The sequence below is a fragment of the Bos mutus genome, chromosome 2, assembly GCF_027580195.1.
Source record: "Bos mutus isolate GX-2022 chromosome 2, NWIPB_WYAK_1.1, whole genome shotgun sequence".
Lineage (NCBI taxonomy): Eukaryota > Metazoa > Chordata > Mammalia > Artiodactyla > Bovidae > Bos > Bos mutus.
The window spans coordinates 18569759-19146474 of NC_091618.1; the positions used below are offsets into that span (position 1 = coordinate 18569759).

The following is a 576716-nucleotide window of genomic DNA, read 5'->3' on the forward strand; positions in this document are numbered from 1 at the left end:
ACCTGCACTCTCATGTCCCGGCCCCAGATTCCTGATTCCTGACAAAAAGGTCATTAAAACTAGGGATGTCCTCTGAGTTTAAACACTACTTTACCAAACCCGCTTGCAAAGTGGAACTGGCAACTGAAAACCAAATCAACAGAGCCCCGAAGCCTTTTCTCCTTAAATAGCATCGTACTCTGAACTAAAAGCTGTATTACTGAGTCATAACAATTAATTACACTCGGAGGTGAGAAGACAGGATTTAACGCTATAATGCAATTTGAATGTAGGCCGTTATCTCATCCCACTGCTATTTAAAACAAAATCACTTTTCCACGGGAGCATCTGCGACCAAGGATGGTTTCAAAGCTGAAGTCGGAAAACATCCCTGGCAACTGAGTGGTTCTGTTTTAGCTTCCTGAGAGGTTTAACATGCACATTTGGATTTTCTAGATTTTCGTAATGAAGTGCCTCTTTCTCTGCTTTGGGATTTTTATAAAAAAAGAATTAGGAGGCTGGGGAGGTCTATTATTTGCAGCAGGAAATTTCTAGGTGTGGGAAGTGTGTTGGATGAGTTATTGGAAAAGTAAAAATATCATCTCCAAACAGAGAGCACATGACCAAGCATCTGAGGTGTATTTCCATGTAGGGCTGACATTCCAACACCTCATCAGAAAGGAGCTATTGGTAGATCCAGAGCAGGTAGCAGGGACTGGGGAAGTAGCTGAGAAAGTCTTTGTGGTTGTCAGGCAGGAGTGGGAAGTCCTGTGTCATGGTGGAGACGGAGACCAGCCTTTGAGAAGCATCTCTGTGGCTCTGCTGGCTCTTAGGGCATTGAGGGTCTTCCTGGGTGGGTGGCATCAACCAGCAAGTGTGTGGTTTGGAAGGAGCTCTCTGGAGCCCTGGAGAAGAGTCCTAGATAGGCACTGCCTCTGTGTGACTCTCCTCTGGGTGACTCTGTTAATCTCGTGTTCCCCAAAGCCAGGGAGATGTGTGTTTGTCTCCCTTGGAGAGTCCTGGGAGGGTCTGGTGAACTGAGTGTTCTAATATATGGAGCCTGGTGGGCTGCCGTCTGTGGGGTCACACAGAGTTGGACACGACTGAAGCGCCTTAGCAGCAGCAGCAGCATGCATGACCCTGATGCTGGGAAAGATTGAAGGCACGAGGAGAAGGGGGCGGCAGAGGATGAGATGGTTGGATGGCATCACTGACTCGATGGAAATGAACTTGAGCAAACTCTGGGAGATGGTGAAGGAAAGAGGAGCCTGGTGTGCTGCGGTCCATGGGGTCGCAGACAGTGGGACACCACTTAGCGCCTGAACAACAACAACAATGCATGATGATGGGCAGATCCTTCCAGACGTGGGTGTTAGTTTGGACGGTGCCGGAGCAGCTCAGGGCCCAGGCTGTGCATCTACAGTACAATATGCTCTCAAGACCCTTCTCCTGCCAGCCCTCGCTGCCTCATGGGACTCGCCTCTCAGCTTTGGCCGCCCCCCTCCCCAAACATCTCCTGGTCCTTCCCCTCTCTCTGTTGCTTCTGTTCTCAAGCATCTCCTACCACTTCTCCTCCCACCCTCATCATCAGTTTCCAGATTCCACTTAGCTTCCGCATCCTGTTCAGCTCTGCTAACCTCCAGCCCCCGCAGGTTGCCCTTATCCCACGGTATTTCCCTGGTCAGAGCAGGAGCCAGTAAGCGCTCCAGCCTTCAAGCCACCTGGAAGCCACTCACTGGCTGTATGACTTGAATGGTCACCTACACTCTGTGAGCCTCGATTGTTTCATCCAAGTGATGGGAATGTTCATGTTTGTCTCAGCCAGTTGTCAAGGGCATCGGAGGGGCTGGGTTTCCTTAGGAAAGGGAGTTATTTCACGGAGGCCAACACCACCCTCCACACCCTGGGTGACCCTTGGCTTATGTTTGGGTTCACAGAGCTTCCTGAGGGACCTGGCAGATCTCAGAATGGATGCAGGATGGGGGACTTCGGGCCACCTTCCTCCTCCAGGTTACAGGCGCCCCAGTCCTCTGCCTTTCATGCCATCCCTCACTTGGTGCGCCCATCTTTCCCTCTTACTCCAGACGACCCCCCCCCCCAGACCCACCCTCCCCTCCCGCAAGACGCTCTCCTCTCCCTTTCTTCATCCATCAGCCCCGTTTTCTTTTCTTCCCAACATGTTTCACTCAGCATCTGACTGAGGAGCGCCCTTTCAGATGCTGAGTGAAACATGTTGGGAAGAAAATACCTTTCAGGGGTGTTCTCTGTCGTTGACCATCTTCTCCAACTAGAACGGAGCTCGGGAGTCTTCTATTTTGCGCCACTGTATTCTCAGAATCTAGCACAGGGGCTGGAGCCTAACAGATGCTCAGTTAACTCCAGGGGGAGGCATGAATGGGATTCTGTGGGTACAGTGCCAGTCAAGACCCAGGCCGGTTCAGAGATCCCTGCTGACCGACCGAAAGCCTGGGACCCCCAGTGGGGGCGACGTGAGTTCTGGCTTCAGGAAGCCCCCTTCTGCAGGCTCTTCAGTCTCCCAGATCCTATCCCACCCGGGGCTTCCTCGAGGGTCGGGGGGCGGGGGCAGGCTGTGGGTTCTGGCCTGCCCACACCCTCCGCGCCGGGATGCGGGGTCCCCCGCGGCAGGGTATGCGGGCCCCCCGGGCGGGCGCCGGCCCCGGGCATGCTCAGAGCGCGCAGGTCCGGGCGGCGGCGGCGGCGGCGGCGGCGGCGGCGGGGGGGAGGAGGGAGCGGCCGCCGCCGCCGTGCGCTCGCGGGCCCGGGCGGAGCTGCGCAGTCCTCTCGCAGCTGCGCCAGGACAGCCGGCGCGCCGCCGTGCCCACAAGTTGCCGGCCGCCGAGCGCCGCGCCGCCTCCTCGCGCTCGCAGACCCGAGAGCCCACCCCGCGGCGGTCGCCGGCTCCGGGACGCACCTCCCGCGGACGCCCACCCCAGATGTGAAGCGGAACCGCAGCCCCTGCCGCCTCCCACCCTGCCGGCGCCCATCGACAGAGTCTTGCCAGCGTCTCCAGTGCCCAACCCCGCGGCTGGAAGATGTGGCAGCCGGCCACGGAGCGCCTGCAGGTAAGGGGTCGCGGGGGGCTGGGGGCCAGCGTGGAGGAGGAGGTGCTCGGACCCGAGGACCAGAGCACCTCTTGCAAGGGTTTGCCTGAAGCGGTCATGAAAGACACAAAGATTAGAACCTGCTGCTGTCGGTTTCACCCAGCTGCCAGATACCCTGTCGGGGAGCTGGGGGTGATGAAATTGAAGAAGGCTTAGCTCTGGGCATCACAACTTTTGCCTTGGGGGCTAGTGCGCCTGGAGATTTATATAAGATTGGACTTTCTGACCAGCAATTTTAGATTGGTTTCCACTGACACAGTTTACTGGTCTGGGGTTAGGATTTTTGCATCCAGATTATTATTATTATTGTTGTTGTTGTTATTTTTTTGTCTCCGGGAAAGACAGAACAAATGATTTGTGAAAGCATTTGTTTGCCAATATAATTTGGAAATCCTCAAGCTTGGTTTGGCTTGGTCATGGTATGCTACTTATTCTATTTTTTCTTATTTGTTGGCCCTCTCGCCTCATCTCCCCTGAACCCAGGCTCCCCCAGATATTTGAAAATCAAAAGTGAAGTTCAGCCAGGAATAGTTATGCCCTGGGGTCATCTCTTTAAAATTTTTTTTTCCACTGCTGTCTGCTGAAATGTCTAACTGCCTTTAATTTGGATTCAGGAGCCAGGGAGTTGGGAAGGGGCCGGGTGGTCAAAGTGAGAAAGTGGGGCGTTGTTTCTGAGAGGGGCTCATTCAGTGACACTCGGAACCCCCAAATCACCCCGACTGTAAGGTCTGATGACTGCTTTCCCTGGAAAATATTCTGCGGAGGAAGGGCAGCTACCCTGCCAGATAAAATCTACTGAATCCTGCAGTTAAACTTTTGGCAGGCTCAGAGCCACATTGTTTCGTAGTAAACTTTGAAGAAGTGTTTAAGTGGTAAAATACAGCATGGTTGGATGCCGAATGTATTTGAAGATTTGGGACAGGGAGGCCCAAGCCCTGGCTGGCTTCGGAGGTTTTCAATGAAAATTTGAAGGGCCAGACTGTCTCTGAGATGCTAGGAGAAGCTAACTAACCTTTGCCTGTGGGTTCTCATGCTGAGGATTAACCTGCAGAGGGCATTGCTTTGAGCAGAAATAGATGCCCCAAGACCCCTTTCTGAGCCTCCCTGGGCTCGTCGTTTTGGGGAGGGGGTTTCATAGTAAGAGCTTGAGACCCCAGGCCAATCCCCAAGGGTCTCCAACCCACTGAGCAAGGAAAGAGATCTTTAGCCTTGAAGATGGGGAGGTGGTTGACTGGCCTCCTAACTCCGAGAGTCAACATCGGGCTCTGAGCCATTGGCCAGAGGTGATGTAAGTGTATTTCGGGACTGGCATCAGCTGCCAGTTGTACATGTGCGTTTTTCCTTTCGTTCAGGGCAGTGAATTTATGCTAAAGGAAGGAGTGACTGAGCGGAGGTGGAGGGTTTTCCCATCTGAGTGAGGAGTGGAGCTCTTGGAGAGATGAGGCTAGAATTCCTGCCGGTGGCTTTTATGGCCTGGGGAATCCATGCCTCTGCGGAGTTTGTGGATTTTTGCCTCTTGAAGTTATTTCTATTGGCGTCTTTCATGTAGGGACTCCTGTGTGCTCCGCAGCACGTGACCCTTGGCAGGGGCTAGCTCTGGCTTGCGTTCTGCATGGCAGTTGTTCCTCTCTAGAAAGGGCCTTCTGGCTCTTCTGTGAAATGTACACACGTGCATTTGGCGTGAGCCTGGTTTATTAACAGTGTGCATTCGCAGTGCATTCTTGTTTTCTTCTTCAAGTGTCAGATTGAAAGAGCAGGGGGGTTCCACATTTGAAAGCTTAGGTTAAACATGGCTTGTCACTAAGATCAGGTCACCCCTGGAAGGTACTTATCAACACAGGGCTTAACTTCCTGCTCCCCAAATTTAAATGATTCACCAGGCCTGGTCCTCTTTATAAAAGTATGTCTCAAACCTTGACATTATAAAAGTGGAGAAAAACCTTTGTATTCATAGCTTCTTCCCAATAGCAGTTCTACTGTTCTTTAGAACAGAATTTGGATATTTTTGCTTTTTGCTTCTGGGGGAGAGAGTTGTTGAGGGTGAGGTGGTGAGTGAGTTGCTTGTAATAATATTTTATTTACATTCTTTGTGTTTATTTTTGTCATGGGCTCTGTTTGCTGTCTGGGATTCCCCCCTGCCCCCGCTTTTTTTTATTTCGTCCTTCAAGGCACCACCATATAGGAACGTTGGTTTCTGATTCTTCAGTGAATGGGATGTTTTCCATGACCAGATGTTGTGGCCATGGTGATGGCGAGGGAGAGCTGTTCAATGGGGAAATGATGATGAATCCCAGTTGTTAGTGGAGTCGAAACCCCACCCTCCTTACACAAATCTTTTTAACTGTCTCATATAACCTCATGAATTTTTCCCTCATTAATTCTTAATGCAAACATTCTAATTTAGATGAGCTTGAGTGAAGAAACTGCTTCAAGGAAGTGCTCCCAGGGCTTCCTATCAGGACTAAGGAGTCAATTTCTTGTACTGACACCTGGAAATGGAAGAGGTGAGGGAAGAAAAGGACATCTCAGTGAATTGACTTGATTAGTCCCTATAGGTTGATGCCCGTTCAAAGGGTTTGTGGTCCAGGGAGTGTGGCTGGACTTTATTTAAGCTAGAGGGTCACCCTCCAACTAATTCGAGTCCAGTAACCAGCTCTCTTGCTCAGGAAATAGCATCCCTAATCAGAGTGGATTACCGTTATCAAACCCTGCTCCTTTGCCAAACAAAATAATGCTGCTACTTTCTGATTTGAGGCTTCGCTATTTGACCCAAATCCAGGACAGGCAAAGGGACCTGTTGCTTCTAGCAGGGCTGAGCTGGGGAATTTCTCATTCAGTCACACAGTTCATCTGCTCCCCTGAATGTTAAAACTTCTGTTAACATCCCACTGGAGCCCTCGCTGGGAGATTCTGCCATTAAAATTATAATAGGATCAAAGGGGATGTGAAGATTTAAATCACCACCTCAACTTTTAGAAATGAATAAATATGAATTCTTCCCTTTTTACCTTCTCCTTTGCACAGCAGACTTTTTTTTTTTAGAAGGACTCAGGAGAATTATGAATTTTTAAAGAAGCTGATTTGAAACAGGCTCTTCTCAAAAAAGTGAAAGGGGACTTTCCAGTAGAAAAAGGCTAAGTATTGGTTTTTTAAAAACAGAGATGAGATGACTTTGGGCCTCGATATATTACAGTTTGCCGGGATTGCCTGATTATCTTCATTGTTGGGCCAGGCAGATGCGTGAGCAGTGACAGACTCACTGTCCACGCAGGAGTGTGGACTCAGCCATAAGGAGTGTGTCTTTCCTCAGAACATCTGACTTCTGTGCACTACCAGACACACTTTTGGGAGCCCTGGAAAGGTGGAGAGCAGGAGAAAGATGACTGGAGACTGAGTTTGGAATGAAGGAGACCAGGGCATCCTTGCCTGTGGTGTAGTTATTACAAGGACAGAGTGGGATGTGGTAGTAGAAAGGTATGGGAAAAAGTTCTAGTAGATTCTAATTGTGGAGTCTGTGTGTGACGGTCTTCTTATGAGGCAGTCTATAAAGGTTCCAATAGTTTTCCTGTTTTGGCTGATCTTAAACTGTCTTCATGGCAGATTTCCTCATAGTTCAGTCGATAAAGAATCTGCCTGCAAGGCAGGAGACCCGGGTTTGACTCCTGGGTAGGGAAGATCCCCTGGAGTAGGAAATGGCAATCCACTCCAGTATTCTTGCCTGGAGAAGCCCATGGACAGAGGAGCCTGGTGGGCTGCAGTCCACAGGGTTGCAAGAGTCGGACACGACTTAGCGACTAACCCACCATGGCAGATCCAGAAAATACAGAACTTTCATTGATAAAGTTGGCTGTTGTCTCCCTCTCACCATTTTGTTCATTTATTTATTTTCATTCACATTTTGATCAGTGGCTGTAACTTAGAACCTCCAAAAGTGTGAAATGAGGAAGGGTAGGGAGGAAACCAGATCCTGAAGAACTTTTTCCTTTGACTTCTTGCTCAACTTTTGGCCGATAGAAAGGTTGGCGTTTGTGCCTAAATACCACTTGGCAATTACAGGAAATCAGAGTGCTTTTCCCATAGGATCTTCCTGCCCTTTCTGTGCCTTGTCATATCGGGCTGATCTTGCCTTGGTGTGGATCTTCAATTGTTCTCGACTTATTTCTCTGTGGTTATCATTTCCACTTTTTCCCGGAGAAAGTAGACAGGGGACCCTTCTAAAGCATCAGCTGGAGCCCATTTGACCAGGCCCATCAGGCAGAGAGAAAACCTTGGTAAATCTGACCCTTTTCCAGGCAGAACAAATTGACAGGGGGAAACCAGAGCAAGGTGGGTCATGACAATAGGCACTTTTATGGTGCACGTGCTGGGTGTGTGGCACAGCGTTAAAGAGTTTTATTTGAATTATCGAGCTCATCTGCTTCCCATAACTGCTTTTATCCCCATTTTATAGATAAAGAAACTGAAAGCCAGAGAGTTCAAATGATCTGGCCAGAGTCCGGAAGCCAGGCGTGAACTGAACTGGAATTTGAACCAGGAGGTTTAGCTCTGGATCTTCTTAAGCAGTTATTATTATTATTTGGAAGGATAAGGTGGAGTATGATGCTTACTTATGTGGGTGCTCTTGTTATTAATCAGTAGAATGAGTGGTGGTCTCGTTGGCTGTGAGAGGCCACTTTCATATCTCTTGTTGAATTGGTGTGGTTGCCTGTGTTGACCAAAGGTTACCCCATTTTTGGTGGCCCACATCTCTGGTGGGGAATAAGCTGTGTGTATTGTCCTCAAGCTGTAATTCCCAAGTGCCATTTAAGAGTCTCTTGAGCTGGAGCACATGGCATTTATCCAAACTAGAGACCTAGAAAGCTGGCAATAAAGCCTGATCACGTCTGCAGTCATTCTCCACTGAAGCCAAAAACGTGGAGAAGGGAGGGGGGAGTTCGGAGAGTTCAAGAGCAATTGCTTAGAAATAAGCAATAGCTGCTCTTACGGACTCACAGGTTTCTCACTAAATCGATCCTACGTTTTGCTATTCTTTTCAACCCTCATAGTTGAGAAAGCGCAGAGCATCTGGCCTTATCCTTCCTAAAAAAAACTTGGCCTTCTCATCAATTTGAGGTCTTGCGGAAGTAAAATGTTATCTTACAGCGTTAGGTCTTTCTCAGAGTTTTGACAGACTCGAGACCTTGAAAGCAGGTGATAAAGCCTGATCACGTCTGCAGTTGTTCCCCGTTTAGACCAGAACTGTGGGGAATGGAGGGAGGAGGTGGAGAGTTCAAGAGCATAATCTCTACCAAGTGACTTGCAAAATGCTTGCCTTGGAAAATTAAAAGAAAAACAAAAACAAAAAACCTCTCTGCCCTTTGGTTACCTGTTGCCTAATGGGCTGTTTGATGTTGACTGTCCTGGGTTATCTTGGAGCATTAGGCAACATTTTGCACTTTGTTTGATGTTCCAGATTGTCCCTCTCCTCCCTCTTCGCTTGCACTGACTCCATTCCATAAAATGAATTCATCCTGTAGATCGGATCCTGAAACAGCTGGCGCTGGCCAGCCCCACGGCTAATGGCGATCAGGCTCCCTTGCGCAGGGCTATCTGACTCCTCGAATAGCAGCAGTTTAGGGACTCCTTAGTGGTCAGCAAATAAAACCAATTCAGAAGCACTCAATAGCTGCAGTGTGCTTCTGCTCAGCTGTGCCCCCCTGCCCGCCCCCCGGGGCACAAATCTAAACTGAGGCTTTATATAAGTAGAGCAAGAAGAAATAGTTGAGATGTTTGTCCCAAGACCTCCTTAGAGACTAGTAGAATCCATTACCATCATTTTATGTTAACTTAAAAAACAGAAAAAAAAGTTGTGATCTCAATTTAGCTGCTCTCCAGTGATAAAGCATCCGTGCATTCTCCAGGTCCAAACCCTCAGGCCAAGAACTGGAAAAGGATGCTGTTAAGGATAAAGCACAGACTTGCTGTGTGCGTTTGGCCTGTTTCAGTGCTACCAAAGTCACAGTGAGCCCTCTCACTCAGTCCGTTCTGCTGCTACTGGGTCCTTCCTCTTGCTCTTCCACGTCTAGCAGCCTCCATCTCCTCCTCCTCCCCTCATTTGTTGTAACTGAGGTCTTAATTTGATAAGGGAGGTTCTAGTGGTGAAAAAATTACCACCTCCTGCTTTTTGAAGTTAGTTCGTTTTTGTTAGTTAGATTTTTTATTACTTGTATCCACCTGACATGGCTACTTAGGGACCAAGATTCAGATTAACCCCTGGTCTCTGTGTCTTACTCATCGTGATGGGTAGAATCGCTTCCCTTCCCATCAAGACATGTTGAAATCCTAACCCTGGGACCTGTGAGTATAGCCTTATTTGGAAATTGGGATTGTGCAGATGTAACTGAGTAAAGGTGAGGTCATACTGGGTTAGGGTGAGCCCTACACTCGATGTCTGTATAAGGAGAGATTTGAAGACACAGAGGAGACTCGACAGAGAGGGCCAAGTGAAGATGGAGGCAGAGGATGGAGTTGTGGTACTGCAAGCCAGTGATCAAACCAGTCCATCCTAAAGGAAATCAACCCTGAATATTCACTGAAAAGACTGATGCTGGAGCCAAAGTTCCAATACTTTGGCCACCTGATGTGAAGAGCTGACTCATTGGAAAAGACCCTGATACTGGGAAAGACTGAGGAGGGAAAGGGGTGGCAAAGGATGAGATGGTTGGACCGCATCACCGACTCAATGGATATGAGTTTGCGCAAGCTCTGAGAGATGGTGAAGGACAGGGAATCCTGGCGTGCTGCAGTCCATGGGGTCCCAAAGAGTTGGAAACAGCTTAGTGGCTGAACAACAGCAATAACAAGCCAAGGAAAGCCAAGGATGGCTGGCAACCACCGGAGGCCATAAGAGTCAAGCAAAGATTCCTTCCCAGAGCCTTTGGAGGGAGGATGGCCCTACCAACCTCTTGGCTTTCAATTTCCAGCCTCCAGAACTGCCAGAGAGGACGTTTTTGTGGTTTTAAGCCGTCCAATCTGTGGTGACCTGTTACAGCAGCCCAAGGTGTCTAATGTGCCAGTACACTCGTGAAACCTGCTGCCTTTTTATTTATTTGTTTAGGGCTTCCCTGGTGGCTCAGTGGTGAAGAATCCACCTGCCAATGCAGGAGACAAAATTTTGATCCCTGGTTTGGGGAGCTCCCCTGGAGGAGGAAATGGTAACCCACTCCAGTATTCTTGCCTGGAAAATCTCATGGACAGAGGAGGCTGGCAGGCTATAATCCATGGAATTGCAAAGAGTCAGACACGACTCAGTGAGTAAAACAGCAACAACAACAGCAGCAACAGGAAGGAAACTAACACACTAGTACACTCATGACATGAAACCTGCTGTCTTTTTATTTGTTTATTTTTGGCTGCCCTGGACCTTCGTTGCTGCACTTGGGCTTTCTAGTTGTGGAGAGCCGGGGACTGCTCTCTAGTCGTCCTCAGGCTTCTTACTGTGGTGGCTTTTCTTGTTACAGAGAGTAGTCTCTGGGCACTGGGGGTTCAGGAGTTGCAGTTCCTGGGCTCTAGAGCGCCGGCTTAGTAGTTGTGGCCCATGCGCTTAGTTGCTCTGTGCCAGGTGGGATCTTCCTCTACCAGGGATCGAACCCCCGTGTCCCCTGCATTGGCAGGAAGATTCCTATCCACTGTGCCAGCAGGGAAGTCCAAGCCTGCAGCCTTTGTCTGTGTCTGTCTCTGTACTTCCTGAGGCTGAGATGTGCCTGACTTTCATATCCTGGGATGAAATCACTGTGTCTGTATACCATTTTCTTTTTGTGCAGAGTTTGAATCTGTTTATGGTGGATTTGGAAGATAATGAACACAGGCAGTAGAGGAACAGTTAAATGCCCGCTCCTTTCTTCCCACTTTTTCTCTTCTACTTCTGGTCAACATCGTGGGAAAAGCGCACACGCCAAGAAGACCATGTGCCTTGAGGGAGGGCCTCTTGGCAGTAACTGTGCTTCAAGAGATAGTTCACTCTGGTACTTAAGATCTTGGGCTGGGATGTGGAAGACAGTCCCTTCAGGGTAGATCTCGGTGACGGTTTTTCAGACAGCTGGAACCAAGGGAGGCCCAGGGTTTTATTCTCAAAATAATCCATGTTGTTCGTCTCTGTGACGTCCCTGGTTAGATAGCCAGCCTCTGGGATTTGCCTCTTCCCAACTAGGATAATGTAGGCTTCCCATGTGGCTCAGAGGTGAAGAATCCGCCTGTCATTGAAGGAGATGCAAGAGACCTGGGTTCGATCCCTGGGTTGGGCCAATGCCCAGGAGAAGGGAATGGCAACCCACTCCAGTATCCTTGCCTGGAGAATCCCATGGACAGAGGAGCCTAGTGGTTGTATAGTTGATGAGGTGGCAAAGAGTCAGACACAAGGGAGGGACTGACACTAAATGACATTAGGAGTCATCACCCTTGACTTCCTGTGCCACCTCTTCTTTTTCATCTAGTAGCCATGACGGCTGCTGCCTGTGTGTGTGCAGGGAGAGAGACGTGCCAGGAGAAAGGGACTCCTTAATCGTTATCCTTTCTTCACGGTACATCCGTCCTAATCCTTTCATGACAAGCCCTTCCTCATGGTTTCTCTGTAATTGTGGGTCTGAGGATGAACACACAGATTCTGTAGACTCTTCTGCCCACTGCGTGCTTTGATGTGTTTACACCAGGAACCGGCTTCCTTAGGTGTGTGTGGCGTCCTGGTGTTCAAGTCACCTATGATGCAGCAGAAACTGCTGTTTACCTTCTGTGTCTTCTGAGGATGCTCCCTGGGCACGGGACTGGGGGCTGGGGGACCATGGTAAGGCTGAGAGGCTGTGTTTTTTTTTTTTTTTTCGCTTGGACTTAACTTCTTGATACCTTGTGTGTGTGTATTTGCTCAGTCGTGTCTGCCTCTTTGTGACCCCATGGACTGTAGCCCATTAGGCTCCTCTGTCCATGGAATTTACCAGGCAAGAATACTGGAGTGGGTCACCAGTTCTTTTCTCCAGGATATCTTCCCGACCCAGGGACTGAACCTGGGTCCCCGATAGCTCAGCTGGTAAAGAATCCTCCTGAATGCAGGAGACCCCAGTTTGCTTCCTGGGTTGGGAAGATCCGCTGGAGAAGGGATAGGCTACCCACTCCAATATTCTTGGGCTTCCCTTGTGGCTCAGCTGGTAAAGAATACACCTGCAATGCAGAAGACCTGGGTTCAGTCCTTGGGTTGGGAAGATCCCCTGGAGAAGGGAAAGGCTACCCACTCCAGTATTCTGGCCTGGAGAATTTCATGGACTGAATAGTCTGTGGGGTCACAAAGAGACGCGACTGAGTGACTTTCACTTTCACTTTCATTGCCACATTATAGGCGGATTCTGTCTGAGCCACCAGGGAAGCTCCCTGCCCAGGGATCAAACCTGCAACCCTTGCACTGGAAGGTGAAGTCTTAACCACTGGACCACCAGGGAGGTCACCACCAGGGAGGTCTCTTGGTCCCTTAGTTATTAGTTTCTCAGGGCTGCTGTAACAAAGTACCACAAGCCAGACAGCTTATACAGCCGAAACGTACAGTCTCAGAGTTCTAGGAGATGGATGTCTCAAATCAGAGTGTGGGAAGCATTGATTTCTTCTGAGGGCTATGAGGAAGAATCTTTTTGATGCCTCCTTCCCAGCTTTTGGTGGTTTGCTGGCCATCTTTCCCATTTCTTGGCTTGTGGCCGCATCTCTCCAGGCTTTGCATTGCGTTCTCTCTGTGTGTTTGTCTCCATGTCCAAATTTCCTTTTTTAATAAAGACACTGATCACATTGGATTGAGGGCCCACCCTAATCCAGTATGATCTCATTCTAGCTTAACTATTTATATCTGTACTGATGCTATTTCCAAATAAGATCACATTCTGAACTTCTCGGTGATAGAACTTCTACCTATGGAGGGACACAATTTGTGGAATTTATTTTTGGAGTCCTCTTTATGAACTGAAATATTTCTCCCTACTTGAATCAACCACCAAAAAAAAAAAAAAAAAAGGTTTTATTCCCAAGCAGTGGTACAGATGTGTGATAGAGTAGAATCCACATCTTCTACGTGTCAAAGTCATGACTACTATTTTAGACTTGATATGATTAAAAATTGCAAACTAATATCTACTTAGGGTAATGAGCTAACACACCATAGAAGAGTGTGAAGTGTAATCTTGTTCCTTTGTGCTCGGTTATGTCTGATTCTTTGACATTCCATGGACCGTGCCATTCCAGACAGACTCCTCTGTCTATGGAATTCTCCAGGCAGGTATAGTGGAGTAGGTTGCCATTTCCTTCTTCAGGGGATCTTCTGGACCCAGGGATCAAACCTGGGTCTCTTGGGTCTCCTGCATTGGAAATGGATTCTGTACCACTGTGCCAGCTGGGAATTCTACTCATGAAGCAGACTCATGTGATCTGTCTGGTAGTTATTTTCCCAAAATTTTCTTAGGTTTTATCAGTTCAGTTCAGTCGCTCAGTCGTGTCCGACTCTTTGTGACCCCATGATTTGCAGCACGCCAGGCCTCCCTGTCCATCATCAACTCCCGGAGTTCACTCAAACTCATGTCCATCGAGTCGGTGATGCCATCCAGCCATCTCATCCTCTGTTGTCCTCTTCTCCTCCTGCCCCCAATCCCTCCTAGAATCAGAGTCTTTTCCAATGAGTCAACTCTTCACATGAGGTGGCCAAAGTATTGGAGTTTCAGCTTTAGCATCAGTCCTTCCAAAGAACACCCAGGACTGATCTCCTTTAGGATGGACTGGTTGGATCTCCTTGCAGGCCAAGGGACTCTCAAGAGTCTTCTCCAACACCACAGTTCAAAAGCATCAATTCTTTGGCACTCAACTTTCTTCACAGTCCAACTTTCACATCCATACATGACCACTGGAAAAACCATAGCCTTGACTAGATGGACCTTTGTTGGCAAAGTAATGTCTCTGCTTTTCAATATGCTGTCTAGGTTGGTCATAACTTTCCTTCCAAGGAGTAAGCGTCTTTTAATTTCATGGCTTCAATCACCATCTGCAGTGATTTTGAAGCCCCCAGAAATAAAGTCTGACACTGTTTCCACTGTTTCCCCATCTATTTCCCATGAAGTGATGGGACCAGATGCCGTGATCTTAATTTTCTGAATGTTGAGCTTTAAGCCAACTTTTTCACTCTCCTCTTTCACTTTCATTAAGAGGCTTTTTAGTTCCTCTTCACTTTCTGCCATAAGGGTGGTGTCATCTGCATATTTGACGTTATTGATATTTCTCCCAGCAATCTTGATTCCAGCTTGTGCTTCCTCCAGCCCAGCGTTTCTCATGATGTACTCTGCGTATAAGTTAAATAAGCAGGGTAACAATATACAGCCTTGATGTACTCCTTTTCCTATTTGGAAACAGTCTGTTGTTCCACGTCCATGTCCAGTTCTAACTGTTGCTTCCTGACCTGTATATAGGTTTCTCAAGAGGCAGGTCAGGTGGTCTGGTATTCCCATCTCTTTCAGAATTTTCCACAGTTTATTGTGATCCACACAGTCAAAGGCTTTGGCATAGTCAATAAAACAGAAATAGATGTTTTTCTGGAACTCTCTTGCTTTTTCCATGATCCAGTGGATGTTGGCAATTTGATCTCTGGTTCCTCTGCCTTTTCTAAAACCAGCTTTAACATCTGGAAGTTCATGGTTCACGAATTGCTGAAGCCTGGCTTGGAGAATTTTGAGCATGACTTTACTAGCGTGTGAGATGAGTGCAATTGTGCGGTAGTTTGAGCATTCTTTGGCATTGCCTTTCTTTGGGATTGGAATGAAAACTGCCCTTTTCCAGTCCTGTGGTCACTGCTGAGTTTTCCAAACACATGCAAATATATTTTGGGTTGGCCAAAAAGGCCATTCAGACTTTTCTGTAAGATGGTAGATTTTACTCAAATGGACTTTGTGGCCAACCAATATTTAGTTTTTTTCCACATGTGTTTAAATAATATAGTCATTATACATATAAAACTCTGTAATTGTTTTCACTTTACAGAATATCTCTTGGGTATCTCTTTTGGTTAGTCCATGTAGCTCCAACCCATTCCTTTTCCTCCTTGCATAGAATTTTGTGATGGAGCTGGATTATTATTTATTCAGTCCTTCCTATATCAGGGAATAATTGGGTGGCATCCATGTTGTTTTTTCTCCCATAAATAATATTGTTATAAGGATCTGCATGCTGTCCTTGTGCTTATATTTCTTTAGACAGAACTGCTAAGAATGGAGTTGCTGAATCAAAGAGGCTGTGTGTTTTAAATCTTAGCAACTGTCAAAGAGGGCCTTTTATGAGAGTTCTGCTTTTTGATCAGAAGTTTATGTGATTTTAACAAAAGTACAAAGAAATAGTTTCCTAGAGCAAGGATAGTCTTTTCAACAAATTATGTGAAACAATCTGTATGCAAAACAGCAAAATCATCATCAGCAACAAATCCAAAATTTCAATCCATACCTCAGCAGATTGTATACAAAAATTCACCTGAAATGAATCATAGACCTACCTGTACCATAAACCCATAAAACTTCTAGACAGAATCGGCAGAAAATCTTTGTGACTTTGTATACATCTGTGTAGACAGTACTACAATCAAGATAATGACCAGATTCATCACACCCGAAGTTTCTTTGGATTGGGCAAAGATTTCCTAGAACAATAACAAAAACCCATTCAGTTAAAAGTTGGGTGAATTGAACTTCATCAGAATTGAAGGCTTCTTTCTTTAAAAGATGTTTGTAAGAGAATGAAAAGATAAGATGCAAACTGGGAGAAGACACTTGCAAATCATATATTTAAAATAAAGGGTTTGTATCCAGGATATATAAAGAACTCTCAAAACTCAATACTGTAATAAGATAAACAACTCAATTAAAGAAAATGAGCAAATGATTTGAACAAAAAAGTTATATGGATAGGAAATCAACACATGAAAAGACAGAACACATGAAAAGTCACTAGGAAAATGCAAATTAAAAGCATAATGAGGTAACACTCTACAACTGTAGAATAGCTAAAATTAAAAAAGCTTCAACCAAGCTAAATGTTGGTGAGGGTATGGAGGAATTGGACCTCTCATGCTTTGCTGGTGGGGATATAGCATGATTGAAAGCAGAATTATAGCTGCCTGAGCCTGGGATGGGAGGAGGGGATTAGAAGAAGGCTGGAAAAAGCTTTTAAAGGTGATGAATGTGCTCAGTGTTTTGATTACAGTGATGGTTCATGGGCTTATACATATGTCAAAACTTAGGAACTTGTATAGTTTATTACCTGTCGTTTACACCTACCCAAAGCTGTTAACGTCAATGTGAAATTTTCATTGTATGCCAGGCACAGTTCTAGGTGTTGGGAACTAAATAATATATAGTTTCTGCTCTCACCTCTGCAAATTGTCTGTAGTTTTTGTTTGCTTTTAACTGGATATTAACATTCTAGCCCATAACATTATTAATGAACTCTGTAATTTTCTTAGAGTTCAGTCCTCTCCTTTTGAAACATTTGTTCCTTGAGTTCTTGAAATGACATTTTCCATCAGACTCAATTTGCCCAAGGATCTGAGAGAAACCGGTAGTTGAGCAAGAGAAGAAATCCAGACTGGAAGGTAAAACGTTCAAGGTGATGCCTTGCTGAATCTTCCTCATTCTGGATGGCCCTTTAGCCTCCATCCCACCAGAGATGTATTTCTTACTTCTTTCTAGCATGTTGGTTCTCCAGCTGACTTTTTAAGCTGTCCCAGTCTTATGGGCCCTTTTTAGCACTGTATCTTGGCACCTGGCTCCTGATCTAGGGGCCAGTAGACTCAGGAGATTTTACTATTAAAAGGGTGAATTTCTGGGATGGTGGGTCCTGCTGTTGGCTGGGCCACCTTCTTGCCATTCTTCCTCTCCTGATAGAAAACACAGGGAGAATACATCCTGCAAAACTGTTAGTGTGTTTTGACTCTAGTTGGTGGACGTCATATGCCTAGCAAATATAGGGTCTGGATTTCTTATTGGATAATTCATTTTTCTCAAGAAGATGGCAACCAAAAAAATTTGGATAAGATGCAAAAACTTTACCAAAAGCCACCTAACTTTAGTTTAAAAAAAAAAAAAAGCTCTTGAGAAACATTCAGGGAAAAACTTTAGGAAATATTTTTCCCTTCAGGGAAGAAAATTTGAGCAATTTGATTTAATCTCCTAAAGTAAAGGGCAAAGAATATAAGACTTTGTTTAATAAATATACAATGAGATCATGAGGCCTTTTGTCCAATCTGAGGTCCTGTTGAAGTGATGGGAGGGGGCTATTTATAATTAACAGAAACACCAGGCTCCTGGCAAACCAGGATGGGTGGTCACTCCTGAATGTGACAGGTAAAATGCCAGATTTCTTCTGTTCCTGTGATCACTTTGGGATGAAGGAAAGAAATGAACTGGGTTGGTGAGGGATGGCGGGTGGGTGAGAAAACCAGGCAGAGGGGAGATGGGGAATTGAGGGGAAAAAGGGTCTGCAGACACAAAACAAGGAGGAAAGGGAAGGGGAGGGTCACACAGGCAGGGAGGCTCGTGTCCCTGGCACATGTATGTCCACCGCAAAGGTTAGCTGTCTGTCCTGGGTTTGGTACAGCTGTTGGCTTTGATACGTTGTTCCTTTTAGCAGAGGCATCAGATGCTCACACTGGCTCAGGGATGCCATATATTTTGGTGGATTATCTGGCTTCCTTGGAAAAGCTTTCCTGGAAGCTTTGCAGTAGGGAAGAAGCTAGATCCAAAACCACAAGGGTGGGAGTTTAGGGAGAAATGGGAGGGCGTGAGAGAGTAAAGTTGTCCCTTGGTACGTGTGAGGGTGTTTGTTCCAGGATCTCCTGTGGGTACCAAAATCCATGGATGCTCAAGGCCCTTATATAAGTTGGCACAGTATAACAGACCCTGTGTGTCTGTGGATGCTGAACCAAAAGATACAGATGGCAACTGTATTTCTGTAGGCTATGGGTCAGTCTTCCTCTGACACCTACAACTATTAAATAGTGGAAAGACTATAGATAGGGATTTTGGGCTTCCCTTGTGACTCAGCTGCTAAAGAATCTGCCTGCAATGCAGTAGACCTGGGTTTGATCTCTGGGTTGGGAAGATCCCCTGGAGAAGGGAAAGGCTACCCACTCCAGTATTCTGGCCTGGAGAATTCCATGGACTTTATAGTCCATGGGGTTGCAAAGAGTCAGACACAACTGAGAGACTTTCACTATAGGGTTTTTAATCACAGACCCATGGATACAAATCTTGGCTGCTTCATTTATTAGGGATTACCTCACAGCTTCTGATTTATACTTTTTTCAACTTTAAAATGGGATAACAACATTCAGCTCCTGGCTGTCACCTGAGATATAGAATACATGGTATCTGGCATGTTACTGGGAATTGGTGGATACTAATTTCTTTCCCTGCTTCCAATCCAAGGGGGTACTATGAATAGCAGTGTAGCATTTTGGAACTGGGCAGGTAAGTTTGGTGTTTCCCTAAGTGTGTCCCATTAAAAGACACTTATTCCTTGGAAGGAAAGTTATGACCAACCTAGACAGCATATTCAAAAGCAGAGACATTACTTTGTCAACAAAGGTCCGTCTGGTCAAGGCTATGGTTTTTCCAGTGGTCATGTATGGATGTGAGAGTTGGACTATAAAGAAAGCTGAGTGCCGAAGAATTGATGCTTTTGAACTGTGGTGTTGGAGAAGACTCTTGAGAGTCCCTTGGACTGCAAGGAGATCTAACCAGTCCATCCTAAAGGAGAACAGTCCTGGGTGTTCATTGGAAGGACTGATGTTGAAGCTGAAACTCCAATACTTTGGCCACCTGATGCAAAGAGCTGACTCATTTGAAAAGACCCTGATGCTGGGAAAGATTGAGGGCAGGAGGAGAAGGGGACAACAGAAGATGAGATGGTTGGATGACATCACTGACTCAATGGACATGGGTTTGGATGGACTCCGGGAGTTGGTGATGGACAGGAAGGCCTGGCGTGCTGCAATTCATGGGGTCGAAAAGAGTCAGATATGACTGAGTGACTGAACTGAACTGAAAGTGTGTTCCATGAAGCAGACGCTCAGCGAGCTGCTCATATGAGTCTTGCCACAAAGGGTTCAGTCTCTGGATAGGTTTGGAGATGCTAGGTGAAGCAGAGGGGGTCTGGTTTGCTCCAGGACTTCTTGTGGCCTTTCAGATGTCACTGCCTGGTGAATTTCCATAGAAGAGGAAAAGGTGATGCCTCTGCATAGGAGCACTCAGCTTCTAGGGCACTTCAATACAGAACTTGAACTTGAAGTTGACAAACTGTGGGCCTGAGGTTTGGCTCTAGCTTACAAAAATGTTTCCTTTGGCCCCTTCAGTGTATATAAAAATTTTACAAATTAGTCTCCAGGATTGATAAATCATAGGAATTTATATAGAAAGCTAGGCTTTCTGATTCTCTCAAAAGCTGGGACGGTCCAACCATGCTGGGCCAGGATGCTCCCATAGTGACCACTGACCAGCTGCTGCTCCGTAGCCTCCAGCTCCACCCAGGCCTTAGGGAGCACGCCTAGCTAATTCACATTGCCTGCTGGGTCTTGCAGGTACTGGGGTTGGGGACCCCAATCCAACTTAGCAACTTCATTTGACTGATGGGAGAATTGAATGACAAATTCACCTAGTGTTGGACTCAGGACCAGATCCTTGGTCTCCTGACTCTCAAAGGCCAAGGTAGTAAATAACTATGTGACTAAGTTCATTTGTTTAACATCCACTTTTCTTTACAGGGCTTCCTAGGTGGTGCTAGTGATAAAGAACCTGCCTGCCAGAGCAGGAGAGGTTAAGAGACGTGGGTTTTGATCCCTGGGTCGGGAAGATGCCCTGGAGGAGGAAGTGACAACCCACTCCAATATTCTTGCCTGGCAAATGCCAGGGACAGAGGAGCCTGGTGGGCTACTAGGGTGGCAAAGGGTCGGACAAGACTGAAGTGACTGAAGTGACTCCACTCGTCACTCTAGGAGCCCACTGTCCGCTCAGAAAGCGCCCCTGCTCCTCCCATTTTCTGCCCTCTCCCACTTCTAACTAAACACCAATCACCTTTCCTACATCTCAGGCCTGGCAACTAAGATCCCTCATTGTTGTGGTATTGGCTCTTGAGGGGCGTTTTTACTGCTGAAGCAGATTGCCTCCAGAAAAAAAGGGTAAATTTAGAGGGTGGAGAGTAGTTTCGCATTGAGTGGATTTCCACATTTTCATCACAGATTATCACTCTACAAAGAACCTTTCAAATGCTGTTTTAGGAAACGCAAATTGAAAGACATCCCTAAGGGTGGCAACACCTTTCTAATTAAGAGCTCCCTTTGCACCAAAAAGACACCCCAGAGCACCTTGCAGGTGTTTTCTGAACATCCTGGGGGCAGATCTGCTGCTGTTTCCCCTTACCTTCCGGGATTACCACTGTTCGACTTAACTCTTCCCCTTTCCTGCAGTGATAAGGGATTCTGATATTTTAGTATGAAAAGTACCTGAAATTAACTCAGACCAGGGCTTGAGCTAGAAAACAATGAATTAGACCCCCCCTCTAAATCAAGACTCTAGTTGGCTCATGAAGTCATAGATGCCCTATGCTTCCTGGTTCTCCAGTTTTACATCATTTGTCTTTCTGGGTTAGGCAGTCTAATTATAGGTTGGAGAGAGTTCAATAAAGTTTATGAACTTTATTGATAACTATTCTAAAAATTATTGCACACTCCAGTCAGACCCAGAGTTAGATCTTTCTGTCTGTCTAGTTAACTAGCTGTCCTTCTAATTTAATCTATTCTAATTGAATCTAGCAAAAGAAAAGAATGATTTTGGCTGCAGAATACAGGAGTCCTGGACAATCTACAAGCTCAGAAAATGTAATTACACATGAAATACTTATATTGTTCTGAAAAGGCTGACTTTTAGCTAGGGAGGAAAATATCCAAATGCTTTTGATGTATACACACACACATCAAAAGCATTTGGATATTTTCCTCCCTATTTATGGAGAAGGTGATGGCACCCCACTCCAGTACTCTTGCCTGGAAAATCCCATGGACGGAGGAGCCTGGTGGGCTGCAGTCCATGGGGTCTCGAAGAGTCGGACACGACTGAGCGACTTCCCTTTCACTTTTCACTTTCATGCATTGGAGAAAGAAATGGCAACCCACTCCAGTGTTCTTGCCTGGAGAATCCCAGGGCCAGGGGAGCCTGGTGGGCTGCCGTCTGTGGGGTCGCACAGAGTCGGACATGACTGAAGTGACTTAGCAGCAGCATATATATTTATGGAGACCATTTTAAAAGTCTTTATTGAATTTCGTACAATATTGCTTCTTTTTTATGTTTTGGTATTTTTGGCCATGAGTCATGTAGGATCTTAGCTCCCTGACCAGGCATCGGACCCTCACTTCTTGGGTTGGAAGCGAGGAATCTTAACCACTGGACTGCCAGGAAAGTCCTTGAGACACTTTTTAATAAAACATAGTTGTACCTTTGAAACATTGAAATAAGACTAAGTGAAACTACCCTCAAATACCAGTCCTGTCATGAAGGGAGAGAGTTAGTTGTACCTGAAAACCTAGCCTAAGGATAGCTACTGCCAATAGCCTGAAACTCCTGGCTCTGAGCCTCCTGGCAGCCCAAGTAAGAAAAGAAACATGATAAACTACTTGACCCTCATTACCTGTTACAACAGAACGTACATCAGCTCATCTGGAGCCCCAGACTTTTATTTTTTTAATCGAAGACCCTGGAAATTACCATGCAGGCCATCATAACACAGACTATTGGACAATAACATTATTTGTAACTTTTGCCGACGTTGTCCTTCAGTTCAGTTCAGTTCAAAGTTGCTCAGTTGTGTCCGACTCTTTGCGACCCCATGGACCGCAGCACACCAGGCCTCCCTGTCCATCACCAACTCCCAGAATTTACCCAAACTCTTGTTCAGACTCATGTCCATTGAGTCAGTCATGCCATCCAACCATCTTATCCTCTGTTGTCCCCTCTCCTCCTGCCTTCAATCTTTCCCTGCATCAGGGTCTTTTCCAGTGAGTCAGCTCTTCACATCAGGTGGCCAGAGTATTGGAGTTTCAGCTTCAGCATCAGTCCTTCCAGTGAACACTCAGGCTGATCTCCTTTAGTTTGGACTGATTGGATCTCCTTGCAGTCCAAGGGACTCTCAAGTTGTCCTTAGAAGCTGAAAAAGTAAGCAGATCCGTAGGAATGCTGTTTCTGTAGAAGTGCACGTCTGTGTTTTTTCTGCCCATCTTAATTTCTCATCTGCTGGTAACAGCACCCTGATTTTGCTTTTGGGAATTGTTCTTCCCCTGGTCTAGTGGAGGGGACTCATTCAGTTTAGAGAAGCCTGTCAGTCAATGTGCCCTCCTTTCACTGTGGGGTTGATGTGTACCCCTAATGTCTAGATCAATTAATCTCTCCCAGGAGTGGGAATCCAGAGCAGGGTGGTAGAAAGGCTGAAAGCAGCCAACACTGATAATTCTGTCCACGGTGATCAGCAGAAACTCTGTTGTCCTCCAGCATGGACCCTGGGGACCCCTTGATACCTATCCTTTCTGAGCTTGCTCCTTCCATACTTCTTTTAATCCAGTGTTACCCAATTATTTATTATTTTTTTTTGGCGGATCAGTTGCAACCACAAAACTCTGATATACAGGTAGATTTTTTTCTTGAACCCATGGACTTTAAGTCTTTAAAATCCGTTTCACAGAAGGTGACGTGTGGAACAGAGCTTGTGTGTGGAGAAAAGGGAGGGAGCCATGCATGTTTGAAGGACCTCCAGGATACCAACTAGAAGCCCAAGGGTGCACACTCGTGCCTCCTTATGGGTACACCTTCTTTGTAAAAGTTGCACTTGCTTGATGAAGAATGGATGCAAATATCCCCCCACCCCAGAATTTCTTATGCGTGTACCCCTGCTTTAGTAAGTTGTTGTCATTCGGTCGCTCAGTTGGGTCCGACTCTTTGCGACATCATGAACTGCAGCACACCAGGCTTCCCTGTCCTTCACTGTCTCCCTGAGTTTGTTCAGACTCATGTCCATTGAGTCGGTGATAAAGTGGCACTTCTAAATAATCCTAATTGTGCTTTAGTCCTGGTCCACAGCTTCCATGTTCTGGCCCATCACTGGGAAAAGGTTTTTGTCTTTGTTTATAAGAGTATAGCCCTGCTATTGGCATCTGCTATAAATCTTAAGGTTTTTATAACTCGGATGTCATTTTCACCTTCTTGCCAAATCCCTGCACTGAAAAAGCAGAGTGTCATGTTAAGTAATGATGCTTTTACTGCATCCAAAACAAATAAAGGAATTTTGTACACATCATAAAGTGAATCCCTCTTGTCTCCGAGTCTGGGGTAGAAATGGTGTCGGGGACACAAACAGCTATTTTGGCCAAAAGAACCGAAAAGACATGGTCTCAGGCTGTCTGAGTCTCTGTTCTTGAGAAACATTTGTAATTGTTGGTTAAAAATGTGAATGGTAAGTTCACTCTAGGACAATGTGGATTCTTGAGCCCAGAAAGTTAAATACCTCCAACTTTGGCAGTCCTGACTTTCTGAGTAGAGAATATAGTTCCCTAGTTTTCAGGATCTGCTTTGCCACTTTGATTTAATACAAGGCGGAAATCTTCAAAACAAAGCTCTGGGGATCCAGGAAAAGTTCATCTGGCATCAGTTAGCTTGGGCAGGCCCCGCCCCCTTCCCCACCCCACCCCCTTGTCTTTTCTCTAGGAGCTTGATGCTTTGTAGAAAATGAATGGCTTTGCAAAAGTGCAAATTTGGGAGAGTGTGGTACAACCAAGGAAAATTCAAATCGGCATTCCCCCTGTGGGAATCCGCTTGGGAGACTGAAATTATATTTAAATATTCATTAAACAGCCAATAGCTGTTTTAGGATGTTGACAGACTGTCTGAATGGTAAAGCTCAATGGTTTTCTGGAAGTAAAGCGGTCTGGAGAATGAAGAAAACAGTCTAAAAAGCCTACTAATTGATGTGCCCTGCTCTCTGCTGTGTTCATGGTAAATAGCACAGGCTTGAGGCTGATTTCTGTACTCGTTGGCCCAGAGAACTGGCGTTTTTCTTCATCGTATAGTTGAATGCCCTTGTTGAACAGAGGCTGACCCGTGAGATATGTGTGTGCTCTGAAGAGGAGGGGCTGTGTGCTGGCAGGGTACCTACGAGCAGGGCAAGCATTCAATGAAAACTTGGAGGAAGTCTTTTGGAAATAAAACTTAATTTGCAGGGATCTTAACTTCACACATGAGGTAGGCCTGCTCTGCTATTTGGGGCCTTATCTGTTTACTCTCTTTTTTTTTGACCTTCTTTTCTTGCTTTTCTCTTCCTCCTTTCCTCACAATTAATAGGAATGAAGTTCTTTCCATTCCTGAATTCTTTTTAACTCTCTTGCTAACTGCTGAGTCTTTAGACATTTTTTATAGCTTTCCCGGGGGGAGGACATCACCTATCTTTTCTCAGATCTTCCTGTTTCAGTGACTGAAGGCTCTCGGTGGGCTGGAAGTCACAGCTGAATTAGACAGAAAGAAATTTGGCTGTAGCTTCAAAGACCTTGCTTTTTTGGGGGAAATTTTTTTCCTTTCTTTTTTTCTTCCCTTCCTTTCTTTTTTGGCTTATGGTTAAGAGGATATTATCTTTGCATTAAATAGTCATCAAACTAGTTTCTTGGGTTGTGAATGCAAAGAACAAATTGATTCGTTTTGACTGGGAGAAATTGATACATTGTTGGTTTCTTGTAAAATGCACTAAAAAGTCTATCATGGAACTGAGCAGATGCCTGCCTTTGTTATGCTAAAGAACTGAAGCTATTTATCTTTTTAATTTCAATGATTAGCCCCTCTAAATAGGAAATGTAACTTTCATTTGAAGCTGTTAATGCATTATGGCAAATAACAAAATGTGTGCTGGAGAAAATTACTCTTCATCTCTTGCATTTCTGTGGGCATATCAGACTCAGGAGTATTTTTAATATAGCATAACAATTTTTTAAGTGTTAGCATTTTTTTTTTTTAAACTTCACATTATAAATAGGAGCAGAAGCCTGCTTCAGAAATTTGAAAACTAGATTCAGTTCAGTTCAGTTCAGTCGCTCAGTCGTGTCTGAATCTTCATGCGACCCCATGAATCGCAGCACGCCAGGCCTCCCTGTCCATCACCAACTCCTGGAGTTCACTCAGACCCACATCCATCGAGTCAGTGATGCCATCCAGCCATCTCATCCTCTGTCATCCCCTTCTCCTCCTGCCCCCAATCCCTCCCAGCATCAGAGTCTTTTCCAATGAGTCAACTCTTCACATGAGGTGGCCAAACTATTGGAGTTTCAGCTTCAGCATCATTCCTTCCAGAGAAATCCCAGGGCTGATCTTCAGAATGGACTGGTTGGATCTCCTTGCAGTCCAAGGGACTCTCAAGAGTCTTCTCCAACACCACAGTTGAAAAGCATCAATTCTTCGGCGCTCAGCCTTCTTCACAGTCCAACTCTCGCATCCATACATGACCACAGGAAAAACCATAGCCTTGACTAGATGGACCTTTGTTGGCAAAGTAATGTCTCTGCTTTTCAGTATGCTATCTAGGTCGGTCATAACTTTTCTTTCAAGGAATAAGCGTCTTTTAATTTCATGGCTGCAGTCACCATCTGCAGTGATTTTGGATTAAGGTTGGTCAAAGCAGAAGCAAAGCTATGACTGTATTACAGCTCACATCCTTGGGGTTCTGAATAGTGGTTGGACAGTGCAATAGATACAACTAAAATGCTCTCATTGGAAAAGACCCTGGTACTGGGAAAGATTGAAGGCAAGAGTAGAATAGGGCAGCAGAGGATGAGATGGTTAGAAAGCATCACCAACTCAATAGACATGAACTTGAGCAAACTCCGTCCTTGAGATAGTGGAGGACTGGGAAGCCTAATGTGCTGCAGTCAGTCCATGGGATTGCAAAGAGTCGGACAAGACTTAGCAACTGAACAACAACAGCAGCAGCAGCAAAATGTTTTTATTATGGATGAATAATTCTTGACCTGTGGACCTTGGGACTCAAGAGGGTCATGGAATTTTAAGATATCTATGAACCTGGTGTCCTTTATACATTTCCTATAGCCTCCAAAAATATACCTTGCCAAACATCAACTGCTTTTCAAATCCTGTCTGTTGTATTTAAAGAAATTATTTATTAGAAATACATTATTGATTCATAGTGGCTCTTGGACTTTATGTTTCTTTTCTGTTGCTGCTGCTGCTGCTAAGTCGCTTCAGTCGTGTCCAACTCTGTGCGACCCCAGAGATGGCAGCCCACCAGGCTCCCCCGTCCCTGGGATTCTCCAGGCAAGAACACTGGAGTGGGTTGCCATTTCCTTCTCCAATGCAGAAAAGTGAAAAGTGAAAGTGAAGTCGCTCAGTTGTGTCCTACTCTTAGCGACCCCATGGACTGCAGCCTACAAGGCTGGGTACCAAAGTTCTATGTGTGAGTCAGCAGCATTTTGGATTTAAAAAGGATTGTGATACTTGAAAGAGGTGGGCACTGTAGATTTCACGCATACCAAATACCAAGGTAAAAATGCCCTGGCCGGCTGAGACTTGTCAGTGCTTTGCCTGAATGTCCCTTTCTTACAGACTTTACTTCCAACAAGTATTTTGTCATAGTTGTTTAGTCGCTAAGTTGTGTCCGACTCTTTTGTTACTTCATGGACTCTAGCCCGCCAGGCTTCTCTCTCCATGGGGTTCTCCAGGCAAGAATATAGGAGTAGGTTGCCATGCCCTCCTCCGGGGGATCTTCCCAACCCAGGGATTGAACCTGTGTCTCCTATGTCTCTGGCATTGGCAGGGGGATTCTGTGCCACTGAGCTCCCGGGAAACCCTCAACGAGTGTTTATTAACCTTTTATTCAAGGGTAAGGAGCCGTGTTAATTTTTAAGGTGGGTCTAAAAACTGGTCCTGTGCTCAAGAAGGTTGTAATCAGTTAGATAGAAAGTAGACTGTAATCATATGGGAGCTTCTACCCTAAGATGCTGTGAAAGGCAAAAGATGAGGGCTTTAGTAATCTGTTGTGTTTTTTTTTTGTATATATTAGAAACATGAGTGTATTCCTTCAAGTCCTACTCAGGAGGATTCTAACATCTCAGGGATGGGGACTGTGGCACATGGTTATCTGTTGCTTGAGAGAGCAGATATTTTCACTGGGCACATTTTTGCCCCAAATTGAGTTGTTCTTGTTCAGTTGCTAAGTAGTGTCTGACTCTTTGTGACTCCATGGATTGCAGCATGCCAGGCTTCCCTGTCCTTCACTGTCTCCCAGAGTTTGCTCAAACTCATGTCAATTGCATCGGTGATGCCGTCCAACCATCTCATCCTCTGTCGTCCCTTTCTCCTCCTTCTTTCAATCTTTCCCAGCATCAGGGTCTTTTCCAATGAGTTGGCTCTTCACATGAGGTGGCCAGAGTATTAGTGCTTCAGCTTCAGCCATCAGTCCTTCCAGTGAATATTTAGGGTTGATTTCCTTTAGAATTGACTGGTTGGATCTCCTTGCTGTCCAGGGGAGTTGGAGTTCTGTTACTGTGGCCAGAGGGAATTATGGTGAGCAGTGCCCCATCTCTACCACAGGTACTAAGTTTAAACTAACAGCAGATGTGGATGGTATGGGATCCCCAGATTCTGTTCCTTTTTTGTTTTCCTTAGAACTTTTATGCTTTTCTTCCCCATGGTTTGGTGTGTGTTCCGTTGCTTAGTCATGATTGACTCTGAGGCCCCATGGACTGTGGCCTGCCAGCCTTCTCTGTCCATGGAATTTTCTAGGCAAGAATACTAGAGTGGGTTGCCACTTCTGCTTCAGGGGATCTTCCTGAACCAGGGATTATCGAACCTGCCTCTCGGATCTCCTGCATTGGCAGGCAGATTCTTTACCACTAGTGCCACCTGGGAAGCCCAGAGGTTTGGTGCAATCCCAATGAAGTCCACACAATCCTCTGGCTTGAATGGTCAGTTGATGCTGGTCTAATATAGTATCAGATGGTTTTCTAGCCCGTCTTTCAATAACAATGTTTTGTCCAATGGCATGTGCTGAGAATTGCCAAGAATACTAAGAAAGGAAGACTTTGTGAGTAAAATAAAAATCACATCTGAGTGTTTTGATGTTAAAAGTTTAATGTTTGTTTGAACAGATGCTATTTGGCTGATTTTTTATTTGGGAAACTGTCATTTGGTCGATATTGTATATCCTTTTTAGTTTTTGACATTTAAGTTAAAATATATCATATGTTGTATCTATCTTGTACCTGAGTTATTGCCTGCTTACTTTCAGGATATTATCTTTGTTATATTTAATCTCTGGAATGCAAGTCAACAGTCAGGGCTATTCATAGTAAATGATAATTAGTTGAAAATATAAAGTGTAAAAACTGTCTTGTTTAGCATTACATCTATTTCTTGGTAATTGATCATAGTTATAGATGGGGAAAATTTTCAGGTTGATTGATTTTCTTTATGGAACCAACAGTGAACTCCAGTTGGGCATCATTAAGACACCTGGAGGTCTCCAAGATTGCTAAGCATTTACTTGTTTGGTAGGAAGTTCTCAAAAAGCTTTTTTCCAAAGGACACAGAAGCATAGAATTCAGCTTGGCTTCCATTGGCCAAATATGGTACGTGTTGAGCCTCAAAATAATTAACGATTGTTGTGGATCATGTCCCTGAATAAAATTACACTCTCTGAGGGCATTCTGATGCAAACAAACAAGCAAACAAACAAATAACTAAATAAGTGAGGAAGGAAAGTTCTTCCTTAGAGTATCAACTAATAAATAAAGCAGTAATGTTAGAGTTAGAAAAATCACCATTTTGCAGCCAGCATAGTAATCACTGGTGCAGGCAACCATCATTAGTGAATATTGAAACTAGTTGATGGATGTCTGATATGGAATAGGATGTTTACATAGTCTCAAAGATCTCCTCACAGATTATCATTTGAAAAAGAGAAAATGTAATTTTTCAGAAGAGAAATCAGGACACCACCTCAAATAAATCTCAAAGTTTGTGTCATCCAGAATGGAGCAAACCATTATTAAGTGATTCTTGATAACACTGCTACATAAAAACGTGTATGTAGATGAGTACATGAATGTTATTTTTAGTGACTTTGGGGAGCAGTGGTCCCTGAATATCTGAAGCCTTAGGTCAGAGGCTGTCCTGCTCTGCTTCTTACTGCACACCTGGTGCAGAGTCTGGCAGAGGTAGGCAGGTCGGAAATATCTGTTTGGTGGCTGCTTGTACCCCAGGGCCTGGAATTCCCTCGAGCTGTGGAATCTGGATCTTTGCACACGTATTTTGCTATTTTTAGGTTCCTTTGCAGCTGGTTATCGTCTTGTAACAAGTTAGTTGTAGTAGCCAGTGGGTTGTAAGCAAAAAGGATCTTCTTATTTAAAACTACCATTACTTTAAAAAAAAGTTACTTATTTGGCTGTGTCAGGCTCAGTAGTTGCTGTGTCGGCTTTAGGTGCTCCAAGGAATGTGGGATCTTACTTCCCTCACCAGGGATCGAACCTGCGTCTCCTGCACTCCAAGGTGGATTCTTAACCACTGGACCAGTAGGGAAGTCCCAGCAAAGGGATCTTAAAGGGAGGACACCTGCTTCTCTGCTCCTTCTTCTCTGTTCTGGTGGGAATCTGGATGTCCTGGCTGGGTGTTGAGAGGCCCTTTCAGACCATCTTAGGGGAGCCCCGTGCTAAGGATGGTGGAACAGAAAGAGAAGCATCTAGGACCCTTGATGCCAGGGAGCTCTGTGCTAGCCCGGGGCTTCTTCCTCCAGATCTCATTTATGTGAGAGAGGAGTAAGCGTCTGTCTTTAAACCACTGCTCTTTTGCTTTTTCTTTCATTTGCAGCTGGAGCAAATCCTAAATGATACACTGTACTTTCTAAAAATCATCGCTATTGAATTTGTGTTCCTCTGTGGAGATCTGTATTCAGTTTGTCCTGTAGACATATTCATTAGAGAAATTCTCTGGCCTTTTTTTTTTTCTTTTTCTTCCTGTTTTCCCTGAGTGGGATTTTTCTGATTGTCATAGGGATTCTCTTTTTGTCTTTGAGTATCTGGGGTTTGGGGTACTTTTCAATGTTGAGGACACCCTCCTTTTTCCTCCCTCGTGACAAACCTCCGTTTTGCAAATTGCTCGGTTGATCTGAAAAGATTGATCCTGAGGGACTGACTCTCCTAGGAGATCTCTTGTCCTGACAGACCCAGCTGGAGACCGGATGTGCCGAGGTAAGAACTTGACAGAATCAGGGGGAAAAAAAAAAGGAAATTTTAACTGTTTCCAGTTGCCAAAAACATTTTACTTCAGTGGAAGGATTCGGAACAGATTTTTTTAAGTGCTCCTTCTGCCTGGTGAGTTTTGTTTAGCAAATCTTTGTGCTTTTTGGAATCCACTCATGTTATTACTTGTTCAGTGGACAGTTCTTCCTTTGCAGCTCTTTATTGCCACTAAGGTCTCTGGTGCCTTCATTCGCATAGATGATAGATGGGTGTGTGTGCCCACAGCCCAGCGAAAATAGAGGACCTGACTTTCAGCTTGTTTATTGTTCAACTGGTATGTAAGCAATGGGGCTTAACGCCTGAATTATGCATAGGTGTGTTTCTGTGCATTGAAATTCAGGAACTTGAAAATGAATCCTGTAGCGATATTTCATGGTGTTCAGTTCTTTCCTTTAAAGTATTTATTGTAAAGTTTTACATGCGTGATTTGCTTACATTTACTTGAGCAGTTCCCATAATAATGTTATTTCATGATCTGGTGGCTCTGTAATTTGCAGCATCCTTTCCTTCTCATGGGTAGGATTGATTACTGGTGCTCTCTCTCTCATGCTCAGTTGCTCAGTCATGTCTGACTCTTTGTGATCCCATGGACTGTAGCCCGCCAGGCTCCTCTGTCCATGGGATTCTCCAGGCCAGAATACTGGAGTGGGTTGCCATTTCCTTCTCCAGGGGATCTTCCCCACTCACAAACCTGCCTCTCTTGCATCTCCTGCATTGGCAGATGGATTCTTTACCCTGGGCCACCTACTGGTGCCCTAATATGCCATGGGCAAGGTCTTCCAGCTCTTTGAACTTCCAGTAACCTAGATAAGAATCAGTGATTGCTGTTGTATGCAAAATTTTATTTTATTTCTACAGGAAAAAAAAAAAAAAACTTATTTCTAGCACATTTTGGTCTGCAAAAGAAAGCAAACAAAACACTGAAGGAAACAACTACTCAAAACCCTGAAGCCAAAATGTAGAGGGGTGCATGATAAGAATAGCTTAAATATTCTGCTAGCTTAAATGAGCCTCCTCTGATGGGAACAGGGCACATTTAGGATTTTTCCTGTAAATTTCAGCCCCTGTAAGTACTTTGCATATGACCTTGGGGAAGTATGTAAACTTCTGAGGCTCAATTTCCCTATTCAGTAAAATGAACTTAATGAAAGCGTTCTTCTGAAGGTGAAGTGAGATGGGATATGTAAAAGTGCTTTGTAAACTGTGACATATGTTCAAGTATTGATACTTTTTAGGAGTCAGCTTACAGCAGCGGTTTGTCCTCCCGACGGCCTGCAGAGCTGATTTTCCTGGCATGGAGTGCTGCAGTTTGTTCTCCATTGTTGTTTAGTTGCTAAGTCATGTCCAACTCTTTTGTGACCCCGTGGACTGTAGCCCGCTAGGCTCCTCTGTCCATGGGATTTCCCAGGCAAGAATACTTGAGTGGGTTGCCATTTCCTTCTCCAGGGGATCTTTCTGACCCAGGGATTGAACCTGAGTCTCCTGCATTGGCAGGCAGATTCTTTACCACTGAGCCACCAGGGAAGCCCAGTTTGTGCTCTAGGTAACAGTAATTGTCAGAACTTTTATGTAATGGGCAAAATTATATTCTGATTAAGACGAGTAGCATTTCCATTATCTTCAGGATTGTTTCTGCCGGTGAAAACCTTATGAGATGGAAATTTGGCAAAGTAAAACGGATCTCCTTTTGCCCTTGCACTTAAGCATGTAGCAACATCTATGGCATTCACCAGGAGGCTTGGGGCATTACAGGAGCATCATATTCACCTTGGCCTTGCTTGGAACAGAGAGAAAGCTTTGTCCAAGAGAGAGGCTTTACGAATTTGTGTGTTCAGAAAACAGAAAAAGCGTAGTGCAAGAGACTTGGTCATGCAAAAGGGTTTTGAACAACAGGTGGGTTTTTAAGTACATCCAAGAGCAAATACAGGTTTCCCTGATGACTCAGACCGTAAAGAATCTGCCTGCTCTGCAGGAGACCCGGGTTCTGTACCTGGGTCGGGAAGATCCCCTGGAGAAGTGAAGGACAACCCACTCCAGTGTTCTTTCCAGGAGAATTCTATGGACAGAGGAGCTTGGTGGGCTACTGCCCACAAGGTTGCAAAGAATGGGATGCTACTGAACAACTAACACTTTCAACAGGACAATATACAAATGCCATAATTAGTTTGGACCAATCTTTTAAGTGCCAAGAAAAACATGCTTATTGGCATAGAAGGCTTTGTTACATGACAGACCTATATGTGGGATTTTGATCTTAAACAATTGAGAAGCAAGTAACCCTCCATTTAAATTACCCAGAGCTTCTGGTTATGGATCCCTGGGTTGGGAAGATCCCCTGGAGAAGGGAAAGGCTACCCACTCCAGTATTCTGGCCTGGAGAATTCCGTGGACTGTATAGTGCATGGGGTCGCAAAGAGTCGGACAAGACTGAGAGACTTTCACTTTCTGGTTAAGGAACTTTGAAATTTGCCTGGATGATTTTCCTATTTCTCTAAGCACCAGAGTGACTAATGATATCATACCTATGGCCAGAAGCAAAGCATGGGTTGGGGAGGGTTTTGTAGGGACCCTCTGATGGGAATGCAGAAAACAAAAGTCTGGGAGGTGAGGCTGTTCAGAGGAAGTGAGAAAGGAAGAGTATATAGCTTTACTTTAAAAAAAATGGAAATTGCTTTTGCTGATTAGATAACACTATGAGATTCTGAGGATGGAAAGAGAGATTCTGTGTTTGTGATAAACACATTATTCGGGAATACAAACTATATGCCAAATGGTGGAGAAGATAATTGGGCTTCTTAGAAGAGATTGAAGACAAAATTTTGATTGTGTTAAAGAATTTTGAAGGATTGAGTTTTTTTTTTTTTTTTTTTTTAATGAGGTGGTCTGTGAAGTTGAAATTTCGGGAAAGAGGGTCATAAATGTTTGTTGAGGAAACAGTCACACTTGGTAGTTTTGAGGGGCTCCCTGCAGGCAGACTTCATCCCTAGTTCTAGTTTTCACAGCTGGCTGCAGTTGTTTGGATGATATAAGAATCAGGGATATTTGGTTGTGTCTTTGGAAAAATTGATGCCAAACTGCTTACAAGTGTGACTGGAAAAAGGCTACAAAGGTTGAAGTGCCCTTGGACTTCACTGAATGCTTGATTCCCTCCCTTACATTAAAATCCCAAGTTGCATTGAATTAGTGGTTAAATAAAGTTGCACTAATTTTCAATTAGTTGAGAACTAAAAAGTAACATATTTTGTTTACACAATGCTGTTTTTGCTTTATATTATGTTTGTATTAGAAATGAGCAATTTAGTCCCAGAGAAAGTACACGTGGGGCTTTCTGCCAAATTCCAGTGCCAGACATGACTTTCATGATTAAAGTATCTATCATTAATCTTTGCTTGACAAAAATCAAATTAGGATTTTTTTTTAAAGCTTTACATGATCTGAAAAGAAAGCATTGTAACTAAAATGTCTAAGAGCTTGGAAAAGTTAAGAGTTACTAAACTGGACTTTTGACCAGTATAGCTATAACTTTGATTTTGTAAAAGAAGAGGTTTTCTTTCCTCTTGGTATTGGAGAAATGCAGATAAAAATGATTGTGATTAATCTAAGTCTCCCTGTTTCTTGTTTTTTTCTTAATTATGGTCTTTGGGTGGGAGGATTTGCTGTCAGGGAAATATTTTGTTGCATTCTTGTTTTTTTGTCTCTCAACTTTAATATTCCAATGCCACATATCTGTAGAATGCCAGCTATAGAAATGAAAAGATGATATTCATTTATTAGTGCAACAGATGTTTATTGAACATCTACTATGAGCCAGATAATACACTGAGCTCATTGTCTTGAGAATGCAATAGACATACAAACATGTCAGTTACAGTACAGTGAATACCTACTGTAAATACAGAGAGAAGGCAGTTATGAACCCTGTCCTAGACAGGAATGCTTCACAGAGGATGGGATGTAAGCTGTGCAAGAAAGAATGGGCATTTGCTAGGTCAAGAAGATTACCCTAGGCATAGGGAAGACTGTGTACAGAGCTGTGAACTCAGGCTTGTCTGGACAACAGTGTGAGCACATCTTGTGAGGCTGGGGAGTGGGAGAGGGACTGGGGTAAAGGAATGAAGAAGCCAAGGTGTAGCTCAGGCTCCATTGGGAAGGGCCTTGTATGGGATATTTATGAGCATAGGAGGTTCTAACCTTTAGGCAGTGGGAAACCGCTTGGTGGCTAATAGGAGACAAAGGACTCGGATATATAGGTCTTAGGAATGTTATTCTGGTTGTGGCATAGCAAAAGCATTAAAAAACAAGGAAATGAGGACACTATTGGAAATGGTGCAGAAAAAAGTGGCATGAAAATATCATGTAAAACAGTGACTCTTGGAGGTGAGGAGGAGGGAATGTGAAGGGTGATATTCAGGTTCCTAGCCTGGGTGGCTGAGTAGAAGGTCGAGTGGCATATGGAGCCGGCCCGGTTCTGTTGTAGGAGGAACAGATTTCAGGTAGCAGTGGGTTAGGGTGGGGGCAGCGTCACGAGTTTTCCTTTCCCACCTGTAACTAAATATTTCAGCTTGTGGGCATGCCGTTTCTGGTTGTTCTGTGGAGTGTGCTGAGTCATAGCAAGTGCTGTGAGTTTTGATTTGAGCTGGTCTCTAATTAGGCAGAGCAGGAAAATCACATTTTAGTTGTTGGATTCAATTTTTTTCCCCCCACCTTGCACCCCAAATGCAGAAGTCTCTGCCTTTAAAAACAGCATTTACTGAGCAGTAGCTCTGTACCTGCTGTTGTGCTCAAGAGGTGTGTTCGTGCATGCCAAGTCGCTTCAGTTGTCCGACTCTTGGCTCAAGGGGTACCTGTTATGAATTTTTACAGGTGAGGGAATATGCTTATAGAGGTGAAGAAATTTTCCAAAAGTAGTGAAGATGGAATCAAATCGGGTGTGGAATACATGTAAGCATATTCTTGTATTTGATTCTTGAAAAAATGATAACTTTTGGAAAAAATTGTTCAAGAAATAAAACAAGGATTCTATTTTAACTGTAGCAGATAAATTGTAAGGTATATCGGTTCTTATTTAGTCATTTACATTGGTTATTGAAACTTTTCTGCCCATACAGGGGAGATACAGCCTGATGTATGCATGCTGTGAGCTTTGTACTACTTAAAAGTTCACCAGCTCTTTAGAAAGGTATGTAGTGTGAGTACCTTTCAGGCTTATAATGGAAGAATTGGACGCCTTGAAAACCTGGGTTTGCCTGAAGAAGCCTTTCTTTCTATTTGTGCAACACTCAGATTTCCTGTGACTAGGTAAACAGTCACAGGTACTTATTTAGTCTTTTTTACCTAGGTAAAACACATTTTTATCCCTTGGTCTGAGGGCAGAACTGAAACAGGCCCAACATGCCGCAGTGTGAAAACCAAGCCTCCACAAGTTCCAGGCTATTAGCTAGTAACTTAACTGAGTTTTAAAGCAAAAATCAACATTCCTGTTAAGATAGAATGAAAATAGAATCCAGAGGCTTAAAATATGTCATCCACCACATTCATTGTAAGATAAAAAGTTCTGGCAGGAAAATGTAGCATATAGCCAAGAGAAATAGAAATCAATAAAAACAGACCCTCCTGATGGTTGGGGCAGAGTGTTGGTTGATCCCCTTTCAAATCAAGTGGAATATTCTAAGTAATACCAATAACAACAATTAGTAGTATTCACAAAGAAATAGCAGAACCTAATTTTTACAGCATATTTTTCTTTAGGTCAAATCCTCTGCTTGCTTTATCTCGATTAATTCTCACAATATTCCTGGAATCCAACTAATGTGATTGCTTTTATAGTGAGTAGATAGTTCAGGGAAAAGCTGGCCAAGTTCAAGGTATTTAGTAGGACAGCCAGGGTTATGCTGGTCAGACTAGTTCTAGCAACAATGTCTTGACCCACTTAGTAATAGTATCTGAGACTTCGGACATTGCCCCTCTCCTCCCATCTCTGTCTGTATGTCCTCGTGAGGCTGGAGATCTATTTGTAAATGCAGAAAGGGGAGCCAGAGTTCTTGTCTTTGCATGCTTGTGCCTGTCTTACTCATCTGTGACTTACCCCCTCTCCCAAGTTAATATCCAAAGCCACTTTGATCAAGTAGAGTGAATGTCATACTTTATGTTCTGTGCAAACACATTTTTATAGCCTGTTTTCTTTCAAAAGTTTATCTCATTCTGGAAGTAACTAATTCACTGACCTTTTATCTTTGGGCTCTAGTTTGTGGTTTTTGAAGCTTTCCAAGATCAACTGAGCAATGCTGTGGTTTGGCAATTTAAACAGTTAATGCAGTATCAAGCTGGATGATTTTGAAAGCAATTAATGCTTGAATGAAGTCTTATCCTGCTGAGTTATGGTTTTCCCCCTTTAAAAAAACTTTATTGGATGATTAGAGGCAGGCTTTCAAATTCCATTCCTGGTAATTGAGGGATTTATTTTACCTCCAAGATATTTTTGCTTCCTGGACCAGCAAGGAAATAGAGTGTTTTAAAGAAATAAGACAAAACCATTTTAAATTGAAAGAAAGGGCTCCCTAAATTGAAAGTTAATGTCACCATTTTTAATATGAAAGTAGAAACTTAAATGAACCTTCAAAGTTACTAATTAATTTGATGCTAGCTCCCACCCCTCCCACCATGTAGATTCCATTTGGTCGAGGAGTCTGAAAGAAGGACATTAATTAAAATTGGAATGATTAATTTTATTATGTGTAAGTCAGAATAAATTAATTCTAGTGTAAGTATAAATTGACTCCAGTGTTAATTCCATAGACTTCCTTTCCATGGTTTGCTTCAGTAATTGAGAATTTATCAGACGTTCCTAAAATTCAGAAATACTTTTGTGTATGTGGGGAGGGAGTGGGTATTGAGGGGCACAAAAATGTATAGTGAGTCAAGAAATGTCATTTAATTCAAACTTTTATTTATACTAGGGTATCCTTTAATTTTAGGGATTCCCTGATGGCTTACCTGATAGCTCAATTGGTAAAGAATCTGCCTGCAATGCAGAACACCTGGGTTCGAACTCTGGGTTGGGAAGATCCCCTGGAGAAGGGAAAGGCTACCCACTCCAGTATTCTGGCCTGGAGAATTAGTCCATGGGGTTGCAAAGAGTCAGACACGACCGAGAGACTTTCACTTTCACTTCATTTTCTGGTGGTTTAGATGATAAGGAATCTGCCTGCAATGCCAGAGACCTGGGTTCAATCCCTGGGTAGGGAAGATCCCCTGGAGAAGGGAATGGCAACCCACTCCAGTATTCTTGACTGGAGAATTCCATGGACAGAGGAGCCTGGTGGGCTGCAGTCCATGGGGGTCGCAAAGATTTGGACATGACTAAGCGACTAACACACACACACACAGCCTTTAATTTTAGGCAAAAAATGTGTTGAGAATGTTAAGTTTCTCCTTGTCCCCTTCAGCTGTACCTACATCTGTTCTCCTCTCTTTCTCATACCACATATAGGTTGAAACAAATGACCAGCTTTGCTCTTGTCTGAGATTCAAAGACTGTTCTTTTTTTTTTCCCCTATTGCATAGTTCAGTTCAGTCGCTGTCGTGTCCGACTCTTTGCGACCCCATGAATCACAGCATGGCAGGCCTCCCTGTCCATCACCAACTCCTGGAGTTCACTGAGACTCACATCCATCAAGTCAGTGATGCCATCCAGCCATCTCATCCTCTGTCATCCCCTTCTCCTCCTGCCACCAGTCCCTCCCAGCATCAGAGTCTTTTCCAATGAGTCAACTCTTTGCATGAGGTGGCCAAAGTACTGGAGTTTCAGCTTCAGCATCATTCCTTCCAAAGCAATCCCAGGGCTGATTTCCTTCAGAATGAACTGGTTGGATCTCCTTGCAGTCCAAGGGACTCTCAAGAGTCTTCTCCAACATGACAGTTCAAAAGCATCAATTCTTCGGTGCTCAGCTTTCTTCACAGTCCAACTCTCACATCCATACATGACCACAGGAAAAACCATATAATAGGTCATTGCAAATTATTGCTATGTCTCCAGTCACAACTGTGTACTATCTATATGATAATGCTTGTTAGGGCAGTTTGCTATGTTAATGTTTTTAGGGGACACTCTTAACGTGAATAAAAATGGTAAGTGGAAGTGTTCATATTACATTTGATTACTCTTCTTCTTTTCCATCCATGTTATTCAGACCTGTAGTGCTCTTTTCATGGGGTGACTGCTCTTTCCATAATGCTGACTACTATTGATGATTGTGTATTTTCTCCTAAGCCCTTTCACATATTCACTGAGTTTGAATTCAGTTTCCAGTTCTGTTTTCTGGATGTGAAGGTGTTCTAAGTTCCCACAATGGATAATTTTCTTTCTTACACAAGACCTACAAGTGAGTTCTTCTGTGTGTTTTAATTTATTCATATTAGGGGGAGATTTTATAATATTTCAAAAACATTTAGATCATCGTCTGTATTGGGGGTCAGCAACTTGTGTGTGTGCTTGCAGAGGGACAGGCATTAAGTATTTGGGGCTTGGTGGACTATAATCTGCTATAAATACTCTGAGATTTCAGTATGAAGATAACCATAGACAGTAAACAAATTGATGGGCTTCCCTGGTAGCTCAGCTGGTGAAGAATCTACCTGCCATGCAGTAGACAACAGTTCAATTCATGGATTGGGAAGATCCCCCTGGAGAAGGGCATGGCAACACTCCAGTATTCTTGCCTGGAGAATCCCCATGGACAGAGGAGCCTGGAGGGCTACAGTCCATGGGGTTGCAAAGAGTCAGATGCAACTGAGCGACTCAGCACAGCACACAGCAAACAAATGGATAGGACTGTGTTTCAAGAAAACTTTATGTATAACAGCAAATGGTGGGTTGTTTTGTTCTGGATGGTAATTTGCTGATCCCTACTCTATAGTAAGAGCTCTAGATTATCTGGCCTCTATGACTTGGTCTTCTCCCTTTAACCTATTACCTTCTTCCTTACCTTCTACTCGAAGAGGATGCTCTGTTTTCCTTCTTCTCTCTCTTTGTTCAAGCTGTCTGCCTCACTTTAGCATGATTTCTGTTTTGAAAGAGATTATTTATTTCGACTGCATCTGGTCTTATTTGTAGCACATGGGATCTTTCGTTACTGGTGCACAAGTTCTAGAGCGCACAGGCTTAATTTCCGTACAGCATGTGGAATCTTAGTTCCCTGATCAGGGATCCCACCTGTGCCCCCTGCATTGGAAGGCATATTCTTAACTATTAGATCACCAGGTGGTGGTTTAATTATGGTGTTCCAACTCTTGCGACCCTATGGACTATAGTCCACCAGGCTTCTCTGTCCATGGGATTTCCCAGGCAGTAATACTGGAGTGCATTGCCAATTTCCTTCTCCAGGGAATCTTTCAACCCAGGGATCAAACCTGGTCTCCTGCACTACAGGCAGATTCTTTACCTACTGAGCCACTAAAGAAGCCCAGAACCACCAGGGAAGTTCCCTTAGCATGCTTTCTTATGTGTTCAAGGAGAAGGCTGCTTCTTGAAGGTTCCTAGGTGTGACAGTGACCTGGCTGGAGCCTCTCTTCCCCACTGATAACCAAGGTTTAGTCAGTTGTTCTATCAGTTTCTCCTTCCTCTCTTAGCATCCCAGGAAGGTCCCTCCTGAAGTTGCACTCACAGTAGAAAAGGGTTAATCTTCTCAGATAAAGGGGGCTGTTTCTTGGTAAGGATAGGGGAACAGTGGTTTTGCTCCTTGACACAACAAGGCTTATCAGAGAAGCATCTCCAGGAATCTCTGACTCATTGCTCCATCTGAAGTGGCTTCCCTTGCCCCTCCCAATCCTCGAGAAGTTTTTGGACCTACCATCATGAAATGCTTCCTTTTTCTCCCTTCTCTTTCTCCTGTTACTTGCCTTGCTTTGGGGTGAGTTTATGTCAGAGAGGCCTCTGTTCATAAAAGAGGGCCTCTTTCTTCTAAGTTTACCTCTGAAATGACCCCTTCAGTGACTATTTACATGTACATGGGTTTCTTAAAAGCGGACACACTTTACTACTATGTCCATACAGCAAATTGTCTGCAGCCTTGTACAGGTCATCTTTTCAGTGATGTATTGCCACCAGCTCTCATGGAGTCTTGTTTTAAGAGGATATTTAAGCTTTTCCCTCCAAAATACAGGCTTTGGTTTCATTCCATTGAGAATCTACGGCTTTTTGTCTTGCTCCACGAACCCCTTTTGTCTTGCTCCCCACATGCCCGTTTGTCTTCACCTTGACTCTGTTTCCATGGACGTCCTTCCGGCCTAGGTGTCCCCAGTGCAGTCACTATCAGTGAGTTTCCCCTCGAATGATTTTAATCCCTCATTCCTCTGGCCCATCCACGTGGAGTACCTGATAGGATTACAGCATCACTGTCGTGACCTTATCCCCTTGCTAAAGAACAAGGCTAATATGGGTCAGTTATTGAGATATTGCAGGAAGATGATGATGCCAGGGTCCCAGTGGCTAGTTCATGGGTGAATATCAGCATTTAAGAAAAAGAAGTGCTCAAAAATTAGCGACGGTCAGTGAAGATAAATCTGAAACATCAAATTAAAAAGAATTGTGGACTTATTAGAAAACGTCCATCTGCCTGCTGGTGGCTATCCTGCATCGTTGTCTCCTATGCTGTCTCCATGGAAGCTGCCGTCTTTGGGGATCTTGGACAGCAGACTTCAGGACTTCCTGCAGTGTTGCTCCCCTGAGTGTAACTTTCAGGACCACAACCTCTGGGCAGCTCCTCTGCTCTGCCTGCCGCTTCTTTGAGTAAAGCCGTGGCTGTTTTACTTCTCCTCCTTAACGTGGTCTTTTCCGTTCATCCATTGGAGAGGTTCGCTGCTTCCAAGGGCTTCTCCTGCCACCAGGGTCAATCTTTTGATGTCAAGAGGTTGGGGATAGAGAACTGTACCTGTGGAGTGAATGCTAAAGCAAAGCAGAGAAAGCTTGTTGAGGATGGGAGGGAGGAGGAAAACCTGGAGAGGGTCAGATGTGGGGGCCTGGGAAGCTGTTGATCACTATGAAATAACAGTATCATGACAAGCATTTCAGTACTTCACATAAAGCATGGCGTATCAGATAACCAGGATCCTGAAAACTGGGCTTGCAATCAGTGGAAATGTAGAAATGACTATTAATGTTTATGGAGGGTTGTTATGGGTCAGAACCCATTCTGACTCAAAAGTGCCCAAATCTGTTATAATAGAATGACCTTTCAAAATAGGTCCAATAACATGGCCTTCAGAAATTCCAGGGTTGCCTTGCTGGTGCTGTTAGTTTGCTATTCAGTAAAAGAGATGAGCACACACCTGTAGACCACTGCTGCCCTCCCTGTGCCTCGAAATGTCTACATTTTAATACCTGAAAGTTGCGAATGCTATATGTGTTAGTTCCCTCTTCCTGTTGGAATAGGTTGTCGTGCACTTATTGGCGTAAAACACAGAGTTATTATCTTACTGTCTAAAATGGATCTCACTGGGCTCAAATAGGGGCTCCCCATGTTCTGCTAATAGTAAAGGACCCACCTGCTAATGCAGGAAACGTAAAAGGCATGGTTTGATTTCTGGGTCAGGAAGATCCCCTAGAGGAAGGTATGGCAACCCATTCCAGTATTCTTGCCTGGAGAATCCCTGCCTGGAGAGTAGCCTGCCAGGCTACAGTCCATGGGGTCACAAAGAGTTGGACACGACTGAAGCAACTTAGCACGCATGCAGCCATGGGCTCAAAACAATGCGTAGGGATGAATTTCTTCTGGAGGCTCAAGGGGAGAATCTGTTTCCTTGCCTTTTCCAGTGTCTTCAGACTCCCCTTGGCTTGTGACTCCTTTCTGTCTTCAAAGCTGGCCAAGACCTTCTCATGTTGCATCCCTCTGACCCTCAGATGTAATTAAGGTTGTTGTTCAGCTGCTAAGTCATGTCTGACTTTATGAACTCACGGACTGCAGCATGCCTCCACTGTCCTCCACTGTCCCCTGGAGTTTGCTTAAGTTCATGTCCACTGAGTCTGTGTTGCTTTCTAACCATCTCATCCTCTGCCACCCTCTTGTCCTTTTGCCTTCAATCTTTCCCAGCATCAGAGTTATGAATCTTAAAACAGGGAGATTGTCCTGGATCATCCATATGGGTCCAGCTGAATCAAAAGAAACCTTAAAAGTAGGGGACATTTTCTAGTTGGAAACAGAAAGATGTGGTGGAAAGGAAGGTGTTAAGTGACAAACATGGCTTCTCATTCAACTTAAGAAACTCCAGTGGCTTTCTTTCATCCCTCTTGTAAGCCCAAAGTTCAGCTTTAAAATCTAGCAGTCAGAGCTCACCTATCCAATTTTGGATTCTGTACCTGAAGTCTAGCCAATCTCCTTGTATTTCTTTGAGAGCCCTTAAGGTGGTGTGCTCTTGCTATCTTCTCTTAATTACCTGCAAGATAGCCTGTCTTGTCTCAAGGTCTTGAATTTTTCCTCATCGTTCAAAGTTAAATTCAAGTTACATCTTTTCCATGAAGCTCTGGCAGTTCTGGATAGTTGGCTGATTTTTACCGTAGCATTTGTAATCTTTGACATATGGTGTTAAGCTTATTAATGAGATATCATGCCTTATTTTCTGGATATTTCTTGCATAAGTGTTAGCCTTTCAAAAGAGTAAAGACATTTTTCTGGATCTTCCAACACAATATGGCATAGTTCATACTAAATGCATGTGTGCTGAGTGACTAACTGAAATTAATTCTATAAAAATAATCGAGACATATGCTTAGTAGTACAGGTTTCCTCATTGCACAGTAGTCATTACGAATCTCAGAGAAGAGGTATTTTTGGTTACTAAGACCTTCCATTTCTCTAACTCTTTTCCATCTTCAACCCCATCTCTGTTATCCCCACACCCACCCTGCCCATGTACATCTAGAACCAGTAACTAGTTCAGACACCCTTTTAATGGCATGCTGGCCAGAGTGTCACCCTCTGAGTTTTCCCGTATTACACAATTTATTATTCTCATCTTCTCACTCTTCCTGCATATCTAAAAATCTCTCCTTCCAGCTTTGAACAAGTAATCTTGTTAGAATAATCCATAATATATTATGAAAAACTGATAGGCAGTATTAACCATTCTAGTTTTTTTTTTTTTTGTAAGAAATTTTATTTTAAAAATTTATACTCATGGATTGTGGTTTGTGAAGAAATCCACTGTCTTCTCTTGCCTTACTTGTTCATAAAAGTATCTTGACATTTCCCATCTAAACTCTTACAACTTATGGGTATGTAGGGCACATGTTTCTTTTAGTGGCCATGTGATGCTATTAAAAAGGACTTAATGAGTATACCCTCCAGTCTTGATTCAGAGTGATTTTCTGATGCTTTAGTGTGCATTTTGTATTTCCCATACTTTCTTTCCTGTCATCATGACTGTGAGTAGATGCATACACATGTGTGTATGAGTATATACATGCACACTTGCATATTTTTGGTGGAGTATAGATGGGAGAGGGTGGGAGGGGCTAAGTTTTGACTTTTGTTCCCATGCACATGGTTAAAGAAGGAGTTTAAAGAAGAGATGTGGCGGACTTCCCTGGTGGTTCAGTGGTTAAGACTCTGTGCTTCCACTACAGGGGGCCTGGGTTCAATCCCTGGTCAGGGAACTAAGATACTGCATGCCACATCATGCAAAAAAAAAAAAAAAAAACAAAACAGCAGAGGGAAGTGGACTATACATAAGTGGGTTACATAAAATGACACCCCACATCTGGAACATTGAGACACATTGGTGGCAGCTTGCATTATGAAGACTTGATTATGTGACTGAGTCCAAGCTTGTCCTGCTCACTGAACGATGGGTCAGTAAGTCAAGAGACAAGGTGTTGGGACAAGGAAGAGCAACTTTGTTCAGAAAATCAACACACTGAAGTGGCACTAAGTGTCTTAGAGAATCATCTCAGAATAAAATTCAGGCTTCTTTTCTGTTAAGCGGAAGGGGAAGCAGGAGAGTTCAGGATTAAAGGATAGAAGTGGAGTGCAGACTTTTGGAGATAACTGACCTACAAGGGAAGCACAACACATTTCTTTGTTCTCCTGCCTGCGCATGTAGGCTGAATCCCAAATCTCCTGCAAAAACGTCAAATTGTCAGTAGTCATTTTTTGCTCCACCATTCTTTTTACTGCTTGTTAGCAAGGTTTCTGGGCCGAAAGCAAACTCATCTATAGCAAGTAATAGCCATAACTAGCTTGGAACTGTGGGACAGGAACTCTTTCAGGGAACTTAATGAGCTATTTGTGCATGAGCAACATTTCTCTAATATTTAACTCTTTATAGACAGAGGAACCTGGCAAGCTACAGCCCATCGGGTTGCAAAGAGTCGGACATGTCTGAGCACGCATGCAAACAGGGCTAGAGTAATGGAACATATCAGCTAGAGAATGAGGGAAGCAGTTCCAGCATGGTGTTAGTTCTGTTCTTCCTCTGTTACAATTATGGGAAAGAACTGACACATGTTCAGGAACTCAGCTGACAGTATGTTAACTTGGGAGCCACACGCATTTGGGTTCATTTCTGGCTCTCTGTTGATCTCGGGCAGGTTTCACAGAGTGTCTGAGCTCCACTGCCTTCACCTGCAACATGGGGCTGCTGGGGGAAGGATGGGGGAATGGATAATCAGGCAGCTTGGGATTGACAGATACACACTGCTATATTTAAAATGGATAACCAACAAGGACCTATTGTATAGCACAGAGAACTCTGCTCAGTGTTATGTGGCAGCCTGGATGGGAAGGGAGCTTGAGGGAGAATGGAAACATCTATATATATGGCTGAGTCCCTTTGCTGTGCACCTGAAGCTGTCACATTGTTAATCAGCTATACCTCAATATAAAATAAACAGAAAAAAAAAAGGCAGTGGCTAGTGCCCACCTTGAAGGGTTAGAAAGACTGTTACATATCTGCTCCATGTCCTCAGTTGTGTTCAACTCTTTGTGACCCCATGGATTTCAGCCCACCAAACTCTTTTGTGGAATTTTCCAGGTAAGAATTCTGGAGTGGGTTGCCATTTCCTCCTCCAAAGGATCTTCCCGACCTAGGGATCGATTGAACTCAAGTCTCTCGCATCTCCTGCATTGACAGGCAGGGTCTTTACCACTAGCGCCACCTGGGAAGCCCTACCTGCTCCATGATGGCTATTAAGTAATTGGCAGACATCATTTGGTGTGTCATATTTGTGTGATGGTGTATCCCAGGATGACTTGATGAGCAAAGGGATCTACTTTAAGGAGGACATGAACACTGGAATGTGAAAATTACAGAAGAGGCCCACATGTGGGGCTTAGAGGACAGTTCCCTATAGACCAGTGGGATAGCTTGGATCTGTTTACTGATGAGAGACTGTGTGGTTTATTTGAATAGATCTGGTCTGCTCATGGTTTGGCCTCATTGGCTGCTCCTGGACTGCGAGAGTTTGCCATGATCTGCGAAGCCCTCGAGTCCTTTCTAGCCACACAGATGAACTCAGGTGCAGATGTCCTGTGTTGTTCTTGACACTCCGGGGTTGGGTTTCTTCTGGGACGTTGGTTGGGCTGAGCACACAGTGCCTCACACAGCTGTGATGTTCCCATTGCCAGGCAGTCCTCATAGTTAAAAAGCTAAGAAGAGTTTACTTATTTCTAGTGTTGTCTTATGAGGAGGTGCTGATGAGACTTTTCAGCTTAATAAACATTTCTTAGTGTTACATGGAACAGAGAGAAACAAATCAAGAGGATTGATAGCTTAATATATATGTATGTCCATATGCACATGAGGGCCTGCATATATATTTATTTATGTTTCTAGAGAGTGTATGTTTATACATGGAGGGTATACCCCTCTAGAAATTACAGTGTGCTCTCTTTTGAAAAGGAGGCTTTGATTGGATATAAAAAATGAAGAAAAATTAACTTTCTTCATGCCCAGTAACATACACGCCTTCACAAACAAATATTACCAAAGCCCCAGAGACAGCAATAAATTCCTCTTGCTGATTTAAATCCCATTAGGGTCCAAGCTTGTGAGACAAATGTTGAAATTGTACAGCTGACAAACCAGACGATTCAGGGGGCTTTATACCAAAGGGGTTAGAGAAGTTATTCACAGAAAACCTTCCAATTGTAAAAGAGATAAACAAGCTTTGGATCTGAGTGCTGTTTAATCGGAGTGTGCGGTGAGAGCCAGGAAGGGTTCATATTGCAAAACACAGGGCTTACTGCAGAATTTCAGCACTTTAAAACATCAGTAATCTCTGCTTCACTGACCAAGGTTTATTATTTTTATCTTTCTTTCATTCTTCCTCCCTCTCCCACCTCCTCTCTTTTTCTCTCTCCTTTCTTTGTGATACTGGAGTGCAATATAGTAGCAGTTTTTAGCACCACATTACAATTCCAAACACCTTTCTATACCTGTGGATTCGTCAAAAGCTCCTTTACTGTATATTAGAAATGATTATTCTCTTTTAGGTTGGCAGCCTTTCCCAGACCAGGGTTAAACACTGCAATTACTTGAAGAGTATGAGCAGTAAATTGAAGTGCTGGAAAAAGATCCAATGATTGGGTGCATGGAGGCAGTTGTTTTACTTCATAAAGTCCTAGCAGAACCTTCTCTCAGTATGCCCTGTGTCTTTATAAAAGTCTTAATATGTACCACATGTGTAAATAGAAGAGCTCACATAAACCTTCACCTGGGTGAAGTTCTGGACTAAAACATCTGCCTTCAGCCTAGTTCAGATGTGCTCTTTGTAGAATCAGCATGTCACGATAGAGCACCTGAAACAAAAGAGGGCTTCTTACTTCTGAAAATTTAAAGGTAGGGGGTTGTTCCGCCAGGAAAGAAGGCACATAGAGGAGAAGTCTGGTGGAGGAAGGCAGAGGATGAGATGGTTGGATGATATCACTGACTCAGTGGAATCTGAGCAGACTCTGGGAGATGGTGGAGGACAGGGAAGCCTGTTGTGCTGCAGTCCATGGGTTTGCACATCACTGGACATGACTTAGCGACAACAACAACAGGTGGGAGATAAGAGCTCCTCCCCGAAAATGTGTGCATATCGTGTATTTGAGTTGTCTGTATGGTAGAACGTTTTGATATGAGGAAAATTATGCAGTAATTTGGGCTTCCCTTGTGGCTCAGCTGGTAAAGAATCTGCCTGTAATGTGGAGACCTGGGTATGATTCCTGGGTTGGGAAGACCCCCTGGAGAAGGGAAACGCTACCCACTCCAGTATTCTGGCCTGGAGAATTCCATGGACTATAATGCTCCATGGGGTCACAAAGAGACGGACAAGACTGAGCGACTTTTACTTTCATGCCATGGTTTACTTATCACCATGATTTGGCCATAATGTTGCCTTTAAACATTTCTTGTGTTTAGGACACTGTAAGGCTATCCCATCACGTTGGCATGAAAATAAACATGATGTACGGCTGCAGAGAATGCAGCATGAAGTCTCGGAGACCTCAGTGCCTTCAAGGGTAGCTTGCTGGCAGCCTTCTGAGACTAGGGGTGTTGGAGAAATTTTGTGTTCCGGGGCAAAAGTTGGGTTTTATTATGGGTCATTCATTCATTCATTCCTCAGCTTCCACCGTGAGTCTCAGTTTTCCTATACATAGAAGTTTAGTGATGACCCTAGGCCATACCAGGCGACACTGGGACGAGGATGACAAGGGGAGTCAGCCAACCTTTCTCCGTTATTCTACTTTGATGAGACTCCAAGCCAAGTCCTGCAGAGTGACATTCTAGTGTTTCTTTGAGATAAGGTGTATTTCTGAACCATGTAATATAAACAACCAAATAAGAGATATATCCTCTCCTAAAAGAAAATTGTGTTTTTAACAGGCTTCAAAACTCCTGTTCTGCTTAAGCCAAGATATTTATGATGATGAGATTTAAGGCACCGACACATGGTATTTCTATTTATAAAGGGATCTTTCAGTTAAACTCTAAGATCATTTCAGGAAAACACTACCAACATGGTTTTAACAGATCCCTTTTTGTTTAAATATGAAAGAGTGAAAATCTCCATCCACATATGTTTCCTGCAGGTTTATAAATTGTATGTATATACACAGAAAGGGAGTATATGTTCATTAAAGAGCATTTTTAAAACAGAAAATGTGTCCATATACTTGAGTTCAAAGATATTTGTTAAAGCTCCAGTGTATTGCTATTTGATCTATAATTTTCCATTGTACTTTAAAATATGACCCCATGTTTGCAATATATAGAAGTAGAAGAAGTGAAAGTCGCTCACTTGTGTCTTGACTCTTTGCGACCCCATGGACTATACAGTCCATGGAATTCTCCAGGCCAGAATACTGGAGTGGGTAGCCTTTCCCTTCTCCAGGGGATCTTCTCAGCCCACGGATTGAACCCAAGTCTCCCGCATTGCAGGCAGATTCTTTACTAGCTGAGCCACAAGGGAAGCCCAAGAATACTGGAATGGGTAGTCTAACCTTTCTCCAGCAAATCTTCCCTATCCAGGAATCGAACTGGGATCTCCTACATTGCAGGTGGATTCTTTACCAACGGAGCTATCAGGGAAGCCCAATAGTGGCTTAAATTGGGATACAATTCCTCATGTAACAAGTGTAGAGGTGAGTGATTGGTGCTATTGGTTTGATTAGCTCCTCAACTATGCCTTCACAATTGCATGTTTTTTCTGTCTTCCTTTTCTATTGAATTGGGTGTTTTGCCCTTCATCCTTCTGCATTTGCCTCTTGGTTGCAAGATGGCTGCTGCAACTCCAGTCATCATGTTTACATTCAAAAATGAAGAAGTAGCAAAGTTCAGTACCTTTATGAGGAAAATGCAAGGTTTGCCAGCAGTCCCAAATAGACTTCTCTTTATATCTTATTGGCGGGCCATTGTATCCCGAGCCTGCCAAGTCTATATCCCGCCTCTGAAGAGGAATGCTATGGTAGAGGTGGATGGATAATTGCTGCCACCCACAGGTCTGCAGCCTCAATACATGGCAGTTGCTGCTACTGATCTGCCATCAGCGAAAATGTACCTGTGCATAGAACGTGGCACGAAGTACTTTGACTCAGTGCTCTCCAGCAGAACTTCCTGGGGTGATGAAAATATTCAGTAATCTGTGCTGTCCAATATAGTAGTTTTTATCCACATGTGGCTGTCGAGCACTTGACATGTGGCTATTGTGATGAAGAGGCTGGTTTTTAAATTGTGTTGAACTCTGATAAATTTGAATAGTAGTATGTTGCTTGACTAGCAGCTGCTGTGTTAGGTAACACAGTTTGTTCATTAGACTTATTTGAATAATTTTGAGGAGCAGTGTTGACATTTAAAAGATCAAGCCCTTCTGTGGTTAAGTGTGATTTTATAAAATTACATATTGCAAAGTGATTATTTCTCCATGTGTTTGTCTTTATTTCACATTTATTTATTTTTGCTTTATAAAGTTAGCCCAAAGATCAGTTTCTCTGACTTAGCATAGATTTCTTTGAAAGAAAATTTCTGTTCTGGAGATTGCCTTTTTATAGTTAAAAAATATGACACCACTGCAAATTAAAAAAAATAAACACCCTGTTTTTATCCATGTCAGCACTATGACAGTAAGAGTGGAACAAAATGATCCTTATGGGGGGGTCTTCCTAACAGTTTGGCTCCTTATTGTCTGTTCTTGTATTACCTGAAAGTGTAGTTTGCCCCCATAAAATGGTCCCAACTTCTGAAATGTGTGAGTTTATTTTGGATTTAATTTTTTCCTGGCAAGTTTCATGAGAAAGAAGGATTAGAGGAGACCAGGGAGTTTTCAGCATTGGGATTCCTCCCGGTTCTGATTCCTTCGTAGCCGTGGGTGTTGGTGGAGGTTCTGGCAGCGCTCTTTGGCCAAAGCTCTGATGAGAGAACACATCCAAGCTGGAAGAGTACAGACCTCAGATATGCTAACGAGAAACATCGCTAGAGCTCAGAGGTCTAACATCTTGGTCAGGTCACGCGGATGGAGGCGGTGTCATCCGTGCTCAGTCTTGGTGGGAGAGAGGACAGCAACATGTCAGCTTAGCCTCTAGCTTAGAATGTTCACTAGCCTTTTAGGTTTAACAGCAGTGCATCCTTTGCTTTCTCTTATAGTCAGAACAGAGTGATGACAGTCTCTGACATGAAATTCCATGCCCTTTAAGCAACCATTAAACATTTTAGAAAGTTGCAGTCCATGGAATTCTCCAGGCCAGAATACTGGAGTGGGTAGCCTTTCCCTTCTCCAGGGGATCTTCCCAACCCAGGGATCAAACCAAGGTTTCCCGCATTGCAGGCGGATTCTTTAACAGCTGAGACACAAGGGAAGCCCAAGAATAGTAGAGTGGGTAGCCTACCCCTTCTCCAGGGGATCTTCCCAACCCAGGAACAGAAGACTGGCAGATTCTTTACCAACTGAGCTATCAGGGAAGCCCTGAGAAAGTTGAGAAGCATGAAAAGTGCTTATTTTTTGACTGAGCCACACTTCTCGCTGGGATGTAGACACTGACTCGTAAGTGTCAGACCTGCAATCCTTGGAGGACTAGGCGTCTGTTGTTGTTTAGTCGCTAAGTCATGTCTGACTCTTTGCTGTCTCTTAGACTGCAGCAAGCCAGGCTTCCCTGTCCTTCACTATCTCCCAGAGTTTGCTCATATTCATATCCATTGAGTTGGTGATGCTATCTAACCATCTCATCCTTTGCTACCCTCTTCTCCTTTCACCTTCAGTCTTTCCCAGCATCAAGGTCTTTTCCAATGAGTGAGCTCTTCACATCAGGTGGCCAAAGTATTGGAGCTTCAGCTTCAGCATCAGTCCTTCCAATGAATATTCAGGACTGATATCCTGTAGGATTGACTGGTTTGATCTCCTTGCAGTCCAAGGGACTCACAAGAGTCTTCTCCAGCACCACAATTCAAAAGTGTCAATTCTTTGATACTCAGCCTTCTTTATGGTCCATTTCTCACATTTGAACATGACTACTGGAAAATCTATAGCTTTGACTATATAGACCTTTGTTGGCAAAGTGATTTCTCTGCTTTTTAATACTGTCTAGATTTGTCATAGCTTTTCTTCCAAGGAGCAAACGTCTTTTAATTTCATGGCTGCAGTTACCGTCTGCAGTGATTTTGGAGCCCAAGAAAATAAAATCTGTCACTGCTTCCAATTTTCCCCTTCAAATATAGGTTTGCTCATCAGTTAAGATCCCCTGGAGAAGGTAAAGGCTACCCACTCCAGTATCTGACCTGGAGAATTCCATGGGTTTGCAATTCCACGGGGTTTGCAATTCCATGGGGTTGCAAAGAGTTGGACATGACTGAGTGACTTTCCCTACTACTACTTTCTAGAAAACCTGTTATATTTCTATGAAATGAACAATAATGTAGCTGCAAGCCAACAATAAAACCAACTGGGAAAATATTTGCATCACACATGACTGTCAGAAGGTTATATTTTATAACAGATATTTTAACTGGCACCTAAGAAACACCATGCAGATAAGTGGGTGAAGGATATGAATTAGAATTAACACGTTAGAATGTGCTTAGTAAACAAATTTGCAGAAAAAATGAAGCTTATTAGTAATAAATGTACATTAAAATAATAATGAGGTGGTATTTTACATGCTTCAAATGAATAGTAGTTTTTGTTTGTTTGTTTTTGTTTTTTAAGACCAAAGCTAGGAAAATTATGAGATTGTTGGTTTAGTGGCTGTGGAATTTATATGGCTTCTTTGAAAAAGCAGTTTGGCAACAATTATAAAGAATCATAAAATTTCCACACCCTTTGACCCAGCAATCCCACTCCTGGGAATTTATCTTCAGGCAATTATTAAAAAGACAATGAAAGCCATGTGTAAAAAAACAAAATCATTGCAGTAATGTTTATATTAGCAAAAAAATTGGAAGCCACCTAAAGATTGTAAAACAGGGAAGAATTTCAGTAAATTATGGGTCTACACAGCCACCAAATTAACTATGGCAGCTATACAGTAATATAAATGTACTATGATGTTAAGGAATGAAAACCTGTTTATTCTGTGCCTTTAACTGCAATTAAGTCCATATAGGAATTAGCATTGAGAATAAACACAGGAAAACAAAAATAATGGATGTAACATGATGGAGAGGTTAAAGGCTCACGTGAGACCAGTGAACACATGAAATGTTTACATCTGCACGTGGAGATCTAGGTGTGCGAAATGGAAGTGTCCTAAGATTAAGCTGAATAGGTAAGTGGAAGCCAACTTGGGGAATATTTCAGATACCATCTTAAAAAGTTTGAGCTTGCTCCTTAGAGGCATTGGAAAGCCATTGAAAAGGTCATAACTGAATCTGTTTGGGGAACTCTGATAAGCACCGACAGCTTCAGAGTGGGAGGGAGGCACTTAAGAAGGCCTGGGTAGGAGGTCATGAGAGCCTCCAGCAGGCAGGGCAGGAAGGGGATGGAGAAATTTGTCAAGTGCTCAGATGTGGGATGTGGGGGAGAGAGGAGACAGAGGATGCTGCCTGCTTAGCTTGGGAGGGGATGCTATTAAGAGGAGTGGGAACAGAGGCAAGATGCTGGTTCCCTTTTGAAGGTGCTGGGAAGATAGTCATCCTGAGGTGTCCTGCCGTACAGCTATCGGACAGTGGGGATACACGTCTTATCCTCGGGAGAGAGGGAAGGGTTGGTGGTGGAGCCTGGGCAGGTAGGCTCGTGGGCATAGTTGCCATAGGGAGAGTGGAGGATGTCTGGGGATGGTTGGTGTGAGGAGGGAGGAGGATGGCTGTGGACAGAACCCTGGAAAGGTCCGAGGTCTAGAGATGGATGGCAAGAGGGGTGGAGGAAGCCGTCAGAGAAGGAGCAGTTGGAGATCTATGTGGAAATAGAACAGGTACAGAGTCTTGGGCTTCCCTGATGGCTCAGAGGGTAAAGAATCTGCCTGCGATGCAGGAGACCTGGGTCGGGAAGATCCCCTAGAGAAGGGAATGGCTACCCACTCTAGTATGGTTGCCTGGAGAATGCCATGGACAGAGGAGCCTGGTGAGCTATAGTCCATGGGCTCCAAAAGAGTCAGATACAGCATCCTAAGACGTGAGTGGATGGTGGGACTAAGCAGAGCTGCGGGTTCAGAAGACTGAAGCTTCATTGGAGGCTTTTGGTTAGGTCATTGAATTTTGGACAGAACAGGTTACAGTCAAGCATGGAGAGGGGAAAGGGTGGTGGCAGAACCCAGATTCATGACTTGAAAGTATGTCAGACTTTAAAAGGCTCAGAATTAGAGTTTCCTGGGACTGTCGGTAGGGGGTGGAAGGGCGGGGGTGCAGCATTCCCAGGATGCAGAAATTTCAGTGCTCCAATTGGGAAACTCCCAGACCAATCAGGACAAGTTGGCCACCCAACTTACACAAAAATGTGTCAGCTAAAATGTCTGTTCTCTAAGAGCAAGTGAAGCTGGGCGAGGACACCAGATACATATACTTAGTTCAGTCGAGTAGCACCACAAGGGAGCAAGGCTAGGTTGAGCTGCCAATTTAGTGGGATGGAGAAGAGAGTTTGGGAATATTTTTGAAAATATTTTTGGGTTGAAGCAATCTGGAGAAATTCAGGGAAAAAGAAGTTGTTTTTCTCTTAAATTTTTAGTTAAAAAAAAAATCGAGTCAGAGTGGCACAATAAAATCGTAGAAAGGAAAGCACTGATGTAAACATTGATAATTTTACACTAAATGGTTTCCTCATTTAAGTTTTCCAATTACTGTTTTATTTATTTAGTTTTAATTTGACACTACAGGGAATAAAAACCTATAACCACACCTCATTAATTTGCATTAATGGGAAAGCGGTATGCTGTTTGTTAAGTAAAAGCGCTGAGTTTCAAGACAGAGGGCTCGTAGAACCTCGGGCCTGTTGTTGTTGTTGAGGTGCCAAGTTGTGTCTGACTCTTTTGAGACCCTGTAGACTGTAGCCCCCCCAGGCTCCTCTGTCCATGAAATTTCCCAGGGAAGAATACTGGAGTGGGTTGCCGTTTCCTTCTCCAGGGGATCTTCCTGACCCAGGAATAGAATGTGTCTCCTGTATTGGCAGGAGAAGAGTTCTTTACTACTGAGCTGCCAGGGAAGCCTGTAGACCCTTAGTCCTAGAAAAGCCCTAAGTCATCTTCTAGTGGAGCTGATGGTATATATAGAATCACTTTTCTCTGGACTGGGTCCTGATTGCTGCCACCTCCTGGGTAATGGAGTTCCAGATCCCCAGTCTTTTTAGGGCTCCCCAATCTCACTGCTTAGCTGATTCCTTGGAGAGCATGGGCCATTGGACTCCTGTTTTCCAAACCCTGTGGGCTTGGGGTCAACTTCTGGTTCTCTAGGACTCCTTTTCCTCATTCCTTGTACAATTGTTTTGTTGACATTAAGTAGAAGGTTTGTGAAGCAAAGCTACTCCTCTGTCTGGGGTTCTTTCACCTGGCTCCTTGCCACTGACTAGGTCTGTACAGGCTTCCCAGGTGGTTCAATGGTAAAGAATCCCCCTGCCAATGCAAGAGACGTGAGTTCTGATCCAGGAAGATCCCCTGAAGGAGAAAATGACAACCTATTCCAGTGTTATTTCCTGAAAAATCCCAGGGACAGAGGAAACCGGTAGGCTGCAGTTATGTCCGCAAAGAGTTGGGCATGACTGATTGAGCATACACTGAGGTCTGTACAACAATGTGAAATTTCTGGGCCTCAGCTTTCTCTGGAAAAGAGGTTGCAAGACGCTGTGTGGGTGGTTCAGAGTCGATCACATATATTAAGCGATTAGTGTGGTGCCTGGCTTCTCTTGTAGCTCAGTCAGTAAAGAATCTGCCTGCAAAGCAGGAGACCTGGATTCAGTTCCTGGTTTGAGAAGATCCCCTGGAGAAGGAAATGGCAACCCACTCCAGTGTTCTTACCTGGAGAATCTCATGCACAGAGGAGCTTGGCAGGCTACATCTATGGCGTCGCAAGAGTCAGACACGAATGAGCAACTGGGCACTGTGCTATTTACTATTGGTAGCAATTCCTGGGTCAGGAAGATTCCCTGGAGAAGGGGATGGCTACCCACTCTAATATTCTTTTCTGGAGAATTCCATGGGCAGAAGAGCCTGATGGGCTACAGTTCATGGGGTCACAAAGAGTCAGACATGACTGAGCGACTAACACAACATGACCCAATCACTTATGTGTTAACTACATGAAGGAGTGAAGTGAAGTCGTTCAGTCGTGTCCGACTCTTTGCGATCCCTTGGACTATATGCTGCCAGGCTCCTCCGTCCATTGGATTTTCCAGGCAAGAGTACTGGAGTGGGTTGCCATTTCCCTTATACAATTCTCTCACCATGTCCTTAACTTTAAAAAACAAAAACTGAGCTGGATGATCTGTGGTGTCCTTCCCAGTTCTTGAATCAATTCACTTTTCTTAGTGCTGTTTGAAGCTTGTGCTGAGGTGAATAGTTGTTTGTTTATGTACTGCCTTGAGAGACTGACTTCAAGGGAAAGTTTCAGTGTAACACATCCTAACATTTGAAAATGAGAATTTAGTTGAGGGAAGGAGGACTTCAAGAAAGCTACAAAGGTGGGAGTATGGATCAGATTAGTTTATCAAACTCTAGTAAGATTTGCACAGAGAGCTTCTGTTTAGCAAATCAATAAATTTGGCAAATTGGGGGCTTTTCTCCTGTATACCTGGAGAAGGCAATGGCACCCCACTCCAATACTCTTGCCTGGAAAATCCCATGGACGGAGGAGCCTGGTGGGCTGCAGTCCATGGGGTCGCTAAGAGTCGGACACGACTGAGTGACTTCACTTTCACTTTTCACTTTCATGCATTAGAGAAGGAAATGGCAACCCACTCCAGTGTTCTTGCCTGGAGAATCCCAGGGACAGGGGAGCCTGGTGGGCTGCCGTCTATGGGGTCGCACAGAGTCGGACACGACTGAAGCGATTTATCAGCAGCAGCAGCAGCTCCTGTATACCTGCTACCCATCTTTCTAATGGTTACTGTAGCTCCTTCTCCCCTGCTTCTTCTGGTCCTCTGTGCTTTGGACCTTGGCTGTCTGTCCAGTCTGTTCTCCCCTGAATCTCAGGACTCCAGGCTTGAAATCTGGATCTGGGTGGGGCCATCCCCTCTGTCCCAGATCCTGGATATCCAGTCTGTCTGCTCCGCTGTCCTCCAGGACCTGTCTGCACTGTCCTGCCTTTGGGCAACATATCTGCTCTCTAGGTAATTACTCACTGTGACCTTGGCTGCTATCCTGCCCTGTTCTGTCACTGCCCAGGCTTCAGCTTGTTTCCTCTATTGATCTCAAAAGTATGTGCAGCAAGACTTACCCAGTGATTATAACTCATACAACTTGACCCTGTGTGGCCCTGGGATGAACAGGAACAAAAGGACAGGTGTGAGGTGACTGGAGGGTTCACGAAGAGAGGTAGAAGATGAAACTGTGAAACGGCTGGAGCAGGTTTAGAAGGGCCATGGAATGCTGGAATAAGGAGAGAGTCTGGTGGTGACAGGGAATTATTGCAAAATCTGAATAAGTTAAGTCTAAGTTGATGGGATTTGACTGTGAAGAGCTTGGAAAATAACCACTGAGAGTGTTGTATTGGGTTTTTCAGTATCAGAAGCTTTTGGAGGTCTTGTTGATCATATCGGTCATGGTCATCCTGGCTCCTCTCCACAAGCTGCCAGCCATGCCTTGACCTTCCCAACTGTCCTGGCACTCGAGCTGGGTCTCCTGTTTTCTCTAGCAGTCTCCCTGTGTACAGGTGGAGACACCTATTGCCTTCGCCCCTGTCTCTCTGTCTCCAAGGGAGATTAATGAATCTTGTTCTCTTCAGAGCCACGGCCAAAGGAGAGGCTTTGAACAGATCAGTTCTGACTGTGTTTCTTAGTACTGGTTTTCTTTCCAGAAGGCACTATCGTTAATGAGAGCAAAACAAACAAAGCAAATCCTAAACAGCTGAGCTTCCTATTTTCAAAGACCCCCTCAACCTCATCAGCATAAAAGAAATGAAATTTGTAGCTTACTTAGTGCAGACATTCCTTTCGATGGAGTGTTCCACACTTTGCATTACTGCCTGGAATAGAGTTTTCTGAAGTCATCTCAGAGCTCTGATGAGTCGCCCTGTAGATCTTGGATTGCTGGATAGGAATGAGCTGTGTCCCCAGAAGGCTGCTCCAGCAGAGAGGCTGATGGGAAGTGAAGGACATTTGTGGCCAGCCTGTCCCAGGAGGTCCCAAAGGAGTCGGACGTGATTTAGTGATTAAACAACAACAAACCACAGCAACTATGCAACCACTTCCCTGGACTTCCCTGGTGGCTCAGATGGTAGAATGTCTGCTTACAATGGGGGAGACTGGGGTTCAATCCCTGGGTTGGGAAGATCTACTGTAGAAGGAAATGGTACTCTTGCCTGGAAAATCCCATGGATGGAGGAGGCTGGTAGGCTACAGTTCATGGGGTTGCAAAGAGTTGGACATGACTGAGCAACTTCACTTTCTTTTCTTATACAACCACTGCCCAAATGTCCATATCCCAGTCTCCTAGGACAAAGTGAAAGTGAAGTCGCTCAGTTGTCTGTTTAATCACTAAATCATGTCTGAATCCTTTGGGACCCCATGGACTATAGCCTGCCAGGCTCTTCTGTGCATGGGTTTCTTCAGGCAAGAATACTGGAATGGATTACTGTTTCCTTCTCTAGGGGATCTTCCCGACCCAGGGATTGAACCCAGGTATCCTGCTTGGGAGGCAGATTCTTTACCACTGAGCTGCCAAGAGAGTCCATTTGCCTGTTGAAAAGTTCAGTCTGTTTGTACTTGAGATCTATACATTTCACTGTATGTTAGTTATATCTCAGTACAAATTCTAACTTAAAAAAAATATATGTTTATTCTTTAAAATTAAAAAAACATGAATTTGAGCTGTCTTTTTCAGAAGATCTTGAAAATCAAAGGGACAGTGACAAGAATAATATCATTTGTGGCTCTGGGTCAGTTTCTTCTTTTCTGTTTGTGTGTGTGTATCAAGTTTCCTCCTTTGAATTATGGCATGCTAGGTTTTTCTTTTGGGTCTTGCTTCTGGTTGATTTTTCCTTCACAGTGAAATACTATTTAATAAATACTTTGTAAAAGAACAATTCAAATATCACAGCAACAAGAGTTATATTTATTCAAGTTTGAGGACTTGACAACTTGAGGACTACCCACACATTTTTTGGAAAGATCAAAATCGAAGACCTTCCTCCTTAGTTGATAGAATTTCCATCAGTTGTCTGACCTTTTCTCTGGGTTGTGTGGTTGTTTAGAGGCTGACCATCTTGGTGTGGGATAGTCTTCTACCTTGAGTCCCTGTGTTGCTTTTTCACACCATCATTTTGGAGCTAAAGCCACAGGAACTCACAAAAGACAAAGGCGCTACTGGCTGGAGTTGAGAAGCAAAGTGGTTGGGGTTGAAAGGAGGCTGATCGAGTTTGAGAAATAAGGTGGTTGGGGTTGAGAAGTAAGGTGATTTGGGTCGAGAAGTGGCCTGGCAGTATCATGCTTTGAACTTGGAGGAGAAACCATCAGGTGAATACGAGTGTCTGCTGTTCCTACAGGTGCTTGTGTGCATGGCCCCTGGGAATTGGACCACATGACAGGCAACACATTTGCTGTTAGCCATTTTTACAAGTGATCTTTATATTTTATTCTGCTACTGCTTAGGATCCTACAGGCTGGGTCACAAGGCCAAGTTTGAAAGGTTTCACCTTTCAAGAGCTCTTCTTCTAAAAGCCATGTGTCTGGCTGTCAAGTGACTTCCTGGTGGCTCAGTGGTAAAGAATCTGCCTGCAGTACAGGAGATGCAGGAGACTTGGGTTTGATCCCTTGGTTGGGAGGATCCCTTGGAGGAGGGCATGGCAACCCACTCCCATGTTCTTGCCTGGAGAATCCTATGGACAGAGGAGTCTGGAGGGCTATAGTCCATGGGGTCCCAAAGAGTCGGACACAACTGAAGCCATTGAGCATGCACACACTCACTGGCCATCAAAACTGAGAAAAACCTGTTCACGAAGGGGGCACACTGTCTTCCACAGGATAAAGGGATGTTTGCTGGCCTCTTCCTGGTGCTCAGTGATTTCCTAACTATGCCAGCAGAGGTGGTTCAGGATGTATTTTCACTGCTTAGAAGTTGTAGTAACAAGGCCGTGTGAATGGGCTGTAAATATTTTAACAGGTTGCAGACCACCGGTATGTTAATTGGAGACTGCAGGTTCAACTTTTTAGTTTAGACTTTTCTGATTTTACAGTAAAATTTCTCCTCTCATGTCTGTGCACGTATTTGGACTTAGGATAAAATGCACCCCTGGCTGGATGTCAGCTCTCCATAGTTCGTTTTATAATTCAAGCCTGCACCTGTCTGTACACATGACCTTGTCGTGGGAACACCTGGTGGTGACATGATTGACTGCTGGGTTACATGCCAACAGGGCCCAGGTGCCCCTGCCTGGTCCTTGCTCTGCTCATGGTCAAGTGATTTTGTGAGAATAAAGAGACGTGCTGTCATCTAGTATATTGATTAAATAAGCATTTCAGACTCTAAGGCAGAGTTACTCTGAACACCACCAAAGCATAAATAACTCACTGGGGAAAATGTAGTGCAGATCATTCGACCAGCAGTCTGTTTTGTTCAGTTCAAAGCGCTTCCATGATCAATAAAAGACAAGCAATCCAGTAGAAAAATGGTCAAAAGACTTAAATATTTAGGGTCACAGAAAGTGTAATTTGCAATAAACATGCAAGAAGATGGTCAGTTCATTTAGTTAAAGAACCAGACAATGTAGCAATAGTCAGATCTCCCCCACCCAAGGGTCAGTAGATAGCGGTTACAAAGAAAAATAAAACCCAATGCTCTTAGAGCAGGGGACGCTGGTCACTTTCAGACCCCTCTGCTACCTGTATGACTGTAAACTGCTGCTGTGATTTTTTTGGAGGGTTTGGATGATGTGTCTGGAAAAATGAGGCACGGTCTTTTGACAATAATGGGTTCCCTTCCATAAATTGATTTCACGGTCTCTTAATATGTGTCCTTCTCTACATTGATTGTGATAGTAACAATGACCTTCCCAACCTGCGAGAAACAACTTCAGTATCCAAATATGATGAGTGAAATTATGGAACCATGATTGAATGGAACACTGTAAAGCTTGGAAGAATAAAAGAGAACAGGAGAAAGAGAAAGAGAGGGAGAGAGGGAGGGGAGGTGAAGGGAGTTGGGGGAAGGACAGAGAGTGATTGGATGTGCTGTGTGCTGCTGTTATGGGAAAATGTTCCCTATATAGCCAGAGGAAAAAGTAAGCTATAAAACAGTTCAGTTCAGTTCAATTATCACATTTATATTAAAAAAGAAACAGAAAAGGAAAATCTTATGTTTTAACTGCCTTGAACATTTCTGGAAAGAGCTCCAAAAGAAAACACAAAATGTAAGACAACAATAAAAACCCTGCTGATAGTGATTGACTCAGGAATTTGACATTAAAGTTCAGAGAAGGAGGAGGGGTCTTTTATATTTCTCTATCTGCCCTTCTGTGTTAATTCAATTTCCTTTTTTACACTGGGCATGCTGGTATCTTTAGTGATTGGAAAACTAATAAAAAGTCCTCCATTATTTCTCAGTCATTCTCTGTGTGCTAAATCGCTTCAGTCATGTCCGACTCTTCTGCAACCCCGTGGACTGTAGCCCACCAGGCTTCTCTGTCTAAGGGATTCTCCAGGCAAGAATACTGGAGTGGGTTACCATGCCTTCCTCTAAGGAATCTTCCCAACCTAGGGATCAAACCCACGTCTCGTATGCCTCCTACCCTGGCAGGCAGGTTCTTTACCACTTGTACTACCTGGGAAGCCCCAGCCATTTTCTAATAATGCCCTAATCCTTCCTCATATTTGGTCCTAGAATTATATTTTTTTAGTATTCTTGCCTGGAAAATCCCATGGATGGAGGAGCCTGCTAGGCTGCAGTCCATGGGGTCACGAAGAGTCAGACATGACTGAGCGACTTCACTTTCACTTTTCACTTTCATGCATTGGAGAAGGAAATGGCAACCCACTCCAATGTTCTTGCCTGGAGAATACCAGGGACGGTGGAGCCTGGTGTGCTGCTGTCTATGGGGTCGCACAGAGTCAGACACGACTGAAGCGGCTTAGCAGCAGCAGCAGCAGCAGCAAGACTCTAAATACTTGTAGATTTTTTTTTTTTTTTCAGTTGACCAAGGCTTCCAAGGCTCAGTGGGTAAAAAATCTGCTTGCAATGCAGGAGACACTGGGTTTGATTCCAGGTTTGATTCCTCTTTCGGGAAGATCTCCTCCTCCAGGAGGAAATGGCAATCCATTCCAGTATACTTGCCTGGAAAATCCCATGGACAGAGGAGCCTGGTGGGCTACAGTCCAAAGGGTTGCAAAGAGTGGTGAGAGGGTAACAGGCAGGAAGGCCGGGGGTCTCCAAATGGAAGAAATAGCTTGCAAGTGTCAGACATTTTTTTCTCTCTTAAGTGGCAGGAGGAAACAAACTATCGACATTTTTTTCCTTCTCTATACACATTTAAAAGGAGATTTCTCTTAAAATACTGTGTTGCCATAATGACACCTGGTTTCACCTGAAGTTAACTATTCTCAAACCTTGGGAAAACCAATGCATCTCTCTTATGGAAATGTTTGTCTTAAGCTATGCTCATGTGCTATGCATTTACCCTAAACTCTGTCTTCAAGTCAGTTCCGCCTAATGGCTCAGAACCTACTTGACAAACCAGTATGTTATACTCAGATATTGTTTCCCTAATCTATGTAAAGGAAACTATTTGTATGGTAATCTGTCCTTCTACAAGATTCAAGTTAATCATTTTATGGCCCAGGATGAATCGTCTGGTTCCAAAATGCATCTTATGGGCGATGGGCCTGGTGCCATTCTGAGTTTTAAGACATTCCTTTCTTTCATTAACAGACTGCTAGTGACTATATAACATCCAGCTGAAGACTAGCAGGGGGGTACTCTTTCTGCCCCCTTCTGATGCCTATGTCAGAAGCTTTCTCTATCTCCTTTATACTTTAATAAAACTTTATTACACAAAAGCTCTGAGCGATTAAGCCTCGTCTCTGGCCCCAGACCGAATTCTTCTCCTCCGGAGGCCAAGAATCCCAGTGTCTTTTCATTCAGCAACAACCTTTCAGTGGGACACAACTGAAGACTAAGCACTCCATAGCCTTAAGATATACTTACTTCTTAAGAAGTGATTACGTTTTGAATGACTTATCCTAAGGGCTCACTGGGCTCTCTACCACAGGATTGGTTGGGGTGTGAGAACACCCAGCTCGTCCCCTGGGTGGAGGAATCCACTCTGTGGGTTCTCAGTCAAGAGTCATGGTCATGGAAGTGGACTCTGAGTCAGGTGAGTTGGGTTTGACTTGGCTCTACCAGCTGCTAGAGATATGTCACTGGGCGGATTATTTAGCCTCTTTCAGTCTCTGTTCTGCATCTGTGAAATGGGGCTATTAATTATATCTGAATAATGCTGGAAAAAAATAATACCAACTGCAAGACATGCCACTTACTTTTAAAACACTTAGAAGGAAGTCTGGAAAATAGTTGTCATCACATCAGATATTATTGAAAGTGAAAGTGAAGTTGCTCAGTTGTGTCCGACTCTTTGCGACCCCATGGACTGTACTCTGCCAGACTCCTCTGTTTATGGGATTTTTCCGGGCAAGAATACTAGAGTGGGTTGCCATTTCCTTCTCCAGGGAATCGTCCCAAACCAGGGATTGAACCAGGGTCTCCTGCATTGCAGGCGGATTCTTTACTGCCTGAGCCACCAGGGAAACCCTTAGTCTTTATTAAATCCTACATGGCTTAAGGTTGTATATAGCTGTTGTGGTGTTTGACAGTAATTTTACTGGCTTGATTTTTTTGATCAAAGCTCTTTGGCTAGCTTAAGTGATTGGCACATTACATGACTTACAGGTTCCCCCCCCACACACACAGACTGATAAAAATCATATATATTCTGTATTTGGTAGTGTTGAGAATGTGTTGTATTGAGGGCTAAGAATGGAAAGAAGATATAATGTCTACCTCTGAGAGGTGTGAGGACATATGACTTGTATAATTTGGGGGGGAGTGGCTGCCCATAAAATGAACTATGTCAGTCAACATGTTTCTTGATTGAGAAACTGGGTGGAGGACAGTTGTGAGTGATTTGTTATTCTTTTGAGGAATCCTGGAGCTTAAGATGGGAAATTGCCTTTCTCTGAACCAACGCTTTCTCTGCCGTTTTGAATTCTAAGTTTTGCCTTTGTGTTTGGCTCATATCCTCTGAATTTAATTTTCCTAATTAAAAAATGCCAAGCCTGGAGGCGGATGGGTGTTGTAGACAGACATATCCCTTGAGATGGCCTGGGAGCCTAATGAGCTGAACGAGGGCTGTGCTTGGGTCAGGTGTTGAGCGTGGGCTGGAGGCTGCCCTGTGTGTGTTGGTCTCCCTGGCTTGGCTTATTCATTTCACTCAGTTCTCACAGATATCCTGGAACCTGGGCATCTTTCCCATGAAGAGTGGAGACTTAGAAGGGATTGGTTTTCTTGTCCAAAGTTACAAAGTCGGTGACTCACAGAGCCTGGATTGTATGGAGTCCAGGTCTTACCTGCTCCTTAACTCATGGGCATTTTTCTCTCTCCCTCTAGTCTCCTTGGTTAACTTCTTTATTTGAAGAACTGCAGAGTAGGTACTTAATGTCTTCCCCTGGCGTCATTAATTTGTGTTGTTGGTTACAAAGGGAATTAGACTTGAGAGCGAGTTTGGGAAAGGAGCTCAGCGTCATGGGACAGGAGTGAGGGGAGATGTGTATTTACTGGTGGGTCAGCTGAGACACACAGGCAAGGGGAATGGGATGTGGAGGTTAGATATCCTGCTTCTGTCTCATGTGCCTTGCTCTACTTTGAATCAGTAACTGTCTGTTTTCTCATATGTAAACAACAACAGCAAAAAATTATATAACCTGTCTAGCAGGGTTTATGTGAAAAGTAAATGGCAAAAGCCTGTAAAATGTCTCACATGGTTTTTGGCCAAATGCATGTGCACCCCACTCTGCCTGCATGCGTGTGCAATCACTTCAGTCCTGTCTGACTCTTTGCGACCCTGTGGGTTGTATCCTCTGGCCATGGGATTCTCTGAGCAAGAATACTGGAGCCGGTCACCATTTCCTTTTCTAGGGGATCTTCCTGACCCAGGGATTGAACCTGTGTCTCCTGCATCTCATGCACTGAGGTGGATTCTTTACTGCTGAGCCACCAAGGGAAGTCCCCTTACTCTGCCTAATAAACCTTCAATGGCAGCAGTAGCCCTGAGGTCCAGCCCTTGAAGAGAAACCTTCTGGAATATCTCTGTGGCCTGTTCCTATTATCATTTTTACAGGGTCATCTTTGCATGGAAATAGGTATAAAGTAGCCTGTTGGAAAGCACACTTCTCCAAGTTTAGCCCTCTTTCCAGTGGCAGGTAGAACTCAGAGAGCTGCGTAAGGCTTGCTTGCCTCCAGTTCTTGGTGATGTTTCCCCAGGAATTACCTCTTTCTGCCATATGGGAACCTGGGCTGTATTTCTTTGGACAGAGGAGGAAAAAATAACGGAGTCACATAGCATGTGACAGCAATAAAACATCTCTCTGTGATGGCTGACTACTTAATCTCTGCTGCTGCTAAGTCGCGTCAGTCGTGTCCGACTCTGTGTGACCCCAGAGATGGCAGCCCATCAGGCTCCCTCATCCCTGGGATTCTCCAGGCAAGAACACTGGAGTAGGCTGCCATTTCCTTCTCCAACGCATGAAAGTGAAAAGTGAAAGTGAAGTCGCTCAGTCGTGTCCGACTCTCAGCGACCTCATGGACTGCAGCCTAGCAGGCTCCTCCGTCCATGGGATTCTCCAGGCAAGAGTGCTGGAGTGGGGTGCCACTAGGTGAACTTCAAAAATTTGCCTTTTGAAAGGGAATTAGAAATTTCTCCAAAAGAAACTTCTGGACATCTGATTCAAGGGCATTGAGGACAAATCTATTTTAAACATAACTTAGGAAGCACACTGGTACAGAAAAAGAAAAACAAAAATAGGTAGAACTCTTGATATTTCCTCTTTGTTTTCTATTTTTTCCCCCATAAAATGCTTATTCTAAAAAAAAGAGATTATGGTAAAGGCCTGGCTTTAAAACACGGATTTAGTTCTTCTCAGGTTGTTGCACACTAAGCTAATCAGACACCTTCTATATTTGAGAAACTGAAATTAAAATTGGTTCAAAAGTGTGACCTTGAAACTCCCTAAGTTTCTTATTTGTTAGAGAAAAATTCAGTTTTTTTAAAAAATTGTATTTAACCTCAAGTCGAGAAATATATTCATTTTATTAGAATGTATCATTTTCTTAAAAATTCTGATTAACCAAAATGTGGTAATAGGGTCACACATTTCATTCCGATGCTATTGGAAGGTATGAATAAAGCTGCCTTATGGTGCCCTCCTTCTTAAAAAGTTACTTTTCTGACAACCTCACCCATCCCAAACCCTACTAGGAGGGTGTGGCCAGAAGCATATGAGAAAGCTCCAGTGGCCTCCTGCCTCAAAGCCCATGCATCATACTCTGTGGAAGTGATAGCATAGACACGCATATTGAAAATATAGCTTGGTACCATGTGGCTTAGGGGCTTCCCTGGTGGCGCAGCTGGGAAAGAATCTGTCTGCCAATGCAGGGGACGCAAGAGATACGGGTTTGATTCTTGTGTTGGCAAGATCCTCTGGAGTAGGAAATGGCAACCCACTCCAGTATTCTGGCTTGGAAAATTACATGGACATTGGAGCCTGGCAGGCTACAGTCCATGGGATTGCGAAAGAGTCAGAAACAACTTAGCACGAATAAGGATAAGGATGTGGCTTAGGAATGGAGAATCATACATTTCTCAATAATCCATGAGAACATTTCTCTACTTAAGCTGAGTAGTACCATTTATGTCCGTATCAGAAGTAAACATAATCCATAAACAACTGCATTTCACTTACGTACTTTAAGAAAATCTCAAGTATGCAGATAAAGATGCTTTGATCATCACAGTCATTACACTTGGCACTCGGAAACATCAGCTTTGTATTTAGACCACTGTTCTCATAAGTGAACAACTAAATGAGTGAAGGGTGGAAGAAAAACAGACACTTGATTATGCAGAAACCTCATTTCTGAGTACTTACGTGAATGAAGTGTTACTGTAATTTTGAATCTAGAAAATGCTTCTTTGTTTAACCCTCAGATTGTGGATGACTTTTCCCCAAACCACACATTTGGTTGTATAATCTCTTTTATATAATCCTATCACTACTCCCTCAACTGCTTACCCTCCTTTTGAGGAGAGAATACAACATCACCACAATAAACATTTCATTATTGGCAGCCTTATTTGGAAAGGGGTTTTAGAAAATACTAGTTAATGAAATTTTCAGCGAAGGCTGTCTGTGGCCACAAAAAGCATGATTAAATTTTAATTAAAATATACTTAATTAAATCTTATTGGCTGAAAATAAATGGAAAAAGTTATTAATCCTCTTTAACTATTTTCACCAAAGCCTTTAGATGCCCTGCCTGGAGGGGACTGCCTGGCAGATACAAAGCCTGTGTGGAAGGACGGATCTTATTTCCTGACCTACCACGGTGTGGTTCACTGCTGTCTTCTAGCACCATATTGGCCCATGGCGCCCAGACATTTTTTCTCACTTTCCCAACAAATTATCTGCACGTAAATAAAATTATAAGACAAAAAGCAGCATTCTTTGAATTTTATTTAAAATCACTACAGATGGTGACTGCAGTCATGAAATTAAAAGACGCTTACTCCTTGGAAGGAAAGTTATGACCAACCTAGACAGCATATTGGGAGAAGGCAATGGCACCCCACTCCAGTACTGTTGCCCAGAGAATCCCATGGATGGAGGAGCCTGGTAGGCTGCAGTCCATGGGGTCGCTAAGAGTCAGACACGACTGAGCAACTTCACTTTCACTTTCCACTTTCATGCATTGGAGAAGGAAATGGCAACCCACTCCAGTGTTCTTGCCTGGAGAATCCCAGGGACGGAGAAGCCTGGTAGGCTACAGTCCATGGGGTCACACAGAGTCGGACATGACTGAAGTGACTTAGCAGCAGCAGCAGCAGCAGCAGCAGCAGCAGCAGCAGACAGCATATTAAAAAGCAGAGACATTACTTTGTCAACAAAGGTCCATCTAGTCAAGGCTAAGGTTTTTCTAGTAGTCATGTATAGATGTGAGAGTTGGACTATAAAGAAAGCTGAGTGCCAAAGAATTGATGTTTTTGAACTGTGGTGTTGGAGAAGACTCTTGAGAGTCCCTTGGACTGCAAGGAGATCCAGCCAGTCCATTCTAAAGGAGATCAGTCCTGAGAGTTCATTGGAAGGACTGATGTTGAAGCTGAAACTCCAATACTTTGGCCACCTGATGCGAAGAGCTGACTCATTGGAAAAGACCCTGATGCTGGGAAAGATTGAGGGCAGGAGGAGAAGGGGACGACAGAGGATGAGATGGTTGGATGGCATTACTGACTCAATGGACATGGGTTTGGGTGGACTCTGGCAGTTGGTGATGGACAGGAGTCCTGGTGTGCTGTGGTTCATGGGGTTGCAAAGAGTCGAACACGACTCAGTGACTGAACTGATTTAGCAAAAGGTGTTGGTAAAAGTACCTTGAAGCCTTCTGACTTCCCCACTCTGGAGTTTTTTTTTTTTTGCAAACTCTTCCTTCTATATCTATCAACGTCTATTTTCCCAATCTCTTTCCATGTTTGAAAGTGTGAAAGTGAAAGTGTTAGTTGCTCAGTAGTGTCTGACTCTCTTGGACCCCATGGGTTGTGTAGCCTGCCACACTGCTCTGTCCATGGATTTCTCCAGGCAAAAGTATTGGAGTGGGTTGCCATTCCCTTCTCCAAGGGATCTTCCTGACCCAGGGATAGAATTCAGGTCTTCCCTCATTACAGGTGGATTCTTTACCTTCTAAGCCAATAGGGAAGCCCATATTTGAATCATTTTTAAAAAGATAATTTATTCCATTTCTGATACTAAGACTTTCTGGGGCAGGGTCATCTCAAGTGAGAGAAAGGGCAATAAACAAAAATTTAGGGAAGGAGACTCAAAAGTATCACTTTGTTCTTGGGAAATATTTTATGGCTTGAAAAAAAAGTGTTAACAGAAGATTTTCAGGATGTTTGTACATTTTGCTCTGTAGCAACTTTTCCTTAATAGAAATGTTATGATAATCTTGTTTCTAAATCTGATCTGATTCTGAGGGTTCTGGAAAAGTCATAACTTTTGCCCTTAAGCAATTGATAAATAAAAACTGAACTCATCCGAATAGTCTGGATGACCTATCATAAATCAGATTTAAAGATAAGTGTATCTAGAAGGGCAAAATGAAAGCATTCCACTCACAGTTGAAGGGACAGAAGAAGTAGGCCATTTCAAGGAGAATAAAGGGTTGTTGTTTTTCCAAGTTAAAGGTGAAGAATCCTAGAGACTGTATTAAATAAATTAGGCTGTGTATATGTGTGTTAGTTGGTCGTTTAGTCATGTCCGACTCTCTGCGACCCCACGGACTGTAGCTCACCAGGCTCACCTGTCCACGGAATTCACCAGGCAAGAATACTGAAGTGGGTTGCCATTTCCTCCTCCAGGGGATCTTCCTGACCCAGGGATTGAACCCGTGTTTCTTGCATTGCAGGCGATTCTTTACCATCTCAGCCACCAGGAAAGCCCACGTTAGGTTAGGATGCAGTAACTAAAAAACCCAAAGATAGAAAATGTATAAAGCACTGTTGATGTTTGTTTTTCCAGCTCACAGTCCAAAGCCATGTTCCTGGACAGTTAGTGGCTCTCTTGCATGTGGTGATTCAGGGACCCAGGCCTCTTCCATGCTTGGGTTCCACTGCCCTTAGGGCTTTTGTTGTTTGTAGAAGTGGAAAGATAGCACAAAGAGACACAGCTGCTTCTTTAGGGTCTTTGCTTGTAAGAGACCTGTGTCAGGAGACTTCCCTGGTGGTCTAGTGGCTGGGGCTTTATGCTCCCAGTGCAGGGGGTCTGAGTTCAGTCCCTGGTCAGGGAGCTGGATCCCAGACATGCTGCAACTGGAGGGTTCCACGGACCATGATGAGGATCGAGGATTCCATGTTCTGCAGCTGGGACCTGGCATGGCCAAATAAGTGAATAAATAAAATAAATATTAAAATAAAATAAAAAGGAATAAATATTTTAGAAAAAGAAGTCAAAAAAAAAAAAAAGAAGAAGAAGAAGAGGCATGTATCCTTTCTGCTCACGTTCTATTGGCTGAAACTCAACCATCAGTTCATTCCTAATTCCAAGGATGTGGAGGGACATGGTCCAACCAAGTGCCCAGGAAGGAGGAAAAACAGACTCTAATGATAACCAGCACCTGGGTTACAGAGGCTATCTAGGTGAAGGTTTGCAAGTGACCAGCCAGTAAGCCACCTTGGCCTTGCTGATGTATTTCCTTTGGCACACATGGTGCTTGTAGAAGTTTTAAACTGCAGCAAACACCCAAAGACCAGGAGATTTCGTATGAATATCTGGGCTTCAGACTCTTCTTGGAAAATCTGATTCTCTGGCAGTGTTTACCTATATTCTTGCTTCATTCTTGTCTAGAGTTGAGTGGGGGCTCTGCTATAGAGTGGGCTTGCGTTGTTTCCTTTGCAAAGTTCTGGCCACTCTCTGTCGTACCCTAAGAAAGCCAAGCCCTGATTTCCACTTATCTTCTTATAGCAGGCCTGCTTCTCTAATCCCTGCATCACTCCACGACTGGAAAGCAGAGCACTGATTCCCAGCCCCAAACTCTGTCTTGGTCTCTCCCTATCAGCCCCTCTGTTTCTCTTCTAACACCTATTTGTCTGCTTATTTATCTGCCTACCTACTACCTGTCATCTACATATATTTCCCTATCGCTTTCATTACACCAGATGGATTATAGGCGACACTCACCTATAACTTAAATGTGTGTGTGTGTTAGTAGCTCGGTTGTGTCTGACTCTTTATGACCCCGTGGACTGTACCCTGCCAGGCTCCTCTGCCCACAGGATGTTTCATCCTGCCCACAGGATGGAGTGGGTAGCCATTTCCTTCTCCAGGGGATCTTCCCGACCCAGGGTTGAACCTGGGTTTCCTGCATGGCAGGCAGATTCTTTACCTTCTGAGCCATAGGTCTAACAAATAGTACTCTGTTTGGTTCAGAATGGTTTCAGTGAGTTTATAGACTTGCAAATACTGTTAAGAGGAAGGAAGAAAGGGAGGGAGAAGGGGGAGGAAGAGAAATGAAGGAAACAGTGAAGGGAATGCATTCTATGATTTTGGAGAAGCAAAAAGAAAACTCTTCTACGTCTCGGCATGAACACCGAGCTGCATTCTGCATACATGTGTTTTATAAGCCCTTTTCTATTCTATTTAAGATTTGCAATAGGAAATGGGATCTTCACCCTCTAAAACTAGTGTGGAGAAATAAATGTTTCTTCTTGTGACAGTTGTTACTAGGACCAATTATAGGCACAGGTGGGAAGTGGTAAAAGAGAGGAGACATAGCAGTGAGCCAAGAGAAAACCTTCCTGTCTGAACTGGAGTCTCTTCGTGGGGATTTATGAGACCCTGCTCTAGAGAGGCGAGTGACTGGGTAGTGGTGGGGTGCTTGTCTTTCTACTTTGCAAAGCAGTGGTAGAGAAAGCTAGAGTCCAAGGACACCTGGCAGGGCTCGCGCACTGAACTCAGGAGCAGGAGGACTCAAGGAAGCCGTCTCCATCACAACCCAGCTGGTGTTGGGATTTAAAAGAGGAAAACGTCAGGAACTGAAGCTTGCGATTGCCTCTGATGCAGGTGCAGCTAGAGCTGTGAAGTGGGGATGCTTTCAGAGAGGCGAGGGGGTTCCCGTGAGTTCCTCTTCTGAGCCTATAGATGAGGGTAGTAATGACCACACAGTCACAGCCGTAACAGCTTACTGTTTCCTGAGTAAGGCCTGTTTTAAAAACCCGGTGATAGGTGGTCAGGCATGGTAATCAAGGCACCTGAGGCTCTAAAGATTGAAGACAGCTACAGATCCGAATCACTGCAGAAGTATTGAATAATACCAAATCCAAGGTTTTATCTCAGACTTGCATGAAAACAACTGCCTAGCTGGGAGGAGGCAGAGAACCCTGAATTTTTATCAAGTAATTATTATACGGCCAGGTTGGTGCAGGTCTCACAGTCCACATCTGAGAACCGCTGGGTGAAGTGATTTGCCTAAGGACGCACAGCACGTCAATAGCAGATCCAGGTCCAAACCCGGCTGCGTCTTTTGCTCTAGATTGAGTTCATCTGCTGAAGCTAGGGTTCCCTGACTGTTTGACAGGTTTAATAAGGTTTGATAATAATCAAAGACAGCACAAAAAAGAAAAAAACAAACTCATTGTTGAGCATCTCCTGTGCTAAAGTAGTGTTCATATGTTTTTATTTCATCCTGTGCTCACACTGCAAGGTGAGTATTTTCCATTCACATTTAAAAAATATTTTTAATTGGAAGATAACTGCTTTACAATATTGTGTTGGTTTCTGCCGTATAACAATGCAAATCAGTTATAATTATTACATATATATATATATGATTTGCAGTATATATATATATCTTCCCTCTCTCTGGAGCCTCCCTGCCTGCTCCCATTCCACCCTTCTAGGTCATCACAAAGAGTCAGGCTGGGCTCCCTGTGTTACACAGCAGCTTCCCACTAGTTATCTGTTTTACACATGATAGTGTGTGTGTATCAGTCCTACTTTGCAGAGCAGGATACTGAGGCTAAGGGAAGTTCAGTGCCGCATTTATGCCCCCATGGTTTTGTTTAATGGCAGAGTAGAGTAAAATTCAAAATCAGGTCATCAGTAGGGTGACCTCATACTAATGCCATACAGGTGTTTCTCGAGATTTCTTCCCTTTAAATCTTACTCTAAATTGAATGATGTAAAACATGATTTAAATGTTTCTATTTATTAAGTCAATAATTACATAAGGAATAGGAAAAGCAAAATTAAATAGAAGTGTTTCCATTTCATGTCTAAGGGGAACCAAGCTATTGATCTCTCAAGCCTTTATCAAAAGGTAGTCATTTCTCACCTTGCTTCTCAAAGGATGGGCCAAGGATGCAGCGTCAGTGTCACCTGGGAGCTTGATAGAAAGCCAGACTATTATCAGGTACCACTGCACAAGTGTTGACCCAGCATATGTGTTTTAACAAGATCTCCAGGAATGTCTGTGCACATAAAGTTTGAGAAATACTGAACAGTTGCTGGAAACCAGATACCTTACAGAGAAATAAACAGGCTTGTCATCTGTCATCACAAATGTGAGAAGTGATGGTTGACAGAGCAGAAGCCTGGGGTTAAACCCTGGAGATGGTTTGTAGGTCGAACTAATGGTACTGATATGGAAAATGAGATGTTTGATTTGGTTGCTTTTGTAGAGCTGTCAGTATATTTATTAAACTTACAATGTTAGAGGTAAAGTTCTAGAATTGGATCCATTTACCTTGGAACATAAAAACATATAGCAGAGTGCTTCTTATGTATGAGTGTGTATCCAGTGCTTTTTGATCATAAAGAGTTTTATTGTTTAAGTTTTGCTGGAAGAACTGGATTTAAGAGACTTGTCAGGATGCAAAGTCTATTTAACTGAAATAATTGTATTTTTCCCTGATTATTGTTTCTCTATTACTTATATTGCTTTCCTGATGACTCTTAGGCAGAATATGATAAACACTGAAATGCCTAAAGGCCATATTAGTCATCTCTTATTAGAGTTGTTAAGATCTTGGTATTGGTAGTTATGTAAGTAATCACTTGTTAGCAATATTTATTTCTGTAGGCAATAATTTTTAATTTGTTTTCATGAGGAATGTCCCCAGAGTGTGGCTTACAGAGGAATCTGAGCAATAAAAATCACTTTAACAAATAGTTTTGTATGTATTTGTATATTTGGTCTGAGTAAGAAAAATCTGCATTTCATCCAAAGCACAGAGGATCTATTTCCGCATCAGCCTGATAATGAGACAGTAATTGGTGTGTAAGCCGTTCATTCTCCAAGTTTTCTCACGGGGCATAATTTGTCTCTTATTTGTCAAGGATGGGTTCTGGGAAACAACACTGCCATTCATGATGGGCAGAGCAAATGTACTAAAACATTATCATAGCTGGGATTAATGGTCCAGTATGGATTTATGTCAAGAATGTTAATGATTTGTTTGTGAATAAGTGGGCCTGTCGCATGGTGAAACAGTGGCCTGCAGAATTGCTGAATGCACAGTTTGCTTGCAGAGGATTCTTGGAGGAAATAAATACTCTTGCCAGGCCTTTTGCATCTCTTAAATCGCCACTGTGAATTGACTTTGGGATGCGAAATGGTGGCATTTACCTTACAAAATCCTGGGCTTGCAATTGCTGATCTTGTAACTCTAAATTTTCCTGATATAGCGCAAAGAAAGTGTATCTTTTAAGGATTGAATATAATTTATTTCTGGTAAAATAGTTTGAGAAAATAATGATTTGTTTTAACCTGTCATTGAACAAAATCTTTCCACCACTACCACCACCACCCCCATCCTGTCACCAGATTACATGTTCTTTTTCGAAAAACATGTTAATCTGTTGAAGACATGAATTTGGAGTAGATTTTAATTGGTAGATGAAAGTCAGTTATTGCCAGGCAAAGTTTAGGAAATGAAAAGTGAATCAAGATTATATAATGATTCATATACATACACATAGACTGATATATATATGTGTGTATGTATAGTGTGTATATGTGATGGTGTGTGTGTGTGTGTGTGTGTGGCTTGCAGTATAAATGTTTGTGATATAATTTAATGATGTGTATGTTAGCTACTTTTTATTTATTTATTAAAAATTTTTTTTTTTAGCTACTTTTTAAACATCTACTTTTTATGAATGATGATGTTGGCCTTCTCTTAAAAAGAAATTTAAACTTAACTGTTATTCTGTTTACATTAAAAAAGATTAATTTCTTCTTTTTGCTTTGGGATAGAACTTGTGTTCAAAGGATCTTAACTTAAATACCAAGGTAACTTTATAGAAACTTCGGATTGCAATCTGGGAAGTTTCATACCACAAACATGACCTAAATGATTTTAACACCTAGGCTCCTATATAATAAAACGAATGTATCATACTTGTTTCATGAAAGTGACATCTATTTGCATTTGCTAGCCAGAGAGCATCCATAATGATGAATTCCCTTGATCCTTAGAGCAGTCCTAGCTATTCTGTGGTTATAAAGCTATGGTGTCAAGTCTCAACGCAGGGTTATTTGAGTCCAGATCTCATGTTCTTTCTGTTGTATCACAGGATCAAAATTCATGTAGCCTCTATCCCCATGTCCCTCTCTCCCCTCTGTATTGCTGTCAGAACTGTCATGGATGAACTTATCAAATGCTGTTAAATCAAAAGGGTGGGCACCAGTGGGCTTCTAGGTATCAGAGAACTCCTTAGCATAAATGCAGTTTATCTGATTCTTCAAGGGGTCCATGATCGCTCCAAAGATCATTTATCTGTATACCAAATCATTAGTGCATGTCTGCTCATACCAGAGTGGATAAACATGTGCTCCCTGTTCATTTGTGAGTTGCTCTCATTCCTCTCTAGTAATTTACCCTCTGTGTAAATTATACTCTGTCCCAAACTTGCAGCTTGGGTAACATGCAGCAAATACATAGACTTGACCTCTCTGACCACTGTGAAGTTCATCATCTTAGAAGGGATTGAGAAGAGACAAGTGGGTATTGATCAGGGCTCTTTCAGAATTAAGAGAAGAACACGAGTTGTCAAATTTTCAGCTGTAATGGACCTCAGTACAGTCTGTTATGTGGCACACGGTTAGATTTGGAATGGAGTTGTTAGCAGAGACATATTAAATCCAAAGGGGATGTGTTGAGCGTCTGTGGTTGACAAGGCATTGTTCACATGCTTGGCAAGGTAAAGAGGTGTGAGTGCTGGGTGGGATACTCGGGAACTGGGTATGTCCATTCATGTGTAAATTGTGATCAGGGTTCACCTGTGTGCAGGCTCCTTCATTTCCACTGCTCACATTTACATCCATTGAATGTTAACATGTTAACCACTTCAAGGTAAGAACCCTTCACTAGAAGTACTAAATTTTAGTAGTATAGCATAATGTCTCTGGTATAGAAAGCATTTGTGGTTATATGATTTGTTTCTCTTATATTCATATATCTTAGATTTAGAATTTCCTTTCCCTATCCGATTGACAGATGTGATTATAATAAGACTAATTCTGCAGAAAGTTACAAACCCATTCCACCACCTGTGGCTCCACCTTCTGTATCAGAAAATTTTCACCTCGTTCTATCGCCCTCAAGTCTGTCATCCTCTAGGACAATAATCTGAAGTATTAGAATCACCAGGGGCTTTCATTAAAAATGGAGATGCCTTTCTCCTACTCAGAAATCTATTGTAACTAGCATCCCAAAGGATGCTGATGTAGAATGGGCTCTGTGCGTGAAGTCTATAGATGGATAATCAACAAACCTCTGAAATGGTTTTCTAGATTTGGATTTTGTCATTTTTCTGGGGACAAGATCCAGAGTTTTACTTAGATTTTCAAAGAAGTCTGAAATCCAAAAAGAGTTTATAAGCTTTTGTTCTTGTGACTGAAATGAAGGCCATTAATTGTAACCTTGCACTTGTTACCATTTGAGCTTGGACAGTAAATGGATGGAATTCATAGGCAGTGAGATGAAATCATACTATAATGAGAAAACTGTAGCAAGAAACCATTTTACTTTCAAACCAAAAAAAGGACTACTTCTGGAATACTACTTTATGTACTTTGTCAATAGCACTTAAAATGTAATAATAGTTGATGACCAGGTGACATTTAGTTGATGACCAGGAAAGATCAGCTGATGTTATAGATGCGAAAGTACATTATTTTTTATACCTTACCTGAGCCAGGTGAGATGGACTGTGCAGATACCTTACATTCCTTTAGTAGAACAGGCAACCTGAAACCCCCTTCAGTCAATTGGCCACCCCATCCTACTGCCCCTGGAAGTTTTGAGTTCATGGCAAACACCTCATTCATTTTTCACAGGAGTAGAATAGTAAAAAGGCATTACTAACTCAGAGCAGACATAGTGTTCGTGTAGATGTAACAATCATGTTATCAAAGTAATTGACTTGAATTCTAAGAAAAATTCCACTTTGAGGTTGAAAGAGAGAAGTGACTAAAAGCCAAATTGATGCCTGCTCTGGATTCATGGCTTCGTCAGTTCTCTAAGACTTCTTGGTAATGAGGACTTTTTGCGGAATGGTGATAAGACCCTCATAGTCTTTACACATGTTTTCTCTGCTTCCAGACAGTCAAATTGATAGGTAGTTTTTCTTTAGGGATTAGGTGCACTTTTAAAGAAATATTTGATGATTGTTCCCTGAAATTATCAGGGTGCTCTCTGTGAGTGAAGATACAAATAATTTAACTACCAGCTTCCTTTCTGTGTCTCTTTACATAATGGCAGGTGGCAGAGAGGAAGCACAGGCCTAAAGATACTGTAGTAAGGAGCTGCAGTAATGTGGCTTTGGCTGCTTAAGACAGGAAAAATCTATCATCCTCAGAGTCAGAAAAACTGCTATTGAAGCTGACAGGTGTATGATTTATCATTGTGTGTGTGCGGGCTAAGTTGCTTCAGTCATCTAACTTTTTGCGACTCCTTAGACTGTCGCCTGCCAGGTTCCTCTGTATATGGGGATTTTCCAGGCAAGAATACTGGAGTAGGTTGCCATGCCCTCCTTCAGGGGATCTTCCCAACCCATGGATTGAACCCAGGTCTCCTGCATTTCAGGTGGATTTTTTATCATCTGAGCTACCAGGGAAGTCCAAGAATACTGGAGTGGGCAGCCTATCCCTTCTCCAGGGGATCTTCCCAACTCAGGAATCAAACCAGAGTCTTCTGCATTGAGGCAGATTCTTTACCATCTGAGCCACCATACTACAGTAAAAATTAATTAATAATTATAGAAAAGAAATATACAATTTACAGAGGATCAACTTCTCACCAGTTAACACTCACCAGTTATAAGGCTTCAGACAGGGTAGAGTGCCTTTGTAACATCTGTATGTACAAAGCCATGCTGATGTTAGTTCAGCCATCTGCTCTTTTCTCAGAGCCTGTTTAATAAAAGGGAAAAAAATAAAGCTTTGTGATACACTTGCTGGGAACAGCTCTCTGTATGTCTTCACTAGGTTGGCCCCAGTAAAGAAGGGAGGGGCAGGCTATTTTGCTTAATTAAGAAGAAATTATAATATTGATAGTTTCATACCCGGCCAGGGCCTCTCTTTGCACTGGACCCAGCATGAGTTGAGAGAATGAAGCAGTGGAGTTACCATTCAGTTCAATAGATTTGCAAATAAATCAAATTCCCTTCTCCAAGTTCCTCCTTGTGGTGGGATCTGTGCTTCCTGCCGGAATGAGGTCAAGTAAGCATGGGATTCAAGTTGACTTCCTAAAAGTGTTGATGGAAATTATATTTGAATATATGTGTGTGTAACCATATGTAGGGACATTTTGCTATTTGATTGCAAAGTTAAATTTCTTTGATTATGACATGTGTTTCATTATACAGTCAAGCTCTGACTTGCAAAATACTGAAATACTGTTGGAATACTGTAAGAATCGATTGGCTTTGGTGGAATGATATTCTCATTTTTCACATTAATTTTTTAAATTAGAAATTTCCCCTTCAACTTAAAGGGGTATATTCCATGGAACATTAAGCAGATTCTCTCAAACTCAGTTGTGGAGATGGTTTTATAGATTTTGTAAATCCCAAGCTTCCTTGTGGAAGCATATGCTAATTAACCTCAGCTATACTTTATGATCTGTGTCTTTATCTTTTGAAAACATTAATTTCATTGTTTTATAGCCAACCCCACAAATGTGTATTTATTAAAAGTCTTCTATGAGCCAGGCCCTGCTGTAGGAACCAGAACAATGGTACCAATACAATTGTGATGGAAAGCCAGAGTTCTTGCTTCCCAGGAACTGCTGCTCCCATAGTGGGAGACATGTAGTGGTATGCATACTAACAAAAATGAAAATGTAAATTAACATAGTGCAATAATATAACCTAACACCTGATGCAAAGAGCTGACTCATTTGAAAAGACCCTGATGCTTGGAAAGATTGAAGGCAGGAGGAGAAGGGGATGACAGAGGATGAGATGGTTGGATGGCATCACCAACACGATGGACATGAGTTTGAGTAAACTCTGGGAGTTGGTGATGGACAGGGAGGCCTGGCGTGCTGCAGTCCATGGGGTCACAAAGAGTCGGACATGATTGAGCGACTGAACTGAACTGAACATCAGGAAAATGAAATGAGGTAATGTGATACTTGGTAGGAGCCAGGTTTAGCTCAGGAAGAGATGGGAGGCCTCTTTGAAACAAATAATAAAAAGGAAGTGGTCTCATAAATATTTGGGGGAGGTATATCGTAGAAGGAAGAAACAACACCTACTAAGACTTCAGGTTGGAAGCAATCTTGGTCACAGTGTTTAGAACATTGTGAGGTTGGAAAAATAGTGAGGAGTTAGACCTATTTGCCATAGTAGGCAGTTTGGATTTTATCACATGAGTGATGGGAAGCTTGTGGTGGACCTTAAACAGAGAGTTGACAGATGATCTGCTCTTGCAGAAGAGCATTGTTTTGGAGAATGGGTTGTGGCAAACAAATGTGGAGGCAGAGAGGCCAGTTATGAGACTGTTGTACTAAGTCTGGAGAAGACATGATGCTTTTTCAAGGGAGATGGTGAGCAAGGGTTGCATATAGGATCAATTTTGAGTATAGCTACAATAGAATTATCAATAGATAGGAGTAGACTCTTGGAGAAGGAGAGAAATTGTCCCCTAAGATTTTAGTTTAAACAGATAGGCAAATTCACTGAGATGGGAGGAAAGAGATGGTGGCAAATTTCTCTTTGGGGGAAAAACTGTGTATTGTTTTGGCCATGAGGTACTGGTTCAGATACCAAGGATACTGAGAAGGTAAGTGTATATACAAATCTGGACCACAGAGGAAAGGTCTTGTCTAGGCATATATTGAGAGTTATTGGAATATGTCATTGTTTTGTCGCTCAGTCATGTTCAACTCTTTTGTGACCCTGTGGACTGTAGCCCGCCAGGCTCTTCTGTCCATGGGATTCTCCAGGCAAGAATACTGGAGTAGGTTGCCATTTCTTCCTCCAGGAGATCTTACTGAGAGATTGAACCCCCGTCTCCGTATCTCCTGCATTACACGTGGATTCTTTACCACTGAACCACCAAGCCCTATTGGAATACAGCTGGAGTTTAAAACCACTGGGTAGAGTGGTGTTACCTAGGAGAGAGTGTGAGCAGAGAGATGGTCTGAGAACAATGCTTCCTTGCTGGCTTCTCCTATACTAGACCCTGACATGTGCTACCATATAACTGCTGCTAAGGACAGATGCTGAAACAGATTATTATCTTACACTCTGTGAATGTCTGAAAGCTCTTTATGCTACATAGTCAGTTCAGTCGCTTCGTCGTGTCTGACTCTTTGCGACCCTATGGACTGCAGCACGCCAGACTTTCCTGTCCATCACCAACTCCCGGAGCTTACTTAAACTCATGTCCATCGAGCCAGTGATGCCATCCAACCATCTTATCTTCTGTCATCCCCTTAACCTCCTACCTTCAGTCTTTCCCAGCACCAGCTTCTTTTCCAATGGGTCAGTTCTTCGCATCAGGTGGCCAAAGTATTGGAGCTTCAGCTTCAGCATTAGCCCTTCCAATGAATATTCAGGACTGATTTCCTTTAGGATGGACTGGTTGGATCTCCTTGCAGCCCAAGGGACTCTCAAGAGTCTTCTCCAACACCACAGTTCAAAAGCATCAATTCTTCAGTGCTCAGGTATATGTTGCATAAATAGTTCCCTAATAAATTATGAAAAATTCAGGCAAAAACCTCATGTGTCTTATGTTTTGTATTTTCCTAGTGTATTTGCATTGGGACTTCCCAGGGGCTTCAGTGGTACGAAAATCCACCTGCCGAGCAGGAGACATGGGTTTGATCCCTGAGTGGGGAAGATCCCCTGGAGAAGTAAATGGTAACCTACTCCAGTAGGCTTGGCTTGGGAAATCCCATGGACAGAGGAGCCTGGCAGGCTATATCCAGGGGGTCACAAAGAGTAGGACACGACTTAGGGACAAAACATCAGCAACAGAAGTACCATGGGAAGGATAACACATTTTGAAGAGGATCTGTGCATATAGTTGCCAAGAAATGTTTGCTTGAAAAGCGGAGATTGCTTTCTTAGTGTGCCAACATTTTAGAGCCTCTTGTTACTTTAAACCTGAAAGCTATCAGCATTTTTGTCACTGGTTGGATTTGGACCAAGAACTCAGAAAAAATTTCATTTTAGCTGTTCAGTGCTACCACCACTTTATAACCTTGGATTTTGAGCCAGAATACTAGATGCTGAGTTGATTGAGTTTTACAGAGTTCTTTTTGTTTTATATAAAAGAAGGAAATGAATTTGAAATACTAGTGAAACAGTCATAAAAGGAGAAACGATTCAATAGATATCAATATTCCTTTATATGAAGGATTCCAAAAAGATGTACAGCTTAGGCTATAGACAAGACATTGGAGGTGTCCTCATTTTCCCACTTTATGAAACTCAGAAATAAAAGCAAAATGAATTATATTAGCTGTACTCTATTATGATAAATTTTTACCTTGTCATGGTACCGGCTTGTAATTGTTTACCATCCAAGACAATGTATTTCACATTTAATGTGAATTGTTTCTATAATTTTAATTATGTTTTATATGACATATAGTGGCAAATTTGTTTCACTTGTACCTTGAAAAAAGAAGTATGATTTAAAGGAGAAGGGGATGACAGAAGATGAGATGTTTGGATGGCATCACCGACCCGGTGGACATGAGTTTGAGCAAACTCCAGGAAATAGTGAAGGATAGGGAAGACTGCAGCTTATGGAGTCTCAAAGAGTCAGACATGACTTAGTGACTGAACAACAAAATTGGTTTATAGTATACAATTACATAACATGGGTTAAAGCATAATTTCTAATTACTATTGTTAAGTGGTGCCACATTCTTATCATATATCTTTTTGTTTGTCTGTCCTTGGATTCTTAATTTTGGTGCTTCTCTCAGTTTGCATCTTTTGGTGCATTTCTAAGAGAAGAAGGAAATGTTGATGAACTATATTCTAAGCACTTGCAGTCTTTAATGGATTTTTCATTGTTTTTATCAAAATTCTATATTGCTCTGGTGGAAAATAGAAAAAGACATGATCAGCTGTTTCATTGCTACATTGTGGTAGCAAGAGCCTGGTATCTCAAAATCAGTAAGGAGGGGACCAGATTAATAAACTATGGAACACCCATGCTCTGAGTACTATTCAGTTATGAAGTGAAAATTGCTCAGTCGTGTCTGGCTCTTTGCAACCCCGTGGACTATACAGTCCATGGAATTCTCCAGGCCAGAATACTGGAGTGGGTAGCTTTTCCCTTCTCCAGGGGATTGTCCCAACCCAGGGATCGAATCCAGGTCACCTGCATTGCAGGTGGATTCTTTACCAGCTGAGCCACAAGGGAAGCCCAATTCAGTTATGAAAAGAAGTTAAAAATTATCTCTAGTACCTATTTATAAGCCAAAAACAATAACGTGGAGAAGACTACGTGAAGTATCCTATTGTTTAAGGAAGGAATGAAGAAATATGAATATATGTGTATATAGTATGTATTATGTCTGTGTGTTTATATATGTTGTCTGTGTACAACACACAAGCAAATTATTTGTGTAAATGAAAGAACTAAAAACTGAGGTTACTAGAGAGAAAGGAGGGTCAGGGTGGAGGAGCTAGGAATAGAAACTAGAATTTTCTAAATATAGAAAAAGTTTGTAGAACTATATAAATATTTTACATAATTATAGATAAGATTAAAGCAGAGTAAAATATGTATTTTCTAAAACTAAAGGTAAATTTAAACAATGAGGTGTAACTGTATCAAGTTGGTGATTTAACTTCATGGAGAAGAATTACTTCAAATGATTATAAAATATTTTCATCTTTCTGTCCATCACTAGTGAGATATAACCAAAAAGAACAAAAAGAAATCTGCAAAGATACATTAAAATGTTTTATTAATCATATATTTTACTGATATTGTTATAGTAGTTATATTGGCATTGTTATTCTGAGCTGATTCCATGTATATATTTATATGTATAATATATACACATATTTTTACATTAAGTATACATGTATATGTATATATTCATAAAACAGGTATGAATAATCATTTTTCTAATATTTCTTATTGCACAGTATCCTATACTTTATTACTCATTTATCTTGTGTGTTCAGTCACACTCAACATATATTAATACACAAATAGTAGTATATATATTATACTTTATTGTATCTATTCTGTGTGTAGAATAGAATAGACCTGGGTTTGATCCCTGGGTGGGAAAGATCCCCAGGAGGAGGGCATGGCAACCTGCTCCAGTATTTTGCCTGGAGAATCCCATGGACAGAATAGCCTGGTGGGCTACAGTCCATGGAGTCTCAAAGAGTCGGATACAACTGAGCGACTAAGCACAGCACATTCTATGAGTATCATAAAATGAACCAAATTACCGATTACGTTCATGTCCTTAAGGAACCAAGATTTTAGTAAATATGCATTCCAAGAATTAAATATAAGCCTTATAATCCTAAATTAGAATTGGAAATATTTCTGTATTTAATGTAATCCTATTTTCATTTCATTGCAAAATTCATACTTTTTAGTTTTTAATTTCCTTGTTTCTTAGAGGTGATGTTATCATATATGCTATTGAACTTGCAAAATGGTTTTCTAAAATTTTCTTCAAATTTCTATAGCAAACAATGTGTGAAAGCTAGGTGATTCTTCTGCTCCACCTCTAAGAACTTCATCTAAGTTTTTAGAATGACATTCTCTTTCTCTTGTTCCAGAATATCTTTGAAAGGTTCTGTGTGGGTTTCTTTTTTAAGAAAAATGTCTAAATCATAAAGATTGAATTAGTAATAAATCATCTTTGGTCTTTTGTTGCTTTAATTCAATTACTTAGCTTGTATGTGTGTCCTTTTTTTTTTTTTTTTTTTTACCTCTGACCCTGAGATTAACTAGCCATTTTGAAATTATGTTTTGAAAACTCAGAAAGTTCAATATACCCTTGGAATAGCTGTGGGTCTTCCTGAAGCCCAGAGCAACAAATTAAATTTAATTCCCTCTTAGAATTTTCATTAGGTTTTCTGGACCATAGCTCAGAGGCAAGGGACTGGAGATTATTCTTGTTATGCTCGGAGGTAATAAGTCCTTTTTGACAGTGTCTTTCCATTTCGCAACTTCAATGCCTCTTCACATTATTGCCTGCTCTCTTGGGAGGCCATTTTGAAAATAACATATGGCTTCCCTTTCATTGTGTGAAACCCGTGTTTAATTTGGCTGGGAGAGCAAATTGTACTTGACATCAATTTTACTTGTTTTTATTTCTGGAAGAATGACTCTGAAAGGTCATTTTCCAATAAAATTATAATATAATTTTATTAAGTGCATTGTATTTATTTATTACATGTTAATTAAGTTCTCATACACACACACACCTATTCACACATGATGTGAGACATAACAAAACAAAACCCTTGTTTGTACACTCCAGAGACCTGACTCACAAGAGCAGTAACATTATTATTCGTGTTTACATGGAGCCTGTGAGGGAGACCAACAATGGCTACAGATGCTGCTGTTTCTCCATTGGGAGATTGGGAGGTGGAGTCTAATTCCATCTTTGAATCTGAGTTGGCTTTAGTGATTTCATCAATAGAATGTGGCAGAAATGACTTTCTGAGACTTTTGGGGCTGGGTCAGAATAAGCTTTCCAACAGCAGCTTCTGCCCAGGACTTTCTGAACAGTCTCTTTAGGAACTCTGAGTCATCAGGTAAGATGTCTGACTACTTTGAGTTCATCCTGGAGAAGTCACGTGCAACAGTTCTAGCCAACTATTCTACTTGAAGCCAGCCTTCTAGCCATCCTTACCAAGGCATAAGGCAAGTGATTGAAGCCTTTCTGATCAACCTGTCCACCAGCTGAGTATCACTAAGCCATTTTAGCATCAGGTGGAGCAGAAGAATCACCTAGCTGAACCCTGCACAAATTCCTGATCAATCAAATTATGAGATTTATTAAAAAATAAAAAAGGATGTTGTTTTAAACCACTAAATTTTGGAGTAATTTGTTATGCAGTAAAAGATAACCAGATTAGAATATGTACATTAATCTCTTAAATGGAGTTTGAATGTGATGAATACATAGTCTATTGAGGAAGCAGTGTGGAAGGACCTGGGATGTGAAAGTCTAAATTTTAATTTTGTTCCTAATAACTTGTGTAACTATGAGCAAATTGATCTCTTTGAACTTTACTATTTTGGGATATAAAAAGGAGAATTGTAAAATAATAACAATAAAATGGTTGTTTTTCAACAATAACAACAATTATTATTGTTGAGGGTCCCTTGGACTGCAAAGAGATCAAACCAGTCAATCCTAAAGGAAATCAACCCTAAATATTCATTAGAAGGGCTGATGCTGAAGCTGAAGCTCCAATTCTTTGGCTACCGGATGTGAAGAGCCAGCTCTTTGGAAAAGACCCTGATGCTGGTAAAGATTGAGAGGAGGAGGAGAAGGGGGCAGCAGAAGATGAGATGGTTAAATTGCATCACCAGCTCAATGGACATGAATCTGAGCAAACTCTGGGAGATGGTGATGGACAGGGAGGCCTGGTGTGTCGCTGTCCATGAAGTCACAAAGAGTCAGACACGACTGAGCAGCTAAACAATCACAACAATAAGGATAGTAAGCCTCAGTGTAATAAAACAAGTACTTCCTGAATGCTATTATACAGGACACTGAAACGGAACTCGGTATTTTAATGCATTGTTTAATTTGTTTCCCACAGTGATTCTGTAAATTAGAGGTATTATTATTATTTTATTATTAATGCCAGTTTATGGAAGGTAAAATAGATTTCAGGAAATCAGGAAGCTGCTCATATAGCCTCTATAAAATATACTTTTTAACCTCTATTGTCCTGTTTCTAAGATTCTTCAAATCATCACCTGCAAATTAATATCCTATTAGTGAGAGGTGAAGAATTTCTTTTTTATTGTACCAAAGTAAATTTCAGAGTTGTAAGGTAAAATCAGTGGTGGAAAGGGAATGCCAGAGTCTTTAGTGCAGTGTATCCCCATACTGCTTATATACCGGAACAAAAGAACTAGAAATGGCAAAAGGTCACTCTTTTGGTCTTCAGTCATGTTGTAAGGAAGTCACACTTGAAAGTGTGGGGTAGACCTTACAAGTGAAGCATACCGGTTACAGCAGTTGCCATATGCACAGTCTATCAAGATGGACCTTCAGTTCAGTTCAGTTCAGTTGTTCAGTCGCTCAGTCGTGTCCGACTCTTCACGACTCCATGAATCGCAGCACGCCAGGCCTTCCTGTCCATCACCAACTCCTGGAGTTCGCTCAGACTCACGTCCATCGAGTCAGTGGTGCCATCCAGCCATCTCATCCTCTGCCGTCCCCTTCTCCTCCTGCCCCCAATCCCTCCCAGCATCAGAGTGTTTTCCAATGAGTCAACTCTTCGCATGAGGTGGCCAAAGTACTGGAGTTTCAGCTTTCGCATCATTCCTTCCAAAGAAATCCCAAGGCTGATCTCCTTCAGAAGGGACTGGTTGGATCTCCTTGCGATCCAGTGGATCTTGGCAGAGGTTAAAAAAGGTACTTCAGTGACAGTTGGTGAGCTGTCTTGTGTATAAAAGAAAAATGTCTTCATTTTAATTAATAGTAAAATATAAATTGCCCCAACATGTTAAAATGTTTTTTTAAATCTCCTATTTTGTTTTAATAATTTTTCTTCATTTTTATGCTTGTAGTTACAAAGAGTATGTGTTCACATGCATTGGAGGGAGGAAGGAAGCAGGGAAAGAAAAACACTAATATTCACTGTGTAACTTGCCAGGCATTCTGCTAGGTTCTAGCACCCGTGCTGTTAGCGTAGCACATACGCTGTTTCGGGTTTAAATTGTAAAACGTTTAGCATTTAAATTTTGGAGATTATTTTGGTTTTTCAAAGCCACAGAGTTAGTAAAAGATGGGACTGGATTTTGAATTTATCTTCTAAATCCTTCTTTCTGCTGTATAAAATGCCTCACTATCTCTTATAAGCCTGCTCTTTAGTTGATGAGATTTATTTTACTTTCATTTGATTTACCAATTCTTTTAAAAATCTTAATCCAATTTAAGAGTGCTGATTCACTTACTGCAGGGTGCTCTGAACCTGTTCATTTTGGTTGAAGTATTAAGAGGGTCTAAATATAAGCTCATGAATGAACTTGCTGAGTGGATTGAAAAATACCCCTAAGCCTTTGAGGCCTTAGGTTACAGGGTGTGTATGATCGGTTGGGCTCACATTTATTTTTGATGAAGATCTCTTAGAGTCACTAGTGAATATTTTGTGTGATTTAGTGGGGACTGCTGGACTGCACTGTGCCAAATTAGCCCTGGAGGAGGAACTCGGATGCATAAGACTTTCCTTTCATTCTCTTGAGAGAAAACATTCACATTCTTGGAAGATCCCTCTTCTCAGAGGCCTAGGTCAGGTGGCTGACTTACTGCCTACCTGCATTTGATACCTGTAGACAGTTTCCTATAGCTCAGCTGTTCTGTAATGGGGGTAGTTTTGCCTTCTCCCCGAGAGATACTTGGCAATGTCTGAAAACAGCTAGGAGATGCAACAGTTATCCATTGGGTAGAAGGATCCTGCCAAACATCCCACAACTCCAGGGCGTGCCCCACAGTACCACTTGCCAACAATGCTGAGCTTGAGAAAGTAGAGTAGGTTTTCTCAACTCTATTTTTTTATTATTTCTCCCTAAGAAGCCTTTCTAGACATCTTCCCCTAATTACACTCTCCCCAATGAATTTCAATATATTGTACTTTATAATAGTTTATCTACTGTAGTCCCAGGACTTCACAGGTGGCTCAGTGGTAAAGAATCTGCCTACCAATGAAGGAGACACAGGAGATGCAGGTTCAATCCTTGGGTCAGGAAGATCCCCTGGAGAAGGAACCCACTCCAGCATTCTCGCCCTGATAATCCCATGGACAAAGGAGCCTGGTGGGCTGCAGTCCATCAGGTTGCAAAGAGTCAGACAGGACTGTGCATGCATACACACACTATAGTCACATCTTTGCTTTACACATAAAAAGAATAAGTGTTCTTTTCAACCACCAAAACTAGTTTTTGCCCCTTTGGAGGTGATATGTTTCCACTGAGAGTGCCTGGCCTAGTGGACCACCTTGGGAACAGAGAGGCTTGTAAAGAACCCAGTTCACAATTAATTCTCGAATAAAATAGAACAATGCCAAGCAAAACAAAAGTCAGTATGACTAGGAAATTAATGGGAATGCTGCTGCTGCTGCTAAGTCGCTTCAGTCATGTCTGACTCTGTGCGACCCCATATTAGAAGCAAAACATCTGCTCAATGCAGTATCATCAACAGTCGTCTATGACTTGTAGGAAGGTTCACCAAACAGAGCCCCACTTTCTTTGTCTCCTTGAAATGGGGAAAAGGCCCCCAAGTTTCCCTTCATACAAACAATCTACAGACAGGAACTTCACCTTCAGTTCTCTCTACGTGCCCATCTCTCCTGGAGTTGGACAATGAGTGGGCATCTCTGCTTTCCTTTGTCCATTCTAGCCATGCTAAGTGCCATCTGATAGATGTCTGGCAGTGTGCCAAGCGCTGGGAGTGCCACGGGGGCAGACAGACACAGACCTCCTGCTCCTGCAGCCGGGGCTGGTGCCTGGTGCTCATCCAGTTGTCATTTGTATGACACAATCAACAGAATTTTGATACCGTATGCCATTCCTGCAGTTTTTACATAACTGTGCTAACTGAAATATATACTCTCTATTGTCATTAAATTGACACACCTTTTTAGGTGATACATTTATTTTAAGACATTTATGTCATCGCTTTACATGGGGAACCAAGAGCACTGTTGTAAATATTTGGAACAATAAAAATTAAAGTGGGAAAAATTAGTGAGGTGATAATGCTTTCTGAAGCTTCTGAGCTGGGAGCTGGTACCCTTTGGGCTAAAAAAGGAAGATTAGTGTGGAAAAAAGATGTTCGGGATACACTGGCACCAAACCAAGACTTTCTCCCTGATGTTGTTTGAGAGAGAGTTGAAGTGGGCCTAACTGTCTCACAAGGTGATTGAATGCTAGGTAATGCTGTGTCTGTGTGCTACCTAAAATCATCTCATGGACTCCAGGGGTCTCCCCTACATTTTGGGAACACTGGTCCGACTAAGTCCCTATAGTTCTGTGCCTTTTCCATTTCTGCCCCTTGACCGTCTACTCCATGGGGTGTCATCAACAGTCCTCTAGAACCAACTGAGGTTTCTTACTTCCCTTTGCGTTCCTAGGACCAAGCACCATGCCTGGTGTGCACGGAGCAGCAGCTCTGTGTTTATCTGTCACTTGAATTACTGAATGAAGACGTGTGCTCACTGACTGTATGTGGTCCCAGGTAGTCCATAGGTCAAGTTCATGTGAAGCAGGGTTGGGTCCCACTCCCTGGGCGTGTGCTTGATCAACAGACCTTCAAGTGGATTTCTGCCTCCACCCTCCCTTGGCTGAGGGTACTGTGGTGCAAGAGTAACCTACCCAGCCACACCTGGCTGCTCTGTATCAAGGTCGAGGACATGTGGCTTCATAGATATGGAGAGGATTTTTGCAGGTTCTTTCAAGATTTAGGGGTAAGCGGAGAAAGTCAATCTTGTCCCATGTGCCTTATATATTCTTTGTTCTGAGGAGCGCTTAAGAAGAAGTTACCAGTAATTGTCATTGAGAGAAACTGAACATAGAAGAAAATAGACTTTACATAAATGTTTAAAGGAATGCTTACTAAAGACCAAAAGGTTTGAGGAGCAGTTATTTTATATGATCATCTCTTATTCTAGCATTGATTGCTGTTCAGTCACTCTGTTATGTCTGATTCTTTGCAACCCCATGAACTGCAGCATGTCAGGCTTCCTGGTCCTTCACTATCTCCCAGAGTTTGCTCAGATTCATGTCCATTGAATCCGTGATGCCATCCGACCATCTCATCCTCTGTCTCTACCTTCTCCTCCTGCCTTCAATCTTTCCCAGCATCAGGATCTTTTCCAATGAGTTGACTCTTCACATCAGGTGGCCAAAGTATTGGAACTTCAGCATCAGTCCTTCCAATGAATATTCAGGGTTGATTTCCTTTAGGATTGATGGGTTTTATCTCCTTGCAGTCCAAGGGACTCTGCTCTAGGATAAGGATATAAAAATGAATATCTCTTTAACAGAAGAGTCTTCTGAGTGGTACTGCCCTCCTCTTCTTCCTTTCCTTATTCCTTCTCGTCTCATCCATCTGCATCTCTACTACTCCCTCCTCTTTCTTTCAGGGAAGAAATATATGCACCCTAAAGTCTCCAATCGTGGGACTATTTTCCCCATGAGTCAGGCATGGGTAGAGCATAGCTGACCACCAGGGAATGAATGGAAGGTGGTCATAGAAAGTCAAATCAGGAAGGGTTCAGAGTCAACTCTTAGCATTTCTTTTTTAAAGATGGAGAAATCTGGAGAGAATGATTGACTTATCTCCAGCACACTGCTTGTGGGTTATGATCCTGTATGTTTTATGATGTATGTACTGTGTATGAGGTAGGTGTGGTTTTAGGAATCATAGGAATAGGAATGTGAAGGGTAAGAATATTCCCATGGATGGAGCAGTACCAGCCTGTTGTTCAGCAAATATTTGTTTAGCCAGTTCACAGGAAGGATGTGGCAGACGCCTGATTAGAGTGGGTTTAAGAGAGTGTGGAAGGAGGGAAACTGGAAAAGAGGGTAAACAAACTTAGAAAGCTCAGTTTTTCTTCAGATTGGGAGAAATGGGAAAGTAGCCATTGGGAGTAGGGCCAGGAGAGGTAGGTTCAAAGAGGATTTTTTTTTTTTTAAGCTGGAGAAATCTACAGTATTTTTTTTCTGCTTATGGAAATGATCCTGTAGAAAGAAAAACATAAGTGATGTAAGGAAAGAAAGAGTCTAATGTGTCTGAGTGGATAGCAGAAGATAGGATCAGTGAGCAAGTGGACTGATTAGCAAGCAACACCTAAGAGTAGGTGGGTATCTATGGCAACTGGAGGCGAGGCAGAGTCTCACAGGACAAATGCTTAGAGATGCTTCCTTCTCTCTGCATCAGCTTTCTAGAGATAGAGGAAGTGTGTTAGCTTCATAGGGCTACTGTAACAAGGTTCCAGGGACCAAGTGAAGTTAGAAACTAGTTCCCTAGAGAACCAGAGCTAAGAGCATGTATATAGAGAAAGAGAGTTACTGTAAGGAATTGACTTACACAATTGTGGAGGCCGAAAAGCTCCAAGACCTTTGGACAGCCTGCTGGAGACCCGGAAGAGTCCATGTTGTAGCTCCAGCCTGAGTCCTGAGTCGAGTCTGAGAACCAGGAAGGCCGAGTGCGAGTTCAAGTCTGAAAGCTGAAAGGCTGGAGACCCAAGAAGAGTTTTAGTTTGTTGCTCAAACACAGGTAAAGTTGGATGTCTTAGCTCAAGGTCCATCAGGCAGGAGGAATTCCCTCTTACTCCAGGGAGGGTCAGCCTTTTGGTTCTAATCAGGCCTTCACCTGATCGGGTGCTGCCCATCCACATTGGGGAACAATGTGTTCTACTCAGTCCACCAATTTCAATGTTCCTCTCTCCACGGAACCATCAAGAATCTTGTTGGACCAGATATCTGGTCACGTCATGGCCCAGTCACGTTGATACATAAGATTAACTACCACAGAGGCTTAAAACAGTAGCAATTCATTCTCTCACAGTTCTGGAAGCTAGAAGTCTGAAATCTGGGTGTTAGCAGGGTCAGATTCCTTCCAGTGGCTCTGAGGGGGTGTCTGCTCCAGACCTCTTTGTTTCCTGGCTTCAAGGGTTGCTGGCAATCCTTGGTGTGCCTCGGCTTGTACACAGCACTCCAAACTCTGCCTTCATTATTACATGCAATAGTCTCATGTGTGTCTCTGTTTGAATTCCGTCTTAGAACACCAGTCATTGGTTTAGGGGTCACCTAATCCATAATTGTTGTTGTTCAGTCACTCAGTCGTGTCCCACACTTTGTGACCCCATGGACTACAGCATTCCAGGCTTCCAGAATAACCTCATTTGAATTTGATTATATGTGCAAAGACTCTGTTTCCAAATGAGGTCACATCCACAAGTTCCAGAGGTTAGAACTTCAAGAATAGCTTTTGGAGGGCACAATTCAGCTCACAGTAGGAGGCAAGACACTCAGCTGAGGGTGAAGACAGGGAAAAGGGGAGGTTAAAATAGTCGGATGAGAGAGTGGGTAAATATGGACTTGCCTGGTGGTCCAGTGGTTAAGGCTCTGCACTTACAGTGCAAGGGGCATGGGTTTGATCCCTGGTTGGGGAACTAAGATCCTGCATGTCACATGATACAGCCACGACCCAGAGGGATGGTATGGGGAGGGAGGAGGGAGGAGGGTTCAGGATGGGGAACACATGTATACCTGTGGTGGATTCATTTTGATATTTGGCAAAAGTAATACAATTATGTAAAGTTTAAAAAAATAAAATTAATTAAAAAATTAAAAAAATAAGAAAAGAGCAAGTACTATATGAGAAATACTTTTAAAAACAGAGAGTGAGTGGGAAAGTCAATGATTAATGAATTGCAGAGAGTGCTGAGCAGTTCAAAGTACCTGCTTGTGGTTCACAGTCATGGGCTCCTTTCGAGACCAGCCAGCATGGATACGTGGGTTTTCCCAGCCATGTGCATCTCTGTGTGTGCAGCCTTGACTTGAAAAGAAAGCTGGTATTTTACCAGAGTTGGTTTTCCAAGGGAATTTGATAAAGTGGTCATTAAAGGTGTATAGAAGGGAATTGTTATAATGAATGACCTTGAATATTAAGCTGTAAGGAGAACTGAGAAGACATGAGAAAGTGGATCAGGGGGGACAGGTGACAGATGAGTGGGTTGAACTTCCTGTCTAGTTGAAGATGCTGAGAGTCACAGATACTAATAAGAGATCATGGTCACAGACTTGGATGCTCAAAATGGAACTGTGGGCTGGTGGCCTTTAAGAACCTAAGATTTTAAATACATTTCCTAAAATCACCTATCCCTTGTCCTAGGGAGCCTCTTGTATTACTTTTAACTGTGGTGTTCAGTCTCCTTGCCCTAGGCAAATTTGGAGGGTTATTCATTTTCATTACAATAAGTAATCTGTTCATACAGCTGACACTTGCTCTATTTCTTGCCTTCATCAGTTAGGGAAGAAAATCTCTGGTAAAGTCTACAAAGAGAAATGAAGCAGAGTGTCATGTCTGAGCTGATCTATTGCAGTTCAATGGTTCAGGAATTCTAAATGTAAAATTAAGATGCTAAGGATATTGTAGTTTATGAATTGGAATCCTTTAATTATCCATGGAGATGTTTTCCTCAGAGGAATATTTGGAGATAAGGCATCAGTCTAAGTTCTTGGCTTCCCTGTCATCTTTTGTTATTTTATAATGTGATAGCAAATATGACTCCCAAAGGTATTTCCTGATGGGATCTTTGGTCTTGTTAGACCCTCCCATCAGGCTCTCATCGGCTCCTCATGGACGGCAGAATCCAGTAGGTAGTCTTTCTTCACCTGCCACATATCTGCTTTTTGCAGCATCATCTTCTGTTCACCTTTTTGTACCACATATTTCAGCCAAACAAGACCATCTGCTAGTTTCTAAATACACAAGATTTCCTTTCTGCCTCTGGGTTCTTTCTCTTCCTTCCTTGGGTCTGTTGATATCTTATTTGCTCACTTGACTTTCAAGGCCCTGATCAGAGGATGCTTTTTTACTGCAGCTTCCCTTGAGTCTTGTGATTCTCAGACATTAGTGCATGTCAGAATCACCTGGAGAAGTTGCTAGAAGGTAGATTACCTGGCCTCAGCCCCAGAGTTGGGGCACAGGAATCTGTGGTTCCAGTGAGTTCCCAAGTGAGGCAGATGCTTGGTCTGGAACGTATACTTTGAGAACCACCATGCCGAAGTCTTTTTTAGTTATGTTGACATTTTTTTTTTCTACTAAAGCTTTCTTCTGTCACACTGCAAACATAATATTAGCACATAGTAACTCAACAGTGATTATTCGTCTAATGTCCTAATGTCTTTTCTATGCACACAGATTATGCAGGTTGGAAAGACTGTGCTCTGCTGAGTCGCTTCAGTTGTGTCTGACTCTTTGCGACCCTATGGGTCATAGCCCACCAGGCTCCTCTGTCCATGGGATTCTCCAGACAAGAATACTAGAGTGGGTTGCCATTTCTTCCTCCAGGGGATCTTCCCCACCCAGGGATTGAACCCAAGTCTCTCACATCTCCTACATTGGCAGGTGGGTTCTTTATCACTAGCACCACTTAGAAGGATTACTCATTTCCAATAAACCACAATGTTTACAATACTCAATATCATACTGAACATAGTTTAATCTTAGATGAGTCAACTGGCATCTCTGCTTCATTTGATGCTTTGCCTAAGGTGTATCCTTATAAATGTCAATCATAATTTTGTGGTACTCCAGAAAAAAAAATTAGATCATTTGAACTTTCTGTAGAAGCTGATAAAGCAGAGATTTCAATGAGGAAGCAGAGTTCAGATTTGGAACCTGTATACTAAGTGCATGTAGTTGTAATTAATGTCATTTATTAGAACTACAGGAGGTTTAGCCAGACTCTTTGACCTGGCTCTTGTGTTTGACCTGCTGCAGATTTGGGCTTGTGCTAGGCGGAGAGATGGGCAGGGCAGGTTCTGTGAGAGGATGTCTTGAGGAGAAGAGGGACAAGGTGAGTCTAGGCAGTGTGGGCTCTTTCTGAGCAAAGGTCCTTGTGGTCAAGCAGGAGTCAGCCTGTTCTGTAGCTTTTGTGCTGCTCCATGCTAGGGCTAAGTCCAGGACAAACAAATGACCTCCGCACAGCTGCCTTTGCTGAAATCAGCTCACCAGACGGTGTTCTCATACAGCCAGATAAAATCTGGCATTTACTCTGTAGCTAGTGACCTTTGCTTTTAGGAGAGTTGAAAAAGCTGAGAATCTTGCATGATTGAGTTTTATAATAATGTTGCATTAAAGAGAAAATATCATTTTAATAGATTAGTAATGAGAAGGGATTGCTATCATCTGCATGTAAATGGTGTAGAAATTTAAGGGTGTCTTTGGCTTTCATCTGCTTTTTTTATTGGCGTATAATTGTTTTACCATGTTGTGTTGGTTTCTGCTGTTCAGTGAAGTGAATCAGCCATATGTGTCCATATATCTCCTCCCTCCTGGACCTCCTTCCCGCCCCTACCCCATTGCCACCCCTCTAGGTCATCACACAGCACTGAGCTGAGCTTCCTGTGCTTTACAGCAGGTTCGCACTAGCTATCTGGTTTACACATGACAGTGTATGTATGTCAGTACTAATCTTCCAATTCGTTCTGCCCCGCTTCGACCCTGTGTCCACACATCCCTTCTCTACGCTTGCTTCTCTATTCCTGTCCTCCAAATAGGTTCATCTGTATCATTTTTTTAGATTCTACACATATGTGTCTCTCCCAACTTACCTTTGGTGTTTCCTATTCATCACTCTATTGACTTTAAACTTAGAGTGAGAAGCTTTTTCCGCATGAGCTGTAAGATCAGCAGGGTGAGGAGCCCGAACTTCCGCTTATGTATTAGAAGAGATGGAAGTGAACGAGTTCTGTTGCTCAGGGCCCCACTGGGCTGATCGGAGCTCTGAGGGGTCCCACTTGGCAGGTTCTGTCTTTGAGGACCACCCGTTCTTTGGTCAGTCTTCCACTCCACTCCCTGCTTTGCTTTGGGTTGTGGGAAGCTTCAGCCTGGTGCTTCTTTCCCATGTGAACAGGGTGGGAACTCAGAGCCTTAGGCTGAGGACAGGCAGAATTGAGCTCAGGGCAAGAGTTACTGAAGGTCTTGGGACTAAATGGGAAGTGAATTTCACTCTTTCTTTCCAAACTTGTATAAGCCAGAGTGGTGAGTGTGTGAATGAGCCAGTGGTTAAAGAGATGACATGCAGTTTCCTTGGGCAGAGTTTTTGCATCTGACTTTTACAGATAGGGTCTGGCTTGGAGTTGGGGCCTTAGTCTGTGTAAAATGTAATTGAGCCTCACCATGCGTTGACTTGGCTCTTAGTGTGGTCAATGCACATGTCCTGCTGTTCCTCTCCCTACTGACTCATGCCCAATATACATGAATGGTTCCACTTCCCTTGCACATCCTTCTCTGATGCTGCCAGACCATAAGACATTCTTCCTTCTTCTGAATTTTTAAAGCATGTATAGCCTTGACCAGGGCTTCCCTGATGGCTCATATGGTAAAGAATCTTCCCACCAGGCAGGAGATGCAGGTTTGATCTCTGGGTTGGGAAGATCCCCTGGAGAAGAAAATGGCAACCCGCTCTAGTATTCTTGCCTGGTGGTGGTTTAGTCGTTAAGTTGTGTTCGACTCTTGTGACCCCATGGACTGTAACCCGCCAGGCTCCCCTGTCCATAGGATTCTCCAGGCAAGAATACTGGAGTGGGTTGCCATTTCCATCTCCGTTTTATTCTTGCCTGGGAAATCCCATAGACAGAAGAACCTGGAGGGCTACAGTCCCCATGAGGTCACAAAGAGTTGCACAGGACTGAGCAACTAAACAACAACAAATAATCTTGACCACATAGTTTGGCTTTATTTGAAACCAAAATGGTAAAGATTAATTTCAATTTGGGCTATTCAAAATGACTTTGTAAGTGATAAAGTACGTTTATTTGAGTATAATTAATAAACATATACACAAAATGAATGGGATATTTTCATCCTGGCCAGTTATAAAAGATGAACCATGGAGCTGAAGGCATGATTTCAAGGAGGATTTGAGTAGCTGAGAAAGATGGGTAGACAGTAGAAATTAAAGATGAGAAAACAGAATAATCAACAAAAGAATTACTACCTTTTTTCATTAAAAATGAAATGAAGCACATATGCTAAAACCTTTATCAGTTCAGTTCAGTCGCTCAGTCATGTCTGACCCTTTGCTACCCCATGAATCGCAGCACGCCAAGCCTCACTGTCCATCACTAACTCCCAGAGTCTACCCAAACCCATGTCCATCGAGTTGGCGATGCCATCCAGCCATTTCATCCTCTGTCGTCCCCTTCTCCTCCTGCACCCAATCCTTCCCAGCATTAGGGTATTTTCCAGTGAGTCAACTCTTCGCATGAGGTGGCCAAAGTATTGGAGTTTCAGCTTTAGCATCATTCCTTCCAATGAACACCCAGGACTGATCTCCTTTAGGATGGATTGGTTGAATCTCCTTGCAGTTCAAGGGACTCTCAAGAGTCTTCTCCAGCACTACAGTTCAAAAGCATCAGTTCTTTGGCACTCAGCTTTCTTCACCATCCAACTCTCACATCCATATGTGACTACTGGAAAAACCATAGCCTTGACTAGATGGACCTTTGTTGGCAAAGTAATGTCTCTGCTTTTGAATATGCTATCTAGGTTGGTCATAACTTTCCTTCCAAGGAGTAAGTGTCTTTTAATTTCATGGCTGCAGTCACCATCTGCAGTGATTTTGGAGTCCCCAAATAAAGTCTGACACTGTTTTCACTGTTTCCCCATCTATTTCCCATGAAGTGATGGGACCAGATGCCATGATCTTAGTTTTCTAAATGTTGAGCTTTAAGCCAACTTTTTCACTCTCCTCCTTCACTTTCACCAAGAGGCTTTTTAGTTCCTCTTCACTTTCTGCCATAAGGGTGGTGTCATCTGCATATCTGAGGTTATTGATATTTCTCCTGGCAATCTTGATTCCAGCTTGTGCTTCTTCCAGCCCAGCATTTCTCATGATGTACTCTGCCTAGAAGTTAAATAAGCAGGGTGACAATATACAGCCTTGACGTACTCCTTTTCCTATTTGGAACCAGTCTGTTGTTCCACGTCCATGTCCAGTTTTAACTGTTGCTTCCTGACCTGCATACAGGTTTCTCAAGAGACAGGTCAGATGGTCTGGTATTCCCATCTCTTGAAGAATTTTCCACAGTTTATTGTGATCTACACAGTCAAAGACTTTGGCATAGTCAATAAAGCAGAAATAGATGTTCTTCTGGAACTCTCTTGCTTTTTCGATGATCCAGCAGATGTTGGCAATATGATCTCTGGTTCCTCTGCCTTTTCTAAAACCAGCTTGAACATCTGGAAGTTCATGGTTCACGAATTGCTGAAGCCTGGCCTGGAGAATTTTGAGCATTACTTTACTAGTGTGTGAGATATACTGCTGTTAATCAAGATGCTGTTTGAGATTATAGCTCACCAGTTTAGGCTGGATAAGAATTAATGACTGCTGGAAGGAGCAGGACACAGAAGATGGCCCTGTTGTGAGCAGCCACATGCCTGGCCTTCCCCACTGTGATGTTGTAGTCATTCTGCTGAGGTTAGAGCAAAGAAAAAAAAGCATTAGTCATTCAGTTGTGTCCAACTCTTTGTGACTCCATGGACTGTAACCCGTCAGGCTCCTCTGTCCATGGAATTCTCCAGGCAAGATTATTGGTTTGGGTCACCATTCCCTTCTCCAAAGGATCTTCCTAGCCCAGGGATCAAACCTGGGTCTTCTGCATTGAAGGCAGATTTTTTTTTATCATCTGAGTCACCAGGGAAGCCCAAGGATAGAGAATCTGAGGGGGAAAATCACACCCATAAACTGAAGATCACCTTAAGTAGGAGAGGTTCTGCCTTTCTGCCTTGGCTTCTGAGAATATAAAAGCATACTAGTGGACAGATTTGATACAAAGAACTGGTTGGAGAGTCTGATTCCATGGATATGCAGTTTGAGAAAAAGAGAGAAGTTAGAATGCAGTCCTGGTCTCTGATTTTGACCTCTTTGTTGGTGGTGGGGCTGAGATGGGTACCCTGAAGAGAGGAGAAGTTTCCTGGAGGACCGTAGAGAAGACAAATTGCCCAGTTTTGGGTGTTTTGACTTTGGCTACACGTAGGATAAATTATTTGAACCTCTTCATTCCTTAGTTGTGAATTCTTAAAAGTGGATATAAGCATTTTCTAAGTCATTACACCTCAAATAACACCTGAAACACAGTTCAGTAAATGTCAGACAAGATGATGATCTAAGATGTCAGGGCTTTAATTGGGTAGTCATTTTCCCTGGCCTGTCTGATCAACATCTTTTCATACTAATCTTGTGTTTGTCAGAGGTCAACATTAGCAATCTGCAGAATTCACCCATCAGTAAATAGGTCTCATGGAAACAGGTCACTTGGTTTTTCAGACAGATGAAAAGAAAAGATGTTGAAATCAGTGAACTAGGGAAAGGAAAGTAATGTCATAAAGAATTAAGAGAATGAGAAAAACCAAAACCAAACCAAAATCAAAGGAAGGAAAGAAGAAGATAATTCTGGTAATGAATGTCAATAATTATCTATTGATTTGCATTGCAGTTATGGCTAACTTCCAAGCTCTCACTCTGAGTCAGGACCTGTGCCCTATGAAGCATTGGCACTATGCATGTCCCCATCTGCAGACGAGCAGCTTGCATCTTGGAAGGTTATGTGAACTCTCAGGTTCATATATCTAAGAAGAGGTGGGACCAGCATTCAAATTCAAGTGAACCTCACTGGTGCAGAAGTGAAGCTTCTTCAATGCATTCTTGACCTACTGGCACATTCTTCCTAGCTCACATTAAGTTATTTTACTTCCTTTTGCTAATAGGAAGAAAGCATATGAAAATACCTGTTTTACCAGAAAAATATTTAGGTATGTAAGGCTTCTACAGTTCCTCTCTCTTTTTCATGGTTGTGCATGATCAGTTGTGTCCAATCCATTGCGACTCCGTGGACTGTAGCCCACCGGGCTCCTCTGTCCATGGGATTTCCCAGGTAAGAATACTGGAGTAGCTTGCCAGTTCCTTCTCCAGCAGATCTTCCCAATTAAGGGATTGAACCCCTATTTCTTGTGTCTCCTGCATTGGCAGATGGATTCTTTTACCACTGTACCACCTGGGAAGCCCCCTTTTCACAGTAGGGTTGAGTAAAACATTAGTTGGTGAAATACTGCATATAGACATCACCTTGCCAACAAAGGTCCATGTAGTCAAAGCTATTGTATTTCTAGTAATCATGTATGGATGTGAGAGTTGGACCATGAAGAAGGCTGTGCACTGAAGAATTGATGCTTTCAAATTGTAATGCTGATTAAGACTCTTGAGAGTTCCTTGGACTGCAAGGAGATAAACCAGTCAATCCTAAAGGAAATCAACCCTGAATATTCATTGGAAGGACTGATGCTGAAGCTGAAGCTCCAGATGCTTTGGCCACCTGATGTAAGGAGCTGACTCACTGGAAAAGACCCTGATCCTGGAAGAGACTGAAGGTAAAAGGAGAAGGGAGTGTCAGAGGATGAGATAGTTAGATGGCATCACTGACTTGAATTTGAGCATGAATTTGAGCAAACTCTGGGAGATGATTAAGGACAGGGAAACCTGGCATGTTGCAGTTCATGGGGTTGCAAAAAGTTGAACAAGACTGAGTGAGCAACAGATATAGACATCCTTCAAGGATTATTGGAGTCATCCATGGCTCATCTGTAGACTATATGTTATAAGAAAGATCTTGTGTCAGCATCATCAGTATTATAAGTGTCAACTACAGTTTTTGAAACTTGCCAAAAAGTAGGCTTTTGAATATGGGGACCTGGTTACCTAATAGAAATAAGATGTAGCACAAGGTGTATTGAAAATGTGTACTGAATCCAGGAACTAAAAAGCATATGTCCCTCAGTCAGAGTCTACTGAGCGTGTGACTATGAGCTAAGGGGAGCTCTGAGCCAAATGGAACCAATTAGTGTACCTTGGCTGTGGACCTAAGGGTGTTTACCAAGCCAGTTCACTGGTGGGAGTCAAGTTTCTTTATCCTTCTTGTTTATAATTTAATTTTCAAATTGTCCTTAAAAAAGGTTGTAGGAACTTTGGCCTGAAGTAGATTTTTATGAGCAGGCTGAATGAAACTCAGAAAATGAGTTCTAAACTTGTATGCTAAATATGTACCTGCTTTGAATTTGTAGCTTTGATGGACATTATTTTTTGAAGTAAGTGCAGGGAGCTGTGTTATATTTGAGGGGCGTGATGGAAGGCAGTGAGCATGGGGTAGTAAAAGCCATCTTAAGCAATCACTGAAGTTCTGTCTCCCCCTAAAAGTCCAGTTGGCATCAGCACGAGATTTTATGAGAGAAAAATCTTTCCCAACCTCACCTTTTGGCTGTGAAACATTATAGAAAGCCCAGTTGGATCTGTTTCTTGAGAGAGGAAATGGATGAAATGTGTGTCATTTGTATCAGGCAATTGTGATACCATGATTATTCACGTTGGTCCTGTGAAAATACCTTTTCTAATAACTCTGAATCATAATATTGAATGTCCTGTGTTTAGTATTTGATTGAAGGTGATAAAAGGAGGCAATGATAAGAAATGGTCTTAATTGTTTTAGACCAAAAGGTTATTTAGGACCAGCAGCCCTCCGAGAGGGATTAGGGTACCAGGAGAGTGAGAGTAGATTGGGATCATTTATTTATTCCTTTCCTTCATCCCTCCTTCTGTTGTCCTCCAGAATGAGGTTGGGAACAATTTGCCTGCCATGTGTAACTGAAAATATGTTCCACTTGATTCTCTCTGTTCTGAACTACTCTTTCAGAGCTGGTGGTTTATTTTCTTTATTACTTGAAAGTATTTATTGTCTTCCTGATTTTTGGAGATACAATGATGTTGTTCACAGAGACTTGTGATGGTTTCTACTGACAAGCTAATTGACTCATAAACAAGAACAACCTTACTTAAAATAAAAAAAAAATTATATATTGACAAGTAAAGTACGACCTGTAACCGTATTAATGAGTCAGTCACTTAAGCTTATTTACGTAACTTGTTTACCCAGCGTTTGCTTGACTTTTTCAGTGTGCAGCCCAGTCAAAAGCAATGAACAAAAGCCTGGTTAAGATTGTGGTGGGTGCCTGTGCAGTGACTTTGATGTGGCATTTGGGAGCTTGGAGTAGTGTTTACCAGCACAGTGTTCCAGTTATGTGGTGGTGGTGGTGGTTTAGTCGCTCAGTCGTGTCCAACTCTTGCGACCCTATGGACTGTAGCCCACCAGGCTCCTCTGTCCATTGGATTCTCCAGGCAAGAATATTAGAGTGGGTTGCCATTTCTTTCTCCAGGGGATCTTCCCAACCCAGGGATTGAATCCTGGTCTCCTGCATTGCAGGCAGATTCTCTACTGACTGAGCTACCAGAGAAGCCCCAGTTCTGTGTTGCTATGTAATATATTATTTCCAAAATTAGCTGTGTAAAGCAATAGTAACCAATTATTTTGCTTACAAATCTGTGATTTAGGCATAGCTTTGTGGAGTCAGCTGAGGCAGGTCAACTAGGCTAAAGGATTCACTTCAAGATGGCTTATTCATGTGGCTGGCAAGTTGGTGCTAGTTGTCGGCTAGGAGCAGAGCTAGGTCATGCTGTTTCCTCTCTATGCGTTTCTCTCCTTGAGGCTGTTTGAGCTTCCTCAGAGCATTGTGGCTGGGTTCCAAGACCTACTGGTGAACAGGCAGCAGCTGGAAGCTGCCAATCTCTTAAAGGTTGAACTGGAAGGACATAGACCCTTCGTCTTGAGGTGAGAGATGTTAAAGAATCTACAGCCATTTTTAATTTACCACAGACTACTTAGCTCTGGCTCTGTAAGCTATGCATGTTCATATCTTTTGGCACTTCTCAAGGTGTTTCCCTACCTGTATTGTCCTCCCTTTCTTTTTATTTCATGTATTTTCAATGAGGGCCAAAATTGGTTCTAGAAATGGGGAAAAAACTTAGATATTTGTAATGGGAATATCTGTACCACAGAACATAAACAGATGCCCAGTATCCCTGTGCTACAAAATTTCATGGGAGTGAGAGAAGCCAGTAGAGAGATCAAAGTCTGAAAAGGACTCCTTAGGTGGGAAACTATATTTTTAAGTTTTTTTTTTTAAGTGAACCATTTTGACAGTCTTTATTGAATTTGTTACAGTATTGCTTCTGTTTTATGTTCTGGTTTTTTGGCTGTGAGGCATGCAGACCAGGGATCAAACCCACACCTCTTGCTTTGGAAGATAAAGTCTTAACCACTGGACTTCCAGGCAAGTCCCTAGGTGGGTGATTATGAAAAACTTTGAGAAACACAGCTTTACTTTCAGCCCAAATTTGTTATCCTCTCTTTTATGGAGCGTATCCTAACCCAATCCTAAAAAAACTTAATTGTTCCCTTTTGATATACTTATAGACATTTTATTTGTGTGTATGCATGTATTTAAGCTGGCTGTTTTTAAGCTTTTTCTCCCTTACCTAACTATGAACTTCTTCCATGCATATGATCATGTACCAGTAGAATGCCTGTAATGGTAAAGAATCCACCTGCCAGTGCAAGAGACTTGGATTCAATCCTTACGAGATCCTTGGAAGACCCGCTGGAGAAGGAAATGGCAACCCACTCCATTGTTCTTGCCTTGAGAATCCCAGGGACGGGGAAGCCTGATGGGCTGCTGTCTATGGGGTCGCACAGAGTCGGACACGACTGAAGCGACTTAGCAGCAGCAGCAGCAGTGACTAAACAACAACAATCAGCATTTAGTGAATTAATAAAAATGGACTAAGGGGAAATTAGGTTTTATAATAGTTTGGATTCTTCCAGAAATAGACCCTGAGATTTAAGGGCATATAATCTTTGGAAAGTTCAGGAAACATTGGTGGGGAGCAGGGAGGTAGGGCAGGGATAAAGAGGAGGCAGTGAACTGTGCCATCAAGCCAGTTATCACGTGTGAGCTTAATCCTGCAGGAAAATTCTCAGAACTATTAAAAAAAATAAACAAAAACTCCAAGCCTAAGACTAAACTGAAACAAAAAAGTACCTGCAACTCAGAGTTTAAATCACTTTTAAGGATGGGGATTTGGGGTATTTATACTCTAGCTTTCATCATTCACTGATTGCGGAATCTCAGGGATGCTCATCCACTGCTCTTGCTTCTTTGGCTTCAGGAAAAGCCCCCGGCAGGGAGAAGCAGGAACCCATGGGGGCGTCATGGGGGCTCCCAGACATGGGAGGCCTGAGAGCTAAAGGTGTAGGCTGTCTTAGCACTTGGTGACTGAAACAGTAAAAAGAAAGGGGACAGATGATTTTGTTTGGAATGGAGGAACTCTTACTTTCTCAATGTCAATCTCCCTGGTTGAAGGGAATACAAGAAACATGCCTGTCTAACTCAACACTGTGTACCCAGCAGAGTCTCTGATTCAGCAAATAGGATTAATGAATAAGTGGCTGAATAAACCAGCACCAGGTTTAAAAAGGTGTGTTCTTTATTGTGTCCCAGTTCCAGGGAGGTCAGAGCAGGTAAGGCACAAGGTGGTAATGAAAGCTGACAAATGTCAGGTGTGGTTTGCTTTCAAGGACTCTTAGAAAGCGGACTGACCACAGGGTAGAATTGCTTCTGGTGGTAGCTAGGGCTGCTTATAGAACCAGTGACATTATCATGACTATGTAGCTTAGACTCAAGATTCAAATCCACTGAACTCAGATAAGCCCAGTACAGGTCTTGCCCATTTTTTTTGTCTTGTCCTAAGGCATTTAGCATTATCTTTGGTTCTGGTGCCGTGTAAGCAAGTACAGTAAGTCCACTGCATACAAGCAAGTTCCAAGAGCTCCAATTTGTTCGTAAGTCCAACAAACTTTGCCTAGGTACCCAACTGTTTTTTACAATCAGCTATTTACTGCTGCTTTCATGCTGGCTTCCAGACAGCCTGGGCTTGAAATAAAGATGCTGTACTCGGTCTATACCGTACTTTAAAGTACACACAAGTATAATCACGTGTAGAGGATGCATGCACGTGACAGTGTACACCAGATACATGAACTAACTGACGTGATTGGACATTCGGACACATGTTTGCATCTTTGAAAGTTCCCAATCTGAAGGTTCACATAGAGGGGACTCACTGTAACAGTGACTGGCAGCAGCTAGTGAAATATCTGTGTTCAGAGAAGCTTGGAACAATGGAGAGTCCAAATGCTAAGGACCTTCTCTGTCGGTTACGGGCCGAACTGTGTCCCTCATTCCCTCAGAAAAGACATGTGGAAGTCTTAATCCCCATTGCCTCAGAATGTGACCATATTTAGAAACAAGGTCTTTGCGGAGGTCATCCAGTTAAAATGCGGTCATTAGGATGGCACCTAATCTGATACGGTGTCCTTCCAAAAAAGGGAAATTTGGACTCGGAGACAGACATACCCAGCCACCAAAGAGATACAGCTCTGGCGATGCCTTGATTTGGGGCTCTTGACTCTAGAGTTGTTTGACAGTACATTTCTGTTGTTTCAAGTCACGATAGTTTTTGGTACTTTGTTATGGCAGCCCTACAGAAGTAGTATACTTTAGTATACTTTCTTTTCTTTTTTTTTTTTAATAAAGACTTTCCTGAATACTAAAGACTCTCCCTCCCTCTCTTCTTCCTACCCTTTGCTTTCATTAAGTATGCTGCATTGATTGTTGACATTTGCCTGTGAATTTCCAGGGGTAAGGAGAGACATTCCATTCCCAAACCATTTGGAGGACAGCAAACAAACAAACAAAACAAACCCCGTCTTCAGTGTTTGGACCTGTTGGCTGTTACTCAGGGGGAAGTCACTTTCCTCATTGAAATGTTTTGCCATCTCTACCAGAACTGGGTGGAGATGAGCCTTTTGTGCTGCTGTCATTTGGTGAGACTGGCCTGAGAGATGGCTGGGATCTCCTACATGTTGCTTCTCAAGGGGCTGAAGGCAAGGAGCCCTTCCTTCCTGAGGAAGTTTGTGTGATTTCGGTGACCCAAGTGTGGACCCCAGTTATGGTCCCTGTGGCTGGGAGTTGTCAGCGTTCTCCACGTGAGGCTGGAGGTTGTCTGGTTGTGGACCTGAACCCGAGCTGACCGCTAGGGTGATCTTCAGAACATGGTAGTCTAGCTCATGGTAGTTGGTGGTGTGGAGTCAAGGAGTGGAAGGGAGTGAAGGGAGATGAGAACAGGCTGATTTGGTCATGTGTGTACTTTGATGGCTTTGTTTTTTAATTCTAGTTATGTTGTTTTTCTTACTCACTTAATCGTTCACTTATTCATTAAATAGTCATTTCATCACTGCTTTTTGTCAGGTGCTTTGCAAGAGATGAGGGTTACAAAGAAGAAGCAACCTTATAAATGTACTTACATTCTGGCATTATAGGTGGTATGATGAAAGTCCTATTGTACAATGTATGGTTCAGGCATAAAGCAGGTAGAGAGGTCAATTCTGCCTGAGCTGGGAGGTAAGGGGTGTCCAAAAAGCCTCTGTAGAAGTGATGATAGTTGCAAGAATGGTCAACAAAATATTAGAGTTGCTGAAATATGAAACCATACATATCTGAGCTGGAAAGGAATAGGGTGGGAGGAAAGGACCTTTGGAAATGATAGATAATGCTAACACACACTCCCTTGATGTGGATTAATTTTTAGTCTTAAAAAAAAACTCTGCTGAAGGTATCATGTTTAGCAAATGGATTCTCTATTCTCTGTAGATGACTCTGCAGCATGGTGCTCTCTCCTGCACCCTGATCAAAGCGAACTCTGGGCTTGCCAAAGCTCTGGCATGTCACCTTCCTGATGATTTGAAGCCTGGGAACAAAATTATTTTTAGTTTCCTTCCAACCTGCTGAGATAATGTTCAATCCAACAGCAACCAAAGCAACATTGTCCTGCAGAGGAACTTTGTCTAGCAAAAATGAAGTGAAAATAAAACCAAATGCGTATGGACAAAAATGTGTGTGTGTTCAGAACATTTACCTGTCATGTCCTGAGGAATGGGGTTCATTACACCAGAAAGCCAAGCATTTCAAATGGGAATGTGTGAGTGCCCCAGGGGCCACAGTCAGGGACTGAATGAAGTCCCTTGGTGGGGGAGTATGACAAACAGTTATTGTTATGAATTGTTATGAATTGTTATTATGAATCTTAACTCATAACATTTGGTTTGGTTTCCAAATCTTATGTTGTTTTGTCTGACTTCTTTTCATTCTTTTAAAAGCGTGTTTATGCTGTTTTGTTTTTATTCTCTGCTCTGTGCCCTCATTTGTTGCTTGGGAGGAAGATAAGCCCTCATGGATGTTTCTGGCTGTGCACTTGCTCTGGTCAGGTTTGTAAAGGCTGCCTTTTGTTTCCCTCACGTACATGTGTGTGTCAGAGTGATCTGAGAAGGCGGCCACTTGATCTCTGCCTCATCTGTGTAAGTTAATTACCAATAACTTACATTAGATGTTACTTAAGATTAATGCACATTGACTTTTCAAGTGGTAGAAAATATACAGATTAACTTAGAGAAAGGAAAGAGAAGGCAATTACATGCAATTCAACGACCTAGAAATGGCTACTTAATACTTTTGTATATATGCTTCCAGATATTTAAAAGTGGTTGTCTATGGGACTTCCTTGGCAGTCCACTGGTCAGGACTCTGCACTTTCACTGAGGAGTTGTGGGTTCGATTCCTGGTCAGGGAACTAAGATCCCACATACCGCATGATGTGACCAAAAAATTTTTAAAAACCTAATTAAAAACGATTTTCTAACTATAAATGGCAGAAAATGAGGGAAAAATAAAGATAATTTGTGTCATATATTTAGTGAAAATGAAAGTCACTCAGTCATGTCTTTCCGACCCCATGAAATGTAGCCCAACAGGATCCTCTGTCCATGGGATTCTCCAGGCAAGAATACTGGAGTAAGTTGCTGTTCCCTTCTCCGGGGGACCTTTCCAATCCAGGGATTGAACCCAGGTCTCCCGCATTGCAGGCAGATTCTTTACCATCTGAGCCACCAGGGAAGCCCATCATATATTTAGGATCATGATTAAAGCTAGGAGATTCTGATTCTAAAACCTTCCTTTTACTTTGTGCCTTATACTGTCTATTACAAAATTTAGGCTATTATGCAGTTCTGAAAGATGAATTGGTAGCTATCTTGTCAGCTCTGGACAGGAGGGCAGGGGTGCCGGGGTGCAGAACTGATCTGGAGTGACATGCTGGGTTGAGAACTCAACTAGTCATCAGATGACTGGACTTCGAGGCTGGTTGTCTTTGAAGCCTGTAGCTCGGGGCGACCTTGGACGAGTTACTTCACTTCCCTGGGCTTTGTTTTCTTCATCAGTGAAATCAGGGAGCTGATTTAGTTCATCTGGAAGGAATAATGTGTGTTGCTGGCTAGTTCCTCCCACAGAGTTTCTGGTTCATCTTCCTACATTTGTTTATGAGGGAGGATAGAACCAATATATCTGTAAGAAAAGGTGTCTGAGGAGGGAGATAGGAAACCAACAACAATTAGATAGTTTTTGGCATTGGTGAAACCATAAATATCAGAGCTGGAAATAAACAGGGAGGGAGGAAAGGACCTTTGGAAATGAGAGATAAACCTAATATGCACTTCATAACATTTGTGTGGCTTTCCAGGTGGCACAGTGGTAAAGAATCTGCATGCCAGTGCAGGAGACATAAGAGACACAGGTTGGATCTCTGAGTCGGGATAGTCCCCTGAAGAAGGGAATGACAACCCACTCCAGTATTCTTGCCTGGAGAATTTCATGGACAGAGGAGCCTGGCAGGCTACAGTCCATGGGATTAAAAAGAGTCAGACACTACTAAGCGACTGACACTTTCAGATTCATAGAAATGATGTTAGACAACAAGTAAATTCTAGCAATTTTTTTATACCAGTTCAAAATGGGTCTTAAAGCAGCAGAGACAGTTTGCAACATCAGCAATGCATTTGGCCCAGGAACTGCTAATGAATGTACAGCACTGGTGGCTCAAGAAGTTTTGCAAAGGAGGAGAGACTTGAAAATGAGGAGCATAGTGGCTGGATATCAGAAGTTAACGGCAACCAGTTGAGAGGGTCATCGAGGCTGATCCTCTTACAGCTACACCAGAAGTTGTCGAAGATCTCAGCATCAACCTTTCTACCGTCAGTTGGCATTTGAAGCAAATCGGAAAGGTGAAAAAACTCGATAAGTAGGTGCCTCATGAGCTGACCGCAAATCAAAAAAATCATTTTGAAGTGTAGTCTTCTCTTATTGTACGCAAAAACAACAAACTATTTTGTGATCAGATTATGATGTGTGATGAAAAAATGAATTTTATACGGACAGCTGGTGATGACAAACTCAGTGTTTGGACCGAGAAAAAGCTCCAAAGCACTTACCAAAGCCAAACTTGGATCAAAAAAAGGGTCACGGTAACCTTTTGGTGGTCTGCTGCTGATCCCATCCACTATAGCTTTCTGACCTGCTTTGGAACTTCTTGGAAAATTAAAAAAAAAAAAACTCTGATTAGTATACTGCAGGCTCTAGAGAGAAAAGTGAAGAACACACAAGAATGTATGGGGAATTTCAGCAAAGAGAAACTGTAAGGAAGAATCAGATGGAATTGTTAAGGAAAACAAGGACAGGAACGAAAACAGCAACACAGTGAGAGAGTTGAAGAGGGCCTTTAACGAGCTCATCAGTAGACTCAACACAGCCAGCAGAAGTATAAGGGAACATGAAGACAGGATATCATCTTGACTATATTGATTTTCTGTGTTGTATTTCATTGATTTTTCCTCTCATCTTTATTATTTGTTTGTTTGTTTGTTTTACTCACTTTTGGGTTTCATTTATTCTTCCTTTTTTTTTTTCTCTTAAGGTTGAAGATGAATTTATTGAATAGAAAACTTTCTTTTGCATTTCTAATCTATTACTATTTCTATATTTCTAGTATGGGCATTTGTGCTATAAAATTTCTTTTAAGGACTATTTTAGTGGCATGCCAGAATTTTTGATATGTTATATTTTCATTTTCATTCAGTTCAGAATAATTTCTACTTGGCCTTTTGATTTATTCTTTAATCGATGGGTTATTTAGAAGTATAATATTTAGTTTCCATATATTTGGAAAATGTGCAGAGATTTTTCTGTTATTTCTTGGGATAACTTGAATTCTAAATTTGTGGAGTTTTTACTTTGTAGTTCAGAATTTTGTCTGCCTTGGTAAATGTTTCATGTACACTTGAATTACACTGATTTTTGGTGAAGTGGTTTATAATTATAAATTATGTCAGGTTTGTTGATGCTGTTATTCAAAACTTCTATATCTTTACAGGTTTTCTTTCTACTTATTCTATCAATTTTAGAGGGAGAGGTATTGAAATTACCAATCAGATTTGTGGTTTTTATCTATATTGAAATTACCGAACATATTTGTGGTTTATATCCTGGTGGTCTATGGTTTTTATTTGCTTCTTTATATTTAGAGTGAATTTCTTATAGGCAGCAATAGGGTTGGGTCTTGTTTTTATTTAATCTCACTATTTTATTTATATATCTATCTATCTATATAACTATCTATCTATCTATCTATCTATCTCTGTGCTGGGAAAGATTGAAGGCAGGAGGAAAAAGGGACGACTGAAGATGAGATGGTTGGATAGCATCACTGACTCGATGGACATGAGTTTGGGCAACTCCAGGAGTTGGTGTTGGACTTCCTGAAGCCTGGTGTGCTGCAGACCATGGGGTCGCAAAGAGTCAGACACGACTGAGTGAGTGAACTGAACTGAACTGCTATAGACTTAAAGGCCTAAAAGAAAACTCAGTAACCTGAAGTTCCCTGAAAAGCAAGCCTGAAACAGGCAAAAATGAGAAAGTGGTTCAGCCAATTAGGTTGATGCATGGTCACCTGATGCAAAGAGCCAACTAATTGGAACAGTCCCTAATGCTGGGAAAGATTGAAGGCAAAAGGAGAAGGGGGCGGCAGAGGATGAGATAGTTGGATGGCATCACTGACTCGATGGACATGAGTTGGAGCACGCTCTGGGAGACAGTGGAGGACAGAGGAGCCTGGTGTGCTACAGTCCATGGGGTGGCAAAGAGCTGGAGAAGACTTAGTGACTGAACTAGCTATATCTTTTATTTGGAGTATTTAGAAGATTTTATGTAATTGTTTAATTTTAAACCTATCATGTTATTTGTTTTCTATTTGTCTTATCTTTTTTTTTGGTTAACTCTTTTCTCTATGCTTTCTTTTTATGATTTATCTTCTTTATTATTATATATAACTCTTTGGCTCTTTATTTTACTCATTGCTTCATGGTTTATAGTACATATATTTAACTTACCACAGATCAGATCAGTCGCTCAGTCGTGTCTGACTCTTTGCGACCCCATGAATCGCAGCACACCAGGCCTCCCTGTCCATCACCAACTCCCGGAGTTCACCCAGACTCACGTCCATCGAGTCAGTGATGCCATCCAACCATCTCATCCTCTGTTGTCCCCTGCTCCTCCTGCCCCCAATCCCTCCCAGCATCAGGGTCTTTTCCAGTGAATCAACTCTTCGCATGAGGTGGCCAAAGTACTGAAGTTTCAGCTTTAGCATCATTCCTTCCAAAGAAATCCCAGGGCTGATCTCCTTCAGAATGGACTGGTTGGATCTCCTTGCAGTCCAAGGGACTCTCAAGAGTCTTCTCCAACACCAAAGTTCAAAAGCATCAATTCTTCGGTGCTCAGCCTTCTTCACAGTCCAACTCTCACATCCATACATGACCACAGGAAAAACCATAGCCTTGACTAGACGGGCCTTTGTTGGCAAAGTAATGTCTCTGCTTTTGAATATGCTATCTAGGTTGGTCATAACTTTCCCTCCAAGGAGTAAGTGTCTTTTAATTTCATGGCTGCAGTCACCATCTGTAGTGATTTTGGAGCCCAGAAAAATAAACTGTTTCCACTGTTTCCCCATCTATTTCCCATGAAGTGATGGGACCAGATGCCATGATCTTCGTTTTCTGAATGTTGAACTTTAAGCCAACTTTTTCACTCTCCTCTTTCACTTTCATCAAGAGGCTTTTGAGTTCCTCTTCACTTTCTGCCATAAGGGTGGTGTCATCTGCATATCTGAGGTTATTGATATTTCTCCCGGCAATCTTGATTCCAGCTTGTGTTTCTTCCAGTCCAGCGTTTCTCATGATGTACACTGCATATAAGTTAAACAAACAGGGTGACAATATACAGCCTTGACGAACTCCTTTTCCTATTTGGAAACAGTCTGTTGTTCCATGTCCAGTTCTAACTGTTGCTTCCTGACCTGCATACAAGTTTCTCAAGAGGCAGATCAGGTGGTCTGGTATTCCCATCTCTTGAATAATTTTCCACAGTTTATTGTGATCCACACAGTCAAAGGCTTTGGCATAGTCAATAAAGCAGAAATAGATGTTTTTCTGGAACTCTCTTGCTTTTTCTATGATCCAGTGGATGTTTGCAATTTGATCTCTGGTTCCTCTGCCTTTTCTAAAACCAGCTTGAACATCTGGAAGTTCACGGTTCACATATTGCTGAATCCTGGCTTGGAGACACACACTAGTGTGTGAGATGAGTGCAATTGTGGGGTAGTTTGAGCATTCTTTGGCATTGCCTTTCTTTGGGATTGGAATGAAAACTGACCTTTTCCAGTCCTGTGGCCACTGCTGAGTTTTCCAAATTTGCTGGCATATTGAGTGCAGCACTTTCACAGCATCATTGTTCAGGATTTGGAATAGCTCAACTGGAATTCCTTCACCTCCACTAGCTTTGTTCCTAGTGATGCTTTCTAAGGCTCACTTGACTTCACATTCCAGGATGTCTGGCTCTAGGTCAGTGATCACACCATTGTGATTATCTGGGTCGTGAAGATCTTTTTTGTACAGTTCTTCTGTGTATTCTTGCCACCTCTTCTTAATATCTTCTGCTTCTGTTAGGTCCATACCATTTCTGTCCTTTATCGAGCTCATCTTTGCATGAAATGTTCCTTGGGTATCTCTGATTTTCTTGAAGAGATCTCTAGTCTTCCCCATTTGGTTGTTTTCCTCTATTTCTTTGCATTGATCGCTGAAGAAGGCTTTCTTATCTCTTCTTGCTATTCTTTGGAACTCTGCATTCAGATGCTTATATCTTTCCTTTTCTCCTTTGCTTTTCGCTTCTCTTCTTTTCACAGCTATTCATAAGGCCTCCCCAGACAGCCATTTTGCTTTTTTGCATTTCTTTTCTATGGGAATGGTCTTGATCCCTGTCTCCTGTACAGTGTCACAAACCTCATTCCATAGCTCATCAGGCACTCTATCTATCAGATCTAGGCCCTTAAATCTATTTCTCACTTCCACTGTATAATCATAAGGGATTTGATTTAGGTCATACCTGAATGGTCTAGTGGTTTTCCCTACTTTCTTCAATTTAAGTCTGAATTTGGCAATAAGGAGTTCATGGTCTGAGCCACAGTCAGCTCCTGCTCTTGTTTTTGCTGACTGAATAGAGCTTCTCCATCTTTGGCTGCAAAGAATATAATCAATCTGATTTCGGTGTTGACCATCTGGTGATGTCCATGTATAGAGTCTTCTCTTGTGTTGTTGGAAGAGAGTGTTTGTTACCTTCAAATGATGTTAAACCATGTCATATATACTGTTGGATCCTTAAAATAGTATACTTCCATTTTTACTTTTTCTGACCTTTGTACTAGTGTGGCAATACATCTTACTGTTATGTATGATGAAATCCCATTCCACATTGCTATTATTTTAAATTAAATTGTTTAAAATATTATATACCTATTATATAATATAATGGATATATATAACAAATATGTTTATAATATTACATATTTAATTAAATTATCAATTATCTTTGAATGAATTCTAAATTGTAAGAAAGAAACTTATTTTTCCGTGTAGTTACCCTCTTCTGTGCATTCATTTCCTTTGATCTATAGTTTCATCTTTTCTTTTGCTTAACTTTTTTAACATTTCTTATAGAAAAGGCTCACTGGCAGTGAATAATTTGGATTTTTTATATCTTTATCTCCGCTTAACTTTTAGAATATTTAATATACAGTTTTAATGTCTTTATCTGATCACTATAACATCCGTGCCATTTTTGGTTTATTTTTATTAATTTATTTGTCTCTATTATGGGTTCTGTTTTCCTGCCTTTTTGTGTACCTGGTGATTTTTGTTTGGATGTTAGACATTTTGAGTTTTACCTTGTTGGTTGCTGGATATTTTTGTTATTTCTATAAATATTTTTAGCTATTTTTCTGGAATTCACTTAAATCACTCCGAAGTACTTTGACTGTTTTGGAGCATCTTTTAAAGATTTACGGTGGAATCAGAGTGGTATTTAGTCTAGTGCTGATTATTTCCTGCCACTGAAATTAGACATTGAGTACTCTACCTGCTGCCCTGTGACTCACACGTTTTTCCATTCATTGGTGGAAACAGACAATATTGCTAACTGTGTGAGCACCAGCTCGTTAATCTCTAGTTCTTTCCAGAGATTTATTTCCTTTCGTTACTTTCCTTTCATATATATTCTGAATAATACTTAACTATTTAAGGGGATGCTCTGCAGATTTCCAAAGTTATCTCTGTGTGAAGATTTTTCCTTTTTTTTTGTCTCCTTGAACTTGCATCTGTGTCAACTTATCAGGGACTCTGCTGGGCTCTGTTTTCCTCCTCCCTGCATGGCAGCCTGCAAACTCCCTAAAGGTAGTAAGCTGGACAATTGTATAATGTATCTCATTTGGTTCACATCTTTCAGGGATCACTGTCCTCCATAGCCAGATATCCAGTGTCTCACAAACTGTTGTTTCATATTTTTTCCTGGTTTATTCGGTTGTTTTTAGTGGCATAGACTATTTGATTCCTGTCACTTGATTGTAAAAGAAGTAAAAATATTGTTCTTTAGCACTTTAATTGAATTTAGTGCACTAACATATTCATACCACCATATTTATGGGAATAACTTAGAGAAGAACAGATTTCTAAATGCTTATTCTTGTGTCATACTTATTATGTGGAATGACCAATTTTTTTTTTAGCTTTTTAAAGTTTTTTTTAATTGAAGGATAGTTGCTTTACAGAATTTTGTGGTTTTCTGTCATACATCAGCAAGAATCATCCATAGGTACACCCATGTCCCCTCCATCCGGGACCTCCCTCCTATTTCTCTCCCCATCCCAGCCTTCTAGATTGTATTTCCATTTTACTCTCTCCATACATCTCACCCTCTTCCTCCTTTTCTCCTCCCTATGTCCATAAGTCTGTTCTCTATGCCTGTTTCTCCATTGCACCTTGAAAATTAATTCATCAGTACAATCTTTCTAGATTTCATGGATTTGCATCAGTATACAATGTTTATATTTCTCTTTCTGACTTACTTCACTCTGTATGATAGGCTCTAGGTTTGTCCACCTCATTAAAACTGACTTAAATGTGTTCCTTTTTATGGCTGAGTAGCCTGATGGGCTGCCGTCTATGGGGTCGCGCAGAGTCAGATACAACTGAAGCAACTTAGCAGCAGCAGCAGTATTACACTGTATGTACCACAGCTTCCTTATCCATTTATCTGTCGATGGACATCTAGGTTGCTGCCATGTTCTAGCTATTGTAAATAGTGCTACAATGAACATTGGGATATATGAGTCTTTTTCAATTTTGATTTCTTCAGGGTATATTCCTGGGAGTGGGCTTGTTGGGTGATATGATGATTTCATTCCTAGCTTTTTAATGAATCTCCTTATCGTCTTCCATAGTGGCTGTATCAATTTACATTCCCACCAGCAATCCTAGACAGTTTTCTTTTCTCCACACCCTCTCCAGCATTTATTGTTTGTAGACTTTTTGATGATGGCCATTCTGACTGGTGTGAGGTGGTATCTCATTGTAATTTTGATTTGCATTTCTGTAATAATGAGCGATGTTGAACATCTTTTCATGTGTTTGTTAGCCATCTGTATGTCTTCTTTGGAGAAATGTCTGTTTAGGTCTTTTTCCCATTTTTTGATTGGGTTGTTTGTTTTTCTGGTATTGAGTTGTGTGAGCTGCTTGAATATTTTGGAAATTAATTCTTTGTCAATTGTTTCATTTGCTATTATTTTCTCCCATCTGAGGGTTTTCTTTTCACCTTGTTTGTAGTTTCCTTTGCTGTGCAAAAGCTTTTAAGTTTGATGAGGTCCCCGTTGTTTATTTTTGTATTTATTTCCATTTTTCTAGCAGGTCGGTCATAGAGGATCTTGCTTTTGAAAGGTTGTTGTTGAATCACACAAAGACACCGGGATTCTTGGCCCCCGGAGGAGAAGAATTCAATCCGGGGCCAGAGACGAGGCTTGATCGCTCAGAGCTTCTGTGTAATAAAGTTTTATTAAAGTATAAAGGAGATAGAGAAAGCTTCTGACATAGGCATCAGAAGGGGGCAGAAAGAGTACCCGCTTGCTAGTGTTAACAATAAAGTTATATATTCCAAAGAATGTCTGGAGGTTGTAAAGACCTCATCAGACCTACTCCCGTAATTTACATTTTAAGATAACAGAATTAGCCAGAAGATTTAATCCAAAGACTGTCCTCAGGCAGGATACATTATTGTTATATAATCCTAAGGAATGTGGAGAAAGGAAAAAAGTTTGTCCTTTCTTCCTCCTTGAGAATTCCAGACCCCTCTCTCCTTGGGGACCCCTAGACTCCCTATCAACCTGCCTAGGAACTGACTCTCTCACTTTGATTTATGTCATTGAGTGTTCTATGTTTTCCTATAAGAGTTTTATAGTTTCTGGTCTTACATTTAGGTCTTCAATCCATTTTGAGTTTGTCTTTGTATATGGCATTAGGAAGTGTTCTAATTTCATTCTTTTGCATGTAGCTATTCAGTTTTCCCAGAACCACTTATTAAGGAGGCTATCTTTGACCATTGTATATTCTTGCTTCCTTTGTCAAAAATAAGGTACCCATAGGTACGTGGATTTATCTCTGGGCTCTCTGTCTTGTTCCATTGGTCTATATTTCTGTTTTTGTACCAGTACCATTCTATCTTGATGACCGTAATTTTAAAGTATAGTCTGAAGTCAGGAAGGTTGATTCCTCCAGCTCCATTCTTCTTTCTTAAAACTGCTTTGGCTATTCAGGGTTTTTTGTGTTTTCATATGAATTGTGAAATTTTTTGTTCTAGTTCTATGAAAAATGCCATTGGCAATTTGATAGGGATTGCATTGAATCTGTAGATTGCATTTGGTAGTATAGTCATTTTCACAATATTGATTCTTCCTACCCAGGAACATGGGATATCTCTCCATCTGTTTATGTCACAGACAGACAGTTTGACTCATTTATTTTATTACTTCTCTCTATCACATACTTACACTCTGTTCAGTATTCCTAATTTAAGTATGTGTGTGTGTGTTAGTCGCTCAGTCATGTCCAACTCTTTGTGACCCCATGGTCTGTACAGCCTGCCAGGCTCTTCTGTCCATGGGATTTTCCAGGCAAGGATACTGGAGTGGGTTGCCATTTCCTTCTCCAGGGGTTCTTTCCAACCCAAGGATCGAACTCAGGTCTCCTGCATTGTTATTGTCTGAGCTACTAGGGAAGAAAGAGTTAATTCAGCTATACTTGAATTTTTTTCTTGAGTGGGTGGAATTTTTGTTCTATGCTCCTAGCATTTGTCATTTTTCCATCAGGATTTGCAAATTCAAATGTCTAGAAGGGTCAAGCAAGTCAAATGTCCTGGAGTAGGAAATGGCAACCCACTCCAGTATTTTTGCCTGGAAAACTCCTTGGACAGAGAAGCCTGGCAGGTTACAGTCCATGGAGTCGCAAAGAGTCGGACACGACTGAGCACACACACACAAGTCAAATGTAGGAGTGAAGTTGGTAAGACATAAATAGTCTCTGGTATTTAGTATAGAAGAGAAAGCTGGTATTGGGGGAAGAGGGGACATGGTGAATTGTAGAGGAAAATGCTTGAGTAAATAAGGGCATTTGCAACAACCAGCTGGAGTTAATTGTTGCCCTGAGGGAATGCAAGTTGCTTTTGTTGATCTTCTGATCTTTTAAGAGAAGCGGAAATGCAAATTTTCATCATATACAGCTCAATTTTTGAATACTATTTCAAATTTTAATCATAAAACAGTGTGTGAATCAAATAAAGCTTATTTATAGGCCAAACATGCCTTTGGGCTGCGAGCTTGCAACCTGTGTTCAACAGTAAATTGTTTAACTGTTTACATATAGAAAAATAGTTTAGAAAATTGCAGAAACTACTTAAGCCAGGGATACAGCACATGTGTATTTGTGTGTATGTATTTCAGATCAATAACAAAGTAAATAAGTGAATACACATACACACACTCCCCTGAGTTAAGTCTTTCACAAGTTTTGGGAACTTTCTGCATACTCTGGAGCATGAAGTTATTTTTATGTTTCTCCCACATAATCTCTTGAGAAAATCTGTGATGTGTAAAAGAAATGCTTCCATAATTAAAAACTGCATGAATAAATATGGGTGTGTGAACATGAGTATTTTCAGTTAGTTTAATAATAGCTATCACTTTAATAGAGACAGACAAATTTATGAATATCTGGATGGAGGCCTTTAGGCTGTAATATTTTTTGAATATGGCAGTCACCAGGAAAATTTGCAGTGAGAAAGTTCATGCCAAATTGATGTATGTCTTTCTTTTCTTAAAATACCAGATTAACACAAATTGCATTACAAATTCTTGAAGTAAAACAATTTTGTGTATGCCTATTATATTTGATGAGATTTTCCAATCCTGCTTTACTTTTAAAAAGCACAAAAAATAATAAAGAAGACCTTTGCACTAAAATGTGTTTAAATGAAAGTTGAATTTAAGTAAAATTATCTTTTATTCACTCATATTATCTCTTAATTATCTAACAAATCATTTGCTGTTTAACTAACAAAATATTTTTCTTACTTTTGTGGGTTTTTTTTTTTGTGTGTGTGAAAGTGCTAGAATATTTAAAAGCAGTAATCTAAGACTATACATTAAAAATAAATAAAAGATTATTCAGTTCAGTTCAGTTCAGTCACTCAGTCGTGTCCGACCCTTTGTGACCCCATGAATCGCAGCATGCCAGGCCTCCCTGTCCATCACCAACTCCCGGAGTTTATGCAAGCTCATGTCCATCGAGTCGGTGATGCCATCCAGCCATCTCATCCTCTGTCGTCCCCTTCTCCTCCTGCCCTCAATCCCTCCCGGTATCAGGGTCTTTTTCAGTGAGTCAATTCTTCGCATGAGGTGGCCAAAGTACTGGAGTTTCAGCTTCAGCATCATTTCTTCCAATGAGCACCCAGGACCGATCTCCTTTAGAATGGACTGGTTGGATCTCCTTGCAGTCCAAGGGACTCTCAAGAGTCTTCTCCAACACCACAGTTCAAAAGCATCAGTTCTTCAGCACTCAGCTTTCTTCACAGTCCAACTCTCACATCCATACATGACCACTGGAAAAACCATAGCCTTGACTAGATGGACCTTTGTTGGCAAAGTAATGTCTTTGCTTTTTAATATGCTATCTAGATTGGTCATAACTTTCCATTAGATTGTATTAAAGGACACAAAAGATTATTTCACTTTTTCCATAATTCATATGTGGGGCCTGGCTACACTTTTTTTTTTTTTGAGACGAGTGGTATACAGTGTAAGGACACTACAAATGAGTTCCAATAATTCTTACAGAACCCTAAAGTATTAAAATGAAATGATGAAATGTGATTATGCGTGGAATGTCAAAGCCCTACTGATTTTTGTATACTTGTACAAATTAACATTTGTTTGGTTTATTGAGTTTTTCCATTAATTCCATTCACCCACTTGTTCCTTGTAGTTCTCTTGAGAACATTTGCAATATTTTTGAAGCTTTATTGGGGAATTACTGAGTCAGTAATTTGCAAGTTAAAACTGACCATTGTAGTCAGCCTTCAAAATGCAAAGATGAACCAGGGATTAAAACTTTTAATGTCTTCCCTCTAATTTGAGTGAAGATAGTATTCCAGTTATCTTAGAAAAATGAAAAAGCAGGATTTGCCTTCCAAATAAGTTTTGTATTTTGGATACAGAATCAATACAAAGGTGAGATACCCTGGATTTGAATTGGTAAAATATGTAAATCCCTGCCTGCTAAACTGCCAGAGATTAATGTCTGAATAGGAGTAGGAAGCGCCAACTGTAAAATTATACAGGGCATGGCGATTACCCCATCTGCATAATGGGGCTTGATTTAGAGGCTCTATTTTAGGATCCCACATAAAGCACCAAATGTAGAAAGCAGAGCTTTGTTGAGTTTGTCCTGGGCAGTGCCCTAATTTTCTAGAACACTGTTCACTTCCCTTCTTTAAGGATGAATAACACATTTTCTTTATGGAACCTTGTGCATCCGTCATGTGGGAACCATAGCTTTTCTGAACTACTCTATTAGATCGCTTTTGTGGTGCCTTTTTATGATGCTACTGGATTATGTTATTTGAGGTTGCATTATCTTTATTACACTTGTTTATCTATGCAAAGAACAAGCGATATCATATTTGACTTATAACAAGCATTTTAAAGTTAAAGAATGAGAAAACTGAGGCCCAGGAGGTACAAGGTCATGCAGTTCTACCAGAGCTAGGGATGGCACATGGGTCTTGTCTACCCAGCAAGAACTGGATATCATTGCATGCACAGTATTTCACTGTCTCTTGATAGTTGGGATTCATGTTATTTTGGCAGCTCAAAGGGCTTTATCTTAGACATGAATAACCTGAGGACTATAATACCTTCTTTGGATTGTTATTGGTGCTTGATCATTAAGGCTCAGTCTATTCAAATAACTAACTGCAAGATTCATTATATTTTAAGAGAGAATGTTGCTATTCATTTATGCAGATTAACATTTATGAAGTCCTTTTTAAATTTTCGTATCTCCTTTTTATTTTTGCAGATGATTTTTTTTTATTAAAAAGTAACTTTTATTGCTGAGACTCTTGAGTTCTGGGGATCAGACGTGTAACTCAAGCTCATTTAAGCATAAAAGGCAGTGTTTTGGTTTACACTATCAGTAAGTCTGTCACTAGATCTGAGTCCAGATGCAGCTGGATCCAGGGGTTCAGCCTTGTCAAGTCTGTGACTCTCCATTTCTGAGTTTTCCTTGTCTCTGTGTGGTATTATCATTCACAGCCTGACCTTGGGAGGAAAGAAGGTCAGCTGCAGCTCTGTACTCTTTACTCCAGTTTAGCAGCCCTACATATCAACCTTCCAGAAGATTCTGTTCAGCCAGTCTTAAGTTTCCTCTTAACGAATGCCTTTGGCCAGGGACATGGGGTACTCAGATAGTCAACCTGTGTTACATATTCTTTCTCAATGTTAGGGGGTGGGGGATTGTGATTGGCAGTCCCATTTCACAAAGCAGCATATAGTTGTGGAGTTTTTCCCAAGGGAGGGGCAGAAGAGTGTTCTTATCAGACGCATCTTTAGCTATCGCATTTCTACAGATGAAAGTTTACAAGATAGACTCAGAATTATATACAAATGTTAATTTTCTGTAAAAGTGGTAGACTCAATGATTCATCATGTAATCCAGATTTTATTTCTCTCTTTACCTTCATCCTTTCACAGTGGACACAAAAGACAATGCCATCAAAGTGAAAAAAAAAAACACTTTAAAAAATAGGAATCATTTTCTCTATTTTACTTTCAAATATTGTCTTAGCCTTTTTCTTTAGCTCTTCTAAGAAACTTCTCATGTAGAATTGTAGTTGTCATTTGATTTAACAGTCTCTACTGATTGTGAAAAACCTTTCAAGAAGAGGCTCTCATTTTATTTCTGTTCCAGCTATGCCTCTCACAGTGCTGGCTGAGTGGGAGTATTAAGTAAAGGTGGATGGTGGAAGTTAAACAACAACATTGTGTTGCATTTGGAATTTGAACTCCATCATTTTTCTATTCACATTTGAAAGTTTCTTCTTCTTATTTATTTATTTTTTTTTAATGTTTATTTCTTCTGCTTGGCTCCCAGGCAAGTAATCAAGGGGGATGTACATGTAACTGTGACTTCCAGTCTCTCTTGTGCCTAGTGATTGAACCATTTGGTTCTGATAGTAGTGACAGTGGGGAAAGAAAGACAGTCTCAGAACTTCTGTGCAGTGTGGTTGTCCAACCCACATAAGAACAGGGCCATTAGTACCATCTTCAGGACCTTCCTGTGTGTCAGAAGTCAAGCTGAGTTGAGCTGCAGCTTCATGTACCTCTCATGGAGTCCCAGCAAAATGGCGGCCGGGGTAGAGTGTCCCCACTTGCTCATTATCCCGTCTTCTGAGCCCCCTCCCTTTACAGTCTTCATCCCATGGCTCCAGTTAGTTGTCCACAGAGGCAAACCAACTTCAGCTGTCACTCTCAGTGATCTATGTTTCTCTTCCCAGACCACCTTGCAACCCCAAATCCATACCTTCTATTGGCTGGGAATTAATTAGGAGCAAAGATGGAAACTTCAGATTAATACAAAGATTTGTGATTTATGCAGTTATCAGGAAGATATCCTTACATTAAAAAAACTGGACATCAATACTCCTTGGGAAAATTGAGTGAAAGCCTCTTTTTCAATTTAAAGTGAAGGCCTTGTTCTGATACAGATTTCAAAACTTCTCCTTCCTTTATATTGAATTGTATGGAAAATGTTTTTGGCAATTTATGTTTAGGTGAATGCACTTGCATATACAGGCTTCCCTGGTGGCTCAGTGGTAAAGAATCTGCCTGCTAATGCAGGAGATGTGGATTTGATCCCGGGGTCAGGAAGATCCCCTGGGGAAGGAAATGGCAACCCACTCCAGTATTCTTGCCTGGGAAATCCCCACAGAGGAGCCTGGTGGGCTACAGTACATGGAGTTGCAAAAAGAGTCGGACGTGGCTTAACAACTAAATAACTATAACAACAACTTGTGTATTTACTTCTTTCAGTCCTGTGTTTATTTCACAGTCCATAACATATTCAGAAATGTCAAGTTGGATGAAGTTGTGAGCTGGTATATTCCATGATCCCTGGTAGAGATCATTATTTTTATATTTGAGCTGTGAATTTTTTTTTTTTTTTTATTGCCTGAGTTACCTTCCACACATACTTGTGGGACATCTGTTAGGTTTCAGTTGATGTTTTAGGTACTTGGGAGACTTCATTAATTAAAACAGTTTCTACTTATATGGTGCTTATATTCTAGTGGATGGTGATAGAATAGTAGTAGATGGTAGTAGTAGTAGTCTAGTAGATGGTAATAAAACACATTTCATAGTAATGATAAGTAGTGATAATAAAACAGGGGAAGGAAATAGTTTTGAGGATTTATGTGTACCAAGCTTAGCTCCATAATCTGTGTGGCCCAATGCAAAATGAAAATCAATGTCCTCCATTCAAAAAGTAGAAAAAAGTGCCATTAAAAGTACTAAAAATAAAGCTTTTTTTCTTTTCTTCCATGAATCTCTCTTTGGAATAATTATGGTGGCTTTTCTTTTTAAAGCTTGCTGTTTAATGGTGTTCTAAGTTTAAAGAAAAATTAACTTTCAAATTATTAACATGAATTTGTCATTCATCATTTACTGGGCTCAAGTAAATGAGAGGATGATGGGTAGGAAATGAGATTAGAGCTGCTTTGGGTTCCTGAAGCATGCGTGGGCTTAAAGGCCAGAGTAAGGACTTAGAATTTTTTGATGAGAATAAGGGAAGACTTGGGGATCTTTTGGCAGAAGGGTGACAGCTGATTAGATTTTAGAAGGATTCCCTTAGGCTGCTGTGTGGCAAGGTTGGAAGTGGCAGGACTAGATTGGAAGCTGCTATAATAGACCAAACAAAGGTGGTGCCTGAACTGTACATATAGAAAAACAATGGTGATTAAATGTGGTTAGATTCTGGGTATATTTCAAAGTTAGTGCCAATAAGAATTGAATGTAGACTAGATGTTTATTTAGAGTCCTGGCCTAGACAGCAGATAAAATGGTCTGTTGAGAAGCAGCTAATTTTCTTAAGTTCTACAGCCAAGGTATGACACAAAGGAAAAAGGCAGACACAACAAAAGTCAAGTATGTGTGTTTTTCATTGGTTCTTTTTCATTATCTCTAGACTTTCCTTCAAATAGCTCCTATAACATCTTCACTTTTTTAGCTGATTTTAGCATAGATTACACATCTAGAATCTCATCCATACATATCACTTTGGAAGAACCTCTGAGAACAAAGTTCTGGCAAGGCTGCCACTGCCCCATATTTCCATGGCATAGGAGAGTGGGTATTGGCTGTCTCCCATAGTTTCATTTTGGTAGTATCCTGACAGATTTTTCCTTCCATTGTACTCAAACCTTTTGGCCTGCCCTAGTAAAAATGGAATTAATAAAATAAAGTTTGCTCCTGAGTTTGCTGTGCAGTGGCACCTTGTACAATTCCAAATGATTTCACTCTGTTTGGCCTTTTTGTTTTTTCCTGCTTTTCAGCACTTTCAGACCATGCTGAAGTCTAAGTTGAATGTCCTAACACTGAAAAAGGAACCTCTGCCAGCAGTCATCTTCCACGAGCCAGAGGCCATCGAGCTGTGCACGACCACGCCCCTGATGAAGACCAGGACTCAGAGTGGCTGCAAGGTAGGGGGCTTATGGCCAGCAGGGAACCTGTTGGTGGGACAGACAACAGGATGCATAGCCTTAAGGCACTTGTTTCATAGTGATAACTTTTGTAAAGAGTGAAGATGTCAGACGACTACCAGAATAAGCTCACTGAGTGATGGTAGTATGAATTTATACCCCGCTTTATGTTTCTTGGTGATATAACACTCTTCATCGTATGGTGGTACACACTAAAGACATGAGTTATACCACGTGTGAATGAAATAGTAATTGCCCCATATTTTCTGTAGCCCTATGGAATGTTGGGTTTGACAAGAAAAATTACGTCCTTAAAGATAATTCCTCCCTTTGTATTTACAATCTGAATAAGATGTCTTAAAGACCAAAGAACAAAACAAGTTTCTCAATAGTTGTACTCTCTGAATCCTTTGGGGGTAAATTTACATTTTCGTTTTGCTGTAGCTCTTAAAATTTATTCTAGTATTCATGCCTCAGAATCCATTTAAAAAGTGTTTTTCATTTATGTAAACCATAATGCTGACTTGGAAAGAGAACTAGAAACGAAATACATAATTTTGGTAAGTTTTTGGCTTCTTTCTCACATAGTATTCTTTTTTACATGTGTTGATGAATATAGTCATCGCCTTAGAGGTAACAAAGAAAATATGTCTCATGCATATTTTGTCATCAGGAATTTGTTTTGAGTCCTGAAAGTAAATTAAGGGGCAGGGAAATGCATGTTTGCTTGTGGATTTCTTTTATAACCTCGTAGTACACTCTTTCCCTTATTGCTTTCTGGGTTAGGGAAGCAAAGATCCATTGATCTTTCTCACCAGAATATTCCATCCCCTCCCCAGTGCTTGCATAGTTGTGGTCAGATTGGAGCAAGCCTGAGTGATGGTATTTGCACAAAACCTCACACATGTCCATTCATCGCACAAATACTCTGGGTGTGCTCAGTGACTGCCTGGCAATGGAGATAGTGAGAACCCGAGCCCCTACCCAACCCCAGCATCTTTATGCGGCTTAACTGTTCCTTAGAGGAGGAGAGAGGGAAAAGTACAGACGAACAAAACATTGACTCATGAGAATGTCAGTCTGTGAAGAACTTGTGGAAGTATCTGTTAGAGGGAGAAGGAGAGCGAATTCCCTGATCTTGTGCATTTTAGACAGAAAAGAACGGACTGGTGAATGTGGGAAGGTGACAGAGTTATGGTTTGTAGTGGAGTCCAGTGGGGGTCCAGGCATAGGGAGCTTTGATACTATGGCAAGGAGTTTAGATTTGGTTTTAATTTCTAGAGAGAAGTAGCAGAGAGACTCAGGCAAACGAGTTAAATGACTCCATTTGGGAAAAAATAAATTTAAACGATAACTCTGCTAAGGTGAGCATCTAGCTTCTCAAAAGCAGTGGCCAATGGCCCTGCTTCAGCAGGGGAGAGAACTGCCTTTGGTCCCCTTGTATGCAGTGCTTTTGGTGAATTGATGATGTGAAGGAATTTTAAAACTACTCATTAAATTGTGAAGTGATAAGAAATCAAATTAGGTTATATTTCCTTTAGAGATTTCCTGAAGTCTTTTTGAATTCTGTTCCTGTTGGGGACAGTGGTCCCTCAAAAGCATGAGGAAATCAGTAGGAACAAGTATAAGGAGGAGTTTGGTAAAGTCTGCAGGGCATGTTTAAATGGAAGGGAAAATGCAGCTACAGAATAAAAAGACCTAACAATGCAGTCCCAGAAACAAAAGAGGGGTGTGTGTGTGTGTGTGTGTGTGTGTGTGTGTGTGGTGGGGGGAGGGAGAAGGAGGAATATTTGCTAGGATAATATAACATTTCTAATAAGAAATATAGAATTCCAGATTCACGGAGTAATTTTTCTTTCTATGCATTCTTTAGATCATGTTCATTTATTTTACTTCTAGAGGGATGTTGAAAAAGACATAGAAGGAATTGAGAAGAGCATGTCAAAGAGAGTGAGACTTGCCCAGGCATTGGTCTGTGGGGCTATTTAGACAAAGAGCAGTCAGCCGTGATTTCAGCTGGATGCAGGGAAGAACTTACACATTCAAGGTGAAAACCACGTTCCACCGGGCTATAAAAAATTTATGACCTCTCCAGCCCTAGAAATCTTGAAGAGGAGATTCCAGGTGCAGATAATCATAATCCTAGAATCGGGCATCTGGGCCAACACCTCTTGAGGTACTTTCCAGCTTTTTTATTCTGTTTCAAGGATGAAAACCTCTAATGTATCCTTCTGTAGACTGCGCACTTGAATCCACTTTACATATTTAAATTTTAGCTGCAAATATACTGGAGTCTCAGCCTTTCATTCTCAGGGACAATGTCACCTTTGTGTTCAGAGTCATAGTCTTTGGTTCCAAAACAACGAAACAAAGTTAGATTTTTGAGCCTTGAAATTTTGATTTAAAATCTTCAGATCTCCCCTATTTATTTTATTTTATTTTTATTTTTCAGATCATCCCCAGGAACAAACTGTAGTGTTTCCTCTCTAATTCTTGCGACTAACTTAGCTCCCAAAATGCCAGCTGCAGAAGGATCTCCCTCCCGGGCTCCAGCCTGCCAGGCATAATGAGCACAATGTAGCCAGGGCCCAGCTGCAGAGTCCGGACCCTCCTTCCTCCACACAGTGCTGGTTCTTTTTGCCTTACAGCTCTCAAGTTGTGCCTGCATAACTTTAGGTTTGGGGAGGAAAAGAAGCAGGAGGAAGCAAAGGAAAGGGGAGTTGCAGAGGGATTCTGGTGAGCGAGGTCAAGGCCCTGGCTCTTCTCAGATTTCCCATTCCCTCTGATCTGTATTCTCCGTGGGTCCTTGGCGGGATGACCCTGCCAGGCTATTCATGTTGCGGGCAGCTGGGTCTTTGTGTATTCTCCTCCCTTGCTGCCACTTTTTTTTTTCTTTTTGGAGTGAAGTTATTTAACTGTACGATCCACTGCATACCATTAGGATGCTTATTGGAGCTGTTCCGAGTGTCAGATGCTTGTGTCTGATTTTGCAGCGGAGACAATGGCTTATCTTGCCTGCCTTTGCCTGTCTAAACAGGGGGATCCTAGATGGCTTTGGCTTGTCAGCAAACATTTATTTAATTAATAGTCATTGGAAACCTACTGTGTGCATGGAATTGTGGAGAAAGGAGTCAAAGTATGTGTTGTGAGTGAGTAGGTGGCTCAGGGGTAAAGAATCCACCTGCCAATCTGTCTTCCTGATCCCTGGGTCCAGGAAGATTCCCTGGAGGAGGGAATGTCAACCCACTCCATCATTCTTGCCTGGAAAATCCCATGGACAGAGGAGCCTGGCGGACTACAGTCCATGGGGTTGCAAAGAGTCAGGCATGACTGAATGACTAAGCACTCACACACACATTTAAATTATTAAATTGCACAAAGCAATTTATAGTCAAGCAGAAGGAATAAGATGAATGCCCGAATAAATTGCGAGTGCTTCCAGTACTTATGAGTATGTCAGAAACCCCTGGATGGTAGATTTCTGAACCATCTTTCCGAAGAGTTTGATTTGGGCACTCAGCTTACTGGTGGGGAGCAGGAGCCTGCACTTTAGAATAGACCGTGTAATTTACATGAAAGTGGTGATTGGACGTGCTTTGAGCTTGAAGACCTGAACCACAGAGAAGGATGTGATTACAGCAACTAAGTGAATGGAGATGCAGTGGGGAGGTGGAAGAGGTGGGGAAATGGGAGCAGTTTAGCACATCTAATAACATTTATCTTTTATTTAAAATGTTTTATAAACTATGTGATTGGTGGTCATTTCTAAGAAAGGAAAGAGCATGGAAGAGAAATACCAAGAGAAGATATATTGGGAAAGATGCAAGAAGGAAAAGCAGGAAAATTAGAAGTTATTTACATAGGGCTCCTGTTTGGGTCTGGATCTGTCTGCCTTTGGGTTTCCCAGGTGGCTCAGTGGATAAAGAATCCACATGCAAGGCAGGAGACTTAGGAGACGTGTGTTTGATCCCTGGGTTGGGAAGATCCCTTGGAGGAGGTCATGGCAACCCACTCCAGTATTCTTGCCTGGAGAATCCCATGGACAGAGGAGCCTGGTGGGCAACAGCCCATAGGGTAGCAAAGAGTCAGCCATCACTGAAGTGACTGAGCATGAATGCACTGTCTGCCTTTGTTCTGGATTTACCTGGTTATCTTATTTTATACCCCCTCAGCATCTCAGGAAGGAGCCAAGGTCCTGAGCTAGGTCTTGAGAGATGGTCTCCCGAGGGGATGCTCTTCTTGGCCACATGTGGCCTTTGGGAGTTGCTAGTGAACAGAGCTGGTTGAGCATGTGTTTCTTTCCACTCCCTCCCTTTCCATCCCCTGTTGTTAACGCTGAGGGCACCCTTGACTTCATTCTGCAGCTTGGTAGCTGTCCAGCTGCCCCATCCCTTTATTCTTCACCGTAGGCCCTGCCAACATCTCACCTGGGTCTGCTCTCCAGGTGGTGCTTTGTTTTCCAAATCTTGCCACCTCCTGAATGAGGCACTTGGCCTGACATCTTCTCAATTATGAGAGCAGAAACAAACTAGTCTCCAGGAAGGAATTAGTGATTCATAAACTATGACTGTTTTTACTTTACCCTCTGAGATTTCTGTGTTCTGGAGTGTCAATGGTAGTCCCTTGGCTCTAAGAAAGGATGTGATTGATTTATAGTTTCATGGGACAGGGAGGAGAGTTTCTGAACTGAGGGCTTGGCAGGAAGTCCTCAACTTCCTCAACTCCTACCATTTTGTGCACTTGTGAAATGGCCAGTTTGAGAAGTGGACTCGAGCTGTCCTGCTTATCTTATGCTGTGCTGTGCTGTGCTTAGGTGCTCAGTTGTGTCCAACTCTTTGTGACCCCGTGGGCTGTAGCCTGCCAGGCTCCTCTCCTAACTTGAGTTTAAATATATTTAAAATTAGCATTATAATGTATCTACTTTCTACACATATTTTGTATTTATTGGATCAGTTATGTATTTCATTAGAAATATAGTCATATTTTCTCACTTTACACATTAACAGAAGGGAAAAACATTGATTATATTATTATCTTCATCAAATGCATGTTGTAGCCTTATTTTGGTATAGGTAATTTTGGACATGGGAACCTAAATATGTCAATTATACAGACTTTCTTTCTGCAAAATAAGTTTCTGATTGAGATACGAAGGTAGAATACAAATAAAATAAAGAATAGAGATATAGGAAGTGAGAATCGGGCTGTTGGTCTTCATGGGTTTTTTCCCTCCATATTCAGAGTGGATGATATCTAAGTCTGATTTATTTTCTCTTCATTCTTTCTCATAGTTCCCTGTAAGCAAATCAAAGCTCAGTTACTTCTGCTTGTCTCTCCAAATGGAGAAAGGTAAAAGTTGATAGGAGGTTATAGTTTGTTGGTTTTCCTGTGATTTTTACTTTTGTTGATTTGTAAATTTTCTGACTTTCTCCTTCCCTCCCTCCCTTCTCCCCTCCACCCTTCCTTCCTTCCTTATTTTCTTCTCTCATTTCTTCCTTCATCCATAAGAATATATTGCACACCCTCAGGATGTTCTGTGTATTCATAGGGACACAAAGATAAACAATGGTATTAGAAGCTTCATGCTAAAATAACAGGAAATGTAATCCGAATTGACTTGATTCATTGACATTGATTTGCTTTGGAATCTGCAAGTTCCAGAAGAAAGGAAGAAGGCAGGAGATGCTAGAGAGGGAACAAAAGTGTCCTCTGCAAAAAGTTACCCAGGGTTAATAACCTGCAAGGAGGTACAGATACTCTGCAGGAGGGGTGGCGGCGGTTGATGATAAAGGCCGAGTCCGCAGGTTGCCGACTAAAGGCTGCTTTTTCCTCCATGTTATAGCCCATTTTATTTCCTTGGTTTCTAATGGAGGATGTTTCTTTGTAGATAGGATGAGCCTCAGTAAGAGTACAGGCTACTCTCTTGGGCTTCTCTCGCCAGCAGTCATAAATGGCCATCAGCTGCCACGTGGTTGGCCTTCTGCACTGAGAGGCTTTCATCTTGCTGGTGGGGAGGGTGTTTTCATTCACTGGAGAAACTCTGCATCCCCCTTTTTAGTCCGGGTTTCTAATTTTGGCAGCCCATTAGTCAAGGTTAGACAAGAGAAAGAGAGTCAGGATTTCAAAAGTGATCATGGGTCCAAGCTTCTGGAATTTGGGGTTTCTGTGGGATCACAAGTGGCAACACCCAAAGGGTGCTATATTAAGTGGGTGTGGAGCTCCGTGGGTGCCCTGAGGGCGTCGTTACGGAGAATGGGGATGGGAGAAGACGAAGGAGTGAGACAGGCATGCGGAAGTACAAACTTACACACATCATCACGCTTGGTTTTTTTTTTTTTTTTGACTGAAGAGAGTATTTATTCCATGACTTTTCTTTGGCAGAATCTGATATGGTGTTCCTGTCTTTATGCACACACTCTTTAGGACTTAAACCCACTATTTCAGACCTCTCAGCATGCAATGTGCAGGAGAGGGTCTCATGTTGAATTTATTGCATCAAAGACACCACCAGTTATACCACCAAAAAAGAAAAATGCTGCCACTAATCAGTGTATGATGCCATTGGCACTAATACATGTTCATCTTTCGGGTTTTTAAAACAGGAAAAGCAACAGCTACCTTAGACTGGATTAAATATATAAGCACCAGGAACAATAATAACACATTGTGCATGACTGGGTGGACCCAGCACTGTTCTGAGTGCTTTTCATGATTAACACGTTTCATCTTCACAAGTATCCAATGAGTAGGGACTGTTGTATAATCACACAGTTTAAGGATGCAGGAGAGAAAGAAGAATCACTGGGAAAGGAGCGCCAGGAACACAAGAGGATACTCTCCTCCCCACCGGGCACCGACTCCTCTTCAGCCTTTTCCTCACTTCATCCTGCACACACCTCCCAGGCACTCTGCTCCTCACCTTGTTCAGCTCTCAGATACATCAGAAAGAAAGATGGATATAGCTCTGGTAACAGCTGAAGCCCCTGTATGTTGTTTTAGGGTTGGTCTCTTTACATATGTTCAAGATACAGGCTACTTATGCTGTGATACTTAGTATGGAGGGATATTTCATTTATGGTTTTAATGTACACTTTTTGACCACAAGTCCCAACTTATGACTTTGAATTCTGTACTTTGGTCTTCCCAGTGACAACTGTGGTGACTTTAACAAAGTTCTCTATCCTTCATGAGCTCACTTTTGTTATACGGTGACTAAAATCTTTTCAGGCTGGAAAGTACCTTTGCTTGCGCTAATGAAAGTGTTGAGGATATAGATTCTCGTTCTGCATGAATGCCTGTTGAGTAGAATGGCAGACTTCTTTATGAGGTTCTTCTTTCCCATGATTGATTTGTCCCATTAAGGGCTTCTCTGGGGATCCTTATACCTTCGAACTATTTATTTCCTGCTGCCTCCCACACTGAGAGCTGTGGCTGAAAATGACCATTTTACTCTAGGGAACCAGATTTGACATTGCAGCTTAACCTTTGTTTAATGTCAAAGATGGTATCTTCCTATATTTCTGAATTTGTAATGTTGCTGCCTGCTTTACTTCTTGCCTTTAAAAACTCTTGGGAAATCAGCAAAGATGTATTAGTGAAAAATGGGAAAATAATCTACATTGAAAGAAATTATAATATTTTTGCTCTACAATACTATGTAAAACATGTGGCTATTAAAAAATATACAAGCAACTCCTATAGCTCAACTCTAGAAAAATAAATGACCCAATCAAAAAATGGGCCAAAGATCTAAATAGACATTTCTCCAAAGAAGACATACAGATGGCTAACAAACACATGAAAAGATGCTCAACATCACTCATTATCAGAGAAATGCAAATCAAAACCACTATGAGATACCATTTCACACCAGTCAGAATGGCTGCGATCCAAAAGTCTACAAATAATAAATGCTGGAGAGGGTGTGGAGAAAAGGGAACCCTCTTACACTGTTGGTGGGAATGCAAACTAGTACAGCCACTATGGAGAACAGTGTGGAGATTCCTTAAAAAACTGGAAATAGAACTGCCTTATGATCCAGCAATCCCACTGCTGGGCATACACACTGAGGAAACCAGAAGGGAAAGAGACACGTGTACCCCAATGTTCATCGCAGCACTGTTTATAATAGCCAGGACATGGAAGCAACCTAGATGTCCATCAGCAGATGAATGGATAAGAAAGCAATGGAGTATTACTCAGCCATTAAAAAGAATACATTTGAATCAGTTCTAATGAGGTGGATGAAACTGGAGCCTATTATACAGAGTGAAGTAATCCAGAAGGACAAACACCAATACAGTATACTAACGCATATATATGGAATTTAGAAAGATGGTAACGATAACCCTGTATATGAGACAGCAAAAGAGATACTGATGTATAGCACAGGCTTATGGACTCTGTGGGAGAGGGAGAGGGTGGGAAGATTTGGGAGAATGGCATTGAAACATGTGAAATGTCATGTATGAAACGAGATGCCAGTCCAGGTTCAATGCACGATGCTGGATGCTTGGGGCTGGTGCACTGGGACGACCCAGAGGGATGGTATGGGGAGGGAGGAGGGAGGAGGGTTCAGGATGGGGAACACATGTATAATTTTTTTAAATTAAAATTGAAAAAAAGAAAAAAAAAAATTTTTGTAGAAATTGTCCTGGTGAGAATAATGCTCATAATGTATTAAATGAATTTAAAAGGTTGAAAATTGTTTTTAGATCCTATTTTAGTAAAATAAAGTAAAAATAAAATAATTATATTCAAATATTCATAATAGAAGGATCACACTAAAATATGAACAGAAATGATCCCTGGATAGTCAGATTATAGGTAAAACTTTTGATTTTCTTATTTTTTGCATTTTATAAATTTTCAGTGTTCAATAAATATTGCTTTTGTTATTGGTTTTTAAGTGTAGTTATTAAATTAAATTAATAATTATTTTAACAATTTAAATTGTTAATTTATTTAATTGAACAATTAAATAAAAGTAATTAATTGGGTGAGAAGGTCACCTGGAAAATTATCTTTAAGCAACTCCATTCTCCTTGGAGCATTTGGAAAAGAGTTCCCTCTAGTCACCAACTTAGACATTAGTTTCTTTTCTTTGCCCAAGTCAGAATTTCCTTAGCTTCAGGGTAAGTGACATATTTCCATCTAACGTGTAAATTCTCCAGTGGCAGACTAGTCTGGTGTGTTTGGCATAATAATTATAAGTCCTACTCATATGCATTTGCAAGGATGGAGTGCTTGGTTTCCTCAGAGCTGCTGGGTAGCAGTCTTAGTACCTGAAACTGCAGAAATTTATTCTTCACAGTTCTGGAGGTCAGAAGTTCACAATCAGCATCACTGGGGAGAAACCACTGTGTTAGCAATTCCATGCTCCCTCTGGAGGCTCTCCGGGAAAATCCACTCCTTGCCTCTCCCAATTTATGATGGCAACAGGCATTCCTTGGCTTGTGGCCACATCACTCCAGTCTCTGCCTCCATGGCAACACTGCCTTCTCCTCTTCTGCCTGTATCAAATCTTCCTCTACCTTATAAAGACATATGTGGTCAGAAGTAAAACCCACAAGACCATTCAGGATCACCCCCCCACCCCGCCCCTGCATTTCAAGATTCTTAATGTATTCAAATCTGTAGACTCTTTTTCCTTTTAAAGTAACATTTATAGGTTCTAGAGATGAGGACCTAAATATCTTTGTGTGTGCTCACTCAGTCATGTTTGAATCTTTGTGGCCACTTGGACTGTAGCCCACCGGGCTCCTCTGTGGAATTTTCCAGGGAAGAATACAGGAGTGGGTTGTCATTTCCTACTCTAGGATCTTCCCAACCCAGATATCAAACCCATGTCTCTTGCCTCTCCTGCATTGGCAGGTGGATTCTTCACCACTAGCACCACTATAGATTTATAGATTCCTCCCTTATAAATGGGGAATTTTAGAAGTGTAAGAACTTACAGGCAAACATGCAATGCTCAAAGTTATAAGTTGTTTAGGTTAACTTTATTCTCTGTTGGGCCTAAGAAGACTCTTTCATTGAAATTCAGAAAGCTAGTTAAAAAATAGAGAGATGAAGAGAGTTACTCCTATATTGGGCCACATTTCTTTGATGATTTTACTTCCTTAATCAATATTTCTGAAAAAGAAGAGATGTCTTAACATTTAAATGAAATAAGATTTTTTACAGAAACTTGTGAGCAGTTGTAATTTGTTATGGTTCAGTGTTGTGAGTATGTTAAACATTGTTTGTTTAAAAAAAAAAAGTCCATGATTCTGCCACAGGGAGTGAGAACACTGTTTTCCCTCCACTCCCAACAAAGCTTTAAGGATAATTTTGAAAATGATTCAGAAGCTATCATCAGTATAATGTGTGTGTCTGAGAGAAGTATCTTGTTATGAAGTTATTTTTTCCCTCATGGTTTCCTCATTAGATGGTTTGTCTTTGAAACAATTTGTTGGTTTAGTTCTGAAAATTTAGCTTAATCATTATGTGAATATAGGGTTCATTTAATCAGAAAACATTCTAATTATTCTCCATGTTTCCTTGGATTAATTCTGTGGATAAAATATAGTTCCTCTGTGGTAGACTTCATCTGTTAAGGCAAAATACAGAAGCACCACACAGAAAACCAATTAAGTTGACAAAAACTCATTAATAATATGCTTTATGGTTTCTTTCCTGCAGAGTTGTAATACTTATTAGAGATGGTTGCAAGGTTATGATAATTTCAAAAGTAAAATCTACTTTATACAAATATAATGCTCAAGTATAAGTAGTTAATGTTTAAAATATGTTCTCATCATTATATATATTTATATACATTTATATACATTTTCCCCCTAGTGTTTTATTCACCTTTTCCATTCGAGGTGTCTCTAATGAGGAAATGAAATGTTACAGCAATAGTCAGCCTGATACTCTAGGATTAATTTAATTGTTTGTTAAATGGAAAATGAGCATTAAACAAGGAAGCGTTAGACTATATAGGGCTTCCCTGGTGGCTCAGTGGTAAAGAATCTACTTACGATGCAGCAGATTTGAGTTTGATCCCTGGGTTGGGGATATGCCCTGGAGAAGGAAATGGCTCCCCACTCCAGTCTTCTTGTCTAGGAAATCCCCTGGACAGAGGAGCCTGATGGGCTACAGTCCATGGGGTCGCAAGAGTTAGACACGACTTAGTGACCTAACTACCACCCAGACTATATAGACTGTGAATATAATCTCATAAAGCCTGAAATTTCTTTGTTAGTGATTTTTTTTGCCTTAAATTAAAAATTTTTATCAAAGCATTATCTATATAGATAAAACCTTAGATAACGATGAAAATGGAACATAAAATATTTTTAATTGACTTCTTTATCCTTCCCTCGCACCCTAGTCCTGCTTAAAGGAAAATGATAATTATTTCAGCGCTTTGTTCTTTTTTTTACCTTCATATTTTACATACTATGTTTTCACCCATTTTAGATATCTTCTGTCTGTTCAGGAAGGTAAAATTCTAGGCTCTAATAACCCTGCCAACTTTCCTTCCTCCATCTTCCTAATATAATTACTCCTGAAATTTTAGTTTATTCAAATAGGTGCGTAATAACTAAAACACCCATCATCATACCCTGATTGTATTTAATACATTAAAAAAAATCTTATATTGAAGTACAGTTGTGTTAGTTTCAAATGTAAAGCAAAGTGATTCAGTTATACATATACATCTATTCATTTTTGCTCATTTTTCTTTGAATTAAACATTTACAAGTTTAGAGTTAGCATAGTTCAATATGGCTTCCCAAGTGGCCCAGTGGTAAAGAATCCACCTGCCAATGCAGGAGACACAGGAGTAGTGGGTTTGATCCCTGGGTCAGTGGAGGAGGAAATGGTAACCGTCTGCAGTATTCTTGTCTGAGAAATCCCATGGACAGAGGAGTCTGGCGGACTACAGGCTATGGGGTCGCACAGAGTAGAACGCAACTGAGCAACTGAGTATACACACATAATTTGATATAATTTATACCTAATTTTCGCTAAATGCTGTGTCAGATTTGGCATATACTTATCAATATGTTACTCAACTAGTAATTATAGAGGTTCTGTAAATCTTTTTAATCTTCTCCTAGGAGTCTCACCCAGAGTCCTTTGTCTTACATCAGACTAGACTATTTGTTTCTGGGCAGTCTTCTTGCTATAAATCTGGGACTTCTGTCTTCTGTGGCAGATACTCTTCTGTTTTCTCCCCTGCTTTTAAGAAATGATACCTTTGCTTTTCTAGAGCACATACTAAGAAATAAAAATTGTGTGCCTTGTATGTCTGAAATTTTTTTTATTCCGCCCTCACCTTTTGGAAAATTTGACTGGATATAGAAAAATAAATTAGAAATAATTTTAGATTTAGATTGTGAAGGCATTGTCCATTTATTCTGCTGTCTTCTGTGTCTTGGTGTAAAATGTCCACCCCCCAAATCATTTAATTGGAAGGTGGTGGGTCTTTACAATTTGGAGACTCCTATTTCTTTTCAATTTGGAGACTCTTTTACTTAAGTAAAATTTCTATTTCCTCTCTTAGTTTTAGAACCATTTGAGAAATAAGAAATAATATAGGTAGATTAGATGAAAATATCAGTTTTATAAAACTTGCTTGGAAGGATGGAGTTTGGATATATAGGTTCACTGGGTTTTCTAAAGTTTTTAAATCTTGCTGGAACCTCTGGTATCTTATTCTATTCTCCCCCATTCATTTTGTTCTTATGACTTAAAATGTTCATTATGATCAATTTAGTGTAGTTTGGAAATGACATAAATATTCAACGCCTATCCCACCATCTTTATCTCGAAATCCTCTCTGAATTGTTAAACCCTCTCTAAATTGCTAAGTTTCACTGTTTAAACTTTTCTTATTTTCTATTTTTATCTAAAATAGAAAGGGTGATTCTTAGCTTACTTTTAGGTTTAAAGAGGTATTTGTAAAGTACTTTGAACTTTTCCAAAGAGCAGGGCTGTATAAATAAAGTAGCATTGTTATTCAAATAGAGCTCCCCTTGATTTGAATGAAAAGGTCAATGAACTACAGACAAAATGGTGGCAAATGAGGAAAAGATGTTAAAGTGGCAATAAATTACCCGAATTATAGAAAGGTCATAAACTGCTCTTAATAGGAACAGCTATTTCTTATTACATCTCTGAGTATTTCAACTCCCAATTATCAGCAAGTAAATTATAAAAACCACTGTGACAGCAGGTGCAGATGTGTTCCTTGGTGTGCTGGGTGTTCATTTCTTTGTTTTTACTGAAAATATTATACATTCATTTCTTGGCAGGAGAAATGATGTCTAGGCTTCCGTGCATACTGAGTTCTCTAAGTGAGGCATTAGTCAGATTGGCGTTTATGAGTCACCAGTCATCTTCATAAGCCAAATCCAGGAATTATAAAATAATTTACTCAGGAAGTAATGGGGATAAATGAAGTTTATCATCCTGGGAAACAGGAAAGTTACCTTGTGAGCTAATGATCTTACTGAAATGAAGTTTTCCCCCCACCATTGATGGATGACTCCACTGTCTTCAAAAACTTGTGTGTGTGACACTTATGAGCAGTGCTAGAATTCTCGATTGTCACCATCTAGCTGTAGCTATAGTATGTGGTAGGGCAGGAAAAGTGCTGTCTACTATCATAGAGACATCTTACTATTAGTCTGTTCGTTTGTTTTGTTTGGTGTGTGCTTGGTCGTGTCCGACTCTGTGATCCCATGGGCTGAGGCTCACCAGGCTTCTCTGTCTGTGGGATTTTACAGGCAGGAATACTGGAGTAGGTTGCCATTCCCTTCTCCAGGGGATTTGACCCATAGATCGAATCTATGTCTCTTGCTCTACTGTTCATGGTATGGTACAAAGCAGGAGTCTACTTTTCTCCTTGGATAGCTTGCCAGTTCACCCAGAGTTCACCTTGCTTATGTCCTAGTCCCTACTCTGCTCTCTCTTCCTCATTCTCATTCCAAAGTGACCTAAAATCCTTTAATTCTTTTTCTCTTCCTTTAAGCCACATCCTCCAAGGGGCCTGGCTTACAGGGAACTTTGGGGGTTAGGGGACAACTGCAGTAGGCTTGGTGGCTCAGTGGTAAAGAATCTTCCTGCCAAGCAGTAGACGTGGGTTTGATCCCTAGGTTGGGAACATCCTCTGGAGGAGGAAATGGCAACCCACTCCAGTATTCTTGTCTAGGAAATCTCACGGACAGAGGAGCCTGGTGGCCTACAGTCCATGGGGTCGCACAGAGTCAGATAGGACTGAACAATTAATACTTGCACTTTCTTTAATTATACTAAATGTAAAACCAAATTTCAGAGGGCTTTGATGACTTCAGTACTGTTTCACTGATCTTTCACATCTAATCAGATCATCAGTTTTCACCCCAGAATGAGGTAGAAAAGATCCCACGACAGAAGGACATGTATCAGCTCTGCCCCTTTGTTTTGTGTGTATTCTTTTTATATCTTCAGTCTGGTGTTTATTGGCAGGAATCTCAGCTGGGCTTTGTTAAAACCAGGTTATGAAACCCATAAATCCATTGAGAAGAGCAAATGTAAACAGTAATATTCTGAGTGATCATAACAGCGAGATGGCTCGTCAACTCCTTTTCCATGGTAGTCTCCTTTGGAGACTTTGAGTTTTGCATGTGACACTGGTCATCTGAGATATGCACTGGCCAGAGGTGCTAGGGTCCATTTGTATATTAAACACGAGCTGTGGTGAGTTTATTTAACATTTTTGAAGATAAAATAACTCTAAATAGAAATTCTAACATAACATCCCTAACCTGGGGGATTCAATTCACACTTCCCAGGGTGTACTTTGGAGACAAAGGACCTAGAGAACAGTGGTAAAGACCTTGAGGCTGCTTCTTGGCTTTGCAGGAGACCATGCCAGGATCATTCATTGATATTTGCTGCTGTTTCAGGAGGAAAAAGTGATAGGCTGGTGTCAGATACTTAGATTCAGACCAGTGCCTTCTTGGGGTCCATGTAGCAGATGAGAAAGTCTAGACCCATCAGGCTGAGTGATGTTCTTAACAAAGGGGTGGAAAATCAGAATTACCATTTCATTTTCTTCATTTCTGGACCAATCCAGTGACACTGCTCCTCCTTACTGTATCATGGGGGAGATAAGAAAAGAATCATCATCACTCATGTGGATGTTAAAGGCATCCATTGAAACGCAAGCTCATCTTGCTTTGGCCAAGCTCTGAAATTTATTGACAGCTAGCAGGCAGTTATTATAACCAAGAAGTTCATTAGCTAGGGCAAACTTGACATTTGTGGATCAATATGTCTTTGCAGAAAGTAGACGAGACTTTCTCAATGATGAGGTGTTTAGACTTGGGAGTATTTTGTTCTTGTGCAATAGATCACAACACAGGTTTTTGGAATAGAAAGGTGCTAAGATCAGCACTATCTAAAATGCAGAAAATTCAGGATTCTGTGAAAGAAGCATGTTATTCATTGTATTTGCAGAATAGATGGGTTCTTCACCTAGCTCATCCATAGTGGTTTGACTGCATTCTGTAGGTTTCAGTATTTGACTTATTAACTAATGATTACACTGTGACTGTGAATAAGGTGGTTTGCGGACATTGCATCCTTTTTATTTTTAATTGTGAATAAAGGTAGGTTAAGTGCCTTGACAATAATGTTGAAGCTAGGTTAAGAATCCATGTATTATGAGGGTATGTTTGGTTGAAAGAGAGCTTCCCTGGTGGCTCAGACAGTAAAGCATCTGCCTGCAGTGCAAGAGACCCAGGTTTGATCCCTGGGTAGGAATGATCTCCTGGAGAAGGAAATGGCAACCCACTCCAGTACTTTTGCCTGGAAAATCCCATGTACGGAGGAGCCTGGTGGGCTACAGTCCATGGGGTTGCAAAGAGTCTGACACAACTGAGCGATTTCACTTTCACTTTCTTTTGGTATAAAGAAGCTGTCTTTTCTTTTCCCCTCTTTTTCTTGCCCTTCTTTTTCTCTGTTTTCTTTACTCCACCCTTTCCTTCAGTCCCTTTTCTCTGTTATCACTTGCTTCCTTTTTCCCACAACCCACCTTCCTGCTTCTTTCTTCCTCCTATACCCTGGAACTCATTTGTCCAGAAGATGCACCAGAAGGGCCTCTGATTTGATAGGTTCACATCACTTTCTCAGCCCAAGCAAATCCCTTTGGTCTAGGGATGGAAGGTACCAGACTGGGAACTTTCTTCTGTTATGGAGCTTAACTCAGACTACCTGGACTTCCAAAGGGAATTCGGGTACATTAGCACCGTGGAAAGGGGAAATGGATAGTATGCCACGATAGATCTATGTCTACAGCAAATAGCATCCTTTGTACTGTTATACATGATGAAATGGTGATGTAGAACCTTAGATCTTAGGCCACGGATGTCTTGTTTCTGCTCCAGTTTGGGTTCAGTGATCACCTAATAGTCAAGTGAGTATTTTAGTGAAATTTGGATATGATTCAGGGAGATTAGCAAGAAAGAGGCTCTTGGAACTATTTTGAAGAGTATGGGTTTCAACTGGGTTCTCATGTTGGACAGATAGGGAAGAAAAACTGCATGAGAAATCCTGAGAAATTTAGAAGGACATGAGTGACCTGGCAGATGTTATGCTAAGTGATTATAAGTCAGACACAAAGGCCAATACTGCATATTCTTACTTATCAGTAACATCTAAACTAGTCAAACTCATCAAAGAGTCGAATGGTGGTTTCCAGAGTTGGGAAGTGGTGGGGGTCATGAGGAGATATTGGTTAGAGGGTACAAAGTTTCACTTTTGCAAGATGAGTAAATTCTAGGGATCTAATGGTTATCTCTGGGCTTTCTAGGTGGCACTAGGGGTAAAGAACCAGCCTGTCAATGCAAAAAACCTAAGAGACATGGGTTCAATCCCTGGGTCAGGAAGATACCCTAGAGAAGGACATGGCAACCCTCTCCAGTATTCTTGCCTGAAGAACCCCATGGACAGAAGAGCCTGGTGGGCTGCAATCCTGGGGTTGCAAAAAGTCAGACATGACTGAAGCGACTTAGCACACAGTGGTTATCTGTAGTTAACAATATTGGATTGTATTGCCTAGAATTTGCGTAGAGGGTAAATGCTAAGAGTTCTTGTTGTTGTTGTTTAGTTGCTAAGTCGGATCCAACTCTTTGTGACCCCATGGACTGTAGCCCACCAGGCTTCTCTGTCCATGGGGTTTCCTAGGAAAGAATACTGGAGTGGGTTGCCATTTCCTTCTCTAGGGGATTTTCCTGACCCAGGAATTGAATCCATGTCTCCTGCATTGGCAGGCAGATTCTTTACCACTGTGCCCCTAGGGAAGTGTTCTCACCACCCCCCATAAGATAACCTACATGAGGTGATGAATATGCTGATTAGCATTGTTGTAGTGGTCATTTCATATTGTATCCATCTATCAAAGCCGCAAATTGCATATACCTTAAATATATCCCATAAAATCTAATAGGAAAACTCAAATGAACGTTTTGGCTAACCCCATATATGCAGTTTTCATTTGTCAATTCTACTTCAATAAAGCTAAAACATGCTTAACAACATGTTTAAAAGGGCTGAGCATTTTTAGAAGACAACTTGTGTACCCACTGCTCTAGTCTGCACGAGTGATGTGAGCATCACTCCTATTTCCTGCTTCCTTCTGAGGGTCCAGGAGAGCACGGGGAGTGGATAGGGATGGGGACTGCTTTCTGCTCTGACTTGACAGTGGAGGCAAAAGGCCACTTGCTGTTGTTATTCTCTAGGTTTCCAAGAACTTGTTTGCTTTTCTCCAAACACGTGATTTCTCATTTTCAGCGCCTGAGCGTTCAGTGTTTTCTGCAGGGTGTGGTGTGAAGGAGACCCGTGTCCCTTTGTCTCTGGGTGTCTGCACAAAGGAAGAGCTTTGTCTGGTGTCCTCAGAGAAAGGCTGATGTGTTTTCTTGTGATCCATCGAATTCTCTCCTTTGCTTTCTTCCAGTTTCTCAAACAGAACAGTGGAGAGCCTGTTCCACGGAACTTTCAATAGCTTTGATGTGTATATATTTATAAGTTACCTAAGCAAGGTGCTTTATTTATAGAAAGCATAACTCTTGGTTCTGATCTATGGAGATTCAGTTACCTGTGTAACTGATGCACTTGCATTATGCCCAAGTCCACCTGTTTCATTCATCCCTGTGTAGAAGTATCTGGGCATCTTTACAGTTATTTTGTTCATTTCTGTCTTTCAGCACTTGAAAGTTGATTTACTTTACAGTGTATCGAGTGCAAGCTTTTGTTCATTTCTATGCCTTCATTCAGAAAATATTATATTTAAGTCATTAACGTCTAATGGGATACATCAGACTGAATTTAGTGTCCTTGATTTGAAATTCAGTCTTCTGGTAAGAGATAAATATCATCTTAACTGTTAGAAGTTAACTTAAATATGTTTTATGGGAAAGAATGATAAAAAAATAAATGATGATGCTTTATTTTCCACTCTCAGGGCCCCCAGTTCTTTTCACTAAAGCACATATGTCACAATTAAGCTACTTTGCCATACAAATCTGTGTGGCATGTTTGATAGAAATCATTTAATTTCCTCTATTGTTTCTGAGACTTTCTTATATGTATTAAATGGAGCAACTACTTATGAGGATTCAAAAAAGGGCACAGCCTTCTGAAGTTTATTTTACTTGAAATTGATGACATATGGAAAGGTTTGTGATTAAAGGAAAAGGATCATGAACTTAATTTATTAAAGCTCTTACATGTGAAAAATAATCCCTCGTCTTCCACTTGCAGTTTTCCTTTGCTGTTCTGAGCACAGCTTAGCGGTAGGAAATAGCCATTTGTCTTAAGGGAGTTGAATTTTTCTGCTGCATAGGCTTTAGTTTGTGGCTCATTTCTCTAAGAAACATGTTTACCATAATGATACATGATAAGATCTGCCATAGGATGTATGAACCTTCTATTTGAAGTTTTTCATCTCTGCAGTGTGTAGTTTTAGGTTAAGGTAGGGTTCATTATGTTGGGTGAATATTTGTCTAAATTTTCTAAGAGGTCAAACAGTACCAGTCATTTTCTTAGTCAATTTATGTCCCTGAAGTTCAGGATAATCAGCTACTAGATTTAAATCAAAGAGAAAGTGTCAATACTTCATTGATTTTTATTTTAGTGGAGGGTAAATAGTCCATTATCCTTAATTCACATAATGAAGTAGAAGAAGCTATTTTCATAGGAAGGAAATAGATTTGGGAGCATTAATATATGGCCAAGTCCAAGAGTGAGAAATATTAGATTTATGAAATGATTCTCTTTATTAACCAGTGAAATATCAGAAAACTCTGTTATACTAGTTATCCCATTGCTGCATAAAAATTACTCCCAAATGAGTGGCTTAAAGCAGCAAACATTTATTATCTCACAGTTTCTGAGGTTCTGGGATCTGAGTGCAGCTTGGCTGGCTGTTTCTGCCTCTAGTCTCCCCTGTGGCTGCCGTCAGTGGAGCTGCTGGCTGGCCTGCAGTGTGGTCTCAACGCTCAGCTGAGAGAACGTCCCCTTTCAAGTGCACTGGGGTGGTCATCAGCGGGATTCAGTTCCTTCCAGGTGGCTGGAATGAGGGCCACAAGAGCCTCTCCATAGGGCAGCTCTCCAACATGGCGGCTGGCTTTCGCCATAGTGAGTAAGCGAGAGAGCCAGGGGGACGAGCAAGATACAAGACAGCGTCTTTTTGTAACAAACTCGGAAGAGGTATTTAGAAGCCAGTCACAACTAGATCCGGTCGACACTCAAGGGGAGAGTGAATACTAGGAAGTGAGGATCCTTGGGGGCCCTCTTAGAAACTACTACCACATCTCTGACTACTTTTCAGACCTTATCCCATTAATCAACAAGAATAAATTGGGCTTGCTGTTTACTGTCTAATCATCTGAGTTCTGCATTTCACATAATTACTCTTCGTGCTTTAAAACAAACCTCTCCTTAGCTTCGGCTCTTTGCTGCTTGAGTTTCCTTATTTTCTGAACAGTAATTAATTTAATTGCTATCGTTGTCGTTCAATTGTTGTGTCCGACTCTTTGTGACCCCCATAGACTGCAGCATGCGAACCTTCCCCGTCCTGCACTATCTCCCAGTGAAGTTTGCTCAAACTCATGTCCACTGGAGTAAAAACAAAAAACAAAATAAAAATGAGATGCTTTCTTTGCGGCTGAAATTCCTTCTTGATTCAATGAGATGCTTTCAATTCCCTGCACCGCTCCTTTGACTCCCTCCCTGTTCAGTGTTGCTTTGAGAAGCTAGACCTGCTGGAGACCTGCTGGTTTTTCTGTGGCCATAGATTTTGCTGTAATTACACCCTAAGCATTTTTGTATAGAACTTCTGCATCAGGTGCCACCAAGGAGGGTGCCACCTCTTCATAAGACAGTCCATTGTACTATTCGTTTGCAGACCACAGAGCTCACAATCTGAAGCTATGAAGTACTGTGGTTTTTTGGAAAGTGAAGCTTCCACCAGGGTTGGAGGGAGGTGCTGGTGTATTTTAGGATTGACCAAACCCAACAGGAACCACATTGGAGAGCCCTGTCCATATCATGAGAAGTAGATATTGGTGTATATGGGACTAGCTAGTCATTGCTGACAGTATCAGCTAGATCTCTTTTTCTGTGTATCAAAGACAAAAAGTAGGCAATTGAGCAAAGTGCTGATTCTTTGTTAGCTAATACTGTGTTAACTAACATGGATTGCCTGTCCTCCTCCAGGGGATCTTCCCAACCCAGGAATCGAACGCAGGTCACCCATATTACAGGTGGATTCTTTAACGTCTGAGTCACCAGGGAAGCCCCGTCATGAAAATACATGATTTCTTCATTACCTTGAAGAGACATTTACACTCCCATGTCAATTACAGCATCATTCACAATGACCAACATGTGGAAACCACCTATGTGTTGACTGACAGATGAATACATAGAATGTGATATCTACACAAATGAAATATTTTTAGCCACAAAAAAACAAGGAGGTTCTCTACTTGTGATAGCATGAATGAACCTTTAGGGCGTAATGCTAAGTGAAATAAATCAGAGAAAGACAAATAGTGTATTGTTTCATTTATACGTGGAATCTCATAAAAGTGAGAAGGAAAGAGCAGACTCATAGATTCATAGAAGCAAAGAGAAGAATGATTGATAGTTACTGGGGATTGAGGGCATAAGAAATGGGAAGATGCTGGCCAAAGAGTACAGATTTTTAGCTATAAAGTGAGTAAATTTCAGGGATATAATGTACAGCATGGTGACTTTAGTTAATAATACTGTATTTATACTTGAAAGTTGCTATGAGAAGAGATGTTAAATGTTCTCACCATCACAACAGCAATAGCACAATGGTAATTATGTGAGATGAAGGATGTGTTAACTCACCTTATTGTGGTAAATATTTCGCAATATATACCTATATCAAATCACCACATTGTACACCTGAAACTTACACACTGTTGCAATTATATCACAGTAAAGCTGGGAAAAAAGAAAATATGATTTCTGAAGTTAGTCATATATGCATAAATCTATCTTTTCGTGTGGTATTCCCTCCTGGTCTCAGTGATCTAGCTAGTGAATTTGGTTGAGTTTGACTTATTTGGCAAAAGTAAGAGATTAAGTCTTTACTTTGCCCATGAGATGTTTGTGGAAACAGGATTGAGATTTCTCTGTTCTGTGTTTCCCTTCTGTTTATTTCTGCTGAGAAAGAGTGCCTCCTTTAAGATGGGGCATTTCAATGAGGTCATTGGAGTCAGGGCTTTTCTCCTTTCCTAAATGACAATATGGATGATTTGTGTCCAGGTAAATTGCTAGAAAGATGACACTGTGAAAGTGCTGCCCTCGATATGCCAGCAAATTTGGAAAACTCAGCAGTGGCCACAGGACTGGAAAAGGTCAGTTTTCATTCCAATCCCAAAGAAAGGCAATGCCAAAGAATGCTCAAACTACTGCACAATTGCACTCATCTCACACGCTAGTAAAGTAATGCTTAAAATTCTCCAAGCCAGGCTTCAGCAATATGTAAACCGTGAACTTCCAGATGTTCAAGCTGGTTTTAGAAAAGGCAGAGGAACCAGAGATCAAATTGCCAACATCCGCTTTTTCAACATCATTGAAAAAGCAAGAGAGTTCCAGAAAAACATGTATTTCTGCATTATTGACTATGCCAAAGTCTTTGACTGTGTGGATCACAACAAACTGTGGAAAATTCTGAAAGAGATGGGTATACCAGACCCCCTGACCTGCCTCTTGAGAAACCTGTATGCAGGTCAGGAAGCAACAGTTAGAACTGGACCTGGAACAACAGACTGGTTCCAAATAAGAAAAGGAGTGTGTCAAGGCTGTATATTGTCACCCTGCTTATTTAACTTCTATGCAGAGTACATCATGAGAAACACTGGGCTGGAGGAAGCACAAACTGGAATCAAGATTGCCATGAGAAATATCAATAACCTCAGATATGCAGATGACACTACCCTTATGGCAGAAAGTGAAGAAGAACAAAAAAGCCTCTTGATGAAAGTGAAAGAGGAGAGTGAAAAAGTTGGCTTAAAGTTCAACATTCAGAAAACTAAGATCATGGCATCTAGTCCCATCACTTCATGGCAGATATATGGGGAAACAGTGGAAACAGTGGCTGACTTTATTTTTGGGGGGCTCCAAAATCACTGCAGATGGTGATTGCAGCCATGAAATGAAAAAACACTTACTCCTTGGACGGAAAGTTATGACTGACCTAGACAGCATATTCAAAAGCAGAGACATTACTTTGCCAACAAAGGTCCATCTAGTCAAGGCTATGGTTTTTCCAGTGGTCATGTATGGATGTGAGAGTTGGACTATAAAGAAATCTGAGCACTGAAGAATTGATGCTTTTGAACTGTGGTGTTGGAAAGACTCTTCAGAGACCCTTGGATTGCAAGGGGATCCAACCAATCCATCCTAAAGGAGATCAGTCCTGGGTGTTCATTGGAAGGACTGATTTTGAAGCTGAAACTCCAATACTTTGGCCACATGATGTGAAGAGCTGACTCATTGGACAAGACCCTGATGCTGGGAAGGATTGAGAGCAGAAGGAAAAGGGAACGGCAGGGGATGAAATGGTTGGATGGCATCATCGAGTTGATGGACATGGGTTTGGGTAGACTCTGGGAGTTGATGATGGACAGGGAGGCCTGGCGTGCTATAGTTCATGGGGTTGCAAAGAGTCGGACATGACTGAGAAACTGAACTGAACTGAACTGAAATCACTAGGTTAGTGTATGTGTAAATCCATCCCTGGTGGCTCAGTGGTAAACAATCCACTTGCCAAGCAGAAGACCCAGATTTGATCCCTGGGTCAGGAAGATCCCCTGGAGAAGGAAATGGCAACCCATTCTAGTATTCTTGTCTGGGAAATCCCATGGACAGAGAGCCTGGTGGGCTGCAGTCCATGGGGTCACAAAGAGTTGGACATGACTTAGGGACACTTTTTTTCTAAGGTCGCAGTCAAGCCATGTAGTTAACCTGGGCTTTTCCCCTGGTGAATGGATTTTGAAGTGGAAAGCAGATTCTGATTCCACCTCTTAGGAGTTGCGTATCTGAATCAACATAATCATCTTAGTCTCTCTTACATCATCTGTAAAATGGGACTAATACTCACCTGGGAAGGTTGCTGTGAAGGTCAAATAAGATAGTGACAGGTATATTGTTCAACGTGGGGAATATAGGCAATATTTTATAACAACTGTAAATGGAATGTCACCTTTAAAATTTGTATAAAAAATTAACAAACTTGTAGACACAGCCAGGGAAGGAGAGGGTGGAACAAATTGAGAGTAATGTTGAAATGTATACATTACCATATGTAAAGTAGATAGCTAGTGGAAAGATTCTGTATAACACAGGGAGTTCAACATGGTGCTCTGTGACAACCTTCAGCCTTGAGGGATGGGAACGGGTGGGAGGTGGGACGAAGGTTCAAGAGGGAGGGAACATATGTGTATTTATGACTGATTCACATTGTTGTATGGCATAAACCAACACAACATTGTAAAGTAATTTTTAGAATTAATAAAATTCTAAAACATAAAAAATAAATAAAAACACCTTCCTTACAGTTGAAGGATATTTTTTCTTACCAACTAAAATGCTAAAATAAATTATCATGTTAGAATGCAATAAAACTGTGTATTTAAAAAAAATTTTTTTTAAAAATCAGAGACAGTAATAGCAGATGGCAAATAAAACAGCTATTTCTTTCTTGCTTTTATTTTTATTTATTTTTAAAATCCTCTCAACTTAGCTCAAATACTTTTGAGAGATTCTTTTATTATTTTTTTCATTCATGACTTTTGTTTTAAATGCACATTGTCCAGTTTATCACTTTCACCATTTTAAAGCATAACTTTCAGTGGTATTTAGTATGTTCACCCTGTTGTGACTAATTCCAGAACATCATCATGACCCCAAAGGATGTCTCCTGCCAGTTAAGCCATCACCCTCAGTCCCCTATACCCCAGCCCCTGGCAGTCACTAATCTACCTTCTGTCTCCATGAATTTGCCTTGGCTGCATATTTCACACGAATGGAATCATACAGTATGTGGCCTTTTGTGTCTGGCATCTTTCACTTAGCATCATGTTTTCAAGGTTTCTCAGTTTTATCTCCTGTAGCCATTTCACCAATGTATCCTGTATATGAGGGGAAAATAATTCAACATGTGTGCTCTCTGAATGCTGGGCAAGAGCAGGGTCATTTTAATAGCAGGATGAGCCCATAGGAACCATTGAAACAAAGAGAGAAAGAACAGTGTGAAGGATGCCAGCAAATTCATTTGTACCTCAGCATCTATAGAAATGACTTCTCTTCCCTTGATACACTTCCCTCCATCTTCCCCTGCTTTGCTCTCCTGCATCTCTTCACCCCTTTCTTCCTTTCCCAACCCCCTCCTCCTATCCTGTCTTCCTCCCTCCCTCCCTTCCTTCCTTTTGCTCTTGATTCTCCCCTCTTCATTTTCTCCCTTTCTTTGTTTCTTCATTTCCCTCTTTTGTTATCTTTCTATAAAGGTAGAACTAAAATAGGTTAGTACTAAAAAATTCTGTTGCTGGAGATCTATCCCTAGAGCATAGTAAAAGTAATTAACATTAACCTTTGGGATCAGAAAAAAAGTTTAATACAAGAGCTTGGTTTAAAAAAAAAATCACATTTATCACTTGAAAAGAATATAGCCATGAAAAATTATGCTTCATTGAGTATTTAATGGCAGAATATATGTGTGCATGTGTATGTGTTCAGTTGCTAAGTTGTGTCTGACTCTTTGCAACCCCATGGACTGTAGCCTGCCAGGCTCCTCTGTCCATGGGAATTTTTTCAGGTAAGAATACTGGAGTGGGTTACCATTTCCTTCTTCAGGGGATCTTCCTGACCCAGGGATAGAACCCAGTTCTTCTACATTGGTAGAAAGAGTCTTCACCACTGAGCCACTCGAGAAGCACTGACAAATCATATATTTAGAGATAAAATGACCTTGTTTGTACAAAATAGTGCTGCTGTACGTCTCCCAGATTTTTAACACACCAAATGATTAGTGCACATAATCTATGTGCATCTTCTAGGAAAAATTAAGGTCATGCAATTGGAACCATCATTATATCATAATATAGGGCAATTACTGGTGCTTTTATTTTTCCTCTTTGTGGTTTTCTTGTCTTCAGAATTTTCAGCAAAGTATATGAATCACCCTTTGGAATCAGATAAAAAAAGGATAATAACAAATCAGATATAAAAGAATAAAAAAGGACCATAAAGAAGGCTGAGCACTGAAGAATTGATGCTTTCACATTGTGGTGCTGGAGCAGACTCTTTAGAGTCCCTTGGACAGCAAGGACATCAAACCAGTTGATCCGAAAAGAAATCAATATTCCAGTGAATATTCACTGGAAGGACCGATTCTGAAGCTCAAGATCCAATGCTTTGGCTACCTGATATGAAGAGCTCACTCATTTGAAAAGACCCCAATGCTGGGAAGTATTGAGAGCAGGAGAAGGGGTTGACAGAGGATGAAATGGATGGATAAAATCATCCACTCAGTGGACATGAATTTGAGCAAACTCTGGGAGACAGTGAAGGACAGGGAGGCCAGGCATGCTGCAGTCTATGGGATCACGAAGTGGAACATGATGAGTGACTGAACAACCACAGAAGGATAATGAACTTTGGTCCTGAATGTAGCTAGTGGAATAACTCCATTCTGGGCCATGAAGCCAGAGATCCGTCTTTAGTATAAAGGAGCAGCGTTCCTTGAATGAAGGCTTTGAGATGTGATGATTTTGTCTCCAGGACTATTTGACGGTATCTGGAGGCATCTTTGGCTGTCACAACACAACTGGGGAGGTGCTAGTGGAATCCAGTTGTTAGCTAAACATTCTAAGTGCACAGGGCGTCCTTCCCCTACTTCCTCACCAACAAAGAATTACCCAGCCCACATGTCAGTAGGGCTGAAGAAGAGAAACCTGCTCATTGGTTAGTTCAAATATTTTACATTAGCTCATTGGATCGTATCTGTAGAAAAAGTCATCACTTGGGTTGTCTTTAGTGGATGTTAAGAATTAATTGCATAGAAGGCAATGGAGTAACACTCCACTGACCTCATTATTTAAGGACTTGAGATGAACTCTTTTCTCTTACACTTGTTGTCTGTATGTTTTTTTTTTTTTTTTAATCTGGATGTGTATCTCCTAGAGAAGAAGCCTGGCAATATATTTGAGGTTAGCATGTTGATACTTGCTTAGGTCACAGAATTCCATGGAAGAAAGGAATAAAGGGAACTGCCACATAGAGAGTCCTCAAGTCATGCATAATGAAAGAAAATTCTGGCTGAGGGAATAGTGCCACCTACTGAATTGTGTTTGTGTTTTCGACAGGTTCTAATTTATTCAGGTTGATGCCTGGAAGTGTTACTTTCAATTATTGATCTCCGCATCTTCTTAAGTAGTTACTGCCAGAGTGTTAAACAATATTTAGTTATTATTGGATCAAGGTGTAATTAGAAACAGCTGTGAGCAATTGAATGCCATCCAGCTCCTGAAGTAGCAAACGAAATTGTACTTGAAGACCTCGGATTGATTACTAGAAATTGTATCTGGCAGTTAAAACAAATCCATCTCCAGTTTGAATGCTACCAGGCAGTTCCCTTTTAGGAAGATAACCAGAAAGGTTAAAAAATGCATTAAATGTACCATTTCCAAATATCAACAAGTTTAAAATAAAGAAATTAAAACATGCAATGTTTGCTGCAAAAAGTTGTCAACATTTCATCCCTTTTTTCCAAATTTTTGGCTTTGAGCTTTACTCTCTGTATGTATAGTTTTAAATATCCTCATCTTTTACCCAAGTATTTTAAGAAATTCTACAGTGTAGTGCATATATTTAGATATATCTCTTTAATAACTACATTTTTAGATAATTTGAAAAATTATTTTGAAGTATATATTGAATTGTCAGATAATTTGTTACCATGGTGAATCTCTTTACTGAAATTAACTAGTTTGTCTCATAAAATTATATGCCTCTGTGTAATATGTTAATTCTTGCTCCTAATCAAACATTTAATTACATCATGAGCTCAAATTAATTTGTAACTTGAATCTAGAGCTCATTTGTACAATTTCAAAATGAGTATGTATTGGGGAGATACCAAGAATTTCTAGCATTTTGTTTCAAAGTTTTAGCAATATATACTGATAGTAGACCTGAGAATTTGTGACAGGTTTCAAGTCCAGAAAAGCATAGAGTGATAATGACAACCAAAAGCTGAATTTCTCGTGTTGATTTACTTATTCTGCGCTGTGGGTTTAAAAGCCAGTTTTATCATGATGACTGTTCACTCGATTTCTCTGGGAGGGGACTGCTTGTCACATGAGCCCAGAGGGGCCAGTGTGTGAAACGGACTCCCTCTTCTCGAAGTAGTTGCTTGGGAAATGGGGGCTTGTGGTCCTCAGAGAGTTACTGGAGATGTGATTTAAGAAGATGGGAAAGGACCATGTTCATCTTCTGTTCCTTTACTCTCTAAGTGTAACCTTCTGTTCCTATAGCCAATTTTAATCTTTCTTTCTCCCAGAAGTGAGTAGTGTACACGAGATGATCCTACTAGGTATCGGTAAGTATGAAAAACAAGCCACCATCTGGATTCCTGGGAAACACAGAATACTCAGAGATTGATTCCAAGAACAATACAGATGTCAGTGTCTCTATTGTTTTCTAAGATTGCTTAACGCCCCTCCAAAGAAGGTTTGCTCCCAGATCTCAAGATAACATTACTCATCATTACCAGCTTCTCCGCACTGTTTCCTTGAAATTGCTTAACAGTGATTGATTCTGAGTTAGAGAAATATTTCGTACTCCTTTCAACCCAGACTGAGTCTTGTTTCCTCTTTCAGAAAATGTGAAGACCCTTCAAGAACTGAATTTTGACTGACTGACCTTCGTGATTTATTCAGAACTGTGCTGACACCTGAGATCTTGGTTTTTAATTGCTAAGTAGGATTAATTAGTGGAATTCATGTCTTGCCTGAGTATTTTGTGGTGCCTCTTGGGGGAATGGACATTTTGCCTGCGCTATGTAGTCTTACAGGAAATTAAATCCCTTCCAAAGTCTAGCTGCCATGGTCATTTTTATGTGTGAGGGGAATTCTTTACTCTTTTCTTTTGCATAGAGCAATCTGGTCTTTATTTACAGTTTATTTATGCTCAGATGTTAGAGGTTGAATTGTGTCCCTTCTAAACTAATATGTGGAAGTCCTATTTACCCAGAACCTCTGAATGTGACTTTATTTAGAAACAGGGGAGTGGTTAAGGGTAGTTAGTTGAAGAGAGGGTATATTGGAGCGGGGAGATCCTCATCAGATGTGACTACTGACCTTATAAAAAGGTGGAAACTTTGGGCACAGACATGCACACGAGAAGAACGCCGTAACAGGCATAACTGTTATGGATAACAGGATAACTGTTATCCTGCCACAAGCCAAGGAAATTCCAGAACCCAGGCTGGAGATCTGCAGCAGACCCTTTCCTGGCACGGTCCTGCTGACAAGTTCTGCTGACAAGACTGGACTCCAGTCTCTTGAACAGTGAAAGAGTAAATTCTGTCGTTTAAGCCACTCAGTCCATGGCGCTTCGTTACGGCAGCCCCAGGAAACTAACGCCCTAGATGGTAGGACCATTGTCATTTTTAGTTGAGTTCTGCTGCCTTTTATGAGCAAGTTCTTTGTGCTAGAGTTGAGCTAGCTGCTTGTGACACAGAGAGAATTAAGCTTTCCAGGAGCCCAGTCTCCTGAGAGAGGTGGGCAGGACCTGGGGAGTTTGATGTGCCTGTGAATGGACCCAACTTGAATGGTCCCATAGTCACCAACTTGAATGGACCCATGAAATTGCCTCAGAAGCTACTAGTCCCCTAAATGACTTACTCAACCACACTGCACAGTGACGATTCAGTGATGATCTGCTCTCCTCATCTCATCTCCACTTTACACTAGTAGAAAAGCACTTTCTACTGCCTCTCATCTTTCTTGAGGATTATAATTTTTGCAGACATCTCAATCAGTTCAGTGCAGTCACTCAGCTGTGTCCAACTCTTTGCAACCCCATGAACCACAGCATGCCAGGCCTCCCTGTCCATCACCAATGGCCAGAGTCTACCCAAACCCACATCCATCGAGTCGGTGATGCTATCCAACCATCTCATCCTGTCTTCCCCTTCTCCTCCTGCCCTCAATCTTTCCCAGCATCAGGGTCTTTTCAAATGAGTCAGTTATTCTCATCAGGTGGCCAAGTATTGGAGTTTCAGCTTCAACACCAGTCCTTTCAATGAATACCCAGGACTGATCTCCTTTAGAATGGACTGGTTGGATCTCCTTGTGGTGCAAGGGACTCTCAAGAGTCTTCTCCAACACCACAGTTCAAAAGCATCAATTCTTCGGCACTCAGCTTTCTTCACAGTCCATCTCTCACATCCATACATGACCACTGGAAAAACCATAGCCTTGACTAGACGGACCTTTGTGGACAAAGTAATGTCTCTGCTTTTTAATATGCTGTCTAGGTTGGTCATAACTTTCCTTCCAAGGAGTAAGTGTCTATTAATTTCATGGCTGCAATCACCATCTGCAGTGATTTTGGAGCCCCCAAAATAAAGTCAGCCACTGTTTCCACTGTTTCCCCATCTATTTGCCATGAAGTGATGGGACCAGATGCCATGATCTTCGTTTTCTGAATGTTGAGCTTTAAGCCAACTTTTTCACTCTCCTCTTTCACTTGAAGGGTTGCCATTCCCTTCTCCAGAGGATCTTCCCAACCCAGGGATTGGTCCTGGGGCTCCTTTTTTGGCAGACAAGGAAGCAGGCCTTATTTTGTCCCCAACTGCAAAGGATGAAATGGCTTTACTGGGGAGGAGGCAACCATCCTGCCCCTCCACCCCACCCCATTCCTGCCCCCTAACATACTGTCCATGTCCTGAGGTGGGTACTGTGGGTCTGGGGTCTTCTCAGGCAGCCTGTGAAAGCAGGAGCCCCAGGTTCAATCCCTGGGTTGGGAAGATCCTCTGGAGAAGGGAATGGCAACTCACTCCAGTATTCTTGTCTGGGAAATCCTGGGGACAGAGGAGCCTGGCAGGCTACAGTCCATGGGGTCGCAAAGAGCTGGATGTAGCTGAGTGAGTACTCTGTGTATGTGTGTATTTAAGTAAGGAAGAAAATAATGACTTTCCACAAGGACCGAGTTTCCTTCTTGCCTCAGCATCACAGAGGCATCACTTTGCCCCTGTCCTTTGTGGTCGCACACTTCTCCTTTCACGGATACATGGCTGGGACCTGCACACTCTGTAGGGAAAGTTCTGCCGCCTTGGGCAGTGAGGATGGATGTGGGTCTACAGCATCCCAGATGGGCTTGGGCTCTAAAGCTGCTGAGATGACTTCTTATCCTGCCCTTCATGACATAGTTATTCAGAGTTTCAATTCGTAGTTCAGTCACATTGAAGGCTCAAGTGTATTTTATTTAATGACTTTGAACACCATTCAGTAAAAAGCAACGGACGTTTATTTTGGTGATAAAGCTGAGCAGATGCAGGATTGCCAATGGCTACTTAAGAGCAGAGTGTCCTTGAGAAATATTTCCTTCTTTGTGCGACTGCTTCAGTGTCCGGGTGGAGCCTGTCTTTGCTTCTTTGCTCTAATTTGTGTGAGTGATGTTGCTGGTAGGTTGCCATGGTGACTTGAGCCCACTGGGCAGGAGGACAGATTTTCATTATAATGAGTGTGAACACGAGGGCCCAACCGTGGGTGCTGCTCTTCTGAGTAGCCGCCTCCCTTGTTAGCTCATGAGGTCACTGCAAGGGGGTTTGGGGAGTAGGAGTTAGAGCAGGGGAGGGTTGAGAGGCAGATGAGAAAGAGAAGCATTTTGCAGATAAATCAGATTGCTGTTAGAAACGTGCTTGTTAATAATACTCTGCATAAACTACTATCCCAAGATAGTAGTGAAAGAACTCTTTCAAAATAGCTGGGATGCAATTTAATCTACTTATGCGGAAAGTAACGTATCTAGTTGAGAACCGCTGGGTAAGAAAATGCAAATTTAAATATCGATTGCCATGGTGACATTTAAATTTTGGTGTGCAGATGCACCTGTGATTGCCAATATGGGATTTTCAACAGATGAACTTCCTATAGAGCCATCATACCTTGGTGGAAATAGTATAAACACAGAGGGTTTTGCAGTCGGGGGACTTGTCTTCAAGTCTCAGTTCTGTACTTACCAAGCTATGCATTCCTGGACCAATCAGTTGCTTTCTCTAAGCCTCAATTTGTTCATCTTTTGAAAATATGATATAAATAACTACCTACTGGGTGTTTGTAAGCATCAGAGATAATGAATAGAGAGGCCTGGGAAATGATAGGCACTATGAATGGTGGTGATTATTATTATTATTATTTTGTTTTGTTTTTAGTTTAAAAATAAATTGAAGTGAAGGAAAGCTCACAGTTCTTTACCTGCAGTGTTCATGAAATATTCATTAAATAGCTTAGATTTTCCAAGCGTTATCATCCTAGAATAAGTCCACTCTATTCAAATAAAAGCATTCCTTGGCTTTGAACGTTTTTTTTCCTTATCAAAGATTCTCCTTTGAGCAATGAAAGTAATAAATAAGTCCCTTTGCACATTTCAACTTGAAATATTGGGACTTTGTACAGTTACACCAGCATCGGAAAGTCTTTCCCTAATTGCTGTGATACAACAGCTAATTGAAGGGAGGCAATGAAACACTATTTGAACCAAGATTTCTTGGGGCTGGTGCACTGGGACGACCCAGAGGGATGGTGTGGGGAGGGAGGAGGGAGGAGGGTTCAGGATGGGGAACACATGTATACTAATTAAATAATTTTCTATTAAAGAAAAAAAAAATAAAAATAAAATAAACTTAACCGTATTCAAAAAAAAATATATATATATATTTTTAAACTTGAGGTTTTAGAGGAAATTTAAAGAAATTGTTGTTGTTTAGTCGTTAAGTTGTGTCTGACTCTTTAGAGGCCCCATTGACTGTGACCTGCTTGACTCCTTCTGTCCATGGGATTTCCCAGACAAGAATACTGGAGTGGGTTGCCATTTCCTTTTCTGGGGGATCTTCCTGATCCAGAGATCAAACCCATGTCTCCTGCATTGTCAAGTGGATTTTTTTTCACTGAGCCACCAAGGAAGCCTTTATAGGAATGCATTTCCCTAAACTGGATTTTGCTTTTTATAAGGGTCCTACAATGAGGTTATAGATGTTGAGTTTCTTTATTGCCTTGTTGGAAACCACTTTGGCTGTTGAGAATCAGTGAGAGACATTTGGTGGGGAGACTTGGGTGTAAAAGTTCCAATTCATTTACCTGTGGTTGGAAGCTTGTTTAGTCATTTAGTCCCTAACAAGATGTGTAACACCGATGTCATGGGGAAATGGGAGACAGACAGAACCCCTGACAGCTCTCACCATAGAGGACAAACGTAATCTCACTGATTGAGCCAACACATCTGAAGGAAGTATCCTTTGAGAAAGATGAATTGCACGGAGGCTAGACAAAGCCAAAGAGGATGTATCTGACAGTGTTTTCCAAGACTTTGAGAGAGAGAGAGAGAAAGAAAGACAGAGAAACAGCGGGGGAGGGATATTTAGGGAGTTTGGGATGGGCATGTACACACTGCTACATTTAAAATGGATAGCCAACAAGGACCTCCTGTACAGCACAGGGAACTCTGCTCAATGTTATGTGGCAGCCTGGATGGGAGAGGGGTTTGGGGGAGAACGGGTACATGTGTATGTGTGGCTGAGTCCCTTTGCTTTTCACCCTAGACTCTCACAGCATTGTTTATCGGCTGCACCCCAATATAAAATAAAAAGTTTAAATTAAAAAAAAAGAAACACAGACAGACAAGTACTGCCTCTGGCATATAGGAGTGATATTAATTCATTCCACATTCTTATGATTGAGAACACTAGTTCCCAAAGCTAAAGGGTGCAGATTTGTTCTCTAGGGACACTTGGCAGTGTCTGGAGTCATTTTTGGTCTTCACGACTGGAGAGGTGTTAATGGCCTCACCTGGTCCAAAGAGAAGCCAGTGATGTTGTGTGACAGCCTCACATGTGTGGAACAGCCCTGCATCAAAGAACTATCCAATCCAAAAAGTCCATAGTGCCAGGGTGAGAAATACTTGGTGTAGGAAAAAGCACACCTTCAGACTGGCCCATGTCCTCCCTTACCTCTGCTTAGAATTTCACTTTCTGATGCCTTGCTTTGAATTTTAGACACCTTAACTGGAGAAGGAAGTTGTCTAGGCTTGCACTGCTGTAGAAAAATGCCATAAATCGAGTGGTTTATCCACAAGAGAAATGCATTTCTCATAGTTTTGGAGGCTGAGAAATCCAAGATTAAGGTGCTGGTTTGATATGGCATCTGATGAGGGTTCTTTTCCTGGTTGCAGGTGACTGCCTTCTTGCTGTGTCCTCACCTGGTCCAAAGAGTGAGCCAGCTGTCTGGTCTCTTCTTATAAGGGCACTAGTCTATTGATGAGAGCCCCAACCTCATGACCTAATTATCTTCCAAATCCCCCACCTCTGTATGCCATCACTTTAGGGACCTGATTTCAACATAAAAATTTTGGGGGGAGTACAAACATTCAGTCCCTAACAGGGGTGTCCTAGCTGGTAACTGATAAGTTCTAGCCTCCAATAGAAATAAGCTGCCAGTCTTGCTCATTCATAAGTTTCTTAAAATTCAAGTCAGTTCTGAGTCTGGTCAGTTTTCGAAACTTGGGGAAAAATGGAGGTAGAATAATATAATAAACAGATACAATTTCTATGCCTGTTTAATAGAACAGAAGACAGAGAGGTTACATCTTAGCCAGCAAGGGGACAAAAGCATCACCAAATCCTTTCCTTTTCCTCCTGGACGCACAGCTAGATGACCTTTCCCAGTCTCCTTGGCAGGTAGGCGTCCCATATAACTGAGTCCTGACCCCTGAAATGTGGGCAGAAGAGATGTATTCCTTGTCCAAGCCTGGCCTATGAAATGTGCAGCGTTCCTTCATTCTCCTCCTGCCATCTGGATGGACAGGCTCCAGATTCCAGGAGGAAGGTAAAGCCACAGGCTGTGGGAGGGCCCTGCTGCTTGGAGGACAGCTGTCTGACTAGGAAGCTCAGCCCTGGAGAGTTGCTGGGACACAAGTGAAACCTTTATTTTGTTAAGCCTCCAAAATGTTGGTTACAGAAGTTATTAGCTTGCTCTGACTAATAATACAGTGAAATAGACAAATGCCAACATGAGGGGGCACCTGGCTTGTAGCCGTCTTTCTGGGACTGTGGAGAAATTCAGCTCAGCCAGATGTGCAGACATTCAAAGGGAATGACATTTTCGGAGATGCTGATGTTTATATTTGTCATGCTGTCTTCGGAATCGTGTTTTAAAATCAAAGTATCTGTTAAGACCTCTTTATCAGTATTTTACACAGTGGATGAAAAGCTTATTTATATCTCAGGCTGTCGTTTTAGTGATTTCAGGTTCCTAAGTCCTGCTCGAAGATTGCTAAATTCTCATATTATCTCCTAAATGCTAAGTGTTGCATATGAGTCTGGGATTTCGCTGAGAAATGTGGAATATAAAGATTTTTTTGCCAGACCATTCCCAGTTGGTTGTGCATCTCAGGAGCCAAAGCTTATTACTTTCCAAGTTGTAATTTAAACTTGTTAAATTGCCTCCAGACTCATCGTCTTTATGTAGCGCAATGGGAAAAACTCAGTGCTTTGACTTCAGATGCATTTTTTTTTTAAATTTTCTCTTTCTAAAATCTTACATCCTTTGAGACTGCATCATCATTGTTTCATAGAAACTTTGAGCAGAAGCGTCTTTTTATGAAAACTTTTGTTGTTGTTGTCTTCTTTTTTTTTTTCGAGGTAGAGATTTGCTGTTGCATCTGGCACATGGTGTGGCTCTTTTTGAGAGTCTTTCAAACTCATGATGTAAGTCACATTTTAAGATTTTTGTGGGATGGCTGTAAGGAGAAATCAGCTTTTGTAACTATGCAAGAAATTGTCCTGGTAAACACATTAGAGTCAGATAATCCTCTGCTGTTCCCTAAATAGCACCCAAAGATTGTGCAGCCCCTGGCCATCTCGGAACATAGCAGGAACTTTATTGCTGAGAGACAGAAGGTTCACATTTTGCTCAATATGCTTGCTCCACATACTTCGATGGAGAAAGCCTCTAGCGGTCCACCAGCTGCCCGTCTGAAGACCAGCCTCCCACAGGCATACGGTGCACATGGGGAAGTGAGCTCCGGGTGTCATAGCAAGGATGGTAAATGCTCAATGGCTCATACTTAAGTATTTAAGAAATGGGATGATTTCAGCTGAATTGTCTGTTCTCATCCTTCATTTTCATGGAGATGAGGCTCCAAGGTCTGTTTTTAGGGTATGAGGGGAGAAGGAAAGGAAGAGCTGCTTATATGTTTCAGTATTCTAGGCAGTTTTTCCTTTGGTGTTTCTTCGAGTTCCAAGAGGCAGAAGAAGGTCAGATCCAGTTTGATTTGCTTTGTCACTTGCCTCAATAATTGATAGAGAATGTTTAAGTGTGTGGAGGAAGGACTGGACCAAAAATGAAAGCTGCTTTTTTTTTTTTTTCGCTGCCTGCATTAGTCAGGATGGGACATTATACTCTGATGACAAACATTCCTCAAGTGTCAGTGACCAAAACTGTGCAGTTTTCTTTCTTATAGCACGTAGCCACTGGTGGAGGGCTCTGATTCATGACACCTGTAGTCTGAAGCCCCAGCTGCTGGAGGCTCCTGCACATAGAATTTCACAGGTCTCAGTAATGGGCAAGAGAGCATGGGGAACAACACATGCGTTCTTCAGTGCTTCAGCAACAGACAGACACACATCGCTTTTGCTCAGTTTTATTGGCCAGAGCAAGTCTTATAGCCAAAACTAACCTCAGAGAGACAAGGGAAGGCAAATGTCCTGAATACTAGAAGCAGAAACTGGATAGCAGCAAATAGTGGTAATACTTTTTCCACAGTTCCACCCTGACAGACACATTGACATAAATAGACATTTAACCTTAAGCCAATTATGAAATTGGCCCCCAAGGCCAAAGGAAAAAGTCTCATGAGGGGCAATTTTAGAAATACTATTCAGAATAGGAGACACACAGTTACTTCTTCCAACTCAGGAGTCTTTTTTTTTTTTTTTTTAATTTATTAAAGTATAGTTGCTGTGCAATATTTTATGAGTTACAATTGTACAATATAATGATTCACAATTTTTAAAGGTTATATTCAATTTTAGTTATTATTGTAAAATACTAGCTATATTCCTCATGTTGTATAATACATCCTTATAGCTTATTTTATACATAATAGTTTGTACCTCTTAATCCCCTCCCTGTATGTTGCCCTCTCCCCCTTTCCTCTCCCCACTGCTAACCACTAGTTTTTTAGGTCTGCTACTTTTTTGTTATATTCGCTAGTTTGTTCTGTGTTCTAGATTTTGCATATAAGTGATATCATACAGGCTTCCCTGGTGGCTCAGATGACAAAGGTATCATGCAGTGTTTATCTTTCTCTGTATGACTTACTTCACTGAGTAGAATATCCTCCAAGTCCATCCATGTTGCTGCAAATGGCAAAATTTCATTCTTTTCTATAGTTGAGTAGTATTCGATTGCAAAGGAAATTGGTCCTGAACATTCATTGGAAGGACTGATGCTGAAACTCCAATACTTTGACCACCTGATGCGAAGAACTGACTCAATGGAAAAGATGCTGATTCTGGGAAAGATTGAAGGCAGGAGGAGAAGGGGACAACAGAGGATGAGATGGTTACATGGCATCACTGACTCGATGGACATGAATTTGAGCAAGCTCCAGGAGTTGGTGATGGACAGGGAAACTTGGTGTGCTGCAGTCCAGGGGATCACGAGGAGTCAGACACAAGTGAGGCACTGAACTGAAATGATTCCATTGCATATGTATCTTTAGTCAACAGGTGGTGGAAAAGCATTTAGTTTTAGGGGCTATTCCTCCACCTGAAACTCAGTTGTGAGCTAGCACAGTATAATCTCTGAACTGGGAACATTTAGTGTAGTCATCTATTTTTAAAAAATAAATTATTGCAAATCAGACTAAATTTTGAATTTTCTTTTCTTTTCTTTTTTTTCTAAACGGTAGGTCAAATATCAGTGGGAAATGTGTCCACAGATGTGAGACATAGTCACAAGTATCATTTTCAGGGTCTATTAAACAGAATAAAGACAATATGAAGCATAAGAAAAGGACTTTAACATCTAATTATGGAGAATTAGAGGTGATGCTATCAGATTTACCGCCAGATATAACCTCAGTTCTTTCTGATTCAAAACTGTTTAGAGAATTAAGATAATCTTTAATCAATTTTTTCTTCTTTTGTTATAGTTAAAAAAAAAATTCTTTACCTCAAGTAAGTAAAATGTCAGTTGCCTGGGAGAAGTCAAAAGGAACCCCACAACTATAAAACAGAGCCATCCCAGGACAGATGGACAGATTATGATAGGAAAATAGATTGCCTAATATCCAACTACTGCGCCCACCAAAAAAAACAAAACTCCAGATTTCTCTTTTGAAACTCCTCATTAGGTTGAAAAGAAAATAATAAAATTAACTCAGCATGATGTCTGAAGAATAAACATTTCATTTTATTTTGTCTTTGCCCCAGATTTTAACTTAACAAACACATACACAGAAAGTCTCTTGTGCTATTCTCAAGGATTTCTATGTTTTATTTATCCTGTAACAGAGCCTGAGAGAAATATGACCTGCCAAGGTAGCGTCCCCAAAGGGCAGTAGATTGCCTGGCATTGATCTGCTTTGTTCACTAGCATCAGAGAGAAAATATTTGCAAATCAGATAACCCATAAGGGATTTGTAGTCGGACACGACTGAGCGACTTCTCTTTCACTTTTCACTTTCATGCATTGGAGAAGGAAATGGCAACCCACTCCAGTGTTCTTGCCTGGAGAATCCCAGGGACAGGGGAACCTGGTGGGCCGCTGTCTATAGGGTTGCACAGAGTTGGACATGACTGAAGCAACTTAGCAGCAGCAGCAGCAGCCAAAATATGTAAAGAAATCTTACAACCCTAATAAAAGGAACAAATACACAATTTTTAAAATGAGTAGGTGATTTAACTAGCCATTTCTCCCACGAATGTATACAAAGGGTCAATATGTACATGAGAAGATGCTCACAGTCTTTCAATGCTAGGGAAATGAAAACCAAAACTGTTATACCCAAAACACCTATCACATCCACTAGAATGGTTAGAATCGAAAAGACAGATGATAACCAGTGTTGATGAGGATTTAGGGAAAGTGAAAACCTTATACACTGCTGCTGTTGCTAAGTCACTTCAGTCATGTCTGACTCTGTGTGACCCCATAAATGGCAGCCCACCAGGCTCCCCCGTCCCTGGGATTCTCCAGGCAAGAACACTGGAGTGGGCTGCCATTTCCTTCTCCACTGCTAGTGGGAATATAAAATGTCACTGCCACCTTGGAAAACATGGACAGTCCCTTAAGTGGTTAAACTAGAGTTGTTCAGTTCTGTTCAGTCGCTCAGTTGTGTCCGACTCTTTGCGACCCCATGAATCGCAGCACTCCAGGCCTCCCTGTCCATCACCAACTCCCAGAGTTCACTGAGACTCACATCCATCGAGTCAGTGATGCCATCCAGCCATCTCATCCTCTGTCGTCCCTTTCTCCTCCTGCCCCCAGTCCCTCCCAGCATCAGAGTCTTTTCCAATGAGTCAACTCTTCACATGAGGTGGCCCAAGTACTGGAGTTTCAGCTTTAGCATCATTCCTTCCAAAGAAATCCCAGGGCTGATCTCCTTCAGAATGGACTGGTTGGATCTCCTTGCAGTCCAAGGGACTCTCAAGAGTCTTCTCCAACACCACAGTTCAAAAGCATCAATTCTTAGGTGCTCAGCCTTCTTCACAGTCCAACTCTCACATCCATACATGACCACAGGAAAAACCATAGCCTTGACTAGATGGATCTTTGTTGGCAAAGTAATGTCTCTGCTTTTGAATATGCTATCTAGGTTGGTCATAACTTTCCTTCCAAGGAGTAAGCGTCTTTTAATTTCATGGCTGCAGTCACCATCTGTAGTGATTTTGGAGCCCAGAAAAATAGTCTGACCCTGTTTCCACTGTTTCCCCATCTATTTCCCATGAAGTGATGGGACCGGATGCCATGATCTTAGTTTTCTAAATGTTGAGCTTTAAGCCAACTTTTTCACTCTCCACTTTCACTTTCATCAAGAGGCTTTTGAGTTCCTCTTCACTTTCTGCCATAAGGGTGGTGTCATCTTCATATCTGAGGTTATTGATATTTCTCCCAGCAATCTTGATTCCAGCTTGTGTTTCTTCCAGTCCAGTGTTTCTCATGATGTACTCTGCATAGAAGTTAAATAAACAGGGTGACAATATACAGCCTTGACGTACTCCTTTTCCTGTTTGGAACCAGTCTGTTGTTCCGTGTCCAGTTCTATCTGTTGCTTCCTGACCTGCATACAGATTTATCGAGAGGCAAATCAGGTGGTCTGGTGTTCCCATCTCTTTCAGAATTTTCCACAGTTTATTGTGATCCACACTATCACCTTAAAAAGTTAAAGTAGAGTTAGTTTTTCACCCAGCAGTGATTTCATTCTTAGAAAACAATACCCAAGAGCAAGAATCCCAAAAGAAATGAAAATGTATGGCCCTAGAAAAACTGGTACACAAATGTTCATAGTAGCATTATTCACAACAGTCAAAAAATGCAAATAACCGAAATATTCATCAACTGATGAATGGATAAACAAGATGTGTTATACCCATAAAATGGAACATTATTAAGCTGTACAAAGAGATGAAGCACTGATACCTGATACATCATAGATGAACCTTGAAAAGATCCAGCTAAGTGAAAGTAGCCAGTCACAAAAGACCACATGTTATACAATTCTATTTATATAAAATGTGCTAATGGGCAAATCTATGAGACACATAATAGATTAGTGTTTGCCTAGGGTTGGGCAAGGGTGGGCAGGTAGTGGGGAATGACTGCTTATAGGTAATGACTGCTTATAGGCAAAAAAGGTTTCTTTTTTGGAGTGAAGAAAATGTTCTAAATTAGATTGTGGTGATGGTTGGACAACTCTGTGAATATACCAAAGCACTGAGCTCTACTTTTTAAATGAGTGAATTGTATGATATGTGAATTATATCTGAATACAACTATTTCTATTTTTAAAATAATTTTGTCCAGCTCCAGTACTGAAATATAACCCTGCCTGGGAGGGTCTGCTGGCTCAGTAATTTATAATGCTCTACAGTGGGTTCCAAGTTCTGGTTCAAAGTTGTCTACAAAAAAATTGGTAACGGCTCGTGGCTGTTTCAATAATTCCTTTCTAAGCACCTCGCCCTTTCCGTTACACATGGTTCACACTGAGGTGTCTCACCTGCTTCAGGACAGAAGGCTGGCTGCATGTTCATAATATTTGCTAATGAACTTCTTTGATGAAGTACAGTATGCGTGTGTGCCAAGTCACTTCAGTCTTGTCCAAGTCTTTGTGACCCTATGGACTATAGCCTACCAGGCTCCTCTGTCCATGGAATTTTCCAGGCAGGAATAATGGAGTGGGTTACCATGCCCTTCTCCAGGGGATCTTCCCAACCCAGGGACCGAATCTGCATCTCTTACATTTTCTGTATTGGCAAGTGGCTTCTTTACCACTAGCGCCGCCTGGAAAGCCCTCAAACCTGCTTTCTAATCGTGACCTTGGTAGATTTGCTTTCTTTTAATATTCTCTACAAGTACTGACTGCCTGCTTTACCAGTGACCACAACTGGCAGTGTGATGGTGGAACTACCTAGAGCTTTCTCTAATCTGAGTGCCTTCAGTCTGGGTCTTGGTTTCATGGTAGGGTGACCCAAACTCCAGGCACAGTGGCCTTGGAGAAAGGAATTGCAAAACTCATTTAGAAGGAAGAATAACTTTCTGTTTGGATTCCCAGTGGAAAACCATTCAGCCATCACTGTGTGCCTTTGCAGACTCTGTCTAATGTTGTTAGAATTTTCTCTAGCAGAGACATACATAGATATGGCTGTTTAAACCTTTAAGCCTACAAGTAAATGGACTACATTTATTTAAATATCACAGACACAGAATAAGTTTTGTTGATGTCATTAAAATTGTATATAAATCATCTTTCTTCCATGCTGTGTGAGAGAGACCTGGATTGTTATCAATTATGTAAACTTTTTCACTGACTTTTCAGATATAGAAACTATTATCTCAGTAATAATTTACTGTATAAGGAAAGCAAATACCAGTTCTCTTGTAAATGTTTATGAAAATTGCATTTCTTAAGAAACAACAGTCCAGCTCCTTCATCAGCTTCATTCAGGCCTCTTCTTGATGGGACCTTTTTGCAGTCTCATTCCCTGATCACCTGTCAAAATCTGTGGGGTCCCTGTTACTCTCTACCCATATCCATTGTTTTCTCTATAGTCATAATTACTCCCTGTTTTCTCTATAGTCATAATTGCTCCCTGTTTTCTGCTGTATTTACTTCTATATTGTTTATATTCTCCATAGAATGGAAGCCTCATTAGAGCAGGACCCTTTATATCTTTTTTGCTGTCCTGTCCCTGGTACCTTGATCAGTGTCTGGCTTCTTATTCTTGCTGTTGTTTAGTCACTAAGTTGTGTCTGACTCTTTGTGACCTCATGGACTGTAGACTGCCAGGCTCCTCTGTCCGTGGAATTTCCCAGGCAAGAATACTGGAGTGGGTTGCCATTTCCTCCTCCAGAGGATCTTCCCCACCCAGGGACTGGACCCATGTCTCCTGCATTGCAGGCCGATTCTTTTCCACTGAGACACCAAGGAAGCCCCACTCTATAGGGTCATGAGAAATAAGTGGTACTATAGGTAAAAGGTTTGTTATAGAATGCTCTGTTGAAATACTATCACCATGGCCACAGCGCCAACTTTTATGGTAGTTTTATTTCTTTAGAAAATGACTTCATGAATTCCCCAAACCTCCTGTCCAAGGCATTGCTTTTAGTAGCTGAGACTCTGAAAATGATATTCCCCCTGGAGTGAAAAAGGTGGTCCAGGTAAAGAAATAAAATTATGTATAATAAATTAGAAAGCAACTTGAGAAATAGTCTGCCCCAGTTGGATTTTCTTTTGAGCATGGAAGTGGAGTTTCATCAAATTGACTAAATACCTGTGTTCAAGACTCTCTTGCTACTGAAATGCACCAGATTTCTTTTCATATTTACACTGGTCAAGATCTTGGTTTTTACTGACTCAAAAAAACAATATTCCATTGGCAGAGATCCTACCCTTCTCAGTAGGACTGACACATTTGCCTTTTGGATATATTTTATTTTGAATCCTTTTATGTTTAATACTTTCCTGCAAAGAAACAGCATGTTAACATTGTTTGAATAGGCCAATAAATGCATGGGTGGCTTTTGATTGCTTTCTCATTTGTGTGGATCAGATAATGGTTTCTCTTTCTTGTTCCTTTTGCTGTTCCAAAGTATTGCCATCATAGCATCTCAAAATACGGGATTAGTAGGATTGCATTTCCCCTTCATAGAAGTAAGATTGGGATGTGGAGCTACTAAATGACTTACCCTTAGTCTCAAAGCTGGCAATTAACAGAGCTAGGATTTTTTTCCTTCTCTGTTATGGTACTCGTGACTAACTTTTGGCATTCCGCTCATTATATATGTTTGTGAATAGTAGATATAAGGATTCTTTGTTAAGCCTAGAGAAATGGAGAATAATATTCTAGTGCTCCTCGAAAAGGGAACTCTCTTACACTGTTGGTGGGAATGCAAACTGGTACAGCCACTATGGAGAACAGTGTGGAGACTCCTTAAAAAACTGGAAATAGAACTGCCATATGACCCAGCAATCCCACTGCTGGGCATACACACCAAGGAAACCAGAATTGAAAGAGACACGTGTACCCCAGTGTTCATTGCAACACAATAGCTAGGACTTGGAAGCAACCTAGATGTCCATCAGCAGATGAATGGATAAGGAGGTTGTGGTATGTGTACACAATGGTATATTAACTCAGCTATGAAAAAGAGTGCATTTGAGTCAGTTCTAATGTGTGGATGAAACTGGAGCCTATTATACAGAGTGAAGTAAGTCAGAAAGAGAAACACCAATACTGTATATTAATGCCTATATATAGAATTTAGAAAGATGGTAATGGCAATTCTACATGCAAGGCAGCAAGAGACACAGAGGTAAAGAACAGACTTTTGGTCTATGTGGGAGAAGGTGAGGGTGGGATGATTTGAGAGAATAGCATTGAAACATGTACGTTACCATGTGTAAAACAGATGACCAGTGCAAGTTTAATGCATGATGTAGGGCACTCAAAGCCGGTGTTCTGGGACAACCCAGAGGGATGGGGTGGGAGGGAGGTGGGATTAGGGGTTCAGGATGGGGGGACACATGTACCTGTGACTGATTCATGTTGATGTATGGCAACAACCACCACAATATGTAAAGTAATTATCCTCCAATTAAAATAAATAGATTAATTAAAAATATTCTAGTGCTCCTCTAAAGTAATACTGTATATTGCCACCAATCCTGAGTGAGGGAGACTTTTCATATATGTCCTTTTTTTTTTCTTTTGTTGAACAGTGTATACATGGGGAGGACTGAAAGAGATGGGTGATGTGAATGCGAAAAGGAAATAGAAAAAGAAAGTGAGCAAATCTCATCTCTTTCCCATTAAACTGTCCATGTATTTATTTTCTCAGCAAGTACTTCTTGAGTGCTTGCTGTGTGCCAGGCTCTGTTTAAGTCACTGAAAATACAAGGCTAAAGAAAACAGGAACTGCTCTAGCCTCCTAGAACTTCCAGTCTATTGACAGGTTGGCAGTGGGTCATTAACTATGATTGCAATGAGAAAAAATGCTTGAAAGGAAAATGTGGGGTGCCATGAGTCACCATGGCAGAGAATCTCAGCTGAGCATGGGAGTTCAGGAAGTCTTCTAAAGAAATGCCATCAGCCAAGACTCCTCTAGGTAGGAGGTGGCAGGTGGTGGAGGCTTGGTGGCAGAGAGGGCGAGAACAAGCAAAGACAAGAAGATGAGCAAAGATGCTGAGACAGCAAATGTCTTGACATATTTAAGACACACAGAGGTTGAAATGAGAAGACAGGAGGAGGGAGTTGATAGTGATAAGCAGGTAAAAGCCACTAATGATATTTGGTTTTGTAACAGCCTTGGTGTTGATGCAGAAGATTTTGACCTCTGTTATAGAGCACTGGGAAATTATTTAGAAGCTCTGAGCAGATGAGCATCAACACTCTGGCTCCAGAGAAATGAAGGATCAGGGAAGGCAGAGCTGTATAGAGACCTGTTAGGAGATTTTGGCAGTAATCCCAGGGAGGAGTATTGTTGGCTTTGATTGGGGATTGGGCAGTGGAGAGAGATATGATAGATCTGAAGGCAGCCTTGATTGGAGGTGAGGCCTAAAGGAGAGGAAACATTTTGGTGATGACTCCTTGGATTGGGGCATGGGAGGCTTGGGGGTATGACATGATTCCATTTACTGATAAAAGGATGGCGGTAAGAAAATTTTTTTTTCTGTGGTGGGGCAGCAACATAAATTATCTTTCTGAAGAACTAAGATTGATATGTGAGCCACTAAAATAGGCATTACTCTTGGCTGTATTGACCCAGGTCTCAAAACAGAGAACTAGATTGAAAATGTACATAGCTGAGCTGTGTATGTAGAGATGGTATATAAAACCAGGTAAGGGATGAGGTCATCAAAGAGAAACACCAAGTGAGAAAAGAGGAGGGTGCAAGTCATGCCCCAAGGAATGGATGCTTGCTGTGTTAAGATGTGCCGTGACAACTGATCACGTCCATTAAGGATTAGGGTAGGTGGGGCAGAGTTGTAGGCACTGTTTAGAGATCAGGACAAGAACCTCACAGAGGATACTAAGAACAAGCAACCATGGTGGCAAGCGGGCACAAAGCCAAGAGGAAGTGATGTTGTGGAAGGCAAAGGAAGGGGTGTGAGATGCTGCTGACAGGGGCAGGACATGGGGGAGTGGATAACCCGGCTCAAGCTGGCTTGAGCAGTAAATTGGAAGACTCAGGATCTGACTTTTCTCTAGGATCGCAATGTCTCATTTCTCAACTATGTAGAATTCCCCCTACTGAATATTTCTAATGATTAAAATGATTTATTTTTTTTGAGTTTCACTTGGAAGCCAGTTGGAAGGTAAAGTGAAACACATGAAGCGATTAACAACTGAACTCGGTTGATTTGCTTCTGGATTCGGGGCCAGCAGAAAATCCATGTGGTAACTTTTTATAAATGCTGTTTTGGATTATTAAATTGAAGACCTTGACAAAATAAAATATTGAAAATAGCTTTTCCAGTATCACTGGGGCATGCCTGATATGTCTTTGCTGTGAACTGATTTTCCCGTGGTTTCCTGATAGATATTTGAGACCTGCCTATGAATAGGGCAGAGTCTGAAAAACAAGATTTAGAGACTTCTCTAGTGTCTACTGGTTAAGACTCCACATTTCCACTGCAGGGGGTGTGGGTTCCATGCCCAGTCAGAGAACTAAGATCTCACATGCCTTGTGGTGCAGCCAATGAATGAAAAAATAAAATAGAGAACAAGATTTAAATGAAGGATTATTTAAAATACAGATTAGGAAATGCAACTACTTGAAGAAGTCATACTATGTATTTCTTCTCCTTAAATTCTACTTTGAAATGAGTAGCTTACAGTAAATTTTTGAAAATGCTCAAATTTGAGTTTGATTTTATAGAACCCCCATCTTAAGGGCTGCACAGTTTCATGAACAGTGTAGCTGCTTGTTTTGGTTGATTGGTTGAGTTCGTAAAATACAGGACTAGATTCTCTGTTGGATAGAAATTTCAGACATCTATTACTCTTTCAAAGAATTAAGATGAGTACAAATCTAAACTCGGATTTTTTAATCTCTCAATAATAACATGTGAACAGTAAATAAAGGAAGGAGATAACTAAATTTTACATTTCAAGTGAAGTTAAGTCTATCATTGACTAAGAATCGGGAGACTCGGTGTCTATAGCGCCAACAAAAATTTATGGGAAATACATTGTGCAAATTCTTAGAGATTCTCAAGACATAAGTCCTGATTTCAGGGACTTCACATTTAAATAAGACAATGCAAATGATTATAAAACAAGGAGGTAATTTCTGTCACAAAGGTGGCTTTTAGGAACTCAGAGGAGGAGTCTGGGATGGTGTAGGGAAGGATTTGCAGAGGATGTAACAGTGTGAGCTGAGTCACACTGAAGAGTCAGCATGAAGAGTAAAGACTCAGAGGAAGGGGTCATTTGGCAGGTTTAGCACTAAGTTGCATCCAGGGGAATGGAGGAGGATGTCAAGGTAGAGAGGACCCAGATTCTGAAGGACCTGCAGGCCAAGTTAAGGAGCTATTGAAGGGCTTCACGCAGTTGCTTAGTAGGTAATTTATGCATCATGGAAGGTCATCTGTGACAAGGGTTCGAGTGGGGAGCCTGTCTAGAGGTAGGGGGACTGAAAACGATGCTACTGCATTGGTCCAGGTTCAGTACCAAGATGCAGTAAAGAGAAAATGAGCAGTGAAAAGATGGCTGTGCCTCACGAAAGCATCCCTAAGAAGTGAGACACAAAGACCCGGGTTATAAACTCAAGTTCATAACTTTTAGAGTTCTCCAGAGAAGAGAGAGAAATTTATTTCAAGGAATTGGCTGACATAGTTTTGGAGGCTGGCAAGTAGGGTGGGCCGATAGGCTGGAGACCCAGGGATGTGGTGATATAGCAAGTTCGAGTCCAAAGGTTCGAATTCTCCTGGCAGAATTCCTTCCTGCTCAGAAAGGCCAGCCTTTTTCTTTTCAGACCTGCCACTGACTTAATGAAGCCCGTCCACATCAGGGAGGGTAATCTGCTTTATTCAAAGTCTGCCGATTTAAATGTTGCACATGTACTCAGTCTCTCAGTCATGCTGGACTCTTTTGTGACCCCGTGGATTATAGCACACCAGGCTTCTCTGTCCATGAGATTTTATAGGCGAGAATACTGGAGTGAGTTGCCATTCCCTTCTCCAGTGGACCTTATGGATCCAGGGATCGAATCTGCGTCTCGCATCTCATGTATTGGCAGGCAGATTCTTTACCACTAGCAATCCCTTTAGGATAATTGGGGAGTTTAGGGTCGACATGAATACCATGATAAATTTCAAATGGATTACCAGTAAGGACTTACTGTATAGCACAGGGAACTTTGCTCAGTGTTATGTGGCAGCCTGAATGGGAGGGGAGTTTGGAAGAGAATGGATGTTTGTATATATGGCTGAGTTCCTTTGGTGTCCACCTGAAACTATCACAACATTTTTTATTGGCTATACTCCAGTATAAAATACAAAGTTTAAAATATGTGTATAAATCCCTTCACAGAAACATCCAGGACAATATTTGATCAAATATCTGGATACCACGTCCCAGCCAAGTTGACACATAAGATTAACCATCACATTGAAAAAAAGACTTTTGCGGTGATCATAGGCAAATTGCTTTCAATTTCTGTATCCTTTCCCATTTTTCTCATACAAAATTACAATATTGGACTAGGTACATCTAAGATCCAGTATAGCTTCGAACCAAATAATTTTATTCTTTTTTTGCCACAAAGTTAAGAATGGATGTTGCCTAATTCACTCTAAGATCCTAACATTTTAGCTCCACGAGGTTCCTTTGTTATCTGCATCAGCACATTTATTTGATGCATGAGGCGGTCGGGTGACTTGCTTAATTCATACAAAGAAATGATCCCTCTCTGTCATGTCAGGATGCCATGCTGTGCAGTAGCAATACTCGGCAAAGTGCACAAAACCAAATTTCTATAGCTTAAATTATGCCTGGAACATGCTAGAAAGTTCTACTTAAAAAACCCCTCAACTAGGTTCTGCTGAGAAGTCAGATATTCACATACAGTATTAGATTTGCATGTGGCAGAGATCTTTGATATGGAGATAGAATCTTCCAGTACCACAGACAAAGGGAAAAATTATTCATGTTATGGGGCTGAATCAACCAATTCTGAGCAGGAAGGTTTCATGTGCAATGGTGGCATCTGTGAGCTGATTTTAGGGACCCATTGCTCTCTGGTGTGAGGCTGTCAGAGATAGAATGACTCATTTTTCTAAAAAGATGTTAGAAACACTTTTCCCCTTCTCTTTGAGACACGTGTTCCTAGATGTGAGGTGCATTGATACACTGAGTATATTACTCAGGAGGTTTAGAAGTTTTACTTGTGAAACCTAACACTAATGGAGAAATGAATCATCAGAAGCGCTTTTTGTTGGGAGAAAACCTGGGAAAATGACTAATAGACTCAAAACTTTTTATCATTCCCTCCTTACCTGCCGAGGGTGAGATTTTGGTTTAATTCTGTTTTGTCAAAAGTATGTGTGGACCAAGGTGAACTGAGAGCTTTGTATGGAGGAAATAAGTTTTAGCATTGAAATGATAGATGTGAAGCTCTTAACAGGGCTAGTGCACATTTTTGAATTGTCGCATGCCATCCAATGGTTGGAGCAATGTGCAATTCACTGTCATACGACTCTAAAGATTTTAGGACTTCAAACTCTAATCTTCTCTCTCAATCACAGCTATATGAGCATAATATTCATCTTTGAAGCTTTTGGTCAACTTTTCTCTTTTCTTGCTAAGCTCCCTAGAATTTTGTCTCTGACATTTTGAGACAATTTTGAGGAAGATAATTTCCAAGTTATTTCAAATTACTTTTCATTCTTATTTTGATGTCATTGAATGTATCATATCATCAAGACTTCAGGCTCACTGCTGCCCTTGGACAGGCTGTTTTAAATCTGTTTTACTTCTCGTCAATATATTCCTTATTAAACGGCTTAAAGGGATTTAAAATAAGTCCATTAAAAATTTTAATCCTCTGTCTCATTTTGGAATATTATTTCTGTTGTTTCCTTGACATGGACATGGAGTATTCAGTCTGTGCAGAAAAAAAGATCAGAAAAAGGAATTAATTTTCTGTTATTTAAGCAGGGGTGTAGGGAGTCAGTAGTGGCCCAGTTTTAATTCCTTGGCCTTAATCCCCTATCTTTCCTCCATCCTTTTAATGTTTTTTAAAAAGCATATTTCAAATAAATAAACAACACATTAACTGAAGATTTTCTGGGTCAGAAGATATCACTCTATTACTATATCTTCTTATGATTTAATTTCTGAGACAATAAAAATTCCAGTCTAGTCGGATGTCAGTTTTATAATGGAGACCCATGGGAGACGCCTCAGTACTTTTATTTGAAACTTTTTGTCCACTTGAAGCCTTTCTGTGCCAATATCTGAAAGGGTTGGCTCTGCCCCGCTGCTGGTCCATGCTGCTCCACCATCTTTCCTCGCTGTGTCTAGCTCCCTCTTGACTGTCCAGGTGAGTCCAGGCGGCGAAGAGGTTGGAGGGGATGCAGAGAGGAGGAGTAGGCTGAAGCCATGGACCATCTATCCCCACTGCCTCATTGGTGTTCTCACACCCCAGCACGCCTAGACCTTTCCCAGAATGTGATAGGCTGCTGCTGCTGCTGCTGAGTCGCTTCAGTCGTGTCCGACTCTGTGCGATCCCATAGATGGCAGCCCACCAGGCTTCCCGGTCCTTGGGATTCTCCAGGCAAGAATACTGGAGTGGGTTGCCATTTCCTTCTCCAATGCATGTAATTGAAAAGTGAAAGTGAAGATGCTTAGTCATGTCCAACCCTTAGCGACCCCATGGACTGCAGCCTACCAGGCTTCTCTGCCCATGGGATGTGATAGGCTACTCTGTATTTAAGGGTTTTGTTTGTTTGTTTGTTTCTTCACTTCTCAGGGAATATAAATAAGATACAATAGTTAAGAAATTTTGGGGAGGTAAGTTGAAAGATCAACCCCTATGAAAATGATCAGTGGCCTTATTTGTCTGTTTAATGTTACATATATATTATTATCATTATATATTGTCGATAGTACTTGTGATATTATATAATCATTTTCATTAATAGATGTAGTTTTCCTTATTCATCCCATAGAGTTAATGGTTTTCTTTCTGTTGTCATCTCTGATTTTTAAAAAATTTCTCAACTTTTAAAATTTAAATTTATTTATTTTTAATTGAAGGAAAATTGCTTTACAATATTGTATTGGTCTCTGCCATACATTAGCATGAATCAGCCATAGGTGTGCATACGTGCCCTACGTCTTGAACCTCTCTGCCACTTCCCACCCCATCCCAACCCTCTAGGTTGAAACAGAACATCAGATTTGAGCCCCCTGCGTCACACAGCAAATTCCCACTGGCCATCTAATTTTGCATGTAGTAATGTACATGTTTCAGTGCTACCCTCTCTATTTGTCCCACCCTCTCCTTCCTCGACTGTGTCCACAGGTCTCAACTTTTTGATTTCAGTTCTTCTGGCTTTTCCCAGTGGCGGGACTCTTCCTCCATGTCTCTGCCCCTTGAGAATGCCCTCCCCACTGCGGTTGCCTGGGAACTGCTCCTTGGTTCTGTCTTCTCCTCCCTCACTTAACCTTGCCTTCCTCTGGCACAGACCCTGCTGGTCAGATGGGACTGTCATCCTTGTCCTAACCTCTCCCAAGTTTGGCTCTGGTGGCTTATCTTTCCCAGCAGTGGGTGGGCCATCATCACTCCCACACCCAACTCTGTCTCCAGGGTCTCCAAGACTGCTGAGTCCCGATTCACGCTCCTGGCCATGAAGGTGCTGGAGCATCCCTGGCTCATGCCGTAGGACAAAGAACAAGGATGCAGAGCACAGAACACCAAGGAATCTTGCTGCTGTTGTTACAGAACCTTTAAAGTTGGCCTAAGAGTGTTGCTGTGTCCCCAAGGCAGTGGGTCTGAGCGTGTCTTGCAGGGTGAGAATCTGGGCTCCTGCCCAACAGAGGAGGCAGACAGTCCCCCAGGTCCTTCCAGGGAGTACAAACAGGTAGAGCATCTCCTCCAGTTACAGGGCAACTAATTGGAGTTCTTGTTAATGTGTTTTGCATGATGAGGTGGAGTACTTTAAACAGCTTGGTTATTAAAAAAAATTTGCTTTATAACATAGGGCAGCTGTAGTGAATCTGCTTTCCCCCATGTGTCTCAGTCCTGGCCAGACCATCTCTGCAGCTGCTGTTTACTCACCAGATACAGATCGGTTGGACTTGCTTTGCTCCTCTCTTAGACCCCCAGACACCAAGCCTTGCCATGATGTAGTAGATTCCAGATACTGCATCTGTGTTCTTTGGATGCACATACTTTGATGAAACATATAAAATATGATTATGTCAAATAATTATAAAATTAGATAGCTCTTCACTTTTCTGTTCATGAGGATTATGCCACTCACAATTCCCTCAGTAACTCTCCCTCGGTGGTGATTTTGGGGGTGGTATGGATGGAGGTCCTGAACTGCCCACCAGCTCTCGCCTGATGCCTCCTAGGATGGGGACAGTGCACTTGCAGGATTACCAGTGGGAGGTAAGGATGCAGTTTGTGACTACGGACTGGTGCACATGGGATTCAGCACCACTGCCTCTAGTTCATTAACATGCCAAGTAGTGTGTGGCTGACACACAGGGTTTTCTGCCTCCCTGATTGCCTGGAAAATTCCATGTTATTTTTCTGACTCTTGGCCACAAACACACAAGTACAGACTGTATTAGAATTCAGAGGTTTCTGCAGCCTGAAGAAGCTTTTGCATGCGTGCCAAGTCACTTCAGTCATGTCTGACTCTCTGCAACTTTATGGCTCCTCTGTCCATGGGGTTCTCCAGGCAAGAATACTGAAGTGGGTTGCCATACCCTCCTCCGGGAGATCTTCCCAATCCAGGGATTGAACTCAAATCTTTTGAGTCTCCTGCATTGGTTGATGAGGTCTTTTCCACTAGCACCACCTGGGAAGACCAAAGAAGCTTGTACGTGCCCGCAAAGGCCTCCAGCGCCTTATCTAAAGAAAGCCCACAGGATCACCTCGAATAGGTGATTTGGCTGCCAAATTACTGCAATAAATTTCATGATTTTTTTTTTTAGCAGAAAATGATTTTGAGGATAGAGATCCATTGTGTACATTTATCCCTATTGAATCACCAAGACCTGTAAGTCTTAGTGAGCCTCTTATCATAGCATTTTATTACATGAATTATTATTAATATTATGGCACTGAATTAACCCTGTGATAGGACCGAAAATTTCCAATATACTGTGTCGTCATAAAATTTAATTGATAGAAGTGTTTCTTTTAGAATTTCCCATTTTATTTTATAATGTTGTAGTAAGGATAATCACAGTTTCATTTCTCCATTATTGAGTCTGATTTGTGGATTCTCCAGAAAGAAAGGGTTCAGGCTTTTTATTTCCCACCGTCAGTAGCAGGAAGATGGACTGCCCATCAATCGTATAGCAATGCCCTCTGTCGCACTTAAGCCTGGACCACACAATTATCTCCACAGACTGGCCTCTAATGCCTGTCCAGCTTCATTTCCATCACTCTCTGACTCCTATTTTGTGCTCCCTGGTTGTTGTTGTTTAGTCACTAAGTAGATTCCTTCATGCCTCCATGTCTTTGCTTATGCTCTTCCCTCCCCCTGACTGCCTTTTCCTACCTTCTTTGCCAAGATTCCTCCAACTCATTCCTTACGGCTCTGTGTAGACTCCTCTTCCTCCATTAAGTGTTTCCTGGCTCCCCCAGGTGAGCCCTGGGATGCCCTTTCTGTGTTAGCACTTGCCTCTCCATTGCTGAAATTGACCATGTCTGTTTCCTCCGCTCTGTGCAGGGTGGAGTCATCGTTTGTCACCAGTGGCTTGGTGTCATCTCTCACCCAGGGCAGTGTGCTCATAGGTGGTGGCCTGAGAGGGTGGTCACCAGCTGAGCTGTCATGGGAGCCTTGGGGCTCTTCTAATAAGCTGAATTAATAATAGATCAAAGCCACAACTGAAAAGGTAATTTAAAAACATGCTTCTTCTGATCCCTTGGATTTCTGGGTCTAACTCTTTTCTAGGAGTCTAACCCATTTAGAAATATTACATTCAATAAACAGAGTGAAACACATAAATTATTCTTTTGCATTTTTTTCTTTCTTATTTTTTTCAAATTTCAAGATTGTATGCTGTTCTTTTGCCACAGTCAAAAGGGCTGAGAAGGGTGAAGCATATGTGAGTGGGTGTGCATCTTTCATGGATTTCCAGCCATTCTTATTTTAAGATGGCATAATTTCATGGTCATTGAAAAAGTTGTCAAGTAAATACTGCAGTAGAGGGCATCTCAAATTTTCATGTGCCAACCAGACACCTGGGGCTTTTATTAAGAATGCAGATTTGGACTCAGTAGATCTGGCATGAGGCCTGCCGTTGTGCATTTGTAACAAGCTCTCAGGGAACTTTAGTGCTAGCAGCCCGTGGACCGCATTTAGAGTACCAGGCAGTAGTATTCAGAGGATGGTTCAGTATTTTCATCTGGTGGGACTTTTAAAGCAAAATTGTTTCCTTCTGTTTCAAAATGCTCAAGTAAAAAAGCACCAGAGATGATCTGATTATAAGAAACCTGAGCAAAACACGTTTTGTCTCTCTGAGCCCGCACAGGGCGTCTAGGCAAGCTTTTGTCACATAAACAAGACAGGCCGTGTCCTGATGACTTTCAGCTCTTTTTCCTGGTGGTTGGGTTTAGACTGAGAGGAAACACATCTCCCCCTTCTCTCTAGTAAAATTTTACTGCGAGTTAGCTGGTCATTTTGTGGCATTCACCAAACCGATTTACTATCCCATTTCTATTGGGTGAGGAATAGAATATTCTCGTAGGAGAAGATCCTGGAATCCAGATGTTTCAGAAAACCCTTGTATATTCATTTTTTAGAGCTGTCCTAACAAAGTTCCACAAATTTGGTGGCTCTAAGCAACAGAAGTTTTTCTTTCTCACAGTTCTGGAAGGCTGGAGTCAAAGTCAAGGTGTCTGTGGAGCCATGAGGCCATGTTCCCCACAAAGTCTTCAGGAGAGAGTGCTTCTTTTCCTCTTCAAACTTCTGGGGGTTCTGGGAATTCCTCAGCTTATGGATACATCACTACAGTCTCTGTTTCCATCTTCACATGGCCTTCCTCTCTGTGTGTCTCTTATGAAGACACCAGTCATTGGATTTAGGATACACCCTGAATCCAGGATGTCACTAGGTCATGTCATTGATACCTCTGCAAAGACCCTGTTTTCAAGAAAGATCACATTTCACTGATATTGAGGACTGGGGCTTGGACATGTCTTTTGGGGAGACCCTAGTGGCTCAGATAGGAAAGAATCTGCCTGCAATTCAGGAGACTCAGGTTTGATCCCTGGGTCAGGAAGATCCCCTGGAAAAGGGAATGACATCTCACTCTAGTATTCTTCTGTGGAGTATCCCATGGACAGAGGAGCCTGGTGGGCTATAGTCCATTGGGATTGCAAAGAGTCAGACACAGCTGAGTGGCTAACTTTCACTTTGAGGAGATACTGTTCAATCCACTGCACCCTAGTTTCCTGAATCCATTGTGAAATCAGGATGTGAAGATTGGTGTGAGAGAATAATACATGCAGATATTCTATTCTGTGCAGAGCAGAGTTGTTATTTAGTCGCTAAGTCCTGTCCGACTTTTTTTTTTTTTTTTCCTGTTTTTTTTTTTTTCTGTCCGACTTTTTGCGACCCCATGGACTATAGCCCATCAGGCTTCTCTGTCCATGGGACTCTCCAGGCAAGAATACTGAAGTGGCTTCACCATTTTCTTCTCGAGGGCAGAGCAGAGTGGGAGGTGCTTTGTATCCATGTATTGGAGGAGGGGATTGGAAGATGCTAACACTTTTGTTCCAACCCTCCAAATAATTATAATGATAATTAAAGAAATAGCAACCAACAGGTATTAGATTTTTATATGTGGCAGAGCTTGTGCAAAGAACTTTTTAAAAGCATTCATTTAATCGTTGCATCTATGAGATACCTGTCATTTAATGCTATTACAATAGCATTCAGCAGATGAATTCCTTCATCTGTAAGCTTTCTTTTAGATAACTGGCCTCTGTTTGTTTGTTTCTTCCTTTTCCCCTGATCTGTTTCTCTACCTCTGTACAAGCCTGTTTTTTCCCTTTTTATTCTCCCTTCCTGACTGGCCACTGATCAAGCTACCTAGCTATCCAGCTGGCTGTCTACTGATCTATTCTATTATTTTTTGCTGTATCTCATTCCAAAAAGCATGAAGACATTTTTCAAGAATATGGATTATTAGTGCCTGTAAGAAGTCTTGATTTGTCATTCGTTAATTACTTAGATAACAATACAAATTTAGAAGTCAATGTTGATTAATGTGAAGGTGAAGTATTTCTAAGGTAGTTGAAAAAGATCATTCAGTTGATCAAAAATTCAGCATCTACACAGCTTCTCAGTTGCCAGTGAATCACATAGAACATGATGAATTATTCTCCTTGCATAAAGTAAGTTTCATATTTCACCACCTTCCTCCCTCATCAACTAGTTTTACAGGGAATAAGATAGTGGATGGAAAAAAACAAAAGACAATTGTATCATTTCTATAAAGTCTCCTGAAGATGTTAATGAGTTGTTCAGCTGTTTGCCATCAGAGAGGAGGGAATTTGTCCTGTCTTTCAAAACAATGGCTAGTTAATAAATGAGTTAACACAGAGGAAATACATGGAGAGCAAGGTGCTTACTGCTTTGTAGGTTGTTTCACTGTATTTAGATATTCGGAGTCCCAGATGGCCCTTAGGATTTAGCTCTTTTCTTTCAGGCTTCCTTTCAGGATCTGGAATCAGTTAAATTCAGATTTTCCAGAAACCAATATCATTGCGTAGATAGGATTCCAAGACTCTAATTGTGTCCACAGAAAGGAATATACAGTCTCTTTGCTGGTGGACAATGAGAAATTAACCAGACTCAAGTGGTTTTAAGTAGCTGCCTTTAAAGATGAGAATATGTATCTTGTGCCAGACTTACTATTGCTGAAATATTTCATCACCAAAAAAATGTGCTACCTCGGGTTTTCAAATTATTTTGGTCCTAACACACGAAGTTGAATTTATATGTAGGTAGTAAATGGCAACCCACTCTAGTGTTCTTGCCTGGAGAATCCCAGGGACGGGGGAGCCTGGTGGGCTGCCGTCTACGGGGTCGCACAGAGTCGGATACGACTGAAGCGACTTAGCGGCAGCAGCAGCAGTAGATCCTCTGGGCTTCCCTGGTGGCTCAGCGGTAAAGAATTCCCCTGCAGTAAGGTTCAGTCCTTGAGTGGCGAAGATCCCCTGGAGAAGGAAATGGTAACCCACTCCAATATTCTTGCCTGGGAAATCCAATGGACAGAGGAATCTGATGGGCTACAATCAATGGGGTTGCAAAAGGGTCAGACACAACTTAGCGACTAAAACAACAAAACAGCAAAGTAGATCCTTTGGCAAAATAATGGACACCTTTTTTTCTTTAGGTTCTTCCTCACTTATCCAACCTACACAAATTTCATTGCACAAAAAAGAGGGAAGGCATTGTACAATGTGGTGCTTTTGAGTAAACTGGGCTGTGTCTGTCTGGAGCACATCTGGGCTCCACTTCTCACCAGCTCTGTGGTTTGGAGCACATAACTTCTACCTTCTGTGCCTCAGTTATCTCATTTGTCAAATGGGGCTGTTTAGAGTCTCCACGTTATAGGGTGGAAAGTAAGTGGATGGGATGGTTAAATAAGAAAACACATGTGAAATGGTAAATACAGACTTACCCTAAGGTAGCTCTATCCAATACAAACATGATGGACTCATTAAAAAGCAAAAATAATCAGGTGAAAATGATCTTGCTGCTGCTGCTAAGTCACTTCAGTCGTGTCTGACTCTGTGTGACCCTATAGACGGCATCCCACCAGGCTCCCCCGTCCCTGGGATTCTCCAGGCAAGAACACTGGAGTGGGTTGCCATTTCCTCCTCCAATGCATGAAAGTGAAAAGTGAAAGTGAAGTCACTCAGTCGTGTCCGACTCTTAGCAACCGCATGGACTGCAGCCTACCAGGCTCCTCCATCCATGGGATTTTCCAGGCAAGAGTACTGGAGTGGGGTGCCATTGCCTTCTCCCAATGTATTTTATTTAACCCAATATATTCAAAAATTTTTTTTCAACGTGTGATCAAAATTATTAATGTGACATATTACTTTATTTATGGGTACAATCCATAGTGATTCTGATTCACTTGGTCTGGAGTACAGCCCTGGTCTGGGCGTGCATGTAGAGTTCCCAGCTGATTCTAATGTACAGACTAAGAATCGGCCCAGTGTCCATGGCGAATCACTTTTCCATACCCACAAAATGGACGATGCCATTGGCTTTAACAACTTCACAATGTTACTGATAAGAGTTGAATATGATACTGATAATGCAGTATATTATAAAACATAAAATGCCACAGGAAGGGAAGAGCTTACACTTATTGATAATTATGTCAAAATGGGAAGAGTAGGCAGCCCTCAATGGAATTTCCTTCTGAAGATACGCTAAGAGCCTAGACGATCTTTCTTTTGATTCCAACTACGCCTGTCTTTTTCTTGAAAAGAGGTGCTTTTTTTTTTCTTCTGAAACTGATGTTTAGTAAGCATTCTCATTGCCAGGCTGGATGTATAATGGACAAGGTGTGTTTTCAAAGGTGATGTTCACTATCGGCAAGTGCCAGCTCCATCTGTTCCCTTGCATTCTCTGGGTCACAGTTTCCTTGTCTGTAACTGGGATGATATTCACAAGGCTGGGCTTCTTCATGTGTGTGTGTGTGTCTGTGTGTGTGTATGTATAGTGTACATGGCTGGGCTTTTTTGAGGAATGGTATAAGTAATGGACATAAAGCATTTAGCTCAGGGTCTGGCCTCCTTCCCAGGCATTCTGCTGGGTCCTGGACATGAGTGTGATTCTGAGTGACTTGGGGAACAGCAGTCCTTGTAGCCGTGTGACTAGTGGCACTTGAACAATTACAGTAGCTGGTGAGCATTCACTTCCCAGAGCCCAAGCTCCTGGGCCCTCCTCTCTCACACACTGATAAAAGAACTCTTTTTTCCTTTCCATAGATGCTATCTCAGGAGATGTGTCCCAATCTGTGTTCAAATGGACTATTTCCTTCTGTCCTGAGGGGACAGATCAGGTTCCGCCTGGCTGAATTGGTTATTCAGCTTTTAACAGCCTGCAGCCAGAAGGAAGACCTTTGTTGCTGATTGAATCTCCCCTTGGGAGGGCGGGAAACTGTTTGAGTGAAGTGTGCCCAAATCAGATTGGATTCCAGGCTAAAGGAAATGTCCCCATCTCCCCGGCTCATGGAAATTCCTTCCTATTATTCTAAAACTGAGATAAACAAAACAATGATATGGTTCAACGCTGTGGGCTTTCTTGCACAGAGAGATATCAAAAGCTTGTTTGCTGTCGTTCAGTCACTAGGTCGTGTCCAACTCTTTGTAACCCCATGGACTGCACCCAGACTGCCCTGTCCTCTGGTATCTCCTGGAGTTTGCTCAGATTCATGTCCACTGAATCAGTGATGCTGTCAATCCATCTCATCCTCTGTTGCCTCCTTTTCCTTTAGTCTTCAGTCTTTCCCAGCATCAGGGTCTTTTTCACATCAGATGGCCAGAGTATTGGGGCTTCAGCTTCAGCATCAGCCCTTTCAATGAATATTCAGGGTTGATTTATATATAAAATAGATAGCTAGTGGGAATTTCACTTTCATGCATTGGAGAAGGAAATGGCAACCCACCCAGTGTTCTTGCCTGGAGAATCCCAGGGACGGGGGAGCCTGGTGGGCTGCCATCTATGGGGTTGCACAGAGTCAGACACAACTGAAGTGACTTAGCAGCAGCAGCAGCAGTGGGAATTTGCTATATGATGCAGGGAGCTCAACCCAGTGCTCTGTAACAACCTAGAGAGGTGGGATAGAGTGGGAGATGGGAGGGAGGTTCAAGAGGAAGGCTGATTCATATTGATGTATGGCAAAAACCAACACAATATTGTAAAGCAATATCCTCCAACTAAAAATAGATAAATAAAAAAAAGAAGATTACTGACCAATTAAAAATTGTACCCAGAACATGACTGTTCTGTGGGCCCTGGTGACTCCACAAGTTTTGTTTACTCTTTGGGAGCTTAGAGCAGTGCAGTTGGTTCTGTGATTCCAGACACATTTGTATCTATACCTGTCTATTTTTCTAGGTGAAGAAATTCAAGTTTATAGAGAGTTGGGGATCCACCTAAAACCTCACGCCCATGATATTTACAGCTGGCACTTGTGGATGGCCTCCTTTAGTCAGGTGGAATGTGAAATGCTTCATTTCATCCCACCCCTATGAGAAAGCACTAATATTATACCCATTTTACTTGTAAGACATTTCTTCCAGGCTCAATACCTAGGAAGCGATAGAGGCAAGTTGAAAACCTAAGAATCTCAGCAGGGCATTTCTGAATGAGCACAACCTGTATTGGATTTATCTAAGTAGGAAGTTCACTGTGATAATTAACAATTTCCTGAGTTCAAATCCACAGGGGAAGTGTCATAGGACAGCATACGATTAACTCCTCTAATGAGTGAAACAATCAATAATTTCTGTATGAATTCAGACTAACTTAAGTGTAGTTCAGTTCAGTTCAGTCACTCAGTCGTGTCTGACTCTTTGCCACCCCATGGACTGAAGCATGCCAGGCTTCTCTGTCCATGACAAACTCCTGGGGCTTACTCAGACTCATGTCCATCGAGTAGGTGATGCCATACAACCACCTCATCCTCTGTCATCCCCTTCTCCTCCTGCCTTCAATCTTTCCCAGCATCAGGGTCTTTTCCAATGAGTCAGGTCTTCACATCAGGTGGCCAAAGTACTGGAGTTTCAGCATCAGTCCTTCCAATGAGTATTCAGGACTGATTTCCTTTAGGATTGACTGGTTGGGTCTCCTTGCTGTCCAAGAGACTCTCAAGAGTCTTCTCCAACATCACAGTTCAAAAGCATCAATCCTTCTGCACTCAGCTTTCTTTGTAGTTCATTTCTCACATCCATACATAACTACTGGAAAAACCATAGCCTTGACTAGACAGACCTTTGTTGGCAAAGTAATGTCTCTGCTTTTTAATATGCTGTCTAGGTTGGTCATAGTTTTTCTTCCAAGGAAAAAGCGTCTTTTAATTTAATGGCTACAGTCATCATCTGCAGTGATTTTGGAGCCCCCAAAAATAAAGTCTCTCACTGTTTCCATTGTTTCCCCATCTATTTACCATGAAATGATGGGACCAGATGCCATGATCTTTGTTTTCTGAATGTTGAGTTTTAAGCCAACTTTTTCACTCTCCTCTTTCTTTGCCTTTCATCAAGAGGCTCTTTAGTTCCTCATTTTCTGCTATAAGAGTGGTGTCATCTGCATATCTGAGGGCATTGATATTTCTACTGGCAATCTTGATTCCAGCCTGTGCTTCATCCAGTCCAGCATTTTGCATAATGTACTCTGCATATAAGTTAAATAAGCAGGGTGACAATATACATCCTTGACGTACTCCTTTTCCTATTTGGAACTAGTCTGTTGGTCCATGCCCAGTTCTAACTGTTGCTTCTTGATGTGCATACAGATTTCTTAGGAGGTAGGTCAGGTGGTCTGGCATTCCCATCTCTTTCAGAATTTCCCATAGTTTGTTGTGATCCACACAGTCAAAGGCTTTGGCATAGTCAATAAAGCAGAAGTACATGTTTTTTCTGAAACTCTCTTGCTTTTTTTGATGATCCAGTGTATATTGGCAATTTGATCTCTGGTTCCTCTGCCTTTTCTAAAGTTCATGTTTCATGTATTGCTGAAACCTGGCTTGGAGAATTTTGAGCATTACTTTGCTAGCATGTGAGATGAGTACAATTATGTGGTAGTTTGAGCATTCTTTGGCATTGCCTTTCTTTGGGATTGGAATGAAAACTGACCTTTTCCAGTCCTGTGGCCACTGCTGAGTTTTCCAAATTTGCTGGCATATTGCATGCAGCACTTTCACAGCATCATCTTTTAGGATTTGAAATAGCTTAAATGGAATTCCATCACCTCCATTAGCTTTGTTCATGGTGATGCTTCCTAAGGCCCACTTGACTTCACATTCCAGGATGTCTGGCTCTAGGTGAGTGATCACACCAATCACTCACCATGATTATCTGGGTCATGAAGATCTTTTTTGTATAGTTCTGTGTATTCCTGCCACCTCTTCTTAATATCTTCTGCTTCTGTTAGGTCCATACCATTTCTGTCCTTTATCGAGCCCATCTTTACATGAAATGTTCCCTTGGTATCTCTAATTTTGTTGAAGAGATTGCTAGTCTTTCCCATTCTATTGTTTTCCTCTATTTCTTTGCCTTGATCACTGAGGAAGGCTTTCTTATCTCTCCTTGCTATTCTTTGGAACTCTGCATTCAAATGGGTATATCTTTCCTTTTCTCCTTTGCCTTTAGCAAAGACTTAGACTTGAGTCTACGGCATTTTTAAAAATCAGATAAAACATACAGTTGACTACTCACCGCTTCACAATCCTCTCTATTTTCTACCACAAAGTCAACTCTTAGTCTCTTCTTAGTTATATTGTCATTAATGCTGCTCACATTAAACATTTCTTGAAGACACATATCTCTAGTTTGGTCAGGCTAATTAATGGTGCTACACAGCAGCATATGCAAAGGCAGTTCAGGGGATATCTAGTGAAATGTTGTCTGTAACATAGGCTGGACCAAATAAGTGAGTGACATTGGCAGAGGATGCGTATTCTTTCATTCCTTCATCACAGATGGAGTCCAACTCATTTGGTACCATTGCTTCAGAGGAGGAAGCGGAAGGATAAATTAACCAGCTACCTTGAGGAATTCAGTGTCTTGCAGAAAGCATAAATAAGCCAGTTAAGGTAGAGTTTCTTGAACAGGGAAGTAACAAGCCTAATAAGAAATATCAGTCTCATATAGGAAAGCATATTGCTGTTTTTTTGTGATGCCAGGGTGGGTAATATTTTTAGCAGCTGCTGATTCATCAATCTGGTAAGAATTCCTTGGTTTGTAAAAGTCCAGCATATTAGTCCAGAGTACTACCTTGAAACTCTGGTAGTTTGACACAATGAGCCTTTGTTTCTTGCTTCAGGAAAATCCAGTATGGATTGTCCGAGAGGAACTCTTCTCCAAGGTCTAGGGTCTCAGCTCTTGTCATCTGGTTGCTGACTTACCACGCCCAGAGTCCTTGGCTTTCTTCCCTGCATCCTTTGCATCTGGTTGACAAAGGAGGGGAGAATGTGGATCCTGTGTGTCCTCCTAAAGGTGACTTGCATCAGCATTATGAACACACATTGCTACAGGGGGCTGGGGACTGTCCTCTAGCAGAGGGCTCAGGTCCAAGACCGGACCCTGATGTTGCTAGGCACCGAAGTCTCTCTGCACTTAAGAGTTGTTTTTTGTTTTTAGTAGACATCTACCATTTCCATAGCATGTACTCTTGCATCCTTTTATGATGAAAAGTAAAGAATCTCTGCCTTAAAGAGATTAAGCTCTGTGAACATACCTGATGAACAGGTTTATCTTCCCCTGCCTGTTTGACCTGCAGTTTGAACACTGAGGTAACCCCCCTTTTCACTGGGTTTGTTGGTGCCTAGGGACTGGATAACATCTCTGCTACACCTACCAGGAACCCAAAGGATCTACTTCCTGAGAGACGGCATTTCTGCCAATTCCTTAATCAAGGTTGCCCTGAAAGCCATTCTGTGTTCCTGGCTGCATGGCACATGGAAATCAGTTTTGGTGGCTTGCATCCTCCCAGAATGCTCTGCACCTGGTTCTGCCCACCGAGCATCAGTCTTGACTCTGGTTATCTGGTAGATAATTATTCCATGTGTTAACTCCCCTCTGCCATGTAATGTAATATATTCACAGGTTTTGGATTTACAAATAGCTAATCATCTAACCTTAAAAGAGGAAGATTATTCTGACTTATCCAAGTGAGCCCAATGTAATCACTGATGGAAGAGGAGGGAACCTGGCCATGTGTGTGTGTGTGTGTGTGTGTGTGTGGTTGTGTATGTGTGTGTCTTTAAATATTATTGTTGCCTGTGTCAGAAGCAAGGAGGCAATTGTTTTGTTTTGTTTTAACCTGAGTTGCACTGTTATATGTGAGAAGCCTGCTTTTTATTCTTTGGAAAGAGATACACTGGATCATTAGGGAGGCATCATTTCCTTTATAGTTTCTCATTCCCTTTAAACAAAATGTTGTTTGATATGATTAAAACAATTAAAAAAATAAACTTTTAAATTGTAAACAACTACATATAAACATTTTATTAAACTGTTAAATATATGCTCTTACTAAACTATTATTATTATTGAAACTTACAAAACTATCACAATCCTATTGAAACTGAGTTTGGAGTATAATTAGAAGAGTATAATATTCTAGTTAAAGGAGGTGAGCTCAATTAAGTCTTTTCCCCAATTATTTTACACTTCTTTCAGTTTGATTCTTTTATGCAATGAGAGGATATCTTGACCAAGAGGCAGGTCTTCTAAAAAGGAACCCCAAATTTTAAGGTTTGATCAGATGGTATGCCTTTTCATGCCACTTCTTCTTGGGCTGAATTTAAACGCTCTGTTGGACAGTCACATTCAATCAGAATGTCATTCTAAAACAGGATTTAAATTTTACATTAATGTGCTTACTCCAGGTTTCTAATGGAACAAACTCTCTTGAACTTCTCTAAATTTCTTCTTCTTATTTTTAGTTTTTGGCATGTTTAGTTCAACATTCATGGAATCCTGCAATAAGTTAAGCTACCGGTGCCCTGCCTTCTGCTGTTGAATTTCCTGCCTCAGAATGGCCATGTCAAAACCACTGGGTGCAAATCTGCCCATGTAACATGGTTTACATGAACAGCATCTGCTGCCTAACATGTGGGAAAACAGGGAATCAAGTAGGGGCCAGTTCTCTGTTTCTGCCCACCCTTTCCCAACCTATCTGCTTGGTTACTTCTCGTTGAATTAAAATTAAAATTTTCTTCTCTTGCAAACATATATTTTAAGAATTCCCCACCTGGTTTCTAACATACTGATTTTATACATCAGGATTTGGGGAGTGGGTAGGTGGGCATTGAAACGGGAAGGCTGATTTTTAAATGGTACCTGCCCATGGTTGAATGATGATGCATAAATTGTAGAGACAGAGTTCTGAGTCCTGAGAGTTCCCAGGCATCAGCGAGTTTCCCCAGCGTGGCCACAGTGCCCTGGGCAGGAACTAGTCCTTTCCCTGTTTGCTCTGGCAGAAAGAAAAACCTCGGCATCCTTTTAGCATCAGAGAAATGCAGTGGAGCAGAAAGCCAAAAACTGATGATGGAGATTCAGTTGGAAAGAGGAAGAAAAGTGGAAAAAAATCATCAACATGGTGAGAGCAAATTGCCCCAGGCTGCCAAAGAAAATAGCCTGTTAACTCCTAACTCACTTTGAATAGGAAACCTGGTGCCCAAAGCAGGAGGGCTGCTCTATTACAGAATGGAGAAGTCAGCTTTGGAAAGGCAGGTGAACTTGATCTCCTAACACGAGAGAATTATGAGATTGAGGACGTGGCTGTAGGAGCTGATAATGAGTGGAAATGAGGATATTACTCTTCCAGGTGAAATTTCACTTAGTCTTCATTACAATCCCAATTTCTGCTCCACCAACTGTAGGAAATAGCATTTACTATATGTTTAAAATTTTTTTTAATTTAATTAATTTTTATTGGATTGTACATGCTTTACAATGTTGTATTAGTTGTTCCTGAACAACAAAGTGACTCAGCTAAATGTAATACATATATACTCTCCCTCTTGGACCTCCAACCCCATCCCACCCCTCTAGGTCATCACAGAGCACTGAGCTGAGCTCCCTGTGTTTAAAGGAGATGTTAACATAAAGAAGATGTTCTTGTGAGAGGAAAAGAAAATTCAGGGCACTTGGGCACCTTGGATGAGGTTGCCCCTCCTGACCTTGAATGTGGAGTAGCTCCTCGCGGCCCTCCTACACCCTAAAAAACAGTCAGCAAAAATAAGACTGGGAGCTGACTGTGCTCAGATCATGAACCCCTTATTGCCAAATTCAGACTTAAATTGAAGAAAGTAGGGAAAACCACTAGACCATTCAGGTATGACCTAAATCAAATCCCTTATGATTATGCAGTGGAAGTGAGAAATAGATTTAAGGGACTAGATCTTATAGACAGAGTGCCTGATGAACTATGGACGGAGGTTCATGACATTGTATAGGAGACAGGGATCAAGACCATCCCCATGGAAAAGAAATGCAAAAAGCAAAATGGCTGTCTGGGGAGGCCTTACAAATAGCTGTGAAAAGCAAAGGTGAAAAGGAAAGACATATCCATCTGAATGCAGAGTTCCACAGAATAGCAAGGAGAGATAAGAAAGCCTTCCTCAGTGATCAATGCAAAGAAATAGAGGAAAACAACAGAATGGGGAAGACTAGGGATCTCTTCAAGAAAATTAGAGATACCAAGGGAACACTTCATGCCAAGATGGGCTCGATAAAGGACAGAAATGGTATGGACCTAACAGAAGCAGAAGATATTAAGAAGAGGTGGCAGGAATACACAGAACTGTACAAAAAGATCTTCACAACCCAGATAATCACGATGGTGTGATCACTCACCTAGAGCCAGACATCCTGGAATGTGAAGTAAAGTGGGCCTTAGAAAGCATCACTACGAACAAAGCTAGTGGAGGTGATGGAATTCCAGTTGAGCTATTCCAAATCCTGAAAGATGATGTTGTGAAAGTGCTGCACTCAATATGCCAGCAAATTTGGAAAACTCGGCAGTGGCCACAGGACTGGAAAAGGTCAGTTTTCATTCCAATCCCAAAGAAAGGCAATGCCAAAGAATGCTCAAACTACTGCACAGTTGCACTCATCTCACACGCTAGTAAAGTAATGCTCAAAATTCTCCAAGCCAGGCTTCAGCAATATGTGAACCGTTAACTTCCAGATGTTCAAGCTGGTCTTAGAAAAGGCAGAGGAACCAGAGACCAAATTGCCAACATCCGCTGGATCATCGAAAAAGCCAGAGAGTTCCAGAAAAACTTGTATTTATGCTTTATTGACTATGCCAAAGCCTTTGACTGTATGGATCACAATAAACTGTGGAAAATTCTGAAAGAGATGGGAATGCCAGACCACCTGACCTGCCTCTTGAGAAATCTGTATGCAGGTGAGGTAGCAACAGTTAGAACTGGATATGGAACAACAGACTGGTTCCAAATAAGAAAAGGAGTACGTCAGGCTGTATATTGTCACCCTGCTTATTTAACTTCTATGCAGAGTACATCATAAGAAGCTCTGGGCTGGAAGAAGCACAAGCTGGAATCGAGATTGCCGGGAGAAATAACATTAACCTTGGATATGCAGATGACACCACCCTTATGGCAGAAAGTGAAGAGGAACTAAAAAGCCTCTTGGTGAAAGTGAAAGAGGAGAGTAAAAAAGTTGGCTTAAAGCTCAACATTCAGAAAACTAAGATCATGGCATCTGGTCCCATCACTTCATGGGAAATAGATGGGGAAACAGTGGAAACAGTGTCAGACTTTATTTTTCTGGGCTCCAGAATCACTGCAGATGGTGATTTCAGCCATGAAATTAAAAGATGCTTACTCCTTGGAAGGAAAGTTATGACCAACCTAGATAGCATATTCAAAAGCAGAGACATTACTTTGCCAACAAAGGTCTGTCTAGTCAAGGCTATGGTTTTTCCAGTGGTCATGTATGAATATGAGAGTTGGACTGTGAAGAAAGCTGAGCACCGAAGAATTGATGCTTTTGAACTGTGGTGTTGGAGAAAACTCTTGAGAGTCCCTTGGACTGCAAGGAGATCCAACCAGTCCATCCTAAAGGAGACCAGTCCTGGGTGTTCATTGGAAGGCTGATGCTGAAGCTGAAACTGCAATACTTTGGCCACCTCATGCAAAGAGTTGGCTCATTGGAAAAGACCCTGATGCTGGGAGGGATTGGGGGCAGGAGGAGAAGGGGACGACAGAGGATGAGATGGCTGGATGGCATCACCGACTTGATGCACATGAGTTTGGGTGAACTCCGGGAGTTGGTGATGGACAGGGAGGCCTGGCATGCTGCGATTCATGGGGTTGCAAAGAATCGGACATGACTGAGCGACTGAACTGAACTGAACTGAACTGAAGTATTGGGCACCTACAACTTTAACAAATAGAAACTCCTTGAATGTTTAATGATGGTTTAGATCCTAGTACATTGGACAAGTAGACTTCAGTTAAAGGCTCTGAGAAGTCCAGTCCTAAAGAATGTTTCCCCTTTACAGTGTTTTCCAAATTTATTTAACCACAATAGATCTTTCCCCTTCTTTTGGCTTCTCCTTTTTACAGAGGCATTATTTGGCAAAGCAAATTCAGAAGGAATGCTTATCTATAGTTTTCGTATTATAAATGAAGATATGGGTCAGAATATCCAGTCAATCCTAAAGGAAATCCACTCTGAATCTTCATGGGAAGGACTGATGCTGAAGCTCCAATGCTTTGGCCACCTGATGCAAAGAGCTGACTCATTGGAAAAGACCCTGATGCTGGGAAAGATTGAGGGCAGGAGGAGAAGGGGGAGACAGAGGATGAGACAATTGGATGGAATCATTGACTCCATGGACGTGTGTTTGAGCAAGCTCTGGGAGATGGTGAAGGACAGGGAAGCTTGATGTGCTGCAGTCCATAGGGTTGCAAAGAGTTGGACACAACAGAGCGACTGAACAGCAACAGCATGTAATTGTCCAAGGTTCCCTATTCTGCAAGGACTGAGTGAGATTAGAATCCCAGTATTTTGGACAAAACTTGACCATTGTTAGCTGTTGGCCTCTGAGATTGATAAGTGCCCAGCCCACAGCAGGAGCACTCATGGTGACATGCAGTATAGACTCATCCTTCCATCGGCCCCTGGAAGAGTGGTTTTGCATTTTTGTGGGACTTCAAGCTCATGTCTGTGGTAAGAGACCCAAGAGACTGTGGCAGTGTAAGAAGAGATTGACCTCACAGAATTCCTAGTTCACATTTCAGAACGATTCTGATGAATCCCACATTCCATCTAACTTGCAGCAGAGGTTTTGTTTATTGAAAGCAAATCTGAGAACTTCCCATTGTTTCTCTTTTGTGTAGATTCGGACCATTGTGGTCTCAATGCAAGTTCCATTTTCTTCAGTACAGATAGAATGGACAGCTTTAGGCTTGTTAGGTTGAGAAAGGAAAGAGGAATTTATAAATGTTACTTACAGGAGAAAATTTGATTAGAAGGTTCTTCTACAGAATGGCTTAAGAGAGCCTAAGTAGCCATTACGATTAGTTGAAATCTATTCCTAATTATGCTTGCCTCTTTAAAATAACGTTTTATTTTTTCAGAAGAACTGTATTTGATGTTGCCAACTAAAGAATCCTTTTAGACAGAAAATCTGGGGTTCATGTATTATCTGATTCTCATGCTTTAGATGGAGATAATTGGCAAAGAAAAAAAGTTAGTGACTTCTAATTAAAGACATATATTTCCCTTATAACTGCCAAGCAACCCAAGACAGCTATGTTAGCAATGATTTCCCAAGTTAATATGCTCAGAGTTTTTTTTTTTTTTTTTTCTTCTTTAGACTTTTTTTTTCTTCTCAATGTGAATCATTTTTAAAGTCTTTATTGAATTTGTTACAATGTTGTTTCTGTTTTATGTTTTATTTTTTTGGCCACCAGCCATGTGGAATATTAGCTACCCAACCCCAGATCAAATCTGCACCTTGGCATTGAAAGGTTAAGTCTTAACCCCTGTACTGCAGGCAAGTCTGCTATGCTCAGAGTTTTAGTCAAAATTCTCTAGACCATGATTTATATCTCTCCTGACTTTCTTCAGTGTATTCAAAACTCAGCATGGCCATTTGTGGTGGGGAATATTGGACAGAGGACATGTGTCTCTTCTATGATGATTTCCCACCAAGTCAACTTGAGGTTTTCAGTAAGACACTTATAGATGGGCTAAAGTGTGATCTCACCCATAAGATCAGCAGAGCTTTGTTTTCCTAAGCACTTCATGTATTTCTATCTTGAAAGTTCCTTATAGGCTACATTTTATCTTGTAGCAGTGGTTGGACTTCAAATGTGGCTGTTTTTGTAGAAATGTTTTGTTTTTTTAACCAAATCTGATGTGATTTTAACAAGCTATTTTCACAGCTGAGTTCCCAGTGTTGAAGGTTTATGGTGTGTTTCATATGTTCTTACTTTGCCCTCCCCTTTTGACTTGTTTATTTTTCATGACACATCTGAATGCCTTCTTGTAAGCAGAACTCTCTTCTTGAGATCCAACTGTGGGGTTATTAGTACAAAGGCACGTTACAGGGATCCTTAGTGAGGGGTTAAGAGGCACGGTTCAGAAATTGTTTTCTTTTCTGACCAAACACATGCATGGTGTTTTTCTTCCCATGGAGATATAACCCAGACTCGAGTTTCTGAAAGCATTGAGTACTTAGGACTCCACAGTGCTTTTGATATTACCTGTCTGATTCTCCTTAGAGAGCCTCACATCGCTGTCTTTCAGTTGATCCCCTAGGTGGGAAAGAGAATTCTAAAGCTAAAGTTAAGAACTGTAAGGCAGTCCTGAGTAAGATGTATAATTGTCAAGCTCTCTTCTTTATGTCATGTGGTCAATTTTAGTGAAATTACCCTATGACATGGACCTCAAGTGGGTGAAATTGTGATGTCTTTATTGATGATGTGTTAAGGAAAAATCGCTGAGTGAAGAGTCTTTCTTTTGAGTGAAGGCTCCAAATTGTCTTCACTCCATTTAGCAAGGATATTGCTGCCAAAACAAATTATTTAGACTAATGCTGACTCTGTCCAGAAAGTGCCATCCCCTTTTACTCAATAAAATGGGTCATATGAAGGAATGTATTAGCAAGTGCTAGAACTGTGATTTCCTTTCCTAATTCAAATTATTCACTTTTTTTTTTCCCCCCCCCAAAGCGAGAAGGAAAAGCCTGTATTTCCTTAGATCTAGCCTCCAAGTGAATGTCTGCTTAAACTTGTAAGAGTAATTCTAATACAAATATGGCTACTTTGCTTATAGACAAAATTATAGACTTTGCTTGTGGACATTGCTCTATTACTCCTATGACCGTTCTCCAACATCATTTGATGTAGTTACAGATTTCCCCTGTAAAAGTCACCGGTAAGATAAAGCTCATATAATTTTCTTTCTCTTATCTCTTCTTCACCTCAACGCTTGGAAATCAAATCAAGTAGAACCAAGTAGATCAGAAAAATCCTGTGATTATCACACATTTAAGGGTGAGGGGAACTTTATGGCTACAAATGAAAGACTTTCCCTGACTACGCCCACATCCCGAAGAAGCGTTTTTTAGTAAAAGACATTTTATAAATCGATTTGCATTGGGCAAATGTGGGGTGCAGCATGATTGGGGTGTACAGAGTGTGATGTACTGACAGATTCTAATGTCTATAATGAGCATCTTTGTATGAATCATTTCTGATATGAAAAGAAATTTGCTTATCAATGCAAGAAAAACCATTGGTATGTTAATTTTATGCAAGCATGTCTTCACTTTGTGATTTGAGCCTCCCAATAATGGAATTGTAATCGGATTTCTGAAAGACCATGCATAGAAAGCATTTTAAAAGGAATTTGTTAATCAGAAATTGCTCCAAATTTGTGCAGTAAAAAAATGAAGACATGTAACCTTTGTCTAAAAAAATGCAAGATGGCAATTTTCCCTAAATGCTGTAATTTGAGGGAGGCTTACCTACCACAACATGGAAACCTCAGTTTGCTTTGAATTGTACCATTAGAGAATTGGAAAGTTCATCTCTTTGTGTTAAGCCTTTTTCTCTCACCTTGGCCTTAAGGTGCAGAAACCTAAGACAGAGGTAATATACCAAATTGATAATATCTGTATCTTCTGAAATATTTCCCTTCTTTCTTTCTCTATAGGGGAAACCAAAGTCTTTCTGGGCTTGTGTGATTGAGGGATCAGGGAAGGACACTGGAGAGTAGCTTCACTCACCTTTGATGTCAGAAATGGGAGGGACTCATAGCTCTGGGACTCACTAGCTGTGTGTCTTTCACATGTGACTTAATCACGCAGTCATTATTGCCTTTATCAGTAGGATGCTGCTATCATCACAGCATCAGTGTGGTGGGGATTTTATCAAACAATATATGTAATGAAATGTGGACAGAATAGCACTTGATTCAAAATAAATGGTCACTATGCATCTCTTCAGGTTTCCCTGCTGGCTCAGGTTGTAAAGAGACTACCTGCAGTGCAGGACACCCAGGTTTGATCCCTGGGTTGGGAAAACCCTGTGGAGAAGGGGATGGCTACCCACTTCAGTATTCCTGCCTTGAGAATTCCATGGACAGAGGAGCCTGGCAGGCTACAGCCCATGGTGTTGCAAAGAGTTGGACACAACTGTGGAACTTTCACTCACTCATGCATCTCTAAAGTCACGGTTCTCTGTTTTTCCATCCTTGTACCATCAGCTGAGAGGGATTGGGGGCAGGAGAAGAAGGGGACGACAGAGGATGAGATGGCTGGATGGCATCACCGACTCGATGGACGGGAGTTTGGGTGAACTCTGGGAGTTGGTGATGGATAGGGAGGCCTGGTGTGCTGCAGTCCATGGGGTCACAAAGAATGGGACATGACTGAGCAACTGAACTGAACTGAACATCAGCTTGCAGCAGAAACCCTTTGATGACTAAGCACTAAATAAATACCTAAATATTAAGACATGAGGTTGAGAATTGTAAACCCACCCTTGAAATCAGTAGGAAACAACTTACTGGTAAACTTGTCTGATCAATCTGTCTGTGAAGCAACAGACATTTGTAATGACAAGAAATCAGTATATGCTGGGGTAACAGGGAATTACTCTAAGCAGGTTGGATGCGCTTGGGGCTTTCAAAGTTAGATATAAGTAGCTGCACATGCAGTGGACATTATGCATCTTTAGTATTTGTTTGTACCAGGTCCATGAAGGACAAAGCAAGTCCTTGCTACTGACATGTGCCAATAAAAATGCAAAAGGTTAACATTGTTACTCACTGTGAATATTAGGCTTATGTATAGGTTGTCTGATTAATATAACTATCTGATAAATTAAAGAGAGTTGGTTGGTGTTTCTTGAAAATGTAACTCAACTTTTTTTTTTAAACTAAACCAACTTCATGAATATGTCTTTCCTTTATTTTTAGAAATAATTTATTTTATTTATTTGTTTTTAGTTGCTCTGGATCTTTGTTGCTGTGAGCAGGCTTTCTCTAGTTGCTGTGAGCTGGGGCTACTCTTCATTGCGATGTGCAAACTTCTCATTATGGAGGCATCTCTTTGTTGTGGAGCGCAGGCTTGAGGCACAAGGCTTTGATAGCTTACGGTGAAGGATGTTGGATTCATGATCTCTGAAGAAGGTTTAACTTCGTGACCAGGGACCAGGCTTGATCATGCAAGAGCTTTTTGTGGCAGAGTTTTATTAAAGTATAAAAACAGACAGAGAAAGCTTCTGACATAGACATCAGAAGGGGATCGGAGAGTGTCCCCCTTGCTAGTCTAAGCAAGGGAGTTATATACTTTTTAAAATGGTTATTACAATAACTCAAAAAAGAATGTCTCAAGGTTGTAAAAATTTTAGCAGACCCACTCCCACAATTTACATTTTAAGTAACAGGATTAGAACTAACATTAGAAAGATCTTACCAGACCCACTGCCATAATATACATTTTAAGATAACAGGATTAGCTAGAAGGTTTTCAAGAAAGAGAAACTGTCCTCAAGCAGGATACATTGTTGTTATACAATCCTTACTAAGGAATGTAGGAAAAAAGTTTGTCCTTTTCTCCTCCTTGAGAATTCTAGACCCCCGTCTCCTCAAGAGCCCCAGACCCCTTTCTCCTTGGAGACCCCGGACTTCTTATCAACCTGCCTGGGAACTGACTCAGCTTCAGGAGTTGCACCACATGGGCTCAGTAGTTGTGGCAAAGGGGTTCATTAGCTGTGGCTCTCGGGCTTTAGTTGCCCATGGCATATGGAATCTTCCCAGACCAGGGTTGGAACCCATGTCACCTTCACTGGCAGATGGATTCTTATCCACTGTATCACCAGGAAGGTTCTATTTTAACCACAGAGAGTTTTTGTGATTCTTACTTGCAGTAGATTCTCTTACACTTAGTCATGGCAGTCTAAACACCTGGCTCTTTTTAAAGGCAATTGAATGCCCTTTTTGCTAGTTAACATTTGTATGGATTTTAGTACACGCTTTTAAAAAAATAATTTAATTCTTATATTCTAGAATGAAAGAGTATACTTTATTCCTAACAAGTCATATTAATTGTGTCTAACTGGGAGTATGCTTCTTCTTGTATTGTAAGATGTCTAGTAAAAATAATTATTTAAAGATACTCAATGTAGAAGAGAAATAATTCTGGAAAGTCCTGCACAGGGCTTTCATCTGTGTACAATGTTTTACAGGAGGAACTGTAGCAGATAATAGAGAGAATGGGTAAATGATACAGAGATGAAGGCATACTAACCAGTTATCAGAGCTTTCAAACCTGGGACATTGTAAAGGGACCTTTGCAAGAGGGTTTGACATTAATGGATGTTATCAGCTCTCTCTTTTACTCCCATCACTACCCTGATTGCTTGAAAGGTCAAAGTTATTTAGCGGTAACATACTGTCTGGCATGTAGTACATACTTGATAAATTCTTGTATGGGTGGATCCTGTAATGAATGCATGCGTGCACGAATCAGAATCAGTGATGACAACCCATCAAGTGATTTTTCTCCCACTTCGGCCCTGGTTTACCAACATGTAGCACTGGGCCACTCAGAAGGATTAACTGCAGAAAACAAAAGTGGAAAACGATCTAATACAGGGGATGAAGTACTGGAAGGATTGAAGGAGTGGGATTCAGGAGGCCCCTGGCACTGTTGAGTTCAAGAACACTGATCTAAGATCAGGAAGCTGGAAGCTATAAGCCACTGACAGTGTAACTGCCTCTTGACAACCACCTGCCTCCCATGAAGTGGAGATAAATAAGAGACACGGTTGAAGAAGCTGGGCCATGATCTCCACCTTTCTTCCAGGTGCCATGAGAGGGTAGAAAGTGCTAGGACCTAATGCTCATGGATGCCTGACTCATTGCCTTCAGTGTGTTCAAGAATTCAATAAAAGTTGGGCTTCCCGGGTGGCTCAGTGGTAAAGAATCCACCTGCCAATGCAGGTGACATGGGTTCGATCCCTGGGTTGGGAAGATCACCTGGAGAAGGAAATGACAGTTAACTCCAGTGTTCTTGCCTGGGAAGTCCTATGAACAGAGGAGCCTGGTGGGCTACAGGCCATGGGATTGCAAAAGAGTCAGACATGACTTAGCAACTAAACAACAGCAACAAAAATGAATTTAATTAGTTATTCTACAGATTCCTGGTTTGCCTTACTTGAATGTTTTTTTATTGACCCTTTTCTTTAATTTCTAAGTTGACTAATTTAATTAGATATAAAATGCTAATGCTAAGTCACTTCAGTCGTGTCCGACTCTGTGTGATCCCATAGACAGCAGCCCACCAGTCTCCGCCATCCCTGGGATTCTCCAGGCAAGAATACTGGAGTGGGTTGCCATTTCCTTCTCCAATGCATGAAAGAGAAAAATGAAAGTGAAGTCGCTCAGTCGTGTCCGACTCTTAGTGACCCCATGGACTGCAGCCTACCAGGCTCCTCTGTCCATGGATTTAACAGGCAAGAGTACTGGAGTGGGGTGCCATTGCCCTCTCCGAGATATAAAATAGCAAGGACAAATACCTGACCTGTTGTTGTTGTTCAGTCACCCAGCTGTGTACAACTGTTTGTGACCCCATGGACTGCAGCACACTGGGCCTCCCTGTCCCTGACCATCTCCTGGAGTTTGCCCAAGTTCATGTCCATTGCATCGGTGATGCCATCCAGCCATCTCATCCTCTGATGCCCTCTTTTCCTTCTCTCCTCAGTCTTTTCCAGTATCAGGGACTTTTCCAATGAGTCAGTTGTTTCCATCAGATGACCAAAATACTAGAGCTTCACTTTCAGCATCAGTCTTTTCAATTAGTATTTGGGGTTGATTTCCCTTAAGATTGACTGGTTTGATCTCCTTGCTGTCCAAGGGACTCTCAAGAATCTTCTCCAGCACTCTGCCTTCTTTATGGCTCTCAAAATTGTTATGTGACCCCTGGAAAGACCATAGCCTTGACTATACAGACCTTTGTCACAGTATAATGTCTCTGCTTTTCAACACACTAAGTTTGTCATAGTTTTCCTGCCAAGAAGCAGTCATTTTCTGATTTCATGGCTGCAGTCACCATCCTGAGTAATTTTAGAGCCCAAGAAGTGGAAATCTGTTGCTGCTGCTGCTAAGTCGCTTCAGTCATGTCCGACTCTGTGCGACCCCATAGACGGCAGCCCACCAGGCTCCCCTGTCCCTGGGATTCTCCAGGCAAGAACGCTGGAGTGGGTTGCCATTTCCTTCTCCAATGCATGAAAGTGAAAAGTGAAAGTGAAGTCGCTCAGTCGTGTCTGACTCTGAGCGACCCCATGGACTGAAGCCTACCAGGCTCCTCCATCCCTGGGATTTTCCAGGCAAGAGTACTGGAGTGGGTGCCACTGTCACCTTTTCCCCCTCTATTTGCCATGGTAATGGGGTGGATGCCATGATCTTAGTTTTTTTTTTTTTTAATATTTAGTTTTAAGCTGGCTCTTTCACTTTCTTCCTTCACCCTCATCAAGGGGCTCTTTAGTTCCTCTTCACTTTCTACCATTAGAATGGTATCATCCACATATCTGAGATTGTTGATGTTTCTCCCACCTGTCTTGATTCCAGCTTGTAACTCATCCAATCCGGCATTTTCCATGATGTGCTCAGATTATAGGTTAGACAAACAGGGTGACAGCAGACAGCCCTCTCATACTCTTTCTCAATCTTGAACCAATCAGTTGTTCCATACAGGGTTCTAACTGTTGCTTCCTGACCCGCATACATGTTTCTCAGGAGACAGGTAAGAGGGTCCAGTATTCCTGTCCCTTTAAGAGCGTTCCTCAGTTCACTGTGATCCACATAGTCAAAGGCTTTGGCATGGACGATAAAACAGAGGTAGATGTTTTTCTGGAATCCTCTAGCTTTCTCTGTGATCCAGCAAATCTTGGCAATTTGATCTCTGGTTCCTCTTCCTTTTCTAAACCCAGCTTAGACATCTGGAAATCCCTAGTTCATATAATGCTAGACCCTAGCATGCAAGATTTTAAGCATGACCTTAATAGCGTGGGAGATGATTGCGACTGTCTGATGGTTAGCACATTCTTTAGTACTATCCTTCTTGGAAATTGGGATGAGAACTAACCTTTTCTCGTCCTGTGGCCACTGCTGGGTTTTCTAGATTTGCTGACATATTGAATGCAACACCTTGATGGCATCATTCTTTAGGGTTTTGAATAGTTCTACTGGAATTCCATTGTATCCACTAGCTTTACTAACAGCAGTGCTTCCTAAGGCCCACTTGACTTCGCTTTCCAGAATGTCTGGCTCTGGGTGACTGACCGGACCATTGTAGTAATCTGGTTGATTAAGATCTTTTTTGTACAGTTCTTTCGTGTATTCTTTCTATCTCTTCTTGATCTCTCCAGCATCTACTAGGTCTCTACCGTTTCTGTCCTTTATTGTGCCCATCTTTGGGCAAAATGCTCCCTTGATATTTCCAATTTTCCTGGAGAGATCTCTAGTTTTTCCCCTTCTACTGTTTTCTTAGTTTTATACATGCTTCATTGATTCCTGGTTTGTCTTACTTGAATGTTTTTATCGACCCTGTTCTTTAATTTCTAAGTTGATTAATTTTATTAGATGTAAAATAGCAAGAAGAAATACATGACTAGGAGGCTGATATTTAGGTATTCTGATTGGGAACCACATGAGAAAATTGTTTGTGGTCATTGTTTTTATTTTAGAGTGATTTGAACCAAAGCGTCTGGATCGAGTTTGAGCTTTGCACGGTAATTAAAGTTGAGATCAGATTTAACTGGGATGAATTAAATAACAACCTTTGACCAGGAAAGAGCAGGAGGAATTGCTCATGTATGTGGCATATTTGGGATCCGAAGCTATTTCAACCAAATGCATCTTTTACTTACCTAGAGAACCACAATCAAATCTCTATTTTAGCCTCCAGCTCTCCTTTATTTTCCTTCTTTCCACCCTCTTCCCCTGCTTATCCACCATGGAGTGCTTTACAGCAGTCCGCACAGAAATAAACCTTTTAGTTGCTGATAATAGATATTTTCCAGCTGGCAAAACAGAAATCACCACTGCACAAATCTTTATTGCTTTTCTTTAGAAACAAAAGCTCCTTTCCTAGGCAAATGACTGTGAATCGGCTCTCTAGTATTTCGACTATAAAGTGCTATGATATTTGGAAATTAATTATGTATTCCATGAATGTTTAACATTGCAGCTATTAATTAATATGCCCCCTAGCATTTTACAGATGTCATAAAATACAATCTGCTGGAAGAGTTCCCTCGTGTAAAGCATTGGGAAAGCCTTTATGTTTTGACTAATTAGGGTGACAATAAGACTGGCTCACTCAAGGGAAATGCCAGAGTCTAGGGATCAAGGCTATTCCAATGGCTTGATTATTACCTTTTCTTTCTAAAGGAGTTCAGTCTTTTTTCCAAGGTTGATACAACTAAAATCTTAATAGAGATTAACCCATAGGGTTTAAGTGATTGAGGACTAAGTGGAATTTTGAGGAACAGGAGATACAAAAATACATTTTATTCAGTGCCTCTCAAAGTGTATCAAGAAGCTAGTGCTTTCAGTCATCTTTAAATAGATGCTTTACAGAGCCTTACTGGCATGTAGGATCTAGTTGTCTGACCAGGGATTGAACCTGGGCCCCTGTAGCGGGAGTGCAGAGTCTTAGCCACTGGACCACCAGTTCAGTTCTGTTCGGTTCCTCAGTCATGCCCAACTCTTCACAATCCCATGGACTGCAGCACCCCAGGCTTCCCTGTCCGTCACCAACTCCTGGAGCTTGCTCAAACTCATGTCCATCTAGTCGGTGATGCCATCCAATCATCCTATCCTCTGTTGTCCCCTTCTTCTCCTGCTTTCAATCTTTCCCAGCATCAGGACCACAGTGGAAGTCTCTAATATGTTACTGGTATCAGCCTAGTAATGCTAAGTCACTTCAGTCGTGTCCGACTCTGTGTGATCCCATAGATGGCAGCCCACTAGGCTCCTCTGTCCCTGGGATTCTCCAGGCCAGAATACTGGAGTGGGTTGCCATTTCCTTCTCCAATATAATGGCTGCAGGCAAATAACCGGGGAAAGAGCCATTGATGAGCAGTTATGGCTACTGATGGGATAAAACTGAATGCAGAACTATGAAATCTCTTCTCTCTCTGTCCTTCATGCCTTTGTTTACTTTTGAATGTCTTACAGTATGAAATGTGAGTGCTCATTCCCTCAAGTATGAAAACCAAGGCTCTTTTTCCTATCCATCTTCTGTATGCCAACTTGAAGTTAGAATTAAAATGTCAAATGAGCTTTCAAGAGGAAAGGTTAAGAGTCTCCTGGGAAACTCATTGGAGTCACTATTGCCAACAATTCTTTGATCCTAAAGGCAAAATAATTCATTTGGGTGGTTCTAACTTTATAATCTACCATATGGCTTATAAATAGGCTTCCCTGGTGGTTCAGATGGTAAAGAATCTGCCCACAGTGCAGGAAACCCGGTTTGATCCCTGGGTTGGGAAGATCCCCTGGAAAAGGGAATGGATACTCACTCCAGTATTCTTGCCTGGAGAGTCAACAGAAGAGAATCTGGACAAAGATAAATTCCTGCAATGACAAGAATGCAATCTCAGGCAGTTTTCACGGGAAATAGTGAACTGGCTTTTGATAATTACTCAGGAGGGCAGAAGCACAGAGTTCCAGTGTTTTTGTTGCCCTTTATAAAAAATTATTTTGTAGTCTATGATAATAAAACACAATTGGAATTAAGAGCTTAATGTGATTTTAAAAACTGTGGTCAAATTCCTGTGTATTCAACTGCTGACACTATATGTATTTAGGCTCCACTTCAGCTCCATGGTACAAGGTTTCTTCCTTTAATGATGGAAAGTTGAGAAGGATAGTGTCTTTTCCTTTCTCCTAGAAGGATGTACTCTGTCCACATTTTATTTCCTCACTAATACTCTGTTGCCTTTTCCCCTTACATTCCTGTACTCTGCTTACTCGGGAGAAATCCTTGGGGCCAGGGTGTTGCCTCCATCATTGCCTCCACATTGTATCCTCAGGACCTGGTATACAGTAGTTGCTCAAGAAACATTTCAAAATAAAGGTGTGTATAAGAGGAAAAAAAGTCATTGCTCATCTTCCCCAGATGGCTTTTCTCTTATACGGACCCACCCACCTCTTTCATTAAGCATCTTTATAACCTACAGAATACAGTAAGTGCCTTATATATGCACTATAAAGTTTCAAACTTTCAAAGATGCAAGCGTGCGTTCTCATGTCCAGTCATGCTGTTAGTTCACGTGTCTGGAGGACATTGTCGTGTGCGTGCATCCTCTGCAAGTGCTTGCGCTTTTGTGTACTTGACTGTACAGTGCAGTGTGGTGGGCAGGAGCTTGGTATTTTCACTTCAAGCCCAGGGTGTCTAGAAGGAAGTGTAAAAGCAGCAGTGATGTAGTTGGCACTGCTAAGAAGCACCAGGAACTGAAAACCCAGAGGAAGGATGAAGAGAGACAAGAAGAAGTAACTGCAGAACTGAAGAAATTCACAAGGTAGCAAATGGCAAAGGGGTTTTGTTTATCTGAAGAGGCAGCCTTAGTGTCTGAGGCACAGAACTCGGACATGGAACGGTACATGAAGGTTGTAGCAGCTGTTCCGAATGTGGTCGGGTGCTACTGTGTCATCATGATGAGAAAAAAGAGCCACTACCCAGACATCACTGGACCATTTTTTAAAGAGAGTAGACAGAATTGAATCCAGCAAAGAACTGGAACCTGTGTCATCAATGTCAGGCGTGAGTGAAATTGCAGCTTGCCCTCCATCTCCTATTGCCGACGATCCTTCAGCTCTACTGTCTTCCATCTCCTATCCCTCTGCCAGTCAGTAAGCCTTCTTGCCTGTTCACTCGTGCCAGCCTCTATGTGCCAGCTGTTGTACTATACTGTATGTTAAAAATGTTTACTTTTTGTGTCATTTTTTATATATTATTTGTGTGGAAAGTATTATAAACCTGTTACAGTCCAGTTGTCCCCCTTTCTGGCACTGAGCTCCTAAAACCTTTGGACTTTCCTAAGTGATAAAGGTGTCTCAATATTCACAACACACCCTTGGGATTACCTAGTAGCTCAAAGGGTAAAGAGTCTGCCTGCAATGTGGGAGACTGGGTTTGATCCCTGGGTCTGGAAGATCTCCTGCAGAAGGAAATGGCAACCCACTTGGTATTCTTGCCTGGGAAATCCCATTGGCGGAGGAGCCTGGTGGCCTATAGTCCTCGGGATTGCAAAGAGTTGGCATGACTGAGTGACTTCACTTTCACTTTACAGTATAGTACCATATAGCCAATTGTGTGAGTTGGGTGCCTCGACTAAATTGGTGGACTTGGGAACAAATTGGCCTTATGAATGTGGTCTCTGAACAGAACTTGTTAGTATGTGGAGAACTTACTGTAGATGATGTTTAGAACTCCCAGAACTGTTGGTAAGAGCTGTTAGTGAGAAGAACTGGGTTCCATCTCTTGGGGTTCAGTTCCTGTTTCTGGATGTTCTCATGGACCTCCTGGAAGGAGAGGACTCCATAGCAACTTCTACTCTGGGATTCCTGTACAGAGCGAGTCTCCACCAACAGCCTTAGAATTCCGCATCTCTCTGCCATGTGGCAGCCTTATCCTGACCCTGCGCTTCCAGTGGGCTGGCCAGTAAAATGCTACAAAGCAGACTTGAGGTCAGGATTACTTGAGATACAAATCTCCATCCTTCCCTTAGCTATGAGACCGTGGCCACGTTCCTCACCTTCCCGACTCCACCTTCTGTGGCTGCACAACTATTCTTACGACAGATTTACAATGTAAATAAGGAGTGAAAACTCAACTTTTGAATGTATCTTCGTTGTCACTTTTGAAGGTCATGAGCCAATTGAGAATCAGGGTGTAAAGGACAAGACTTCTTTATATTCACTTGCTTTAGTCTTTGCTCAACTAGGAGGACATCCTGATGTTGTGTGTGTGTCTCTGTGTGTGCATGTGTGCACACACATTTACTGATGCATGATGTACATACTGAAAAGTATGGAAGTGGAAAACCGACAGCCGGATGAATTTTTACAAAGTGAACACACTTATGCAACCATCCCTGGGATCAAGAAACGGACCCTTATGACCATCACTGTTTCATGCTCCTTTTTATCACCTCTAGTCACTACCTCCTGAAGGCAGGCGTATCCTGATTTGTAATAGCGCAGATGGAGGTGTTCATCTTTTGAACTACATTTACATGGAACCGCACACCAAGTACTTTTTCCTGTCTGGTTTCCTTTATTGAACATCATATCCTTAACAGTGACTCTTAAAAACTTGTGCTAGATTCCACAGCACCTGATTTGAAGAATGCATGCATTCTCTCGATCATGATAGATTTTTTTTTTGGAATCCAGTTTTGCTGTGATAACTAGATTTTTCCACTGTGCGGGAGGAACTCCTAGTGTAATTTGATGAGCAGTTAGTTATGCAGTAAATTTGATCAACATTGAATGTACTGTGGTGCCCTAAACTGTGAGCCCTTAAATGCATCAGCTGTCTTCTTCACTTAATCTGGCATTGCTTCTAGTTATTTGAAAAGCTAAAATGCAGTAAACATTCTGACAGTGGTTTGTGGTTGGAAACTGCATGGTAGTCATTGGCTGCCTTCTTGGTGTGTGTTTGTGTGTGTGAGTGTATGTGTGTAACGATGGTGTGATGGAAAGAATGTCATGTGGACGTGTACGCTCTGCAAATATGAGGTCTGCTACCATGAAAGATGCTGTTTCTGTTTAAAAGAATAAACTCTGCAAATACTGTGTTCATAAATCACTGTTTGTGTCTCACCAGAAGCCTTTAATTGGCACCTTTAGCTTTTGTATCTTTTTTCACTGTTACCTGGACTTCTGTCTCACTCCCAGTAAGGCCTCGGTTAAGTTTCTTATAAAACCTAACTTTCTGCTGGGTTAGCATTTATGTCATTTAAATTCCCTCTGCTTTACTTTGACAAAACCTCTAAAAGTATAGAAATTTCAGCTTATAGAAAATGCTAACAGAAATCATGCCAAGGGAATGACCTTTTAAAAATAAAGATATATTGGTTTTTATTGTTCACTATATTTTTGAGCATATCCAGAATTTGAATATAATTAAGCAGCTCAGGAAAAGTGTGTGGATTATAGAATCTATGAAATATTGGCTCTTATTTTTTAATATTGTTGGTCTGAAAAAAATGTATCATTTTTTAAAATGAAAGTCAAATTCTTCCTAGATCAATGTTTCTAAGTTTTCATCAGTTCTCTTTTGAAGACCTGCTCATGCAACCAGTAATTTCAAGTTTGCCCAACTCACAGTATCATAAGGATTAATAGGATTTAGTATAATAGGATCAACTGGAATTAACTGAGTTTTGTGGTCTGATAAACTGTATCTCATTGGCTAACTGAAGGACAAAAGAGCTTGCTTGATTGGCAAAATTTGCTTTTCCGTTTATGTCACTGGTTCCATGTGTTAGGAAGACATCACAAATATATATTTTTAAAGCAATGTTTCTTCGTGGATATCTTCTAACTACAATTTAGCTGCTGTTTCCACAATAGTTAATCATATCATCCTAAAGCTTCTAAATGTTCTAGAACCTGAATGCCTTAGTTGGTTGGCCAGTCAGCTGTCTGTTCAATTCAGTCTAACACAGCTTCATTAAACACCTCTTCAAAGTACCAGGCATGAATGCAAAGATCAGGGAGATAGTTATCCTGCCTTTAAAGACTTATGCCCTTTTGGCAATCAGAGAAGTCTAGGATCAATCCCCAAGATCTTTCATGAACTTCCTGAAGGACTGTGGAAATCACATTCTGAGCCTGGGGTATTTGCATAAAGACAATACTTACTCTTTGTTTTCCACTAGGATATATAGTGTGAGGGTAAGAGAGCTGTGGATGCAGTAGAATTATTATGGTGATTCTAAACTGTCTGTATAATGAAAATAGTCACAATAAAATAGATCAATAGAATTATTATGGTGATTCTAAACTGTCTGTATAATGAAAATAATCACAATAAAATAGATCAATCATGGGAGCTTATTCACAGAGAATATTTGGTACATTATTTCATTTTGCTAGTTAGGGAGCTTTGTCTTAAATTCTTTAAAGAGAGATTCAGAATCCAGAAAATACAAGGAAAGAGCAAAATGGAAGAAGAAAACATCTTTTTAAAAAGAGGTGACTTGATTTCCTACTGGCACTAACCCTCTCCTTTGAACTACTAAGGAAAATAAAGCAATATTTTTCTTGGGCCATATCCTAGGAGAGAAATGAACTGCTCGCTAGTGTGAATTATGCAGCTTTAATGCACTAAAGAAAAAACTGCTTTTCTCAAGTGACGTGGGAGTTAATGCCCGGTATTTCGTCTAATGTGCGATGCTATATTAGAGTTTGCCACAAAGCCCTGTTCTTGCTCTTTGTTCTTGAGAGGTTTGCCATCTCTGCTCTGAGTTTGGTGAACCTTTTTTCTTTTTAATGATTATAAAACAAATATAGTGGTTAAGAATAGATTGCCTTAGCCTTGCTTCAGAGTCTGTGTCTTCACATTTGTTATTAATCAAGAACATAATTATGTTTGAAGTAAGAAAAATAAATCATTTATCATGGCAGGCTAGATGAGACAGTACCAATTCACATGGTTATAAACCTACCAGCTGAGTCAAATCATTATCGCCAGCTCAATCATTTTGGGTTAACCTGGAGGCAAAACGAAGAACTGTCAACACCATTACCATGTAGAAAGAAAAGGTTTTGTTTTTTACCACTTATTGTCATGATGAACAGTGAAATATCCCATAAACGTGTGCCAAGAGAATATTTGCACTTTATATGTGGGCATTGAATAAATAACAATAAGAAAATAACACAGGAGGGGCCGATTGCAGGAAGATGAGCATTCTTTGGCTTTCAGTTCTGACCTTGTGCCCCCCAGATAGCCAATGGCATGACCTGAGAAGCCAGATACACTCAGTGTGTGTAGATATTGTTTAGAGCTTGCTTGAAGCAACCACAGTAATAAACACGGGGTCTGTGTCAGCCAGCAGAATGTAAATATTTAAAGGATCCAATGGGCTGTGAGCTGTTTTAAGAGCCTTCTGTTTATAATCATTCACTGAAGTAAATGTTTCCTATTATACAGACAGCATGTAGTAGGGTATTGAACTTCACTGTCTGGCTAAGAGAACACAAGGAATGTAAAATCTGGCCATCTTGAATTCCTTGGCTACTTCTTCAGTATTCAGCCAGCCTTTCACTCACATCTTTCTGCCTTGAGGGTTGCTCCCATGGCAGGTCCCATGTGGTGCTGGCTTTTTTAGAGCTAATGCATATGACCTAGAGTGTTGCAATCTGAATTGCCTCTGACTGCTTGCTTGGGTTTTTAAACAGTGATTGTACTTGAAATAAACATGTTAGCTCTGAACAGATAAAACTTTAGGTCCCAATAGCTTCCCTGGGTCTATTTCACTTTCATTGGACCAAGAGATCTTTTTGTAGTAGGATCATTTCTGACAATCCCGAGGGATGAAAAAAAGAAAAAACAACTCCCGCATATTTTGATTGCTTAACCAGAGAGATGGTTCTGAATCAATCAATTTTTTTTTTGCTAGTATCATGTTTTACACCTATTTTAAATGATAAACCTTTTTGTTTTCAGGTTAATTTTAATTGCCTCAAGTTCTTCACCTTCATACTAGTGTTTCTGTGAACAAATTGATTCAGCTTTCAGGCAGATGCTCTAGGACTCCCTTTCTTTACCTAATTTAACTCTTTTTTTTTTTTTTTGCTGGTAGCACTGGGTCTCATTTTTCTTTATGTAGCATAGGCAATGATGATTGTAGCATAGCAGAGTTACCTACTATGACCAAGCATTCTTGGTCTGGGTATGGTGGTCACTCCATCACTGGGTCAAATGCATATTGAAAGAATGAATGGTTGACTAGATGGGGCCTATGTTATCAGAAAATAAGATGTCAAATTGGATTACAGAAGGAATGGGTTCTCTGAACAGCAGAGTAGAAACTGTACCTGTGGGGGCCACTTTTCCCCATCAGTACTGTTTCCAAATTTGCCGTCATCAGTGCTCTTCTGATTTTTTACTTCCTGTGCCATTGCTTTATGAAATTAGGATGAAGTCTCTATTCAGATTCAGGAACTTCATGTACATCAATTAATGTATGTATTAATTGAATAGTACTTATTGGAAGAACTATTAGTTTTCTGTAACTGCTCCAACAAATTACCACAGACTTTGTGGCTTAAAATAATACCCATTTATTATCTCACAGACTGTCAATTTGAAATTCTGGTGAGCTTGGCTGGGCTCTCTGCTTAGGGTCTATAAACCTAAAATCAAGATATCACCTGAGCTGCCGTCTCATCTGGAAGTCTTGACAGTTAACCCACTTCACGGTTATTCAATCGAAATTCAATTCCTTGTGTTTGTAGGACTGAGGTCCTTGTTGCTTCTCTGGCTGTTAGCCAGGGGTCACTGTCTGCTCCTAGAGGTTGCCTACATTCCTTCTCAATAAACCCCGTTCCATCTTCAAACCAGCAGCAGGATTGGGTTGCTCCTCATGCTTCAAATCTCTCTGACTTCCCCCCTGTCACAGTGGAAGAAAATCCTGTGTAAAAGGACTCACATGATTAGACCCACCTGGTTAATTTCCCTTATGGTCAACTGATATGTCACATTAATGACATTGGCACAATCCCATTTATCCTGTAATGTAACATAATCACTGGAATAGCACCAGGGAGTAAAATTAGAGGATTCATCTTAGAATCCTGCTTAACCACAGTAGGTGAAGGGGAATAAATACCAGATTCACTGCAAAGAAGGGTGTGTTTTTCCTTTTAACTCACTGGCAGGGGTGTGCATTCCTCTTCACAATATTGTTCATCCTTTTCAGCATCACAGTCTGCATTTCAGCCTCATCCTCTTTGCCTCCAGAGTCTAAAAGATGCTCTGAATCTCTTATAGACATAAGCAGTTAATTATGTCATGGCAACATTTCAGGAACTCGTGGGTCCTGACTCTGGCAGCTCTAGACTTGGAAGTACAATTTTGAGATGTAAGAAAGAATCCTGAGGTCTTCTGTGTATTTTCTGTGAGGTTGAGCTTATAATTTTGTGTTTTCCTCAATTGATTTGAGTACTGCTTGAGATGAAACAGTTTCTTTGAAAAACCAGCTGGAAGTACCAAAGTGCTTCTTGGTACAGTTTCCTCCCACTGAACTCTCCTGGCTTTGAGAATTCTATGCTATTTTTCCTGAGCTATTTGGCAAGTTTTTGTGCTTTTAACTACATGGCCCAGTAAATGCCATGTAGTAAATGTCATGCCCAGTAAAATACACCGTCTTCTGCGTACATCACACCTCTTGTTTGCCCAGTGTTTAACTGAGAGAAGCGTGAACTTCTTGCCTTCCCTCGCTGAAATGAACACTTTTCCCGGCAGAAACTAAGGTGGATTTATAAAGTGGAAAGTCTTATTTTGTAATTCAGGACAAGGAGGCTTAGGGGATCTCACATTGCACCTTCTCCTTGCTGCAGTGATTTCTTCCTGCTGCCTCAAATGGTTCTTCTTAAAATATCATTTGCATCAGCATGCCATTCCTCTCCCAAGCTCTGCAGTGGCTCTCTGCTGGCTGCTAAACCGGCTCAGTACCTCCTGGACAAATTTATTTTTCTCTGTTTTCTATATTAAAGCCTTTGCTCTACTTGAGTTCTATCTTAATATTTTCTCCCACGTACTACTTCTGAATCTAATATATACCTTAGTGCCATATATCTTATGTTGCATTATAATTATGTTTTACATACTTTTTCTTTCCTGCAAGACTCTAAGCTTCTTAAACATAATAACCACATGCATGTGTGCTAAGTCGCTTCAGTCGTGTCCAACTCTTTGAGACTCTTCGGACTGTAGCCTACCAGGCTCCTCTGTTCATGGGATACTTCAGGCATAAATACTGGAGTGGGTTGCCATGCCCTCCTCCAGGGGATCTTCCAAACCCAGGGATCTAACCTGAGTCTCAGGTCTCCTGCATCGTCAGGTGAGTTCTTTACTACTAGCAACACCTGGGAAGCCTTAACCATATCTTACCCCCCTTTATAACTTCCGGGTTTGCATAGGGCTGCCATGTGGTAAGTACTCAGTAAACATTGGCTGAACTGATTTGAATATACTGTTGCTGTTGTTTAGTTGCTAAGTCGTGTCCAACTCTTTTGTAACCCTATGGACTGTAACCTGCCAGGCTCCTGTATCCATGGCATTTCCCAGGCAAGAATACTGGACTAGGTTGCCATTTCCTTATCCAGGGGATCTTCTTCCTGACCCAGAGACCAGACCCAGGGATCAAACCCACATCTCCTGCATTATGAGGAATTCTTTATCACTGACCCACCACTGATCCATAGTTTATTTCATAAACTTTATCTATTGAGTCCCCACCATATTCCTGCACTGTGCTAATGACAGAAAGATGCAAGATGAATAGAGGTGATGTCTGACCTTGAGAAGATCCTGGCTTCCTGGAGAAAGACACGGATTCCATAATTCTGTGACAAGAGTTCTAATCGAGGTATGCGTGATGTATGAGCACAGAAGTCGAAGCACTTTATTCTGCTTGATGAGATAGGATAAGGCTGGATAAGCACTTGGAGGAGGTGATGATTTTGAATGTGTCTTAGGATGAGAGGGCATCACAGCATGAACCTCGGAGCTAGGACTGGAGATGGGGGAACCATTTGGGGAGGAGAACACAGGAGGTGTGAAAGCATAAGGCTGTGTGTGTTAGGGTGTGGTACCATCCATGTAATGTGCCTAATTTGTGAGAGCCATGGATGAAAATAAGACTGTAAGGGTAAGTGGAGGATGGGTCAGAAAAAGCCTCAAATGCTTTGAACTTTGCCAGGTAGACAGTGAGCACCGATGAAAGGGTTTTTCAGGAAGTAACATGATGAGATTAGTATTTCACTTTCTTTATTCTTTCACATGAGCCAGGAGAAGATGAGAATGTGCCAGAGTCTTCCTCCTGGCCAGACAGCCTGCTGGAGGCACCTGTGCTCCTTGGAGCCCTCACAGAATGGGCTGGAGGTGGTGGAGACAGGAGAGGGCTGACCCTGCCTTGCCTTTGCCTGTCTGGGGGTCTGCACAGCCACCTGGATCTCAGCCCCCACACTCTACTCCCTCCAGCAGTAGAATCCTAGGCAAGCCTCCCACTGGGACCTGTGCTGATGGCTCCTTACCTGTCACCTTCCTCTTTGCTTCCTTATGGCTTCAACCTCACTGCCCATTCTTAACTATCTGATGCAATTTCTGCTTCAAAATCTTCTTTTCCCCCCTCCAAGTACATTTGGGGAACCATAAATGCTTGATAGATTCAATCACTTGATCCAAGGCTCTATTCTTTCAACTTCTGGACTTATTGATTCTTAAAAGAACACAGAGAAAGATTTGTCTAATCTTTACACGCCACTGTTTTATCTCCTCAAATGGAACAACTTGAGGTGCTAAAAATCCAGTTCTTGAACATAAGGGAAGGATAGGAAACATTTAACACTCAACCTTCTTTCCTATGACTTGAGTGCCTTAGGCACTCAATAAGCACCAGTGCTTGAGTGAGAACAAATTATAAAAGTCAAACGGAACTAGAGAAAATAAGACGTTGGGTAGTATAGTAACAAAAGGAAAAAGATTCAAAGGAAGTGGTTTCATGAAACCTTTTAGCACTTCCTCATCTTTTGTTCCTCAGAGGATATATTCTTGGTAAGTTGGAAAACAACTTAATAGACTTTTCTTTTTTAATTGAAAAGAAAAACACTCTCAAATCCTTGAAAAGTCTTGTTATATAGGGAAAAATAAAAGCAATGAATAAATATTTTGAATAAAACAAGCTGTATGACAATCACGGCAAATGAGAAATGTCCCATTGAGGCTTTTCTTGAGCTAAAGCAATCTCGGGGCCAGTCCTGTTCCCCCTCACTTAATCTCAGGCTCAGCTTGGGCTTTGATTTACAAATGTGCTTTGGTTTCTGTTTTATAGTAACTTAACTATAAAAACAGAAGGAGAGCTTTTAAATACACTGTTCTCGGTTATTTTCAATTTAGTTTCTCCCTCTGTAGTTTAAACTAGTGTTCCCACAGGTACTTGATATTGCAAACAGTTCTACCTGGGAAACTTAACATTGCTTCTTTTCTTTAATCAATATTATAAAAGCATTTTAATTCAAACTACACTTACCTCAGCATTTTATCCAGTTTTCCTCATTATCCTCTGCAAAGTGATACTTTGTTCTTTGCAAAAAAGTTGGGGAACAAGAGTAAAAATTCCTTATGACCTGATACCAATACATTTAATAGGAACCAGCCAGTAAGAAGGATTTTTTTTTTATTTCCTTGGAAAAAGTTGGGTTTGATATTAATCCTTTTGCTATTGTGCTACAGGATTGAGGACTATTTGATTGGATCTTTATTTTGCCTCTAGAGCAGAGTTTGCACTAGTAAAGTCCCTGGTGGCTCAGAGGTTAAAGCATCTGCCTGCAATGCAGGAGTCTGGGGTTTGATCCCTAGGTTGGGAAGATCCCCTGGAGAAGGAAATGGCAACCCACTCCAATACTCTTGCTGGAGAATCCCATGGAGGGAAGAGCCTGGTAGGCTACAGTCCACAGGGTTGCAAAGAGTCGGACAGGACTGAGCTACTTCACTTTCTTTCTTTCTTTCTTAAGTGTATGTACCATTATCTATATAGCTTAGCTTATCTCCTGTTCTAACCTTAGGTCTTCAAGGATAAGATTTAAGGTTCTTTGGGTAGCTGATTGCAGTCAGCATGGTGCTCTGGGTCCAGTAGGTTCTCAGGGATACTGCTTTGAGAAATTCACAGATGTATTTTCCTACTGTTGCATATGTAGATTTCTCAGTTACTTGGGAGAAAGAAATAGCTTGAGGAAGAAAAGAGTTACAGTACATTTTGGTCATAGAAAGTAGGAGGGAACAACAGATTAAACAGGGGCAAGCAAAGATCACACAGATCATTTGGCATCTGAGCTAGAGTTTAAGGGAAAGATATGCATGTATTAGAGATGTATCTTTGTGAGTTGACAACGTGAAAATCTTTGAAGTCTTGAGGGGAGGAATTATTTAAGAGAGAAGGTTGCAATGACAAAAAAGAATGTGAAAGAGATGAAGAAAAAGCAAAATTCAGCCACAGAGACCACCCAGAGTGGGAGCAAAGGCAGAACAAGAGAAGTAAAACAAGGATGGTGCCTTCTGTAAAAATAAGAACAAGAGAGAGTTCATTACATGAGGCTCAGCAGAGCAGTCCAGGAGAGTTAATGAAAAAAAAGGCTAAGGGCTTGGCCATGGGGAAGTTACTGAGGATTGAAGAAAAGAGCCAAAGGATTTTCAGGCATAGAAGCCATTCCTGGGAGGATTAAGGAGAGGCTGGGTGTTGAGGAAAGAGAACAGTGGTACTGAAAATTTACTTAAGAACTCCAGGAAGCTTGTTAAAAATATAGGTTCCTGGGCCTTATCCAAGGAAAGTCTGATTGAGGAAGTCTGGTATGGGTTAATAGGCCTGCATTTTAAGCTAAGCATTCCTCCTGATTCTGAATTTTAGGTGGTCTGCTGACCACTTTTTGAGAAATACTACTGCAGGGCCAACCAGTGTATCTTGATAATTTTTTTGGAAGTGAAGCAGGGAAAGGAAGGCAAGAGACAAAGCAGTGGGGAGAAATAACAGCGAGGTGATGTAGTTACCACCCTGGGGGAAGAGATTCTGATTTACACTCAAAGAGGTGCCAGTGGTGGAAGACAAGGGAGATATCAGCAAGGAAAGGAACATGTATGAGAGTAGCATCCTCAAGTTATATCTTGGGAAAAGAAGAACTTAGGAGCTGATTTTTAGTGAGTGTTGGGCATCTAGTTTGGGTGCCAGGTGAATGAAGGAGAATGTGAAAAAAGTGCAGCGAATGGTGCACTTCCCTGTGATTGTTGTCTTTATGACTTTGTACGTAGAAGACATTTATTCTTCTTTTTTGTACCTTTTGCACAACCATGTGGATATCTTGATTGCAGACATGATTCAAGTCACTTTTTAGTGTCTCATAGCATTTATGCTTCAAAATTCAAACATTTAAAATGAGATTTTTTTTGTATAAAAGCATCCATCTATAAATCTGTCAGTGTTTACTAATATGTGATGGCATAACAGATGGGCCAGGCTTTTGTGAAAAACATGAGTAACTAAATATTATACTAGCATATTTTACTAGAATAATAATATAGATAAAATCTCCCAATGCATATATATTATATAATTATAAAATCTAGGCTTTTAGCTACATGGAGAGAAAAAAAAATGAAAATAACAAGTAATGGTTGAACTAGTTTTATTCCTGTTTTTTCTTAGATTTCCTCTGGAGCAAGTTCAAATCATCATGAAATTTTATTGTGTATTTTGCCATCTATTATAGTCTGTTGGGCTTCCCTGATAGTTCAGTTGGTAAAGAATCCACCTGCAACGCAGGAGACCCCAATTTGATTCCTTGGCCAGGAAGATCTACTGGAGAAGGGATCAGCTACCCACTCCAGTGTTCTTGGGCTTCCCTTGTGACTGAGCTGGTAAAGAATCCGCCTGCGTTGCATGTGACCTGGGTTCAATCCCTGGGTTGGGTTGCCATTCCCTTCTCCAGGGTATTTTCCCAACCCAAGGATCGAACCCAGATCTCCTGTATTGCAGGCAAATTATTTACCATCTGAGCTACCAGGGAAGTCTTAATCAAGTTATTTCTACCTTAAATAATTAAAAGTAGAGAAATGCCATGTAACCCTTGGTATCCATCTATGTGCATGGCATTTACAAGCCCTATAAGACCCAGATATAGATCTTAGTTTTTCAGTCTGTAAGCCCTTGTTTGTGCTTTAATGATGCCTGTTTTGGAGGAGCTTTAAGAACAATGTGTTGAATTTGCATGATGCAGAAAGAGCATGTAGCTGCCTTATAGGGGAATCCGTGCTCTCTTACAATAGCATGGAAAGTATATGGTTTGGACTTACCGGAGAAGGCAATGGCAACCCACTCCAATACTCTTGCCTGGAATATCCCATGGATGGAGGAGCCTGGTAGGCTGCAGTCCATGGGGTCACTGAGAGTCAGACACGACTAAGCGACTTCACTTTCACTTTAATGCATTGGAGAAGGAAATGGCAACCCACTCCAGTGTTCTTGCCTGGAGAACCCCAGGGACGGGGGAGCCTGGTGGGCTGCCGTCTATGGGGTCACACAGAGTCGGACACGACTGAAGTGACTTAGCAGCATCAGCATCAGCATATGGACTTATGCATACTAATTTCTCTGGGTCATTTTGCAGCCCCTAAAATAATAAAATAAAGTTTGTTTTTATTAAAAAAAAAAAAAAAACTTCTATTCTTTCAGCTCTATTCCCATAGCCAAAGCCTTTAAGAACCCAGATGTTCTGACTTCCTTCAAAATTACCTTAAATAATAAAAATTTATTCATTAACTTGGGACAATTTATCCTAACTTCAGTTTTGCTTAAGTCCAGTAGAAACTTGTTTGGGTCTGCAGTAATGTTTGTTGATTTATTTAAAAGGTGATTCCAGTTCTGTGATATCACATGCTGTCTAGACTTCCTATTGAATATTTACAAGTCAGGACAGAGCAAGTCATGTACCTACTTAAAGGGATGGTGTTAAATTTACTGAAGACAGGAGAGTATTGATCTTGCAAGAAGACATGTTTGCTCCAAACTCCATCAATAAATAGAACGGGACAATGCATGAAAGCATGACCTAATTATCTCATTTTTGGATAAAGCTTCATTTTGCAATAAGTTGTCTTTTAAGCTGACAATAATTATTTGGTCAAATGCCAGTTTGAAGATGGCCCCAATTACTCAATTTGTGAAGATAGCCCCATTTAAGTCTTACAGTTTAAGCATCTTGCTGAATAGTGCTGTCCATATGACAGCACTGGCATGGCGAAGAGATCTTTAAAGCTTGGTTTCCAATTTTGCAAGCACTCTGATACCTTTTAGAAACCCCTTATTTCCCCAAAAGATCTTTTTGCACCCTCTTTCCATCTTTCCCACCTGTTTAAACTACTGTCTCAGTGTTCATGGTTGTTCAAAACCTACATCAAGTTTGTGAATATATTGGCTTGAAAAGAGAGAAGCAGAATACATTTTTAAGGTGGCAACTTTAAAGCCACAGCTACAACCTGAATGTCTGTCACTCTACATTTGAGGTGTACATTTATAGCTTTATACAAAGTTAGTACACACCTGGATATTAAAATTATAATAGTACAACTTGTAAGATTAACTACCATTTCCAATTATGTATTATTTTATCCTGTTATTGTTTACAGACTTTTTAAAAGTACAGAAAAATGTTTGGTTTATAATGAAATAGTGAGCTATATTATTTGATTCCTTGACATTTCTAGTGCTAGATTGATAGACATATGTGCCTTTGAAAAGGCAAATTCAGCTGTCAAGAGAAGATTGTAACTGTTATTTGCATTGGCTGGTGTATCATCCCAGGGGCTTCAGAACTATAAAGAGTGATCTAGCCATTTGAGAATATCAAATTAAAAATTTCAATATTATGGCTGTTAGAGAAATTAAATTGCCTTTTGTAAGGGTGCGGTGGAAAATGTTTCCATTTATTGAGAAATGATGTTTAGAAATTAAACAGGGGCTTCCTATAATGGGTGGTTACTTATTCTTCAACAATGAGCCTTTGCCCCATAGATTTTAATCATTTGAAAAAGTTGGATGTGGTTATAAACTAAGAGATACTGTGGTTTTCTCGTGCTGTAGCTTTTCCTTAGTACCCTCTTTTTTTTCTCGCTTTGTACTTTCCAAGTCAGAATTATAGATTCCTCCTGGGGGGTGTTAATCACATCTAATAAAACTTATTGATAAGTGAAGTGAAAGTGAAAGTTGCTCAGTCGTGTTTGACTATTTATGACCCCATGGACTGCAGCCTGCCAGACTTCTCTGTCCATGGAATTCTCCAGGCAATTCTACTGGAGTGGGTAGCTGTTCCCTCCTCCAGGGGATCTTCCCAACCCAGGGATCGAACCCAGGTCTCCCGCATTGCAGGCAGATTCTTTATCAGCTGAGCTACCAGGGAAGCTGGCATGCCTATAAATCCATATGTGACAGGAAGATGTTTAAAAAAAAAAAACCCAGAGGGATGGTTTGGGGAGGGAGGAGGGAGGAGGGTTCAGGATGGGGAACACGTGTATACCTGTGGAGGATTCATGTTGATATATGGCAAAACCAATACAATATTGTAAAGTTAAAAAAAAAAAAAAGACATCTCCGGTTACATATATAGAAGCTATTAAAGAATGGTCAGTTGGACTCCATCTGTTCTCAGTTTTTCGCCGTCTGTAAAATGGGATAATAATATCATCTACCTCATAGGGTTGCTATTAAATGACTGAGGAATGTAGAGTCATTAGCAGAGTGGTAATTAGCACATGCTCAGAAAGTATTAAATAATTATAACTACAGTAAAAGCAACAAAAACAACAAGGATGAAACCTCAACAACGAAAAGCATCCTCACTGCAGCCTGTGTGCTCCTGTCACCTCATTGTTATGTTCTCCAAGAGCTCTGAAGGAATAGAATGGATTTTGCAGGGAGGAATGGTAACTTCCCTCCTGGTCAGTTTAGAGACAATCCATCTACAAGTCAATGGATAAAACTCCTCAATTCAGACATACCTCTTACTCTCAGGTTTGTGTTTTTTTTTTTTTTTTTTTTCTTTTTTAAAATCATAGTGAATATACATGTAAATAATATAATTTTCTTCTGTTCATTAGTTTTAGTAATATTTACTTGTTTTCCAAGAAATGAACCCAAGGCAATGAAATATTAAATATCCACATTGACTTCCTCGATGGGACAGACGAGTCCAAAATAGATGTTTAGTTGCTAAGTCAAGTCTGACTCTTTGCGACCCCGTGGACTGTAGCTCATCAGGCTCCTCTGTCCATGGGATTCTCTAGGCAAGAACACTGGAGTGGGTTGTCATTTCCTTCTCCAAAATAGATGTAGATTTCTGAAAATCACAGTGTATGCAGCATGTAGTAGGTTGCAGAATTCTTTTCATTGAGCTATATATGGGTTGTTCTGGAAGGTTTGTATATACCTGTAATGAAGAGTCTGACTACAGTTTTTGATGTGTGACTCCTGACAGTTTTCAGTCTTCTCTGGCATCTGGGAAAGCTGATAAGGAAGCCCAGGTGCTCCCTCTTTTGGTGTAGACAGGAAACCACATGCAGAAACCTCACCCCCTTACCCCCGCCCCTCGCCATTATGGAAACCTCTCGCCAGTGCCCTTCCTTGCCTTCTCAGGCTGCTGTTGAACCTGCTTTTGAAAGCTGCCCTACCCTCCCAGCGAGGCTGTTTCATACCCTCCTGGTTCTTGTGTGGCATCTTCAGTCTCAGCATTCTCACCAGATCTGGGTGGCAGTTTACCCTCTTCCTGCAGAATGACCACAACATAGAAAAAAAAGTTTATTATCAGAGCTTCTTATCTGCAGTGTATGTTATCCGTATGTTCTAAATATTCTCAGAAGGACTTTATTATTATTCTATTATTTCCTTCTGCTGAGTAGGAATCCTTTACAGGGATTAGTGATCTCATTTAATCTTCACTATAGTTATTTGATCCTTATTTTCCAGTTTTCAGTGACAAAACTGAGGCCCAGGAAGATTAAATAACAATCCCAGGTCGGATAATTAGTAAATGGCCAAGTTGGGATCAGACGGTGTGGGTTCAGTGCCTCAGTACTGTGTCATCTTCCCTTTCAGATAAACCTAGTATGCAGTTTTCACAAAGTACTTTATTGAGGAAGTCATCCTTGCATTTCCTCTTTTCAGCCCTCACATCTTTAAAAAAGACGACAGCACACATCCAAATCTCTATGCCTATCGTGGTCTTGAGGAAATCCTCATATCCTGAGGGCAGGACCCGGTTTAACTAGCTCTTTTCCTCCTGAGCAGACACGGGTCCTGTGCCTCGCAGACGACCCACAGATGTTTCTTGAAATGAAATATATGCTAGCATTTAGAAATGAGTGCAGGGACAGAGGAGCCTGGTGGGCTGCCGTCTATGGGGTCGCACAGAGTTGGGCACGACTGAAGTGACGCAGCAGCAGCAGCAGCAGCAGGTTTCAGTCTTCTGGTTGTTTCTGTTTTCCGTGTGACTTCTCTTGTGAAATCATTGATTTGTGCTTATGGGTCAAATGTCCTCAGAAAAAGTTAAGTTTGAATAACAGAACAGATAATTGAAAACATTTCGTACCTGAAGGAATATGTCATTTGCCTGATAAAGCAGTAATGATCTTTTCATGCTTGGTACTTCCATGGTGGCTTGTATTACAGGTAGCTGGAATGACACCTCTTTGTATATGCATATAATTTCCCATCCAGGTTGTGAGTTCTGAGATTTCAAAGCCAACCTTTCCTTTAATTCTGTAACATACTGCACTAACAGACCTTCACACATGGTCATTTCTCAGTAAATGTTGTTTTAATTGATCAATAGCTATCAAACTATGTCTGAAATGCATAGATTTTACCTTAAGGAAATAGCCACCAGCTCAGCCGTGGCTTAGCAGTGAAGAATCTGCCTGCCAATGCAGGAGCGGTGGGTTCTATCCCTGAATTGAGAAGATCCCCTGCAGAAAGGAAATGGCAACCCATGCCAGTATTCTTGCATGGAAGATACCATGGACAGAGGAGCCTGGCGGGCTATAGTCCATGGGGTCACAGAAGAGTCGGACACAGCTGTATGACTAAACAACAAGCAACCAGATGTAATCCTGTTCCATTTACTTTATGCCTATTTATTCCAGTCCTGATGGGAAGGTAGGACTATTTTCTCCATTCCCTAAAATTTCTTGGGTAGTAAATTCTAGGACCGTGACTCATTCCCGGTCATCAGCATCACATCCATGGCCATACCCTCTGCTGTGCCACCACCGCACTGCCTTACTATTGAATGAAGAGATATTGGAACCCTAAGCTTGCTATCCTTTGAAGGAAAGATTTTTTCAAATGCATTCAGCTTCATTTTATATAAACTTACCTGAAAATCCTTTGTTTTTAAAAAAAGATGGGATATGGGAGAAGATTATGTAATTTCTCTGCCTCACCCTACATCCCTCTCCATAATCATCTCATCTCAGTCCCTCTCATTAAAAAAAGGAGAGAAATTTTGATGATGGTTGTTTAAGAAATAAACTTTAAAAGACATTTTAAAACTGGAGGTAAGGTTGGCTAGTGTGAGAAAGATATTTTTCCTTGAAGAGATAAAGGGCAGAAGATGAGGCTTCCAGGAGGATTTCTGAGAGGGTGGTGCTGGTACCGGCTGCCACAGTGAAGAGTATTTAGATTTCAGAAGCAGATGGTTAGACCTGGGGTGGAGTCCCAGCCTTTATTTTCCTGGAAGTAGTGGGCCCTCCTGCCGGCAAGTTACTGAGACTCTATGGATCTCTCTCTTTTCCTCTACTGCAAGGAGACACTAATTCTTACTTGCAATATTGTTCTGAGGAGAAAAATGGTTGTTGCCTACAAAATCCATTTTCAGAGTCTTCTGCCAGCAGCCTGTCCGTCCGAGCAGGTCTCTGTGTCCACAGAACATAGCTATTGTCACCCCTTCAGGGCCTGACATCGTGGGTTGAGCTCATGGTCAGACCCAGACATGCTTTTAACCTCAACTAAGTCAGAAAGCTTTTGCTCGGTTTCCCCACCGACGAAAGAGAGACAAAAAACACACTTTCTGTCTAAATTCCTATAACCGAAAAAATTACCTAGCAGAAGGGAAATGACACCCTGATTCAGCTGCTTGTCAATTTTTTCATAAAGGACACTTGTCCTTCGAGAATCGAAGCCATGGTGCTGTTGTCAATACAGCTGGACAATGTAATTTGGAAAAATATCTTTTTTTTTTTTTTGCTTTGTGCTGCTCTGAGGAGTCAAAGTGAAAGGGGAGATAAGCCTCTCACCCCAGCACTGAACACAAGCCCTGAAGCCCTCCAGCTCCTGACCCTGCGGCGGCATTTTCCCGACCCTGGAGTTACTTTCTCTTGACAGTCTGCATCTCTTCCCTCCTCACTCACACTCCCTTCCCTAGAAGGAAGCCCTCTCCAACTCTGCTCCCCTTCTCAATGCCAGCCAGCAGGCAGCTTGGCTCTGTCAGAACCCAAGGCACGGTGGTCGTCGATCTGGGTGCTTCAAAGGCCTGACTCTGCCATCTAAATGTTCCCAGTAAGATGTGAGAGCAGTGCGCCTAGGCAGAGATGGTCTACAGGTTGGGCTGAGTGCAGAGGAAACCTACAATCTGGGGAGTTACCAGGGCACAGAGAACTGAGTCCTGTTGGGGATTTCAGGGAAGGCTCTGGAATTGACCTTTGTTTCAGGAGGATGAATGGAGAGAGCTTGTTGCACAAAGTGGAGGAGGCTGCTTCGGGAGGTGGAACAGCTTGATCAAAGCCCCTGAGGTTGGGATCAGCACAGCGTATGAGGGTGGGTTAGAGGAGCATCACCCAGCTTCCAGTGTGAGACCACAGCCTGGAGGGAGATGGATGCAGGCTATGGATGGAGAGGAAAGGTCTGATTTGCCATTGCTGGGAGCTTAGACTTCATCCTGTAGGTAGGAGGCATTGGAACTCTCTCTCACTGGTGACTTCATGGGGGATTCATGAGGGAAGGGGTGCAGCTGGAAGGAGCAAGGAGACCAGTGACCAGTTAGTAAACGAGTGCTGTCGCCCATGTGAGGGATGTCGAGGGCCTGGAGTAGGGCAGTGGGGGCGGAGAGGGTTGTTTTTGCTCCAGCGGCCGGAAGGGGGTGGCCTCAGTTTGACAAATGAGCAACTGAGTCTGAAATTGACATGCCTTCCCTCCATCCCTCCTCTTCTGTTACCTGACATATCAGATTCAAACCGTTGCAGGTCTTTGATAAGCCTGACCTTCCTGCAATGACTTGAAACCAAAAAAGCAAAAGAGTTATTTATAGGTAATTTTGTGTGTGCTTAGCAATGCGGGAGACCCAGGTTTGATCCCTGGGTCGGGACAACCTCCTGAAGAAGGAAATGGCACCCCACTCCAGTACTTTTGCCTGGAAAATCCCACTGATGGAGGAGCCTGGTGGGCTACAGTCCATGGGGTCACAAAGAGTCAGACACGACTGAGCGACTTCACTTTCCTTTTCTTTAGTCACGTCCAAGTCTTTGTGGTCTATGGACTGTTGCCCACCAGGCTCCTCTGTCTCTGGGATTTTCAAGGCAAGAATAGAGTAAGGTGCCATTTTCTACTCGGGATTTTCCTGACCCAGGCCCCAGGTATCCACCCCACGTCTCTTGTGTCTCCTGCATTGGCAGGCGGATTCTTTACCACTAGCGCCACCTGAGAAGCCCAAAAGGTAATTATAGAACACATTAATGAATTGGTTATCATCAGTTCCTGTGGCGTTAGAAGAAAGCCTGTGGAGATATTTGTGGGGACTAATGAGCCTTATTTGGGTGGGTCAGCAGACCACACTGAGTGTTAGGACAGCGATGTCCCCATTGGCTTGCTGCAATGAAGCTGTAGCCATCTGATTACACAGTGCAGAGGGGTTTATAGTGTTCAGAAAGGAGTCTTCAGTATGCATGTAATATATCCCCAAATAGAAACTTGCTCTTTTCCGAAAGTCTGTCTCCGAAGGACCAGTGAATCAGGGAGGAAAATTCTGAATATATTCAAATCTAGCCCAAGTGTCCTCACACTTTGAGAAAAGAGCTTAGCATCATGAACCAGGCTCTGACTTCAGCCAGGATACCAAGGGCACTGCTATTTTGCCACTGTTTTAGTTCATCATTTTATATATAAAAACAAGAGTGATTTTCAAGAAGTGACTGTTCTAAGTCCTTAGGTAGCTTCTGGGTAGGCTTCAAATTGCAACTCAGGTGTGATATCCTCTGATTGGCTTCCTTTGATCCCTGCAGTCCCTCTGAAATACTTCCCCTCTGTCCCATAACACTTGGAAAATTGAATTGTCTTCCTGATTGATCATGAGGTCTTTGAAGTCAGGGACTTCTTGAGTTTTGAGCTTTTATCACTTAGTGCCCCAGTTCAGTTCAGTTGCTCAGTCGTGTCTGACTCTTTGCCACCCCATGGACAGTAGCACGCCAGGCTTCTCTGTCCATCACCAACTTCTGGAGTTTACTCAAACTCATGTCCATCGAGTCAGTGATGCCATCCAACCACTTCATCCTCCGTCATCCCCTTCTCCTCTCGCTTTCAGTCTTTTCCAGCATCAGGGTCTTTTCCACTGAGTCGGTTCTTCGCATCAGGTGGCCAAAGTATTGGAGTTTCAGCTTCAGCATCAGTCTTTCCAGTGAATATTCAGGACTGATTTCCTTTAGGATCTAGGACTGGTTGGATCTCCTTGCTGTCCAAGGGACTCTCAAGAGTCTTCTCCAACACCATAGTTCAAAAGCAGCAATTCTTTAGCACTCAGCTTTCTTTATAGTCCAACCCTCCCATCCATACATGACTACTGGAAAAACTATAGCTTTGATTAGATGGACCTTTGTTGGCAATGTCTCTATTTTTTAATATGCTGTCTAGGTTTGTCATAGCTTTTCTTCCAAGGAGCAAGCATCTTTTAATTTCATGGCTGCAGTCACCAAAGAGAAAGAGGAGAGTGAAAAAGTTGGCTTAAAACTCAACATTCAGAAAACTAAGGTCATGGCATCCGGTTCCATCACTTCATGGCAAGTAGATGGGGAAACAATGGAAACTTAGTGCCTAGCATTCGATAAATGAATGAATGCACAGAATCTTGGTTTCTACCAGATGGTGTCTCTTATTGTGATCATTTTGTCACTTTAGTTCTTTTTATGATTTTTTTCCCCTTGTGTGTATGGCTTAAAAATGAAAGTTAATTGCTTAGTCCTGTCCAACTTTTTGCGACCCCATAGACTGTAGCCCTCCAAGGCTCCTCTGTCCATGGAATTCTCCAGGCAAGAATACTGGAGTGGGTAGCCATTCCCTTTTCCAGGGGATCTTCCTGACCTAGGGATTAAACCCAGGTCTCCTGTATTACAGGCAGATTTTTTACTGTCTGAGCCACTAGACTTAAAACGTAGTTCTAAATGCTTGATTTCCTTCAGCTGTAATACAGTTAGAGGTAGTATGGTTGTCTATGAATCATGTGCATTTCCTTGGGCTACATGAAAAAGTGAAAATTATACTGTGTTTGTACTCATGAAATATTTCAGTTGAGGCCAGTGCTTACATTAATAGTTTACTGTCGAACACCCAAATTACTTTCATCAACCATGGGCTAATATGTGTGACCACTGGGGCGGAACCCTTGGAAATGTGTTGGGAGAGACTTTGAGAGGTCAAGACAGTAGCTGCAGTCTGCTGGATTTGCCATCCAGGCCAGTGTCTTAGAAAATTCTCTTATTTTTCTAACTTTTGCTATTATTTATTTTTTTAAAACCACAAAAAGCCCATTTGTAACTTTAGTTTAAAAAGATACAGTGAAAACAAATCTTTTCGCAAGAGGAAATTATGATCTCAATAAACCTTGGAAAAGTACACTTACAGTTTTCATTCTCTGAATTGAAGGATTGATATGCATGCATTTGTGTGTGTGTGTGCTTTGCATGCAAGTATTTGTGTTTTACTTAAATAGCCGATGTTGTAGAGTGGAGAAGCATTTATGAAATTGTAGCAGCAGTGGAACTCCTGTTCCTTATGACAGCAGAAACCTCTAGCACGCAACCGTGCCAAGCATTTCTACTGTTTACGGAATCTCTGTTGAAGACCTAATTGGTCACGAAAGGGGAAAACAGCCACCAACTTTGCTTATTGTGTATGTTACATCTAGTCTGCTTTGGGGGGGAAAATTTTTTTTTTCCTTTTTCACTAAAGACTGTTCTAGAACTTAACATTATTTGCCAAAGGAGGATGATTCTGGAATCCTGGATACTTGCTGGAGGTCAGAAGAGTTCCCCTTGGGGTACTTGAATGAGTAGTTTAAGTTGAAAACAGTTTCTGAACATCTCGGGTGCTTACCACTCAGCCAAGATCTTTCTTTCCAAACATCTTGAGAATGTGTTGTCCATCTGTGAGGACAGTTAAAATAAAATGCAAACTGTCAGTATGGGGCCAGTGATCTGGTTACGGCTCTCTGGAATCTGGTCCACTTAAAAGGCTACTCTCAGCTCTGTACATTTCACGGTTTTCCTAGTCACCATCTGTGTGCAGCGTGGACTCACTATACCCTTCCATGACTCCTGCCAGCTCCATTATGCTGCCTTTATAAAGCTTACCTTATTATAAGGCTGCTGTTGGAATCAGCATCTGAGTAAAGTCACTTGTATTTCCCTTTAATTATGTTTTGAGTCCCAGAAGTGAAAAATTAGAATGAAAGCTTCTAATATGATCATGTCTTATGATCATGACTTTCTAAAATTTCTCTTCAGCAAAGGGAGAATGGCCACAGCTTAAATAATTTTAAGCCTTTAATGGTTGTAGGTAGGTGCCCTGTGGCTCTTCAAAAACTCGAGACACGTAAGCTCTTTTTACAGATTCAGAGATTTAGTTCTGCTTTATGGAAGTTTTGCTTTAAGGAAGCATTTAGTTATGCTTTAAGGAAGCCGAAAGAAAGTTCATTGCTTGCTGCTGCTGCTGCTGCTGCTAAGTCGCTTCAGTCGTGTCCAACTCTGTGCAACCCCATAGACGGTATTCAAGAGAGTTTCCTAAAAACCGTAATTTATAGGCAGCCCAGACCATACCCTCTCCTCTAGACTGCCTGATAGATACACAAACTCAGCTCATTCAAAACTTAATTCACCATTTCTCTTGCCAAGTTGTTTTTTCTTCTGGGCGTGGCACTAGCCCCCCTCCCCCACTACTTGAATAACTCACTGTCTTCACCCTCATGATCACCAACAGCTAGTCAGTCATGATCAGTTTGACTTTACTTCCACTAACTTCTTAGCCCCTCTCCACCCAATTAAACCACCACCTTCTTTTTCTCTAACTATTGCTGTAGCCTTTTAACTTGCCTGCCCACTGCCAGTCCTTAAATCCATTCATCCCATCATGATAGAAAGAATCCTTCTCAAACAAGAAAATCTGTGAGTGCCTTTTGGCTGCTTAAAACTCTTGAATGGCCACACCATTGAGGTAAAAAATGTGTCAGTCGCTCAGTCGCGTCCAACTCTTTTGTCCCCATGGATGGTATAGCCTGACAGATTCCTCTGTCCGTGGAATTCTCCAGGCAAGAATACGGGAGGAGGTTGCCCTTTCCTCCTCCACTGAGGTCAAGACAGAGTGAAAATGTCTCCATATGACTATACACACCAATTTCTTCTCCAGCCTCAATGTGTCCTTCCCCTTCTTCCAGTTCTTTAGATCTCAGCTTTGAATCCTTTCCTCTGCGATGCTTCTCTGTTCCCCCAAGTTTGGGTTTGGAGCTCTTCTCTGAGCCTCAGGGCATCTTGTATTTCCTGGAACACAGCACCCAGCACACTGATTGGAAGGGGATGCTTATCTCTCTATCATCCACTGGACTGTAAACTCCATGAAAACAGGGAAATCTGCTCCTTATGAAATCCCTAGAACCTAGAAAAATGCTTGGCGCATGGTATTCACTCAGTAAATACTTGTTGAATGAAGGAAATTCCGTTTTGGGGAGATGTTACAAGGTGAGATAAAAGTGTCATTCAGTAGACTTTACAACTGGTTTACTGAATTGTATTTGCTAGATATCCTCATGTGAAGGGAAGGTATCATGGCACTTACATAGTAAACTTGTTAGCTGAGATCACTTGGTCTGATTTAGCATTCAGTTCCTACATCCTTTTAGCATGGTTAGAGGAAAGAACACTGAAATTGGATTCAGAAAATGCTTGGGTTCAAGACCGTAGGGGACTGGACAAATTAATTGACCTCTCTGAGACTCACTTTCCTTCTCTGAGGTGAAATGATCCTGAAGTGTACATGTATGATCACATGTGCAAACACCTAGCTTGACACTGACTACATAGTATGTACTCCATACATGTTAACTTCATGTATTTTCATGAGTAAGAGCTAGAGATGCTGACATTTCATTCTGCTCAAGATGCTTCAGTATTTATTACATGAATTCAATCATTGTGAGTGATATAATTTACTTATCCTTAATGTCCTTCTTTACTTTAAAAATGAATACAACTTGAACCAAATTAACTACGCACACACACTCACACACACTCGCCATATTCATCAGTTCTACTGTTTCTCATCCATTGCCTCATTTCTTATCCATTTCTCCTTTTGTTTCTTATCCGTAGAAAATGCTCAGTTTAGCCACAAGAAGAGGTTTCTAAGTTACCTTTGTTGTGTTTTGAGCTAAAGAATCTTGAAATAACTTCAAATTTATATTTTAAAAACTATATTGACACTGAAGAAAGCCAGTGTTATATACTTACAGGTCATTTCACAGGCGGCTCCTTTTTGAAGTATTGTCACTTCTTCGTTTTTGGCTACATCACTTTTCATGGATTTTTGAAGCTGTGGGAATGGATTTTTTTTTTCTCTGTAGTCTTGTGTCATGGTTGACAAACATACCTTAAGGACATGATACAAATCAATGGTAGAAAAAACCAGATTCAGTCTCTGTTCTCATGGAGGTCTACCTCCTTTTTTTTTTTTAAAGCTTACTCTCAATTTAAGTTAATGGATGTGATCAAAAACACATTTATTGACTTGGCATGTTTGTCGAGTCTCTTGGAAGGTGCAGTAACACTGAGGTTGAATGGAAATGAGTGGCTGGCAAAGAGCTGGAGTTCTGCAGCTCGCCCTCAGGAAAACCACCAGGAGAGTTCCAGATGTGGTTCAGCAGGAGGGTCTGACGTCTAGGCATCTTCACAGTATAACCAGTTTATAGATGTGAACGTTCATTTAGCCAGAGGAGATTCCTTTTTCTCCCACTAGCTCTCACTGAGTTGCAATCACTAGTAATATGGCTTGGTACCTTCTTTGCTGGAAGACGAACAGCCGCTAAAGAGAAACCCAAACAAGTGAAGGGATAAAGGGAGACCATTGAAGAGTGCCTGCTGTGAACTCATCTTTTTCTCTTTTTTTAGAATGTGGTGTTTTCCACTAGCAGATTTGAATCCTCTGAAGGTGGTGGGTAAACATGCTGGAGGTGTTTTTATTGATTTTCCAAGAAGATATTCAGCAATATTTTATTGTAACTCTCCTGAGATGGTTGATGGAGAATAGGTTTGGGAAAGAGTTCTCTGGTGTCCAGGTGTCCAGGTAGCAAAGCCCTGGGCAAGCCCACGGGGATTATATTTATTCTGGCCACTCTTTACTAAGGGGACACACAGCCTTTGATCATGGCATAACTGACCTTGATAATTGTATCCTCCCTTGGAGGAAGAAAGGCTTTGCGTTTCTAATTGCCTTTTAATTCTTTTGTAAACATTTAGGTCAGCAAAATATCACTGTCCCATTTTCAGTGCGTACTGAATACTGATTTTAAATATCTTCTGCTCCTTTCCAGCTCTCGATGAATATGGGTAGAAAATGCTGTGTCCATTCTCTGTGCCATACTTTTGAGATGAGTGTTTTTCTGTTAATATGTGTGAATTCTCAAGTGCCTTCTCAGCCTCTCTGGAACATTGAAGCAAAAGCATAGTTAGTCCTTAAGGTTGAGCTGTTCTACTGACTAATGGAGCTGAAATATAATTTTAACCAGACTGTCATTCACTAGTGATATTTATAACATATTTAGTAATTTACTTGTTAAGTCCTGATATTTGCATAGATAATTTTAGTTATCATGGTGTAGGACATTTTCTCCCTTAAATTAATTCTGTTTTCAGTGTTTATTTTGATGAAGCAAGAAAAAAAAAAAAGCTTGCTTGCAAAAGGAAGGAACAATCAACAGAATCAAAGATAAAAAATGAGTCTTTTTTATTATTTTTTTGCATGCTGATTGTTTTTGTTTGTTTCTGGTTTTGCCTCAGTGGTATTCAGCACATCTTGAGGTCAGTAAAAATAATAATTTCTGTCTGTTATGTTAATATTACTTACCACTTGGAAAAAACATCCTGGAAAAATACCATGTCCTGTGAAGCCAGTGATTCTTTGGCCAAATACACAATTTTGCCTCCTCTTCCTACAAAGGAAAGAATAGCTCCTCTTCTGGTACACAGATGATTCTGCTTCTCTTTTCTTTACTTCAGGTCATAAACATTCAGGAAATATGGGTCTCTAGTACTGGAGTATGTTAGAGGATGGACTTCTAGGGTCACTGATGTGAATTTGTTTTAATCATGCAGGCAATGCAATTTATTACCTTGGAAATTGATTTGAGCAAGAGGTGTGTGAGCATCTTCGACTGTTATATTGCTTGGTCCTTGTCTTGGGGAGGAAACAAAGAAGCAAATCAGGTGAAACAGATTAATTCTGGACTATGCTGCTGCTGCTGCTGTTAAGTCACTTTAGTCGTGTCCGACTCTGTGCGACCCCCCATAGACGGCAGCCCACCAGGCCCCGCCATCCCTGGGATTCTCCAGGCAAGAACACTGGAGTAGGTTGCCATTTCCTCCTCCGATGCATGAAAGTGAAAAGTGAAAGTGAAGTCGCTCAGTCGTGTCCGACTCTTAGCGACCCCATGGACTGCAGCCAACCAGGCTCCTCCATCCATGGGATTTTCCAGGCAAGAGTACTGGAGTGGGTTGCCATTGCCTTCTCTGATTCTGGGCTATAGTCAGAGATAAATTTTTATTTTTTAAGAAGATTCATTTATATGATATTTTGCTGAAGCCATATTAATATGCTACATTTACCATTTCAGAGTCCAGTTTCCTAAAGAGAGATCAATTAATTGTTCAACTTATTCTTTCTTCTTGAAGAGATATATTCAGGGGTCAAAGCCAGGAAAGTAGTGTGCCTAAGGGAAGACAGAGTGTATTAGTTATCTATGGCTGCACAGTGTTGCTGCGTAACAAATCTCACCAAACTCAGTAGCTAAACAGCAATATTAAACAGCAATATTGTCATCATACATGACCAAGGGTTTGGCTATTACTTGGGACCGTGAATCAGTCAGTCTCCTAAAAGCTGACTCTTTCTCTGTGACTTCTATACTCCCATAATATTCTTATTCTTTGGTTAATCTGGATTCAAGAATTATGAAAAGGATTCCTGAGAGCAGCCCTTGAGATTTCACTGGGAGTGAGGAATAGTATTCCTGAATAGATATGCTTCATTACTCAAAATAACAGACTGTGTACAGAGCACAGATAATGTGCCTTTGGTGGTTAATAAGGAGTTCGCTGGAATTTAAGGTTTTTCTGGATTTGAATTCCAGCTCTTAACAAATTGTGTCCACTTGAGCAAGTCACCCAACCTCTCAGCCTCAACTTGCTCATTTGTGAACTGGGAACTTTGTTACAGGTTAAAGTTGTCTATTAATCTATATGGAAACACTTTGCACAGTTTCAGAATGTTACAAGTGAGTTATCATTATTGAAACCAGGCTGTGTTTTTGTAAAAGTTCTAATCCAGCATTTACGGCTATATTCTCAGAACCTATCCTGGATTTTAAAACAATGTGTAGATATGTTGGTGAGTTTACTTGTTTAGCTATAAGCATGGTGTTGTCTTCAATTTATCACATGATGTACTTTGTGTATTGAATTAAACATGTATTAAGTATATATAGAAAACTTAAAAGACACCAGTAATTGGTTTTCTTCTAGTTTGTGTCTATGGGCAGGAGAAACTGTGGTTATGGTCAGTTTCTAATTATCCCCATACAGATTAATCAAATGTGAAGATATCTGAGGCAAACTTAACCTCTTATCTTTTTCCTGTTTCCCGACAATATTTATCCTCTGCTTATTTTTTAATTCCCTCTTTCCAGTTGTGTCTTAGCTGGAAACAAGGAAAACCTTTTAAACATGTTAAATTACCCTTGTTTATTTCTCCTTCTTCCGCCTCAGGGAAGGTTGAAGCAAAGAGATAAGTCATAGGTAAACTGGTGTTTGGCATCAGTCTCAGGAGGGTAGCTGTTCTTGAGGACCTGGGAGGAACTGGGGAGGACTTGCAAAAAGTAACAAATGCCAGGAAACCAAGTCGCTTAAAATGCTTTGTCTCTCTTCTCGGTGTATTGACACCTGTGCCGAGTCTCACAGTTTGTTGAAAATTTGTAAATTTTGTAGTCATGAGTGCCAATCATGAATGATAAGACCACAGTGAGAAGTGGGGAATTACTCGCAGTCTCTATTGAGTCACCATGCCTTGTCCATCATTTTCTTTGAAGTCTGGTTTCTCTCCTTCTCTCCATTTGCAGTGATACTCACCTCTGTCCTGTGCTATGACTTTACCCTTCAGGATAGGTTTCCAGAAAGGCAAAATGCTGACTTTCATATGGGCATAAAATGAACATGTGTTCAGAATTTATGATACTCATCAGTCAGTGAGGGGACCAGGCAGAAGTTACAGCCAATTCAAAGAGAATCTGAAGAATAGGCTTACTGACAGATCAGGAATATTGAAATGAATGTACAAATGGAGGCAAAATCCGCTCCCCGCCCCTGCCTCCCGCCACCCCCAGAGGGCATAGAAGTAGCTCAGATTGCTTCTGAACAGGACAGAATTTATGCAAGAATTATTCTGCATTGCTATCACTTAAACTCAGAATTGTAAAAGACTCCCACAGTACCAGAATCTGGTAACTCCAGTTCTGTTCTTGAGAGTCTAGACAGTACATAGTTTTCCACTGAGGCACAGCATTTTTCTCTATGACTGGTTGGTCGCATTGTGGTTGACTTTGACCCCATCCACCAGATTAAACTTCCATGAGCAGTGCTCTCATTATTTGACTCACCCCAGCCAAATTTTCTGTGGCTTCCTAACATTGGTTCTATCTATCTTACTGGTCATCAAGTTCTTTCATAATCTCTTACATTTCCAGCACTGCACCCCGCTTTTCTCAAAAACACAAGCCCTACTTTAGCCAGACAACCTTCTGCCCTCGACATGTGCTCACGTTTAATTCCTCAGCCAAACTTTCTGCTGAATTCTCTCCTTTTAAACCTACTCAACCCTTTGTTCAAGGTCAGCTTACCTCAACCTCATTAAATCTCGCCTCTTATGACCCATGTGGGATGGATGGATTATAACAAACAATCCATCACTTAATTACCTTTTGTTTTGTATTATCAGTGATCACTTCATGTTTGTTGATTCCAACTTGATTGAAAACTTAAAAAAAAAATCTTATTGAAGTATAGTTGATTTACAATGTGTTCATTTCTGCTGTGCTGCTGCTGCTACCGTTAAGTTGCTTCAGTCGTGTCTGACTCTGAGCGACCCCACAGACGGAAGCCCACCAGGCTCCCCCGTCCCTGGGATTCTCCAGGCAAGAACACTGGAGTAGGTTGCCATTTCCTTCTCCAATGCATGAAAGTGAAAAGTGAAAGTGAAATCGCTCAGTCGTGTCCGACTCTTAGCGACCCCATGGACTACAGCCTACCATGCTTCTCCATCCATGGGATTTTCCAGGCAAGAGTACTGGAGTGGGGTGCCATTGCCTTCTCCGCATTTCTGCTGTACAGCAAAGTAATTCAGCATATATTTTACACACACACACACACACACACACACACATAGGTACTCTTTTTCATATTCTTTTCCATTATGGTTTATCAGAGGATACTGAATATATTTCCCTGTTCTATATAGTAAAACCCCACTGTTTATTCATAGTATGCATATGCTAGTTTGTATCCTCTAGCCCCAAACTTCCAGCTCTTTCCTTAGTCGCTTCCCCTTCCTTTGGCAACCACAAGTCTGTTCTGTGTATCTGTGAGTCTGTTTCTATTTCATAGATATGCTCGCTTGTGCCACATTTTAGGTTCACATATCTGTGATATCATATGATATGTATCTTTTTCTTTCTGACTTATTTCATTTGGTATGATAATCTCCAGGTCCATTCATGTTCTTGCAAATGGCATTATTTCGTTCTTACACGTGTCTGAGTGGTATTCCATTGTATGTATTCCACATCTTCTTTATATATTCATATGTCAGTGGACATTTAGGTTGTTTGCACATCTTGGCTATTATAAATAGTGCTCCTACGAACATCAGGATGCATGTATCTTTTTGAATTGTAATTTTGTCTGGGGATGTGCCCAGGAGTAGGATTGATGGATCTTATAGCAACTCTACTTTCAGTTTTTTGAGGGACCTAGATACTGCTTTCTGGGCTTCCCAGGTGGCTCAGAATGAATCTACCAGCAGTGTGGGAGATTTGGGTCCAATCCCTGGTTTGGGAAGATTCCCTGGAAGAGGGCATGGAAACCTACTCCAGTATTCTTGCCTGGAGAATCCCCATGGATAAAGGAGCCTGGCAGGCTGCAGTCCATGGGTTCCAAAGAGTCAGACACGACTGACTGACTAAGCATAGCACAGCACATACTGCTTTCTATAGTGGATATACCAGTTTACATTCCCACCAACAGTGTAAAACGGTTCCCTTTTCTCCACACCTTCTCCAGCATTTATCATTTGAAGACTTTTTAATGCTGGCCATTCTGACTGGTCTGAGGTGGTACCTCATTGTATGAAAACTCCGGGATTTTTAAAATTTTTTTGGTCACACCTCACCTTGCCTCTTATGAGCATTTAAACCCCCCATTATATACTTATTGATTTTGGTTACCATCCATTTGTATGATTTAAAAGCTGGCTTAAAACTAAACATTCAAAACACTAGGATCATGACATCTGGTCCCATCACTTCATGGCAAATAGATGGGGAAACAATGGAAACAGTGAAAGACTATTTTGGGGGGCTCCAAAATCACTGTAGATGGCGACTACAGCCATGAAATTAAAAGATGCTTGCTCCTTGGAAGAAAAGATATGCCAAACCTAGACAGCACATTAAAAAGCAGAGACATTATTTTGCCAACAAAGGTCCTTCTAGTCAAAGCTATGGTTTTTCCAGTAGTCATGTATGGATGTGAGAGTTGGACCATAAAGAAAGCTGAGCGTGGAAGAATTGATGCTTTTAAACTGTGGTCTTGGAGAAGACTCTTGAGAGTCCCTTGGACTGCAAGGAGATAAAACCTGTCCATCCTAAAGGAGATCAGTCCTGAATATTCATTGAAAAGACTAAAGCTGAAACTGAGGCTCCAATACTTTGGCCACCTGATGCAAAGAGCTGACTCATTTGAAAAGACCCTGATGCTGGGCAAGCTTGAAGGCAGGAAGAGAAGGGGACATCAGAGGATGAGATGGTTAGATGACATCACCAACTCAATGGACATGAGTTTGAGTAAGCTCCAGGAGTTGGTGATGGACAGGGAAGCCTGGCGTGCTGCTGTCCATGGGGTCACAAAGAGTTGGACATGACTGAACAACTGAACTAAACTGAACTGAGATGAAAGAAGGTGATTTTTCTCTTCCTTCCTGAAGGCAGAGATTTTGTCTGTTATTCACTTCTGTCTCTACATGCCTACAGGAGCATCTGGCATAGTTTAGATGTTTAGGAAATATTTGTTTTTGAGTGAACAAATGCTTGTTTTTCATTTTCTAATCAATATAATGTATTTGTCGTTTCTGACTTTACAGTTTTTGAAAATTCTCTTCAGGTGGTGTTCAAAATGTTTCCCTTAATGTGTGCTCAGTTGCTCAGTTGTGTCCCACTCTTTGCAACCCTATGGACTGTATAGCCCTCCGGTCTCCTCTATCCATGGAATTTTCTAGGCAAGAGTACTGGAGTGGGTTGCCATTTCCTCCTCTAGAGGATTGTCCTGACCTGGGATCAAACCCTTGTCTCTTGCATCTCCTGCATTGGAAGATGGATTCTTTACCACTAGTGCCACCTGGGAAGCCCGTTTTGGTGGTGTTCAAACTATTTCCCTTAATAGATTTAGAAAATCAAATAAGAAGCTCAGTTTTATGAGAAATGTCCAGTAAGAAAAAGACAATTTGGACCAAAATATGGCAAATATTACACATTTATATACATTTATATGCCTCACAGATGTTTTCATTGATAGAAATCTATTTTCTTCCTAGAAATGATCATATTACATATATGTTTACAAATGTCCTGTTAGATTTTTGTGGCACAAGTTTTTGTTGCTTCAAATCATGGTTGACTAAAATGCCATTTAAAATCATTAACTTATTGAAAGAACATTTTTACAAAGATTATTTTTGGTACCCAGAAATGTAAGTTGTGTGAGACAAAGATGTGTTTTAGTCTTAGAGCCCTTTGTTATTGGGTTAGCCAAGAAGTTCGTTCAGGCTTTTCTATTCTATCTTATGGAAAAACCTGAATGAACTTCTTGGCCATCCCAATAAATACAATTCCTGCTGCTGCTAAGTCACTTCAGTTGTGTCTGACTCTGTGCGACCCCATAGACGGCAGCCCACCAGGCTCCCCTGTCCCTGGGATTCTCCAGGCAAGAACACTGGAATGGGTTGCCATTTCCTTCTCCAATGCATGAAAGTGGAAAGTGAAAACTGAAAGTGAAGTTGCTCAGTCGTGTCCGACTCTTAGCGACCCCATGGACTGCAGCCTACCAGGCTCCTCCATCCATGGGATTTTCCAGGCAAGAGTACTGGAGTGGGGTGCCATTGCCTTCTCCAATACAATTCCTACTTATAAAGAAAACTTTCATTTTGCTTAAAGTAAAGTTCTACTGATTTCTTATTCCTAGAGCATTGTTGTTCTAGTCGCTAAGTTGTGTCCGACTCTTTCGTGACCCCATGGACTGTAGCCTGCCAGGCTCCTCTATCCACGGGATTTCCCATGCAAGAATAGTGCAGTGGGTTGCCATTCCCTTCTCCAGGGGATTTTCCTGACCCAGGGATTGAACCCAAATCTCCTTCATTTGCAGGAGGATTCTTTACCACCAAGCCCCCAGTGAAGCCCTTTCTAGTTCATGTAGTCATCGGTCTTCTCATGGTGCCAGCTCCTGAAATTATTATCAGTTCTTTTTTCCTTCATATTAACTAAATGCCAAGTAACCTCCAGGGAGTTTTAAATTCAGTTTTTTTTTTTTTCTTCCTGTTTGAGATAAGCATCTCCCACAGGACAAATTAGAGAATAGATAGCCAAATAAGTATATTTCCTTTAGGAGGGTTTCTTGGAGAAGGAAATGGCAACCCACTCCAGGGTTCTTGCCTTGAGAATCCCAGGGACAGGGGAGCCTGGTGGGCTGCTGTCTCTGGGATCGCGCAGAGTTGGACACGACTGAAGCAACTTAGCAGCAGCAGCAGCAGCAGCAGGAGGGTTTCTGGAGGAGAAAATGGCCCAACACATAAATCTATCTTCAAAGTAGCAAATGCTTTATTGATCTCTCTTTGTTGAAAAAGAGGCTCTCAAAGTCAAATTCCAGCCATGGAATGCCTTTGGTAGCAAGTAGAAATGGTTAATCAAGAATTAACTTGATTAATGGTTAAATAATTGAGTTGATTAATTAATGGTTAATTAAAGTCAATGGTTAATTAACTTGATTAATGGTTAATCAAGTCTTAATGGTTAATCAAGTTGAAATAGGAACTTATTATGGAATCTTGTGGCTAAACGTGTTCATTAAAATAGGATTATCTTTCAGTAGTCATGCATGGATATGAGAGTTGGACCATAAAGAAGGCTGAGCACCAAAGAATTGAAATTTTCGAACTGTGGTACTGCAGAAGACTCTTGAGAGTCCCTTGGACTGCAAGGAGAATAAACCAGTCAATCCTAAAGGAAATCAAACCTGAATATTCACTGGAAGGACAGATGCTGAAGCTGAAGCTTCAATACTTTGGCTACCTGATGCGAAGAACTGAGTCATTGGAATAGACTCTGATGCTGGAAAAGATTGAGGGCAGGAGGAGAAGGGGATGACAGAGGATGAGATGGTTGGAGGGCATCACTTACTCGATGGACATGAATTTGAGCAAACTCTGGGAGATAATGAAGGACAGGGAAGCCTGGTGTGCTGTAGTCCATGGCGTCAATAAACAGTCAGACATGACTTAGCAACTGAACAACAACAAAATATTTAAAATAGAAAATTTAACTGGAGATTTTCTCCCCATATCCAGCATCACAAAAAAGTCTAAAACTTCTTGGACAGGAACACTCATACATGAACACTCTCACACATAGATGTATATTTTTTATGTGATTTCCCCCCTCCCAGTAGCCTTGAGAAGATGATTTCCTGTGTGTACATTTTTCTGGGCCATTGTAACCTTGGGAGCCACAGGTGTTAACAGTTCTACATTAGGTTAATTTCTATTACTGAGTGTTTTGACATTATATAATATTGTCAAATTGCTCTAGCAAAATTATCCTTTGCTAATGGCTACAGATGGAGAAGGCAATGGCAGCCCACTCCAGTACTCTTGCCTGGAGAATCCCATGAACTGAGGAGCCTGGTAGGCTATAGTCCATGGGGTCGCACAGAGTCGGACATGACTGACGCAACTTAGCAGCAGCAGCAGCAATGGCTGCAGAGGGCAGGAACTGCAGAGAACCTCTACACTGTTCTAGAGAACCAGTGTCCTCTAGACATGATCAGCAATGGGAGCCTAAGCCAGGAAGGTTCCATATTTTTGAGGGACTCTGAGTCCATACATTTCTCTGTCCTTCCATTGAGCTGGAAAACTGAAGGATGCTCTTAACCTATCACTAGACAGCTAGAGCTTTTCTGAAGGAAGTTATTTAGTCCAAGTCTGTCTGTAGACAACATGGGAAGGATTTAGGCCAGTATTACAGGAGGGAAATGTTACCTACCAGTGGCCTAGAAAGGAGGAAAAAAGAGAATTTGGGAACTAGAGGAGAATCCAGGCTGGCCCAGTAAGCCCCATCAGTTTGTAACAGTCATAAAGGCAACCTCTTCTAGCCCTGCTTTTTTTTTTTTTTTTTTTGAGAGTTTACAGTGCACTGTACATTTATTCCAGAGAAGGCAATGGCACCCCACTCCAGTACTCTTGCCTGGAAAATCCCATGGATGGAGGAGCCTGGAAGGCTGCAGTCCATGGGGTCACTGAGGGTCGGACACGACTGAGCGACTTCACTTTCACTTTTCACTTTCATGCATTGGAGAAGGAAATGGCAACCCACTCCAGTGTTCTTGCCTGGAGAATCCCAGGGACGAGGGAGCCTGGTGGGCTGCCGTCTATGGGGTTGCACAGAGTCGGACACGACTGAAGTGACTTAGCAGCAGTAGCAGTAGTACATTTATTCACATCATCTCATTTAATTTCCTCCTTGTCATAATCCTATATTATAGGTATTATTATTTCTTTTATTCCACAAATGATTGTTAACTTCAGTTGTCTTTTTTTCCATTGATGCATTCTCAACCTCTGACAGCATAAACATGTAAACATTTGCTAAATTAATCCTCATTTTGTAGGTGATGAAACCAAGATTGAGTAATTTTCAGTTTTTAAAGACTGTGCATCAGTTAATTAGCCCAATTACTTGCTATAAAATCCATGATTCAGATGACAGTAAGGATTCAAATATCTTAGGGTCGAAAAGCTATTGTTCCTTGTTTTTTTGGATAAAATGTTGTTAGTCACTGAGTTGTGTGCAACTCTTTGCGACTCCATGGACTGTAGCCTACCAGCCTCCTCTGTCCATGGAATTCTTCAGGCAAAAATACTAGAGTGGGTTGCCATTTCCTTCTCCAGAGGGATCTTCCTGACCCAAGGATTGTTCCCGCATTGCAGGCAGATTACCTTCTGAGCCAGCAAGGAAGCTTAAATGGAATATAAATTTCTGTGTTTCCTTTTTTTTTCCTTTACTTTTTATAAAATTTTACAGACAGTTTGAATTTATTTCCTCCATGTAAGAGGAAAATGGAAAGGAAAAATAGTTTGCACATCAAATAGTCATTAAGTTGGACTAGAGTTCCTACAGAGCCCAGGAATCTTGGTGATTATTGAGTGTCTGTAGAGAACCTTAAAAGAAAATTAGAAATCCAGGAACACTGGGATCAGACCGCTGTTTCACTTGGCTTTCCTGCCTAGTTTCTGTTCAAGTCTTTTCTCCCATATTATATGCACTGCCAGCCAGTCTGATGGTTTTCTAATCTATTCTGCATAGCCAATGGTTATTTTCTTCATAGGAAGTATTAGGAGATCCTCAAAACACAGTGATTGACACTTAAGAATGTGATTTCTTTTGGTTTTATGTTACAACCCTTAGACCACTGCCCAGCTTCTCATGGTATTGAGGCTTATTCCGTAGAGAGCTTTCAGTGGCTTAACGGCAACTTCACTCTAGTTTGAGGTAGGGGCATTGATGGGCTTAGGGATGGGACAGGTATGTTTCTCTGTAAGTGTCCTGTACAGAGATACTGTGCACATTCACCAGTATCCACACAGCACTTAAGTAGTGTGGCCACGGCTTCATGGGACTCTTCCAAACCCACTGTTATTTGGTAATTACCATACTGTACGCTGAAAGTGTGTTTATGTAAATATTTGAGAAGGCAGACTTTTTCTTTTTGCAAGATTTTTTTTTCTTTTTTGGATGTGAACCATTTTTAAAGTCTTTGCTGAATTTGTTACAGTATTGCTTCTGTTTTGAGTTTGAGTTTTTTGGCCCCGAGGCCTGTGGGGTCTTAGCTTTCCCACCAGGGATCGAATCCACACTCCCTGCATTGGAAGGCGAAGTCCTAACCACTGTACCTCCAGGAAAGTCCCAAGATAGACTTTTTAGAAGAAAATATTAAGGACCAGTGATTTGATTCAGCTGAATCAAAAACTCTATATGTATATAGTTGGTCTAACCTCAGGATAATGGATTTGTTGCTTCAGCAGTTCTGAGTCCTTGATTTCCCAGTTTAGAATTATTGCCATTTTAGAACTCTGCTGGAGAAGCTCTGCATTTTGACAGCTAGAGAAATCACAAAGGTTTTCATCAGTCATGGCCCTCATCCTGCACTGTAGTAGGGGTGGGAGACTGGGAGCTAACGACCACGTGCTCCATTGGGCAATTTCACAGATAGGGCTGAAGGATCTTTTGTACGGTAGGCTGGTTCTAACAATCTCTTGTCTCACTTCAGGGAATGCACTTCTGTTGGAGACTCAAAAAAGATAACTAAAGAAACAGGAGCTGTTATCTTGGAAAAGTTCTGTAGCCAAATGACTTCTTATTTTGGCATTCTTTCATATTTTCCCTCTTCTGTAATGAATATTGATAGGATTTTGACTCACGAGTTTAATTACACATCATGTGTACATGTAGATATGAATGTATATGTGTTTATACTGATAGCTTGGTGCACAGATTTTTTCCTAAGAGCATGGTAAGCTACACTGTTAGAGAATTATGTGCTTCTGGGAAAAGACCATTCAATAGAAAGTCCCTATAATGAAACAGGTTGTTCCTACAGTTTTGTGTGCTCTTTGTGGATGACTTTTACTGTTTTCCGCTGAATGTGAAAGTGAAAGTCCCTCAGTTGAGTCCGACTCTTTGCGACCACATGGACTATACAGTCCATGGAATTCTCCAGGTCAGAATATTGGAGTGGGTAGCCTTCCTCTTCTCCAGGGGATCTTCCCAACCCAGAGATCGAACCCAGGTCTCCTGCATTGCAGGCAGATTCTTTACCAGCTGAATCATAAGGGAAGCCCAACAATACTGAAGCATGTAGCCTATCCCTGCTCTAGCAGATCTTCCCAACCCAGGGAATTGAACCGGGGTCTCCTGCATTGCAGGTGGATTCTTTACCAACTGAACTGTCAGGGAAGCCCTACTCTGATGGAATTTTAAAATAGAATGCATACAGTCAGAAAGCTTTTTCTCATCTTCTGAGTGCTAGAAAATGAATTTCAGGTTTTTTGAGATGTTAAAGTTGGGAAAGAAATTAGAAGATGTCTCTTGTATCATCTTATAGTGTAGTAACTCTTGGTTATCAATTGTATGAGTTACTGATAATGGCTCACTAGGTAACACAGAAGTTGTTGACATGCCTTTGGCTGCTTGTATTTGCTCATGGGTGTGTTTCTAGTGTTCTGGAATTGTCTTGCATTTTAAATAAATGACAAGGATTGCCACTGTCATCAGTATTACTATTATTGTTCCAAACAGATTGGCCAGTGGAGTGAGATGTAAAACCAGCAGTGTAGTGTAGTCGCTCAGTTATATCCAACTCTTTGCAGCCCCATGGACTGTAGCCTGCCGGGACCCTCTGTCCATGGGATTCTCCAGGCACGAATACTGAAGTGGGTTGCTAATTCCTTCTCCAGGAGATCACCCTGACCCAGGGATTGAACCCAGGTCTCCTGCATTCTAGGCAGATTCTTTACCATCTGAGCCAGCGGGGAAGCCCGATGTAAAACAAGGTGAGATACAAATATTGAAAAGAAGATGGCCCTCTGCAGAGGCAAAAAGGGGCCAACAAATTGAACATGTCATTTATCAAGGAAGAAATAAACATATAAAAATTAATCTTATTTGCAAAAAACAGGATAATATTTTTCATCTGTTAAATTGGCAAAAATGCTAGAGATGATCATCACCGTTGTTGAGAAATGTCTGGTATGTGTAAAGAGTTGCATACACAGCTATTAGGAATAAAACTTGGCAAAATGTTTCTGAAAGGCATTTTAAAATTACATCAGAACCTTAAAAGTGTTCATATTCATTGCTGCCTTAGTTCTACTTCTAGGAATTTACTATAGGCAAAGTGTCTTCCTTTGCATTGCTAATCCCTTTGAGAATCTGATTAAAGTGATGACTCCTCTCTTGGAAAAATGCAAATGTACAATCAAGTTTGCATTTAATTCCTCAGGTCATGTGGTGAATGCCAAACCCCAGCAAAGTTGCACTACCATCTATGACAATATTAATTTGTGTAACATGTAAAAAGGACTTTTCCTGTTGGCTCAGTCATAAAGAATTTGCCTGCAATTCAGGAGACCAGGGTTCAATTCCTGGGTCAGGAAGATCCCCTGGAGAAGGAAATGGCTATTCCCTCCAGTATTCTTGCCTGGAGAACCCCATGGACAGAGAAGCCTGGCGGGCTACAGTCCATGGGATCCCAGAAGAGTCAGACAAGACTTAGTGCCTAGAACAACAGCAACACCAAAATACTGTTACTTTAGAAAATTATAAAGAAATCCATAAAACAAAATCTGTGAGAATTCATGTTAAAGTATATTTCATGTAGAAAATTAAAAGATTTACATTTATAAAAGTTAAAATGTAGCATAGCACAAATTATCCTTTTAACTTATGTCATCAGCTGCTGCTGCTTCTGATCTTCCCTTTGACTCCACAGAACTGGTGGGATTTCAGCCCCTTCCTGCCCTGGTTAGCACCCCTGAGTGGAACTTTCAGGATCAGTCATTGAGTTGCTTCTCTCTTCTGGCTAAGGCCTTGGAGTTGCAAGTTTTGTTTTGTCTCCTCTTTTCTGGAGAAGGAAATGGCAACCCACTTCAGTACTCTTGCCTGGAACATCTCATGGACAGAGGAGCCTGGGAGGCTGCAGTCCATGGTGTCGCAAATAGTTGAATATGACTGAGCAACTTCACTTTCACTTTTCCTTTCTACCAAAGATGAAAATGTGTAACTCAGATAGGGACTTTAACCCCTCGACCAGAACTCAAAACCCATAGTTTTCCAACTGAGACCACAAACCTGGTTTCAGGATTTAATGAAGCTCAGGTTCTTGATGTCTCATCACAGAAAGAATTCAGTGAGAGACAAAGTGATAGGTAAGAAGTGGATTTATTTAGAGAGAAACATAATTCACAGACAGCATGGGCCATCTTGGAAGGAGAGAGTGCCATCAAAATATGGTGTGGTCAGCTTTTATGGACTGAGTAATTTCATAGGCTAATGAGTGGGAGGATTAGTCCAACTATTTTAGAGAAAGGGTGGAGATTTCTAGGAACTGGGTCACCATCCACTTTTTGGTCGTTGGTGGTCAGCCTTGAAGTAGTCATGGCGCCTGTGATTGTGTCATTTAGCTTGCTGATGTGTTACAATGAGTGTATACTGAGGATCAAGATCTAGTGGAAGTTGGCTTGTCCACCATCTCAGACCTGTGTATGTGCTCAGTAGCTTAGTCGTGTCCAACTCTTTGCAGCCCCAGGGACTATAGCCCGCCAGATTCCTCTATCTATGAGATTTTCCAGGCAAGAATACTGGAATGGGTTGCCATTCCCTACTCCAGGGGATCTTCCTGACCCAGGGACCTAATGCGAGTCTCTTGCACTTCTTGCATTGACAGGCAGATTCTTTACCACTGAGTCACCTGGAAAGCCCATTTTGGACCTATTTGGTTGTAATCAGTTTATGGCATGTCCTTATAAAGTTTGTGCCCTTCCCTCTTCCTTCCTACTTCAAGAGGTATTTATGGGGGAGAATAAACACATGCCAGCCTAAGATGAATCTGATTCCTCTTTGCAACTGAGAGACCTGTCCCCTTAAGCAAGTGCCTGCCATCAGGGCCAAGAAAGAGTTGGCAAGACCACATGAGTAGGAACTGAGCTTGGTGGTAAAGAGGGTTGGGATATGTTCATAGTGCTATTCCAAAGAGACCCTTTGGTCAGGAGACTCTCCACGACTTATATCCATTAGGGGGATGTTTCAATGAGATACAATAATTGGAAGTAATTGAGGAACATTCAGGGCTGTCTCTAAAGAGAAGGGATAATGAGTAGCAGAATTGTAGGGTGTGAGCAAGAAAGAGAGAACAGATAGATGGTGGTCAATTGGTGAATCCTAACTTTATTTACTGGGGTCCTCAAGAGAAATTGAACCAGTAGAATGTGTTTGTGTGTGTATGTGTGTGGATAGATAGATCTAGATCTAGATCACATGATCTATTTACCCAACCCTTGGAGAGAGACTGTTTATCTACTACAATCCAGATTGTTTCTTCAGAACTTGTCATGGCATGAAAGATTTGGACCACCAGCTAAGAATCCATAGGGAGATGGAGAGGGATTATAGGTTAGGCTGTGATGACACTGAAGACTGCTGTGCTCATCCCAGCATCCCCCAGAGTCAGTCACAGTGGTCTTCTCTCAGGACCCAGCTGGCCTTTGGAATGTAGCAGGTATAGATTAATGAATAGACTCATCTATATAAAGGTCTTCCTTGACTTACAATGCAGTTGTGTTCATGCTAAATCTCCCAGTTGTGTCTGACTCTTTGACCCTACAGACTGTAGCCTACCAGGTTCTTCTCTCCATGGAATTTGCTAGGCAAGAATACTGGAGCAGGTTGCCATTTCCTACTCCAAGGGATCTTCCCAACCCAGGGATTGAATCTATGTGTCTTGTGTCTGTTGCACGAGCAGGTAGATCCTTTAGCACTGAGCCACCTGGATGCCCTACAGTGGGATTACATCTTGAAAAACCCATCGTGAATTGAAAATGTTGTCAGTCAAAAATGTGTTGAATACACCAAACCTACTAAACATCATCGTTTATTCTTACAGACCTTAGATGTGCTAAGAACACTGACATTAGCCTGAAGTTGGGCAAAATCATCTAACACAAAGCCTATTTTAAAATTAAGTGTATTGTCTCATGTAATGTACTGAAAGTGAAAAATGGAATGGTTACCTGGGTCCAGAATGGTTGTAGGCATATCAGTTGTTTACCCTCATGGTTGTCTGGCTGATTGGGTGCTGTGGTCAATGCTGCTGACCAACATCATGAAACAGGATTATAATGCAGGTCTGGGAAAAGAGCTAAATTCAAAATTCAAAGTACAGTTTCTATCAAATGCATGTCATTTTTGCAACATCGTAAAGTCAAAAAAAAAAAGAAAAGTAAGTTGAACTGTTGCAGGTTGGGGATCCTCTGTGTATTACATATATAAAATTAAGAGATTTATTCTAAGAGTTTGACTTATATGACTTTGGAGGCTGAGAATTTCCAAAAGTTACAGTCAGCCTGCTGAGAGCCAGGAAAGCCCATGGTGTAGTTCGAGCCTAAGTCCAAGTCTGAAGGCAAGAGAAGACCAATGTTCCAACATGAAGACAGTCAGCCAAAGAAAGCGAATTCTCCTTTTGTTGTTGCTGTTCAGTCACTAAGTCATGTCCGACTCTTTGCCATCCCATGGACTGCAGAATCCCAGGTTCCTCTGTCTTCCACTGTCTCCTGGAGTTTGCTCAAATTCACGTCCATTGAGTCAGTGATGCTATCTAAGCATCTCATCCTCTGCCGCCCGATTCTCCTTTTGCCTTCTGTCTTTCCCAGCATCAAGGTTTTTTCCAGTGAGTCAGCTCTTCACATCAGATGGTCAAAGTATTGCAGCTTCAGCAACAGACCTTCCAATGAATATTCAATATGATTTCCTTTAGAAGTGACTGGTTTGATCTCCTTGCAGTCCAAGGGACTCTCTTTTGCTCCACCTTTTCTTCTATTCAGTCCCTCAGTGTGGGGGGCACTTACATAGGGGAGGGCCATCAGCTTACTCTAAGGATTCACATGTTACTCTCCTTCAGAAAGACCCTCACAAAATGTCCAGAATAATGTTTGAGCCAGTATCTGGACACTCCAGGACCCATTTGAGTAGAAAATGAACAGTCACATCATCTTCCTGGTAGAATGAGGAGGGATGAGCTGAACCAACACCAGCTCTGTCAGTGACCGGGCTTTGTACTCTCGCACATATATGGACTGGCCTTTAGGTCTCTCTTGGTCTCATCACATTAAGCATTTCAGCCTCCCTGTGGGACTGGTGATGGAGAGAATGTGAGAACATGGACACACATAGAAGTCACTGGAAGAATAGAGCAAGTTCAACCAAAAAAACCAATAAGAGAAGACCTGTATGTAAGATCCAGTGAATTTACAGGGAAAACATGCACCGCTATAAGGATATACTCAAGCAGTGAATTTAAGTTCTTTTTCAAAAGGTCTCCTGCTTTCCTGGCCTGAATCTGTGAAGCATGGTTTCTGTAATATTTGCTTCATGTACATGTGTTCTCCAGGGTCTAGAGAGTCAGATAAGGCCCTTGCCAAAGGTTTCAGAAATTGTGCACAGGACATTCTCTTTGTCCTCCCATCTGTCCACACAGATGTCCTGATGCTATTCACAGGTCTCCTCCTCGAGTTGTCAGGCTGCATTTTCTGTTGATTTGTTGAACCTTTGAAGAGAAACTTCCTTCAGTTTTTTTCTCCTCTCAAGAACATATTCATCAGAGGTGACTTTAACCAGAAACCCTTCAAAGCTACAATACATAAACCTTTATAAATACTTGTTTCTGTATTTCTGTATTTAGAAGTTTAGAAAGTTGTACCTGACTTAGCAATATCCTTTCTTATAAAGAAATCTAGTACCAAAATCCTATAGGATTTTTTTTTTTTTTTGCAGTGTGATAATTTCGATATGGAGACAAATCACAATATTTTCAAAGGGTTCAGTTCAGTTCAGTTCAGTCGCTCAGTTGTGTCCGATTCTGAGACCCCATGAATCACAGCATGCCAGGCCTCCCTGTCCATCACCAACTCCCGGAGTTCACTCAGACTCACATCCATCGAGTCAGTGATGCCATCCAGCCATCCCATCCTCTGTCATCCCCTTCTCCTCCTGCCCCCAATCCCTCCCAGCATCAGAGTCTTTTCCAGTGAGTCAACACTTTGCATGAGGTGGCCAAAGTACTGGAGTTTCAGCTTTAGCATCATTCCTTCCAAAGAAATCCCAGGGCTGATCTCCTTCAGAATGGACTGGTTGGATCTCCTTGCAGTCCAAGGGACTCGCAAGAGTCTTCTCCAACACCGCAGTTCAAAAGCATCAATTCTTTGACGCTCAGCCTTCTTCACAGTCCAACTCTCACATCCATTAGAGAGCAGTAAAGGTATGTCTCCAAGATAAGTTTTAACTAAGACTATACAGTTGTGATGGTGATAGTGATGAAAAGTTATCTTTCCATCATGCATTGGTTTCCATTTGGAAACAGAAGGTAAATATGGTGTTTAAAGCTCTTGAGTCATCACAGATTTGATTACTAAAGGTATTGCTTGTTTATGGAAGATAATTTAACTTGTTATATGCCCACTTAAATACCTGAATTTAGATGCACCAGGAGGATTAGAGTAGAATTTGTCACATATCACTAAGATAGATAGGCTTCCCAGGTGACTCAGTGGTAAAGAATCTGCCTGCCAAGCATGAGACCTGGGTTCAATCCCTGGGTCAGGAAGATCCCCTGCAGAAGGAAATGGCAACCCACTCCAGTATTCTTGCCTGGAAAATCCTGTGGACAGAGGAGCCTGATGGGCCACAGTCCATGGGGCTGCAAACAGTTGGACCTGACTTAGCAATTAAGCAGCAGCACTAAGACAGATAAATCCAGTCAGCTTGAGGGAGTGTATCTTGATCACAAATAGGTTCCTGAGTGGGTGCATATTAATACAAGTTTATTCTTCAGGATATGAACATGGCTTAGTCAACTACAAATGCTCACTCATAAAGATCTTTCTGTTTTCCTTTTAAATTAGCATCGAGCCAGGGGCAAATGTACTCATGTATGTTCCTAAAATTTTTAGTATGAAATAATTTTAGGACAAAAAATGAAGTTATTGTAACTTATTTCTATATGTATTTCTCTTAGTTCAGTTCAGTTCAGTCACTCACTCGTGTCCAACTCTTTGTGACCCCGTGGACTGCAGCACACCAGGCTTCCCTGTCCATCACTAACTCCTGAAGCTTACTCAAACTCATGTCCATCGAGTCAGTGATGCCATCCAACCACCTCATCCTCTGTCATCCCCTTCTCTCACCTTCAATCTTTCCCACCATCGGGGTCTTTTCCAATGAGACAGTTCTTTGCATCAGATGGCCAAAGTGTTGGAGCTTCAGCTTCAGCATCAGTCCTTGTAATGAATATTCAGGACTGATTTCCTTTAGGATTGACTAGTGATTGACTAGGATTGACTATGGTTGAAGCCTGGCTTGGAGAATTTTGAGCATTACTTTGCTAGCATGTGAGATGAGTACAGTTGTGCGGTAGTTTGAACATGCTTTGGTGTTGCCTTTCTTTGGGATTGGAATGAAAACTGACCTTTTACAGTCCTGTGGCCACTGCTGAGTTTTCCAAGTTTGCTGGCGTATTGAGTGCAGCACTTTCACAGCATCTTTTAGGATTTGAAATAGCTCAGCTGGAGTTCCATTGCCTCCACTAGCTTTGCTCATAGTGATGCTTCCTAAGGCCCACTTAACTTCGCAGTGCAGTCTAGGATGTCTTTCTCTAGGTGAATGATCACACCATCGTGGTTACCTGGGTCATGAAGATATTTTTGGTATAGTTCTGTGTATTCTTGTCACCTCTTCTTAATATCTTCTTGTCTTAGGTCCATATCATTTCTGTCCTTTATTGTGCTCATCTTTGCATGAAATGTTCCCTTGGTGTCTAATTTTCTTGAAGAGATCTCTAGTCTTTCCCATTCTATTGTTTTCCTCTATTTTTTTGCACTGATCACTGAGGAAGGCTTTCTTATCTCTCCTTGCTATTCTTTGGAACTCTACTATCAAATGGATATATCTTTCCTTTTCTCCTTTGCCTTAAGCTTCTCTTCTTTTCTAAGCTACTTGTAAGGCCTCTCCAGACAACCATTTTTCATTTTTGCTTCCCAGAAGGGAAGTGTATCTCTCTCAAATGCTTATTTGCTTGATCATTCATGCAACACCCACCAACCCAATTTTGTAATAAGAGGTGATGCCCCCATACTTTGGGGTATAGTTCTCAGAAACTGGGTATTTATCTTATGTAGCCATTCTTATATATCCTTATATCTTTATATATATATATATATATATATACACACACACATACACATATATATATAAGCATATATATATATGTGTATATATATACATATATATACATACATGTAATGTAGTTTGAACATTTTTTGGTATTGCCCTTCTTTGGGATTGGAATGAAAAGGAACCCCTTTAAAAGCTGGTGCCCTTTTGTTTTTTTGTTTTTTTTCTATAAAGAAAGCTGAGAACCAAAGAATTGATGCTTTTGAACTGTGGTGTTGGGGAAGACTATTGAGAGTCCCTTGGACTGCAAGGAGATCCAACCAGTCCATCCTAAAGGAAATCAGTCCTGAGTGTTCATTGGAAAGACTGAAGCTGAAACTGAAACTCCAATATTTTGGCCACCTGATGCAAAGAACTGACTCATTGGAAAAGACCCTGATGCTGGGAAAGATTGAAGTTGGGAGGAGAAGGGAATGACAGAGGATGAGATGGTTGGATTGCATCACTGACTCGATGGACAGGAGTTTGAGTAAACTCTAGGAGTTGGCTATGGACAGGGAAGCCTGACAAAGCTGCAGTCCATGGGGTCACAAAAAGTTGGACACAACTGAGCAACTGAGCACTTCCTACTTTCTGGCACAGTATGATATTTAAGTTCCTCTCATACCTTTCATGTGCCTGTCATGGAATCAACAATTTTTTTCCTCTGAGGAGGGCTGGTTCCTTTCAGTAGAAAATGGTATTTAGCAAAAGGATTTGGGTTTCAGGCGTGGGCCTTGCTACTTGCATGTCACTGCTCACAGAGTCTCAGTGGTCGCTGATGAGAAATAGGAGTGTGTGTGTGAATGTATATGAACGTAAGTCTTCATTTTTCTGGAATATTTGGTAATTCCATGTTTAGTTAACCTCAGAGTGACTTTCTTGTTTCCAGCCTCCACTGGCCTTCTAGTAAGAGCTCTAGACTTATAGCCAGTAGATTGGCATGTTTATTTTATTCAGTCACATGTTGCCTCAACATTATTATTTCTAAATCTTTGGCACCTTTTCTGGTCTATTCCCAACCAATTGTGTGCTAAGGAAAATGAATTGATACAGTGCTACAAGGACCCCAGTGTTTGTCCCTTGGATCCATTTGTCAGGATAACCCTCAAGCAGTGTGCTTGATATTGATTTGTCATTTAGAGAATTTTCTCATTGTGAACATTTTAGACCCTAGAGAGCTCTACTGAATTTCTTTCTGGTATATTCCACTGATTAGAATGCAGAAGGGGAGCTATCAGACTTGTCACAAAATAAATTGTTCTTGTGCCACTGAGTAGAACAGTGGTTTAACCATCCTTGGTCCAGCTTACCAGAAGGGGCCAGATGAGGGAATGTATGTTTTAATGTGGTGTCATTTTTATTAAGTGACTTTGTCTTCTGAAGCACACTTCAGTGCCTTCCAGATAAATTGCTTCTGTCTTTGACAGTGACAATGACAATATTTCCAAGCGTCACACATCCAAGAGCCAACTGACAGGGCAAATTGCACACTGGGACTGCTTGATAAATGCAAGATGGGACCCCGCATCTCAAAGCACTCTGCATCAGTGGAACTAAGTTGTAATATGAATAACAGAAATAAATCTGTCACTTAAGTTTCTAATTGTACGACACATGCTGTATTTAACAGCTGAAGCAGTGTTCATCTCTTTGTTAGAGTACAAAAATAGCACATAATTGTTTCTTGATATTGGGTCTTACTAAATTTGTTTTTCTCCCATGACAGAAATTTACATAATAAAAAGAAACTGTATCTCCCAGTAAAATTTTTATTAATATTTTTATAGATTCTATCAGCATAACTCATGCAGATACTTGGGAAGAACTGCTTAACAACAAGAAAGTATTCTCAGTATGTGTGACATCAGGAAAGCTACTGAAATAAGTAAATAGCACTAAACAAAGGCATATGCATAAATGTGCCCCAGAGGGTGTGTGTTTTATAAAATCTACCTTCTACTGCCAGCATTGTTGCTACTATTGGAAAAAATATTAAGAATAAGCCGGTAAGCCTTTCTGGGTCATCACTAGCCCCTCTGTTAAAGTCAGAGGCAGGCTTCCCCTAGACAGCCTTGCTCACCCTCTTAGTCAGCTGATCAAGCCTGGCTAAATAGATATAAGGCAAAAGACGTTGCAGGTATTATGGGGAATGGCCACAATTGGTCCTCATCCTTTTCTAGCCATAGGATAGCCGGGTCTACTTTTATCCTGATAAGGGTGAGGAAGAGCTGCCAAAAATAGGTGCCAGAATGGTACCCAAGACTTACTTTGGAGAATTAAACCCTAGTTTTTAACCACAGTCATCTGGGCGTCTTAGGGATGACTCTCAGGAGACCGAAGGGCTGAGGATGGAGAAGCACGCCAGGCTTCCCTGTCCATCACCAACTCCTGGAACTTGCTCAAACTCATCATCGAGTCAGTTGTGCCATCCAACCATCTCATCCGCTATAGTCCTCTTTTCCTCCTGCCTTCAATCTTTCCCAGCATCAGGGTCTACTCCAATGAGTCAGTTCTTTGCATCAGGTGGCCAAAGAACTGGAGCTTCAGCTTCAGCATCAGTCCTTCCAATGAATATTCAGGACTGATTTCCTTTAGGATGGACTGGTTGGATCTCCTTGCAGTCCAAGGGACTCTCAAGAGTCTTCTCCAACACCACAGTTCAAAAGCAGCAATTCTTCAGCTCTCAGCTTTCTTTATAGTCCAGCTCTCACATCCATACATGATCACTGGAAAAACCATAGCCTTGACTAGACAGACCTTTGTTGGCAAAATAATGTCTCTGCTTTTTAATATTCTGTCTAGGTTTGTCATAGCATTTCTTCCAAGGAGCAAACATCTTTTAATTCCATAGCTGCAATCACCATCTGCAGTGATTTTGGAGCCCAAGAAAATAAAGTCTGTCACTGTTTTCATTGTTTCCCCATTTATTTTCCGTGAAGTGATAGGACTGGATGCCATGATCTTCATTTTTTGAATGTTAATTTTAAACCAGCTCTTTACTGTCCTCTGTCATTTTCATCAAGAGGCTCTTTAGTTTCTCTTCCGTTTCTGCCATAAGAGTGGTGTCATCTGTATATCTGAGGTTATTTATATTTCTCCCAGTAATCTTGATTCCAGCTTGTGCTTCATCCAGTCCAGCGTTTCTCATGATGTACTCTGCATGTAAGATACGTAAGCAGGGTGACATTACACAGCCTTGAGGTACTCCTTTCCCCATTTGGAACTAGTCTGTTGTTCCATGCCCAGTTCTAACTGTTGCTTCTTGATGTGCATACAGATTTCTCAGAAGGTAGGTCAGGTGGTCTGGCATTCCCATCTCTTTCAGAATTTCCCATAGTTTGTTGTGATCCACACAGTCAAAGGCTTTGGCATAGTCAATAAAGCAGAAGTACATGTTTTTCTGAAACTCTCTTGCTTTTTTTGATGATCCACTGTATATTGGCAATTTGATCTCTGGTTCCTCTGCCTTTTCTAAATCCAGCTTGAACATTTGGAAGTTCATGGCTCATGTATTGCTGAAACCTGGCTTGGAGAATTTTGAGCATTACTTTGCTAGCATGTGAGATGAGTACAATTATGTGGTAGTTTGAGCATTCTTTGGCATTGCCTTTCTTTGGGATTGGAATGAAAACTGACCTTTTCCAGTCCTGTGGCCACTGCTGAGTTTTCCAAATTTGCTGACATATTGCGTGCAGCACTTTCATAGCATCATCTTTTAGGATTTGAAATAACTCAGCTGGAATTCCATCACCTCCACTAGCTTTGTTTGCAGTGATGATTCCTAAGGCCCGCTTGGCTTTGCACTCCAGGATGTCCGGCTCTAGGTGAGTGACCACATCATCGTGGTTATCTGGGTCTTTTTTGTATAGTTCTTCTGTGTATTCTGTGTATTAGAAATTTATTGGAATGATTGTGAGTAGGTTGGGAAAACTTGTTTGGATCTCTCAAATAAAAGAAGAGGGCAAAGAATACCAGAATAGAAAAGTAGAATAAAGCAACTTAAATGTTACTATAAGATTTCAATGAAGACAAGTCAGTTTGATGTGCCTGAAATATCCTGAGAATGTTTCAGGTGTCATCCTGAGAATGAAACACAGGTGTCAAGTGAGGCCAGGTATGCTACCTGTCCATTCAATGTAAAATATCCACGGCATTCTAGCTGCCAGTCTATCTTGTTCAGGAGGCAGGGTAGGCCTTATATCTCCTAAGTCCTTGATTTCCTAGTTCCCGTCTGATTCCCCTCTCCCTTGGCACTCTTCTGAAGCCATCAGCCTGCCTGATCCTCTACCACAGTAGCATCTCAGGAAGCCAAACCACAGTGAATGTAAAGACTAATAACCCTGCATGTGGCACAGCTTGCGCCAAGGAATAGAATCTAAATGAGGACTTTTTCGGTCCGAGTTATGCTGTATGAAGTGAAAAGGCTTTTTTAAACCCAAGAGAAGTTTTCCAGTTCATCAGAAGCACTCTTAGAAGCCCATACGTGTTCTCCTCCCTGATACCGGCCTTGTCTACATAACTTTGAGTTCTATAAACTCAGTCATAAGCATCTTCTGTTTAGCTGGAGTGTCAGCCCCAAGAAGGCAGAGGGCTTTTATCAGTTTTATTCACTGATATACCTGGTTCCTGGTAGGTGTTCAATGAATAGTTATCAAATGAACATACAGGATAAACAAATCTACTTTTCAAGCCAAAGCTTATCACTTTCATTTTTCTCACAATAACTTCATAGATTTCACTGTGAGCAGTATTAATCCTTTGATGTTGTCTTCGTGATTTAAAGCATGTTATACAAGTTCAAGGTTATAGTTAGCATCACTTTGGTCTTGCATTATGAATTGTTAGGTCATTGGCATGTTGGATGCATCCCCACTCTTCAGAGTGCCTAGTGGATCCTTGCTCCTCTGTGACCAGCCAGGAAGGAGTAGATTCAAGCCTGCATCATAAATCTCAGGATTTTGTCCTTTACCTTTTCTCTGAAGTGTGCAAAAGGGAATTAATGTGAGAACAGAAGAGCTTGGCTCTGGAATTTGGCCCAGGAGTATGAGTGGCTCTTTGTCTCATCTTCCGCCTTATAACCCACAGGCTGTTAGAATTCCCAGTTACGTGTTCTCCTTCCTGTGTTTGTATCATGTTGTTTTATGTTAGCAGGGGAAAGGAAGTCTCCTACAGACAACGAAGGACAAAAAGATCTTTTATATCCCAAGAAAGGCCTCTGGAGAATCTTTGTTCTTGACGTATCTTCTCAGAGAAGCCACATAGTAAAGTGAACCAAAGTTGAGCCTCTGAAGTCAGGTAGTTGGGCTTATCCAGCCTTGAAGGTTGAAGACTGCAGCAAACCAGGTCCTTCGTTTCTTAGGTCATCATCCATCTCCTACCGTCCTTCAGGGACCTCTGTTATCACCCTTTCCGTCTGGCTGTACAGTCTAAGGGGAGATGATCCTGGGTCCTCACCAAGGCGGTTTCAGGCCAGAATGAAATACAGACAGGCCACCAAGAGGAAGGAATGGAATGGTGCCGGCTCTGCCAGTAGGGTGCACATCGGGAAACCAGGGTTGTTTTGCCACAGAGGTGGGAACAGTGATTCATGAATGGAGAGCTGGCTGGGGTGTTGGAAAACTCATGGGTGGGAAGCAGAGATTCTGAGGACACTGGTCTCTCCTGATCTGACACTCTTAATGATGCAGACACTCTGGCGGGCCCCTTGGCTCCATGGCCTCTCCACATTTTCGCATGCCACGAATATCCTCAAATACTTCAACTGGGACTGGGCAAAGCCTATTCACACGCATTACAGACGTCTGTGTCTGGGCATTGGTTTATGCCATTGAATGACACAGAGGGGAAAACTTTTCATTTTTTTTTCTCTGTTTGTTTATTTCTCTCTGAATGATTCATTCTTAATAAGTTTATTGCCCAAAGCCTGTTTCTGCAACCATGGGAAAGATTCCAGCATTTATTTCCAATGGGTTGTGACTCCTCCTGAAGAATCTTCTCGTCTTCTTCCAAGTCCCTTTGTCGCAGCACCTCAGGAAGTTATCTTGAAAAATGTCTGTCTACCATTCTGGACGTTTAGGGAACAATTTCGTGACTCTGTGTTTCTCATCTGCTTTGCGACTCTGGAAGCTTGCGGCTCCTGAGAACGAGGCTCAGAAGGGACTTATTCATGGAGAAAACATTCACCTCTTTCATAGATGGCCAAGATGACAGGGTGCTCATTCACAGACCCGCCATCGGTGCTTAGCTATGTCAGTGGTAGAAGCCTCGAGGCAGCCTTGCACATTGAGTCCTGTGTTCTCGCTCACAAGGAGGACGTGCCTGGAGAGGGGTGTGCAAACAAGTCTCCCACACGAGGAAGACTGGGGCAAGAAGGGATCTCTCTATATGTATATTTAGAGTAAATCCCTGCTGGAGTGTTGACATAAGAGGATACCTGGCTAAAACCCCATATTTCAGGGTTTCTATTTATTGAGACACATGTTCTCTGTGGTCCCATAAGCAAAGAGGGTGCGGCTGCATGCAGAGCATCACTAAATCTTTGGTATTTTGAGAGAATTAATTTTTAAAATACTTTTTATTTATTTCCCTTGAAAAGCAGAGCCATAAGGCACAGTTCTGTTAAACTAAATATAAAAAATTAAAGAAAAAATCACTTTAAAGCCTGAATTTTTTTTTTTTTTTCCACTGACTTATAGTCAACAGTATGGATGAATGCCAGACACTGGGGAACTTAATAGGAGAATTAGGAAATCTGCAGGCAGGTAGTAAATAATTGGCATATTAGGGGAAAGTGCTCAGAGACAGAATTCCGGAACTCGGGCCAGTTAGGATGATAGCCGGGCTGATTTAAAGGGGTCGTTCTGAGGAGAGACTGTCTTGATGCCTCATTTTATCATTTTTGCATTCCATTTTCAAGGAAACTCTACTTAGAGAATTCTTTTTATTCCATTTCTAGGGAAACATTCAGATAATTCTTTTCCTATATTTCCTTAAGGCGGCAATCTCCAACTATTTTTGGCACCAAGGACCAGTTTCATGGAGGACAGTTTTTCCATGGATGGGGGAGGGATGACTCAAACACATGATGTTGATCGTGCACTTGATTTCTATTATTGTGACATCAGCTCCACCTCAGATCTTCAGGCATTAGATCCCAGAGGGTGGGGATCCCTGCTCTAAGGATATACCAAATTATTAACCGTCTGAGCTTCGAGGGACGCTCAGGTGGTAAAGAATTTGCCTGCAAGGCAGGAGACCTGGGTTTGATCCCTGGGTTGGGAAGATACCCTGGAGGAGGAAATGGCAACCCACTCCAGTATTCTTAAGCCTGGAGAATCCCATGGACAGAGGAGCCTGGCAGGCTACAGTCCAAGGGTCACAAAGAGTTGGATACAAATGAGTGACTAAGCACACACGCAAATTATTAACATATTCTTTTAATTGATGTAATCTCATGGGATTTCAGACAAAGCTATCAGTTCCCCAAAGGTAACAAAGTAGAGTTACATTGACTTCCCAAGGTTTACCCAGGGCATAAGTTACACTCCCTAATTTATGCTTTGTGTTGGCCACACCTTATAGGAAGCAGAGAGGAGCTCATTACTGGGACTGTTTAGGAAGGTTTGGGCAGGGTTAGTGTATTTTTGGGGAGAAGGCAATGGCACCCCACTCCAGTACTCTTGCCTGGAAAATCCCATGGATGGAGGAGCCTGGTAGGCTGAAGTCCATGGGGTCGCTAAGAGTCGGATACGACTGAGCGACTTCACTTTCACTTTTCGCTTTCATGCATTGGAGAAGGCAATGGCAACCCACTCCAGTGTTCTTGCCTGGAGAATCCCAGGGACGGGGAAGCCTGCTGGGCTGCCGTCTGTGGGGTCGCACAGAGTCGGACACGACTGAAGCGACTTAGCAGCAGCAATGTATTTTTTGGGGGGACTTCCCAGGTGGCACTAGTGATAAGAACCTGCCTGCCAGTGCAGAAAATGTGAGAGACAGGTGTTCAATCCCTGGTTGGGAAGATCCTCTGGAGGAGGGCATGGCATCCCATTCCAATATTCTTGCCTGGAGAATCCTATGGACAAAGGAGCCTGGTGGGCTACAGTCCATAGAGTTGCAGAGTCAGACACACTGAAGTGACCTAGCATACACACATGCAGTGCGTTTTTATCAAAGAGAGGACACAGCTAAGAGCCTTGCCGAAACCCTGGTATTGCTAAGCAGCAGGACTGGAGCTGCCATCACTGGAGAATCAGCCTTTCTCTGGTGTTGTAGATGTATGTTTGCTAATTCTGTGCTTGGAGGAAGGGCATGTCTGTTCACTGCAGCCTCTGGCCTCCGTGGCAAATCCCAGTTAAAAGTAGATGTAAGTTGCAGTGCCCCAGCAAACAGTTGGTGTGAAAGTTGGCCCTTGTCAATATCGCAGTTGAGAGGCGTCATCGCATAATCCGCTCTTAGCCCGTCTCCATCTGCAGGCTTAGTGATACTTTGTGAGATGAAGCTAATGGAATATTCAGGATTAGTGCTGTTAGAACATGTTTATGCCTCTCTGTTCACAGGAAACTTTTGGAAAGATGCCAAAAGTCTGAAATTCTTTAGATTGAAAATTTTTTAAAATTAATTTATTTTTTAATTGAAGGATAATTACTTTACAGAATTTTGTTGTTTTCTGTCAAACATCAATATGAATCAGCTATAGGTGTACATATGTCCCCTCCCTCTTGAATCTTTGGTTTCATTGTAAATAGATTATATGTGTTTGAGTTTTAGAAACCAGATAATATATACATGGGCTTCCTGGTGGCTCAGTAAATAATCTGCCTGCCAATGCAGGAGACTGAGTTCGATCCTGAGTTGGGAAGATTTCCTGGTGAAGGAAATGGCAACCCACCCCAGTATTCTCACCTGGGAAATCCCATGGACTATAAACAGATCATATATAATAAATATCTGTAAAAGTATATAATGTATATTTACATGATGCATATAAATATATATTTCCTTATTTTTTGTGTTCCATTTTACCTGAGAAGTTTGGGTTTTTGAACCTTATTTTCTGCAGTTATAAAACGAGAACAAAGTTTTAAGAAATGCCCAGGCATGGAAGGGAGTGTCATTTACAAAAGCACCAGACAATAGAATGTGATTCTTTCTTCGGGAAGACTCATGGTTTCTAGGGTGTTCATACAATGTTAAAATTTCTCTTACAGCTCCAAGATGGGAAAGATGAATAAATGGCTGAAAAGTGAAGCTACATGGGAATGATTCTCATATAATAATAAAGTGGTCTAAGAATTGAACGAGTGTCTTTTTAGGCTGTCTGTTATGTGCAGCTTTCCTAGATCATCACAATATTGCTCAATTCCCAACACTTTGTAGTATACACTGTGTACCCGGAACCACCCCCTGATCTGCAGTTCTTGTCTTTAAATATAGGTTGGGAGATTAAAATTGACCTTTACACCCTTCCATGTGTAAACAGATAGCTAGTGGGAAGTTGCTGTATAGCGCAGGGAGCTCAGCTCAGTGCTCTGAGCTGACCTAGTGGGCTGAGACAGTTGGGGTGGGGTGGGGTGGAAAGGAGCCCAAGAGGGAGGGGATAGGTGTATACATATAGCTGATTCACTTTGTTTCATGGCAGATATGAACACAATGTAAAGCAATTATATTCCAATTAAAAAAATCCAGGTTAGTGATAATAAAATTCCATTCTTACCTACAGGGCTGTTGATGGATCTGGTGGACACAGTGCTTTTTGCCTAAAATGTGATGCAAGTATTTCTTGTTACTGTTCAGTGTGTGACTTGATTTGGCTGCAGACCTGTGTAAACAATGATGTGGGACTTGATGCTTAGTGAGTTGTTTGCTGCTGCTAAGTCGCTTCAGTCGTGTCCGACTCTGTGCGACCACATAGACGGCAGCCCGCCAGGCTCCCCCGTCCCTGGGATTCTCCAGGCAAGAACACTGGAGTGGGTTGCCATTTCCTTCTCCAATGCATGAAAGTGAAAAGTGAAAGTGAAGTCGCTCAGTCGTGTCCGACTCTTAGCAACCCCATGTTGTTTAGGTGATAGTAAAAACAGGCCGCTGAGATTACTTTCCTGGTAAGTTTAGTACCAGGAGATTATATCTGTGTGTATGTTGAACCTCAGTGTTTTAAAATTGTTTTTTGAAGAAATGTCTACATATTATTACAGAGCATTCATTGTTGTCTTATTAAACTCTTTAAGCTAATCATCTCAGCTCTATGCTTCTCTCAAGCAAACTTCCAAAAATAAAACGTTATTTTCCTTCAAACCTTTAGTTTTTAAATAATGAATATTTATGAGGAATACATTTTTCCTTAGTTGTCAAAATGTTATTATTACTAATTTTACTATTACTGCTTTTCATTGGAAGGAATCATAAACAACTTATTGTAACAAAGTTTTAAAAATGTATTCTTTATATCATGATAGAAATCACTGTATAATTTTTTAAAAATTGTGTGTGTGTGAGAGAGAGGAAGAGAGAGAGATGAAAGCACATCAAAGGAGATTGTCTCCATCTGAAGAATGTTTCTATCAAATATAACAGATATAAACATAGCTATTTCTAGTCTCAGGGGACAGTAAGAAAGAATGCTTTTCACTTCAAGCTCTCATACTAGTTTCCTCCATTTGCTTTTCTACTTCAAAAGTAAAGATGTCATAGAAAATAAAGGGGTATTGATACATGGTTTATCTTAGATGAACCTTGAAGACATTATGCTGCGTGAAAGAAGCCAGACACAGAAGGTCACATATTTTGTGATTCCGATTGTGTGAACTCTCCAGAATAGTAAATCTCTAGCAACAGAGATCATATTCATGGTTTCCATGGTCTGGATCAAGGGGAAAGTGAAGAGTGACTGCTTAATGGATACTGGATCTCCTTTGGTGGTGATAAAAATACTCTGGAACGAGACAGAGCTGATGGTTGTATAACAGTTTGATGGCTACATGCCACTGAATCATAAATGGTTAACATTATGTAATGTGAATTTCACCTCAATTAAAATAATGAAGTTGTTAAGAATAATAAAGGTATCATAAATACCATATACAGAAAGCATGTTTCAGTAAGTCAAGAACCTTATGTTGTGCGTTTCCTCACAAAGCCCTCTTTATAATGTGACTTAAATCCAGAGTGACAAAGAGCTGTTCTGCAGTCATGTCCATGGAGAGTGCAGGCACTTGCAGGATCTTTCTGAGTCATTTCCCCGCTTCGGTGTATTGCCAAGGGTTTTCAGTTTGATCTCTGAATATCGTTCCCATCTGTCTCCCCTGTCCTTTCCACCACCTCCACTCCTAAGTCAGGCCACCCTTGCTTCCTGGTTGTGCTGTTGCAACACTTCCTGCCTGAGTAGTCTTCTGCTAGGCAGCCCCCTGACTTGTCTTTCTTCCTGGCATCCGTAAAGTCTTCCAAGTTCACAGCCTCCATCATATCCAGGTACCCATTGGACTATAGACCCTCAGTGGCATTCCATCCAGAGCAGAGAAGGCCCCATTCCTCAGACTGTATGTAAGACCACTTTTCAAAGTTCAGCCTGTTTTTATCCAGCGGTCATAGACCGTCTGTTTCCTCTTCAGGGCCGTCCTAGGCCAAATGTGTGGTCAGGCCAAATTGCCCCATGTGCCCAAGAAAGTGAGGACTTTCCCCACTGCAGCACTTACCTTCCTGCTCCTTTCTACCCTTCACCGTCTAGTTGCTGGGCTCCTGTCTGAGCTTTGAAGCCCTGTTGCCTTGAAATCCATTGACTCCTTCCCAGAGGAATTCCTGAAGCATGGTGAGTGCCATCACTGGCTCTGTTAAATGCTCAGAGTACATCATGTGAAATGCCGGGCTGGATAAATTACAAGCTGGGATCAAGATTGCCAGGAGAAATATAAATAACCTCAGATATGCAGATAATACCACTCTAATGACAGAAAGTGAAGAGGACCTAAAGAGCCTCTTAATGAGGGTGAAAGAGGAAAGTGAAAAGGCTGGCTAGTAACTCAACATTCAAAAAACTAAGATCATGGATTTCGTGGATCATGAAGTCCCATCACTTCATGGCAAATGGATGGGGAAAAAGTGGAAGCAGTGACAGATTTTATTTTCTTGGGTTCCAAAATCACTGTGGACTGTAGCTGCAGCCATGAAACTAAAAGACACTTGCTCCTTGGAAGGAAAGCTATGGCAAGCTTAGACAGCATATTAAAAAGTGGATATATCACCTTGCCTCGGTCCGTATAGTCAAAACTCTGGCTTTTCCAGTAGTCATTTATGAATGTGAGAGTTGGAGCATAAAGAAGGCTGAGCCCAGAAGAATTGATGCTTTTGAACTGTGGTGCTGGAGAAGACTCTTGAGAGTCCCTTGGACATCAGGAAGATCAAACCAGTCAATCCTAAAGGAATATCTCACTCCTGAATATTCATTGGAAGGACTGATGCTGAAAGTCCAATAATTTGGCTACCTGCTGGGAAGATCTGACTCATTGTAAAAGATCCTGATGCTGAAAAGACTGATGGCAAAAGGAGATGGGGGCAGCAGAGGATAAGATGATTAGAGAGCATCACCGACTCAATGGACATGAATTTGAACAAAGTTGGGAAATAGTGGAGGACAGAAGAGCCTGTTGTGCTGCAGTCCATGGGGTTGCAGAGAGTGGGACATGACTTAACAACAACAGAAGCTTTGTGGTACCGCCTGCCTGCCCTTTCCACCATCTGCCTCACATCATAGCTGTATCTGTGTGTGTGCAAAGGGCTGGCAGTTTCTCCAGAACTACCCACTCAGTGAACTGAGGAGCTAGGATTTATTTTCAACCTCACTGGGCTCAAAGATGCCACTCTGAACAAATATTCAGCTACTTTCTGCCCGTTAATTTTGGACCTCTCCATCTTCCCCTTCTCCCATGCCCACCTGGCACCTTGCCATTGTGCATAATAGGTTCCTAAGAAATATTTCTAGAATGGGCCGCATTTGTGCTTCTTTTCTAAGAAGTCATCTCTTTAAAGGGACAGTACAGACTCTTGTTTAAGAGAGAAGTGAAGCACAAAAACATGCACCGGGGTTCAGCGTCTGTGTCCTGAACCTTTTGCGTGTGGCCTTTAACGTCCACTTAACAGAAACATTGATTTAGAATCATTGTGGCCAAATGTCCTTGCTCAGTTCTCACCATTTCTCTGGACCTCTTTCTAGTCTCTTCTAAAAAGTATTTGGAAAAGACCAGAGTATAATTGGGCCTCTTATTTATATATATCTGGCCAATTATATATATATCTGGGCCTCTTATTTTGAGCCAAATAAGTCGCTAAGTTTTATCTAACTCTTTGTGACCCCATGGACTGCAGCAGGCCGGGTTATGTGTTTGCATAATGCACGTGCCAGATGATAGAGGGTCTGTCTATCTTGATGAGTGAAAAATAAAGTGAGAGAGTGAACATCTTTTCTTGGTATATTATAAATCAATTTTTAAAGGATACTATTTGAATCATTTGGAATTACTTTTCTTTGTTTTTGGAGAAGGAAATGGCAATCCACTCCAGTACTATTGCCTGGAAAATCCCATGGACAGAGGAGCCTGGTAGTTTTAGTACTGCTCATTTAGCTATTTGATAAACCTGGGTTTTAATCTTAACCTATCTGTAGGTCTTTCATTTTTATCAGGTGGGACAAACTGGGAGAGTAGTATTTACATGTATACACTACTATGGGTAGAATGGTTAGTGGAAAGCTCTGCTCTGTGATAACCTAAAGAGGTGGAATGGGGAGATGGGAGGGAGGTGTAGGGGAGGGAGAGGATAGACACACACACACACATATACATGTAGCTGATTCATTTTGCAATACAGCAGAATACATTTTGCAACACAACATTATAAAGCAATTATACTCCGATACAAACAATTGTTTGGGTTGAAATACAACTGGTTATTGCTCCATTTTTAAACATTACCTTGGCAAGAAAACAGTCATGTTTTAGACCATCAGTTAAATAGAACAGTTTTTGTGTCCTTGGCATTTTCTAAGAAATAAGTAGCTTAAGTGAAATCAAACATTGAGAGATTTACAAAGAGAATCTGTCTAGGAGATAAGTTTAATAAAGATTTTGTTTTTCAGAGGCAACATTCCTTTGACTCTTTCTTATCATAAAAGTCTGTGTGTGTTTGGTCAAAAATCAACTTCAAGTGGATTTATAATTTCAAAGAAATGCCAAATCCTGTAAAAGATCATAATCATTCATTCTGAGTTTAAAAGGAGATTGGGGGAGGGAGAGTAGTCCTCTAGAAATTAAATTTTAAAAATCTAACCCTGTTTTAAAAATTTCAGTACCTTTGTCAAGGGGTCAACTTGTTAGGGAGAAAAAAATATAAATTTTGACAACAGTTATTATTTTTTAATATTTATCTACGTATTTATTAGCTGTATCATGTCTTAGCTGCGGTGCACAGGCTCTGTAATTGTGGCATATGGCTTAGTTGTCCTGTGGCATGTGGGATCTTAGTTCCTCAGTCAGGGATCGAACCCACATTCCCTGCATTGGATGGCAGATTTTTAACCACTGGACCACCAGAGAAGTCCCAACAGTTCTTCTTTTAAGGGGCAATAAAGATATCTCTCCATTGTTCTAGAGTGAAACTGTGATTCTTTGGGGACATGAGTGAACAGCTAGAATCAAGAGTCTACTGTTGACCTCTCTCTTTTTTTTTCTTCTCTTCCGTCTGCAGGTGACCTATCTGGGTAAGGTGCCCACCACAGGCATGCAGTTTTTGTCAGGCTGCACAGAAAAGCCAGTCATCGAGCTCTGGAAGAAGCACACACTGGCCCGAGAAGACGTCTTTCCGGCTAATGCCCTCCTGGAAATCCGACCATTCCAAGTGTGGCTCCATCACCTCGACCACAAAGGGGAGGCCACGGTACACATGGATACCTTCCAGGTGGCCCGCATCGCCTACTGCACCGCCGACCACAACGTGAGCCCCAACATCTTCGCCTGGGTTTACAGGGAGATTAATGATGACCTGTCCTACCAGATGGACTGCCATGCTGTCGAGTGCGAGAGCAAGCTGGAGGCCAAGAAGCTGGCCCACGCCATGATGGAGGCCTTCAAGAAGACTTTCCACAGTATGAAGAGCGATGGCCGGATCCACAGGAACAGCTCCTCAGAAGAAGCATCCCAGGAATTAGAATCTGATGATGGCTGAGTGAACTGAGAGAGCTTCAGCAAAGGCAGCATTGGTCAAGGAATTCAAGATGACAGACGGATAAGCGATGATTCAAATTTGGGATGAAAAGACTGCCAAATTATTGGCCGACCAAGCTTTTTAAATTCAGAAGAGCAGTTCTAAATCTAAAGAAATGTATTATTAAAGTAATTACGTTACATTGAAATCTGCTGCTGCTGTGACTATGAGGAGGGTGGGAGTGTGGATGGGGAGGGAAGTTCTAGACTTTTCTTTTTCTTTTTTTGGCTCATTTTCCAATGCCTCCATTGTAGTTCTCCATGCTGATTTTCCCCACTCTTGGTAAACATACTGCAGTTGATATTCAATGCACCATTCCAACTTGCCTTATGAAACCCAACAAAAATGTCAGATGCACCTATAGAATCCCTGGTTGTGGGGGGAGATGGTGAGTGCTAATGCTGACGAGGAGGCCTCTGGGCTTAAGGAACAATGCAGAGCTCCTCTCCCCTGGCTGGTTTCAGATTCTCTCCTCAGTAAGCAAATCAGCACAGCTTTATTGAGCTTTATAACTAACAACCTGATAGTTGGCAGTTAATTCACAGTTAAAGGCAATGCTTTTATTACATAGTGTATCCAGTAGCACTCTGTTCTTATTGTATTCACTTCATCGATTTTCTTAGAATACTTGCAACTACTAATAGCCCCTTTCCGCCACTGCCCCATCCACCCTCTCTGCCCTTCCAATCCACTACACCATCCCTCCAGGATTGCAGTCTCAACCTACATGGCAGGACACCAAAAGGGAAGACAATAATAACCAAGGAAATGAAAGAAGCAGTCAAACAATGTGGGAGCTTCAAACCACCACCACAGAAAGTCCAGAAAAAGGGAATGAGCAATCATCGAGTATACAAAGCCCATGTGGGCTATCCTTTCTTCAACTGCAATTTATGGTAACTTATTTAGTTGATGATCCTATCTGATGACTCTCTCACGGCAAGCTTCATATCTGAGCTGGTATCACTAAGGAAGCGTTGACCCATCACTCAACATGGCACTCGAGTAGGGAACGGATTCTATAAACCAGACTTATCCAGAGAACCTATGTCCATTCGCAAGGGAAATCTGACCTTCTTCTCTTCTAATTGGATTGCTCTCTTAGGGTCAGAGTTGCCAGTTTGTTGGGTATTTCTAATGAGAACTATTCACTAAGACAGCCTGAGTTTTCTTGGTTTGATGGATCTTTAAATACCATAAATGCAAAGAATCAACACTGAGTGACATTGAAAGTACTGGTGAAAACCCACACATTTAAGGCCGAGAGCAGAGGAAGTTTTCCAGGTGCTGCTGCTCCTTTCTGAGAGTCTGTTTTGAATCCTGGTAACCATGTCAGGGGCCCTGGGACACCTTACAGAAGCCTTAAATGAGAGTTTATAGAATCCAGAGAGAAGTGGTGTTGGTGTTTTGGTCTGTGTATCTGTGTGTCCGTGTATGCATTTGTGTGTGTGTATGTGTGCCCCCGAGTGTGGGTCCCGTCTTAAGGCATGTAGAATAAGCATGGAGTTGTATTGAGGGGAGCACACCTTCTGGAGATCCGCTTGCTGCTTCACGACAAATGTAAACTACTCTTTAGCATAAATGCATTCATTCTTTAATAAAAAATATGTTTGCATTAAAAAACCTGAGGAGTTTCATATTGTATATGGCGTTCCTTTTTTAAGTAAAGAAAACCTGAGGGACAAAACAGATCAAATTGAATAGATGTCTGTTTTACACATGAAAAGCGTTAGTCTCTCAATTGCGTCTTCCTGTTTGCGACCCCATGGATTGTAGCCTGCCAGGCTCCTCCGTTCATGGAATTCTCCAGGCAGGAATACTGAAATGGGTAGCCGTTCCCTTCTCCAGGGGACCTTCCCCATCCAGGGATCGAACCCAGCTCTCCTGCACTGCAGGCAGATTATTTACCATCTGAGCCACCAGGGAAGCCCCAGTTTTACACATGCTGCTAAGTCACTTCAGTCGTGTCCGACTCTGTGCGACCCCAGAGACGGCAGCCTACCAGGCTCTGTCCCTGGGATTCTCCAGGCAAGAACACTGGAGTGGGTTTTACACATGGTAGTGTGTATATGTTAATGATGCTCTCTCAATTCATCCCACCAGGCTCAAGAGGAAGGGATATATGTACACATATAGCTGATTCATATTGTTGTTTAGCAGAAATTAACACAACGTTAATAATTATATATAGTAAATTATATATATATACTATATATAATTATATATAGTAAAGTAATTATACTCCAATTTTAACACATGTTTAGAGAGAATTCCCTATTTATTCAATTTAATTTTTTTTATATTTATCTTTAAATACTCCAATTTAAAAGATAAATTTAAAAAATTAAATTGAATAAATAGGGAATTATAAATAGGGAATTATATATAGTAAATTATATATATATACTATATATAATTATATATAGTAAAAGTAATTATACTCCAATTTAAAGATAAATATAGAAAATTGAATAAATAGGGAATTCTCTCTAAACATGTGTTAAAATTTGATCATCAATGACTTATTCCTTGATGGTGTTTAAAAGCATCTTGCTTTATTTTTGAATACTACACCTATAGATAATGACTGCCCCTTCATTGAGGTCAACAATGGAAAGAGTTACTTAGTGTGATAGTCTTATTTCAGAGGAGAATCTTCTGGAACATTTTGCAAATGATGGCTATTTATAAAATCTCACGTACCTCTCGGGAGAACCTGCACTGAAATCGTGGAAGGTAAACACGAAGTGATTTCCTTCTGACAGAACTGGTTAAAAATGTCTCCTCCAGGCCATGATTTCTCAGAATAGCCCCATTAATCAAATAAGGCAGATGGCCCTGGAGCCTGTGTGTCTTGAGCAATGCCCTTCATGGGATCAGTCACAAATATAAAGGCTTTGAAAGTGAAAATATGGGTGCCTGCTAATGAGAAGAACTCAAGGAAGAATTACTACCTCACTCCTCCAAGGAAAATGGCATTTTCTTTCAAGTTGAACTTTTCTCATTTCCAGGTTCACTCTATTGTCCTTGAATATGCTTTGAAGAGGGGGAGAAAAAAAAAAAAGAACCCAACCAGCATATATTTCCAAACAATGCCATTTTCCTCTCTCAGTAAAATTTGGATGGTAAGGGCACATATGGTTATTTATTGCAGAAGGCATTTGCTGGTATTTTTCTCAGGGTACCAAGTGTGACGTGCTACGTAATCAGCTCTGAGAACATTGGCATGAGCATGTGCTTAGCGATTAGTAAGCAATTTAGAGATAAATACAGGACGACATCTTTCAAATAACTAATGAAGTCTTCTGGGACAGCCAATACCAACTCCCCTCAGAGGGGAGATTCAGACTTGTGTTATTTTTTAACCGTTTGTTTCCTCCACTTTTGTACAATACTTTCTATACCAGTGGTCACAAAGCATTTTTCTCAACGTCAACTCGTAAGCCCCTCAGAAGGATCCTATTGGTGGGTATGGCATTCAATATAGAGATGAAGAAACTAAGGTTCAGAGACACTGTATACCTTGGGCAAAGCAGCCCAGCTCGGGCATGTTTAACGGGGACTAAGATCCACTAACTTCTGATCCAGGGCATTTGCTCTATTTTGGATATTTTATTTTCATTCCTTTTAAAACCCTCCAGCTTATTTTAAATTAGCATACAAAGCCACTAGAAATAAACATCTTTGCTATTCATTTTTGAAGTATTTTTTATAGCAACAGAAAAAGTTTTAAAAGCAAACAAAGGCCCAAGAAGTTTTATTTGAGCACGAATAACATAATATGATATTTTTTGCATAAATGTTTTATTGGCTGTGGTCAATGGATGAAATACTCTCTCTACCCTAAAGAACGAAGATGAACTCTTTGTTTTGTTTTTCTTCTTTCTCTCTCTCTTTAGTCACTAAGTCATGTCCGACTCTTGGGACCCCATGGACTGTAGCCTGCCAGGCACCTCTGTCCATGGAATTCTCCAGGCAAGAACCCTGGAGTGAGTTGCCATTTCCTCCTGCAGGGGATCTTCCTGACCCAGAGATCGAACCCGAGTCTCCTGCACTGCAGGCAGATTCTTCACCAACTGAGCTACTAGGGAAGCCCTTTGTTTTTCTTAGGGTATGTTGTAACTTTGAATCAGATCCTTCTATTACAGGATTCTATAGCATCCTAGAATTTCCCTTCATGTCATTCACTGAGGTTTGCAATTATACATTTATTTGTATAATTATGTAATAGCTTTATAAGCCTCTGGAGTGGAAATGTCTTTAAGATGGGGATTTTTTTCTCTTTTATTCACATCTTATCCCTTGCTTTATCACAGGGCTGATCACCTAATAGGAACTCAGTAAGTTTCTGTTAGCAGGATGGAGGGAGGGATAGACAGAAGGAAAAATCTTTGTATGAGGCTTTGGTTTGCAAGTTCCAGCACAAAACCCTGGAAGGAATCCTAGAAACGCTTGCCCATGTCCTTCAAAGGTGAGCAAATGGGCTTTTTACTAAAGGCAAAAACATCATTCCTTACCTAATTCCAGAACAAGTTTGTGGCTGCTTATAGATAAAGAATGTCCAATGTGAGCTGTATGATTGAAATAGAGCAAACACTATCCCAGGGAAGTGGACAGATAATGTATTTCGAGGCACCTGCATTTAATAGATTACAGAATTCTTGTCTTACATTTGACTTTGTTTATTTCTGTGTCAGGAGAGAGAGAGAGAGTGATGGGGGAGGATGTTTTAATTTTCTGATAGTATGAAGCATATGAATTTAACTTTTTCCCCCAAGTTTGTACTTCAGAAAATACTTTTTTCTTTATCCTCTCTATCTGCTTTTCTCCATTTTGGCTCTCCTCCTCCTCTCCCTCCTCCTTTCTTACCTTTCAGCTAAATTATGTACATAACACCATCCTAGACTGTCTCTGATTTTAGCAGGAAAGAGCATATATTATGCTCTGCATCTGAGATTACTTGTTTTGGTTCATGGTCCATTGATGCAAAATTTGACAAGATTGTCAGACCCTGCCAATGATCTTAAACTGCTTTTATTATTTTTTTTCCCAGTCATATGGAACATGATGACAATTCTCCATAGCCTAGTATTTCTTAGGCATTCCTAAAAATGCGATATCTTCTCATCTCTTCAATATACCCTTAGACTAAACTGCAGTAAAGAGAAAGAGTCCCCTAATTGTCATATTCTTATTGATCTTTAAGAAGCTTTTAAAGATCTTTTTAATCTTTAAGAAGCTTAAGATGCCAAGGTTGGGCTTTTGGAGTAATTTTATGGGATGCCTTGTTCAACTTAAGAACTTTCCTTGCTTTTTTTTTTTGAAAGAGTTTCCAGCTGATAATAGTCACCAGAGAACTATGTTTATTACATAAACAAAACTTAGAAAGAAAAACAACTGATGGGTAAAGAGAATCACTAAGAGGAAAAAAAAATCTAAACCATCTCCATTTGGACATTTGCAAATAAACTATATTTATTAAAAATGAATCTAAGACATGCTCTTGTACACTTGAGCAAAGGTGGCATTCACAGAGAGATTTGGGGAACTGTTTCTCATGGCATGTCCTCGTAAGATTAGCTTGGGTTTTGCTTTTGCACCCAAATTTAGGCATTGAAGCAGAATCTGAATAGTTTTTTTTGCTTAGGAAACTTAATGATTTTCATTCAAAAATGTTCTCAAGTTTCTGCTTTTCAATAACTTGACTTAGAGGCTGCTACAAGAAAGTGCTGATGTATTCTGAAAATAGAACTAGTGATGTATTACACGTAATTTCAAGTCCTTCATAAAAATCTCCAATAATGGGCCATACTTTCATTTCTATAACTTCATTTGACAACTGTTTTCTTAATGGTTTTATCCATTTATCTAAACATACATAATAGACTGATGTTGAGTCATTTGAAAATGTTACCAGATTTGTGAAATAAAATGTGACATTACATGGGACCTGCTTGATTTCGACCCTGTCATTACATGGCCTGATTACCATTCCAGAATTTTTTGTCTTTGGAGGGCAAAGCTTAAAAGAAACGTTTAAGGTAACACCTACTTGCAAAGAAGAGCCAAGAGTTGACTCCATTCCAAGGTAACTTTTTAATGTAAACTTGGGATTAAATAAGACCAAGGCTCATCACAGGCCTGAACACAATGGTTCTGATACCAATTTTGCATAGAAAAAGTATAATAATAAATGTTATTATGTTCATAATTGGGTTACCTTCATGTAGATGCTATTATTGTTATAAAAACATTTTAATTGGGGGATTAGGATGGAATTAGACCTTTAATTCAAGTCTTTCACCAAATTATCTTTTGCCTTTCTCTGTTTTAATTGCAACAGCTTTTCCTAGGCTTTAGACCACACATTTAGAAATTAGCACAGTAAAACTTCATTAATTTAGCAAAACCAATTAGGAGTCTGTGGTGTTGGCTTTGAAAAGCTCAAGTTTTATGCTTATTTTTAATAAATAAATAAGATTAATTAACATTGTTATTGAGAGTATTTGCCTATTTTGGAAAACACTGCTTCCACATATTCAAATAACAATTTGCTAAACATAGCATAATTTCAGCATAAGTAGAAGCTGGTATGACTGCAAGTGAGGCTTTGATTGCTGGTTTCAACCTATTCTTCTCTATTTATTAAAATGGGTTCTCTACAAAGCAACAGATACTTAATGCAATTCTAGAATTCAGAGTACTTGATGGTAATAAAATGCCTATTTTTTAAAAATACAGAGTACTTACATATATCTTTACCTTTAATTAGTATAATTGTTTGATTTAACCATGACCCCTCAAAAAATCCTTAAATGACTGACTCTTTTGTCTCGCAGAAACATCAGTATCAAAACAATTGAAATAGAAGTTATTTTCTGATCACAATCTTTAATAATTTACTGTTACTAGTTGTTTCCCCCTTAAGTTATCAAGATGCTAAGTCTTTGTGAATCACCTTAAGAAGCTCAGTAACTCATCAGGATCATATAAAAAGTCAATTAAAAAGTCAATTATTACCAATTATCTTTAGCATCTGGTTTGTATATGAAGTTTAACATTTAATAGTTTTTTTTTTCCAGATCTGTGAATGTGTGTATCACTTGCAGTGATATATCAACAAACTACCTGATCATCATATTTGCCCCATCAGTGTGGTGTCTGAGGTTCTGAGGGTAAGAACACACAGAGTGGAGCTTGTGGTAGAGAGAACCAGGGGGCAATTAAAACAATTGTGATCTTTGAGGCGTCACATTCTAAGCACCACTGTATGAAAAGTTGTGCTTTAAAGAATCAATAGCATTGCTTCCTGAGAGTCATTTCTTCCTTATTACTATTGGAGGAAAGATGTGATACATCCCACACATGAGGAAGCCTCAGAAATGGGGAAAAAACATTTTGGGGGATCCCAGGGAAGCTAAAAAGGCCTGGAACCTGGAGGTAAAACGTAGCATCACTCTGGTGCTGAGGTGGACCTCCAAAGCCGAAGTCTTGTTTATTTCTTCTGTTATCCTACTCTTGATACAAGCCTTTCCCATGACTTGAAGTGTCATCCAGGGATGGTTGATGTCACAGAACAGCAGCTTCTGAGGAAGACAGGAGAGAGCTCTGCATCGCCTGCCATTGACCTCAGTCAGACCAGCTCTGTGTCCTCAGATAACTTTGTCTTCTGTCTGCCAAGTGCCTCCTGAGGGCACTATATCCCTCAAAGGCCATGGTAACAGGAAGCTCTCTGGATTACCTTATTTCTGGGTTAGGAGGAAGAACCAGCTTCTTAGGTGAACACAGAATCTCCAGTCCCACCACTCTTCACAGACTCCAGAGCTCCTACTGTTCTCAAAGTCAAATCTGCTCATGCCAGACTTTTGCTTTAAATCTTTCTGTAGCCTCTTCATTGTCTACGAGAGAAATGAATGAATGTCCCCACTCTTTCCTTTCCTTCATGTGCACCTACCTTAATTTTATACATTAGTATGATAAACAGCTCCTTCAAGAGCAAGCTGGTTCTTACCTGCTAGTCCAGGCTCAGAATTAAACCCTTGTCCTGCATTGCCCTGGGCAATGAACTTAATGCTTCAGGCCTCGGTTTCCTCATCTACAAAGTGAGAATGGGCGCCTAACGCACACAGCTGCAATGAGCGTTAAACTAGTAAAATATGTATGAAGCATTCAGCCCCATGCTGGCACCCCATGAGTGTTCAGCTGATGTCACTATTTCAGGGTTTTCATTTTCACCTCTCACTCCTCCACAGAGAACTATTGGATAGCCTAAAGAGTTCTTTGCAGTTCTCCCAAAGGGCCAGAACCTGGGCCTTGGCACACCCTGCTACCCTCTTTGTGTTGATTTATTCCTTCCTCCAGGCTTCTGCAGACTTGTAAAGATATTTTCACAACCACCTTGACACAAGTCTATTACTTGGTTCTGGGTTTACTCCACCCCTTGATCTGGGAGCTCCTAGAGCAATGCTGTCCTATAGATCTATCCTGACAATGACACATATAATTGAAAATATTTTCATAGTCAAACTAAAAAATTGAAAATAAATTGGATAAATTAATTTAATAATGTACTTTACTTAACCCAACTATCTAAAATATTACTTCAACACATAATTAATACAAATGTATTAATGAGATATTTCATATTCTTATTTAAAACTCTGGTTTTCAGTACATAATTTACACTCTGTAGTATATCAAGGGAGAAGGCAACGGCAACCCACTCCAGTACTCTTGCCTGGAAAATCCCATGGACGGAGGAGCCTGGAAGGCTGCAGTCCATGGGGTCGCTAAGAGTCAGACATGACTGAGCGACTGCGCTTTCACTTTTCACTTTCATGCATTGGAGAAGGAAATGGCAACACACTCCAGTGTTCTTGCCTGGAGAATCCCAGGGATGGGGGAGCCGGGTGGGCTGCTGTCTCTGGGGTTGCACAGAGTCGGACACGACTGAAGCGACTTAGCAGCAGTAGCAGCAGCAGCAGCAGCAGCATATCAAGTGCTAAATAACCATGCCTGCCTGATACAGTTGTTTGAGATCACATATTCCAAGAGGTTGAGAACCATGGCCTGATGCCCTCTGCATCCACAGAGCCCATCTCAGTGGCTGACACATAGAGGGGCTTGTGGATTGGGTTTAATTAATCAGAAGACTTGCACAACTCCATTAGGTATGTAAGTGTGTTGTTGTTGTTTTTAATTTTATTTTATTTTTAAACTTTACAATATTGTATTAGTTTTGCCAAATATAGAAATGAATCTGCCACAGGTATACCTGTGTTCCCCATCCTGAACCCTCCTCCCTCCTCCCTCCCCATACCCTCCCTCTGTGTCGTCCCAGTGCACCAGCCCCAAGCATACAGTATCGTGCATCGAACCTGGACTGGCGACTCGTTTCATACATGATATTATACATGTTTCAGTGCCATTCTCCCAAATCTCCCCACCCTCTCCCTCTCCCACAGAGTCCATAAGACTGATCTATACATCAGTGTCTCTTTTGCTGTCTCGTGTGTTTATGTGCTGAGACAGTAATACCGAAGTATCACAAACTGGGTGGTTTAAACAACTATGGTCTCACAGATCTGAAATTTAGAAAGCTGAGGTCAAGGTGTCAGTACGGTTGGTTGCTTCTGAAGTTGTGAGGAAAAATCTGATTCATTGCCTCTCCTCTAACTTCTGGTGGTTTCCTGGCAATTTTGGCATTCCTTGGCTTCTGCTCCATCACCTTGCTCTGTGTCTTCATGTTGACATGGTCTTTTTCCTCTGTGTGTGTATGTGTGTGTGTGTGTGTGTGTGTTAGTTGCTCAGTCATACTCGACTCTTTGCCACCCCATGGACTGTAGCCCACCAGGCTTCTGTGTCCATGGAATTCTCCAGGCAAGAATACTGGAGTGGGCAGCCATTTCCTTCTCCAGTATGTTTATCTACCTGTCTCCAAAATTCCCCCTTTAATGAGAACATTGGTCATATTGTATTAGGGCTTCATTTTAACTAATTACATATGTAATGATCATATTTCCCAATAAGGTCACATTCTGAGATACTGGGGATGAGGATTTCCACACATGAATTTGGGAGTGGGCACAATTAACCCATAATGATAAGGGAGGTAATAACATTGAGTCGTATTTGGAGTTCATGGCTCAGAGGAGAAGAACCTGGATTGCTCTACTTTGAATTCAACACTTTTGCTCCTCCTGCCCCTGTGGGAAGCCCAGTTTGTGCTTGGTTTCTCTTGGCCAGCTAGGGTTGTGGTTGGGTTATCAAGGTCGGAGCAGACAGTTCTTTGAAGTATATTTTCATTTAAATGCTTTGAATTTCCTTGTGAAATAAAATTAACATGGTTCTTAAATACACAGGCATTTCATGGAGATGAAATTTCCCTGTATTTGTCCTTCCCCATCTTCCATTTCTTTTTGTAATTGTTTTCTTTCATTAGGTCGGTATCTGGTAATCGTTGGTTTTGGTTGTCTGCTGAGAGAAATGAGGTTGTGAGAGAAAAGAAGTTTGAAAACTGAAAAAATAAGAAAGTCTGAAACAGGCAGGATGGCCTTTTCTGTGTGTGTGAGAACATTAGCCAACTCTTAAGGCCAAGTTTTACAGGCCAAAGTTGGTCTAAGCCAATGCCCTCATGGAGCCCCTTGTGTTTTTCATTGGGAATTGGTGTTTTCCAGGCATCTCAGTGTAATCCAACTAAAATCCCCACATCACAAAAAGAAGAAGACTTTGAAGGCCAGGATTTGGGATCTGCCAGTAACTCGGGGACTCTGGTGCATTTCAACGTCTGGAGCTCCAAGTCATGTGGTTGTGCCTCCCTTTTATTTTTTTGTAAGCATGTGCTCTGTACCACACTGAAGAGTCAGATTCCCCACCTTTCCCCAGTATTTAAAAAGCAGCCTCAATGCCACTCTGCTAAGATAAGCCTATACCAGTATTCCACTGGCCAACAACCAAAGGACTTCTGTGCAGCTGGGAGAATTTATTACAAAAAATTATTTTCCAGGCTGATTATTCAATTCGTCCTTTTAAAGGTCAGACTTTGTTATATTTTGATTAAAGATCCCTTTTTATAAATTGCCTTTTTCTCCACAATGGGCCATGATCAGAGGACTTGGAAAGCTTTGTCTTTCTCCTTTTCTCTGCAAATTTAATGAGCCTTGCAATTCTTTCCAACTTAATGGGTTTAGTTGTGCTAAAGTTTTTCTTTGTTTTTAGGCAAATCCAGCTGACACTGTAAAATAGCTAGTCTCAGTTGGTGATTGTCTTAGGAAACGTTTAAGCATTAGGACCTGGGATTGGAAGTAATTTATTCCAGGGTTTCTTTTTTAGTCTCAGAATACCCTAGGAAAGGAAAGCACAGAAATATGCATTTCCTGAACACATTGCTGGAGTAAGAGTCAGGTAAAGGAAAGGAAAGGAAAGTCGCTTAGTTGTGTCCGACTCTTTGCGACCCCTCGACTGTAGCCTACCAGGCTCCTCCATCCATGGAAATTTCCAAGCAAGAGTACTGGAGTGGGTTGCCATTTCCTTCTCCAGAGGATGTTCACAACCCAGGGATCGAACACGGGTCTCCCGCATTGAGGCAGACGCTTTACCGTCTGAGCCACCAGGTCAGGTACCAGGTGGTAATTAGTAAGTTACCTCCTTCAGGCTCAACACTGTCCACTAATAGCTCCATGGACTCTACCAGGGCTGAAGGTGGAGTTTGAAGAGTGAAGAGCACTTTGAAATAACTGAAATAATAAGATCTGATACTTCTGAGCATAAATGAGGTGCCAAACACTTTGCATCATCTCATTTAATCTTCACAGAACCCCTGCTGCTGCTACTGCTTCTAAGTCGCTTCAGTCGTGTCTGACTCTGTGCGACCCCATAGACAGCAGCCCACCAGGCTCCCCCGTCCCTGGGATTCTCCAGGTAAGAACACTGGAGTGGGTTGCCATTTCCTTCTCCAATGCATGAAAGTGAAAAGTGAAAATGCAGTTGCTCAGTCATGTCCGACTCTTAGCGACCCCATGGACTGCAGCCCACCAGGCCCCTCCGTCTATGGGATTTTCCAGGCAAGACTACTGGAGTGGGGTGCCATTGCCTTCTCCGTCACAGAACCCCTAGGTGGTGAGAATTTTTCTTCCCCTATTATGTATGAAGCATGTATTTTGAATATGCTTCAGCAAGTTGGCTGAAGCCCACAGCTACTAGAAAGCAGACTTAGGACTGAGGTCAGAACACACTGATACTCCAAGGACCCTCTCACGTCACTTCCACTGCACAGTCCAACCTCCTCAGCTTTGGATCTCCCAGATTGAGTCCCAAACTTCCTACAGATCCAGGTGCCTCATGCTCAGACCTGAGGACCCAGTGGCTCTGTCTGTTCAGCTGCTGATGCTTCAGTCATTAGTGTCTTCTCATGGTCTCACTTTCAATACTTGTGCCACCAGCGAGCTCCCACAGTGGCTTATCACCAACATGGACCCTGTTCACAAAACCAAAGTGCCTAACTTGCCCTGTACAATTTTGATGGTTCTTTTTGATCTCTTCCCTGAGACACCCAAATATATTTCCTTGGCCAAATCAGAAAATTCATTTGTCTTCCTCTCCGTCTATGTGAGACAGTCATTTCCTAGGCAGGTTGATAGGAAATCTAGGGGTCCCCAAGGAGAGAGGGGTCTGGAATTCTCAAGGAGGAAGAAAGGACAAACTTTTCACAGTCTTTGTAGACCAGGACCTGGGGACTGGAGTCGATGAAAATGAGAGGGTAACAGGCAGGAAGGCCAAGGGTCTCCAAATGGAGGAAATAGCCTGCAAGTGTCAGACATTTTTCTCTCTCTTAAGCGGCAGGAGGAAACAAACTAGCAATATTTTTTCCTTCTCTATACAAATTTAAAGGGAGGTTTCTCTTAAAATACTGTGTTGCCATAATGACACCTGGTTTCGCCTAGAGATAACCAATGCCTTTTTCTTATGGAAATGTCTGTCTTAAGCTATGCTAATGTGCTATGCCTTTACCCCAAACTCTGTCTCCAAGTCGGTTCCGCCTCTTGGCCCAGAACCTACTTGACAAACCAGTATGTTATACTCAGATATTGTTCCCCTAATCTATGTAAATGAAACTATTTGTATGGTGGTCTGCCCTTCTTCAAGATTCAAGTTAATCATTTTATGGCCCAGGATAAACCATTTGGTGCCAAGGTTATCCCAAAATGCATCTTATGGGTGAGGGGCCTGGTGCCATTCTGAATTTTAAGACATTCCTTTCTTTCATTAATAGACTGCTAGTGACTATTTAACATCCAGCTGAAGACTAGCAGGGGGGTACTCTTTCTGCCCCCTTCTGATGCCTATGTCAGAAGCTTTCTCTATCTCCTTTATACTTCAATAAAACTTTATTACACAAAAGCTCTGAGCGATCAAGCCTCGTCTCTGGCCCCGGATTGAATTCTTCTCCTCCGGGGGCCAAGAATCCCGGTGTATTCGCGTGATTCAACAACAACCTTTCATATGCACATCAGGAATCTGAATCCTGAACCTGAATCATGTGAGATTTAAGTGAGATAAAAATAGAAGTGAGCATTTACTGAATGCTTACCATGTATCAAGATTTAAGATTTTCGCCATCATTTTCTAGTGCTATGTCTCACAAAACCCATATGCAGAGTGTAGTATAAGATTATCCTTATTTTATAGTTGAGGGAAGTTAAATTTAGAGAGGTTAATGTCACCATTCTAGGGAGGTGGTCTGACTCCTGAGTTTCCATGTCTTTTCCAGATTCTCAGGTGAGTAAAGACCCTTAGCTCAGGGCTTGGCATGGGGCATCTTCCATTCAGTTAAGTTACAAAGGTATTTCTATAGCAGCTCTCTTCTTGGCCATTTTTATCAGGCCAACACCTTTCTTCCTGGTGAAGTAAATTACACCTTGGAGCCCCCTTCAAAGGCTTTATTCCTCAAGGATGGAAGATTGAGAAGAAAGATATTCCAATGTCTTGGGCACATTTCCGTATTATCTATTTTAATACCATGTGGTTTTAAACTTTTTGAAATCTAGAGATATAAAATAATTTCTCCCACTTTACACAAAGCTAGACCAACACTCAATTCTTGGTGCAAATGGCATTTTCCCAATTCTTTGTACAAAGGGGATCTTCTATAAGATGGCAAAGATGTTTTACAAATTGTTGGGGTTACAGGTATCTATAGTACACATCATTCTTTTCATTTTTACTTAAAATGTTTCATTTCTCATCCAAGAAGTTCAGGGAAATGCAGAATCTATTGTAAATTAAGGACTCTAGTGCTATTGTCCTTTAACACTATATAAAATTAAACTATAAAAAACTACTAAAGCTGAAACTGTACTGGGCATAGTTGGATCTTAAAACTGGGATCTTTGTTTCTCACATATTATTATAAATGTGTCATTTCTTGCACTGTTCTTTATTTTTACTAATTAACTTACTTTAATTGGAGGATAATTACTTTATATATTGTGATGGTTTTTGCCAACACTGACATGAATCAGCCACAGACTTGCACTGCTATTTAGTCAAACATACCATTTATTCTAATAAATCTTGAATAATAGGCCACTAATATTCATGACTTCATTAAAAATGGGGGCCATTGTATCATCAGATCAGATCAGTCGCTCAGTCATGCCCGACTCTTTGCAACCCCATGAATCATAGCACGCCAGGCCTCCCTGTCCATCACCAACTCCCGGAGTTCACTCAGACTCACGTCCATCGAGTCAGTGATGCCATCCAGGCATCTCATCCTCTGTCGTCCCCTTCTCCTCCTGCCCCCAATCCCTCCCAGCATCAGAGTCTTTTCCAATGAGTCAACTCTTCTCATGAGGTGGCCAAAGTACTGGAGTTTCAGCTTTAGCATCATTCCTTCCAAAGAAATCCCAGGGCTGATCTCCTTCAGAATGGACTGGTTGGATCTCCTTGCAGTCCAAGGGACTCTCAAAAGTCTTCTCCAACCACAGTTCAAAAGCATCAATTCTTCGGCGCTCAGCCTTCTTCACAGTCCAACTGTCACATCCATACATGACCACAGGAAAAACCATAGCCTTGACTAGATGAACCTTTCTTGGCAAAGTAATGTCTCTGCTTTTGAACACGCTATCTAGGTTGGTCATAACTTTCCTTCCAAGGAGTAAGCGTCTTTTAATTTCATGGCTGCAGTCACCATCTGTAGTGATTTTGGAGCCCAGAAAAATAAAGTCTCACACTGTTTCCACTGTTTCCCCATCTATTTCCCATGAAGTGGTGGGACCGGATGCCATGATCTTCGTTTTCTGAATGTTGAGTTTTAAGCCAACTTTTTCACTCTCCTCTTTCACTTTCATCAAGAGGCTTTTGAGTTCCTCTTCACTTTCTGCCATAAGGGTGGTATCATCTGCATATCTGAGGTTATTGATATTTCTCCCGGCAATCTTGATTCCAGCTTGTGTTTCTTCCAGTCCAGCGTTTCTTATGATGTACTCTGCATATAAGTTAAATAAACAGGGTGACATACACAGCCTTGACGAACTTCTTTTCCTATTTGGAACCAGTCTGTTGTTCCGTGTCCAGTTCTAACTGTTGCTTCCTGACCTGCATACAAATTTCTCAAGAGGCAGATCAGGTGGTCTGGTGTTCCCATCTCTTTCAGAATTTCCCACAGTTTATTGTGATCCACACAGTCAAAGGCTTTGGGATAGTCAATAAAGCAGAAATAGATGGTTTTCTGGAACTCTCTTGCTTTTTCCATGATCCAGCAGACGTTGGCAATTTGACCTCTGGTTCCTCTGCCTTTTCTAAAACCAGCTTGAACATCTGGAAGTTCATCATTCACATATTGCTGAAGCCTGGCTTGGAGAATTTTGAGCATTACTTTACTAGCGTGTGAGATGAGTGCAATTGTGAGGTAGTTTGAGCATTCTTTGGCATTGCCTTTCTTTGGGATTGGAATGAAAACTGACCTTTTGCAGTCCTGTGGCCACTGCTGAGTTTTCCAAATTTGCTGGCATATTGAGTGCAGCACTTTCACAGCATCATCTTTCAGGATTTGGAATAGCTCAACTGGAATTCCATCACCTCCACTTGCTTTGTTTGTATCATAGTTACTGTTTAATTTTTAAAACCATACAATTGGGGAGGAATTCCCTGGCAGTCCATTGGTTAGAACTTTCACTTATGGGGCCTGTTTTCATTATTGGTCAGGGAACTAAGATCCCACAAGTCTCACAGCATAGCCAGGAAAAAAAAATACAATTTTTAGGACCTGTTATATCAATCTGTGATTAGCATTTTGTACAAATAATCTTGAGAAGGCTCTCTTGTTCTAGTGTTAGCTCTTCATCATTTTATCTTTGATTTCTCAATTTTAAAAGAGAATGCTGATATTTACAACCAGATTGTTATTTCCAAGGAAGATTCTGGCTTTATCTAGTAGTATTCTCTTTTACAACTTCATTTTATAATCTAAGAAAACATGTTTATAACAGAGAAAAAAGGAATTGATAGTCTCAATATATCATTATGTCAAGATCAAATTTTTCAAGTTAATGTGATCAGGGAAAGGATGCTCCTTCCAAAATTTTACTCTTGTTTTCTTGCTAATAAATATGTAATACCTTTCATATACATATATAAATATACATATATATTTATATATATTTTGTGCATATATATGTATAATCATATTCACATATGATTCACCTTAGAATTTTTTCTGTTGCTTTTTAATTCTTTGATTTTAAGAGGAAAAATATACAAAGCACAATATTCGTTTCCCTGGTGAAAATTTTCCCCAGAAGACACAATATGGTGTGAGCTATTTCCCTAACAGCAGGTAATACACAAGTCATTTCTACTGGAAAATATGCCATCTGGAACAAAACAATTTGTGGAAATGTGTGTCAGTATGATTGTGTTATCCTAGGTTAAAGATGTTGGTAATTGCATCATCAAAGTAGTTTTCTAGTAGGAAATGTAAGAAATGTAACTCTTGGAAAGAGCTATTATGGGTAACCTTTGGTTAAGTTTTCTGGCAAATGCTTCATGCATTTCAAAGTAAGAGAGATCGAACCAAGACCATGTGGCTGCTTCCATGTGCTGGATACGATACAGGAATAAGGGTAGAGGGAGACTTGAGTATTACTGTAACTGAGAAATCTGTTTTGTAGGGTTATCCTTAAATAAACCCACAGTGAACTGACTCAGAGTCCTCCGGGCTTCAGGGTCCTGGTCGTCTTCTGATTCCTCAGACGCTGATGGCCTTTGCACATGTTATTCACATTGCCTGGAGCAGGGCCACTACCTGTCCTCAGTACTCCAATCTTAAACCCATCCCCTGTGACAGAGAATCCTTCTTTAGCCTTTGAAGGAAAGGTCGAAAGTCCTGCACTCTAGTTGTGCAGCACCATGAGTATTTTCTTCTGAGCGTTTATCATGGTTTTTACTGTGCTTTTATTGGCATGACTCTATGAATAATGGCTGTCTTTTCCTCCCTAGATTGTAAGTTCTCTAAGTGCCTACCGTAATGCCTGCTGCTTAGATGGGACCCGTAAATACTTTCTGAATGAATAAAGGATTTGGCCTTAGACTATGATGACTGTGGCCTTGGACCACCTTGCTGAGGTTCACCGCGAGCTTCACTAAAGCAGCCGAGGCACGGCTGATGGGGCAGCAGTCTTAGCTGGCTGTCTTTAAGAGTGGTCAGTGACCGTGAGACAGAGATTTCATCTGCTTGAAACTATCTGGGGATCAAAGTCTGGGGATTAGAACAACTGATTCCTTAATCAACAGAGTCAAACTGACTTCAAAGAGATTTCTTCATGGGAAAGTTTGGGCTGGAGTACAGAGCAGGGTCAAAGCCTGGTTGTAGGAAATGTTAAATCTCCTGTTTTGACTTTATGAAGCTCTATTTCTACCTAATTGCAACTATTTCTAGTTTAGTTACAGGCATGCACCCAAAGAGAACAGTAATGACTGGAGTTACAAGTTGTGAGAACACAAAAGGTCTGGAATATGGTTTACTGCTTTGTTCTTAGATGGGGATCTAGAGAAATCCAGTGACTTGCCCACAATCCTTGGGCTAGTGGTGAAGTCAGGGCTGGAAGCCAGAATTCTTTCCATCAGGCTAGCCTCCTGCTTCTTATGATAGCAAGGCCACTGCTTATATGCCTTGGGCCACTCACTCATATGGCTGGCTTGCCCTGCCACTTAGAAGATGGGAGGGTGACCTGAGCATGCACTTAACCTCTTTGGCTCTCAGGCTTTAATTTCCCACACAGAAAAGAATGGGCCATGTTAAATGTCATGAAAGTGAAGTCACTCAGTGGTGTCCAACTCTTCGTGACTCTGTGACTATAGCCTGCCAGTCTCCTCCTACGATGGGCCTTTCCAGGCAAGAATACTGGAATGGGTTACCATTTACTTCTCCAGGGGATCTTCCCAACTCAGGGATCAAACGTGGGTCTCCTGCATTACAAGCAGACTCTTTATCATGTGAGCCACCAGGGAATCAGAATTGTAGAACATTTGTTATTCTATACCAACCCTCTGCTCTTCCCAAACTGTGATTTCCTGGACATCATTTCTAAACCAAAGCCCTGACTGCTGAGTATAATATGGAAGTTCAACATTAGCCACAGTTAGTGCTTTTATTAGTTATTATACATATTGTAAGTGATAGACACAGTTCTGTATAACATATAGTAACTAATTTAATCCCCACCATGATTTTAGGGGAAATACTAATATTTATTTGCTTCCCTGGTAGCTCAAAAAGTAAAAGTATCTGCCTGCAATGCCTGCAGGAGACATGGGTTCCATCCCTGGGTTGGGAAGACCCCTGGAGATGGGAAAGGCAACCTACTCCAGTATTCTTACCTGGAGAATTCCATGGACAGAGGAGCCTGGAAGGCTATTTATAGTCTATGGAATCACAAAGAGGCAGACATGACTGTGAGACTAATATTTTCAGTTTCACACTTTCATCCTACAGATGGGGAAACTGCCACCCAGGAAACTTACATGTCCTTCCCAAGGTGTCCCAGATCCTAAGTGATAGGGCTTAGATTCAAACCCAGGCAGTCTGGCTCCAGAGTTCAGGCTGACTTGGTTTAGAGACAAATGTACAAAGTGGATTTTTAAAATTTGTTTATATACTACTCCCTTCCCGAAGGTTTTAATATCTTACAGAGGTATGAACTATACCACATACAAAATATGTGAATAAATAAGGGAAAAGTAAGTGGATAAGTTCAATGTCCCAAAATCTTCTGAACACTTGGCTAAATGTAGGTTCAAAATACTTGGCTCTAGGTATACTAGTGGTGAATGAAAAAGAAAAAAAGAAGAAGGGAAGAAAAAGGAAGAAAGAAAGAATCATAAAAATGAAAAATAAATAATCACCTGGAAACTTCCATCCATCCATCTGAAGCAGGGTTGGAAAAGCTATGTTTAAGTATTTGCATTGAGTTTCAGGAGTTTCTTATGTTTTACTTTACAGATCAACCCTTTTCAGTTATATATTTTCAAGCAAATATTTTCTTCCGCAGTGTTGGTTGCCTTTTTCACTTGGTCGATCATTTTCTTTGCTACTCACAAGCCTTTTAGTTTGCTGTAGTCTGACTTGTTTATTTTTGTTTTTGTCGCCTGCACTTAGAGTTTCATATTCATGCGATCATTGCCAAGACTGAAGTCATGACGCTTTCCCCCTATGTTTTCTTCTAGGAGTTTTGCAGTTTCGGTTCTTGCATTTAAGTCGTTAATCTAGACTTTTCAGTCTTGATTTGTGCGTGTGGCGTAAGATAAGGCTTTAGTTTCCTTTTTCACATGTGGATATAGAGTTTAATCAACACCATCTGTTGAAGAGAGTATCCACTCACTATTGTGTATTCTTGGCACCCTTGTCCAAGACTATTTCCTGTTCTAGCCACTCTCTAGTCTTCTCTGTAGTGAAGGATTATATCCATCTGCTCACTTGCCCTCTGGCAGCATCTGGTTTTAGCTAATGGGGATCACTGGCCAGAGATTGGAGCTTGGGAGAGGGTGATGTCAGTTACTAATTCCCTTGGATTTCTCCCTGCAAGGTTATTCTGAGCCAAAATAATAAGAAAAAAGTTCCCCAAGCCGTTTTTAGCACTATTATTTTTTATACATAAACTTTTTCTGGTAGTAGATTTCATTTTTGTGTAAGATTTGAGGTAGGGATTCATGTTAATTTTTTTTTTTCCCTATGGCTACTAGCTGACCCACCAGTCTAACTCCAGTTCCATCCTACTAATTTGAAATGTTATCAGATATTGAGTATATAGGTTTGTTTGATCTCTTTATTTTTGTATTTTTTTGTAATAGGTTTTTATTTTTTATTCTGTTGGTTTCTCTCTTAATATATTATCTAATGCAAACATCTATTTCATTGCACATAATTTTTTCCTTAATTTGAATGATAATGAAATTTGTCAATATTTGGTTCCTTCTCCTTTTCCTCTCTCCTTCAAAATTATGTAATTTTAATGGAATATATTATTTTCTTCAATGTTTACCTTTTCCTCTTTAAACATACACTTTTATCTCTATCACTTGATTTTTTGGTTTTAAATACTCTTTTTTTGAACATGGACTATAACTTAATTGGAAAGCAGCATATTCATATAACCTCCATCCCACCTTCTCTCCAACTTCCTCTCTGTTTCTATCTAATCATTTTAATTCTGTATTGTTGAAGTTTATGGTGTACAAAGTGTTCTTCAGCAATAATTCGCTTTTGACAAAGTCCTGTAATTCAGAATATTTGAAGCTCACCTTGGATCACTTTTTTATTACTTTTTTCTTCAAATAGATTATTTACCTAAGAATATTTTTAATCAAGAAATTCCTTTAAGAAGAGCTGTTTTCCAATACAGTATACTAATGCATATATATGGAATTTAGAAAGATGGTAATAATGACCCTATATGTGAGACAGCAGAAGAGACACAGATGTAAAGAATAGTCTTTTGGGCTCTGTGGGAGAAGGCGAGGGTGGGATGATTTGAGAGAATAGCACTGAAACATGTATATTATCATATGTGAAACAGATCTCCAGCCCAGGTTCGATGCTCAGGGCACTCAGGGCTGGTACACTGGGATGACCCTGAGGGATGGGATGGGAGGGAGGTGGGAGAGGGGTTCAGGATGGGGAACACATGTACACCCATGGCTGAGTCATGTCAATGGATGGCAAAAACCACTACAATATTGTAATTAGCCTCCAATTAAAATAATTTTTTTTTTTATAAAAGAAGAGCTGTTTTATTTCTGAGTTCTCACATGTCCAGATTTTTTGTTCCCTTTACCCTGGGATGGCAGTGTGTCTTCATATAAAATTTGTTTTTAATGCATTCTTTCCTTGAGAACTTTGTAGAGAGTATTCAACTATCTTCTTGAACTGATTCTCTTCTACACCCTGATGCAGAATGAGATAATATATGGACCATGAAATTTCTTTTTAAACGGTGACTGAAATTTTTTCTTGGCTTCATAAAGTTTCTTTATTGAGAAGATAGATAACTTGTTCTCCATACCCTTACATTTAATGTTGACCTTCTAGTCCAGTGTTTACTGCCACATAGTATATGCGTTCAAACTGTGGAGACACATTTTCTTTTATTTGGGAAAATTTTTCTTTAAATATATCTTTAAACACTTTTTTTTTCTCTTTTACCATATTGGTCTTCTTCTTTGAGGGAATCAAACTTTTAAAACTTTGTCTCTATCTCAATATTGTTTGATTAGTTTTTCTCAGTTTTGTGTTGTCCATATTTTACTCTCTTTTCTTTTATTGTTACAGAAAGGACCTAGGATTAGTTTTGTTCTTCTTTTCTTATTTTGTTTCTTTTTTTTTTCAGTTTTATTCACCTTTTACTTATTTATTTATTTTTTGGTCTTCCTATATTTTTCCTAAATTCTTTTATCTCGGATTTGAGCTCTTGTTTTATAGAGGCAATAGCTAAGTTTTTCTGTTTTAAATTCATGATAATACATTTGGCTATAGTATTAATATTTATCTACTGCTTAGAAGCATAATTCTGGTGAGTTTATATTCATGTGCCATTTTTTTCTGTTCCTTGCTTAAGCTGCTATAACAAAATACCATAGACGGGGTGGCTTAAACAACAGAGATCTATTTTCTCACAGTTCTAGAGCCTGGAAGCCTGAGATGAGGGTGCTGACATGCTCCAGGTCTGGCCAGAGCTCGCTTCAGGACTCGCAGACACCTACTCACATTGTCCTCATATGACAGAGACAGAGATATTGTTCTCTGATGTCTCTTCTAAGGGCACTGATTCCATCATGAAAGCTCCACCCTCATGACCTCATCTAAACCTGATTACTTCCCCAAAGACCCTTCTTTAAATATCACCACATTGGGGAGTCGGGCTTCAGCACATGAATTTGAAGGGACACAAACATTTAGTTCATAAAACTTTCCTTCTTTTCTTTTGGAATACTTTGTATGTACACTGTGCCTGTTCATTTTAAACTTTATAGGGAGTATAATATGCCTCAGTGTTTCTCAACTGGTTTTCAGACTCTTGGTGGTCCCTGAAAACTTTTAGCGGTTCTGCAAGGTTGAAACTATTTGGTAACAGTGCTAAAACCTTACTTGCTTTTTCATTATTTTTACCAATGGCGCCAAAGCAATGGTGGCTGAATCTGTTGGTCTTTAGCAAAAGCAACAAAGTGTATTGCTTGTCACTGTAGTTTTCACAATGATAAGTTCACAGTTTTAAAAAACTCCTAGCTTTAGCTTTCTGTAAGAATTTTTTTTTTTTTTTTTTTTTTTACAGTTCTTCTGTATATTCTTGCCACCTCTTCTTAATATCTTCTGCTTCTGTTAGGTCCATACCATTTCTGTCCTTTATCGAGCCCATCTTTGCATGAAAGCTTCCCTTGGTATCTCTAATTTTCTTGAAGAGATCTCTAGTCTTTCCCATTCTGTTGTTTCCCTCTATTTCTTTGCATTGATTGCTGAGGAAGGCTTTCTTATCTCTTCTTGCTATTCTTTGGAACTCTGCATTCAGATACTTATATCTTTCCTTTTCTCCTTTGCTTTTTGCTTCTCTTCTTTTCACAGCTATTTGTAAGGCCTCCCCAGACAGCCATTTTGCTTTTTTGCATTTCTTTTCCATGGGGATTGTCTTGATCCCTGTCTCCTGTACAATGTCACGAACCTCCGTCCATAGTTCATCAGGCACTCTATCTATCAGATCTAGGCCCTTAAATCTATTTCTGACTTCCACTGCATAATCATAAGGGATTTGATTTATGTCGTATCTGAATGGTCTAGTGGTTTTCCCTACTTTCTTCAATTTAAGTCTGAATTTGGCAATAAGGAGTTCATGACCTGAGCCACAGTCAGCTCCTGGTCTTGTTTTGTTGACTGTATAGAGCTTCTCCATCTTTGGCTGCAAAGAATATAATCAATCTGATTTCGGTGTTGACCATTTGGTGATGTCCATGCATAGAGTCTTCTCTTGTGTTGTTGGAAGAGGGTGTTTGCTATGACCAGTGCATTTCCTTGGCAAAACTCTATTAGTCTTTGCCCTGCTTCATTCTGTATTCCAAGGCCAAATTTATATGCAGAGTACATCATGAGAAACGCTGGGCTGGAAGAAGCACAAGCTGGAATCAAGATTGCTGGGAAAAATAACAATAACCTCAGATATGCAGATGACACCACCCTTATGGCAGAAAGTGAAGAGGAACTAAAAAGCCTTTTGATGAAAGTGAAAGTGGAGAGTGAAAAAGTTGGCTTAAAGCTCAACATTCAGAAAACGAAGATCATGGCATCCGGTCCCATCACTTCATGGGAAATAGATGGGGAAACAGTGGAAACAGTGTCAGACTTTATTTTGGGGGGCTCCAAAATCACTGCAGATGGTGATTGCAGCCATGAAATTAAAAGACGCTTACTCCTTGGAAGGAAAGTTATGACCAACCTAGATAGCATATTAAAAAGCAGAGACATTACTTTGCCAAGAAAGGTCCGTCTAGTCAAGGCTATGGTTTTTCCTGTGGTCATGTATGGATGTGAGAGTTGGACTGTGAAGAAGCTGAGTGTCGAAGAATTGATGCTTTTGAACTGTGGTGTTGGAGAAGACTCTTGAGAGTCCCTTGGACTGCAAGGAGATCCAACCAGGCCATTCTGAAGGAGATCAGCCCTGGGATTTCTTTGGGAGGAATGATGCTAAAGCTGAAACTCCAGTACTTTGGCCACCTCATGTGAAGAGTTGACTCATTGGAAAAGACTCTGATGCTGGGAGGGATTGGGGGCAGGAGGAGAAGGGGACGACAGAGGATGAGATGGCTGGATGGCATCACTGACTCGATGGACGTGAGTCTCAGTGAACTCCGGGAGATGGTGATGGACAGGGAGGCCTGGTGTGCTGCGATTCATGGGGTTGCAAAGAGTCGGACACGACTGAGCGACTGAACTGAACTGAAGAATGTTTTCAATGAGGCATAAATAATTGCTAATTCTGTTAAATCTTATCCTTTAAATACATGTCTTTAAAATATCCTGCACAATGAAATGAGAATTACACATAGAGTACTTCTGCTGAGTGTGAAGTCTGATGGTTGTCTCAAAGAAAACAAGCTCCTTTTTCATGGAACACCAGCTTTACATGAAAGCATAACTGACAGAAAATCTAAGATTATTCAGATTTGAGCATTTGGCAGATACTTTCTCAAAAATAAATCGAGACTGTCACAGGAAGGAAGATAAGTGACAGTGTTTGTTGCTGATAAAAAAGTCAGATTTTCAAGCAAAAACTAGAAGTTTGGAAAAACTTTGTTGTGTCATTCTGAGCTTGACAGCTTCCCAAGACTTAATATTTCTGATGAGTTTAGTAGTAATGTTAACAATATGATTTCTTAATATTGCACAATGAAATGAGTCAACGTTGAAAAGATCTGTCTTACTCAATGAACCAGATGACCAGTGCATCATGTTAGAAAATCATGCATGGGTAGGAGTCATTCAAAGTGCAAGTTAGATCAATGGATTTTAATACAATAGAGTAAGAAATGTTCATTGTTGTGGTTTCATATTCCACACTGCAACTGCCTTTTAAGAAACTACAACTTTGTAAGTTTTTTAGTATTAAAGAAGAAGACACACAATTATTTGAAAAGGTTTATTAAAATAACTGCTCCTTTTCCAATTACATAATGTGTAAAGCCAGATTTTCTTCATATGTGCAACCAAAGCAACATATCTTACCAGATTAAATGCAGAAACATGTATTAAAATCCAGATATCTTCATCCAGATATTAAAAGATTTTTAAAAGTGTAAAGCAGTGCCATCTTTTCACTAATTATTTTATTTTGGTTTGTAAAAGATAGATACATTGCATTAAAATTCATGATAACATTTAATGGGCTTATTTTTCATTTTAAATGAATTACAAAAATAAAAGCTCTTTGAGATCCTCAGTAATTCTCAAAGTGTAATGAGGTCCTGAGACCAAAACATTGGAGATGAAGGGGACAACAGAGGATGAGATGGTTGGATGGCATCACTAACTTGATGGACATGAGTTTTGAGCAAGCTCTGGGAGTTGGTGATGGACAGGGAAGCCTGGAGTGTTGCAATCCATGGGGTCTCAAAGAGTCAGACAGGACTGAGTGACTGAACTAAACTGAACTTGTGTAGTTAGGAGTGTGGATTCTGGGGCCAGGTTGTCTGGGTCTGCGTTTTGACTTCTCCTTTCTAGCTACTCAACCCTTGGAAATTTACTTAAACCCACTAGGTCATTTAGGGCTTCCCTGGTATCTCAGCTGGTAAAGAATCCATCTGCAATGCGGGAGACCTGGGTTTGATCCCTGAGTTGGAAAGATCCCCTAGAGGAGAGCATGGCAACCCATTCCAGTATTCTTGCCTGGAGAATCTCCATGGACAGAGAAATCTGGTGGGCTACAGTCTATCCGGTTACAAAGAGTCAGACACGACTGAGCTACTGAGCGAGCACACAGCACACTCGGTCATTTAACCTCTCTGGGCTTCAGTCTCCTCGTCTCTCATATGGAAATAATAGGAATACCTCACTTACAGAGTTGTTGTGTGTAGGGGCTTGCTTTGTAGCTCAGACAGTAAAGAATCTGCCTATAATTCTGGAGATCCGGGTTTTATCGAAGGATCAGACAGATCCCCTGGAGAACGGAATGGCAACCCACTCCAGTATTCTTGCCTGGAGAATTGCACAAACAGAGGAGCTGGATAGGCTACAATCCATGGGTCACAAAGAGTCAAAATGACTGAGTGACCGCACTTCACTTCAGGGTCATTGTGAAGATTAAATATAGATAATGCTCCTAGCATGTTGCTTCCACATAGTATGAGCCATACATATTACTGTGTGATTCATAGTACTAATGATTATCACTACCCAGATTTGATTGACACAATCATTCTTGATCAGCTATTTCATGAAATTTAATTAATAAAATAGCAAAAGACCCTGTCATTAGCTAGTGGGGGCTCTCCTCATACTTCAAGGTTGTATATGTGAGTTACTGTAGCTTTTGCTACTTCCCAGTTCACTGACATGAGCTCATGCAGGGCTCCTCAACAGGGGAAGGTCTGTCTCTTTCCATCAGCTGTCTCCTTGGTGAATAGAGTTGGGATTATTTGATGTACCAGGTGATTCTTCATTCGTATGTTCTTTCCTGCTTCTCAAAACTTCATGCCATGAGGTTTCTCACCCAGCCACACCTTTTACTGCCTTTTTGATCTTCACTGAATCTGGCAGCACTTATAATGTGTTTCAGAGTTACCAATTTTATCTTGTCTCATCAATGATGGATTTTGCATTTCATCTTAACACTCACTCTCTCATTTTTATTGCCACTTTTAGGACATTTTAAGAGGAAAGTCAGAAACAAAAGGACAAATCTTTATTGCTTACATAAGACTATGGATCTGGGTTTTGTTTTTTGTCTTTTTCCAATTTTGATTTTTTGTTCATCACCGATTTTTTTGCATAAATTTTTATTTATTTTTTGCCATGCCCTGTGGCATGCAGCATCTTAGTTCCCCAGCCAGAGATCGAACCCATGCCCCCTATAGTGAAAGCCTGGAGTCTTAACCACTGGACCTATAGGGAAGTCCCAAGGAGTCTGTTTTAATATTAGCAAACCCTATGTTATGACACTAGTCTAATGGCAGAAAGTGAAGAGGAACTAAAGAGCCTTTTGATGAGGGTGAAGAGGAGAGTGAAAAAACTAGCTTGAAACTCAACATTCAAAAAACTAAGATCATGGCATCTGGTTCCATTACTTCATGGCAAATACAAGGGTAAAAGTGGAAGGGTGACAGATTTTATTTTCTTGGGCTTCAGAATTACTGGAGACAGTGACTGAAGCCATTAGATTAAAAGACACTCACTGGAAGAAAAGCTATGGCAAACCTAGCATAGGTGTGTGCTAAGTCACTTGTCATGTCTGACTCTTTGCGACCCCATGGACTGTAACCTGTCCATGGGAGTCTCCAGGCAAGAATACTGGAATGGGTTGCTGTGCCCTCCTCCAGGGGATCATCCTGACCCAGGGATTGAACTCACGTCTCTTATATCTCCTACATTGTCAGGTGGGTTCTTCCCACTAGCGCCACCTGGGAAGCCCAGACAGCATCTTAAAAAGCAAAGACATCGCTTTGCTGACAAAGGTCCTATGGTAAAAGATATGGTTTTTCCAGTAGTCATGTATGGATGTGACAGATGGACAATAAAGAATGCTGAGCCCCAAAGGATCAATGCTTTTGAATTGTGAAGCTGGGGAAGACTCTTGAGAGTCCATTGGACTACAAGAAGATCAAACAAGTCAATCCTAAAGGAATTCAACCCTGAATGTTCCCTGGAAGGACTGATGCTGAAGCTGACCCTGCAGTGCTTTGGTCACCTGATAAGAAAAGCCGACTCATTGGAAAAGATCCTGATGTTGAGAAAGATTGAAGGCAAAAGGAGACAGGGGCAGCAGAGGATGGGATGGTTAGATAGCATCATCGACTCAATGGACATAAATTTGAGCAAACTTTGAGAGATAGTGGAGAACAGAAGAGCCTGGCGTGCTGCAGTCCCTGGGGTCTCAAAGAATTAGACACGACTTGGCGACTGAACAACAACAGTGTTAACACAACTCATGGAGTAGAATATCTTCATGTTCTGAACATGTGCTTGAACTTCTGAAAAGACAGAAACCTTAGGGGAAGAGTAATATAAAGATTTTCCCTTATTATTAAGTGATATTTGTGGCTTGATGCTATTCTCTTACTGAATGAAGAATAACATAAGATCTAAGGTGTTTTCAGCTACAAGGTCAAGCCACACATATGCTATGGAAACAGCACATCAAAACAAACAGTTTCTCTTGAAGATATCAGCTTTGGGACCTTCTCCTAATTTTCATTCCAAGGTCACCAAGTGTAAATTTCATGCGGTATGTCTCCATTTCTTTCCCAGAAATCACATCACTCATTTGACCTCAGCCACATTGCTCCCAACAAGATATATATAAACGATGGGAAAGAAATAATTTGGAAACATTTAAAAGGGGAAATGAAAATTGGATGATTTTGATAAAGATGTTTAATTAAAATAGCTTCCCTCGACTAGACACCTTTGCTTTTTTCTGGTGTTTCAGACTTAGCAAACATGGCTTTAATTTTGCATCCTACCTGTTATTAAATGACTTTCTGCCAAATTAAAAAAAGAAAAAGAATATGTAATGGATTCCAGATTCAGTGCAGCTTCAAGAAACACAAGATATTTCAGAGCCCTGGGGGATAATGAAATGCTAGAAAGACTTCAAAGCAAACCTCCAAGAAGAAAGGTTCAAACTCACATCTTGAGCTCTCTTGGCTATTTTTCTAACTGTAAGAGAGATCAACCTTACTCAACCATAGCAACAGGTGAAAAATGAATGGTTAACCTAGCAGAAACTTTTCCACTGCTGTACTTAGGGCTGCTTTTTAACTCTCCTCCAACCAGTCTATAGGTTGAACATGATGGATATCTATTCTTCTATCCTGGATGCAGAATGAATGCCAAACTGAGTTTTCATCATATGGTTTAATTACAGTTCTCTTCATGTGGCAGTGACACATGGCAGGGGATGTGTACTTCAGTCTTGAGGGGGACAGGCCAAGCAGGGCTTTTGGGCTTCTGTGGACAGCCTTGTTCATGCTTCTCACCACTGATCACTGGTGGGAGCTCAAGAGAGGTTATAGACTCTGGTGAGTCTGGATATAATTTTTTAATGGAAACAGGTGTCAACTAGTCACAAAACATGAGACTGATGACCACTACTTACTGCTTATTGTAATAAAACAAATGATTAAATACTTAGGAGGCCTGGAAAAGAAGAAGAACTTGCCAGAGAAAACCAGTTGGATTGGGAGAGTTAGATATTTGTAGAGTCCCTTGGACAGCAAGGAGATCAAACCAGTCAATCTTAAAGGAAATCAGCCCTGAATACCCATTGGAAGGACTGCTGCTGAAGCTGAATTCTAGTGCTTTGGCCACGTGATGTGGACTCACTGGAAAACATCCTGATATTCGGAAAGATTGAGGGCAGGAGGAGAAGGGGGCAACAGAGGATGAGATGGTTAGATGAGAAGGGGGCAACAGAGGATGAGATGGTTGGATGGCATCACTGACTCAATGGACACGAATTTGAGCAAACATCAGGAGATATTGAAGGATAGGAGTCTAGTATGATGCATTCCATGGGGTCGCAGAGTTGGACATGAGAGAGACTGAACAGCAACAACAATAAGAAAACTACTAGATCACTTTTCTGGAAAGGTTTACCCAGAGCTATCCCTGCTTTAAAGTGACTTTCCACATTCCTTCTCTGATGGATGCTGGAGATTTCTGAATTTCCAAAAAAGTGGCATTAGAGAACTTAGCACTCATTTTTAAAGCCAAAGGTGCTAATCACATTTTCAGGGCCACTGCATGTATTGATATCTTATGCTGCTATGAATGTAAATGCGTAAAATAACACAAAACACAACTTACAAAGGCAAGAATGTAAGAAGTGTGGTATTAGGTGATTTAGGTGGAAGAGGAAGCTGAGTTACAGGAACCCCAATGATAATTAGGTGGCCTACAACATATAGATGGCCTCCCAATGCCCTCAGTGAGAAATAAAGTGCTGACTCCATCGATTTATATAACTTGGGACCCCATACTGTGAATCTTGAACCCCATCTTGGGTTCAAATACCAACTCCTCTACATATTAACTAGATATTAGATATATGGGTTCTCTCTGTACCATTCTTATACATTTCCTTCAGATATAAAACTATTCTCTGCAAATATAAAACTATTCTACAATGAAATATTTATTTAAAATGTGGCACCTCCTATGTATATACATTGGAATACTACTCAGCCATAAAAAGAATGCAATAATGCCATTTGCGGCAACAAGAACTTAACTAGAGATTATCATACTAAGTGAAGTCAGTCAGAAAGAGGAAACCAAATACCATACGGTATCACTTACGTGTGGACCCTGTAATATGGCACAAATAAACCTATCTGTGAAGCAGAATCATAGACTTGGAGAACAGACTGGCGGTTGCCAAGTGGTGGAGGAGGGAAGGGATGGAGTGGGAGGCTGCAGTTAGCAGATGTACTCTTCTTTGGGTAAACAACAAAGTCCTACTTATAGCATGGAGAACTAGTCAATATCCTATGATAAACCACAATGGAAAAGAATATAAAAAAAGAATATTTATATGTATAACAGAATCCCTTTATTGTACAGCAGTAATTAATACAACATTGTAAATAAATTATACTTCAATAAAATGTGTTAATACATACACAAATTCTAACATAAACAAATGAAAATGTGATACCTCTTGTTTTAAAAACAGGACAGCATGGAGGGGGTGGAAGGACAAGGATCTGTCTCAGGGAGGCAGGAAGATAAAGATATGGTGTCAAACAGACCATATCTGTTGAGCCAAGACTCCAAGTCCTTGGTGTAGGCTTCATTCTCCCAATGAACTTCTTTTACAAAATCAAAATCCACAGTTTCAAGATGGTGACTGCAGAGCGTGAGCCCCAAACACAAAGTTCTCCTTTGAGCTTGGGGTCCTGTCCTGACTGCACTTGTCATATGTCCATGTAACATCAGGTGGCCCTGATCCAGCCTTGGCCTCACCAGCCCTTCCGTTATCTCACCAAAGAAAGGCACAGAGCAAATCACTATCTGTAAGCAGGAATTCTTAATCAGAGCACAAATTCTTAATCACTTTTGTTCCATGGATTCTTTAGGGGGAGCCTGGAGAATACTGCTGACCTCTTCTAAGAATGATTTTTATCATGTTAGTACATGATATGCAGTGTCTTTAAAATATGCCCCTCCACAGTCATAATCATAATTTTTTTTTTTTTACAGATTCTTGTACATTGTAACTAGCCAACTAGAGTGACTCTATGCTCAATAGTCCTTTCCTACCAACCAGTTCAGCTATATGTTATCATATCAGTGATGCAAATATTTACAATGCATTCCAGTACATCCTACTTAAAATCATGTGTTGATCAATATTTGGATAGAGTTTAGTCAAAGACCATTCCACAGTATAATGTTCTTATTTGAATTAAGCAACAAGAGCCTTCACACTGAAAGGTTTTTAAAATGAACATGACTCTGAAGCTTTGGAATTTCAATTGTCTTGGAAAGTACAGAAAAGAACTGAATTCATAACTGGCTGGGTTCCCTTGAATTGGCTGAAATTATATGATTAAAAAATGAAGAGAAAAGGAGAGAGAACATAAAAGGGAGAGAAAATAAAATAGACTGCACTTCATTTTCAGAAGTTTCTAGAATGATATTTTAGATTGAAAATAAAGTGGAGGAATTGTTAAACTTTGAATAGAAGTTAGCAAGAGATGGAGACAATCTGTGCCATCCAAATTAATGTAATTTTATTCATGGTCAACTGAGAGTTGAGAACCCTTCAGTAGTGAGCATGCAAGCAGTAGACCCATGATGGACAGGCTTGAACAGCCCCGCTCGTCTCCTCGTGTTTCTTGTGCAATGGGAAACTTGACTGACATACCTCTTGCTATAGCAGGATGAATGGGCTTTAGGTCATTGACAGCTGGACCTATAATTCAGGTCAGTTTTGGAAGTACCAAAACTGCTTCCTGTCAAGGCTGTGCAGAAGAACTGAGAGTAAAACACTGAAAGGTGAGCACTTTGAAGTTTCTGGTAAAGTGTGATTATTTGATTGATTGCAGAAGTATAAGCCCAGTTTCTTTATGTTCTCTGATGTTGAGTTCCTGAGCCCATTTTGTTGGCTTTCAATAAAGACTGGAAAATACATCTAGGAAAGAAGATAAAAACTCATTTTTAAATCCCTTCATTCCTTGGAGGAACATGATCATTTCTCATTCATATCAATTCTTTCATCTGAGGATCATGAAGTGTGACCTCAAATGTTTTCCAGATGTCTAATGGAATGTGTGTTGGAGGAAAATTATTTTGTTTGCTGCACAAATTCAGCTCTGTTACTAACATTGCAAAAGGAAACAAACAAATGGGATCTGAGAGCATCTTTTCTACTGTATATGACTTTACACAAAAAATAAAAGCAGAAGGTATATAGTAACATATAGTCAAAGTGAAAATGTTAAGGGCTTCCCTGGTGACTCAGACAGTAAAGAATCCACCTACAATTCAGGAAACCCAGGGCTGATCTCTGGATCAGGAAAATCCCCTGGAGAAGGGAATGGCTACCCACTCCACTACACTTGTCTGGAGAATTCCATGAACAGAGGAGCCTGGTAGGCTATAGTCCTTAGAATCACAGAGAGTCAGAAAATGTTATCCAGGAAAAAAACAAAAAACAAACATTTTTTATTTATAATTCTCTCTCTTTGACTATTTTTGATCCTAGGCATGAACCCCCTAGGCCCTTTTGGAAGTTCTTTAGCAAACTAGCTTATTTCTGATTCAATAATTAATCATATTTTTGTCCCCTTCCCAACCCCACTCAAAAAGTTTAGTATTACTACTGATTTATTACTTAGCTATGGTATCTAAAACATTTTGCTTCTTAAAATATTAAAGATCTATATCCTACTTGCTTCTGAAAGGGCTCAAGGTAGCTAGTAACCTTTATTAGTGTAAAAGCAGACCATGGTCATTTTTCTCCTTGCCTATAACATGGAATTCTGTCTGTTTCCATGAATACAAATCATCTCACTTCCTGCATATGCAGCTGATGAGGAGGTCATGAAATTCAAAGAAAAGTCACCCCCCAGTTCTTCAAATTGACATCACTCATTCCCAGCCTCTTTGTGACTTGGCAGTCGAAGTGTAAGGTAATGTCTTAAAGAGGAGAAATCTCAAACTTGCATAAAGTTGACTTTCTGCACTGCCACAATATGACATGATGTCCCCTAACCATAAAACACTCTGAGTCATCTGGCCCCTTATTTACTCAGTAATTCCATTATTTAATATGATGGGTTGTCAGAAAGAGAATTTATAGTGTTGTTGGAAACACATTGACTTCAAGTCCCGAAACTATCATATTTTTTATGCTTCAGCTGCTGAACTAACATGTGGGAAAATAGTTCCAACCAACACGTAGTAGTGTTTCCTCACTGATGTCCACTCACATGTTCTCACCCAACTGTTGTGAACTCATTTCTGCCTCATATGTGCTATATTTAGTGGTTATATTATAAGGAACTCCTCAAAACAGGATTTCCAATTTAAGGTAGGAAACACCAGCAAGCTGAGGCAAGAATAGAGAGCATTATGAGAAATATTTTAATTCTGGACATGGCTTTCACTAGATCCCAGTTAAGTCACTAGTGGTTATAACCAGCTTAGTAATTTGATGGTAATATAAGAATGGACAGCATGGCTAACTCTATAGTGATTGCATTGATACCTATTTATCTATCTATCCATCTATTGGTATATATATCTATTCCTAAAGTGTCTCTGAAAATGGTGCTATAAAACAATGGGTTTAAAATTTCAGGAATAAATATTACTATTATTCTTTTAGTAGAAGTTTAATTTCTTGAAAAAAGTGACATTTTTTATTATTGATACTATTATTAGAAAAGAAATTCTAAGAAATGGGCTCCAGTGAGTGTGTCTGAAATATCCACAGCTATTTTCACCACCATTACAATAAAAACAAGAATAATATAGAAACAATAGCAATGCTGATGATAGCTGCTGCCACTGATGTCCACTTGCATTAAGCTCTGAGCTCCATGTGGCGTTACTTCTTTTTATCCTGTTATCCAAACAATGGAATAAATGGTCACATAACTTGTATGCACTGTCAATAACACACAGTTAATTAACAACCAAGGAAGCATTTCAGCCATGAGAATCTGGTCTACTAGGTCCATCTAGTCAAGGCTATGGTTTTTCCAGTGGTCATGTATGGATGTGAGAGTTAGAGTGTGAAGAAAGCTGAGCACCAAAGAATTGATGCTTTTGAACTGTGGTGTTGGAGAAGACTCTTGAGAGTCCCTTGGACTGCAAGGAGATCCAACCAGTCCATTCTAAAGGAGATCAGCCCTGGGTGTTCATTGGAAGGACTGATGCTAAAGCTGAAACTCCAGTACTTTGGCTACCTCATGCGAAGAGTTGACTCACTGGAAAAGACTCTGATGCTGGGAGGGATTGGGGGCAGGAGGAGAAGGGGACAACAGAGGATGAGATGGCTGGATGGCATCACTGACTCGATGGACATGAGTCTGAGTGAACTCTGGGAGTTGGTGATGGACAGGGAGGCCTGGCGTGCTGCGATTCATGGGGTCGCAAAGTGTCAGACAGGACTGACCTACTGAACTGAACTGAACTGAGGCTGTTTTTTTCATTTCCTTCTCCATCATGTAACCATTTTTTTGTACTTTGTCAATGTATCAGTAGAAAAAACCATTGTAACCAATGGTCAGTCTTCTCAGAAATTCTACTGATAACAAAAGCAATAGAACAAGAGAGCATGCCGCACACATACACACACACTCACACTCACAATCACACACACACACAGAGTACCAATCTCAAGAAACTTCCATGACTATTCAGGACTTAGGGAAAATGGAAAGTTATTTCTCTTGCTAGAAAAATCTTATAGACTTAACCCTTCAGAATTAATTAAAGCAAGTAAAGATAATTCATCATATCTATTTAAAGATAGGAATAAGTTGTAACAATATGGGTAAAAGAAGTAGAGAGAAAGCTTAGTAATAGGTTTTCAGATACTCAGGTAGGACCAGTTAATTCCCATTTCCTCTGTAAGCAGAAGAAAAAGAAACCTGGCTTAAAATATAGCATGGATGAAATTAAAAACTAATAATTAGTTGTGGAATTAAGACGTAGGATAGGATATTGATGATGCTATGGAGTCTCCAGTTCTCTTAGTCTGAAAAAAACAAGAGAACTTATTATTTCCTAGAAATGATTCTTTAATACTTGAGGAATAGTACACCACAATGTTTAAGAGTCAGAGTCCTATACTAATCAGCCTGGTTTACCTCTTGGTTTTACCATATTTATGAGCTGTATGATTTTGAATATGTTATGGAAACTTCTTGAGCCTCATTTTCCTCATTTCTATAGGCAGAATATATTATCCATGACAAAAGTATGGATCATGCTTTTAGCACAGTGGTTGACAGCTAGCTAATATATCTCAGCTATCTTTGTTGCTGTTGTATTGAGATATGGTCAGGCTTGAAGACAGGATTGTGAGTTCCACTGCATTTCCATCTGTGGTTTAGTTGCTAAGTCGTGTCCGACTCTTAAGACCCCATGGGCTATAGCCTGCCAGGCTACTGTGTCCATGGGATTTCCCAGGCAAGAATACTGGAGTGAGTTGCCATTTCCTTCTCCAGGGGATCTTCCCAACCTAGGAATTGAACCCAGGTCTCCTGCATTGTTGGCAGGTTCTTTACCAACTGAGCTAGGAGGGAAGCCTTCAGGTAAAAAGATATATAATGGACATTTGTCTTTTTTTTTTTTTTGGCTACCCAGAATTTAAATACCTTTTATATTTGGCATGGGTCACAAGATTGGGGCAAACCACAAGGAAGCAGATATTCCTTCTCCCAAGTTCTTGGTGTTAGAGTGGAGACACGTGACATTGACTGGCTGACTAAATGCTCCAGGTTGGGTTTTGAATACAGAAGAGTGGCAAATGAGAACAGAGGTCACTGGAGATGATTTTCTGGAGCAGTGGTGTAATTGACAGCACAGTGGACTCCCCATGTGTTCCTGGGGAGTGTGGAGTATAGTGAGACAACAGCCAGTCTCCAGTGGTAAAGGAACATAAAGTAGTATCCTAGACTTTTTTGTAGTGGAGTCTTGGCCATTCCTAAATTCCTGTGGCTCTTGTCTGTACTCCAACCTTGGTTCCTTTGTCATTCTAATTAGTTTATGATGTTTCTATCAACTATATCCATAGTAATTCTGCAGAACAATTCTCCCCCCCCACCCCAAAATGGCATTTAACAGTGTCATTTAACATGGACATTTGCTTCAAACTCCTATTGATAGAAGGTTGGCTCTTCTTGGCTGTAATTAATGGGGCTTGACTCCAAGCTGTGCTTAAGTACAGATCTAGTCTACATTTTCCTCATCTTCACTTGAAAGGCAGCTATTGAATGCATATCCTTGAGAAGGTGAGAGCAATAAAGGAGATAGCAGGCCCAACTGAGCAAGCACAGAACAAGTGTATCTGCTAGCATTCAATTGGTCAACTAAATCACGTGCCTAAGCCCAATATCTGTGGTGCTGAAAAATAGACACCTCCTCTTTTGGAAGGAACTGCCAAGTCACAGAGAGTGGGTACTGCAAAGGCTAAGGCTGTGTCTACAAGGAAGGGTGAAGAATGGAGGACGTTAAAGCAATTGACCATGGATAGGTTCCTCAATATTCTGTCAGCCAAGGTATTTTGTTTAAATTAGAACTTAGTTCTATTTTTTGTAACAAAGAATATATACAAAGAATATATATATATATATATATATATATATATATATGCAAAGATTTATAGTGCAGATTTATTAAGGGAGTGAGTTTCATTTTTTTATAGAGTTTAGGGACTTTCAGATTATTATCTGGCTTTCATAGAACTGAAAGTGTTGAAAGCAATGTAAATCTAGTGTCTTCCAGTATTAAAGGATAGGGATCTGGCAGCCTATGATATATGGTCTCAACATAATTTATTAAATCATTGCCTATTGTGAAGTGGAATTGAATGTCCATGGCCACTTAATGACCACTGCTATAGATTAGTATAAGGACATGCATTATCCAAAGAACGCAGGGTGGAGTATTCATACTAACAGCACTGGATACTTTACAAAGAACCATAAATTCAATTATTATATTCTTGTCTCAAGGCTCAAACTCAAAACTGAGAACTTTCTATGACTGCTAAAATAATCTGTTTTATTATGTTTTTTATCTGCAGTGCTGAGGCCTTAAGGTGAAAACAAATGCAGAGAAGATTTTGTGCTTTGTTGAACTACCATGTTGGTGAAATATACGATTTCCAAATCTCTTAGGGCATGCATTGAGAGAGAATGGGATTCTGGGAATTTGAATGGTAGCATCTGGAAGAATTAGGGTTCCTCAAACTTCACAAGGCTGCTGAGCCTACTGAGCCACCTGAAACAAACTCATTTTCAGTGTCTAAAGAGATTATTTCAGTTGGCTTAAAGATACCCCATGTCCATTTTCTCCATTCCCTTGTCTCCTATCTCTTGTTCTATCCAAACCTATGGGCAGAGTCAGATTGCAGTATGTATCAAGTGTCTGAGGAAGTCTCACACACAAGGAATATCTTATTATTTGTTAAGTTGCATAGCAGAAAGTCTGAGTAATATGTGTGGGAATGAATTCCCAGGATGCTAGAACAAATAGTCTTGTGATTAATCTCTCAGTTGTGTCCAACTCTTTGAGACCCCATGGACTGTAGCCCTCCAGGATACTCTGTCCATGGGGATTCTCCAGGCAAGAATACTGGAATGGGTTGCCATGCCCTCCTTCAGGGGATAGTTCCAGCCCAGGGACTGAACCAGGTCTCCTGTACTGCTGGCAGATTCTTTACTGTCTGAGCCACCAGGGAAGCCCAGAAGAAAAGGGAAGATGAAAAATACAGTTCAGACCATGTTTTATTTTAAAATATGGAAGGCGCAAGAAGTTCTAGATTCAAAATATCAGAATGGTGGAAGTGGTTTTAAATGTAATTAGAGATGTTATGAATTCTTTTGTGCAACAGAGGAGACCTGCTGGAGTAGATGTATTGTGGGTAATCCTCTTACCACTCACTTTCTATCTACAGTGCAGAGGAAGGTACAGAAGACCTGCTCTTCCTAAGGCTATAAGAAATCATTTGGAAGGGAAATACTAGTGTTTCTGAAAGATATTTTAATGTTTTTTAAATGATTTTTAATATTTTAATGTTTATTGTCACTAAGCTGACACTAAGCTGATGCTGGTAAAAGCCAATGAAGTTGAAATGCACTCTCTGATTTCAATGCTATGAAGGTATGTGGAATGTCAGACAAAAATACATAGCATCTGACAACTAGAAGAACAGTGGGAAAAGCACTCATACATTTAGAATGAGGGGTAAACTACGTGCCCTGACTCTTAACTGAGCTTTGATTATTGCTTTCAGATCATGGAGTCCCAGGGACTGAAATCAAGGGTAACTCACTAAGCAACTGTTTGATTTATTAACTTAATCAAAATATGAAGAAAAAAAAATTGAAATCTCTTTGGAAGTCACGGTTCAGTTCAGTACAGTCACTCAGTCATGTCCGACTTTTTGCAACTCCATGAATCACAGCACGCCAGGCCTCCCTGTCCATCACCAACTCCCGGAGTTCACTGAGACTCACGTCCATCAAGTCATGATGCCATCCAGCCATCTCATCTTCTGTCGTCCCCTTCTCCTCCTGCCCCCAATCCCTCCCAGCATCAGAGTCTTTTCCAATGAGTCAGCTCTTCACATGAGGTGGCCAAAGTACTGGAGTTTCAGCTTTAGCATCATTCCTTCCAAAGAAATCCCAGGGCTGATCTCCTTCAGAATGGACTGGTTGGATCTCCTTGCAGTCCAAGGGACTCTCAAGAGTCTTCTCCAACACCACAATTCAAAAGCATCAATTCTTCGGTGCTCAGTCTTCTTCACAGTCCAACTCTCACATCCATACATGACCACTGGAAAAACCATAGTCTTGACTAGACGGACCTTTCTTGGCAAAGTAATGTCTCTGCTTTTGAATATGCTGTCTAGGTTGGTCATAACTTTCCTTCCAAGGAGTAAGCGTCTTTTAATTTCATGGCTGCAGTCACCATCTACAGTGATTTTGGAGCCCCAAAAAATAAAATCTGACACTGTTTCCACTGTTTCCCCATCTATTTCCCATGAAGTGATGGGACCAGATGCCATGATCTTTGTCTTCTGAATGTTGAGCTTTAAGCCAACTTTTTCACTCTTCTCTTTCACTTTCATCAAGAGGCTTTTGAGTTCCTCTTCACTTTCTGCCATAAGGGTGGTGTCATCTGCATATCTGAGGTTATTCATATTTCTCCCGGCAATCTTGATTCCAGCTTGTGCTTCTTCCAGCCCAGCATTTCTCACAATGTACTCTGCATATAAGTTAAATAAGCAGGGTGACAATATACAGCCTTGATGTGCTCCTTTTCCTATTTGGGACAAGTCTGTTGTTCCATGTCCAGTTCTAACTGTTGTTTCCTGACCTGCATATAGGTTTCTCAAGAGGCAGATCAGGTGGTCTGGTATTCCCATCTCTTTCAGAATTTTCCACAGTTTTTTGTGATTCACACAGTCAAAGGCTTTGGCATAGTCAATAAAGCAGAAATACATGTTTTTCTGGAACTCTTTTGTTTTTTCCATGATCCAGCGGATGTTGGCAATTTGATCTCTGGTTCCTTTGCCTTTTCTAAAACCAGCTTGAACATCAGGAAGTTCATGGTTCACATATTGCTGAAGCCTGGCTTGGAGAATTTTGAGCATTACTTTACTAGCATGTGAGATGAGTGCAATTGTGCAGTAGTTTGAGCATTCTTTGGCATTGCCTTTCTTTGAGATTGGAATGAAAACTGACTTTTTCCAGTCCTGTGGCCACTGCTGAGTTTTCCAAATTTGCTGGCATATTGAGTGCAGCACTTCCACAGCATCATCTTTCAGGACTTGAAATAGCTCAACTGAAATTCCATCACCTCCACTAGCTTTGTTCGTAGTGATGCTTTCTAAGGCCTACTTTACTTCGCATTCCAGGATGTCTGGCTCTAGGTGAGTGATCACACCATCATGATTCTCTGGGTCATGAAGATCTTTTTTGTACAGTTCATCTGTGTATTCCTGCCACCTCTTAATTAATGTCTTCTGCTTCTGTTAGGTCCATACCATTTCTGTCCTTTATCGAACCTGTCTTTGCATGAAATGTTCCCTTCGTATCTCTAATTTTCTTGAAGAGATCTCTAGTCTTTCCCATCCTGTTGTTTTCCTCTATTTCTTTGCATTGATTGCTGAGGAAGGCTTTCTTATCTCTTCATGCTATTCTTTGGAACTCTGCATTCAGATGCTTATATCTTTGCTTTTCTCCTTTGGTTTTTGCTTCCCTTCTTTTCACAGCTATTTGTAAGGCCTCCTCAGACAGCCATTTTGCTTTTTTGCATTTCTTTTCCATGGGGATGGTCTTGATCCGTGTCTCCTGTACAATGTCATGAACCTCATTCCATAGTTCATCAGGCACTCTGTCTATCAGATCTAGTCCCTTAAATCTATTTCTCACATCCAGTGTATAATCATAAGGGATTTGATTTAGGTCATACCTGAATGGTCTAGTGGTTTTCCCTACTTTCTTCAATTTAAGTCTGAATTTGGCAATAAGGAGTTCATGATCTGAGCCATAATCAGCTCCTGGTTTTGTTTTTGTTGACTGTATAGAGCTCTCCCTCTTTGGCTGCAAAGAATATAATCAATCTCATTTCGGTATTGGGCAACTGGTGATGTCCATATGTAGAGTCTTCTCTTGTGTTGTTGAAAGAAGATGTTTGCTATGACCAGTGCATTTTCTTGGCAAAACTCTATTAGTCTTTGCCCTGCTTCATTCCGTATTCCAAGGCCAAATTTGCCTGTTACTCCAGGTGTTTCTTGATTTCCTACTTTTGCATTCCAGTCCCCTATCATGAAAAGGACATCTTTTTTCGTGTTATTTCTAAAAGGTCTTATAGGTCTTAATAGAACCATTCAACTTCAGCTTCTTCAGCGTTACTGGTTGGGCATAGACTTGGATTACTGTGACATTGAATGGTTTGCCTTGGAAATGAACAGAGATCATTCTGTCGTTTTTGAAATTGCATCCAAGTACTGCATTTCGGACTCTTTTGTTGACCATTATGGCTACTCCATTTCTTCTAAGGGATTCCTCCCCACAGTAGTAGATATAATGGTCATCTGAGTTAAATTCACCCATTCCAGTCCATTTCAGTTCACTGATTCCTAGAATGTCGACGTTCACTCTTGTCATCTCTTGTTTGACCACTTCCAATTTGCCTTGATTCATGGACCTAACATTCCAGGTTCCTATGCAATTTTGCTTTTACAGCATTGGACCTTGCTTCTGTCACCAGTCAAATCCACAGCTGGGTACTGTTTTTGCTTTGGCTCCATCCCTTCATTCTTTCTGGAGTTATTTCTCCACTGATCTCCAGTAACATATTGGGCACCTACTGACCTGGGAGTTCCTCTTTCAGTATCCTATCATTTTTCCTTTTCATACTCTTCATGGGATTCTCAAGGCAAGAATGCTGAAGTGGTTTGCCATTCCCTTCTCCAGTGGACCACATTCTGTCAGACCTCTCCACCATGACCCACCCATCTTGGGTGGCCCACAGGGCATGCCTTAGTTTCATTGAGTTAGACAAGGCTGTGGTCCTAGTGTGATTAGATTGACTAGCTTTCTGTGATTATGGTTTCAGTGTGTCTGTCCTCTGATGCCCTCTTGCAACACCTGCCGTCTTACTTGGGTTTCTCTTACCTTGGATGTGGGGTATCTCTTCATGGCTGCTCCAGCAAAGTGCAGCCGCTGCTCCTTACCTTGGACTAGGGGTATCTCCTCACCACCCCTGCTCCTGACCTTGAACATGGAATAGCTCCTCTAGGCCCTCCTGTGCCTGTGAGCAACTTCTTATCAAATTCCTAGATATGAGTCAGTTCCCAGATCCAAAGTCTGTAAAGTGAATATTTAGGGATCCGTAAAGAATGACCTTAGTGGAGCCTGACAGATTAAAGTCCACTGGATAGCAAAAAGCTGGACACAACTGATTGACTAACACACACAGGGCTTCCCATTTGGTTCAGTGGTAAACAATCTGCCTGCCAATATTGGGAAGATCCCCAGGAGAAGGAAATGGCAACCTATTCCAGTATTCTTTCCTGGAAAATCCCATGAACAGAGGTGCCTGGTGGGCTACATTCCATAGGGTTGCAAAAGAGTCAGATGTGACTTAGCAACTAAACAAGAGCAATAGCAAAGAATGATTTCATGGCACCATCACACGCATGCACTGTGGACCTTTGCTTGATCTACCTGAAAGGGATTTGTAGCCATTCAACAAGACTGCGCTGAGAGTTTTGGCGTTCTTCTTAATAGTTTCAGAGAGATCCAGAAAGAACTTCATTCATATTCAGAATTTGAAGGGTCAAGATGATAATTGGAAATTTGACCTGAGTCTGTCTCACATTATGTCCATCTTTGAGCTCATCCTAGAGTTATTTTTCTAATTATCAAATATACAAACGCTGAGCAGCAAAGAGAATTCTCATATGCCTTTGCTGATTCATAGAGTAAGTGTTCTATTTGTAACAAAGACTTTTACCAATATAGTTGTTCAGTTACTAAGTCATGTCCCACTCTTTGCAACCCCATGGACTGCAGCACGCCAGGCTTCCCTGTCCCTCACCATCTCCTGGAGCTCAAGACCACTGAGTCGGCCATCCAACCAACCTGTGGTCTGTCATCCTCTTCTCCTCCTGCCCTCAATCTTTCCCAGCATCAGGGTCTTTTCCAATGAGTTGGCTTTTCACATCAGGTTGCCAAGTTATGGAGCTTCAGCTTCAGCATCAGTCCTTGCAATGAATATTCTAGGTTGATTTTCTTTAGGATTGACTAGTTTGATCTCCTTGCAGTCCAGGGAACTCTCAAGAGTCTTCTCCAGCACCACAGTTCTTAGTAGTGAAGGCAGTGATGGTCATATACTGTGCTACCACTTGGATAACACAAAGACTATTCTGGAAAAACTGCATTAAATGAGTATAGGGGAGTTTGTGGAAAGCCTGAAATTGAAAAGCTATGCCAAAATAAAGTCCACATGGATAAAGACATATTTAAATAGTATATTGAAGAGCACAATTCACAGGGAAGAAGGTAAGTATGAGTATTATATGAATATACCTAATGTATATATCTATATATGCATATATATATAGTATATACAGCATATGGGTATCAGCTATATTTTAGTGGGATTATTTTTTAAGCATAAGAATGAGGAAAATGATTTGTGAGACTGTTCCATATGCAAAGGTAAGATTGTGGAGGACATTGTCATTTTTGTGTGCCCAGCATCTAAACTGAATCATGTGTAATTTAAAATCTGAGGATATTCAAGGAGCATTTGTGGTTGGCAAATTTAAGTATTCAGACAGGAATGATGTCAGCCACCCTTGGTAGGGTTTTGGCCATATCCTGTATTTCTTGGTCACTGACTATTTCCCAAGCTTGGTTTTGAACATTTATAATCATTTTGTGAGCTACCCAGTATAATTCCAATCTTCCATGTCTGAATAAACTACTGTATATAATGCAAACCAGCTATTGTAGTAAAAAAATCCCACAAAAACGTTTGTCATGTGAGTTGAGATGAATGTAATGCAGAACTATCAGACAACTCATCTCCCCAACCTCTTGAAGGAAATTAGATTCTGTCTTGATGTTCACATCTCTAGTGTTATAGTCTTAGTCTTTGAAGCTGGATCACCAGCACCGTATTCACATTCCACTCTGTGGAATGGGGAGGAGATTAGTGGAGGACAAGGGATTTTTTTTTTTTTTAAATAGGCTGTAGAAGTTATAAAGACCATTTGTTCTTGCATTTGATCTTTGAAAATTTAGTCACATGACCACTCTTAGCTATATGGGAGGATAGAAACAGACTCTATAGCTAGAAGGTTTTGAGCCTTAATGCTATTCAGGAGAGGAAATGCCTCTATCTGTAAAACAAGAAAGAAAAAATGCATCATAGGGAATAGTTATAATGCTGGGCTACATGTGGATGGAATATCAATTGCTGTTGTTTGCAACTAAACCCCTTGAATACTAAGTGTGTGCTTAGTCACTCAGTCATGTCCAACTCTTCTGTGACCCCATGGGCTATAGCCCCACCAGGCTCCTCTGTCCATGGAATTTTCCAAGCAAGAATACTGGAGTGGGTTGCCATTCCTTCCTCCAGAGGATCTTCCTGACCCATGGACTAAACCCATGTCTTTTGTGGATTGCTGCATTGGCAGGCAGATTCTTTACACTAACACCACCTGGAATAATATAGTCACCTTATAGTTGTGTTAACTCTAAGTTAAGCCTCTCTGCAAATATTTGAAACTAAGAATCTGGCTTTGGAGGAAGATGTGATAAATATTTAAATGTTCCTTAGCTCTTCCTTTAAGTGAAGGTGAGTCTCTAACCAATACACTTAAAAAGATATTCTGCTTACAAAAATGTAATTTTTAAAAATACAATAGGATGTGTAAAAAAGGATTTCCAGTTCATTGAGGGTTACTAAACATTAGAGTGGATTATGAAAGGAGAAATTAGATTCATTTAATTCATCTAAAGCATGAAGGATTATTTAAAACAAGATGTTTTCATATTATATCACTTATATGTGGAATCTAAAAAATAAAAGATGCAAATGAACTTATATGTAAACAGAAATAGACTCACAGACACAAACTTATGGTTACCAAAGGTGAAAAGAAGGGAATGAATTAGGAGTTTGGGGTTAACAGATCAGTTTTATTTAGAAAATAAAGGAAAATACATCCTTGAGGCGTGAGGGCATGTCGATCCAAAAGAGGTGGAGAGAGAGAGAGAGCATATGGAAGAGAGAGACCCCCGGCCCCCTTTGGCTCCTCTTTTTATGTGTCTTTTCCTCCCCCTGGACCTGCCCTATGTAAACTGGGCTAGCCAGGAGTGCTGTTTGTCCTACCTGAGGTCCTCACTCCAGTCCTCGGACCTCCCTTTGTTCTATTTTCACCGGCTTTTCCCTTTCTTGTCTTTTATCCACTGCCATTCTGGACTGCTGTTTCCTATTCTAACTACCTAACACTACCATATATAAAATAACCAACCAAAACACACTGTACAGCACAGGGAACTCCACTCAATATTTTATAATAACCTATACGAGAAAATAATTTGAAAAAATATAGATAAATATGTATGTATAGCAGAGACATTACTTTGCCAACAAAGGTCTGTCTAGTCAAGACTATGGTTTTTCCATTGGTCATGTATGGATGTGAGAGTTGGACTGTGAAGAAGGCTGAGCGCCGAAGAATTGATGCTTTTGAACTGTGGTGTTGGAGAAGACTCTTGAGAGTCCCTTGGACTGCAAGGAGATCCAAACAGGCCATTCTGAAGGAGATCAGCCCTGGGATTTCTTTGGAAGGACTGATGCTAAAGCTGAAACTCCAGTACTTTGGCCACCTCATGGGAAGAGTTGACTCATTGGAAAAGACTTCTGATGCTGGGAGGGATTGGGGGCAGGAGGAGAAGGGGACGACAGAGGATGAGATGGCTGGATGGCATCACTGACTCGATGGACGTTGAGTCTGGGTGAACTCCGGGAGTTGGTGATGGACAGGGAGGCCTGGTGTGCTGCGATTCATGGGGTCGCAAAGAGTCGGACACGACTGAGCAACTGATCTGATCAGATCTGATAGCTGAATCACTTTTCTCTTCATCTGAAATTAGCACAACATTGTAAATCAACTATCATTCAATAAAAAGTAAATGTAATTAAGTCTTGTAAACAAGTTGTAATCTTTGCTCTTCCCTGTTTGTGTTCATTTGCTCAGGCACACAGGTACATACACATATCTTGCCTATTTCTAAAAGGATTTGAAATGGTTTAAGTATAGAAAGTGAAAGTAAAATTAAAGTAAAAACCACTAACACAAGAAGAGTTTAAAAAAGTGATAGAGTCAATGAAAGAGTGGAAACAGGGCAGGGTTAGCAAATCTTTAGTCAGAACAAAGAAACCTAATGCAAATGAGTAGAGACACATGAATCTTTCTAACATCTAATCAAAGAGAGATGCTTAGATGCTCAAATGTGTGTGTGTGAGTGTGTGTATGCACTTGAGTGTGTGTATGTGTGTGTTTTCTAAAAATATAGTACTAGATTATAAGTCAAAAAAAGTCAACCAGTCACTGCAGACATCTTAAAAATTTGCTCATATCATTAAAAATGAACAAACTGGGAGAGGCCTAGTGTAGCATAGTAATGGAAAATTTCAGTTCAGTTCAGTTCAGTCACTTCAGGCGTGTCTGACTCTTTGCGACCCCATGAATTGCAGCACGCCAGGCCTCCCTGTCCATCACCAACTCCTGGAGTTCACCCAAACTCATGTCCATCGAGTCAGTGATGCCATCCAGCCATCTCATCCTCTGTCGTCCCCTTCTCCTCCTGCCTCCAATCCCTCCCCGCATCAGAGTCCTTTCCAGTGAGTCAACTCTTCGCATGAGGTGGCCAAAGTATTGGAGTTTCAGCTTTAGCATCAGTCCTTCCAATAAACACCCAGGACTGATCTCCTTCAGAATGGCCTGGTTGGATCTCCTTGCAGTCCAAGGGACTCTCAAGAGTCTTTTCCAACACCACAGTTCAAAAGCATCAATTCTTTGGTGCTCAGCTTTCTTCACACTCTAACTCTCACATCCATACATGACCACTGGAAAAACCATAGCCTTGACTAGATAGACCTTTGTTGGCAAAGTAATGTCTCTCCTTTTCAATATGCTATCTAGGTTGGTCATAACTTTCCTTCCAAGGAGTAAACATCTTTTAATTTCATGGCTGCAATCACCATCTGCAGTGATTTTGAAGCCCCCCGAAAATGAAGTCTGACACTGTTTCCACTGTTTCCCCATCTATTTCCCATGAAGTGATGGGACCATATACCATGATCTTAGTTTTCTGAATGTTGAGCTTTAAGCCAACTTTGATGCTCCAATGTTCAAGGAGCAGTGGCTGCGTGGGCGCAAGAGGACCGAGAGGAGCTACTCCATGTTCAAGGTCAGGAGGGGTGGCTGTGAGGAAATATCCCTCATCCAAGGTAAGGAGCAGTGGCTGCACTTTGCTGGAGCAGGAGTGAAGAGATATCCCACATCCAAGGTAAGAGAAATCCAAATAAGACAGTAGATGTTGCAAGAGGCATCAGAGGGAAGACACACTGAAACCATAATCACAGAAAACTAGTCAATCTAATCACACGGACCACAACCTTGTCTAACTCAGTGAAACTAAGGCATGCCATGTGGGGCCACCCAAGAAGGGCGGGTCATGGTGGAGAGGTCTGACAGAATGTGGTCCACTGGAGAAGGGAATGGCAAAGCACTTCAGTATTCTTGCCTTGAGAACCCCATGAACAGTATGAAAAGGCAAAATGATAGGATACTGAAAGAGGAACTCCCCAGGTTGGTAGGTGCCCAATATGCTACTGGAGATCAGTGGAGAAATAACTCCAGAAAGAATGAAGGGATGGAGCCAAAGCAAAAACAGTACCCAGTTGTGGATGTGACTGGTGATAGAAGCAAGGTCCAATGCTGTCAAGAGCAATATTGCATAAGGACCTGGAATGTTATGTCCATGAATCAAGGCAAATTGGAAGTGGTCAAACAAGAGATGGCAAGAGTGAATGTCGACATTCTAGGAATCAGCAAGCTGAAATGGACTGGGAGGAGTAAATTTAACTCCAATGACCATTATATCTACTACTGTGGGCAGGAATCCCTTAGAAGAAATGGAGTAGCCTTCATGGTCAACAAAAGAGTCCGAAATGCAGTACTTTTTTATTTTCCTTTTTTTTTTCTTTATTTTTTTAAATTTTATTTTATTTTTAAACTTTACATAATTGTATTAGTTTTGCAAATATGAAAATGAATCCATCACAGGTATACATGTGCTCCCCATCCTGAACCCTCCTCCCTCCTCCTTTCCCATACCATCCCTTTGGGTCATCCCAGTGCACTAGACCCAAGCATCCAGTATCGTGCATTGAACCTGGACTGGCATCTCATTTCATACATGATATTTTACATGTTTCAATGCCATTCTCCCAAATCTTCCCACCCTCTCCCTCTCCCACAGAGTCCATAAGACTGTTCCATACATCATCAGCTGTCTCGTACAGGGTTATTGTTATCATCTTTCTAAATTCCATATATATGCGTTAGTATACTGTATTGGTGTTTTTCCTTTTGGCTTACTTCACTCTGTATAATAGCCTCCAGTTTCATCCACCTCATTAGAACTGATTCAAATGTATTCTTTTTAATGGCTGAGTAATACTCCATTGTGTATATGTACCACAGCTTTCTTATCCATTCATCTGCTGATGGACATCTAGGTTGCTTCCGTGTCCTGGCTATTATAAACAGTGCTGCGATGAACTTTGGGGTACACGTGTCTCTTTCCCTTCTGGTTTCCTCAGTGTGTATGCCCAGCAGTGGGATTGCTGGATCATAAGGCAGTTCTATTTCCAGTTTTTTAAGGAATCTCCACACTGTTCTCCATAGTGGCTGTACTAGTTTGCATTCCCACCAACAGTGTAAGAAGGTTCCCTTTCCTCCACACCCTCTCCAGCATTTATTATTTGTAGACTTTTGGATTGCAGCCATTCTGACTGGTGTGAAATGGTACCTCATAGTGGTCTTGATTTGCATTTCTCTGATAATGAGTGATGTTGAGCATCTTTTCATGTGTTTGTTAGCCATCTGTATGTCTTCTTTGGAGAAATGTCTATTTAGTTCTTTGGCCCACTTTTTGATTGGGTCATTTATTTTTCTGGAGTTGAGCTGGAGGAGTTGCTTGTATATTTTTGAGATTAGTTGTTTGTCAGTTGCTTCATTTGCTATTATTTTCTCCCATTCTGAAGGCTGCCTTTTCACCTTGCTGATAGTTTCCTTTGATGTGCAGAAGCTTTTAAGGTTAATTAGGTCCCATTTGTTTATTTTTGCTTTTATTTCCGATATTCTGGGAGGTGGGTCATAGAGATCCTGCTGTGATGTATGTCAGAGTGTTTTGCCTATGTTCTCCTCTAGGAGTTTTATAGTTTCTGGTCTTACGTTTAGATCTTTAATCCATTTTGAGTTTATTTTTGTGTATGGTGTTAGAAAGTGTTCTAGTTTCATTCTTTTACAAGTGGTTGACCAGTTTTCCCAGCACCACTTGTTAAAGAGATTGGACGCAATCTCAAAAACAACAAAATGATCTCTGTTTCCAAGGCAAACCATTCAATATCACGGTGATCCAAGCCTATGCCCCAACCAGTAATGCTGAAGAAGCTGAAGTTGAATGGTTCTGTGAAGATCTACAAGATCTTTTAGAACTAACACCCCAAAAAGATGTCCTTTTCATGATAGGGGACTGGAATGCAAAAGTAGGAAGTCAAGAAACACCTGGAGTAACAGGCAAATTTGGCCTTGGAATACTGAATGAAGCAGGGCAAAGGCTAATACAGTTTTGCCAAGAGAACACACTGGTCATAGCAAACACCCTCTTCCAACAACACAAGAGAAGACTCTACACACGGACATCACCAGATGACCAACACTGAAATCAGATTGATTATATTCTTTGCAGCCAAAGATGGAGAAGCTCTATACAGTCAGCAAAAATAAAACCGGGAGCTGACTGTAGCTCAGACCATGAACCTCTTATTGCCAAATTCAGACTTAAATTGAAGAAAGTGGGGAAAACCACTAGACCATTCAGGTATGACCTAAATCAAATTCTTTATGATTATACAGTGGAAGTGAGAAATAGATTTAAGGGACTAGATCTGATAGATAGAGTGCCTGATGAACTATGGATGGAGGTTCATGATGTTGTACAGGAGACAGGGATCAAGACCATCCCAGTGGAAAAGAAAAACAAAAAAGCAAAATGACTGTCTGGGGAGGACTTACAAATAGCTGTGAAAAGAAGAGAAGCAAAAAGCAAAGGAGAAAAGGAAAGATATAAGCATCTGAGTGCAGAGTTCCAAAGAATAGCAAGAAGAGATAAGAAAGCCTTCCTCAGCAATCAATGCAAAGAAATAGAGGAAAACAACAGGATGGGAAAGACTAGAAATCTCTTCAAGAAAATTAGATACCAAGGGAAGATTTCATGCAAAGATGGGCTTGATAAAAGACAGAAATGGTATAAACCTAACAGAAGCAGAAGATATTAAGAAGAGATGGCAAGAATACACAGAGGAACTGTACAAAAAAGATTTTCATGACCAAGATAATCACGATGGTGTGATCACTCATCTAGAGCCAGACATCCTGGAATGTGAAGTCAAATGGGCCTTAGAAAACATCACTATGAAACAAAGCTAGTGGAGGTGATGGAATTCCAGTTGAGCTATTTCAAATCCTGAAAGATGATTCTGTGAAAGTGCTGCATTCAATATGCCAGCAAATTTGGAAAACTCAGGAATGGCCACAGGACTGGAAAAGGTCAGTTATCCAGTTATCATTTAGCTTCATTGAATTTGTAAATCTGATTAAGGACAGGTTTTATAACCAATTTCCTTGGTGAACATTCTTAAGAAAGAGAAGTTAAAAGATTTCATGTAATCTCTGGTGATTTTTAAAATCTATTATCTAGACAAGTTCTCTAAATTATAACACTATTTTTAAATGCAAGGATTTCCTCCCATATCCTCCCAAAAAAGGATTGTATATATGGTGGCCATATATTTGCAAATAAAAAATAAATAAGCATTCAGAATCAGCTAGAGCATTTGAAATCTGAAGTATTTGAATCTGAAGTCTGTGTCTGGAATCTTGTAAGTTCATTTTTTCATGAATTTATGCCACAGGAGTAAATGGTACCATATATATTCCTGAGGCTGAAATAGATCAATTCTATGAGCAAAAATATTAGTTCTTAGTTTGAATAACTTTGCAAATAAGTTTATTGGGTAATGATTTTGAAAGGTTGTTTCTAAACCATGCAAAGCTGCTGGGATCCTTGGCCTCGGGAGGAGAAGAATTCAATCCGGGGCCAGAGACGAGGCTTAATCGCTCAGAGCTTTTGTGTAATAAAGTTTTATTAAAGTATAAAGGAGATAGAGAAAGCTTCTGACATAGACATCAGAAGGGCGTAGAAAGAGCAGTCCATTGCTAGTGTTAGCAATGGAGTTATATACTCTCCAATGAATCTAAAGAATGTCTGGAGGTTGTAAAGACCTCACCAGACCTACTCCCATAATTTACATTTTAAGATAACAGAATTAGCCAGAAGGTTTAATCCAGAGACTGTCCTCAGGCAGGATATATTATTGTTATATAATCCTTGTAAAGACCAGAACTACTCCCATAATTTACATTGTAAAATAACAGGATTAGCCAGAAGGTTTAATCCAGAGACTGTCCTCAAGCAGGATACATAATCCTAAGGAATGTAGAGGGAAAAAAACTTTGTCCTTTCTTCCTCCTTGGGAATTCCAGACCCCTCTCTCCTTGGGGACCCCTAGACTTCTTATCAACCTGCCTAGGAAATGACTTTCTCAATTTTAAGATGATCACCCCCTCTCAGCTTGCCTTCCATGGTCTACACTTCTCCCTTCCTGCCTCTCTCTACATCACCTTCCCTTTTCCCTCCCCTACTTTCTATTTTTCCTCCCTCTTTCCTTCTCTTCTTTCTTTACCTTCTGGTCCCCAAACTCTCTTTTCTCCATAGTTAATGGTAAGAAATTTGAAATGAAACTCAGCCAAGTAAATTGAGGAACAGAGCAGTTCATTTCCTGAAGGCTCTTATAACTCACATTCCTTGTGGAAACAAAATTTTGTTTCAACTTCATGAATCAATATATTGAAGAAACAGCTTTTTCTCTCAGGTGGCAATATTGTGTGAGTGTGTTGTTTGCTCAGTCATGTCCGACTCTTTGCGACCCCATGGACTGTAGCCCACCAAGCTCCTCTGTCCATGGAATTCTTCAGGCAAGAATGCTGAAGTGAGTTGCCATTTTCTTCTCCTGGGGATCTTTCCAACCCAGGGATCAAACCTGGGTCTCCTGCATTACAGGGAGATTTTTTACTGTCTGAGCCAGCAGGGAAACCCACTTGGCAATATTGAGTTGGCCCAAAAGTTCATGCAGGTTTATCAGTAAGACAGTATCAAAAGACCCGAATGAACTTTGGGAACAACCCAGTGATATTGCACATCTAAAGTTGCTTTTGTAAAATAAACAACAGACAAGATTATCTTCTGAGGACCTAAAAAATAGTGGCAAGAAGCCAATTTGATCATGTTTATGAGCAGATCTTTCACAACATTTCCTAACAGAGAAACTGAGATTAGAACTCTATACCCTACAGCCATACTTGCCAGTAACAAGAAGTAAATTATTAACAATTAGTAGTGGATGTTGGTCTTACAAACTCTTATGAGAGTGACCTCTATGGTTCATTAAAAAGAATTTGCTATCTCCAGGCAAATGAATGAAAAGATTATGTAAAGATTTTTTTCTATGAGATTTAGTCACAGATTGTGAAGGCATTACAGGTAGGTTTAAGTGATAAACATCTGTAAGCATCCTAAAATAGCAGTGAATTTTTCCATGATAGTTCTGTCTTTCAGTAAAGACAGCATTGTCCTCTCTTTGAACCATTCAGATCAGATCAGATCAGTCGCTCAGTTGTGTCCGACTCTTTGCGACCCCATGAATCACAGCACACCAGGCCTCCCTGTCCATCACCAACTCCTGGAGTTCACCCAGACTCACATCCATCGAGTCAGTGATGCCATCCAGCCATCTCATCCTCTGTCGTTCCCTTCTCCTCCTGCCCCCAATCCCTCCCAGCATCAGAGTCTTTTCCAATGAGTCAACTCTTCCCATGAGGTGGCCAAAGTACTGGAGTTTCAGCTTTAGCATCATTCCTTCCAAAGAAATCCCAGGGCTGATCTCCTTCAGAATGGACTGGTTGGATCTCCTTGCAGTCCAAGGGACTTTGAACCATTTGAACCATTGCTTCTTGTTATTTAGTCACTAAGTCCTGTCCTACTCTTTTGCAACCCCATGGACTATAACCCACCAGGCTCCTCTGTCCATGGGATTTTCCTAAGTGAGAATACTGGAATGGGTTGCCATTTTCTTCTCCAGGGGGTCTTCCTGACCCAGAAGCATAAGATGATATTCTTAAAAAACAAAGTCCTATAAATGAGCATCACAAAGGCCCTGCCTGGAGAGTCTGGTAATGGTATTCAGCTTGGATTTCTGACTGCATTTCACAAAGGGTTTCTTTTTTATTTTAACAGTTGAAATTCTTTACATGCTCTCTTCTTTCTGGAAAAATCTGTTTGGAAATGCTACTATTAAAATCAATGCCATGATTATTCATACTGTCAGAATTTTGTTGCTGATCAAGAAGCAACCTTATTTCATGACTTGATGCACACACCTGCTAAATTATTGTCATAAACATCATCAGTGCTGGGGTTGGGAAATGGAAAGGCAGGTCTACCAGCAGACATTGCCAGCAGTGCCTGAAATCCAACATGGAATTGGGAACCACAATTATGAAATTGCTATCTAGACTCTGTTTAGAAAGATTTTAGGCAATTATGTATATGGAAGATAAAGTATTTATATAGTCATTAGAAACATTTTATCTTATTAAAATTAAAGTTATTTGGTAAATAATAGTTTAATATTTAGGCAGATATTTGGAGGGGAAGTAACACTGCTGACAAATCAGATAAACTTCCTCGTTGATTCTGCAGAAAGTACTTCTAGAGACTAAAAGGGCATCTTTGTTTTGTATGTAAGGCAATTTTTATTTTTACGTTTTTGAATCAAAATTATTTAAACAGGTGTCATTTTAAAAGATAAATTTTATTTTTAAAGCAGTGTTAAATTTACAGAAAAATTTAGGACGGATCACATTCCCTGCACTTAGTGTTCCTATCAGCATATTAAATTGGTGTGGTACTCCTGACACAATGAATGAACCAAAACTGATGCATTATTGTTAACTCATCTTTATTTAGATTTTTTAAGATTTAGATTTACTTTATTTAGATTTCCTTAGTTTTTATTCAACACCTTGTTTTTTGGTTCTGGAGTCAATTTTAGGAAACCACATTACAATTAGTCACTATGTCTTCTTAACCTTCTCTTGGCTATGAGTTTCTCAGGCTTGACCTCTCAGTCCAGGTATTTTTCTTCTTATCCTCCTCTAGCAGATCTACTAGGACTAGGTTTATAAGGCCACCATCAACAATACACACACATACACACCCCCCTCCCCGACATCTGCAACTTCTGTAACTTTTCTTTAGAAAATCAAAACTAATATAGGACAGTGAAAAAAAATAAAAACCTTATGGTTTCTAAGATTTTATGGAATAAGATAATGAAGAAGTAGAGTGTGCTAATGTTGCTTCTCACAAAACTATTCCACTCTTTGTGTTGGTCTAGTCAACTCAAGTGTTGAGATTTGTGGGTCATCAGAGGAAAGTCTTAGTAGCCTCACAGGAAAAAATGTCAACTTGCTTTAGCTCAGCAAGCAGAGATTATGAACAGGAGTAAATGCACTTTTGTAACTCCAACAACTATTCTAGGTCAAAATGCATATGCTTTAGTGATTTATAAGACCTGATTTAGCAATTCGGACTGGGACAATTGTTCAAAGCAATTGTCAAGAGCTTGTCCCTGTTACTTCTAAATCAAAGGAGATTTTTATCAAGTCAAAAGTAACTTTATAAAAGTAAACCAGATGCCAGTGTAAAATTTTCCTGGGTTCAGGAATATCCAGATCAAATGATGAAGACAACAGACACATTTTCATATTTGGCTTACCTGATGTGAAGTGCTGACTCATTTGAAAAGACCCTAATGCTGGGAAAGATTGAGGGCAGGAGGAGAAGGGGATGACAGAGGATGAGATATTTGGATGGCATCACCGACTCAATGGACATGGGTTTGGGTGGACTCTGGGAGTTGGTGATGGACAGGGAAGCCTGGCGTGCTGCAGTTCATGGGGTTGCAAAGAGTCGGACATGACTGAGAGACTGAAATGAACTGAAACATTAATAAATATTTTAATCTAATATTAAAATATTAATATTATTAATGTTAACCAGCCTGTCTGAAACATACCACCTGTAGTAATTCCTGAAAAAGATTTTCCAGAGAGCCAAACTTGTTCACCAAATGATTAGAAACTTAGAAAAGAAGTTTTACAGTAAAGAACTGGCAGTGATTTTAAAATCAATTTTGTATGTGTTTATGTAATTATAGGTGTATAATAGTTTAAATTATTGTTCAAATGATTATTTTTAACTTATCATGTTGGAAAATTTTAAGTATATATAAAAAGAAAAAATAGCATGATGAACTCCATATACCCATCACTCAGCTGCAACAATTATCAACCCAAGTCCAATTTGTTTTTTTCTGTATTCCAACCCACCCTCCCCAACTTCTATCCTTTAACACCAAATATTTAGTAAAAAAAAAAAAAAAAAAATCCAAGATCATATACTTTATTAATAAGTATTTCAGTATGCATGTCTAAAAAGAGAAGGACTTTTAAAGCAAACCATACATGTAATGACATAATTCCAGCAAAATTCCTTAACTTTATCTAATATTCAAGCCATGTTGACATTTGAGAGGAATCATTCGTTTTTCGTTTTACAATGAAATTATATAAACCAAAACACAATAAAACATCATGTCAAACATCCAGTTTGATACTGGATATTAAAAATGCATTATTTTGATATATGTACTATACACATATAATTTGTATGCCAAGAGGAATTCACTTTTTAATTTTTTTGCAGAAGATAAAGAAAATGTAACTTTATTTTAAGGATAGAATAAAAAGCAACTAAGAAAACAAAGAGACTAATGTATTCACAGGAAATAGAAAGCATTCCTGTCTGATGATTTCTTGTGTGTGTGAAATAAGAGAAGGTTTTATCTACTAAGAAGGAGTGTAGATGTAATAGAGAAGAATAGAGGAGTTTTGAAATAGTCTTAAGTAGATGTTTTGTTGAAAATGAGAAATGGACTCTCACTGGCAGTCTCTAATACAGATTTTCATAATATCTCTTAGGAAATCCTTGATGGGAAAAATAAAAGATCAAATTTCAGAAGTCTAAAACAAAAAGTTAAACTATAAAAAAAGTGACACTCATTATAAGGGAGAAAAACTCTTTAAAACTTCATCTCCTTGTGCAGTCTGGTTCCATGTCATGGAACAAATATAATATTCTTGATCTAAAACTTCAAATAGATTAATAGATGAAGGAAAGTGGAAGTGTACTAAACTATTGATCTCACATAAAGAGAACCAAAAATGAACACTTTATTTTTGGTCTTTGATATTTAGATAAATGTAAGTTAAGGAGGGCTTATGAAAGATTTAAAGGGAGCTATTTAAATTATTACTAGCATAGAGACCCTCAAAAACATTGATTAATTTAAGCAAAATGGCTAGCAACAAAGGCAAAAAATGATTCATGTATAAAAAGAAGAAAAAATATCCATGAACAATTAAAAATAAAAGGAAAGCTTAGAACTATATGATTATAAAAGCAAAAGTGATTTGATTAAATCCCCCAATTAAAAGTCAACCACTCTCAGATCAAAGTATAGTAATTAAATGATATTTACAAGAGACAGCTTTAAAACAGAGATAGAAAAGTTAAGTGTGAAAAGTGAGGAAAGTTTTATCAGGAAAATGTAAAAGTACAGTACTACAGCATTAATATTAAGAATGAAATAAACATAATAAAAATCAATGGGAACTTTTCATTACACTAATTTTTCAAAAGTTTCCCTTAAGTTTCCCTTAAATTGAATTTTAAAATGAATATACAACTACTAAGAAACTTTTTCACAAAAACATTAATTTGATCAAAATTTGTTCAAAATCAAAATGGAATGAAATGAAATACCATATGTACAAGAGATTTTATCATTGCAATCTCAGTTTTTGAAGTAAATAAAATATAAATGAGTTTCCATAGGGGTTGAATAATATAATGTATCATATTAATTTATCAGAGTGTATCATAAACATAGATGCACATTACTTTTTTCAGCACCCACATAATATTTACAAAATTTGATTATGTATTAAGCCATAGAAAACTTGAAAGTCTGTGTTGCTGTTTAGAGTAAATAAACTGTTTATATAAAAAAAAAAAAAAAAAAAGTGTGTCAGTGGCTAAGTGTAAGTGTAAGCTGTGTCCAACTACTTGCAACCCCATGGACTGTAGCTGCCAGTCTCCTCTGTCCATGGGATAGAAAATGTAATAAATGTTAAATAGTTGAAATTGTGTAAACTTTACTTTCTTTTCAAGAAAGCATTAGAAAAAGGCTTATAATGGGAACCATGATAAAAATATATCCAATGCTGTGTATGTCAGAAAAACTTTAATGTCAAAAAAAAAATGGACAACTCTGATTTATTTTTGATGTATTACTTACCCTCCCTCCAATTTAGAGACTTAAAACACTAAAGATTTATTATTTCACAGTTTCTGAGGGTCAGAATTATCTAGGTGGTTCTAGCAAAAGGTTTCTAATGAGGCTGCAGTCAGGGTGGGAGCCCAGGTTGCTGTCATCAAAGGCTTTTCTGGACCTGAAAGACCCACTTTCAAGATGGTCACTCACGTGGCTGTTGGCAGGAGCCTTGGTTTCCTGCCACATGTTCTTTTCCACAGGGCTGCTTTCAACATGGCTGCTGATTACCCTGAGAGGGAGTATTCGAGGGAGAGTAGGAAGCTTTTATGACCTATGTCTAGAAGTTACCCTCTGTCCCTGGCACCTTATTCTATTCATTCTAAATGACTTCCTGAGAACAGCCACATCTAACAGGAGGCAAATGAGACACCACCTTTTGAAGAGAGTGTCACAAAGTTTGTGAAAGTACTTTAAAGAACCACATTAAACTGTTTTAAATACAATGATTATAATCACATAACACATCAATATTTGTGGAATGTAGCTGATGCTTTGTTATTTAATAAGAAAGAATCGAAGAAGAATTTTCAATTCAAGAAGCTTAGAAAAGCAAGAGTACCACACTACTAGGGAGAAAAAAAGAAAAAAGTAGCAATACCACAGATCAAAGCAAAAATTAATGACGTTTATAAATAAATAAAAGAAAAGAAATATTGAAATATATTAACTAAAATCCCAGTGCTCTGAAAAATTCAATACAGTGGGCTAACAACTAATGAGTAACCATAGATACACTGCGTTAGAAATCTTAAAGTAGATATAACCAGAAATGCAGAGAATCTTTTTTTTTTCCACTATGAAACAGTATTATTTAAAATTTATGTTAATGCATGTTTAATTTCAGTTAAATAGGCAATTTATTGAAGATACAAATTTGTAAAATTGCTTCAAGAAGAATTTTTAAAATCTGAATTGACATGTTAACTATGAAATACATCAAAACTCATTATTAAAAAATGTACTATGTTCTCCTCTCCTTCAATTTTTCCAGGTCCAGAAAGTTTTACTTTGAGTTCTTTCAGATACTCAGGGAGTTAATTACTCTCATGACATTTAAACTTCCCAGAACATAGGAAATCAGAAAACTTTTCAGATTAATTTTAAGAAATAAATGGAACTCAGTCAGTTCAGTTCAGCCACTCAGTCGTGTCCAACTCTTTGCATTCCCATGGACTGCAGCACCCCAAGCTTCCCTGTTCATCACCAACTCCTGGAGCTTGCTCAAACTCATATCCATCAAGTCAGTAATGCCATCCAACCATCTCATCCTCTGTCCTCCCCTTCTCCTCCTGCCTTCAATCTTTCCCAGCATCAAGGTCTTTTCAAATAAGTTAGCTTTTCGCATCAGGTGGCCAAAGTATTGGAGTTTCAGCTTCAGCATCAGTCCTTCCAATGAATATTCAGGACTTATTTCCTTTAGGATTGACTGGTTTGATCTCCTTGCAGTCCAAGGGACTCAATATCCAAAATGAAATAGGACTCAGGTATCCAAAATGACAAGATTAGAAGGAAGTTCATCAATTTGTCCATCAATTTTAATTATAAATACATAGATGATATCCTCAGTGATATCAGAGGTATAGTGGTATAAAAGTGGTGGAAAAACAATATGAGTTTGTAGGACCTTTAAAATCAATTCAATATTTTACTGCTTATAAGTGGCAAAGCAAAAACAAAAAGACACTGGAGGGCTAAAGTAAAAGACTGGACAAATACAAACTAGGCAAATGTAAAAAAAACACACAAGAACAAAAAATAATTTAACTTGATGGCATTAAAATTAGATGAGTATAGTTAATTATTAGAAAAATATTTGATAGAAAAATTGAAGAGTTATTTCTTGTTGATCAAAGGAAAACACAAGAAAGATAGGATAGTTGAATCTCCCCAGTGGTGCTGGTTATAAATAATCCACCTGCATTGCAGGAGATGTGGAGACATGGATTCCATCCCTGGGTAGGGAAAATCCCTTGGAGTAGGAAATGGCAACCCACTCCAGTATTCTTGACTGGAAAATCCCGTGGACAGAGGAGCCTTGTGGCTACAATCTATGGAGTCACAAAGAGTCAGACAGGACTGAGCGCATACACACAGAGTCTTGAATCTCTAAAATTGAATACATGATTTCACAACATGGAGATTTAGGAGAAAATGATGGTACAATATTTGTAACAATTGAGGAAGCAATTCAGCGATCATACTTTGAGAATTTTGAAATGTTCATTCGTTCTTGCCTATTTATTATGCTTCTCAGAAAAGTCTATCTTAAAAATAATCTAAAAAAAATAATTTCTACACATAGTAAGTATACAGTAATGATCAAAAGCATGGACTCAGGACCAGATTGCCTGGATCAGAAAACTTATTCTACTACAGTACCTGGAGAATGCTTTGTTCCTCAGTTTCTTCATCTGGAAAATGGGGATAAAAGCATCCACTTCACAAGGTCCCCTCCCTTGGGTTAAATTAATTAATATAAAAAATGTAACTCACATACTAATCAGTATTCAGCTGACCCATGAGCAACAAACTTAAGGGTGAACGGTGATGACCCTCCTCATAGTTGAAAATTTACACATAACTTCACAGTTGATCCTCCATGGCTTTAACCAAGCTTGGATTGTGTAGTACTATAGTATGTATTTAGTGCAAAAGTTTTATATATAAGTGGACTCATGCAGTTCTAACCCAGATTGTTCAAGGGTTAAAGGTATATGTGTTTGTTATTATGAAATTTATCTATCAGTTCAGTTCAGTTGCTCAGTCCTGTCCAACTCTTTGCGAACCCATGAACAGCAGCACCTCCAGGCCTCCCTGTCTATCACTCAGACTCACCTCCATAGAGTCAGTGATGCCATCCAGCCATCTCATCCTCTGTCGTTTCCTTCTCCTCCTGCCCCCAATCCCTCCCAGCATCAGGGTCTTTTCCAATGAGTCAACTCTTCGCATGAGGTGGCCAAAGTACTGGAGTTTCACCTTTAGCATCATTCTTTCCAAAGAAAACGCAGGACTGATCTCTTTTAGAATGGACTGGTTGGATCTCCTTGCAGTCCAAGGGACTCTCAAGAGTCTTCTCCAACACCACAGTTCAAAAGCATCAATTCTTCAGCGCTCAGTTTTCTTCACAGTCCAACTCTCACATCCATACATGATCACTGGAAAAAACATAGCCTTGACTAGATGGACCTTTGTTAGCAAAATAATGTCTCTGCTTTTGAATATGCTATCTAGGTTGGTCATAACTTTGCTTCCAAGGAGTAAGCGTCTTTTGATTTCATGGCTGCAATCACCATCTGCAGTGATTTTGGAGCCCAGAAAAATAAAATCTGACACTGTTTCCACTGTTTCCCCATCTATTTCCCATGAAGTGATGGGACCAGATGCCATGATCTTCGTTTTCTGAATGTTGAGCTTTAAGCCAACTTTTTCACTCTCCTCTTTCACTTTCATCAAGAGGCTTTTGAGTTCCTCTTCACTTTCTGCCATAAGGGTGGTGTCATCTGCATATCTGAGGTTATTGATATTTCTCCCAGCAATCTTGATTCCAGCTTGTGTTTCTGCCAGCCCAGCATTTCTCATGATGTACTCTGCATATAAGTTAAATAAGCAGGGTGACAATATACAGCCTTGATGTACTCCTTTTCCTATTTGGAACCAGTCTGTTGTTCCATGTCCAGTTCTAACTGTTGCTTCCTGACCTGCATATAGGTTTCTCAAGAGGCAGGTCAAGCAGAAATAGATACTTTTTTTGAATTCTCTTGCTTTTTCCATTATCCAGCAGATGTGGGCAATTTGATCTCTGGTTCCTCTGCCTTTTCTAAAACCAGCTTGAACATCTGGAAGTTCACGGTTCACGTATTGCTGAGGCCTGGCTTGGAGAATTTTGAGCATGACTTTACTAGTGTGTGAGATGAGTGCAATTGTGCGGTAGTTTGAGCATTCTTTGGCATTGCCTTTCTTTGGGATTGGAATGAAAACTGACCTTTTCCAGTCCTGTGGCCACTGCTGAGTTTTCCAAATTTGCTGGCATATTGAGTGCAGCCCTTTCACAGCATCATCTTTCACAATTTGAAATAGCTCAACTGGAATTCCATCACCTCCACTAGCTTTGTTCATAGTAATGCTTTCTAAGGCTCACTTGACTTCACATTCCAGGATGTCTGGCTCTAGGTCAGTGATTACACCATCATGATTATCTGGGTCATGAAAATGATTTTTGTACAGTTCTTCTGTGTATTCTTGCCTCCTCTTCATAATATCTTCTGCTTCTGTTAGGTCCATACCATTTCTGTCCTTTATTGAGCCCATCTTTGCATGAAATGTTCCCTTGGTATGTCTAATTTTCTTGAAGAGATCTCTAGTCTTTCCCATTCTGTTGTTTTCCTCTATTTCTTTGCATTGATCACTGAGGAAGGCTTTCTTATCTCTCCTTGCTATTCTTTGGAACTCTGCATTCAGATGCTTATATCTTTCTTTTTCTCCTTTGCTTTTCACTTCTCTTCTTTTCACAGCTATTTGTAAGCCCTCCTCAGACAGGCATTTTGCTTTTTCACATTTCTTTTCCATGGGGATGGTCTTGACCCCTGTCTCCTGTACAATGTCAATAGTACTAATAAATTTATCAATAGTACTATAATACTAATGGGAAAAACAATAAGGAAAGAAAAGATAGCTAGTCAATATGATATGAGGGAAATTAAATATATCTATTAAAGGGATGCTCTCTGTAGCTATTAAAAAATAGTGGCTAGGAAGACAACATTAAAATACCAATAATATAATGTTAAATAAAAAGCAAAAATACAAATGGTAATGTGTGTTACACAAATAACACTGTATACACTAGATTTTCTGTTCATATGAAAAAAGTGGAAGTTTATGTCAGTGTTAATTGCTGATTATTGAAACAGGTTATTTATCCATTACTTAAATTGAATCTTTTTTTATTTTCTAAATTTATTTTTCTTGAATTAAAAAAAAACCCAGGTATTTATTTTTTAAAAATTTAATGTTCATATTGAATGATTCATGATCATTCTCATTAAATAAGAAAAAGGACAATTTGTTAGACCTTTTATTTTTTAATTATTTCTCTCAGTGATTAATTATTTGATCATCTCTCAGATCAAAGTCGAAGAAGGCAATGGCACCCCACTCCAGTACTCTTGCCTGGAAAATCCCATGGACAGAGGAGCCTGGTAAGCTGCAGTCCATGGGGTCACAAAGAGTCGGACATGACTGAGTGACTTCAATTTCACTTTTCACTTTCACGCATTGGAAAAGGAAATGGCAACCCACTCCAGTGTTCACTTTCAGTATCCTATCATTTTACCTTTTCATACTGTTCATGGGGTTCTCAAGACAAGAATACTGAAGTGGTTTGCCATTCCCTTCTCCAGTGGACCACATTCTATCAGGTCTCTCCACCATGACCTGCCTGTCTTGGGTTGCCCCACGGGCATGGCTTAGTTTCATTGAGTTAGACAAGGCTGTGGTCTTAGTGTGATTAGATTGATAGTTTTCTGTGAGTATGGTTTCAGTGTGTTTGCCCTCTGATGCCCTCTTGCAACACCTACCATCTTACTTGGGTTTCTCTTACCTTGGGCATGGGGTGTCTCTTCACGGCTGCTCCAGCAAAGCACAGCCATTGCTCCTTACCTTGGATGAGGGGTATCTCCTCACCACCACACTTCCTGATCTTCAATGTGGGATAGCTCCTCTAGGCCCTCCTGCGCCCAGGCAGCCACGGCTCCTTGGATGTGGGGTTGGTCCTCCCGGCCACTGCCCCTGGCCTCGGGCATGGGGTTGTTCCTCTCGGCCGCCACCCTTGGCCTCGGGCGTAGGGGCGTGAGGTAGCTCTGAATTTGGCAATAAGGAGTTCATGGTCTGAGCCACAGTCAGCTCTAGTCTTGTTTTTGCTGACTGTATAGAGCTTCTCCATCTTTGGCTGCAAAGAATATAATCGATCTGATTTCAGTGTTGACCATCTGGTGATGTCCATGTGTAGGGTCTTCTCTTGTGTTGTTGGAAGAGGGTGTTTGCTATGACCAGTGCATTTTCTTGGCAAAACTCTATTAGTCTTTGCCCTGCTTCATTCCGTATTCCAAGGCCAAATTTGCCTGTTACTCCAGGTGTTTCTTGACTTCCTACTTTTGCATTCAAGTCCTCTATAATGAAAACTACATCTTTTTTGGGTGTTAGTTCTAAAAGGTCTTGTAGGTCTTCATAGAACCTTTCAACTTCAGCTTCTTCAGCGTTACTGGTTGGGGCATAGAGTTGGACTACTGTGATATTGATTGTTTGCCTTGGAAATGAACAGAGATCATTCTGTCGTTTTTGACATTGCATCCAAGTACTGCATTTCAGACTCTTTTGTTGACTCCATTACTTCTGAGGGATTCCTGCCCACAATAGTAAAGAGAAGTGAAAAGCAAAGGAGAAAAGGAAAGATATAAACATCTGAATGCAGAGTTCCAAAGAATAGCAAGAAGAGATAAGAAAGCCTTCTTCAGTGATCAATGCAAAGAAATAGAGGAAAACAACAGGATGGGAAAGACTAGGGATCTCTTCAAGAAAATCAGAGATACCAAAAGAATATTTCATGCAAAGTTTGGCTCAATAAAGGACAGAAATACTATGGACCTAACAAAAGCAGAAGATATTAAGAAGAGGTGGCAAGAATACACAGAAGAACTGTACAAAAAAGATCTTCATGACCCAGATAATCACGATGGTGTGATCACTGACCTAGAGCCAGACATCCTGGAATGTGAAGTCAAGTGGGCCTTAGAAAGCATCACTAGGAACAAAGCTAGTGGAGGTGATGGAATTCCAGTTGAGCTATTTCAAATTGTGAAAGATGATGCTGTGAAAGGGCTGCACTCAATATGCCAGCAAATTTGGAAAACTCAGCAGTGGCCACAGGACTGGAAAAGGTCAGTTTTCATTCCAACCCCAAAGAATGCTCAAACTACCGCACAATTGCACTCATCTCACACCCTAGTAAAGTGAAAGTGAAAGTGAAGTTGCTCAGTCATGTCCGACTCTTTGCGACCCCATGGACTGTAGCCTATCAGGCTCCTCCATCCATGGGATTTTCCAGGCAAGAGTGCTGGAGTGGATTGCCATTTCCTTTTCCAGGGGATCTTCCTGACCCAGGAATCAAACCTGGGTCTCCTGCATTGTGGGCAGACGCTTTACCATCTGAGCCACCAGGGAAGCCAACACGCTAGTAAAGTAATATTCAAAATTCTCCAAGCCAGGCTTCAGCAATATGTGAACTGTGAACTTCCTGATGTTCAAGCTGGTTTTAGAAAAGGCAGAGGAACCAGAGATCAAATTGCCAACGTCCGCTGGATCATTGAAAAAGCAAGAGAGTTTCAGAAAAGCATCTATTTCTGCTTTATTGACTATGCCAAAGCCTTTGACTGTGTGGATCACAATAAACTGTGGAAAATTCTGAAAGAGATGGGAATACCAGACCACCTGATCTGCCTCTTGAGAAATTTGTATGCAGGTCAGGAAGCAACAGTTAGAACTGGACATGGAACAACAGACTGGTTCCAAATAGGAAAAGGAGTACGTCAAGGCTGTATATTGTCACCCTGTTTATTTAACTTCTATGCAGAGTACATCATGAGAAACTCTGGGCTGGAGGAAGCACAAGCTGGAATCAAGATTGCTGGGAGAAATATCAGTACCCTCAGATATGCAGATGACACCACCCTTATGGCAGAAAGTGAAGAGGAACTAAAAAGCCTCTTGATGAAAGTGAAAGAGAAGAGTGAAAAAGTTGGCTTTAAGCTCAACATTCAGAAAACTAAGATCATGGTATCTGGTCACATCACTTCATGGGAAATAGATGGGGAAACAGTGGAAACAGTGTCAGACCTTATTTTTCTGGGCTCCAAAATCACTACAGATGGTGACTGCAGCCATGAAATTAAAAGATGCTTACTTCTTGGAAGGAAAGTTATCATCAACCTAGATAGCATATTGAAAAGCAGAGACATTACTTTGCCAACAAAGGTCCATCTAGTCAAGGCTATGATTTTTCCTGTGGTCATGTATGGATGTGAGAGTTGGACTGTGAAGAAGGCTAAGCGCCAAAGAACTGATGCTTTTGAACTGTGGTGTTGGAGAAGACTCTTGCTAGTTCCTTGGACTGCATGGAGATCCAACTACTCCATTCTGAAGGAGATCAGTCCTAGGTGTTCATTGGAAGAACTGATGTTGAAGCTGAAACTCCAGTACTTTGGCCACCTCATGCAAAGAGTTGACTCGTTGGCAAAGACTCTGATGCTGGGAGGGATTGGGGGCAGGAGGAGAAGGGGACGACAGAGGATGAGATGGCTGGATGGCATCACTGACTCGATGGACGAGAGTCTCAGTGAACTCCGGGAGTTGGTGATAGACAGGGAGGCCTGGCGTGCTGCGATTCATGGGGCCGCAAAGAGTTGGACACAACTGAGCGACTGATCTGATCTGATCCAGTGTTCTTGCCTGGAGAATCCCAGGGATGGGGGAGCCTGGTGGGAGGCCATCTACAGGGTCTCACAGAGTCAGACACGACTGAAGCGATTTAGCAGCAGCAGCAGCAGATCAAAGTGATTGGAAGAAAATTCAGATAAGGATTCAGGGTTAGTGAAATCATTTTTATTTCTTTTTAGGTGATTAGACCAGCTCTGGAACCACAGCTGCAGAATCACCTTGGCATGACCATCATACTTTCTGGCAAATGTATGTTTACTTGCCCTATTTACTTTTTGTTCAGTTCAGTTCAGTTGCTCAGTCATGTCTGACTCTTTGCAATCCCATGAACCACAGCATGCCAGGCCTTCTTGTCCATCACCAACTCCTGGAGTCCACCCAAACCTATGTCCATTGAGTCAGTGATGCCATCCTACCATCTCATCCTCTGTCGTCCCCTTCTCCTCCTGCCCTCAATCTTTCTCAGCATCAGGGTCTTTTCCAATGAGTTAGTTCTTCACATCAGGTGGCCAAAGTTTTCCAGTTTCAGCTTCAACATCAGTCTTTCCAATGAACACCCAAGACTGATCTCATTTAGGAATGACTGGTTGGATCTCCTTGCTGTCCAAGGGACTAGCAAGAGTCTTCTCCAACACCACAGTTCAAAAGCATCAGTTCTTTGGCGCTTAGCCTTCTTCACAGTCCAACTCTCACATCCATACATGACCACAGGAAAAATCATAGCCTTGACTAGATGGACCTTTGTTGGCAAAGTAATGTCTCTGCTTTTCAATATGCTATCTAGGTTGATGATAACTTTCCTTCCAAGAAGTAAGCATCTTTTAATTTCATGGCTGCAGTCACCATCTGTAGTGATTTTGGAGCCCAGAAAAATAAGGTCTGACACTGTTTCCACTGTTTCCCCATCTATTTCCCATGAAGTGATGTGACCAGATACCATGATCTTAGTTTTCTGAATGTTGAGCTTAAAGCCAACTTTTTCACTCTTCTCTTTCACTTTCATCAAGAGGCTTTTTAGTTCCTCTTCACTTTCTGCCATAAGGGTGGTGTCATCTGCATATCTGAGGGTACTGATATTTCTCCCAGCAATCTTGATTCCAGCTTGTGCTTCCTCCAGCCCAGTGTTTCTCATGATGTACTCTGCATAGAAGTTAAATAAACAGGGTGACAATATACAGCCTTGACGTACTCCTTTTCCTATTTGGAACCAGTCTGTTGTTCCATGTCCAGTTCTAACTGTTGCTTCCTGACCTGCATACAAATTTCTCAAGAGGCAGATCAGGTGGTCTGGTGTTCCCATCTCTTTCAGAATTTTCCACAGTTTATTGTGATCCACACAGTCAAAGACTTGGCATAGTCAATAAAGCAGAAATAGATGTTTTTATGGAACTCTCTTGCTTTTTTAATGATCCAGCGGACGTTGGCAATTTGATCTCTGGTTCCTCTGCCTTTTCTAAAACCAGCTTGAACATCTGAAAGTTCATGGTTCACGTAATGCAGAAGCCTGGCCTGGAGAATTTTAAGCATTACCTTAGTAATGTGTGAGATGAGTGCAATTGTGCAGAAGTTTGAGCATTCTTTGGAATTGCCTTTCTTTGGGATTGGAATGAAAACTGACTTTTCCCAGTCCTGTGGCCACTGCTGAGTTTTCCAAATTCGCTGGCATATTGAGTGCAGCACTTTCACAGCATTATTTTCTGTTACATAATCGGATTCCTCATATCTGCAGTTGTTTTCTAAGTCATTTTTGAAATGCAATTTTTTTGCTGCTTTTATCCCATACGTTTGCTTTACTCTGCTAAGGAAGGGGTTTGGATTTGCCACACTGGAAGCTGATGGCCTCATTTTATTCTTCTATCTTTCCTTTCATCCATTTTCAACCTTTCCCACTGTTCAGACACAAAAACATCAACACTTTGGGTGTTTTTGAGACTCATGTTCTGGTCTGATTTGTGTTGGGAAAAATGTTGGTTGAAATGCACAGCACATCTGTACAGTTACGATCTTTTCCATGGAGGACAGACTGGTGCTGGGGCAGCAAGCCTTCATGGGCATATCATGCGGATGCTGGGTAGCTCCGTTGAACTATATTGGCCAAATTTAGATCCAGGGACCATTTTGTAACTTTTTACACTTCAGACAGATTGTTATCTTCCCCCTTGTCGACCAGTGCAAACAGAAGTTTTTGTAGAACTGCAGCTGACCTCAGCAGGTCTCCTTAAGATGAACACTTGTAACCAGAAGTAAATGGTTTCAGTGAGCAGTGGGGACACTTGACTTTGCATTAAATGGTGTTTCATGTTTCTTGCGATGTGCTTCAATTTGGGCCCAGTAATTCCAGAGATGTGACTCATCTCCCTCTTTATTGATCACAGGCAATGCGGAGTATCTTATAACTCTTCTTTAAAAACTGGCTGTGAATTTAAACAGCTGCCGTGCCTGCAGGAGGCTGACAGAGTCAATCTGGCTTCCTGGGAAGACCATTGCCATTGTTTTGTGGAGAGCGTAGAGAAGCATGTCTAATCTAATTGTCTCCCAGTAATAGAGTCACTTTAAAGACAATCTTTTCTAATGAAATTCGTTCCTGTTTTTTAAATGCATACTATAGTGCCTTTTGAATAATCTAGAAAGGCTGGCTTATTCCTAGTGCTGTGTGGTCTAAGAAGTGAGCTGGTCCATGAGTCCCCTTCCCAATACCAATTCCTGCTTTTTGTTACTCTCCTAGATCTGTGAGGAGTGGTGTAGTTCTCCCCAACCCCAGAACTTTTTGGATAATGCAGTGTATTAAGCAGATTAAATCCTATGGTCATTTGTTATTCAAGGCTAAAATTTTATTCTTTATTATACTTCTGATCCAAAAATACATCGAGGCAAGTCAACCTCTCTGAGATTGTGAAAGAAGTCGTGAAATAAGTATATTCCAATTTTAAAGTGGCAATATTACATGTCTCAAGCTTTAGATTCCCTGGTGGCTTAGACTGTAAAGAATCTGCCTGCAAGATGGAGTCCTGGGTTCGATCCCTGGGTCTGCAAGATCTCCTGGAGAAGGGAATGGCAATCCACTCCAGTATTCTTGCCTGGAGAATCTCATGAACAGAGGAGGCTGGTGGGCTATGCAGTTCATGGGGTCACAAAGAGTCAGGCACAACTGAGCAACTTTCACTTACACTTTTGTTAATTTCCTGTGGAAACCCTAAATTGTCTCGCAGGTAGAGTAATAATAATAATAATTAAAGAATAAAATGAAAGTCTCATCCCTTCATGTCAGATAAAAAGGGGGAAAGTGGAAGCAGTGACCGGTTTTATTTTCTTGGGCTCTAAAATCACTGTAGACTGTGACTGCAGCCATGAAATTGAAAGACACTTGTTCCTTGGAAGGAAAGCTATGACAAAATTAGACAGCATATTAAAAAGCAGAGACATCACTTTGCCTAAGAAGTCCATATAGTCAAACCCATGGTTTTCCCAGTAGTCATGTACAGATGTGAATTGGACCGTAAAGACAGCTGAGTGGTGAAGAAATGATGCTTTCAAATTGTGATGCAGGAGAAGACTCTTAAGAATGCTTTGGCCAATGAGGAGATCAAAGCAGTCAATCCTAAAGGAAATCAACCCTGAATATTCTTTGGAAGGACTGATGCTGAAGCTGAAACACCAATACTTTGGCAACCTGATGTGAAGATCTGACTCATTGGAAAAGACCCTGATGCTGGAAAGATTGAAGGCAAAAGGAGAAGGGAGCAGCAGAGGATGAGACGGTTAGATAGCATCACTGACTCAATGGACATGAGTTTGAGCAAACTCCTGGAGATATTGAAGGACAGGAAAGCCTGGCGTGCTGCAGTCCACGGGGTCGCAAAGAATTGGACACAACTTACTGGCACCCCACTCCAGTACTCTTGCCTGGAAAATCCCATGGACGGAGGAGCCTGGTAGGCTGCAGTCCAGGGGGTCTCTAAGAGTCGGACACGACTGAGCGACTTCCCTTTCACTTTTCACTTTCATGCATTGGAGAAGAAAATGGCAACCCACTCCAGTGTTCCTGCCTGGAGAATCCCAGGGACGGGGGAGCCTGGTGGGCTGCCATCTATGGGGTCGCACAGAGTTGGACATGACTGAAGTGACTTAGCAGTAGCGACTGAACAACAATAAAATGAGGGTAAAAGGACAAAATCTGTTTTTAGCTTCTCCATTGATGATTTTCAGCCTACGCCAGTGACCAGCCAGGCTCCATGACCTGTAAAGTTAAACTGAATTGGAAGGACTTTCTCAGCAGGAGGTAATACTAGATACTTTGCACTTACCTTATCTAGTAGGAAATCTCTACAAGTGTACTTGCAAAGCACATTAGAAATGTTGATACCTTCTTGCAAAGCTCAGAAATTTGCAATAGTGGAAGGGCCAATCACAAGGTTTAATTTGAATTTATTTATTTTTTCTTTATCCAAAATCTCTTAATTTTTATTTCTCAGCACTCAAGAAGATTGGATGGAGTAAGGGCTTGATCCAGTGACCTAATATCCATACATCCTTGTAAAGTCATTATTTCCTTTAGGAGTGCTGCAACAAAGTACCACAAACTGGGTACCTAAACAAGTATCAATAACCTCAGATATTGAGATGATACCACCCTTATGGCAGAAAGTGAAGGGGAACTAAAAAGCCTCTTGATGAAAGTGAAAGAGGAGAGTGAAAAAGTTGGCTTAAAGCTCAACATTCAGAAAACTAAGATCATGGCATCTGGTCACATCACTTCATGGGAAATAGATGGGGAAACAGTGGAAACAGTGGCTGACTTTATTTTTCTGGGCTCCAAAATCACTGCAGATGGTGATTGCAGCCATGAAATCAAAAGACGCTTACTCCTTGGAAGGAAAGTTATGACCAACCTAGATAGCATATTGAAAAGCAGAGACATTACTTTGCCAACAAAGGTCTGTCTAGTCAAGGCTATGGTTTTTCCAGTGGTCATGTATAGATGTGAGAGTTGGACTGTGAAGAAAGCTGAGCACCGAAGAATTGATGCTTTTGAACTGTGGTATTGGAGAAGACTCTTGCTAGTTCCTTGGACTGCATGGAGATCCAACCAGTCATTCCTAAATGAGATCAGTCCTGGGTGTTCATTGGAAGAACTGATGTTGAAACTGAAACTCCAATACTTTGGCCACCTCATGCAAAGAGTTGACTCGTTGGCAAAGACTCTGATGCTGGGAGGGATTTGGGGCAGGAGGAGAAGGGGACGACAGAGGATGAGATGGCTGGATGGCATTACCGACTTGATAGAAATGAGTTTGAGTGAACTCTGGGAGTTTGTGATGGACAGGGAAGCCTGGCATGCTTCGATTCATGGTGTCTCAAAGAGTCAGACACGACTGAGTGACTGAACTGAACTGAACTGAAACAACAGAAATGTATTGTCTCACAGTTCTGGAGACTACAAGTCCAAAATCAAAATACTGGCTGAGTTGGTTCCTCTTGAGAACTATGAGAGAAGGATGTATCTATTCCAGGTCTCTCTCCTTGACTTCTAGATGGCCAACTTCGTGTTCACCTGGTATTCTCTGCTTATGCATTTTTCTTTCTAAATTTCCTCTTTTTATAAGGTTAGTCATATTGAACTGGGATTTCCATGTGGTGCTAGTGGTAAATAACCCATTTGTCAATGCAGCAGACATAAGAGACAGGGGTTTGATCCCTGGGTAGGGAATATCCCCTGGAGGAGGGCATGGCAGCCCACTCTGGGATTCTTGCCTGGAGACTAGAGGAGCCTGGCAGGCTACAGTCCACAGGGCCACAAAAATCAGACACGACTGAAGTGAATTAGCACACATGCACATATTGGACCAAGGCCCTTCCTAATGACTTCATTTTAACTCGATTACCTGTGTAAAGACCTTATCTTCAGGTAAGGTCACATCATGCTGTACTGAGAGTCAGCACACTGACATATGAATTTTAGGGGAACAAAATTCAGCCCATTAGTGAGCATCTTAAGTCCTAGACTTCTCCTTCTACCACATAGGATAGGCCTGTGAAACCTGCCTCTCTCTGAAGTTTCCCCTCAATCTCACCTGTGTTTCAGCTAGGGATGGCTGCTTCCTGGTTCCTGAGTTGAAATCACTCTTAATACTCCTGACATTCAGAGCCGGGTCCTCAAAACTCCCCCAGCCACACTGCTTTTCTGTCTTCAGAATGATCCAGCTGAAATGGTAACAGCTAACCCACTGGTTAGGTAGCCTTCCCACTTCTGCAGCACAGAAGTTGTTTGGTGGAATGACTACCTTGTTTTCCTTACCTGCTTCTTTTGATTTGAAGTGTTTCCCAATTTCTGAACCTGTGGAGAAGCCACATGAATCTGAGGTTGATCTTACCATAATTCTTTCCCTTGACTCTATAAGCAGAATGGAATTTGGGACTCCTAGACCTAGAGTTAAATTAACTTGATTCTCACTAATGCGTCACAGGCCACAGAGTATTTGGTGACCTTGCCATTTGAAAAAAGCACGTGGTTTTCTGTTCAATATAATCTTGGGTGGCCTCGGCCTGCAGTGGCTTGAAGCAGGATTTTGGTTCCTTGCCAGAAGCTGAAGTTAGCTACGATAGTGAGAGTGCTGAATCCTAGCCACTAGACCATGATGGTCAGTGGCTGGTGACAAGGCCCTGGCCTGTCAGCTTTGGGGAGACGTGTTTCCACAGAGATGGAAGCAGTGAAACAAAAAAAGCATATATTAGGAGGAAAAAGGGTACATGTGGATAGACACATGGGTGGACTCAGAAAGCTGTGCCTAATGGTAATCTGAATCACTTACAAGGGCATTTTTCCCAGATTCCCTCTGGCCAATCATCCTGCCTTGATTGGCTTTGGGTCCATATTTGGTTTAACTCAGGGTCCTCCTCTGTGTGCATACCCATCTCTTAACCAAGATGAATTCTAGTGAAGAGGCTTATGGGTAGGTTAATACCACTTTCTATGGGGTGGCACCCCCTCCCTTTTTGATCCTTGAGGAGCCTTTTAGACATGTGCAGTCAGGAATTTTATTTTCTTGGACTCCAAAATCATTGCAGATGGTGACTGCAGCCACAAAATTAAAAGACACTTGTTCCTTATGACAAACTTAACATGTGAAAAAGCAGAGACATTACTTTACCGACAAAGGCCTGTATAGTCAAAGCTATGGTTTTTCCAGTAGTAATGTATGGATGTGAGAGCTGGACCATAAAGAAAGCTGAGTGCCAAAAAATGGATGCTTTCGAACTGTGGTGTTGGAGAAGACTCTTGAGAGTCCTTTGGACCGCAAGGACAGACCAGTCCCTCCTAAAGGAAATGAATACTGAATATGCATTGGAAAGACTGATGCTGAAGCCGAAGCTCTAATACTTCACCCATTTGATGTGAGGAACTGACTCAATAGAAAAGGCCCTGATGCTGGGCAAGATTGAAGGTGGGAGGAGAAGGGGATGACAGAGAATGAGATGGTTGGATGGCATCACCGAGTCGATGGACATGAGTTTGAGCAAGCTCCAGGAGTTGGTGACAGACAGGGAAGCCTGGTGTGCTGTAGTCCATGGGGTCGCAAAGAGTCAGACACCACTGAGTGACTAAACTGAACTGAACTGAACTGAGTAAGGAAGATCTCCTTGATATCTAGAATGAGAAATATGTGGTCTCCTTATCTCCTATACGGGCAGGGCTCAGCTCCGCTCTGCCCCTGCCATTGCCAGTATCCACTGGAGGCAAAGTCCAGCTGTTTACCCTGTTCTGTCATTGTTTCTAAATGAAAATGTAAAAGGGAAGCTGGTTGTAAATTGTCTAACTTGGAGTCCATCTATCTCTTTCTTCAATTAATGTCTGAAAGGCTCATATAGGGAAAAAAATTCTTCTCTACAATAAATCTTTGTCTCAGGTAGGCCGTCTGAAGAAAAGCTTGAGAAAAGACTTGTGTACTTTTATAAGTCAGGCTATTTCTTACAAGGGTCAATTTCCTAGATAACATCTGGCCTGGTCTCTGGGGCCTGAGCCTCCATTGAAGTGCTTGGATTTGTCACAAACAGGTAAGATCCAAAAACCACTTGCTTTCAGCTTAACAAGCACAGCCCTTACTTTTTATCAACAGCTGCTTGCTTGTGAACAGAATCACCATCAAACTGCAGTGTTCTGTCAAGGAAAGAATTCCAAGTGACACACAACTGAACTTGGACTCGTCTATCAGACCTCAAGACTAAAAGGTCAATTGCAAACTCAGGTTGCTACCAACTTAATGGTCCAATATAAGGCTCTCAAGCTGCAAAGTCAAAACATCCCACTCATACATTACGTACTGAAGTTCAAGGCCCAAAGCCATGTGTCTCAAACTCATCCACATCTCTCTATGTGCTATTTTGATCCACAGAATCCATTCTTTCTTTCTTGAAGTTTCTGACTCTCCACAAAGAAGCTAGAGCTTGGGAGGGAACCATGAATAGCGCTCATATTCTCATCCAAGTTCTGAACCAGCTGGGGAATAAGGCAGATGGCTGACCAAAATACTATCTTAATTTACAATAATGTTGATTTTGAAGAATGTGACATGTATCTAGCGGGAAATGAACTTTGTCAAACTGAACCACTGAATTAGGTATACCCATTTGATAGCTCAAGCATAAAAGAATCTGCCTGCAATGCAGACACACGAGAAATGGGTTTGATCCCTGGATCAGGAAGATCTCCTGGAGGAGGAAATGACAACCCACTCCAGTATTCTTGCCTGGAGAAACCCATGGACAGAGGAGCCTGGTGGGCTATAGTCCATGGGGTCATAAAGAGTTGGACATGACTAAGACTTACTGTTATAGGAGAAATTCAATAATTCTCCATATAGCTTACTTCCAGAAAAGAACAGTTTTCAGAAAGCATTTGTTTGTTACCAGTTACAGGAGGGCTGGACCATCACAGGTACCCTCACATCATGAGACTGTCACTGTAACACTAATAGCATGAAAGAACAGACCAGAACCCATGCTTCCTGGCCACAGAAGTTACAGAGAGCAAAAGGAAAGGAAGTGGAGGGCTCTACATGTCCTATTCCTCTGTTTACTTCATCAGTAAAAACCTTTTTCCCTCCAGAAAGGAGGAGGTGGGAATGTCATGGTAAGGAAGCCCCTCTGCATGGAAGGGCCCATCAGGCCTTGGGGGGGAAAGAGATTCTTGCAATTATCTGTTGACTGTCAGAAGATGCACAACCTAAAAGTTGAGAGTTATGATTTATTTGGCAGACTTTCCAAGGACTTCAAGCCTAGGAGGCAGCCTCTCAGATAGCTCTGAGGGACTGCGCTGAAGAAGAGCTGGGATACAAAGGAGTTTTGCAACAAAGACCAGGTAGTCAGAACACCAAAATATTACTGTTAATTAAAGAAAACCAGATATCTCAAGTTAATGAATTTAGCACTTTTCTATGCATGGAAAGATGCAAGAGTTTGGGCTCATTGAGATCATTCCTTTGATATGCAGTTTAGCTACCTAGGGCCAGTAGCCTGCTTCTTTCCCATTCTGAGTTCCCTAAGTGCTCACCAGTGGGGCCAGCAGCAATGGCTGATGGCTACAGTATCCTTTGTTTGCTGATGTGGAGGCAAAACTTTTCATTCACACACCCCATCCTTACACCTCACCAATGGCATAACAACAACAACAAAAATACTAGCTATTTCACACACTAGCTATTTTCGTCTTCCATTTCTGTGCTTTCTCATTTTATTCAGGACATCAGGGCTCTTGGGCTGTATCTTAGATATATACAGCCCCTGAATGTGGCACCCCACAGAGGCCAGTTATCCCTGGAAAGTGATGCCATATTCCTTGACCCTTTATCAAAATAGACCCTCCAATTGTGGTGCTGGAGAAGACTTTTGAGAGTTCCTTGGATAGCAAGGAGATCAAACCAGTCAATCCTAAAGGAAATCAACTCTGAATATTCACTGAAGGGACTGATGCTGAAGGTGAAGCTCCAATATTTTGGCCTCTTCATGCGAAGAGGCACCTCACTGGAAAAAATGCTGATGTTGGGAAAAATTGAAGGCAGGAGGATAAGGGAACAATGGAGGATGGAAGGGGACAATAAGGGACAATAGAAGGGGACAATTGGATGGTAACACTGACTCAATGGCCATGTTGTTGTTCAGTTGCTCAGTCATGCCCAACTTTTGTGACCCCATGGATTGTAGCATGCCAGGCTTCCCTGCCCTTCACCATCTCCCAGAGCTTGCTCAAACTCATGTCCATTGAGTTGGTGATGCCATCCAATCATCTTTTCCTCTGTCATCCCCTTTTTCTCCTGACTTCAATCTTTCCCAGCATCAGGGTCTTCTCTAATGAGTTGACTGCTTTGCATTAGATGGCCACAGTTTTGGAGCTTCAGCTTCAGTATCAGTCCTTCCAAATGGATATTCAGTATCAACTTCCTTTAGGATTGACTGGTTTGATCTTGCAGTCCAAGGGACTCTCAAGAGTCTTCTCAAACACCACAGCTCAAGAACCTCAATTCTTTGGTGTTCAGCCTTCATTACGGTCCAACTCTCATGTCCATACATAACTACTGGAAAAACCACAGTTTTGACTATATGGACCTTTGTTGGCAAAGTAATGTCTCTGCTTTTTAATATGCTTTCTAGGTTTGTCACAGCTTTTCTTCCAAGGAGGGAGCAAGCATCTTAATTTAGTGGTTGCAGTCACCATCTGCAGTGATTTTGGAGCCCAAGAGAATGAAGTCTCTGTTTCCATTGTTTCTATATCGATTTGCCATGAAGTGATAGGAGGTGATGGAATGATCTTTGTTTTTTGAATGTTGAGTTTTAAGCCAACTTTTTCACTCTCTGCTTTCACTTTCATCAAGAATCTCTTTAGTTCCTCTTTACATTCTGGCATAAGAGTGGTGTCATCTGCATATCTTAGGTTATTTATATTCCTCCCAGAAATCTTGATTCCAGCCTGTGCTTCATCCAGCCCAGCATTTTGTGTGATGTACTCTGCAAATAAGTTAAATAAGCATGGTGATGATATATAACCTTGACATACTCCTTTCCCAATTTGGAGCCAGTCTGTTGTTCCTTTTCCAGTTCTAACTGTTGCTTCTTGACCTGCATACAAATTTCTCAGGAGACAGGTCAGGTGGTCTGGTACTCCCATCTCTTTCAGAATTTTCCACAGTTTGTTGTGATCCACACAGTCAATGTCTTTAGCATAGTCAGTGAAGCAGAAGTTTTTCTGGAATTCTCTTGCTTTTTCTATGATCCAACAGATGTTGGCAATTTGATTTCTGGTGCCTTTGCCTTTTCTAAATCCAGCTTGAACATCTACAAGTAGCTTGGAGAATTTTGAGCGTTACTTTGCTAGCATTTGAGATGAGGGCAATTATGTGGTAGTTTGAACATTCTTTGATATTTCCCTTTGGGATTGGAATGAAAACCAACCTTTTTCAGTCCTGTGGCCACTGTTGAGTCTTCCCTATTTGTGGCATATTGAGTGTAGCACTTTAACAACATTATTTTTTTTTAGGATTTGAAATTGCTCAGATGGAATTTCATAACCTCCCATAGATTTGTTCATAGTGATGCTTCCTAAGGCCCACTTGACTTCACACTTCAAGTTGTCTGGCTTTAGGTGAGTGATCATGCTCGTCACCTGGAATGCATCTGGTTGGTATGGCTGTTGTGAGAGGGTTCTGTAGAAGCACAGTGTAAATGTGGCCCTTCTTTGAGGGGTGGTGATTTTTATTAGACTATCCGGGAAAAAATAAGAACAAGAGCAAAGACACATTCTCTTGATAGATAATGAAATACACTCTTATTTTGGAATATAGGGCAAAATGTACATGGATTATTAAGTAAACTAGTCTTTAAAGGAAATTGAAGCTGAGGCTCGTTCCATTAAGCTATTCTGCTATTGTTTCTGAGAGACATAGTCACTCTCTGTTGGTGTGAAATGGAATATGTGTGTGTGTGTGTGTGGTGTGTGTGTGTGTGTACTGGGGGTGGAGATATATATCATGTTTCAACACTGGGAAAAACACTAAAGTGGCAGAAAAAAGAAAGACTTTTGAGTCACATAAATCATGTGAACAAAGTCATTTTCTTGCTGTAACATTTTACAAGTGTCTATTGAAAAAAAAGGCACAACCTAAAAGTTGAGAGTTATGTTTTATTTGGCTAACAAAACCTTAGGTAGTGGCTGAGAATTTGATGGCAGATTCTATATTTCCATCCTGAGTTCCCCCAGGGGTCACTGGAGGAGAGGTTGGCATGAGGGTGGTGAGCGTGGGGAGGTGGCTGTAGTGGCTGACAGTTGCAACATCTTGCTTCCTAATATGGCAGGTGGCATTTTTAGTTCACACAAGTAACCTAAATGAACTGGGTTCAGTTATTTGTATAAGAAGACACAATTAAATTTTCTCACCTCCTAGGGTTGATGTGAGGAGGGATTGAGTTAATATCCACATAAGTCATTAATAGAGAAATTGTCACCTAGTGTGGGTGTAACTGAGCAGGATCCTATGGGGCCTTCCCAGGGGAGACACCTCTCCCTTCTCTCTGCTTAGCTCCTCTCTGAAGAATCTAGATAACAGTTCAGTTCAGCTCAGTCACTCAGTCAGGTCCAACTCTCTGTGGCCCCATGCAGCCACACTTCCTTGCAGCACACAAGGCTTCCTTGTCCATCACCAACTCCCAGAGCTTACTCAAACTCATGTGTATTGAGTCGGTGATGTCATCCAACCAGAGCCACCTCACTGGAAAAGATGCTGATGCTGGGAAAGATTGAAGGCAGGAAGAGAAGGGGACAACAGAATCTGGACATCACCAACTCAATGGACATATTGTTGTTCAGTCACTCAGTCATGTCTGACTTCTGTGACCCCATGGACTGCAGCATGCCAGACTTCCTAGCCCTTCATCTCCCGGAGCTTGCTCAAACTCATGTCTGTTGAGTTGGTGATACCATCCAACTATCCCTTTGTCTGTCATTCCATTCTCCTCCTGACTTCAATCTTTCCCAGTAGCAGGGTCTTCTCGAATGAGTTAACTTTTCGCATCAGGTGGCCAAACTATTGGAGCTTCAGCTTCAGCATCTGTCCTTCCAATGAATATTCAGGACTGATTTTATCTGATGCAGATTTCCTGATGAGAAAACCCCCCACCAAATAGAAGACGTTAACTACCTGATACCATGAGTACATAGCCCCAGGCCTCCTGGAGCCTAAGGACTGATAAAGTTAACCCCTGTGACATCACTCTGTCACCATCAGCCAATCAAAGGACTGTGCATGAGCTGATCACAGACTCTGCAAATCCCTCCCTCACCTGGCTGTTAAAAGTGCTTTGCTGAAACTCTTTGGGGAGCTGGAGGGATTTTTAGAGCATGGGCAACCCATCTTCATGCATGGTCCTGCAATAAACCTTCCTGCGCTTCAAACACCAATGTTTCAGTTTGTTTGGCTTCACTAAGCATGTGCGTGGGGCAGAAGAACTTGTGCTAATTAGGGCTGCTATTGAGAGGGGGACTATATTCATTCACTTGTTTATCTACTAGTTTGTTTATTCAGTCAGCTGACCATCCATTCACTTGTTTACTCATTAACCCACATCCATAAATCTTTCAGAGTCTTTTCATTACATATATACTTTGTCAGCATAATATGCACTAATGCAGTTCATTACCAATGTTAATAGTATCCAAGTCCATAGTTCAAACTCACTAAAAGCATTTGGAAGTACAGAGGAAAATAAAGTAACAGTCTTAAATATGTCACTGCTGTTGGTATTAATTATAGAAATTAATGGAAAGAAGAGAATGAAAGATTTTAAAGTATTTTCAGAATGATCAATAAATACATATGTTTGGAATACTATTTTTAAAAAATATATTTTATGTAATGAAATAATTATTTTATATTTTAATAAATTATTTTTATTTCAACACTCATTATATTCATATATAATGATTATTATATAGTTGCTTTATAGAAATATACAAGCACAGAAGGAAATGATGTCCCACTCCAGTATTCTTGCCTGGGAAATCCCATGGACAGAGGAGCCTGGTGGGCTACAACAAAGAGTTGAACACAAGTTAGTGACTAGACAACAAGAACAGATTATATTTAATACAATATTTGTGAGGTGATTGACAAAAGAGAAACAGACTCTCAGATAATAAACAATGAGAGGAGGAACACTATGGGCTCTTCAGGGGCAAGCTTCTTGTCTTAGCAGCTCTGAGGATTCAATGGCAGACACTGAGGGATGTGGTGGGCAGACTTCTGGGGCATTCTTCCAGCAAATACAACGATTCAAGTTTTGTTTGGTAGTTGATGGAGATGAGAAGAATGGACCCGGAGACTTCAGGAAGGAGTGAGTTGATGCTGGCCCTGGGTGATTACTAAAAGTATCAAAATAGGAGCAGGTGTAGTGGGTCATACTAAGAGATGGGCTGTGCTGGTGTGAAACAGTCTTGTCCTGTTTGTGGCATTGGCCATGCACTTGCCGTGTGCCAGGCCCTGTGTGAACCATGCTTTCTGCACTTCAGCTCATTTAGCTCTCATAACCACTCTTTGAGGTGGGTAATAGGCTTATGGCATTTTCTTCAGGAAAAAGAAAGTGAGACATTGGTTTACAAAAAGCAATTAATAAAGGGCAAAGTCAGAATTTTGACCCAGATCTAATGAACTCTGGGGAGACCATCGAGTCAGTTCTTCACATTCCTGTGACTATTATAGGAATTTGTTTGTGGAACATGAGTGTAGAATAACTGGAAAATTTTCACCACTGCACAATGAAGCAGTGACTGCTGACCTTCTGGAAAGAGGTCAGAGTTTGGATGGCATTCTGGAAGGCAAATTTGCATGGCAGAGAAAAGCAAGAAGGAATGAACATGACTAGTTGTTCAGAACACGACTAGTTGTCTGAGATGGTGCAGTCTGGTAAATCTCCATGTGTCAGATCATAAGAGAGACAGTAAAGTAAATGTTCGAAATTAAAATAAGACTGATTGTATTCTTTGCAGTCAAAGTGGAGAAGCTCTATACAGTCAGCAAAAACAAGAGCAGGAGCTGACTGTGGCTCAGATCATGAACTTCTTCTTGCCAAATTCAGACTTAAATTGAAGAAAGTAGGCAAAACCACTAGACCATTCAGGTATGACCTATATCAAATCCCTTATACAGTGGAAGAGATAAATATTAAAGGGGTTAGATCTGATAGAGTGCCTGAAGAACTATGGATGGAGGTTCATAACATTGTACAGGAGGCAGGAATCAAGACCATCCCCAAGGAAAAGAAATGTCACAAGGCAAAATGGTTGTCTGAGGAGGTCTTACAAATAGCTAAGAAAAGAAGAGAAGTTAAAGGCTAAGGAGAAAAGGAAAGATATACCCATCTGAATGCAGAGTTCTAAAGAATAGCAAGGAGAGATTAGATCATCTTACTCAGTTATCAATGCAAAGAGATAGAGGAAAACAACAGAATGGGAAAGACTAGAGATCTCTTCAAGAAAATTAGAAATACCAAGGGAATATTTCATGCAAAGATGGACACAATGAAAGACAAAAAATGTATGGACCTAACAGGAGCAGAAGATATTAAGAAGAAGTGGAAAGATTGGACAGAAGAACTATGCAAAAAAGATCTTCATGACCCAGATAACCACAATGGTTTGATCACTCACCTAGAGTCAGACATCCTGACTGCGAAGTCAAGTGGGCCTTAGGAAGCATCACTAATGAACAAATGAACAAAACTAGTAGAGGTGATGAAATTTCAGCTGAGCTACTTCATCTCCTATAATATGATGCTGTGAAAGTGCTGCACTCAATATGCCAGAAAATATGGAAGACTCAGAAGTGGCCACAGGACTGGAAAAGGTCAGTTTGTATTCCAATCCCAAAGAAAGGCAGTGCCAAAAAATGTTCAGAGTACTGCACAACTGCACTCATCTCACATGCTAGAAAACTAATGCTTAAAATTCTCCAAGTGAGGCTTCAGCAGTACATGAACTGAGAACTTGCAGATGTTCAAGCTGGATTTAGAAAGCACAGAGGAACCAGAAATCAAAATTGCCAACATCCATTGGATCATCAAAAACGCAAAAGAGTTCCAGAAAAACATCTGCTTCTGCTTTATTGACTATGCCAAAGCCTTTGACTGTGTGGATCACAATAAACTGTGGAAAATTCTGAAATAGATGGGAATACCAGACCACCTGACCTGCCCCCTGAGAAACCTGCATACAGGTCAAGAAGCAACAGTTAGAACTGGACATGGAACAACAGACTGGTTCTGAATTGGGAAAGGAATACATCAAGGATGAATAAGGTCACCCTGCTTATTAAACTTCTATGCAGAGTACATTATACAACTTGTGCTTCAGGTAGGATGAAGCACAAGCTGGAATCAAGATTGCCAGGAGAAATATAAATAACCTCAGATATGCAGATGACACCACCCTTATGCCAGAACATGAAGAGTGCCAGGAGCCAGCGTGAGGAACTCTGCCCGTGGCAAAAGTCATGAGGAAGGAGGTTCAACATACACAAAGGCGGGATTGAGCCTCAGGAGTCCCTCTGGAAATTCTCGAGCATCTACCCCCAAAACCAGAGTCTGCCTACTTTACTACTTTGTGCTCTCACCTACACCTCTGACTTTACGGGGGGCTGTCCCCCACCACCTCTTTAGGAGAAGAAATTAACTTAGAGCTCCAGTTAATAATAATTCCTGGGCGTGACAGGAGTGTTTCAACCTACAAACTCCTCTGAAGGTTCTCTAGCCTGCCTGACAGGCTTGTCTGGCCACATGTGATTGCTCACAGCCTCCCAACCATGAGAGGCACGAGATGCTCTAAACTTTCTAAAAACAGATTCTTTTAAGAAGTTAGGAAATTATTAGTGTAGTATAGTGGGCTGATTAGAAATTGTATTGGTGAAGGGTTTTTCATTTGTTGAGCCAATGTTTGCTGCTAAGTCTCCACATCTCCTGCCCTTATACACATTAATGAATATATAGAAGAAATAAGTATTAACCTTTGATATTAATCATGTTAGACCTTAGGCTAAGCAAATTCTTTCCTTAATTAAAACCCCCTACACCCTCACCCTATAGGAATGTAACTTTATCTGGTACCTTCAGAAGGTGGTGTCTGTTTTAAGAATAATCATCCCTGGAGAAATAAGTGTTCTAGTTGACTGACTGCTGTCACAAGGAGAGGGTCATAAATTGTCAGCAGGCCCCCTGGCCAGAAGATGATGTCACACCCCTAAGACCTCTGTATACATTTGTATGAAGCACCTGACTTTAATAAAAGTCAGGACTGCTGACCCCGCGTGACTTTTGTATAACATCTCAGTGTATAAAAACAGACCCTGGAAAAATAAAAAATGGGATCAGTTCCTCGAAATACTGGTCTCCTCATGTCATTCTTTCTCTCAACCTCTGGCTGAGTTTCCATCTGGAGCGCGGAGGCCCGCCAAGCTTACTAATTTTGCCTGGGCTTCTAAGATCTGACCGGGGAGGCCTCAGTGTCTCCTCTCCCATGGGAGAATGGAAGGACGCCTGAGGCCTATGTAAGTGGTGCAAACTTCTTGGCTTGAAGTTTTATTGGTTTTCCGCGTAAACCAAGATACTCAGCCTCTTTCCTCCACTAAATTTTCTCACTGAACTATCCTTATTCTATTACTCTTTATATCTCTAATTAATATTTAATTAAAGCCAGTGTATTCGCTGATGCTGTCTCTCCGAATTTCCCTGGATCCACTGGGGCTGGACCCCGGCAGAAGAGGAACTAAAATGCCTCTTGATGAAAGTAAAAGAGGAGAGTGAAAAAGTTGGCTTAAAACTCAACATTCAAAAAACAAAGACCATTCCATCACCTCCCATGACTTCATGGCAAATAGATGGAGAAACAATGGAAACTGTGAGAGACTTTATTTTCTTGGGCTCCAAAATCACTGCAGATGGTAAGCGCAGCCACGAAATTAAGATGCTAGCTCCTTGGGAGAAAAGCTATGACAGACCTAGATAGCATATTAGGAAGCAGAAACATTGCTTCGCCGACAGAGATCCATCTAGTCAAAGCTATGGTTTTTCCAGTAGTCATGTATAGATGGAGGGGTTGGACCATGAAGAAGGCTGAGCACCAGAGTATTGATGCTTTTGAACTGTGGTGTTGGAGAAGACTCTTGAGAGTCCCTTGGACTGCAAGGAGATCAAACCAGCCAATCCTAAAGGAGATCAATTCTGAATATTCATTGGAAGGACTGAGGCTGAAGCTGAAGCTCCACCTGATGTGAAGAGCTGACTCATTTGAAAAGACCCAGATGCTGGGAAAGATTGAAGGCAAGAGGAGAAGGGGACAGCAGAGGATGAGATGGTTTAATGGCATCACTGACTCAATGCATATGAGTTTGAGCAAATTTTGGGAGTTGGTAACGGATGAGGGAAGCCTGGCGTGCTGCAGTCCATGGGGTCACAAAGAGTCAGACACTGCTGAGTGACTGAACTGAATTGAGCTGAAAAAAATTTACTTCCTATGTTAAAGACAAATTTATACATTAAATGCTTAGATCCATGCTTGTTCTTCTGGTAAGAAACTTTCATATCACAAAAGAATAAGAGCTAAAATGAGACTGTTTTAGAGTAAATGTTATTTTTCTGTAATAATTAGTAGTATTTAATCCATATATATCAGTTAATATTTACTTCTAATTTCAAGTTATAGAAAGCTCAACTCATATGAACTCAAGCAAAGTTCAAAAAGGCCCTGGGCTTCCGGTCAGGCCAGAATCCAAAAGTCAAATAATGGCACCAATTGCCCTTTTTCCTACTTCCTTTTGGTATTCTCTTGGTTGACTTAATTATCAGGCAGAATTTTGACATACAATCTCAGATTAAAATGACCAGTTCTTTCCTTATTGATCTAAGGAAAGTCATAGGAAAGACTTGACTGGGCCATGGACCTACCCTGTGATGAAAGACTGACCCTAGGACTCAAGAGCTCCAACCTGGAGATGGGCAAAAGCAATGTCCCCAGAGGAAAAGACTCCAGCAAAGACTAACTATTGCACTTGAACCATATACTTGGCATTTATGAAGGATGGCAGCTTTATACCACCGAGTTTTTGCTTTCTGTAAATTAGTTTGATATTGGATATGTGATAAATTTGTATAGTCAAAGCTACGATTTTTCCAGTAGCATTGTATGGATGTGAGAGTTGGACCATGAGGAAGGCTCAACACCGAAGAATTAATACTTTCAAATTAGGTTGCTGGGGAAGACTCTTGAGAGTCCCTTGGAAAGAAAGGAGATCAAACCAGTCAATCGTAAAGGAAATCAACCCTGAATACTCATTGGAAAGACTAATGCTAAAGCTGAAGCTCCAATACTTTGGCCACCTGATGTGAAGAGCTGACTCATTGGAAAAGACCCTGATGCTGGGAAAGATTGAAAGCAAAAGGAGAAGGGAGCAACAGAGGATGAGATAGTTAGATGGCATCACCAACTCAATTGACATGAATTTGAACAAACTCTGGGATATAGTGAAGGACAGGGAAGCCTGGCATGCTGCAGTCCATGGGGTCGCAAAGAGTCAGATATGACTTATCAATGGAACAACTACAGTAATGGTATAAATTAAGATGTTTCAGACATATCACTCATTTGGGTAATGTTTGGGGCATGAGTATCTTCTTCCATGAGACACTATTTGCTTGTATCAGTCACTAGCCAATAAGTCTTTATCAAGCAATTCCTATAACTTAAGTATCCTGTTCACACAGCACAAATCAAATTATAGCACAGTCAATACCACGATAATGGAAATCTCTCCTGACAAGCAAAGCCCAGGCCTCAGCTGTGAGCATGGAGTTTAGAGTGATATTCAATAACCCCATTTCAGAGCTGTCCCAGAACATGGTTGTCTTTGTAACAGTGTATGGCAGGTAATCTGTGTTGAGTAGATCTTTAAGATGCCTTGTTTTTTCTTTTTTTTCCTTTGTGTCTTTCATTTGGGTGATTTCACTATTGATGAGCATTGTCTGGGAGCCAAAAAGGAGAATGGGTCTCTGATTAGTTTGCATAATCGTCACTGGCTTGTCAGAGGGAGTGTGAATTCTCAGGATGGATTAGAGATTTTCATAGGACATGTCACCATCAGGCTTCCCTTGTGGCTTAGCGGTAAAAAATCCACCTGCAATGCAGGAGACCTAGTTTCGATCCCTGGGTTGGGAAGGGCCCCCTGGAGGAGGGCATGGCAGCCCACTCCGGTATTCTTGCCTGGAGAATCCCATGGACAGAGGAACCTGGCAAGCTACAGTCCATAGGGTCACAAAGACTCAACACAGCTGAAGATACTGAGCACACATGAATGCCACCATCAGAGCAATTCTAGCTAGGTAATGAACACAGCCTCCTTTTCCTACAGAAAATCATGTTGAGTAGATTCAAATGCAGACTTCAAGCTCTGCATGAAGTCTTATACCAGGAAGGGCAAGTCTGGAGAATTAGTCAGGTTCTGATTGTGCTATCTAAGGAAACTGATCTTCAACCTCCCTGTAGGGAATATTTAATTGAGTTTGAAAAAGGGATAAAATGAGATTTTCAGTTGAGAAAGAACATCGTAACAATGAATGAGAAACGGATTGGAGGAGCATTCCAGAACCAGCGCCCTTTCCTGAGCCCCCTCCGCAGTTGGGCATACAACCCAGTCTTGGCTGTTTACATCCTCTTCCTAAGACTTTGAGACTTAAACCTCTAAGCCGCTATGGGTGGGACCTGATTTTCCCAGAACTAGTTGTACAACTTTCCATTTGACTAAAAGATTATCCTGAGGGCATTTCAGTAACTTATTTTTCTGTTTAAATTAGCCAGTGCTGATGTTGTTTTTTATAACAGCATTGCTAAAAAAGTTAATTGCCTGCTATACTTAGGTCACCTTTCAGAGAGATGCCTGTAGACATCTGAGATTTAACTTCATCCATGAGTAAGCAGAAAAGAGCAGTTGCGCACCACAGTATTAGGCAACGTGGAAGGGGTTGGTTCAACCCAACAGATACTAGCAAAGTTATCACAACCATCATCGAATAACAATGTGAAGCTAACAATAACGGCGTTTCTAAATTTTCTACCATTTTACCACAATGTGGACCTTTTGAAAGCACAGCTTCTGTCAGCTTGCTCTATATTAAGTGGCAAGAATTTTTTTAGAACTGGGTCATCTGTGCACTAGACTCGTTTTCTGTGAAAATGCCAGCCAAATAATCAAAGGCAAATTGAATCAATTAAGTGTATAATAGGCCAAATTTATCCTAGGAGGCCTGTCATGCTCAAGAGATGATTTATTTGCATTTTACTTAGCAAAAAAATAAATGTTAAAACCATACAACCAAATGTCAGATGGATCCTCTTTAGTAGATACCCAGAGAGGTCCAGTGCCCACAGGAGATGGGTATGGGAGCTAGGCTTGTAAGCAAAGTCTTCCACAGTCCCTGGACATGCTTGAAGTACTTTCAAAGAGAATCACCAGATAAACACTAAGAGCTGTTTAAAGAGCAAATTATTTAAATCATTATTTAAAGTAATGTTTTAAACTACCGCATATGCTTTGGGAAATAGTCATTTGTGTTAGTTGCTCAGTTGTATCTGACTCTTTACGACTCCATGGACTATAGCCCACCAGTCTCCTCTATCCACAGGATTCTCCAGACAAGAATACTGGAGTGGGTTGCCATTTCCATCTCCAAGGGATATTCCCAACTCAGGGGTTGAACCTGGGTCTCCTGCATTGCAGGCAGATTCTTTACCATCTGAGACACCAGGGAAGCCTCTAATTATTATTCTAATTTCGTCTTTTTAAAAATTATCTCTTGACTTAAAACCTTTCTCTTTTCTTCTTCTTGACTGTCTTTTCAAGGCTAGGAAACACTTTTTATTTTATTTTCTTAATTTTTCTTTCACCCTTCTGGTTCGCTGGGTTTAAGGTTGCTCTGGTATGTTAACTTTGTAACACTTGGTCTCCAGTTTCCTTTAATTTTCAAATCTTCAGTAGCCTAAATATTTCTCTTGATAATTTTTAAATTGGTGTAAATCTTTCTCTGAAAATCAATGTATTTTTCCTGAAATAGGTTATTACTTTATACTTAATTTTATGCTTCAATCAGCAGATTGTTTTCAGTCTTTCTGCTAAGCTTTCTCTTTTCCCTAAACTTTGTCTTGGTTTCTATTTGTTATTCATCATCATTCACTATATAAAATGAAAAAAAAAAAAAAAAGGTTTCTGGCTCTTCTTAAGTTTTTTTCCTTACAACACAAAGCTGTTGTGTCAGCAGAGACAGATGTTTCAACAGAGAAGTGTCTTGCTGTTGGCATCACCCGAGGCAATGCTGTTTAGGTCAATGAGTTCAGTGAATGTAGTTTGGACATGAGTAGCGCTAAAAATCAATTCAAAGCAGTTTCTTTATGTTTAACAAACAGTCTCCAGAAAAATCAGTGAATTACTTATTTTTATACCTATTGCTGAGGATTTGGTTTATAGTGTCTAAAAGTTTACTTTTGGCCAAGACCACTCAAGTGAGTGGTGGAAGATTCTGGCCTAGAAGGCAAGCTTCTCAAATATATTTCAGTGCTGCTGGGGGCCTTGGACAATGTTTCATGGCTTCAGGTTTCAAACTGTGGCTTGACCACTCATTTAGTTTTGGGTCTTTGAGCAAGATTAGTAACTTATTTTCTGCATCTTAATACTTTCCTGAGGAACTGTTGAATTAGACATGATGTCTATGAAGTGTAGGGCTTCCCTGGTGGCTCAGTGGTGAAGAATCCACTTACAATGCAGGAGACCCAGGTTCTGTCCCTGGGTTGGGAAGATCTACTGAGAAGGGAAAGGCTACCCACTCCAGTATTCTTGCCTGGGAAATCCCATGGAGAGAGGAGCCTGGTGGGCTGCAGTCCATGGGGTTGCAGAGAGTTGGACACAGTTGAGTGACTAACACTTTCACTATGGAATGTACATAGTGTGTGTTTTTAAGATCATGGTTATTACCATTATTGTTGTTAGTAGCAATGTTAGCTTTAGGATAAGGGTTCCCAATGCTTTTGTTCAGCAGCAGGAGTACAAACCAAGTTAACTGTTTCCTTACTCCTGAGAAAGTTTAAGTATCGTTAAAGATATTTTGAGCTATGATTTCTGAGCACTAACATGACTATGAAAAGATAAAATACAATACAGTTCAACCTTACTCAACGTCAGCCTACTCATTATCTCTACTTGAATGTCTGATGAATGTATGGAGCTCTAAACTAAACTAAACTAAATTCCTAAACTAAATTCCTGGTTCCTGATCCCCTCACACCTGCTCCACCCATGTCCTTCCTCACATGGTTGCTGGTATCTCTGACCTGCCAGTTGCCTAGACCAAAAGCTCTGGAGTCATTCTTTAATTCTCTCTTTCTATCATGGCTCATATAAAATCTATCAGCAAATCCTATGAGTTCTACCTTCTTACCTGTTTTATTTCATAGCCTCCCAACCAGTTTCTCTCACAACCAGCTTCTGTCCTTCCCAAAGCCAAGGAAATGGCTTATTCTATTTTATTCTCTGGAAAGGACATGGTATATCAAGGATATCTTTTCAACAACTTGATAAATTATGGAGTGTCTCTTCTCAAAAATGTTTAATGCTTCCATTTTATCCAGAGTAAAAGCCATATCTTTACTAAAACATACCATGCAACATAGTCTAGCTCTCTGCTTTTTCATTTTCATTTTTCATTTTCTCTCTCATTTTCATAGGTGATATGCCCGAAGTTTTGCTACTCTTTAGGCTTGTCAACTTTTTAAACTGATGTTTCTGGACTACCTTATCAAAAGTATTTAAGGATACATCTAGAAGAAGGCTGAGCGCCAAAGAATTGATGCTTTTGAACTGTGGTGTTGGAGAAGACTCTTGAGAGTCCCTTGGACTGCAAGGAGATCCAACCAGTCCATTCTGAAGGAGATCAGCTCTGGGATTTCTTTGGAAGGAATGATGCTAAAGCTGAAACTCCAGTACTTTGGCCACCTGATGTAAAGAGTTGACTCATTGGAAAAGACTCTGATGCTGGGAGGGATTGGGGGCAAGAGGAGAAGGGGACGACAGAGGATGAGATGGCTGGATGGCATCACTGACTCGATGGACATGAGTCTGAGTGAACTCCGGGAGTTGGTGATGGACAGTGAGGCCTGGCGTGCTGCGATTCATGGGGTCGCAAAGAGTTGGACACAACTGAGCAACTGATCTGATCTGATCTAGAAAACATAAGCATCTTGATCATGATTTTAAAAAGAGTCTCTGGACATTTCTCTTTTGTATCTTTGATTCTTTACACCTGTGACTTGGTAACAAGATGGTTTGTAACTGACAAGAATTTTTCATTTCCATTGAAACCTTGCCAATACTAACAACCTCGAACCATCATTTTTACCTTAGAGGTGAGGCATTTTATTTATTTAGTTAAAACATTCATTAGAGACTATTTTTTTAGCAAAGGCAAAAATGATGATGGATCTGTGGAGGACAGCACTTATAAACTGATCATGAATACTAGAACTCACTGGTCAGTATCTTCATCTGTGTGGACTTACATCAATCATATGTGCTCGAATGCTATGGTCCTTATAGCAGTACACTCTTCTATGCCTTTTTCTTTTTCATCTGAACCTACTCCAGTGAGCACTGGTGTTTATATGGAAACACATGCATCCTAAAAATAGTAGTGAGTACCTTGTGGAAGTAATAACAAGTTTCTTAATAAAATTTTTGATGCCTGGTTGATGCTGTCAGGAACAAACCATTTCTTTCCCTCATAACAGAGAACAGATTATTTATAATCAGTTTATTGGTGAGAATGCCTTTCATCTTCTGCACATTTATGAGGTTAATAGCTTTTGGGCAGTCCTGTGTAATTTTTTAAACATCTTCTTTGGCATAGTCACGCTTGTGTGCTGTTGAACTTGTGAACTCAGCTAACTTATCTATCTAGCATACTTTGCTAGGCTCTTTTTTGTAAAGCATTTCTGTTTTGGCATCAGAATAAAACAAACAAACAAAAAAAACCCAATTGTAATCTCAGATGTAATGGAAAAAGAAACAGAGTATTACGGCAAGCAGTGTCTTTCAAATTCTTGTTATATAAGTAAATATCCACAAAAAAACATACAATTTCAGATTTCCATGCTAAATCTTCATTCATCTGTGGCATTGCTCTGGTCATCAACTTTTTAATATAAAGAGTAGAGTGAGAGCTATACTGCAGGATAAACAGTGGAGAAATAGTTACTGGTGGGAAGTTCTGACCAAGTGGGCATGAAACTGAATGAGTTTGAGTTCAGATTTCATTATTTAGAGTTATTAAGCACAAAACTCAAGGACTAAAAGACTGGTCAAGCTTCCTTCCTCAGATATTATGTGGGTCTAGATTTAGAGGAACCTTCAGCAAATTTGGAAAACTCAGCAGTGGCCACAGGACTGGAAAAGGTCAGTTTTCATTCCAATCCCAAAGAAAGGCAACGCCAAAGAATGCTCAAACTACCGCACAATTGCACTCATCTTACACACTAGTAAAGTAATGCTCAAAATTCTCCAAGCCAGGCTTCAGCAATATGTGAACTGTGAACTTCCTGATGTTCAAGCTGGTTTTAGAAAAGGCAGAGGAACCAGAGATCAAATTGCCAACATCCGCTGGATCATAGAAAAAGCAAGAGAGTTCCAGAAAAACATCTATATCTGTTTTATTGACTATGCCAAAGCCTTTGACTGTGTGGATCACAATAAACTGTGGAAAATTCTTCAAGAGATGGGAATACCAGACCACCTGATCTGCCTCTTGAGAAATCTGTATGCAGGTCAGGAAGCAACAGTTAGAACTGGACATGGAACAACAGACTGGTTCCAAATAGGAAAAGAAGTTCGTCAAGGCTGTATATTGTCACCCTGTTTATTTAACTTATATGCAGAGTACATCATGAGAAACGCTGGACTGGAAGAAACACAAACTGGAATCAAGATTGCCGGGAGAAACATCAATAACCTCAGATATGCAGATGACACCACCCTTATGGCAGAAAGTGAAGAGGAACTCAAAAGCCTCTTGATGAAAGTGAAAGAGGAGAGTGAAAAAGTTGGCTTAAAGCTCAACATTCAGAAAACGAAGATCATGGCATCTGGTCCCACCACTTCATGGGAAATAGATGGGGAAACAGTGGAAACAGTGTCAGACTTTATTTTTCTGGGCTCCAAAATCACTGTAGATGGTGACTGCAGCCATGAAATTAAAAGACGCTTACTCCTTGGAAGGAAAGTTATGACCAACCTAGATAGCATGTTCAAAAGCACAGACATTACTTTGCCAACAAAGGTTCGTCTAGTCAAGACTATGCTTTTTCCTGTGGTCATGTATGGATGTGACAGTTGGACTGTGAAGAAGGCTGAGCACCAAAGAATTGATGCTTTTGAACTGTGGTGTTGGAGAAGACTCTTGAGAGTCCTTGGACTGCAAGGAGATCCAACCAGTCATTCTGAAGGAGATCAGCCCTGGGATTTCTTTGGAAGGAATGATGCTAAAGCTGAAACTCCAATACTTTGGCCACCTCATGCGAAGAGTTGAATCATTGGAAAAGACTCTGATGCTGGGAGGGATTGGGGGCAGGAGGAGAAGGGGACGACAGAGGATGAGATGGCTGGATGGCATCACTGACTCGATGGACATGAGTCTGAGTGAACTCTGGGAGTTGGTGATAGACAGGGAGGCCTGCCGTGCTGCGATTCATGGGGTCGCAAAGAGTTGGACAGGACTGAGCGACTGATCTGATCTGATCTGATCTGATCTTCAAGGAATATCCAACTTTCATCTTTTTAGCTCAGTTGAAACACCAAGTTGGGAAACTAAATAATTAATAATAAACAACTGAATAATTAAGTAAGCACTACACTACAGTTACAAAAGACGATTGTGGCAAACTTCTCCAATCCTAGGAATTTTTTGCCTTTCCTCTGTACTCATTTGCCATATGGTTATCTTCTTTAAAGCTTTTAAGAGCACCAACTAGGAAGGCATTATAAGCAATTTTTAATCTAAATATCTATGTGTTCACATAGATTTGAGTGTTGCCGTGACTGATGGTCATTTCCAACATTTCCCCAATCCTTGCATGATAAGTGGCTTTAGTCGTGTCCAGCTCTTTGCAACCCCATGGACTGTAGCCTGCCAGCCTCCTCTGTCCATGGGATTCTTCCAGCAAGAATACTGTCGTGGGTTGCCATGCCCTCCTCGAGAGGATCTTCCTGATCCAGGGATTGAACTCATATCTCTTACATCTCCTGCATTGGCAGAAGGGTTCTTTACCACTAGTGCCATCTGGAATGCTCTCCCCAATCCTTTCCACTGAATTGTCTTATCTTTATTCTGTAGCATTTTAACCAGACTTGTGCCTGATCAACCAAATTAGTTTTCCTTTCTTTCAAGGACTTCATCCTGATTTTGCTTGAAATGTGATGTGCCATTTGAATGGAAGATAAACCAGTCTCCTCTTATCACACAAATAGCAGGAGAGAAAACAGAGAGTTAACTCAGCTCAATTTACATTTCCTTATCTCTTGTTGAAGGCAAAATATATTTAGACCCGTGGGAAATAAGGTATCAAACATTATCCTGTGGTAGCACTAGTTCGTTATTTTACTTTGTTCCCTAAGGATGGAATATTGTGGCAAGATGTAGGGAATGTGATTCTCCAAAAATGCTAAGCTTCATTTTAGTTTCCAGAGTAGTTTTTCTTTTCTTCATAAGCTTATGGCATTTATATTACTTTTCTCATATTTTCCTTCTTATTCAGTCATTTAATTAAATGGTCTATGACATAGTTCCAAAGAAGATCTAAAATATCTCCATCTGACCTCCTCTTTGGTGATGAGAGCTTCCTGCTTTTGCATTAATGAGTGGACTCAAAATCCATTCCCCTTGAAATTGGACTGAACTCAGAAACTCACTTTAAATCCTATTTACAGAAAAAAAAAATCAGGAAAATATATGAGATCTAAGATTGGAAGGAGATCCAACCAGTCCATCCTAAAGGGAATCAGTCCTGAATATTTACTGGAAGGACTGATGCTGAAGCTGAAACTCCAATACTTTCGCCACCTGATGTGAAGAACCGACTCATTTGCAAAGACCCTGATGCTGGAAAGGATTGAAAGCAGGAGGAGAAGGGGACAACAGAGGATGAGATGGTTGTATGGCATCACTGACTCAATGCACATGAGTTTGAGTAAACTCTGGGAGTTGGTGATGGACAGGGAGGCCTGGTGCACCGCAATCCATGGGGTCACAAAGAGTCAGACACGACTGAGTGACTGAACTGAACTGAACTAAAGATTACAATGGACAACAGGACATGGTGGAAGTAAGACTTTATGTCTCTTAAGACTAGGTCAGAAAAGTCTTAGGGCTTCCATTTGGGTCTCTTGAAATGTTTCCTCTCTTGAAGATTCTTGTTGAAACCTAGGACACGACCGAGCGACTGAACTGAACTGAACTGAAAGCTTCTCTGTTTCATGAAGCCTTAGTTACATGGAGAGGACATGTGTAAGTGTTCTGGTAAACAATTGCAACTGAGGCCAGGCTTCTGGTCACTCCTGCATAGTATCGGGCATCTATTTAAAGTAACTTTCAAATGATTCTTGTGCTTGGCCATTTGAGTCATGCCTGGTCAATTGAATATTCTCCACTGTGGCCCAGACATCATGAGAAGTAAAGAATCATCCCTTCTCTGCCCTTTCTGAATTCATGACCGCAGAATCTGTGAGCATATCAAATGGTTCTTGCTTTACACCACAGTGTTCTATGACTGGTTTTAATGTCACAATAGATAATTGTAACAGAATTCACCCAAGAACAGAGTGTTCCCGTAACAAAAACATAAAACTTATCACTGTCTTGGAGATGAGATTGCAAATGGAAAATGAAAGGGTTTTGCAGCTTCTGCTAAGAAAATTTGGAAGGATGTCAAAGAGGGTATTAACAAATGCTGAAAGGTCAGTAAAATAATTATTAAGGAAATTGGAAAAAAAAAGTTGGACAACACAGTTGAGTATTCAAATTATCGTGTGGTGATATAGAAAAGAGAAAATAAGCCTAATAAATTGGTGGGTTTCCTAATGAAATTTCCAAGCAGAATTACCAACTTGCTTCTCTAAGTACATTATAAGATGTAGGGAAAGAGAGACATAAGGTTTAAAAGGAAATATTTAGTTTTCAAGCAAAATTTAGTAAAAATGTTCAAAAAAACAAACAAAAAAATAAAACCCATGACTTTGTGGGCTGAAAAATTTAAACTGATTTTAATTCCCAGCTTCTCCAAATGACAAAAGATTCTCAAAGAAAAGACATGGGGGCAAAGATCAAATTCAGAGCATTGTTGGGAAAATATAGCCTTGGAGTAAGCTTGAAGCTAATGGCTAATGGTATGGCTGTAAAACCTTTTGTAAACTATAGAAAGGATTTAAAATAATGCCTCAGGGGTCCATTCATACAGCCTCGACTCCTAGGCATCTAAAGGCGTACTTTACAGATACTCTCTGTTAAACAATTTAAGGAAATTATCCCACTGCAGCTTCATGAGGGGCCGTGGAAAAACAAAAGCTATCTCAAAAGAGATCTGTGGACATTAAGTTTTTTTCAAGTGGCTTGAACACCAAAAGATAATTCATAGAACCTCCACAAAGTTTTAAAGAAATTATATTGACAGAAATGCTATTGTTGCTATTGTTGTTCAGTCGCTCAGCCGTGTCTGACTCTGCAACCCTGTGGACTGTAGCACACCAGGCTCCTCTGTCCTTCACTATTTTCTGGAGTTTGCTTAAATTCATGTGCATTGAATTAGTGATATTATCTAACCATCTCATCCTCTGCTGCCCCTTTCTCCTTTTGCCTTCAGTTTTTCCTATCATCAGGTCTTTTCCAGTGAGTTGGCTCTTAGCATCAAGTAGCCAAAGTACTGGAGGTTCAGCTTCAGCATTTGTCCTTCCAAAGAATATTCCAGGTTGATTTCCTTTAGGATTGACTGGTTTGATTTCATTGCAGTCCAAGGGACTCTCAAGAGTCTTCTCCAAAGGAATCAGTTCTTTGGTTCTCAGGCTTCTTTATGGTCCAACTCTCAAATCCATAAACGACTACTGGAAAAACCATAGCTTTGATTATATAGACCTTTGTCGATAAAGTAATGTCTCTGCTTTTTAATATGCTATCTAGGTTTGCCATAGCTTTTATTTTGGGGCGTGTCTTTTTCAAGTGTCTTTTATTTTCATGGCTGCAGTCACCATCTGCAGTGATTTTGGAGCCCAAGAAAATACAGTCTGTCACTGTTTCCATTGTTTCCCCATCTATTTGCCATGACGTGATGGGACCAGTTGCCATGATCTTAGTTTTTTCAATGTTGAGTTTTAAGTCAGCTTTTTCACTCTCCTCTTTCACTTTCATCAAGAGGCTCTTTAGTTCCTCTTCACTTTCTGCCATAAGGGCAGTCTGCATATCTGAGGTTATTGATATTTCTCCCTGCAGTCTTGATTCCAGCTTTGCTTCATCCAGCCTGGAATCTCACATGATGTACTAAATAAGCAAGGTGACAATTTACAGCCTTGACATACTCCTTTCCCAATTTGGAATCAGTCCATTGTTCCAATCCCGGTTCTAACTGTTACTTCTTGACCTACATACCGATTTCTCAGGAGGCAGGTAAGGTGGTCTTGTATTCCCATCTCTTTAATAATTTTCCATAGTTTGTTGTGATCCATACAGTCAAGGGCTTTACTATAGTCAATAAAGCAGATGTTTTTCTGGGATTCTCTTGTGTTTTTCTGGAAGTCTCCCTAGTAAGCCAAAACAGAAGAAAAATATTTTGTGTGATTGATTGGAATTAATTAGATGGCCTGAGTACACAGTGACTTTAGGCTTCATCTCATTATGTCATAATAGGGGTGGTTTTACACTGTCCCTGGGCTGTAGCTCCTTGTCATTGTCTCACTATTTGCAATGCCTGCAGAAAGGACCTGAACATGATCATGACAAGGTTAAATCTTCCTTTTCTCTATACTGTCCTTCAGTGGACGCTGACAGTGTTTTCCCTCTGCTATTTTCATTTACTCTGCTTCCCAGGCTTAACATATTTCCCTATTGATTAAAATATTCTTCTTTTAAACCTGTCAGTAAAATCAATCAGGCTACCTTGGAGACATTGGTATCTGAAATCTTTCTGTATTCTTAAAATGCATTTGCACTTTTATTTTCCTTTATGTTTTACATACTTCACTAATACTTCCAAAGCTTTCATTCTATGCCTGTCCATAAAGTTATACTACACTAGGGAATGATCCATATTATCTATGATCCACAGTGTTTATGAAGTATTCTGTGCTTTTAAATATTAATGCAGATGCAATGTCATAACATGTTGAAATTTTTTCCTAGTAGCTTGACATTCTGTAATTTTTCTGGCAAGCCTCTGTCCACAAATTGTTCCTTATTTCTTTCGTAATCAAGTTAACAATTTAGGATACTGGCATGTCATACTCTTTGAAATTGCCTCACTTCATTGTGATTTTGTCATATTTGCAGTGAAATTTTATTTTCCAAATCCATTTGTTTACAAGCATTGGGAATCTAATTTCCCGTAGATATTAAAAAGAGGGATTTATTGTTTTTGTAACCGAAGGCATGATCCTGGGCCTCAGATTCTGTCATTGCAATGCTGGATAGTTCTGTCCTTTGATTTCATTGATCTCATTTGCTGATACTATTGATGATTTCATTCATGTAGCTTTGGAAGATAATTCTAAAGAGTCCCGAGTTACATCATCTTTATGGCCTCATATCTCAGAGGAAGAACAATGTTATCACTCCCTCCATGCATACATACTCAAAGTTTTGTAACTTGCTCTTATCTTTTTTTTTTTCCTCTTGTCTTTGAGCTAATTTTTTTTTTAACTAGTAGAATGGAGTGCTTTAATTAGCCTATGTATTAATAGGCTGCTTATGATTTATTGGAAGGCAAACTATGAGAACCACTTCAGGATCCATGTAATAGAAAGGAGTGGTATCCCAAAGGCAGACTGGACTTTTGGCAGATTAATAGCAAATGACACTCTGGGAGTGATAGTAACAGACAGTCTCATATTTATATACATGTGCTGTGTCCTATAATGATTACAAAGGCACTTGTGATTTTAGCTTTTGTTCTTTGTACATGTGATACGTATAAAGTAATTGTGAAAGTATCTGAAAACATAATATGTGACCAAAACAAAGTTCAGTTATAGGGATTGGCAAACTATAGCTCATAGGCCAGACCTAACTCTTTGCCTGTTTTAGTGAGTAAAGTCATATTGGAACATGGCCACACCCATTCCTTTACTGTCTGTGGCTGCTTTTACTCTACAACAGATTGAGTAGCTGTGATAGAGACCGTTTAGCTTACAAAGCCAAAAATATTTACTCTCTGGTCCTTTACAGAAAAAGTTTTCTGATTGCTCTTCTATTAGAAAGATTTTCTTATTCAATTGAGTAATAGGTAACTAGTAAATAAGACCAGGAAGAAGCAGTTGATTAATCATCTGAGTCAGCAGAGGTAATTGACATGGGAATGTATCTTACAGCTAATCTATCTTTAGATTTATCTGGGTAAACTGAGATTAATTCATTACGATGAATTTTTGTTCTTTCTCACACTCTTATTTCAGAAACAAATTCTGTTCTGAGACATTTCCAGAGCTAGGGACCAATAGACTGGCAGAAGAAATTTTCTGAATATTGCCATGTAGAGAGGACGTAGAGACACTTCCACGGGGTTTCAGATGATATCTTCAATAAAAGCACCTGAGGATGAATCAGAACTGACATGGCATCTGGAGTTTGTCAATTCATTAAATTCCACTTCACAAGTTAACTTCATATCTTAGTCAGCTTCAGCTGCCATGACAGAATTCCATAGGATGGGTAGCTTAAGCAACAAAAAATTATTATTATGGTTCTGGGGGCCAAAAGTCCAAGATCACGGTGCCAGAGAGCTAGGTTTCATTTTGAGGCCTCTTCCCTTAGCTTCATCATGTTTCTGTGCTCACATGATCTCTTCTCTATGTGGAAAGAAAGAGGGAGAACAAGCTCTCTTGTATCTCTTATATTTATATAAGCACCAATCCTGTCATGAAGGCTCTACCTTCATGACCTCCTCTAACCCTTATTATCTCTTAAAAGCCCCATCCCCAAATACCATCACATGGGGGCTTAAATCTCCAATATATGAATTATCAGGTTGAGGGGAACACAGACATTCCATCCGCAACATTTTTTTTGCTTGTGCATGTATGATGATGATGATCTATGGTCAGAAAAATTGGAGAGAAAATTACTGTAATCATTCAACAAGTATTTATCAAACTCTAGATGTTTTAGTTTTTATCCTTCAGTAATGTACATTTCTTGACCTCAAAGGTCCACAGTGAAACTCAAAATTTTTCAACCCAATTTGGTATACTCAGAGAATTGCATAATAAAAACAAGAAACTTGGAAGTCATTTTTAATACCTTCTTCTCACTTCTGCCAAGTCTTATCAATTTTGCCTCCAAAAGAAAGTGAAAGTTGTTTAGTAGTGTCTGACTCTTTATGACCCCATGGACTATACAGTCCATGGAATTCTCCAGGCAGAATACTGGAGTGGGTAGCTTTGCCCTTCTCCAGGGGATCTTCCCAACTCAGGAATCAAATCTAGGTCTCCTGCACTGCAGGCAGAATCTTTACCAGCTGAGCCACCAGGGAAACCCAGAATGTATTTTAAATCCATCCATGTTTTACTATGCCCATCACTGCCCACTCTAGTCAAGGAAACCAGGAAATCATCTCTTGCTGTTTGAAATAGTCTCCAGACTACTCTCCCTTCTCTCATTCTTATGATTCCCATTTGTTTATCTTCTGGACAGTCAGAGTAAGTTTTCAAAACACATCAGACATATCTGATTGTATTATCTAAATACTGTGAACTCTACTTTGGCCATCCATTGTTCTTCAGGACTTAAGTCATGGCCTTAAAGGCTCTGCCTTGTCTGTCGCTATCCGCCTTTACAACCTCTTCTTATCCTTACTCTTACTCTCCAGCCACACTGCCTATATTCTTATTCCTTATCTCCCTTTACTTTCCTCCTTTCCCTACTGTCTTAGTCCATTCAGGCTGCTATAACAAATTGTCATAAACTAGGTGACTTGTAAACTATGGAAACTTATTTCTCATAGTTCTGGAAGCTGAAAATCTAAGAACAAATTACTGGCAGATTCATTGCCTGGTGAGGCCCAGCTTCAACAATGACCATGTCTTTTCACTATAACCTCACATGGTGGATGACACGGGGTTTCTCAGGGACTGTTCCACAAAGGTACAATCTCATTCATAACCTGCTTCCCTCCCAAAGGCCCTACCTCAAAGGATGATCAGACTTGGGATTAGGTTTTCAACACAGGAAATGTGGGGGGATGCAAGCATTCAGCCCTGAAGCACTTCTACTTACACTGGAGATTATTTTTCAAGCTCATTCTCAACTCAAGGTCTTTGCCCTTGCAGTTCTCTCTTCCTGGAGTACTCATATCTTCACATGGTGGACTTGTCCTTGGCGTTCTAACCTTGGATCAAATGTCATTATCTTAAGGACATCTTCCTTACTAAAAAATCACTCTTAATTTGGATTCATTTTCCTGGTAACATCTCTTGTTTCCTTGCTGCTGCTGCCTTTTTTTTTTTTTGTTTAAATATTTCTAGTCTGCCTCTTTCACTAAAGATAATATGACTGTGTATCTTCAGTGTTAGCATAATGCAAAACTGAATAAATGGATGAACACATTAAAATGAAAACATGAAATAGCATTGTCTCCCTAACTTGATTTTAAAGAAAAAAATTCACACTTTATGGAAAGTCAGTACAATTGAGTAATTAATATATATTCTGAAACAAATAGCTTGATTTGAAATCCAAGGTCTGCCATTTACTAGTTACATAATCTTAGGCTCCACCTTGAACTTTGATTTTCTTATATTAAAAAAAAAGCTATAATATTTACCTTGTAGGGTTTTCATGAGAATCACATGAGTTATCATAAGTAACAAACTGAGAATACTCCGTAGCACACAGTCAACTAAGTGTTAGAGTGTACATTAAATTAACCTTCATTAATAATATTTATAATATTCAATAATAATATTTTATTAGTGAGTTATACTAAAATGAATCTAGCAAAAGTTTATTGACAAAATGGCTGAACATAGTTTGCAATTTTATACTTAAATGAACAGGAAAATAACATAATCTTTTTTTTTTAATTATTACAAAATAAGACAGAGAAGGCCCTATATTCTAACTAAAATATTGACATAACATTTGTATGGCACTATGGCTCAGATGGTAAAGCGTCTGCCTGTAGTGAGGGAGACCCAGGTTCAATCCCTGGGTTGGGAAGATCCCCTGGAGAAGGAAATGGTGACCCACTCCAGTACTCTTGCCTGGAAAATTCCATGGACTGAGGAGCCTGGTAGGCTACAATCCATGGGGTCGCAAAGAGTCAGACATGACTGAGCAACTTCACTTCTTCACTTCTTCATTCTATATACAAATAATGTGCCCTATAAGTAACGTCATACTCCCACCATCCTAAGAGGTATATATTATCAATAGTTTAGGTATTGGAAAATAGAGGTGTCATGAAGTTCATTCACTTGCCCAAGGACCCTATTTCTTGACCTATAGAGTCAAACCTTGAACACAACTCTCTGGACTGCGTATTCTGAACTTTCTCAGTATGCTGTCTCACACCTTTTGTTGTAATATCCATCAGGCAGTCTATGTACGTGTTTGAGGCAGCAGCAAAGCAGGAATCCCCCATAAATGAGAAAAATATTTGGAAATAGATATTTTTGACTGATGCTGAAGCTCCAATACTTTGGCTCCTTGATGTGAAGAGCCAACTTATTGTAAAAGACCCCGATACTGAGAAAGATTGATGGCAGAAGGAGAAGGGGGCGACAGAAGGAGAAGAGGGCCATGAGATGGTTGGATGGCATCACCGACTCAATAGACATGAGTTTGAGCAAATTCCGGGGGATGGTGAAGGACAGGGAAGCCTGGCGTGCTGCAGTCTACAGGGCCGTAAAGAATTAGACATGACTTAGTGACTGAACAGCCACAAATGTTTCAGTTTTGTTTTATTAAACTTCCTTTACTTTAATAGTTTAGTCTGTTTTCATTTTGATCACTATGTGTGTGCATGGCATCATAAAATTTTCAGTTCTTAGACTCTCTAAAGATCCAGAGATATAAACATCTGACCTTTCCATGTACCAATATACTGGCTTGGCAGAAATAAAGTCTTGGGACTTACATATCAATGATAACTGTTAACACTAGTTCTCTTGGCCTTGAAGACATCTCTGAAAGATAGGACCACACATGAAACAAAAATAATGATTTAGTCTTTATATCAACCCATTTCTTGGCTTTGGTGCTGCTGAAGGCAGTGGGAGGTGGAGGGGAGGGGATGCGTGATGAAGGATTGATACTAATGACATTTGATTCACATGGAGTTGAATCACATTCACCCCTATATGGAGACTGATCCATTCCCCTAATCTCGCTCATCCTGGCAGGCAGACGCCATCTGATAATAACTCAGAATTCTTTCTCATTGGAGCCAATTCTGAACTGGTGGTCTGGAGAGAAACTCTGTATTGAATTACCAAGTAGTTCCAACAGAATCATTTCCAACAGTCATTAAGGCGGATGGAATACCCATTTTTGAAAAACAGTCCAGAATTCCAGATTTTTCCAAAAAGAAAAATTAAAGCTCAGCTCCTTTGTTCACGTTCCTCTTTTTAAGAGTGTGGAAAGATCTTTTTTGCAAGACAGTAAAACATGCCATTATGTTTGAGAGAATGCATGGAGAATGCCTCCATATTCTCTTCCTTTCTGCTACCACGAACCTCCCACAGTATTCAAAGTGTAATGGGGAAAGCTGAGACATTGAGAGGTTGACAGAGGGTCTCTGTGGCTCAAAATACAAATGGCATCTTGGCTGTGTGGTTCAATGGTGGCTAAATACATCAAAGTTTTTCAAATCTAAATCAAACTCCCTTTAGCAGAGAATTACCTCAGTTGATACAGTGAAAAGACTGTGTTATCTGCTGGACTAGGATACTTGACACTAATCAAAGGAAGAGACAACATTCTATTTAGGACAAGGATGAGGTAATGGCAGTTATTTGCAATGAGAGGACCAGTTCTTCGTTGTTAGCCTATGGCTGGGAAATTTCTGAGGTATTGGTGTGGTTTGATATTAGTTTAATAATCCTTGATGGGAGCCTAGAAAGTTATATCAAAAGGAGAGGTAATGTGTCATTTAAAAAATGACCAGAATCCTTTCCTCTTGGCTTTATATATATATATTAAAAAAAATTTTTTTTTTTTTGTAATTCTAGGATGCTTCACAGTAGGGATTGGATATACCTTATCCAATAGGGACCAGATGGGGCTGGTGAAGCAAGCTGAAAACACATGTGTTTGAGAAGCTGATACTAAGATTATAAGCCATTTCTGTTGGCTTGAAATGACAGAACCACAATTATCATGTTTTTGAGCCAATTCTCGTGTTAAGAAATTTCTCGAAGAAACTAGATCCTTGCAATTTTTCTTTTTTACTAGATAAGTTCCAAGGGGACTTCTCATCCTAGATCCCTAAATGCTGTTATGTTGTTGTTGTTGTTGAGTTGCTCAGTCATGTCCAACTCTTTGGTGACTCGTGTCAGACTCATGGAGATGATGGAATTCCAGCTGAGCTATCTCAGCTCCTAAAAGATGATGCTGTTAAAGTACTGCACTCAGTATGCCAGCAAATTTGAAAAACTCAGCAGTGGCCACAGGACGGGAAAATGTCAGTTTTCATGCCAACCCCAAAGAAGGGCAGTGCCAAAGAATGTTCAGACGACTGCACAGTTGTGCTCATTTCACATGCTAGCAAGGTAATGTTCAAATGCTGTTATCATGTAGCTCATTTAAATAAGTGTCACGAAGGTTCAAGTTTTCTCATTCCATGAGTAAAAGACCTACTCAAGTTAATAGTTTCTGTCACTCAATAGTGGCATTTTCCTTTCTTTTTTCATGCTCTATTGGTGCTGTGTAAGACAGTGCTAAGGATTAATTGCAATTATCATATTCAAAGTAGAAATCCCACCTTATGAAGCACTAATGAGTTTTTTATAAGCTGCACTGTGAATGTATGTCCAAGCCTTATATCATGTACGTGTGTGCTCAGTCCTGTCCAACTCTTTGTGTTTCTATGGACTGTATATGGCCCACCAGGCTCCTCTGTCCTTGGGACTTTCCAGGCAAGAACACTGGAGTGGGTTGCCATTTCCTTCTCCAGGGGATCTTTCTGACCCAGGGATTTAACCTGTGTCTCCTGTGTCTCCTGCACTGGGAGGTGGATTTTTACTGCTGGACCACCTGGGAAGCCCTTGTATCATGTTAGAGGAAGCAGAACTTGAAATCCTGCTAGATTATACAAGTCAAAAGTTTATTCATAACTCTCTGACCCCACAGTCCATCTGTAGACAGATTTGCACGTTGTATAGCTCTGAAGGGTGACACATCTTGATTTGCATTGAAGTGGGAGGGATTGCCAACGAATGCATCCAAATCATGAAATATTAATGAAAAACACACAGGGATAGTCAGGAGATGATTTGGCAACATGGGCTTGGGTATAGCATATTGGGCTTAATTTTAGGCTTCATCTCTTGACAGCTGTGTGATTTCAGTAGCTTCCTTAACTTCTCTGATCCTCACTTTCTTGAACTTAGAGACAAAATAATAGAGGACTCGTGAATGCTGGCACTAAAACACACAGCCACCTTAAAAGCCTGTGTCTGCCTTGTACCATGGCCAACTGTGGCACCGTGGGCAAATTGTTTCATTGAGACTCCCTGGCCCTTGGTTTCCTCATCTCTAATGTGCAGAGAAAAACAATGCTTATCTTATAGGGTCTTTGTAAGGCTTATGTTTATTAATCAAATACTCTATATAAATGCTTAACACGGTGGCAGACACTTAGTAAATGAGCCATGAATGGTCCCTGATTCACGTATTCAAGCCACCAGACTCTGTTTTATCAAGAGAGAGAATAAGGTGACTGTCTCTTCATGTTTGTAGAATCCTTCTTCTAACTGACCATGACATATGAGAGTTTATGCACCCTGGATGGCAGATTTTATAAAACTCTTTTTCCAGTGAGCTGATCTAGAAGACTGGGTCTGGGTAATCATTATGTATGGCAACTGACCTGAAGATTCCATACTCTATTTACTTATGAAAACTGTCAAGCTCTGGGAGGGAAAGCAACAACTCCCACAAACACTTCAATGAAGATTCTGTTGTGCCACAGGTTAATTGTTCAGTTCAGTTCAGTTGCTCAGTCGTGTCCAACTCTTTGTGACCCCGTGAACCTCAGCACGCCAGACCTCCCTGTCCATCACCAACTCCCGGAGTCCACCCAAACCCATGTCCATTGAATCGATGATGCCATCCAGCCATCTCATCCTCTGTCATCCCCTTCTCCTCCTGCCCTCAATCTTTCCCAGCATCAGGGTCTTTTCAAATGAGTCAGCTCTTCGCATCAGGTGGCCAAAGAATTAATTGGGCCATTCCTTAATAATATATAAGTAATCAGTATGAATTTAGTAAAGATGTTTTTGATTCCATGCTAAATTGCTTTCCCTCTATTACTTAATCTTCAAACAACCCTTGGAAATTGCATCCCTCTGTTTTGGGGAATGAAAGATAAATTCCATGACTTGGTCTACACAGCCTGTGTGGTTTGATTTCTTCAGGCTTCAGAGCAGTTACTCTCTCCTCTTCTACAACTGTCTTCTCATTCATTCATTCACCCATTAGCCTTTCATTCATTCATGCACACAGGTACCAAGCACACATGTGATGCTCCAACAGTGAGTATATTAAGTCTATGTCCCGTTGGTCCTCATGTTTTAGTGGAGAAAACAAGCAACTGAAATAGATGTGTAATCTTACGGAAAAAACAAATTTGGAATTCAGGAAATGGAGAGATCTGAGCATTAACTGAAGAAAATATAGGGGTGAAACATTCCATGCTGTAGGGAATAAAAGCATAATAAGTCTGAGACAGGGGGTGGTTGCCATATTCAGGAGTGGGTGAGTGATAGCAGAAGAGGTACCAGTGTCATCCCTACTTTACAGTCTAGGAAACAATCTTTAAAGAGGTGATCCATGCTGCTCTTCCTGCAGTAGGCACTCCTTTCCTTCCTCCTCAATTCTTCATCCCAGTTAACAAATGCATCTAATTTATCATTAAATGCTTCTCAACTTCTTTTTTTGTTGTGTGTGTGTTGCTTTATATGATTTCTCCTCTATATTCTTCTTCATTTTAATGATTTTGAATAGGCTTTCCAAATCAATCTGTGGTTGGGGATGGGAGTTATGTACAGATGCAATGCTGTGGCTTTTTTTTTTCTTTCCCAGAGGAAGAGTGACTTGTTCACTGAAGCAAATAGCCCTGCCCTCCATGACTTCATCTGGTGGTATCAGTAGTTCCAGCGATGATATAGAACTGCCTCTTCTTTCTCTTCCATGGATGAATGTGAAATGTATCAAAATTTTTTGTGTTATGATACAGGAAACAAAAGATCATTTTTCTCTTGTTTTTTTCTACTACAGTTATATAGCTTAATCTAGCCATGACTCTTGATAGACTAAAAATGTCAAATGAAAGCAACCCAACCCATACATTGGGAAACATACATACTTTCCAGAAAACTGCAACCTTCGCTTTGGCTGGGTGAGTCAAGTTCGGTGTTTCTCTTTTTGCAATACCACTGGTTGAGTGTGCACATGACTTGCATTTCTTTGAGTTGTGAGAATATAAATCCAGTAGATAAATGCGGACAGTGGATGTTTTAAAAGGGGAGAGACTTATCAAGAGCTTACTAGCAATGGCACCCCACTCCAGTACTCTTGCCTGGAAAATCCCATGGATGGAGGAGCCTGGTAGGCTGCAGTCCAAGAGATCGCTGAGTCAGACACAACTGAGCGACTTCACTTTCAGTTTTCACTTCCATGCATTGGAGAAGGAAATGGCAACCCACTCCAGTGTTTTTGCCTGGAGAATCCCAGGGACAGGGGAGCCTGGTGGGAGGCCATCTATGGGGTTGCACAGAGTCAGACACGACTGAAGTGACTTAGCAGAAGCAGTAGCTTCATTTAACCCATTTGCAGGAATAGAGATGCACACATAGAGAATGAACATGTAGACACTGGGGGGTGAGGAAGAGAGGGTGGGAAGAGTTGGGAAAGTAGCAATGCCATGTATATACGACCACGTGTATAATAAACTAGTTGGAAGCTGCTGTTTAGCGCAGGGAGCTCAGCTCAGTGTTCTGTGATGACCCAGTAGGGTGGGATGTGTGGGGAAGGAGGCTGAAGAGAGAGGGGAGATATGTACACATATGGCTGATTCATGTTGTTGTACAGCAGAAACTAACACAACATCGTAAAGGAATTATACTCCAATTAAAAAAACAGGAGTACTTCATTTAAACATTTTTAAACAGAGAAAACAGTTGTGCAAATGATTAGAACACAAAGTGGAGCACTGATAATCTTTGTTGTCTGGGACTGAGGTTTCTTCCTTGTAATTGTCTTATAAATGGCCTCCTAATGAGTCATCTAAGCAGATCAATAAATACATCTACTAACTGTTTCTTCCATAATTCCTGAAACAGTGGTTGAAGTTACAAGAATAATACTCAAGTAGACTGAAATATGGACATTACTAATACTTACAGAATAGACTGACTCTACTGTGCTGAGGTATAGCAGTTTCACTAGTGTGAGATTTTAGTCACAATAATCTTTCTCCTGTCAATAGTGTTGATTTATTTATTCAGCACCGCCTGGCATAAGCCATGTGTCCAAATACTATACTAGCATGAAAAGCTCTGCTCTGTGCCATAAAATACCCCTCCCAAATCCTAGCAGCTCTGTGGTTTGTAGCATTCTTTGCAAAGGCTGCAAATGGTTCATATTTTTAAATGGTTCTTTATGTGAAATTCTATTGAAAAGCCAGAGTCTTGCCAAAAGGAAGTCATAGGAGACATAGTAAACTCACACATAAGGAGCAAAGCATTTTTATCTTATTTTAAGAGTATTTACACATTCCAGAGGTAATTAAAAGATTAATGAGTATAAAGACCTTAGTTACAGATATTGATTTTCAGGGAACAGATCCTTAGAGTAATGGAGAAGATGATGGTTTATTTTTTTGCAGAGTGCTTAGAGTCATTTTGATGCAAGAAGGCAGAAATGATGTGTTTGCTGTTTTGCTGACTTGACTAGATCTAAATAGATATTGATTCTGAACTCTGCGTAGAGAGAAAACAGGAAGAGAAGCTGGAGGAAGGTAATGGGTGAGGGCCCAAGCTTTCTTTAGCTTCCCCCAAATGAGCTCTTGAGCAATGAGAAGTCAAGGAATAGCCACTTTTTGAAGGAAAATGTTTAATACAATATAAGCTCACAAACTTACTGTCAGTTAAAATTCAAAAGACAAATGAAGTATAATATATTTCAATGCACTTCCAATTATTTGCTTCTAAATATAGCCATAAAGTCAAATCCAGACTACCATAGTTCTAAAGGAGTAAATTTTGAACTGATCAACTTAACAATTAGAGTGTCAATTATATATGTGTTTAGCATTTGAAAGCAGTATGCTTTCCTGCAGATTTGAAATATTATTTCCACATAAAGTTTGCATCTTATTTATGAAAACTATTCCTGATTCATTGGGAGTAAGAAACATCAGGCTAGGTACTGTCAATTTATCAAATTCTCTACATATAGGCAATAAAACTGAGATTTTACTATATTGAAAATGATGATAGGCCATTATTCTACTTTATCTCATTATGTATGTCTGTGCGTGTGCTCAGCTGCTCAGCTGTATCCAACTCACTGTGGCTCCACAGACTGAAGCCTGCTAGGCTCCTCTATCCATGGGATTTCCCTGCAAGAATACTGGAGTGGTTGCCGTTTCCTTCTCCAGGGGATCTTCCCAACTCAGGTATTGAACCAATGTCTCCTGCGTCTCCTGCATTGGCAGGCAGAATTTTTTTTTTTTACCACTGAGCCACCTGGAAACTACTTTCTCTGAGTATGTAATTGCTCCTCTTTGTAACAGAAGATGATTTCATCCTCATGGTAAAAATGGAAGAGAAAATAAGAGGAAAAATATATTCATCATTCTAGATTCTGTCTGTGTGACTACCAACAATGTCATTTAAAACTACTTACATATGTCTGACTCACTGGTTTACAGCAGAAACTAATACAACATTGTAAAGCAACTATACGCCAATAGATACATAAATGTACATGAAAAACAAAAACAAAAACAACTACTACAGAAAGATATGGTATAGAATGAGATGAAAGGATGAAAGGGCTAGACATTTCTCTAGCCCTGTGCTAAACTTGCATCTTATTTGAAGAAGGAATGAAACCCAAAGGAGACTCAAATTTTGCTCCAAAAATATGCTGCCTCTTCACATACATATCTCTGAAGAATGTCTTGTTTTATAAAACAAAACAAAACAAAACACAGTATTGGAATGATACTTTCCATATATTTAGGTGCATTTTAAATGGCACCTTGGATTCTTCATCAAGGAGTAGGTTTAAGATACTGAGCTTCAGATTCTTTCAAAATAACGTGGGAAAAGTGCCTGCTTACAGAAAAATTCTAAAGGGAAATGAGATGGTCTGTAGGCGTATTTTAATTTCCTGGAAGAAAAGAATGGTCATCTGAAATCAATCTTATGGATGTTTTTTTTAAAAAACAGTGGATCCAATAAATTTTATTTGACCTGCAAAACTGGCCTTGGGCCTTCACACACTTACCTAGGCCATCTTCCTTTTTTGAGTTTCAACCACACTAGGTTGAAATACCAATTTACAGAAAGATAGCCTAGATTCCAGAGAAATCTAAACAAAATGGAAGGTGAGAATCAATGTCTCCATGTTTTCCTCAGGATTTCCACTGAGTCCGTCTAGTTTATCTTAAGACAAGAGCATCATAGAGTGTTATCAATATTTGATCATCTAGAACTGTAGTAAGTTCTGCAAGCCACAGAAAAATTAGTATGTAAGATATATGTTGGGAGAAAGTTCTAGTTTCTAGTTTTCTAGTTTCATTCACTGTAGGAATCTATTTTAGTTTTCTAGTTTGGTTCACCATGGTGCATGAGTTAACAGGAATTTATCTGCCACTCCATACATATAGAAATGTTAGATAAGTTATAACAAAAATATCTGCAAATCTCATCTCAAGGAAAGAAATAGAAGCCCAGTATTTCATAGACTAGGATAGAAGCAAACCAGAATGATTGAGGAAGTATGTCTGATGGTTAAGAACACAGACTCTGGGCCAGAAAACTTGGGTCCAAAACCCAATTGCCACTTATTGGCTCAATCTAATATTAACATCAACAACAAATCAAACTTCTCAGTGATTTATTGGTCAAAGTAGATAGCATAATGGAAGGTGGAACACACTATGCTTAGAAATGAATGCAAATGTAAGCACTGCGTATCAAATTGAGTAGGATGCATCCAAAGTGCTACGCAGGCAGAAATTTCTAGTCTTCAATCTACGTATTAGAAATTAAGATTAAAAGTTAATAATTTAAGAATCCAAGTCAAAAAATAACAGCAAAACTCTGGAGACAAGAAAAAACTAATTATAAAAAAGAGCAAACATTAGTGAAATAGAAACAAAAAATAGGATCAGCAAAGCTCAAAGTGAGTGTATTAAAATGTGGATAAAATGCAACAATGTATGACAAGATTGAGCTATAGACAATTAAGAATATTAGGAACATAACAGACATTACAAGAGTTAACAGAGAAATGTTTTACTATTATGAGCATATACCAGAGCGTTCTTTGTCAATGCATTCAGCATTTGGAAGAAAGCAATATTTTTCTTAAAAAATATTAAAATACATTACCACCACAAGTGATTCAGGAGAGCATAGAAACTCTAATAGTATCATAACCCTTTAAAAAATCATATTAGCATTCAAAGCAACACCTATTCCTCCTCCCGTGAAATGCATGCACAAAAATACACACATTTACTAACAGAACAAACAAAGGAAGCAGCAGCCCCAGACAGTAAGCCAAGTTATGGCAGATGTTCACGGAACAAGCAATTCAAGTTTGCAACAAACTCTTCGAAAAATAGTGAGTGAGAGATTTTTTCCATCTCCTTTTGTGACGCTACTGTGTCTTTGGATATTGACTGTATAAAAAGAGAAAGTATAGGACAATCTTACTATGGAATATAGATTTAAAAGCTTAAATAAAGTTAAGTCAACCTGAATTTTGGATGATATAAAATAAAACACATCAAGATCAAGTAGGGTGTGTTCTGAGATGCAAGAAAGGTTTAACATTGGTCTTTCCCTGGTGGCTCAGCAGTTAAAGTGTCTGCCTACAATGCGGGAGACCTGGGTTCGATCCCTGGGTCCGGAAGATCCCCTGGAGAAGGAAATGGCAACCCACTCCAGTATTCTTGCCTGGAGAATCCCATGGACAGAGGAGCCTGGTGGGCTACAGTCCACGGGGTCACAAAGGTTTAACATTAGGAAACCTAGAAAAGTATATCAACACATGTCATGATGAGTTTGGTGTCAAGTAACAAAGAAGCCAACAAAATGTAGCAAGTATTATTTCACAAAACATGAGATCCAGAGGTTGAACAGTTTCAGAGTTAATTCTGGAGCACCATTGTAATCAGATTCCGCTCATCCTTTCTCTCTGCAACATTCAATGTGTGGATGGTTCTCTGCATAGGTACAAGATGGTAGTAGAAATACTAAGAATCAGAAAAGTAAGGCGAGTCCCTGTCATGTCCTTTTGCCAGTTTCCCAAGCAGAATATGTTTTATGTGATATTGGCTACAGTTGCATCACTCCACCGTGTTTAAATCAACCACTGGGAGAGATACTAGATTTACTATAGTTTTAGTAACAATCAAAATTCATGGTAGGAGGTGACACTACTGGTAAAGAACCCACCTGCTACAGCAGGAGTCATGAGAGGTGCAGGTTCCATCCCTGGGTCAGGAAGATCCCCAGAGAAGGAAATGGCAACCCACTCCAGTATTCTTGCCTGGAGAAGCCAAAGGACAGAGGAGCCTGGAGGGCTACGGTCCATGGGGCAGCAAATAAGTCAGACAGGACTGAGTGACTAAACAACAAGGTCGACCTGGATATTGGCTTGGGTATAGCCTGCAGTGTTAACACATACAGAGGAAAACGTGAAATTAATTTAGTAGTTACAGCAAGAAGTGAATGAAATTCAACTCTAAGTCCTGGGTAAAAGTAACAACAATGAAAATCACTTTAAAAAATGGGAAGAAAAAAGGAAATTAACATGATGAACTTAATCCTTCAAAATTCTTAGTATCTTAAAATGTGCATTGAGGAACTAATCGAGAATGACAACCAGCTCCTTTCATTTGTATTAAATATTTTAACGAATATTCTCATCCTATATCTGAAATGAAATGCATTTGAAATGAAATAGAAGGATTGGCTAGAAAGAGACAAAAATGTTATTTTTTGTGATATATGATCATTTGCATGAAAAATGTTAGAGGATATATTGCCAAATTAATATAATGCATAAACTGGAATAAAGAGCTTCTGGATACAAAATCAATATACATATGTAGGACACATATGCCCTTTTACATAGCTGAATTTAAAATATAGCTGCTGTAGAAAAAGATCTAATTTACAATACCAATAGTGAGGTATCTAGCAATAAATCCTTACAAATCTTCATTGAGAGAATTATAGAACTTCATGGCTGCAATTGAAAGTTCTATTTTCTCAAATTCATAGGTAAAAAGGAAATAAATATACTAATTTTATAAGATTTTTAAGGATTAAATGATGTACTATATAAAAATCATTTAAGACTCTTTTTATATAACACTTACTCAGAAACAGAAGCTTTTAAATAAATTTTATAGAAATACTTTATTATTTTAGGAACCTATAAAGTAGTCTCTTAAGAGCCCTGGAATTCTTCAGAGCAATTTGAAGACCACATGGTAACATTTATATTTTTCAGGTAATCTAAACCGAAGTTCAACATCCCTTTTCTGACCCAAGCCAAAGTTGGGCTTTTCCCTTGGCTGTACACTCTCTCAACCTTTATGGATACAGTATGTCCCATGACTACTGTCAATTTGGGCTTTTCATCTTTTTTTTTTTTGTATATGTATAGGAATGTTTTACCCCCCAAAGAGAACAAATTCTCCAGTTTTATGGACAATCCCTTCTTTTTTTCTGTCTCATGAAACAATCTGTCTTCATTCATTACACAAATATTTTAAGTGACTACTCTGAGTCAGGCACAGTCTATATTCATGGGATAAATCAATAAATGGAATCAACAAAATCTCTTGCCCTCATGGATAGTTCAGGTTAGTGCTGTGCTGTGCTTAGTTGCTCAGTTGTGTCCAACTCTGCAACCCCATGGACTGTAGCTAGCCAGGCTCCTCGGTCCATGGGGATTCTCTAGGCAAGAATACTGGAGTGGGTTGCCATGCCCTTCTGCAGGGGAATCTTCCCCAACCCAGGGATCTAATCCAGGTGTCCAGCATTACAGGTGGATTATTTTCCTGTCTGAGCCATGGGGGAAACCCTTGCAAGTAGTAAGGGGAACAAATACTGAACGATATACCTAAGAAATTAGCTAGCTGTGGCAGAGGCTGTTAGCTGCCCACTAGAATTCTATTATCCATCTTTCCTGGGCAGCAAGGTGCCCTTGCAAAGTGGGCTTATATGGCTAAATTCTTGCCTACATGATACATACAAAGTGATGTGTGTCGTTTCTTGGCCGAGGTAGATACAGCCTTCCATATACTCCTATATTTTATCTTCTGTTGATTGAATACATAAAAACAGTAGGTCCCTAGCAGATAATGGAACCACAGAATAGAAGTAGCCAACCACTGAATTACAATTAAAAGAAAAAAAAAACTTACCTCTAATAAGAAATATTGCTCTGATCTGTTTAATGTGTGACATAGAAAATTTATTGTGTTTGGCTCTTAGATACATTTGGCTTTACTTATACTGCAGTCTGGTGGAGAAGGTCACGGCACCCCACTCCAGTACTCTTGCCTGGAAAATCCCATGGATGGAGGAGCCTGGTAGGCTGCAGTCAGTCCATGGGGTTGCCAGGAGTTGGACATGACTGAGCAACTTCACTTTCACTTTTCACTTTCATGCATTGGAGAAAGAAATGGCAACATACTTCAGTGTTCTTGCCTGGAGAATCCCAGGGACGGGGAGCCTGGTAGGGCTGCCATCTATGGGGTCGCACAGAGTCGGACACGACCGAAGCGACTTAGCAGCAGTAGCAGCAGCAGTACTGCAGTCCATTGTGTCTTGGGCAAAATAAATACATAGTATGCTTGAAATTGGAGAAGGCAATGGCACCCCACTCCAGTACTCTTGCCTGGAAAATCCCATGGATGGAGGAGCCTGGTAGGCTGCAGTCCAGGGGGTCGCTGAGGGTCAGACCTGACTGAGCGACTTCACTTTCACTTTTCACTTTCATGCATTGGAGAAGGAAATGGCAACCCACTCCAGTGTTCTTGCCTGGAGAATCCCAGGGATGGGGGAGCCTGGTAGGCTGCCATCTATGGGGTTGCACAGAGTTGGACATGACTGAAGCGACTTAGCAGCAGCAGTAGCAGCATGCTTGAAATTGGAGAAGGCGATGGCACCCCACTCCAGCACTCTTGCCTGGAAAATCCCACGGACGGAGGAGCCTGGTGGGCTGCAGTCCATGGGGTTGCTAAGAGTAGGACACAACTGAGTGACTTCACTTTCACTTTTCACTTTCATGCATTGGAGAAGGAAATGGCAACCCACTCCAATGTTCTTGCCTGGAGAATCCCAGGTATGGGGTCCCAAGCTCTGGTCTATAGGGTCGCGTAGAGTCGGACATGACTGAAGCGACTTAGCAGCAGCAGCAGCATGTTTGAAATTATTCATTACAAAGAGAAAAATAAATTGAAAATCAGAGCAAGGTCAATGGACATGGATTGCCCAAAACGTGAGGGAGGTCATTGCTGTTTTAATAGAGTGTTTAGGGTAGGTCCCTTATTGGGAGGGTGTTATTTCAGTCTTGAAAGATGGGAGAAAATTATTCAGGTTGATACCTTAAGGAAGAGTGTTTCACTAATTTTAGCATGATGGCTGCAAAGCAGGAGTGTACCTGGCATGTTCAAGTCATACCTGAGACATAGCTGGTGGTAAAGTTTTTATTCTGGGTAAAGTCAAAACCAGTGTAGGGTTATAATCAGAGGAGTGAGATTGCTTTGAAAGGATCATTCTGGCAGCTTTGATGAGAAGAGCTGTAAGGATAGACCTAGTTGGGAGGTTATCACAGTAAACTACTAGATGAGGGTTGAGAAGGACTCAGTCTGTATTTTTTTTTGGACATTCCCTACAGCCTGCAGGATCTTAGTTTCATGACCAGAGAACAAACCCACACCCTTGGCAGTGAAAGCACAGAGTCCGAACTTCAGGACCACTGGGGAATTCTCAGTAGGAATCAGCCTGGACTAAGGTTGGAGGTAGTGATAAATAACTAGATTTTTCATGCATTTTTAGAGCAGGACCAACAGTATTTGCTTTAAATTTGAAATCAGGGTATAGACAAAGAGAAGAGGTCAGGCAAGGATTTAGGCCTGATTAATCAAAGGTGTAAATGCAGCATCAGACTGAGATGAAGGAGTCACTGGAAGATACTGGGAAGAAATTCTGTTATGAAATTGTTAAAATTGAGGGGCCTGTTAGTCTTATGTTAGCATTGGATCATATGAAATTGCTGATATTCAAGCTGGTTCAACTGTGAAAATGGCATATCATTGGACCTCATACAAGTCTGGAGTTTGGAAAAAAGTTCTGGAAATCATCAGTATAAAGGCAGTATTTCAAGCTATGTGACTAGATTAGATCACTGTATAAGTCAGGGTTCAATTGGGAATCAGAAAACACATGAATGTTCTTAAGAAGAAGATGTATTATAAAGAAATGGTAGCCAGGTGTTAGAGAGCTGAAACGACAGCAAGAAGACACAGTATCAGAAAACAGTTACCATTCCTTTGCTGGGGATGCAAAGGGAAGAGGTTGGGAATAATTAATGTAAAGTCTTGAAAGAGGGGTCCATGGCACTCAGACCTCTGAGGAGGTGGCATCATTTGCTTGGTATTTCAGAAAGGACTGATCCTGATGATGTGGAGGGAACTCTAAAAACTGGGACAAATTGCTGTAGCTGGAATCAACTGTTCTTCCAGGGTCTGTCTCTTCCATGGCCATTCATGTTTCTTCTCCCTAATTTTCCAGTTTACCTCTTACACCCCCACTGTGTGTGTGTGTGTGTGTGTGTGTGAGTGTGTGTGAGAGTGTGAGTGTGTGTGTGTTTGTGTGTGCTCAGTCGTGTCTGAGTCTTTGCAACCCTGTGGACTGTAGCTCGCCAGGCTTATCTATCCATGGGATTTCCAAGGCAAGAATACTGGAGTGGGTTACTATTTCTTACTCCTGGGGACCTTGCTGACCCAGGGATCAAACCTGCATCTCCTGCATTGGCAGGCAGATTCTTTACTACTCAGACACCTGGGAAGACCCTTTCCCCCATTGGCAGAACCTAAATGGGACCGACTGGCAAAGGAGAATGTGGTTTCCAGAATCCCAAGCTCTGTATCACAAAGTCGGGTATAAAAGAATAGCTTGAAGATGAGACCCAGGAACTAAATAACCAAAGAGTTAGTGTAGCGAGTGCCCCACACCGTGGGAGACTCCATGTGAGAGGTTAGGGAGGATCGGGGCAAAGGAAACATAGAAGGAACAGTCAGTGGGGTAGAAGGAAAACTAAATGTATGTCCATCCTTGATATCCTGGTAAATAAAGTGCTTCCAAGAAGAGCTGTTTCTCAACTGTATAAAATGTAAAAGATCAAGTTGGCTTCGAGCTAAGAATTTGTTGGCTTAGTGATATGTCATTGCTGACTTTGATTGAAGGGGTTTTAGTGGATCTATGAGGACAATAAAGAGTGATTTGGAATAGAAAAATTAGATATTTAAGTATATACAATAATATATAGAGAGTCTATAGAGTATATTGTATTATGTATATGAAGTATGTACAATAATATATTAGATGCATCTAAGTCACTTCTGTCATGTCTGATTCTGCGACCCTATGGACCATAGCCCTCCAGTCTCCTCTGTCCATGGGATTTTCCAGGCAAGAATACTGGAGTGGGTTGCCATTTCCTCCTCCAGAAGATCTTCCTAACTCAGGGATGGAACCTGGGTCCCTTATGTCTCCTATATTGTTAGGCGGGTTCTTTACTACTAGCGCCACCTAGGAAGCCCCAATGTATTAGATATTTAACTATATTTTGGGGTTGCTGCAAAGGCAATGGCACCCCACTCCAGTACTCTTGCCTGGAAAATCCCATGGACGGAGGAGCCTGGTAGGCTCCAGTCCATGGGGTTGCTAAGAGTCGGGAACGACTAAGCGACTTCACTTTAACTTTTCACTTTCATGCATTGGAGAAGGAAATGGCAACTCGCTACAGTGTTCTTGCCTGGAGAATCCCAGGGACGGTGGAGCCTGATGGGCTGCCGTCTATGGGGTCGCACAGAGTCGAACACGACTGAAGCGACTTAGTAGCAGCAGCAGCAGCAAAGGGGAGCAGAGAAATGGAATGATATTTAGGAAAAGAAGTCAAGTAGAAATATTTCTTTTTTTAATAATGAAAAAAATGGTAGCATGTTTGAGTACTAATGGAATGATCAAGTAGAGAGGTAAAGAGAGATACCATAGAAAACTCCTATGAGATACCTAAGAGAACTCCTAGAACAACATGCTTGGGACTTCGAGAAGGGATGGAATCAAGTGCCTGAGTTGGGGGATTTGCTTTAAGTAGGCTCATGGGTAGTTCATCTGTGATAACAGAAGGGATGGTGAGTTCTTGAGGACAGATGCTGAAAAGCCTGCAGATGTGGTGGTGGAATCTGTCGACATTCTTTCCCAATTGCTTAAATGATTGCTTCAATTTTTCATGTCATCAACCGAGAGTGAAGAAGGCATAGAACATATGTAATAGTGAAGAGCAGCAGAGTCCTTGGACAAGGACAAGGATTTAGACACTAATTCCTGGAGCCTCAGCTTCTTCATCTGAAAAATATTAAAAAAAAAAAAAAAAAACCTTTTGCAATATAAGTGGTATTAAATCCTCTTGCAATATGAAAAAAATATGTAATACTGATGTCAAATATTATTAATGATAAAATATATACAAAACAAAGTGGAAACACTTTTTTAATAAAAATATCATGGATATATATATAATCTTTGGATTTTCCTATAAATACAGCAACATGAAAAATCATTTATCACTTTCCAATGAATATGCATTTCAAATTGACTTGTTTTACCTGCATTCTCCAGGAAACTTTTCTAGCAATGTTTGGGTTAAAACTTAAATTATTACATTGAAAAGTCCTTGAAGTCAGAGGTATCTTGTTAAGTTTTCAGTATTAAATGACCTCACATATAGTAGGAATGCAGTAAATATTTTGAAGTAATTTAATATATCAATGCTGGTCTGTTAAATAGTATTTATGAGTGAGAGGGAGGGAAAAAGTAGAGGAGGAGCAAGAAAGAGAGAGAGAGGGAGGGAGATAACGGGAGAATTATCAGATAAAGCCACATACTAGGTAGTATGAACATTTCTTTCTGATGTGATAAAATTTATCCTTGTGTCCCTGAAGCTATTTTCAAGTCTAGTAACAAAATGTCTGACAACTAAAGATACAAGAGTGTTCTCTCTTCTTTGAGCCATCATTGGATTTAAATTAGATTTAAATTACAGGCACCCAGGGAATCCTGAATGATTACTAGTGGGATGAATTAATATTTCAGGTTTAATTTTTTCATTTAAAACTTCTTGATGGAAGACACAGGCTTTTTGTACATGTGGTCTTAAATGAGATGTTGAAAGAAATGGCAGCTGAAATGAATGAATAAGCAATCTCTGTTCGAGAACTAATCTGGGAGGACAGCATGCCTATTTTCATGTTTGGACCATGTTAAAGCTGTATTTTCTACTAATTGAAAATTAGCTCTCTGTAAATTACATGCTCAAAAGTTTGAGGCAAAGGGACTTTTCAAATTAATTCATAATTCTTGCTCTTTTTCTTATTAGATGTCCCAGACCATGGCCATATCAGGTCATCCTTTGGAATAAATAAGTTTTTCTCCTGATCATTTTTTGAGGATTGGATAAAGGAGTTGAGAAATTGTTTGTAAGTCATCTGACTTACTGCATCATGCTGTAAAAAATGCCAAACACCTTTTTTTTTTTATTTTTTTAAATTTTATTTTATTTTTAAACTTTACATAATTGTAAATTAAAATTTTGCAAATATCAAAATGAATCCACCACAGGTATACATGTGTTCCCCATCCTGAACCCTCCTCCCTCCTGAAGCAACTCCATGAAGTACTATTTATATATCATAAAATTCACCCATTTTAAGAGCAGGAGCCAATGAATCTTAGTAATTTTATAGAGTTGTACAACCATTGTTACAATAAATTTTCAAACATAACTGTCATCCCAGAAAAACCCCAAATTCTATTTGCATTTGATCCTCATACCCTCCCTCAACCCCAGGCAACCACTAATCTACTCTCTTTCTCTATAGATCTGCCTGTTTTAGAAGTATCATGTAAATGAATCCACAGGCTATTGTGTCAGGCTTTTTTCACCTAGCATGTTTTTGAAGTTTGTCCATTCTTTAGAGGTCTTTCCACACATAGCTGAGATTCTTGACAGATTTTTTCATAAAGACTTCATGTTGCTGTTGTGCGGTCACTCAGTCATATCTGACTCTTTGCTGCCCTTATGGACTGCAGCATGCCAGGCTCCTCTGTCCTTCACTGTCTCCCAGAGTTTTCTCCCATTCATGTCTATTTAGTCAGTGATGCTATCTAACCATTCCAGCCTCAGCTGCCTCCTTCTCCTGTTGCCTTCAATCTTTCCCAGCATCAAGATCTTTTCACAGAGTGTTTTTTGCATCACGTGGCCGAAGTATTGGAGCTTCAGCTTCAGCATCAGTCCTTCCAATGAACATTCAGGGTTGATTTCCTTTAGGACTGCCTGGGTTGATTTCAGCAGCGCTTATTTTATTGTGATTCACAGTTTCCATTGTACTTCAGTCATCCTCATTGGACTGCAAAGTAGTTGGGGCAGGGACCCTTTCATTCCTTGCAAACAATTGCAATTTAATTTGCTCTATTACTGGCACTCAATTAGTGCTTGTCAAGTTACTGAATGATGGAAAAGTTGATTTTTCACTTCTGCCCTTTGCTCCCTGTTGCAGATTGTTTGCTGGGAAGCAGATTAGAAGATGGAATTTAGTGTGTAGATGTTTATTAGGGAGTATCCTTGGAAGGGAGGAGGAGGAAGTGGAGTTGGGTCCAGGGAGAATTGAGTTGGGATATATACTCTGTGATAAACTTAGCCAAACCTACAGGGAGCTCTGAAGCTGAAATGGCCTGTCAGGGTTGTCCTATGTTAGGATGAAATGGCCCAGCCGTTCTAATTCTTTCTCATTAGTCAGTCACTGGACCTCGGCCAGCATGTGAAGGGTGTGGCCAGGACCCATTGGCTTTCTTCAGGACGTGACAGGATGTCCTTCATTATAGGGGACCTGAACTGTGAAACTCTGTGTTTATTGAGTTTCTACAAGATAGGCTACAGTCCATGGGGTCGCAAAGAGTCGGACACGACTGAGTGACTTCACTTTCACAAGTTCTTTTCCCCTAAATGTCAGTTAAGGCAATATCATGATCATATTCTGCTAAGTCATCCAGATTTTCTATATCTGTTACAAAAAATCACTGCAATATATGTTAAATTCTGCTGTACTGCTGAAATAGTATTTTTGTGTATAACAAATATTTTTTAAAGCTACATCAAGTTCTTGTCAGAAATGTTCAATCATTTCAGTATAAAATTTAGAACAAAGGAAGCTTAAAAGACAAACAGATTTTCTAATCACTTTCGAAATACCCTAAAATTATCCTGTTTCATCATTTTTGCTAGATCTTCCCCTGTCAACATATGTGGGAGAAGTTGTTTTAGATTATTGAAACTCTTGGGTGAATAATTTATCAAATTGTCAGCAGCTGTTTTTTTCTAACAGTAGATTTGAATGCATCAGTTGTCTTTCATTTTTCAAACTTAAAAAAATTTTTTAGAATGTACCAAAACATATTCATGAAACTTTTCCACAGTGTGTCCTGCAGTGTCAAATTGGGCAGTGATGCTTTTGGTCTCCCTAAGTACAGTATCAATGCTAAGAGAATTTTCCTCAACATTTAATTTTTTATTTTCAAAAAATAAAATTTCCATTTGCTGGCACCCTACTGACCTTCTGGCTTTAAAACACATCTCTCTTTTCAGCATTATTATTATTATCACTATTATCTGTAAAGTATTTGTAAGCCACAAAGGCTTGGGCCCCTTTGTTTGGACTCACATTTTGAGTCTTCTGGGGATTACTGGTGGATCTCTTCTTGCTGCTGGTGCTCTCATGCTAAGGACTAATAGTAATGATAGGGTGCTTTCCACATCCTAGGGTTCTTTACCAAAGAAGGCAATGGCACCCCCCTCCAGTACTCCTGCCTGGAAAATCCCATGGATGGAGGAGCCTGGTAGGCTGCAGTCCATGGGGTCGCTAGGAGTTGGACCCGACTGAGCGACTTCACTTTCACTTTTCACTTTCATGCATTGGAGAAGGAAATGGCAACCCACTCCAGTGTTCTTGCCTGGAGAATCCCAGGGACGGCGGAGCCTGGTGGGCTGCTGTCTATGGGGTCACACAGAGCCAGACACGACTGAAGCGACTTAGCAGCAGCAGCAGCAGGGTTCTTTACTGGGTATTTTCCATGATGTATACCTAACCAACAAGGAAAACTATTGTTCATTTTGGTGCCACCTCAATGGTGATGCTGGCCATTTCTTATTTATTCCAAAGACTCCATAAATTCTACCAATTTGAGAGACTAGTATGTATAAGAAATTTTGTGTGCATTATCTTATATTCATTCTCATATCAGCTTTCTTTTTGCCAAGTACTTCAGTTTTTCTTTAGATAAGAGAAACTTGAGGTTCACAGAAAGGTCACATAATTTACCCAGAGTTCTATAATAAGGAAATAACAGATCTCATACACCAAAGTTAAGGCCAACTCTCTAGTTATCATGTTCACAAAATTTGAGTTGAGCCAGTCAGGTTCTATTACATTTGCTGGGTTTTACAATGCAAATGGCTGGGCAGCTTACACAGTCATGTGGACCTGTCATAAGACTTCTTTTACTCTGGGCCTTATTAGAACATTCTGAACTAACAGCCTTACAGAGTACTTGGTAAGTGGACTTGCTTCATAGTCATTATATATGAGTGTATGTTGCTTCCAGAATTCAAACAGTCCTTTAGATATTGTGCTTCCTCCTTAGTGAAAAAAGATACTAGAGGCAACAACTTGTCATCTAATATTCAACTTTGGAGGATGTATCTCAACTCGCCTCCAACCTCTAGAGCCCCAGAAATTTCACTGAAGTGGCAGGCTGTTTAAATGTCGTTGGGTTTATTTCCCACTCTCTGGTATGCATGTGTTTCGCCAAGATATTTGTACTTCCTCCTCGGCACATTCAATCAGCATACCATCATCAGTATGATGAACTGCATCATCTCTTGTGCAATGCAGGATGATAAAGTGTCTCTGGACTGGATTTTAACATAGGGCTATAGATCTGATGCATCCCCTGAGTAGTACAGGGAAAGAACATTACTGTCTTTGTCAGGTGAAAGCAAACTACTTGTCAGAGTCTGTATTAATACAGAGGATAAAAGCACTCAGACCAATAGCTGCATATTTTGTAATAGAGACTGGGTTGACTTGCTCCAGCAAAAAAACCACATCTAGAACATCATATTCAATTTAAGTTGCCATCTGATTAAATTTTCAGTAATCCATTTCGTTCCTCTTACACATAGACTAACTGGGGTAATTAGGAAGTGGTTGGGATCCCTGAAATTTTCCAGAAAAGCAGTTTTAATTTTGATTTACTATTTTGACAGGCACAGGCAGTTCTAGAGGCTTCCACATGGCTTTTCCTACAATAGCCCTCACTTTGTTCATCAGGGAAACGATATGGGGATTCTGCCAGTTGCTGAGAATGTCTTTTCCAACGTTGCTTTCCAGGACTCGAAAAATAACCATGCAGTGGGTTTAGGAACCTACAAGACCTGTTGTGAACTACACCATAGGCAAACTCCTTTAATCACATGGATTTCATAAGCTCCTCTCCTGTATCTTAATAGACCTTAATCTTATTTGACCTTAATCTTATTTGAGTCCCTAGGAATCAGCATCAGTTAAGCCTTGTAATTAAGTGTAGTCTAGTCAGTTAAATCAGTGTCTAGTAATCCCCTCAGTTTCTGAGAATTTTCTTTTATTCAATTTACTGCTCTGTTAAGTTACTCTGGGTCCCACTGGAGAGGACTAACAAGAAAATATACAGTGTAACATTTTGGCATTTTATCATATATTTCTTTAAGGGAAGTCAGGCTTCCATTCAGCAGACTCTGAGTCAGTGAACTGGGTCATATCTAGAAATTGGCTAAGACGTCTTGATTCTTTTATGGTGATTCAAGTCAGATTTCTGTCCACAAGGGTAAGAGTTCATCACTTGGAGAAGTCAAGTAAAGCTTCCGTTCAGTTCAGTTCAGTCGCTCAGTCATGTCTGACTCTTTGCGACCCCATGGACTGCAGCATGCCAGGCTTCCCTGTCCATCACCAACTCCCTGAGCTTACTCAAACTCATGTCCATCGAGGCAGTGATGCCATCCAATCACCAGACTTAAATTGAAGAAAGCTTCCGTAGACTATTTCTGTCCTAGGAATACCACTAATAACTTTGCAAATCAAACCATTCTGACTCCAGCTTCAGTCCTGGTACCTATTATAGGAACCATGCTTATCCTGTCTCTATAAGTTAAGCCCCATCCCTTGCATCCTGTCATTCTGGAATCCCATCACAAACCTCATTTTTCTATCAATATCTCACTCTTTTTCCTAGATTAAAGATATTATTCACTAGAAAACTTATCATGGATTTTGGCATTCTCCTCACAAATGTATCTCAAAACTCTGGTGAACGAAAGTAACTTCTGGAATATCCTGGTTAAAGTTTAATTGTGGTTAAAGTTTAAATAAGTAGATGATAGTAATATTACTCTAACATTCTTATTTCCCTAAGCTTTTAGCTAGCTTCTTAAAGCCTTAGATCCCTTTTCTAAACCTTGAGTATATCAAGGAATTTGGGGTACTTCACCTTCATTTAGTAAAGGCCACTATTGTGTTCAAGAAAAGCATTAGATTCACTTTGCAACTCAAACTATCTCATTGCATCTAGACTCCCTGGATTGTATACCATATCAACTAATTCACCTGAATCCAATATTTTCAATTTTCTATCATAGTCTGTCTTTAGGATCCATTCTGATATACATTTTTCAGGTTTCTTTCAACATAAATAGTGGAAAGTTCACATTGTTTTCATGTTCATGAGACCACCAGCTAGCTCATTCCTATTTTGTTGGAGCTTGCTGGGACTTGAGTCTGGTTTAAGTCTTGAAACAATGAATGGTGATGAGGGTGAGTCTTGAGGATCATTAAGCTCCCTGCAAGTCAGCTACATTAGGACAGCTTAATATGAATTTTTAGATAAGAGGGGTTATTCTCAGATAAATATCTAATATCTAATATTCTCAGATAAAAAAGGAAAGACTGTTCCTCCCATCAAGCCTGGCCACGTGGATTTGGGTGTTCAAGGTATATCTTTATATAGCTCATTATAATTTTCATGAACCGCATTTCAATTTTCAGAATCTCATCCCCTTCTAGCTTCAACACAAGAGGCACCACAAGATTTGAATTTAGTGTGTCCATCAGTAGGATCATATGTTAAATTTGTTTTACAGATATTGTGGCTGTATAGCTACAGGAGATGAGGAATTTATTTAGGAAAGTTATAGGAGAGCTCTGGTTCTTTATCTGAACCATGGCCTGGAAATTTTCAGTTCCAAGCTCATCTTTTTCTTATTCTGCATTCATTGGCTCACTCAGAAGCCATCAACCAATCTTAGTTTTATACTCTAATTACCAGTATTAATTTTAGCCCTTTTTATCTTTTAGAGATGAAAGCCTTCTACAGGCTTTTCATTCCTGGTGACTAGAGGTGCTAAGTTACAATCACATGGCCTCTGCAGAGCATATGACTTCCCATTTGCTACAGGACAAAAGTCACTGCTGTTTTTCATTTTGGAATCTAGTTCTGTCAGATTCAGCTTCAGATTCTCATCCTTAAGTCTTTATTTCCCTGGAATCAACTCCGTTACCAACAACCATATCAGTCAGGGTTCAGTCAGGACCTGAAACTTTTCTCTGAATTCTGGACCTAGAATGTTTGTATAGCATTAGGAAGTTGTGGTACTGAGGGGAGAGCTGGAGTGGATGAGAGAGAATGATCATCAGCAAAACTGCTACTAAACATCACAGAGCAGCTGCAGAAAGGTGGGGATATGACAGGTAGGATATGTCCGAAGCAGTAGAGTGACATCTGACCCCTTTGATACACATGTCAGGGACCACCCTGATGCTCATGTCTGGACACACATCTGACCATTCCACCTTCCCAGAATAATTGATTCTGGTGCATCTCTTATTTTTATTTTATTTATTTCTTAATTGAAATATAGTTATTTTTCAATGTTGTATTTGTTTCAGGTGTACAGCAAAGTGATTCAGTGATGCATCTGCATATATTCATTCTTTTTCAGATTATTTTCCCTTTAATGTTATTACAATTCATTGAGTATAACTCCCTGTGCTATAGAGTAGGTCCTTGTTTGTTATCTATTATTTATATATGATGATGATGATGATGAAAGTCACCAGTTGTGTCCGACTCTTTGCGACCCCGTGGACAGTAAGTAGCCTGCCAGGCTCCTCTGTCCATGGAATTCTCCAGGCAAGAATACTGGAGTGGGTAGCCGTTCCCTTCTCCAGGGGAGAGAACGGGTGGGTAGCCACATTGCAGGCAGATTCTTTACCATCTGAGCTGCCAGGGTGTATGTGTTAATCTTAAACTCCTAATGTATCTCCCACCCCTCCTTCCTCTTTGGTAACTATATGTTTGTTTTCTATGTCTGTGGCTCTGGTACATTTCCAAATCTCACGTGATGTCAAGCTCTAACCTATACCACACAGGATAGATGACCTTGGAGAACATAAGTCTTGACCTTAAATGAGAATAGTAGTGGTGCTGTGAGTTGACAGCAGAAAATCCTGTATGATGTCTGAAACTAACAAATAAAAGAAATAGAAGGAATATGAAAGTGTTACTTGAAAGAGATGGCAAGAGGCTGGTACGATTTCCTCAATAGAGTGCAAAATGGAAGTAGAATGGAATCTGATAAAATATGGCTGAATCCCTTCACTGTTCACCCGAAACTATCACAGCATTGTTAATCAGCTATATTCCTATACAAAATGTTTCAGTGTTAAAAAATAAGTAAAATTTAAAAAACTAAAACTAAAAATCTTTTAAAAAGATGCTGCTATTTATCTTATAAAATTGTTTATCTATTAATACCATTTGGTTTTTTAAAGAATATGAAAATATTACTTTAATTAAAAATGAAATCTAGGACAATAGTGTTAAGGGAATATCATTATTCAGGTAAATTCGATGATTTTACTGTGCAGATTAAAAAGTTCCTACATATATTTGGGCTTTCCTGGTGGCTCAGCAGTAAAAGAATCTGCCTGTTGATGCAGAAGACTCAGGTTCACAGGTTCGATTCCTGGGTCAGGAAGCTCTGCTAGAGAAGGAAATGGTAACCCACTCCAGTATTCTTGCCTGGAAAATCCCATGGACAGAGGAGCCTGCCAAGCTAGCGTCCATGGGGTCGCAAAGAGCTGGACATGATTTAGTGACAAAACAACAACAATGTAGATTTAAAATAATTTTATGACTCTTTCAAAAGAAATGGAGCATTCTGATTGGTTGCACTACTATATTTAGTCAAACGTGTCCTTCTCGAACCTGGAAGAGACCTAATTTCCCTCCGATGGCCCACATACGAACATGGGACACGCTGCATATCACTGGCCTTAGTTTCTGTGAAGCCAAGGCCTGAATAGGCAGCTCTTTGGGGCAAAAGCTCAGGTATCAATTTTACCAAGAGCATGAACTTCGCTGGCTGCTCCCAGGGTTGGGTACAGAAGTGTGATTTCTGCTTTCCATGGCAAATTCTGGACCTGATTGCATTGGAAGTTCCAGCAGGGCCAACGTTATTTAGATGGAGATTAAGTGCTAAGTGCAACTGTCAGCTTGAGGTTTTGTTGGAAATCAGAACAGAGAGAGCTTGGATTTGTATGTAGAGGATATACAAATAACTGTATGCAAACTTATTTAGATTCTTAAAGGATAACTGTTAAAGCTTGGAAAATCATTTGCTTAAACATTCTTTTGGAAGAAGTGATGTTTGGAATGGAATGTATTGAGTTTTACTGTTGAAGATTTGTCTCCACGTATTAACCAAAAGTGGTCCATTCCAGAAATTAGAAGTTTTCCAGAGAAGTATAATTGCATAACTTATTAAACAGGCATGCTTTGGAAGCAGATTCTTCTAGTTCAGGTCCTTGTTCTGCCTTTTGCTCACTAAATTTCTCCTGAATCATGCTATTTAATCATTGGTTTCTCCTGCTTAAAATGAAATTGAGACTCCCTATCTCACAGTTTAGGAAAATTCAAAGAACTGATGATGCATATAAGTCATTAAACAAAGTTTCCAGTGCATAAAATATTAGCTCTCATGCTTATGAATAAATTTAGACTGTTTTTTCAAAATACATCACAAAAGCATGTTTATACAACATCAGGAAGTTGTATGTGTGTACAGCTGAGAACTTAGGAAATTTCAAGTCATGGCATGACAATATTCAGACTTTTATCTCTTGGTGCTCTTTGAAGGGTAGATGATTAGAAACACTGTACAGCTGTTGAAAGGAATACATAAAATTATGTAAATAAAATATTTCTGCAGAGACTGTAACAAAATGTAAACAGATATTGCAGAGTTGCAGTCTAGGAGAGCTCTAACGGACAATTGTTTTAGCATCCTTGTGTCCCAAGGCACTGAGAGAAGACCGCCATGCTCAGAGAATGCTTCAAACAAAGGTTACTCTTATAATCATCATTATTGGACAAAATAAAACAAGAGCAAGAATAAATGTCAGAGTTCTCTTAGTCCAAGTTTTTAATTTTATTGATAAGCATATGAGACTTACTCAAGGTCACAAAGGTATCATTCCGTGATTCTGTAATGGACGAAGGACTCCCTTTTTCCCTCTACTCCACACCGATGATAAGCTACTATTAGTTTGTTAGGGATGCTACACAGAGTATTACAGAGTAGGGGGCATAGACAACCAAAGTGGATTTTCTCATACTTCTGGAGGCTGGAAATCTAAAGTCAAGGTGGTGACCAGGTTGGCTTCCTCCTGCAACTTCTCTCTTTGGCTTGCAGATGGATGCTTTTCACTGTGTCCTCACATGGGTATTCCGAAGTACATCCATGTCAGTATTATCTCATCCCCTACCTACAGGGTCACTGGGCCCTATCAGATTTGGGCCCCACCCTGATAATTTAACCTTAACTACCTATGCCAAAGCCTTTGACTGTGTGGATCACAATCAACTGTGGAGAATTATGAAAGAGATGGGAATACCAGACCACCTGACCTACCTCTTGAGAAACCTATATGCATGTCAGGAAGCAACAGTTAGAACTGGACATGGAACAACAGACTGGTTCCAAATAGGAAAAGGAGTACGTCAAGGCTGTATATTGTCACCCTGCTTATTTAACTTATTTGCAGAGTACATCATGAGAAATGCTGGGCTGGAAGAAGCACAAGCTGGAATCAAGATTGCTGGGAGAAACATCAATAACCTCAGATATGCAGATGACACCACCCTTATGGCAGAAAGTGAAGAGGAACTAAAAAGCCTCTTGATGAAAGTGAAAGAGGAGAGTGAAAAAGTTGGCTTAAAGCTCAACATTCAGAAAACGAAGATCGTGGCATCTGGTCCCATCACTTCATGGCAAATAGATGGGGAAACAGTGGAAACAGTGTCAGACTTCATTTTTCTGGGCTCCAAAATCACTGCAGATGGTGATTGCAGCCATGAAATTAAAAGATACTTACTCCTTGGAAGGAAAGTTATGACTAACCTAGATAGCATATTCAAAAGCAGAGATATTACTTTGCCAACAAAGGTCCATCTAGTCAAGGCTATGGTTTTTCCTGTGGTCATGTATGGATGTGAGAGTTGGACTGTGAAGAAAGCTGAGAAATGAAGAATTGATGCTTTTGAACTGTGGTGTTGGAGAAAACTCTTGAGAGTCCCTTGGACTGCAAGGAGATCCAACCAGTCCATTCTAAAGGAGATCAGTCCTGGGTGTTCATTGGAAGGACTGATGCTAAAGCTGAAACTCCAATGCTTTGGCCACCTCATGCAAAGAGTTGACTTATTGGAAAAGACCCTGATGCTGGGAGGGATTGGGGCAAGAGGAGAAGGAGACGACAGAGGATGAGATGGCTGGATGGCATTACCAACTTGATGGAATGAGTTTGGGTGAACTCCAGGAGTTGGTGATGGACAGGGAGGCCTGGTGTGCTGTGGTTCATGGGGTCGCAAAGAGTCAGACATGACTGAGCGACTGAACTGAACTGAACCAAACCTTTTTAAAGGGGAGTTAAGTCTTCAACATATAAATTTGTGTGGGAGGACACAACTCAGTCCATAATGCCTATCCATGAAAACATGCTTTCCAATATTGTTCTAATATTCTTTTAAGTTGAAATTTCGCTGGCTATGTCTGTGTCTAGATCTATATAGACCACATATGTAAAAGATCATCCCATCTTGGCCCTCAACCTTCAGGACCAGGTCAATCTGCCAAATAGAATAAACAGAAACCATATTTTCATAACAATTAAAAATGTTAGTTCAATTGTAAATCATCAGCAACTTTGTTATATTTGAATAAGAAACACACTTCTTATTAAATAGTTGTTAATTATATTTCTTATTAAGGCTTTATTTTGAAACTAGTTTAACAGCAGTGATGAATGTTTCTGCCTAAGTGTTTTCTGTGTTTTTAAAGTTTACTTTTCCAGGAAAAGTCTTTATCAGAAAAGAACAAATCTGGATGGGTAGCATGATCAGCATGATTTAAGTAAGTATAGCTGTAGATGGAGACAAATCACAGAGATGCACATGGCGGGTAAGGATAGAGACAGGGATAAAGGTAGAATGGATGTAGACATTTCTGTGTAAGGCTACACTTTTTTTTTTGGTGTAACAAAACATTTTATTCTCATTCATGAACCTGTATGAAGGCAAATCCATTTATTTTTCACAAATTTATGTCCACAGTATGGACTTCCCTGATAGCTCAGCTTGTAAAGAATCTGCCTGCAATGTAGGAAACTCTGATTCATTTCCTGGGTTGGGAAGATCCCCTGGAAAAGGGAAAGATTACTCAATCCAGTATTCTTGGGCTTCCCTTGTGGCTCAGCTGGTAAAGAATTCACCTGCAGTGCTGGAGACCTGGGTTAAATTCCTGGGTTGGGAAGATCCCCTGGAGAAGGGAAAAGCTACCCACTCTAGTATTCTGGCCTGAAGAATTCTATGGACTCTATAGTCCATGGGGTCTCAAAGAGCTGGACATGACTGAGAGACTTTCACTACTCATTACTACTTCTATGTCCTTAGTAGAAGACAATCTATTTACAGAGCCTAGTGAGGGTGCAGAAATTTCAGGTTCACTTAAAAGGAAATCCATGTAAAGGGTTTAACTGCTAGAAACTGCTTTCTTGCCTAAAAGAACACAACAAGTATTTTCCATAAATGTTATGATTATTTTATATTGTAGTGGAAATGCAGAGCATTTTGGTGACTTGATCAGAGCTGACACTTGAGGGCAGATGTCCCCAGGAACAAGGCTGTCTCCAAAGGTAGGCAGGGCTGCTTCTCCTACAATGCTTGGCTTCATTTTGTAGAACAGGAAACTGAAGCTCAGAGAGATGAGTGCTGTTTAAAAAATCAACTGATGAGGAAGTGGTAGAAATGAAATGAAAGCCAGGGAGCTATATTCTCACTGAATGAGATAGAATACAGACTGCTCAATGTTTGGCATTGTTATTTTTCTTAACTACTAGGGGAAAAAAATACCAAGATCTATCATGATAAACTAAACATTACTTGGACTTACACACTCCCATCTCTAGCACGCTTGCACCATCCTATGGAGAATGAGAATGTGTAAAGGTAGCTGGTGTACACGGGGTAGCCAGCAAGCAAGTGGTCACTCAGTTATGAGAGAGACCACACTTGACTGTGGCCCATAATGCAGATCTACATATTGGCTTAAAGTCCCACCTAAGCTATAAATTACTACTTATTTCTCACATCAGTTCAGTTCAGTTCAGTTCAGTTGCTCAGCCGTGTCCGACTCTTTGTGACCCTATGAACCACAGCATGCCAGTCCTCCCTGTCCATCACCAACTCCTGGAGTTCACCCAAACCCATGTTCATCGAGTCAGTGATGCCATCCAACCATCTCATCCTCTGTCATCCCCTTCTCCTCCTGCCCTCAATCTTTCCCAGCACCAGGGTCTTTTCAAATGAGTTAGCCCTTTGCATCAGGTGGGCAAAATATTGGAGTTTCAGCTTCAACATCAGTCCTTCCAATGAACACCCAGGACTGGTCTCCTTCAGAATGGACTGGTTGGATCTCCTTGCAGTCCAAGGGACTCTCAAGAGTCTTCTCCAACACCACAGTTCAAAAGCATCAATTCTTCGCACTCAGCTTTCTTTATAGTCCAACTCTCACATCCATACATGGCCACTGGAAAAACCATAGCCTTGACTAGACGGACCTTTGTTGGCAAAGTAATATCTCTGCTTTTTAATGTGTTGTCTAGGTTGGTCATAACTTTCCTTCCAAGGAGCAAGCATCTTTTAATTTCACCATAATCTAAATTTATTCCAGTGAAAATAAGGCTCTGAGAAGGTACTTCAGAACTGGAAATTATTTGTCTATGTTGAATATTCTGGACATTTTCATGTACAGAACTGCCAGGTGGTCGGTATGGAAGTTTGCTTCTCTCCTTGTTTATCAGATACCACTAAAATATAAGTCTTGGGACTTCTGTGGTGGTCTAGTGGTTAGGACTCCATGCTTCCACCACAGGGGGCACAGGTTTGATCCCTGGTCAGGGAACTAAGATCCCACAAACTGCACAGTGTGGCCAAAAACCCACCAACAAACAAGTTCTTCATGTCTTTTCCTGAAATATGATACAGTTTAATGTCATTGATTTTTTTTTTTTTTTTTTTTTAGTCATAGAAGACAGATTTTTATTGCCTAGGTTTACAATGAGAGAAAAGAAAGAACCATGGAGAATCTGTGATCACCTAAAGACACATTTTATCCCTTGGGTTTAACCTTCTACAATAAGACATGACTCAGAAAGGCAGTTTTTCACAAAGAACCGTAACTGTTTGTTTTTTTTTTTTTTTTCTTCAAATTTTTATTTCTTTTTCTCTGAGCCATTTACCCTCTGTTGGAGATGCTGGAGGGTAATAAGATTGCCACAAGACAGTTTAGTAGTTGGAAGGAGAGTTCTAGATTGTCTGTAGATGGGGAAATGTGAGCATCCATACAGTGACTGGTCAGCTGAACTTGGACATGATTTTACATGCTCTGCTCTTTGCTCCTCTGCACAAGCCATGCAGTGTTTAGATGCTAACGTGATGTCAGCATTTTCTTTACCGTTGAGACAAAAGAAATCCTAAAGAGGTATTTCTAAGCCTGCACATGAGTTTCCATAGCAATCTTTGGCTAGGAATTAAATTAGTATAAAGAATTCCTTAACATAACTTAAAAAACCTCAACTAACCTAGAGCTACAGGTTTTGCCACAAGACAGACATTTCTATTGTGTATACAGATTTGATTAAGTGTCCACAATAGAGAAGTTTATTTAGAGGTACCATCTGCAGCTATAATTAGTTTGAACTTGTGAAAATGAAGATTTTGACAGGAGATATGACATTCATTTCTGAGAAAGGAGAACTTTGCTATTTTGCATCGATGAGAGCATGGAGGTGGAATGAAACTGCATTCACAGAGATTCTTATAGAAACTTGTTAGGAGCTTTTAAACATAGAGAGGAAGAAAACTGGAAAGTTACTCAGAACTGGAAGTTGACTTAGTAGGCAGCTGACATGCACTTCTAACTACAAGCATGGCTTCTTTTCTAGTTGGAGCCAATGTGGATGGCTTCCACGTGAACCCAGAAGCTAGAGCTTCCCAAGGATGTAGAGCTGCTAACCAATTGTCTAAGCCTCAATGGACATCTGGATCCCCAAGATGCAGACATTTGAGCAGTGCTTCAGAGAAACAGCTGATGGAGACCACCTGGATTCCCAGGTCTTCTTGTTTTTAAATATGCGGCCCCTATCCCTGGTGGCTCAGACAGTAAAGAATCCACAGGTTCTATCCCAGGGGTTGGCATGATTTCCTGTATAGCGACATAGCCCAGCCTATCATCTAGGAATCTTGTGAACATGCAGATTCTGGTTGGTCTGGGATGAGATGGGGTTCAAGCCTGCTTTTCTAACATGGTGATGCTTTGTTAGTCCTTTACTTTGAGTAACAATCTATAAAATTTGGAATAGGAGAACCAGAGGCTTACCTGCAGCCGTCTTTCCCAGCTCTCACTCTAACCACAAAGTAGGCAAAAGAACTTTTCTTTTTTAACAAATTTCTTACTCTCTTTGTAGCTTTCCTGCCCTGCCTCATTTGACATCTATGTCATCTTGAGGTTTATGAACGGATCATAAGTGGTGATTTTCCAAGACCCAAGGAACCCTCCATAAGGATACTCAGAGCCCATTTCTTATCCCTTACATATGTCTGGGGACATACATTTTTGCCCTTGGCTATAATCCCATGTGCCACAATCCACCAGAATAATACTGATCACTCTCAGTGGAAAAAATTCTGTTTTTCTTTTAATATGAGACACTAAATTTAATATATTGTATGCATTAAATCTGGGCTTCCCAAGTGGCTCAGTGGGTAAAACATCTGCCTGCAATGCAGAAGATGCAGGAGATGAGGGTTTGCTCTCTGAATGGAGAAGATCCCCTGGAGGAGGGCATGGCAACCCACTCCAGTATTCTTGCCTGGAGAATCCCACGGAGAGAGGAACCTTGTGGGCTACAGTCCATAGTGTCACAAAAAGTCAGGCATGGCTGAAGCCACTGACCACGCATGCATGCATGCATTAAATCTAGTCTTTGTCTTTAACATAAATCACTATTTTAAGAAAGATGTATTTCCTTTTAAAATAATAGCTGAACCTGTTATCTAAGATCCTTATGCTCTAAATACATTATCTAATTGACTTTCTACTGAATTGGAATCCAGAAGATCTAACGTTTATTCCTTGCTCTCTCTCTTATTCTATGCCTAAAGGCCAAAGATTTCACTTTTCTGACCTCTGCTTCCTTATTTTACGAAGTGAAAGTTTGATGAGGTGAGTACTTGTGTCCTAGGAAGCTGTAATTCTAGAATTCTAGTAAACATAGTAATTGTGTTCATGTACTGGAAGAGCAATGTCATGATTGCCACCATTGTATTGTTTGGAATACACTGTGTAGCTCAATGAGAGATCAGTTTATTCCAGTCTAAGTACTTGACCATTTCTTTCTTAGCATGTTAGAAGTCTTTCATTGTGGGAAAAAATATGCAGAGACAGGAATCATATAGTGCAATAATCTCTGTTAAGTCCCTTCACTTGAAAAATAAGTTGTGGTTCTGGGACTTCCCTGGAGGTCCAGAGGTTAAGACTCCCTGCTTGTAAAGCAGAGGGTATAGGTTTGATCCCTGGTCAGGGAAGTAAGATCCTACACACTCTGCAGTGTGGCAGATAAATAAATAAATAAAATTTCTCACTATAGTCTGATAAATAGATAGTTTATTAAAAAGTAAAAATAATGTGCAGCAAATAGCTTTTTTGAGATATAATTTAATGCCATATATAATCATATAAGTCACCCTTGTAAAGTCTACAAAAAAATAATATAATTTTTTTTTTTTTTTCTGGAAAACACTGTCTTTTATTTGTAGCTGTAGCCACAACCTGGCAGCACAGGGGCTGGGGCTGGGGGGTGTGGGGAACGTCCAGGCTGGTGAGCCCAGCCCAGCCTTCCAGAAGGTCGGATGTGGGCATCTCCTGGCCCTTAGCAAGCAGAGGACGGGGCTGCTGCTCAAGGGCAGGCTGAGGGCGTCGGTGCAGCAGTGCTCAGCCCGGTGCCCCTCAGGCGGGGTTACCTGGACGATGGTGGGTGGTCCCTGCAGGATTAGGGGGACTGGACCCCAGGGCTGGGACTCTGCAGCCCCGAGGCCACGTAGGGGAAGGAGGGAGACTGGGGTGGGGTTTGGTATGGAGGGAGGGGCTGGAGGTCAAAAAATAACTGTTGGGAGGGTGAAGGGGATGTGGTCTCAACGTGGGTGGTCCACTGATGGGGGAATGGGCTTGCGGTCCGAGAAGGTCCAAATGGTTTAAAGTATATTCACAGAGATTTGTCTCTATTACCACACTCAGTTTTAGAACATACCATCATCTCAAAAAGAAAATGCATACCCATTTAGTAATCACTCTCATTTCTCCTCATATCACTCCATCCCCATCCCTAGGCAACCACTAATCTCCTTTTGTGCCCCTGGATTTGCCTACATTTCCTATAAATAACATCATGCAGTATGTGATCCTGTGACTGACTGCTTTCATTTAGCATGCTATCTCCAAGGTTTACCCATATTATTGGCATGAATCAGTATTTTATTTCTTTTTATTACCAAATATTATTGAATCGTATGGATATACCATATGGATAAATTATATATCCATTTATCTATTTATCTGCTGATGCTCATTAGGACTGTTTTCATTTCTGGATATTATGAATAATACTGCTGCTGCTGCTGCTGCTAAGTCGCTTCAGTCGTGTCCGACTCTGTGTGACCCCATAGACGGCAGCCACCAGGCTCCCCCGTCCCTAGGATTCTCCAGGCAAGAACACTGGAGCGGGTTGCCATTTCCTTCTCCAACGCATGAAAGTGAAAAGTGAAAGTGAAGTCACTCAGTCATGTCCGACTCTTCATGACCCCATGGACTGCAGCCTACCAGGCTCCTCCGTCCATGGGATTTTCCAGGCAAGAGTACTGGAGTGGGTTGCCATTGCCTTCTCCAAATAATACTGCTATGAACATACAAATGTGTTTCTGTGTGGACGTGCTTTATTTTTCTCAGATACCTAGAAGTAAAACTGTTAGGTCACATTATAACTCCATGTTTAACATATTTTTTTGGCCATGCCATGGAGTATGTGGGATCTTGGTTCCCTGATCAGGGATCAAACACCAAACTCATGCACTGGAAACATGGAGTCTTAACCACTGGACTGCCAGGGAAGTCCCCTCTATGTCTAACATTTTGAGGAATTATTAGACTATTTCCAAAGAAGCTGCCCCATTTTACATTCCTACCAGAACTGTGTGAGGGTTCTGATACTCCACTTCCTTGACAACACTTGCTATTGTCCATCTTTTTGATAATAACCACTCTCCCAGTGGAAAGTGGCATCTCATTATGGTTTTGATTAAGCGTCTGTCTACAATGTGGGAGACCTGGGTTTGATCCCTGGGTCGGGAAGTTCCCTGGAGAAAGAAATGGCAATCCACTCCAGTACTATTGCCTGGAAAATCCCATGGACAGAGGAGCCTGGTTGGCTACAGTCCATGGGGTCGCAAAGAGTCGGACACGACAGAGCAATCTTCACGATCACGATCATGATCATGAACGTGAATAATATTGAGAATATTTCCATGTGGTTGTTGGCTATTTGTAAATCTTCTTTAGAGAAATGTCTATTCAGATTCTTTGTTCATTTTCAAATGGGTTATCTTTTTATTATTGGGTTGTGAAAGTTCTTTATATATTCAACATACAAGTCCCTTATCAGACGTATAGTTTGAAAATATTTTAGACTAAAAACTGTCTCATCATTTTGGTAATGATATACTTGCAATAACAAAAATGTTTAATTTTGATGATGTTTTCATCTGTCTTTCCATTTGTTGTTTGTCCTTTTGATATCATATCTAAGAGACCATTGTTCAAAGATTTATACCTGTGGAGAACTCCTACCCTTGATAGAAACAGTAAAAAACATTTCTGGAATAATTCAGAGTTCCAGAAACCGACAAACTAAACACACAAGTTGATAAACAATTTAGAGTAGTTTTGACAGAAGGACAGCTGGCCACTTGGGAAATTTTTGTATCCGTAGGCCATATGACACTTTGACCATTCCCTCTGTCACATCATTAGGCCAGATTGCAAAAACACATTAAAGATGTAAGTGCTTAATTATGTGGGGAACGACTTATCTCCTAAGGAATATAAGCCAGTTGGAAATCATGCTGAGCTCAAAATTCATAAAGCGGGTGTCTTGTTATTTCTCTGTGATTGGTTCATACTGAGAGTCTTTATAACAGTTTCTAACACTTATTGAATATTTTTAAAAAAACTCAATTAACTGATGAACAGCTGGATGCTCATTTAATCCTGTCTGCTCTCCTGAAATCTCTTAGACTTCTGTAAAGTGATAACCTATTAATTCAAACTGCCGACATTATATCTCATGGTGCTTTATTTTGAATAAAAATCAAAGTTGCTTTCTATTTTAAGAGTATTGAGGCATTTCTTCCTAGTTGCAAATATATGCTTTGATACCTTAAAAGCCCAAAATAGATTTTCTTTACTCTAAAAATGTTATTATAACATTGAAGAGACAACCAAGTATTTCCTTATGGTATCATCTGAATGAAATATTTCATTTGGCACTTCTCTTTCACTCTGCTTTATAGCTGTATAGTTTACTCATTATAACCACAATGAACATATTATTTTCAAATAGTATTTTAGAATAGTCTTTCCAGTACACCTGAGCAAGGAGAAGGTGATATCTACATGGATTCAGAGAGTTACAGATTTGCTAAGTGACTTTGCTGAAGGCAGCAACGTCCTATTTTTCGAGAGAGCTGTGTCTGATGACCTCATTTACCCTCTGCATTGCTGATGGTGAACTTCACACACCTTCAGGCTACAATCCTGTTCGTGCTGAATTTTCTGCCCGCCCACCCTTTCACAAACAGGGAAAGCGATGGCCCTGTTCTTCCCTCGGGCTGTGCTATTCAGCCCCTGGCCACTTCTCAGATTTCCTCTCACACAGCTCCCACGAAGCTGGCTCTGCTCCAGACACCATGGCCAAGAGCTTTCTTTTCTCTGATCTTGTTACTCGCTGTCCCTTCCACTGGGAACACTCTGTGCTTGGATCTTGCGCATTTGGCTCCTTCTTAAGCTACGTCTCAGCTGGACATTATCTCAGGGAGAGCTGACCATCCTAATCCAGAGTTCCTTTCCCTTCCCTTTGCCCCCACATAACATTACTAGGTCTTATTTTCTTCATGATGCTTATTATTGTCTATGAGAATCTATCATCTAAAATCTGATATTTGCTTGGACTTGTTTATTGTCCCATCCCCTTCTGCTGACAAATTAATATTTCATGAAGTGGAATCAGGTCTGTCTTCTCCATTATAAACCAGTACTTCTTAGCTCATTAGGCACAGTAATCCCTCCATAAATATTTACTGAATGAATAAATGAGTAAAAGGGTATATTTAAGCAAAGCTTCCCCCCACCCCCCTTTTCCCTTACTTTCCCTTCTGAACTGCATAAGAGCAGCTTACTTCGGTTTCTGCGTTCTGTTATAGGTGTGAAAAAACAACCAAAAAGAGAAGACATTGGAAATACATGGATGGTGGGAAGGGAGGTTAACAAGAATTGTAATGTCTTTGAGGAGAAGTTCTTGTGTTACAAATGACCAAAAAGCATTTCCTTGAGACACATGTAATATCCCTTTAATCAGGCAAAATGACAGTGTAATGGTAACTTTCTTGATAGATGGGTGATTTGCTTCAATTCTGCTTGTGGTATAATACTCTGTTTTGATATCATTTGGTACATCTTCTGCCTGTGTTTGAGCCTAGAAACATTATCTGGTAATAAAAAGAAAGAAGAAAGCATTTTAGTACTTTGATTGTGAAACTGATGCAGAAATAAACAAAGGTCAGTTGTGACTGGGTTTGAATGGAATTGAGGTGCTGAGACAAAGTAGGTGCTTTGTGTATCGAAAAACTTTAGGTGAAGAGCTATTTTATTCTGAGATTGAGTCTCATGAACAATTGAATCGTCACTTCTATACCAATCTGAACCTCAAACTGTATAGTTGGATGTGTTGTAATCCTTGATCAATCAGATCTCTCAGAAAACAAATTAAATAAATTAAAAAATGGAAGAAAGTTGGCCTGGCCAAATAAACTGAAAAGAGACTCCAAATTAAAATCTTTTTTCTTAGAAAAACCATTGTTCTCCTTCCTTTCCTCAGGGGACACGACTGACTGCCCTTTAAACAAAACAATCATCTTGGCATTCACCTCAGGAGTTCCTCCCAGCACTGAATATTATCCCCCTATCATCCTCTGCTGTCTTATTTAGGCTCTTCACCAGGATGAGGGACCAGTTGTCAGAGAATTCTGCAGGTGTCTATTTCGTCTTTCATTTCAAGGTGGGAAATCCTTGGCAACAGGGAGCTCCCTGCTGTGATCGGAAAATAAAATGACAAATTATAGGTCTACATGTGAGGATCTGAGGCTCAGTTTTTGTCAAGGTGGCAGCTGGAGATCGGGGAATGATTTAGTTGGAGGTGGGATTGGGGGTGGAGGCAGGGAGAGGGTGGAGTGGAAAGGATGTACTAGCAAGAAGCAACATATAAGAGTTTCCAACCCAACTCTTTTCTTATGTTCTTGATCACATAGAATTTTAATTCTGCACTAGCATGTGGGGTAGAAATACGAGAGAAAATGGAAGAAGAATAGGAAAAAGAAAGAATAAAAGAGTAAGCTATTAGGGGGTTATTGGTTGACTGAAATATTCATAAAAAGGAAGACCTCCTATCTCACTGTTTAATTCAGAGAGTGCATTTTCTGACACATTGTCCAAAATGCATGAAGGAATGGAAAAAATGCAATGTTTATTTTTAAAGTAAGTTTCTTCAGTTCTTAGAGGAATTTTCCAATGTTTACGAGAATCACTTATTTACACACCTGTTTTTCCAATAGTCATGTACGGATGTGAGAGTTGGACCATAAAGAAAGCTGAGCATGGAAGAATTGATGCTTTTGAACTGTGGTGTTGGAGAAGACTCTTGAGAGTCCCTTGGACTGCAAGGAGATCCAATCAGTCCATCCTAATGGAAATCAGTCCTGAATATTCATTGGAATGACTGATGTTGAAGCTGAAACTCCAATACTTTGGCCACCTGATGTGAAGAACTGAATCACTGGAAAAGACCCTGATGCTGGGAAAGATTGAAGGCAGGAGGAGAAGGGGATGACAGAGGAGGAGATAGCTTGATGGCATGACCGACTTGATGGACATGACTTTGAGCAAGCTCTGGGAGTTGGTGATGGACAGGGAAGCCTGGCTTGCTGCAGTTCATGGGGTCACAAAGAATCGGACATGACTGTGTGACTGAACTGAAACTAATGTAAAATATTTTAATATAATCATATGTATATTTTATTTATTGTTCATTGGGCTGTTTTGAATGTCTCACTTTTATTACTGTCTTCTTCCTCAGACCCTCCCTGTTAAGACTTCTAATAGGCTCTATTCGTGTTTTCATTTTATATTAGAACATTGAGCCATGGTATACATGAGGAACTTAACTGAAAAATGATAAAGAAGTTCTAGGAATAGACTTGCAGACATAAATGTATTAGAAGAATCATTATTAGATTCTAGAAATGTGACAGTGCTACAATAGCATTATATACAGCTGGACTGTGGCAACTTAGTAGTTTATCCTTGAAGCTGGCACTAGATTTCTTTTTCTGCTTTGATTGAACAGATTTTAAGGGTGTATTAGAAAGTGTTTCTTAGAATATATTGTCACATCTAGGTGAAAAAAGTGACCATCCAGTTGTTATTTTTCTTTTTTTCCTCATGAAGGAGGTATGCTTGTTGGAAAAAAAAGATACTTAGAATACCTGATGCTTGGTCACACCCATTCAAGAGCAGATTGGATAGCTTTTCACGTTAGGAAGAACGATATCAGTAGAATTTTTTCCAGGGGTCCTAATCCAGGTAGGCTGAGCAGTGAGTGAATGATTCATTCATTCATTCATTCATCAGGTAATTTTTGAATACCTATTATATACTGGACACTCTTCTAATTACTAGGAATAAAAAGATGAATAACATTAAAACATATATAATCGCCATAGCCTGTTTCCTTAAAGAGCTCAGTTCACTGAGAAAATTGACTTGGAAACAGAAAATTGCGATACAAATTGATGTGTAGCCACAAGATGCTATGGGAGGATGAACAGAGACTGAAGGCCATCTAATCTTACCAAGGAGCCGGGGTGATGATGAGAAGTGGTAAGCATTTCAGGAAGTCAGGATAGTATAGTCGACAAGCAATTAACTCCTTTCTTTAACTTTGGCCAGAATGGAATGAGTTGCTTGTTGCTGTTCAGTAGCTAAGTCATGTCTGATTCTCTGTGACCCCATGTTTGTGAACCATGGCAGCACAGCAGGCTTCCCCATCCTCCACTATCTCCCAGAGTTTCCTCAAGTTCATCTAAATTGAGTCAGGGATGCTATCTAACCATCTCATCCTCTGCCCTCTCCTTTTGCTCTCAATTTTTCCCAGCATCAGGGTTGCTAAAGTCTAGTAAATCTGAAAGATTGAGCAACAAGACTGGTAAGTTTTAATGGGTATGGAATCATCTAGATGATCCAAGTCTGAATCAGTCCTGGAATAAGCTTCCTGGTGGTTAGGAAGTAGAAGGAAGGCAAGGGGAACTGACAAAGCTCTGCATATGTTGACTCTGTCCCAGGTTGGTCCCAAACCTTCCCACTTGGTTGGGGAAAGGACAGAGCTGCCCTGAGCAGCCAGACAGGCAACAACTGGATGCATAAGATTTATGTGCCTGCAGAGATAGTAAGTAAACTCATCCACAGAGAATGAAAGGAAAATTCAATTTAGTCAAATGGCAGCTCCTTTTTAATGAAAAGGGAGGAAAGCAGACATCCTTCGGTCTCTCAGTCATGCTCTGAGGGGAGGGATATTTATAATTAGTCAAGACAGAATTTGCTATGCTTAGGCTTTGGGAAAAGTGCAATGTAAATGAAGGATGAGCTTCCCTTCTGTCATGGAGATATATGCTACAATTAGCAGAAGTTGATGGAGCAGTTTGCAAGAAGCTATAATTGAGTTGAGCCAATAGCACAGAAGGAGAAGGGGGAGAAGGGGGCGACAGAGGATGAGATGGTTGGATGGCATCATCGACTCTATGGACATGAGTTTGAGCAAACTTCAGGAGATAGTGAAGGACAGAGAAGCCTGGCGTGCTGCAGTCGGTGGGGTTGCCAAGAGTAGGACACCACTGAGCGACTGAACAGCAAAATAGCACAGAAGGCACAGCTCCAGCTTCTACTGCTACCATGTAATTATTTGATAACATTTCAGGCTTGGTGAACAGTCTCGGGGACCATGAGCAAGTATTGTGTTCAGTCTCCTTTACAGCAGAGCTCACAAACAGGGTTTATTTCCCTTATGTAAAAAAATGTTAGGCGAGCTTTCTTACAGTGTACAAAGATATAATTCAGCAGCCTGAGAATGCATGAAACTCAGGCTGGTGACAGAGGCTTAAACAATTCATAAATAGTACCACGAAGCCTTCGTTACCTTTCAGCCTTTGCATTAAGGCAGAATCTTGTTATTGTGTGGTGGTTTTAGAAAGTGATGATCATTTCCAAGGTAAGCTTTAAGGAGCACACTGGTTGATCATTTAGAGTTCACGTTCACAGAGATGAATTGATTAACTATTTCACAAACACTGGAAACAAACAAAACGCTTTGGTAAAAATAGCAAATTACAGACTATTATAGATGAATGATTTCACCAAGTTGAATGGACAGCTTGAGTATTGATGCCTGGGAAGAACAATGAATTCTCATGTTCTGTCTTATGGAAACACTGTTGTAAGCGAACATTTAAAACTATGTGTTTATAAAAGAGTCAGACGTGACTTAGTGACTAAACAACGACAACTTGTATTAACATATGCTAACTATGAATAGTCTATCATTTACTCCAAAATGGTTTTAAATTTGTTGCTGTTATTGTTCAGTTGCTAGGTTGTGTCTGACTATTTGAGACCCCGTGGGCTACAGCGTGCCAGGCTCTCCAATCCTCTCCATCTCCCGGAGTTTCCTCCAATTCATGTCCATTGATTCTGTGATGTTATCTAACCATCTCATTCTCTGCTGCCCCCTTCTCCTTTAGCCTTCAATCTTCCCCGACATCAGGGTCTTTTCCAATGAATAAACTCTTTGCCAATTTGTAGTTTACAGCATAGGAAATAGCATTGAAATAAATATAATAGAAAGTGAGAACCAAGGGAAGAAGGAAAACCCGAATAAGTCAACTTAAGGGTTAAGGGAGTAGTATGACCAACTTCAAGCGGGGCACTGAGATTTCCAGCACCTGGGCAGTGTTTCCTCACTACCTACTCCAGAGCCTGCTCTGTGTTGGCTGTGTTCTACTGGGGAAAGCTAAAATGCTGCTAACAGCCATTAGTCTCAAGCCTTCTTTCTTTGCCTATGTGTGAACAGTTGGCCATTTCACTCTTTACAAGCACTTTCACTAGAAAGAATGTGATGGCAATAAGTCATGCACTGTACTAAACTATAAATATGAACTTTATTGCAGAGTGATATAGTAATTCAATGTTGGTTAGATGGCTAACCAATTGCCTCATAACCATTTACTAAGTAATTCCTATTATATGTACTGGTAGAAATATCCTAAAACAAAACCGCTCATGTCTTTGGGTCTATTTATATATTCTTTCTTTAATCCATCTGTGTATTCACAATAAGACAGTATAGTAATCAATTACACTTTCTAATGCAATTCATTAAACTCACTCAAATATTATGTGGATATACTTTCTTGTTGATTTTCTATGTCAGCTTTAGAATTGGCTTGCCTATTTTTTAATGCCTAGTCATTTTCTTGGGAACGTTACAAATTTACAGGTTAAATTAGAAAGTGGTAGTTTAATGATATTTGAGTTTTCTTGTCTAAGATTATGATATATATTTTCTTTAAGTCTTTTGAGTACCTAAATAGTATTTTAAGTTTTATTAATATGGAGTTTTATTAATATGGAGTTTGCATAGAAGCAGTTGGTCTTTGATAATTTACTTTCTTCTTTGTAATTGTTTCTTTTATTATACCAACTTGTTTTAATACCTGATATAGATATAGCTACATATATATATATATATATATACATATGTATGTATGTAGCTACATACATATATGGATTTTACTGATTTCTTTTATTCTAATGGCTTTCTGAGTTTATTGAGTTTTCTGAGTAAATGATCATATTATCTGCAAATAATGATACTTGAATCTCTGTCTTTTCCAGTTTCAATACCTCAATAATTTTTTAATTCATAGCAGTCATCTCAGTTTTTAAGAGGAAAATTTCCACTGCTTCTCATTTTGTATAATTTGGGCCTTATTTTGATAAAGACATATTAAAGGCTTATCCTTACGTTACCATGGTTTAAATTTTTTTTCTCATAAATAATGGCTGTTGCAATTTTTTACTTTTGAACAATTATTATAGTGAATTACATTAAAATATATTTATCAGTGATCCATTCTTATAATACTACAATGAAGACCACTAGATTATTTATTATTATTATATTCTTAAAGTACTGCTGAATTTCACTTGCTAATAGTTGTAGATCACAATAAACTGTGGAAAATTCTGAAAGAGATGGGAACACCAGACCACCTGACCTGCCTCTTGAGAAATCTGTATGCAGGTCAGGAAGCAACGGTTAGACCTGGACATGGAACAACGGACTGGTTCCAAATAGGAAAGGGAGTGCGTCAAGGCTGTGTATTGTCACTCTGCTTATTTAACTTATATGCAGAGTACATCATGAGAAACGCTGGACTGGAAGAAACAAGCTGGAATCAAGATTGCCGGGAGAAATATCAATACCCTCAGATATGCAGATGACACCACCCTTATGGCAGAAAGTGAAGAAGAACTAAAAAGCCTCTTGATGAAAGTGAAAGAGAAGAGTGAAAAAGTTGGCTTAAAGCTCAACATTCAGAAAATGAAGATCATGGTATCTGGTCCCATCACTTCATGGGAAATAGATGGGGAAACAGTGGAAACAGTGTCAGACTTTATATTTTTGGGCTCCAAAATCACTGCAGATGCTGACTGCAGCCATGAAATTAAAAGATACTTACTCCTTGGAAGGAAAGTTATGACCAACCTAGATAGCATATTCAAAAGCAGAGACATTACTTTGTCAACAAAGGTTTGTCTAGTCAAGGCTATGATTTTTCCTGTGGTCATGTATGGATGTGAGAGTTGGACTGTGAAGAAGGTTGAGCGCCGAAGAATTGATGCTTTTGAACTGTGGTGTTGGAGAAGACTTTTGAGAGTCCCTTGGACTGCAAGGAGATCCAACCAGTCCATTCTGAAGATCAGCCCTGGGATTTCTTTGGAAGGAATGATGCTAAAGCTGAAACTCCAGTACTTTGGCCACCTCATGCGAAGAGTTGATTCATTGGAAAAGACTCTGATGCTGGGAGGGATTGAGGGCAGGAGGAGAAGGGGACGATAGAGGATGAGATGGCTGGATGGCATCACTGACTTGATGGGCGTGAGTCTGAGTGAACTCCGGGAGTTGGTGATGGACAGGGAGGCCTGGCGTGCTGCGATTCATGGGGCTGCAATGAGTCGGACACAACTGAGCAACTGAACTGAACTGAATAGTCTATTAAGATTTAATTTTTTTAAGATTGTTTTTATGTGGTGATTTTTAAAGTCTCTACTGAATTTGTTACAATATTGCTTCTGTTTTATGGTTTGTATTTTTGGCTGTGAGGCATGTGGGATCTTAGTGCCCTGACCAGGGATTGAACCCATGCTCCCAGCATTGGAAGGAGATGTCTTAACCCCTGGGCCACCAAGGAAGTCCCAAGAGTTATTTTGAATACACTTTGAAGAGGGTAGATTTTCATTGCACATATTTGCAAAATGTTAAATTCCTCTTAGGAGGCTTATTGGAAGCTATGGACTGTATTTTAGGCTAGCAGAAATTATTTTACAATGTACAATTTTATGTGAGAATGAACTTATCTTGGTGCTATTCCTCCCAACTACTCAAATTGGGAGCAGTCACCTTGTCCATCACGTGGAGTGTGTCTCTTCTCACTTCTCCACTGGCAGATCACTTCCTACAAGTAGGGTATATCTACATGATGTCTCTTACTGTCCACTTTTTTTTTTCTTTCAGTCCTCTTCATGTCAGCACTGATTCAGCCTCTGCCACAAGTCTGATCACCTCCTTCCATTCCTCACTTGTTGGCTTTGCTTTGCCAGCTTTCTCAAGAGTCGCATCTGGTCTTCTCTGCTTCTTCAGGCGCCTTGTGTGACCTTCCCTTCCTCTGGCTGCCCTTTCCTCGTAGTTTGCTCTCATGAAAGATGTCTCTTGGTTTCTTTAGACATGAATATATGCACTGTATTCGTCCTCCTGGATGTCTGCTTAACATCATCTTCACCACCATGGTCAAATCCCAAGAGCAGTATTTTTGTTCTTCTTAATTCCTAATTCTGGCAACCACTTTTGGTGTGGGCATGTGACCCCGTGAAAGCAATATTTCCTTTTCCTTGTCACTGTGAGCCGCCAAGGCTCATCATTTCCCCTTTTCTCAGTCATACCATACATTAAAGAAAAGGATTGCCACATTCATCACTGAACAGTCAGCTCTAGCTCCATCTTCTATTCCTTTCCTGCTATGGGAGAAATCACCTCCTCTTGCTCTTCTTCCCCACTGATCTGGCTATTTATATCCTGCATGCAATATTTATAAGATAAAATGTCAGTGGACTTTGATCTAACTCATGCTGTAAGGAATGTCACCAAAGACTAGACAAATACCTTCTTAGGTTCTTTCATGCCTGGTAGCATCAGCTTTGTCTGAGATACACTTACTTCTACTCTTCTCTTTTTCCAAAATTTCCCTACCTTTCAAAGCTCAGCAAACATCTGGTCTTTTAAAAAAGACTTCCCTGACTGCCAAGGACACAGAGAAGCCTATTTTCTGGATTCTTTAATTTCTTCTTTTGTTTCTTTTATGGTGGTATGCTTTAGGAGTTAAAGACATGCATCCAGAGGCAGACTGCATGTGCGGAAGTCTCAGTTCTGCAATTTACCAACTGGATAACCTTGAAGACAAGGCTCTCGGTGTCCTAACCTAATACAGAAGACACTTGTGCAATATTTTTTAAATTGCTGTAATAATAAAATTTGCTTTATATAATTTATATTAATTAAATTAACAACTGTTACTGTTATTTACAAATGTGTATTTTCAACAATGATGTATTTAGCACCAATATGTACCAAACACTGCTAGGTGCTTCAGCCAGTGCTTTTTCTTCGGGGAAGTATGGTTTTAAAAGTCTTTTTTTTTTTTTGATAATTTTTGGATGGTATGTATATTTTTAAAATAGCATTATTGAGGTATAACTTTTGTACAAGAAAATGTACATATTTAAAGGGCATAATTTGATGAATATTAGTAGGTGAATACTCTCATAAAACAGCACCACAATGAGGATAACAAATATTTCCATTACTTTAAAAAGGTTCCTTGATCCCTTTTGCAATCCTCATTTTCCCTTATTCATGTTTCCAGGCAATGACTGATCTGCTTTCTGTTCCTATGGATTCATTTGCACTTTCTAGAGTTGATATAAATGAATTCCATCATTCTCTTTGCATCTTTTTCCCCATTTAGCAGACAATTCTGAGATCTGCCCAAATTGTTGCATGCATCAATAGTTTGCTCTTTGCATTACTCATTATTATTTCATGGTGTGGATATACCACAACTGGTTTACTCATTGAACTGCTGAGGGACACTGGGTTATTTTCAGTGTTTGGATACTACTAATTTAGCTGTTCTGAATATTCAGGTACTAGTCTTTCTATGATTGCCGTTCATTTCTACTGGAGTGAAGCTTGTAGGTTATATTTGTAAGTATATATTTAACTTTTCATGAAATAGGGAGCTGCCTTTCACTGCCCTTGTACTCGTATTCTGCTTCGTCATATAACTCACAATATTTGACAAGTAGACTTTGAAGATACTCCAGTTATAAAGGGAAGTGTGCTTCTGTGATGAACAAGAACAAGGAAAAATTTTCAGTTTTCCCTCATCAGTTAGTGGGGTCAAAGCCCAAGTAAACCATGATAGGCCCTGTAAGTGCAAGTTCCTGGCCCTTCTCATCCACAATCAGAGCCTGTCTTTGGAGCTCTGTCTTGTATATGAAAGACTCACAGAATCTATTTCTCAAATAAATATTTGAATAAATGAAATTTAATTAAATATTTATTTTGTGGTCATCTTGTATGTTGACATGTGCATTTGTTTCTGACAAATGAATAGACTTGGGACTTGCTTTCAAAAAATAGAGTTTAGAATGATATATTTACGTCTTGTTTCAAAAGATAGCAGTGGTATATAAACAATTGTGATTCTTATATGCTATTGTTCTGTGTTCTGTTGGGTTACTTGTGTTCTATAAAGATGTGTCTAAAATCCCAGGATGGAGTATAACTTAAAAAAATATATATTTATTTAATTTCTTTGGCTGTGCTGGGTCTTCCCTGCCACCTGTGAGCTTTCTCTAGTTTCAGCAAGAGGGGGTACTGTCTAGATGCTGTGTGGGTTTCTTTCTTTCTTCTTTTCCCCTATTTTAATTGGAGGCTAATTATTTTACAATATTGTGGTGGTTTTTGCCATACATTGACATGAATCAGCCACGGGTGCACATGTGTCCCCATCCTGACCCTCCCTCCCACCTCCCTCCCCATCCCATCCCTCAGGTTCATCTCAGTGCACCAGCCCTGAGCACCCTGCCTCATGCATCGAACCTGGACTGGCAATCTATTTCTCATATGATAATATACATGTTTTAATGCTATTCTCTCAAATCATTCCCCCCTCGCCTTTTCCCACAGAGTCCAACAGTCTGTTCTTTACATCTGTGTCTCTTTTGCTGTCTCACATGTAGGGTCATCATTACCATCTTTTTCCATATATATGTGTTAATATATTGTATTGGTGTTTTTCTCTCTGGGTTACTTCACTCTGTATAATAGGTTCCAGTTTCATCCACCTCATTGGAACTGATTCAAATGCATTCTTTTTAACAGTTGAGTAATATTCCATTGTGTATATGTACCACAGCTTTCTTATCCATTCGTCTGCCTATGGACATCTAGGTTGCTTCCATGTCCTGGCTATTGTAAACAGTGCTGCAATGAACATTGAGGTGTGGGTTTCTTATTGCAGTGGCTTCTCTTGTTGGGGAGCGTGGGCTCTAGGAGCATGGACTTCAGTAATTGCAGCATGTGGGCTCAGTAGTTAATGGCGCGTGGGCTGCATTGCTCTGCAGCAGCACGTGGGATCTTCCCTGACCAGGGATCGAACCTGTGTCCCCTGCATAGGGTTTTTAACCAGTGGACCACCAGGGAACCCAGGAATATAACTTCTTAAAATTCTTTTGATGGCAGATATCCTTTACATTTGTCCACTGAACACACAACCATGAATTCTGTATGTTGTCATTTTATGTTTGCCATTAGATAGATCATACCTTTGATTTCAAGACTATCTTAAATTCATTATTTACTGAGTAAGCACTGTATTGCCAGGCATTATTTTAGGGGACAAGGAGAAATCAGTGAACAACAAAGGTAAAAAAAATTCCTGCACTTGTAGAGTTTAAATTTTTTTGTATGAGGGTGGTGAAAAGTGAAAGTGTTAGTCACTCAGTCATTTCCAACTATTTGCTACCTATAAACTGTAACCCGCCAGGATCCTCTGTCCATGGGGTTCTCCAGGCAAGAAGACTGGAGTGGATTGCCATTCCCTTCTCCAGAGGATCGTCCCAACACAGAGATTGAGCCCGGGTCTCTTGCACTGCAGGCAGATTCTTCATCACCTGAGCCACCAAGGGCTGGTGACAGGCAATAAATAAAATAAGTAAATGAAACATCTGAGCATCTTAAACACCACATGGCAGCAAGTGTGATAAAGAGAAATGGACTAGGATGGAATGGTGATGAGTAGGCAGCCCACATAGACACTGGCAGAGAAGCATTTCAGACAGAGAAAGAAGCATGTGCAAAAGCCTTGAAGTGGGAGAGTCCCTGGCAAGGAGCATCTGGATAACATCATGTGACTGAGGTCAAGTGAGGGGTGAGAGGATAAGAGCTCAGGTCAACAAAAGCCTAATGAATGAGATCAGGCCTCCTTGGTCAATGTAAACACACTGGGCTTCACTCTGAGTGAGCTGGGAAGATATTGAGCTGTTGAGTGACTTGATTTATCTTCTTTTTTAAAAATCAGGATCATTTTGGTCATGGTGTCAAGAATAGACTGTGGGACAGAAATGGATCTTCAAGGAGATGGGTTGGGAGTCTCCTTTAATTGTCCAAGGGAGAGATAGTCATAGCTGGAACTTGGGTGGTACCAATGAGGAGTGAGAAGTGCTAGCAGTCAGGTGATATCTAATTCATGCTATTGCAAAACCTCCAGACACTGGAGTGGCAGTGTGGAGAGGCCAATGGGATATAAACGTCTGGAGTTAAAGAGAGAAAAACAGGGTGAAGATTTACATTTTGGAATCAGCATGGCATATAGGCTTGGGTGATGGTACCAAAGGAATGCACTAGTTAGGGTAGATGTCCAAGGCCTGAAACCTGAGAAACTCTAATAACAAGAGGTTAGACAGATGAAGACAAATCAGCAAAGGAGACAGAGACGGAGCAGCCAGTGAATTAGGAAGGACAGCAGAGTTTAGAATTCTGGAAAGCAGTGTTTAAGGAGGACAGATATGAGATCAAAGCTGAGGTTTTTAATGATGACAAAGGATGGGCTTCCTTGGTGGTTCAGACTATAAAGAATCTGTCTGCAATGCATGAGACCTGGGTTCGATCCCTGGGTCAAGAAGATCCCCTGGAGAAGGGAATAGCTACTCACTCCAGTATGCTTGCCTGAAAAATCCCATGGACAGAGGAGCCTGGCAGACTACAATCCATTAGGTCGCAAAGAGTTGGACATGACTGAGCAACTAACACATGCAAGGAATAATGGTACAGAAGGTCAATGATGAGCAAAGAGAGTATCCACACTATCTCTGTGAATGCTAGCACAACAGATATAAAATAAAAGGTCTGGGAGTTCTTGAGACAGTGAGGACTTGATTTTTAGTTGCAGACAACTACTACCAGAACTAACTTAGTGAAATCAAGGATGAGTTATCAACTCCTACTTGCTATAGTGCTAGGGAAGCCAGCAGTGTTGCTGGGGCTGTCCCTACATTTTGATTTAAAAATATGATATAAATAAAAATAAAAATTATGCTTCAACTTATGAATAATACACACAGGTTATGAGTGCCTGGACAACCTGTTGAAAGTAGAAGTACTGCGTTGTTCCCCAAGTTCAAGTCTTACACATGGTCATGGACTTTGGATGACCTCCTTTGACTGATCAGTTAATTTAAGAACCAAAACCAGCAGAAAAGAAGACACAGAATAAGCCTTCTGAGGATGTAAAGAAGATTTCCAAAACTTTTATTGAGTGTTTCTGGGATGTTTGCTAGTTTAAGGATCTCATGTCTGTTTTAAGAGATTATTTTTGGAATCATAATGAATTTAACTGTGGTTGGTAAAAAAATATTTTTGTGTCCTGGAAGATGTATTCATCTGAAGAGTATAAGAAGCTCTTTCTGTTTTGCTTTAATATTTTTCATTTTATAGAATTATATTTGTGGCAGAAATGAAATATTTAATTCTTTATATTTTAACATACACATTTCAAATAACAAAGAATCTGGACTTCACTGTGTAAGATACTCCCTTGCTCTGATATGGCATCTTTATTCTATTTAAGTTTTCAATTAAGTTAATTTAATGAGTATGAGTAAACTCTGGGAGATGGTGAAGGACTGGGAAAGCCTGGTATGCTGCAGTCCATGGAATGACAAAGAGTTAGACACGACTCTGCCACTGAACGACAGCAATTAAGTTTTCAAAAAGTTTATGTACATCGAATGTGATATGCTACCTACATTTATAAGATATAGTTCCTAATTTCAATTCTTTCTTCTTTAACTTTAAAATTGAACTGTGATAACCTCCCATCTCCATCAGCATTCCCAGTAAACAGAAGTAATTCTATACTTACAGTAATATTACTTTCAAGTCTATCTTCCAAAATTTGCTACTTAAAGTGAAAAAAAAAAGTAAGGAAAGAATTTGAAGAATTCCCAGAAATTGCAACAGGGTCTACTTCTGGGCTGATGAATAGCTCCTTGAGGAAAGTCAGCTCTCTTATTAATATAACATCTGGCTTGCATCTTGCATAAATAAAAACACAAGAGCAGGATAGAAATATCGGAAAAGGGAAGAAGGAGGAAGGAATGTGTGTTTTCTAGCATAATAATCTCTAACAGCCAAGAAATCTAATTAGAAGAAATGTCATCTCATGGGATTCTAGTCAAGAAAATTCCACAGGAGAAGGCAAAGCCTCAGGGGACCACAACAAAAGCAGTGAATCAGGTAATTAAAAAAATAAAAAGGAAAAATGAAAACAGCATGCATTGACTGAAGGACCCCATTCAGGCCAAACGGCGATTATCAATGAATTCTCTAGGGACTATTTATGACTTTAACCACAGAAATTCCATGGCTTGGCTAATATGTTTTTAAAAGCACTCTACTGTTCTCATCTGCATGATCGGATTTCTGTTTTTTCCCTTTGTGTATTTGTCAGTCTGGAACACACCTCATTAAAGATATAAACAGAAGCTAACTCTCATTCTATTACATGGATGAATGGAATGGTTCCTGTTCTATAGGAAACACCATTTCTGACAATTTTGTTAGAGGTCAGCTTAATATTCAAGTTGAACGTCAGTGACTTCCAAACTTAATCTCATTCGCTTTTTCCAGATCTGGAAACTGAAGCTGTGAATTGAGATTAAGTAATAAGTGTTGAGTAGTAAAAAATCAAATGATAAGAGAGTGCAAATATAAATATATAAAAATGAGGCTGAGGGCTTTTGGTGGTGTTTGTTCTTGTGTTAGAAATCTGTACCTAGTACTCTACTAGGTGGCCAGTTTATGTCTCCAGAGTCACGGAAATTTCACTAAGCAGCACAGAAACCAGAAACTGGCTTTTTCTTTTCCACTCTTTCTTGCTAGATACAAAGGAGCAGTGTAGATAAAAGGTAACACCAGGGATACCTTGATAAATTCATAGTAGCTGACAGATTTCTAACACAAGAACAAACACCAGCCACTATGGAGAACAGTGTGGAGATTCCTTAAAAAACTGGAAATAGAACTGCCTTACGATCCAGCAATCCCACTGCTGGGCATACACACTGAGGAAACCAGAAGGGAAAGAGACACATGTACCCCAATGTTCATCGCAGCACTGTTTATAATAGCCAGGACATGGAAGCAACCTAGATGTCCATCAGCAGATGAATGGATAAGAAAGCAGTGGTATATATACACAATGGAGTATTACTCAGCCATTAAAAAGAATACATTTGAATCAGTTCTAATGAGGTGGATGAAACTGGAGCCTATTATACAGAGTGAAGTAAGCCAGAAGGAAAAACACCAATACAGTATACTAACGTATATATATGGAATTTAGAAAGATGATAACAATAACCCTGTGTACGAGACAGCAAAAGTGATGCTGATGTATGGAACAGTCTTATGGACTCTGTGGGAGAGGGAGAGGGTGGGAAGATTTGGGAGAATGGCATTGAAACATGTAAAATATCATGTATGAAATGAGATGCCAGTCCAGGTTCAATGCACGATACTGGATGCTTGGGGCTTGTGCACTGGGACGACCCAGAGGGATGGTATGGGGAGGGAGGAGGGAGGAGGGTTCAGGATGGGGAGCACATGTATACCTGTGATGGACTCATTTTGATATTTGGCAAAACTAATACAATTATGTAAAGTTTAAAAATAAAATTAAAAAAAAAACGAACTAGAGAAAAAAAAATAAAAAATAAAAGCTATTGGTTCACAAATAAGCCTATCTAACAAAATAGATATATAAAAGGAAATATTGGAAAAGTAGAAATCATTAAAAATGAAAAGTAGAATCAATGACACAAAATATTTATTTCTCTAGGTTTCCTGAAATCAGACATCAGTGTTTATGCTGCTGAAGTTTTTTCTCTGCCCTCTTGCTAATCAGTTTTATTTTATTTCTGATTTCATAAGAACTTTCATAAAATAGAAAGTCAATTAGCATTTTCAGTGATATATTGGCAATAAGTATCAGTTAGTTGAGTCCAGTTGCTCAGTCGTGTGTGACTCTTTGCAACCCCATGGGCTGCAGCATGCCAGCCTTCCCTGTCCATCACCAACTCCTGGAGTTTTCTCAAACTCATGTCCATCCAGTCATCTCATTCTCTATTGTCCTCTTCTTTTGCCTTTAATTTTTCCCAGCGTTGTGGTCTTTTCTGATGAGTCATTTCTTTGCATCAGGTGGCCAAAGTTTTGGAGCTTTGGTTTCAGCAGCAGTCCTTCCAATGGATGTTCAGGACTGATTTCCTTTAAGATTGACTGGTTTGATCTCCTTGCAGTCCAAGGGACTCTCAAGAGTCTTCTCCAACAACACAGCTCAAAAGCATCAATTCTTTGGTGCTCAGCTTTCTTTATGGTCCAACTCTCACATCCATACATGACTACTGGAAAAACTATTGCTTTGACTAGGTGGACCTTTGTCAGAAAAGTAATGTCTCTGCTTTTTAATATGCTGTCTAGATTGGTCATAGCTTTTCTTTCAAGGGGCAAGTGTCTTTTAATTTCATGGCTACAGTCACATCTGAAGTGATTTTGGAGCCCAAGAAAATAAATTCTGTCACTGTTTTCATTGTTTCCCCATCTATTTGCCATGATGTGATAGGACTGGATGCCATGATCTTAGGTTTTTGAATGTTGAGTTTTAAGCCATCTTTTTCACTCTCCTCTACACTACAGAAAAGTGATTTGAGTTATACATATACATATATTCATTCATTTTTAGGTTCTTTTCTCTTATAGGTTATCACAGAATATTGGGTAGAGGCCCCTGTGCTATATTATTCATCTATCTAGTATGTAGTAGTGTTCTTGCCTGGAGAATCCCAGGGATGGCAGGGCCTGGTGGGCTGCCATCTATGGGGTTGCACAGAGTCAGACACGACTGAAGCGACTTAGCAGCAGCAGCAGTATGTAGTAGTGTTTGTGTTTTTAGTCCAAGTTCCTGATTATCCCTTCCCCCAGTGTTTCCCCTTCAGTAGCCATAAGTTTGCTTTTGATATCTGTAAGTCTGATTCTGTTTTGTAATTAAGTTCATTTGTATCTTTTTAAAAAATTAGATTCCACATGTGTATATTTGTTTTTTTCTGACATATCTAGCTTAGTATGATAATCTCTACATTCATCCACTTTGATGCAAATGGCATTATTACATTCTTGTTTCTGGCTGACTAGTATTCCACCTGCATACACCATAGCTTCTTTATCCATTACTCAGTCAATGGACATTTAGGTTGCTTTCATGTCTTGGTTATTGTAAACAGTGCTGCAATGAATATTGGGGTGTACATATTCTTTCAAATTATGCTTTTCTCCAGATTTATGCCCAGGAGTGGGATTGCTGGGTCATATGGTAGTTCTATTTTTAGTTTTTAAAGGAATTTCCATATTGTTTTCTGTAGTGGTAATTATGTTAATGCTATTAGGTAATTATGTAAATGCTTGAGTTTCAGTATAAAGGAAAAAGATATATTACAAGATCAAAATGAAGTAAAAAAACTAGTTAATCCTAAATCTGGATTGAAAATAACAGTATAAATTCAGGATATATGTTTATGATTTTTTCCCTATCTCTATCCACCAAAAACACATGGAAATAATGGTCAATCTGTGGCTAGGAATACCCTGTTGAATCCAGACTGTGATGTTGAAATGTCATTTGTCACTTCAAGAAATAGGAACATCATGGAGAACAGCCGATTCCAGGTCTGGGACATGAAATGGCCAAGGTAAACCAGGAATTGTTCTTCATATCAGATTAAAAGGACACTGTTAAAGACTCTGGGTTGTGTCAGGAGTGGTTGGGAGCCAACCTGAAAGAGTCCCCCTTCCCTAACCTCCTAGCGAAATGGTGGAAAATTTGAGGCCAATAGGAAAGACAACTGCATTAACTTGAAAGAGAATACCTATGTTTAAATGTACATGAATTTTCAAAGTGAAACAAAACAAAACAATTCCTAGACAACCTTTGGAGGAAGTGAGGAATCACACTCAGCCTGAAAACTGGTAAATAAATAGAATGAATCAAGTGTTTATCTTCTTTTCTGTGTGAACTGTCCTCAGAGCAATCATTATGACAAAACGGTTTTGGTTATCAAAATTACTCTAGATGATTATTGTCGAAGTAATAATGAAATTAGAGAATAACCATTTTGCTTCTCTTAATGTAATAATGGATGAAGATATGATCATGAGTGGCTATCCAAACCATCAGGTGAATGCATTTGAGTCAGTTCTAGTGAGGTGGATGAAACTGGAGCCTATTATACAGAATTAAGTAAGTCAGAAAGAAAAACACCAATACAGTATATTAATGCATATATATGGAATTTAGAAAGATGATAATGAAGACTCTATGTGCAAGACAGCAAAAGAGACACAGATGTAAAGAACAGACTTTTGGACTCTGTGGGAGAAGGCAAGGGTGGGATGATTTGAGAGAATAGCGTTGAAACATGTACATTTCCATATGTGAAATAGATGACCAGTCCAGGTCTGATGCATGAAACAGGGCACTCAAAGTTTGTGCACTGGGATGACCCAGAGGGATGGGATAGGGAGGGAGGTGGGAGAGGAGTTTGGGATGGGGGGACATATGTACACCTGTGGCTGCTTCATGTTGATGCATGGCAAAACCCACCACAATATTGTAAAGGAATTAGCCTCCAATTAAAATAAATTAATTTAAAAAAATGGATGGAAATCTTGTTTTTGTTTTTTTTTTTTTCACTGTGCATTTTAAATTGAAGTACAGGTAATTTATATGTTGTGTTAGTTTTAAGTTTTAAGTTAAGTTTTACAGCAAAGTGATTCAGTTATACACATACATATATTCACTCTTTTAAAAATTATTTTCTCCTATAGATTATCACAGAATATTGAGTAGAATTCCCTATGCTATACAGTAGGTACATATTAGGTAAACAGTACAGAGGTTCCTTAAAAAACTAAAAATAGAGTTACCATACAGCCCAAAAATCCCATTCCTTGGCATATTTTCAGGGAAAAAAAACATAATTTGAAAGGATATATACATCCCAATGTTCATTGCAACACTATTTACAATAACCAAGATGTGGAAACAACATAAATGTTCATTGACAGATGAATGGATAAAGATGTGGTGTATATACAATGGAATATTAGTCATTCGTAAAAAGGATAAATTAATGCCATTTGCAGTAACATGGATGCACCTAGAGATTATCATAGTAAGAGATGTAAGTCAAAGAAAACAAATACTTATACATGATATCATATGATACCACTCATACATGAAATATAATTTTTTAAAAAAGATACTTATGATCTTATTTACAAAATAGAAACAGACTTACAGATATAAAAAACAAACTTATGATTACTAAAAGGGAAACATCAGGGGAGGGATAAATCAGGAGCTTTGGATGAACACATGCATACTACTATGTATAAAATAGATGACCAACAGGGACTGTTTTCCACAGTGGCTATACCGTTTTACATTCCCACCAACAATGTAAGAGTTTCCTTTTCTCCACACTATCTCCAGCATTTATTAGATGGAAATTTTTATAATGGACAAATAAAGCTTACCATACCCGAACCCACTGATTACTTAATCTTTAAAAATATCTTGGAAAAGTGTGCGATGACAATATTTAAACAAAACACAGATTCAAACAGTAAAATCCAGAGCTTGGGAATCCTATAAGACAAAAACTTGGTGTCCTCAAATAATAAATTGCAAACAGGACAAAGAAAGAGGGAGAAACTGATAGAACTGAGAAAGACTTATAAGGCATATCGACCAAATGCCATCAAGTTTTTTATTTTATCTGAATTCAAAAGTATGAACTGTAAAAACATTTATGTGACAATATTTATAAGATATTTGGGGGAAATTTGAACACTATCTGAGTATTTGAGGATGTTACAAGTTTATTGACAGTAATTTTATGTTTGAAAATGATATGTTCATGATTAAAAAAGAGTTGCTCTTATCTTTCTATAGGTGTTTTCCTAAATGCTTACAGATGAAATGATATGGTGTCTTGTATTTGCTTCTAAATATTCTGGGGATGTAGGGGACATGGGTGGGGGTTATAAATAGAACAGCCTTGATAATGTGTTGAAAATGTTTGAAACTGATTAAATTAACGTTTGAGATTTTCCCCTTAAAGTATGTTTATGACACCCAGGACCTATTTTAAAATTGTGACTTTAGGTTTGACTTATGTGCCTCTATAGTACAAAGCCTTTTAGGGATTATTTGATTTATGATTATGTTGCTGGGTGTCTCTGTTTCTGGTATAATTTATCGACCATGCTAATGACCTCCAAGAATCAGAATCTGTAATTAAAAGAAACCATTAACGTTAGCCACAGAGGTAGATGGATTTTTTTTAGAAGCAAGCTTGAATTTGAGAACAACCAAACGTGCCACATACAAGCAATTTTTAAATGTATCCATCTTTCATAAGTTACAAATGATTGACATCTGAAATTATGCTTTTAAAGTATGTACTTCACTTTCATGAACTTCCCTCGTAGTTCAGTTGGTAAAGAATCTACCTGCAATATAGGATACTTGGGTCATGGATCACTAGTGAATAAACATATGCCAACTTATTTTAAGCAGTGATCTAAATTTTGTGGAATAGCTATAGTCATATTTCTCTTTGCAAAGTAAAACAATTGAAAGGGATTCTGTTTCAATTCCCATACAAAGTAACCTCTATCTATTCAGTTCAGTTCAGTTCAGTTCAGTTGCTCAGTTGTGTCTGACTCTTTGTGACCCCATGAATGGCAGCACACCAGGCCTCCCTGTCCATCACCAACTCCCGGAGTTCACCCAAACTCATGTGCATCGAGTCGGTGATGCCATCCAGCCATCTCATCCTCTGTCATCCCCTTCTCCTCCTGCCCCAATCCCTCCAAGCATCAGGGTCTTTTCCAATGAGTCAAATCTTTGCATGAGGTGGCCAGAGTACTGGAGTTTCAGCCTCAGCATCAGTCTTTCCAATGAACACCCAGGACTGGTCTCCTTTAGGATGGACTGATTGGGTCTCCTTGCAGTCCAAGGGACTCTCAAGAGTCTTCTCCAACACCACAGTTCAAAAGCATCAGTTCTTCGGCACTCAGCTTTCTTCACAGTCCAACTCTCACATCCATACATGACCACTGGAAAAACCATAGCCTTGACTAGACAGACCTTTGTTGGCAAAGTAATATCTCTGCTTTTAAATATGCTGTCTAAGTTGGTCATAACTTTCCTTCTAAGGAGTAAGCGTCTTTTAATTTCATTGCCGCAATCACCATCTGCAGTGATTTTGGGGCCCCAAAAAATAAAGTCTGACACTGTTTCCACTGTTTACCCATCTATTTCCCATGAAGTGATGGGACCAGATGCCATGATCTTCATTTTCTTTTTTTTTTTTTTCAAATTTAAATGTTTTTTTTTAATTTTATTTTTAAACTTTACAATATTGTATTAGTTTTGCCAAATATCGAAATGAATCTGCCACAGGTATACATGTGTTCCCCATCCTGAACCCTCCACCCTCCTCCCTCCCCATACCATCCCTCTGGGTCGTCCCAGTGCACCAGCCCCAAGCATCCAGTATCGTTTTCTGAATGTTGAGCTTTAAGCCAACTTTTTCACTCTCCTCTTTCATTTTCATCAAGAGACTTTTTAGTTCCTCTTCACTTTCTGCCATAAGGGTGATGTCATCTGCATATCTGAGGGTATTGATATTTCTCCTGGCAATCTTGATTCCAGACTGTGGTCCTTCCAGCCCAGTGTTTCTCATGATGTACTCTGCATAGAAGTTCAATAAGCAGGGTGACAATATACAGTCTTGATGTACTCCTTTTCCTATTTGGAACCAGTCTGTTGTTGTCCAGTTCTAACTGTTGCTTCCTGACCTGCATATAGGTTTCTCAATAGGCAGGTCAGGTGGTCTGGTATGCCCATCTCTTTCAGAATTGTCCACAGTTTATTGTGATCCACACAGTCAAAGGCTTTGGCATAGTCAATAAACAGAAATAGATGTTTTTTTGGAGCTCTCTTGCTTTTTCGATGATCCAGCGGATGTTGGCAAACCCAGAGTCTAAAATGGTTGCCATTATGGACCAAGGAGGATTGTCATCATCGCAGTTATTTTCAGCATCACTGGAAATTTTGGACCTTCTGCTTAAGATGAAAGTGAAAGTCACTCAGTCATGTCCAACTCTTTGTGATCCTGTGGACTATACAGTCCATGGAATTCTCCAGGCCAGAATACTGGGGTGAGTAGCCTTCCCTTCTCCACTGGGTATTCCCTACCCAGGAATTGAACCGGGATCTCCTGCATTGCAGGCAGATTCTTTACCAAATGACCTATCAGGGAAGCCCTCTGCTTAAGAAGATATCTCCTGAAACAGTCACAGCCTCCCTGCCTCCAATCAGTCAGCATATGCACATGTTTTCCCACCTTGGGAAGTAATGTGTGACAAGCTTTTAAAAATTAACTTGTATTTTATCAAGTGGCATGTACATGCATTTTAGTATGTCCAAAAGGACTAAAAAATTTTAGCAAAACCCAGTGGTTTTCCTCCCTGTACTTCCTATAAATAAGTGCTTGCCCAACAAAGACCACCAGGAACACATTCGTGGTTGATAGAGTTGGCTTATTATTTATTGTGTTGATGGAAACCCCACACCGTGGGGAACTGTGGGAAGTCCCAGTAAGAAGGTGTTAATTAAACTTATAGGATTTGAGCTTGTATTAAATGATTTGAGGTAAGGTTTAAGGAAGTGGGTCTTGGTTCTGGATTGGATGCTGTCTGCAAGCATGGGTGATTCTATGGCTATCATCATAAATTTTATCTTGAAGAGTGAAGCTGAAGTTGATTGATAAAGGGACATTAATGACTCATATTAAGCAGGAAGCAGGAAGATGGTCATTTTGTGGCTTGAACAACCCTCATGTCTTCTCTGTGTTCAATTGTGATAATGGACAGTTCTTCTTTTCATTTGGATCTCTCACAGGCATAGAACAGCCTGGTTGGACATTGATGCTCTGTAAAGTTTATGTTCAAGGGGAGGATATCATGCCCCCAGCTCCAAGTTCTCCTTTCTTTCTCTCTCCTTACTGCCTCAAGTCCCTCTCTTTTACTCTCTGTTGGAATATGGAGATGTCCATCTAGATCATATGTACATGGAATCTCATATTGATTTCCTTTTATGCTAGCGCTTTTACATTACCACTACACCTCAGCATCTCTTTACCCCTTTCCTAATAGATTGATTGCAGAGTTCCAAAGAATATCACGAGAGATAAGAAAGCTTTCCTCAGTGATCAATTCAAAGAAATAGAAGAAAACAATAGAATGGGAAAGACTAGAGATCTCGTCATGAAAATTAGTGATACCAGGGGAACATTTCATGCAAAGATGGGCACAATAAAGGACAGAAATGGTATGGACCTAACAGAAGCAGAAGGTATTAAGAAGAGGTGGCAAGAATACACAGAAGAACTATATAAAAGAGCTCTTCATGACTCAGATAACCACGATGGTGTGATCACCCACCTAGAGCCAGACATCCTGGAATGTGAAGTCAAGTGGGCCTTAGGAAGCATCACTACAAACAAAGCTAGTGGAGGTGATGGAATTCCAGTTGAACTATTTCAAATCCTAAAAGATGATGCTGTGAAAGTGTTTCACTCAATATGCCAGCAAATTGGGAAAACTCATCAGTGGCCACAGGACTGGAAAAGGTCAGTTTTCATTCCAATCCCAAAGAAAGGCAATGCCAAAGAATGTTCAAACTACTGCACAATTGCACTCATCTCACATGCTAGCAAAGGAATGCTCAAAATTCTCCAAGCCAGGCTTCAGCAGTATGTGAACTGTGAATTTCCAGATGTTCAAGCTGGTTTTAGAAAAGGCAGAGGAACCAGAGATCATGTTGCCAACATCCGTTGTATCATCAAAAAAAGCAAGAGAGTTCCAGAAAAACATCTACTTCTGCCTTATTGACTATATTAAAACATTTGACTGTGTAGATCAAAACAAACTTTGGAAAATTCTTAAAGAGGTGGGAAGAGCAGACCACCTGACCTGCCTCCTGAGAAATCTGTATGCAGGTCAAGATGTAACACTTAGAACTTGACATAGAATAACAGACTGGTTCCAAATCAGGAGAGGAGTACATCAAGGTTGTATATTGTCATTCTATTTATTTAACTTACATGCAGAAGACATTGTGCAAAATCCTGGGCTGGATGAAGCACAAACTGGAATCAAGATTGCCAGGAGAAATATCAATAACTTAACATATGAAGATGGCACTATCCTTATGGAAAAAATTAAGAACTAAAGAGCCTCTTGATGAAAGTGAAAGAGGAGAGTGAAAAAGTTGGCTTAAAGCTCAACATTCAGAAAACGAAGATCATGGCATCTGGCCCCATCACTTCATGGCAAATAGATGGGGAAGCAATGGAAACAATGTCAAACTTAAATTTTTGGGCTCCAAAATCACAACAGATGGTGACTTCAGCCATGAAATTAAAAGATGCTTGCCCCTTGGAAGAAAAACTATGACCAACCTAAACAGCATATTAAAAAACAGAGACATTACTTTTCCAACAAAGGTCTGTCTAGTCAAGGCTATGGTTTTTCCAGTAGTCATGTATGGATGTGATAGTTAGACTATAAAGAAAGCTGAGCACTTAAGAATTGATGCTTTTGGACTGTGGTGTTGGAAAAGACTCTTGCAAATCCCTTGGACTGCAAGGAGATCCAACCAGTCCACCCTAAAGAAGATCAGTCCTGGGTGTTCATTGGTAGGACTGATTTTGAAGCTGAAACTCCAATACTTTGGCCACCTGATGCAAAGAGCTGTCTCATTTGAAAAGACCATGATGCTGGGAAAGATTGAGGGCAGGAGGAGAAGGGGACAACAGAGGATGAGATGGTTGGATGTCCATCACTTGATGGACATGAATTTGAGAAAACTCTGGAGTTGTTGATGGACAGGAAACCCTGGTGTGCTGTAGTCCATTTGGTCACAAAGAGTTGAACATGACTGAGCAACTGAACTGACTGAATAGATTGATAGTTTTTAGTTACATGAATATCCAGTGCTTCTTTGATGCCTTTGAAAATATTATTCACAGTTTAACATCCAGTGGTCTATGATGTTTCCTTCTTTTGTTTCTATCTTTATTGAGACTGAAGTAGTTGCTTTGATTTTGGCTGTCTTTGTGCTTCTTGTTAATTCTTCAGACCTCCTTAAAGCTCCATAGGACAATTTTCCAAAAGGCTAATAAGATCAACTGATCTACTCAGCCTTTTTCTCTCCCAAAGACTTCTTTGTTCTCTCTGGGACAGTTTTGCTCCAAGTTTTCTGTACGCTGTCTTTGTGTTCCTTCTTCTCTGAATTATTTTCCTTGGCAATTGCTAATCTGGAGTTTGATGCTCTGTTTTCTGGAGGGTAGGCCTCCCACTTTCTTAGTTTACTCACTTGGTCTGGAGCATATCCTCCAGTAATTTGATCAGATTAAAGATGGCATCACCACAGAGGGCCTGGGGTGGACAGTCCTCCACATGTCTGTTTCCTATGTCATATTAGTCCAGGGATATCTATATCTGGAGTACAGTCATCTCCCTGAGATCTCCCTCCCCCACTATTTTGAAGACTTTTCTCACTTCTGTCCTGGGTAGTATCTTTTCTGTTATGAATCTCTAATCATCTCTTTTTCTTGATCTGCTCCCTCTTAAAGCAGAAATCATATTCCAGTAGCCCCTTTAGCAAGAATGCAATGGAAGTAAATGTGCTGGGAGCTTGCATTAAGAAAATATCCTTTAAACTTCCCTGGCAGGTGATAGATAGCTTGAGTATAGAATACACCGTTGGAATTTTCTTTGGCATTGTAGAGTCACGATTTCATTGTTTTGTTGTTCCTTTTGTTGTTATTGAGGACCCTAAAGTCATTCAAATTCCTGATTCTTTGTACAAATGTACTTTCCTATCTAGAAAATCATAGAATATAATAATAAAGGAAAAGATTGAAATAAGCGAGAATTACCACAGTATGACACAGAAATACAAGATGAGCAAATGCTGTTGAATAAAATGCACTGATAGGCTTGCTCCATGTAGGGTTGCCACAAAACTTCAATTTGTCTAAAAAAAAAAATGCACCATCTGCAAACTTCAATAAAGTGAAGTGCAAAAAAAGAGGTTTGCCTGCACTTTGAGGTGCAGATCTAAGTAGGGAAGTGTGTGTGTGACATAGTTCTCAAAGATCCATCAGAATTGTCCAAGCCAGGCTTCAACAATATGTGAACAAAGAAATTCCAGATGTTCAAGCTGAATTTAGAAAAGGCAGAGGAACCAGAGATCAAATTGACAACATCTGTTGGATCATAGAAAAAGCAAGAGAATTCCAGAAAAACATCTACTTCTGCTTCATTGACTGCACTTTTAAAGCTTTTGACTGTGTGGGTCACAACAAACTGTGGAAAATTCTTACAGATGGGAATACCATACCACCTTACCTGCCTCTTGAGAAACCGGTATGCAGGTCAAGAAGCAACAGTTAGAACTGGACATGGAACAACTGACTGGTTCCAAATCAGGAAAGGAGTATGTCAAGGCTGTATATTGTCATCATGATTATTTAACTTCTATGCAGAGTGTATCATATGAAATGCCAGACTGGATGAAGCACAAATTGGAATCAAGACTGCCAGGATAAATATCAATAATCTCAGATATGCAAATGACACCACCCTAATGGAAGAAAGTGAAGAGAACTAAACAGCCTCTTGTTGAAGGTGAAAAAGTAGAGTTAAAAAGCTGGCTTAAAACTCAACATTCAAAAAATGAACATCATGGCATCCAGTCACATCACTTCATGGCAAAAAGATAGGGAAACAAGGGAAACAGTGACAGACTTTCTTTTCTTAGGCTTCAAAATCACTGCAGACTGGGACTGCAACCCTGAAATTAAAAGACACTTGCCTCTTGGAAGAAAACCTATGACAAACCTAGACAGTGCATTGAAAAGCAAAGACATTACTTTGCCAACAAATGTTAGTCTAGTCAAAGCTATTGTGCTTCCAGGAGTCATGTACAGATGTGAGAGTTGGAACATAAAGAAGGCTGAGTGCTGAAGAATTGCTGCTTTTGAACTGTGGTGTTAGGGAAGACTCTTGAGAGTCCCTTCGACTGCAAGGAGACCAAACCAGTCAATCCTAAAGGATTCAATCCTGAATATTCATTGGAGGGATTGACGCTGAGGCTGAAGCTCCAATAGTTTGACCTCCTGATGTGAAAATTGACAAAAAGACTCTGATGCTGGGAAAGATTGAAGGTAGGAGGAAAAGGGGACAACAGAGGATGAGATGGTTGGATGACATCACTGACTCAATGGACATGAGTTTGAGCAAGCTCCAGGAGATGTTGAAGGACAGGGAAGCCTGGCATGCTGCAGTCCATGGGGTCGCAAAGAGTCAGACATAACTGAGCAACTAAACAACAACAAAAGGCACTGATAGACTCGCTCCACATAGGCTTGCCGCAAGCCTTTGATTTGTGTTGAAAAATGCACCATTTGAAAAGTGCAATAAAGCAAAGTCCAATAAAGTTAGGTCTGCCTGTATTTTGAGGTGCAGATCTAAGTTGGCAAGTGTATGTTTGACATAGTTTTCAAAAATCCATCGGAATTTTTTCAATCTAAGAAATGTAAGAATAATTAAGAATGACAATAGCATTTTAAACTAGGATCCCCTGGAGAAGGGAAAGGCTAGCTATTCCAGTATTCTGGCCTGGAGAATTCCATGGACTATATAATCCATGGGGTCACAAAGAGTTGGACGTGGCTGAGCGACTTTTACTTCACTTTACTTCATTTCACTTCAGATCACTAATACAGATATACCCTCCTGTGTGATTCTTAACACAAACTTGACAAGGAACTTGTCCATCACTCACAGTGCTGCACTTTACTTCTTAGGACAGAAAGTGTTAGTCGTTCAGTTGTGTCTGAGTCTTTGCGATCCCATGAACTGTGGCTTGACAGGCTCCTCTTTCCATGGAGTTCTCCAGACAGGAATACTGGAGTGGGTTGGAGATGGAGCCCAGGTCTCCTGCATTGCATGCAGATTTTTACCATCTGAGTCAGGACAGAATATCAGACCAAAAGGGACATCACCATCTTTGTCAAATGACTTCACTACATCTGATTGCAAGGCCAGAGAGTCAGCCTCTATAAGTTGCTGAAAATGCCTCCCTTGCTTAACCAGTTTACCCAGGACTCCCAAGGACTTCCCTTGTAGCTCAGATGGTAAAGCGTCTGCCTACAAGGCAGGAGACCCAGGTTTGATCCCTGGGTCGGTAAGATCCCCTGGAGAAGGAAATGGCAACCCATTTCAGTACTATTGCCTAGAATATCCCATGGATGGAGGAGCCTGGTAGGCTATAGCTCATGGGGTTGCAAAGAGCTGGACATGACTGAGTGACTTCACTTGGACTCCCAAACAGTCACTCAACTGATTAATGTCTCACAAGTACAGATCAGACATGAAGTAAGAGAAGAAGCAAAGGGTGAGATGAAAGCTGCAGGCAAAGGGGATGTCCCCACAAAAAGGCCACTTAACCCTTCCGGCAGGTGTTAATGCTGTCACCACATTGGTGGAGACCAAAAGTTCCCACTGGAGGTGATTGCAAGTGATGTGGAGCCCACTGAGTTGGGGGCCTTCCTGCCTGCCCTGTACCATAAGATGTGAGTTCCTTATCACATTAGCAAAGGGAAGGCCAGGCTGGAGCATCCAGTCCACATGAAAGAATTGCACCATTGTCAACTTCACATGAGTTAACTTGGCAGACAAAGAACCTCAGGCTAAGCTGATGGAAGCTATTAGGACCAATTACAATTACAGATATGATGAAATCCGCCAACACTGGGAAAGCAACATCCTGGGTCCAAAGTTGGTGGCTTGCATTGCCAAGTTAGAAGAGGCAAAGGTCAAAGAACTGGCCATCAAATTGAAAAGTATACACTATTGAGTTTTCTGTACCAAAAAAGTTAAAAGAAAAGTCCTTCAAAATAAAAAAGAAGAATGAATTAAGATCATATGAAAGGCAAAAAAAACAGGGAATGTTTGGAATGGCTGAACCCCAGAATGTGAGGAACCAGGAAGAAAATACATTTATTGAGCAAGAATCATGAGTTCATCACTATGCATAATGTCAAAATAACCTTGTAGATGTTATTGCTGCTGCTGCTGCTGCTAAGTTGCTTCAGTCATGTCCGACTCTGTGCAACCGCATAGACGGCAGCCCACCAGGCTCCCCCGTCCCTGGGATTCTCCAGGCAAGAATACTGGAGTGGGTTGCCATTTCCTTCTCCAATGCATGAAAGTGAAAAGTCAAAGTTAAGTCGCTCAGTCGTGTCCGACTCTTAGTGACTCCATGGACTGCAGTGCACCAGGCTCCTCTGTCCATGGGATTTTCCAGGCAAGAGTACTGGAGTGGGGTGCCATTGCCTTCTCTGGGAGATGTTATTATCTCCATATTAAAAGTGGAGAAACAGGCCCAGAGGAATTATCTAACTTATTCAAGGTTTCTAAGCTGGTAAAATGAAAAGAGGTGATTCAAGCCCAGGTTTGTTGAGTTTCCAGTTCATTATTTCTACTATACTGTCCTAGACAAAAGAAGATGGAATTTTACTATGTGGTATAAATTCCAGTAAGGCCTAGTACTTGAAATGAAATCCTTCATATATAACTGAATCCATACCCCTTAAAACTGAAAACAGTAGAATTAAACAATTTTAAAAAGTATTAATTTAATTGAATATATTGATTAATATCCATGGAGAATTTGATATGGGTGACAGATAACATAATGGAGATTATTGTTCCTACTTCTTAATATGCATTCAAAATGCAAGATACAAATACAAAAGATAGGTGTATATCTCATTTATATTGATAATAACCACATATTGAACTTTATAAGTTATATCAACATAAACTAAAAATACTAGACACAAAAAGGATATGCAAGTTCCCATATGAAAGGAAGTCCTTTATATGTAAACCAAAATTAAATTTCAAAGTTATATTTAGGTTACAAAAATTTAAATATGTATTTTTTGAATTCTTGGTTTACTTAAGATAAATGATGCAATTATGGGGGGGTATGGTTTATCTAAATACCTTTCTTTTCCTTCAGCCTTTGAAAGTAGTTTCTAAAATAGATAAAATGAAAACTTTATAAAGAAATCATGGTTATAGCTGATATGATGAAATAGGACTGGTCACATATTAGATACTGTATAATTTTACTTGAATGTGTTGATTATATATTGTGGGACAGTTTTCACTTGTCTGAACAAACATGTTTTGTCTTTGGTTTGTGCATACAATGGTAGAAAGCATAAAGCCACGCTTGATCCCAGTTGGCTTGTAACTACTATTTTCATTTGCAAGAAGGCTATGTTTTTACATTCTTGGTTCTGAAGCCAGCACAAATTATGCCCCCTGTGATTAAAAGATGATATTGGCTATTCTTCTCTCAGCCTTGGGGCCACCTTGTCTGGGCCAGATAAGTGTGAGACAAAGCTGACACTGACTCTGTTTTTGTTTTCACCATTAGCAGCAGACTTCATGTTCTCAGGAGAAAAGTGGCAATTTGTCTCCCCACTAAGGTAAAGGATAATTAGAGATTTCACCATTTCTTTATTTAAATACTCTTGAAATTTTCATTAGGGAGTTCCTAAGGTTTCAGATTAAATGGGCTATGATGGTTTTTACTCTTTTTTTGGTGTATTAATTATCTAGGACTGCCATTACAAATACCATAGGCTGGGTGGCTAGAACAATAGAAATATATTCTCTAACAGTTCTGAAGAGTGGAAGTCCATGAGCAAAGTGTTTTCAGTTCAGTCGCTCAGTCGTGGCCAACTCTTTGCGACCCCATGGACTTCAGCATGCCAGGCTTTCCTGTCCATTAACAACTCCCAGAGCTTACTGAAACTCATGTCCAAAGAGCTGGTGATGCCATCCAACCAATGGTTGGATGAGATGATGCCATCTCATCCTCTGTTGTCCCCTTCTCTTCCTGCCTTCAATCTTTCCCAGCATCAGGGTCTTTTCAAATGAGTCAGTTCTTCGCATTAGGCTGCCAAAGTATTGGAGTTTCTGCTTCAGCATCAGTCCTTCCAATGAATATTCAGGACTGATTTCCTTTAGGATGGACTGGTTGGATCTCCTTTCAGTCCAAGGGACTCTCAAGAGTCTTTTCCAGCACCACAGTTCAAAAGAGAAGAACTAAAGAGACTCTTGATGAAAATGAAAGAGGAGAATGAAAAAGTTGGCTTAAAACCCAACATTCAGAAAACTAAGATCATGGCATCTGGTCCCATCACTTCATGGGAAATAGATGGAGAAACAGTGTCAGACTTTATTTTCTGGGCTCCAAAATCACTGCAGATGGTGATTGCAGCCATGAAATTAAAAGATGCTTGCTCCTTGGAAGAAAAGCTATGACCAACCTAGACAGCATAATAAAAAGCAGAGACATTACTTTGCCGACAAAGACCCATCTAGTCAAAGCTATGGTTTTTCCAGTGGTCATGTATGGATGTGAGAGTTGGACTATATAGAAAGCTGAGCAAGGTGTAAGCAGGTTTATTTTCTTTTTTTAAATGTACATTTATTTATTTTAATTGGAGGCTAATTACTTTACAATATTGTATTGGTTTTGCCATACATCAACATGAATCACCACAGGTGTACACGTGTTCCCCATCCTGAACCCCCTCCCACCTCCCTCCCCGTACCATCTCTCTGGGTCATCCCAGTGCACCAGCCCCAAGCATCCTGTATCCTGCATCGAACCTGGACTGGCAATTCGTTTCATATATGATATTGTACATGTTTCAATGCCATTCTCCGAAATCATCCCACCCTCTCCCTCTCCCACAGAGTCCAAAAGACTGTTCTATACATCTGTGTCTCTTGCTGTCTCACAAACAGGGTTGTCGTTACCATCTTTCTAAATTCCATATATATGCGTTAGTATACTGTATTGGTGTTTTTCTTTCTGGCTTACTTCACTCTGTATAATAGGCTCCAGTTTCATCCACCTCATTAGAACTGATTCAAATGCATTCTTTTTAATGCCTGAGTAATACTCCATTGTGTATATGTACCACAGCTTTCTTATCCATTCATCTGCTGATGGACATCTAGGTTGCTTCCATGTCCTGGCTATTATAAACAGTGCTGTGATGAACATTGGGGTACACGTGTCTCTTTCCCTTCTGGTTTCCTTGGTATGTATGCCCAGCAGTGGGATTGCTGGGTCACAAGGCAGTTCTATTTCCAGTTTTTTAAGGAATCTCCACACTGTTCTCCATAGTGGCTGTACTAGTTTGCATTCCCACCAACAGTGTAAGAGGGTTCCCTTTTCTCCACAGCCTCTCCAGCATTTATTGCTTGTAGACTTCTGGACAGCAGCCATTCTGACCGGCATGAGATGGTACCTCACTGTGGTTTTGCTTTGCATTTCTCTGATAATGAGGTCTCCCTGCTGGCTAGCAGGTGGCCAGCTTCTCACAGCGCCCTCACGTGGTCTTCCTTCTGTGTGTGCATTCCTGGTATCTCTCTAAATGTCCTCTTCTTGTAAAGACACCAGTCAGATTGAGGAAGGTCCACTCTAAATACCTCATTTCAACTTATTCATCTCTTTAAAGACTATCTTCAAATACAGTCACCATCTGTAGTATCAGAGGTTGAGATATCAGAATATGAATTTTGGAGAACACAATTTAGCCTGTAACTGTTGGAATGCTCATTTTTCAAGACAAACAAAAGACATTGGAGCAAGCTAATTTTGAACCTTTGGGACAAAACATTGGCAACTCCTCAAAGTTTCATTGGTGAAAATATTTCTGAAGATTCTCTATGCTTCCCTATTAATTATCAGGCATCTATTCTCTTACCTATTCTTTTGTAGTGAAAATACTCTCCCAACAAGTTTGTCAGTTTTTAACTTATGCTTATGCTGATTTTTTCCCTAATCCATTCCATTATTTTATTAACACTGATGATTTTTCATTGCACTCATACAGACATTCCTTAAAGTTAATATGCATATTTCTCTCTATATTCCCTCATTGGCAGCCTCATCCCCTTTATGTTTGATAGCTCCTTCACAGAAGTTATGTCTTCCAATATGTAGATATTATCTCTTTCAATAATAAAAACAACAGTGGATTCCACTTCCATTTAAGACGAAATGAATATCACTTCCATTACAATACCAAGAAAACAATGGATAAATGAAAAATTATATAGTTTTAAAAAGGTACAATGGATAACTAGAAGTCTAAATGAACTAAATTACAGGCAAAGAAAAGCCTTTCTGAAAAGAGTAAAGAATGGTATCCACCTTCATACATGGCACCGTTGCCCAGTCTTGGTGCTGGCAGAAGCTAGGAAGATACCTAAACAGAGAGACTTTTCTGGGCAAAGAGAAATGAGTTAAAGTTTGATTGACAACATGACCTAGTGCAATAGAAGCCTGGAGAAGCTCAAGTGCCAAAATAAATTCTTAAAGTTCTCATGCTCTGAGAATCTTGTTGATTTCCCAGTGGAAAATTATCAGGAGAGCAAAAGGAGATACTGCATCACACACAAGACTGAAATTTAATCTAGAGGTGAACTGAAACTAACCTATTTCCTCCCAGCTCAAGTTCTAATAAGATTAAAGAAATGAGCCCTTCAGAAAGCAATAAGGAAAATCCAGGAGTTGGGCTAAAAGGCAAAGAGAGATTTATATACAGTTTGTCCTTCCTATTGTGAATGTGGAACCTGTGGATACAGAGGGCTTACCATGCTATGCAATTTTATATAAAGGGTCTAAACATTCCTGGATTTTGGTGGACACAGGGATGGCAGAAGCAATCTCCTCGCACATGCTGTGGGATAACTGTAATGTCATTTGAAACCAGATATAAATTGAAAATAAAGTTTTGGCCCCAAATTATACCTAAATGATCAGCCTTTACCCTTGTTGCCCATCAGAGAAAAGTATTAATTCCTCTCAGGAAAAAAAAAACAAAACAAAGACATACTTTAGTCTATACTGTTTCTTTATACAAAATATGTGACATACATGAGAAAAATTAGGAGTTTTACAAGTAAACAGGGAAACGTGACCCATATCAAGAGCCTGACTCATGGATTACGTTGATTTTGGAATATACAGATAAGGAATTTAAAGTAATTATTGCAAAGTGGTTAAAACATGTAGAGGAAAGATGGAGAACATGGATAACGGGAGGAAAATTTCAGCAGAGAAGCAAATATCTAGTATTAAACCAAGCAGAAATTCTAGAACTGAAAATTAAAACATATGAAATGAAGAAATCATTGAATAGATTTTATATGATTTTTCAGAGCAGAGAAAAGGACCAGGAGGTCGAGACAGGTCAATAGAAAGTCAGGATAAATATAAAGAGATACATTAAATCTCATTTGAAACCAGCGCTGACTCCTGGAGTTTACTCAAACTCACGTCCATTGAGTTGGTGATGCCACCCAATCATCTCATCCTCTGTTGTCCCCTTCTCCTCCCACGTTCAATCTTTCCCAGCATCAGGGTCTTTTCAAATGAGTCAGTTCTTCTCATCAGGTGGCCAAAGTATTGGAGTTTCATCTTCAGCATCAATCCTTCCAGTGAATATTCAGGACTGATTTCCATTAGGATGGACTGTTTTGATCTCCTTGCAGTCAAAGGGACTCTGAAGAGTCTTCTCCAATACCACACTTCAAAAGCAGCAATTCTTTGGCCCTCAGCTTTCTTTATGGTCCAACTCTCACATCCATACATGAATGCTGGAAAAACCAATCTTGATTCCAGCTTGTGCTTCATCTAGCCCAGCATTTCTCATGATGTACTCTGTGTATAAGTTAAATAAGCAGGGTGACAATATACAGCCTTGACGTACTCCTCTCCCAATTTGGAACCAGTTTGTTGTTCCATGTCCAGTTCTAACTGTTGCTTCCTGACCTGCATACAAATTTCTCAAGAGGCAGGTCAGGTGGTCTGGTATTCCCATCTCTTGAAGAATTTTCTAGAGTTTGTTGTGGTCCACACAGTCAAAGGTCTTGGCATAGTCAATAAAGCCGAAATAGATGTTTTTCTGGAACTTTCTTGCTTTTTCGATGACCCAACAGATGTTGGCAATTTGGTCTCTGGTTCCTCTGCCTTTTCTAAAACCAGCTTGAACATCTGGAAGTTCACGGTTCACACACTGTTGAAGATTTGGAGAATTTTGAGCATTACTTTGCTAGCATGTGAGAAGAGTGCAATTGTGCAGTAGTTTGAGCATTCTTTGGCATGGCCTTTCTTTGGAATTGGAATGAAAACTGACCTTTTCCAGTCCTGTGGCCACTGCTGAGTTTTCCAAATTTGCTGGCATATTGAGTGCAGCACTTTCACAGCATCATCTGTTAGGATTTGAAATACCTTGATTGGAATTCCATCACCTCCACTAGCTTTGTTCGTAGTGATGCTTCCTAAGGCCCACTTGACTTAAGATTCCAGGATGTCTGGCTCCTGGTTGGTGATCACACCATCATGATTATCTGGTTCGTGAAGATCTTTTTTGTATAGTTCTTCTGTGTTTTCTTGCCATCTCTTCTTAGTATCTTCTGCTTCTGTTAGGTCCATATCATTTCTGTCCTTTATTATGCCCATCATTGCATGAAATGTTCCCTTGGTATCTCCAATGTTCTTGAAGGTATCTCTAGACTTTCCCATTCTATTGTTTTCCTCTATTTCTTTGCATTGATTGCTGAGGAAGCCTTTCTCAGCGATCATTGACCAAATTAGTAAGGTGGTAAATTGTAACTCAGCTCTTCTAGTAAACATGTTAAATGTAAATAAAATAAACACTCCAGTTTGAAGGCATAGATTTAAGAGATAAATTAGAAAATATCCAAATATATGCTCTTTAAAGCAGAGACATTTTAAATATAAAGACATATACACTGAATGTAAAATTATGAAAGAAGGCTATACATCGTGGAAACACAAATCATAAGAAAGCTGATGAAACTACATTAATATCGGGCAAATAGACTTAAAGATAAGCAACACTATCATAAAAAGGTTACTCATAATGATGAAAGGGAACTTCAACAAGAAAATATAAAAACTCTAAATATGTATGTATTGAATAACACATATTTATTAAAAATGAGTAATTGAAAGAAATAAAGGATATATGTGAAAATTCTACTTGAAAAACTCATATCTCTGTAATTGATAGGTAAATGTCCTTAAGAATCTGAACAAAACTTTTAACTGAATTGATCTAACTGACATGAAGAGAACGCTTTGTATCCAGTATATAGTCTTTTCACTTGCTCATGGAACAGTCACCAAAGTAAACCTAAGCTGGCTCATAAAGCAGGCTTCAAATTTCAAAGAATTGAAAAAATGTTGATATATATTCTAAGACCAATGAAACTAGAATCTAAAAGATAACTAGAAAATTTCCAAGTATTTGGAAATTTAAAAACACACTTCTAAATACTACACAGGTCAAAGAAAAAATTCCAAGAGAAACTTAAAAAACATTTAAATGGATGATAATGAAAACACATGTCAAAATTTGCTGGATACAGTTAGATCAATATTTAGTGGGAAGTTTATGGTTTTTAGTGCATATATGGTAAAGTGTATAAATCTAAAATCAGTGATCTGATTTTCTAAATACACTATGGAGCTATAAAGAGAGACACTTAAGTTCCATAAGTAGAAAGGGAATAATAAGAAAAAAAAAAGCAACTAAATTAAAATATGACAGTTGAGAAAATTAAAAACAACTATGAAAACAAAAGTTGATTCTTTGAAAATATTGATACAGCATGAGTGATCAAGGAAGAGGGAGTGACAATGTAAATATTTGTCTATATTGAAAGATGGACCTCACTATCAGTTCAGTTCAGTCGCTCAGTCGTGTCCGACTCTTTGCGACCCCATGAATTGCAGCACACCAGGCCTCCCTGTCCATCACCAACTCCTGGAGTTCACCCAAACTCATATCCATCGAGTCAGTGATGCCATCCAGCCATCTCATCCTCTGTCGTCCCCTTCTCCTCCTGCCCTCAATCACTCCCAGCATCAGAGACTTTTCCAATGAGTCAACTCTTCACATGAGGTGGCCAAAGTATTGGAGTTTCAGCTTTAGCATCAGTCCTTCCAATGAACACCCAGGACCAATCTCCTTTAGAATGTACTGGTTGGATCTCCTTGGACCTCACTATAGATTATACGTATTTAAAATGAAACTGTTGCTGCTGCTAAGTTGCTTCAGTAGTGTCCCATAGACGGCATAGATGTCCCATAGATGTCCTGTCCCATAGACGGCAGCCCACTAGGCTTCCCAGTCCCTGGGATTCTCCAGGTAAAAACACTGGAGTGGGTTGCCATTTCCTTCTCCATAAAAGGAAACTAGGAGCTATTATTAACAACTTTTTCCTAATAAACTCAACAGTTAGATGAAATGAGCAAATTCATTGTATTCATTTTGTAAAACTAATAGAAAATGAAATGGAAAAATTATATTCTGGTGGCTCAGTGGTAATATGCCTGCAATACAGGAGACTCAGTTCAATTCCTGGGTAGTGAAGATACCCTGGAGAAGGGAATGGCTACCTAATCCAGTATTCTTTGCCTGGAGAATCCATGGACAGAGGAGCCTGGCAGGCTATAGTCCATGGGGATCACAAAATGTCAGACACCACTGAGGGACTAACACTTCCACTTTTTTTTCACTTTTTTCATATGTTGTAGATAATACATGACAAAACAAAATATTGGTTTGAAAAAAACAAATAATTCATTGAAGAAAGCTCCAGGCCCAAGTGAGTTTGTTAAAGAAAAAAAATATATCACTAGTAAACATTTTCAAAGACAGAAGGGAAAATCTTTTCAGCTATGAGGCTAGCATAACTCTGATGGTAAAAACTGAATAAAATATTACAAGAAAAAAACATTGCAGGCTAACAACCTTATGATTTTAGATAGAAAAATCCCTTTAAAATATTGCTAAATTGAACATATGACCTGGAGAAGGGATAGGCTACCCTCTCCAATATTCTTGGACTTCCCAAGGGGCTCAGATGGTAAAGAATCTGCCTGCAATGCAGGAGATCTGTGTTCAATCCCTAGGTTGGGAAGATCCCCTGGAGTGGAGAAGCCAATTGCTTCTCCAGGGTATCTTCCTAATATAACCTACTGTACATATTACTACATGTATATAATATGTATATATTATGACCAAGTGAAGTTTATTCCATTTATATGTTCCTAGATTCAATTTAACAATATTTTAAGGGTATATATATGTTAATAACAAAATATAATATAACATTAATATTATATTATGAATTAATATAATTATATAATAATATATAATATTGCTTTTATATACCCTAGAAACTAACATAACATTATAGACCAACTATACTTCAATTAAAAAGAAAGTAAAAGAAATAATAAATAGAAAATGAATAAAAGATGAAGTAAACTGTATTTATTTGCAGACCACATAATTATATATGTAAAAAGTCAAAAATACTCTTCAAACAAGGTACTATCAGAAGTAAATTTCATAAGGTTGTAGGGTACAAGACCAATAGAAAACATGCGTTTCTATACACTATCAATATACAACTAGGGACAGAATGTTTAAAAATAAAACCACTTACTGTACCATGAAAAAACATCAAATCCTTGGGAAAATATAGAGAAAATTGTTACATCTTTACCCTGGAAACTGCAAAATATTACTGACAGAAACTTAAAAAAGACCTAAAGAAATAATTTGGAAGAATCAATATTGTTACAGGATCAATTTGATTCAACATAATGCTGATAATTCCCAGCATTCTCTGTAGAAACTGATGTACTGGTTTGCATACTTGCTAAGTCTCTTCAGAAGAACTAAGTCTCCTCTATAGCCTGTTGGGCTCCTCTGTCCATGGGATTCTCTAGGCAAGAACACTAGAGTAGTTTGCCATTTCCTCCTCCAGGGGCTCTCCCAACCCAGGGATCAAACCTGCGTCTCCTGCATTGCAGGCAGATTTTTTTACCACTGAGCCACCAGGGAAGCCCATAGTGATTTGAAGATATATGTAATTCCAAAGGATCTAGATAGATAAAGAAATCTTGAGGACAAATAATAAAGTTAGATTTATTCCACTGCTTTACTATATGATTCATTTATACATGGAACAATATACATGGACACGACTGAGTGACTTCACTTTCACTTTTCACTTTCACGCATTGGAGAAGGAAATGGCAACCCAATCCAGTGTTCTTGCCTGGAGAATGCCAGGGACAGAGGAGCCTGGTGGGCTTCCGTCTATGGGGTCACACAGAGTCGGACACGACTGACGCGACTTAGCAGCAGCAGCAGCATACATGGAAAAAAGGAGAAGTCAGAAGCATGGTTAGTTAGGGGAGGGATTTTCTGAAAAGGAAAAGAAAAGAAAGAATATTGTGGGATGAACCATATCAATTTTTGGTCTTGTCCAACTAAAATTAACCTTCTATTTCTGACCCGGACTAACCCAATGATTTTAAATGAAGTAAGGAAATAATGAAGAACAACTATAAAACATTAACCAGTAGACAAGTTTTGAGTTAAATCCTAATTGTCTTTAAACGTATTCCAAGATTACTTTCTCTCTGCACTCAGTTGGCCTTTTTTAATCTTCTTCTGCTTCAATATAAGAGAGAAGAGGAGTTTCTCTAATTTTTGAACCACTTCCTCATCTGACAACTTCTAAAGTTAGTATGCTTTTGTGAATTTTCCTGATGAAAACCCAGCCAAAGATTAGTTTCATTTAGAATAGAGTTCTGCTAGTGACTGGTGGGTGGCTGAATGCAGTATTTACAATAGTTATAATTCAATGTTTCCTCAAAGAGTAATTAACTTACTACATGTGATTCCTTGATAGATAGTGGAGCCAAATATGGAGACTTCCTGAAGGAGAAGGCAGAGGCTTTTGAGAGGTTCATGACATATTGAACTATTAGACTTAAAACAGGAAAGAGGGCACAGAGGTAGATAGGTATTTTGAGCAAAAAAATATATTTGAAATTAACAACTAACCTAAACTTATGGAGTTTATTGAGGGATTGTTTTTAATGTTTTGTTTTCAGAAGAGTGTTTAGCAGAGTTACAAATTTATATTGGTCTGCAGCTGTGGAAAACTTCCTGGGTAACTTTTCATTTTTTAATGCATCTCATTCGTGTTGGTCAGATACTATACATCACCACCAACACTTTTATGCCTAGTCTGTGCCTATTTGTAACAATATCCTTAAATCATAGTAATTGGGTCCTTTGTATTTTCCATCACAAATCTTGTATGAGAGCACAATTCCTTTACTTCTACCCATATCTCCCTTTTGGCCATTCCCATCTCAGCTTAGACTAGAAACCTGTCTCAAGGACATTGGTTGAAAATTTTACGCTTTATTTTTGGTCAGGAAATATTTACTCTTTTATTGCTTCCATGTTACTCTAATTTAAGCTATCCAAGTGTGTGTTTTAAATTAAGGATCCTGTCTAACCATCATGATAAGTTCTGTGTTTTGGTTTTTCGTGTAGGATTAACATTGCAGATATGAATTCTACTGATCAAGTTAAAGAAAATAACTAAATGAAGCCTCAAAGACTCCTTATCTTGAATCCTGAATAATAGAATCATCTGACAATTCCCATCTAATAAATTCATGTGCTCAGTGGCTTCCAAAAAGAGCAATCTATTACAATAGATGCCAAGTGAGTGTTAGAGACGGTGTGTGCTGTAGGGTGATTTCAGTTTTGCACGTTCAGTACTTCCTAATTTATTTTTCCTGGTGGTATGCAGTTTTCTCTCTCTGCACTTTGTCAGTAATTAAGACTGTAGAAAACTCCTTTCAGACAACAGGAAAATCTCACCCTTTCTCTTGTGGATCATGTAAGAAGAGGGACAGAGAAAGGGCAGAAAAGTCAAATCGTAACACAATAAAGTAATGTTCTCTAGAATATCCCCTCCCTTGGCAGCCATGTTCAGCCTGATATGGGAAACCTTAATTCGGTGTTGGTGGCAGGAAGTGGCTGCCTATGAGCCTGAGATAAGGCTTCTTGAAAATCATGGAATTTAACATTTACTGACTGCCTGATGAGAAGGTACAGAGAGTTAAGGGAGATGGCAGACCGTTAGGAGTCTGAGTTGAGGACAAAGAAAGTTCCATGTGTGAGAACTTGCAAGTGGACAGTCAATTGGCCAGGACCACAGAATCCACCTCCCTCCAAAATCTAAAAATCCAGGCCTGACCAGTTCCCTTCCATTACTCATCACTCCAGAGAGCAAACTAGATTAATTGCTGCATAGTGCTCACCACAGAGGATCCAGAGAAGAACATTGGGATCAGGGTTTGTTTCTACCCTTCACTCACTGTCACAAGGACTCTTAACCCGACTTCCCACACACTGCCAGACATCATCTGGAAGGGTAAGCGGGGGTGGGGAAGATAGAGTTACAAAAGACTGCTTTAGATTGAAAAGAGAAAGAGACTAATTAAACAGAAGACATTGAGATGGTATTCCCTGGTGGCTCAGACATAAAGCATTTGCCTGAAATGCAGGAGACCCAGGTTTGATCCCTGGGTCAGGAATATCCTCTGGAGAAGGAAATGGAAACCCACTCCAGTACTCTCGCCTGGAAAATCCCATGGACGGAGGAGCCTGGTAGGCTATAGTCCATGGGGTCGCAAAGAGTCGGACATGACTGAATGACTTCACTTTCAATTTTTTTATTGTTCAGTGAGGTGTGTGCGTGCTAAGTCGCTTCAGTCACATCCTACTCTTTGCGACCCCAGGCTTTCTTGGTGCCTCAGTGGTAAAAAATGTGCCTACCCATGCAAGAGACACTGGTTCAGTCTCTGATCCAGGAAGATGCCACATGCCACAGAGTAGCTAAGCCCATGTGCCACAACTACTGAGCCTGTACTCCACAACAGAGAAGCACAGTGATGAGAAGCCCACTCACCGCAACTAGAGAGTAGGCCCTGCCTACCACAACCGCACAAAAGCCGATGCAGCAACGAAGACCCAGCACAGATGACACTAAAAATAAAGAAATAAAATTTTTTAAAAAGGAAAAAAAGTCTAGGAAATAGACTACTTGAAAGTGAAGTAGTCTATTCACTCAGTCATGTCTGACTCTTTGCAACCCCTTGGACTGTGAGGCTCCTCTGTCCATGGAATTCTCCAAGCCAGAATACTGGAGTGGGTAGCTGCCGGGGTCCAGCCCAGCTGATCCAGGGAGTTCGAAGCGGGGAGGGCGTCAGCGAGGATCAGGATACAATAGCTTCAATTAGATATTAATTAGAGATGTAAAGAGTAATAGAATGAGGATAGCTCAGCAGGAAAATTCAGTGGAGAAAAGAGGCTGAGTAGCTTGGTTTACGCGGGAGACCAAGAAAACTTCAAGACAAGAAGTTTGCACCACTTACATAGGCCGCAGGCGTCCTTCCGTTCTCCCGAAGGAGAGGAGACACTGAGGCCTCCCCGGTCGGATCTTAGAAGCCCAGGCATAATTAGTAAGCATGGTGGGTTCCGCGCTCCAGATGGAGACTCAGCCAGAGTTTGAGAGAGAGAGAGACATGGGGAGACCAGTCTTTCAAGGAACTGATCCCAATTCTTTATTTTCCATGGTCTACTTTTATACACTGAGATGTATAAAGTCACGCAAAAGTCACGCAGGGTCAGCAGTCCTGACTTTTATCAAAGTCAGGTGCTTCATACAAATGTATACAGAGGTCTTAGGGGTGTTACATCATCTTCTGGCCAGGGGGCCTGCTGACAATTTATGACCCTCTCCTTGTGACAGCGGTCAGTCAACCAGGACACTTATTTCTCCAGGGGTGATTATTCTTAAAACAGATGCCACCCAAATAAAGTTACATTCCTATAGGGTGAGGGTGTAGTGGATTTTAGTTAAGGAAAGAATTTACTTAGCCTAAGGTCTAACATGATTAATATCAAAGGTTAATACTTATTTCTTCTATATATTCATTAATGTGTGTAAGGGCAGGGGATGTGGAGACTTAGCAACAAACATTGGCTCAACAAATGAAAAACCCTTCACTAATACAATTTCTAATCAGCCCACTATACTTATACTAATAGTTTTCTAACTTCTCTAAAGAACCTGTTTTTAGAAGGTTTAAAGCATCACGTGCCTCTCACGGTTGGGAGGCTGTGAGCAATCACATGTGGCCGGACAAGCCTGTCAGGCAGGCTAAAGACCCTTCAGAGGAGTTTGTAGGTTGAAACACTCCTATCACGCCCAGGAATTTTTATTAACTGGAGCTCTAAGTTAACTCCTTCTCCGAAAGAGGTGGTGGGGGACAGCCCCCTGTAAAGTCAGAGGTTTAGGTGAGAGTACAAAGTAGTAAAGTAGGCAGGCTCTGGTTATGGGGGTAGATGCTTGAGGATTTCCAGGGGGACTCCTGAGGCTCGATCCCGCCTTTGCGTATGTCGAGCCTCCTTCCTCATGACCTTTGCCATGGGCGGAGTGCCTCACGCTGGCCCCCAACAGGTAGCCTTTCCCTTCTCCAGGGGATCTTCCCCACCCAGGGATCAAACCCAGGTCTCCCACATTGCAGGTGGATTCTCTACCATATGAGCCACCAGGGAAGCCCAAGAGTAATGAATCCCTAAGCCAGTATTAAACTACTTAGGGACATACTAACTTCTGGAAGATGCTCTGCATGCAATTTCCCCCCACTTGTTTGTCCCCAGAAAGCTTGAGATATTTCATCAGATCAATAGGGGCCCCAGGAAGCTACACCTCTGAAATGGTAAGGCTTAGGCTGGATTTATCCTAGGATCCTATCCCTTGGCAGAAGCTTTCCCATCCCTAGATTTTGTGGTTCTCACCGTACCCCACAAGCTGGAATCCTACCTCTCTACATAAGTCAGAGGACATGCCCACGAGCAACCACAAGATCATCTTTTCTAAAAATTTAAGGCATGCATGAAAAGGTTAGGAACAAAAATGGAATAAATGCATTAAAAATAAGGTTAGGAAGAAAGAATTCTCTGTTGCCTCCTCATGTTTCTTTTTCATCATTTTCAGTCCTTCAAATGATATGCTGGCATATCATAATGAATATTTATTGAATGAGTTATTGAAGGAGGAGGAAAATAGGAAACAGAGTTTAGAAGTCATAGTTCTCCTGAATCCAGTATGTTAAACAGTTCTTAGGGTCAGTTCAATTCACTTTCATAAATACATACTATGGATACGGTGAATAAAATACACAGAATTCTAACCTTCAAAGATCTTTCCGTTTGCTCTGCTTTGGTATTGGCACTTTAAGTGGAGGTTATCCACACCTGCAATGAGCTCTTTTTCTCAAGGATTCACCCAGGTAACCTTCTCATTAATCTTCCTGTCCTGCTGCTTCTTGAGTTCATCATTCTGTCTGTGTTGTTAACTTTGGGGGTCTACTCTGACTCCTGATTTCAACACCAGTTTCATAATCTTTTTGGACTTATACATCTGAATTCTTGACCTTGTTTCCTCTGTACACAGCTGCTGTCATGAAATGAACACCTCTATTAAACTCATGAGGAGGGAGTGGAGGAAAGTCAAGAAAAACAATTTTGCAGAACTTAGATATTGATTGGATATGAAGTATGAGCTTAATGATAGTAGCACAGTGGTTTGGATCCTTATTGACAGTAGGATTTTGGTAAAAATAGGGAAAAGTGTTTAGAGGTGGGAAGAAATGATGGGTTGGAGTGAGTGGGAAGGGAGAGAGGGAGAATAACTAATACTTCGATGCAAGGAATGAATTATGTCTTCTCATGTATCAATCCTAAGTTAGTCAATCTTTTCATATACGTTGACTCATTCACAATATCTGTGTGAATTAAGAACTGTCATAACTACTTTATGAAGAAAGATGACTGATCAGTGAGCTTAAATGACTAAGGTTCTAGAACTAGCAAATAGTAAATACAGGTTTTATTTCATCATGATTGAGTTGACCAGTTGATTCTAAGCTTCTATCCCTGTTTCAATCTTAAATTGTGTACACCCTCCACCAATTCAAAAAGGTATAAAGCTATAGTGAAAAGAATTAGGACATCTGGTTTCCTCTTTAGCTCTCTGCCTCTAGAATATTTGGTCTTATCAGTTTGCTTCTTGTTTTGAGTATGAGAATTCTAAACGATCTATGACATGTTTGTCCTGAACTCCCTTGCCTCCAAACCTCTTCCTTTTCTAAGAGTCCAAGATTCATTAAACATGATGTCCAATAAAATTTGTATATGAAAGAGCCAACTTATAAGACAGGAGAAGGGCTCATCTCCAGGACTGTGGAAGACTTCCTTGCAGTTCTAACATTGTCAAAATGCTAGTAAACATGAGACATTCTTAAATAATAAGGAATCTCATGAGAGGTGAATGACTTGTCCCAGATGACACTCTAGGTCACAGGAAAGACCCGGGATAGAACCCAAGTCAGATATTAGAATTTAGAATCCTGCTGTAACTGCCGGAACTCACTATCCCTGATATATTAGCCATCAACATAAAAGCAGCTGGAATCCATTGATATTTGGACTCTGTTTGGAATTCCTTTGTTTCTAATGTATTCTAAAAGTATTTTTTCAAAGCTTTCTTAGTAATGCAGGACACTGAAAGTGTTTTCTGTGGGCTGTTTGTAAATGTGGGTTGGGTGATATACATCTGCAAACTACACGATGAAGTATTTTGTATTCTATGCTTCATATTTATCATTTTCTCAATCTGATGTTTTGGAAAAAAGAACTGTGTACTGAGGTCTCATGTGTTTGCTGGTGGTGCTCAGCTTGTTTAAATTATCAGATGTTTTTACTAAATTATAATTATTTTTTATTGAGACCAAAACACTATTTGGCTTGCAGCAAGTCTCATCTGACTGGTGAATCATGAGGAAATGTTTTTGTTTCAACAGATTACAGAGAAAGCATTCATTTATACACATCATAACTAACTAACCCTTTTGGTATTTCCTAAAAGTAAAATTTGCAGCAACCAGCAAGGTGTTGATTTAACCAAATTCTGACTAGTTCTAAATTCAAATTATACTTGTTTAAAAAATCTAATGATTTTTAGAGGTCCTAGCAGGGGGAATGCATTTATTCATATCCTCCACCAAATAACAATTCTTTAATTGAGAAGAAAAAAAGTTTTTTGGTTTCTATAAGGAGCAGCTTTCTGAGTATATAAATAGTATACTCAGGAAGAAAGACAAAATCTTCTGTAGTCAGCTCAGCTGGCAAAGTCAGTCCTGTCAGTGAATGGAGACATCACACTCAGCTTTTGAACCAGCTTTTGTACTAACATGTACTTGGAGAAGACTTTCTTTTCTTGTTACCTAGTCTTTTTTTTTTTTTTTTTTAATTGGGATATAGGTGCTTCACAATGTTGTGTTAGTTTCTGGCTCTACATGAGTTAGCTGTGTGTACATATATATCTGTGCCCCCCTCTCCAGTTCCACCCCACCCCCATCCCATCCATCCAGGTCATCACAAAGCACTGAACTGAGCTTCCTGCACTATACAACAGATTTCCCCTAGCTGTTTACACATGGCAGATGAATGGATAAAGAAGATATGGCACATATGTACAATGGGATATTACTCAGCCATAAAAAGGAAAGATACTGGGTCATTTGTGGAGATGTGAGTGCACCTAGACTCTGTTCTATTGTCTTTTTCATATGCATTTAGTAGATGTCTTGAGAACAAACTCCAGGTAAGCATTGCAGTAAGGACAAGAGGTGAAAAAGACGTAAAGTATCGCCCTATTTTCAGGAGGTGAGCTGATGACTCCAGTTAGAAGCAATAATTCAAAGGGCCAAACGGGAAGGGAGAAAAATTCACAGGAGACAGCACTATCACAGGTGTGAAGTGCCGCATAATAAATGTTCAATTTTGCTCACAGATCTCAATTCCTTTAGAAGCACCTATTTGAGCTCAGCAATGGCAAAGTGTCAGACCACAGCCTCAGATAAAACTTCTACCTCAAGTACATATGTTTTTGAGTCTACTTCCTTTCACTATTCAGTTCCCAGCTCCCTGAGACCTGGGCTTGTTACCCAGATGCCTGCACCCACTGTAGTCTCTCTCACATGGCCCAGAAAACATCTGACTTTAAATGAGCTTCTGGTACTCAGCCAGACACCTGTCAGCTTCCTGGGTGGATGCTACCACAGACGAAGAGCTGCTTCTGTTTCTTGTCAGCAGCGGGGTTCTTCCCATGGCTTCCTGAAGTGCTGTGGGCTAGTTCAGGGTTTTAGCCTACTTCAGAGGCACCCCCTTCACCTGTGAAAAGATCTGAAAGCCATGGGAAAGTTGACAGACCTAGCTTCCTGGAAAGTGGAGCCTGACTTGGCCATCTCTCACTTGGCCATGCTACTCTTCGGCTGCTCTGCTCTTCTCCCCTAGACCCAAACAACACTGACTGGATCATCTCTGCGTGTCTCACCACTCTGCAAGCCAGAGAAGTGAAGCAATGTGAGGTTCACTTTGAGCATCCTCCCCAAAAGTTAAGGGAGAGCTTCCCAGTTCCTCCCCAGACCTCCATTGTCACTAAGTTGGGGAGGGCAGGCACGCGGCTTTCACTCTCCTTCACACAGACTCTTCTTCTTTGAGCAACCTTTCTGGGGATGAGAGCCAACTCATTTTTGCTGATTTCACATTGCTGATTATGTCTCCATTAAACAGTAGTCTTTTATTCTTAGATTTGAGCTGTCTCCATAGCAATCTATGCCCATATAGCTTTTCTACCAGAATTAGGGTGGAGGTGGGTAGGGAGACAGGAGTGGTGGAGAGAAAGGACCAACCTATAGCACAGGGAGCCTGAAACGGATATTGATATTTCACAAGATTGTGCTACAGTATTAATTTACTGGTGTTCAATGGTTGGGTGACTTTACAGTTTGATTTACCCAGTTTATACCTTGTAGATTATACCTTTCTTTCTAGTATTTTTCTTCCTTCCTTTCTTTTTAGCTTTATTTTATCCTGGTAAGAACACTTAACATGAAAAATTTTAGGTGTACAGTGTAATATTGTTAACTACAGGGTCAATGTTGTAGAGTAGATCTCTAGATCTAATTTGTCTTTCACAATTAAGAATTTATGTCTATTAACTAGTAACTATGCATTTTCCCTACCCCCAGCCCGCATTTATTGAGCACCCACAGTTTATATTTTATAACTCTTTGATCTTTTGACAAACTGACTTAAAGGATTTCATACATAAATGGGAATTAATCTACAGGTACCCTAAGCTCAAATGCTAAAAATACACAGGGCCAAAATTCTAGTATTCCTTCTTATCACATCTAACTATATCTTTCTATTCATCAGTTGTATCTATTACATATATATTCATGTATGTATACATGTACTCAATATCTATCTATCTATATCATACGTTGCTTTATATCTTCTGATTAAGGGTAATAGAAATCACCCAGTTATGGAAGCCTAGAAATCTGTGGTTATTTTCTCCTGTGTCCTTTCTCTCATTCCCATGCCAAGTTTATCATCATGTCATGGTTTGCGTATCTTTATTCACTCCTATATATCAAAATTTTATCCTCTATTATATACCCCTCAAGAACAGATCAAATTCAGATCCTAATCTTCTCTCATTCAGACCATTGGCACAGGACTTCAAATTAATCTCTCTGCTTAATACTCTTAGAACATCCTTTCCACAATCTGACACTAGAGAAATCTTTCAGAAATAAATGTTTTCTTACTTTAACCTCCTGTTTAAATTTTTAGAGCATTGAAAATGTATAGAGCAGGGGCTCTCAAAATATGGACAGCAGAAACAGTCTTTCTTTGGAAATGTAATTTCTTGGGCCCACACCCAGACCTGCTCTAAATCTGTATACAAGGACCCAACAATCTGTGTTTCAATAAATTCTCCAGACGATTCTGTGTACACTGGTTTAGAAGCTAAAATAGCCTCCTAGACAACAAATTGCTTTTTTCAGTCTCCTTTGATGCCATGCCAGTTTTCTCTTACTCCATTCATCTCCTAACCTCGTCACATCTAACTGCTTTTTCTCCAGTGATATTTCTCTATGTTTTGTACATGCTGTTGCCTGCTTGGGATGACTTTTCCCTCTTGGTCATCTGCTACTATCCTTTCAGATCAAATATAATTACCATCTCTCTAACTGTGCTGGCCTGGAAGGGGGTGATGAGATCAGCGAAACCTCCACTCTTTCCCTTCTAACGTGGTCTTTCAGTGTCCCTGTGGTCCAGCAGCATGCTCCAGATTCACCCCCAGGTTTGAGGATTTTCACAAGGGTGCCTTGTCTATGGAGTTGTAAGTTGGTCCTCTTATGAGAGGGCCCTCAGTTGGGAACGACCTCTGTTGCTATCTTGGTAACATCACCTTAATCTAGGTTTATTCAATTTGAGTCTCTTGCCCAGAACGTTGTATCAGAAGCCAGTGAAGTAAACACATGAATCTGGAAAAGGAGCTGCTATGGCAGTGCTTGTAGCTCATAGTCATTGTGGCGATAGTGCTCATGGGAGAAGGCATGCCATGTGCCTGTAGCCCAGTGATGCTCAAGGCGGTGGCAGTGGAGAGCTCACAGGTAGACCTCTGTAGAGCGAGCGAGCCTTTGCTTTGTCTGTCTGCTCTTCCTCTGTTCTTGCTCCTCTAGCCCATTCAGTGATTCTAAGTTTTCATACATCCTTCAATAACTTCAGCCAACCACTTATTTCCTATTACTTGCAGATAAGAACGCTGGCTACATTGCTCCAACCAATCTTCTAAGAAGCGCAGTTATTCTATTCTATTATTATTATGGTTTATCTACTTTTTAAATGTTTAAAAGTTCATTTGGAAATCAGAAATGAAGTAGGAAATCCAGTTGTTGTTTTTTTAATTTTAATAGCTAGGCATTGTCCTGACTCCCCTTACTAAACTCTATTTCCCCTCCATAATTTTAAGTACAAATTTAATCATATATAAAATCCTAGGTGTATTTCTATAATCAATTTGGTTTCATAGATTGCTCACTGTATTCTTATAAAAATATCTAAGTTACTCTCTTTCTCTCTTACACACTCACATACACACACATTTTAGAATTATTCAGGTTGTCCTTATCAGCTTATTTTTCAAGATAGAACTCAATACCTTGTTGCCAAATCCCTTATGAATTCACATAGCCATGTGTATTAAATTGCACTTTCTTCATAGATTGAAATCACGAGGATTTGAAGAACTGGCGTTTTTATAAACATATTCCTATTTAAGAGCAAAATAAGCCTTTTATATTCCATTTAAAAAGAAGGTAAATCTTTTCACATTCTTCTGTAAAGAACATTCTTCGCTATTTCTCTTTCTACTTTCCCTCTTTCTGATGATAACAATGGACTCATGGTTTTTTTTAACAAAACTATGTGCATTGTAATTCATCACTGTCATTCTGTTTGATGCTCATATATTCCTGCATTTGGCCAATGGGAGGCCCTGGCAAGCCTGTTCCTGCGTCCTTTTGACATAGTTCCATTAATCTTTAAACACTGATCCCATTAATCCTTCAGGCTGCATTCCTACTATGGGTGGGAAGTTGAATAATGTATGATTAAATTATAGGATAGGATACATGAAATTGGCTTCTCATGCCATTTTACCTTACATACTACTGCATCTACTCCCTGTGTATGTTCCCAAAAATTGTTTTATTTTATTCTGTTCCAACTGCTTCAGCATATTGCAGGCTGAAGATTATGAGATTACTTCTGTTTTTACTATGATTCATAAGATCTAAGCATTCAACAATGACACTAACTGTTCATTTTAAAGATATTTGTGACTTTAGAGTCTTACTTGTCTGGGATTTCCCCTGACTTGGGGGCAAATTGTATCACATACTTTGGAGTTTCTGAGAGGTTTCAGGTTCGATAAACTGAAAGATATAACTTCTATTTGTACATAGAGTGGAGATCTCATTTACAAAGATGGACACTTGGTTACATAGAATTTGATCTTAAATGTTGACTCTCCCCCCAAAACTGAAGTGAATATTATCTTTAATTCATTTAAAAACTAGTTAAATTAATATATCAGATCAGATCAGTTGCTCAGTCGTGTCCGACTCTTTGCGACCCCATGAATCACAGCACACCAGGCCTCCCTGTCCATCACCAACTCCCGGAGTTCACTTAGACTCACGTCCATCGAGTCAGTGATGCCATCTAGCCATCTCATCCTCTGTCGTCCCCTTCTCCTCCTGCCCCCAATCCCTCCCAGCATCAGAGTCTTTTCCAATGAGTCAACTCTTTGCATGAGGTGGCCAAAGTACTGGAGTTTCAGCTTTAGCATCACTCCTTCCAAAGAAATCCCAGGGCTGATCTCCTTCAGAATGGACTGATTGGATCTCCTTGCAGTTCAAGGGACTCTCAAGAGTCTTCTCCAACACCACAGTTCAAAAGCATCAATTCTTTGGCGCTCAGCCTTCTTCAGATTCCAACTCTCACATCCATACACGACCACAGGGAAAACCATAGCCTTGACTAAATTAATATATACCATGATTTAAAATATATTCTTACAGAAAGGCTTTTAATGAAAAGCAACTAACTATTCTCTGCCCCAGCCTTTCCTACCCCCATCCCATCTCCAGTGGAAATTAATTGAGTTGGTTTCTAGTAACAGAGAAAGCTATTCCCATCTCTCTAAACATGTTCTTAAAGTTGCTTTTTTTTTTTTCCCCTCATCAATTTTAGATATTCTCACTTGGCTTTTTGCTTTGATAGAAAAAGATGAAGTGAATACAAAGCACTTTCTCCTTTTCCTTCCTTTCTCCACTAGACTCTACATATTTTTCAGGTTCTCTATTGAATGGTGCTCAGTAGCTCAGTTGTGTCCTACTCTTTGCAGCCCTATGGACTGTAGCCCGCCAGGCTCCTCTGCCCATGGAATTTTCCAGGCAAGAATACTGGAGTGGAGTGCCATTTCCTACTCTGGAGGATCTTCCTGACCCAGGAATTGACTCCACGACTCGTCTGTCTCCTACATTTGAAGGCAAATTCTTTACCACAAGGGCCACCAGGAAATGTATAATTTTAACCTATATGGTTCTATTAGTTTGCCGTGGCTGCCACAATAATGTACAACAAAATGGATGACAAAAGCAACAAAATTTTATTTTCTCAGCATTCTGGAGGCTAAATATTTGATAGCAAGGTGTCAGCAGGTTGGTTCCTTCTGGTGGCTGTGAGCGGAGAAAGTGTTCCAGGCATATCCCTGTGGCTTATAAATGAGCCCCTTTTTCTGTGTCTCTTCACATTGTCTTCCTTCTGTGCATATTGAGTCTGTGTCCAAATTTGTCCTTTTCATAAGGGCACTGGTCGTTTTGAATTGGAACCCACCCTAATGGTATCATTTAATTTATCATTATCTCCATAAAGACCTCATGTCCAAATATTCACAGGTATGGAGGGTTAGGACCCTAACACATCTTTTTTGGGGGACACAATTCACCCCATGAAAGTGTTAGTTGCTCAGTAAAGTCTAACTCTTTGTGACCCCATAGACTGTAGCCCTGGTAGCTCAGCTGGTGAAGAATCCACCAGAAATGCAGGAGACCCCGGTTCCATTCCTGTCAGGAAGTTCCCATGGAGAAGGGATAGGTTACCCATTCTGGTATTCTTGGCTTCCCTGGTGGCTCAGATGGTAAAGCATCTGTCTGAAATGTGGGAGACCTGGGTTTGATTTCTGAGTTGGGAAGATCCCCTGAAAGAAGGCATAGCAACCCACTCCAGTATTCTTGCCTGGAAAATCCCCATGAAGAGAGGCTCCTGGCAGGCTACAGTCCATGAGGTTGAAAAGAGTTGGATATGACTGAGTGACCAAGCACAGCAGAAACTGTAGCCCACCAAGCTCCTCTGTCCATGGGGATTCTTCAGGCAAGAATACTGGAGTGAGTAGCCATTTCCTTCTCCGGGGGATCTTCCTGACTCAGGGATCTAATGCAGGTCTCCCATCTAACAAAGATTCTTTCTGAACTCTCCACTTATATCTCCAAAGTAAGATGACATTATTAATATCCTGGCCCTTTTCTTAAGTTCTTCTAAAGCATTCATCTCTCAATCTGTCTTCTGTACTCTACTTTTAAATCGACAAGACTGACCACATTTATATTCTGTTTTATAAAATTTAAACCTTTCAGGTAATGTTTATAGCTTTACTTTAAAATTTGAAATTCCATAAACAGTAGTTTTATTGTTATTCACTGTAGAATCAGTGTAGTACAGTTACATTTCCTTTTTGTTCTTCTTGACTTTCATAATTGATTTTGTATTAACTGCCCTTATTGCATTTTGGTGTGTTCTAGACAGCATTTAAAAAGTAGAGACATTTCTTTGCCAACAAATGTCCATCTAGTCAAGGCTATGGTTTTTCCCATGGTCATGTATGGATGTGAGAGTTGGACTGTGAAGAAAGTGGAGCACTGAAGAATTGATGCTTTTGAACTGTGGTGTTGGAGAAGACTCTTGAGAGTCCCTTGGACAATAAGGAGATTCAACCAGTCCATTCTAAAGGAGATCAGCCCTGGGTGTTCTTTGGAAGGACTGATGCTGAAGCTGAAACTCCAATACTTTTGCCACCTCATGCAAAGAGTTGACTCATTGGAAAAGACCCTGATGCTGGGAGGGATTGGGGGCAGGAGGAGAAGGGGATAACAGAGGATGAGATGGCTGGATGGTATCACTGACTTGATGGACATGAGTCTGGGTGAACTCCGGGAGTTGGTGATGGACAGGGAGGCCTGGTGTGCTGTGATTCATGGGGTCGCAAAGAGTCAGACACGACTGAGAGACTGAACTGAACTGAACTGAGCTGAGAGGTCTTTCAGTTATAACACTGTTATGAGTATACTGGGATCAAGGTGCCTGGGGTAAAATCCCAGCTTAGCACTGGCTATATGATCTTGGTGGTAGTGGTGGTTTAGTTGCTAAGTTGTGTCTGACTCTTGCAACTCCATGGATTATAGCCTGCCACTCTTCTCTGTCCATGGGATTTCCCAGGCAAGAATAGTGGAATGGGTTGCCATTTCCTTCTCTAGGAGATCTCCCCAACCCAAGGATCAAAGTTGGGTCTCCTGCATTACAGGCAGGTTCTTTACTGACTGAGCCACCAGGGAATCCCATATGTGACCTCAGGCTACTTATTTAAAGCTTTCATTTCACAATTTACTCATAAATTTACTCACAACTTGCTCATTTGTAAAATGAGTATAATGATGATAGTACTAACTGACTTTATAGGCTTAAATATGTTAATACTTACATAGCTGTTAGAATTGTACCTAAAACACACTACACTCTTAACATGCATTAGCTGGTATTATTAGAATCAGTCTTCAAAGAAAACAACATATTTCTAAAATCCCCTTACTCTGAGCTAAATTGTGCCCTGAAAAATTCATATGTTGAAGCTCTAATCCCAAGGTGACTATGTTTGGAGATGGAGCCTATAAGGAGGAAATAGAGATTAAATTAGGTCATAAGGATGAGGCGGGAATCCATTAGAGGCACCAGAGACCTCTCTACACACACACACACACACACACACACGCATGCACGCAGCAGGATGGAGGGTGATGGGGAGAGAGAGAGACAGACAGAGAAAAGGCCATATGAGGACACAGTAAGAACGTGCTTTCTTCCAGACAGGAGCATTGGGACTTCCTTGGTTGCCCAGTGGTTAAGACTTTGCCTTCCAACACAGGGGGTGTGGGATTCGATCCGTGGTTGAGAAACTAAGGTCCCACATGCCTCACAGAAAAAACCCCAAACATAAGCAGAAGAAATATTGTAACAAATTCAATAAAGATTTAATTAAAAAAAAAATCTTAAACACACACACACGTGCACACACACACACACGTGCACACACACACACACACATACAAGGAATGTCCTCACCAGAAACCAAGATTACTGCTGGCTTGATCAGGGACACTTGGCCATCAAAAGTGTGGGAAAATGAATTTCTGTTTAAGCAACAGAGTTTGTGGTATTTTGCTATGTTAGCCCTAGCTGAGGAAAATACTTCCTTTCCCTAGATTTCTGCCCTTGGGAGGCCTCCTATCCCTAGCTCCACACGGAGCACAGTGCTCTCCCCACCTGTAGCGCAAACGACAAGGTGAGATTTCCTGTCTCTGCTCTCCTGCATGGCAACTGTCCCTTCCCAGAACCCTGTCTTCCTTATGTTTGGCTTCTTCCCTAATTTCCTGGACATACATCCTGACAGAGCTTCCTGAAAAAAGGTGCCCTCAGGATAAATTTTCTGTCTTTGCATGCTGGATATATCTCTACTTTTCCTTCATGCTTTATTCATACATTGGATAAATAAAGTATTCAAGACTGAAATCATTATTCCTTTAGAAAATACTTTCATATATTGTTGGTAAAATATGTTTTCCTTTGCATGATAAGAAACCTTTTTGTTCATGGGAAATCATTGTTTTATAATCTGGACACTTTCAGACTTTTTGTTGTTCTTATCTCCCAATAATGTATCTAGTGTTTTTGTATTTTTAGTTTTCTTTTTTTAACAATTTAACATGATCTATTCATCTTTGCATAGCTCATAGGAGCCAACTAGAGGTCAAATTTAGGACAAGGTGAGTCTCTAAAGTAAAAATAGTAATTATGAATGATAATGTGTTGACTAAAAATGAATAAAGATCCATGAGTCCTTAGTGAAAAGAAAGAAGCAGAGCCAGACAATAAATGTAAAACTAATGATAAAATTTGAAAACTTTATGTTGCTATTTTCCATAGAATAATTTATTCAGATAAGGATTGCTAATGGGGGCTAAAACCATCGATTAGATATAAATTGGTCATGAAACAAGATATTCACAATCTCAAAATACCACCCCATGGATTATTTCTTAATTACATCAGGAAACATGTATCTTTCCAATACGTATATCCAGTGTTCCCCACCTTAATTAATCAAACTTAGCATCAGTAATATTGCAAGCAGTATTTTGTATTTCCAAAACCTCTTTATAATTGATTTTTTTCTTTGACAATGTTTTATTTTTTATTTTTCTAAATGTGATCTCTTCTCCAACCTCTCTGAGAATACTAATTGCTGTTATTTTAGACTTCTGAATTCTTCAAGAATTATATTTCTTTCCTCCAAGGATATGCTTTATACATGATCATATTGGTCTTTTCCTTGCATCTCTCACAGGTTTTACTTAAATGACTAATACCTTTTGTTATCTAGGAATGGGGCAGTAGCTAACCATGAGCATTGTCTCCTAAATGGGGCTCCTTAACCCAGTGCTTAGGTTGTATAAGTTCTGGAAACTGAGATTAGTGGCTTCATAGGCTTTGGGCTTGCTCATATCTCTGGGTCCAAGCTATTCCCGGGTTCTGCAAGTCAGGTTGCTTTCCAACCTGGCAGCGGTAGCATGTGTTGTAAACTGGTGGTGGTGGTTTAGTCACTAAGTCATGTCCGACTCTCGCTATCCCATGGACTGTATGTAGCCTGCCAGGCTCTTCTGTCCAGGGGATTCTCCAGGCAAGAATACTGTAGAGGGTTGCCATTTCCTTCTCTGTTGTAAACTGTGGTTTCACCTAAACTGTTCCAGTCAACCATCTGCCAGCAACTTTCCACCTTCCAGACATTTTTGAGTCTTTTTATCCTCAGATATCCTCTCTCTAGAGCTTTTTATTGTTGTAGTTTTTTGCTTTCTTTCCTCTTCTACTGTTATTTTTTTCAATCAGATTTTGCTACTATAACCACCAACCACATTAACTCAGTTGCTTGCAATGTAGTTTTATTTCCCACTCATGCTGCATGAGGATTCTGGGTCAGCCACTGTGCCTCCTGATGATGCTGGCTTGGGCTGGGCTGCCCGTGTCCTCTCATGGTGACACCCAGGGTGAAGGAACAGCACATACCTGGAGCAAGTTGCTCATATAACCAGAGCTCAGGAACACAAGAGAGGCATTGTCAAACCACATAGGTACACTTAAAGTCCCTGCTTGGACTGTGATATTAAAATTTCCAGTCTTTTTCTATTGGCCAGAAAAAATCACACGGACAAGCCCAGAGTCAACAGGACTGTAAAACATATGCCGTCTAGAGGGAAGCACGGCCACAATGGGGCAAGGACAAATAATATGGACAAATAATCAGCCTTTTACCACCAATTTAGTGGACTGTGGAAGCGAAGGAGGTAAGAAGCACACTCAATCCATGATTCGTATCAAACTGCTCTTGATCAAGACGGTTTTTTGGAGAGCTTTTAAATTCTCTCTGAAAGAGATATTCCTTCAAAACAACACGAAGACATTTCAATAGTGGGAAACCATACCACTTGAAATATATATAAAGCATGTACTCATGCCCACATTTATAAAACCACTTCACTTTTCATCACCACTGGAATTACAGCAAGAAACACTCGAAAGATCTAGGCCATATGGAGATGGGTGTCTATTTTCAGAACACACAGTGATCAGTCAAAAACGATTCAAATTCAGAACCCTCCACACTAACAATAATTTCGCATCTTTTGTTTATGTTGCATGAAACTTAAATATTAAACAAAGTTGACAGTTTGGCAGGGAAGCAAAGCTTCATTCTGCATCTGGTTTCTCTGAACAAAAGTATGTAAAGGAAAAGGAATGTGATTATTTCTGCTCCATTATTCTTGGAAAGATAGTATCAAATAAATGTTTGAGAGTTTAAAATGATTTTTCCCAGCTTGAGGATATATTTGTTCCCTTTCAATTCTTGCTTGCTTTTACTACGTGAAATTTATTTATTGTACTTTAATGAGTTTTCCATTTTTGAAATATTTTTATGTTATGTAGCCAGATTATCTGACTTCGTGATAAGCCTCTCAGAAAAGGTATTTTCTTACCAATGCCTACTGCAAAATGCAAAGGAATCATGAAGTTCACAAACCTAAATGCTACACCTTCTCTGATTCCTGCTCCTAAAATAAATGTATTTTTTAAACTTTTTATTAACCTTTTGCATATTTTGGATGCAAAAATACCTTTATGTAATAAGAGTAAAAAATTTTAAAGTGGAGTCACCCCAAATTTGCTTATTCCTGATACTATTTTTCTCTTGGAAAAGTGTGGCAAATTAGTTGTAAATATTCTAAGGTGATATTGAAATCAAATTTCATTAGCCAGTTAGCTTTGAAAGTCTTTGTAGATGTGGTTAAAATTGACATTCCAAGTATTTAAAACACAGTAAAAATTTCAGTGAGGCTTCCTTGGTGGCTCGGTGCTAAAGAATCTGCCTGCAATGTTGGAGATGCCCCTGGAGAAGGAAATGGCAACCCACTCCTGTATTCTTGCCTGGGAAATCACATGGAAAGAAGAGCCTGGCGAGCTGCAGTGCATGGGGTTGCAAAGAGTTGGACACAACTTAGTGAACTGAACAACAACAAGATTTTTTAGTAGGTTTGGGAAAAAGTGAGCTAAATAAACATATCTAGCATGGGAGAGAGAGAATATGAAATTTGAAAGATGCAAAAACCAAGTTCTAATTTAAAATTTCTGAATTCCAAGGATCATTTCATTCACTAAATCCACTGGGGAAGTAGCTATGGGATATTTGATAACAGCAGAAACGAAGCACAATTTGCAAATCATTAGATAAAGTCACCAGTTCTGTAAACTTTGAATTTTCCTGAAGTGTCCACCAGAGCTTTCTGTTCATAAACACATAAGTGGGGGAAAAGTTAGGGATTATGTTTGCACAGGACCACCAGGTCCTGGCCTTCATCCTAAACTGTCTGGCCACGTGACTCACAATTCACCTTCAATTCTTCTGTCAAATATAAACATTACTGATGCTTGAAATCATCGTTAATAGTATTAATATTTTAAAATATCCTACAAACCATAAAACTTAATTTTTCATGGCAAATTTGAGTTTTATTTTACAAGATAATCACAAAGACACGCGCACTCCTGGTTTTACCCAGCAGGAGTATAGGAGGACCGCCCAGTGTATGTCATGCCGTTGATAGCCCTAATATGTATTTCTTGACACAGAATGTGCATGTGGTTGCAAGCTTAGTCCGTCACAGGTATCTAAGCCAAGCTGGGTTACAACAGGGCTATCATCACATTTCCCACACATCCATTCACCATTCGCCTCAAATGAGAAGACATGTACTTGATGCGACCACCATCAAGAAGTTAACTCTCTGCCCCTTGGTTTTTATGTTTTCTTCAGCTTATAAGGACAGGGAAACACATTTGAGCTGATTGTCGACATCTGGTAATTTGTAGGGTCTTGAAACAATCACATTAGCCTCACAGCAGAGTAATTAAATGCAGACAGCAGCCTCTCACTGCACAGCTATGCATCCCTCAGTAGAGTCTGCTTTGCAGAAGGGAATTCTGGCAGCTTCTGTCAAGATGAAGCGCCTCAGCTGCGCTGTCTGGGGGCTTTGGCGACAGTGACCTCAAAGACAGGATGGTGGTTTTAGAGACTAAGGATGGCGGCAGTGAGGGCAGAGTTACTGTACTTAAGAAGCAGGGAACACAAAGCATTTCTCAGAAATGGAAGACAACAGAAGAAGCTTCTGGGTTTGTTTAATATCTGCGACCTAACTTGTTCGTCCATTTTATGGATCACGTAAGATCAGGAAAGGGTTGGCGTGCTTTTGCGTTTAACATGTGTTCACATCCAAATTTCCAAGCCTCAGGCTAGAGCTGCCTCAGGTCACAAGTATTTGCTGAAATCACACTGTGTCCTAAAACAGGGCTAGCTAAAAGAAGAGCAATAAAGCATAACTAAAACCTGACAATATAGAGTACGAGGCAAACGACACTCTCATACACTGGTGGTAGAAATAGAAATAAAATTTAAAAGGAAGAACCTTGATAAAAAGTAATAAAAGTACTTCCAGGAAAAAAAAATGATGTATACTATTTGGGATGATTACATCTAGGCTACCCACTCCAGTATTCCTGCCTGGAGAATCTCATGCACAGAGGAGCCTGGCAGGCTATAGTCCATGGGGTTGCAAAGAGTCAGACACGACTGAGTGACTAACAAGACAGAAAAGTACACAGGTACAAAGGACCAGTTACTTCATCATTTTTAAGGGTTTAATCTAAGCAATTATTGTAAAATAGCTGAGAAAACATGAACAAGGATACTCATTTTAGCATTATTTATACACACAAGCTATGTATGATCATTTAAGAACAATTTTAATGTCTACCAGCAGGAAATGAAAAAATAATAGGTGGTCTTAGGTCTTACGAGATTTGTAAGTAGCAATGTGGGAATATCTCAAAAATAGGACTCTGAGCTAAAAAGAAGATAAAGTGAAAGTGAAAGTGAAGTCGCTCAGTTGTGTCTGACTTTTTGCAACCCCATAAAAGGAAGATATATAAAACAATATTTACATAAGGAAAACTCAAGCAATTCAATACTGAATGTTACATGTGGATATATTTGTGTAAAAGTATGAAAACTTACTGTAGAGATGACTACTTCATTCATTATTCTGGTTGTCTCTGGGGGTAAGAAGTTGAATGAGAAAAGATTTAAAAGTTTAGACTATTTTTAATGGTATATTTATTTTAAAAATAATGGAACTTTAGTCCTTGCTAATCCTGGTCATAATTCTGTGATTGTATTACAGCAGGCTTTGCACTTTTCTGTATTTGGTAAGCATTCATCATCCCTGCCTTCATAGTATTTACAGTTTAGGTTGGGAACAAGTCTTATATGCATAAGACAGTTGAAGAATAATCAAGTGGTAAACTCTGCCACTGGGTTTCTTAATACAAAAGCATTTCAGAGAAGAAAGTGAAAGACCACCAAGAGTCCCCAGAGCCTTTCAGGGGTGCACAAATTCAAAGCAATTTCCATAATCACACTAAGATTTCATTTTCCATTTTCACTCTCTTACCCTCACAAGTATACAGTGAAAATCTTCAGAAGATATATGATGTGGGATATTCAGCAAATTGAATGCAGAATCAGATAAGAGAATACAGCTGTCTTCTCTTAAGCCAGACATTATAGAGATTTGCAAAAATGTAAAACAATGCCACTCTCAGTAAAAATGTTTTCATTTGGAAAATATAGGTTCTTTTTTCATAAAATGTGTTGTTTGCATTCACATGTAATAGGTTTATTATTGCTATTTTAAGGAAAGGCATAAATATGTATTTTTAAATCTTCTCAGTTTTAATTTCTTAAACAATAAATGTAAATAACTATCTTCCATGTAAGCAAAAGTTCTTTGGACTCTTAGGAGTGTTAAGTGATCCTGAGAGCACAAGGTCTGAGAACCGCTTGAGTTGGATTACATCTGGAAGTGATTGTGGGGGAGGTGGAATGAAATTCATCAGTGCGATCTAAGGAGCATATTTCAAATGGGAAGCATATTATAGACAAAGCATGCTAGGCTGAGGAATCCAAGAATCACATCAAATAAAATTTGAAAGTTGAGGCAAGGATCTTATCAGCTGATGGAATTTTGCACCTGTAGGAGAAGTATTTTTAGAACAAGTGTTTTTAGAAGGAATTATGCAGTAAACGTTTGTTGTCTTGAAAGTTCTGTGGTAGGCACTAGGATACCTGGGAAGAAGTATAAGTCTGACTTTCCGTCCTACTGAAACTCATAATTAGTGCACATTTAATTACAAAGAGCTGTAATAGAGATAGCCATATTGTGAAATGAATGATCCAAACACACTACAAATTGTCTTTGATTTTTTTCATTGGTATCTTGCTACATTTATAAAAGTTTCTAGAAAAATAAAAACCTGTGCAATAGCTTTGGAGAAAGAAATGAGTACAAAGTGGCTGTTTGTTATGGCCGCTTTAATTAGATCTGTTTTACATATACCCATGGCTATGAGCATTGAATCTGTCAGGATAGGCCAGGCCAGGTGTGAACAAACAAACCCCAAATTCAAGTGACTTGAAACACAAATGTTTATTTTTCCCTAATGTATATGTCTGTCCACTGCAGGTCTGTGGGAAGTTCTGCTCTGTTTATTTATTCCACATCATTTTATGAGACCACAGACTCACATGCATCATCATGGCACCATGTAACAGGGCTGAGAGGTTGAAAACTCAAGCTCCAGCAATTATTACAAAGTTTTCCCAGAAAAGAGATATATAGTTTCTGCTTCTAATTCATTTCCCCAAAGCTAGTTTCCTGGTCTTGCCTAACTCCTGAAAACAGAGATATGGTGGGGGAAGTGATATTTCATTTAGCTAGAACTACACCAGATATCAGAGAAATCTAGAATTTGCCTACCACAAGCACTGCTTAAGAAAAATAAATTACAGTAAAAGTCTAACTCTATACCAGAAAATTTCTCCAAATGAATCAAATTCAAGAAGGGTATTTCTCCAGCTGAACTAAATGTTTTAAAGTCGAATCAAACTTCCTCGGGTGTCAGTTTCCCCTCTTCTTCAACCTGTATAACTTCATTCTGGGGGCAGAAATCACAAGGTTTGTGGTAAATATTGGTTAATACATTTGCTGAATTAAGATGACAGGCTGAGAAATTGTATTTCCACTACTGAATCAGTCTTTCATCACACAAATATATCTAGAAAGTTGTGAGGAGTAGGGCTCTGAAGTCAGATAGACCTGGGTTTGGCACTTGGATCTTCTTTTCAGAAGTAAAAGAGCCACATAAAACTGTCAATCTTGATGAACCTATCCAGGTTGGCAGGAGACCAGAGTCACGTTCTCCTGGACCATTAGTATTTATTGACTGAGCATGTCAGAAGGGTCAGCTCATGGCCTTTTCGAGGGCATTTGGGCAAAGAGTACAAGTTGCTGTTGTTTTTATGTTTTATTCATTCTGGGAAAAAATAAAATAAAACTTCACCCAGGGAAAAGCTATGAATCATGAACAAGCCAACATTAGAGTTAGAGAAGGGGAATCTTGAAAGTCCATTAGTCGAACCACCCATCTGATGCTTGGATCTCCTCCACAGCCTTCTGTCCAAGGGATCATAAGCTTAAAACTTCCCAGTTGCAGCAATCGTGACTGCCCAGTGCCTTTCCTTCTCTCTTGGAAACCTCTGATGGCTAGAATTATATTTCATTTTGTGCCAATATCTGTGATTTAGTAATGGAGATATACTTCCACAGTTGGAAAGAACTATGCTATTTGATTCCTGAAAAGACATACTTTATTATTCCATTTGCTTCTCATATCAACTCCAGGAAGTAAGTATTATCATTAGATGATGAGAAAGCCAAGGCTTGGTGAGGCTAAGTAGCTTGGTAAAGGTGACAATACTGAGTTATAAACTGGGATGAATGAATGATTGTGCTTTCAAATATCATGTGACAGTGAAAAAAATTCAACTTTGCTTGAATACAAACAAACTTACGTGTGCTTGTGACAGCAATTTTGTTGGCAAGAATGTGTGATACTGTTTTATCAAGAATGTGTGAAAATGATCTCAAGTAGACCACCATTGCTTTACTTCCTTTCATGCTAGCTTTTAGAATTTCTGGGGATAATTTCTGTGTTTCCAATTTTTTGGTAAAGCTCAGCGCTGGCCACGTAAGCATGCAAAACAGAGTTTAAAAATGACTATACACATGAAATATTCTTCCTATAAACCTTAATAAATGGGCTGTGATTTTTGCAGAAGAATTTTTCAGTGTAATAAAATTAGAGCCTGCACTTTGTTTGGGGACAATGTGTCCAAGAGAGCAGTCATTTTCAATGAAATATGCATGAAATCAGCTTCCCTAATGGCTCAGATGGTAAAGAATCTGCCTGCAACGCAGGAGGCCCAGGTTCAGTCCCTGGGTAGGGAATATTCCCTGGAGAAGGGAATGGCTACCCACTGTAGTATTCTCGCCTGGAGAATTCCATGAATAGAGAAGCCTGGCAGGTGACAGTCCATGGGATCACAAACAGAGAGGTTAACAATACCCAATTATGTATGAAATCATCAAGAGGCAGAGCCCACTCACCTCTTAGGGGTCATTTCTCTAACAAAACATGTCCACAAAACCAAGCAACCTATAACCAACCAAGCAACCAAAAACAAACAAAAGAGCTCTGAGTCACCCTGATGCTAAAATTCCATCTATTTACCGACTTTCCTACGCTGCTTGCATCTGATGGTGTCGTTTTGCTTTTCCTAAAAGCAAAATCAATATTCCTAAATCAATATTCCATTGCACTAAGTCAATATTCCCATATCAAAGATTATTTTTTAAAAAGGAGGAAAAGATGGAAAATGTGAACCTTGGCTTCCTGTTGTTGGGACAGAATCATTTCTCTCCATTAGGGCTTAGAAATAGGATCACTTTGGCCAGTTCCCCAGGAAAGCAACAACAGGTGTGGAAGGGACCCACAGAAGGAAAGAGTGCAGCACACGTCTACTTTATTCTGGCATGCGAGGAAGGCTCTGGGATTCTCACTTCATTTCTTCCTGTTTTTATTACTTCTTTTCCAAATTCAAGTTTCTGCCATGAATTACACATTCGTAGCTGCTTATATTCAGAGAGGTTTAGGTTTACATTTAGCTGTGACCCAGAGTTCCAATTTCATTCAGCACAACATGAGACTGGTGAAAGCCTAGAACCTTCTAAGTGAACTATTAAGCAGAAACAGTCAGGTTATTCCTTTGTCCTGGAATAGAAATACTGCATCCAGTAAGTACATAAGACCACAACTAACCTTTACAATATGTCTTTTCACCCCTTAAAGGATGCAAATTATATATCCTTCAAGGCTTAGAGCTGTGGAGGTGAATTTAAAGGTACACAGAATTTTAGTTATCAGACTAACACTTCTTTAAAAAAGAAAGTGGGTTAGCTTGCAGAAAGCTATAATCAATAACAATAGAGAAATTTCATTTAAATACTCATTCAAGCAGAATTAGAAAACAAAATGGATTCTAGCATGCTTTTGATCTACATGTAAATTACTGTTTTTCTTTTTCTCTCATCATTTTAAAGATGGTTTTACAGTTTTAAGAGCGATATAATCAGTTATTTTCTTAAGATGAGCATCTTTAGATAGTAACTATGTATTTATACATCAAGGGGCATCCCTGGTGGCTCAGTGGTAAAGAATTTGCCTGTCAATGCAGGAGATATGGGTTCAATCCCTGGGTCAGGAAGATCCCCTGAGGAAGGAAATGCAACTCACTCCAGTATCCTTGCCTGGGAAATCCCATGAACAGAGGAGCCTGGTGGGCTACAGTCCATGGGGTCACAGAAGAGTCAGACATGACCTAGTGACTAAACAACAAATACATTTACTATCAATACCTATACATTCTTTCTTTTCTTTAATTCTTATTGTCAGATCACTGTAGAATCAAATTTTGATTCCTTCTTTGAATATGTATGCAGTTCATTTGCCTGTACTTTATTGTTTGGAAAATTTTCTCATTTTCCTTCCATTCTCTAGTATCGCATGCTGGAAAAAAAAAGTATAAGACCTCCAGGATTACTGATAGGCTCATTAGAGAAAAGAAAATAGTTGAAATAAACACATTTGTTTTTGCATAGGCAAATTATTTTTCTTCTTTGTGGCTTTGATTCCTAGTCTGTAATTAGACTAATAATAGTATTTATCTCTAAGGATGTGATGCTTTAATGATTCCTATCAAGTGCTTCATACAATACCAGGCACACAGTAAACTCAATAAATATCAAACTTATTACTAAGATTATTTTTGTCTTTGTTATTCAGTAAATGCTGTACAAAGTATTGAGCTAAGTGTCATTAAGGATACAAAAGATTAATAAGACTTGGTTCTTGCCTTTGAAAATACCATCTAGGGGTAAAGATGAGATCTGTGGGCAGAGAGCAAAGATGAATAGTAGAAAATGCTGCAAGAGTGTCATCATTGAAGGGCATGGGAGAGAAGCCTGGAAGAAGAGCTAGGATTCCTTCCCTTTGGAAGAATCACTGAAAGTTTTAATCAAGTAAGAGCATTATTTAGTTGAATCTTCACAAGGCATAAAAAAAAAAAAAAACCCTGAGTAGCAGTATTCTGTATTATCTATAATTTTAAAGGTTAAAAATAGTACTTTAATTGACATGATCTTTGTTTATCAAATGAGGATGCATGTTTACCTATTGGTTATTTGTATTTGTGCGTCTATGTGACTTACCAACTTATGTATGTAGCCTGTTTCCCATGAGATTCTATGTTTTTTTCTACTGTTTTGTAAAAGCACTCTGTATTTTATGGGTGATGAATATTATGTTAATAGATTTCTAAATATTGACCCATCCTTACATTCCTAAAATTAACTCCACTAAATTTAACTGTGCTCCTTTTATGTGCTGCCAGACTCTACTGTCTAATTAATGAGATGTTTATATGAGATTCTGTTTCCATTTCAGCAGTGTCTCCAAAGAGACTTGCATCCTCTTCCAGTTTCCTAATTCAAGTGCCAGACCACTTGTACAGGATTCGCAAGGGTTATGAAGACCTGTTTTGCTTCCTTAGCCCAACACCCACCTTGAAAGTAAAAAATGTGGTTAATTTGGAAGCTGAAAAGAGAATGTTGCTGGCATTTGTGGCATTTTTTTCTCTTCCACAGGGAGGAGTGGATGGAGGTGCTTTTCCTGATCCCATCATTTTGGAAAAGAAGAAGTTTTAAGCACACTGTCTTTCCCTAGAAAGGCTAGAGGAATATGTTCTTCTACAACCTGACCAGTCATCAGGAAAGGCATGAGTCTCTTTGCCCTCCCACTAAAACTGGGTGGAAAGTGCCTGCTTATTAGAGAACAGAATGATGTTGTGTGACTTCTAGTTTATGATCTAGTCTCCATTTGAATCCTTCTAAGGACACTTGTTCTGGGGGAAGCCAGACCATAAACTATGAGGAAGTCTAATTTAACCCCCAAAGACAGGTGATCTGTAGAGGAACTGAGACCCCAGCCAACAGCCCACATGAATGACTAGTCATACCAGTGAACTGTCTTTATGTCCTAACCCCTAACCTTCGAGTCTTGTTGCTGATCACCAGACATCATGAAATAGATGCTATTTGAACTCTGACTTATAGAATCCTTGAGCATTGTAAGTGGTCATTTGGCATGTGTAAGTTTTAGATCATGTTTTACACAGTCTTAGTAGATGGAAGAGAAACATACTTGATTCCTTCTGGAGACTGAAGATGAAAACCCGAAGCTGGAGTTACATGCTTGTGGCAAAGAAAAGTTGTAAAAGGCAATAGGTGAGCCGGCTACATGGGCACTGGCAGCTGGCCAAGGTGGTGGGCTCTTTACAATGGGAAGAGGCAAAAAAAAAAAAAAAAGCCAACCTGAAAGAGATTCCACCCACAAGGGACACACAGAGAGAGGCAAAGTGACCTAGTAGAGGGGTGACTGACATTGCATGAAAGGTGGAGGGAAACAGCCAGGGTAAGGAGCAGTATTAAACCACCTGAGGTAGACTAGCTATAAAGTTCTAAGCTCTATGAGACAGGAGTCTTTCTTTTCAAAGTCTTAAGCCATTGGTGTCAGGTTCTAAGTGCTTTCATTTTCTTTTACTGTATTGTTCACCACTGCATCAAGGCTAAGCTGAAATTATACTGAGTGAACAGAGGAAAGAAATTAAGGAGAAAGAGAAACAGAGACACAGTTGATTATGTGCCCCTAGCCCACGGCAGCCTTTCCAATAAGAGGTGGTATCCAAATGAAGAAAGAGAAAAGCTTTAAGAAAAGTTCAGAATGATTATTGTTACCATGGAATAGCTGTTTTGATTGTTGGAATGAGGATGTTCTCATGACTAAAAGAGCAGTAAAGCTATGGGCTATAGCTGACAGAATGTGGTCCACTGGAGAAGGGAATGGCAAACCACTTCAGTATTCTTGCCTTGAGAACGCCATGAACAGTATGAAAAGGCAAAAAGATAGGACACTGAAAGAGGAACTCCCCAGGTCAGTAGGGGCCCAATATGCTACTGGAGATCAGTGGATAAATAACTCCAGAAAGAATGAAGGGATGGAGCCAAAGCAAAAACAGTACCCAGCTGTGGATGTGACTGGTGATAGAAGCAAGGTCCGATGCTATAAAGAGCAATATTGCATAGGAACCTGGAATGTCAGGTCCATGAATCAAGGCAAATTGGAAGTGGTCAAACAGGAGATGTCAAGAGTGAACGTCAACATTCTAGGAATCAGCGAACTGAAATGGACTGGAATGGGTGAATTTAACTCAGATGACCATTATATCTACTACTGCAGGAGGAATCCCTTAGATGAAATGGAGTAGCCATCATGGTCAACAAAAGAGTCTGAAATGCAGTACATGGATGCAATCTCAAAAACGACAGAATGATCTCTGTTCATTTCCAAGGCAAACCATTCAATACCACAGTAATCCAAGTCTATGCCCCAACCAGTAACACTGAAGAAGCTGAAGTTGAACGGTTCTATGAAGACCTCCAAGACCTTTTAGAACTAACACCCAAAAAAGATGTCCTTTTCATTATAGGGGACTGGATTGCAAAAGTAGGAAGTCAATAAACACCTGGAGTAACAGGCAAATTTGACCTTGGATTATGGAATGAAGCAGGGCAAAGACTAATAGATTTTTGCCAAGAAAATGCACTGGTCATAACAAACACCCTCTTCCAACAACACAAGAGAAGACTCTCACCATGGACCTCACCAGATGGTCAAACCGAAATCAGATTGAATCTATTCTTTGCAGCCAAAGATGGAGAAGCTCTACACAGTCAACAAAAACAAGACCAGGAGCTGACTGTGGCTCAGATCATGAACTCCTTATTGCCAAATTCAGACTTAAATTGAAGAAAGTAGGGAAAACCACTAGACCATTCAGGTATGACCTAAATCAAATCCCTTATGATTATACAGTGGAAGTGAGAAATAGACTTAAGGGCCTAGATCTGATAGATAGAGTGCCTGATGAACTATGGACTGAGGTTTGTGACATTGTAGAGGAGACAGGGATCAAGACAATCCCCATGGAAAATAAATGCAAAAAAGCAAAATGGCTGTCTGAGGAGGCCTTACAAATAGCTGTGAAAAGAAGAGAAGCGAAAAGCAAAGGAGAAAAGGAAAGATATAAGCATCTGAATGCAGAGTTCCAAAAAGAACTCTGCAAGAAGAGATAAGAAAGCCTTCCTCAGCAATCAATGCAAAGAAATAGAGGAAAACAACAGAATGGGAAAGACTAGAGATCTCTTCAACAAAATTATAGATACCAAGGGAACATTTCATGCAAAGATGGGCTCGATAAAAGACAGAAATGGTATGGACCTAACAGAAGCAGAAGATATTAAGAAGAGGTGGCAGGAATACACAGAAGAACTGTACAAAAAAGATCTTCACAACCCAGATAATCACAATGGTGTGATCACTCACCTAGAGCCAGACATGCTGGAATGTGAAGTCAAGTGGGCCTTAGAAAGCATCACTACGAACAAAGCTAGTGGAGGTGATGGAATTCCAGTTGAGCTATTCCAAATCCTGAAAGATGATGCTGTGAAAGTGCTGCACTCAATATGCCAGCAAATTTGGAAAACTCAGCAGTGGCCACAGGACTGGAAAAGCTCAGTTTTCATTCTAATCCCAAAGAAAGGCAATGCCAAAGAATGCTCAAACTACTGCACAATTGCATCAAAATTCTCCAAGCCAGGCTTCAGCAATATGTGAACTTGAACTTCCAGATGTTCAGGCTGGTTTTAGAAAAGGCAGAGGAACCAGAGATCAAATTGCCAACATCCGCTGGATCATGAAAAAAGCAAGAGGGTTCCAGAAAAACATCTATTTCTGCGTATTAACTATTCCAAAGCCTTTGACTGTGTGGATCACAATAAACTGTGGAAAATTCTGAAAGAGATAGGCATACCAGACCACCTGCCTTCCTCTTGAGAAATCTATAAGCAGGTCAGGAAGCAACAGTTAGAACTGGACATGGAACAACAGACTGGTTCCAAATAGGAAAAGGAGTACATCAAGGCTGTATATTGTCACCCTGCTTATTTAACTTATATGCTGAGTACATCATGAGAAATGCTGGGCTGGAAGAAGCACAAGCTGGAATCAAGATTGCTGGGAGAAATATCAATAACCTCAGATATGCAGATGACACCACCCTTATAGCAGAAAGTGAAGAGGAACTAAAAAGCCTCTTGATGAAAGTGAAAGTGAAGAGTGAAAAAGCTGGCTTAAAGCTCAACATTCAGAAAATGAAGATCATGGCATCTGGTCCCATCACTTCATGGGAAATAGATGGGGAAACAGTGGAAACATTTTCAGACTTTATTTTTGGGGGCTCCAAAATCACTGCAGATGGTGATTGCAGCCATGAAATTAAAAGATGCTTACTCCTTGTAAGGAAAGTTATGACCAACCTAGATAACATATTGAAAAGCAGAGACATTAGTTTGCCAACAAAGGTTCATCCAGTCAAGGCTATGGTTTTCCAGTGGTCATGTATGGATGTGAGAGTTGGACTGTGAAGAAAGCTGAGTCCTGAAGAATTGATGCTTTTGAACTGTGGTGTTGGAGAAGACTCTTGAGAGTCCCTTGGACTGCAAGGAGATCCAACCAGTCCATTCTGAAGGAGATCCGCCCTGGGATTTCTTTGGAAGTGATGATGCTAAAGCTGAAACTCCAGTACTTTGACCACCTCATGCGAAGAATTGACTCATTGGAAAAGACTCTGATGCTGGGAGGGATTGGAGGCAGGAGGAGGAGGGGTCAGCAGAGGATGAGATGGCTGGATGGCATCACGACTCGATGGATGTGAGTCTGAGTGAACTCCGGGATTGGTGATGGACAGGGAGGCCTGGCGTGCTGCGATTCATGGGGTCGCAAAGAGTTGGACACAACTGAGCGACTTAACTGAACTGAACTGATAGCTACACCCAGAGTGCAGTTTGAACAAAGAGTGGAAAGAAAGATGCTGTCATGTACTTTCACCCTATGAAGTCTGTCTCATTTATCTTTCATGGTTCTCATTTTGTTCCATTCAGAGATATTCCAGGAATGTGTATTCTGGGGCCACCAAATGCAAGTAGGTTTGCTATGCTATGAAGACGCATATCTGTCTGGTCAATAAATGAATGTTGTCTGGTTAATTAAATGAATGTTGACAAGCTAGTTGAGCATCTAATCTAAGCCTGTAAAAGGTTGTGAAGGAGATTGGAAATGACAGTGCAAGCGCAGCTTTCCTTCTTGGCCCTCCTTCCCCTGAACTGATGCTGGCCAGCACCACTCTCTTCAATACTGCACCCCAACCCCTGTCCTTGGTGTAGAGGATCCTGGGTTTGAAATAATTTGAAGTTGGACCAAGACATACTTCACTGACAATCCCCTAGATATTTGAAACAGGAAAAATTGGAGTACCAGGAAATAGATGGTTTTTTGTTTGTTTGTTTGTTTTTTAGGCATTAAACATTTTATTTTAAAACTTTTATTGTGGCAAGAGTCACATAATATAAAACACACTTTTTAACCATATTTGTGCAGTTTGGCGACACTAAGCACATTCACATTGTTGTGCAACTTTCTCCCTCATTTATCTCCCAAATTTTTCACTTTCCTAAACTGAAACTGTGTCCTCTTTAAACATGAACCCCCCCATTCCCTCTGCCCCATTTCTACCCCTCACTTCTTGGAATCTACTAATGTATTTTGTGACTATGAATTTTACTATTCTAGGTATCTTGTATAAGTGAAATCAAACAGTATTTGTCTGCACCTAATGTATATTGGAATGTATTTTAAAGGTTATATTAATACATATATCTCAGGTGGCATTAGCAGTAAAGAATCTGCCTGCCAATGCAGGAGATGCAAGGGACAGGGTTCGATCCTTGGGTTGAAAAGAACCCCTGGAGAAGAAAATGGTAGCCCACTCCAGTATTCTTGCCTGGAAAATGCCATGGACAATGGAACCTCACAGACTATAGTCCATGGGGTCATAAAGAGTCAGACATAACTGAGCACGCACATACACACACAAACACACACACACACACGTGGAATCTAGAAAAATAGTACAGATGAACCTATTTGCAAAGCAGAAATATGGACACAGAAGTAGAGAACAAATGTGTGAACACCAAGGAGGGAAAAGGTGAGTGGGATAAATTAGGAGACTGGGACAGATATATATGTACTACTCTGCATAAAACAGATAACTAATGAGAAACTACTGTAGAGCACAGCGGGGAGAAAAAAGAAGGTACAATCTGTTTGTAGGATATATATTAATAAATATATGCTTGCAGAACTCTTTGGAAAGGTTGGGAAAGCAAAGGTCAAGGAAAACTATGGCTAACATTTAGGAAATCAGGAATTACAGGAACCATAGGATGTTGCCTCCAATTATGTCTGCTCTCTGCTGCTGTGAGTAATTTATGGAACCCCTGGGAGCTACTGAGCTCCTTGGGACTGCAGTCCATCCACAAGTCTGCCAGCTGCTGCCAAAAGAGAATAATTGCTCCTGCTTCTCTTCTGCCTTCCACTTTTCACAGAATGTTTTGCCTTGGAAGAATTTGTACCAGTATCCAATGAGTGAGGGCTTCTGGGAAATGAATGAGGGCTTCTTGGAAATGTAGACATTAGATTTTAGCCATTGAAATGTAAAGGATAGTTGGAGGGACAGGGATGGTGCTGAGTTGTCAACAGATTTTAAGTTCAGTTGCCTACCTGTCATCATTTCCCATTTCCTTCTTTAAAAAGATCCCTGCTTGTTTTCAAGCATTGACTTAATTTCTAGCATTAGAAAGAGGTTGGATTTAGTTGACATGGCATGCCCCAGTGACTGTTTTTAACTTTATTGTTTATGTTTAGGGGCATGTTTTCATGTCTCAGTCTTCTATTGAACATGACAAAGAAATACATAACTTTTCACATGCAGCATTCTGAAGCCATGAATAAAGCAGGATGAGGTTCATATTAAGGGAAACCTAGAGAGGACACAGAAAAATAAAGCTTTGAAATGAAATGGTTTTACAGCTCTTCATATTATGCCCAATCACTGCACTACTCATTATTATATGTTTAATAATTTTTTCATTATTGTTTAGGTTAGTTTCTGCTCCAGTTTCTGTTGCTTGCTGTTTAGAGCATCATCATGAATAAACTTGAAGTGTAAGGGTTGTGGAGCTCCTAGATGCTGTACAGACTACGTTTCAAAGGCAGCTAGCTACAGCTCTGAGTGGACACAAGGTCACATCCTTCCTTACTTTTCCTTTGAAGGAGTCTGTGCCATGAAATTTCTTATGTTTCCACTGAACGGACTGAGCTGGATGATGTAGAAGAGACCTCAAGGCAAGATCTGATCATCAATGCCACCAAGAGTGGAAGGGGACCCACCCATTTATGGAGTGTCTTTGAGGATACTGTATGTCACCAGAGTGTTGTGACACAGAAAACATATTTCTGTGGTACATAGCAGTGGCTCAAGGAGTTGGAAATGAGCTGACCTAGTCCTCAGGAATACAATGCATCCCAGTTTGCCTGCAAATTTCTTGGGGCTAGCCCTGGAAATCCCGTGTTCTGGGAAATTCCTTTATGCCTGGAAATCTGAGATGGTTCATCATCCCATCTGGGACATTGTCCTACTTGTCACTTGTCAGTCATGAATCCTTGCAAACATAGCCTCTCTGGGCTTCTTTTGCTCATCTGTTAATTGAACAAGACTGAAAAGCTGGTCCACAAACCCATGCTCAGTTCTTTGATTATGTACTAACTTCAAGGCTGGCTTCATCTGTTAAATGAGAGAATTAGACTCATTGAAATCACTTAGTTCTATCATATTTTACAGACAGGGTGGCCATGGTGCTGGAGTTAAGGGATTTTCTCAAAGTCATCCAGTCAATGTAGGGTTTTGAGGGTGAGAAAACCAAGTCTTAGTTGACTACGAGCTGTTCCATCTCCATATCAGGGAAAGATTCAGAGTTGAATGATTATTCTTATGACACATACTCCTGGGCCTGAAGGTTATTCGGCTGAGCTAACCACCTCCACATTTATTTTTAACTCGCCAGACACACCTCCTCTCCAGGCTCTTCTCTTTGTGGTCACTAGTCATATCTACCTTCCATATGATGCTATCTTGACTCTGCATGTGGGCACAGACCAACCAGAGTCAATTCTGTGTCTGTGCGAAGAACTATTTCCCCCTCTCTCCAGGCTTCTTGTAGCAGTCATTCTGGGAAAATAGCAGCAAAAACCTCCTGCATAATATTATGTTTCTTATCTTCTCTGAATCCCCAAGGGCAACACATTCTGAAAGATCTGAGGCACTGTGGCTTATTACACTTCGTGGTTTCCAATTTTCTTTGATAAACATCAAAAATACAATGCAATGTAATAGTGCATTTTACTTAAAAATACTTTATTAGTCATGATTTACTTCAGGAATGGAAAAAGAAATCTCTCAGTCTTAGCTTTTCCCATATTAACTTCAGAGGAGGGGAGATGCTTTTATTTGCTTGTAAGTACTCTTACTCTGAACCTGGACCTTAATTAGACCAGACTTGTAATCTATATCACATGTTCTATTGTTTCTCTGCTTTGTCCTTCAACATGTCCCATAGCTAGCTGTTTCAATGGGTAGTGAATTCTGGTGATGCAAAATTCTTATTTTGTCTGTTGTGTGAATATTCCAGTCTCCCTTCATATAAAAGCTCTTTTATACTGAATCTGAACTCCAAGAAGGATTTTTTCAGAACTAAAACAAGCCACATGAAACTTTAATTTCCCAGTATTCTCATGCTTTATAATATAATCTATCAAATTTTAGATTATTTTCTTCTCTTATTTATCATGTAGAGATTTGGTAATGGCTCCAAAATCAGTACAGATGGTGATTGCAGCCATGAAATTAAAAGACGCTTACTCCTTGGAAGGAAAGTTATGACCAACCTAGATAGCATATTCAAAAGCAGAGACATTACTTTGCCAACAAAGGTTCGTCCAGTCAAGGCTATGGTTTTTCCTGTGGTCATGTATGGATGTGAGAGTTGGACTGTGAAGAAGGCTGAGCACCGAAGAATTGATGCTTTTGAACTGTGGTGTTGGACAAGACTCTTGAGAGTCCCTTGGACTGCAAGGAGATCCAACCCGTCCATTCTGAAGGAGATCAGCCCTGGGATTTCTTTGGAAGGAATGATGCTAAAGCTGAAACTCCAGTACTTTGGCCACCTCATGTGAAGAGTTGACTCATTGGAAAAGACTTCTGATGCTGGGAGGGATTGGGGGCAGGAGGAGAAGGGGACGACAGAGGATGAGATGGCTGGATGGCATCGCTGACTAGATGGACGTGAGTCTGAGTGAACTCTGGGAGTTGGTGATGGACAGGGAGGCCTGGCGTGCTGCAATTCATGGGGTCGCAAAGAGTCGGACATGACTGAGCAACTGATCTGATCTGATCTGATCTGTGAATATTATTCTGTGGAATATTAATGAAACAAGTTGGTGATAGACAGGGAAGCCTGGTGTGCTGCAGTCCGTGGGGTCACAAAGTGTCGGACATGACTGAACGACTGACTGAACCAAACTGAACAGAGTACCTGAATCTTGTTGCTTGAATGGTAGATGTTTCTTAATCTCACATAACATGTTGTTTGTAGAGTGGTCCATTTCATGGTTGGGGTGCAGGCATCTATGGACCAGGCTCCTTCCATCATTCTTTCCTTTCACCTTCAATGATTTATAACCTTTATGGTTGCAGGATGGCAAATATTTACATTCTCTTGGACAGTGTCCCAAGCAGAAAGGAAGGTGGCAATGACAAGAGGTGCTTTCTCTTCTTGTTTTCTTTTGTAACAGGAGGAAAACATTTCCCAGAAACTCCAAACAAACTTCCTCTTACATTTTGCCAGAACTTGGTCCCTTGTCCAAGCCTACGTCAAAAGGAAACTGACTCACCATGATTGGGCTTGGGCTACATGCAATTATGGTCAATGTTGCTACCCAGACAAAATTGGGGATCTGTGGGCAAGAGAGGGGAGCAATTGACAGCTATGCCCCTTGGGTTTCTAATTATTCTACCAGGGATAGGCTGTCTGATTTTAAACCTTCTGGTCTAACCTAAGCAGATGAGGAGTGATTTTTTTTTTTAATGTGTGTGATTTTAAAAAAATTTCATGAATGAATCAATGCAAGTATTTTATGTGCAAAATGTTTTTTGATTCAGGAGTGAAGATTTTAAGTAAAGAATTGCTATTACTGTGCTGTGCTCAGTTGTGTTTGACTCTTTGCAACCCTATGACTATGGCCCTCCAGGCTCCTCTGTCCATGGGATTCTCCAGGCAAGAATATTGAAGTGGGTTAGTGGGTTGCCATTTCCTCCTTTGGGGGATCTTCCCCACCCAGGGATCAAATCATGTGGCTCCTGCATTGGTAGGTGGATTCTTTACCACTGAGCCACCCAGGAAGCCCAGGTAAAGAATTAAGGGTCCCCAAATCAATGCTGTTGGCCACTGCAATAGCTTCAAAAATATATCACATAGTTGAACTGGTTAATGCACCAGGTTCTTTAACAGGAAAAAAGGATTTCAGTTCTTTTTGATTGTCACACTGAACATGGGTAAGGGATGACCAAGCTTTGAAGTGCTAGGTAAATGCTAGTTGAATAAGGAAAAGGAAAGTAACTTAAGGATCCGGACATTGGCAAACTCAGCTAAGAAAACATAAGTGATGGACCCAATGCTTTACATGATCCTTGATGTGGAGCTGGTGGCTTCATGCGATAGCTTTCTTCTCTGCTCACTCTCTTCAAGTCTAACTCGCATCTGACTTGTTTGCATTTTGACCCCAAAGGCTAGATGGACTTCTCAACCTGTGTTTGGAATAATCCTTAGTTTTTTGGGGCTATAACTCATAAATGATCAATAACAACAATAATGAAACACACAGCAGGACATTCTTTTTGGCAGTCATTCCTTAAGTTTGGAGATCGTGCTCAAGTGTTTATGATACAAGGCTGTTCAATTTTGGGAAAAAACAACACAGGTAAAGTGATCTCCTTCTTGACCTCTTTAGATTCACAAGTGCCAGTTTCTTCTCAGCCTTATTTTAGAATCTAGCAAAATCAGATATATTTTAAATGCACTGAACAGGAATTATAACTGTATTAAGAACATTTCACTCTCATATCCCCGCTTCTGGCAGGACATCACCCCCTGAGATGTTTTGGGAGTTACCAAATCTTAATACTTAACTGTAAAGTGTTCCTCTTTCTCAGCTATACATATTTATTAGTTCCCAAATACCCAGAATAAAGGTAAATCAGCCTGCCACCTCCTTATTTCCTTGGAAACAGCATATTTTTTTGACAGTCTGCTGTAACCTAGCAGAGAAACACACCAGTTTTGTACCTCCAAGGCCTCCTTGTTTTCAGCATTTTGGTGTGTATCCCCTGGAGATCTTGTTTCCTGGTTCTGTCCCCAGAGATTGTGCTTAAGGAGGACTAGGTGGAGGCCTGAGTCTCTGAATTTCCAGCATGTTCCTTATGATGCAGAGGCTAACTGTTCATGAACCACAGCCATGCAGGACAGAAAACTGACTTTTTATCTTGAAGTTACAGTGATATGAAACCAATGAATCCTCATCCTAAGGCCAGTGAAGGCCTATTTTGTGCATATGATAGTACATGAATATATAGCTGCATATGTGCGGTGCACTGCTAAGTCACTATAGTCGTGTCCAACTCTTCACGAACGGACTGTAGCCTGACAGGCTCCTCTCTCCATAGGATTCTCCAGGCAAGAACACTGGAGTGGTTGCCATTTCCTTCTCTAGGGGACCATGGAGAATTAGATATGTTAATATAGCTGGCTCATACCTCCTGCAATACAGTAAGTTACAGAAGAAAAATAATGTGACAGTGTTGGTCTCTTGACCAATCATATATGTTTATGTATGTATATAAACATGGGCTTCCCTGGTGGCTCAGTGGTAAAGAATCTGCCTGTGATGCAGAAGATGCAGGAGACCAGGGTTTGATCCCTGGGTCCAGAAGGTCCCCTGGAGGAGGAAATGGCAACCTATTTCAGCATTCTAGCCTGGAGAATCCCATGGACAGAGGAGCCTGGCAGGCAGGCTATAGTCCATAGGGTCCCAGAGTCAGACACGACTGAAGTGACTGAGCATGCGCTCATATATAAACATATATAAAATATCTATGCACATGTACATTATATGATCATATATATGTGCCATAATCTGTGTATACATTACATATTGAATCACACATAAAATATATATTATAATATATTAAATATATGTAATTATGTAAGCATATATATCCCTGGAGAAGGAAATGGCAACCCACTCCAGTATTCTTCCCTTGAAAATTCCATGCACAGAAGAGCCTGGCAGGTTACAGTCCAAGAAGTAACAAAGAGTTGGGCATGACTGAGTGACTGAACACACATTATATATATACTTGGACAATTTATGTGTATGTACACATGTAAAATCATATGTTCTGTGGCATGAAAGTATACCAATGGGTTATTTTATATATATGTATGTATACACATGGACATTACACATACACAATCAACCTGCTAGTACACTTTCATTCACATGCATCTTTAAGAGGATGGAACTTTTTTCTCTTTATCTTCTTGCCTTTCTCAGAATACTCATTGCCATTGTTTCCTAATTTCCTCCTCAAAGTTGTCTTGAGGACAGGTTGTCAGGACCTAAGACTCCAGACTCATCACTTCCCAATGCCTAGTTCAGGGAATCTTATTAGAGGAGAACCTTCTGGAGTATATGCTTTTGTCTTTTTCTCTAGACTCTTTAAATTCTATCTTTGACTCAGTAACACTAACTGGGAGCTGCTATTAGATCAAGAGGCTAGTAAAACTCTTTTAACTCAAACACATTTTTCGAGTATGAAGATGCTGTGGAGTTGGGGGTCAGAATTGTCCTATAAGTGATGTTGCTGGCTGAGCTGTCACTGTTAGGGCACCTCGCACTAACAGAGGGTGGCTGCTGTAATCCCTATCCAATGAGAGAGGAAGCCAAAAAGTCTTCCCTGGTAGCTCAGCTGGTAAATAATCTGTCTGCAATACAGGAGTCCCCAGTTCGATTTCTGGTTCGGGAAGATCTGCTGGAGAAGGGATAGACTACCCACTCCAGTATTCTTTGGCTTCCCTGGTGGCTCAGCTGGTAAAGAATCTGCCTGCAATGCGGGAGACTTGAGTTCGATCCCTGGGTTGGGAAGATCCTGTGGAGGAGGGCACGGGAACCCAATCCAAGTATTCTTGCCTGGAGAATTCCATTGACTGTACAGTCCACGAGGTCACAAAGAGTCAGACATGACTGAGCGACTCAAAGGTAGGTAAAGGTAGATTCTCTGAATGCTGAATGTTGCCCCCTGTTCAGACCCACAGGGAATATCTCCATTAAAGGTATAATTCTGATAGAAAAGGAATGCTTTTCTCTCTAGTACTTCATCAAAGGCAGAACTAGAGGCTCCTTACTTATCCTTGTTCAGAACATATATAAAGAAACATTTTCCCTTAGGATCCTATGTTAGAGATATGACTGTTCTCAACAATGCTGTTTTCAAGCATTTTGTTGGAGTTAACAAAGGGACATTTTTATTGGTTTTCAATGTACACCAATGTCACGAGGCCAATTTAGTGACAATAGTTCTCTAGAGGAATGAATTAAATAGAGGATTTCTGAGATGAATAGTATTGCTCTGCGTCCCTCCTCTATGTGGAAAGTCTCATTTCCACAACGGTGAAAGCTTGGGTGGGATAGCTCTTAGTTTTTCCTTGGCATTTTTAAGGTTGTGCTGACTTGTGTGAAGTTAAGTCAGCCTTCTACTCAGGTGTATAAGATTGCTCTGGACTTAGGATAGGGTTATATCCTGATAAACCCATTGTAAGCTGAAAATATCATTGTAAATGCACCTAACTTATCAAACATTATAGCTTAGCCTCACCTACCAGAAACCTGCTCAGAACACTTACCCTAGCCTACAGTTGGGAAAAATCATCTAACATGAAGCCTATATTATGACAAAATATTGAATATCTTGTGGTATGTATTGAAAACTGTATTGAAAGTGAAATAGAGAATGGCCGTCTGGGTCCAGAACGATTGTAAAAGTATCAGCTATTCAACTCTTTAAAAAAAATTTTTTTTTTTAATGTGAACTAGTTTTAAAGTCTTTTTATTGAATTTTTACAGTATTTCTTTTGTTTTATGATTTGGTTTTTGGCTTTGAGGTATATGAGATCTTAGCTCCCTGATCAGGGATCAAACTTGCACCTCCTGCATTGGAAGGTGAAGTCTTAACCAGCAGGGAAGTTCAAGTTTTCACCCTTCTGATGGTGTGGATCACTGAAGAGAACATCATGGTACTGCAGATCACTTGCCTGGGAAAAACGCAAAATGCAGAGTAAAGTTTCCACTGGAAGCATAAGGCTTTCACACCATTGTAGAACCTGTATACTCTTGTCCAGCTTTTCAGATTTCATAAGAGGCTGTCAATCTAATACTTCACTCTGCTCCTTTCCAAGGGGTTGTCAGGACCTAACACTCCAGACTCATTGCTTCCCAATGCCTAGTTCAGGGAATCTTTTTAGAGGAGAACCTTCTGGAGTATATGCGTTTGTCTTTTTTCTAGACTCTTTAAATTCTATCTTTGACTCAGTAACACCAACTGGGAGCTGCTATTAGATCAAGAAGCTAGTAAAACTCTTTTAACTCAATAACACTTTTTATTTGCTAGATATTGTTTTGTTGTCTAACTTGGGATATATCAATAAGAGCAGAGGGGTCTATTTATCCCACCAGTTGAATCAGCTTTGAGAAGAATAAAGTTGTGAATAGCATCTTGGGAGCTCTGCAATCAATATGTTCTCAGGATTCTCTCTTTCAAGTGAATCTTTGACTTAATAAGATTTAATTTGTGACTTGCATTAACAAATCCATCAAGTGAAATTCTCTTAAGGCAGATAGACTTATGGTAGTGAATTAGGAATTTACTAATAATGTCTTTATTATGCTACTCATGTGAAACCCAGGGCTCTACATGGCCTTTTGTTGTTGTTGTTATGGAATCGTATTCATTGAAACTGTAAAGTAGTATAATACCTTTAATCACAGAAATGCAAATGCTAGAATGGAAGTTTATCCTTTTTGCCTAGTAAACTCTCTCCCAGCCTTCCTTTCTGTCTCGACTTTCCCATAATCTTGAAGGAAACAGCAATGGCAACAACAAACTCTCTCCAATCTCATTCTCTCTCTGTTTCCCCAACCCCACCTCTTCCCAGCTGTGAGACTAGGGGCAGACTCTTTTCCCATATAGACCTCTCCCATCACACTGCTCCCCACTCTTCTCAATAAGGGGCTCCTGGCTATAGGAAGTTCTGACATCTGACATTTCCCATTGGGTACAACAGCCTGGATACTGTAGTTCTTCCCTAGTTCCAATTACTTTTCCAAAAAGAAAACCACTCTGGAATTCTGGAATAACATTTTCCCTGTTGAATACTTTGCATGTCCAGCCTATAGGGCTGGCTTCAGGAACATATGATTGCACCATGGCACAGGGTCTGGTCCTCAGAAGGGACTGGCACTTGATTTAAGGCTCTATGGTTGCCATCTTGAAATTCTCATTAATTGTGAACAAAAAATCCTGGGTTTTTGTTTTCAATGTGACTAGCAATTCTATAACTTGCCATATGGGCACAGAATCCCTGGATCCTGATGTGAGTAGGGAGTTATCAACCAGGTGTTTAGACAGAGGAAAGGGAGCTGGGTTGAAAATGTCATCAGCTCTGGGCTCAAAGGATGGGAAGAAGGGAAGGATTTCTCTGCATCTTTTCATCGCCCTTTCCCAACAGACCACCTGTGCTTGCTTTTTGGTGATAAAGTGCTAGAAGACAGAGTTTTTTTCTCCTCATTTTGCATCAGAGGCTGAGCATTCAGACTTTTATCAAGAATTATTAGGATGTGATTGTGTCTTGGGGGACTTTGAAGCTCTGATGAAAGACCCGGAGAAAGTTTGGTTTGGATGTACACTGAAAAGGTCACAGAGATCTAGCCTCCTTCAGTACTTATCCTTCTAACTCACATTTCAAAGCACTTAAACATCGTAACAAATTCTCTGTAAGTTTCCTCTGCTAGGAAAAAAAGAAAAAACACAAGCATTTTCTTCACCCCCAAACAGATTTAAAGAGCTGAAATTTTTGCTCCTCTTTCTTGTTTTAAGAGGATACACAGAAGCACACATCAAAATCAAAGACACCTTTTGTCTTTGATTTTGTAGAAATGATTGGAAACATTATTCAGAACTGCATGGCTTATGTAAATTTCATAGTTATTATTTTTGGATCATCACATTGGATCAGTATGGATGGAGAGTTTGTCACCTGAACCCATCATCTCGACATTTCTTGGGAACAGAACCTTGTTCATTTCCTCCTTATGTCCCCATTGTAACATAAGATTTTGCATACAAATAATTTATTGAAATATTAATTATATTTCATATAATAATTTTTGGAAAATATTTTCCATAATAATTTATGAAAGCAAGATATTTTAAAAATTTGAATTCCATAAAAATACATTGAAGTTTTATATTCTGCTTTATAGTAATTGTACTATTTATTGGTATATATAATGCCAATTATTTATATAAATTACCTATACTATTATATTCATATAGAAGTACATACATAATATACTGTAATAAATTACTAGTAGTAGTTCTATTTCATAGATATGGACACTGAGGCCAATAAAAGTCAAGAGTCTTTTCCAGGTTTACCTAAAATTTTTATAAAAAATTTCTTAATAGACTGTGTGTGTGTGTGTGTATGTGTGTGTTAGTCGCTCAGTTGTGTATGACTTTTTGCAACCGTATAGACCGTAGCTCGCTGGGCTCCTGTGTCCATAGGATTTTCTAAGCAAGAATACTGGAGTAGGGTGCCATTCCATTCTTCGTGTGATCTTCCCAACCCAAGAACTGAACCCTGGGCTCCTACATTGCAGGCAGATTCTTTTGGTTTATTAAATATTTAAGCTAAGTATGAATACGTGTGCTTTTTAACCTGAATAAGGCTGTGGGTTAATAAAACATTTTACACTTAAGTGTATAAAATGAAAAGCCAATAAACAGAAATAAAACTACATAAATTCGCTGAAAAGAACTTATGACTAATTTTATTTGTATCCTTGATTGAACTGAAACATTTTAAAAATGTAAGAAAACCCTATACTCCAAAAGAAAACCTTTTCACTGACTTATCATCAAAGGAAGAACAAATGGGAAGGGAATAAAATAGAGAGGACACATCTCTGAGGTGTTCAATGAGTCCAAAGTCAGCCTAGACCCACAAGGACCTGGTGTAGCCTCAGTCTTCCAAGGATGTAGGAAATTAAGTTGAGTAGCAAATGAAAACAAATGGCAGTTTAAGATTTGTAATGACTCCGGTTTGAAGTCATAGCCAACTTCCATTTTAAATATTAATTGAGAGATGCAGATTAAAACTAGTAAGTCCTCATCTTCTTTATTCATTCATCTGTTGATGGACATAGGCTGTATCATGAAATTTGTAAATAATGCTGCTATGAACACCAGAGTGAATATATCTTTGCTAACTATTGTTTTTATTTTCTTTAGATAAATGAACAGGAGTGAAATTTCTGGGTCATACAATAGTTCTATTTTTAGCCTTTTTGAGACATCCATACTCTTCCCCGGTGGCTTAGTTGGGGAAGAATCTGACTGTATTGCAGGAGATCTGCCTAAGTGCAGATCTAGGTTCAATCTCAAGTTAGGAAGATCCCCTGGAGAAGGAAATGGCAACCCACTCCGGTATTCTTGTCTGGGAAATCCCATGGACAGAGGAGCCTGGGGGACCAAAGTACATGGGGTTGCAAAAGTCAACATGATTTAGCAATTAAACCACCATCACAATCTTTTCCACATTGGCTGTACCAATTTACATTCTCACCAATGGTGCAAAAGCGTTCCCTTTTCTTCACATTCTGGCCAACATTTGTTACTTGCTGTCTTTTTGATAATAGGAAAATTTTGATAATAGGATAATAGGAAAATCTGTCACCTTCTGACAAATGTGAGATGATAGTTCATTATGGGTTTGGTTTGCATTTCCCTGATGATTAGTGATGTTGAATATCTTTTCATGTGACTGTTGAAAGTGAAAATGAAAGTCACTCAGTCATGTCCAACTATTTGAGATCCAATGGACCATACAGTCAATGGAATTCTCCAGGCCAGAATACTGGAGTGGGTAGCCATTCCCTCTCCAGAGGATCTTTCCAATCCAGGGGTCAAACCCACATTTCAAGTGGATTCTTAACCACCTGAGCTACCAGGGAAGTCCCATGTACCTGCTGACCATCTGCATTTCCTCTTTGGAAAAATGTCGATTTAGTTACTCAGCTCACTTTTAATCAGATCATTTATTTCTTTGATGATGAGTTGTATGTGCTGATATTGTATTTTGAATATTAATCTCTTATTGGTCATACCATTTGCAAATATTTTCTCCCATTCTGTTCATTTTCTTTTCATTTTGTCAGTGGTTTCCTTTGCTAAAACAAAAGCCTTTACATTTAGTTAGGTGCCGTTTGTTTATTTTTGCTCTTATTTCCTTTGTTTTAGGAAAGAGATCCAAAAAATATTGCTGTTATTTATGTCGAAGAGGATTCTGCCTATGTTTTCTCCTAGGAGTTTTATAGTATCTGGTCTTATATTTAGGTTTTTAATCCATTTTGACTTTATTTTGCATATGGTGTTAGAGAATGTTCTACTTTCATTCTTTACATGTAGCTGTCCTTTTTCCTCAGCACCACTTACTGAAGAAGCTGTCTTTTCTACATTGTACATTCTTGCCTCTTTGTTGTAGGTTAATTGAATGTAAGTATGTGAGTTTATTCCTGGGCTTTCTATTCTCTTCTATGGATCTAGTGTCTTTTTTTTTTTTATGTCAATACCATACTGCTTTCATTGCTGTCACTTTGTAGTATAATTTGAAGTTAGGGAGTATGATTCCTCCAGCTCTGTTTTTCTCAAGATCGTTTTGGTAATTCAAAGTCTTTTGTGTTTCCATAGAAATTTAAATTTTTTTGGTTTAGTTTTTTAAAAGATGGAAAGCTATTTAGCCATAAAAAAAGAACACAATTATGCCATTTGCAGTAACATGGATGGACTTGGAGGATATTATGCTAAGTGAAATAATTCAAAGAAAGAAAAATACTGCATATTAATTATATGTGGAATCTAAAAAAATACAACAAGCAAGTGAATATAACAAAAAAGCAGTAGACTTACAGATACAGAGAATAAACTAGTGGTTATGGGGATTGGGGCAATATATGGAGTGGGCAGTGGGAGGTACAGAAAATTAGGTCTAAAATAGCCTGTAAGGGTTATTGTACAACACCCTGAATATAGTTAATATTTTGTAATAACTGTAAATTGAATATAACCTTGAAAATTATATAAAAACATCAAAAAACAAACAAAAAAACAACCAAAACAAAACATGTAAACCTCTCTTGGGGAGATAAATCTCATATAATTTATGTAGATACATAGTTTTTGGAAAGTTGAATCTGAACTCCCCACTGAAGCATGGACTGTGTGGCTGTAGTGACTTCCTTCCAAAGAGGACAATGTGAAAAGGGTGGGGAAAGAGAATAGCTTTACAGTGAAGATACCTCAGAGACAGGACCTCAGCCAGGTGATCAAGGCTAATGTCAGTTGTGATGCCATGTTGATAGCATGTACCCTCGATATGCTGTGATGAGAACAGCACGTTACCTCTGTGGTCTTCCTCCCAAACACCCACAGTTTTCATCTAACCATGAGAAAAACATCAGACAATTCCTACTTGTGGGACATTTTATGAAACACCTGACCAGTATCCTTCAAAATGGTCAAAAAAAGGAACTGTTATCAAAAATGGGCCATGAGATGCTGTCGCAATCAACAGGAACCTAAGGAGACATGACGATTAAATGTAACATGATATTCTGGATCGGGTCCTGGGAGAGAAGGACATGAGGTAAAAACTAAGGAATCTGAAAAAGTTAGTCATACTGTCTCAGTGCTGTTTCACTAAGTATGACAAGTGTAGAGGACAGTGCGTGCCTGGTGTCAGGACATCTCTGGACTATCTCCACGACTTTTCTGTGGACCTAAAACTATTCTAAAATTAGAATTTTTATTTAAAAAAGTAAAAGTAAGTTTTGCCATATGCTTAGTCATAATAAATTGCTGGAAAGCTCTCAGGATTGAATTGTTTTTGCTGAGAAACAGAAAGACATGCTTGGTGAATGTTTCATAACTCATTTAATGATGATTACCATCCATAAAATGAGAGAAACCATGCTGTCTCATAATAAACCTGCTTCCTCCAGCATGTACTCAGCCCAGAGGCAGGGAGCCAGAGATAGTTGGGTCAACCAGATGGTGTCTGATGGCCAGACTGTGACTTTGGGTCCCTGGAGCACCCAGCTCCCTCCTAAGTCCCTGCCCTTTCAGAATCATGGACAGACAAAGCCAGTAGAACTTAATTCAGTGGTTTCTGAATGAGTTTACGGGTGACAGATATCAGTGAGTATATTCCATCACATTAATTTTAATGTATTCTACATGTCTAATGTGAAACACTCAAAATGACCTTCCAATGTTCCTAATTAGTGCTCTTAGTACAACTTCTTTATCGTTTATTGGAAGTGGCTTACATTTCCAATTTTAGCAAATATTACAATTTATAATTTTGATTTTATAATGGAAGGATAAAAGGAAGAGAGATTTATGTGAAATTATCATAAGGAAAATAGCCCATTGGGGTAATGCAGTATTTAAGATTCCATGTGACTTTCCTGAAAACATGTGAATCACTAATCTTCTGACAGGTGTATATATACATATATAAATGGGCTTTCCTGGTGGCTCAGCAGTAAAGAATTCCCCTGCCGATGCAGGAGATACAGGAGATGTGGGTTCCATCCCTGGGTTGGGAAGATCCCCTGGAGGAGAGTATGGCAACACACTCCAATATTCCTGCCTGGAGAATCCCATGGACAGAGGAGCCTCGCAGGCTACAGTCCATGGGGTTGCAAAGAGTCAGACATAACTGAGCAAACATACAAAACACAACTATATATATGTGCTGATACACACACACACACACATATATTTTATTTAACATATATATATATATATATATATATATATATATATCTTACTGTTGGAGAAGCAATAGAAAGCTCTCTCAACAACAATTGAAAGGATAAGAAACTTTTCTGTGTTAACATAAAAATGTAAAATTAACCATGGGTATAAATCAACAAAGTCTGTCTGGTCAAGGCTATGGTTTTTCCAGTGGTCATGTATGGATGTGAGAGTTGGACTGTGAAAAAAGCTGAGCACCGAAGAATTGATGCTTTTGAACTGTGGTGTTGGAGAAGACTCTTGAGAGTCCCTTGGACTGCAAGGAGATCCAACCAGTCCATTCTAAAGGAGATCAGTCCTGGGTGTTCATTGGAAGGCCTGATACTAAAGCTGAAACTCCAACACTTTTGCCACCTCATGCGAAGAGTTGACTCATTGGAAAAGACCCTGATACTGGGAGGGATTGGGGGCAAGAGGAGAAGGGGACAACAGAGGATGAGATGGCTGGATGGCATCAGCGACTTGATGGACATGGGTTTGGGTGAACTCTGGGAGTTGGTGATGGACAGGGAGGCCTGGCATGCTGTGATTCATGGGGTCACAAAGAGTCGGACATGGCTGAGTGACTGAATTGAACTGAACTGAACTGAATAAATCAATAATCTCAATTCTGAAAACTATTCAACGACCTGCATTTTTATTTGCTACTTAAACATTATTTTAGGAATTCACCAATGATATCTTGACTTCCATATTGTTATGCCTTGTTTTTCTTTTGTGGTTCACTGGAGAAGGGAATGGCAAACCCCTCCAGTATTCCGGCCTTGAGAACCCCATGAACACTATGAAAAGGTAAAAAGATAGGACACTGAAAGATGGACTCCCGAGGTCAGCAAGTGCCCAATATGCTACTGTAGAAGAGTGGAGGAACAGCTCCATAAAGAATGAAGAGGCAGAGTCAAAGCGAAAGCAACACCCAGTTGTGGATATGACCAGTGATGGAAGTAAAGTCCAATGCTGTAAAGAACAATATTGCATAGGAACCTGGAATGTTAGGTCCATTAGTCAAGGTAAATTGGAAGTGGTCAAGCAGGAGATGGCAAGAGTGAACACTGACATTTTAGGAAGCAGTGAATTAAAATGGACTGGAATGGGTGAATTTAATTCAAATGACCATCACATATACTACTGTGGGCAAGAATCCCTTAGAAGAAATGGAGTAGCCCTCATAGTCAGCAAAAGAGTCCAAAATGCAGCACTTGGGTTCCATCTCAAAAATGGCATAATGATCTCTGTTGGTTTCCAAGGCAAACCATTCAATATCACAGTAATCCAAGTCTATGCCCCAACCACTAATGCTGAAGAAGCTGAAGTTGAACAGTTCTATGAAGACCTACAAGACCTGCTACAACTAACACCCAAAAAAGATATCCTTTTCATCATAGGGGACCGGAATGCAAAAGTAGGTAGTTAAGAGATACCTGGAGTAACAGGCAAGTTTGGCCTTGGAGTACAAAATGAAGCAGGGCAAATGCTAACAGAGTTTTGCCAAGAAAACAGAGTGGTCATGGCAAACACCCTCTTTCAACAACACAAGAAATAGCTCTACACATGGACATCACCAGATGGTCAATACCGAAATCAGATTGATTATATTTTTTGGAGCTGAAGATGGAGAAGCTCTTTATAGTCAGCAAAAACAAGACCAGTAGCTGACTGTGGCTCAGATAATGAATTCATTGCCAAATTCAGACTTAAATTGAAGAAAGTAGGGAAAACTGCTGCTACTACTAGACCAGTAAGCTATGACCTAAATTGAATGCCTTATGATAATACTGTGGAAGTGACAAGTAGATTCAAGAGATTCGATCTGATAGAGTGATTGAAGAACTAGAGATGGAGGTTTGTAACCTTCTTTGGAGGCTGTGGTGGAAACCATCCCCAAGAAAAAGAAATGCAAAAAGGCAAAATGCTTGTCTGGTGAGGCCTTACAAATAGTTGAGAAAAGAAGAGAAGTGAAAAACAAAGGAGAAAAGGAAAGATATATCCATCTGAATGTAGAATTCCAAAGAATAGCAAAGAGAGATAAGAAAGCCTTCCTAAGTGATTCATGCAAAGAAACAGAGGAAAACAATAGAATGAGAAAGACTAGAGATCTCTTCAAGAAAATTTGAGATACCAAGGGAACGTTTCATGCAAAGATGGGCTCGATAAAAGACAGAAATGGTATGGACCTAACAGAAGCAGAAGATATTAAGAAGAGGTGGCAGGAATACACAGAAGAACTGTACAAAAAAGATCTTCACAACCCAGATAATCACAATGGTGTGATCACTCACCTAGAGCCAGACATGCTGGAATGTAAAGTCAAGTGGGCCTTAGAAAGCATCACTACGAACAAAGCTAGTGGAGGTGATGGAATTCCAGTTGAGCTATTTCAAATCCTGAAAGATGATGCTGTGAAAGTGCTGCACTCAATATGCCAGCAAATTTGGAAAACTCAGCAGTGGCCACAGGACTGGAAAAGGTCAGTTTTCATTCCAATGCCAAAGAATGTTTAAACTACCACACAATTGCACTCATCTCACACACTGCTGCTGCTGCTGCTGCTAAGTCACTTCAGTCATGTCCGACTCTGTGGGAACCCATAGACAACAGCCCATTAGGTTCCTCTGTCCCTGGGATTCTCCAGGCAAGAATACTGCAGTGGGTTGCCATTTCCTTCTCCATCTCACACGCTAGAAAAATTCTCCAATCTAGGCTTCAACAGTACATGAACCAAGAACTTCCAGATATTCAAGTTGGATTTAGAAAAGACAGAGGAACCAGAGATCAAATTGCCAACGTCTGTTGGATCATAGAAAAAGCAAGAGAATTACAGAAAAATATATCCTTCTGCCTCATTGACTACGCTAAAGCCTTTGACTGTGTGGATCACAACAAACTTTGGAAAATTCTTCAAGAGATAGGAATACCAGGCCACTTTACCTGCCTCCTAAGAAATCTATATGCACATCAAGAAGCAACAGTTAGAATCGGACACAGAACAATGGACTGTTCCAATTGAGAAAGGAGTACGTCAAGGATGTATATTGTCACCTTGCTTATTTAACTTCTATGCAGAGTACATCATGCACAATGCTGGACTGGATGAAGCCCAAGCTCAAGTCAATATCAATGTCAAGCCTGGAGAAATATCAATAACCTCAGATATGCAGATGACACCACCCTTTTGGCAAAAAGCGAAGAGGAACTAAACAGTCTCTTGATGAAGGTGTAAGAGGAGAGTGAAAAACCTGGCTTAAAACTCAGCATTCAAAAAACTAAGATCATGGCATATGGTCCTACCACTTCATGGCAAATAGATGGGGAAACAATGGAAACAGTGACAGACTTAATTTTCTTGGGGTCTTAAATCACTGAAGATGGCGACCCCAGCCATGAAATTAAAAGATACTTGCTCCTTGGAAGAAAAGCTACGAGCAACCTAGACAGCATATTAAAATGCAGAGACATTACTTTACTGACAATGTTCAGTTCAGTTCAGTCGCTCAGTCATGTCCAACTCTTTGTGACCCAATGAATTGCAGCACGCCAGGACTCCCTGTCTATCACCAACTCCCGGAGTTTACCCAGACTCACGTTCATTGAGTCGGTGATGCCATCCAGCCATCTCATCTTCTGTCATCCCTTTCTCCTCCTGCCCTCAATCCCTCCCAGCGTCAGAGTCTTTTCCAATGAGTCAACTCTTTGCATGAGGTGGCCAAAGTACTGGAGTTTCAGCTTCAGCATCGTTCCTTCCAAAGAACACCCAGGACTGGTCTCCTTTAGAATGGACTGGTTGGATCTCCTTGCAGTCCAAGGGACTCTCAAGATTCTTTTCCAACACCACAGTTCAAAAGCATCAATTCTTTGGCACTCAGCTTTCTTCATAGTCCAACTCTCACACCCATACATGACCACTGGAAAAACCATAGCCTTGACGAGATGGACCTTTGTTGGCAAAGTAATGTCTCTGCTTTTGAATATGCTATCTAGGTTGGTCATAACTTTCCTTCCAAGGAGTAAGCGTCTTTTAATTTCATGGCTGCAGTCACCAACTGCAGTGATTTTGGAGCCCCCCAAAATAAAGTCTGACACTGTTTCCACTGTTTCCCCATCTATTTCCCATGAAGTGATGGGACCAGATGCCATGATCTTTGTTTTCTGAATGTTGAGTTTTTAGCCAACTTTTTCACTCTCCTCTTTCATTTTCATCAAGAGGCTTTTTAGTTCCTCTTCACTTTCTGCCATAAGGGTGGTGTCATCTGCATATCTGAGGTTATTGATATTTCTCCCGGCAATCTTGATTCCAGCCTGTGCTTCTTCCAGCCCAGCGTTTCTCATGATGTACTGACAATGTTGCATGTAGTCAAAGCTATGGTTTTTCCAGTAGTCATGTGTGGATATGAGAGTTGGACCATAAAGAAAGCTGCGCGTTGAAGAATTGATGCTTTTGAACTGTGGTGTTGGAGAAGACTCTTGAGAGAACTAACTCACTGGAAAAGACCCAGATGATGGGAAAGACAGAAAGCAAAGGAGAAAGTCACAGCTGAGGATGAGATGGTAAGATAATATCACTAATTCAATGGACATTAATTTGAGCAAACTCCTGGAGATAGTGGAAGACAGAGGAGCCTGGTATGCTACAGTCCATGGGGTTGCAAAGTTACACATGACTCAGCAATTGAACAATAACAGCAACAATGACATTTCTGCCAATATAATTACTTTAAAACTTTGTGGAGATTCTATGAATTATCTTTTGTTATTCAAGCTGCTCAAAAACTTAATATCCACAAATCTCTTTGAGATAGGCTTTCTTTATCCAGTGCTCCTCATGAAGCTGATGCCACCTGATGGGAAGAGCTGACTCATTGGAAAAGACCCTGATGCTGGGAAAGATGCAGGAGGAGAAGGGGACGACAGAGGATGAGATGGTTGGATGACATCACCACTTCAATGGACATGAGTTTGAGCAAACTCTGGGAGTTGGTGATGGTAGGGAGAGCTGGAATGCTGCAGTCCATGGAGTTGCAGAGCCAGACATGATGGAGCAACTTAACTGAACTGTTTTTCTTTCCAATCTAAGGAAAATTGTTTTTAACCATATTATTTTGGCTAAAAGAACACATGTTCTAAGAACCTGAATTTGGTTATCAATATCAGTAGAAATGCATATTCTGGTAATAATTCAACTCTTAGAAGACCGGCTTCCTGTTTTGTGTTTTTTCCTGCTGTTAGTAACTGTAAAGTGTACACAAGGAGAAAATTCTCAAAGGATGTATACCTCAACATCTTAATGGTGATAACACGTGGGTTATATGGTTAAGAATTATTTTACTTTTTAAAATATCTCTTTTTTATTTATCTTAATATGCTTTTACTCTGAACATATATTACTTCAATAATTGAAAAAAAAGGTACTATTTTCATATATCATAAAACATATCACAACTAAAATTTTTTCTGCTAGACATTTACTATTCAGAATATTAAGAGTGTTGTGAAATTGTTAAACAGAATAAAGTGCTGCTATAATAATTATCATTTCTGTGATATAGAACAACCTTATTAATTCTGAATTGGATAATTTCCATGTCAGCAAGAAGATTATCTTTGCCGTATTTTTAATAAAAAAAGGATTTTCTAAGTAATCTGATAGTATTTCTATGCTTATCAGAGAATGTTAATATACTCAAGTGAATATTGAGCTTGGTGAAATCCTGAGGAATCCTCATTTACATATGGTTATTTTACGCACATTTATTTTGTGTACTGAAGAGTTGCCAAAACACTCTGCCAAACCTCATTTTTCTCATAAAGTGCTTATGACTACGGAGATGTGACAAATTGCTTCCAATTTTGCATATATTGTAATGAAGAACAAAGGGTCAGACAGCTCTTAGGTATAGGCCAGTGGTTGATTTCTAGATTTCCAGAAAATTCTCCTTTTCTCCAGCACTATCCTTCATCTGTACTTGATACCTAGGGTTTCTCTTCTACATAGCAATTGCCTTTCATCTAGAACTAGAACTATAATTCCACATATAAATATCCCAGGGACAGGACCACACTGAATGAATGATATTAAAGTAGAACTTACTGATGAAAGATTTTCTGAGAATCATATTCCCTTACTAGTTTCTTGGCTTTATTTGGGTCAAGAGTGTATTGAGGGTGTGGGGGATAGGGATGGGGTCCCTGAAGTAAATAAGTAGAAAGAACAGAAGGAAATGTATAATTAGGAAGAAATACAAAGGAAAATTGGCAACTAGCATAAAGAACAAACAGGTTTCTGAACATTTTTACTTGGGTTTCATTGGTCAATTTGTTCAAGAATTCAAAGCACCTTCTAAATAAAGATGGGTGGTGTAAATGCCTACTTATTCATTCCTCCTTAAGTTCACTCCAAATAATAAATAAGAGAAATTACTAGAAAAATAATATTCTCAATGAAATAAGAAAATGGCCACCACCGTTTTTGATGGGTCTTACCCTCTTTCCTGACTTACCTCATCAAAGTCTTGCCTCATCAAAGTCTTACCCTCTATGATGTCTACCTTCCAAGTAATGCGAATTCTACAGTAAAACAGGTTAAGAAACTATGAAACAGGATTAAACTCAGCAGTCAGGATTGTCCTGCCATAGAGCCTTTGATTAGACTTGGGAAGCCTAGAGCCACTGTCACCCTTTGGAAGAATTAGGAAGTGGCCTTCTAGAAACCACAGAAGTACAAGAGAAACATAGGGGAAGAATGTACACCAGTAACATCATTTCCCCTTGACTATCATCCAATCACCTAGCCTAGGGCGATGACAAGTGAGGCGAGGATAACAGGGAACAGATAGAGCTTGTCTCCTCAAAGATACTATTGGCTTTTGGACATCAAAATTAAGGGAACATGTACTCATGGAGCAAAGGAGCAAAAATGAAGAGAGATGTACCAAGTGCATGACTTAATGTTTTGGGCAACCAGACTCAGTAAGAGTTGTAGAAACTTCAAGCTTAATCCCCTCTCAGTGACAAAGAAAGAATCAGCATAAATCCTGTGAGGAAAAATACAAAGGAAAAATACATGAAGGAAAAAATAATAAGGCAAAAATAATATATAAAAATATGTAAGCTAAAGTTGAATGAAAAATGAGATGTGAGTAAAATGAGCCTTATCACTAAAAAAGAAGGAAAATGAAGAAAAATGGCATCTCATAGTCTCGGAATAACAGACAGCATGATTTATTACTCTATTATTTGAAGGAATGCTCAGAGACTTAAGGATTCAAAGAAGAGAAAATAAGACAAAGCCAGGAGACAAAAAGCAAGCAGCCTGTGTGTAGAAAATACAGAGAAGCATAAAGCAAAAAATATTAGAGAGATGAAAAAGCATGCTAGCAGCAACAAAAGAAATAGAACAAGTATGACTAAAAACTTTCATCCTCTAAATCTACCTTAAAATAAATAAAGAACAAAGACATAAAAATCATAATGGAGAATATTATATATGGATATGTGACACAGAGACCCAACACACAAACTGGAAAAAAAAAAAAAATGAAGTCGCTCAGTCGTGTCTGACTCTTTGGGACCCCATGGACTGTAGCCTACCAGGCTCCTCCGTCCATGGGATTCTCCAGGCAAGAGTACTAGAGTGGGTTGCCGTTTCCTTCTCCAGGAGATCTTCCCAACCCAGGGATCAAACCTGCATCTCCTGTATTGCAAGCAGACGCTTTACCATCTAAGCCACCAGATGACATCATGACATGACCAGAAGACTCATGTGACACAGAGACCCAACACACAAACTGAAAAATGAATCTGAAAAAGAACGCTGAAAAATAAAATAGGGAAAAATTTTCCTGAAGTAAATTTGTGAAATGGCATATTGGAAGTATAGTGTCTGGGAGAAAAACAATTAAAATGGAATGATCAGCAATGAGATACATCCTGAAATTCAAGAATGAAAGAAATAATTATACAGGTATACAGACTGAAAAGTAAGTCACCTATACCACCCCCACACACACACACAAAAGAGTATCAGATTGATTTCAGAATTCTCCACTACTACACTCGCTGTGGGAAAATCATGAGTAACGTTTAACAACAACAACAACAACAACAAAAAACAGACTCTGAAAGGAGTGTGGAAGGTAGGCAGGACAGTATAACCAAGAACTTTAGATCCAGTCAAGCTTGTATTTGGACTTCCCTGGTGGCTCATTGGCAAAGAATCTGCCTGCAATGCAGGAGATAGGGCTTCTATCCCTGGGTCAGGAAGATCCCCTGGAGAAGGAAATGGCAACTCCCTCCACTATTCTTGCCTGGGAAATCCCATAGACAGAGGAGCCTAGTGGGCTATAGCCCATAGGTTGACAATAGAATCATGACTTAGCAACTAAACAACAACAAAGCTTTCTTTCTTAAATTTTGGTGTTGCTCTCAGAAATAGTTATCTCTTATGATGAAGAAAGATGTATCTGCATTTTAACAATTATTTCACTTCAACTGAAATTAATTTTGTTTCTGTGAAATCCAAGTATAATTAAATGTAAAATCCTGTAAAGATAGCAGGGCAAGTTTGATCGGAACTTCTGACCAGTCTCCCTATACTTATTCAGGGGCTCAATGTTGCCAGTGTCATAGACTCTGGAAACAGATTTCAAACCATGAATCTACCAACTATTTTTTATCTTCTTGAAAGCTGCTTCACTTTGCCGTGTTATTACAGTTTCCTCATTAGAAAAGTGAGGATAACATTTGTTCATAGAAAGTTTCAACAGATGAAAATGTTCAGGTGCTATCATACTGCCTGGCATATTGCTAAGTGCTAAATATGTCACTTTTATGTGCCATTTTACCTTTGTTTCTTTTAGTTTAGCTAATATGTATTTGGAAAATAACATCATTATTTATTTAAAAAATAAATGTTTTTAATCCAGTGAAAGGCAAAACTAGGTCACAACCCTTTCCTGGCACTCAGTCTCCTGCTCTGTTTATCGAACAATGTCACCATGACCCTTCAGGGAAATCTTCTCCAAGATTTATTGGTATATATCAGTTCAGCATGGCTGAGAAGTTAAAAATCTATCACTTCTATAAATCTTTCCTTTGATACATTATGTTTTCTCCATCCATCTGTGTGGTTGAGAATTTAACAGAAAATTGGTCTGAGTTTGGAGTTCATTTACCCTTGGATTTAGTACTTGATTTTACATTCTCTTTCTTATGTCACCCACCGAACTGTGATCCTCAGTGTATTTCAAATATGAGAGCAACAAAGTTAATGGGAATTTTAACTACTTTTAACTTCATGGTGCGTGTTTTAAAAGAAAATAACTAAAAAAAATAACTTAGCCTGCTATTGTCTTTTATTAAATGGCACTTAAGATCAACGCTAAAGTTGAGAAATTTCAATCTGTTTCTCTAAACAGTATAATATCAAATTATTAAAACTTCATGACTACTGGCATTTCAAGAGCAGTTTTAGAAATTAATTTGGTGGCACTATTCTATTGCTAATTAAATTTGAGACAACCCATAAGTGCTTGGCATCTGCAGATACCTGTCCATCTTACAGGAAATTCTGAAACTAACAATTTGTTCAGCTGGGGACTGTATATTCTTATGGGCTAATGGTGTAAGTAAGTGATATTGTGGGGAGGGATATCAGCTTGCTAGACTAACAATGAAACAAGGAAGTTTTGAATAGCTCTGAACTTTAAATGAACATGCCAAACCGTAGAACTTAATGTTCCATTCCCTTCAAATCTGAACATTCTGAAGTAGAGGGGACTTAGCTCTATTGATAAAGTGCAATTGTACTAAAGGACAAAATCTGAAGAGGCGCAGTTAATGAAAGAAGAGATAGTGACAGAAAGAAGGAAGATTGGGAAAAAAAACAAAAACTGTACTAAAATTGTTTCTTGCTTATCTTTTCCAGTTTTTCTATCCTGATAGAAATTATAAGCCAAGCTACATGAAGACCTCTCTAGTTTAGAAGGAAAATAGAAAAATCATGGAGAATGGTGACCTTGAGAGAAACAGTGGAGGGCTTGTACAAGAAAAGAAAACCTGAGTCATTTTAACTTTTCACAAGTGGGGTTTACATTCTGAGCTGGTTTATTATTATTCATTATTTATTAAACATTTGCAATGAATGAATTTATTTTTATTTTATGAAGCTCTTCAAATTTTAGTATCCCCAAGCAATGGACATAAAGCTAATAGCTTTGGGTATCATTTCTAAAAAGGCTGCAAGTGTCCAGAAAATAACCAGTGTTCATTTAACTTGGCATAGTTTATTAAGGAGTTGAACCAACTTCTACCTAGGTCTGGAGGTTGCAACTTCTCTAAGACTGCCTGGAAACATCTATATTTAGTTTTCCATCAGGTAGCTTCTTTGAATATCTTTCATGCCCATATGGTATATTAACAATAAAATAAACCATCCACCATCTCCATGGAAACAAGCACAGATGTTTTGAAATATGCCTACACAAAGTACCCACGAATGAACAACCCTGCGTTTCTCTAATTAATTCAGATATTTTTGCTGTCATCTCTTTCTCTTTGAAGTTGCAGATTGTTTTTCATTGTGAGATTCGCTTTCTTTATAATAATAGAAACAGATATCTCTTCAGTCCCACTGTCTCAAGATTCAGAAATAAGATTCCTCTTGAAACTCCCAGCCTATGGAGTAGTTCATCTGTAATCACCATTTGGTTCTTTTTATTCCCTTAATAAAAGTCATTTCATAGTCATATGCATGCCATCACTCTTCTTTTGCTATATCAGGTATTTTCTTCTGGAAATATTTCTCTTGAATGGGCCAAAAAATATATTTTCATTTAATGAGTTCAAAATCTTAGACAGTTCTGTTCAATCAATTATGCAAACACCACCTAAAATTTTTCTTACATTCATCCAACATGCATGTTTCACCCAAATATTACTGTGTGCCAGAAGACCACAGACCATTTTTTCCCTCTTCTTCATTTTATTGTTCATGTGGATATGGTGTCTGAAATCTGATATGGTAAATAGATTTTACCTGCCTGGATTCTAGTTTGGAAATGAGTTGCATTTTTTTCTCCCAAAGCTTACTCTGTCCTAAAGGAATAGCAATCAAGCCATAAGACAGAGGCTTAATGTTGAAAGAAATCACCATATGGATTTATTTGATGACATGGAATTATTTAAAGGGAGTATAGTTTTATTACTTGCCTATTATGAATAATAATATGCATTATCGATTATTTTACTTACTGACCAAATTCACATGACTGAATAAACCTGGGTCTCCTAAAAGTAATATGGATGGGAAAAGTTTGGATGAGGCTGAAAGACAATTTAATGTGATTGTGAAAATGTGATTGTAAATGTAAAAAACATGATTTAAGATTAATGTGACGGGTGAGGATGGAGCTTTAATAATGCTATTCTGTGGACCAAATAGTAGCTCTCTGGAGAACTCAGTGGAAGGAAAGCAAGATTCTCACACACAGATGCTAAGAGCACACCATCTCTTCTTTTTGGTTCCCAGATGAGTTGAGGCAAAAAAAAAAAAAAAAGAAAATAAAATCCTTGCTATAATCTTCCTTGTGTAGCTTGTTTACATGTTATGGAAAGCAAAAGAAACCCAAAAAGCAGAAGATACAATTTCTGATTTCATGGGTTTTGTCACGTGGTAGGGAATTTGAGTCAGTTATAGTGAGGAGGATGGACCTAGAGTCTGTCATACAGAGTGAAATAAGTCAGAAAGAGAAAAACAAATACAGTATATTCATGCATATATGTGGAATCTAGGGCTTCCCAAGTGGTGCAGCTGTAAAGAGTCCGCTTGCCAATGTAACAGATGCAGGAGATGAGGGCTTTATCCCTGGGTTGGGAAGATTCCCTAGAGAAGGGAAAGGCAACTCACTCCAGTATTCTTGTCTGGAAAATTCCATGGACAGAGGAGCCTGGAGAGCTACAGTCCCTGGGGTCACAAAGAGTTGGACACGACTGAGTGACCGAGCACACACACACACACACACGGAATCAAGAAAAGTGATATTGATGAACCTATTTGCAGGGCAGGAATAGAGACACAGAAGTAAAGAATGGACATGTGGGGATTTCCCTGGTGGTACAGCAGCTAAGACTCCACACTCCCAATGCAGAAGGCCTGGGTTCAATCTCCGGTCAGGGAACTAATCCCACATGCTTGGAACTTAAAGCCGGCACAACCAAACAAATAAATATTAAAAAAAAAAAAAAAAAAGAATGGACACATGGACACAGCAGGGGAAGGAGAAGGTAGAACAAATTGAGAGAGTAGCATTGACGTATACATACTACCACGTGTAAAGTAGCTAACTATTGGGAAGTAGCTATATAACACAGGGGATTCATCTCAGTGCTCTGTGATAGCCTAGAGGGGTGGGATGGGGGTGAATGAGAGGGAGGATATTGAGGGAGGGGATATATGTATACTTATACATCTGGTCCCATCGCTTCATGGGAAATAGATGCGGAAACAGTGGAAATAGTGTCAGACTTTATTTTTGGGGGCTCCAAAATCACTGCAGATGGTGACTGCAGCCATGAAATTAAAAGGTGCTTACTCCTTGGAAGGAAAGTTATGACCAACCTAGATAGCATATTCAAAAGCAGAGACATTGCCAACAAAGGTCTGTCTAGTCAAGGCTATGGTTTTTCCAGTGGTCATGTATGGATGTGAGAGTTGGACTGTGAAGAAAGCTGAATGCTGAAGAATTAATGCTTTCGAACTGTGGTGTTGGAGAAGACTCTTGAGAGTCCTTTGGACTGCAAGGAAATCCAACCAGTCCATTCTAAAGGAGATCAGTCCTGGGTGTTTATTGGAAGGACTGATGCTAAAGCTGAAACTCCAATACTTTGGCCACCTCGTCCGAAGAGTTGACTCCTTGGAAAAGCCTCTGATGCTAGGAGGGATTGCAGGCAGGAGGAAAAGGGGACGACAGAGGATGAGATGTCTGGATGGCATCGCTGACTCAATGGACATGAGTTTGGGTGAACTCCGGGAGTTGATGATGGACAGGGAGGCTTGGCATGCTGCAATTCATGGGGTCGAAAAGAGTTGGACATGACTGAGAGACTGAAATGAACTGAACTGAACTAATAGAGCTGATTCATGTTGCTGAACAACAGAAACTAACACAACATTATAAAGCAATTATCCTTCAATTAAAAATAAATATAAAAAATAATCCCATGTATCACACTCATAATACTTCTAAAGCTCTGTATCAACAAATACTGACTTGATTATTAGTGATGCTAAAGTGAGATTAGGGAAGCTTATCATAAATTACAACTCATTAATTATATTAACATTCTTAAAATTTTTAGAATTTAGTGTTATAATAACTAAATTCTTATTAGATGAAAGTTTATAGTTCTTAGTTAAGGCAAACTTGTAACTTAAAGTATTGCTTCACTAAAAGAAATCTTATCTTCAAAGTTAATAATCGTATCTTTCAAAGTTTTGGTTTGGGTGGAGTGAAGTGCTGATGTGTATTTATGCTTTGCTAATGCATCATGTGTATAAGTCAGAAATCAGAGTTACAGTTAGTTAAAAAAATTGAGACATGATGCATTTTTTAATGGAAACTTTACCCCAGAATTTCAATACTGTCATGATCAAGGAATCCACAAGTTTCTGTCTTTTGGGACATCTGGAGATACAAGTTAATGCCTCTGAATCTGATTTCTTAACAAATGTCTAAAAATTGTAAAGGTTGTTGTATGACAATCTCTCAGAATCCCTAAATATCTTAGCACCCAAATTTCCGTATATTAAAACTACACTGAAACAATGGAAAAGGAAAGAGACCCTGGGAATTCTATAGGATCAGACAGAGATGAGAAATTGCTGTTAGAAGTTTAATCTTTTGGAATCTTCCTATTTATAGAGGAAAGGATACAAATCATGTTTCATGGCAAAAGAACCATTTTACAAGGCAGATACCATTCATAAGTAATAGTGAAGACTATGTCTTATTCTACATAGTCACATGGTGTATCAAGAAGTCAGCAATCACCATTCACTCTAAGTTTGGCGACTGAATTAAGAAGAGAAAAATAGACCATTACCAGCTAATTACATATGAGTCGATGGAAATCAGGGCAACCATGGACACCATAAAGGAAGCTGAAGGAGGCTGCCTGGGTGAAGGAATTGGAAAACTAGGTTTCTTGGGGAAGATAAAATTCATTTGGCCCGGCCAGTGTGGCCTGTTATGGTGGTGAAAGTACGGAAGGTCATAATGGGCAGAAGTCACTTATGACTCAGTCAGAGTCAGGATCTAGAGTTTTCAGGGTCCCCCAAAGAGAGCTGTGGCATGCAGTGGCATTGATCAGGTGGATGTCATCCAGCAGACCAAACGGAAGTTTTTGAGCACTCAGAAAAAGAGTCTGAGGACAACACTGATTCATAATGCCATCTACAAAGAATGACGACATGTCTCACACGATCTGGCTGTTGTCTTCTCTCAGACTGTGTCTTCTCCCACCTGGCTCACCCAGCTCTGCCACTTTTGCTGTTTCCTTGGGTTACCGCTGCAGACGGCTCCTCTCCCAGACATCTGCTGGCTACATCTGTCACTTTCTGTGTCTCAGGCCAATGGGTACTTTCTCAACCATGTCTAACTTACCTTCATGGCTTAAAATTACAACTTGCGTGCCCCTTTTCCCCTTTCTGCCATTCCCTACCTGGTTTTCTTTAATCCCCCAGCTTCCACCATCTTTTACAAATTATGTAATTAGGTTTTCCATTACTCCCTGCTCCTCTAGAATGTAAGCCCCATGAACACAGAGATCTCTGTCTATTTTGTTCAGAGATGTATCTCAAGTACTTAGTGCTTCATAATGAAAGGAAGATAAGCAAAAGGTGGGTAAATGAATGAATGAGTGAACTGGCTGCTGATTCCATGCTAGGTGAGTGGTGGAGAGAGCATTTGTATTCAGGTTACTTTCCTCCATTAGTTGCAGGCTGAGCTATATCTCTGGATGCTAGGCAGAAAAAGGAATCAGTGCCCAAAGCCACTTCTGCTGTTCCTGAATACAGTGTTGGCTACAAAATGGCCTTGAACCCTGGACTGTTAGGTTAAGAGTGAGGTCATTTAAACAATGAGCCCTTTGTCCTTGTCAAAGAGAGGAGTTTTGGTTCCCTGACAGATCGCTTGTAGTCCTATGTTTTCCCAGCATAGATTGCACTTGAGCCTTATCAACCCAGAGGAACTTCTCTTCTGCAATTCCATGAGCTAACGACATTGTTCAAGATGCAATAATAAAACTGTCATCGACTGAAAAATCCAAGCTGCTGTTCTGTGAATGCCTTCCTTCCAGGGTCGGCTGTGAGCTATGTCAGCATCTGCGCTCTACAGAGTGGAGGGTATGGGTGCGGGGGTCGGCCATGAACTTAATTAAATCATTAACCTTCACCACCAGTCCTTTTACACTAAGAGAAAAAAAATCCCCACTCGATATGTAATTTGGTATTAATATGAAATATGGATCTTTTAAGACTTTCTCATATTCCATTTTTAGAACACAGACGTAATTATCATGCCTAGCTGAGCATGCTCTGGGAGGTGAACTAAGTCATGGCGCTAGAAGGCATGCATAATTGGGATTAAGCCCTCTGAGAAATGTGATGATGATTTCTATAATTCTGCCCAAATGTGAGTCTCTCTTTATTGAGCCAGCAAACCCAGCTTTCATGGCATAGCTAAACTTACTGGATCATAACAGCTCAGGCTCCCTTGCCAGTAACATTTAAGCCACTTAAGTCACTTGGAGACCCTTCAGCCAAGGTCATCATTGGAGCTGGACTTGCACCTAACAGGGAGGTCTAGAGCTTGGATGAGAGAGTGGAAAATAAAATGAGTGGTCACTAATTTGCATGAATACGTGTGTTCGGGACATGTAACAGGCAAAGGCTTCTAGCTAGGATCCTTCAACCTATTGACAAAGAGGGGACTTCAGCACCAGCTTTTCTCCTTATCTTGTCAAAATCTTTATTCCTAGAATCTCTGCTGAAGATGGTTCCTTTATTAATAGTGTCCTGCAACCACCTTTCTGGTCCAAATGATAAAAAGAATGTGTGTTAAATGAAATAGAGGAGGCTTATCTATCGTCAAACCCTATTTACAGCATCAAGTATTATCATACCTCATAGTTCCATTTTGATGAGGGTTTTGAGTGAGAAAGTCTTTCCTTCCTTTGTCCTCTTTATCCTAATGGGCTACAGTTAGAAGGAAGAAAGGAAACCAACATGTTAGAACATTGAGTCCTAACAAGATCTGGCAAGGCATTTATTGGCATCTCTAAATGTGTTCAAGAGCAAAGGGTTCAGCGTGGACTTAGGGAAACCAGCCCCAAGTCACACATCTCGAAAGGTCAGAACAGGAATCTGCCTTTGTCCTTACCTTCAAGCCCACCTCTCTCTCTTCCCAAACAGGACCTGAGGAACCATTCAGTTATTCTTCATGTTGCCACTTTCATCCTTGGCTTAGTATTTATTGTACACATATGCAAGGTATAAGGAGAAGGCAATGGCACCCCACTCCAGTACTCTTGCCTGGAAAATCTCATGGCCAGAGGAGCCTGGTGGGCTGCAGTCCATGGGGTCCCCAAGGTTTGGACACGACTGAGCAACTTCACTTTCACTTTTCACTTTCATGCACTGGAGAAGGAAATGGCAACCCACTCCAGTGTTCTTGCCTGGAGAATCCCAGGGATGGGGGAGCCTGGTGGGCTGCCATCTATGGGGTCGCACAGAGTCAAACACGACTGAAGTGACTTAGCAGCAGCAGCAGCAGCATGCAAGGTATAAGTCAGAGAAGTGTTGCAGAATCTAGTGTTCAGAGACAGTGAGCTAATATACAATGAGCTAAATTTAGAAAAACATCTAAATGGTCAGATTTCTCTACTATAGGAATAATTGTGCAGAAAATTTAGGATTTATTTGAAAATTTGTGAAAGCAGAACAGAGGAAACTATGAAGAGATGAGAATGCTGCTGCTGCTGCTAAGTCACTTCAATTGTGTCCGATTCTGTACGACCCCATGGACTGCAGCCTACCAGGTTCCTCCACCCATGGGATTTTCCAGGCAAGAGTACTGGAGTGGGGTGCCATTGCCTTCTCCGAGATGAGAATAGTTGACAATAAAACTAAAGGGAAGGACTAGTCTGCCTGCTTGTCTAGATCACATATTCTTAATGCTTCCCTAAAACTTTGCCCAAATTGATGGATTTCTCAGTTTAATTATAGCCTCTGAAGTTTCATGAAGCAGAGGTTCTTTCAGTTTGGTAAGCATCCACATTGGATAATGCAAGTACCTCCGAGTCTTCTAATGGGCTGTTAGCAACTCACTGTGAATTACTTTTAGGAGATTGCATCAAATGCTCTGTGTGAGTTCACCTGCACTGGAAGAATTGGAGTCAAGTTTAGGTGGGGATTGATTCAAAACACGAACTACATTGAATTTAACCAGAATTGAGTGGAATACGTGTTCCCAACCACAGGAAGGTTCTGTCTGCACAGGAGTAGTGTAGGTGCTTGATGTCAGTAGGAGATTTGAGGTCAGAAGAAAGAGTCAGTACATCTTTGGTCTAGTGATGGTTGGTGGCCTGGTACAAGAAAAAAATGTGAATAATCAAAGGAGAAAAGAATATGCATGACTTTGACATTTCACGGAGCACTCCTGTCCACACATTGGGAAGATGGCCTTAAGGTACATGACCCCCAACAACTCTGACCTCTGACACTGGCCCAAGCTGTCCCCTTGCCTGATCATCCCGTCTTCTGTTCCTTTGCTATACAATTTTTACCTTTCTCTCTGTCATGTCGGGGCTTCCCTGATGACTTAGATGGTAAAGAATCTTCTTGCAATGTGAAGACCCAAGTTTGATCCCTGAGTTGGGAAGATTCCCCTGGAGAAGGGAATGGACAATCCCATATTCTTGGGGCTTCCCTGGTAGCTCACGTGGTAAAGAATCTGCCTGAAATGTGGAAGATCCTGGTTTGATCCCTGGGTCAGGAAGACCCCCTGGAGATGGGAAACTCTATCACTTCAGTCCTGTGCCTTCAGGATCAGACCCCTGAAATTCACCTCCTTGTTCCAAAGCTCCCCTAAAGTTTCTCCTCTTCCTTATGGATCTTGGTCTGCTCTTCTCTGATCTTGAATATGTATATAACCCTGATTTCAACATACTCACTGTGCTGGGAGACACTTGTAAGACAAACTTTGGAACCTTTCTCCCCCACCCTCCATACCATTAGAACTTAGCATTTCTCACCACCCAACAAAGTCCCAACCTTCCCAGGTGAGGGTAGAAAACTACTCTGCAAGTTTTCCTTACTAGTTTTCCTTTCTTTTTGCAGTGCTTTTCATATGACTCCTTAATCTGTTTCCAAAAGTGCATTTCATGGCTCACCTGAGAATCAATGTCCATGTCTAATGTTGTTTCTATGGGGAACTGTCTTCCTAGTAGAAATAATTGACTTAGGAATTATTTGTCTAACAAAACTTGATTGAAAGTTTAAGTTCTTTCTGTTAGTTTCCTAGGACTGTTATAACTATAACAGTCCTGTTACAGTTATAACAGTTATAACTGTTATAACTATAACTTATAACAGTTATAAGCACCACAAAAGTGAGTGGTTTAAACAACAGAGATTTGTTTTCTCACAATTCCAGAGGCTAGAAGGTGTCAGTGGGACTGACTATGCGGGAAGAGTCGATTCCAGACCTCTCTCCTTGACTTGCCTGGAATTCTTCCTATGTGTGTCTGTATGTCCAAATTTCCTTTTTTGTAAGGTCCCTGGTAGATCAGTGGTAAAGAATCTACCTTCCAATGCAGGAGATGCAGGAGATCCAGGTTCAATGCCTGGGTCAGGAAGGTCCCCTGGAGGAGGAAATGGCAACCCACTCCAGTATTCTTGCCTAGGAAATCCCATGGACAGAGGAGCCTGGCGATCTACAGTCCATGGTGTCCACAGAGAGTCAGAAACCACTGAAGCTACTGAGCACACATGAATGCACTAAGGATCTCAGTGTAACGTGGCTACTCTGTAAAGACTCTATCTCCAAAGAAGGTCACATTTTTTTTTCCCCCTCAGTATTCAGTGTTTACTTATTTAAGATTATCAGACTTATTTTTTTTTTTAATTTATGAACTACAATTTAATAGGATAAGGAAATGGCAACCCACTCCAGTACTCTTGCCTAGAAAATTTCATGGATGGAGGAGCATGGTGGGCTTCAGTCCATGGGGTCGCAAAGAGTGGAACACAACTGAGTGACTTCACTTTCTTTCTTTAAGTAATATCAGCTGACATTTATCAAGTGCTTAGTGAAAGTCATTCACTTGTGTCCAACTCTTTGTGACCCCATGGACTATCCAGTCCATGGAATTCTCCAGGCCAGAATACAGGACTGGGTAACCTTTCCCTTCTCCATGGGATTTTCCCAACCCAGAAATCGAAGCCAGGTCTCCCAGATTGCAGGTGGATTCTTTACCAGCTGAGCCACAAGGGAAGTCCGATCAAGGGCTTACTCTGATATAAATAAAGCAGTCACTGAACTAAATTTGTGATCCCACATTATCACATACACATATTTATATAATTTAATTTTCATAACAACCCTAGGAGGCAGATACTAAAAATATCCCCCTATTTTCTTTTTTTGAGGGGGGTGGCAAGGAATAGCAAATATCATAGGGAATGAAAGTCACTCAGTCATGTCTAACTCTTTGTGACCCCATGGACTGTAGCCTGTCAGTCTCCTCTGTCCATGGAATTCTCCAGGCAAGAATACTGGAGTGGCCAACCATTCCCTTTTCCAGGGGATCTTCCCAATGCATGTATCGAACCAGGGTCTCCTGCATTACAGGCATATTCTTTACCAGCTGAGCTACCAGGGAAGACATAGTGAATATAGGTAATAACTGATTCACTCTGCTGTACAGTAGAAACTGGCACAACACTGTAAATCAACTCTACTTCAAAAAAATAAAAAAAAAAAAGGAAAGAAACTAGCATCCAAGCACAGGCAAGATGGTTCTGTGGAACACTACTCCAATCCTCTTGGTCTGAAGGCTTTCCAGATAAAATGCTATTTATTCCTGCCTTGTCCTCACCCAAGAATTAAATTCTGAAGTCCCATTCTAATTGTGGGTTAAAATTCCAGCATACGAATTTGAGGAAGACACAATTCAATCCATAACATGATCTGTTAATGATATAGGTGCCTTCGCTAAAAATTATATATTTATTGATGAAAGAGAACAGCAATCTGTGGATGGCAGCTGTAGAATTACCTTAACAATGTCAGAGTTTCTCTATTAATTATGTGTAAAGATTTATATGTCTGCATTTGTGTAGAAGCAAAGACTGTGTAAGCACAAAAAAGAATGTGCACAAATTGAAATAATAATAAGATGGGTTCTTTATCATATTTTGAGATTTCTTATTTAGGAATACTTTTAGACTATTTTCCAAAGTCTAAATGGGGGTGGAAAAATTCCTTTTAGCTTAGTATCTCTTAACGTGACTGAATGTTAGAATGGCCTGAGGGAGAGTTTAATAAAACATGGGTATCCAGAGATTCTGATGTAACTGGTCTGTTGTGGGGTTCAGGGACCAGTATATTTTAAAGGCTCCCCAGGTGATTTTATTATGCATTCTGCATGAGGACCACTGCTGTAGCTTAAATCCCTGTAAGGCGAAACATCAGTTAGTGAGTAGAGGATCAGAAGCATTGTTTTTCATTCTCTTGCTGCATGTGTACGTAAAAAGGGAAACACTTTTTCTTTGCTAAGGGAATATACATCACTGTCTCTGCAGCTTGGGTGGGAGGAAGGTGACAGAACTTTCAGAATGCAAGAGGTGGCCCACAGTGCTAACAAATTATAACTGAGGGTGTGGGGGCAGATGTAATTTTGATTGGACTGTGCTTTCTAATCATCGGGTGGAAATTGTGTGCAACAGACTGTGTCTGACTATATCAGAGGATGGAGTAGTGCATGGAATGAATAAATGAGAAGCCCGGAAAACATGAGAGTTAAATTCAACATCTGGGATAAATGTGAATAATAGGGAAACTAGAAAACAAAACAAAGCATACAGTTCCTTAGGGCTGTTCATGGACCAGACAGTGTCCTGGGCCCTGGGGATATAAAAATGATTGAGGCAGAGGCCACATTGTTGGGAAGCCCACCCATTTCAGATGGATAGACAACCACATGGCCGTAACATAAAGTAGGAGAAAAGATATCATCTGGAGACATCTGGAAGGAGGTGAAGGAAGGAGCAGAATGCTAAGGAAACGGAAGAGGTTTCAGAACCAGATATACCTTGGTTTTCATTCTGCCAGTTTCAGCTACTCAGTGTATACGTGGCTTTGATAAAGGCAGTTAACCTCTACCTGAACCTTAGTTTTCCCATGGGTATAAGGAAACGAAGCTTGATGTGCTATGATAAGGATTAGTAATGAAGGGTGTGACATGCCTTGTCCAGTTAACAGGCACTCTGGAAATGGTAGCTTTTTAGTGAACACAGGAAGAGGGAACTATAAAGTTAGCAAGATCACATAATTTATCACCCAAACTGGGACATTTTTTTAGCAAAGGGCTACTTTGAAAATCATGCTATGACAACAGGCTCAACTTGAAAGGTCTTGAGCAACCAAAATATAGTCACCCTATAAACTGTGCTGAAAAAGATTGCTTCTGGGTGTCATTTACTAGGGATTAGGGACACAGGATTCGAATCAGACTGTTGTTGTTTAGTCACTAAGTCATGTCTGACTCTTTTGCAACCCCATGGACTGTAGCCCACTAGGCTCTCTGCCCATGGGATTTCCGAGGCAAGAAATACTGAAGTGGGTTGCTATTTCCTTCTCGAGGGAATCTTCTCAATCCAGGGATTGAACCCGGGTCTCCCGCATCACAAGTGGATTCTTTACCACTGAGCCACCAGGGAAGCCTGAATCAGATTACACGGGTTCAAATCTCGTGTACATTACTCAGTAGCTGTGTCACCTTGAATCAGTTAACCAATCTGAATTTCAGTTGCTCAATTACAAAATGAGGATACCAGTAGTACCTGTTTCATAAATAATTATGTGCACTCAATGTTGAATAATTATAATGTTCTTAAAATGAATCTATAGGAATAATAAGGACTTAGGAAATTTTAGTCTACCTTACCACTACCAGGAATTGGTTAAAGAGTTGTTATCAGAAACAGGAAAAGCAGAAGAAAATTGAAGGTAATTGTTGCAAAAGAAGTAAAGTTTCCAATTCACAAGATGCACAGGCTGGAGGAGTAGTGGGTAGCTGTTGAGAGAATAAGATCTTGGAGGAATGGTATCTAAGGACTGCTTGTAAACACTTGAAGGAACTGAGACAGCCTGGGACCCGGGACCTGAGACCCTTTTGAGCAAGAAAATACAAAGAAATGATAAGGAACCAAAAATAACTCTGTGCCTGGGCAGTTGGGACATATTGTGGATAACAAGATACAAAAAGACCAAACACCCAGCTGTCACTTCTGAAGAGCCAGGAGCAAAAACAGGGTGTCAGGGGCAAAAGCAGGGTACTGGACATGCCCCCTGCCCTAAACATCACCAAAAAGGTGGGCAAACCACCTACGCCACCCCTCTGACCTGATCCCTGGACACACCCCTATGCTCACCCCATATAAGGAACTACTAGCTCATCCCCCGCCGTGGGGAGCCAATAAGGGAACTTGTTATTTGTTTTCATCCCCCTCTGCTGCAGCGAGGGATCCAATAAAGCCTTGCCCAAATTTCTTGTCTGGCCTCTGATCAATTTCTATTGATTGGGGAAAGCTAAGAACCCTATTTCATCAAAATGAACAGAAAATAAACCAAGTCTTTGCCTGTTGACCAGTCTTCCTAAAAGCTTGGCAGGGAAAAATATAAGTTGGGTGACTGGAAACTGGAGGGGAACGTAGAATTGAGGAAAGGGAGTATGGTTTCTTGGGTTTTCTTTGAGACCAAGAGGAAAGTAGTTTTTTTTTAAATTTATCTATTTTTTAATTGAAGGATAATGGCTTTACAGAATTCTGTTTTCTTTCAAACCTCAGCATGAATCAGCCATAGGTATACATATCGCCCCTCACTCTTGAACCTCCCTACCATCTCCCTCCCCATCCCACCCGTCTAGGTTGATATAGAACCCCTCTTTGAGTTTCCTGAGACATACAGAAAATTCCCATTGGCTGTCTATTTTACATATGGTAATGTAAGTTTCTATGTTACTCTCTCCATACATCTCACCCTCTCCTCCCCTCTCCCCAGGTCCAGAGGCTACTATACAGAGTTAAGGAAGTCAGAAATAGAAAGATAAACATTGTATACTAATGCAAATATATGGAATCTAGGAAGATGGTACCAAAGAATTTCTTTGCAAGGCAGCAATGGAGAAATAGACATAGAGAACAGACTTATGACCAAGAGGAAAGTATTAATGGATGGGATGGGCTAGAAGTATAGAGGCTGGCAGGCATAATTAATATTAAGGTTCTTGAGGCAGGGGTATAATTGAGGTCTGATAGGTAGTATCCAACCTTAGCAAGATGGAGAGAAATTACCCTTATGCTTACTTGCTCTACTTTCTGCTATTGGACTGAGCAAGCAAAACAACAGGAGAAGTCACAGAGGCATGTTTATCTGAAAGCCCATCTTCTCCCATGGGCTCCATCCCTTGCTGCCCTTCTAAGGGCAGGAGGATGTTCTTCTGTAACCATCCCTAGATTGTCTTCATCCTCTCCCTGTAGATTGCTAAATGAATGATATAAACAACAAACTTCCTCAATTCTACAGTTTTTAGCTGTCACTTAATCACTTTCCTCCTCCTATATAAGCTTTTAGAAAAGTAATCTAAATTTGGCTTAACACTTGATACCTCCCATTTAGTTCCAAGCTTGTTGCCATCTGGCTTCTGCCCTATCCACTCTTGCAAGTTTTGGGTAATTATTTTTGATGGGACCACTGATGACTTTCTCAATGACCACACTGAGAAACACATGGAAGTTTCTGAGGGCTAATCTTGCTAGACCTTTCAACAGTGTGACTCTCACCTCCTCCTTGAACTTGCCCACCATGTACTCTTGCTTCTCTTCTACATTCCTGACTATCGCTTCCTTCTTATTCAGAGGGTCTCTTATTCTGATATCTTCTGTGTTGCTATTTTCAAGTTTCTGTCTTGAGCCCATTCTAAATCTCATTCTCCACAGTTCCCTGAGTTCTGTCATCCACTCAAATATTATCTGATATGACCTGCTGTTAAGTTAATGATTCTCTCAAATCTCTTAAGTTTATCCAGAGATACAAACTATTATAACTAAACTCTTGTTTAAGAAAAACTCTGGGATCTCAAACTAGCATCTATAAAATGGAACTCATTGCATCACTTCTTACCTCCTCAAGTCCCCCAAACCCCGCTTTGTAAAACTGAGTACACTTCTGAGGTCAAGAGAGTCTCAGGACCAATTCTGTTCCATCATTCCCTAGCTGTGTGACCTTATGTAAGCTAGCTGACATTTCTGTACCTTTCGTTTGTCTTCTGAAGATGAAAATAATAAGGTTTAGCCTCTTTAAGATGTTATGAGGATGAAAGGAAAAAATGAAATTCATGTTGAAGAATGCTTGGTATGTAAGTGCTCAATTAATGATGGCTATTATTGCTATTTCAACTTTATTATGCTTTCTATTTTGGGGGCCATTAGTTCCTACTCATAACTCAAGTGAATTATGGGGAAATGTTTCTGACTCTGCCTTCCTCACTCTGTATCTAATCAGTGACTAAACCCCACTGACTTTACTGTCTAAGCATTTCCTAAATTTGTCCACCCTTTTCATTTCTGATACTATTCCCTTCATTTAAACCCACATCAAATATTTTCTGGATTACTGACACAGTCTCCCGAAGGGCCTCCTGTATTCCAGATGTGTCTGCCTCAAGTACATTTTATTAATAAATCCAGCTTTCAGCATGACTGATTTAAAAGTGAAATGTGACACAATGACATTTAAATATAAAATACTTAGATGGTTCTTATGTCTACCTAAATAAGTTAGACCCTTAGAATGGTATGTAAGCTATCAGTTTGATGTTAAATTCCTAAAATGCATCCAGGAGTGTCATGGAGTCTTGAACATAAATAATGTAAAGGCTAAACAGATACTGATTCAGTTAGAACTTCCCCCCAAAAAGAGGTTGATCATTGAAGTGGAGAGTGTAATAGCCCCTTTTCCCTCAGTCTCTTCCTCAAAATGACACCTAATTCATGTAGATATGTACTTGTGTACACACACACAAGTGAACACATGCACACACGTGTGCACACATACACACAAATGCTAGAAATAAAGAACAGTGGAAGATGATCATTCTTTACTAATAGTTTGAGAGTAGAAGTGTCGTTGAGGTGGGGAAACCAGGTTTTAATTAAGGAAAAAGAAAAAAGAGCAAGGTCAAAACAACAACAAAAAATTGGAAATATATTAAAGTTAGTTCATAGTAGAAATACAAAGAGATGGCAGAGTCCTTAGATGGTGAAGTCGTTAAAAAAATCAAGGATGGTAATTTTTGATATCAGGAGAACTTTTAAATATAAGATAAACATATATCTCACATAAAATTATATGTTATATATAACATAACATATACAATTTTAAAATAATTATTAAAATATATAATATCAGTTCAGTTCAGTCTCTCAGTCATGTCCGACTCTCTGCAACCCAATGAATCACAGCATGCCAGACCTCTGTGTCCATCACCAACTCCCGGAGTTTACCCAAACTCATGTGCATCTAGTCGGTGATGCCATCCAGCCATCTCATCCTCTGTCGTCCCCTCCTCCTGCCCCCAATCCCTCTGAGCATCAGAGTCTTTTCCAATGAGTTAACTCTTCGCATGAGGTGGCCAAAGTATTGGAGTTTCAGCCTTAGCATCAGTCCTTCCAATGAATACCCAGGACTCATCACCTTTAGAATGGACTGGTTGGATCTCCTTGCCATCCAAGGGACTCACAAGATTCTTCTCCAGCACCATAGTTCAAAGGCATCAATTCTTTGGCACTCAGCTTTCTTCACAGTCCAACTCTCACATCCATACATGACCACTGGAAAAACCATAGCCTTGACTAGACGGACCTTTGTTGGCAAAGTAATGTCTCTGTTTTTCAATATGCTATCTAGGTTGGTCATAACTTTCCTTCCAAGTGTCTTTTAATTTCATGGCTGCAATTACCATCTGCAGTGATTTTGGAGCCCCAAAAAATAAAGTCTGACCCTGTTTCTACTGTTTCCCCATCTATTTCTCATGAAGTGATGGGACCAGATACCATGATCTTAGTTTTCTGAATGTTGAGTTTTAAGCCAACTTTTTAACTCTTCTCTTTCACTTTCATCAAGAGGTTTTTTAGTTCCTTTTCACTTTCTGCCATAAGGGTGGTATCATTTGCATATCTGAGGTTATTGGTATTTCTCCCGGCAATCTTGATTCCAGCTTGTGCTTCTTCCAGCCCAGCATTCCTCATACATAATATAGTGATATATAATTTAAAAATGAAAAATTGTTGTTGTTTAGGTGGTGGCTGAGACGAGCAACCCCATGTCCAAGGAGCGGTGGCTGCACAGGCACAGGAGGGTCTCTAGGAGCTATTCCACGTTCAAGGTCAGGAAGGGCGGTGGTGAGGAGGTACCCCTCGTCCAAGGTAAGGAGCAGCAGCTGCACTTTGCTGGAGCAGCCATGAAGAGATACCCCGTGTTCAGGGTAAGAGAAACCCAGGTAAGATGGTAGATGTTGCAAGAGGGCATCAGAGGGCAGACACACTGAAACCATAATGACAGAAAACTAGTCAATCTAATCACACTAGGACCACAGCCTTGTTTAACTCAATGAAACTAAACCATGCCCTGTGGGGCCACCCAAGATGGGCGGGTCACGGTGGAGAGGTCTGACAGAATGTGGCCCGCTGGAGAAGGGAATGGCAAACCACTTCAGTATTCTTGCCTTGAGAGCCCCATGAACAGTATGAAAAGGCAAAATGATAGGATACTGAAAGAGGAACTCCCCAGGTCAGTAGGTGCCCCATATGCTACTGGAGATCAGTGGAGAAATAACTCCAGAAAGAATGAAGGGATGGAGCCAAAGCAAAAACAATACCCAGTTGTGGATGTGACTGATGATAGAAGCAAGGTCCAATGCTATAAAGAGCAATATTGCATAGGAACCTGGAATGTCAGGTCCATGAACCAAGGCAAATTGGAAGTGGCCAAACAGGATATGGCAAGAGTGAACATCGACATTCTAGGACTCAGTGAACTAAAATGGACTGGAATGGATGAATTTAACTCAGATGACCATTATATCTACTACTGTGGGCAGGAATCCCTCAGAAGAAATGGAGTAGCCATCATGGTCAACAAAAGAGTCTGAAATGCAGTACTTGGATGCAATCTCAAAAACGACAGAATGATCTCTGTTCATTTCCAAGGCAAACCATTCAATATCACAGTAATCCAAGTCTATGCCCCAACCAGTAATGCAGAAGAAGCTGAAGTTGAACGGTTCTATGAAGACCTACAAGACCTTTTAGAACTAACACCCCAAAAGATGTCCTGTTCATTATAGGGGACTGAAATGAAAAAGTAGCAAGTCAAGAAGCACCTGGGGTAATGGGCAAATTTGGCTTGGAGTATGGAATGAAGCAGGGCAAAGACTAATGGAGTTTTGCCAAGAGAATGCACTGGTCATAGCAAACACCCTCTTCCAACAACACAAGAGAAGACTCTACACATGGACATCAGCAGATGGTCAACACCAAAATCAGATTGATTATATTCTTTGCAGCCAAAGATGGAGAAGCTCTATACAGTCAACAAAAACAAGACCAGGAGCTGACTGTGGCTCAGATCATGAACTCCTTATTGCCAAATTCAGACTGAAATTGAAGAAAGTACGGAAAACCACTAGACCATTCAGGTATGACTTGAATCAAATCCCTTATGATTATACAGTGGAAGTGAGAAATAGATTTAAGGGACTAGATCTGATAGATAGAGTGCCTGATGAACTATGGGCTGAGGTTCGTGACATTGTACAGGAGACAGGGATCAAGACTATCCCCATGGAAAAGAAATGCATAAAAGCAAAATGGCTGACTGGGGAGGCCTTACAGTTAGCTGTGAAAAGAAGAGAAGTGAAAAGCAAAGGAGAAAAGGAAAGATATAAGCATCTGAATGCAGAGTTCCAAAGAATAGCAAGAAGAGATAAGAAAGCCTTCTTCAGCGATCAATGCAAAGAAATAGAGGAAAACAACAGAATGGGAAAGACTAGGGATCTCTTCAAGAAAATCAGAGATACCAAGGGAACATTTCATGCAAAAAGGGGCTCAATAAAGGACAGAAATGGTATGGACCTAACAGAAGCAGAAGATATTAAGAAGAGATGGCAAGAATACACAGAAGAACTGTACAAAAAAGATCTTCAAGACCAAGATAATCCCAATGGTGTGATCACTCACCTAGAGCCAGACATCCTGGAATGTGAAATCAAGTGGGCCTTAGAAAGCATCACTACGAACAAAGCTAGTGGAGGTGATGGAATTCCAGTTGAGCTATTCCAAATCCTGAAAGATGATGCTGTGAAAGTGCTGCACTCAATATGCCAGCAAATTTGGAAAACTCAGCAGTGGCCATAAGACTGGAAAAGGTCAGTTTTCATTCCAATCCCAAAGAAAAGCAATGCCAAAGAATGCTCAAACTACTGCACCATTGCACTCATCTTATATGCTAGTAAAGTAACACTCAGAATTCTCCAAGCCAGGCTTCAGCAATGTGTGAACCATGAACTTCTAGATGTTCAAGCTGGTTTTAGAAAAGGCAGAGGAACCAGAGATCAAATTGCCAACATCTGCTGGATCATGGAAAAAGCAAGAGTTCCAGAAAAACATCTATTTCTGCTTTATTAACTATGCCAAAGCCTTTGACTGTGTGGATCACAATAAACTGTGGAAAATTCTGAAAGAGATGGGAATACCAGACCACCTGACCTGCCTCTTGAGAAACCTATATGCAGGTCAGGAAGCAACAGTTAGAACTGGACATGGAACAACAGACTGGTTCCAAATAGGAAAAGGAGTATGTCACGGCTATATATTGTCACCATGCTTATTTAACTTGTATGCAGAGTACATCATGAGAAACGCTGGGCTGGAGGAAGCACAAGCTGAAATCAAGATTTCTGGGAGAAATATCAATACCCACAGATATGCAGATGACACCACCTTTATGGCAGAAAGCGAAGAGGAACTAAAAAGCCTCTTGATGAAAGTGAAAGAAGAACGTGAAAAAGTTGGCTTAAAGCTCAACATTCAGAAAACGAAGATCATGGCATCTGGTCCCATCATTTCATGGGAAATAGATGGGGAATCAGTGGAAACAGGGTCAGACTTTATTTTTTGGGGCTCCAAAATCACTGCAGATGGTGATTGCAGCCATGAAATTAAAAGACGCTTACTCCTTGGAAGGAAAGTTATGACCAACCTAGATAGCATATTCAAAAGCAGAGACATTACTTTGCCAACAAAGGTCCGTCTAGTCAAGGCTATGGTTTTTCCAGTAGTCATGTATGGATGTGAGAGTTGGACTGTGAAGAAAGCTGAGCGCTGAAGAATTGATTCTTTTGAACTGTGGTGTTGGAGAAGACTCTTGAGAGTCCCTTGGACTGCAAGGAGATCCAACCAGTCCATTCTGAAGGAGATCAGCCCTGGGATTTCTTTGGAAGGAATGATGCTAAAGCTGAAACTTCAGTATTTGGCCACCTATGCAAAGAGTTGACTCATTGGAAAAGACTCTGATGCTGGGAGGGAATGGGGGCAGGAGGAGAAGGGGACGACAGAGGATGAAATGGCTGGATGGCATCACTGACTCGATGGACGTGAGTCTGAGTGAACTCCGGGAGTTGGTGATGGACAGGGAGGCCTGGCATGCTGTGATTTATGGTTCAAGAGTCGGACACAACTGAGCGTCTGAACTGAACTGAAATGCTAAATCATGTTCAACTCTTTTGTGATGCCATGGAGAGTAGCCCACCAGGCTCCTCTGTCCATGGGATTTCCCAGATAAGAATATTGGAGTGAGTTGCCATTTCTTTCTCCAAGGCATCTTTCCGACCCTTGTTTGAATCTGAGTCTTCTGCCTTGGCAGGCAGATCCTTCACCACGGAGTCACCAGGGAAGCACACTGAAGTTATGAGTCAAGTTCAAAATTGAGAACATACTATACTTTTGTGTGAATGACAGTGGGATGAGACCACAGGGTAGAGGTTGGGATTGTGTGGAAAACCAAACAGGAAATGCCAGTGAGGTCACTGAGACCTACGGAATGGGTGGCAGTGCCCACGGAGGCCAGCAGAGGCAGCAGAGAGCTCAGAGGATCAGGAGGTTGACAGGGTTGATAGACTTCCGATTCTAGGACAATAGGACTTCAGCTATTTTTTTTTGCTTTTTATGCTATCTTCTACCTCTGGAGTGGACCCATGGGTATTCATTCCATCAGAAGGTAACAAAAGGACTGCCAATTACCACTGTCTTGCTGAAAATGAAAGGTTAAAATCATCTCATGTAAGATTAACTAAGGGTGTACATAATATGCGTGCGAAGTTGCTTCAGTCGTGTCTGACTCCTTGCCACCCGACAGACTGTAGCCCGTCAAGCTCCTCTGTCCATGGGATAGAGTAGTAGAAGGTAATTTGGAGCTGTGAATACCAATGAGCCTAGAGTCTGTTGGTTATAGAATCAGTTTGCTCAGCAATGTGTCAACAGCATCAAAGACCCAGGTCCTTTCCTTATGTCCACTCTGCTGTCTGCCCCACATTGGTGACCATCATCCAGTCTCTTCCTTCACGGTCGTAAAATGGCAGCCATGCCTTCAGGTATCCCACACGTAGACAACTGTCCACCTACAACCTCACTGGGAGCAAGAACGTGTTGGAGTCCCTTCTTACATCTTTTCCTAAGACTTTTAGATTTTTCACCTGCATCTTGTTGAACAGAATTTTTGTCATGTTTTTACTCCTGTAATGATTATTGGCAAATGGCGTGGAACCACCATGACTAGACTATACTATTTGCCACTCACAACCTGTAGTTATGGAGTAAGTCCCATTCCTGAGCACGTGACAGGGCAAAGTGAAACCTGAAATAGGAAAGGAGTGAACCACCATGTGGATTGTGTCTGTCTTTGGAGTCTTTCATTTTCATTTGCAATTACAACATCAGGGAAGAGAATTACATCTAATTAAACTTCTCCATAATAGCTCTTCTAACTCATTGCTATAAGGTCTGATGCCGACATTAGTTGGTATTTCATTTGGGTCGGGATTGAGGAGAGATGTCATCTGCACTGCCTTTCTCATGGGACTTTGCAGCAAAGGGTTGGGGCAGCTGCAGATTTTTGGACAGTGCCCCCATTGCCAAAGCATGTCTCTTCTAAATTGCAAAAGCAGAGATTGCAAGTGAATGTATCTCCAGACACATGTCCTCAAACCAAGGCTGGAAATGTACTTTGTGGTTGTGCTTGTGCTCAGTCATGTCCAACTCTTGCGACCCCATGGACTCTCTAGCGAGCCAGGCTCTCCTCCCTGGAGGAAAACATGGCAACCCACTCTAGTATTCTTGCCTGGAAAATCCCATGGACAGAGGAACCTAGGGGGCCATAGTCCATTGGATCACAGAGTCGGAAACAGCTGAGTGAGAACACACACGCACATTTTATCTCTAAATTCACAATTCTTTCCATTCCTGGTACAAAAAAACCCAATTCATATTGTCCAGTGTTTAATGCTAGGTGTCAGTTGGAATGTTCCTACTACCATCAAGCTTATAAGACCATGAGCATGATTTCTTTGGAATACAGAAGAGCTGTGGTAACAGGTTGGTCCTCTCCTTTCTTATAAAGTGTGGATGGATTCCCAAAGGAGAAATCAGGGAGGCATTTAGTAGAAGTGTTCTCTCCCATCATTTTCTACCACTTTCAAAATAAGGACTGGGAATTGGAAAAATTTGTGTTTAATATATGTGGGAATGAAAAAAAATAGCAGGTTTTGTCATCACAGAAGGAGCTTCCTTCAGCCCTCCTGCAGGCACCCACCTTTGCCCCCCTGAAAATATACCCTAACATAGCTAATCTTCAGTTTTATCCTCACAAAATTCAGCTGATACTAGCTAACCTTCTGAAATTTGATTAACAACACTCAAAAAAATGTAGTTTGAATATGAGAACAAAGGAATCCAAGCAAATAATCTAGCCTGTAACCATGCATAGGACAAAAAATAGTCATCTGATAGAAAATTCCAGTGTATCCACACACTGACCTGTATTCAGTTCTTCATCTTTTTTTCCTTTCCTTTGGATGAAATAGAAAAGTTACCATTTTATTTCCTGACTCACATCTTTTGGTATTTCCAACTCTACTTTCTCCTATGTTCTGGAAAAAAAAAAAATTTTTTTCTGGTCATTATCTTTCCTTTGCATTTAAGTTCTTTCCTGTCAATATTTAAATATGGTTGTTATAACCCCCTTCCCTCTTCTCTTAGACTTCCTCAGCTATTACATAAATCTCCCTTCTCTTTTCAGTCACAGTCAAATCAAAGAGCCATCTATTCTGTGTTTTGTTTCAAATGCAGTTTATACAACTCAGTTCTCAATCCACTTTTTGCTAGTTTCTGCACTCTCCAATTCTTCTAAAATATCCTTACCAATGATAAATCTACTATTTATCACCCCAAATGGGATGATTTTGGTAGTGAAAGGTGGACCATTCAAAATGATGTTTTTATAGCAAAAATCAGGACTTTCTTGGGCAAACTGGCACTTCTAGGAACACCGCATCTCTGTTCTTATCTGATTGGATTACTTGGGAATATTGCAGACCTTCTATTTTTTAAAGCACTCTCTTTTCCCATGCCTGATTTTCCCATATCCTTCTGGTGGTTCTTTTTCATTGTTCTGGGATTCTACTCTTCCGAGCTATTAGATTTTGTGTTCCTCAGAGTTTGTTCTAAATCTTCTTACTATCTGCCCCTGTAGATGCTGTCCATTCCCAAGGTTTGAATGATCATCATATGGTGATGCTCATTCACAAGTTCACAACTAAAACCCTTAAGTGTCTTTTGATATTCAGGTCTTGGTATCCTATTTCTCTTGGCTTTCCAACAAGGTTTGTAATATTAACATTCCCAAATCTAAAACCATCTTTTACCCTAAAATCATCCCCCCACCTGTGTGTTCTCTTTGGTACCTCCAATTTTTCCATCGTCCAGTTCACGAGTCTGGGCATGGCATTTCCCTCCCCTCTCACTCCCTCCTACACATACCGTCCATCAGCAAAGCCTGCACTCCACCACTAAAGTCCCTACCTTCTCAGCTCACTCTGTTTCCACTTCTCCAGTTCAAGCCATCTTTGTTTTGCACCTGGACTTCTGGAAAAACCTCTTATTTCAAGTTTGCACTTCTTTAAGATTTCCTTAGGCAGCCAACACTGTTATTTTCACACACAATATTAAAATACATAATATTTTATATTCTTATAAAATAGAAGAAGAATTTCTTATTCTATTCTGCTTAAAATATTTCAGTGAGTGAGTGAAAGTTATTCAGTCATGTCCAACTCCTTACAACCCTATGGACTATGAAGTCCATGGAATTTTCCAGGCCAGAATACTGGAGTGGCTAGCCTTTCCCTTCTCCAGGGGATCTTCACAAACCAGGGATCGAACCCAGGTCTCCCACATTGCAGGTGGATTCTTTACCAAGTGAGCTATCAGGAAAACCCCTAAAATATTTCAAGGGCTCCTTATTTCTTTGAGGATGGATTCATATCTGGTTTTTGTTTAGTTGCCAAGCCTCAATTTTCCTTTTTTAGTTTGCCATTATAAAGTGTCTTTAGCTCCTTAAAAGCGCTATGTTCTCTCAGCTATAGATTTCTCATACATACTTTCCCCTTCTTTGCTCCCTAATGTCTTTCATCTATTTTAGTTTTAAACTAAATGTTACTTATTCTATAGCCTTCTCTTTTTCCAATAGGCTGATTTTGAATGTTTCTCTTATGGAAACTCAGAACACTCTGTACTTCCCAGAACATGATAATAGTCACATTATAAAGCAATTGCCTGTTCAATCACTTTCCTTCCCAATTAGACTGTAAGCATCATGAGAGTTTGAAATAAATAACAACAATAACAATAATAGTAATAATATTAATAATCTGTTATTATTATTATAGATGTATCTATCCCTGGGCTCTAATAGAAATCTTGGGATCTAGTATGTGTGTAATAAAGCTGAATGAATAAGTCATTGAGTGAATAATAATATTTCAGCTGATCCTTAAAGGATTAGTAAACTTCAAGACTCCAAGTTAGGAAAGACATTCCAAGAAAGAGGATTACATGTAGCAATGAACAGAGTTATAAAATTTGGGGATATGAATAAGAAGCTATGAAGACTCATTTTTTATATGAATAGTCAGTAGGCTAAATTGCAGAAGGATGGATCTGGAGGAGGGAAAAACCAGTCAAAATGCTAACCTGATAATAAAGGTGAGAAAGAACAATATTTTGATGAGCATATAGATATTACATGGGACCTTAAAAAATATCAGGCTGTTACGACAGGTAAGACAAGCCACTCAGACTGATTTTCTGAATATGCCAGTGGAAACAAATCAGCAAACAAAAGATTTCAGATCATTTTATATGGTTCTGTCCTGGCTGACAGCTTGACACACTGTTAGAAATAGAGAAAGAACAAGCGTCTATTAGTTAGCAAGTGTCCGGTGATTACTGATGCCTTTTTCTTTCTATCAGCAAAAGGCCAACGAAGTATTTTTGTTTTCCTACATGGGAATAAAATGCTAGAAATTCATGGATAGACAGGTCTAGGTGATGAGTTATGTATTTTGAAAGCTGGCTTGGACGCAAATATTATTATATGTTTTTTCATGTATACCAACCTCTTCCTTCCTGAAATATTAAACCAAATCTTGAACATTAAAGCCACAAATCAAATGTCTATTTCTAGCAGTTAAAATCAGTTTGAACAAGTAGAAATCAATGTATATTTTCTCCAAGTCACTGAAAATAATTCTACAATATCTTCCTTTTTTAGACAATGGGCTTTTTTTTTTTTTTAAGAGAAAGGGAAATCATCAAAAAGCAGAGAAGAGAATGACCACCCAAAGTACCTTCATAAAAAAGGTGTCTGATGCACAAAAAAATACTTGATACACCTCTGCTGAAGCAGAAGATGAAAGTGATGATAAATTTCAGGTGTCAGAGAAGTGATGAAGAAAAGGTTTGGATTTTTTGGTGATTTTGAAATCACATTGCACACAGGGAAGTTGTGCACCAAAACTGTTTACTATCACAGCTCCCCATCCTAAACCCAACTCTTCCAAAAAGGCAAAATTTCATTTCTAAGGAAGAAAGAAGGTAAGACAGATCCACCATAACTCTCAGAATATTTCCTCTGACATGTTTTTCACAGGGTCACACCCAAAGTAGCCTGTCACCATCATATTTTATATAAAATGAAATAGAATGGAATAGAAAATGCAAGTCTGAATCACATACTTTAAATCTAAGTATTGCTTTATAAATTTGTGTTTCAGTCATGTGTGTCTGTTTGTATCTGTGTGTGTGTGTGTATGTGTGGTTTTACTGGGTCATAATACAAAACAAAAGGCAAAATATATTTCCTTCAGTCCATCATGGTCAAAAGCATTTGAAAAATCTTGCCCTTCCCCAGCCAGTGCCCTTTTTCTGCTCCGTATCCAACTGAAAAGTGTTATTGCCAGAAACTTCCACCTCCACGGAAACATTCCTGCCTGTCGTCTCCTTCCTTGAGCACTGGGGATGAACACTGGCTCGTTTTAGAGCTTGTCTGTCTGTGTTGATGAACTAACAGGAGCAGATGTGCCTTCTACGTGTCCCTCCCGTGTTCTAATCCAATCATTTCCAGCCACCGAAGACGTCCAGTAAAAATGTTTGCAAAGGGCCAGTCCTTGTTCTCAGTGTACAATGTAAACTTCCATTAGAGAATCAATTGTCAAAGAATCCTACTATTTGAAAAACGTTAAGCCTAAGTACACCTTCATGCTGTATTTCCATTCACTGTCTGCATACTCTCACTCTTGCTTTCCTTGTTCCTCCCTCGGCTAGTTTTGGAGAGTCTAAGTCATTCAGTTTCCAAAGACAACTTGGCCTTGAAGGTTGTATTGGTGAAGCTCTCCAAGCTTTCAATGTCATAAGGAAGATAAATATACAAATGACTAACAAGAAAACATGTTTAAACACTTAAGAATTTGAATGTAAAATAGAAATGGCACCATGACCAAGAAAGAGTCCCAGTTTTCCTGATACTGGGGAATTCAGCAAGCTCCCTAATTAGCAAAAAAGTTAGATGATTGTTGTTTGATTCTGCAGCCCTGAGCTAAGTGGCCACAATCTCTTTGTTCCTATGAGTTTATTGTTTATGAATGGAGAATCTGGTCAGGTCCTTCTCCTATTCTGGAAAGTGTGGCAGGGTTGACTTAGTAGTGGCTATCTCAGAAATGCCTTCTGCCAAGTCCTTTCAAAGGCGAAGGTCCATCTTTGTGAAGGGGCTCCTGAGCTTGTCTGTTATGAGGAGGATGGTACCATCTGGGTATTTCCCTCTGTCTTAGTTCACTTGAGCAGCTATAACAAAATATCACAAACTGGGGAGCTTATAAACAAACAGAAATATTTTTTTTCAATTCTGGAGCCTGAAAGTTTAAGATCAAAGTGCCAGAAATGTCCCCTCTTTCAAGCCATAGACTTCTTGTGTTCTCACAGGGCAGAAGGCACAAGGGTCTCTCTCAGCCCTTTTATGAGGGCACTAACCCCTTTCAGGAGGCTTCCACCCTCATCATCAAATCAACTCCTAACTCCCTACCACCTCCACCTCCCAATAACATTACATTGGAAGTAAGGTTCCAATGTATGAATGTATGAATTTGAGGTGGTGGGGGCAGAGTCAGATCACATCACCCTCCTTCATGGGTTCTATGCAGAGGGGTTAGCTGTTAAAGCAGAAGGAAGCTGGTTGGTTCGCTAGACAGTGGCAGGCACCAAGGAGTTACAGACTTATCCCTCAGTCCATCCAATTCAAGAGCTTGATTTGCTGGTGGGAATGAAAACTGTAGACCCTGGAAATGGTAAAAGCAAGTGATACAAAAGCTAGAATGATGAAAGTCCACGTGAGATGATTTGCCCAAGACATAGGGAATGATTGTGACAGTACTTGCACCTGGGTCTTCAACTCACAATACCAGCATGCTACTGTCTCTGTTCTAATAATAACATCAGAATAGTGTTTTATAGTTCACACACAAAAAATGCTTGTATTTATTATTTCTTCCCCTCAACAACACTGTGAAGTGATTAGAGGATTGTTTTATCCAGGTTTTACAGACTAAAGAATAGAGAATCTGAGAGGTTTAAATGACTTAACCAAATGTCACAAAGTGCCTTAATTTCAAAGCTGAAGCACAAATGAAAAGCTACATAAAATGAAATACCTTGCAAGATATCAGTGGAGCAGGGATGTCAGTCATTGGGGTTGCAATCAAATGGATGATGGGTTGATTACAGCTCAAGAATAGCAGAAATGGGCTAGGGAAAGAGGGCGCCTATGTTGTTAGTGGTCAAGGGTGGGGGAAGGAGGATGAAGAACAAGTTCAGAATGTGTAAGAGAATAAGGAAAATGGCAAGTGAGCCACATGCTGGAGAGAAGGAATGCCAGGTTAGCATCACTCAGGTAACAAAGTGCTTCAATTATTCAATGTCAGTTTGGTTTCCCCCTACTCCCACTGCAGCCTGATAGCAGCGACCCCCCAGATCAAACCAGCTCTCCTGAAGAAACGTCACCATCTCATGACAGGTGGTTGAGACCACAGTTCCACCACTTCTGGGAACTCAGTGCTAATGAGTTAAAGCCTCAGACCTCTCCTGGGCTCAGCCTCATGCAGAAGCTGTTATACTGAAAGAAGCTCAGGATACCAAAGAGAGAAAGCTGTCCGCTGGCTGGTCTGCATCACGTGTTTGAAATCTGGAGCTAAATCTTCAACAACCACAGCAGATACTACCCAGAAGCTGTGTCAGGAAATAACTGCAGAAGTTCATTATGTCTAAATATATTAGAAGCAAAGCTGCTCCTGAGAGTGGACGTGTGGAAGGAACAGAAATGGCCTGATTAGATGAATGTGTCTATATGTGGGTGTGCACATGTCTACATGACTTTGGTACAATCAAACATTTTTAACTCTGTATGCATTAGACTACAGACTGTGGGTTCACAGAGAGTTGGACACGAATGAGCAACTGACATTTTTACTTTCTTGTACAGTTCTTGGGGCTTCCTGGGTGGCAGGGGGTGGTAAAGAATCTGGGTTTGATTTCTGGACTGGGAAGATCCCCTGAGGAAGGAAATGGCAACCCACTCCAATATTCTCTCCTGGATAATCCCATGGGAGCCTGGTGAACTACAATAAATGGAGTCACAGGGTCAGACATGAATTAATGACTAAAACAGCAACAAAAACAAAGCAATTGTGATTATTTCTTGGGTGAACTTGACCTAGCCAGGTACACCCTGTAAAAGTGTCCATGCCTTCCCAGAAGGCTCAAGTCTGCTTTTGCTGGCCTGGAAGAAAGCAAACAGCCATGTTGTGAGCCATCTGTGGAGGGAATCAGTTAACTAGGACCTGGGGGTGGCCTGTGGTTTTTGAAAGGTACCCTGGTGACAGGCAGTTTAAAAAAAGAAGCCCCCATTCTACAACCACGAGGAACTGAAAGATCTTGGGAAAGGACAGAAAGCTCCAGATGAGGCCACACCTGGTGGACATCTTGATTTCAGTCCTGTGAGATCCTGAGCAGAGAATGCAGTTGTGCTATGCCTGGATTTTGGACCTACAAGAACTGTGAGACTTGAAATGGGTGTTGTTTTAAGACACAAAGTTGGTGGTAATTTGTTACAAAGTGAAAGAAAACTAATACAGCATTATATTAGCAGCTACCAATTTGATTTTGTTTTCCCCAAAGGCAAGCCACTTACCCCAACAACTTCTAAAACACTGATTGCTAGATTCCACCTCTCTAAGCTTCCTGAACTTCACTTTGAAGGAAAATGCAGAGAAGCCAGAACAACCAGAAGCTCTCAGGGGGCCTCTTTCCTTAATCTCATTGGAGAATACCTGGCAGCCAGGACCTTGGCTCTTCATTGGCATGGTGTCCTCCCCTGGCTGACGGGGTCCTGGATCATCACTTACTGGGGACTTGTCTGGTCATCAAACACGTGGAAGGCAAACATGCCACAAAGACACTTGCTCCTGACTTGAGTAGGAGGTGAGTTGGCTCCATTTATCTCAAAGCTTCTTAGCATAATGATGCTTTATGGCTCTTTATGACAGCCCATTACCCCCTCAAAAGGGAGGAGAGCAGAAAATGAATATTTTATTGGCTCCCATACAGTGGGCATGCCCTGGAGTAAAAATAAATGTCCTATGGCATTCATCTTTATAAAATGCCTTCTCCCTAATCATAAAAGTGATCCAATGATTTATCTCTTGAGCTGTCTCTCAGGGGTAATAAGTCAATAATTGTGGTCATATTCTGAGCTGGTCCTTGTGCTAGGTAAAGTTCTGTTCAGGCAGTCACAGTTTCTCTCACACAAAGGAAAATTATGAAGTGCTGGTTGGGGATCTGCTTTATTTTAATATTGCTGGGAGATTTTTTTCAGTCAGATGAGAACTGAATTTTTCTTATAGAGTGACCTTGGATTTTCTGAAGAATAATGACTTTTAAAACCTTGGTATCTCAGCAAAAATATAAAACAGTCAATTAAATGTCCCAAATATTAAAAATTCATTTTGCTGTAAATGAGTTGCAAGTGACATTGAGAAGGGACCAATGAAATGGTGGGGATATTTCTATCTGGCAATGGCTGTGGAAGAACTCTCCAAGAAGGTGATAAAACGAAGAAAATTATACAACAGTCAAGTCAAAGGAGAAAAAGCAATGTCCAAAAGGCATTCACGTTGCAGGACTCATTGAATGTTCAACTGTGACAGAGTTTGATTGCCATCCTATGTCAGACCCACTTACTGAACTCTCCTGTACATTTATTCATTTTATTTGTCTTAGATTTTCTAGATGGAAAATATTATTTGTATTAATTTCTCAACAGCATTTAAAATTATCGACCACTCCTTCCTTGTTGAAATATCTTTCTTTTCTTATCTTCTTTCCTTTCACACTGTCATCTTCTCCCCAGCATCTTTGGCTAGTCAATCTCATTTTATTCCTCTGGTCCTTTCTCCTCTAATCAAAATTCAATTTTGCAATTGCTTAGGATTTGTTTTAAACATGTGTACTTCTTGCTTTACATTATCTTTTGGTTTCTCTCACATTTTACCCATTTCTACCAGATAATCAGAGAAGGAAATGGCAACCCACTCCAGTATTCTTGCCTGGAGAATCCCATAGCCCAAGGAGCCTGGCTGGCTACAGTCCATGGGGTCACAAAGAGTTGGACATGACTGAAGCATGCACATATCAGACAATTACATTTATACTAGGAATGTAGTTGTAATATAGCTGCTGTATCTCCAGATAGACCTTGGTTCCTCAGGTAGAAAGAAAGGGAAGGACAAGGGGTGAAAACGTTATGCTTGTGTCTTGAAAACAAAGACCTTCCCTGAAGTTCCTAGAAGTGCTCCTTGGGAGCAATCTGAGTTATCTGAACAATCCTATATGTTAATAAGTTTGAGAAAGTGTGCATTTTTAGTTGGGCTTATTATCTCTGCACAGAATTAGGGTCTTGCTAGCAGTGGAGGAGAGAGTGAATATTGGGTAGATAATGACTCCCAAATCCATGTCTTCAGTCTTGACCTGATTTTGGAAATTGAAACCAATACATCAATTGTCTATGTAACATGGTCACTTAGATACCTTAGATACCTTTGGATACCTCAAAATGAACTAGTCCAAAGTGATATTTCCCACTCAAGTTTTTCTGCCTTTCTTTGTTCTAATGTCAGGAAATGATTGTGTCAGTTGTCTAGTTAGTTAAAGCCCAAACTTCAGCATCATCTTCACTTCTCCTCTCTTACCACTTCCCTCCATCTAAAAATTACCAGTTCCTGCCTCATCTTGAACACATTTGCTTCTTTCCAATCCTAATCCTTTTACCTCATCCAGGCCACCATTTTCTAGTGCCTAAAATACTGTGATAGTCTCCTAACTAATCTCTTTGCATCAATATTTGGTGGTGGTGTCGTGTCCGACTGCTGCAATCCTGTGGACTGCAGCCCCCCAGGCTCTCTGTTCATGGGATTCTCCAGGCAATAATACTGGAGTGGGTTACCATTTCCTCTCCAGGAGATCTTCCTGATCCAGGAATCAAACCGGGTCTCCTGCATTGCAGGCAGATTCTTTACTGACTGAGCCATGAGGTATCATTTTTGCCTATCTCCAATACATTATTTTGTATTTTTATTTCCAGTTATTTTTTAAAAGTGTAAATATGATCTTAGCCCTTCCTTGGTTAAAGTAAATTAATAGTTTCCAAAAATTTTAGTATAGCCCAAAATTCATGTCTCACTGGCCCTTACTTTTCTCTCCACACGGTATTACATCATGGCTTCCTTTCTCTATTGAGCGATAGGGGACTTTCAAAATGAACTTTTTAACATGGTATAATGGTCTGTGGTGTTCTGCTGGTAAATTAGTTATTCAAGAATTAAATATATGCATTATTATAACCAATAGCTGCAAATACTGCTATTGATAACTGTCTATTATGATATTCATTTTAACTTATTTCTGACTTTCTTTTTATGGGCAGTCCTTATTTATTTAAATATTTTAAATTTATTTTTGGTTGCTCCGTGAAACACATGAGATCCTAGTTCCCCATCCGGGGATTGAACTCATGCCTCCTGCAGTGGAAACACAGAGTCTTAACTACTGGACCATCAGGGAAGTTTCTATTCATTTTTTAATAAAATTTTTATACTATTTTAAAGGCTGAACTTCATTTGAAGTTATTATAAAGTACTGATTACAAAATACAAAATGTCACATTCTTTTTAACTATTGTATAATATTCTATTGCTTGTTATGTATCTATTAAGCCATAATGCAATAGTATCCTATTATTTACACATCTAGAATAAATTTCTAGATGGGGATTGCATATTTAATTTAGCTTTTATTGGTCATGTTAAATAACTCTCTTTACTTTTACTAAAGGATAATTGATTTACAATGTTGTGTTGCTGCTGCTACTGCTGTTGCTAAGTCACTTCAGTCGTGTCCGACTCTGTGTGACCCCATAGACGGCAGCCCACCAGGCTCCCCCGTCCCTGGGATTCTCCAGGCAAGAACATTGGAGTGGGTTGCCATTTCATTCTCCAATGCAGGAAAGTGAAAAGTGAAAGTGAAGTCTCTCAGTCGTGTCCGACTCCTAGCGACCCCATGGACTGCAGCCTACCAGGCTCCTCCGTCCATGGGATTTTCCAGGCAAGAGTATGTGTTAGTTTCCGGTATACAGCAGAGTGATTGTTACATGTATACACTCAATATTTTTCATATTCCTTTCCCATATAGGTTTTTACAGAATATTGAGTAGAGTTTCCTGTGCTATGCAGTAGATCCTTGTTGGTTATCTATTTTACATACAGTAATGTGTGTATCTTGATGACAATTTTGTTAGAAGTATGACAGGACTTCCATTGACTCAAACATCAAAAACTTTTAAGAAATATCCCTGAATGCTTCTTTAGATGTTGTGTCACTTGCAATCCAGAGCCCTCTTCTCCTTCGCCATAAGACCGCACAGTACTCGCCCAGTTTTTCTTCCCTCTTCTTGATTGTTTATGGGTAACTTTACCCACTGCGGCTTATCAACATTTTGATGGAGCTGGAGATTTCTCTGTCTTGTTTTTTCATGTTCACAGTCTGACTCTCTGGGTTTACACATACTGTCCAAGACTTCATCTCCAGTGTCTAAGTTATTGTGACTTAGATCACAGCTGTAAGAGAGAAGTCTTCCATGATGCTGCTTTATGTGAACTGCTACATTACTGGTTTTCTTTCACTTGGGTTAGTAAGCGGAGAAGGCGATGGCACCCCACTCCAGTACTCTTGCCTGGAAAATCCCATGGACAGAGGAGCCTGGTAGGCTGCACTCCATGGGGTCACTAGGAGTCGGACATGACTGAGCGACTTCACTTTCACTTTTCACTTTCCTGCATTGGAGAAGGAAATGGCAACCCACTCCAATGTTCTTGCCTGGAGAATCCCAGGGACAGGGGAGCCTGGTGGGCTGCCGTCTATGGGGTCGCACAGAGTCCGACACGACTGAAGTGACTTAGCAGCAGGGTTAGTAAAGGTCTTCTATCCTGAACACTAGTTATCAAGTATGTTGGAAGAACTTTACAGTTTTGAAGTTCCATCTTGACTGATGTTTATGAAATGTTATTCAAAAGTGATTGACCAATATTTTGAACAATGTCTCTAACTTCAAAACATTTGTTGCTCAGTCATGTCTGACCCTTGGCAATCCCATGGACTGTAGCCTGCAAGGCTCTTCTGTCCATGAAATTCTCCTGGCAAGAATACTGGAATGGGTAGCTATTCCTTTCTCCAGGGATCTTCCCAACCTAGGGATCAGACTCAGGTCTCTTGCATTGCAGACAGATTCTTTACAGTATGAGCCATTAGGGAATCCCTTCTTTAACTGCAAATCTCTTACTAAACACCATCCTGTTACAAATCAAATAATAATTATTGTGAGTGAGTGCTCAGTCATGTTCAACTCTTTGTGGCCCCACAGACTGTAGCCCATGAGGCTCCTCTGCCTATGGGATTTTTCTGTCAAGAATGCTCTAAGTAGGTTGCCATTTCCTCCTCCAAGAGATCTTCCCAACCCAGGGATTGAACCCCATGTCTCCTGTGTCTCCTGCATTGCATTCAGACTCTACCACTGAGCCACTAGGGAAGCTCAATAGTTATAATAATTCATAGTGGGCAGGTCAAAGAAGAGTGACCAGTTTCTGACAATAAAATAAGTCATGTCTATGTAGGATCATATTCTATTCAGTAAAGTTCATTTCTAAGCTAGTTAAGAGAACTGTTGATTTTATTATTATTTCTATTTTAGATAAGAGGGATAAGATTTAGAAGAAATTTTTGAATTTGTGCATCTCAGATGAAGTGAATAAATTACATTTTTGAGATACAGAGGAGCAGATGACTTCAAGTACTAAGCCAAGGGGAAGGTTGGAGAAACTTTATTGGCCAATGTTAACTCTAAGCAAAGAGCTTAAGAGTGGGTTAATAAAGAAACATTCAAGGCTGTGCAAGCTAGGGAAATCACAGGATGACATTGAAAGTATTACAAAACAATTTTTAGAGTAAATGAACTATATTCTCTAAGTTAGGTTTCCATAGTATGTGAACCAAGAACTTCCAGATATTCAAGCTGGATTTAGAAAAGACAGAGGAACCAGAGATCAAAGTGCCAGCATCCAATGGGCCATAGGAAAAACAAGAGAATTCCAGAAAAATATCTATTTCTGTTTTATTGATTATGCAAAAGCCTTTATCTGTGTGGATCATAACAAATTGTGGAAAGTTCTTCAAGAAATGGGAATACCAGACCACCTTACCTGCCTCCTGAGAAATCTGTATGCAGGTCAAGAAGCAACAGGTAGAACTGGACATGACACAACGGAGTGGTTAAAAAATGGGAACGGAGTACATCAAGGCTGTATATTGTCACCTTGCTTATTTAAGTTCTATGCAAAGTACATCATGCAAAATGCCAGGCTGGATGAAGCACAAGCTGGAATCAAGATTGCCTGGAGAAATATCAGTAACCTCAGATTTGCAGATGACACCACCCTTACAGCAGAAAGCAAAGAGGAACTAAAGAGCCTTTTGATGAAAGTGAAAAAGCTGGCTTAAAACTCAACATTTAAAAAGCTAAGATGATTGCATCCAGTCCCATCACTTCATGGCAAAAAGATGGGAAAACAATGGAAACAGTGACAAACTTTATTTTCTTGGGCTCCAAAATTACTGTAGATGGTGACTGCAGCCACAAAATTAAAATGCATGCTCCTTGGAAGAAAAGTTATGATCAACCTAGACAGCATACTGAAAAGCAGAGACATTACTTTTACTGACAAAGTTCCATCTACTGAAAGCTATGGTTTTTCCAGTAGTCATGTATGGATGTGAGGGTTGGACCATAAAGAAATCTGAGTAATGAAGAATTGATGCTTTTGAACTGTGGTGTTGGAGAAGACTCTTGAGGGTCACTCAAGATTGAAAGGAGATCAAACCAGTCAACTCTAAAGGAAATCAGTCCTGAATATTCATTGGAAGGACTGATGCTGAAGCTGAAGCTCCAATATTTTGGCCATGTGACGTGAAGAACTGACTCACTGGAAAAGACTCTGATGTTGGGAAAGATTGAAGGCAGGAGGAGAAGGGGATGACAGAGGATGAGATGGTTGGATAGTGTCACCGACTCAATGCACATGAGTTTGAGCAAGATCCAGGAGTTGGTGATGGACAGGGAAGCCTGGCATGCTGCAGTCCATGGGGTCGCAAAGAGTTAGACATGACTGAGTGACTGAACTGAACTGAACTGAACTGAAGAAATACCTGTATTTCAGCTATTCTCCCTTGGTTATTTGCATTACTGAAAGTGTTTTACTTCTCCCACTAATCTTTTTTCCCTCAATTTGAAATCTTTGTGTGCCACTAAGAGATAATATTTTCAGATACGTTTTAGCCATATATACATATAACAATCATGATTCAAACTGAGTTCTTGATATTCTACTCCAAAACAACTTCTTGGGACTTCCCTAGTGGTGCAGTGGTTAAGACTCCACACTTCAAATGCAGAAGGCATGGGTTTGATCCCTGGTCAGGGAACTAAGATCCTACAAGCCACATGGTATGGTCAAAAATGCAAAACAGATTCTCTTATAGACTTATTCATAACTTCTTTCCTCTAGATAATCAGACTGAAAAACTTATTTTCTCCATAAACAATTTTTTTTTGTTTCCACAACCCACATTTGTGGCATCAGCAAATATTTTTCTTTCTTTTTTCAGAATGTATACAATGAATGACCATTTTCCATCACATCCACTGACACTACCTAATACAAGCCACCACTCCTGTTGATTATTACTATGAAGTGAAAGTCGCTCAGTCCTGTCTGACTCTTGGCAACCAGTGGACTGTAGCCTGCCTGGCTCCTCTCTCCATGGAATTCACGAGGCAAGAAAGCTGGAGTGGGTTGTCACTTCCTTCTCCGGGGGATCTTCCCAACCCAGGAATCGAACCCTGGTCTCCTGCACTGCAGGCAGATTCTTTACTGTCTGAGTCACCAGGGAAGCCCTTTAATTATTATCATCATTTACTGTTATTATTATTATTATGATAGCCTCCTCCTGGGATTCCTGGCTTTGCCTTTCCAAAGCAGCCAGAATATCCTCTTAAAAAAGTGAGAGAAAACGGACCTTGTCACTTCTCTATTCAAAACTCTTTATTTCATCCTCACCTCACTCAAAATAAAAAATTTCAGTTCTAACCATGACCTGTTCCATTGCTGCCTTCTTGGCTTCATCCATTCATCCCTCACACACTTTTAGAGATTCCAGCCACACGGGGCACCTGTGATAGTTTAGTTTCTTCAAGAAGCTGACTTCAAGATGGAATAAGATGGGCAAGAGATTTATTGGTAGAGAGTGTCAAAGACAAGCAGAGCTGGATATTAATTAAAGTAATGAAAACGGATTTTATTCAGTAACTGCTGACAGTGGGGGAAATAGATGAACTCCATTATGACTGGTACGGTTTTGTTTTGTTTTTGAACATTTTAAGGGAGAGTGAAAGAGAGAGGACGATGGGGTCTTAACAGAGCAGAGAAGTGAAAAATCACAAAGGGTTGGTCAATGTAAATATGATTAGGCCAGCTGTGTTTGTTGGCAGGGAGTTATCCAAGTTAAGAATTTATCCCCCCACAGAATCTGGGAGAGAGAGACCCTGTTTTTCCTGATGATAACATTGCAAAGGAATGGTTCTTGGGTCCCTGAGAAAGATGCGTCTGAGTTGTGCAAGATTCATAGTCACAACTGCAAGCCCTTTCTATACCAGCTGAGCCACAAAGGAAGATCCCCTGGAGAAGGGAAAGGCTATCCATTCCAGTATTCTGGCCTGGAGAATTCCATGGACTGCATAGTCCATGGGGGTTGCAAAGAGTCGGACACGACTAAGTGACTTGCACTATACTATAAGCCCTTTCTAGTAAATCTAAGAAAGAGAGATCTGTACCTATCGTTAGCTGTTGGCTAGCTGCTGCTGCTACTGCTAAGTTGCTTCAGTCATGCCCGACTCTTAGCGACCCCGTGGACTGGAGCCTACCAGGCTCCTTCATCCATGGGATTTTCCTGGCAAGAGTACTGGAGGGGGTTCCATTGCCTTCTCCAGCTGTTGGCTAGAAGAAATAGCAAATATTCCTGGCTGCCTTGTTTTCTCAGGCAGGCATTTTAGTTGGAGGTAGGGGATAAGGTTGGTCTTCCCTGGTGGCTGAGTGGTAAAGAATTCACCTGCCAATACAGGAGACATGGGTTCAATCCTTGGATCAGAAAGATTCCCTGCAGGAGGAAGTGGCAAACCACTCAAGTATTCTTGCCTGGAGAATCCCATGGACCGAGGAGCCTGGAGGGCTACTGTCCGTGGGGTTTGCAAAGAGTCAGACACAACTGAGCACACACACATACAAAAAACTAGCTTTGCAGAGCCTAGCTTGTGAAACACAAAACAAAACCTACAGAAATCTGAGCAATTGTTTCATATACTCTATGTTGTATGTCCATTGCTACTTACAACTTTGGGATCCGCTGATATTTAACATCAAAGTACAAACTATTGCTTCATTTGGGATTTAGAGACTCCTCACATAGCTGACTGGCCAAGATAACTGACGGGAATGAAAAAAAAAATCCCCAAACAGTTGGAAGCATTCTTTTTCTTCTTTCCAATTTCCAGAATGAATAACACAGGGAGAAAAATAACCCCTGCCTTATGAATGAAGATTAAACAATGACCTCTGGAAGACAATATTTCTCTTTCAGATTTTATTTTCAACTTCCAAAGTAGAACTGAACCAAGACAATAAGTTTGACATGTATACCGCCTGTCTGTTTATGAAACCCAGTTTCATCACAACACAGATAGATAAATAATAGAAGTCCCTAATGCTTGTCTCTGAAATTGTAGTTAAACTGAAACTCAGTATGTAGGAAACAAAAGATGAATGGTCTTTCATAAACATGTTTTTATAACATAATCTGCTCATATAAACAACTGGAAGTTCATCCTTTTGGGATTCTTATTAGCCAGGGATTTCAAAGCTTCAGTGAATGGCTGGAGTTTCAGAATGATTTCCCAATTTTGAGCTGTTTGGAGGAAACATCTGTTTACTGTATGTAAATGAACAAGACATTCTGTTCTTTTAGGGACTTCACAAAGAGCCCTTAAAATAGGCCAGTTTGGCAAATAAGGAAATAGAGCCTCTTCGAAGGACGGCAGATAAGTCTAACGAAGTATTGCAAAGATAGTCGTTATTTTTTTTTCCCCTCTTAGAAGTGTCTATATTTGGATCCAACGAGGAATGGCTATTTCCCTTTGATTAAAAACCTGCCTAGAGCTTTTTATTATCTTCTTGCTTCTTCTTCCCTTCTCTCTGGTCATCAGACAGACTGGAGGCAGAAAACAGATTTGCCTCACGGAAGAAGAGTGAGGTAGACAGCGAGGAGTGACGAGGCAATAAATTTTAGTTGGGTTAATATTCCCACATGTCTGGCAAGTACCCTTGGAAGGCCAGGAGTTCAGACAGTTTGAAGAAGGTGTCTTACCATGTGTCTTCCTTTCATATTCCGTTCAGGTTCTGCACCAAATTGATGTGCTCAGCTTGTACATACTAATTTTGCCTGAGCTGAGCTTGGCCTGAGGGCAAAAGGAAGTCCTGTGGGGTTGGCTGGAGACGGCCTGAATGATGATGGAAGGCAGTCGGATGCAACTCATGTGCAAAGACAAACAGAGAAGTCTCACCTTACAAAGAGCTTACAAATGTGGTTTTATAACTCAAAGGGAACTGGTTGCTTTCTTATATTCTAATTCTCAGGTGAAAAATGAAAAATGAACCTCAGAATGATGCCTGGGAATTTAGGAGTTTATTCATTCCCCTTCAGTATCTCAATTACTTTTGAATGTTTAAAACATATTCCTGTGTATTGAACAGAGTATAGCCACTGTTTTTATACAATAAATACAACGTGCTATAAATATGAAAAATGTATGACACTTCCCCAACAACTATGATGAGATCAAATGAATACTTCTGTATTGTTTCCATTTCAAAAGACATACTAGCTAGCCATGTCTTAGCGTAACACTTTACTCCGTGTCATTTAAACTGGAGGTGTTGAAAAAGATAAACTGGAGGTGTTACATTTTATTGGTGCTTTGTCCATTTTATGAATGTCTCTGACAAATGTCTCTTGTTCTTTCCTTCCTGCTCTTTCTTGTTCTTCTGACCCTTAACAATAATTTTATTTAAAGCGTTCTCTATGTAGAGCCCTGCTTTTGAGCTTCTGGTTTTACCTCATTTCTCTGTAATTTAAATAAACATACATATAGGGGTGATGGAAATCTACCAAAATTATTTTTTTTTCAGGACTAACAAACTTGGAGGGGATCTACTTTTTTTGAAACTAAATACTAGCACACTATGACAAACCTAGACAGTATATTAAAAAGCAAAGACATCACTTTTCTGACAAAGGTCTATCTAGTCAAAGCTATAGTTTTTCCAGTAGCCATGTACAGATGTGAGAGCTGTACAGTAAAAAAGGCTGAGGGCTAAAGAATTGATGCTTTTGAACTATGGTGCTGGAGAGGACTCTTGAGAGTCCCCTGGACTGCAAGGAGATCAAACCAGTCAATCCTCAAAGAAATCAACCCTGAGTATTCATTGGAAGGACTGAGGCTGATGCTGAAATTCCAATACTTTGGCCACCTGATGTAAAGAACTGACTCATTAGGAAAGACCCTGATGCTGGGAAAGACTGAAGGCAGGAGGAGAAGGGGACAACAGAGGATGAGATGGTTGGATGGCATCACTGACTCAACGGACATGGAACTTGTGCAAACTCTGGAAGATGGTGAGGGGACAGAGAGGCCTGGCATGCTGCAGTCCATATTGTTGCAAAGAGTCGGACACAATTTGGCAACTGAATAGCAGCAGGCATACTTAAGTAAACTAAGCTTGAGTCTTTGTCATTACAGATTTTACTTTTCTGTTTTGAATCTCCTCTCTGAAGAAACTATGCTAATGATCTGAAAACAATGCAGATACCACCAGTCAAGGAAGAATATGTACATAAAATAAATAGTGTACATGTCTCTCCTTCACCTCAAACAAAAAAGAAGGTAGAATTTGGGTATAGGAGGAGAAGAGGAAATGAATGGTGTACAGCTATATGCAAGTGTGTGCGTATTTAGATTTTTTGCTTCAAACTTCTTGTTCAGTGACCACTGGCTATCCAGAATAATTGGGGAAAAATTATTATCTTTCTTTGACTATCAGAAAATGCCTGCCAATATGATTACATAGGACTAAGAAGACCAGGGTTAGGAATGCCTCCATATTTGTTTCAACTGCCATAGGTTTTTTATCACCAAGTAGCACTTGGTTTTCTGAGCTTGGCCCTGGGTCTTTATCCTCGTCTCCCTGTCTAGAATTCATGTTCTTCTCCATCTCACTTAGTTTAGCTGATGACTTGAATGCAGCTCCAAATGTTTTCCTGAGAGTTAACTTCATCTCCCTTTCTAGAATTCATGTTCTTATCCATCTCACTTAGCTCTGATGGCTTGAATACAACTCCAAACCTCTTCATGAAGAGTCAACTTCTTGCATGTTTCCATTTTTTTAATATATTTTATTTTATTTTTTAACTTTACAATATTGTATTGGTTTTGCCATATATCAACATGAATCCGCCACAGGTATACACGTGCTCCCCATCCTGAACCCTCCTCCCTCCCTCCCTCCCTGTACCATCCCTCTGGGTCATCCCAGTGCACCAGCCCTAAGCATCCAGTATCGTGCATCGAACCTGGACTGGCGACTGGTTTCATACATGATATTATACATGTTTCAATGCCATTCTCTCAAAACATCCCACCCTCTCCCTCTCCCAGAGTCCAAAAGACTGTTCTATACATCAGTGTCTCTTTTGCTGTCTCGTATACAGGGTTATTGTTACCATCTTTCTAAATTCCATATATATGCATTAGTATACTGTATTGGTATTTTCCTTTCTGGCTTACTTCACTCTGTAAAATAGGCTCCAGTTTCATCCACCTCATTAGAACTGATTCAAATGTATTCTTTTTAATGGCTGAGTAATACTCCATTGTGTATATGTACCACAGCTTTCTTATCCATTCATCTGCTGATGGACATCTAGGTTGCTTCCATGTTCTGGCTATTATAAACAGTGCTGCGATGAACATTGGGGTACACGTGTCTCTTTCAATTCTAGTTTCCTCAGTGATCTTGACATCATCCTTTAGAATGTACTGCCATCTTGGGGCCACCTGGTTTCTATAAATGATGAGATGTTTATGCCAGACTGTTTAAATAATATTCTTTTCTACCTTTCAATTTTCTGTTTTACAACACTACAAGGCTCTCTTTGAACCCATTGATTTTTAGATTTTATGAACATATTCCTTCTTAAGTTAACTGACATAAGAGTAAAGTTCTTAGGTTTGACATCTAATTATATATCCCCATCAGTCTTATAGATCTTTCTCACCTATTTTGTTACCTAGCACAAATAGCAAGGCTTGGTTTATGAACTGGAAAAGACCAAGATGACTTCAGTAGAGTATTTTATACTGAGAAATAATGGTGACTATGATTAGTTCAATAACTTCAACCAAATTGAGGTCAGTCTTGAATGACTGGCATGAAGTGAAGTGAAGTCACTCAGTCGTGTCGGACTCTTTGTGACCCTGTGGACTGTAACCTATCAGGCTCCTCTGTCCATGGGATTTTCCAAGAAAGAGTACTGGAGTGGGAAGCCATTCCCTTCTCCAGGGGATCTTCCCAACCCAGGGATCGAACCCAGGTCTCCCGCATTGTAGGAAGATGCTTTACCCTCTGAGCTACTAGGGAAGTCCTGGCATAGGAGTCCAAAATTTATCCTGGAGGAAATTAGGATGACAGCATGAAACCAAAGCTTTAGAAAGAGTGGCCTACCTGTCTGACACAAGAGAGCAGCATAACACATGGGAGAGATCAGGAAAAATACTGGGTGATTTAGGTATTTAGTCCATATTCCCTAAATGTGATTTTGAAGAAAACATTTCTGTTTTTTTTTGTGCCCAAATCTCTAAAATTAAAGAGTCTGCATCAGATTTATTTCTTAGGTATTTTAAGAATCCAGTGACTGTGTTGTATTTTATCCTCAATAAAGTCATAATAGAAATCATCAAGCTCATGATTTCAACTGGATGGAAATGTCTGTGTAAGTAAACAGTGTGACTGGAAGGAAGGGCAGAAGAAATCTTAAAAAAATAAGTAGAGAAAAACATAAAACCCATTGTGATGAAATACTTTGTTGATGGATTTACCTGATGTAATAATTTCTTCATCCAAAATCATCACCTCTGAGTTGGTTTAACTTCAGGAGAATTTTATAAGCAAAAACCAATGCATTATTGTAGGAACAGTGACTACTCACAATAGCTTCTTCAGGAATGAGTCACTATAATTACAGGTCCCATGGGCTTTCTGGCTGAATCTGAGCTGCAGAAAATGAGTTTTCTCACTGATCAAGGATGCATTTTGGTAATCGCTAAGACCTATATAATTTCTGTAATTATTATTTTTTTCTTGTTTGTTACCATTAGCAGATATTTAAAAAAAAAAAAAAACACCTCATTATGTGGCCTTGGGTGAACTACTTACATTATTTAATTCCTCATTTAACACAGATATTTTAGACTTCTTACAGTATAGAGACTGACACTTTTACATTAAAAAAAAAATTGAACTTTTTCAATGAATAATCTGATCTTTGATGTTAAATATCCAATCTTTATTCATCAAGGAAACAAATTTGTGACAATGCTCTCTCTTATGAAGCTTTATCACTTAAAAAAGCAAAGATGAGCAAAGGCCAGTTGCCTGCTAATATCAATAAGTGAGGACTTCCCCTTTCCTGGGTCTTATTTTCAAATATGTAGATTTAATATAATTCTTTTTAGAGGACACATTCTATTCTTAATTGTAGAAATATTCAAGTTTAGAAGGGATTAGCTGTGGAGTTTATTCTTACATGAAATGGGGGTTATCTTCTGATGACCACCTTAATAAATATTATTTACAAAATACATGTTTCATAGATACAATCCTGGACAGTGATTCTTAAACACATTGTGTTTTGAGAACCATTATGCTAAATTGAAAGACAAAGCAGACTGAGTGCATTGATCAGGGTTCTCTAGAGAAACAGAATCAAGAACATACGTAGATATTTAATAAGAGGTCTTTTATGGGAATTGACTCACATCATTATGGAAGCTGATATATGCCATGCAACCAGGAGAACTGGGGATGCTGCAAATATAAGTCAGTCCAAGTCCCAAATAAAGGGGTAGTCCAAACCATAGGCCTGGGAACTTGGGGTAGGATGGTATAAGTCCCATAGACCAAAGACCTGAAAAGAAGGAAGTTTGACGTTCAAGGGCAGAAAATGAATGTCTCAGCTCAGAAGAGGAAAGCAAGAATTTAACCTTTCTCCCCTTTTTGTTTTTCTCAGGTGCTCAACAGATTGGACAATGTGTTATTGGAAACACATGGAAATCACATTAAACCATCTGCAACAGTTCAATGTGAGAGACACTTGATAAAGGTTTTCTCAGATTCAACAATAATAATAGCACATTGGCGAAAGTGATATTCTTTACTCAGTTGCTGATTTAAATGCTATTATCTCCTAAAAATACCCTCACAGGTAGACCCAAAAATAATTTTACCAGTTATCTGGGCATCCGTTTGCCCAATCAAGTTGAATTCACAAAATTAACCATCGCAGGGCAGGTCCCTAACATCAAGTAGGAGACAGAAAAGCAAATTTAGCAGTAAGCTGAGGAGACATAAGGTATGCTAATTCTCACTTGCACAAGGGGTATTCCAAGGGCTCTGGACAGAATTAGAATGAAGTATGGTTCACATGGTTTTGTATAAGTTGTAAATGTAAGTATTTACTTCCCATCGGTCAAAACTGATGCCTCTTTCCACTTTAAATTATCCTCTTTCGTATCCCTGCTACTGGTTAGTAATATTGGAATGTACAGACATTTGGGGGATCTAGTCAAGAGTAAATTAAGTTGGGGTACCTATAGTTCAAGTTTGGGACTGGGTGGTTATCGTGGTTCTCAGTCATTTCCTGAGTAGAGTCAAGATATTGCATCTATTCCAAGTGCAGAAGTGACTCCCAGGAATTTTTCTACCGCTCTCTATGCCAGCTTAGCAAGCATCATATTTTCGTAAGACATGCCTGACCGCAGGCTGGACCGTAATATGAATGTAACCCATGTACCTGGCACAATGAGAAAGGGAAAAAAAAAATCCTTGAAGTTCACAGAACCTGGAGTTAGTCTTCGTAAAAACCTTCCAGACATCAGACATACAGGGTTTTAAGTGAAGTCTTTGTTTCTCATTGATACCTAGTCAATAAAACAGAAATTCTTTTATGTCAAAAATTTTTGATAATGCACCATGTTTAATACAAACATATATATGCACATACACATGGAAATCACATGAACCATCTGTAGCAGTTCAATATGAGAGAAACTTGATAGAGGTTTTCTCAAATTCAACAACAATAATAAACATTTTCATCATGTTATCAACAATAAATCACAAAACCCAAAACATGTTTCCTAAATCCTCTATAATAAAAGTTAAATTTTGACCAGTCATATTAGAAAAAATAAATCTCTCATGGCTGCCATAACAAAGTATCATAAACTAGGTGACTTAATAGAAACTTATTGCCTCACATCTTTGGAGAAGTTCTGGAAGTCCAAAATCATGGTGTTGTCAGAGCAAAGCTTCATCCAACTGAAGCTTCCAGAGCAAGATCCTTCTGGACTCTTCTAGCATCTGGCAGCTCCAGGTTTTCCTTGGTTTGTAGTAGCATTACTCCAGACTCTGTTTATCCTTTCACTTAGATTTATCCCTGTGATTCTGTGTATTCACATGGACACCCCTCTGGATTAGGGATCCACCCTACTGTAATGTCACCTCATCTGCATCTAAATAATTACATCTGCAAAAAAATCTATTTCCAAATCAGATCATATTTTGATATACTGAATGCTAGAACATCCACATGTCTATTGTGGGGGTGGTTGTGTTCTTTAGCTGCTCAGTAGTGCCCAACTCTTTGCAACTTCATGGGCTGTAGTCCACCAGCCTCTTCTGCCCATGCGGTTTTTCAGGCAAGAATACTGGAGCGTGGGACACCATTCAATTCATAAAACTTGAAGAAAGACTAATTTATCGCTTAATTCTTTCCATAGAGAGGGTCCTACTAAATTGTTGTCATATAAAGAAGTGATTAAAAGTATTCAGATAAAAATATAACCTCCTCCCCCTAAAAGAGTAAAGAGGTTATATTTTAATCTGAATACTTTTAATCAAGAAAGCAATGCTTTGAAAGTTCTTTGTGATTTTTGTGTTAGTTAAAATCTTTTCTGCTTGAAATTTTTTTTGTCATTTTCTTTTTTGTTCTAACAAAAATCACTTTTGCACCTAATTTTTATTCCTAATTGCATATCTTTTTAAAAATAGAAATTCCACTTGCCTGCATGTTAAGTCATTTCAGTTGTGTCCCACTCTTTGGGACCCCATGGACTGTAACTTACCAGGCTTCTATGGAATTATCCAGGCAAGAAGACTTGAATGGGTAGCCATTCCCTTCTCCAAGGAATCTTCTTGACCAAGGGATTGAACCTAGGTCTCCTGCATTGCGGACAGATTCTTTATCATCTGAACCACCAGGGAAGCCCATTGGTTTCTATTTGCATTGAGTATATTGGTGTTATTGGGCTTCATGGGGCCACAGAGAGTTGGACACCACTGAATGAGCACACGTATCCATGTGATTATGCTTCCATTATCCTAATGCTTGAGGTGTGAGGTCCTGGATACTGCGAGGCCTCTGTGCACACAACTGCCAGCCTGGCTTCTACCTCACTACAGTGAAAAGTTGAGGTCCTTACAAATGCTTGCAAAGATACATCATCTGTCTTCCTCCCAATTCTCATCACCTTCCTCTACCTTTTGACTCCTCCCACATCTGCCCTCACCCCAGTTCTCTCTGCTTCCAAATACTTGCTCTTCAGACAGGCTGGCCATCATGCCTCCAGGATCCCACCCTCACTGTGCCCTTTTCTGGACTGTTCTGTTCCCTGTTATGTGAGAAGCTATTGCTTCTTAGATTTGTGTTCAACTGTCCATGCATTCAAGGGGGACATTTGAGCAACCCTATCGCTGACCTCCCCACCAGCACTCCTTGCCCACCATACAACTCCTTTTTAGTGATAACTCTTATTACCACTGACATTCCAAACATTATTAGATTAAAAACATATTTACTTATTTATTTGGTTTCACTGGGTCTTAGTTGCAACATATGGAATCTTTAGTAGTGGCATGTGGAATGTGTATATAGATAGTTCCCTGACCAGGAATTGAACCTGGGCCCCTTGCATTGGGAAAACAAAGTCTTAGCCAGTGGGCCACCAGGGAAGTCCCCATCATTAGAGATATCAGCAGGGCCCTGTGGGACTTCTCAGCACACAGTCTTTGTGTCCCCCATTTCTTGGTCTACAAGGAAACAGCCTTCATTCAGCCTCCGTGACCTTTCCTGAGTTCCAAGGGGCAGACTCAAACAATTGTTCATTAAGGAAGGGAGGGGTTGGGGGACCAAAGAGAAATGGTCCTGTTTCCTCATCAATGGATACATACAACAATATCTTTGAGCTGTTTTGCAGACACTGAAAGCCCTCACTAACGATTAACAACGGTATGCTGCCCACAAGCATATAGACACCAGATCAGTTGGACCTGAATGCTGATGATGCTGATCCTACTTACTTCACCACCAGAAGAATGTCCATGAGCTGATTACACCCTCTTTGGACAATTAATATAAAACTTCTCACTATCTTCCCCGAGTTGGGACATATGGTTTTGAGGGCATGAGCTCACTGTGTCCCCCTTTACCTGGCAAAGCGATAAAGCTGTCCTTTTCTACTTCACTCAGAACTCTGTCTCTGAGATTCGATTCAGCACCTGTGTTCAGAAAAGCTGAGTTTTTCATATCATTAGATTTTATCAGTATACTCTTCTTATTTACCTACTTATGTAACTGGAGCCTGTCTCTCTTCCCCACTACTGTAAGCACCACAAGGACAGTCTGTTTTGATCACTGTTACATTGTCTTCCAGGGCATAGAATTGCATGATAATCAGATGCATCTTAGGGGACTGATAAATACCTGTTGATGACTGAGTCATAGATTTGGGTTGGGTTGTTGTTAAGATTCAACCAGAAATAGGAACCTTATCTTATGTGGGTGTTCAGTTTTCAAATCAGAAAATGAGTTAAACTGAAATGTGGTCTATATGATATCATCTTATTCTTCTAGTCATACCACACCTGATATTGGCTTCCATGGGATACTTCCCCTGCTTGCTCTTATTTTTCTTTTTAGTGGTTCTCAGTAACATCTGTTATCACAATTATCATCAGTGTGTATGTGAGCTATGCCAGAAGAGAGTCTGAAGAAGAAGAAGAGGGTCCTGGTCTTCCCTGGGAGCCAGGAGTTAATTACCAGGATAAAGGATTGTCATTATTTGACCTCCCAGACTCCCACAGAGAGCAGGATTATGGCCCCCCAGGCTCCTCAGGCTCCCCAGGGGCTCTCTTGTCCAGGATGTGTGGCTGAGCTGCTCTCACAGATGCAATCTTGTGAAGCAGCAGGCTTTTCTAGGTGCGGCCCCCTTGTTATTGTCCTGTTGGCATGAAACAGCTTTAATTGCTCGGAAAATGAGGGTTGCATTTGAAGAGACTCCTACAGGGTTTCTAATGTTCCTTTTGGTACCAAGTCAAGCTGCTTCCATCCATAGTTTCCAGAGAACCGCGAGGCTTCAACGGGTTGTCAGGTTTCACCATCATTCATAATGCCAGCAAAGAGATACGATGTCTATTTCTGCAAAGACTTTTCATCCTGGTGGAAAGTCCTTCATCTTCTAAGGACTACAGCATAGAACTGAAATGAAAATGTTTTTATGATGAATACCCAATCTCATGATTTTCTCAATTTTGCTTTCTGTTAAGATGACTTTGTATCAGAGGCAAGGATTGTTAATGTCTGTGAAGTGAAATAGGTTTTGTTTTGTTTTGTTACTCTGATCAAGTGCTGACCTAATTAGTGTGTGTCTGGCTGGTGGTAGTCTGTGTATTCATTTTGATCCCTTTGACTCCGATTTCAAATGTTAATTACCTTTCTAATTGGTTATTTTTAAATGTAGCAGATTGAGATAGGAGCCTGAAAGATCGAAAGTGCCCTACAATCGATTGTTCTTTTAAAAAATGGCAGTCTGCTTAGGCTGGGGGTGTGTTCAGCCAAGATGTTAGCAGCACACAGCACAGAGAATGTAAGGGAAGCAGTGCACGAATCGAAAAGTACACATAAGGTGTTTTGTTTATTTTGATTTCTATTTATTTTGATTATGCTCTAAAATATTTTAAAGAGTGTTTATCCCTTTTAAGAATGATTAGTCCTATGCCAGAAAATTAAAAACAAACAAAAAGTTTTCTAGGACTTATTAAAAGGTTTTAAAAATTCTTGCCATTTCTAATGTGGAAGCACTGTATCCCAGGATGAGCTGACCAGTTAGGATGTGGGTCACACGTCCCCAGGATGGCTTTCCTAATTTGGGGGCAGAAATGGTCACCAGACTGGTTGAGATCCAAATATTATGAAGTTAGGTTTTAATTTTTTTTTCTATTTTCCATGTGGAAAAGGAAAAGAAAAAGAAAAGGAGAAGCCTAGTGGTTATGGGAGAGATGCTTAAACTTGTCCTAGAATTATTGACTATATCCATTCTCTGTTAGGGCTTTCCTGATAAATCAACTGGTAAAGAATCTGCCTGCAATGCAGGAGACCTGGGTTTGATCCCTGGGTTGGGAAGATCCCCTGGCAGAGGGCATGGTAACCCACTCTAGTATTCTTGCCTGGAAAACACCCATGTACAGAGGAGCCTGGCAGGCTACAGTCCATGGGGTCACAAAGAGTCGGACATGACTGAGTGACTAAACACAGCATTCTCCGTTAGGAAAAACTGTCCAACAAAGTTAGAAAGAAGAAAACAGTATCTTGTAAAGTCATAAACAACCATCGGTGTAAACACTAAAGAAAAGAAAATAGCTGACAACGCAGATACAGAAGATCTGAGATGGATGTTGGCACACTTTTGTAGCAGGTGTGCACTGCTGTGAGGGCAGCAGGGGTGGAAAAGGAGAACCTTCGAGATGTCTCAAAAGCTGGTGCTTTCTTGGGCACATCAGTTTTAGGAACGAATTCACAAGGAAGAGTCAAGGATTGGGGCACTGATTTCAAACACCTATTGTGTCTGTGCCGACCTTGGAAAGTCATTGTGTAAACTCAGGACATATGCCTAGTGTATGAATCTCCATTCTGTTAATAGAAGCATTATGTCATCTGTTTGGTGAAAGCAGAGACAGTTATTTAACTCAATTTAGCCTTTGATCTAGTCTTCATCATATTCTGAATCTGAGATAATGAGTAATGTAGTTTATTGCCCTGACATCAGTGAAAGAGTGTAATGCCCAACCTTCAGAGTTGTGGGGAAGCTTAAACAAGATGATTCATATCTTGCATTTAGCACAGTGCTGGGCAGAGCTGAGTGTTCAATAAATGGCCATTAGAACCAACAGTGAATGAACTATACCTGTAGACAGACACAGACACATGCATACACAAACTTACATGTGCATGTGTGTGTATATATGCACACACACATATATATATTTGTCTGTGTGTAATAAATGTACTCAGTTCTTGGTTGTGTCTGACTGTGACCCCATGGACTGTAGCACACCAGGCTCGTCCATCCATGGAATTTTCCAGGAAAGAGTAGTGGAATGAGTTGCCATTTCTTATTCTAGGGGAATCTTCCTGACCCAGGGACTGAACCTGTGTCTCTTATGTGTCCTGAATTGGCAGACATATCTTTTACCACTGTGTCACCTGGGAAGCCCATATGTAATATATACATATATACACATACACATGCTGCTGCTGCTGCTGCGTCGCTTCAGTCGTGTCCGACTCTGTGCGACCCCATAGACGGCAGCCACCAGGCTCCCCCGTCCCTGGGATTCTCCAGGCAAGAACACTGGAGCGGGTTGCCATTTCCTTCTCCAATGCATGAAAGTGAAAAGTGAAAGTGAAGTCGCTCAGTCGTGTCCGACTCTCAGCGACCCCATGGACTGCAGCCTACCAGGCTCCTCCGTCCATGGGATTTTCTAGGCAAAATTACTGGAGTGGGGTGCCATTGCCTTCTCCAATATATATACACATACATATATGTAAATTAAATTCTTAGTATCCTCAAAAGCATATGTTATGAATCAGAGGCAGTCTGGACATACATGCCATTTTACATTTGCTCATGTTTTCTAATTCCATGTTCGCAGAATACGGAGTGCAGTTTGGCAAAATTATACTGATATACTTTTTATCTATGCCTGTTCTGTAGAAAAAGAATCTTCGCAGTGACCCAAAACACTTTGAATGCTGCTGCAGTCCATGGGCTCGCTAAGAGTCGGACACGACTGAGCGACTTCCCTTTCACTCTTCACTCTCCTGCATTGGAGAAGGAAATGGCAACCCACTCCAGTGTTCTTGCCTGGAGAATCCCAGAGACGGGGGAGCCTGGTGGGCTTCTGTCTATGGGGTCACACAGAGTCGGACACCACTGAAGCGACTTAGTAGCAGCAGCAGCTACCTACAGACCACCAAGAGGAAATAGCACAAAGGCATCCTGCTTTTCCTACAGACATGAGCACAGTCTTTTCAAGTTATTACACAGTGTACAATGCTGAAAACATTTTGACTGGAGATGGTTCTCATTCCAAACATTTCAGATAGCCAGCAATGACAATAAAAGCATATATTTTAGAAAAAAGTACAAGTCACCCACTAGGTCCATCTGTGTCCACGTGACTGCCCGGTGGCCTAATTTTAATGTGATAAAAGTTCTCTGTAGCATTGGATGAAGGTTGCTGCTATTGCTGCTAAGTCGCTCAGTAGTGTCTGACTCTTAGTGACCCTATGGACTGCAGCCCACCAGGCTCCTCCGTCCATGGGATTTTCCAGGCAAGAGTACTGGGGTGGGGTGCCATTGTCTTCTCCGTGGATGAAGGTAGAACATGCAAAACCAAGTGCCATGAGAGAAAGTCATTCTTGTTTTATTTTGTGCCCAGCGTTTCCAAGTTGTGAGTCTGGCTAGGATGCCCCTAACATCTCCTAAGATCTTCAAGAGACTTCAAGGAGACTTCTCATCTGTGGTCCAAAGGCAGCTCGAGAATTACACAAGCACTATCATCGTCAAGCTGAGGTTGGTCTCAGAGACCCCGGGTTCCCACAAGTTGCTTTCAGAGAAACTCACTGCTTTTGGAGTAGGAGGGGACCTCAAGGATGCCCGCTTCGAAGCAAAAGCATGTTTTCATTTGGCTACACTGGTCTTAGTTGTGGCACATGGGCTTAGTTGCTCTACAGCACGTGGGATCTTGGAAAAGACCCTGATGCTGGGCAAGATCGAGGAAAGGAGGACAAGGGGGAGACAGAGGACGAGAGGGTTGGATGGAACCACCTACTCAACGGACATGAGTTTGAGCAAGCTTTCAGGAGATATTGAAAGACAGGGAACCCTGGTATGCTGTAATCCATGGGGTGGCAAAAAGTCGGACACGACTGAGTGACTTAACAATAATGTGGAATCTTACTCCACCAGTGATTGAAAACAAGCACCTCCTTTTCATTGGAAGGTGGATTATTAACCCCTGAACCACCAGGGACGTCCCAAGAATATTTTCAGCTTCATCTTAGAGTCTAATCAACTAAGACTCTAAGGAACCAAGACAGCTAAGTACAATATGCTGTCCTGGATGAAACATAAAGGGAAAAATAAACACAAAAAATAAAACATAAATATGAAAGGAGTCAAAACTAAGGATATCTGAAAAAGTATGGACTTGAGTTAGTAAGAATATAGATGACACTGGAAGGAAGCAGAGTTTAGCGAGGCCCACCCTAGCAAAAACCTGCATGCTGCTATCTCTGCCTCAAACATAAAGGAATAGATCAACAAAGCATCCAAGGGCTGGAAGCTGAAACTGTTTGGCTAAAACCAGTACTCAAATCTCAGATCTTTTGACTAAACATATTGTGGTCTCTGGGCTGCCCAGGTAGTGTTAGTGGTAAAGAACTTGCCTGCCAATGCAGGAGACTCAAGAGAGCCAGGTTCGATCCCTGGATAGGGAAGACCCCTGGAGAAGGGCATGGCAACCCACTCCAGTATTGTTGCCTAGAAAATCCCATGGGCAGAGGAGCCTGGCAGGCTATAATCCATAGGGTTGCAAAGAGTCGGACATGACTGAGCATACATGCACGCACAGTTGTAATCTTTAATCAAACCTCAAATTTCCCACACAATTATTTTAAGAATCTGTAAAATGAAAATACAGGTTCTATATTGATAGAAAAAATTCATGTATAAGCACACCTGCACAGTTCAAACTGTGTTGTTCAAAGGTCAACTGCCTATCCATATTGGTTCAATAATTGTGACAAATGCACCACACTAATGTGAAATGCTAATAATGGGGGAAATAGTGTGTGGGCTGCACAGGAACTCTGTACTATCTGCACATTTTTTTCTGTAAATCTAAAACTCAAACTAAAATAAAATAAAATATTTATTTTAAAAAATTACTCATTTCTGTATTTGGAAAAGGAATTACAAAACTGACTTTTTATTCTAATTGGTTATGGTCAATTTCATGTTACAAATGCTTAAAATATCAAATGTACAAACTCCTTGCTTTGCCGTCTGGAATCTCCATTCCTGTTAAATTATGTCTGGCCAGAAGGCAAACAGGATCAGCTACGGGCTGACCACACCCTGGACTGGGTCTATGCTCAGGACCCTGGCATTTGAGGGAAGTGTCTTAACTAAAGATCCTCACACCCTAACAGCTACCAGATCCATGGCTGCCATGACACCCTGCCCAGCTGGTTCTCTAGCAGTTCTCCCCAGAGTGTGGGTTCCTCATGGGGTAGCCTCCAAGGGAATGGGAGGTTATTTGGACAGGCTGTTCCCTAGGAGACAAGGGTAATTACACTAAGTAATTTGCTTTGCATATTCCAGGAGATATATATATATATATATATATATATATATATACACACATATATATATACACACACACAGACAATATAAATAGATACATACATATATACATATAAATATATTAATTTCTATCAAGGCAACAAACAGATTAGATGTTTTAGGCTTCTTTGGTGGCTCATTCAGTAAAGAATCTGCTGTAGTGCAGGAGATCCTGGTTTGATCCCTGGGTTGGGAAGATCCCCCGGAGAAGGAAATGGCAACCCAGTCCAGTATTCTTGCCTGTGAAATCCCATGGGCAGAGGAGCCTAGCAGGCTACAGTCCATGGGGTCACAAATAGTCAGACAAGACTTAGCAACTAAACCACCTAAAATATTTTAAAATAGCCCTTTAGTTAGAAGGTGACTTAGAGAAATACCTAGGTACAAATTGTTATCATGTCACTTTAATGTTATCAGTTAAGGTTTCACTAAGTTTTTCTACTTTAAACAAAATTTTACTTACCAGGTTCTTGGCTGCAAATGGTTAAGCAGAAAGTTAATATATTGAAAGTCTATTAGGGACTGCTGAGAGGAGGAACCAGACTTGAAAAATGATTGGGAACCTAAGGAAGCGAGTTGGCAGGAATTATTGAAGGCTGTGCCATAGGAGAACCTGGTGTGGATGCCACAGCTATCACCAATGCATATAGGGCAAGACCGTGGCCACCATCTATTTGTTCCTCCATCATCACTGTTTCTCTGTAGTGCTGCCAGATGCTGCCAGGCTGGACCATGGAGAGACTCTTAGGAAATCATTCAATATATAGCACCAAAGAAATGCAGCATCCTTTAACAAGGTTAGTGTACCTTTTAAACTTTCACTGGTAGAGGGAAACATTAGATAACTCTAAGTCTTAATTCTGGGGACCTGGGCCATGTGAACAAGGAGAGCAAACCTCTCAAAAATTTGGATATAGTGACTATAACATAGGACTCAGCAAGTATTATGCAGAAAAAAATCCTGTGAATTATAAAGACCCACACTTCAAATTTGGACATAATTGAGGGGCTATCTTCATGACCCAGATAATCACGATGGTGTGATCACTCACCTAGAGCCAGACATCCTGGAATGTGAAATCAAGTGGGCCTTAGGAAGCATCACTACGAACAAAGCCAGTGGAGGTGATGGAATTCCAGTTGAGCTCTTTCAAATCCTGAAAGATGATGCTGTGAAAGTGCTGCACTCAATATGCCAGCAAATTTGGAAAACCCAGCAGTGGCCACAAGACTGGAAAAGGTCAGTTTTCATTCCAATCTCAAAGAAAGGCAATGCCAAAGAATGTTCAAACTACCGCACAATTGCACTCATCTCACATGCTAGTAAAGTAATGCTCAAAATTCTCCAAGCCAGGCTTCAGCAATATGTGAACTGTGAACTTCCAGATGTTCAAGCTGGATTTAGAAAAGGCAGAGGAACCAGAGATCAAATTGCAAACATCTGCTGGATCATGGAAAAAGCAAGAGAGTTCTAGAAAAACATCTATTTCTGCTTTATTGACTATGCCAAAGCCTTTGACTGTGTGGATCACAATAAACTGTGGAAAATTCTGAAAGAGATGGGAATACCAGACCACCTAACCTGCCTCTTGAGAAACCTATATGCAGGTCAGGAAGCAACAGTTAGAACTGGACATGGAACAACAGACTGGTTCCAAATAGGAAAAGGAGTATGTCAAGGCTGTATATTGTCACCCCACTTATTTAACTTATATGCAGAGTACATCATGAGAAACACTGGGCTGGATGAAGCACAAGTGGGAATCAAGATTGTTGGGAGAAATATCAATAACTTCAGATAGGCAGATGACACCACCCTTATGGCAGAAAGTGAAGAGGAACTAAAGAGCCTCTTAATGAAAGTGAAAGAGGAGAGTGAAAAAGTTGGAGAGTGAAAAGCTCAACATTCAGAAAACTGAGATCATGGCATCTGGTTCCATCACTTCATGGCAAATAGATGGGGAAACAGTGGAAACAGTGACTGACTTTATTTTTCTGGGCTCCAAAATCACTGCAGATGGTGATTGCAGCCATGAAATTAAAAGACGCTTGCTTCTTGGAAGGAAAGTTATGACCAACCTAGATAGCATATTCAAAAGCAAAGACATTACTTTGCCAACAAAGGTCTGTCTAGTCAAGGCTATGGTTTTTCCAGTGGTCATGTATAGATGTGAGAGCTGGACTATAAAGAAAACTGAGTGCCGAAGAATTGATGCTTTTGAACTGTGGTGTTGGAGAAGACTCTTGAGAGTCCCTTGGACTGCAAGGAGATACAACCAGTCCATCCTAAAGGAGATCAGTCCTGGGTGTTCATTGGAAGGACTGATGTTGAAGCTGAAACTCCCATACTTTGGCCACCTGATGCAAAGAGCTGACTCCTTGGAAAAGACCCTGATGCTGGGAAAGATTGGGGGCAGGAGGAGAAGGGGACAACAGAGGATAAGATGGTTGGATGGTATCACTGACTCAATGGACATGGGTTTGGGTGAACTCTGGGAGTTGGTGATGGACAGGGAGGCCTGGCATGCTGTGGTTCATGGGGGTCACAAAGAGTTGGACACGACTGAGTGACTGAACTGAACTGAACTGAACTGAGTGGCTAAAGAACACTTCAAACTCTGTTGGGATCTCTGGTCAGTAGTGAACCCAAGTCAGCAGGGTTAGTGCCTCTCCAGGGCATACATAACTTTTAATGTTGGAAGATCTAATCTTCTAAGGAAACATTTAGGAGAATCAAATTGATAGTATTAGCCCTCTGTGTTAAGATGGATTTTGTGCAATTCAGCATGTTAAATATTTTATCAACAATAATATGCTGTGGTAGAGTAATTCAAAATAAAACCTGCTTAATTCTTGGTTGAAAATTTTAGTGGTAATTTACTATGATATTGAAGCATGCATGTTCATTTAAGTATAATGATCTTTGTTTTTTAAGAATCACCATCTTGAGAAATAATTTTTCCTGTCCTAGGATGAGGCAGACTTTGTGATGTGATGTGCTCGAGAGCCCCTTCTGGGAGATAATTATTAACCTACATGATAAAAATGCTTGAACAATTTTCTGATAGACATTAATTAGCTCAAGAACCTCTTCTAAGAACAGCCTAGCTGACTTTAACCTGGTGACATGCCTCAGGACTTTAATTACTGTTTATCCAGTCTTGCTGTCTCCTTAATAAGAATCTTAAAAATCCAGTGTAAAATGATTCTCTAATCATTTCTTCCTACTACAAAATGCCTCTACTGAGTTGCAATCATTGAATTTCTTAGAAGTCTTTCCCTTGGAGCAAAACTTAGACCTAGGCTCTGAATCAATTTGTCTGAGAACTCACTTTAATAATATTTATGTTCAACTCATTAGATTTTAAGATTTACCATAGTATTTGATTCTTCTGTCAAAAAGTGGTACCTAGAAAGAAAACCAGCATTGCTAAATTTATAAATTTAGTTAAAATCATCTCAATGCAAGTGAGAATCAAATTTGTAAATAAAATCAGAGTTGCCACAGGCGCCTCTAAAAACTGCTAGCCAAAAATTTGTTAATAAACGAAATAATAAGATTTATAATTTTAAGTTAAAGTTTAAGGATGAGTTAGTTTTGGCGATTTGGCTTTCTAATAATTAAATATTAATTTTTTTAAGTTGTCTTCTGAACAATCTTTTCTGCACACAAAGCCTTCCTTCAAAGGCATTGAAAATGCTCACATTGATTCCACCAAAACTACCTAGTGAGGCCTTCCACAAACACCAGAAAGGAGCTTGGATTCTGAGAAGCTAAAATATCAGTAATAACTAAAGACTGCGATGAGAGTTTGCTTTGCTTTTTAAAAAAATTTATTTTGATTAAGGATGCTGTCATAGCTCTTTTAAATGCTCCTAAAGCTTATTCCCTTTTTAAGCTATTCTCCTAAATGGAATCATGAAGCAAATCCAAAGTATGAAAATTCATACTTAAATCTCTCCTTTTCAAGTGACATCCTCCAAGGAGAAATTCACATAATCAACTTTATGCCATTTTGTTTTGGTTGTATTTCTTATGTTCACTCTTTCCCACATATACAGAGTAGAAATACAAGTTTGAAAACAAGCATACACAATGTCCTCAAACTTAATGTCTGGTATAATTAAACCATAATTCTACAAAGATGTTTTTGTCTTTTATCTCCTCACCATGATGTTTCTAGAATTTACAACATTGTAGTCACCCAGTCACTTGAGTGACTGAATGACACAGAGGAAATTATGAAAAGATGCCCTTTGTCACTTCCATCTTCCTTCTTGCTCTACCCTATTTTCACCTTCGCCTTGTTCAGTACATCATTTCTCTCTCTGTGGTTCACCTTAGACATGCAGTACCTAAATTTACTGCTGCGATTCATTTTGGCTTGTAGGGTTAGATTATTTCCTCAAGTTCTGAGGGCAAAGATGACCTCAGATAGACCTCAGGATAAAGCTGGAGAGGTTTCAAGCCAGGCTGAGTTGTTGAGTCAGAGGACCAGATTTGGCATTTAGAGAGATGGTGATGAAGACAGTGCAGAGCTCTGGGTTGGAAGCAAGTATCTTCAGACTGGAGTCTGCAGAGTCAAGAATACTAAAGGACTTGGTTTGGGATCCTCTCAAGCCAGAAAAAAAAATAAGCAGGGGAAAGGGATAAACCTGGGATTGAATGGGATTCTTGGAATCTGGAATAAATGAATTGCACATCCACACAAATGCATCCCTGATGGACAATGATTGATGCTAGGAGTGCACACCGTATGCCTTCTGCTCTGGTGTTAAAACAGAATCCTACCTTCTGGGCACTTTCTGGAGAGCAGGTATGGATCGATTCTGGGAAGGAGACAGTCATCTGTAGTTTAATTCCCTCCTGGATCCCACAGCATTTCATTTCTCAATAACGAGAACAAAGAAAATAAGATATAGCATATTTTGATGAATATTATAATGTGCTTTGAAATCACATAACAGGGGTTGTGGTGGTGGAGGAGTCAAATGAATGAGCTATGGAGTTTAAAAGGACCAAATCAATACAATCAGAAAGGCCATATTTCAGATTTTTCATGAATAATCATACTGAGTTTTTATTATTTATGTGTAATTGAAGCTATATTCACAACATTTATATTATTAATTTTCTGGAAAGCAATGAAGTAGAGACACTGATTATAATTCTCTTTGAAATATGCATTATTAGTCAGGGTGGACCCCCTCGCTTGTGAAGTCCAGAACAAAATGCAAATGCAGATGGCCCCTTGATCTAAAAACAGGAAAAAGGTGTCATTAAGGTACTGATGAATATAACTTTTTCTTTTTTGATTTCTCTCTTGACTTGTCATGGTGTTTTGTTTGCTAGTTAAAGTCATTCTAAGTAAAGACAAATTAAAAATTTAAATTATTAGCATGAGTTTTTCAGTTCATCTTTATACTGTGCAGGGCCAGCTTTCCCTGCATATTTTTAGAGCATTTAACTGGTGTGCGGAATCGTCAAAATGACACAATCCCTATTTCATAGCACATACATGCATATGTATCGCATTCTTACCAGAATGGTGAGAAGGCTGTTTAAAATTAACTCAACTGCTTTTATAGCACTTCTTGACAAGTGCACATTTCTACCAACGTTCTCTACCTTTGGTTTACTGATGAGTAAGAAGGACCTTGGGCTTCTCAGATGGCGCAGGGGTAAAGAATCTACCTACCAATACACGAGAAGCAGGAAACACACATTGTCTGGAAAATTCCATGGACAGAGGAGCCTGGCGGGTTACAGTCCATGGGGTCGCAAAGAGTTGCACACGACTAAACGACTGAACTCGCACACACAAGGAAGATCCTAGAAAAAGAGGAAATGGGATGTGCCATCTATGGATGGTCTGCTATTACATGCAAGTAACACAAGAAAAAAAATACATATATTAGGAGTACTTCCTAGAATGCACCCTCTTCTTTAAGGATTCAAAACAGGTTCTGGTTTGACCAAAAGTTTGGCATCTCCCGACTATCAGTGTTTCTACCTACTCCATTACAGACATAACACATTTAGTTTGTACTCTCTTTGATTCACACTGAGTTCCCACATATTTCAGGTCCTCTGGAGTTCTGCGTTCTTGACATCTTGCAAGTACTATACCCAGAATGGGGCATCCAGAATCCATGAACATGCACACCAAGTGTCATCCTCTACCAAACGTGTGTGTCATCATCTTATCATTCTTCAATCACAAAAGACAACTTCAAAAATAAAGTTGAGAATTTCAAGACCATATAAGCAAAGCATTTTATCAAACATGGGGTCCTTCTGTGCACAGAGCTCTGTGCAACTGCTCAGATTGCACCTTCATGAGGCTTATCTAAAATCTCTTATTGGATTTTAAAGGCAAATTAATTTTACATGAAAGAGAAGCAATAATAGAACATGAAATAGTGGACAGGAAGGATGCTTGGGATGTTTGCATGGAGAAATGTATTGTCAGTAAGTAGAGGTGAGGAGGGAAGCCAAGTTTCTGCAGTGGACACAAGCATCTGTCTTTTTACGTTTAACTTATAATTTTAGGGGAAAACTAATAATGGTTCTTTATGACATACTGGCATTTTTAGATCAGATTTCTAGAAAAGCAAACTTTGGACTTCATGTTGGCACAGATGTAGATACTTCAAAGAATCTGATTTTAAATTATGGAATTGAAGACAAAGTAGACTCTGATGTAAAAAGAGGTTGTGTTTCCAAAAAGTTAATGTTTCAGGCACTTCTCTGGCAGAAGAACTGACTTCTTCCTAGAAAGTGAAAGTGAAAGTCACTCAGTTGTGTCCAACTCTTTGTGAACCCATGGACTATGAAGTCAATGAAATTCTCCAGGCAAGAATACTGGAGTGGGTAGCCATTCCCTTCTCCTGGGGATCTTTCCAACCCAGGGATCGAGCCCAGGTCTCCCACATTGCAGGTGGATTCTTTACCAGCTAAGCCACCAGGGAAGCCCTAGAAATGATGTGTTACATAGTTATTGGGTTCTCAGGTTAGTCTGAAACAACTGTAGACCTGGTATCGTGCTTCGAATGTTGATAGTGCAGTTTAGTAAACAAAACCTCACGTTGGCTATTTCTTATGAGAAGTTATTTCAAAGTCGAGGCACACATTTCTCCTCATCTTACCCTGTGTGAGCAGGGGCTTCCCTGAGTCCTATGTTGGTGGAAGTGGAGTCCAGAAGGTTACTCTGATCCTTAAAAGTGTGTTGGTAGGTGTGAGAGGTGTGGCTTTGAAGACACGGTGAAAATCCTAGGTTGACCTTGGTACTGGTAACTCAGGGCTTCCCTGGTGGCTCAGATGGTAAAGAATCCGCCTGCAATGTGGGAGACCTGGGTTCAATCCCTGAGTTGGGAAGATCCACTGGAGAAGGGAATGGCTACTCAGTCCAGTATTCTGGCCTGGAGAATTCCATGGACTGTATAGTCCATGGGTTTGCAAAGAGTTGAACATGATTGAACAAGTTACACTTCAGTTCACTGGTAACTTGCTAAAGGTCACCATTTATAGAGAAGGAATGTGGAAGGAAGAGAACTTTCATCTACAGATACTTAGGAGAATGCGTGTGGAGAACATGTGTGGGGAATTCCTTTGCAGAATGCTAGATGGACATCTGTTTACTAGATATCCTAATATAAGTTCCTTATCCATAGATATCTCTGTCTGAGTAGAAAAAATTAAGGTTTTCATGTAGTTATAGCAGCATAATTTTAAAATCTATTGCCCTGTGAGTGTTGGAGAGGCTGAGATGTGTTGGCTCTTCTGCATTGTTGTTGTTTTTCAGCCGCTAAGTCATGTCAGACTCTTTGTGACCCCATGAACTGCAGCACACCAGGCTCCCCTGTCCTTCACTATCTCCCACAGTTTGCTCAAACTCATGTTCATTGAGTAGGTGATGCCATTCAACCATCTTACCCTCTGTCACCCCCTTCTCCTCCTGCCCTCAGTATTCCCCAGCATCAGGGTGTTTTCCAGTGAGTCAATTCTTCACATCAGATAGCCAAAGTATTGGAGTTTCAGCTTCAGTTATTTGTCCTTTCAGTGAATATTCAGGGTTAATAAATTTAGAAAGTTTTTAAAAGCCTTTGTTGGTGTGGTCCGGTCACTAAGTCATGTCCAACTCTTTGCGACCCCATGGACTGCAGCACGCCAGACTTCCCTGTCCTTCACCATCTCCCTGAGTTTGCTCAAACTCACGTCCATTGAGTCAATGATACAATCCAACCATTTCATCCTCTGTCGCCCCCTTCTCCTCCCGCCCTCAATCTTTCCCAGCAAAAGCCTTAGGGGGATAAAAAGTGGACCCAAGAGCAATATTTCAACAAAGCAATGCTATATAAATTAGACATGAGAAAGTGATAGTTAAAGATAATGACCTATCAATTCTCAGACCACTAATGTTAATAATTAAGACTGACATTTATTTGGGGTTCACTCAACTCAGAGGCACTGTGATTTATTAACATATATATTAATTAATTTAATCTTCATATCAATCCACTGATATGCATATTATTGTATATGACATTTAATAAATGTGGTTATGGAGTCACCAAGATGTGAAGTAACTAAATTAAGAAGCTTTTAAGTAGTGAAGGAAAACGCATACTCAGTGTGTCCGACTCCAGGCAGCTTGTCTCAACATTATGTTTTTTTTTTAATGTTATTTCTGACATATACTTATAATTGTTGATGCTTTGTTGAATATTTAACATGAGATAAAATTTTATAGTATTTTAACTGATGATTTAAATGCTACTCATAAATGTTAGGCAAGGATTTGTGTTTATTTAAAAATAAAATATATTGGCATGTTATTAAACTCTATAAAATACTTCATAGCCACAAGATGTGGGCTCCATCAGAGGGAAGACAGACTGAAAACTATAATCACAGAAAACTAACCAATCTGATCACATGGACCACAGTCTTGTCTAACTCAATGATACTATGAGCAATGCTGTGTAGGGCCACCCAAAACTGACAGGTCATGGTGGAGAGTTCTGACAAATCATGGTCCAGTGGAGAAGGGAATGGCAAACCACTTCAGTATTCCTGCCTTGAGAACCCCATGAACAGTATGAAAAGGCAAAAATATAGAACACTGAAAGATGAACTCCCCAGGTGGGTAGGTGCCCAATGTACTTCTGGAGATCACTGGAGAAATAACTCCAGAAAGAATGAAAAGACAGAGACAAAGCAAAAACAACACCCAGTTGTAGATGTGACTGATGATGGAAGCAAGGGCCGATGCTGTAAAGAGTAATAGTACATAGGAATCTGGAATGTTAGGTCCATGAGTCAAGGCAAATTGGAAGTGATCAAACAGGAGATGGCAAGAGTGAATGTTGACATTTTAGGAATCAACGAACTAAAATGGACTGGAATGGGTGAATTTAACTCAGATGACCATTATATCTACTACTGTGGGCAAGAATCCCTTAGGAGAAATGGAGTAGCCATCATAGTCAACAAAAGGGTTCAAAATGCAGGACTGGTCCCATCACTTCATGGCAACAAGATGGGGAAACAGAGGAAACAGTGACAAATTTTATTTTGGGGGGCTCCAAAATCACTGCAGATGGTGACTGCAGCCATGAAATTAAAAGATGCTTGCTCCTTGGAAGAAAAGTTATGACCAACCTAGACAGCATATTAAAAAGCAGCGACATTACTTTGCCAACGAAAGTCCATGTAGTCAAAGCTATGGTTTTTCCAAGAGTCATGTATTGATGTGAGAGTTGGATTCTAAGGAAAGCTGAGTGCCAAAGAATTGATACTTTTGAACTGTGGTGTTGGAGAAGACTCTTGAGAGTCCCTTGGACTTCAAGGAGATCTAACCAGTCCATCCTAAAGGAGATCAGTCCTGAATATTCATTGGAAGGACTAATGCTGAAACTCCAATACTTTGGCCACCTGTTGAGAAATTTGTATGAAGGTCAAGAAGCAACAGTTAGAACTGGACATGGAACAACAGACTGGTTCCAAATAGGAAAAGGAGTTTGTCAAGGCTTTATATTGTCACCCTGTTTATTTAACTTATATGCAGAGTACATCATGAGAAACGCTGGACTGGAAGAAACACAAGCTGGAATCAAGATTGGCAGGAGAAATATCAATAATCTCAGATATGCAGATGACATCACCCTTATGGCAGAAAGTGAAGAGGAGCTCAAAAGCCTCTTGATGAAAGTGAAAGTGGAGAGTGAAAAAGTTGGCTTAAAACTCAACATTCAGAAAACGAAGATCATGGCATCCGGTCCCATCACTTCATGGGAAATAGATGGGGAAACAGTGGAAACAGTGTCATACTTCATTTTTCTGGGCTCCAAAATCACTACAGATGGTGACTGCAGCCATGAAATCAAAAGACGCTTACTCCTTGGAAGGAAAGTTATGGCCAACCTAGATAGCATACTGAAAAGCAGAGACGTTACTTTGCCAACAAAGGTTCCTCTAGTCAAGGCTATGGTTTTTCCTGTGGTCATGTATGGATGTGAGAGTTGGACTGTGAAGAAGGCTGAGTGCCGAAGAATTGATGCTTTTGAACTGTGGTGTTGAAGAAGACTCTTGAGAGTCCCTTGGACTGCAAGGAGATCCAACCAGTCCATTCTGAAGGAGATCAGCCCTGGGATTTCTTTGGAAGGAATGATGCTAAAGCTGAAACTCCAGTACTTTTGCCACCTCATGCGAAGAGTTGACTCATTGGAAAAGACTCTGATGCTGTGAGGGATTGGGGGCAAGAGGAGAAGGGGATGACAGAGGATGAGATGGCTGGATGGCATCACTGACTCAATGGACGTGAGTTTGAGTAAACTCCGGGAGTTGGTGATGGACAGGGAGGCCAGGCGTGCTGTGATTCATGGGGTCGCAAAGAGTTGGACATGACTGAGCGACTGATCTGAACTGATCTGCAAGAACTGACTCATTGGAAAAGATTCTGATGCTGGGAAAAATTGAAGGTGGGAGGAAACAGGGACAACAGGGGTTGAGATGGTTGGATGGCATCAACGACTCAATGGACATTAGTTTGAGTAAACTCCGGGAGTTGTTGATGGACAGAGAGGCCTGGTGTGCTGCAGTCCATGGGGTCCCAAAGAGTTGGACACGACTGAGTGACTAAACTGACTGACTGAGCCACAAGATGGAATTAGAGATATTTGGCTATAGTTAAAATTTGGCTTGATAAGAAATGAGAGATTATGCCTTAAAACACTACTTCTTTGGGGTTTAAACAATTTAACCTCCTTTTCCCATTTTAAAGCTTTTTATAGATGAAGAATAATATTATGATATTAGAATTTTTGGTTCCTCTGTATCTTATATCATCCATAGGGTAACATCGTTTGTTTAGTCACTAAGTCATGGATCTGAGACTGCCAGCCACAAGGCTTCCCTGTCTAGGGTATTTCCCAGGCAAGAATACTGGAGGGCATTGCCATTTCCTACTCCATGGGATCTTCCTGACCCAGAGATAGGACCCGCAGTTCCTGCTGTGTCTCCTGCAGTGCAGGCAGATTCTTTACTACCAATCCTTCACTGATACAGATACTAAAGTATTGTACTTTAGTACTTTACTACTAAATACTTGACTTTGCTACTTTACAGATACTTTACTACTTTACTTTACACCAATATAGACGAATTTATTAAATACCTTGTGAAATTATTTTCCTGTGTTTCTAAATAGCTTGTAGTCTTCATACCTTTAGAAATGAAGCATATATGAAGCACCAAGTCAAGTGCTTGATATGTAGTATGTCTTTAACAGATTGTGTATGGATTAAGTACATTAACCACTGGGTACGTATTACAGCACATAATAATTGCTGCAAAGGAAGGTAATGAAACCTCGATCGAATGCTTTTATCACTTCTTGTGGCAAGCTGGAAAGACAAAATAAAAATACGAAATTTATTTCAGTAAGAATCTGAAATGAAGGAAGAGTGATCTGAGCTACACATGAAAGTGACTGAAGAATTAAGATTTTAAAAACAGAGACACAAGAATATGGAATGAAATGGAAATGAGTCGTAGAGTGTGGGAAGATACATGGAGATTTAGGGTAGTTTAATTCAAAGTAAATATAGTCATGCAGTTGTTTTACTAAGGAAAAATGGATTTCTCAAAATAAAAGGCATCCTTTATAATGATGGTATTAAACCCTAATGGAGAATAAGCCCTGATGTTTCCAGAAACCATAGAGAATTTTTCTTGTCTATGCCATGAAACTAAATAAAAAAGATTTGCTCACAGAAAAAGACCTGATATTATCTGAATATGTTAGAAATTATCCTCTCTAGTATTTCAAAATGGATATAAAGAGGGTTTGTTTTTTTCTTGATGTAAAATATATTTTATTTTACAGTAAAATTAATATGGAAATGATAGACTAAGACATGCTTTAATATTGAAAATTAAGTTATGTATCACTAAGGCTTTTATTTTAAAATTTTCACTAGATATAAGGGATATACCCAGAAGATATATCAATATGTTTCAGTACATAACAATTTGTTTTTATCAAAGTATAAGTATGTTTTATGGATCTCTAGTATCTTACATACATGCTATTTCTCCCTTTTTGTGTTCTTTTATGATCCATATTTATATTCACAACAGTAACATTTTATTTATTTCCCTTTATGGAATTTCATTTTTGGATATATTAGAAAAAAACCTTAGTTAAACAGCTACTACCGGTCTTTTCTTTAACATTTTGGATCTTGTTTTTATTTGCTACCATATACCACCATCTTTTTCACCTTTTTCCACTATAACAAATGGCTTTTAGTTAAAAAAAAAAACAAACAACAATCTTCTACCCACCTCCCTCATTTGTCTAGAAAAGCATTCCTTCTCACAAACACCTAGAATGGTGAAGGGCCATCCCTGCTTTTGGAAGACATCAGCTTCTAGGTCTAGCAACGTTATTGCTATTTAGCAGCTAGCTTAGGATCTTATACGACAGAGAAGATTATTTTAAAATCTAAAGGGCCACTGAAATTAAACAAGCTGAATCTTTAGAAGAAATAACCCACTCAAAACCAGGAACGTGATTTGAGAATGAAAATTTACTGCAGCATCCCATAGAGGTACCTGAAATCACAACCAGAATGCTTTATTCAGAATGCTTTAAAAGTTCATTAGGAAATGTATGTGTGTGCTTAGTTGTTCAGTCGTGTCCCACTCTTTGTGACCCCGTGGATGTAGCCTGCCAGGCTCCTCTGTGCATGGAATTCTCCAGGCAAGAATACTTTGATAGGTTGCCATTTCTTTCTCCAGGGGATATTCCCAACCTGGTGATTGAACCCAGGTCTCCTGCATTGCAGGCAGATGCTTTACCATCTGAGCTACTAAGGAAGCATAAGGAAATGTATGTATAAAGAAATGTATGTGCTCAGTCAAAATGAAACCTGTCAGGAGGTGCATTATAGGTTAAGTTTCCAAGTTCTAATAGTATAAAAAGAGACTTGTGCTGGGGTGAGATTCTCCAGTTCTATAACTAACAGAGCAAAAATTTCTTATCTCCAAACTGTGATTGTGTTATTGTGATGTAATAAGAAATATTGGGCTTCCCAGGTGGCTCAGGAGTAAAGGATCTGTCTGTCAAGTAGGAGAAGAGAGAAACATGGGTTCGATCTGTGGGTTGGGAAGATCCCCTGGAGAAGGAAAAGGCAACCCACTCTAGAATTCTTGCTCAGGAAATCCCTTTGACAGAGGAGCTTGGTGCGCTATGTACCATGGGGTTGCAAAGAGTCAGACACAACTTAAGGACTAAACAACAGACAAAAAATATATATATTTTGGTCTTTGTCCCTGGTTCCTGGCCAGAATTCTTAAAGCCTTTATAACTTCTTAAATCACAGAGGTAGTAAGAGCATCTTTTATGCTGTTATTTGGTCTCCTAAACTCCTTGGAATGTCTCATGTGATAGGAACATAACTTGGTAACCTCCTGATAGCTTCATAGCTTCAGAATAGAAGGCTGTTCACCAAGAAGTCATGGTTAGATGGTTGGAACTTTGAGCCCAGTCCTCATGGAGAGGAAAGGAGCTGGAGATTGAACTGATAAATTGATCATGCCTATATAATGAAGCCTCCACAAAGGCCTCTTAACTACAGGATTTGGTGAACTTGTGGCTAAATGAAAACATCCATGTGCCAGGAGGGTGGCAGACAGCAACTTCATGGGGACAGAAGCTCCGGTGCTCAGAATCCTTCCAGTCCTCATCCTGTGTATCATCCTCTGTTATATAATGAGCAAGTATGATGTAATTCAGAGCTTCCTTGAGTTCTGTGAGCCATTGTAGCAAGTGTCCTATCCAAGAACCGAGGGAGGGTACATCCAGACAACAGAATGTTATTCAGTACTAAAGAGAAATAAACTCTCAAACAATGAAAACTTATGTAGGAACCTTAAATTCATATTATTAAATGGAACAAAACCAATTTGAAAGACTAAATACTGTACGACTCCATCTATATGATATTCTAGAACAGGCAAAATGTGGAGACAGGAAAAAGATCAGTGGTTAACAGGGATTGTAAGAGAGGGGATGGATAAGTGGAACACAGGATTTTTAGGGTGGTGAACTCTATCAAACTCTGCACAATACTGTATTGGTGGATATATGTCATTAGGTATTTTTTCTAAACCCATAGAATGTACAATACTAAAAGTAAACCCGATTGAAAACTATGGACTTTGGATAATGATGATGTGTCAGTGTAGGTTCATCATTTGTAACAAAAGGACCACTCTGGTGGGGGAATGTCAGTAAGCTAGGAGCAGACTCCTAAGATGTATGTACATTCATGGTAAGATTCTAAGAAATCCCTCAAAAAACAGAATTTGGAAGGCAAAAGAGCTAAGCAGAGATTTCAATAGCTTCCTGATGCTGAGGAATGAGAAACTACATCCATCTAAGAACTGATGCTTTTGAATTGAGGTGCTGGAAAAGACTCTTGGGAGTCCCTTGGACTTCAAGGAAATCAAACCACTCTATCCTAAAAGAAATAAACCCTGAATATTCTTTGGAAGTATGGATACCGAAGCTGAAGCTCCATTACTTTGGCCTCTTGATAAGAAGAACTGACTGATTGAAAAGACCTTGATGCTGCAAAAGATCGAAGGCAAAAGAAAAAGGGGCTGGCAGAGGATGAGATGGTAAACTAGCATCACTGACTCAATGGACAACAATTTGAGCAAACTCCAGGAGATAGTGGAGGGTAAAGGAGCCTGGCATGCTATACCTTGGGGCTCGGAGAGTCAAACATGACTTGGCAACTGAACAACAGCAACAACTTTATGCATTTCCTAGTCTGCTCAGGCTGCCATAACAAAATACAATTGACTGGGTGGCTTAAATAAGAAATTTATTTTCTCACAGTTCTGGAGGATGAAGTCCACATTCAGGGTGCTAGCATGATCAGCTCATGGTGAGGCTTCTCTTTCAGGTCTGTAGATGGCTGCCCTCTTGATGTGTTCTCACACAGCAGAGGGAAAGGAAGAAAGGTCTCTGGTGTCTCTTCTTATAAGGGCCCCAATTTCACGACTTCATCTAAATCTGCCACTGCTGCTGCTGCTAAGTCACTTCAGTCATGTCCTACTCTCTGCAACCCCATAGACGGTAGCCCACCAGACTCCGCTGTCCCTGGGATTCTCCAGGCAAGAATACTGAAGTGGGTTGCCAGTTCTTTCTCCATCATCTAAATCTAATTACTTTTAAAAATTTTGACCATCACACTGGGGGGTTAAGGCTTCAACATTTTGGGAGGCAGCAGTTTAATCTATAGTGATGGGTATTAGTTTCCTATTGCTGGCTGTATAGTTGTCCACAAACCTAAAGTCTGAAAATAATACAAATTTATCATCTTACTGTTCCAGAAGTCAAAAGTCTAAAATGATCTCAGTGAGCTAAAACCAAACAGTCAGAAGGGCAGCATTTCTTCCCAGATATTTCATGGGAGATCCATCTTCTTATCTTTTCCAGCTTCAAGAGGTTACATATATTCTTTGGCCCATGACCCCCTTCAGAGTCACCATTGCTTCTCAAATCTTTCTCCTCCTTCCATATCTCTCTTCTACCTCTTTTTTCCCACTAACGAGAACACCTGTCATTTTACTGGGTTCATCCAGGTAATTCAAGATATTCCTTCCATATCAATCAAGGTCAGCTGATTGCCAAATATAATTCGATCTGCAAACTTAATTATAGCTTGCAATATAACCTAATATAGTCATACTTTCTGGAAATTAGAACATGGATTTTGAGGGGGTGGTCATTATTTTACTAGAGACTTTGGGTTTGGTAAACAACTCAAGCTTTCTCCTGAGACCTCAGAAGGACCATGCCCTAGGGGAAAAAAGTCAATATTGAAATAGCCCATACCTACCAAAACACCAAATAACCTTCAATAAGACCAAGGTGGTCCACTAGACCTCTATCTACCTTTCTCAGAAAATATAACATTTTTGAAGGGAAACACTTTAATTTTTACTCACATGTCTAATCAAAAATACGAAACTTGTCAAAATACAGAAAGACAGACTAGAGAAGAAGAAAAATATAAATAAATAGAAATATATCTGTAGATAATTCAGATGCTGGAGTTTTTAGGCAGAATATTTAAAATAATAAGAGTCAATATGTCAAGAAAACAGAAGAAAATTTGGAGAATTCCAGGAGAGAATCAGAATCCATCAGAATTGTCAAATGGAAATTTGAGAACAGTTAAATGCAAGACTGAAACTAACAATTGAGTAGATGGCTGTAATGAAATATCAGCAGAGCAAAGGTTTAGTGAACTGGAAGACATGTCTTCAGAAAACATGCATATTTATGCATGAAGGAAAAAGAATGTAAAAGGAATTCAGGATACAACAAAAATGTGTGACAAGCATTGAATAAGATTCTAATCTGGGAGAATAAATAGAAGCAAATATTCAGTTAAGAGAAACATCAAGGGGCTTCCCAGGTGGTCCAGTGGTTAAGAATTTGTCTGCTAGTGCCGGAGTCATGGATTCGATCCCTGGTCTGGGAAGATTCCACACACTGTGGGACAACTAAGCCTGTGCACTGCAATGACTGAGCCTGTGGTCTAGAGTCCACATGCAGCAACTACTGAGCTTATGTGCTTCAACTACTGAAGCCCACTTGCTACAGCCTGTGCTCCAGGCAACAAGAGAAGCCACCACAATGAAAAGCCCGCAATGAAAGTAGCCCTTGCTCGCTGCAACTACAGAAGATCTAAAACATCAGGTGCACAATAGAAACAAAAAAGTTTTTTAAGATCAATAAACTTGCTAAATCTCTAGCAAAAGGGATTAAGAAGAAGATAAATTATGCATTTTGCATACATTTGCAAAACTAATTATAGGAAGTTATTTTATTGGTTGACTAGGGTAAAATAATTCCTCCTAAATCTTGGTGGCTTAAAACTGTAATTGTTTATTGTTTCTCATATGTCTGTTGGGCTGCAGGATTTCAGCTGACAGGGCTGTGCCCAGCCAGGAGAACATAAAAAGTGAATGCACAGAGAGGCAGAAGAATAATTGGAGCCATAATTCAACCGACCACAACTACGTACAACTTTATACCAATAAATTCTATAATATAGAAGAAACGGATGAATCACTTGACAAACAAAGCAACTGAATGAGAAAACATAATAAATATGAATATTCCTGTACTATTAAATAAGTTGAATACAAAATTAATATTTTTTCACAAGCATAATTTATGGTATACATAGCTTCACTGGTGAATATTTTCAAACATTCTAAGAGGAAATAACTCAAATGTTGCATAAATTCTTACAGTACATAGAATAAGATATAAAACTGCCCAGTTCATTTTTCAGGTTTGCATGACCTGGATAATAAAACTGACAAGAACATTGTAAGAAAAATTGCAGGCTATTATTTCTCATGACTACAGGCAAAAATCCTAAACAGAATTATAATAAATCAAATCCAATAATATTTTTAAGGAATAATATATGATTATCATTAATAATTATATCAGAAAATCTTGCAAGATGAGACTAGCATTCAAAAATTGATAAAAGTAGGTCACTGTATTAGCAGGATAAAGGAAAACACCATATGAGTCTCAATAGCCTTGTATTAAAGCCCATAAAATTAGGAATAGAAGGAAACTTCCTCAATCAAGTGAAACATATCTACCAAAAACATCACACTCAATGTGCAAACACTAAACTCTTTCACCTTGAGTTTGCAATCAAGTTGAAACTACTCAAAAAATTATGGAAGCTGGCAGGAGTCTTCAGGGTAGGGGTGAGGGAGAGGAGAGAGAAACATTGGCAATGACTAGGTCAAACTGATATCAATACAAGGTTTTAAGGAATAATAATGAAAACAGTTCATAATTTGTAAAATGGAAAGATGCCAGTTATTTGCTTTTTATCTTCCTTGATGGCTCAATTGTAAAGAAACCACATGCAATGCAGGAGACCTGGGTTCAATCCCTGGGATGGGAAGATACCCTGGAGAAGGGAATGGCAACCCACTCTAGTATTCCTCCCTGGAGAATCCCATGGACAGAGGAGCATGCAGGCTGCAGTCCACAGGGTCACAAAGAGTCTGACACAACTGACAGCATAACACTCAACTTGTGTTACTGTTTTTTTTTTTTTTTTTTAAATGATAAAAAACTACTTCTAGTACTCCTTTGGGGATGCAAGAAACGAAATGGATAAGGGGTTTTTATTTTTTTATTTTGCACTTAAATGTTTGCATTTTTCTAATTCTGTGTGTATTTTCCTTTTACTATTGCTATGAATAAAGTTGCTTGTGAAGTGAATTATAAAGTATTATTGTATCTCTTCTCTATACATAGATATAAAATCTGAACACATTTTATAATAAAAGGAAGGAAGTTGAAGGGCTGATCAGGAATAAACTTTAAGTTGTGTCACTGATTGAACAGTGCTAGGGCTGCATTCATAGGGTGTTAATACACAGGTTCAATTCCTAGGTCGGGACTATCCCCTGGAGGAGGGCCTGGCAACCCACTGCAGTATTCTTGCCTAGAGAATCCCATGGACAGAGGAGCCTGGCGGGCTAGAGCCCAGGGTGTCTCAAAGAGTTGGACTGAAGCAACTGAGCACACAAGCATGCGTACCTCTCTATATATCTCACTAAGTGGAAGAAATCAATAGCTTTTTGCTTTTCTTTTTTTTTTAGGTTTCATAAAAGGAATTTTATCAAAGAGTCTTTTACCCCTGAGTCCTTTGAAAGTTCTTTCAGAAGCCCTGAATTTTTCTCAAGTACTGTCAGGCAGAGCTAACGTTCTCTGCATCCAATGTGAATGTTTCTTTTTGACAAGGGAGTAACTGGAAAACTTTGAAAACTTTTACCAAAAACATTAATTACTTCATCTCTGGAAGTCTCCTGTATGCTTTCATATTCCAGTAAATAGCTTGGTAACTTTACAGGAGCAGGAAATGAATTAAAATCATAAAACATAATAAAC

At 40.6% G+C, this 576716-nt stretch overlaps 1 protein-coding gene across 1 annotated transcript; it reads left to right on the plus strand.

Moving 5' to 3' along the window:
• The first annotated feature begins 2800 nt into the window (after nucleotides 1-2800).
• On the plus strand, nucleotides 2801-268146 carry PID1 (phosphotyrosine interaction domain containing 1). Its single transcript, XM_005901780.3, has 3 exons — nucleotides 2801-3062; nucleotides 124186-124332; nucleotides 266019-268146. The coding sequence occupies exons 1-3, from the start codon at nucleotides 3033-3035 to the stop codon at nucleotides 266493-266495; spliced, it is 654 nt and encodes a 217-aa protein (XP_005901842.1). The 5' UTR covers nucleotides 2801-3032; the 3' UTR covers nucleotides 266496-268146.
• The last annotated feature ends 308570 nt before the right edge of the window (nucleotides 268147-576716 follow it).

Coding starts and splice junctions, on each gene's coding strand:
- PID1 (XM_005901780.3), top strand. CDS start 3,033: ATGTGGCAGCCGGCCACGGAGCGCCTGCAG. Junction 3,063..124,185: donor CGGCCACGGAGCGCCTGCAG/GTAAGGGGTCGC, acceptor CCTGCTTTTCAG/CACTTTCAGACCATGCTGAA. Junction 124,333..266,018: donor GGACTCAGAGTGGCTGCAAG/GTAGGGGGCTTA, acceptor TTCCGTCTGCAG/GTGACCTATCTGGGTAAGGT.